Raw genomic sequence first — 576,716 nt, forward strand, 5'->3', positions numbered from 1 at the left:
AAAATCAATAATGTTTTCTTATTAGTTTATTTTCTTTGACTTGACTTATACTCTTTTAAGTCCCATTTAGGACTTACTTCTAAACTTCAAATTCGTACTCTTACATTTCAAATTCTTGAAAAAAAAAAATTTTTTACACAAATATCAACAAACACCTTGTTTCTTTGAGACCGTCGTGAGTCGGGGTCCAACAGGGGCACAAGCGTGCGTATAAGCGACGGTTAAGGATTCGATTCCCGCCGAGGAAATGAAATATGCTAACATGGTTCAATGAAGCGGGACGCTGATTTTCATTAATGTCTCGAATTCAGACAGAAAGTAGAAAACGGAGCGAATTCTGCTTATAATGTTTTGAGGGAAATTCGTTAAAAAAGTCATCATACCGTAGTAGGTATACCGTACAATTGTGATTTCTTTCACCTTCTTCTTGTAAATTATATAATATTTTTAATAACACTATGTAGTAAATATAGTAAAAAATATAAATATTTCCCCAAAAAAGATCGGAAATTTTGAACTCATAACCGTCGTGAACAATTAGACATGCTCTAATTGCCAATTGCGCCACTACGGCATCACTAGGTTAATATCTCCATATGAATATGCATTAATGACAAAAATATAACAATTTATTATTTAAATTTAAAAACTTGGACAAGACAGCAAACACAAACGCGGTGATCGTGGATTCGAAATTTATTTTCAATTAAATTTAGTAAGGCAGCGCGGTTGAATTCCACCACTCAGCACATTATATCATAAACAACTCTCTTTCTGTTTTCTTTTCATAAGATATTTTGTTAGTATCATACTGTATGATCACGATAGGCAGAAAGTACATGAAAACCTAGTGGTAAGGCACTCCGTTCCCGTTATGACATTTCCGTTTTCCACTTTCAGATGGATTCTGGAGACTTTGCCTGCAATCGTTCGTTCGTGCGAGAGCGAGGAAGTGAAAATGTTAAATATTTGATTTACTCGATTGGGAATCGAACCCACAACTTGTCACGTTACAGTCTACAGTCTACAAGTCTAGTCTCAATAAAACTTAAAAATAACTTTTTAATCATAAAAAAATAAAGCGACGACCAACTAGTTAACTAAAAGAATTATTACCAAAACCGATGAATATTTAACAGAATTTTATTTTGAGGATGTGTCAAAAGACAAATATTTTGCGAAGGGTCATTGTCACAGTCCATCACCGTTAATGTTGTTATATGACACCTTTTACGAGATGTTGTCGTAAATATTTCTTATTTATATGATTTTTTATATACCTATTTAACGTTATAAGTATATTATAAATTCGCAAAATCTTTTCTACTCGTCCGAAATGTTGTTATAGTAGAGTTGTTTTATAGCATTATGTGAAGAATGAATGAGGCTCTCGTGGCGTAGTGGCACAGCGTCTGGGTGTAAACGTGTCGGTTCTGTGTTCGATTATAACTCAAAAGGAAGAACTATTTTCATTTCGTCGCTCTTGAATAAGACAAAGCTCGGCGTTGTGTTACGCCGAGTTAGTTAGTAATGTCTCGAAAATTGTGCGGAAAATGGTGAATGGATTTTTTTAACTCTAGATTTATTAATTATTAATTACATACAATGGTGCAAGGTGAAAATGTACTCTTATTCGTTTAATAATGCGTTATGAGAAAAAATTAAATATTCGTCCTTAAAAAGACTTCAACGAGCTCTCTACATATTTTTCTGACTCACACGACTTTTGTCTCTAAACTTAGACATAAGACATTATTTACATAGCTGGTTTAATAACAAAAAGGAACTAAAATTAATCGTTTAAGACAATAATAAACTCTTTAACAATTTTTACAGTATAAACAGAGAGAAGCTACTGAAAGTTCGCTTAATCTCAATTTTTATTCAGCTTTACGCTCTATTCTGCAAGTAGCAGGTTAGACAGAAGAAACCTAGTAAACGCAAGACACCTTCCGCTCAATTATAGCAGCGGAACCCAGCGCTTCACTTTGCTGCAAGAGCAAAGAAATAAACATAATTTATTCCCCAGAACAGGAATCGAATCCCATCACAGTCCGAATGCAGAACGACCTCAACTATTTCTTCATATACAAATAACAAAAATTGATACTATTCTCTTCATTCCATTAAGAGAAAAACATGCACATTTTAAATAACTAACGCTCTACAATGGCGTTTATTACAATAAAAATTATTTAATTGAACAAAAACATTACGTAAATACAATGTTACACATAATACATATATATGTGATGGATATATGTATTATTTTTCATTGTTTAGTCAATATGTAGGTTTCGCGTGCTATCGTGCAGTAGACAAATTATTTCGGCTGACCGATCGTGTCGACCCACTTACAGGTATACTCGTATATGCCGTGTTCACGCAACCCTTATGCTATAGGTTACATACGAGTATACAGATGTGAGGCCAAAAATATTTTTAAAAAACATATTATATTATACTTAAATATTAGAAATAATCTAGAATGTATAATGTAGATGCGATTAACGTTAAAATTTGCATTTATGAACGATTCGTGTATATTTTTATTGATTAATATTTATCATTCAGTTATTGTTTTGGTTCTCAATTGCGTATAATTATAAGTTGTTTAAATAATAATAACAAAACCTAAATTTGATCTAGTTTCGTTTTAATTTAAATTAGTAGAAGAAACATTTATAATAATAATAAATATAGCACAGCGTTAAGTTCTACCACTCAACAAGTAATTTCTTGAATTTGGGCGTTAAGTGCAGAATATATTGCCTTGACACTAAGTTCTTTTTGCGAGGTTGAAAAAATAAACATATGATCATTCTACTTCCCAAGTTCCATCCAAACAAAACTCTACTATTTATATTAATTGAATTATTAACTATTCGTGAAAAACATATATTTCATATATATATTTCTTAAAGTAGACGTTAATTATAAGCGCGACAGTTGTGGATTCGATACTCCCTGAGGAGAATGAGTTATTTTCATTTCCTCGCTCTAGTATCAAGACAGAGCGCGGAATTGCTCATTGCTGAATATGCATTGTCTCGAAAATTGGACGATGCGTTAAAAATAGGGAGGGTTTTCTTAATGCTTAGAAACAGAAGATCTGATCTTCTTCATCCATCTTTTAATTACGAGAATATTCATAAACAGAAATGATAGATTACTAGAAATTGAATAACACTTTCGATATTTTACCATAGAAACGTTGCCTGCAGTTGTGTGACAAACTACGGAAATTAGTTTATTGTTAGACTTTTTCTTGCCATCATTATATAATTTCCCCTCGATAATTATCAATTTCCTTTAGATTTTAGGCTTTCTATGGTTCTCTTATAGACGTTGCTTATTCAGTTGCTGTGAGATCTTACTTGTGATTGGAGAAATACGGGTATATATAAGTTAATAAAGCATCCTTTTCTTAAGGGGGTGATCAGAGATACCGTAGAGTTAAGACACTTTCGTTCCCAATTTACTATTTTTTTTAAAAAAGAACGTGTTTTAAATAAATATTAACATACTATCAAACGCTGTCGTTTGAATTGTATTTATTCATATTAAGGAAAAACACTATAAAAATGATCATTTAAGGGTAAAACCCGCATCATTTTCATTATAAATGCATAAGAAATCCATTATGTTCATTGTATTTTTTTTTAATAATTTTAACGCGCAACAGATAAGAAAATACCAATATTTAGATTATGTTTGTTATAGTTAATTGTGAAAACAGTTATGTAATAAAACAAACGCTTAAACATTAAAATTTTGTGATAAGAGAAAATGGAAAGAATTTTATATATGTACAATTTGTCGCTCATTTCCATGGATTATAAAACATAAAATATAGTTTTTTGTTCCAAATTTCAGTTTCTTTTTTCAGCCATAGATATATAGTCATAGCCATAGCCAGCCATAACTATACAGCATTACGCTTTTTCCAGACCAGGGTAGGCTTAGGTAACCTAGTGTTATAATACTCCGTTCCCCACACCGCCCAATAAAATATTTTGTGTTGAGAGGCGGAACCCAAACCCTCACCTTATCTCATTACCAGAACCGAAATCGAACCCACAAGACGCGCGCCGAGAACGACCTCAATACAGCACTTATCCTCGTACATTTATTTATAAATATAATTTATAAACACAAATGAATTAATATAAAAAGATTTCCTCCAATAATGACATGAGATTACACTAATGTTTTTACCATCCTTCCTTTTTACTACTACCTAATGCCTTGTCAACTTCCTATGTACTTATTAACATTATATAGATATACTAACATATTAACTTTGTTGGATTAATAAAATATATAATAAATAGCTGTATATATATGTAATATATAAAGGTCGCAAGTTATTTAATAATAATAAACTTTATTTCAGACTTTTCTGTACCCATTCCGTGACTATACAATCATAACTTATAGAAATTAAGCTTAAATTTGCGTGTGCACTCATTTTGTATGAAATAAGTTTATTGTTTTACTAAAGATTTACGTTTTTGCGATTTTTCCCTTTTTTTTTTGTATTGTAAGTTTTCACTTTTCGCAAAATTTGGTCATTACAGTTCCACGGAAAGTACCCTAAAGATTTTGATTACGACCTGGATATTTTATACTAATTATTATTTGATATCTAAGGTTCGATTTTAGTTAATTATTTCAGTTAGTTAGTTAGTTCGGTAATTATTTCAGGAGATAAAATGTAGCTAGAGAAGAAGAAGAAGAAGATAACTACTAACAATAGGAATTTAAGCTGCATATACTACTCACATTTCATTCGTAGTCAATAATGTAGTTATTTAGCTATGATATTGACAATGTATTAATGTAGGACGTCCTCCAGCTAGATGGGGTGACGATATTCGCAAAGTGGCGGGCGACGGCTGGATGCGAAGAGCTCAATGGCGTATCATTGGAGAGGCCTATGTCCAGCTGTGGACGAGGATAGGCTGATGATGATGATGATGATTAATATCATCTCATTGATATTGTATTAATATCATCTTTGTTGAATTAGTAAGGAATCAAAACAAAAATCATAGAAATTAAATTATACAGAGTGTCCCCTTTAAATCTTATATTCAACCAACCATATAATCTTGGGTCCTATACACGCTAACTTAAATTTACCTTAAAATTTTAACAAAATGAACTAATGAGGCTTCTAAGTAAAATCATTATAGGAATCCAATTAATTGATGATATTTTTACAGTATGCGCGGTATTTGCTACAATGATACGGGTACAAATATGTACCTACGTATATCATTTTATAACTATTAACAACATTCCTAGTACATATAGTTTAATACACATTTGATTACTTATAATTGATTTAAAATAGTTAAGTTAATCATTCAACACTTATTTGGACAACAATATAAACAATGACTAAAAATTTAATTCGAACGGGAATCGAACCCATAACCTGTCGCGTTTACTGTAAACACGCTTATCACGACTGGCCTCCCTATAATTGTAGAGTAAAATAAAGAATCCCAACATATATAAATATTAACTTCCGCTTATCTCTTACTATAACTTCACATTATCCTTTAGTATATAACATACGTAGGAAAAGAAGTAATAAAATCATAATTATTATTACATTAATTCTATTTTAATGTCTTTCACATTGCACAACTTTACCGGAATGTCAATGATGTTAATGACTGAACGGATATTTTTCTTTTGAAGTTGGTAATTACAATTACTTAATTAGATTCATATAAATTACCCTTGCATTTAATATTGTTATTTGAAATATTTTTATGTTTGAAGTTAAATAAATATATCAATCAACATGTCAACCAATCCAGTGTCTCGAAACTTAAGCGGAATGTGGGGAACGGAGTGTCTTCTCACTCTAGGTTCCCTATACCTACCTACCTACAGCGTGAAGCAAGAGAAAGCTAACTAATCAGCAAAAAAATTAAGCTTACTATCAATATTAACTCCACCTAGACAATGTCAATGAACATTAATACAAATAATAACGACATAGTAAATTATATGAACTGACATAACTTACATTTTAACTTATAAACTTACAACTTACAGTATGGCTGAACCCTTAATATTAAATAAGCCGTCTCGTAAACTCCACTGAGTAGTACTTCCGTTAAGATGTTATTGTCATGACGCTATACATTTTATTATGTTTCTGAACGCTTCCTCGCTCTTAAATTACCATTATGCCTGCTGTTTTCTTAAAAAAAAATTCGTTTTATTAGTATTTATTCCTTATTTACCATTTAAATGGTTAAAAATAATAATTCTAATAATTTTGGTGTTTTATTCACATATTTTACGTCATTCAGTTATTCAATGTCCGTACGTTTAGAAACCTTAGCCTAACTATGCCAAAAGTAATTTTCTTCCTCCGCAGCTTTACGCTGTATTTGAACAGAGAAAAAAAATAATAACGGGGGGGGGGGGGTATATATAAGCTTTCTCTACTTACAAAATATTAGAGACATAGACATAGAAAGGATTCCATTTTTCTTTTATTGTTGATAGGCAAGCACTTGTCCGCTATCTCACCTGGTAAGTGACGATCCGAACGAACTAAAGGAACAGACGAAACCCTTATTAGATAGATCACTTGACTGTCCATATGTCTGTCAAGACTTAAGACGATTTATCTCGTGGAGGTATTAGCTAAAATGATTATCAAATATCCAAATCTACGGTCCCTTGGAGCCCAGAAAAATTCAGCTTGCATTGTTCTTGCTCCATTTTGTATGAAATCGCCGCGTAATCAAAACCTATAGAGTACTTCCCGTGGATCTACAATTTGGAATTTTGGGAAGAAGTGAGAACCTACAATATACTATAGAACAAAAATAATTGCAAACTTATTATTATGTAGGTATTGTTAAACATAAAGGTTTGTTAATAATGGTTATTTCTATTCTATATTAATATATATAATAAATAAATAAGTATATAATATATGTAAGTAAGGATATCTCATAACGCTTGAAACTGACGAATTATATAATTACGTTACACAATCGAATCAAAATAATTTTGAGACATAAATAATAAAAAAAAGTCTTTTATAATGTCAAGTATTGAGAATATTAATAGTTGTTTCGACAGAAGTGGGTGGGCAGCGATATACCCTAATTAATGGTGACCCTCGCGTCGTCTGACCGTAGTCTTGAAATGTTGAAAACATTTATAAATATATATAAATATTTGTAAATATATACCTGTCGTTAATAGTCTACTATCTTCGTACATATAATATTTCTTCTTACGAATTGTTGTATGGTTTGTATCTTAAAATATATTAAAAGGCCTATATCATACTTTTATAATATTTTTTATGGAATACGTATCTTTATTCCGTTAAAAAAAAGTATTAAACCTGCCGGCGAAGCTACTATAAGGTTTTTCCCATTATTTTTAGGGTCAAAATAAAAAAAACTTGGCATCAAAAGTTAAAAGCCAGGGCTACAGTAACCTTTCCGCATCCTTTAGCCATACACACTCACGATTATAACTAAGTAACATTCACAGTATTTCGTAGAATATTCTCACTGCCTGCAATGTAAGTGGAATAATTAATAAGATAATTCTCGCTGTGGCGCTACCGAAACCTTCCAAACGATAGTTATTCGCTATAAATCGTTTTAGGGTCCCATACCTCAAAATGTAAAACCGGAACCCTTATTACTTTGTTTTTCCTCTACCAAAACCATCTACGGTCTCTACGGTTAGAAAAGAAAGAAAGCTTCTATATCAATGTACCCAAAATATACGAGCATTTATGCATCATTTTTGCTACAACCTATAGGGTACTTCTGATGGATCTACAGATATAAAATTTAGCACGAAGTGAGAACTTACAAAAATCCGAAAAGTGTATGTTTATAGATATTTCATAGTAAAAAAATTTTACAAACTTATATTTGTAATCAATTCCATACAAAATGTTAAGTTTGTCAACTTTGATTATGGCGTAATCGAAACCTATAGTCCTACACTTATGAAATTTGGCAAAAACTAAGAACTTGCAGTAGAAATAAAGAAAAAATACTATAATTGGTACGGAAACCCTCGATGAGCGAGTCCGACTTACGTTTGATCGGGTTTTTTTGTACCTATAATTACTATAATATAGTATTAGATAGATATTTCTATAGACATATAGATTCTTTACATAGTACTTATAAAACAAAATCATTTCACACTTCTTAAATATTATAACCTACGTAACGGATTTTACTTCAAGAGATCACGAGGAAGGTTTATAATACATGCATAATACATTAGATGAAAACAGATAATATCATAGATTTGTGTATTATAAACGTAGTATTAAACATATTTATGTGCGCTTATCTACCGAAACCAGAATCGTGCAGACTGGGCGGGCGAAGCCGCCAGCGAAGCAAACACTTGTATGTAATATGTGAAGCAATATGTTAATAGATATTGCACATGAGTAACACAATACTATTCCCTACAAAAGATTATAATTTAATTTTAAGTTAATAATTACATCACAGGTAAACATAATCTCTAATGAAAATTAGGAAAGAAATTTTTAATATATTTAATTTGTAATAAAAATTGCCAAAATATATAGTAATCTGTGTTAATAAAGAAACTACCTTACTACGCCATTATATATAGAAACATTATTTATAATCATATAAGCGTATAGAAGAAACAAAAATCTCAATATAACAAGGCAATCACCTTAATGTATTATATTATAAAGTACGGTAAAGGTTAGAAGGCACGGCTTATCCATCCTGGTCATCTAAATATCACATGAGCATCTATTGGAATAATGTCAAGATGTTAATTTTATTGGTTGCTGATAATTACTTTAGATAAATAATTTCGAATAATTTATATATACATAAATATATTAATAATCTAGGCCTAGGCCCAGGAACATATACATATTTATACATATATACATATATACATATTTATACATATATACATATATATATATATACATATTCTTGAGAACTCTTTTGTTTTTTTTACATATAAAAAATCTAAGAAATAATAAATATTTTTTATCAGTATGCCTCCTGATAAGTCACCCCATTCCTTTAATTCAAATCGAATGCTATAAAGCGATGCTCAATTTCTGTAAACAGCTTTTTTCTAACTTAACCAAAAAAATATATATTTCGATAGATAATCGCCACAATAGTATCATTATTATAGAACAACCAAATTATATATTTTTATTATAAAACTAACTATATAAATAATTTATAATTTAACGATGAACAATACGTAATGTTTTACGAAACAAGTAGACATCGATTAGTGCATTCCGTAGTGTTACCTCACTACCAACTGAGCCTCACGCTCCATTTGATCACTTGTAGGTATACGAGTATGTAATAGTGTATTCTCACTGACTGTGAAATATGTGGTATTGACTATAAATCTAATACAACTTATATTTACATATACTCTTTTTTTCACGCTCTATCCCGCATGTAGCAGGGCAGGCAAAGACAGCCTAGTGTTAGACACTCCGTTCTCCATTTTCCACTGAATTTTCGAGGTATTTTCGTCGTCAGTAACAGAACTTAGACACCCCGTTCCCCATTTTCCTGTGAATTTTCGAGGTATTTTCGTCTTCAGTTAGCAGAACTCAACGCTGTATCTACATATATAATATGATGATTATTGATGTTCTTGTGGCTTATTTTACATGTATCTGATAACCTGCAATGTTTGCAGGTTCAAATTGATATCGAGGAAATTTTAACACGATCGATTGAATTCATTATGACATTAATTTCTTTTTCTTAGCTTCACGCTATACGTTTCTTGTATATGCAACTCCGTTGGGGCTTTCCGCCCATTACTTGAGACACTGCATAGCGGATCTCAGCGCCGCCCTTTTCTGGTTACCAGAGCGAAAAAATGAAAATAAATTATTCTCTGAAGTGGTAATCAAACTCACAACCATTATATTTATAATTGGACTCTGTACAGCCGCGCCATAATGGCCTCCTCAGTCTCAACATACTTTAAAGGGCAAAATGTAAAGAACTGTGTAATAATTTCAAACATATAAGATGTACTGTTTTTACCTGGTTTTGTCTAAATATTTAGGGAATGTCAATAAAATATTTTTTGTTAATTATTAATATTTTTAACATCATGCATTAAAAACGACTATCGTAGTAGGTTACATAGTAAGTGAAATCTGTCAAGTATAAAAACCATCCATGTTATACTACTATAATAGCCATTTTAAGCCAAAATAAACCAAATATTATATAACGAAGAATTTTAAATATGTTACTTTTGCTATTCACATCATTAAATTTAGAATAAAAGACTTATTAAGCAGTTTTACACTATATACGACGTTTCGCCATCAATTCCTATTTCCTGTACCAGCATGGGAAAATAATAACAAAACACTATTATTACAGAGCAAACGTTACAGACATACTCGTAGAAACTTACTTACTGTATGTAATATCATTGAAATTCAAATTGAAAATGCTCCTTATTAAAATACACTTTTACCACTTTTAATTCGTTGAATAAATATAAAGCTACCACCAGCTCGGAACTCAGTTGTATTTCAATATTAGCGATATAATTTTATTATTACACACATTAGCATATATATCTTGCATGAGATTCAATGGATATAAATTCTATATATTTTTATTGGAGTATAAGACGGAACCTGGGAACCTCTTGTTAAGACGTTGCGTTCCCCATTAAAACAGTTTCATTCCCCATTTTCTGTCAAATTCTTGAGATGTTGCATGTTGATAAACAGGACTCTACGCCGCACTTCGCTCTGGTAAAGGAGTGAATCATTCTTCTATAGATAAATTTGTACAAAACTGACTTTACCGAAAAAAATTTACTTACCCAGCCCAAATACAAAATAATTAATTTGTTCTCGCAATTCTATCTATAATGACCACCACATCTACATCATTTACTCTGTGCCAAGTAAAAACGCATTTGACGTGAACCGGCACAGTGATGCAACGAGATGCATCGTGTCGACTTACATGTTTGTTTATTAACGACTCTTGACTTGTTTTGTATCGGTAATGAGAGTTGTCATTCATTAATATGTATAAATACCTATTAATGATGTTTAAAATGTTATATAATGATGCGAAAAGAAAATATTTATATTAATTAACCTTTTATTATAAAAGTCGTTTTGATTTATTTTTTTAATAGTTTGTTTAGGTCTTTTTTTTCGGAAATTGAATTTTAATCAGCTTCACGCTTGATTTTTCACAGCAGTGTAGACTTAAGCAGTGTTAAGATTCTCCACTTTCTTTTTTTAATATCTCAAGTGGGAGTAGAACCTATAATAATTACAATCTGCCGCTGTCCACTGCGCCTATAATGAATCTCCCAAGGGCCTAGAAATCTGAATTCAAATCTTACATTTGCATAACTACATAAATTTTTTTCTTTGTATTTTGTCGTCAAACCTTGGGAGCCTGCGAGTCCAGTGTTAAGAGACTCCGTTCCCTATAATAAGACAATTTTCTTACTAACTTTCCTCGCCAAATTTTCTAAGCATTGCCTGTTGAGTGCGAGGAAAATATTAAATATTTCATAGCATTAAATGGGAATTGAACCCACAACCGCTACGTTTACAATCGTACATTTGTGCACTTGCGCCATCTCTATTACCTAATGTATAAACTAAAACTATCGCATACGTTAAAAAATATTCTGGTTATTTTGTTTTCTTATTTATTCAAAGTAATCGATTTTCATATTATTCTAATTTAGAATCATCTAAGAAGACAACTAAATATTATACTAAAGTATATCTCCATTAGAGCACTTCGAACTTTTTGTACTTACAAGTGAATGGATCTAAGTTATGTCATACAAATTCTCTCTAGTGAAATATTTATAGTTATATAGGTGCATATAATACTTACTACAATAAGCAATATTTATAGAGATGAAACTACTTAGTTTTGCATGCATTTTTTGTGTCCATCAAGATGCACGGTGAGAAGCTCATGGCAGTTCCTGGGACTTAAGACCTCAAATGTAAATATAAGAGGCATCACCTAAAAAACACATTTAAGCTCGCCTACAACTTGCCTGTACGTGTTCCTCTTTCTTCTTATTACTTTTAAAGAAATATCATAAAATTCACAGTTTAAACTGTGTTAACAAAATTAATTCTACCAAAAAATTAAAGAAATAAAAAATTGACAAAACCAGCAAGGCAGACATTCCATTCTTCGCTTACCAGAGCAACGTCGTACTTCAGTACCCCGAACGGGAATCGAACCACAACCCGCGTTAACAACCACTCACTGCGTCACGAGGACTGACTAATACTTTTCTTCATTCAAACTATTCTATAACAGTCTACAATACGTCAATAGCTAAAAGAGACAGGTGTATTGTATTTATTGTTACTTATTGAATGCTTTTGTGTCGAATACGTTTATGCTTCAAGACAATGGATCAAAGCTTATCGTACGAGCTTTACATACAAATTTATTAGAAAGAGTCCCAGTTAACCCATTGTGTGATAGGTTCCTTTAACTTACCTATATGACATGTAGCTGTCGATTGTCTTTTTCTGTTTGTTTTAATTAGAAAAAATGTCATGGATGTTATAGTAAGTTAACTAAAAATTTATTTACTAAGCATTCGTTTTGATATCATTTTAACACTCAAGCACTCCACACGCAATGCCTCCAGAATTCGTCGAAAAATGAGGAACGGTTCTCTCTGCCCACCCCGTGTCCGCAATTCAGCGTAAAGCTAAAAAAATTGGTAATAAACCACTACGCATACTTACGCAATAGTTTAACAAAAGCTGGTGGGAAATCTGTAAGTATCTCATGTGACTCTCATAGTCCACAGCGAAATTTATTAAACTGAACTAAATTATGACTTTAAAATATCTCTATTAATTCTTCATTAATTAAAATTACATATATTACATAGTTTTATATTACCATACAAGTACGGGATTTTCAATATCACTTTAGATATGAAGGTATCGTATAATATATTTTTTTCATCTTCACGCAGGGCAGACAGAAGAAATATAGAATCATATTAAAGACACTCCGTTCACCACTCTCTGCTTAAATTTGGGATAATGCTTATTAGCGAAACTCAACGCCGCACTATGTCTACAAGTATGCAGTTATGCACATCCACGTCGCCAATAGTACGAACTTAACCGAACCCGCTAATTCTGTATTTTCGACGTTGATAATTATAAACTGACTTGCATAACCCCCAGTCGCTTCTGTAGTCACGATCAAACTGTTCCACCAATACTGTTTTTCCATTCATTTCAAAGAAACATGCGAATTTAAACTCTATCACTATTAAAATAAGAAATCAAGTAGGCTTATGAACGCACAATAAACTTGTTACGACACAAAGCAACAAAAATTATATCAAAACTCCAAAGGCAGTGGTTGCGTAACCTCGTTCTCAATACAATAATAATGGATGTCGCGGAAAAAAAACGAAAGTGCAAGAATTAGAGCGGACAATGGATACAATGGCGGTGGAGACACGATTTGCAAAAAAAATAAGAAATATATATATATATATATATATATATATATATATATGAGATCATTATGCTTAGGTTTATATGGAAAATGTAGATAAATGAAGCAAAGAATTGAGGCTATTGTTCTGTATTAATAAATTAAAAATTAGCTGCGTGTATTCCGCACACAGCAAGGTAGGCAGAGGGAACCTAGGGTTAAGACACTCCGTTTTCCATTTTCCGCCGAATTCTGAAGGTGTTGAGGGGCGAAACTCAACGCCGCGCTTTGCTTCGCTTTGCTACACCAGAGCGAAGAAATGAAAATATAATATGCCTATAAAACATTAATAGTTAATAGTATAAGTGTATATAAAAAATATATACCTACTAATTTAATAGTGGGGAGCGAAGAGTAGGCAGAGGCCTAGGTAGGCAGAGACCTAGATAGGCAGAGGCCTACTGCTACATGCGGTATATAGAGTGAAGCTGAAGATATTAATTTAAAATATATTTAATTTAATATATTAATTTATAAGATATAATAAGTCTTATACAGTATTGTTGTTTAGTTAAGTTGAAATAGACATAATAAATGCATTATGTTGACACATATACTCAGTCAGCCATCACGGCAAAACATATTGACGGGCAACGGACAAAAGGTGGTAAACGGGATATTTAAAAAAATTACAAATCGACTCGTCTAATTATTAAAATGTTTAAATTACTAAGTATACAGGGTGGAAGAGGCAGCGCTTCTTTTACTGAAACTGCATATAGGGTAAAATATTGCAAACCCAGAGCTAAAAAATTAATCAAAGTATCTTAACAGTTTTGACGTAGGATTTTTTTTCATTTGACGATTTTTCTCCATCTATTTCCCTGTACCTGTATTTCGTGTGACGCACACATACGTGTGCGACGTTGCCGCTTTAACAGGTAAGTGTGTGCGTGCCTATATTATACTTTACAAATGGCGTTTTATTTTAAAACGAAAATTTTATTATTTATTTTGTTTGAAAAAATAACTTTTTCATTTTTGGGAATTCATTTTTTCTGAATTATATTAGGCTTTTATAGAGTAGTTAAAACTGTGTTTCATTTAAAGTGGTGCTGACAATTCCACCCTGTATAAAAAAAGAAATACCTATTTAATTTTCTTGCATTATTTTTTCCGAACCTGAAGAAGAACGCAATGACACTTTCATTCAAAAATCTTCACTTTTCACTTATTTCACAATCTATATCTATAATAAAGCCGGAAAAACTAAAAGAGTGTAATCGAACTTACAACCGTCACGTTATAAATATAACGCTGTAATCGCACTATATTTTTATACGTATGTAGCAGGGTAGGCAGAGGAAATCTATTGTTAAGACATTCCGTTTTCCACTTTACATTCAATTTTCTAGGCATTGCGTGTTGAGGGGCGAAGCGAAGGTGAGCGAAGGAAGGAGTTCAATCTCCACTTGGGGAATTAATTATTTTTGTTTATGCAAGAGAAGACAAAGTGCATTGGATTCGTGTGATGAATTCAGGCAAACATAAAAAAATGGAGTGGAGCAAAATGGAGAACGAAAATGTCTTGACACTAGATTACCCCTGAATACTCAAAACTACTATGCTTGCCAACTATCTACCTAGGCTAAAAATAGAAACTTTTTTAAAATATAAAATTCCTTTTTCGTCTTTCGTATATTTGTTAAATGGCGGTTATACATTTCTGGCTGTGTGATGATGAATGCTAGTAAAACCTAACCAACCGTTCCATCTTAGGACATAAATCTTACAAATCGTTGAACAGTATGTGTATATTTCATCGCTATTCGCTTCCTCTCCATATGTTGACTTATGTAACTGAATTTGTGGCGGAGAAGCACGCGTGAATATAACGCGACGGTTGTGGGTTCAAACCTACCCGAACACCGCTCGGAGAAATTAATTTTTATTTATTAATATTTTAATTTCTTCACTCTGGCACCAAGACAAAAACCCGGCGTTGAGTTCCGCCACTCAACGTGAACTCGAAAGTGGGTAATGGAGTGTCTTAACTCTAGGTTCCCCCTTCCTACAATGCTATATGCGGAATTTTAATTTAAAGTGTCTTAACCGATTTTAAAGCTTCAATCCTGCACTATACAATATTTTGGGTCCAAAATATACATACGAGTACATAGACATGTCAGTTTATTTATAAGAAAAGCATGTTTCGTTGGAAGTATAAACAAACCTTCTCAATAAACAACTGCAACTAACACACAAGATTACGTAAAAATAATTTGAAACGTTTAAGTATCTTTTTTAAAGATAGGTTATAACAGTGGCGTAGCTAGGGTATTTGCTGCCCGGTGCGGCTCCGGGGACTTGATGCCCCTTTCCTGCTGATGAGTTCTAAAAAAAAAAAAAGGTAATCATCGACGATGACTTCTAAAAAAAAAAAACAAAGTGATCGTCGACTTTGATCCCTCTTTTCTCTTGATGAGTTCTAAAAAAAACAAAGTGATCGTCAATGTTAACTTCTAAAAAAAAAATTATCGTCGACTTTGATGCCCCTTTCCTTTTGATGCCCGGTGCGGCTTGGAGGACTTGATGCCCTTTAAAATGGTATAAAGTCTAAAAAAACAAAGAAAAAACACACTAATCGTCGACTTTGATGCCCTTTTCCTGTTGATGCCCGGTGCGACCGCCCCGCTCGCACCCCCCTAGCTACGCCACTGGGTTATAAATATTATATCTTTTTCTCACAATATCAAGCGACTAAGCCTGAATTAAAAGTAAAGCTTATTTTCCATTACGTAGGTTTAAGTTAATTAACTATTTTCAGGCGCCAGTATAATATATTTCATTTTTGTCAATTGATTTTTATTTGTCCTAAATAATGTATTTCCTATTACTGTAAGTAGTTAACTTTACCATATTTTTTTTGGTCACGGAGTTTTTGGACACTACGTTCCCTTTGCCTAGCTTGCTGTATGCGGAATACAGCGTGAAGCTGTTTTAATTTTAATTCTAGAACCCGCCAATGCCGTCAACCTCGATTTAAACTTGTTTTATATACATATATATACCTAAATAAAATAATTTACAACTAGACTGATTTACAATGCCTTATAAATTGAAAATATCTGCCTACTCTTCAAACACACGATAATACTGCGTGCAATTGCGACATAACATAATGTGAACTATTACAAAATATTGAAGCAACATCTGGAGCACTCTCCTCCACCGAAGCACTTCCTAGTACGCCTGGTCACGGTTTAGATTGGCGATAGTGAATCTAGACGTTCATCAGGGTTTGATAGCACCGACTTGCAAAATTGCATGTAATAGACAAAATTAGTATATTGCCATGAAGACAGTAATCGTAATAGCCTTTGAGCAATATTAGAACTTATCACTTTAAAAAAAACTAAAATCAACTTCACGCGGTATCCCGTACACAGTAGAGTACGCAGAGGGAGCGTAGTGTTAAGATACTTTGTTCCTCACCTTGGGCCGAATTTTTAGAGGCGTTGCGTGTTGAGTGGAGCAACTCAACGCCGAGCTTTTGCCTTGCCAGAGCGAAGAAATGAAAATATTAAATAAATAATAACTCTTTTACCTGAGTGAAGATCAAACCCATAACCGTCGCATTAGTCACTCCCTTGTGTCTTGTGCGCCATGACGGCCTCATTAACTAATAAACTTATCAACTTATTATTTGCGGTAGATATATAAAATACATCTAAATAAAGTATTAAATTATAACATTTCTTATTACATCATGTGGAGTCTTAAACATGAAATATTTTTTTTTTTAAATGTAAACAAAAATATTTTTTTTCTAATTGACCAAGTCATATATTTTTGAGTTACACAAACACACAAATAAATAGACAATAAAATTCTATTGGTTATATTTTTATTTTGTTTATAAATAATATTAAAATGAGTGTTTGCAACACCACTATCATTAATAAAAAGTGGAAGGTCAACATCAATCCCTTATCACAGAAATTGTAAATATTTTATACAAGCCATGTATTATAATATGAGATCTTCAAGTTGTTGGAAATGATGGTTCATACAAGACATAATTTCATAGTTATAATTAAATTATAAACAAACATATCAATTTTTTTTATATTTTTAGCTTCACACTGTATACTGTACATAACAGAGTAAGCAGAGGGAACCTGGAAACCTAGTGTTAAAACCCTTCATTTTCATTAAAACAGCAGTTCCAGTAAAAGCAGCGGCAGCATTGTGTTTCGCCAATCACTACATAATTTACTTAATATCTTGAACATTGAGTGGCAAATGTCTTAACATTGGGTTCTCTCTGTCTACCAAGCTTTGTTTGAAAAATGATGAAGCTACTTTACTTGACCTAAATTTTAAAAAAGAAAGGAACTTAAAAGATTATTTATTTTATCTTCTCTGCATTGTTGCTACTTGTTCACTGATCTCTGTAAGCATTTGAGCAGATTTAAGTATGTTGTCATATTGGTATCCCATATGCACTGTAATTAGTTGCATTTTCTTAAGATTTTCCTCACTTCCTTCCATAAGATGTTCTGTAGCTGCAAAATCTCTTGCTGCCTTTGAAAGAAGCTGCAATTTATAAAATAGATACATAGAAGTAATTTAAGAATTATCATAAGTCATTTTAAGGGATTTATTACAAATTATTCCACGTAAGCCATCATTGTACAGTAGGAGTGTAAGATTTTCAAGGTGATATTGTGTGGATTAAACACCTACTCCGTGTTATTTTCATTTCCCCGCTCATATAAGATTATGTGGTGTTCTGTTGCACTACCCAACTAGTAATGTCTCCAATTTAGGCAGAAAGTGGGGAATGGAGTATTTTTAGACTAAGCTCCTCCTGTCATATATATCTTGCTAAAAAATTGACATTTATAGAGTTAATTGATATTTTTACCTCGTTTGATTTCGATCCTCTCTGTATTTGTCGCGCAAGTGAAGCAATATTGTTCATATTCACTTGAACTCTTTCAGCTAGACGCTGTTTTGATTCAGCAAATAAGGAACGGGCGCTACTAGATGATGCAGAAGTCATCCTTTCTAGGCTTACGAAGTTCTAGTTATTGTTCTTTAAAAATAGGATCCTCTGGTAAATGATCAAAAAATAACTCTGCTCAAACTGATATCATAATAATAGCCATAAAAGAAAAGTGTTTAGTGTTTTATGTTTAAAACACTATTGAAAGAATTTTAATAAAAATCTTGTATTATTGTTGATTTTTGGGTAATAGTAAATAGTTATAGTAATCAATAATTGGCCTAATATTTGTTTTCTCTTAACAGTCACTGTCATATTCATAGCTCATATGGTGAAAATGACAACTGACAGTGTCAACATATCAAAATTAAAAGTACCATGCAGTAAATAAAATTTAATTTGTTATCTGTATAATAAAATAAAAATATTCAGCGAAACGAAATTTATATTCTTGATTATCGTGCAATATTAAGAAAATGTTTTCAAAAATCAATAATAGCTTTATTATGGAATAGTAGTAGTAAGTATTAAGTGAAAAATAAATACTACAAGTAATATAAAAAAATAGATAATTAGGTAAAAACAATTTTTATAGTCATCTAAATTTCACTTTAAGCTAAATTATGTAAATCGAATATGTTTTGCAAATACGAGGCATAGATTTAGGTTTATACTTTGATATTCGTTTCTAGTCTATAGTATTCTTGCCTGACTTTTCGCTCGTCACGGAACATTTTGTTGTTGGAAATTCCTGTAAATTTAATTCAATTATCAATTTATTGAGAATGTATTGCTCTTATCTTTTCTATTCACCTTTTTGTAATCTTTCTGTGTTTATTCGTGTATTTTTTAAAATTTAGTTAAAATGTTTGTTTACGGGACTACTGTGATTTAATAATTTCTAGTTGGTATTTACGTATTTCCGTGGCTACAAAGATTTGTTTTTCGCAATGGACAAAGGCGTGACGTGTGAACATTTAAACAAACTAGTGGACTTCTTAGATAAAGAGCTATGGAAGTCAAAAGAGGTAGGATCCCCTAATTTTTACTTCATATAACCTCAAACGTTATATCAGTGTAATTGATAATTAGCATTCATTACTTATGTTCTTATTATGCAATGAACCAAGCAATGCAATCTACTTCCAATAGGAAAGAAGTTACAGCTTATAATCCTAACACTTTATGAATATTACATATATATTGTTGTTGTATTTGCATATACATTTTTTAAATGGATACTCATATTTCAATAAAAACGACTTTCAAAACATTAATAACAATGATGTAAATATTTAGTATTAAAATTACCATATTGCATAATATAAAATAATGCAATTTATAAGCATAACTTAAAAGATCTATACTATAACTTTATTAATTTCATGACAATATCGACAATATTGTGTATTTTGAATAAATTTTGAATATATTTTTTAAAATATATTTTCCATTTCTATGTAAATAGAATATGTGTGTAAATTGTGAATCTCAGAAAAATGGAGAAGCAGTTCCCTTCTTATTTAAGACATTCTAAAAGCATTAATTACCTTGCCAATGAGATATTGTATGGAAAATACACAGAGGAGGTTGTATGGAGGATAAAAGTTCATTTTTACAAACTGTTTGTCAGAACTTGGCATGTTACGACTGTGGATGTCCAGGGCCAAACCTCTGGATCTGTCTGCAACCCGACTGCCATCACATTGGGTGTTCAGAAGTTAAAAATGACCATAGCACTATTCACCAAAAGGTAATTCAATTATTATTTGTTCTATTTTGATTATTCTGTGTAATGTAGTACATATTAATGATAAAACTAAGCTAATTAGACTGCATGTTGGATATGATTGATTAGAATTAAATTTTTACTCAATAATTAGTTATTGTATCAAAATATTGAGACATCTTTGATAAGAATAGGTATACTCTGCTTTTAGTAGTACTGGAATGTTGCCACCACTCATATCTACGATTGCTGATTTTTTTTTCTTTACTCAAATAAACTTATAATAAGCACTTTTGAATCGTCGAATGAACATATGAACTAAAAGCTACCACCGATTTGGAAGGCAGTTCTGCTGAGAAGAGCCGGCAAGAAACTCTACAATTGCTCTTTTCAAAATCAATGGTACAATCTATTACATTCACTGGCAGCTATCCTATATCTCATTCAATAGACATTAATTCCATACATGTTTATCTTCTTAATATTCTTGAACAGTGTAATAAGAAATATGCAGTATAATTGCATAATATGATCAGAAATAAATATATCGTGACAAAGTGTGGGGTTGAATTCCACCACTCAACACTGTTTCACATCTGAAATGTAAGCTTTATCTACCTTGCTGTGTGTATGATGAAATATTTTTAAAGGTTTTTTTGTATTAATATTTTTTCTGATGTATTTTTCATGCTTAGCAACATCTAATGTAGTTAAAAAGGTTAAATATTAATTCTCTGGTATACTTAACCCATAACTATTGTGAGTACAATAAGACCACCCCACTGGCTATGCCACTGTTACTATATTTCCATAGAATAATTTCATGCATATGGATATGCATATGGATAATAAGGAAAGCTTATTCTCATCTTGATATCAAGTTTATTGTGTCAAGATTTTTTTACAAATATGGCGGTTGTAATATTTTATGCCATTTGAACTTAGCATACAAATAATAATGATATAATAGGAAACAATACAGGATATAGATTATTTAGTTTTTTATTGAAAATAGTTACACACCTTTTGTTTACATATTCCATTTCAAAGAAACAATGTTTACAAGCAAGTCTTCTCTAATGTATACAAACAGTGCAATATTTACATTGACCTGGTTCACTTTAACTTTATTTAATGTTTCAACAAGGGAGGCCGTTGTCGTACAGTGCCACTTGTACTAACTGCGAATGCGACGGTTTTGGGTTTGATTCCCAGTTAGACAAAATTATTTTTATTGCCTCGCTTAAGTATCAACTCAATGCCTTGAATCCCATCACTCAACATATAATTTCTCTAACTGGAGAGTGGGAAACAAAGTATCTTAACACTAGGTTCCCTCTGCCTACCCTGCTGTTTTCGGGATACAGGGCGCATCTTGTTTAATTATTATTTTTAACAAGGCAAGTTAAATCTTCACTAAGAAAATTGGAACTTGGCATAATGCCTAACTGTTCAATTATGCTTCAATGAAAATACGACAATAAAAGCGCCTTTGTTGTAAATGCCCTTTGGACTCGATATTTGCTACTTGCTTATATTACTTTATTGAAGACTCAAATAGACAGTGAAGTGTTTTGCTGCAATTTCTTAGTCGAAAGTCTTGGATTCAAATTCATTTAAACATATATTTGTACGTAATATAATAAAATTTTTCAATTTCAATCTCGACTTATTATACTTAGAACTACATTTTAGTGGGAATGTAATAGTTCATATTTCACAACACATAAAATAATATGTCAATTGACAAGTTATCTTATCTTTAACTCTAAACCTCTTCTTTTGCTGGTATCAAACTAACGAATCTAATGCCCCAATTCCTATTACATCCTAATCCTAGGAATGAATAGGAACGTATATATATATCCCGCAGGAATTTAGGAAATTCTCTCTTAGGTATTACGAGATTTCTGATGATCCTAGTCAGGTAGCTTCGTCCGTGCCTTTTTCTATCACTCACTTATTAACCTAAAAAAAATATAATTTATTAGTCGTACCTAGTACTAAAGTAGCGATACTTTGTTTACGTGGACTTTAAGACGTATTATGGAAAATCTTATTACCGTATTATATATTATCTACAGTAAGCGTGCGACTGTAACCGCGACAAGATGTGAGTTCGATTCCCACTTGAGAAAATGAAATCGCTTTGGTAACCAGACGAATCACGGCGATGAGTTGCACAACTCAAGACATACTGTTATCAGCATCCGGCGGAAAGTGGTAAACGCAAGTGTTTTAATGGGAATGGAGTGTCTCAACCCTAGATTCCCAGGTTCTGTCTGCCTACCCGGCTATGAGCGGGATACAGCGTAAAGCTAAAAAAACGGAGAATCTTTTTTCCGTACCTTTCTCTCTAAGTTCTCTCCTACGTTCCCTAACCTATCTATCTAAATATACATTTCAACATTCTAAGTACCTACAGTGATTTCGTCCTTCCTTTTTCTATCACTCACTTAGTAATAGAATATTATATATAATTGTATAGATTACAGCTACATAAAAGAATATAATATTAAATTCCTCCCGCATTTTACTAACCAGTAAGGCAGTTGTAGGCTTTTCGCATATTCTATAGTTAACGTCAACACTTTGCATATGTAATGTCAATATTATTGTTGTTATAATTTATTTCACTCTCTTATCAAGTTCGATAATACAAGGGTATGATAAATAATTAATGGTCGTTAAACTTATTTATAGGTATACTATAATGTGAGTTTTCGGCTTAAAAGAGGCAGCTTTTTACCGCGTACTACAGTCGCCGAAGGGACCTAGCGTTAACATGCTCTGTGCACCACTTTTCGTCCAATTTTTCAGATATTACGTGTTAATTGGCGAAACTCAACGCTGCGTCAAATTCATTTCACCGAGTAAAACGAACCGATAGCCGTCACGTTTACAGGCAGACGCTATTATACAACGGCACGATGGCTTCGTGCTTTTTTGGATAAGCTATAGGTACATAAGTACATAAATATGTAATTTTATTATAGAACTTGTTCCTACCGTTTTGTATAGTCACTGTGACTTGCAAGAAATACCTACTTCATAAAATATTACCGTCCGTCTCATATTGTAATACGGTCGGATAATGCATTTCAAAATTATATGAGCGTGAACTTTGAGTGATGCTAGAATCATATTTAATTAGTATCGATTTTTGTACGCGTCAAATTGTTTATCGTAACTATTATTATAGTGGAATAAATATATGTACTATGTACATGTTTATCCATCCATCCATACCTATATTATAAATTCGAAAGTAACTCTGTCTGTCTGTCTGTCTGTCTTTTACGCAATCAGGGGCAAACCGCTAATTTAATTGTGATAAAATACTCATATAGAGATACTTGAGGATCTCGGGATGAACATAGGATACTTTTTTTTCTCATATTTGTAATATTTTTGATATATATCAATATATTAAAATACATATTAATTTGACATGCAATTTTTCCGCCATGTTTATAACAACCGCCGTTGCTAAGCAACGATTTGCTAAGGTTGTTGTTAGAAAACGTCATCTACAATGTGCTTGCTTAACGCATCTCTCTATTGAAAACTGAAAATAATTTCATAAATATATTTAATAAATATTCGTATAGTTCAAGCAGTTCGTAGCCGCGTTCGGGTCCACTAGTATGCATATATATTTGAAATTATTATTTACATATAAATAGGTACGCGTAATTTATTATCGAAATATCTCAATTTTACGCTATCTTCTCAATTGTACCTAGAAAATAGTGTAAAAGTTACAGTTAGTTTGTTATAGATAAAAAAATATGTTATAAACAAGTATTTTTTTGTAAATAACTTCTCTAAAAGATTTTTCTTCTTTCTTTCTGTTTTCGTAAACTTCTCAATAGACGATAGACTCTTCTTTCTCGATTTATAGGCAACATTAATGTTATTATTTATTTCAAGCACCCTTCAAAGTTGGTATGATTCTTTACTAATATTTGCATTGCAATTCGAATGTGATTAACAGTTTTCATTAGTAATTAGTAAATTAGGCTAGCATATTTAGCGTTATTTAGCTTTAAATCAACCTTTTGTACATTTTTGTATGAAATTTTGTGCCAAATAATAGTTTAATTTCGAAGTAAAAAGAACCAGACGCTACTTGATCCTTTACGACTGCCCGCGACGTAAAACGAAACGACGTAAAACGAAGACTGAGCCTGTAGTATTGGTATACTGAAAAGACACTTGTAGTCTTTGCGCGTTTATAGCACAAAAAAACTAGACAATCAAGACACTTATTTTCTATAGGAAACAAAAAAATACTTGTATAATTCAAAATTAAATTATTTCATAATTTTGATGACTATTCTTTTAAAATATTTAACCTCAGTTTTAAACTATCAATATAGCAGGGAAGACCCTACATATTTGTATTTCAAACGAGTTACTATTGCTTATATATTAGTCATTTATGTAACTTTGTACATATTGGCGACAGCGTTGTTGATGTATTTATCTTCCATATATGACCTGAGTGGATAATATTTTTAAAGATTCATTTTTATTTAAAAAATTGGTGAAATTACATTATGTATTGAATGTTTCAAGAATAATTCTAAAGTTCTTCAGACAGAGAAGAAACCTTCTGTAAATGTATTTCAGTCTACAAACATCGCGTGTTATATGCTGTTAAGTTAACAAGGTTTACTCGATATATAAAATTGTGTCTCGAAATCTACTTATATCTGTAATTGAATTTAGCCACAGCAGAATTGTATGAATAATAAACGCCAGACGTGACGCAGAGGCATAAATGTGAGACTGTAAATACAACAGGTTGTGGGTTCGATCCTCGCTCGAAGAAATTAATTATTTTATTTTTTCATTTCCTCGCTCTAGTACCGAGGTATAACGCGATTCATAGATTGATTTAATGAATAAGAAATCTTAAAAATTTGGTAAATATTGAAATATTTAAGTAAAACTAAATGTAACATTGAATTCCATTAAAATAATCGTGGTGGTTATTCGGTACTAAGTACTGAGATCTCTTTGTATCTTATAATATAAAATATTTTTTTTCTTTTCAGAATTTGTCTACCCATTGTGTTCATATGAATGTATCAACAGAACGAATATGGTGTTACTTATGCGAAAAGGAAGTTCACATCATGGCGGCCGTAGCGCATGTAAAAGTAAGTTTAAAAATAATTATTCTTCTTTTTAAATTTTTAAGTACTATATCTTTTTAAATTTAGATTAGATTATGTTTCTTAACATTCTAATACTTCAATACCTATTAACATTTTTGACCAAGACATAAGTGTTAAGTATATTAAATTGCTTTAAATGAAATATTCTATTTAAAGTGCACGTGGCTTCATATATTTTAATATATCAATGTAATTAGTATTCGGTAAAGTTTATTTATAGAGAGATTAAAATATGAAATAGTTATCATATTTAATTTTTTTCCACACCTCATTAGCTTCCTGCACCTGTGTCCATATCAAATAATGTAAGAAAACCTTCAAAGTTGTTTTGATTTACATTTTGTCATTTTTATAGCATAATCCGGAATGTCTTTGTCAGAACGGCCAGTATAATGTGTGTTCTACTTTTTAGTTCGAATTGCAAATGAAAGTTTGTTTTTTATTTTTATTTCAATTCAAAATTATTATTTATTATTGTTTTTAAGTAAAAATAAATATTGTTTTTAAGTAAAAATAAAATCATCAGCAGATGTTGCCAGATTCGACGACAATAGAGGAAATGTCGGTGTCCCGTCTGGGGTCGGTGGGGATATGCGTCAACTCGGACGACGACCTCGACCCCGATGACATGGACTACGACGAGGAACAACGTCCTAGAGGTTAGTATACTTTATTTATAGGGTTCCGTACTTTTTTAAGGAAAAAAGGAATCCTTATAAGATGGCTCTATTGTCTGTCTGATTTCCCATGATTTCTAAAGAGCGAATATTTCTATTAACACATATGTGTCTTGATAGAAATATAGTTATTTACTTGATGGCAGTTGGCAAAACACAGAAATACCTCTCCTGCGTTTCTCTTGAAGATTATTTGAAATATCCGCTCTTCGGAATTTCACCAATATATAATCACCCAAATTACCCTTATATTTTTTATCAACAGGTCTGGTAGGCCTCCAAAACATGGGCAACACGTGTTACATGAACGCAGCACTTCAAGCGCTGAGTAACACGCAACCGCTAACGTCGTACTTTCTGGAGTGCGCCGCCGCCGTCGCAGTACTGGCCGGAGATAAGAAACCTGGTCTTAGTAGGTAGGTAATTCGATTTACATAAATATTTTATCTCCTACTATTTCACTTTCTGGAGTGGGGATCGAACCCCCGACCGTCGTGTTACAGTCACACCCTTCTTAAGAATCTTCTATCCCAATCTAAATTTCAATCTTAAGAAAATAAATATGTCAATATTATCTGTTCCAGAGCATACCAAAAATTAATTAAAGAAATGTGGAGTAGGAAATCAAGAGGCTACGTTGTACCTAACGGTATTCTGTATGGAATACGAAATGTAAGTGTGTAAATAATTAATTGCTCTGGTATACGAAACGCGCTGTTGAGTTCCGTCACTCAGCACGCAATATCTCTAAAATATAACGAAAAGAGGAAGGAGGAGAATAAAAAATCTTTTTTATATATATATATTTTCTAATTAACTGTACCTTTGCGTTTCAAGTTTCAATTTTTTTAGTTCAATTTAATAATAAATATCTAGTTCATGCTTTTATTCTAAACAGGTTCATCCGATGTTCCGCGGATATCACCAGCACGACACGCAGGAGTTCCTCAGGTGTTTCTTGGATCAGCTGCACGAAGAACTGAAAGAACCGGTACTTATTATATTTGCTCTGGCTATGTTTTATATGAAAATGTCATGTATAATTCAATACTTTCTTTAAATATTTTTATTAAAATCACAAAAATGAAATTTGAACCCATAGTGCTATGTCTGCCCACATTTTATTACTTCCCTTTACCTAAAGACAAGTAGAATAAATTTGAACTAAACTGAAATTAAATTAAATTAAATGTTATTACGGTTTTTGAGTTATATAATTAAAAAGTACTTAATACTACTGTTCTAATTGAGATACTACTTTAATCCTAGCAGACAATCGTAATATTGATGTATATATATAAAATCTAATAAATAAAATATTGTAGACGTAAGAATAAGATTTTAATTCATGAAATATATTTTAATTACTATTATTTTTATTTAGGTGTGGGATAGCACATCAGAAGACAAGTTAAGTTCAGAGGCAGATGGAGATCATGATACAAGGAACGTTCATGTAAGACGAAGAGCGGCTTCTTCAGGAGGTAAATACATAAAAAATGTTTAATTTATTTTGTAATCAATCAATAAAAAGCGACTCCCTTGCGACTATGTTGGCTTGAAAGTGACATTATTTTTTTATTTAAGAAACTTCCGTTGACTGGTGGAACTTAACACTTTATTATAAAATAAAACTTTTGAACCCATTTATATTCACAGCAAGCGACGCGCCATACTTTGCCCGAGTGCGCCGGAAGTCCCCCGCGCCCTCTACCTACAGCGAGCGGAATGATGGTTATTTGAGGTATGCTTTTTATATGAACTTAATTTATGGTCAAGAGGACAATTGGAAATTCTATTATGACTTATATACTCTACTATGACTTATGTCTCTTAATAAGTAAAAAATTAATTGCCGACTGACTTACGACTAACCTTCAACCTGTATACCTCACAGAAAGTAGTAAATCCTACTAATGTAGTTAAGTTTACAAGGATGAATGTTTGTTCCACTTTCACGCAAAAACTACTAAATTAAAATAGATAAAACTTTACAGTAATATAACTTAGGTATAGCGCGCACTAGTGATTTTTGTCACCGTGACTGTTGCGTCACTGTCACCGTGTACATTACACTTAATGAAGGTGCGCGCATTTGGATACGTGACAATTGGGTGACTTTTTGTCCGCGGAGGACGGCAACACGCCGGTGACGCAACTGTCACCGCGTCCATAGATTTGTATGCCCGTGCGCGCATTAGCAACTAAATGTCACCTCCCGCTTGCGGTTTCCATACTAGTCGTCTTTCGCATAAACATAAAACAGCAGAGTGTTGCATTGCAGCACCGAATTTTTATTTCAAGAATGGCGTCAAGTTCATCACCAAGGCAAAACGTGTGCTTTCATGAAGATGAAATAGACAATGACAATACTGATTGACGAAATTGAGTTGAGGCCATTGCTCTAAGACAAATGAAAAGTTGAAAGCCAATATTTTCTACATTTGCTTTTTTTTCTATTTCTTAATATAAGTGCACAGACAACCATCTCTTCGATATCCATTTTATCAAATGTAAAAAATTTCGTCACTGTCATCGCAAGTGCGCGCAGTGGCGAAAAGTATGATGACATGTCAGTGACAAAAAATTTATTGTCACCGTGACAAAAGTTACCAGTGCGCGGTAAGCCTTATTCATCACAATAACACAGTGTTCAATTTATATAAATTTTATTAAAATTTAGCTATAATAGTATAAGATAAATGATTTAATATATTTAAACAGGGTACAGTCGGAGAACATATCACGACACAAACGGTCGGCCAGCTTCGGTGGAACACATCACTTCGCGTACAATGTTAATACACATCATCAATTCAATGGTGAGATTATTTTAGAAGATGTGCTATTTTTTATAATAAAATGAATTGATTTATGTGAGTGATGAAAGAATTATGAAAGAGATTTATGAAGCAAGAGCGAGTTGAAAGAGATACAGGGGGAGTCTTCGGTTGATCTTCGAGAAACAGTAGTGTTATTGTTATTAGTGCTTTGCACTAAGTTTCCTACTCCATTCTCCTAGGGATATATGCATTCGGTTTGCAGATTCTCAAACATGTGAGGTCAAAACCTGCCTGATTGCCTGATGATGAATTAAATATTTTTTTGTAGTAATTAAAATTAAAAAATTGTTATTACATAAATATTTTTAATCCACTAAAGATAAGATTATACTATCAGGTCCAGTGCAAGATGACAGACACCAAAAGGACGTGGGTTCGGAGTCGGAATTATCTTGTTCAAGCGAGGCGGAGGAACGTTATGAAACTTGCTCCAGTGGTAGTGATATAGCTGATAATCCACCGTAAGTATTTAGAACGTAGAGGATGTTATAGAAAAGTTTATTCTTAGAATTAGATTTATTTTTAGAATTATTGAGGTTCACGCTCTTTCCCGGACATAGCAGGGTAGGCAGAGGGATCCTGGGAACCTAATGTTAAGCTTCCCAGTATCTATAATCAATGAATCGTGTCCTGAAGTAAGGCTTTCCAAAGGAGAGTTTACAGACTCGAGAAAAAAAACCAGTACTAAGAAAAATCCTAAAATCAAATTTGCGTCGCCATCTACATCTACGATTAAATTCGGGGCGGGCAGCGGGTCGACCGTACTTTACCCTGCTATATGCCTGGTACAGAATGCAGGATGAAGCTTTAAGAATATTATTTAAAAAAAGCAAAAAAAATATTATTTAAAAAAGGCAAAAAAAATATTGGAATGTTTAATTTCAGTCCCAACACGTGGTCGGCAGGCGGCGCGGGAGGCGCGGCCGGCGACGGTGGGGGAGGGGCGCGCTATCGCAGTATCGTCTCCGACGTTTTCGACGGCAAACTATTGTCTTCTGTGCAGTGTTTGATTTGTGATAGGGTAAGTCCGGTTTGATATACTTTTTATAATTTATTCTTTCAGTTTTACGCGTTTTTATAATATAGGGTATATTATACACCACTAGTACACAATGAATTTACAGTGTGAAGCTTATATCTAATTTAAAAAATTGAAATAACACACAATTAAAAAAAAAGCACAGCTTATATAATTTCAAATTTTAATTGTAATATTTTATTATTATATTCATATCAAGGTGTCAACACGTGTAGAAACATTTCAAGATCTGTCGCTGCCGATCCCGTCGAGGGAACATCTGGCCGTGCTGCGATGTCAACAGCCGATGCTCAGCCACGGACACGGTGCTCCACCGCACACCAATCAGGACTCTTGGGTAACGATTATTTGTTTTTAACATTTTTATACTGTTATTGCATAGGCTAAGACAAATGTCTAAACATATGAATATCCAAACAAAAGTGTATACTCCGGCATAAACAATTAACATCTTGCCTTGCTATAATTGGAATAAATAATTAAAATACTTAAGTTAATAATCGTTATAACTTGCTTATATAGTATAACTAGCGACCCGCCCGCGGCTTCGCCTGCGTGAACTACGTTATTATTAATTTCTGTCTCCATGAGTACCTACGTCCTATAGGACATAGGCACTTTACATGGACGTCACTTCTAAGTGACATCCATGTGAAATTTGAGACTCCTAGCATTTGTAGTAACGAAGTTTCATACAAACTTTCAACCCCAAAAACAACCCCTGAGTAGTCGAATATTGCAAATTCCCGTCTTAGCGAGCACCTACGTCCTATAAATAACTCCTATGCAAAATTTGAGATTCCTAGCACATGTAGTTTCTGAGATTTCGTGATGAGTGAGTGACCTTTCGATTTTATATATAAAGATAAATAATTAAACTCAATGTTTTTCTTAATTTATTATTTTCTAGGCGACCACACATATAATTTACTTTTTCCTTTTTCAATAGACTTAGGAAAAATATTCAGTAAAATGTAATCTATATATATAAAATCGAAAGGTCACTCACTCATCACGAAATCTCAGAAATTACATGTGCTAGGAATCTCAAATTTTGCATAGGAGTTACTTATAGGACGTAGGTGCTCGCTAAGACGGGAATTTGCAATATTCGACTTCTAAGGGGTTGTTTTTGGGGTCGAAAGTTTGTATGAAACTTCGTTACTACAAATGCTAGGAGTCTCAAATTTTGCATAGACGTCGCTAGGACGTAGTCATGGAGACAGAAATTAATAATAACATAGTTCAAGCGGATGAAACCGCGAGCGGGCCGCTAGTTATAGATATTTTAAAAAAGCGTTGACATTTTAATATTCTTGTTCAGATCTGGTGGCTGCTAAGCTGGTTGAGGTCGTGGTTTTACGGGCCGGTGGTCTCATTACAGGATTGTCTCGCGGCTTTCTTCAGTGCTGATGAACTCAAAGGAGATAATATGTACAGGTATGATCAGTGATCACTATAATTTAGATTTAAATGTGTTAATTTCTGTGGTGTAAACTATTGCTGTAGTATGTTTTTATCTTTTTTAAGAATTGTGTTTGACGCTATAGACCGCAAGTGCAGTAGATTCCTTTCTTTATTAAATGAATGGTCCAACAAAAAAAATATTATTTCAATTCGAACCAGTAGTTCTTGAGATGCAAGTAAAGGTTATTAAAGGTGTCAAAAGGGTTTAAACAAAATAAAACTTCATTATACCATTACTTTATTTCTTGGTTATTGAAAATAATAAAACATTTTTTTCAGTTGTTCCCGTTGTAACAAACTGCGTAACGGTATCAAAATGTCGGGTGTGGTGCGTTTGCCAGAAGTGCTGTGTGTACATCTCAAAAGATTTCGCCATGAACTGATGTTTAGTGCTAAAGTGGCCGCCAGAGTATCTTTTCCTATTAACGATTTGAATATGGCGCCTTATACGCATAAAGGTAATATTCTTATATTTTTGTTTAGAGTATAAGTTCATATCTTCGATTTGGTGTCGAGGCTGAGTAGCGGAACTAAACGTCGCACTGTGTCTACTGAAGCGGGGAAATAATAATAATTGAAATAAAGCCATTCGTCCGAGTAGGGACATTGGTCATTACAGTACGGCGCTACAATCTTAACCAATAGTGAAATTTAGCAATCTATGCCTATAATAAAACTATAACTCATCACTGTCGTTACATGGAAGATATATGAGAAAATTTATTACTGGGGGTATTTATGAATATAATAGAATCCAAAACAATGATTTTGTTCTGTTTATCTGTGCGTTTGTTCACGCTAATCTCAGAAACGGTTGCGGTATTTTGGTAAACATCCATAAATTAAAATAAAAAATAAAATGTACCAGAGTGCACGTCATTGGTGTCGCGCTACGCGCTGTGCGCCGTGATCTGCCACGCGGGCACCGCGGGCGGCGGACACTACACGTGCGCGGCGCGCGGGGTGGACGGTCGCTGGCGCGCCTACGACGACGCCGCGCTCGCGCCCCTCGCACCCCACCACCTCGCCGCCTGCGAGGCCTACGTGCTCGTTTACAGGTACGCCGGGCTCACGCCTTCTCCTTTTACAGAAGGCGGTTAAAATATTAATATTAATGGAGGATTTTTTTAAAATACAAAAACATTTGTTATATTTGCAGAAAAGTCAACCCGCAAATGACAATACTGCGGCAAAAAGCGGCCGAAATATTAGAAAACGCTAGCTCCGAGCCCAACGACATCAAATTCTACATTTCAAAACAATGGATCAATAAGTTAGTACTTTCAATTCATTTGTTTCAGCTTCACGCTGTACCCCGTTCATTATAGTGTAGGGACCCTGGGAACTTAATGTTAAGACAGCTGTTGCCATTAAGACGCTTATGTTCCCCGTTTTCCGCCTATTTCTGGAGGCATTGCGTGATCTAAACGTGGCGCTTTGCGGCGACACCAGAGCGAGGAAATGAAAATATTAAATATTTAATTTCCTCGAATGGGATTCAATGTACCTTTTATTTTGTTTTTATGGAATTTATATTTCGGTTATTATTCATATTTTTAACTGCATCGTTTAGTCTTTCCTGTTGTTACTTATTTTAATGTGGAGAACAGAAATGTCTTAATGTAGAAAGGAGAGAAAACACTTAATTCCTAAGGAACAAAAATATATAAAATAAATAATATTTGTGTGGTGGTGGCAGGTTCAACACGTGGGCGGAGCCGGGCCCCATCGACAACAGCGACTTCGTGTGCGTGCACGGCGGCGTGCGGCCCGAGCGCGCGCCTCACCTGCCCGCGCTCGCCGCGCGCCTTCCGCAGCAGCTCTGGGACTTCCTTCACGCGCAGTGAGTACTACATCTATGGGCGTCTATGTGGCATTTTTTAGGGATCTCTATTGAAACTTATACGTTCATCCGTTAGCATGTTTGTTTTTGTGTCCTTGAAAGAGATCACGAAAAAAGTAGTTTCGACAGAGATCTGTCTACTAAGGAAGACATCGAGCTGACATTAATATTAAATTTCTTGGAAATTTTGAATTTCCTGGAGTGTTCCTTAGAATATAGAATAATATAAAATAATAATAAGTTAACGCAATTAAAATAAATGGACGTTAATATTGATTTTTTCCTGCATATAATGTTCACCGCTTAATTAAAAGGAGAGTGAGAAATTACAATACAAATGAAATAATAATAAAAAGAAACAAATATATCACAGGAAAAAACGCCTTTACAAATTTATATATAACTAAATTTTATACAACTTCGCAAACCTAAGTTTGTATAATAATACAGATTCGGCGGAGGGCCGGCGGTGTCGCACGCGCACGAGTGCGGGGTGTGCGCGCGGGCGGCGCAGCGACTGCGGGCGAGGCGCGCCCGCGAACTCGCCATGTTCGCCGACCTTCATGCTATGTTTCAGGTGGATATTTGTTTTTACATGCTTTTATTTGATTTACCGTGTTAGTGTGTGTTAGCGTCATGTCAAGATAGGAGTATCTTTTTGAAGACATTGCGTGTTGGCAAAACTCAACGCAGCGTTTATAAATAAATATTTCATATCCTCGAGTAAAAATCCAACCACAACCTGTCGTGTTTACAGTCACGCACTTGTTCCCCTGCGCCACCGCTAGCCTCATATGTAACTGTGTTCGAATAGCTTGAATTTTAAAATACAATACACCATAAAAAATGTAAAGCTTGTTTTTACTAATATTTACTTTATTTATATTCTTATAAGAGCTTTATTATTAATAATAAAATAATATAATTAAAACAGGATCAAGAAAATCCTCTCTCAGTGTATGCGATCAGCATGTCGTGGTTCCGACAGTGGCAGGCCTTCGTGCGCAGCAAACGTAACCCACCGCCGCCGCTCGATAATAGAGATATTGTTACTGAACAGGTTAGTTTTTGTAAAAATATTTTTTTTATATTTTGCTTTTTCTATAATAATACTGCGCACTGAAAACCGTCGGAATAGTCTCGTTTCTGTGTGTGACATTTTTTTTTTATTTTGTCAGCCTGTGTAATTAATGTAATAATTTATTTTTAATAATGTTGCAGAATGCATTAAATCAAATCAAATCAAAACCTTTTGCTTTCTATTCTGATTCAATTTGTTAAATAATCGTGCAGATTGTTAATTGCTTTGGTTTTGTGTTTTATTTCAATATAGTAACCTAATATGTAAGTCACAGTTCCATATACTATTTGTTGCAGGAAATCGACGGCGTTAAAACCTGCGTACTAAAACCGGGGTCCGACCACGCCCAACTCAGCGAGGAACTGTGGAGATTCTTCACAAACATATATGGTGGAGGGCCGGAAGTACGGCTAAAATCACCCCCACACGAGGCCCTACCGCCCAAACGTCTTTCCAGAAAATACTCCGAATCAGACAAAGAAGACTATTGCACGAAATCTACCTCGGAAATGAACATCCGCGACACGATACAAAGCGAACTGCAGAAGAATCAATCCCTACAAAATATAAACAGGCGGTACAAACATAGTAAAGCTGAGTCCGACGAGGAAGTTACATACAGACACTTCCAATACAGGAAACACGAACCAAACGGCAATTACGATACGGACGAAGATATGGATGTCAGTCAAACGCCCAAAATGGAGAACGGTATCGACATGGACCACGATGCCAACGATAATCCCGTGAAACATAAAACGACAGATACAGAATTACCGAATTTAGATAGTATTTGCTTAAAAAACAAACCTAAAACCGGCAAAGTGAGGAGAATGAAACGCAGGACGGTTAAATGATTTTTTCTAGCCTTTCAGTTTGTTCACAAGCTGATGCAACGGAACTCGGAACATTCCTATACACGTGACTGGTGTTGAAGTGCATTTAAATGTTTTTCTTATCTGTTTTGTAGTATTTCTTATACAATGGCAAAATATTTGATAAATGATTTTGTATCTTGACAAATGATCATTCGTTATAATGATCTTTCCGTTAGGAAAGTATAAATCTCCCTACAGAGATGCAAAATTAACTATGCCAGACCGATATTATTGTAACATGCAACTATCCTAATATAAGAATTTCATATGAATACATGTTTTGTTTGTACTAATGTGAATTGTAATCCTTCACAAATTACAGCAATTAGAATATCGATATTATTTCGAAACAATTGATTGTGACTCTCCATTCTAAATCATCATTTGTCAAATGTTGTTCTGGCTTAAGTCAGTGAAAATTGAGAAAAATTAAAAGTTTTCTATAATATAATAAAAAATATAATGCGGCCTAACACCACGACAGACAGACAGTGACAGTGTTAGTTTTAGAATTTTATTCATTCACAGATAGTCTAAGGGTATCTATTTTGTTTAAATAAATGATTGTGACTGTCAATTCTCAACTATCATCTGTCAATTTGTCCCTCACTAAGCCAGTGAAAGTATGAAAACTTTAAATATTATTTTATAACTGTACAATGCATAAATGAGTTGATAAGTCAACTTGCACATATCATTTTTTTAATCACAATAATTACCATTATACTTATAGGATTACAAAATTGATAGGTCTATTTTATTGCACAAAAGAAATTTGTGAAATGTTTAAATTAAAATCTAAAGAACTAACTATCATTCTTTAAAATGTGTATAAGTTAACTTATCAACTTACTCCTAGAATGGATATTGGACAGAAGAAATACTTATAAATAAATTCTAATTTAATAAATGGATATACATATATAGTAACTATCTGCGGCCTCACACATCAGTTGTTAGCGGTTTAGTACAATTTTAGTTCAAATTTGAGGTTTTTAGGAACCTTTTACCTTCATCTGTACAGAGTGTATATTACATAAATGTATGTATGTAATCTAATATTAATACTTAGCTGTTTTGGTGTGTTGGGATGATTCATTGACATAATTGTTATCTTTAATAAAACAAGAAATGTATAATAAATAACTTTAGAAAACAACAGAATTAAATGTATTTAATTTTAGTGAAATGAAATGAAATTAAGTAAGTGTTAAAGAATGTTGAATTTCTTCATAGCAGTCTTTTAGAATTTTTAAATGATAATTATTCCCAATTTGTATATGAATCATCCTAATAATTATATTTGTATGAATCATCCATTTTTCTTGTATGTACACTGTATATGTCATGTTTTATAATATGTGCATTTCTTCGTTGTACCCATGGGTTAGGTATTTATTTTGTTATTCCTGGTTCTAAGTCTATGTGTTATTTGTTAATGGATTGATCAGCAATAAAATATATTTCAACTATATTTATTTACAGTTCTTTGTTACCCAATTTTAAATACCTTTTCGAATTTTTTTAAACATTTTCTTTAAAAAAATTAAGAGCCGAGAAATGGAAATTGCCTCGACTACCGTCACATTTATAGCCAGACGTTATGCTGCTTCGCCACGACTTTCTTGTGTGAATAATCAATAATTCAATTTCATTTAATATTGATTCAGATTCAATACAAAAAAGTTTAAACTTTTCAAGCAGCCAAATTCTAAACACACAAGTTAATTAGAATGTTTTAGCCTCAATTTAGGAATAAAGAAAAAACTAAATTGATGTCCAAAATATTTATTACAATGAAGACCATATTACATTGTTTTTATAAACCAGGTACAATGTTTATAATTATTTAATAGGCATTGCGAGGGCATACAGTACAAATCCATAATATATTGTTAGTACTACTATCATATATGAAACATTGTTAGCTGAAACCTTTTATATTAGAGACAAAGAATTTAGAACGTTTACATTTGAATTTTTTTTTAGATACATTATTTAATATCAAGTTTTACAAGTAACACATGTCAGTACTAATGGTTTTTAAATATGTATTTAATACAATATTGGCTACTATAACAATAAAGCAAAAATTGTTATATTTATATAAATTCTATAACATTTTACAATATTTCCTACAACTAGTAATTGACAGGTTAAAGGCATTATGATTTATAGGACCATCACTTAGAATTACAATTTTACAAGAAGCATAAGTACAATAACTTCTTAATATTTTTTTAATATAAAAAAATATATATTTTAATCCATTCGATACTGACAATGTTAATAAAAAAAGGTTTTATATTTTTTTGTATAAAATCTTTTCATATAATCTGTTCAATCTTGACAGTGACTCCTGGATACAAGTATTTTAGACTGATATAACCTGTAGTTATTTTTTATGTACGTACAAAAGTAGTCTAAACCATAATATCGATAGAAAAATCAAATGTAACACGATTAAAGAATATCTAAACATATTTTTTGTAACATTTAGTATAAAATGTCTTATTTGAAAAAAGCGTAATAAAATAGATTCTCTGTATTTTAAATAGATGTAGATTTCTAAAAATACATATATATTTTTAATTCAAATAACAATTTTAAGGCCCCTTTCTTATGTACCATAATTACGTATACCTAAGGTTCAGTGTCAGATGCTACGAGCAAAAATCGTTAAAAATGTTTTTTTTTCGAATTTTTAATGATTTACAAATTTTTCTACATGATTTTTTTATGCTTACAATATTTATTGTACTCGTAGTTTTTCGTTGCAGCTAACCAAAACTTACGCTTAAAGTTACATAAATAAAAAAATATTCGAACTCTTAAATTTTTAAACACAAAATAGAATTATGTAATTTTTTTTGGCATTACACAACATTATAAAAAAAAGTATAAATACGAGTTACACTCATTAGCAGATAATAAAAAAAACAAAACTGGGAACGAACATAACAACAATAATTATGCGTAAAAATATTTAAAAAGTAAGTGAACACTTTGTGTTACAAAAAAAAACAAATATTGTAATATACATACAATTTATCGTCTGTTGACTATGCAATAATATAGCTATATGCACTAAGAGGGGCTACAACAAAAAATACCCTTGATTATATAATTTAAGAATATTTTTTTATACATAAAAACCCCTCTGACAATTCCCAGCAACAGCCAATAAATAAATGCCAACTTTTATGTACTTACATTGAATTATAATAAAAAAAAACAAAATGGTCATCCAAGTCTTTGATATGTAACAAGGTATATAAATCTTAAAAATAATTACAAAAATATATTGCATATATCGTTGTATAAATAATAAAAAAAATATGAGGAAATACAAAAGTCCTGTGCTATTATCATTATTTGTACTCAGCGTGGGTTTGCACCTATTGTTATATAAAAATATATAATCAGAATTACTAAAATATCACTTGGTTTTCATCTATTTGAGATAAATTGCTGCTGTTATATGACTAGTTGTTAAGATAGATTGAATATGAATCAGAAAAAATGCATGTAAAGAATGAAAAAATTGATTAATAAGTTGAACACATTTTTTTTTACTATAATTTTTTTTATCACTATAGACAAATTAATAATTTAAAAACTAGAGCCCGTTTAATTTTTGTTTTTTCTACTGTAAAAAAATAAAGGCAGTTTGAATGTAAGTTATTTTAAATTTAAGTATGAATATCAAAATATGAAAATTAATGTATGAATAATGAACAAATTATAAATATATTTTGTTTTATATTAGCAATTTTTTTTAATTTAATTAATTAATTTAAAAGCACAAAATGAACACGAAAATGAACAATTATTTTGATGGAATGGCCCAAAAAGATGATTTTAAAAAAAATTATACATCAATTTATATAAAAAGTTTATGACTGATTACGATGTCCTTTAAATTTTTTTTTAAATGTCAAAGACATTTAATTTTTTTTTAAATACGAAAAGCAAACACATACTTCTAATGTTTAACCATAAAGATGTCGATATTGCAGCACACACTAACATTATTTAACACAATCGTGTTAAAAATAAACCAGCCCTAGCTCGCATGTATTTCTCAAATAGAAAAAAAAATATTCTCTCTTGTCACTAACCTAATATAGTAATTATATTTCTAAACCTAAGAATAAGTTTCAATTGAGGTAGATTAAATTTTTTACAGTCCTATTAACCTAAAAGATTAGAATTATTTACATATTCTATAGTAGAAGCGTGTATAACACTGGATCTTTCCTTATATATTCGTCGCTATTACTAGACGCCTAACATTGATAACGATAATAATAAAAAAAGATATTATGAACCACAACACGTTGCTTGAATTACATTATAATAATAATTCCTAACAGCATATACAATTGGCAGTCGGAGGCCAACGATTACATAAGTCGTTTATCCAGGACGGAACGGAAGCGAATTCGCTACCCGCAGCCGCATCCTCCCCGTCCAGAAATACTAAATATAGAAAAAGTCGAAGAAACATTTAGTCGCTAACGCTCACAGCCGGCGATGTTAACGACATTTCCAAATAATATTTAAAATACCTAATGTCAATGCAAATCAATAAAAAACATTTACAAAACACATACATATCTTGTCGGCCAAAACAAAACGCAACAGTTTGTAATTTAAAAATATTGACTCCGATCAACCAATTTCGACGCTAAAAGGAGAGCAACGAACGATCTTAATAAAAACTTGTATTATCTACATTCTTATACAAAGGCTTCGTGGCGGTGTATTTCTTAACTTACATATTAATATAATGAAAAAGTTCCACAGAAATATCTGTCTCCGATGTGGTCGTTTACGAGTAGTTTAAGTATAAAACACATAACTAATGAACATATGAAGAAATGTAAGGCACCTAATAAAGCTGTAACCCTTCCTTTCATTTCGGTCGTACCGCTCGTTTGAATTCCTAGTACATTTTTTACAGACTTCTTGACACACTCACCTAGTCACCTAGTCTCGAAGTGAAACTTACTACAACTTACATCATTTGGCTCATACTCCTAAAAATATGCTGAGACTATTTCTTTAAGTTTCTCTTTTCTTCCGTATAATACCAGTTTGTTTAAATTCAAAATAGACGACATCAAAATAAGTTTCTTTTGTTCGCTCAACCAAAAGAATTATTGCTTTTTTTACGTTACAATATTTCGTAGGACAGTCCAGAATATAGAAATTTTGGCACATCGCGTTTAATGAAAATAATATGAAGCTCGCCGTGTCGTTGTTGTCTTATATTCTAAGGAAGCACTCGTAGGTGCTTCTGAGGTAAGTATGAAGTGTTGCTGTGCCGATATACTCAGTCTCGATGGCATAGCGCTAATTCTGATTATAACCGAAACTAGGTTCGATAATGACGCCACTCACAATTTAAAACTATATTTCCATACAAGGTGTAGGCTCTTTGTTGTACTCGCTCGCGTTGAAAGCAGCACGCCTCTCTAAAACATATCATACAGCCTGCTGCTTCCGAGAGCCGTACACCTGCGCACCAGCCCCGCGTCTCGCAGCTCACAGAGTTGGTCCCGTCTATACTCTACGAACGTCATATATAAACGCTATAAATAAACAATTTACAATTCCGAAAGTACATACACGACTAGATAACGTATTCATGTAGAATTCGGAAACATTTTGGTATACCTGAGAAGAACACACTCACTGTCTGAAACGTCCACTGCATTAATTCAGAACATATTTTACAGCTTAGACCAAATCTTACCTAGTGAGGTAGCTCGGTATCCATAAGCTAAATGCAGGCCGCGGGCCGGTGATACTAGTGGGGCGGCGGGGGCGGTGGCGGCGGCTTGGGATTCTGCGCCGTCTGAAAGGCCTGCGTGAAGGCGGGCAGGCGCTGGCTGGCGGGCGCGCGACCTTCTTCACGTTCCTCCAGCAGCCCCAGCATCTGACTCGATAGCCCCGAAGGGCCCTCGCCCGGGTCCAACAACAGGGTCTGCACGTCCCCGGAGCTTAGCAGGTGCACGTCCAGCGGATCGGGAAGCGGCTGCGTCGCCATGTAGGGCAAGGTGGACGGCGTCTGAGGATATGGCGGCGGGACCATATACACTACTGGGTATTCGAGAATTTTACTGGGTGATGATGGATTCTCTATTTTTATTTCTATACCTTCTAACGGTTCCACTTTTATATCTAAGTCTGAAGCTATTTCTACTATTAAATCAGAAGCTGGCACTTCAGTTTTTTGTTCCTCTTGTTTTACAGAGTTTATTGACTTCCATATTTCGAAATCGGTCTCCTCTATTGGATATTCAGTGTATGTCTCTTCAAAGGCTGAAGCCTCAGGTGGTGGATCCTTAGAAGTACCTACTGCTGCAGATTTCCATGATTCATCAGGATGAGCATTCTTAACATGGCGAACCAAGTGATCTTTTCTTCCAAACTTTTGAGGACAAAAAGGGCATAAAAAATCTCTTCTGCCTGTGTGAACAACATGATGCCGCCGAACATCTTTTGCTGTAAAAAATCTTCTGTCACAATGGTCACAGGTGAACTTTTTATCTGTCTCACATTTAGGTGTGCGACTCCCAGTATGAACTTTGAGGTGATTCACAATATCTTGCTTTGTACTAAACACCTCATCACATATTTTGCACTGTAAATTACCTTCCTCTGCAGAATGTAATGCAGCATGCTTCCGATAACTCAACAAAGATGTATATGATTTCCTACAATCTGGCCTGTCACATGTATGAAGTTTTTTCACAGGATTGTGTACCCTAACATGATTCGTAAGATGATCTTTACGATTAAAAGTCTTGCCACAAACAGTACATGCAAAGGCCCTAGCCTCACTGTGTATCAGAGTGTGGCGTACAAGTTTAAATTTAGAATTAAAACGCTTATCGCACAAATCACACGAGAAAGGAAGCTCACCAGTGTGGGACAGAACATGTTGGCTGAGCTTGCCGGGGCTGGAGAATCGCTTGTCGCAGGTCGTGCAGACATGTCGCTTGCCGCGGTCGCGGCGCGCACGGCCGGCGGCGGGCGCAGGCAGGGGCGGTGCGCCGGAGCCCCCCGCACCGGCCGCCGCGCCCTCGGGCCTCTTGGGCGGCAGCGTGGGCACTCTGCGCGCGAACTTAACGGTTCGAAAGATGTGCTTGATGCTCCGGCCCGAGCCGCCGCGGGCGACGTACTCCAGCTTCGTGGGGAGCTCGGAGGCGGGCGGCGCTATGAACGTCTTCTGCGCGGAGGGCGCGCGTTGCCCGCCCGCCTCCTCCGGGAACTCGGAGCTGTTCTCCGCGCCTTCGCTAGGGTTTGGTGGCGGACTGGCCATCTCGCGCTCATCTTTGACGCGCTTGCACTATATCCCCGATGGTTTATCACGCGTCGAAGTAGTATCGGCTCCGCGGTAGCGCTCGCTCGTCGCGATGGCAGAAAACATTTCTGTCACATTGACGGTCTGGAAGCCCTTTTTCGTATTCGTGTCACATGGTTCTGGTTGAGATTTGGGAATTCATCGTAGGTTGCCACTGGCACTCAATTTGCACTCGACTTGCTAGGAATCAAATTGACTCAAAAACAGAAAGAATAATAGAAAAACTTTGAAAATTTGACTTTTTTCAAAGAAATACGTAGCGGTTGACATCGAAATGTCAAAATAATGAAATGAAGCCAAAAGCCATGTCAAAAAAAATCCGCCGAATTGTAATTCGTCGTGGATAGCTACTTGCTTAGTGGTGCCAATTTGTTAAATTATAAATATTTTTTTATAAATCTTTGAAATAATTCAGTTTTTAAATATGTACTTTACATAAGAATTTTACTTATTTTAGAAATATTAGAACTGCATAATATTCGGGACCAGTTCCCGAATGCTAACCTTGAACTATTTGTCAAATCAATATTCATATTGTACTACCTGTACCTTTTTCCTTTCTATTTTATTAATACAGAGTGGTAAAACTTAATACGGCACCATTGTAACGTAAATGGTAATAATACAAATAATTTAGTTATATCTTAAATAACTTATATTTTTTTAATCTATGCTATCTTATTTTACATATATTGGCAGCACCACAGCTGTGCAAAATTTATGAATTTTAAAGCTGTCAAACATTTTTAATAGTGAGTAACCTGTTTTATTACATTCATATTTATACTTTTAATTTAACCAAACCTTAGTATTATTTTAATCTCAATTCAATTACAATATAAAGCTAGTAAGTTAAGTTTAACAAACAAAGTCTATGTAGCATGGCGCTCCTTATTTTTTACTTCACAAATTACTTACACTCATCCTCTTATTATATTAATAGATTTATTATTTTAATTTATATTTATATGATTTTTTTGACTATTATTTGAAATTTTAATTTACAATTAATATTAAAATATTACCTTAATTTAAATTCGTCTCCGTATAAGATGTGTTTATTAATTTTGTTAAAAATATTCATTTTTAGAAAATGTCTGAAAGTGCAGGATCAGCTCCACCCTCTGCAGCACCTTCAGCCGCTAGCGTGGCTGAAGAACAACGTTCTGGAACAGCCACTGGTTCAGGTGTAAAACTTATATGTTTAGTAAAAATATATGACTTGTATTACAAATAATATACCTAATAGTTGTATATAAAAAATATATTTTATATTAATATTATATGATGGAGAAGCCTTAGTGGTATAGACAAAGTCTGTCTGCAAATGTGATAGTTATGAATTAATATAATTATATTAATTTCTCAAATCTGATAGACAAAGTGTGATGTTGAGTTTCAGTATCTCTAATAGTGCAATATCTCTAATATTGAGCTAAAAATGTGGAATGGGGTGTCACATTAATTCTCTCCGTCTATCCTGGTAACTGCGGGATACATCATCAAGCTATGAAAAGAAAGTGTTTTTACAATTCAAGAATATTTCCAGGTTCAGAAGAAAAAGTGTTTGGAGGATGTGAAGGTCCAGATGCCATGTATGTAAAACTAGTATCTTCAGATGGTCACGAATTCATTGTGAAACGCGAACATGCACTTACCTCTGGCACAATCAAGGCTATGTTGAGCGGACCTGGACAGTTTGCTGAGAATGAGGCTAATGAAGTTAACTTTAGGGAAATACCGTAAGTATAATTATATTTTAAAGAAAGAGGAACACTCATATCATATAAAAAAAATGGCACCACCAAAAAAACAACAATAAATGATTAATACTATTTTTCATCAAAATGAAACAATTTCAGAAAAGGGAACTACTTTGCCTCAAATCAACATTAGATGATTTTGATTTGTTTGTTCTTAGAACTGTTATGTCACTTATATAATATTACACAAAAAATATGCAAATCATTTTTTTGGTGCCTGTATATATAGAACTACCCTATAAATTTTATTATAATTTTCAAATAGGATAATCAAAAATTCCTTTAATGAAGATGTTTTCAGTTAGTTACATACAATGTAATAAGCAGATGATATTTTGCTCTTTTGTATTTAAAAATATAAATCAATAAAAAAATATTAAGTTATTATTATTTTTTTGTTGACACTATTTTTGTCATTATGATGACATATTTGTATGTTTGTTCAGTTTTACATTAGATTGTTTAACAAATAATTTAATGAAAATTTGTTTAACAAATAATTTAATGATTTATGTACGTACAATCCTGAAATTTTTAGGAATGATGCAGATAAATAATTTTCATAGTATCATATTTTCCCTAACATATAACTGCTTAACTAGAAGAGAATCCATGGTAGACGTCACCTCCCTTTTTAGAGATATCGCATACTGTGGCGGAACCCAACGCCGCGCTTGTCTTAACGAAACAGTAACAGATAATGAGATTAATTTTAAATAAAAACATTACTATAATGGGGATCAAAATCTACGTTTAATTTTGTATGTCTCCTTCAAGTAAATTTTAATTTTGATGTTTTCAGATCTCACGTTTTACAGAAAGTGTGCATGTACTTCACATACAAAGTGCGCTACACTAACTCCTCCACTGAGATCCCCGAGTTCCCCATCGCACCAGAAATCGCTTTGGAACTCCTTATGGCGGCAAATTTCCTTGATTGTTGAATATTTTCAATAAAACAATAGACTATAATTGTTTTTTATAATTTTTCTTTAGAAACTTGCAATGTAAAACAAAATAATACTTTCAAATACATAATAAGTTGAGACTTAATGCATGGAATCACAAAATCGTTAATTTTACTATTAAATATATAAATAGATGATCTTGTATTTCTTCTAGGATATTCAATTCATGATAATAGTTTTTCAACACCAGTAATAGTATCATTGTATTGGTTATATTAAAAATGTTTTTTTCTATAACGAAATAAAAAAGTTTTTTTTATATAATGAGAATTACAATGTGATTTAACCTGTTAACCGGGGAATTAGCATCGCCAATATGATGGCATATATATAACCACTTTAAGATTTAATAGATAAGAACAACGTAGAACGTAATGCGTTCAATATATTACGATTAATTTCCATGAGTTAAGCATTTTACTTGAATTTACACGTAATTGATAAACTTACATGTATCGCTGCTGTTTTTTGTAATAAATTGATTACTTAAATTAATGGTTAGTCTTTTATTTTGAAATTTGAGTATCACCATGTAGATACATTATGGGTATGTTCTGTGTGCTCTTAATTTTTTTTATACAAATTAGTATAATTTAGGTATTTTTTATTAGATTAACCATTTTTATTACGAAAATTTTAGTTTCGTGTTGTATACAGAAATATAGTAAAATGGTGAACGAAGGGATAAGCAAAACAAAATAAAACACAAGCTGACCTGTCCTTTATTCAGTTTAATGAGTAAACAAAATCCAGTCCACGTCATATACGACCTATGAAAGAGTCGTATGTCGACTCTCCTCTCTCTGTCTTACATACAGAGAGCGAAAGAGAACGAACCAACTACTCTCCACTGATCAAGAACGATTCATCAATAAATAAATTCTGATACAATTATAAACGCATCTACTGCTATTTCTTTTGAGATCTACGCTTATTATTTAACTTTGGATAAAAATTAAAATAATTATGGACAATCGCATCGTTTTGTACATTTTTACAAAGTATAAGGTTTAGTGGAAATACTGAGTACGAAACTAAATGCTGAGTTGTGACGCTGCTCCTAAACAAGGCCGGATTGAACTTTTAAACAAGAGTATTTCTTATAGTAACACGACTTTCTTTAGCAAATGTATTTTTTCTTATATACTTAAAACTGTATTTTTTAGATATTATTAGAGGTTCCACAGATAAGTTAAACCCGACCCTGCTCTTAACTACTCGTAAACTAAAATATACATTTAATACAGTAAGATTACAAATAATACTTTAATAAACACCAAACTGTTACATAGCGTTCAATATTTATTGTTCTGAGGCAGTTTAAAATAAATCCGTCGTAATTGCACGATACGATTATTCGATTATATTCGCTACACAAATATCGATTTTATTACAAAACTCGATAAAAAACATTGTATTGTCGTACATTGCAAATTATAACGAGACATTTCTTCTGGATAGCGTTCTGAATACAATTAACTAAAAATATAATAAACCAATACTTATAAACGATTTTTTTTATATTATTATTTAACTTAAGAACGCGATCCAGTAGTTATATAAATTTACATGAAAATAAAAGTATAGCATAAAACTAGTCACTTATAAACCGTGGAATGAGACTCTTTAGAGTTTTAAAAAACTCTTAGAGTTTTAAAAAAGTATACAAAATTAGGTCGTTTATTGGCAATATTATCACAAATCAATATTATCCATGTTTTATTTTGCAGTCTGAGAGGCGATCGTGAAAAATAATAATAATTATGAATAATAAATTTTCGAGATATATTTAGAGATAGTACATTTTTCTATGTATGTTTTATATAGATATGTATGCGTATGCATGTAAAATGAAGAGCGATTATTAATAATAAACAATATTTTCTTAGTACAAATCGATATAATTTCGATTATAACCAAAAAAATAGTTACGAACATAACTTAATCATACTAATAAAGATTATTAATAATCGCTCATTAATGACATCTATAGAAGCAACACGATAATAAGAAGTAAAATAATATCGATGATATGTAAATATTTACTATATGTATGTGAAAATTACAAAAATCTCAAAGAGATTCAAAATGAAGAAAAATCGAAGTAGTTTAAATGAAATTAAAAGAAAGAAAAAAATACAATATTATTAACAAACGACTGAAAATTATGACATAGTCTCTTTCTATTTGTTCAAATTATAAATGGATAGCGATGTAGATAAAATAATGTAAATAAAAATTTAATTACTGAACGAAAGTTTAATTTAATGATTTAAACTACCAAAACCATCTCAGATTGATGAGCTTTGCTTTTATGTAAATGACAATGATGATAATGATTGAACATCACGATCCACTACACATTTAAAGCTTTGCGCGTACCAAACGAAAAAGAACGTATATTCTAATATAATTAGAAAAAAATCAAATATACATAAACTTTGAATATAGAAAACAAAAAATAAATCATTCACTCTATTGACTTCACTCGAAAAGAAAAAATAGTTTAAAACAAGGAGTGTATGTAAAAAATATATTTAGACATTCATTTTACATAAAAGCAACAGCATTTACCAAATAAACGATAAACTATGAAAGTCCAATAAATAAACATACACCGAATCCACACATTGGACAAAAAGAAAAAAAAAGACTTGGCCCAATATTAGACGAGAAAAAAATAAGATAAAATACTTTAGGCCAATGTTGGGCCAACTTCATTTCCATAGATTTTGTATAAAACATTGAGGCCAATGTTTAGATTCGGGACTCATAAATATTTGAGCAATCAATAGATTGTCTTTACGAAGCTATAATGACTACGTCGCTTCTAAATGAAACCCACATTATAAGTACTATTTTGTAGTTAGTGGGTGATTATGAATTATAATCTTAAAACAAAGAAATTCATGAGTAAAGAAAGAAAATAATAAAAACAAGAATAACATACATATGTATAAATGTAACTTATTATAATCAAATTAATAATCTATAATCACCCACCAAACAATTTATCATAGCCGTAATAAAGTACACCTACAAGAAATAAATCTCTTTCTAGCCTTGATCCGAATGATCGACCATTTTTTTGCTAATCGAATAAATCGGAGGCGAATCGATTTTCGCTATCGCTTGCACTCTACTTTTGACAGAATCGATTGGAATATCGATTTTGGAGTCATCACACGACTGTGAGTGTTGGAAGGGCGGGGGTTCGTTTCCGTATATGTGTTGTTCTCGAACATTCCCGTATAAATTGTAATTTTGTATGAGAGTGGAGACGCGATTTGACGTAATGGGGAGACTATTGTGTTCTTTTGTTGTGTGGTCTGTGAAGTGTGTGGTTCCAGTGGTTACAGGTTGGTTTATCTTGAAGTCCGGTTTGGTTTCAGTTTCCAGTGACCCTTGTGGACCAAGTGTAGGTGGCGTGGGTGTGGGAGTGGGGGTGAGGGTGGGATGGGCGACCGCTTGCGTGGGATGTGTTGGCGTGGGAGTGGGGGACTCTTCTCGTAGTGCGGCGCGCCAGTCTATATGGGGATGTCTTTCTCTAATGCAGTCAACGACATCTAGAAGGTTCTTGGCGTCCATTGCTAGTACATGTGCAGCGGCGAGCATGCTCCTGTATATATATTATTGTAGCATTAGTTTTATATCAATAGAATAGATTTGTTAAAAATAATGCATTTTTATTATTGGGATAATTTTATTTGAAGAGTATCACATTTATCTAAAATATTTCAAAATTAAATATTTGTCACAATTTAATTTTCAGATGAAAGTAATTTAAAGTAAAATGAAAGTAATTTAAGTTAGATAAACATTTCTCTCATTGGTAATTGAACTCAAAATTCCATTTCTTTTAGAATTAGTAACTTATTGTGACTGTAATTTCCAGAATTACCATCATTGAAATGTATGAGTGGTATGTAGCGTTCGTTTAATAAACAAAAAATATAGCGCAGTGGCACAAGCGTGTCACTGTAAACGCGACGGTTGTGAGTTTCATTTGCACTCGGTGGAACGAATTATTTAATAAGTGCATTTTTGTCGGTAACGAGGCAAAGCGCAGCGATGAGTTCCGTCGATCAACGTAAAATGTCTCGAAAATTCGGCGGAAACCGCATACACTGTTATATGCGGGACATAAAATATACATAGATACAGCGTGAAGATAAAAAAATAATAATATTTTCCGTACTTGGTGTAATCTTGGTGTAGCGTGGTGCGGCAGTAGTGCGCGGCGAGACGCATCGCCTCTACTAGCGCAGCCATGTCCTTGCTCAACACTTGGTGCGCCATCTCCACTTCACTATCACATTCAAAACATCACATTAAATATATATTTTAAAGTTATATTATTATGTGTATAGTCAGATAATAACCATTGAAAAGCATTTACAAAGTGTGACTGTAAAATCGACACTCAAGGGTTCGATCCCCAATCGAGGAAATGAAATATTTATTTAAATGTATATTTTGGTACATTTAAATAAATATTTCATTTCCTCGATTGGGGTGGGCCGGGTTGGGGCGGTGCGGGGCTGGGCGAGTCGCTCGCTCTAGTATCACTCACCGGCGCGCGCTCTGCGGGTACGCGCCCACGAGCGTGTCGACGGTGGCGCAAAGGGCCCGCAGCGCGGCGCCCACCGCGCGCACGGCGTCTAGCAGCGCGGGCGGGGAGGGCGGCGACTGCGGCGCGCTGGTCGCCGTGGAGGCAAGCCGCATCACGCAGCGCACCACTTCTGTTGTCGCCGCGTACACTGGATCCTCCTAAAACGAGATAGAATTTCTTTTATAATAAGATCTTAAATTGTAAATAAAAAACATTGATTATAAATTTACACATTTGATTACGCATGCACACATTTCGTCGCAGATTCACACGTGTGATCACATAATATATAGTTGTGGAATTACGTGCATGGATGTGTACTCATATGTGAAAATGTGCAAACTCCTGTATGTATTTGTTGCCACATTGTGTGCATGATGTTCAAACCTGTGATTACACATTAACACAATTGTTCACAAATTCACACACATGATTTCAAATCCACACATATAATTACACATCCACACTAAATCAAACATCCACACGGTATCAGAGATCAAATATGTAAATGAAAATTCATCATTTCCTCGAGTAATTAAATACCCAATATAACTAAATTATTATAATAATATTTACCTTGTCTTCACAGGGGGGCCTACTCTCTTTGGATTTCACAGTGTTCGCGGGACTTGAGTTGGATGAACTTGCCCCTGTAACAAAAACGATTTAATAAATATATAATTTAATATAATATTTTAAATGTTGTAGGGAACTATAACTTATATTTATAGTTTATTTAATATGTGTCATTTATATATTTCAATATCAAAATTTATTTATTTACCATTTATACACAAACATATTTTATAGTACGTTTTCATATTTAGCTTATTTATATAAAAGCTCTTGCTGTCGTCGACTGAACCTGCACGAAGTTATCGTTTTTTCATGTATCTCCTTGTCGACGGCATATTATAATTATAATAGTCATGCTTGCCAGTCCATGCGCTTTCCATACGTTCCATCGTTTTCTTTATTATTACTTTCAATATATATATTTATTGTGTTACGTATATGTTTGTGGTTGACTTTGTTATATACTTACTACTCACACTGTTAAATTGTGATTTACTATCCGTGTTATCACTACATACATGTACATTTAAAATTATGTTGAATAAATTCAGTGTTAAACGTATTTATTTATTGCGACTAACAATAAATTATTTTAAGCTTTTTTTAAAGTGTTAGATTATGAATTCATCAACCAACTATAATGGTTACAATTGCATCACGAACAGTGTAACAAACAAAAATATAACATTAACAGCTTTTAGTTACTTTTTTATTACTGAGTGTACCTTAGATCTACATGGAAGTATAAATATTTAATATAATCTTACCGGAATGTGTTTGACTAGTAGATTTCACTTCAGGTGCAGTCTGAGAGTTCTCTGCTTTATCACCGTCCGCCTCCGTAGACGGTGCTACTTGTACGTTTGACATGCGTTTCTGAAATTTATGGTAATATTTACAGTTACATTAAATAGTTTTATTTATTTGGAATCTACAACGATAGCTGTAGGTCCAAATCGTTACTCTAAGATTTATATTTGTTCAGCTGATCTGTTCGATTATACATCGATATATAGTTATTTTTGTTGAGACCCTGTTTTCCGCATATCCTGCACTCCATTCCCCACGCACTGGCCAACTTTCGAGACATGTGTTGAGTCGTCGAAAAAATGAATATATAAATGAAAATAAAACCGTTTAATAACACCCCACACTGGGAATTATTTCCATCCATGTTACATGCGAACCCACAACAATTGTGTTTACAGACAGACTCTGCGCGACGACGCCCTTTAAATAAATAAAAATATATAATTACCAAATTATCTTCCTGCATTTGCAACCACCGTCTGTCCTCCTCACTTTGGTGCTGTTGTCTCGCCAGCTCCGCTAAAAGCCGCCTCTCTACCGCTTGCTCTGTGTCGAACTCTGGACTCTATTATAAAAACGGTTAGTGTTAATATCCCCATTTATAATAAATTTAAGTATTTTGAATTTTAGATAAAATATCTAGCTTCAATCTTTTTCCGTAGCATAACAGGGCAGACATGGAAATGAAATAATCCATTCTTCAATTAAATAATACAAATTGATATTTTTGTTATTGTACATAAAGCTAAAACTCATTCATCAGTAAATAGGTATTTCAAATGTTCTAATATGAACATAACACGGGCATTGTATAACTTCAAAAGTTAAAATATGATGAATATATATTTTGTAATTAACCAACTGTGGTTAGTATTTTTGATTGTTTTATTTATATATAAGAAGAAATATGTGTATACCAATATATTTTCAAAACATAAAAGTTAATAAGTCGTATGTACATATATAGTGTTAATATAATTTTATACTATCACCAATATTTTGACAGGAACTTACCAACCACAGAGTTAGTTATTACAAATAAAACAAAAAATAGGAAATCACATTTGAAATACAACATTGCAGTAAAATCAAAACAAAAAATGCCGAAATAAACTACTACTACTGCATAAAGCATAAAATAGTACAGATAAATCAAAATACAATCTTCAGTCAAAATAAAAATATAAAATACTTAAATATATTTTCATATGTGATTTCAAAAGAAAAAAAGAAAATTAATTTGAATAATAATGAATTAAAAAAACACAAAAACCAATTTCTACCAGAGAACCCAATGGGCAAACATCAAACTCTGTAAAAAGAAAAAACACAGCCTCTTATACCAAATAATATTAATTATTATATAGGGATAAGGATGGGGTGGATAGGATAAAGGATTTATGTATATACAGTAACAGTCCTCGTGTTGTTAATCCTTAGTGTTGTTTGACGTACGGAGCCGAGTACTAGTGATGAAACGAATGTAAAAATAAAATGAATTTGGCTTCAATTGTCTGTGGCTTGTCGCTAGTTTCGTTTGCGTGAGAGTTTTTTGTGTTCTAAGTTAAAATGAGAAAAAATAATAATATAAATATGAAGTAAGTTCTATTACCCAAAACAAATGCTGATAATGTACTTTTTAACTTACTTTTTAATAATAAGAAATAAATTCTGATTATTTAATTTGATATTAATTTCAAATAAGGGAATATTCGTTATATCACCACCGAGTACTCTCCAAAGTATATATACAAAAAGATCGTAAACCAAAAAAATCCGGTATTGAGCATGCGCAGCAAACAAAAATAAAATCGAATCTACGGTATAATAAAAAAAAGAACCGAAAAATTTCGAAATACAGTGTAAACTTTATATAACGTCATTGAAGGGCGCATTCTACGGCATTAATGACAGTTGTCGAGAAATGTGAAGAAGAAAACTCTGTATTGCATTTTTTTATAATATTATTATGTTATATATTTCTATATTAAATTTACAAATAGTACGCATTAATATTAATAGCAATTCAGTTAAAAGAATTCTCAATCTCAATTTATACGGGCTAGATAATGAACTAAAATAAAATAACAAACAAAAGAACTAAACCCATGTGTCACTTGTAATTTCCCAATCTTATTAATATTCGCAAATTACAAGTTTTTTACTTAAAAATGACATAGTTTTGTCGTCATTGAGACTAAATGCAATGTTATATTTAAAAAAAGATTTACTAAAGTCGAGTTAATTTCCATAAGGATTTTACGACATTATATAAAGTTCACAACGTATGAGCCAATCATGCGCTCGTCACCTGCGTGTCGTGCGCCAACACGGGCGCGCAGTCGTGCCGCGTCGCGCACTGAGGGCGCACGTGGGGCGCGTGCGCATGCGCGCGCTGCGGGGACGCGGGCCGCGCGCGCGCCACGCCCCACGCGCCAAACCCTGCCCTCTGAGACACTGCGACACAACTCTTCACATTATCACCACCGAAGTCGTATATCTCCTCGACTAGAGGCGGTTCGGGCTGCTGCCTCATTTTGTTCATCACGCTGGCAGCCAAGTGGGCGTTGAGGGCGCCCTGGACAGCAAACTGTCCGACGTCGCGGTCGCGGCGGGGCGGCGACGCGGGCACGGAGTGCTGTCTCGCGATGGTGGGCGTAGGCCGCGCGCGCTCCAGCGAGCCCACGCGCGAGGGCCCGCGCTCGGCCACGCGCGGCGTTCGCTCCAACGAGCGGACGCGACTCGGGTACGCCTCGGACACTGGTACAGGCACAGATGCTTCGGGGACAGGGGGGTCGGGGGGAGCGCACAGGTTGTCACAGCTGTCTTGCACGGCAACGCGACCTGCGTGTGTCGCGGGGGTCGGGGACGGGGAGGGGGCCAGTGGGTCGAGGCGGTGCAGCTGTGTGACGGGTATAGGTCGGGTGTGGAGCGGAGGGTCGGCAGCGGGGGCGGGGGCCTGCGCGAAGTCGACGGCGAGCGTGTTAAATACCGAAGCGGGCGTGGTGTAGGCGCGGGGGTCAGCGCGCGGGTTGTCGCGCAGCAGCTGCGCCAACACCTGAGGGTTCTGCGCCACTATGTACGTCTGCGGCCCGCTGCCTTCTGTTGCTGTTAACAAATGATAATATGATATGATGATGGATTGAATTATTATAATATATTTCAGGAATAGTGGAGCTAATCAAAGCCTAACCGCTACTAATCCGTATCTCATTACATAAATATTCCCTTTAACCAATCACTGCCTTACATGTCAGGGAATATTCATATATTTTGCATAAACTTAATTATGAAAAAAATCCCACGTATTATGCAACTAATAAACACCGTAGTGGCGCAGCGGGACCATGTCTGACTATTGTGGCTTCTATTCTCACTCGAGGTCATAAAGTTTTTTCACTTTACAATACAAAGTAAATTAGGGCGGCCCCGACTCGTCGACCATACTATCTTTACCGACATTTACCTCCGGTCAAGTTGGTAGCAGGTCTCGAGGGTTTGGGCGGGGGCTCGTCCCCCCACGAAGCGGCCGCCACTCGCCTGTTCTCGCGACGCATCGTATCCCACGCCGTGTTGTGCTCTTCTTGTAGTATCTCACTGTAGGCGAATAAAAGTGACATATTAATTAAGGAATAATCATATATATTCCATCAATAATTAAAGTAATGATATATTTGTTGAAAATTTGATTAAAGTGAACGGCATCATGAAGTAGTTGAATAATTTTATAATTATACATAATGTTAATTGTACACGATAAAAACGAATCCATTGGAAATGGATATAGATATTTTTACGTCCTTTGCCTTTTATAAATATCATGGCACTAATAGTCCATGTTCTGTACAACAAAATTTTAAAATGTAGTTGTTACTACTATTTCCGCTAAAAACAATTGAAAAAAAAAACCAGTTTCTGTAGTTCACTTATAAGAATCATTACACTAACTTTACCACCTAAAACAATAGTAAAAGTTCTCTCCGCACAATAATTCAATACTCACAACAAAGTCTCCTTCAGCTGATGGGCAGTCAGTCTATGAGAGGGCTCGTACGCCCAACACCGTGACATTACGGAGTATAACCGCGGAGGACACCGCGGGGGGAGGGCTAGTCTTTCACCGTTTTCCAGTTTACCTATCACGTCATTGTTCTTCACCCCACTAAAGGGCTTCACGCCTAGCATTAGGATTTCCCACATACATACACCTAAAAGATAATAAAAAAATAAATAATATATAATTATATAAAAAAATAAATAAACATAAATAAAAATAAAGATAAAAAAGAGATTTTATATTATAATAAAATGTAGTTATTATAAATATATTTAATTGAACACAAAGATACAAAGAACCCCATCTTAAAAATTAAGAATTTGATATCCAAAAGGATAATAAATTCATATCAAAATCAATGTTTAATTTTACAATTTAGATTTACGGTCGATGAGTCGTGGCCGCCCCGAAGTTAAATGTAGATAGCTGCGCAGATTTGATTGTACTATCTTTCTTACTTTCGACTATTTTCTTCTCAAGTGAACAATGCGCAAAAGTTCAGAAACTCTAACTTCAGAGCGGCCGCGTATCGTCAATATTGCATTAATAATAAAAAGTGTTTCTCGACACTATAATCAAGTAGTGACATATCAATAAATTTAACACTAACCAAACATCCAAACATCAGAAGCTGAAGTAAATCTCCGAAAATTTATAGACTCGGGCGCCATCCACTTGATGGGTAGTTTGCCTCGCGACGCTTTGTAATACGACTTGTCTTCCACCATCTTTGATAGACCGAAATCTGCTAGCTGCGGACAAAAAATATAAAATATTTTACTCAGTCAGTCAAATTGAAATAATTATATAACATAAAATTCTTCGATTCGCAAGCGTGGATATATTTATTCTTAAAACATTTTCATTTTCCCGGTTTGGTTAGACACATCATGGCATTACCATATAATACTGGATATATTACACCTAGACACTAGGTTCCCTCTATGTTATTAATCAGAAATCTTAAGTGAATATTTACTATAATTTTCCATACCTTAACACAAGTAGGTGTTGATACTAGTACATTTCTCGCGGCTATGTCTCTATGCACGAATTTCTTGCTTTCGAGGTAGCTGAGAGCAGTCGACAGCTGATATATGTACAGTACTAGTGTACAAGTTTCTAATCTGTGAAGAAAATATGATGTATAATTGAAGTTTAATTTAAAAAATAAGTTGGTTTAATTATTAAAACTTTGGGTTAAAAATCTTTGTGACGTCTGCCTTGTTTGGAACTTTTACTAAAAAAAGTAAAAAAAAGCTTATTCTAAGATGCTAAGATTTTTTCAAATTTTGGATTTGTTGATTAAGATAAGATAAATTTCAACCATTTAACTTACATTATCGAATCTTATATTATTATCACTGCCCACTCTTTTATCCGTATTGTCTGAATATTTAAATATTTATAACACTAGCTATAAAAACGCTCTCATTTCGCTAAGACTTTATAACGAATTATATGATAGGAAGAAATATTAGAGCTCTTCAAGCAGCAACTTTTTGTTTAATTTTTTTTTTCGGTTCAATATGATATATTTTTTTCTATTTTCCAATATTTTTCAAACACATAATGTATGAAAAACATAGCAAGATCAAACATACCTATGAGCATTTTGCTGTAAGTACGCTCTCATCTCACCGAGGGTAGCGAGTTCCATTACAATCCATATTGGCGGTGTGCTACAAACGCCTACAAGTCCAATTATGTGTGGATGTGAGAATTGCTGCATTATATCTGTAAAGAACGCACATCTGCATTTTTTAGACATCCCTACACTGTAATATGTAGTGACAGACACTTTTCAGCCAGCTTTTGAAATTGTTTATGGAATGATGAAATCTTTATATATGCACATGAGGGCGAGAAAATTATTTTTTACTTTCACATATGAATATTTTTTCCAAACTAGTGTTAAAATGCACAAGAATTCATAATATGTATTACCCAATGACTTCTTTAATTTTTTTTGATTTCCTTACTCTTACATAAGAGCACTGAAATACATGTCCATGTGCCTATATATTTATTGATTAAATAAATTTATTTCTATTCTGACGCGGTACTTGAAAATTGGAGAAGTAAATGGTTTGATGTTTTTGAAAAATACTCACAAGCCTCTTCCAGAAACTTCTCGGCCGTATCTAAGTCGGCATCGAGCTTGCATGTCTTAACCGCAACCGGCAACACACAGTCGCCACCTTGTTTCCTCGTTATCGCCAGCTGACGACGTAACGACGGATGATTCGATGACGATACACGGCAAGTACCTGGTGGAATAATTTATTTATATAAAATAAAAGTTTAAGTGACTAGAATATGTGCCTGTAATTCGATGTCCGCGAAAACCAAAAGCAACCAAATAACGAAACAATTATTTTTGTTTATTTTGATTTTTTCATTCACCACATAAAGTGATCTTAAATATTCGACTGTGTCTATTTAAGAAACGTTGTTAAACGTTGTTGTCGTTGTACGTAAGGTTGACGAGTTTTGGCCACTGTGAGGATAGCTGGAGGTGATTTTGCAGTTTCTTCCCGAGTGAACAATGAGCTCGTCGACTGTACTATAAGTTGCGGAATCCAGATATAAAAATATTATAAACAAACAAAACCCTTAATTGAAAACAATAGTACCTTTATGCACATCACCAAACTGTCCCTCCCCAATGATTCCGGTTAGCTCTATTTGATTACGAACCAATTCGTAATCACGAACTGAAATAGAAAAAAATAATGATAAAAATATAATTATAACAATGTAAGAAAAATATGAGGCCGTCATGGCGAAGGGGCACAAACGTGCTACGGTAAAGAAAACGGTTGCGGGAAATGAAATATTTACTATTTTCATTTCCTCCCTCCCTCCCTCTGGTATCGAGACAAAGTGCGGGTGCGAGAATCTGTAAAAAATGGTTCAAAATTAAAAAAATAATAAGATCAAGCTAAAAAGGTAGGCAATATGAACTACAAAATATCATTTAAGATTATAAAAAAATATTTATTTATTTCTATTTTTTATAGAATTAATGAAACTAACCAGCCGGAGTAGAATAATCAGCATCATCGTCAACAATCTCCGCATAATCTTCAGACAAGAGTGTAGCGGTCTGCTCCCAGGAACTGGTCTTGCCTTCTGATGAACTGCTGCTCATCTCCGCTGAGTTGTCAAAAATATTATTTTTATTATATCAATAATAAAACACAGTTAACTTTTTTATTTTATGTCTAATTTAGTGAAATATTTATGTATTATTATTTTGTAAGAAAATTTGTTAAGTTACGTTAAGTATAATATCAAATTTATAACTCAAAATATAACATTACGGTTGTGAAATAAAACTTACTTTTGCACTGACAGTTCAGTTGTTTCCACACAGTTGCTTGTAAGGAAATTAAAAAAAAACATGAGAATAAACTTTCAGTAACATATTGTTTCTAAGTAACAAGACTTACTAATCTTAAATGTGAAAGTTTGTCAGGGGAAGTTCCTCTTTCACGCATAAACTATTGAACTTGAAATTGTAAAGTTTCATGTGATGTAATACAGCTTAAATATAAGAATGAATAGTTACGTAAAAGTTTTGTGTAGTTCGTCTATATTATAAAATAATAACTTTAGGCCAGGCAGAGTCACGGCACACAAAAAATTCCGACTTACTTGTTCTATTCCATAGCGAGGTTTGAGAGTCAGTAACGAGCCTACAGTACCCATCTACTAGATCCGCTAAGCTTTCTGCAGCCTGAAATTGACATATTAATGTTTAAAACAATAATTTTCATAAGATAAAGCAAGTTTTTTTTTTAAATAAAGTAATTGTTTATATATACATAAGTATAAGATACTAGAAACTTGGACAGCAAGTGGTTTTACTAAATACAGCGCGTCAAACTAAAAAAAATATATAATAGAGAATAAGAAAAAAATATATATTAGTTTTATTATTACCTCAACACTGCTGCAAGTGATCGTTAGCGTCTCCGCCGCACCCTTCACTCTGAGCTGTAGCGCTGCCTTGCCGCAAGAACCCGTCTGAAATATAACCAAAAATAATAATCACCACCAAAGAACACATCAATTTCTTTAATTTTTTTATTTATTTGATGCATGGAATAACATATTCTATCTAAATAATAGGGGGCATCCTATGTATATGATAAATATTAGGATAGATGTTCATTCCTTGTCATTTACACAATAATTACTAAACGAATTTAATAAACTATAGTAGTTCTGTTTTTTCATTACTTCAACGAAATTAAGGTGTATATGTAACATTTAATTACTGAATAAAGCATTTCTTTATTTTTATTTATTTACTTTCGTAACCTACATAATTATAATCATAATGTTATACCTGTGTTTGTGATTGCTGTGTACAGTTAGACTTTAAGGTCTGCACCGCCACAATGTCGCAGAAGGACGCTATTTTGGTATATGTGGGGGGTTCCCCTGCTTTGTGTGACACGTATGATATATCTGTGAAGAAGGTATAATGAAGTAAAGATTTTTCAGTATATTAGATATTTTTTTAATAAATTGAAAAAGTGGCTGTCGAGGCGCGGCGCCACAGCGTCTGACTTCAAACATCGCGGTTGTGTTCGTAGATTATTTTCAATTTCTCATTTTGTTAAGAAGACAAAGTGCAGCACTGAATTTAGCCACTCATCATGTAATGCCTTAAAAATATACTTGTTGCGTGGGGCACGGAGTGCCGTAAGTACCACCTGCAAGCCCTGCAATGCGGTATAAAGAGTGAAGCTAAACCAAACTCACCGATATCTGGTCCAATAGCCAACTCCACGGGTATCGCCCACCCTGTGCCGAGCGCGCCCGTAAACGTCTCGCGATCGTAGCCGTAGTGCGTGTGCATCGTCTCTAGGTACTTGAGCATGCAGTCTGTATCGCTTAGATTTGCTACCTGCTGGACATTATATAACAAAGCAATTATTTAGCAACACAATTATTAACAAGCCAAAATCATTTATTTGGACGGGGTGCAAGAGGTGCGGTTTTAATCTACGTTAAAAATGTTATACGTTTACTAACAAAATGTTTTCCTAAATATAGAATAACACTTAAAAAGTGTTATAACTTAAATATTATCGATCATAATATATTTAACATGCCATGTAATCATTTCATTAAGACAATCTTAATCAACTTTAAAAAAGAAGGCGTGACTTAATAGATCACCTACTTAACAGTTCTAAAACTTTAATAAAGTCATATAGGAAATAAATAAAAAAAAATACCTTTTTATACTGTTGCTGTATGGCTTTCTTTAGTACTTTGGGTTTGATAGCGTCGAGGACAGACTTTGGCAGGAACTTGTGCAGACCGAACTCCTTTTCTAGATATTCTATACTGGACTTCTTGTCGAGTGGTACGTGCATGTCTTTGCAGAAATATCTGTAGAAAAGCAAATATTTCAAGCAATGAGTACGAGATTTCCAAGACGTTAATATTAGTGATACTTATTTAATTCAATTTCTTGTCTGTATTCCATTGCTATATGCAGGGCTGGCAGAGTCTGTTATAATTTTGCAAAGCTTTGCGTGTTGAACGGCCCAACTCCACGCCGCACATGTCATGCGAGGTGAAAATATAAAATTATGCATTCCTCCAAGTGGGAATTGAACCCACAACCTAGGAAACTTTTGTAAATTTTAAATTATTTTATTATTGTTCAAGTAACATTTTTTAATACTCACTTCATTTCTAAGCAACATATTTGTATAGCCAAGTCCTGATCCACCATTGGGTGATTAGCATTAAGATAGTCGTGTCGAACCTGAAATTATTAAAAATATTTATTGTATTTATATATAAATTTTAGAGTAAAAAATGATTTATTCTCATCTTACCATCATCAGTTCAGTTCAGTTAAGTTAATATTTTTTTATAGTTTCATGCCGTAAGTAGAGAACCTAGTGTCTTGATGGCGAAACACATTGTCGCGTTTTGTTTTGTTAGAACGGGGAAACGAAAATCGGTTATTTCCTAGAGTGGGGGATCGACCGAAAACAATCAGATGCTCGCACTCCCCGCCACTGATGGTCACTTAAATCATATTATTATAAAAAGTATTTATAAAATATAACAATTTCCTTTCACGTCATCTCTATCTGAGAACTTGTCATGACCAGACATTGAGAATCTATGCAAGTATGGGTTATGGTGATGACAGATTTTATCGTGGGCTAGTTATTATCTCAATATACTTGATAAACGTGAATATAATTGTTACGTTTAATTTCTTTATTTCGTTAAAACAAACAATTACGTATTTGCACCACAAATGTGGGCAGGCAACCTAAAGAGAGAGTTTCATTATTTTCTTCTTTCATAAATCTATTTATTAATAAAAAGGTTTCATTTTTCTACTCTATTATAAAAAACATATACAAAAGAACCCACTACTAACCTGATCATAATAATAATGGAAGGTGACACGGTCGGAGTCGCACAAGTCGCGCAGGTTGGCGGGCAGGTAGCGCACGCGCAGCTCCAGCCGCCACTCGGAGGCTGGCCACTTCGTTATCAGCTCTGACACCGGCGTGTCTTGGTGGATCCATCGTATCTGAAGATTATAGAGGCGTATAAATACGTAAATGAAAGGCAGAGGGAGACCTCAATCCACTATAGGGAACACAGTATCAATGATACTAGAGAAGTGTCACGTAAAACGTTGATAACAGTGGACGAGACGAAATAGGTATGCAATGACGCAACAATTAAAAACATTATTATATTATATTTTTCCTGAAATTTCTGCTCACCTTTCCAGTAGTAAGCCTCCTCGCCCTCAACGCGTAGCACGAAGCGTACACCCGCTCCCCTGCCGCTAGTCTCACAGCGAGACATCGCAGTACAGAACGCACATCCTCGTCGGCTGATGCCCTCACCACGTTGAAACCTCCGTTTGGGAGGTGGATCTTCAACGTGGATGGGTCTGTTGATGCCCCTGGAATAACAGAGAGAGAGGAAATATAAGATATAAATCATAATTTTTTTATATCCTACTAATATTATAAATCCTACTAATAAAGTAAATGTTGAAAGTTAGTGAGGATGGATGTTTGTTCCTCTTTCACGAAAAAACTACTAAATGGATTTAGATGGAACTATTCAGTAATATAGCATAAGAAAAAAAAATTCACAGAAATAGGAACATCAAATATGCTTGATCATATTGCTTTAGTAGTACGTATTTATGCAATTTGCGACAGAGAATTTCCTCTTTTTTAGTGACTCATCCAAATTAAAATATATTATAATAATTGCAATCACCAGGTTATGTCATAAGTAATTAATGCTATAAATATTGTAATTATAGAAATACAGTATTCAGTTCATAATTTAGTAATTCTAAGAAATTAAATAGCTCCAACAAGGGAAAACGGGATTACCAAACAGATATTAAATATTACAAAACATTTTTGCAAGCTATTTATTTCAATATTAAATTTTTAATAAAAAGTAAATAAAATTCCCGCTCTATCCCTCATAGCGATAAGGTAGAGAATTTAGTGGTAAGATACTCCGTTCTGCTCTGTCCGCCAGAATTCAAGAAAGCGGAACCCAACGCCGCATCTTATTTTATAAGACCGGAAAATTGAAGCCACAACTCTCACAATTACACCGTAGTCTCAATATACGAGTATAAGTAAATTAGTACAATGATAAATGTGTAGGATATAATACTAGTAGGTACCTATGTGTTGGGACTTGACTTGTAAGTCGAATAGCTAGACAGACGTTGCCGGTTCAATTCTCAGTTATGACAAGTGTCTCTGAGATGAAAGTGAACATTTTTAGACAATTTTCGTATTATGGAATTAAGTTCGGAAAACAGAAAAAATGTATTGATTATGTTTGTCTTTAGTTTTTTATTAATTTGCAGACAATTAATAAAGAAAAATATGTACTCTGTGAAAATAATACAAATAATAAATGAAAGAACAAAAAAAAGTATTATACAAAAAATTGTCCAAAAACGAAAATACTATTAATAGTATTCAAACGATCATTTACATCAATATAATTGTAAAACGAATCCCATGTACCGCACAACTCACGCGCGACAAAGCCGGTATTTGTGTAATAGGGCACATTTGATCGCGTATAAATCTTATTAGAGCTAAGTAGAGTAGGGCGTTATATATATACATATATCTTGTATGGTGAAAAGCTAATCCCTGATTACCCTATATTATAGAAATGAAGCCGTAAAGTTATCAATTAACAACATGTCATTGAATATAATTGCCCTGGTGTTATATTTTAGTAATATGTGAGGCTACCTTCTGTCTGCGGCTTCGCCTGCTTGGTAAGAGGAAATAACCAAGATTTGTGTATGAAACATGATACAGGCTACAATGGGTTACATCCAAAAATATAAACGTAGTGAAATATATCCTATTCCTCGATAAATGGTTTATTCAATACAGAAAATTATTTTTAAATTCAAAGTAATAAATAGTTCCTGAGATTAGTGTTCAACCAACCAAACTCCACAACATTTATAATATAAATATAGAAATATAGAAGTATAGATATTGGTAGTTAGTGGAAATTAGATTTTCGCAAATATACTCGTACCTTTAACATATTTATTGTTTATACAAATTTCTTTATGACTACTGCTATCGCTGTTTGAGGTTCTGACAGTTATGGATTCGATTCTCACTCGGAGCAGTGAGTATATTATTTATTTACATCTCCTCGCTCTGTAATAAGAAAAAACGTGGCACTAGGTTCTACTCAACACGCAATGTTTCGAAAATTCGACGGAAATTGGATAACGAAGACTCTTAGCACTAGGTTCCCTCTGCCCACTCTGCTACATGCGACATGATATCGCGTGAAACTGAACAAAAAAGAAATAACCAATAGATCGATTATTATTAACTTAACTATATAATTTATATGCGAGGTTACATCTCCATTACAATTTGCATACCAAGCTACGCTACAAGGAATTTAGTCGACAAAAAACGCAATTATCATTCCACACCTACCATCGTTAATCCGGAGAACAATTGCGTTAGTATTATTTATTTTAATGTTATTTTTCACCTGCGGATAGACCGTCGCATCGCTCTTGGAATTACAATAAATATCTAACGATTGTTCTGTTTTCTTTATTCTAACTAGCATTTTATATTTTATTGATTACAAGAATGTTTTATACTTTACAGATTACCAAGTAGATGCGTGTTGGTTTCTTATAGGTGATTTGAATATAAAATGTCGATTTCGATTTAATTTAATTAAAACTGGACACCTAGTGTTACACCCCGTTTCCATTAAGACATTTCTGTTCCTCACTTGCGGAACTAAATGCCGCATTTAGCCTCGTTACCAGAGCGAAGAAATGAAAATATTAACTATTTGAGACTATTACCCTCGAGTGGAGATCGAACCCATAACCTGTCGCGTATATAGCCACTCTTATGCAACTTAGCTTTCAATAAATCTACCTACTCATCCGAGATTACATTAACGAATCACAAACACCTGCCAATCTTAGTTACCATCACATGTGAGGCTGTTTTTCCTCAGTCGCAAAGTTTTATTGCATCTACATAATCAGTATCTGGAAGCGCACGGTGCGAGTGCTTTAGATGCAAATAGTGTAACTCATTGAATAATAAAGTTCACTGGAACTCGGCTAAGTAGCGCACGGAGTTTCTAGTGACAACACTAAATTACTGGAAAATTGACTTTTCTTGACTTTTCCACGAGGAAACTGCGTCTTTAATGGTTTGTGAATATAAAAATTCCGTGGAAGAGTGTATGAAGCATGGTTTCCCGTTAAATTGGTGATGGGTGATGTAAAAGAATTAAAATAAAGACATTGATTGACAAGCATATAAATATTTATACCATATTATAGAATGTACACTAACATATAATATAAATGTTATTCGATGTATATTCGAATTACACTCGAGGAAATGTTAAAGTTAGGAGCAAGGTTATACGATTCAACGTTGACGGCTCTGTTTAGACAGAAATTGATAAGCAAAAGACTCTTAACTATGTTCCCAATACTATTAACAAATTTTACTAGCAATACTAATATATATGAATATAAAAATTTTCATTTCTTAATTCTGGTGTCGAGCGGCGTTGAATTCCGTCGCTCAACACGCAATGCCTACAGAATTCGGGGGAAAATGGAAATCGGAGTAATGTAATATTAAGACTGCCACAAGATTCCCTCAGTTTATTTTGCGTTTGGGGGGATACAGCGTGAGGTTGATTAAATTACAAAAAAAAACCACAAGCTTCCGCATGAAATTTCCATTAGAAACTAACGATAAAATATATTTTTTCATTTGTTTTTCCCAGCGTGACAACGCGGGCGGAAGGAAGCGTCACTGTTGGACCGGATGGGCCATAAATTATCGTTATCTGTCCCCCCAACGGCCACCGTGCCTAACCCATTATACTATCCGTCAGAATTATTCACGGATGCCCTTTGACTAGACATACAGACGGATTACATAAACAGATCTATAAAAATACGATGAAGACATTGCGTGTATGTATTTGAAACGTGTGATTGATATATCTACGTTCATTTAATTTTTTTTTCTTTAGATTATGTTCCTTTGATATCTGCTGTATCCTATTTATAGCACACTCCGTTACTCACTTTCTGCCTAATTTTTGGGACATTGTATGCTGAGAGCGGAACTTAAAATCGGTTTGTCTGAATACTAACTGAAAATAATACATCGAATGTAAATTGAACCCCCGACCACCGCTTATGGTGTTTTAAAGTTAGCCTCCTAGGCTTATTAAAATAACTTAAGCTGTATTGGCCCAATAATTTCGCTTTCACTTACTTCCATATAAATAACAAAAGATATACTTAAAAAAAAACAGCAAAATAAATAAAGAAATAGTAGTAAGACAAAAAAAGCACACTCGTTAGTGACCACGTGGCGGTACCGACTTACCGCCATCGATCGGAAGCGGTGACATCAGCGCGCCTTTGACAACGACGTCTTAAAGCGGGTATTCTTTTTTTTTATTAGCCACAAATGGAGCTTAAAAGCTAAAATCGTCGACGCTGAGTCAGAGTACGATCGGTCTGGATATAATTTTCACTTGTTTTATAATCCTCCCTTTAATATTGATGCTTTGGGAGGAATGTTATGAACTTTTTAAAATTTTAATTTTGGCATTACGTGTTGAGTGACGAAACTCAACGCCGCGCTCTGAGACATCGCCAGAGCGAAGAAACGAAAATATTAAATAATTCATTTCCTCGAGTGGAATTCGAACCCACGACGTGACAGACGTTTACAGTAACACGCTTGTGCCCCTGCACGTGCCATGACTAGCCTGAAGTTTTGTTTCACTTAAGATAAATAAGTATGTTAAATTAACATTTTAACGTAAAAAAACTTGGCATACCTTGAGTTTGAGTTAGGTATTTCGTCAAAGCGTGTACTTTACTCGACAATGTTTATTCTAATTTTTTTGTTCTGCAGCCTTGGCCTGTACCTACTTTTGTTATTTTTGTTGACAGTCTACAATGTAACTTACTCGTACGCTTAACATAATGACACAACTGTAATAATCTAAAATAGACTTTTGTCTTCTCATCATAAATACAGAGAAAACAAAACAATTCACGAAACGAAACATTTCACTATCCTCTTGTATTGCGTCAGCGATTGTTTTCTAATTTTTAAGACATAAATATAAGAAATCTAAATATTATTAATAAAAAGGTCTCAAATCAAATAATTTATTAGCTTTATTTTTTGTTATTGTACTACAAGCGTATTAAAAAAAAGCATCCTGTTTTAGCGGATATTCCTAAAAGGCTTGAAGACATCTACGATTAAGAGTTCCGGTATATATAATTAACAATTGTTTTTGACGCGAGAGGATCGGAAATACCAAATATAAAAAAGCCCTGACACAGTGCGAATGTAAATTGTTATTTCTTCTTAGATAATTCTGGTTTAGTTATAGTAATTTTAACAATATATTTATAAATAACTTAATTTAGGAAACAAAAGGAATTTGGTGTCAAAACATTTCGTTTCCTACTTATAACCCAGGCAATACAAAAATGTACTAACCGTGTGCAGGCGCAGGGGTGGCATGTCGCTTGGGCGAGCCGCCCTGCGGGGCCGGCTGCATCGCGCGCGCTAGCGGCCCCTCGCCGCACCGCCCGCCGCCTTCCGGCTCATGGCTGGAAAAGAATAAATAGGTTAGTCAAATTGATGACAAAAATGGTAAATAATAAATAAATACATTTTATTCGTCATTTAATATCATAATAAAAGACAATATAGTTGATTTAAATATGTAAATATCATATTAAAAAACATTTGCAAATATATGTTAATATGTATAAAAGCTATTATAAAAATGATCCATTTGCGTTGTACGCAATCCACATAACTTCAATTCATACAATAGGTGCATCAAAATAATAGTTTTCAATTTCCACCCTCGCAGCCAGATCGTCCATTCCACTGTCAACATAGATATATGTTAACGATTTTCCAAAACCATAAACTCAGTTGGCCACACCGGCGTCTCACTTGGGCAGTACATGGGCCCTGTTTTAATTATCCACAGGCCAGTGGTTGAAATGCAAGGTACAAAGGCGTGTTAGGGGAGTTTCCCTCCGTCTGACTGACCAGGCGTTCTAGGTTTCAAGGATCTTTCCGCTATTGGTATTTATCCGTAAATAGAGCTAACATTCCTATACAGAATGTTATATTATTGTATTGATTAAGGGGTAGAATTATACAAATAGGTAATATTATATAACGACTGTTCCATTTCATATTTATACAGGAAATTCCGTTAAATAAGTTAATATTAAACAAATGCATTACTTTTTCGCTTCAAGCTGTATTCCGCACTTAGCGGGGAACTGGGAACCTAGTGTTAAGAGACTCCGTTCCCATTACGACACTTCCGTTCCCCACTTTCCGCTAAATTCTAAAGGTATTACGTGTTGAGTGGTGGAACTCAACGCCGCGCTTCGCCTCGTTACCACTCATCTTATTCGTTAGAGCAAGGAAATAAAAATATTAAATACATATCTCAATCCTGTGTTACTTAAAATAATATCAAAAAATAATATTATTTGTGACACATGATGGTCACGCTATGGGGGGGAGGGGGGTGCCCCTATGGAGGCGGTCATCGATTGATATTCGGCGCATGCAAATGCACTGTGCAGTGTGCATGTAACGCTGACATGCTCTTTTTGTTGTTTTATCGAAACTTGTATATTGACGAAATTCTACGGTTGGTTGCCATTAAGCTTTTGTTACAGAGATTTCTGAATAATTTACTTTTTTAGAGTTCCGTATATGTAAAAACGGAACCACATAGAATCACTTTGTTTTCCGTCTGTCAAGACCATTTATCCCAAGATCGCGTGGAGGTATCAAGTGGAAATTGAAAGGTGTTCTCCCTCGAAGCACAAGAAATTAAGCCTCTAAATCCACGCATTCAAAAATATAATTAAATGTTTGCATGAAATTTGCCTTCTTGATTTGAAATCTTTCGATTAAAATAAAAATGAACAAACTACATTAACTCTGATACTTAAGTGTACCTATATAAAAATTAGAAAACATAATATGACATATTTATTACGAATTGTTGAAGATCAGTTTAGTAGTACAGAACATTGCGTTCTGATAAAATAATGTACGCAATTGATAACAAACAATGATAATAAATAAGACAAAGGAAAAAGTTAAGAATTAATAGAAATAGTCATTACTCAAGCATGAGTAATAATCACTCATTTTTTAGCCTCACGCTAGTAGTAGGCAGAGGAAACTTAGCGTTAAGACATTTCTTAATCCACTTTCGCGCTTTGTCTTGTTACCAGAGCGAATAAATGGAAATATTAATAAATAATAATTCATTCCCAAATGGGAATCGAATCCACTACGACGCGTTCACACGCTTGTGTAAATCGGTCACAATCTTTTTGTATACCATGAAGTGAATTTCAGTAAACAGCATAAATAAAAATATTACATTTGAATTTTTAATATAATAAAAATAAAATTTTGATTATATTAAATCAAAACAACACAAAAAATTAAAAAAAAAAACAATGCGTAAGTCTATAGGATTCATTCAATTACAACATTGAATTGGATAAAAAGAATAAAAAGAGCAAAATTCGCGTGGGCTTGAAATGTGCGCCATAATAAGTTGAACAAATGGATATAAACTGAAACATTTATATACCAAAATAAGTCAACTGTAAAGTTACATAAGCTTGCATTTACTTTATGGATGTGCTTACATAATATCATCGAGTGGACGTCCTGGTAGAGTTGGTATATTCCTCCAGATCCACGACTGGCCTGAATAGTTCATATATTTATATATTTTTACATTATTACATAATATAGCTTCATTTACATTAAAATGTGTCATTGGGCCAAATTTCAACACGATGCATTAATGTAATAAAAACTAGATCATATGCAATTGCATATGATATTGCATATGCAATGGACGCGATAACACTATCACTTACAAAACTGACCTACCTATATACCTACATATTGTGCATATATCTATATAACAAAAAAAAACAACGCAATAATAGAAATGATAAAAAATAATAAAATTAAATCAGCTTCACGGTGTATCCCGCATACAGCAGGATAGGCAGAGAGAACCTACTGTTAAGACACTTCGTACTCCATTTTCCGCCGAATTCTGAAGGCATTGAGCGAAGAAATGAAAATATAAATTTAAATTAATATTTAATTTCTTCGAGTGGGGATCGAACCCACAACCAGTAATAGAAATGATTCGAGAACAGATACGTATTTATAATTTTGAAGAGAGTTTTGCCTAGTTTTAATAGAAATTTAAGCGAAAGCTTACACTGTATCGTAGTAAATTGTAAGTTAAAGCGTAATTATTAACTTATCTTTGCATAATATTATTGATATAAATTCGTATATTGAATATTTATTTTCTTATTATTGTATAAATCAATTTTATGAAAAAAAAGGTATAGTAATTTTGATATATTATAAGCTGAACTACTGTACAATGTCACTTAAATTACTTTCATACAATAAAAAAATAACGCATGAAGCAATAAATATTTGAAGAATGTATCCAGATGATACAAAATTGGACACCAGCTGTGAATTTATTCGTGAGATAAAAACGCGAAATAACAATAACAATTATAATATATTCGATAACGAATTACAATCGAAGTATAACTTGACGGTGTAAATATCACTTTGAACTGTTATAAAGATGTTTTCGATCGGTACGAGAACCAATTAACAAATTTAAGCGGGATCGAGGCCGTCCTGGCGCAGGGGCACAAAAGTGTGACTTTAATGCGACGATTGTGGGTTCGAACCGAACTATTTATTAATAATTTCATTTCTATGCTCTGGCACCAACACAAAAGCCCGGCGTTCAGTTCCGCAACTCAACACGCAATGCCCCGAAAAAACGGCGGAAAGCGGAGTGTCTTAACACTAGGTTCTCTCTGCTTATATATAAAATATTCGATAATGAATTACAACCAAAATATAACTTGACATGGGCAAAGATCACTTAAACTGTTATCAAGATATTTGCGATGAGTGCGAGAATCAATTAACAATTTTAAATGGGCTATACGTTGTAAAAATCGCAGTCTTTACTTTTAATTGGTTTGCATAAAGCTTTGAAATGGTCTAGCTGAATATTCATGACGCGGTGCTGCGTTCCCGTGATGTACTGATATGGAGGATTTTGAGACCAACGTAGATTATATAATACGTTTGATGTATAAGATAACATAAATACTGAAAAAAGAAAGATATTGAACAAGAAAATTACACACTTAAACAATTAATTTCATAAAAAAAAATTATGTCAAAAAGCAGCCTTATCACTTAAAAATGATACCAAGCAACCTGATTAGAAGAATCAATCAAAACGCCGAATTCTGGAGGCACTGCCTGTTGAGTGGCGGAACACAACGCCGCTTTACCATTGCGAGGAAATGAAAATATGAAACATTACATTTCCTCAAGTGGAAATTGAGCCCACAACCTGTCGCGTTTATAATCGCATTAGGGCCCATAAGCCCTTGCGACACAAATGGCCTAATTATTATTTATTATTAAAACTACAAAAACCAAGCCAACTAACCAAAACGTACCAATTTAGTCTTAAAATTCATTGATTACAACGATCGAGATTAACATCATTAGATGAATATTATAATCATAAAATTAACAAAAATATACTATTATAACATGTAAGATGTCGTCACAAATCCCAATTCACCTCACGTAAATCATAACGGACGTGGACAGCGAGGCGCCAAATTATTAATATAGATCTATTATTATTAAGCTTATTGTAATTAAGAGTTATTATTAATAGTGATGATATAAATAATCGACGCCGTCGTGACGCTATTAAAATGTAATTGAACTTAATAGTTACAAGTTGAAATATAAGCTATAGAATATTATAGCACGTTAGAAAAACCTACTTGATTGAAGTGCTTTGTTATAGTTTTGCCTTTCAGCACCTTTTTTGTAGCTCCCGTATAGCAGGACAGTTAATGGAAACTTGGTGTCAAGATACTTCGTTCCCACTCATCGCACAACTTTGAATGACGAAATACAACGCTGTGCTGTGTCAGAGTGTGAAAATTCTCTCCTGAGTGGAGATCGAGTCCACAACCATCATTCAGACGTAGCCCTACTGCGCCACGACGCGACGGCCTAATTGCAACGTTCGAATACTTAAAATTAGTCAATTGTAAATGTACGGGAAAATGGAAGCATGTGTACATAAAAAGTAATTGTTTAATTTATACTTAACTTAGACACTGAAAATAAATTGATTGATACTGTTATTATAAAATAATAGTACTAATAGTATAATTATTACCAAAATAGCAATATATTAATATGTTTAATAATATAATCCTACCATTCAGAATATTATGACACACAAATGAAAGAAAATTGGTCTATTACAACAAAAAATAATGAAAGAAGTTAAATTATTTATTTCCCATATTAAAAAAATATTACACAATTTTAATATTTTATTGATTCGGCATTGACACGGACAGAAGACCACAATTAAAAAAACATACATATATTAGACAGTAACGTAATTCCATCAAAAATGATCAATGACCGAAGCCGAGCCTAACTAAAATATGCAGCCTTCAAAACGCTGCCCACTCGACGCGCGACGCCCACAGCGTTGTGTAAGGTGGAGACATTCAAGATTACGAGTGTAAGGGAAAGTATCCAAATTAATTACATCCAGTCTAGTCGTACGACGTTCGATTGCATTACTTTGAGCCACCTTGTAAATATGAAGCCAGCTTCCATTTATAAAACCTGTATTATTACTACGGATACGAATAGTGTGCCGAAATGCATATTTAAAAAAAAAACAACAAAAATTACGAGGCGGGATTTGAACCTGAGCCTCTTGGAAATCGTCAAGTTTTCTGACCATTAAGGCCTATTTTTTAACGGATTACATAGAACTTAAAAATTTACTTTTTGAGGAAAATAAACTTAAAAGTAACTTAAAGTACAAAATAAAAAAAGCAAACCTTTTAGATCGAACCCGCGTATACCTCCAGGTGCTACTGCTATAGTGTCCTGAGCTTGATGGACAGAGCAATAACTGAAGACTGTTCGGCCTTGGCTGCCTCTGCTTTTTCAATCTAAATTTGACCACATCTTCTCTTTTTAGCTCTTTCACAGGTGGCTTCTTAGAATCTACACTTAATCTGTACTCATCTGTACTCTTCTTCCTTAATTCAACATCATCTATATTTAAGCTATCTAATTTTTCGTTGATAAAACTCCTAGATCTTAGTAAATCCGGTGTTTCATCAATTTTGTCGTGTTTTCGTATCTCGATTGGTGAGATCGGCGGGCGTCGGGGCTCGAAGACGATTTTTGAATATTCGTTACTTCGCCGCCATAAACGTGGTGACAACGGCCAAAATCGCCCGTTGGGCTGTGCTGACTCCATAACCATGTTTCAAACACTTTATATTCAAATATATAATCCAATTATTTCACATTAGTTTGACTATATTGATGTTTTTCACTTTGATATGCTATAAATTACCATAAAAAAATAATAACAAAACTAAAACTTACATATTGTATAAAATTGAGTGTATTTTCACAATGATATAAAAAAATAAAAACAAATACAAAAATAAACGTGTGCGATATGCGACAGTAATTGTTTGACTAAATGAGGGGCAAAGAAATATTGCATTTCCACTTCCCTCCTTCCCCCCTCCCCCGAGCTATCAATCGCGTTACGCCTACGAATTCCAGATAAAGACGATATGAATGAATCAAATGACGGTCTACACGTAACGCATAACAAAGCGTGACAGGTAGATAAATATATAGCTTAAAGTTATGTTTGCATAGAAATAGGATCGAAACATGTTATAACTTGTTATAAGATTTTTAATAGCACAAAACTTCCAATTTTCTATTTAATATTATGTATTTATATTATTCGAAAATATTATTTTTCTTTTAGGTTTTCGCTTCACCCCTAGCGGGAAAACCACGGACGCCACGGCACGGTATTAAATACACTATGTTTTGAAAAATTTGTAAGAAATGCGAAAGTAAATTTGAAGCGAAGTATTGATTCAACACTTCTAAATTACTCTATGATATTAGAGAGATAAGTACGTACAATTGATCGAACATGAATGACAATGAACTATTATCAGATATAGACATAGCCACCGGAACTGTGCCACCGGACACCACACCGGATTAAGACCATGTTTTGAATCATAAATATATACGAATAGCAAGCCCTGCCATCACCTTATTATTATTATTAATAGATAGATGTTAAAGTTTACTATTCATATATAGTTACTTAATAATAATCGTAGCGCAGCGGTTCAGTACCTGACTATATAGCGAAGTTTGTGGGTTCGATTCTCATTTCTCTTTTAAATCAAATTCTATTTGCCTATTCTGCTATAAGCGGAATACAGCTTGAAGCTAAAAAAAATAAAAATATTCAAATATATTTATGACTTTTGTTAAATCCCTTTGTCTTGTACTTTAAACTAAGGCGTGTCAATTCAATATTGAACTTTGTCTACATAATTATTAATGGAAATATATCAACGGATTGAGGAAATACAATTAGTTATAAATTATTTTATAATTTATTTTATTGGAAATAGAATCCTAGTGGAATTTGTACCCACATTATTGTGTATAGTTAGAAACGCCCGATTGCGAATACTAAGTTAAAATACCAATTCAGTCGATTTCAATAAAAATTAATTTAATGTTATAAAACTATATATAAACAAGTATATTGTATAAAAATCCCACAATTTATGGAAGCACGTCAGTGAATTCCAAGTAATATTTGCATTTTTCGAGATATCGATGAGACTCTATGGCAGGTGAATACATTACGATAAGGAAAATTTCGACAAGTGTTCATTCATATATCATTTAATATTGATAAAGGAAAAAACCTCACGTGGCGCAGATAGTAGGTAATACCCGCAGGCGAGTTGACCAGGACTCTCAAGTCGACATAACTATTAAAAATCATGCAACTTCAACAGTTTACTATATATCGACAATATTACAAATATGAGAAAAAAAAGTATCCTATGTTCATCCCGAGACCCTCAAATATCTCTATCTGAGTATTTTATCACAATTAAATTAGCGGTTTGGCCCTGATTGCGTAAAAGACAGACAGACAGACAGACAGAGTTACTTTCGAATTTATAATATAGGTATGGATTTTCTACAACGTTTTAAGGCAATCTAGGGACAGGGAGGCATGGAAGCATTTCGTTAGCTCTTCCTACAGGACCTAGCAGAACGGGCACGACCTTCAGTAATGAAGAAAACGACGAAGAGAATATATTCTACAAGCAAATAAAAAAATCAAAGTGCTATCAATCGATACTCATTGAAATTTCAAGTACCAAACTACCTATACAAAATAAACGTGCCTCGTTATCCTCATAGTTTTCTCACAATCAACTTTAAAATCTGCATCAAAAATGGATAAACATAAAAACTGTTATGCATCAGGATGCGTAACAACATTGCACTACGAAGGAAGCGGCGCGCGGTGGCAGGACGTAATCCATTTGCTATGTTAATGTTGACGTACCGAGCATAAATATTGGCGCGACGCTACTCCTGTCCTCCTGTGTATGTTTTAAATGTGTACAAATGTTTTCTCTTTAGATTGCCGATCAAATTTACAAGAGATTTTTATTGTTTTTATTATTCATGTAGCTAGTGTAGTCTATTTCAGTATGCATTTTATCTATATATCTATATATTTCGAATTTCAGGCAAGTTTGAGAACTTTGCGGACCAATATGCATACACACGCTATAATTGACCAGGAAATTATTTATATTCAATCCAGAGGAAACACAAGTATTTATATACAAAGACTTTTTTGCAGGGATATAAGCGTGCGACTTCTGCCAATCAACACGTAATGCCTCCAGAATACGGCGGAAAGTGGGGGAAACGTCTTAACACTAGGTTCCCAGGTTCCCACTACCTACATTGTTATGTGCGGGATACTGCGTGAAGGTAAAAAAAGGATAAAATATTTCTATTTTGAAAATAATTTATATAAGGAAATCATTTCTTAATTAAAAAGTTATATTTTAAAATGACTTATTTATAAGTTTCGGCATATTCTATGGTGGCATCCAAAATGGCTGCTTACATTTAGGTATAGACGGGAAGCCCTGAATCACCGGAAGTAAAAGTAAACAATGTGAAGACATTATCATTCGGTGTATTGACTCAGACGAAGTTTCTCGAAATCGCAGGACATTAAGGACATGTATCGACATATTGATTAATATGTTTCGCTCGAAACAGCTAAGGATACGAATTTAGTAGTTTGGTATATTTAAATAATTACTACAGCTATAATATATTATATAGAAATATAAGAAATCCCTAGGACATTTTAATAAAATGGCAAATTATGTGACTTTATATGATAAAGTTATAGAAAACTATAAAATATGCGAGAAAATAATACGAGGAAGAGAAGTGTGGAAAATGGGGAAGTGCATTAATACTTAGGTTCCCTCAAAATATCAAATTTCTCCTTTTTTTATTTTCATCCACCGGTTTTGAGCAGAAGTTGAATATGCCAATGAATAACAGAAATCTATTATTTTGAATATAATGGAATTTAATATGAAATTTTACTTCAACATGAATAATATAAACTAATAGATCTTAATAAAAGTTACTTCAAAATGTGGCAAGAGAGAGCATAAGACGAAATAGGAGCTTTTGTACTGACGTCGGCAAGGCTATGAATTTTAATTAGTACCGCGGTGCAGCGCCTCGAGTAGGTAATTTGTGCATATGAAACTAGAAGTTGAGAACGTTAACTAAGCGAAGAAATTAGTGGCAGACTTTCTGGCAGAGATGTGGTTATATCAAACTAATTATTACGCACAGTATATTAAATTATCATTAACGTTTTCATATTATATGAAAGTTACTTATTTTCAAATAATATGTAACATCCTATATGAATCTCCACACTCGAGGAAATATTTAAATTTATATTTTAATTTCTTCGCTCTAGTGTCCAGACTAAGCGCGGCGTTTAGTTCCGCCTCTCAACACGTAATGCTTCCAGAATTCGGTGGAAAATGGGAAACAGAGTTTCTTAACATTAGGTTCCCTCTGCCTACCCTTTTGTATGCGGAATACAGCGTAAAGCTGAAAAAAACACCTATATAAACATAAGGCGACAGTCTTTCGGCAGACATTCTAAGTAATCAATCAATTATATTTCTGTCACAGAATTAAAACAGAGGAGCCACTCGCATACAATAGCCGGAACATACAATACGTAGAACCACTTAGTGGGTACGACATATTTACTTCCAAATTACGTTTAGGCGAATATGGCTTTTGAGGCCTAATTTATAGGGAATATTATGCCACAATAATATTTGGTACATTTGAAGAGCGTGGGACTCGGAACGCCTCATATCGTATGCATTGCGATCGAATGACAGTTGCTTGGAAATTTGAAAACTACATTTGTTATGCAAACATGGAGTGCAGACTTAAATAAAATTTTAGATCGATAGTGTAGGATGATGTTATTTATTGTCAGCTAGACTTCTTTTCGTGGGTTTGCTTGCGTAGGTCTTGTCATTTACATTGAAAATATAAGTGACGAGATGTAAAGGCCCATAGTTGTCCAGCTAATCGTAATTTATTGTTATTGGAAAAATAGACTATGCGCCGCCATTTTAAAGAAACTCTTATTGAAAAAGTGTCAAAACGAATGCTGGTCATTTATATTGTAATATTATGTTTAACCAAAAAGAATTTAAATTATATTGCACCACGCTAGTAGAAAATTAAAAGATCTAAATAACTAAATCTACCTAAATACCTACACTTAACACTCATTAGCAACATCAAATCAAATTTGACATTGACGTTTAAAAAAAAATATATATAAAATACATTATCAAACATAAAAATGCACAATACATATTGATTGAGAGCTGTCATTCGCGATCATTTTTCATATCCTAAATATTATCCGATACGGGTGTAATGGTACGTTGAAAACGTCGACAAATGCGCTAAATTCTGACGGATGGACGGCGTCAATCATTTAGAAAAAGGATTTACGTTTTTATGGTTTCTATATTAGAACTATGCAACGGAGTTAGAATTGTAAAGAAATTTTTATGCTATATAATACGTACTTAATTAATTTATATTGTTTTCTAGATAATATGAATCATATTTAATGTAATATTTTCCATATAATTATAAATTTAGATGCACCGTACACAATCTCCTTGTCTTCACACAACGTGTCATTGGCGAAGTGATATGTGCTCAATTGGCACGTCCAGAAACGCCATAATCTAAGAACAACCACAATATAATATTTATAAATTTCAGTATTAATTTATTCTATTGTGTATTACGTTTTTATAAAATATAAGCCTTACAATATTAACTATATTCTTTATTAGTAATAATAAAAAAAAAACATAATAATGCTTAAAAAAATCTTATCAATTAGAAAGTTTTCTGTAATTTCTCCTTCACAGCTTACAATACTTTGTAAGAACTCAATTTTATAATACATTAACTGTACCAGAACGTGACGAGACTGAATAAGTTAAATTAAACCGGACTTTTATATAAAAACGAAGTTGTAAATACAGGCTCAATTGTCAGATTAAATTTGAGAACGCTGATGTTTTAATTTAGGCTATTGGAATATAAGGAATCTGACATGGCACATACACTTTAAGTGAAGCAATAAATATTATTATATTATATATTATAAAATAAAAAAATACTTTTAAACTTTTATAGCTGTATCCTATAAGAGAAGTCGCAAATCTTGTTGTTAAGCGTAGTAGTGCATAAAACTCTGATTGTATTTGTATTGCCATGATTAGCCCCTGAAGCCTACTCCTGGGTCGCAAATCCAAGACACTGTTCCGAGCTCATATTAGTATTACTATCTGATGTACGTATATTTATAAAACAATAACAAAGTAAATAATTCCAACAACGGGTGCTTTTTTTCACATCATTAAAATACAATAATATAACAATAGTACAAATTGACATTGCCAATTCCAGTTCATAATTTCAGTTAAGTAGCCGGGTGACGCAATGTCGAGACCGATACGATAAAGGATACATATCAAGTGGCATGAGTATTCATTTCATTAATCTATATATATAAAATCGAAAGGTCACTCACTCATCATGAAAGCTCAGAAACTATATGTGCTAGGAATCTCAAATTTTGCATAGGAGTTACTTATAGGACGTAGGTGCTCGCTAAGGCGGGAATTTACAATATTCGATTTCTAAGGGGTTGTTTTTGCGGTCAAAAGTTTGTATGAAACTTCGTTACTACAAATGCTAGGAGTGTCAAATTTTGCATAGACGTCACTAGGACGTAGTCATGGAGACAGAAATTAACAATAACATAGTTCACGCGAGTGAAACCGCGAGCGGGCCGCTAGTTTTATTATATTTATATTTATCTAGGGAGGGTATTTCTCTGAACTATCACTTTTATATTGTAAGGGGAATTATTAAGGGATTGGTATTGAACTAATTGTCTGGTTCCTCCAGTTAAATAATTTAAAACTTTAGCGCTTTTCGGTCTCACGTGTGAGTCAAATATTATAACTGTTTTAAAATTTTATAAAATAGTAATTAAAGTAGCTAACATAATTCATTTTGAAGACACCTTTCAACGTTCCGCTGTTAAACATTCCAAGAAACTAACTAATAGCTTGAGTAATACAAAAGAAAAACCGTGAATAACAAAGAAGCAAAAAAATATTCTGTGAATTAAACCAAGCAGGAAATTTAAATAATAAAGATTTTGCTGCATTAAGGAACTTTGTATTTAAAGTATAAATAAAAATAATTATATAAAAAAAGACATTTCTGATCATCTATAGCCGATGTTTACAGGTCTAATTGCCCGATAGCCGATTTAGGACATGGAACGCTAAAATTTGATAGGTACGGGAACGGAATTATAGGCTATATTACTATAATTCCGTAAAAATTAGCAATATCTATGTCTCGAGACATATTTCCAAAAAGAAACCGCAAGGGATCATTAAAACGTAATACAATATTATTTATTAGCGTGCGGTTATAGCTCTGGATGCGCGCCAAAGGACCCGATGAATCACAACAGGGTGTTCCTGTGAACGAGTTTGTGTCACGTCGATATATTTACTATAGCTTCATTTTCTTTTTATTTGTTTAAGTTAATTTAATGATTGTTTGTGCATATTACACTTAATATGTAAATAAGAGTGAAAGCTTTTTAAATTTAAATACCTTTTTTGTTTTGTGTGTTAAATCCTAAAAAGATGAGACACTATTGAAACAAGGACGTGAAAAATTTACAATTTATAACAATTTAAAATGATAAATTTCATCGAATAAACTGAAAACTCGTCTTAAGTATACTTTCTGAGATCACACTTATTCATATATAATAATTTTAATAAAAATAATAAATTACGGTAGAGTCAAAGGCTTATTATATTCCCGCATTCTTATATCCACTTAAGTACTTAAAATTATAATGAGGCTCATCAAATAATTGGCAAATTAATATATATCTTTAAAGGCTGTAGCCATTCCAGTTTAAGCCTCCATCCATACAGACTGGTAAAGGAAGTACGAAATGCTTTTGGCTCTATTTCAAACTTTCCAAACGTATTTCGGTTATGTGAGACCGCACTGCATTTCAATACCTAGGCTCAAATAAAAAGTCCGTATGACTTACAAATATATTACGAGTAGGTATCCCGGAATAAAATACTGAAAAATTATTAATATTCTTCAAATATATATATATTTATTTATTAATATTCTTAAAAGATTGAAAATTTATGAATATTCTTCAAATTTTAAAAGAATTTCTTTTTGTATAATGCGAAAGAATAAATTCAGCGCAACGCTTACAAAGTCCTTATTTAACTAAGAAAAACAAAAATATACATTTAATCAACATTAACAAATAATGATGACTAAAGATATATCAGATCCTCAAAAGATACGCAAACACACCCGTTACCTTTCTTGACATTATACAAATACAAATTAAGCTTACATATAAAATTAAAAGGATCAAAAAGATCAAGTTACAAATGACAGTTACGTCATATTCGTGACAGACCGCCGACCTTTATAAGTGGGATATGACGAATGTCAGAATGTGTGTCAGTGATTATGAGAGCGACAGACCTAACCTTATTTGCCCTTTTAGTTCACCCACTTTACTTAAAGGGAACATGTTTTCTACTTTTCGAGATGTCTTGTATTGAACGATTCCATTCTATCATATAATTTAATTAACAAGTTAATTCAGGTCTAAACGAGAGGCCGTCGTAGTAGAATCCGCCTCTACATATGTAATGTTTTGAAAATTAGGTAGAGGGGGGAATGGAGTGATTTACACTAAATACCCTCAGATTGCTCTGGTACTTGCAGGACACAATGCAAAGCTAAAAGACATTATATTAATGGCACACTACTCCGTTTTCGTTATGACTATTAATTAATAGTGTTAAATTATTAAGTTTAATACTATTCATTAATATTTGTACAAAGATATTCATTAAGGAAATAAAAGGTTTCTTGGAAACTTAACTATTCCTTTTCATTTATTTCCTTACTAAAAGAAATTACTCTTTAAATCGTGTCTTCTGTGTAATTGCATATCCTTTCCTAGACTTATTATTTTCCTCAATGAACTTAAGTGAGTCAGTCAATTTTAAACGACGTAAAGTCTGACATTAATTTGTCAATTACGTACGTATTCTATTTAGTATTTACTTCAAAGTGTAATTGACATATTAATGTTGGAGTTTAAAAATCAAATAAATGACTAAGTTTTGAATTTGAATTTTTAGTTTGTATTTAGTCCTCCAAGTCGGTATTGTCATACTTTAAAACTTGCTGATTTGAACTTAAGCAGGCCATGTTGGCTTAGATTTAAAATTTTGCTGTAGTATAACAGTAATAATATCCTACATTTTAGAACGTCCATGAACATTAGAGGCGTAAATAACAGTATTTAACAAACTATAATCAAACCGAAATCAACTACTATATTGAATCAGGTCACACAAAATAAACAGCGGGAACCGCCAAAACTACGCCGAGGCAATTTAGTTAATGGATCTAAGTGGAGTAACGACACCCAACGCCGCAGAATAAACCTACGAATGGAGAATTGATGGAAAAAAATGTCTAAGACCATCTAAATTGATATTGAGAAAGAGAAATGCTAGAATTTGTTTGTATAGGAACGGAAAATTGTTAATGTTAACGAGGTGATTAATTTCGCAAATTCAACATTTTAACTTTATTCAAAATTTTGAGTACATTAAGACTACGTCATCGCAATGTTAAAAAAACAATGTAAATTTTGGCAAAGAAGAATCCGAAACTGCCTTGTTTATTATTATTAATTTTATACGATTTTTTTTAATTATTAGCTTTAAGCTTTATACCACAGGCAGATAGACAGATAAGCAAATATTACATAGTTTCAAGATACTTTTTTGTGTGTTGAGACAGACCAGTATAACAAAAATTATACACTTTTTTGGATTTGGATTGAACCCATAACCACCACGTTTCCAGTCAGACACTGTCCCAGTAGCCTCAAATTTAACAAAGTAACTAAACGACCAAGGTGTGTTCGATGACAACAGTGACATCATACAAACATAACCAACAATTTTGTTAAATGATATTTCAAATTAATATGGCACAGCGCGGTAGAATAGGTCTTTGGTAAATTGTATATAATATGGGTGAGTCATAAAAGTGTACCGTTAAAGAGCATGCCACAGTAATTTGACTAATTCTCATAAAACGAGGTAATATGACAATCTATACATAAAAATTTAATAGTTTACAGCTAGTTTAGTGTAATAAATTTTTATTGTGTGATCTCTGGTAAAACTTTTTACCTTTAGTTTTAGAATAAACTAGCGACCCAAACGCGGCTTCGCCCGCGTAAATTTATTATTATTTAATAGCCAAATTATGCCCATGTGTTATTCTGATAAGTAATATACCTATATAATTGTAAAGTATCATCTAAATCCGAAAGGTCACTTTTGCGTGAAGTGGTAAGAATATTCATCCTCACAAACTTTCACAGTTGTAATATTAGTAGAATAGTAGGTTTTTTGAATTTACACTCGTAAACTTTTTTGATGACATTGTGGCATTTACAGTTTTATATTGGTCAGGATATAGAGATTTAGAGCACCGTTCGATTGAGAATGTTTTGGTGCTTTCCAGGAAAACATGCATCAAGAATGAGACAGAAGATTGTGACGTATAAAGTGACGAATGAAATGACTAACATAAGTTCTCACCGCATATTCCAAAAACACGAAATATTTCTTGCAATTTTTCTAAGAAACGGTATACAAGTTTTTTTTTTTCAGTTAATTGAACTAACGAGACTAGGTCGTTTTGTATATTTTAAATATCAGTAAACTCAAAAAAATATACACATATTTATATGACAATTAAATAACGATGCGATTATCCCAAATATGGCTGACAATTATAATTTTTGTGTAAGCAAGTAAAAACATGGAAATATGTTGACAAAAAAGTGGCGTATAATAAAAGCTTAAGTCGTAAAAGTGATGTAAAAGCTGTGGTCCATCAAAGCAATTAAGATAGCTAGCGGTGATAAGATTTATGTATAAACATCGGTCGCATGCCGCGCTCTTCGTAGAAAGTTATTCCAAACTGGTCGAGCTTCGTACAAGGAGCTAAGTTTAAAATAAAGTATTGAACTTCAGAATATATATCTTTTCTATATGTTCTTAAAGATTAAATAAAAAAACTAGCAATAGCCTGTATCTTCGGGTAAGTAATTTAAATTATACGAATCTATTTACCGGTAAATCTGTTACAAAGAATGGACAAGTAACGATTTTCATGATTAAACTTTTATAGCGCTATATAATAATAAATTTTAATGGACCTTCGGGTTTACTGCATTACCACTTTTTGTAATATTTCAATAATTTCTTATTATCATTCTGTTCTAAAGTGTTTTCCAGTGTTTAAAATTATTGTATTTTCCCATAATTTGCTAAATAAGTCTGGCCCGACTTCACTTATTAATCATTTCCTGTGTCATACTAATAATGTGACAATATCAAGTCTTCCCGTGTCTTCTTTTCTGGCTTCATATTTCACTAGCTCTATTATTAGTTTACCTCGTTAAGTGTGATTACGTGTGTGTGATACTAACAAGTAGAGTAAGGAGTATTCCCGATTTTATAATCTACCTAAATATATCTTGTCTATATTTTTTGTATTCAACCATACTATTTCACTCAGAGAAGTCAATTAGCGTACACCTATATGAAATTGTAATTATTATGTAATAGTTTAATCTCTGTTAAAGTGCTTACATATACAAAAGTTCACTTCAGGTCCCCAAGTGGGTATCACGTACTATCATATACAAAAGTAACAACTTTGTAACAGATAAATATAATTAACGATAACCGACATTGTAGTGAGATTTACTCGTTTCTATTTTATCTAAATAGGTTTATTTGGCAATTTGCACAAACGATAACCTCTCACACGAAATTCTGGGACGTATCAATTGTTTTATTTTACGACTTACGACGCGAAGACGACGTCACGTTCTATTGACCTGTCGAAATAACAAGTCTTTTCATAATAATAAATGAGTAAAGGAGATCGTCGAGGAGTCGTCAAAATTAAATATTTTAATATTATTAGCAGGTTTTATATAATAATGTAATTAATTGTAAGAGAATTCAAGAATTCGGGGAAAAGTGGAAGCGAAAATGTCTTAAAAAAAAGCAAGCAAAGCTTGTGACTTTTGTAAACTAGAATTTCTACTATTTTTTATTAAATTTACAAATAAATAAAGTAATAAATTGTTTTACATATAAATATGTAAAATTATCTTTGCTTATATTATATGTCCACAATTCTCCAAGTTTATGTCAAATGAAGGTCAGCACTTTCTACCTGTTAAAGACTTGGTATATTCTAAAACTTAAATTAGTCTCTATTCTTACTAAAGTTCAAAACAAGGTCGCTAGCACTGGTTTCTTTGATGTGGTGTTAAAACTGACACTCCAGTGATCTTATCTGGCGCTGCGCAGGGTGTGTAATCATCAAGGGCTTAAAAATGAATGTACAGATAGAACAGGTAATGAAATACAGGTAAAATACATATTTTAGCTGCATATATAGCTGGATATAGCATCCCGCACATAGCAGGGTAGACAGAGGGAACCTAGTGTTAAGACATTCCGTTACCATTGAGACACTTCCATATCTCATTTTCCGCCGAACTCTTTGTGCCCCTGCGCCACGACCTCAAACATATTAAGAAGAATATTCTTAAGTAAAATAAATAAACCAATTCATATTTTACAATTCTATAATGAACTAGTACTATTACATTAATGTAGTAAACACAATACGTTGTCTATGTTCGCGTAAATATGCGCTCAAGCGGTCGTCCTTAGCAGGGGCGAGTCGTAATTACGGACCTCTCACTTCATTTTTTATTTCGAAAATAATAATATTATATACACTTGAAATAACATTAAGAATAAAGAAACAAAATATAATTTTACAAAAGCCAATAATATTGTACAAATTTTGTTGATTTTCAAGTTCTACCTTTTTTATAGATTTCGAGTTTTATCTAAAAGCGCAAAGCAGGATACGCCGAAGGAATCTAGTGTTAATACACTCCTTTTCCCATTTTTCCTCCAATTTTCGAGACATTGCGTATAGAGAGGAGGCACTCAACGCCGAGTTTTGTCTTGCTACCAGAACGAGAAAATAAATATAATTTATTCCCCTGAATAGGACCGGACGACGTTGTAAACGCGACGACTATGGAGTCGTCGCGTTTACAATCACATGCTGTTCTCTATTTATCTTTCAAAATAACATAAAAAATCACTTGACATTCTAAATACTTTTAAATAACACAACCGTGACCTTACCGGCTATCCGTATGTTTAGGTAGATAATACACGACCTCGCCTATCTCGCTAAATACTTCTCAGTATACTTGGTCAACACACTAATAGTTGTATTCATTTGAAATTCATTTACACCAAAATAAAATTATATTATTACAACGAAAAAAGAAAACTAAATAGTAAGTTAATGCAAATAGTAAGTTGAAATCAGGCATATGGACAGGATGAAGAGTGTCCATGAGGCCTATATTTATAAATAACTCTTAACTCTAAGATCGATGCTTCTCATCGATGAACTTGAGATGCTGTTTTTATTTATAGATTATAATTTTATGAATGAAGAAAAACGGCATCTCAAGATCGATCTCAGAGTTGAGATAAATTTTGTGTTTAAAAGACAATTGAACTAAACAAACAATTATTTACCACAAAACAATTAACAAACAAATAAAAATAGCAATGAAAATATTTTTCAGACAAATTATTATTTATTAGTTCTCGCACTTTGGGAGGTAGACACTGGGAAACTAGATATAAATAATTTTAAACTAATGATAAATTATTTCTCTCTCGTCAAAGTAAGTTACGTTTCATGTTTGACGGCGGAACCGACGACTGTCATTTATATTTAACAAAATCACATATATTTTTGTTTAGTCTGAAAATATACCAAGTATATTTATAACTAGCGGACCCGGACGCGGCTACGCCTGCTTCAACTATAAGAATATTTATTAAATATATTCTTGAAATTATTTTAAATTTTCAATAGAATTAGTAAGAAAATATAAGCTTAAATAATCAAAAAGAATAATAAGTAGAGACATATTATTAGAAAATATCTGAGTTATTGAAAAATATCTGAGTTATTGATATTAACCAATAAAAGGATTAAAAGTAACTAAAGGATAGGTATTCTTAATATTAGAAAAAGTACCTAAAGTTTTCCGTGCGTGCATACATAGATATCGACTCTATGAAATAACTAAACATTTCTGTATTTTAAATAAGGTAATTTTAGCGGGCAATATCAAATAAAATAAAAAGAGAACCAAACTGTAGTTTAAATTAATTATAGAGAGCAAATAATTACATAAAAGTTGACAATAGTTCGAAAATGTAAGAAAATTTAAAAAACCATCAACGTCATCTGCCCGTTTGCGTAGGTCACACTATGCCGCCCGAAGGCTGCGTCATTTCGAATTAGTGACATCAACTTAATTATTTAATAGAATGTTATACAGTAAACTATAATTTCAATCTAGATGAAATGCTAAAAGTGACTATAATATTTATTTTCATAAGGATGAATATCAAAATTTCGCGGTAACGGTTGCGTAGCGACGCGACGGTTGTTATTAACATGGCAGAATAAATGGCATGTCAAATTAGAAAGTATTTTAAAATATATTAGTTGGTATGTGTAATGTAATGTTATATAGCCTATAGCACTTCTGAAGAATGCAGCTTTCATATAAAACAAAAACAATGTAAATCGGACCAGTAGATCCAGAGATCTTAGCGTTCAAACAAACAAACAAACAAACAAACAAACAAACTCTTCCGCTTTATTATATTAGTATAGATAACAAATATTTTTATTAAAGTGAATACAAAAAAAGTTTAAGATTTTTTTACTTTCACGGTTTATCTCGCATATAGCAAGATAAACAGAACCTAGTGTCGGGACACTGAAACCAAAAATCAATGCCGTACTTTCTCTTGGCAGTGCAAAGAAACGAAAATAGCTCATTTCCCCAAATGGGTATCGAACCCACAACTATTAAATTTACAATCAGACGCCGTCCCACTGATGCCGCATCATAATATTTTACCATTAATCATCACTACCTGTAAATAATAACAGTTCCAAAATCAATAATGTCATGGAACAAGGTGATTAGCCATGTTTGTTTGTGGAAGGGAGGAGCTGACCTGTCGCGCTTATTACCCTCATATTCTCATATTAGCAATTTTCTGCAAATTTCCGGGTGTTTGCGTCAAGGTTGACGAGTTAACTTCATATTATCATTAATTACGAGAATGAAAATTAAAGCAGAACCATTATATACAATTTACACGGTAATCCTCACACGAAGAAAGACTCTTCGTTGTTTTTGTCAAAACATCAACTATTTTAATCGCGTTGATTGACCAGTTTCTGTATTGAAAACGCTATTTTTACTTAATCGAGATAAAAACTAAAAATGTGAGCTTATAACAAGTACTAGTTCTGAAATGGGACAGCCGCGACATCATCACCAAGGTAACCTGACACTTTAACTAAATATACTTTAGAGTTGGATCTATGAATCAACCTTGTCTTATTTGTTTAACAACAGCCGCTGGCTGTCACTCGTAAATATCCAACTAGTGATGCGCCTATTTCACTCGCGTCCACATTCTGCGGTTAAGAATAACTTCAAAGATTTGTATCGACAGAAATGCCTTTGACAATGCAAATATGGTCCGAATGGAATGGTTGTTTCCAGTGCTCTCAACAGACCTTGCAGAAAGATATCTGGATAGCACTCTATACTACATTTCTTTCAAACTAACTATAAATCTTGAGCTGACCTCATTTGTATGAAGCGGAAAATAAGTAGAAAATCTAATGTTGTTTTAACGTTTTGTTTGTATTTATTTAAACAAACAAAAGAAATTTGTTTATATAGAAAAAGGGAACAGTAGGCCACACGTATGTTAAAATCATTTAAAAATTTTAGGCTAAAACTTGAATATTTTCAGATATAACAAAATAAAATACTTTGGGTTAGTTAAGGCGTACTTTCAAAGCTTTTAGTCTATTCGAAAAAAATTAAGAAAAAAAAAAACTATTAGGCAAAAGTAAAGATATTTTACCTTTGCTAACCCTGCTTTGTGAGATAAAGCTATAATTTAAAAAAATATTTTTTTATTATAGCTTTTTGAGGCATCAAAGATTTTTGAAATTATGACTCTGAAAAAATAAATATTCGATTAACATTTAACTTCTTAATATATCATACTAGTATATAGTATAAACTATTAGGATGTATGAAAATTATCTTTTGTCGTAGACGTCGTCTTAGAGAGGCAGAATGATTAGCGCATTACACCACGTCGCGGTGGTGGGAAAGCATTATGACGATTTATATTATTTTATTAACATAGCTGTTAAGTATAAAAAAAATGATAAAACAAATATTTCCCACGGTGGTTTGCACTTACGAAAGTAGCATCAATATCTAAAAGCTCGAAAGTAAAACGAAATCAAAAGAAAATTAATCAATGCTATGATGGAAACCAATGATGACATAACTACCTAGGCATATAAATAAAACAAGAAAAACCATCTCAGTTGTAACTTAAACTATTTTATATTCAGAGTACATTTCAGTATTAATGGTTGTTTATCTTCTCCATGTAGGAAAGCTTTGCGGATCTTGGAAATAGGTTATTACCGCCGGACCCATAATTTCAACTCGCTTGCGTAAAATCTAGTATTACGGATATTCATGTATTTAAGTTTTCATACGGCAATTTAGCCATCGTATGTGGTTATTCACTTCAAACGTTTAGCATAGCGCATGTTGGCTTCAGAAATAATACAGGCGCTGGTATGTATTCATCTATAATGGGGATATTCTTTGTTATGTTCATTTGAAAAGGTGAATTAGATTGTGTAAATACGGTTACAAGTTTATTCCAAACTTAGGGAATATTTATTTATTTATATGGCCTATGGCACGTACCTAGTGGACGAGGACAGGCTGTGTTAACGATGACGATGACGATGATCCACAAAAATATATCTAAATGAACAGAAAATTAATGGAAAGGCTGGCTTATCGAGAAAAGACTATAATTTAAGGTAAAATAATGTATATTTTCAAAACATAAAATTTTCTTTTTTATAACTATGATATATGTATACTAAATATAATTTTAGGCTGACACATTATATAGCGCCCAAAAGATGTCCACATCGCTTTTACTAGCTGGTAACAAATCAGGAAGACCAATGAAATATAAAATTTACTTAAAGAGATGACAAGAACTGTCAGTTAAAATTACTGCGCTATTTTCGAGTTCACTAAATCAGGTGACTAATAAAAAGAGCATCGAAGAGTTTGCTCATAGAGTATCACATATTTTTTATTAGAATTAAATTTTAAGATTTCTGAGTCAACTTTTTTGTTTAATTTATAACTTAATTATTAAATCTATAATTAAGTTTCATTGAGAACAAGAAAGTTTAGAAGTATTTTTCTTCGTGTGCGCAATAAAGTTTATTTAATAGCATTCTATTCTAATGCATAAAGTAATTTATGAAAATAATTTATATAATTTATACAATTTTCTATAAATTCTACTTAATAGCCAGATAATGATTATTTTCATGTGTTTTATATGCTTCTTGTTTATCTGTTATTGAAACTAAGCTTAAAGGATTTCAAAGAACAGTTTAAAAAGAAAACCGGTGCAACGGTATTTCCTAAAACTAAACCCAAATAGGTGGAATCAGGAAGGAAATTTTACGGCGCTTTTACAAGGCCCATAAATTTCCTTTCGCCGCCGTACAAAAAAGACATTGAGTTTTAACAGCTGTTTTAAAAGCATGTTCCGATTTACGTCGTTCGATACACAATAATAGAATATTATGAACGATTTTTAGATTAAATACGTTTATCGTATTTTTCGTCATATTTACGTGCAGGAAACTTTCAATCTCTTTTTACAAAAACGATGCAAGCATGGGAGTATAATATACAAAATGAACAAGTATCGGACAGCCAATACATTTTTAAATAATCTATTAGAAATTAATTAAATAAATATTACACATTTTATCACATCACATCTGACAATGTGATATGTTTTATATACTTTTGTATAAAGCAACAAAAACGTTTCTACGGCGGGACATAATTTATTATTATTATATTTCAGCTTCACGCTGTATCCCGTAGATACATAGCAGGGTAGACAGAGGGAACCTAGGAACCCAGTGTTAAGACACTGCGTTCCCATTAAAACATTTCCGTGCACTACTTTCGCGAATCAAATTCACACTTTCACGTTTACAGACACAGGCGACTATTTATTTTCAATTTCAAAATTGAAATTTACAATAATATTTCCACAGGATCTCTTTTTTTACATGTATTCTATAATTGTGTATATTTATCTTTTTTATTACCGGTCAATTTAATCCGTGTGTTTTCCATACAACGTGACATTGGCGAAATGAATTGTGCTCAACTGGCACGCTCGAAACGCCATATATCGAGAAATCAATCAATAATATTTCAAAAATATATATAAATGAAGTATTCCCAAATTTTTAATAGCTACAAATTTAAGATGTACCTACACAGGAGACGAGTATACGACTTCCGTCGCAATAGTTCGGTCAAAACGTTAATTGGCTGGGAACGGATAACGGAGGAGATGAAGGAATGCCGTCCATCGCGCTCTATATTTGTACTACAATACAAATTATTTCAATATCTTCACATAAAAAACAATGCTATATAAAAAAGGTACAGTCATTGAATACTTAGTTAGTAACAAGACAAGATGAGACGTAAACAAAAATAAGATATTAATGCTTTTATTTAATGAACTAAGTTAAAATGTTGTTTATTTTAATTGTAAATATATGTTATATTAATAAACCATTGTTATATTCGTCTGAATACAATGAAACTATCAAGCCAATTTAGAATTTTGGACGGTTTCCAAGTCTCGGATAGCAGTTCAATCGTCTCGCGTTCCAACTGTTTGAGTTCTACTTCTGTGTTACGTGTGTTTCTGTTGCAATTTTTAATATAAATTAAAATGACTTCAAATTATTAAAATAGGGTGATTCATAAGGTCATATGTTTGTTAATAAGCTTAGAATAAGGCTATACGCTGTACGTAGTCAAATCTAGGGATCAAAGCCTCCGTTTAAAGAGTTTGCAAATTTTAAATTCTTGTATTGTTAAGGTAAATTTAAGAAGTTATTTAAAGTCTGTTTATATAGGTAGGTATTAATTATAATTTATCTTTATCTGTGAACATTTTCTCGGCATATTTTTTGTAGCCTCATTCAAAATACAATGTCCGTGAGAGCTCCTTGTACAATATACAGTTAAACCTTAACAAAAACATAATTATTTCAAATATAATTTTTAGTCTGAAAATGCCGACAAACAAAAAATTTTAGATTTTAAGTTATGATAAAGAATAATGAATTCGAATGCCCTGATTTTTAATTTAAAAATACATAAATTAATTAGGCTTTAATTATTTAAGACCTTTTTTGTACACCCGACATGATAAGAATTTTTTTAAGCTTCATATTATATCTCTCACAGGGTATGGCAGGTCAGGAATTGAAAGTATTAAATATTCCATTTTCTGGAGTGGGTAACGAACCCACTACCTGTCATTTACAGTCGCAAGCTTAATATTTTAAATATCATAATATTATACAGAAGTGAATACATACTTATGTTGAGAAAATGAAAAAGATATTAATTTACATATAAACCGTACTCGCACGTACGAAAAGTAGGGCATCATAAGCCATCACACTTCAGTCGAGACGAGCCCATCTCCATTTTATTTGTATGTCAATATAATCATAATGGGATGTTATTACAATAGCCTCAGGATAAAATATATTATTTGTTCTGTATAAGTTTTTCCATTAGAGCCTATAACCAATATCCTTGTTTACGATCAACAATAGGTAATATTTATTACAAATATTAGACATTCATTCCAAGTATATATAATTTTATCTTATATTGTTTACTTACCTAAACTATATGCGAATAATTTTAATTCTAAGCAAGTAATAAAAAAACTTTTTTATAAATAAATATGTAAATCGTATAAAATATAAAAAAATAGTTTTATATCGCACACGTGTACCAAATTAAATATTAAAAGTAGCTTAAAACATTTAAATAAAATAAAAAAAAAACACTCAAAATCAAGTAATATCTAAGTAAATATTAATCAATAAAGATGAATTAACATCAATATTTATACAATACAAGAACACACCATTCACAAAAGGCACATAAGTCAAAACATCTATAAACTTCATAAAATTTCGAATTTATAACGCGACAAACAATACAAAATTGTATAACGCGTTGGGCGCCGCGCGTCCGGGTGCGCGTGCGCATCGAGACTGGCCGGAGACTACGAGCCTGCCGCTCGTATATTATTCACCTATCGCGGCTATTCTGATCACATCAGCCACTGTATAGGTAGGCTCGAGAGAGAGACAACCGAGAGGACGCTAGAGTTAAAGTTTCGCAAATCCGAGTAAGCCAAGGACGGTAGAGATAAAACAAAAGTGTTGTTTATGAAACATCAGCTGTGTATCGCCTACGAATTTTACGATACAACAGGTGTTGTTAAATATTATAAAAGAGGTAAACTGAATGGTTTATTTTGTTCAGCATTACGTGTTTACTTGGTGAATACGTGACGTAAATGCACCTTGTTTGGTATATTATTTTTGAATAATAAAGAGATTATAAATAATATATTTATTGAATTGAAATTAATAGTTAAATGAAATAATGATCTCAATAGCTGAACATGGCTACACAAGACTTTAAATTTGAAGAAAAAGGAGAGAGTGGAGTAACCATCACTTGTATGAGATTTTTTTTATCACGCAGCAGATACATTCGAAACGAAAATCTATACTATACCATAATACTTAACAATTCATGAGGGCATTCCATCCGCACAGGAATTTGGCAAATAAACAAGCAACTAAGGAAGCATTAGCCAAAAAGGAAATCCACATGAACAATGCAAGTGATGTCAATGATCTTTCTAGAATTAATGTAACATAGTTTTAAGGTTAAAGGAAAAATTACATGTTTACGCAGGATCAACTACTAATATGTTATTAATATTTATTATAAAATCATGACAATGCGGAACAAATGGTATGTACGCCTGAGGTCGACGTACAAGCGATTCGTATACTTGTGTTTGTGACTCATGTAAACAATCGTGTACTACTTTTTAGATTTCCACAGAGCTTTGAAGACGTTTTAGATTTTGGAACCGATAAATAGTATTTTAGGAAAGTTCGTTAAATCGTGTATGCTGTTAGAAGTCTAAATGTTAATGTTTGTTTCTTATATTTTGATAAATTTAATGTTAAATTAGACTGTTACTGACAACAAAAAAAGGAGGAAGCAGTACCTGTTACAATATAATAACAAACAACTTAAAATATAAAATATAGATTCAGGCACTTGCCAAGAAACTCATATTAATATAGCTTTTGACAATGATATTAAAAATAACCGCTGAAAACATTATCTAAGTACAAAGATACATAACTGTATCCACAATGGTGATAGTCGTGCGCGCGACCGTTTTATTTCACGTCAACAAACCTATTACGATTCGAAACTGATAGAAATGAATGATTGCAATCTTGTAGTGCCAATAATAGTAAGTGATGTTATGTTTAGAAGTTACGTGAGACTAAAACGCTTAGAAAGTTATTTTAAATTATTATAAGCCCAATAGTTAAGTTGGTATACCTAAGTTTTTAAAAAACAACAGATATAAGTATACGAGAAAGTAATTTCTTTTTTCTCATAAACAGCCATATAGTGGACATTCCGATCCACACGATACCGGTTAATTCGACCCTGTTCAATTTGTTCTAGTTGGCCAAATATAAAAAATTTACATATTAATTTATATAATATATAATATGTTAACATTAAAACTGTATATTCTCTTGAAATATACTCGTAGATAGTAAATTATAAGCATAATGTAATAGATACACGACGGCCCCCAGCGGCGTTATTGGCGTTGCGACTGTCATGTCGCTTGCACATGTTCCCAATTAACAGTTCACTTGTAAATATACCAGAATATAAAATACAATAAAATTATATTGGTACGCAATAAATATAGAAATTTACAACAGCACCAGTATAATAAATTAGAGGGTATTTTTTTTATCAATTATTGTTATCGATAAAGTGTAAAAGGATTTTTGTACAGATATAAAACCAGATCAATCATCAGTATTTGTAACAACAGAAAAGAAGGCATAACATAACTGTTGTTTCTACTTGTTTAAAGTTTAGACATTCCCACATGACCTATGGAAATGATTAAAGGTAAATTAAAGAAAGTTTTTTTTTTTAATAAATAAATTAGCAAAAAAACGGCCTAACATAGCTTCTAATTTCTCTGCCTAATTTATACATGATACAAGATAAGAAACAGTCCATGAATCAATTAATTAATATGAAAAAAAAAGTGAAATTTACTATCTTTATCTACGTACTCGAGCAGAAATAAAGTCATTAATGACAAACTTTTTCATAAAGCTTTTTCAAAGTTATCTTTAGTTTATTAGTGTAATAAATTAATCACTTTGATAACACGGTTTTATTAGTTGTCGTAATTTGGACTAAAATCAAATTGCTTCGTTAATGGTTAATCAATTGAATGGAATTTATTTATGAAGTGAAAATCAATAATTTAATAATATAAAAAAATTTAATAGATAATTTAAATCTATATTTATTATTAAATTTATACTGAACGTAAATTAACACATATTGTAAGTATTAAATGGGTATAATATACTAACTAATAAAATAATAGACCAAAAATTTCGCAATCACAAAATACCAATATAGATGTAAATGACACAAAATCCAATTCCTTTCTCTCAACAGCGATCGTTACTTTACACTACTTTATAGCCCCGCTCTGAATTCATATCTTTGCTTTTAAAATTACCGACTTTTGCAACCGTGCGAGAGATATTCACTTCTTATCACCCATTAACGTTGCAACTTGTGTAAGTGTAGCCTTGACATGTAATGGAGATCTCCCACAAAGACTTTCATACATAAAAACCATTATCTATAAGTTATCGGATTAGTGAATTTTCATTAAGAAGCCCAATCTTTTTTTTTTCAACATAAGAAACAAGTAAAATTAATTACTTTACTGTTTAAGTTTTTATTTTCACCCCTGTATCACATATATCGCAAGGTATGCAGAGGGAATCTGGGAACCTGGTGTTAAGGGACTTCCGTTCTACACTAAATTAACCATAATAAATGAAACTTATTAACTAAACTAACTAACTAAATTATAAAAAATAACAAGTATAATCATTAAAAAATAAAATAAATTAAAAGTCTTTCTTCATTCATATGAACCTATGTATATCTAATTATTTTTGCGAAAGCTTCTTTCTAAGGAGATACGGACTACAACTTTTATTATAAACGAAGGGCTTTTATTTTTATATTATTTCAAGTCCAACATTCCAAAGTCAATTAGAATAACTAGTTAGTTTAGTTAGCAAACCATTTTTATCAACTCAAAAAAACTACGAAAAGGCTATTTTTAAGTATTCAAGTACCTATTATTTCTGGTAATACAACGCCTAGGTCTGCCTAGTATATTAAAAAAATCTAGTATTTCGTGTGTCATACGAGTCTGGTATTTTTAAATATAGTTTTAATGCCCTCAAGATTTCAGGTTCTTTATAGAGAACTAGTTTTCCATATAATGTAGAAATACAAATGTACCTTACTGGAATGCTGCTAATACCGTTTAATATACGACTTGTAAACAATTTAAAATATAAGATGAATATTATACTTGAATAACGGACTAACTTGATAGTTTATTTTTAGATAGTTTTTTTTAACTTTACGGTGTATCACGCACGTAACAGAGTAGACAGAGGGAACCTGGAAAGGTAGTGTTGTTCCCATTAATATACTTCCGTTCCGCACTTTCCCGTGATTTTGGAGGCATTACCTGTTAAGTGGCAGAACTTAACGCCGGATAAACGGATAAAAAAATACAAAGTACTCTTGTAATTATTGAGAAAGTTGTATTGTTTATAAAACAGATGCAGATGACACATTGATGACATTTCACAATACAAAATATTTTGTTCTGTCGTTAGTCTGTTCTAATTGAACAATATTTGTATGAACTTATACTTACTATACTTACTTATATATATAATAATATATTTACACTAATGGCATATAATTTAGAATTTTTAAATCTGTTCCGCAATAGCAGTTTCCTTCCGCAATAAAAGTTGTTATAAAAATATCCTATCGGGCAAAACTTGCGCTAGTTTACATTCTGCACATAAAAAAGATAATAATATGTGGAATTAAGATCATTTAAATTTCTTGCAAGATACCTACCATTTTATTATAGTATTATATTATTTACATTTAACCACTGTTGAGCTTGTTTCCTGTTGTTTTCAGCAGAACTGCCCCACGAGGCAGTAGTTGCTTTAAATTTATATTATTTTATTTTATCAAACCTGCTTTCCAAAATCTGTTTAAATATAGAATATTATGAACTTAGATAAAATATTGTTTAAAATATTAAAAAAATAATAAAAACGTATTTGAACCTTGTACGACAATAGGCTTTAAAGATATTGATCATTATACGCTAATAAGCTACAAACATTTAATCTCCGCAACTCTCAACTCGCAATACTTATCGATTATTTATTAAGGGTCTTGTTCTAATCTCGCCGATGATGTAATCTCCTGTTGCCGACTGACTGCACGATATGCAAGGCTGTGGGAAATAGGTTCAACGTATCTGCTAAATCTTAGCTTTAGTACAAAACCTGGTTTCAATTTAAATGTTATTTTAAAACTTATTTTTCTATTAATATCTTTTTTTTGTTTCACGCTGCATCCTGCATGTAGAAGGGTAGGCAGAGAGCACCTAGTGCCAAGACACTCTTTATTACGCATTTATCAATATTTCACAATTCTCCTTTCTCAGTGTCAGCTCTTACCAGAGCGGGAATCGAACTCAAAACCATCGTTTACAGTCAGTCGTTGTTTCATTTCGCTTACAACTGGCCTTTAGGCGCAATAGCAATAATCTATACATATAATAAAATTGTAACTGATCATTTGGGGCGTTAATCGATGTAATAGGATTAGAAACAATTTTCAAAATTTGTCTATGCGTTTGCGCACGCATATCTCAGAAACGGATTAATCGATTCAAATGTCATTTCTCTATATTTTGTCAAAGTTCCTTTAATATGTAGTGTTTGTATTATTTCATTCAAATTACAATTCATAAAATGTTTTAAATGAAGATTTTATAAGGGTTCTATTTTTAAATTGCGTATATGCACGACAAAAACTACAATTAACTATAATTAGTACTCTAAGTAATTATTATTGTAAGTATACCCATAGTAAAAAATATGTAATTTAGAAGTTAATTGCATTTTAAGATCAATATCTATAAAGTTTTGGTTGAGATGAACACCGACATCAGGCTATCAACTGACTGATGACTGCAGGTCAAGGGGTCAGCCCTCCTTGGGATGGATATTTTCGTGATGGACATCAGTATTTATGTTTATCTTGATGCAAATTAATATATGGTAAATAAGTGTGTGTTAATCAATTATTTGTCGATGATAGGTTATGCTTAGTATACACTAGAGAAACTTGTATAAAATGCCATATTATATAATACAGCACATTTATTGGCATACTATTTTATATTCTTAAGACAATACGTTGAATAACGAAACCGAACGCCGTACCTTACACAACTAGACCGGAAAAATCTAAATGTCTACACTACATAGAAATCACTTCCAAAATGCATCACGACGACGACAAGGAGAAAATTCACACATATTAAATTTATTACGTATTTATGCATATTTCATAATTCACTTTTACTTTTTTTCGTAATTAAGCTGACTTTTAAACTACATATAAGTTTGTAATTGTATGTCACGCTAAAATAATATTTGCAGACATACCATAACAAAATTAAGTAAAAAAGCATTTTTTTAAAAAATCTTTTGTCGAGCAACAGATAAGCAATGCTGCTATACCTACGTGTTGCGAACAGAGAACTAAAGTTACGAGTATATATATATACCTTACATAGTTTAATTAATCTAAATATAACCTCGCCGTATCTCCATACAGAGACGCACCGCAATGACTAAGTCATTAAAATAAAACTGCACTCCCATATTGGGGCTATTCTTGATGATGCTTTACGAAGTACGTGTTAGTCTTGTATACCACCATTACAGCCTCGTATCGCGGAGAGAGTTAACTGAGTAAGTAAATAAAGTCTTACTTGTTAATAAATTATATGATTATAGAATTTTATCATTAGGTTTTCATTATTATATGAAACTACGAACTCCTGAGATCGAGATTTGACCCATTGCAAACTATTGATACTCTTTACTGATACAAAAATTGTACAAAATAGCAAATAATCTTTTAATATCTGCATAATTTTAAAAGAAACACATTTTTTTCATTATAATAAAAATGTATATATTTTATGGATATAAAACAACCTTAGAAAATATAATAGACAACGACAACACAAAAACAAATTTGTACAACTTAAGTGGCATTTAAGAAGGTAAACATTGCATCACTAAGTACAGCATCCGATGGACCAGAAGCATCGCTAAGAACCTATTAACACCGATTTGCATAGCAAAGGGCGGCGTGATCGGCCTGTAAATAATCGAGCGAGCCATCGATATCGAACGACGGCTCGCTCAAATAGATTAATTATAATTTATTAAAATACTCCTCTCTCTCTCTCTCATAGATGCCTTATGTAAATAGACTATAACACATTATATTTTATTTTGTAATCACAGGTGCCGAACCCGATGGATAGATAAACGTTTCTGTATTTTAACTATTTTTTTCTAATATCTATTATTTCTTCGTAGCTAAAATATAGCTAAATATATTAATTGTAAATGTTCAATATCGATATAGTACACGACATATTAATATTGTTTTTATACATTTTTCTAATAAAAATATGAAATTTCCGAAACTTTCGCAGCTGATGTCATAGTTCAGCAGGCCTTCCAAAGGCCTCTGACGAATCTCAACGACCGCCATCAGTCGTTAACAACGGCAGTCCCGTTGTCAACGACTGATAGCGCATCGCTTTCCTTGCCTACTGAAGTGCGGAAATATTCAGCTATTGTACCGCTAGAGGTCATTCATCTGAGTACGTGTCGGTGTTGAAGTTCCTTCGTTTCGAATATCTTTTGTTATCTTCAATTATTTAAATCCTTATTTTAGAAAACGTATCAAAATTTTTATATAGCGGGATTTTTGAACTCAAACTCTGAGAAACCAAGCGTCCAAGCGCTCGCTAGCATGTCTTATGTCACCGCACTGAAGGTTTCTTAACACTAGGTTCCCAGGTTCCATCTGCCTACCCTTCCTTGTGTGCGGGATACGGTGTGTAGCTAAAAATAAAATAACATCTTCAACAAACTATCCTATATTCATAACAATCACACAACTACTTAAATATCATGATGACATATTAATTTCTGTAATCATATACCTAAATATAATATGACAATAAATCACTTAACACTAACTGCACAATATATATAAGTTAAGCAACACTGGTGTCCGCCCACGTCGTTGTTTATTTTGAATTTATATCAACAGTTTTGCCTAGAGATTTGAAAATGAATATTTTATGTGATTTTGTAATACTATATAATATTAATGAGACGAATCGTCGTTTCTGTAGGGCTTCTTGATCAATAGCAGTATATCGAGTTTCTTTCCATTGATATTTTTATAACAATAATATAAAATTATTTCGTTTCTATGGAAACAAAATATATATTTATGAAAATGGATTTTCATTATAAAACAAGAAAGTAACTATGTATACTTCTAGGCCTATCTTACCTAGCCTTTCTTCTTCCTAATTAATCCTAAATAATATAAACGTGCTTCTTAATAAAACTAGGAAAGGTACAATAACACTAAATGACAATTTGATAATTTTTACTTCAATTATAATTCAGATCAAGTTCCTCACGTCTTCCTGCCCATACAACATACATACATATTTTAATAATTATAGTATTTGTAACGCTATCTTGATCAACCTCTAGTTCTATTTCTAGATCATGAAATATTAAAAAAAATATTTGAGGTCATTTCCTTTTGATATCGTGTGAATTATTTATAATGACTTCATAAATTACTCTATATTTTTTCCTCCAAGGTGTGTAAAAATTTCCATTTCTTGTTTCTGTATGGAAAAATAACTAATACTATAAAATATATTAACTTTTTTAAAACTATTGCCTGAAGAGAGTTTGAACCCACAATATTCGCCAACTAACACCAGGTCGTCTCAACTGCGTTACGATAACATCAAATAATAATCACATGTGGGACCTCCCAAACACAGTAATTACAGAACAAAACAACATTATTATCTCTTAACTCTCAATTTTTATCAGGGCTTGTTTACCTTACTGCGCGGAGTCCAGGAAATGCCATTTAAAAAGTAATCATTTAATATTTCACGGTATAGTTTGCCCACCACAGTGTAAAAATCATTAAAACAAACGTGATTAAAATAAAGCAGTCTACGTCAGCTGTACCATTAAACGCTGCTCGCTTTGCTATTAATCATTCCGATAAGAGCGTCATATATGGTCACAGAGCGAGCTTCGATACAGCTTACACGTATCGCAGCTGCACCACTCGTGTATTTATTATATGTTCTTTTTTATATAATGTTATAAAATTGTTTTTTGTATAGAATAATGTAGAAAAAATATATGTACTGAATATTTAATAGTTTAAATACTGGATTATAAATGGATTCATTTACAACTCTTGTATTCTTTTTACAACTATTGTATTTTTGGCAAATTTTCCTTAAAATTAAGCGTTTGTTTCATTTCGATCAGCTTATAGATAAATAAATAAAGTTATGTCAATATAAAGTATTGAACGTGACAATATTGCTACAAAATAAGTAGTTTATTTGCTGCAACTTTAGTTATCAATGTATGGATATTGCGAAATACAAGCGGGCGAAGCCGCAAACGGGTACCTTGTATTAGATATAATAACAGTAATATTTGTTAAATATTTATGTTAGTTTATAACTTATAAGATTTAATATATAATCTATTGTTATTAATATCGACTAAGCTCTCATCTGGCTGTTGTTTGGACTTCAAAAGAATCAAGCTATCGTAATGTGTCTTCCTTAAAGACCGACACATCATAAACGTAATAAATTGTTATTGAAGATCACCAGGCATTAATTGCTTCGGCGCTCTGTTCAGTGTAAACGCTAAGTACATTGTGATGATGGTTTTCCTCATTTGTTTTAATGGACGACGCGGGACAATTTCACGTAGGTTTATGATATAATTAAAAAGATATTATACTTTTTATTAATGCCATGAGGCCACGTGCAAAGTTTTTGACTATAAACGCGATGGTCCTGAGTTCGATTTCACTCGAAGGAAACAATTGTTGAGTGAAATGTCGCCATTAAATATTAAATGACTAATTAAAAAAGCAGCGAAAGTTCGTTCTAAAATTAAAACGTGGAAGTCCTTTTAGAAAATATAATTGGTCACCAAAAATGCAATTTTCATAAAAGTCTATTCATTAAGTTATGCATAGGTACTATTTCAATCAATATAAAAAATATATTTTGTAATAAATATTTTATATTTAAAAACAAACTTAAAGTTACAATACCACGTTAAAAATGAAATACTTATATAAAATGTATGAGTATTTTATCGACAGTTCCTTTTTATTATTATTGTTTAGTCTGTATTGGAATTTTTCCAGTCGTAACCACATGGGTTTCTAATAACTAAAACTTTCCAACTTTCCGATCGTAAAATATTTATTGCTATTGCACTTGCATTGTAGGATTGAAAGACACAAGATTCTTTAGGACTTGGAGAAAGTTGAGTAAAGTTTCTTGAATGTTTAATAAGCTTGAATTTGTGAGATTTTCATAATATTATGACAACGTGAGGCATCACGGTACTTAGCTAAAGTACCCACTTTGTGAGTGAGTAAACACTTATGCGTCAAGAGTGTCTCTTTTTTGATTTGGGAAGGGATTCGTCGTCTATATTGTCACATAAATATGAAGCCTAAATTTTCAATAATCGATATTTTTTTACATTTTCTAATAAAGGCTCTATCTAAGGCTCACGTCATATATATTTTAGATAGAATCTAGTGACAATACTAATAACATTTTGAAGTACAAATTAAAATCTCTGTAAAATACGTATATCGAGTGTGCAACATTTTATATGTTTATTTATAATATTAATACATTTATGCCAATATTTAATCATCGATTACAAGACATTTAAATCTAGTACTTCAGTATAAAATAATAGGAAACGAATTCTAAATGTACTATTAAATACTAAACCTATACTTATATATTTAGACAAACACTGCAATAATAGCCGTTAGTTCAATCACCCTCACGCTTAGTGTCTGAACACATCGGACACGACTCACGAAACAACTGTAGGCGTTCCTTTGATGTATTTAATGGGAAAGAGCAAATTGTTTCATAGATACTTATTTAATTGCATTTAATTTACTACGAATTAAGAAAAGTGTCAAAAGTGTCTTAATGAGATCGGAGTGTCTTAACTCTGCGTATATAACGGAGTATAGTGTCAAAAAAGACTGCAATGTACATTTGTTTTTATTAGACAACTAGTGGACCCGAACGCGGCTACGCCCGCTTCAACTATACGAATATTTATTAAACATATTTATGAAATTATTGTCAGTTTTCAATAGAGAGATGCGTTGAGCAAGCTCATTTTGGGTGACGTTTTCCAACCACAAACTTTGCAAATCGTTGCTTAGCAACGACGGTTGTTATTAACATGGCGGAATAAATTGCATGTCAAATTAATAAGTATTTTAATATATTGATATATATCGAAAATATTACAAATATGAGAAACAAAAGTATCCAATGTTCATCCCGAGACCCTCAAGTATCTCTATATGAGTATTTTATCACAATTAAATTAGCAGTTTGGCCCTGATTGCGTAAAAGACAGACAGACAGACAGGCAGACAGACAGAGTTACTTTCGAATTTATAATATAGGTATGGATAGTATTTTTAAATTGCTGTATTGGGTTCTATTACTTTGCACACAATAGCACTAAATTGAGGTTTAAGAGGAAAACTGAAACATTATTACTTAGTGAGATTTTACTAACAATAGTCTTGTTTATGTAAACAAGCATGATTCAAAGAAAACTTTTAACTACTGTCTTATTACTGCGAATGAATGGAAAGTACGGCATTTAGATTTACATAGGTCAACCTAACTAATTTAAGGGAAAAACGTATGAATAATAACACTGAATGACACACATACTGTTCAAACCTAAAATAATAAATCTCTCTACAGACTATATAACTTTTGTTAATGAAGAAATTAAAATAAATGCTTCTACGTTAAAATATTTCAAGTTTATCTAGAAAGATAATGTAGTATAAATATTCAATACATACAGTAGAGTCGACGAGTAGAGGCCGCTCTGAAGTTAAGTTTCTGAACTTTTGCGCATTGTTCACTCGGGAAAAAATAGTTAAAAGTAAGACAAATCTTAAAATTCAAACTACGCAACTATCTACATTTAAAACGCGCGGAGCGCGTAGCCAAGTTTTTTTACAAACAAAACTGGCGAGCAGCACCGTGTGTTATTTTACACGAACCATTTGAAGCCACTTTTTACCTATTCGTAACTCAAAAACTATTCCATCTAAAGCTGTCATATTTGGCTCAAATATTTAGACCCCCTACCTGTATACGTGCATTAAATTTCATAAACACAGCTCAAACAGTTATTTAGATAATGACGTCTAAAAATCGTTAATTTTTAGGGGGGTGACTGACCTATAGACCTTAATGTTAACCAAGTTCCAGATGACCTAGAATGGTGAAATTTAGCATCCGGTTAAGTAATTGGGTGTATGTAAAGGGAAAAATCCGAAACTAGTATTTTTTAAATATTTTCTTATAATTTTTCAATAAATAGATTCAATTAGGAACATTTACTTATAGCGCCTGTAATGAAAGCATAGCAATTTAAGTTCATGATAATTGATTTTTAGGCTTAGCGCCTGTCAACAAAATAAGAGCAATGCATTATTTATATATGTTGCTTTAATTTATGTCACGCGTTAGTAAATATTTTATTTGTTTTGTAGTCTAACTTCACTATTACTTACGTAAGCCATCTAAAACAACACGATGCTTTCAAGTATATTTTATAATATAAGATAAGATATGTCTCCATTTGTAGCTGAAAATGCCTCTAATTTATGTCCTGACAAAGCCTGCCATCATGTGGACTTCAAGGGCTTCACGTAAAAATATAAAAATATAATAAATGGATTAACATCCTTCATTATTATTTATTATAATTTAAACATATGTTTTAGTACTTATTATACTAAGAGTATTTGCATAGTCGATTAACGTATTTGATATTAAATTATTATTACAATATTTAAGTACTAAGTCCTATATAAGATCCTATAAGGGTTCTGTTTTATTGCTTTCGAGGTACAGAACCCTAAAACAGAAAAAAATACACTAAAAAATAATGATATTGATAGAAATATATATAAAATTTAATAATAATATACTATCTGTAAGGTCAGTCGTGGCATAGGGGCACAAAGTGTGACTGTTAAACCGACTGGTAGTGAGTTCGATTCCCACTCGAGGAAATGAAATATTTATTTAAACTTATATTTCCATTTCTTCGCTCTGGTGTCGAGGCAAGGCGCGGCGGAGAGTTCCGTGACTCAACACGCAATGCCTCCAGAATTCGATGGAAAGTGGGGTTACTGAGTGTATTAACACTAGGTTCCCTCTGTCTACTCTGCTGTGTGCGGGATACAGCGTGAAGCTGATTTTATTTTTAATTTGATATATTGTCAGCCTACCAGCTATCTTAACAGAAGTAATTATAAAGTAATTATTAACAGTAAAAATTTAAGTAATTGTTAATTAAAAAATAAGAGAAAAAAAGAGAAAATTGAAAATTACTTAAACAAAATAATAAAAAATAAATAAATCCGCTTTACGATGTATCCCACACATAGCGGGGTAGACAGAGGGAACCTAGTGTTAAGACACTCAGTTCCTCTCTTTCCATCGAACTCTGGAGGCATTGCGTGTTGAGTTATTCCAACAAAATAATGAAATTAATAATAAATATATCAGATTTCTAAACGCAGCATACATTAATTACTTTCTAATTTGACAACTGTCATTTAATCAACAAAATAATAACTATAGTCGAGATTCATAGATAAATATAATCTATTTTCATATATAATTAAATATCGTCTTAAGAGTAATAATACATAATATTATTGACCATAATAAAAAAGTAAATACCTAATTATATTAGATATATTTTATTGTACGAAGGCGTTCATATTTTAATGGTTTTTTTGGCCTGGGTTTCATGATTTTACTGGTTTTAGGAACACTTGTGAAAACGGCAGAGAACGAAGTCGACCTTGGGATCATATCAATTCAGATTTGTACCGTCAGCACTTAATAAACTTATTGTTTATATTTTTTCCAAGACATGTTGAACAATGAGTCGTTCAATAGAATTGCTTGCGGGTGAAACAAGAACTTACACCGAATTGTTCCAATGCCTCCCGATGGGAGCTGTCTCTTCCGTGCTATTGCATATTCTTTGTTTGAGTGTATTGATATACAACAAACTAATAAATTGCACGAGACTATAGTAGAGTACGTATGTCGTAACTGGAATGATTTAAGTATCTACACTAGCGCTCGAAACGGGAATCCTTACTCTTCTAAAGAAGACATGCTTTGCTTAACTACGTACGGAGCTACTTCCGAAATAAAGGCTGCAGTAGATTTGTATAGTACTAGCGGACGCGCGCAGCTTCGCTTGCTTATTACTTAGGGGTGAATTCTAATAAACTTTGAAACACGTGTTCAATAAAATATTTTTAAGAGTCTCAATTTCAAATTTTATAAAAATCAGTGGCGATTTAAAGATTTTTCTATATAAACTTTCAACCCCTTATTTACACCCCTAGGGAATGAATTAAAATAAACCACGAAACTTATGTTCAATGAAATATTTTTAAGAGTCTAAATTTCAAATTTTATAAAAATCGGTGGCGATTTAAAGATTTTTCCATACAAACTTTCAACCCCTTATTTGCACCCTTAGGGGGTGAATTTTAGAAATCCATGAAACACATGTTCAATGAAATATTTTTAAGAGTCTAAATTAAAAATTTTATAATAATCGGTGGCGTTTTAAAGATTTTTCCATACAAACTTTCAACCCCTTATTTGCACCCTTAGGGGAAGAATTCTAGAAAACCATGAAACATGTGTTCAATTAAATACTTTTAAGAGTCTGAATTTCAAATTTTATAAAAATTGGTGCCGATTTAAAAAAAATTCTATACAAACTTTCAACCCCTTATTTGCACCCTTAGAGGGAGAATTCTAGAAAACGATGAAACACGTGTTCAATTAAATACTTTTAAAAATCTAAATTTCAAATTTTATAAAAATCGGTGCCGATTTAATTTTTTTTCCATACAAAATTTGAACTCTTATTTCACCCCTTTAGGGTAAAAATTTTTCAAAATCCCTTCTTAGTGGATGTCCAGATTACGAAAGTAAATATCTGTCCAAATTTCACGTTCCTACGCACAGCGGTTACGGCTGTGCGTGCGTCTTACCTCAGTCAGTGAGGACAAGTCCTTTTATATATATAGATTAAGATAGAAGTGTATTATCACAATGGTGTCCTACTTGGTTTATTCGGCGAACAGAAATGTCCTATGAAGCCCTTACTCTAAACTATGTTTTAAAAAGAGCAACTATTGAGTTTCTTGCCGTAGTAGCTTCCTATAGGAAAAGTACTTGTAATGGCCAAATTGAATAAAGAATATTTTGATTTTGATTACATTATAAACCTTTCTACTTATGATTTCTGTACAAAAAGTAATGATATCCCGTCAAAAACATAAATGTAAAATGAAAGCCAAGTTCAGTAATAAAACATATGCTTTCAGCGACAAAAGAAGTGAGATGTAAATGTATGCCAAGTTCAATAGTCAGTCCTGAAATTTATTTTTAACAATATAAAATATTTTATAACAACTGTAAATGCCCATTCTTCTTACAACTTGGAGACTTTATTTATGTGTAATATCTGATTTGGCTAGTTTTCTTATGAATTTACAATAGAATCTGAGTAGAATACAATTTGAATACATTCATTTATATCGATGTAAATTAATTTGAAAACTAGCCAAGTCAGATACTACACATAAATAAAGTCTCCAAGTTGTAAGAAGAATGGGCATTTACAGTTGTTATAAAATATTTTATATTGTTAAAAATAAATTTCAGGACTGACCATTGAACTTGGCATACATTTACATCTCACTTCTTTTGTCGCTGAAAGCATATGTTTTATTACTGAACTTGGCTTTCATTTTACATTTATGTTTTTGACGGGATATCTTAGAAGTAAGTCACATTTTAAAGCCCTATTCATCAGCCCGGCTAGCTCAGTCGGTAGAGCATGAGACTCTTAATCTCAGGGTCGTGGGTTCGAGCCCCACGTTGGGCGTTAATTTTTATATTTTTATTTCGGATGTAGAATATTTAATTATATTACTTTTTAATGTATATAATAATTAATTACAATTTATTTTAAATTAACAATTTTATATAGAATTCAATATTATTACTTCAATAACTTAATTAGTTTGGTAGTCCACCTACTTACTACTTAAAAAACTTGAAAAAAAAAATACATAAATCTCGATGCAATCACTACATAGAGTGCAATCGTATTACATCGCATTGCGCTTCCAACCTTATCCCGACTAATAGAGATTGTATCGGTTGGCGAGGAGCCAGCGCGGCAATTTTATTAAAAACTAGCGTGGCATTGTTAACATCTGTTCTGCAGACCTGGCCAATAAACTAAATACTTCATTGCAGTACAGTGACCCGCCGCTATGGAGCTACGATACAATTATAAATATTATGTAAGACTATTTGATATTGGTAGTTGCGAATTCAAATCTCATACAGGGAAATATTTATAACGTGTTAAGTGCCGAATTCTGGAGGCTTTGCGTGTTGAGTGGCAGAACTCAACGCCGCGCTTTGCCTCGACACCGGAGTAAAGAAATGGAAACATAAAGATAAATAAATATTTCACTAGAGATATAATTAGATTTCTAATATATCATTATAGAAAAGCAGTACAAGAATAAAGTTACTTTAGTAAATAAATAAAAAACGTACCTACTTTTTTTTTTGCTATTTGGAGGCTGGTCACGTACGAAAAAGCCCAAACCCCTAAACCAATTTTTCTTGTCGTAAAACGGAAAAGAGAGTGCCATAAAAAAAATTCACCAACTCCAGAGAATTACAACAAACTGAACCCTAACTGATGAAGAAGCTCATTTTAAAAATATATATTGCTTAATGCTTAAAGAACAACATCTAAAAAATTACCAACAATAGTTAACAGCATAATAAATTATAAAATATAAAGCGTATATATTTTTTAAACGAATATTTTTCTGGGATTCGCTAACAAATATTTTATCATATTTTTACTATGAAAAACGAAAAAAGAAAACAATAGCCGACTCACAGAGTACGTACGAGTATAAGCTCAACAACGTTTCAATTTATAAGTGAAAACAACGTTGTAAGTTAACGAGTTAAACGCAATACTCAGAACATTGTACAAAACTCGACTCAAAAAGGCTTTAATAAAATATTCACAGTTACGTACAGCTAATTTATGGTTAAAGTTGTGAATATTGCGCGAAAACATGTATTCAAAAAATGCGCGAGCGAGCACAGCGAGATGCATGGCCACATAATTTCTTGTTTTTCTTTATTTATTTTTGTGGTGTAGCCTCCGAATTTATTTTAAACATAAACAACTTGAAATTTACACAGCAAGTGTGGGTTTAAAAAACATTGATCGAATTTGAGAGACCATTAGGTTCAATTAATAGACAATTAGTATCGTACGAAGTGATCTATCATTCTCTTATTTAATAGTTAGGAGATTCTCATAATAAAAAAACTATGTTATCTCTAGTAGGAATATTTATAAAATAAATACCTAGCAAGAGGCCAGCGGTAGCGCAGGGGCCCGCTTTTTATATTTTTTTTATTCTTCAAGAAAAATACATTCACAGCCGGGTAGGCAGAGGGAACATAGTGTTAAGATACTCCGTTCCTCACTTTCCACCGAGTCTTTCGAGGCATTTCATATTGATATCATCGAATTTTATATGTGTCTAAACAAAAAAACTTCAACTCAAAATATCCACTGAGCCTCTAGGTTCCCTGGCGATATGACAATATTGACAAAAGAGCTATCAAGGGACACCGCCTACACATACCGCCGATACCAAAGTCATATTTATTTTATTATTCTTTAAATGACTACAGTCGCAATTTTGAAGTACATACATGAATCTCACAGTGGGCGTATCTTGAGAACATTACGAGGTATTACTTAAAAATCGTTTCAAAACAGAAAGCTTTTAAGTATTGCGCTCAAATTTAGCGATAAAACTGCACGCATGGATATTACAACAATGAGTTGTAATGAGGTAAAATTTGATTTTGTTTTACTTTAAGGGATAATCTCTTTCACTTTTACGCAGGTAATAAAAATATTCATTTTGAAAGCTTAAAATGGCCAAATAATTATTAACGAATACTATAAAAATATATTTTCATATGCAATATAGATTAAGCGTAAATAATACGTTAAACGCTTCCGGCAAAATGTCTCAATTACACACTAACAAAAAAATATAAATAAATAAGGGAAATTATATACTACTTCATAAATAAAAGATCGAGTAAATACGATCGTTTATTGAATTAATCTTTTTATCACCATTTCAATGTTGAAAAATTACTTAATGCAAATTAAATACATACATGTAGTGAAAAATTGTATTTGCAATTTTATATCTTGATTGCTACATTATTAACAGCAAGTTTTAATTAAAAATGTTGTTTTATTTCAAAACGCAACTAACCAGTAACCTTATTATGTTATACTCTTTTTATTTTATATTCATCTACTTTTCATATAGAAGAAAATTTTATATAAAACTTTTCTTTTCGTACATTAGGAAAGATTGTGTTGAACGAAAGTAAACACCTTAGAAGGTACTAGATCCAACCCGACATCTTAAATTTCCTATTTAATAAACACGACTATTTCCACACCACAAACTAAAGCCAGACAAATACAAACAACATTTCCACTGACATGGAATATCTAAAACGTATATAAAGACAACATTAAATTAAGCATTAACAACATTAATACATCAGTTAATCCCGACATTAACACGTAAAATTAATGAAATGGAGAATTTGAAATATCAAGTATTATATCTTTAGCGAACTAGCCGCAGCTACGATAGTGGTAGTTTGCGCAATGCTGCATTACCGTCTGATGTTTCCTGCAAGCACTAAGCGACATTTAACAACTCTGCTCAGATAAACGCGCTTAGATTAGATATAAGTAAACTTTCTTAAACATGATTGAATGTTTATAGTTTGTACCGTTGTCACATTAACTTTCAATCGTCTAATAGGTTGCAAATGTTATTCTAGTGGATAGTTTTTTTCCAGCTTCCTGCGAGTATCAGGGTAGGCGAGAGAGTCTATCATTAAGACACTCCACTCTCCACTTTCGTTGAGTTCTAGAGGCATTGCTAGAAATCAACACCGCGTTACAGCCTTCCTACGTTACGACTGAGCAAGACTGGACTCTATGTCTTATTTCTAATAATTTGATAACTGAAAGTTAATAATCTGATTGGGAGTTACATAAAACAAATATTAGCAACAATTTATTGACCACATCTGAATAATATTTCTGCAAGTAGCAATTACTTTTTTGTATTTTGTTCCTTTGATCTTCTTCATAGATATAGACATATCATAGAATAGACTATTTATTAGCTTCATATATACAAAAGGAAACGGAAACTACTTTCTTTATCTATCGTATTAAAATGAAGACAACAGGAAATTTAAAAACCTACGCCATTATAGTAAATTGCAAAAGTAACGTTACGATCTCCATATGCAGTATAAAAATGCGCAACGTGTCATATCTGCTATCTATCATGAACGTACTGAGCGAAATTTAACGACATTGAAATGATAACCCCGGGGGCACAATATCAGTAATAGTTAACCTATTTTGCGGACACTACATTTTTGTATTATCGTAAAAAAGTATCTAAATCTAGATACGTATAGTGTAGAAGCCCGATTTTGTGTATTTTTGACGCCAATATATAAAATACAGCTCGCAGAGGCTACTATTGTGGATTCAAATACCAAATGACCTAACGTTCACCTTTAAAATACAAATTAAATAGATTGGTTCGTAGCAGAAGATTTAGTATTAAATTACCTAAGTATTATTTCTATAGAGGCAAAAAGAAGAAAACTAAAATTCTTTGTTCAAGAACAACAAGACGGGGAAGAAGCGTAAAGATAAGATAAGGTGAAACAGGAGATAAAGCTTCCTTTTATAATCAACTTAATTCACATTCATTATTATGTAAATCACTTAATTAAAACTTTATGTGAGTACAAAAATACAGCATTTAAGTGCACTATCCCATTCAAAGATAGCACAAACTGCATGGACTTTTACGACGGGTCCTAAGATACTTTCATACAGATAAGATGCACAGATATACCAGTTTTCCTTTCTTTTTATCTATTTCTATTTTATGTTTACTAACACTTGTTATTTTATAAAGTTTTAATGACGTATAAAATCTAATGCAAACAAACTCATGAGATGCAGGGCCAGGCCAGCGTTATCGTCGGTCGACGCTTCCTGCGGGCACTAAGCGACATTTAACGACTCGAGCGCGATCGGCACACACTAAAATTGCAACGATAACATCTTCTTAATTACCCATCAGATTATTCGAGGAACTTCAATTTAATATAGACCACCCGCATTATTCTCAATTTTGGAGGACAAGCTGCTCTCGTTTCACCTTGTCTGTGTGGTCTGTATGAAATATAACTTAAACATATATAAAGAACGGAAATATTCGCTTATATACATGAAAAAATTATATTTTTTCAAAACATAATTTTCGATTAAAAATGTGCAATCACCATTTAATTCCTACAACCACGCAATATAAACAATATTTAATACTGTTAAAGCCTTTCGATTTTTTTCGATTAAAAAATATCATTTTTGGAACGTGACAAGTGTCAAGATTATAACACACCTACACAAGTATCTACAAACCCATATAGAGTTTTGCTTAAAATAAACTTATTAAGGTATTATGTAACCCCAAAACCAGAGTGACGACACACTATATTCTTTTTATACTATTTACTCTTATTATATTTACTTCATAGAAGTCAATGATAGGTTAAAATTAAACAACACAGTTATTTAGTTATCACGGTTATTTCATCATCAAGGGACACAATAGTACATCACTATAAACAACAAACGCCAAATAACTTAATAGATTTACTTGTACAATCGATCAAAAGGTAATTTGAATTATAGACACTACAAATTACCATTAACTTACAAGTGACAACACAATTACATGCTATGGAATTAACATTTCATGTTAAAATCGACTACAACTATAAACTTTACTGAATAACAGGCATTAGTAGCCTTAATAAATACCTTATTTGAATATAATTTATATTTTGTATTTAATAAATTTTGTTATAAAATTATTTTACAGCTAAATTTTAAAAGCGCGGCGTTAATTTCTGCCCCTTCTGAATGGAATTTTTTTTTAATTATAAATGATAAAGAATTAAAATATAATGAACAATGGTATTATTTGAAGTGGTTTAAAATATGATTATAAGAAAAATATACCTGTAAAATACAAGAAAAATATCAGACCCATTTAGAAAGGCACATCAAGAAAATAACACGAAAAAAGCATACCGTACAACGGCCTTTAACGTCTCGTTATGGCAAGATTACGATCGCGGCAGTTTACGAAATATAGAAATGAGCCCGCGCAGACGATCTGGCGACGACGTGAGTTAAGATCGGTGTTTTTACTTTGAAATCATGTATAAACTAAAATTTATAATAAAAATTAACGGTTATTACAACCACAAAAATTAATATGTTAGTATTGCCAATTATAAAAACGGTAAAAAATATAAGCAATTATTTTTTTTAATGTTAATCGTATAAATAAATTATGACCTAATAATCTCTGCCGACTAAGAAGCACGTAGTTATCAAAAAGCATTCCACCATCTTATTTACTCGATACTGTCAAATTATCTACTGAAACATTATACTGAAATTTACAATCTTAATAGAATATCAAATTTTCATTTCAACATAAACTGCCTATATAATCTTTACTCTGTATCCCGCACATAGTAGGATAGGCAGAGGGAACCTGGGAACCTAGTGTTAAGACACTGTTCCCATTAATACTTTCCACCGCATTCTGAAGGCGTTGCGTCTTGATAGACGGAATTTAACATCGCGTTTTACCTCGTTATCAGATACAAGCACGAAATTCATAATCTTTACAGAATATAAAATTTTCATTTCAACATAAACTACATCCCTACTATTCAAGATGTAATAAATCGATACAAAAAAAATCGATATAAACTTTTAACACGGCGATATTGAAAATGGGGGCTCACATCGCGAAATATGAATAAACATTTAATTTCAGCAAGCACGATTTATTGGACACTTAATTTAAATTCAATACAATGGCAGCCAATAAAAGGCTAATGATGGCTGCGTAAAGCGCGGCGCGTGGGTAGCGGGCGTATCGTGTGCGCGAACTTACGCAACTTTTAGTGCTACATGTTTATTAATATCGATAAATTATAATTATTTATTTGTTTTTGTTCATAAATTTATTGTTTTTACGTATTTTATTAGGCTATCAAATTTTAGATAACAAAATTGAAAGTTATTATTGTCTTGTTTGTTTTTCATGTATTCATGCATAACGTAACCAATTATTTTAACCAAACAGGTGTTTTCAATATATTTCACTGGATTCTTTACTAGCAGAAGGTATTGCACTGCTCAGACATGTATTTACCAACATAAGCTTCCTGTCGCTCTTCTTACCATTATATATTAACGCCAGATTTAAAGAACCATACCATACTATACCATTATATAATTAACCATTGTATTTGACTCCAACGTAATTCGCAATAATAAAAATTAATCAAAACACCTAGAATAAAAAATTTATAATAACAATCGTTTTCTTTAATAAAGGGATATATTTTTAGCAACAAATTTGTACCTAAAATATTGCTAGCGTAGCAACTCGTCGACATACATTGTATGTACGAGTACATCCTTATATCGCTATTGGATTTGCAGTTTATATATCTCAATCTACGGAATATCGATGAATTTACACGCAGACGTATAGTAGTAATTGACAGTTCCCTTTTTTATAGCAACAACGTATATAGTAGAACCGTTGAATTATTTTTACTTCTTTGCATTCTTAGAATGTGTCACAAGTTTTAATTGTTTCCATTTGACAACGCGGGTGAAGCTGTGGTAAAAGCTAATACTTAACAAAACGAAACAAATATTTTTGTGTGAAATTTATTAATTACAGTATCGAGTATAAATTTACATAAGCACATTAATATGTAATAATGATGTTCCCAACCTTAAATCCACTAGAACCACAACCCAAAGGTTGAGTCAGTCACTCTAGTTTAGTATAACAGCTTGTCTTATTTCGGATATACAAACACTTAAGGCTTCCATTCAAATTTAGAAAAGAGACAATTGTCGGTTTCACTTCAAAGGAACGCCACGTAATTAATTCAGCTAACATTTCGGGAGCGGGTCCTTTGATCAAATTGAAATCGTCCGTACAATTCGTCAATTAAGCACACACACCTATTAGAATACCTTTGTTATTTTAATTGCTTATTACGTGTAACAAGTAAGGTGTTTGCTAGACTTATTTGAACTAGAAACGAATTTATAAAAAAAAATAAGAGGCCAGTCGTGACTGTAAACTAAGTAATTATAAAAAAAACTCTTCATGCTCCCCCAGATTCTTAGAAGATAGGTAAATGATATCATCATCATTTCATCCAATTTCTATATAAGCCAAGATATTGCGTGTTGGGACTTGGGTGATAAAGCCTTATGAAAGGAAAATATTTATTTTTAAAAATATACATTTATATAAATATTGACAATTTCAAGTTGAAAATATAATAAAATATAATATTACATCAAACAAGTATGGGAAAACCTAGGGTACGTACAAATTGTAATTGAATTAAAATCGATATCTCCCCCAGCTTACGACTACTTTTTTGTAATCAAAAAAACAACCCTATTCTAATGAATAGGGTTGTTTTTTTCCGTCTAGGTTTTAATGTAATTAAAGTGTAATATATCTCACTTAGCGATTCTGTTGGAAGTTGGAACTAGTCTTTACAACTCTGATTACCTTTTTTTTTTTCTTAATTTTTGCTGTTATTTTCCAGCTAACCGTTTTATCCATTATATAACAGGGTAGGTAAAGAGAACTTAGTGTCTAGATACGCTGTTCTCCGCATTCCACTCAAATGCGACTTACGACAAAAACAAAACTGTACTAAAAAAGTAACTAAAAACAACTACTAATTCTAAAGTAAGTTATTATTTAACTAATAATTAAGTGATAATATTGGCGTATAATCACATTGTATTGTAATAGCTACATACCTATACAATATAAATCAATCAAATCTAATTAATCCCTTACAACTAATGTAAATAAGCATGTAATAACGATCAAATCGTGACATACGGTTTCGTTTACCGTTTAAGGAGAACTACTATCACATTGCTATAAATTACACGGCTACTGCACACTTTTAGTTGTTAGCCGCAACTGGTCTACTGTTAGATATTTTGAGGAATTATACGTCAATTTTCATATTAGTAAAGTGTGGCGTTAGGTTCCGTCACGCAATGCCTCAAAAATCCCGCGGAAAGAACGGAACGGAATATCATCTGCTCACCCTGCAATGGATAGATACAGCATGAAAGCATATAAAATTATATATTTATTATCTACAATATATATATATTTTTTTAATAATTAAAAAAAAATATGATGTGGACGATTTTAAGCAGAAATTCAAACTAAAAGTTAATGAAACCACAAAATAAATAATTATTATAACTAAACTAAACTAAATCGCAGCAATACAAATTAAATATTGATATAGAACACTCAAATCAAATCCACAACACAAAACGCTATTCAATGTGACAGCCTGTCCCATAGACGTAGTGTTAAGTTGTACCTATGCACACAAGTAACAAGATAGCGGCCGCCTCTCCCACTTCCTGTATATATAGTGACGAGTTAATTAATTATCCGTCTGTATAAAATATGTTTATTATGAATTTGCGTCATACATTAACATAAAGCATATATGTATATACAAAATAAAGGGAACGCCTTGAATTATTTATAACAGAACAGACATGTATTTCCGAAGTTATAAAAATAACTAATGTTTTTTGTTTGTTTTACGATGTATTCTGCACGTAGCAGGGTAGGCAGGGGAAACCTGGAGACCTAGCGTTAAGATAGTTCGTTCTGATTAAGATATTTCCGCTTAGATTTTCGGACGAATTCTCAAGGCATTGCGTGTTCAATTGCGGAACTCAACGCCGCGCTTTTGTTTCTTCATCAGAATGAAGAAAACAAAATATTAAATATTACATTCCCACAACTAGCAATCGAGGTTCCATTATACCATATTGGAAATAAGATTTTTTTCTAATTCCTTCACATTTTACACAAATATAAAAATTCTAACATTCCCAAATAGAAACCTATGACTAAAAAACTACATACCTAACATCAAAATCAAACGACTAACATTAAATAGAAAATGTACAGCATTCCAGATGTATTCACTATTATACAATAACAATATCAGAACAGAGCCATCACCCGTATACATTACAACAATCCCGTAGGAAGTCACAATTACAAAGGCGACCTACGCGGCACTAACTCGTTATTAGCTGTATTAGTAGTGTTTGTGTCATGTGGGGGGAACAACATGTAGGCGACGAGATTATTCTGTAATGCATTCATTCTATTTAAAATTTTTACAACCAATCAATTATTAAATATAACCTATATATATAAAAGGACTTGTCCTCACTGACTGAGGTAAGACGCGCGCACAGGCGTAACCGCTGTGCGTAGAAACGTCAAATTTGGACAGATGTTTACTTTCGTAATATGGACATTCACTAAGAAGGGATTTTGAAAAATTTTAACCCTAAAGGGGTGAAATAGGGGTTGAAAGTTTGTATGGATTTTTTTTTAAATCGACAACGATTTTTGTAAAATTTGAAATTCAGTTTCGTGGTTTTCTAGAATTCACCCCGTAAGGGTGCAAATAAGGGGTTGGAAGTTTGTATGGAAAAATCTTTAAATCGCCACCGATTTTTATAAAATTTGAAATTTAGACTCTTAAAAATATTTCATTGAACACATGTTTCATGGGTTATTAGAATTCACTCCTAAATAAGTAAGCGAAGCTGCGCGCGTCCGCTAGTAATTTATATTAACAAAACTGAATAACTTAAATTGTGAATTTCGTCGCGATGATATTTTTAAACTGATTTCTTTATTCCTACATAAACTCATAAAGTTTAAATTAAAGGAAAGAAGTGTCTTAAAATCATAAGGTTATTGGTTATAGAACCTATTCCCGCTGCCTACACTACTATGAGCGGGATACAATGTGAAGCTAAAAAAATATAACCATTAACATTTTTATTACTTTTTATATATAAAATGTTTTAAACAAAATACCTAATTCTAATAGTATATAACAAGCAATCATACGTCTCTAATTAAAAAATAATAAACAATGAATGCTTGTTAAAACTAAACAGAATATGAATTCCCTACAGTTACCTTAAAGCTTATTTATTAATAATTATTATTATTTAAAGAATATAAGATTCAAAAAGGGAATTAACATAAAGAGATAAAAATAACTTAAGAAAAAATAAAAAGTAAAACTTTATTATTTCCGGCATCGCTCTATATGATTTATTACTATAATGGTTTCATTAATCTTCGTCAATAATGATTATATTTTTACTTTAACGCAAATAATTTTATATATAAGAATAATTTATTAAAGAAGTTTGTGCATATTTAAGGCACTTTCGTTTTCAATCGGTGAAATTCCCACAAACTTCAAGGAATAAATGTTGCAAGACAAATATTAATAACTAGCGGACGCGCGCAGCTTCGCTTACGTATTTAGGGGTGAATTCTAATAAACCATGATACATGTATTCAATGAAATATTTTTAAGAGTCTAAATTTCAAATTTTATAAAAATCGGTGGCGATTTAAAGATTTTTCCATACAAACTTTCAACCCCTTATTTGGACCCTTAGGGGGAGAATTCTAGAAAACCATGAAAGATGTGCTCAATTAAATACTTTTAAGAGTCTAAATTTAAAATTTTATAAAAATCGGTGGCGATTTAAGAATTTTTCCATACAATCTTTCAACCCTTTATTTGCATCCTTAGGGGGTAAATTCTAGAAAACGATGAAACACGTGTTCAATTAAATACTTTTAAAAATCTAAATTTAAAATTTTATAAGAATCGGTGCCGTTTTAAATTTTTTTCCATACAAACTTTCAACCCCTATTTCACCCCTTTAGAGTTAAAATTTTTCAAAATCCCTTCTTAGTGGATGTCCAGATAATGAAAGTAAACATTAGTCCAAATTCCACGTTTCTACCATCAGCGGTTACGGCTGTGCGCGCGTCTTACCTCAGTCAGTGAGGACAAGTCCTTTTATATATATAGATTAATATAAATTAATGCCTACTTTTAGATAAATTGGCGAGTTAATTTTCTGAACAAACGCAGTCAACTATCATATTAAAAGAATTGAACCGAAATTAAGCATTTAGAGAATGCAATCATTTTAAATACCAATTCGAAAACAACACAAAAATATAAGGAACCATAAATTAAAATAAACAAAACGAAAATAGAACCTATAACAACCTGTACTTAAAATATATACCAACACTTCACTCTATAACACAAGTTCATTTTGTTCACTCAGTTTACCTATTAGGTGTATAATGATAATTGTGGGTAAGAGAGGCGACGTTAAAGTTTATGAGAAACATCAGCATGAGGCAGCATGGCTACATGAGTAAGGTAGGCGAGTTTAATGAGTTTTTAATTTTAGGCATGTACCTGGGGCTTAATGGCAAATTGCATGCATGTGCATAGCTTAGCTTAATATTGCAGATTTATCACTCAAATTATAGTACGGTCAACCAGTCGTGGCCGCCCTAAAGTAAGATTTTCTGAACATTTTTGCGCCTTATACTCGGTAAGAAAATAATCAAATGTAAGAAAAATCTTACAATCTGAGCCGTTTACATCTACATAGCGGCCACGACTCGTTGAGCGGACTGTACAACGTTCACACAAAGTTGTCTGGTCTAATATTAATAGTAGCCTTAGGTGAAGTTGTCTCGTCTTGTGTTAAATTTATCCTTCAACTGCTTGAGGATATTGTTGTTCACATTCCGTACCTTAGAGAGCAATGTACAGGCCTTCAAGTTATCAACATAAATATTAACAAATAAAAAATATGAAATTAGGACCGTTATGGCGCAGTGGGACAGTGGCTGACCGTGAACGCTCCAGTTATTAATTCGATTCCCACTGGAGGAATCATTTTTTCATTTTCTCGCTTTAGCAAGACGAAGGGCGACGTTATATCGAAACAATAAGTGCCCTCTGCCTATATATTACCTATATTACCTGCCTATATATTAACCTATATATTTACGAATTTATTCGTCAAATAAGGTTTTTTATGAAAATACATTTTTAGTTAATGAATATTTCCTACAAATATTTTACAAAGGCAAAAAAATATGCAACAGAATAAATGTCTTGAATTTTTGGAACATCTGTTGGATTCAAAAAGGAATGTTTAATATAAAAAAAAAAAACATTTTACTATCGTTAAAAATATTTCAAATGCCTTCCTCATATTTAACTTGTTTTCATAATTTTAATATAAAGAAAATAAAAACTCAAAGGCGTACAAAAACGTAAGGAGAGACTTTGATATCTATAACAAAGAACAAGACCTTTGCCGTCTCAAGTTCGTGATGATGGTCGTTAGGTGTCGTTAACAGGTGTGAAGCGTCCGCGTCGTGAGGAGCAGGCTTTATGTGCGTTACTCGGCTTCCCTTTAATTGTATGGAGAGAACGGGGGTTGCGAGAATTATATAATAAAAAACGGTTAAGTGCGAGTCGGCATTCGCCTACCGGGGCTTTCGTTTCCAGAACCAATTTCATAAATGAAGGTCAATGTTCGGTACGGTCAACTATAAGAGTTCCGTTTTTACCTTTGAGGTACAAAGCCATGAACATATCAAATCAATAATTTATTATATACATTTTAATTAATCATCACTTTTATGAAAATATTTGAGAGTTCTGCTACTTTCACTATCCGAAAATAAAACAGTGAAACAATCTTTGAATATATCGATAATAGATAAATATTAATTTACACAGAAAAAATGGGTACAAAAAAAATAGTGTATAAAATTCTCGAGCTAGCAGTTACTAACAAATATTATTTACATGTGCGAGGTGCTTTATATTTGCTTTAATGCTGTATACAAAAGCTCAGTATCTAAATATTGGCAGCTACAGGCATAATAAGCATATAAATTTTACTCAGCTTTGCTATATTATTTATTCAATTTTAATTTTACTATATAAAAATAATAACATTAAATATTATTATTATTGTTATGTTAGTAGTAGTAAGCCCGACGGGCTGCGGATTCGATTCCGACTCGAGGAAATCAAATATTTAATATTTACATTTTCTCGCTCTTACGACGAGGCACCAATGCCTCCAGAATTCCGCGAAAAGTGGGAAACGGAAGTGTTTTAACATTATATTCCCAGGTTCCCTCTGCCTACCCTGCTATGTGCGGGATACAGCGGGAAGCTAAAAAAAAAAGCAAATAATTGTTATTGACACAATCATCCTCATCAGAAATCCTACATCCCGCCACCATCAGGCTGTTAATAAAGATTGTCTTACCGGCGGAACGGCAGCGAAAATGTCACACGTCTACTAATCATGCCATGCAGTTAAAACCGGCAGCTTACCTGTAACAAACATAAGTATTTTTTAAATATAATGACTGTAATATACAAGTAGTGACAGTGGGCATGTATGAAGAGGTTGATGACAGTGGACGAGGCGAAAGAGGTATGTAGACCGTAGCGTTTAGCGCCCCCTTCTCTCTGTCTACCCCGCTAGGGGTAAAGCGTGAAGTTAAGTTTTAGTGATAGTAAAAGAAGTGACAATAAAATTGTATTATGTAAGCACTTCCGATATTAAGTGTGGCAAAGCATATATGATGTACAAATAATAAATATTAGAAAAGCTTTTAGCGAACTACCTACTATGAAAGTTATTATTTTTCATTGTTGTGTTATTTTTTCTACCTTTATTAGGCAACGAAAATTTAGTGTCAGTATTTTTCTTGACTGTTTTTTGTTTTAATTGAATATACATAATACATATGTACATTAGTATCTCTTTCGTGGGGCCCAAAAAGCAAAAGCCCGCCGTTCAGGTCCGCCACTCAACACGCAATGCCTCGAAAAGTGGGGAACGGAGTGTCTTAACACTAGGTTCCCTCTGCCTACCCTGCATGATTATAGCGTGAAGCTGATTTGATTTAAATAGTGGTTTATAAATAAGATATAGGCATACACTTAAAAAAAAGAAGAAAATTGTGAAAGTGAAAGTTGTACTTAAAATAAGCGAATAAAGACATTGACGAAAATAAAAAAAAAAACATTTTAAAGAAAATGATGACCACAATCGGTCATAATAGCGTAGGTACTTTAACATACAAAATACGCAGAAAAAACGGAGAAACAAAACCCTACTAAAAACAAAATCCATTTCCTAACGATCAATTATAACACAAAGGAATAACACTCAGCTAAGTAGCAACACTTAATGGAAGCCCAACGAAAACGTGCAAATTAAAACGCGAGCCTCACTCGTAATATTTTTCAAACTACCCACTCGAAAATAAAGGGGAGTGCGCTCGAGTTCCAACAAAAAAAGATCGTCATTAAACCCACCCCTGTAACCGAATAGGGAGCAAACAACGCGCAAACGTCAAAAATAAATTTAATGTGTGTAGGTAGGTACAGTGCGGTCGACGAGCTGTGGCCACCCTGAAGTTAGATGTAGATGACTGCGCAGAATTGATTTTAAGACATTTCTTACTTTTATAATATCGTTCCCGAGTGAACAATGCGCAAAAGTTTAGAAAGCCTAACTTCAGGGCGGCCACGACTCGTAGTGCGTACTGTAAACGCCAGACCCTTTGTGAAAATATGAGAGTAAATATTGAATGCCGCAAAGCGATGACGTTTAATTGTACGAATGGAGTTTTGGAGGAGCCTTTTCCCGCCCGTGTGGAGCAGCGCGTAGTTAATACTAGGTAAGCTTTAACAAATTGCTTATTGCAAAGCACAAAAGTTGTAGTATTTGTCATTCGAAATTAATGAAATACGTTATACGTACAAGTTAAGTTGAACAAAACTATGGAAAATTTCAAAACTAACTCAATTAAAAAATAATTAATATTAATTAAAAGTCGCAACCTGCTGGTTTTGCTCGGCTACGAGTATAAATTTGCTATTAAATTTAACTATTTGGTGACAAACTAGAGAACTATTATCGAGAAGAGAAATTTTAGAGGGAGAAATTTAAATAACGTAAAAGTATGAGTTAACGTCTTCTTTTATTTATTTCAATGATTATATTTATACAAAAATACATACATACTTATTCTTACGAAATTTCCAAAGAATAAATCTATAAAATATATATTTGTATACCGATATTGTATATCGATATTAATACAATTTAAGTTGAGCTAGTAAGATATAGCTATAATTTCCAATCACAATTTTAATTTTATATAACTAAATAAATCGTATCAGAGAAATATCAAACTGAGAGATACACATTCGTATCTATATTCAAATAACAATTCTTCTATTCATTTTTTTATGGAAGGACGCTCTAGAATTCTTAAATACTAGAGCAGTCAGTCGACAATCCCCTTGGGGTGTTTGATTCTCATTTAGTGTAAAGTGCACGAAGTATAGTTTTAACTGACTGACTACAACAATATAGTAGCTTAGTGTCTACTCGTTTAGTAGAAACGCCTGTTCATATCAAATGTACATTACTTTGCAATGCTATATATATAGTGTTTAAAACGCAATAGACAGCAATTGTGAATTTAAGACAAGGCGCTAAAGCTTAATTCAAAATAAATTTAATTTAATTTAATTTTTTTAATGACTGTGGCAACATTAAACAAATGATCAAGATAAAAAGTAGAGATTAAATAATAAAGGAAAGCCTCAAATGTTATTAATATTTTTAGCTTCACTATTTTTAGTGAACTAATAAAGCAAAGTTTTTAAAGTACAATATTTGCTAGAAAAGACACTCAATAAGCTTAAAAAGCTCATTTTCTTAAACCATTTTACATTTTCTTTAGCCATAAGTATTATTACTATGCGTTTATAGTAAATAAAATAACACTTTTTTAAATAAGTAAATGGATTTTTTATGCACACTTTCGCCGACAACGCCGCGCTTTGCCTAGACACTAAAGCGAGGAAATGAAAATAATAAACATTTCACTTCGTCGAGTGGGAATCGAACAGGGCCAAAAAGGTGTTACTGTAATCCCCATCGCGTTACAGTCACACCCTTGTACCCCTTCACCACGACGGCCTCAAAGACGAAGAAGTCATCACTTCATTTAAACAGTAAAATATAATAATTCATAGAGGCAAACAGAAGAATTTTTAACATTACCAAATAGGTATACTAAATAACATGATAACTATGAATATGTAACAGCTTTCATATGAGGATTTCTAACATCACGAGTACCTACAGCTCCCTGTGAATAAATTGGTTTTCCAGGCTTGCAGCATTTTCAAGAAAAATCTTTTCATATTTCCGTTTGAATTCTCAACAGTAACGTTATGTGAATATTTCATATTCGTGCTTATTAAGTCAACTTTACGGCGGCTAATAAATACGGCCGCTTAGGTACGTACGAGGTGGAATATGTAAACATGTAACAGAATATTTGTTTAGTAAATGTTATGCTTGGGAATTTATTTAAACGTCCTTGTGCAATAAAAAAAATACGTAAGCGATATGGCCATACGATATGTTCATTCACGAAGTATCTTTGTATATATTGTCCTTAATATATATTTTATATAGAAAATTGTAAGTCGATCTGGTGTCGAGGCAAGGCGCGGCGTTGAGTTCTGCCACACAACACGCAATGCATCCAGAATTCGGCAGAAAATGGGCAACGGAGGGTCTTAACACTAAGTTCCATCTGCCTATCCTACTGTGTGCGGGATACAGCTTAAAAAATAACTTTAGAAGAAAATAATTTCGTATAGTAATGGCAGTGAAAATGTTTAATTTTAGATGGTAAAGATAAACTTCACCGTACATCAACATTGATGTTTAGGTTCTGCAAACAAGTCATTAGTCCTGAGAACCGACTTTCGTCGTCACGTCCCGTGTGAAAGTTTATGAAAAATGCGCAATTATCAGCGTGAATAACACTTATTTTTGCGTTAAATAACATTGGTTTGCGGCTTAATATAAATTAAAAAATATATATATATCTTAACCTTACCTTAAAAATAAATAAAACTTTATAATATACAACCTCAAATTTAGGTGTGTTAATAAATATATGTATTTTTATATTTGTTATATTTATATTCATTTAATTTCACATCGTAATGTCTATATAAATTTCGAAGAATATGCTCGTAAATATAACATACAGGTACATAGAGAAAAAATATATATTTAAAATGATACATCACTAGTCCTCCGTAACGTTTTACTAACAGCGTAAAATAAGCGTAGCAATTCGTAGCATAGTATTACAATTCTTCATACAGAACCGTAATATTCTATCAGAAGAAATACCGAGATCCGATCTTTTAAAAAGTACTTTACTCCTCATAGTTTTCAAGATATCGGCAAAGCTTGAAATATTAAAAGTTCACAAAATTCGAAATTTCCACAGCTCGAGAGCCGAGGAAACTGTTGGCACGGAGCTCGGCAATCAATAGCGTCGTTATAAAATATTGATACCTACTTGAGAAACGTGCAACACGAGGGAATCATTACATCTTCAACAAACATAAATAAGATGCCTAAAGTAATAATTGAAGGGAAATATATTGGTAAAATTGATTGCAATATATAGCAATTAAAAAAAATACTAGGTTACTATAAATGTTAAACCAAAATTTTAGAAAATCAATTAAAGAAACTAAGTTATAACCTTCATAAATTATTTAAATATAATATTTCGAAGAAGAATATTTTAATTCTTCTTCGAAATACTATACCTGTATTCACCAAACAACATAGCCACAGTCACAGAGCACAGCGGAGGTAGCAAACGACCATTATTAGCTTTATGTTCGCCGCTGGAAGTTTGCTCTTTGAATTATTAAGTCTATTCAGTCAGTATTAATCCTTGCCAATGAGTTTTGCTCCTTCATTTAGATAAGTATCTAAAGATTTTTATGTAGGTACGCATGTGATACTCAATTTTTAAACAGTTTTGAATTATTTTAATAATAAATAAGTACATCATTTATAAAAAGCGAGTACTGTATAAATCTAATAAGTAAAAATAAGGACTTCAAACGATACTTATCCCAAAAACATATTTGTATGTGTGATATTTTATTAAATAATAAGATTTTAATTAAACATGGAAAAAAGCAACTGTTGAGTTTTTTGCCGATGGTAGCTTTATGTTAGTTAAATGTTTCAAAGGTGTTCGCTATAATTTAAATAAATAATAACATATTCAAATATTAAATTAAAAATTATTCACCACTATTCAATTGAAATCAGCAAGTTAATACATTAAAAAATGTAATTTTGAATTTAAATAAATTAATAAGTGACACAAAATCTACACAGAATATTAGCTAGGTACTGATAAAAATCCTTTGGCAATGAGGACGACCGCCGGTACTGGGATGTTTGCGAAGCGAGGTTTACTCTTTCACTTATTAAATCTGTTCAAACTAATCCGTTGCCAACGCTTTGTGGTTAACATATTCATAGAATAAAATATCAAGAGTACATGTACATTTTAACCATAGTTTTTTTTCAATCAGTATTTTGCATATAGGCCACGAATAGCCTCTAATATAAATAAAAGCTAATTTAATATTAAATTAATTTAGATTTATATTTTTTATTTCTTTACATAAATAAAAATTCCTTATAATACCTTAATTTTCATCATTTCACGAAATTGTCAATCAGGTCAGTAATCAGAATCATATTCACAAAAGACTTTAATTCAAAAAAGCAAAACACAGTTAACTACCATATATGAACTTATATTATACATATTCTTGTATACAAGATAGTTGCGGGTTGCTTTTGTAACCGACAAGCACACAGCACCATTGTCAAGTGTAAGTTGCCGACAATGGCGACCTAACCGGTGGCACTGGAGCGAATGTATTGTTTCACGGTGTTTAACGCGACATGTGAGACGTGCAAGTTTTTGAAATATGCGGCCTTTCCTTGCGCGTTTGTTGTTGTTTATTTCGTAACAAGCTTTTACAGGGAGGACTTGTTAGTGAAATAATTGTTTTTGTATATTTATATTTAAAACAGTTAAATGATATCTTTTCTTGCCTTTTATAGTACGTACTTATTTCTATATATATAAAAGGACTTGTCCTCACTGACTGAGGTAAGACGCGCGCACAGCCGAAACCGCTGATGGTAGAAACGTAAAATTTGGACAAATGTTTACTTTCGTAATCTGGACATCCACTAAGAAGGGATTTTAACCCTAAAGGGGTGAAATAGGGGTTGAAAGTTTGTATGGAAAAAAATTGAAATCAGCACCGATTTTTATAAAATTTGAAATTTAGATTTTTAAAAGTATTTAATTGAACACGTGTTTCATCGTTTTTTAGAATTCTCCCCCTAAGGGTGCAAATAAGGGATTGAAAGATTGTATGGAAAAATTTTAAAATGGCCACCGATTTTTTTTTAAATTTGAAATTGAGACTCTTAAAAATATATCATTAAACATGTGTTTCGTGGTTTATTATAATTCAACCCTAAATAAGTAAGCGAAGCTGCGCGCGTCCGCTAGTATATGTATAATTGTATATAATAAAATAGCGTATATTTTAGTAATATGGGTGAAAGGAGGAAGACGTACATAATAATATATAAATTAATATATGTTCATAAATATTGAAAACTTACCCAAATACAATGATAACACATTTAAAAATAAAAATAAAATTAAGTAAAAATACTAAGCAAACATTTGTAATAAAAGTTTAATAAAATAATTTAATTAACATTTAAACACGGCATAAACGTGAGGTATCACACTAGTGGCACTCAATACTTCACGCACGAATGCTGGAAGCTCTGGAATAATTACACGATCCCCGAGTGCTCCGACGCTCATATGAGATGCACTCGCACGGTGGTTTTAACACTGTTAGTATAATGCCGTACCTTTGTTCGTTATGAAGGATTATCGGAGAGTTAATCTGTAGTCTATAACCCTGGGGCATATTATGTAGCTTAGATTATATTATCTTCATAAATCATTCGCATCTTTTAGGTGAAAGCGAGGAGTGAAAATCCTGCAACTCCTAATTTAGAACTTGCTTTTATTAAATACTAGCGACCCTATTGCGGCTTCGCCCGCTTTTACTACTGGATTATTCATATAATGTATGTTTGCAAATCACTTAAGATAATGTGAAAATTAATTAAACCCTAATGCAACCCGCATTTTCGTAGTTTCAATAAGGATTTTCCAATTGTTTTACACAGCAAGGATTTTTTAGTAGGTACCGTAACTTTATATCTGTGATACTAATCTTTTCAAGTACTTATTAAAATATATTTAAATTACTATTTTTAGATAGTTAAATGACATTAAATGATACATTCAACTCGAATTATCCAATACGTGCAAACGCATCTAAATCTTCGTTGCTATAAAGGCAGGCGGGTTTTTTTTTTCGAGCTTGTGGTTAATGCTGAAGAGGGTATTCTGTCCCTGATGAAAAGCAAGCACTACTTGGCTGCCTGTGACGAAAATTAAATAGAATGCATCGGCCGGGAATTGAACCCGGGCTGCCCGCGTGGCAGGCGAGCATTCTACCACTGAACCACCGATGCGTGTAAGGCAGGCGGGCGCGGCGGACTCGCTTGTATAAGCATAACGTCGCGAGGCGCGTTTCGCAGCAAGGATTTTTTGATATTGTAACAACTTCTAAAGTACTTATTAAAACGAAAAACAGAAAAGACAGTTTTGATCTACATTAAATGGCCAACGTAACTAATGTACTTATTTATATGCTGAGAGTAAGGGATAAGTGAAACTTGAGTAACATACAGCTAATGTGTCAACGGCGGGATGTGTCAACAATTAAATGCGTTTTTCTCTAAAACTATTCGCAATTTCGAAATAGTTTAAAAGCAAATTTTATCTTCGTTTAACGTAGAAATTTAATATAGTATTTTAAAGGATAAGGATTAATACCATTATGGAGAAATATCCCTCACAATAAAAAATATATTGAAATTACTATTTTTAGACAGAAATATGATCACTACACGTTATTCTTAAAAGATACGAATATGCCATCGCGGACTTTTTTGTAGATCTTATTAAGAGGAACAATACTCCAGTACATTTTTTTTATGTAGTACTTACCATTAAAGCAGCGCATGCGCGAAAGTGTCTCAACGGGTAGGACTTTATTCATATTTATCGTATTTATGTTAATTTACATAAGAATGTACAAATAATAAACTATATATAAACCTTCTACGAAAAATACTCGACCTAAGTGTGAAAACCGCAACAAATTTCGTTGGGTGGTTTAGAAGAAGAAGAGTTAGAAACAACAAACAGACACGAAAAGCGACTTTGTTTTATAAGATATAGGATAGGATAGGATAGGAAATACAGAGTATATTCAATATTTTTATTTACCACATTAATTAAGGTATATGTTTATGCAGAAACAAACATACTAAAAGCTTAATAAACATAAATGTCAAATCTATATATATAAAATCGAAAGGTCACTCACTCATCACGAAATCTCAGAATCTACAAGTGCTAGGAATCTGAAATTTTGCATAGGAGTTACTTATAGGACGTAGGTGCTCGCTAAGACGGGAATTTGCAATATTTGACTTCTAAGGGATTGTTTTTGGGGTCGAAAGTTTGTATGAAACTTCGTTACTACAAATGCTAGGAGCTTAGGAGGAAATTTTGCATAGACGTCACTAGGACGTAGTCATGGAGATAGAAATTAATAATAACATAGTTCACGCGGGTGAAACCGCGAGCGGGCCGCTAGTATTTCATATAATCAAAATGTAAAAACACTACCAGTATAAACAATTTAACTAAAGCAATCAACAAAATAAGCAACACCAGTCACGCCAGAAAATAAATAGCCATTACACAAAATGAAGTATGAGACAACGTCGACAAGTACCGTATAAATCAGAATTTGCGCGCTTTACTATTTGGAGTGTAAAAATAAGGCTGGGCACGCAACACCCGATTACTCTCGCCCCGTGGATGCCCGGTGACCGTGTCATTGCTGCTCCGACTCCATTCCTTCTGCTCCAAAGTATAAGAATTTCAAATATTCTTGTGCTATTAACTTCGATTTACAGAAAGATTAGATACCCTACTTGATAACATAAAAACTGACTTCTTTTTATATTGTAAAAATTGTCAAATTCAGACCTACTTTGGATTTGTTCCTAATTCTTTAGACTTTAGACACTTCAGTAAAAAACTTTTTTTCTTTTTTAGATAACTTTTTTCTTTCTATTCTCGTAGGAATTTCAAGAAATCCTCTTTTATTGCTCCCGTACGTACGTACTCCCTTACCTGCTTACACGCCAAATTTCAGCTTCCTATATCCAGTACTTCCATTTGTGCGTATTGTCTGTCAGTCACTAAGCAACAAAAAAGTTTAATTACAAAAGCTTTAGCAACAGTCAACGTTATATACTTTTTTGTTTATTCAACAAATTCATAATTTTTATTTAATTTTTAATAGATCTTCCACTATAAAATACCTTGGAGTTATTATAGATGAGAATCTCACCTGGAGGAATCATATACTAGCTTTAAGTGCCCGTATTCGAAAAATAATTTACATTTTCAAACTAAGATCTGGAGCTAGTATAGAAATTGCTAAGATGGTTTATTTCGCACTTGTCCAATCAATTCTTACTTACTGCATACCGGCATGGGGTGGTGCACCTAAATCAATTTTACTCCCACTAGAAAAAGCACAGAGATGTATACTTAAGGTTATGACATCTAAACCTACCCGTTTTCCAACTGCCGAACTATATGACATTTGTAAAGTTTTAACTGTCCGCCAATTATTCGTTCTGCGCTCTATTTTACGGAGGCATAGGCTCACCCCATTCGATCCGCAGAATAATTGTGGGAAACGAAGAGTTGATAAGGTTTGTTCAATAGAGTCACGACGCACTGTCTCTGCAAATCGCCTATTTTATTACTTAAGCCCCATATTATATAATAAAATAAATAAAGATTTAAAAATATATCCCCTAACGTTGTATCAATGTAAAACTAAATTGACTGACTGGTTATTAAACTTAGATTATGATCAGACAGAGAACCTATTGATCGTATAGCTTGATACCGATGAAGCCATCATACGTACGCACAAACACATCCACACACGCAAACTCACACATCCACACACGCACACACACGTCCACAAATGTACACACATCCACACACGCAAACTCACACACCACACATAAACGTCATGCACGTCGATCAGTCTAATAATGTTTTGTTTATTGTATACCTTTTTATTTTATTTTTTCTTTTAATTAATTATTTTTTAATACTATTATTGCATGCTTTTAAATTATTACTTTTATCATTTGTTATATTTTAAAGTTTTTTTTTTTTTTTAATTGAACTCATTTTGATGATACTACTACTACTAATTTATGAATGGATGCTTGTGAGGCGGGCGTTAATAACTGCCACACAGTTTGTAACTAATGCGGTTATTATCGTTATAAATTGTTTTTTTGTAATTTTGTTTATGAATAAATTATATTATATTATATTATAAGCACCAATTGACTTCAACTAATATTTACTTTCATCGATCAAGAACAATATCAAAGTCTGTCTGCAACGATTTAAAGAAGCGGGTGGGAGTCATCATTCAATGCACGCTGGGATTTGAAAACATTCTTGTTATTATTTCTTCACAATGTGCCTTCGTCTAGCGATAATAGTATTGCACGTAGGGATAATGGTATTTTGATAGAAGCACTGGGAATGTAAGAGGCAGTAATAAGGAAACTTACAATGGAATAGTTATAAAATATTTTTAATATTTTCTTTTAAATATTGGGAAAAGAATAAATATATTGAGAAAAATGAGATAAGGAGTATCTTAACGCAAGGTTCCCTGTGTCTGTGCCTGTGCCTTACCATGCGTCTATTCTTTTTTCCTTAAGAGGTCCTAAGAAAAGTCATGTTAGTATAAATTTTATTTAAATAAGAATACAGTAATATAAGTATATAATTTTAACTTTTATCTTCTATGCATAATGGTAAAATTTAATTATTTCATAAAAAAAAATACGTTTGTAATATTTTAAAAAGTACTTCAGATATCAAATTTACTTAGTTAAACAAAAAGTATTTAAAATGGATATAAAAATAATAAATGTACCAACTTTTCCACTTCCAAGCGATCCATATGTTATTAAATATGGCAGCTGAGAGCAGTTGCAATATAAAAGTTTATCTCAATAAGCAGAGTCAACTTTACTGTTTCGGCGATGAAGTTAGACGTCGGGATCACATGGCACTAATGCTGTGCGCTCATAATATTACGAACAAACTTATATTGATTACATTGTAATGAATAAAAGATGAACTATTTGTTAGAGTAATAGCAACTTACACAGCCCTTACCAATCTTCAAAAAGCCTGGTGGCGTCATGATCATAAATTATTTGAGCCGTACCTACTTAAGTTATGAAATTTAATTCGGCAGTGATGGTATTTGCATGGAAAATGATATTTCAAACAACTGAAAAAAATATTATAGGTTATAGATAAGAGACGCTATGTAGATATTAAATTCTGCTTCTATTTTATCTGTAATTCTGAAATCGTTTCAGAACTAAATAATGAAAATCTCGACTATAAACCAAATACATAAATAACCATTTTGTACTTGTTACGAAATAAACACACTCATAATTTCCTCCAAGGAAAGTAAACAATCAAGAAAATATTTTCTCGCAAAAGATAACAATGAACAGAATAAAGCATCTTAAGGAGGGATTATACTAATTTTCCCCGTCAACATTGTATTACAATGTCGGCATTGTCTGCAAATGATTAGATATAACTTTGGAGCTTTGGTGAACTTTTAAATTACGTCCATTAGTAAGTTTTATTGCAGAAACTGTTGCCGTGGTCGAGAATAGAATAGGAAACTAAGAATAATGTTTTCATATACATACATAGATGATTATTTATAACTAGACTAGTAGTTTCATTTATTGAAACTTGCAGTATTAAACATTGCGTTGAGTGAGGGCGGAATTTACCGCCGCCCTAAATCTTACCAGGGAGAAGAAATGAGAACAATTCAAATATAATCATTGAAAGAATGAGGAGTGAAGATTGGACTCACAAGCAATAATGCTTAAAAATTTGCAGCATACAGCGTTACACTGTAAATTTTGACCCTGTCCCAATGAGCTATAATACCTTAATTTTCAAGGATTTTCATTTTTTAATGGCAACTGTTCACTATATTAAGGTTTCCTAAGGTTAAATCTATATATATAAAAGGACTTGTCCTCACTGACTGAGGTAAGACGCACGCACAGCCGTAACCGCTGACGGTAGAAACTTGAAATTTGGACAGATGTTTACATTCGTAATGTGGACGTCCACTAAGAAGGGATTTTGAAAAATTTTAACCCTAAAGGGACGAAATAGGGGTTGAAAGTTTGTATGGAAAAAAAATTAAATCAGCACCGATTTTTATAAAATTTTAAATTAAGATTTTTAAAAGTATTTAATTGAACACGTGTTTCATCGTTTTCTATAATTCTTCCCCTAAGGATGCAAATAAGGGGTTGAAAGTTTGTATGAAAAAATCTTTAAATCGCCACTGATTTTTATAAAATGGGAAGTTTAGACTCTTAAAAATATTTCATTGAACACATGTTTCATGGTTTATTAGAATTCACCCCGAAATACGCAAGTGAAGCTGCGCGCGTCCGCTAGTATTTCTATATATTTCTGGTGATATGTTAAGGTTTCTCATCAGAAGCTCTGGATTTTTAAATAAATATTTATTTTTATATAGAGACATAGACCTGTCAATAAATTGAAAAATAAGAAATTGAAATTGTGTTTAGTTTTATAAAATCTTCAGTATTCCTTAGGCAAACTTAATGTCTATTATCTATATATATAAAATCGAAAGGTCACTCACTCATCACGAAATCTCAGAAAGTACATGTGCTAGGAATCTCAAATTATGCATAGCCGTCACTTGGACGTAGTCATGGAGACAGAAATTAATAATAACATAGTTCACGCAGGTGAAACCGCGAGCGGGCCGCTAGTATTTTATATGATCAAAGAACTACCGAAGCAAAGTATCAAGTAAAGTAACCTTATGGTGGCGGTTTAGCTTCGAAAGTTTGAAAGTTCACTCACCGTTTCTACTTAAGTGACTTTATTTAAACTTATTGCACTTCGTAACTTTAAGCTGCAGTATAAATGTCATTAGTCAGTTGATAATATTATGTAATTTTTTTAAAACACCTACCTATAAATGTAAGAAAACGTATATTGTACGTGATATTATCCAGAAGAAAATATTATAGGAAAATATATTTTATCTTATTTTAACCATGTAATTTTATAATTAATTTATTTTTAGAAAGGGACTCGTAGTGCAAACCGTCTAACTCAATTTATGAATGTTATCTAAAATAAATGTCGATCAAATAAATTAAGATTAGTAATTTGAATGTTATCGATCCACATAAATACTTATAAGGTTGTCAGATATAAGAGATTAATAGTAACCAACGATTAGATGAAACGTTCGATATTGCATTAAAGTTGCAAAACACAACTGTCTTATTTCTCAGCAATAGATAATATATAATACAAAAAATAAAATTAAGCAGTGTATGCAGAGGGAACGTAGAGTTAAGACACTCCGTTCGCTACCTTCCGCCGAATGGTTCGACACATTGTGTGTTGATTGGCATAATATATGTATTATATCGTACAAAAAATATATTTAACCGATTAAACTCTACAAAGAGATGCATAAAGATGGTTTTCAGAATACATATGAGTTTTTGCACTGTAGAGAAAAGAAATAGGTGTTGCAGGGACACAAAAGCTTGAGGATTTTAAACGAAGACTGCTATCGAGCGAGCAAAGGGCGGCATAAAGGATTTTATCGTGACGTGGGCGGCTTTATGCAGACTGCCAAGATTGGTGTACAAAATAAATGTGCCGGAAAATATAGCCCAGGAGACACGCTCATAGGATTGCATGTCGTCATGCAAATAATACAATTGTGAGATACTTTTCAATTTGTTTCTTTTTTATTAGTCACAAGTAGAGCAAGCACGATATTTTTTTATGTATAATTTTGTTAAAAAAATTATATAGTAAAATATTCTATATGTACCTAATAGAAAAAATATTCAAAATATTGATAAGGATTACTTAAGTTCAAGGGTTCTTTCTATTAAGGATGTTACTCACAAAAACTTAGAATTTAAATCGTAGGAATCGATTTAAAAAGACCACCGAATGCAACGGAAACGATCACCCGAGGCACGAGCCGTTTTTCATTAATTCCTGTATAAACAAAATGAGAAAAACTACAACGGGACCTGACGGGGACAGCCACCCTATAGATTTACATGGAAGGGGTGTGGCCCTCGGTCTAGATCAGGGCCTTCAAACTCTTTGATTTGAGGGCCGCATGAAGAAACTTCAACAAACTTTGAAAAAATCCTTATTTTTGTAATAGATTTTTTGCCGTCAAAGTTAAATTAATACCTACTCGTAGAGGAAAGAATCTCAAATCCCGAAAGTAAAGTATAAGAAGCAGCGTAGCGGGCCGCAAATTAAACACCACTGGGGCTGATAGACGATGAAATATTTAAATAGTCTGGCTTTAAACACTTCGTAATGCTACCCATACGGCAGCTTTCATTTGCGGAATCCAGCTTTAATTCAATCTTCCAGGCTGGTATTTGCATTTGCACGATATAAGATTGCAAGACTAAATATTTTGAATGAGTGACATTTTGTGTTTGACAATAGAAAGATATCTGATATTGCTATATAATTTATATAGGTTCATAATATACTGCTACAGTAATGGTTTGTATATTCGTGGAATGAAACCTGTAGTGTCACGTTTCAATTATAATTTAAGTTACACTAAACTATAGTTTAATATGACTAGGCGACTATTTATATGTAAAATTTATGGTGTTATCAGTGGCAGAACTCAATAAATTAATAAGCATACATTTTAATATCTCTTTTCTCTAAATATGTTCATATTTTAAATTCAAGGCTTTAACATTCTCATATGAGCACCTATAAGAATTTTCCGAAGAAAAATTTCAAGCAGCAAGCCAAGATACGGCACGCTACCGGCTTCATTTCACGTCAAAGGTGATTTGCAAATCGCCTCAGAAGGAGTTCGAGTATGTAATCTAGTATAATGGAAATCCCACGATGACGCTACGTAAATGTCAAATAATGATTTTATAGTTAAGACACGTTATTTACATACTATTTTTTAATATGACTACCATACTATAAGACATGTCTGAGTAAAGGGAATGGTTTTGGGTTCGAATTCAATGTGCTAAAACCCGTAACCCGTATATGTAACCCGTTTCCTTGTCATTCTGGTCACGCATTAATTGTTTTTTTTAGTTTCCTGCAAATAGCCGGGTAGGCAGAGAGAACCCGGGAACCTAATGTTAAGACACTCCGTTCCCATTCAGGGATTTCTGTTTCGCACATTTCGCCAAATTCTGAAGGCATTGCATGTTACGTTGCGGAAATCAACGCCGAGCGTTGCATCGTTACCAGACCGAAGAAAACTAAGCATTTTATTTCTTCAAATGTGAATTGAACCTACAACCTGCCATGTTTATAATCACACGATCACTGACCACATACGAGACCTCTCTGACCTCTCGTATGTACCTACATAATTATATCTAATCTACATAATATTGAAAGTCATATCATTTTAATAGAATAAAAGTAGCACCAACCACTTTTTACCGTCACCTTTATCTCAATTTCACGCTACTTAATTCTCTAATACACAAATACGGACTATAATTAATTTGCATATAATTTATATGCGTAACAATATTGAGAGATTAATAAATAAGTGTTTCGAACAAGTTTTATATCTACTTTGAAATGAACCACTTTCACTTATATAGGAATCAACGCTATCGATAACGTAAAGTAATTGCACTATACGGAACTAGTCTAATTAAATTAATTCGGAATAATTATACCATTTTATAAAATAGTGAGTTAAGGCTGCTGGGGGTCATATGGAATGTACTTAACTACCAAACAGTATTTAATTACACAGTAGGTAAGTAATCGTTATTTTATATAATTTAGTACCTCAAATTCAAGTAAATACCGTTAAGGGTTTATGTGAATTAACGTACTGAACAGCGGACCCCAACGCCCCGGTAAAATTAAGATTATATATACCCCCGAATGAGGATCGAGCCCACATAACAATCACGTTTGCAGTTAAGACGGTGTCCTACTGCGACACTATAGTTTCAAATCTCAATATTTTTGCTACTAATTTACAGTATCAAACTCTAGAATTTAGAAGCTTATATTATCTTTCTAAATTGTATGGGAAATCTGACCTCGCATATCAAACTAAATTCAATGGGTTTTATAATATATCAAATTACAAGTAATTCAATGAATAGTTTAATTCACAGGATACGAAATTAATATATTCAGATGTGTTCAAATTAATTTAGGAAGCGCTCTAAAACCCGTTTACACTTGAAGATTAATATAATTAAATTATGATATTAATATGAGTACGATACGATTTTTCTGGCAAGACAATTGTCTTATTATTTTCTTGTATTATTGACTAGCGGACCCGGACGCGGCTACGCCTGCTTGAAATATAAGAATATAAATTCTATAGAAATATAATTTCAATCTAGATGAAATGCTAAAAGTGACTATTATATTTATTTTCATAAGGATGAATATCAAAACGACGCGGTAACGAACGCGGTCGCGTAGCCACGACGGTTGTTATTAACATGGCAGAATAAATTGCATGTCAAATTAGAAAGTATTTTAATTTATTAGTATATATGTGTAATATAATATTATATAGCCTATAGCCCTTTTGAAGAATGCAGCTTTCATACAAAACAAAAACAAAGTAAATCGATCCAGTAGATCCAGAGATCTTAGCGTTCAAACAAACAAACAAACAAACAAACAAACTCTTCCGCTTTATTATATTAGTATAGATATTATATAATACTTGTATTACAAGTATTACATAATATGATAATAATAATAAAATGAAAATAATTACAAATACTCTACAAACCCAGATGTATGTGATTTTTAGTATTTTGTCCTTGATCTAGTTATAAAAAAATCCGTTGACAATAATATAACGTAAAAATAAAGTAAAATAAAGTTCAAAATAATTTTACCATTAAAAGTATTTCAGTCAGGTACGAGTAAAATCGAAATAATAACTCACTGTAACCTTTTAACTAACTTTGAAGAAGAAGAGGTTATATATGAAAAGGTGTGAACATATAAAGGTGTTTGCCAAATTAAAATTAATCAACATCTCCGTCAGTTCCTACTTACTTACTTAAGTACTAGTTGCCAGACGACGCACGATCGATTCTCCTTCTGGGTAAATATTTATATGAACTATATACACCGTAATCTAAAAGTAGGGGCATATGTTTTGTTTGTGTTTGAAAAGGCTCTTGTATGAGACTGACTAAGATCTTCTACATTTTCCTTCATTTAAACGTACAAAATTTAAAAGTGTAAAAAAGAAATTTGCATACTTGCTGCTTAATAAATGTATATTGTTTCGGTAATTTGAGACGGTAAAGTAAAAATGAAATATCCAAACAATTGGAACAAATTTTCTTGAAATATTATTTGAGATCGATTACTGTACGCAAGTTACTATAGCTACCACAGCAAAACTAATATATTATATATTTAGCCTTATTATTCAAAACATAAAAGTATAAAATGAAAAAAAAAACGCAATTCTGAGAATAATAAAATAAAACCATCCGTTCCATTAATCGTAGGCTATAAAGAGTTTTCCACGTACGTACGTATATAACATAACAGGTGTTGGGTGTCAATTAGCGTTTGACACGGCCCATCGACTGCAGCCATTGGAGCGGTTAGATTAATATCGTGCATTCAATCATATACAGATCTCTATAGGGCTTGTTAAGTGTTTACATTTACAAGGTTCCGTACTTAATCAAATATAAATAAATCAAATTTAACGGCATGCGAAGACTAAAATATGAACCAACTATATCAATTTTAAATATTTTTTTCGTATAATGCAAATTCTTTTAATTATTTGTTTTATTTAATATTTCTTCATACTACCCCGTATTTCCCCATATCGCAATGAGGAATGGTAATAGGTATGAAATAATGCTTCAAAGTTCGTTACAGTAATGTTTTTACGTATACAAATACACTAGTTTTTGTTTCATTAAAAAAAACGAAGTAGTTATGATTTTACAGGCATTTGAAGTTTGCAAAAATTTTAAATGCCGCTTACAGTCCCGCGGTCGGCGGTGACGTCACACGTCACAGTCGCCGGTGATAGTTAGGAGATCTCGCGCAGTACTTTGTTTGTTTGATTCTTACCTGTGCTAAAGTGTTAATCCAATTAATTAAAATGGATGAGGGATTCGAAAAAGGGCAATCGGATAACTTACCTGTAATATATGGATTTATGGTTGCCGATTATTTATCGAATAATAGTGATTTCATCGCCGCAGAAATGCAAGGAGTAAAAATGCGAAGATAAGTTTTGTTGTCTAACTAGTAATATTATGTCGATTTGGGGTAGTGATAGATAATATCTTATGTTATGTTGTTTGAAATTATTTATTTAAAACTGTAATGTAACCTAATCTAACTAGTTTCATATTGTAGGTAACGCTATTTGCGTTAAAAGTACCAAACCTTTTATTCCAGTTCAAAGTAGTAAGATTGTTTTATAAGTGAAAATAATATAATAATAATATAACTAAATACATGCAGTAAGTTGAGCAGATGTACATTTTCTTTGATGTAGATTTTTAATATTTCTATATATGTATATCAGAATAATATTTTTATTGTGATTATTGAAGATCGGCAAGAGAGAGTTATGGTCGTGATGCTATTGCGTACGTATAAGTTAAAAGAGTAGGTAATGTATGTATTGCCAAATGTAGATTACAGCAGAACACCGCGCACGTATTAAACAATATTACTGCAGTTTAGAATGCAATGAAAAGAACCAATAAGTTTATACGTAATCTGCGAAGATTGTGCCGCCAGCAGAGGTCATTGTAAACATACCATGGCATTTATAATGGGCTACATCGTCGAAGCGACGAGTCTTCAACCATTGGTACCTGAGTGGTTCGACCATTGGTACTCATGTCCTGCATCACGACATCCAAACACCGCATCCTTGGGCGTTCGGAGGTCTAGCTCCAGGGACAGGATAGACATAGCAGGGCACCAGCATCCGACACAGTTCCTAACTGGCGCGCAACGTGGCCATACCATCTTAGGCCACACTCTTGGAGCTTATCCGCTACGTAATGGACCCCAAGACTACCTCGAATGAATGTGTAACGTATGCGTCAGACCGCGTTACGCCGCCCATTCATCTCAGCATCTTCATTTCCGTGATGTGAAGATTCTCAGCATGCCGAGATAGTGCTGGCCAACATTCGCTGCCGTATAAAAGAACCAGTCAGATGATGCTCTTATATATCAGCCCCTTGAGCTTGGGTGGTATTCTGCGGTCGCAGACCACACCAGTATCCTCCCACCATTTGGCCCAGGAAACTTTTCCAACTTAACGCCTGGTTCAGGACCTATAAGGACAGTGCTCGAGTCCGAGCTCCCTCAGGCTATGTATTCGGACTTCGACACATTTTGTTTAAGACTGCCGTTCTCAAGCGCACCCTTCCAGAGGTTCACTTTACGCTCCAGCATTAGTTGGTTCTCTTCAATGAGTGCAATGTCATCGGCATACAGCATCAGCCATGGAGGCTGGTCCTGGATGTGAGCCGTGACAGTATTCAGCTCTACAATAAATAAGAACAAACTAAGAGCCGTGCATTGGTGAACCCCCTACTGTGATCTAAAGGGTTTGGTGCCGCCAACAGCAGTCCTAACCATCGCGAATCGCAAAGCGGGATCGTGGTACATATACCTAATAATCTTAATATAGGCCTCAGGGATCCCTTTGGATCGCAATGCCCTCCAAATACATTGACAAGGCACACAGTTACAGGCCTTCTGCAAATCTAAAAAGGCCGCAAATCTAATGTAGAGCTCTTCTTTTTTTTCCTGTATGCCTCCATCGAAGTTCTGAGTAGTTTCTCCATTAAAGTACTGATTAAGTTTGTGGTAACACTCAAGCCAAGCCAAGTGTTGTTGGAAAAAATTCAAGCTTTCTAGTATCGATACTATAATAAAAATAATCAAAGCTAAAGATTTTGGTACAACACGCCATGAAACCGAGCAAGATAGAACTGTTTTTTTGACAAAGTACTATCAAAACTTCAATATCTTAAAATACAATGCTCGCTATTACATTATGTTTGTGAAAAAAAAAAGATTTTAAATATATATCTATATATTATTTATTAAACGAAACTAAATTTGTGATGGAACGCCAGCTAAAGAAGAGCGCGAACTGCGAGCGAACGAAGACGAACTGAGCGAGCGAGTTTTGCAAGACCTGTGACGTCACGCGAGTCGGTTACGGCCCGACGGAATCTCGCGTCGCGCGCTTACTTTAAAGGACAATATCTCAAAAACTAAAAGACGTATCAAAATAATTCTTTCACATGTATTTTTTGTTTTTAAAAAACAATACGATGAGCTAGAATTTAAAATTTGTGATTATTCTCCATTAAACAAAAAAAAACAATTTTATTTTTTTAACGAGGAATAACATTTAAATCTCATGTTAACATTTTAATGATATTTAATACCTAAGCATTTTAAGTATTCTGATTTAAATTATGTAAAAGCTAACAAACATCGAACTGCATGAGCATCATGTTCTTTTATGCTTCACATAACGATCGACCTTGTGGTCCTTCGGGGAACGATATCGAATTATATAAATCAGGCGAATGGACCGTAACCTTTAAACGGACGTTAAATTTTATATTATTTTTATTAAAACAAAGAAACTTGAGATTTGGAGATAGGATTAAAAATTTCAAAGATCAGATCTTGAATCATACTAATATAAATATATTTTTTTAGCTTCACATTGTATTAAGACACTCCGTTCCTCACGTTCAGCGCAATTTTTAAGACATTGCTGCTTGAGTGGCGAAACTCTCCACCATCTTCAGTACTGTCACCGGAGTGAGTTATATGTGAGTACACAACTTCTACGTAAAATATTTCAAACATTTTGGTATAGCCTGGAAATAAAATAAAAGACTAATAAAAAGAATTAAATGTAACATTTTATACTGTAATTTAAATATATAATGAATATAACTCTATAGACATACTAACACAAGCTTGCGGAGAAATAGCTCCGTTCTCTGATAGCTTTGTGCCGTAAACCAACATACGCTTCACTGATCTGAGAATCGAACTAATCCACTGTGGAGAGAGAGCCACGCGTCGAACTTTATAAAGTTCCTGGTAATATTATTATATATTTGACAAATAATATTATCCGTCGTAGCGCAGCGGCTGACTGTACAGGCGACGGTTGTGGGTTCGATTTTCGCGTTTTCAGAGTGTGGATATGAAAATGATAAATACTTTTTGCCGACGAGTGGTAATCGAACCAAAACCCCTCGGGTTTATAGTTGTACGATAGTGTCCCTTCTTCAACAATGGCTAACACTTATTTAAATATAAGCTGTATTTTAATTGTAATAAACTACAGATCATAAAAAATACGCCTTAAAAATTATACTATGTCATTAGAAATAAAAACAATACTTAAATTACGTAATCATTATCATAATAATTAACTTATCTATTATATTTGTAGCACATTCAACCCAACAACAGAACAAGCGTGACCGTTCACATAGAGAGAACTAATTCCAACAATCTACCTGCCAACATCGCCGACGCGATTCAGACATGAACCGTTGCGTGAGGGCCAATTACCGTTTGACTGAAATGAAGACTAGTTTAGAAGGCATAAAACGACAATACTGTAAAGACAAAAAGAATTAGCGCGAGTTATTTATTTTATGATTTACAGTTTATATGTTATTTAATATTTCACAATTAACAAATGTTAAGGACCGCCGTGACGCAGTGTGACATAGTCTGACTATAAACGCAACGGTTGTGGGTTCGATTCCCACCTGGGAATGAAATATTTCCCATTAGTTCGCTCAGTTAACAAGGCAAGGCAAGGCGTTGAGTGACTCCACTACAATTTTGCTTTGCTTATTACGAAATTCATTCTCGTTTCTACACAAATTAAGCAACAAACAAACACAAATACAGAAAAACGCAACAGTTGCGTCAATCACAGATTAATTGTTCACAAAAAGGGGCCAACATTTCCAACCGGAAAGAGGCTTATTTAAAAAAATGAAGCCTACATTTCCAACGAATCGCCCATAGAAAAGACAAAGGAGGGAAGTGGCGTTACGTAGTACCTACTACGGCCCCGCGATAACGGCTACCGGCTACGGGTTTCACAGAGACGTAACAAGTGTTTAAAAGTAGTGCAATCGTAGCTAAGCAGCCGTAAGCGCTTTGCTCTCTCTCTCCACTATGATTCAAAGGAATATTTTACTTTAGAGAATGTTTCCTTGTATATAAGTGAAAAGTGCGAGTCGATTTATTCTCCTTATTCTATATTAATTCACTATAATATTCGTTAAGTTGATTAATATTTTAAGTTCTAGATTAGATTAAGTTAATGACGCCAATTAGAATGTACGATGTAACTTTAATTACAATATAAAAGTTTTTGATTATCATTTTTATGTTAATTGATATGAAACACGCAACCGTGAAACTTATTGTCATGATTTTAGACCATTTATATTATAAGGCGTGTGTTAGTGTACCTACTGTAAAGAGCTCCTGAAGCCTGGTCCTGTAGTAGCATTTCGCACTGCTACGAGCTCAACAGTATTTGAATAATTTATAATTGTTATAAATAAATGCAATAAAATATATTATACAAACATCAGTTTTCCTCACATTACATTACTACAGAAAATAACGAGTCTATTGTTACTAACTAATAAAGGGATAAGGATACAGTAAAGTATCCTTTTCCCTTTAATTACTTCAAATGAGCACACGCCATGCCGTACATACATATTAAATTATTAAATCATTAATAAGTGTGCGAGACGAGGGCGGGTAACTTGTTATTAAATTCACAAAAAAAGATCATTGCAAAGATCTTACGATATAATCAATTTCTTTATGCACGGTCATTAGGAATCTCATACTTTTTATCGATTCATATTTTTTTATTTTTGTGGGTTTTTTTTCAGCTATATGCGAAATACAGTGTAAAGCAATCTGCAGGGAGAACCTAACAAAACACTAAGTTTCCAAACCACTTTCCATTCGAATATGAGAGATATTGCTTGTTGAATGGCGGAACTTAACGCCGCATTTCCTCTCACCAAAGCAGCTATTATACCTGATGGTTGTTGGTTGAGTTAGTAAGGTTTTACAAAAAATGCAAACATTCCCCCAATACCTATATCTCTAACTTGAGACGACAACCTAAGTGAAAACACAAATCAAAGTAAATTATCACAAACAACTAAATCATTTAAGCGTGTCCAAGACATCAGTCCCCAAGATACCGTTTCACTAAACAGTTTATCTAATAGCCTTACACAATTTGGCAAAGCGTCCGTGGCAAAGCCCCATGGCCATCGCTAATAGTGTTTTCTGAAACTTGAAAGCCATTCGAGGGGACCTCTTAGCGTCGATGGTAACTTTGTTCACCAAGTATTGTTACTCTCGTTTGACAATGGAATGTACTTAACTTGGCATATCTGTATCAATATACAATTTAATAGTTCATAATCTGTATTTAAGAAAGAACATTTAATAGATGTTCAATAAATTCATTTTATTAATATGATTACATTAACAACATAGATATATGATATTTTAACTGAAAAAAATATACTATATTATGTCTGTTATTTAACCATAATTTAATGAAAATTAAATGAATAAATAATTCCGAACTATGCAATTATTACGGATATACAGTCTACTTATATTTAAATACTTACTTATATAAAGCATTAATAAAAATTATTTCATGCGACTACACCGAGTCTGAATAATTATATTCCGTATAACAACTTTGAATGGGATGTACATTGATTATTTTTTCACATTTTCGTTCAAAATTATACAAAGAGCTTAAAAACATAAGTGAAAACAAGATAAAAAAAAAATTTGCAGCTCAGGACCTAGCTTATACGTTTCTAAATGCTACCTTACAACGAGAAAATTTTAACTTCCATTTCCTAACACAAATTTTCGAGAAGAAAACTAACGCCAGTACATTTGTAAGAATAATATTACACTTCTATTTTATCACAGGTAGCCCACATTAACAGTGGTAGGTAACTCCGCTCTCCTCTTTTTATTCATTTCAAAAAACATAACATATTGGACAAATATTATTTTTTTTATATTTCTCCACAAAAATCAATTGATCTTTACAATTTTAATATTGACTATTAGGTCCCTTTTAATGTGTGTAAATATTAGCTTCTAAATTACTTCTGTACACAGTTATATATCTCGCCACCCTAATATTTGCATGAAAGAATTGAACGCGACATTTACAAATTGCGGAGTTATAAAAATAAGTCACGCGTATAGCTTTATAAAGTAATAATATAATATGAGGGCACCTTGGCGCAGTGGCACAAGAGTGTGTGACTGTAACGCAACGGTTGTGGGTTCGATCCTCACTTGGGGGAATGAATTATAATTTATTAATATTTTCATTTCTTCGCTCTGATACCAAGGCAAAAGCCCGGCAGAGTTCTCCCTCTCAACACGTAATGGCTCAAAAAATTCGACGGAAAGTGGCGAACGGAGTATCCTATTACTACGTTACCTTTGTCTACTCTACTATGTACGGAGTTTAAATACTATTAAACGAATTCAGATGAAACTTTACAATAATATATGAAAATAATAATAAATTGGACTATAACTAAAAAGTACGATAAAATAATCAAGATTAAGCGGACGAAGCCGCAGGCGAATCGCTAGTATAATATAAAAATATGCACTTAAATTTTTCAAAGGATCCAAAAAAGCACGCCCATTTGTGCCAAACTTTTGAATAAGCCTCCATATAGCATAATTACAAACATGACCATTCACAGGATATTCACCGACCTTCTGGGAAACTATTTTATAAGCTGACTCAAAGTCTCGTTGCACTCGCTAACTACTCATTTTTATAAAGAAACACGAACTTAAGTTTAATTAAATATAAATAATATACATATGTATATAACATTATTCTCTGTGTATGTCGGTACGTAAAGGTATTTAACCATGTAACTTGCAACTCTGTGGAAAACCATAACATTCAATTGTGGTTTTCGCAAAATTTTGTACAAATATGGTCCAATTTATTAAGGACTTCCCCATTTTCTTCTCATACAACTATACCAAATAATTGTTAGTCTAATTATAAACATTGTAAGAATGTCTGTTACAATAGGTTAAAACTTACCGTATAATAAAAATACAGCACGGTAATAATATAAACTGATCACTTACCTGAAATAAAAAAGACACATTAGTATTTATATTAAAATTAAATAATTAGCGGAATATTCTTGGATATATATATTTTTTTAATACTTTTTTTTATATTTGGAATCCAATTTAACATTATACATATTTTCTTACGTTCTGATTTAATAGGAGTTTCATAAGACAATCTCTATTATATGTAAAGCTATCATACAGAGATGTACACAAGTAAATGTAATCTAACTTTACAATAAATCTTTATTTTTCGAATTTAGTAGGCATCGCCTGTTGAGTGTCGGACCTTGTTACCAGAGCGAAGAAATGAAAATATTAAATCTGCAAATTCTTCGATTGGGAATCGAACCTACTTCCTATCGTGTTTACGTACGTTTGCCCAACGACTATTCTGAACAAATCTTATAAAAACCCAAAACAATCGTATTAATAACTTCCAGTATAATGTAACGTTACGTAATTGAAAACATATAAAAGGCTAAGTAATTAGTTGGAAAGTTTGTGGAAATTCGGTAAAACGTGATTGCCAAATAGCTCATCTTGGTAAGAGCTCTTTATTTAATTAGGACCGAAGTCGAAAGTAGTTATTTATTTGAATAGATATGTAAAGGGCTTTATCCCGCACACAACAGGGTAGGAATAGGAAACCTAGTGTTAAGACACTCCGTTTCCCATTGTACGCCGAATTCTTGAGGTATTTCGTGTTGAATGGCGGTATTCAACGCTAAGCTTAGCCTCGACACAAGAGCAAGGAAATTAAAATATAAATTTAAATAAAAATGTTTACTTATTTATTTTCTCGAGTGGGGATCGAACCCGCAACCAGTCACTTTTACAGTGATACATTTGAGCCCCTGCGGCGCGACTGGCCTCATATCATATTACTAATAGAAAATTAAACAAGTATGTAACAACTTTCCATTGTCACTAGAAGGTGAAGTACAGGCTACTTAATACATAACACTAAATATTTTTATGAGTTCTCGTTCGATAGTTGTCAACGTTTTTCTTGTTATAAGATTTTTACGATATGTTTTTTTTTAATTTATAACCACATAGCACAGTATGCAAATGGAACCTGGGAACCTAGTGTAAAGATACTCCGTCCGCATCAAGACTGAGGCTGTTGCATGTTGCAGAACTCAACGCCGTGCTTTGCCTCGTAACCAAGGCGAGGGCGTTTACACTCACCCGCTTAGGTACCACCGAGTTGGTCTCATGATATTATCACTAACGGCGTACAAGTACTCGTAGTAAGTTAAAGGGATAAATTATAAAATCGTTTCGTGGATGTTATTTTATGAGGAAAACCCCAAGGCATCAATGCATTGATATCAGTATCCATTCGTTAACCATAACGATAATGCTTTTACACTATCACCACTTAATTTAACCGTAACACACTTATAGAAAACTATAAAATATTAGAAAACACCACTAATTCATCGAAATATATGGCATCGTGAAATATTTTAGTGGATTATTGTTCCTTCAAAAGAAACTTCCATAAATTATATCAGTTTAAATCTAACAAAAGACTGCAATAACATAACCATAAAATCGTATGTGAAATGAAGTAAAAGCAGCCCTCTGCATTATGATGCAACCCCCTCAGTGTTTGTATTCAGAGGGTGTTTTAATAAAGGGCTTGATACCTAGTGCTTTGTACTATAGGGTCCCAGTAAACCGTAAGTATAGTCTAGATAGGGTAAATATTATACTTTTAAATTTTAAAGTTTACAGCCAGTTTGTAAACAGTTAAATAAGCAACGAACTTATATACGAACTTATAACCATAAAAAAAAGGATTCAACACAAAATCATTTTTTTATAGACTAGTAGAGCTTTTACTTTATTATGGTTTACTGGACCAAGCAAATTTGCAAACCCTCCAGCAAATTTCTAATTATCACATCTTTTGTCATCACTGTAGAAAGATTTTCGTAAAGCTTAAAAGACTAATGAATACTATTACTGAGAATGAACATTTAACAAGAGAAAATGCTAACAAAGGTGTGAATTTTTTAGACGGTTTCCTAATCTTTTTACAATTATGAAGAAAAGAAATATCTTATTAAATTTATATTATTCCTCATATTTTTTTTCAACTTTTCAATGTGTCTAACATATAGCAGAGCAAACAGAAAAAACCTAGAGACACTCTGTTGTCCACTTTCCGGTCGATTTCTAGACATAGTATGTTATGTTTGAACTGTCTTACAAGAGAAATTTAAAATATTTCATTCTTCCTATAGAACCACAATAGGTTCACCTCCTTAATATCAATATAAAATAAACAATATAAATCACTTAAATTTATTTCAATATCAATTATTAAAATGCCCTACATCACACGTAATATGTGAGAGCACCCCCGCGCTATGACCATATTGTTATGGTGTTAATTAATTAAGTTAAGGGCAGATGTGTATGGAGGGGGATGGCTTTGAAATTCCAAGAACGTACTGCCTACTTGGCCATATGTTTAATTGCTATATGAACTATAGCATACTTTATTTTTATAATGAGACATTTACACTTCCATATTATATATGTAAGTATCTACATATTCTATGTTCTGTCTACTTCGCTTAAGCATTATCATGAGACTTTATGACCTAGTGGCTCTGTAGCCGTTTCTGTAAACGCACGTGGCACTTAAAGAACAGATTTTATTTGTATTTGAAGTCAACGTATATAAAAGTAACTCATACCTGCGTTTTTGTCCTCGTAGATAGATAATTAGAAATAACCAAGAGTTCTGTTTCACATATGGTCACATTTTAATTGCTCTATGTACCTAACTTTGACTATCGGGATATAAAATATGATAGTATGGATTTACTCGTTAACAACATTTTGGAATTTATTTATATTAATATACAAGTATGTACATACATAGCAACAATACTTAAGCTTACATAAATAAATAATACATTTCACGAATGTGAAACCTTATAATCCTTCAAAAACACATTTTCACACGTTTTCTAACTAACCCCTATATCAAAGCAGATTTCCAAAGGGTTGTTAGCCTGCCAGCCCCCGAGGGTAGCACATAACTATCGATTACTCCAGCCATAAATTCACAAACTGGAACATTAGTGCCCTGCGGCTGTAATATGATACTTTACGAGAGTGGAAGAAATAAGTTAAATATAGAAAGAGATTTTTATTAACTGTTACGAAATAGGTAAAATTTTTCCTTTTATTTATGTAATATGTATTTTGAAATACAATATCACATTCACATGATTAAAGGGGATCACATTCACTCATTCAATGGGTTGTTTTTAATATTATAAGTGAATAGAATATATATATGAACCTATATGTAATAAGAGGCCCAGAACATTTACAGTACTAGAGGAACCATTAATGGGTTGCCGGCTTTAAGAAATTAGTTCGTCTGCCTCTTCAGAAACTCGATATTATAATTATCTGGAAAGACATCTGGTGATACTTGGTATATCCATAATTCTGATGCCTCTGGAAAAAAACGATCTGGCATACCGGCAACTGACTAGGAACCTAGGTGGTGAGGGTGATACTGTTATGAAAAAAATCAAATGGTAGGGTCTTAATAAGCATGTCTTCCAAACACTCACCATTATACAGGCGATAAAACACGCAGAGAGAGCTAACGTCGTGTCCCCGCGACGTTCAACGAAATCCAATATTTTTCTAAACATTCACGAGTCTATTTGCCCTCTTTCGAATCCTATCGTATGAAAAAAGTTGGTATTAAGGTATGCTAGCCCAAATTTGAGAACAATATTCCTTGCGCTGTATATGTACAGTGCAAGGAATGGTCAGCCATGATGTAGCGCCTTGCTCTGGATGAGCACCAGCGTGGGGCTTGGGTTCCGAGCAATAATGTCGACACCAACTTTGATCATGAAAACTGGCGACCGAACTGGCGAAAATTAATATTTCAACAAAATCAATTGACAGTCAGATACATCCAAGTAAAACCGTCGATAAATTGACAAAATTCTTCGCATTATACAAAACACGTAAAATAAATTACAAAATCAACGAAATCTTATAATACATATATTAAAAACGTAGAATTTTGTTGTTTAAAATAAAATGAGTAAATATTAAGGCCAAGAAAATGTTAGGATGTTCATCAAAATATTTGCTTGCGACGTCGGACGGGACAAAGACCTTTATTACATTAACCGCGACCTTTTTCGTACGTAGGTACACATTTTAGAAGATTGCTCTTGCACTGATGAAATGAATTTTCCTTGTAATATTATGTTGACCTAAATTCATATTACAATATATTTCAAATTTATTATTAAATACACAACAAACTGCTCCGACATACATTAATATAATATTTTCATTTCTTCGCACTGATACGAAGGCAAATATTTTTATAAAATCTGATAGTATACAATCGGTAGGCAGAGGGAACCTAGTGTTAAGACACTCCCTTCTCAACTTACTGCCGATTTCTGGAGGCATTGTGTGTTGAGTGGCAGAACTCAACGCGAAAAGAAAAAGAAAGAAATGGAAATATAAACGTAAATAAATATTCCACTTCCTCGAATGGGGATCGAACCCACAACCGTCGCGTTACAGTCACACCTTTGTGTCGCTGCGCCACTACGGCCTAATAATATTTTTATAGCCATCGTTACATCCGCATACATTGATATTAAGACATTATTCATTTCATCATTTGACATTTAAAAAAACAAATAATTAGACTATTTTCTGTTCTAATTATATAGTTAGTTACAAAAAGAAAACAAAACAATCGACGAAAATAACTAATTAGGTGACGCATTAGGAACACTTAACAGTCTTTTGTATAACACTATACACAAAGATGCGTAATGAAAACATCCTACCCCTTTGCTAGCTATAAAAAGAACAATCACGACTCTAAAAAGCATTTTAAAAGGAAGTATTTTAAAAATGACTACTTTAAAACGAACACGATAACGTTTAAAATAAGAGAACTTCAGTGCACGCTTCAAACTAAGAATAGATTGTTAATTAAAGATTTTTGGTTCAGTTCATCAGTTGCACTACATTGAATGTAAAATGTTTTAGCTTCTCCATGCATCGTCTTTATCTTGATGAATAGGTTAAATAATTTATTTTATAGAAAAGTTTTGCAAGAACAACAAAATTCAAATGCAAAAAAATTGCGAGATAGGATTTGAGCTCACACACTTACAAAGACATAAATTCTAATTATTAGTTAAAGCATTACTTTAACTCCATTCAAAAACTTGAAGAAAACAAACCATTAATAATACCAGCATAATTGGGCTCATAAAAATCATTTGACACAATCTGATTACGATATCGATTATTCGAATGTTGCCATTCGATTGAAATTGGATTAAAACCTCGAATGGCAACACAATAGCACTGTAAGTCAATTACGTAGCGCAAATTTATTACTATTGACAGCTTGCATTGAGGTATAAAGGTTTTCGGCACTTAATTACGCCTATACGAAAATATATTCATTTTTAATATTTTTTTAATTCTCTGCACGAAAAGGTTACACCATTCTCTATTATACTATAGTATAGTCTGACTCTATCCTCTTTCCTCAGCACAATTAATATGTTGAAAATTCAAATACAAAAAAGAAAGTGTTTTGTAAATTCTCAAAGATTTTATAAATATATTAAGTACTAGCGGCCCGCTCGCGGCTTCGCCTGCGTGAACTACTTTGTTATTAATTTCTGTCTCCATGAGTACCTACGTCCTATAAGTGACGTCCATGCAAAATTTGAGACTCCTAGCATTTGTAGTAACGAAGTTTCATACAAACTTTCAACCCCAAAAACAACCCCTTAGAAGTCGAATATTACAAATTCCCGTCTTAGCGAGCACCTACGTCCTATAAGTAACTCCTATGCAAAATTTCAGATTCCTAGCACATGTAGTTTCTGAGATTTCGTGATGAGTGAGTGACCTTTCGATTTTATATATATAGATTTAAGTTTCCAATCTGGTAAAACCGCCGTCTTTAAATATATAGTAATAAACAAACATTATAATATATTTCATAACAATAACAATAGTTAACATATAGAATATAAAAAATCAAGCAACAATTCCTATGTAGAAGAGGGCCCACGTCACCTGTATTTATTTAGTGACAAGTCCGGAGGGTCCAGCTAATGCTTTTGTCCTGTCTGCGAGCCTCATCAAACTTGCAGAGTGTTAGCTTTAGCCAGACCTCGTCTGTTATTCACCCACCTTAAATTTACTGTACATTTTAATTTCAGGTCAATTAATTGTTTGGTAAATAAAAAAAAATGTCGTTCATCGTAAATAGTTTCTGAAATTTAAATTTCATTGTTATACTAATTTCAGTCGAAAAATTTGCAAAACACACACTTCTCTCTAAAAAGTGTTACAAGTGTTATAGAATGAGCTCTCTACTAGCTATGGTGAGACATGGTGGTTTACTAGCAACCTCTGAAGGGGTTAATATAATTGAAGATTTACAAGTGGGTCAATTTTAGTTTCTTACATTTTATCACGTGTTACAAGTGGATTTAATAAAAAAGTGATGAACATTAATAAATAAATACTTATTTTCAGTAAAATTCTCATACACATGATTTAAATAATAAAATTTAAAACAGCATTGTAAACAATTATTTTGTTTACTTAGTTTAAATTTAAACAATGCATTGTTAGAATGACCTAGTATAAATAAAACCGGTCAAGACCGAGTCGGACTCGCCTACACATTATTAACATTTTGTAGCGGTTCATAAAACACTTTTTTTTTTTATTTCAACCATACGAATGAAATAATACGGACGGACGAAAAGACTGACTGACATGTCTAAATTTAAAAAAATATGGGTTCCGTTTTTTGCCATTACGGAACCCTAAAAACGAAACTATTAAGGTTGCATAGCAATATACCTTTGTATAAATAGTATTTTGATCGTTATAGATACATACATTATCAATTTTAGGTCATATCTAATAATGTAAATATGTTTTGTTAGGAAAAGATAACTGTTTGTAGCCTTTTAATTAAAAATAATAAATCTTTATTAAATAAACTTTATTTTAGGTTACGACGATTATAAAGCAATGTATTATAATTAACTTAAAAAGTCATATAGTAGTAGGTAGTATTCATCAAATTACATTTAAAATTTAAACAAATGGCTGGTTTTGACACGCGACGGCGTTATATCGCAAGCCAGGATGAAATAATTTTCAAATCAACCGTGACAAGTGACATTACTTAATTCACTTACATGACACCATCTCATTGTGTCGAGCACAATATAACGCGTCATCTTTCGAACATTTTTTTCCCCCTTTTTGCCAGTAATTTCATTCATGTTAAAAAAAACTTTTGTTTTATAGAGAAAATTTTTATATGTATTGTTGCAGATATTGTTTTTTTTTATATACTAAGAAAAATATAATATTTATTTCATAGATATTGACATAATGCGTCCATTTCAATAATAACTTTGCATTCTATTTACTTAAAACGTGAAATCCAGTTTTCCCAAAGGTAAGGCAGAAGAGAACGCTAGAAATCTTTATATTTAACCATAAAACTACAAAAGAATATAAATACCAAAAAAACCCTAGCGCTAAATTATTATAATTAAAAATCAAAATCAATAATCACAACAAATATATATACATCACCACTTCCACTTCCTTATAGGAGCGCGTACAAAACAAACATCGTGAATAATAATTAATTATACACTTACGTTTCCAAATACTGGAACACTCTGTACACCGGCTTCTTATACAGCAAGAACCCATCACAGCGCTCCATGATGACCAACCACGTGCTGGATGACTCCAAGTTGAATACTCTAAATCACTCCACTTTCACTTCATGGTCAAGTAAAAAAACATTCACCATATCTAAGCCTACTTATCACTAGTCGGTATAAAATTAAGGCGTGTGTACACTAATAAAAAACGGTTACAAAATTCTAAGTTGGTCCTTTAAGGTTATTCGTTCTTACTTTAAGGCTTATTTATATATACGGATGTTTTTTTTTTTTGGTAGAGAAGCACTTTAGTTCACTTATCTATGATTTAACGCCCTGAGGCGATCACAGTATGTCTTATATGTCGATTTGGCGATATCTCGTTTGATTCTGAAAGTTTTTTTTTATTTAAACAGATAATTAAAAAAAGCAAACATTAAAGCCTATGTTTCCACAATCACATATCTCCCCAACCACGATAATAACATAAAAAAAAATTGATGGACACTTTTATCACATGCATATTTTCGAAATCGTTATAAATTACGACGGGACTTTATAATAAATGGGCAGATAACGCGAATTTTAAAATTAATTTTAAAACATCTGCCACGTCCTGTGATGGAGTGTATTTCCGGTCGCGATAAAAAACAAATGCCACCACAACGGCGACAATAATGAGCTTCACTATTCAAGGATTCGTGATTAAATATCCGTTTGACGAGCGGCACGAAGCTGGCGTCAAATTAGGGCTGCCCTATCTAATTAAGACTAACAATTTTCTATAATTGCTGTCTCAGTATATAATAAAATATTCCCTAAGTTTTATTCATCTTACTACTACATCTTATTACTAATCTAATAATTTTACGTATTTAAAGTCAATACGAAAAATGAGTTTAATTAAAGACTAATTATACTATAAAAGACTATTTATTCAAACAAAAATAATAAAAAACATCGCTATCAGTACAAAATGTAAATCTGAATAGCGTTGTTTTATTTGCGATAGCCCTACAACGCGATGTTGACACATCGGCAGCTCGGACAGTACTGACTGATAAGGCTCGTAAAATGTTCAAGTTGCATTGTAAATAAATAATGCCGCTTAAACCGCGAACGACGGTCGTTTCTAACTAGCAGCAATGATCGATTTAATAAAAATAGAACTATATAGAAATAAAATATTTATTATTTTTTATCTTTTCATTATATTTCTAAAACCAATTACTATATCCATACCTATATTATAAATTCGAAAGTAACTCTGTCTGACTGTCTGTCTGTCTTTTACGCAATCAGGGCCAAACCGCTAATTTAATTGTGATAAAATACTCATATAGAGATACTTGAGGGTCTCGGGATGAATATAGGATACTTTTTTTTCTCATATTTGTAATATTTTCGATATATACCAATATATTAAAATAATTATTAATTTGACAAGCAATTTATTCCGCCATGTTAATAACAACCGTCGCTATGCGACCGTTGCTAAGCAACGATTTGCAAAGTTTATTGTTAGAAAACGTGACCCAAAATGAGCTTGCTTAACGCATCTCTCTATTGAAAACTGAAAAATAATTTCATAAATATTCGTATAGTTCAAGCGGGCGTAGCCGCGTTCGGGTCCACTAGTTAATATATATTTAGTCGTATTTTAATAACTTAATACAAATATTTCAATAATGAAATATTAACGCGCTTTCACATTTCACAGAATTTCTTACATTTTAACAAAAACAAAAATAATTTAATTATATTTAACATGTGATGATTACAATATAAGCACTACCTTACAATGTCGAATCGTGCTGCATGTATCCTAAATATGCGCCTGCGCCGGAAACTGGTGTCACGCGCGCCACCTGTCGTCGCGAATACTAACGCGCCAGAACAATGACCTGTCTGCACAGTTACCTGGCGGACGACGTTCAACGGAATTTATTAATGCAATCAATACTCATTCTTTTCACACAAACCGTACAATGCTTTCGATTGTCATAATAACCACATTATCTTGGATTTGCATATTAATAGTACGAGCTGGTGATTGTTTAGAATCTATCTATATATCTATTATATTGCAATGTAGAGTTCTGAAGTTCTACTAGACATACTAATACATACCAAGAATTTTAATGACATAAATATTATAAATTGCTTGGAATTGCATTTTACTGCAATATACTGTAATTTATTGATAATATAATAGACTTGTCTGCAAAGTATTTCAGGATATAGAGTTCAATAAAAATATCCTAATATGACAAAAATATATGTGATAACCTACAAATGATAAAAATCAGTTCACTTAAAATGACATCATATTTTCAGCAAGAGCTGCACTACGTCATCCTCGACGTAGGTAGATACGTTTCGTACAAATGCAATGAACAATATTTAAAATTCAGGTCACGAGTTCACGAATTTCAAGAACTTAATAAAATTAAGCGAACCCAGCCAGTGCAAACAAATTTATTCAGTCATCTAAACACGTCAAGTCATATTGCAGACTGAATTTACGTGTAAAATTTCATAAGTTGCTAACGTTAATACGAGACTTTGATGTGAACTGTTTTACGACCGTAGCGCTAACAAATTGCATAAAGTATGGACTCTACGACGCTGGTACTTCTTCATTAGTTAAATCATTTCAAATATATTTACTTATATATTTTTCATTGTTTTCTAGTTTTCACTTAAGATTACTTTTTCAAAATAGCTACTTCATATTAAAAACAAATAACATAATCTCCCTATACAAACATTCCAAAGTTTATTTTATTAGACCTAATATGACAGGAAAGACGGAGTAATATAAAACATTTCGTTGACGTAAATCCAACAAAGAGGCAAACGGATAGACGAAACGAATAAATGTAAATTTACAATATTTTAGCGTAGCGCATGCAACCTTTTGGCTAACTTAAGTTATAAAGTTTGAAGTAAATTTATTTATATGAGGTCGTCGTAGCGCAGGGATAGAAGCATGCGACTGTAAACGTGACAGGTTGTGTGTTCAATCTCCTTCCATGAAATATTTAATAGATTCATTTCTTCGCTCTGGTAACTAGGCAAAGGGCGTCGTTATGTTGTGCCATTCAACATGCAATGCCTATGGAGAACGAAAGTGTCTTTAATACTAGGTTTCCTTCTGCCTCCTTGCTATGTGTGAGATACAAAAAGAAAAGAAAAGTACGGCGTCGTAATCTATATATTGTTAGAAACTATTGGAAATATTAAATAAAGTGGGAAAGGTAATGAATTAAAACAAGGCTTCAAATAATTATTAAACAACCAAAGGGAATTATCTAGCAGTCTAATATTAATATCTGGTTCTAAAAGAATCCATCGGGCAGAGTGACGTTAGCGATCCTTTTCTTTCGGTCGCTGTTGACAGCCCATAAAAGTGCCAGCCAGCAATTAGAGCCGTTCTTATATAACCTCTATTGGTCATTATTTGATTATTTCTAACAATATATAAAAGGACTTGTCCTCACTGACTGAGGCAAGACGCGCGCACAGCCGTAACTGCTGATGGTAGAAACGTGGAATTTGGACAGATGTTTACTTTCTTAATCTGGACATCCACTAAGAAGGGATTTTTAAAAATTTTAATCCTAAAGAGGTGAAATAGGGGTTGAAAGTTTGTATGGAAAAAAAATTAAATCGGCACCGATTCTTATAAAATTTAAAATTCAGACTCTTAAAAGTATTTAATTGAACACGTGTTTAATGATTTCTAGAATTTACCCCTTAAGGGTGCAAATAAGGGGTTGAAAGTTTGTATAGAATTTTTTTAAAATCGGCACCAATTTTTATAAAATTTGAAATTCAGACTCTTAAAAGTATTTAATTAAACACATGTTTCATGGTTTTCCAGAATTCTTCCCCTAAGGGTGCAAATAAGGGGTTGAAAGTTTGTATGGAAAAATCTTTAAAACGCCACCGATTATTATAACATTTTTAATTTAGACTCTTAAAAATATTTAATTGAACATGTGTTTCATGGTTTTCTAGAATTCACCCCCTAAGGGTGCAAATAAGGGGTTGAAAGTTTGTATGGAAAAATCTTTAAATCGCCACCGATTATTATAACATTTTTAATTTAGACTCTTAAAAATATTTAATTGAACATGTGTTTCATGGTTTTCTAGAATTCACCCCCTAAGGGTGCAAATAAGGGGTTGAAAGTTTGTATGGAAAAATCTTTAAATCGCCACCGATTTTTATAAAATTTGAAATTTAGACTCTTAAAAATATTTCATTGAACACATGTTTCGTGGTTTATTAGAATTCACCCCTAATTACGCAAGCGAAGCTGCGCGCGTCCGCTAGTATCTAATAAAGGACCAAAAAGTATTCCTCAACACAACCCCGGCGTCCCTTTGATTTGCAGCCAATCAACTCTACGCATTAATTAACGGCTATTCGACCCCATTAACGCTTAGAGCGTGGATGTAAACAAGCATCTGTCTAGCGATCGGGGTTCAATGAACTCCGCTCTAATGACTACATTAATTTACTACTTGTTTAGGTCCTTTACACGAACGGCCTCTGGTGTTGTCAAATATGAACATATGTGAATCATGTGCAAGGTCGTGTTGAGCATCCTCAGTTACCTTTATGTCTTAGAATATAGCACAGCAGGTATATGTGCAGCAGAAATAATGTCATAATTTCATAGATGTTAACTATTTTAACAAAAAATGGTCTTGATAGATGGACAGACAGACAGGCGGACGGACACCAAAGAATTCCTTGAATATTTCTTTTTGAGGTACGGATTCTTAAAAAAGACTTAAATACGAAAAACATATTTTTTTATATTGATCGATAATATTAGAACTTCGAAAACAGCCATCTTAAACAAATAATTATAAAAGGATATATACAGCTATCTGTATCCTCGTGAATGACATTTTGCAAGGCAGCTTTGCAACCCAAAAACAGATTAGACTTAGATAAAGAAAATATCTTTGACATCGTTCAGTGCGAAGAACATTAAGCCCATTGGGAAACAAACATTAGTCTATTTTTATCACTTATCCGAAAGCATCTGTTTGCATATAAAAGAACAAAGTTGCCTTTGCACATGCCCCAGTTTCGTCCCAAATAGTCATGATATGTTTACTCTGAGTTTTGTTATGATTATGAAAGAAAACGTGTCGTCGAAAAAATAGAAATATACAACCGTACTTACTTTTTACACATTGGGAACAGCTGTTTTAACATACAAATATGGACTTGTTTAAAGAATGAAAAATATTATTTTAAAATTACTTATTTTTGAACGTTTAAAAGCTTATTAAAAACCTATTTAATACTTATTAAGCTTTGCCATTTTTCTCTGTATGTAGAGACAATGAACACAGCGATAGCAAATAAATTTCCGGTGGGAATATTAAGAAGAGGTGGGGATATTTGGCTCAGCAAACTCCTACTGCATACTACTAAAACATGCATAAATAAACTAAAAAATATATCATATAATTCCAATACTGTATATAGTTACGTAAACAGCTGGACATATACATGTACCAACATAGCTATACCAACGCTAGTGTCGCATCATTTCTCCTGGCACAACGATATGTTCTAATCATCCCTTATTCAAGTCAAGCCACCCGATATGCAATGTAAAATGAGGTCTTTATTTTGCGTCTATTTTCCACGATGAAACTCTAGGATTTTCCTTTGCATTCTAGCTCAGCTAGCGTAGCGTGTATCCCTCGAGAGATGCTCGCAATGAAATAATAATACGCTCCTAAGAGAAACTATACTTTTTATGAACTGCGCCGCAGAAACTAATTGTATTATACATTCTTTGTCGGTCTTTTCTATATAAATTGTGAATATATAAAAGTAAAAAGAACGTATTGCTTTGAGGAATATTGACTGAATATACTATAGATAGAGCCGAAGTCTAAAAGAATGGAGAAAATTTTTATAAAAAGTCGTTACGCTTATTATTTTTTTGTTATTATCGTTGAACCATGAACAACTAAGTTTAATTTTAATGTTGAAATATGTTTCAATTAATTGGAATATGTTTTTGATCCTATAGATAAGTAAATATATTATGATTAACTGTAAACTATCTATTATATACCTCTAATACACTCACGTGCCATATTTATTGTACACGCCGCAGTTCTATGCATTACATCCAGTCGGCTTCTACTTATCAGTTCAATCACATTCAGTGTGGACGTCCGGCCTTCTAGAGTAGCTATCTAAATGCTAAGTAATGAATGGGCCACATTACACATTCAACTACAAAAATCGATCGAATATCGTTTAGTCTAAAATGTTTCTAAATTATTCTCATGAGAATATTCTATATAAGAAATTTTGGGAGATATCTATTTACTATTGCATTGCCTATTCTCATTGTAAAAATCATCTAAAAATGATTAGTTAAAATACATTATCATAGAAAAAATAGCAAAATATACATTGTCATAGAAAAAATAGCGACAGTCATAAGATAGGAACGAGAAATAAACATAAGATTATTACTCCTAGTTTTCGCCTCCAAAAAGTTAATAAATCTTTTATGGGGCTGAGTATACGTGTATATAATAAAATTCCGCAGTGTATTCTTAGTTTGCCACTACCAAAATTTAAAATATCTGTAAAAAAAATTCTAACAAGTAAAGCTTATTACACTGTTCAAGAATATTTAGAGGATAAACATGTATGGAATTAATGTCTGAATTAATGTCTGTCTGAATGAATGTCAGGCAGGACAGCTGCCAGCTAATGTAATAGTAAAATATACCATTGACTTTGAAAAGAGCAACTGTTGAGTTTCTTGCCGGCTCTTCTCAGCAGAACTGATTTCCGAACCGGTGGTAGCTTTTTGTTGACATGTACATTCGACGATTCAAAAGTGCTTTTATAGTTTATTTGAATAAAGAATATTTTGAATTTGAATTTGAATTATATCATTAAAGTCTTTCATTACTTCCATATATCTGGTCAACTTATAAAACGAAAACCACCATAAAATAATAAACAACCGTTATTTCAACTTACCACACCACCCTATCCAAATAAAACTGGACTTCAAATATAATGACAAACAAAATTACATAGAAATATTGCTTAGCCAGTATAAATAAAGCATTAAACCTTGCCAGCGCCAGTAATAGGTACATTTTAGCAATTCAAATGCAGTCAATCTACTTCAGAATGACGCGTTGTCTGTTCTCGAATGCTATTAAGCCCAGATCAGGGTGTAATTGTTCGGAAAACACCGACCCAAGAGGTCCGGAACAGCTAGCTGGGCAAGAACGTTTTTAAACCTAACTCAACACAAAGCATGTCATTTCGATCTACTGAAATGGACGCAATCGCAAATAAATGAATTTAATTTATCGGCTTTTACATAGAAATAGAAGTCATTGTTATAGGAACGGACTTGAGCAAGAGATCCGGTAAGTAAAGTCCGAGTATTATTATAATTCGTTCTGTGAACGTTAGCAATACAATTGAGCTGTCATGTGATTATTATAAAAAATACTATAGCTTTTACAGTATTGTCATTGTCAACTGCGATAAAAATTACAAACGGTAATTGCGGAAGTATACCTACTGTATATCTACAATGAAAAAGCTGAAAAACCGCAAATAATGTTTAAAAATTAATATGATCTTCAAAAATATTTTCACAAGCAACCTTTCGTGATAATTTTTCAGCTTATAAAACTTAGACTCACTTAACTGTTATTAAAATGTAAAGCAATAAAATTACCGCAAATTAAATCATAATGTGTTTTAAAACGTATTTCTTGCAAGTTTAAAATTGCATTACATTTTCAAGTGAGCATTTTCGTACAAATGCCCAACGCAACGTTAATACAAAGTGCGATACAGCACTACTATATACGGTCGTAATCCGGCAGGCGCTACAGATAACGAATATAACACGAAACCAACGTACACAGCATATGCACACACTAACATGGCCGTATATTATGTTGACAGTTTAATTAATATGTATAGAACTTATAAATCTATATGTCTATTTAAAAAATACGAAAAACTTTTCAGTCCATAATCATATTTTCAATCAAAAATTTCTAAAGACCTCTACAAAAATTCTATAGAGTTCGTTTCGTAAAATAACTTTCGAGAAAACCTTTCAATGCTTCTATTACCTCCAGAGAGAGAACCAAGAAACATGGGTTTGTTTGATGTTTTACGGTATACAATTTTACGTCACATTTCTTCTAAACTATGGCAAAAAATCTATTTATAAAAAAAATATGGACATGACACAAGTATAATTATTTCCTTATGAAAGTATTCACATAAAATAAATTGCTTTGTATTTTTTTCTGAAAAACATTTTCACTATAAAATACAATAGAAGGTGAACATAAACTAGGATAATATACACGAATGTACAGAGACGTAGACTATAGGCTACGACGGGCGACTTAATAGAATTTTCTACAAATAAGCTAAGAAGTTAAGACTTTTAAAGTTCATATAAGGATTCGTTCCTAAAATATAGTAAAATAATAAATACCACTATTCTAAAAAATAAACACTGTGTTCTCGATGATGACCTATTAAGAAGATAGTAGAGGTTGTCGTTATGCAGCTGGTAAGAGGAAACCTAGTGTTACGACACTGTTCTCCACGTTTGCGTGTTAAGGGGAGGAACTATATCGCGCCTTACGTTCCAAGGCAAAGAAATGACTGATTACGACAAACTAAATCCATCACGTTTACAATCCGTTTACAATTGCCGTATAAGTTTAATATTCTAAAAATAAAATCTGTTTAGTGTTATAATGTTTGTTATGCACAGATATCTGTTATTTGTTTTTTAAAGTGTCAGAACAATGATAAAAGCGGCGAATTTCGCCGTTCATTTTGACACGAACTGACCGCAGCCTAAAATAAGCGAGCTCAGTTAATTTTCAACAGACCGGCATTGTTGGTAAAATTTGATACTTTGTTAAAAGTTGTGTTTGCATAAAGCTATCACAGGTATTATTTTAAAGTTTCATTTTGTTATTAACTTACAAGCTTTTTGATATAAATAAAAACATAGGACTCATTATAATATATTAGTATTATATTTTTTTTTCAGTATTATTTACAATTAAAACGTATAAATATATATCTACGATTACTGAGTGACTGATTGATAAGCCGTAGACGAAATCACAGGACTTAAAAGTTGACGTTAGGCATGCAGATAGGTTAGCAAAGAAGAATTTAGAGGAATCTTTTCTCAATAGAAATAAATTCTTACGGGAACGTTAAAAGACGGAATTTATTATTTTACTTTTGAAAGTTCCACGCCAACAAAACATCACATTTCTTCGAAGTAGGCGACGACTAGTATATATATTATAAAAAGACAAAATAATAAACCAGCGAATACATTAAATTAATAAAGCCATAAATTAGTTCAGACCAGCAGAGGCAGAGTTTTTCAAAGTGACGCAATTGGCGGAGCGTAGAACAATGGCTGCAATTTGTCGAAATTACCATCGAGTGGGTAAATTGGCCTTTCGCACCAGAACTCCTCATTAAATAAATTAGGATTGTCTCATGTGTCGATAGATGAGTATCGAATATTCGTCATTTATCGTATACGTAGGTAGGTACATATGTTGGTATATAATTTAAAATTATATTATTTTGTAAACATGACATAGTGCCAGAGTTGGGAATTTTAGCGATAATTATAGCGATTGTGAAGATCAATTGAACATAATCAATATTTAAGCGTTTTTATAGATAAAATCCAAAAATATAATTCAATTTTAATAAAATAATAATGAATAATATAGAGAAAATATTTCAGAATAAGAAAATGTATAGAAAAGAAAGCTACGCGACCCTATAATTAATTCTAGAACACACACAGCTGGCAAAAAATAAATTTCTCAAGAGACACCATTGCAATATTAATATGGAGTAGAAGATATGGATATATACATAAAAAAAGCACTGTATGCAAAATCTTATTTGGACACCATGACTGAAAAAAAAACTGATGAAAAAGAATATTATGAAAAGTCTATCTTAAAAAAGATTTCAATTACATAGCTACATATACATATACCTACTGTTACATTTACAGAGCACTCACATCAAAAAAGTTAATATACGATACGACAACCGTTCGTCAGATAGCTGGAGCGATGTTCAAAAGTAACTCGATTCGAAAGAACGAGGAGTTTCCTTTAAATTCATTTCCTGAAACGAGTGAGTACACTCTTATATAGGTACTGAAATACTTTCATAATAAAAATAAACAATGATGGGCTGTATCACATTCATCATTATAAAGATTACATAGAAATTACTGTCTTTCCTTTTCTAGAATTTCTTCTTGCATTAGCGCTTATTTTAAGTGTTTAAGTATTGCAATTTCTCGCATTCCTTGTACTTAGTACACTTGAAATTGTGAGCGAATGCGTCCTTATTAAATACTTAACTGCTATCTGCGAGATTCTTTGATTCATATTTTAAATTCGCCGGACTTAAATGTTTTAAAATATTTAAATCTTAAAGGTATATTTGATGTGTTTTTAATATAAAGCTCTTTTCTGAAATTTAATATAAAAAATAATAAAACGAAAATCTTCTATCTGCTTTTCAGTATTCTGTAACAATTAATTGTAAAAAGATTTTAAAATAACTCCACAAAAGCACTAATACAATTGACTAAGACCCGTACTAAAAAATTATAAGAACAATATTTGACGCAGACGAAACACCAGAAATACTGCAGCAACCATACATCTACACGCTGCTACATATCCAGCTGTCCAAACTTGACTTTAAAACTAAACGATCCCAAAAACTTTATAGGAATGTGCTCTCCAACTCACACAGTAGTTACCGCAAGCCACTTCAGAGTGAGTATGTCACGATCTAGCCAATATTGGCACAGCTGACCGTTGAAAAAACTTGGCAGCACTTGATCAACTAGGAAAGCCAGGAATTTTGCCAGGAACTGGTTATGTAACTGTGCTACTGTGCTTTTGTGGAACAATACGATGTTATGCATACTAAGCAAAATCTACTCGATCTTCTAGATAAATTATATTAAGCAAAAATCAGTAGGTTTAATAAAAAAATCTACGCTATTTTTAGGAGGTATTTGACTATTAGTATTAAATCAATATAAAAATATGGAGATGTATTTTCTATAGAGACGCACTTCTTCACATTCTACCGTCGCGAGTAATAAGTTTTAAGAATCAGACTAAAGTAATTACCATCTTGATATTAGTGGAAAACATTTTAGAGTATGTTTAAGATAGAAAGTGCAAGACGATTCAAAAATAAATACTACCTAATTACAGCCGCAATGCAGGCGGCTATCCTTCTCAAAGAAAGTTGGTACTTTTTAATTCCTATAAGATATAACGATATATTCTGATTGAATTTATTTCTGTTTAAATATAGAATAGGTCTATTTTCGCAATCTAGAAAATCTTTTTAGAAGCTCATGTTAAGATAGTTCTTTCTCCAGCAAGACACATCTATTCCCCATATAAAAGCCGAGTACCATAAAAGAATAAACGTCATAATGACAAAATTATTAAAACTATAATACATTTTAGTATAAAGATCCAAAGAGATAGCATAGGTACACAAAGTTGCAAAATGTTGGTAAGCGAGTTATAAGACCTAGACTTATAGTTGGCGAGGTTGATAAACCCCAGTCGCGAGGGTCCACCTATATCTTCTTGATTAATCCTGTCACAATATGTTCGCGCAACTTTATTAATATGATAAAGTGTATAAGCCAGCGCGGTTGATCTTCCGCATGTTGCATGAAGTAAATCCTCTTACAAGATTGCATAATATTGTTCGGAGATTGTGTTATCGCTAGAGATTTACTGAGAAACGATAAACTGTTATTCGTGTCGTTTTTATCGACAGAGTTGTAGATGCTAAAATAGCTAATCTAATACGGTTGCTAAATTATATTTTGTTGTATAATCAATATGAAGTATACGTAAATTTGCTTTTTCGTACTGCTTCGCATGCGTGGTTATATGAAAATAACTAAGATTTCCATATGGCCCACGACAAATTTTAAATTCCCGAAATAACTCTGATTTACGTGATGATATATAGCCTTTTTCAATATATGAAGTAACTATTTAACACAAAAATAATAAGCGAATACATAGCGTACCCCTAAGTTCACCACGCTTTCTTACGGCTAAATTTAAACCCATAACCATTTCTTCTGTTGTCATAAAAATAACGTCATCACCGTTTTAATAAATTTGTACTGTTCACTAACATAAAGTGAATCAAAGAAAAATTGCTGTTTTGTAAATTTACTTAACCAAAATTTTAAATTAAAGTAAATTATAAATCAACGAAACCAGAATAAAATGTTAATAATTATATTTATTGAGTTTCTTATTATTCCTAGGCTCAGTGTTGCGTATAATACAGTGATATGATCGAAAACTATAAGGCTTTGCAACAGCAAGCTTCACGTGGGAATCGAATGCGACACAATTGTGCCCAGATTGTATCGTTTGAGGGCCAGCCACCAGATTTACTGCTCACGATAAAACTGTTATTCAGCTCGTTAGCTTCGTTTCTGCGCAATGTTTCTCTTATTGTACCTCTAAGGTTATTAGGGAACCCTATCGATTTACTAATTAAAGGTGGACCACACAAATGTTACGTTTAATGTCTGGTGTCTAGATATCATGTGCCAGTCATTTTTAATCCTATATACGTCTAAAACCTGACTATATTTATAAATAAACATTTACCAGGTGCAAGGGAACTTGTAGTTATCAAACAGTTACGTTATTGTCCAAATTTTAAACGAGCCAATAATTATTAATTATTTACATACATTGCATTGTAAGCTATCTTCATAATATTAAGACATTTAATTAGGAGTGACCGAACTAAAACCTAACTTTATATTTTGTATGAATTCATAACACAGATGAAGACAACACATAAAAAGTACATAGGTATATTTGAATTTCAAAAAATTTTCAACCAAAAAATGTATTTTTAAAGCTAAATAAAAACAAAAATAGGTGTGTAGAAAATATCTGGCGATAAAATCAGATCCACCAACATGTAACGCCGTTTCAAGTCGCAAGGAATTATATCAAAACATTGTTTAAGAAGCGAATTATTTTAATGAGCACCGAACAACTGAGCATAATTAAATCGCAAAAGAACGGCACAAGGGTACGGTCAATTATAACATTTTTCATTTGTTTACAGTTTATTTATTTAATAAATTATAATATGAAGGAAAAATACGAAAAGAAAAAACATTTTCTCCAATTTTTTTATTTCATTTTAATATTGGCAAAGAAGTACCCATATAAATATTAAATAATGATATATTACAGATTTTTACGTCAGTCTTCGCATCTGTTTTTCAAGTTATTTTTATTTTCTATATGAAATATTTTTTAAAACCAGTCGTGGCGCAGGAACGCCGTACTGAAGCGCGGCGTTAAGTTTAGAGTTTTAGTATTTGGTAGAAAATGGGGAAGTAACATTCTAAGCTTTTGGTTTTATTGAAATCACAAATAGGTACATTTTATAAGGATATAATATTATTATAGAATAAATTTCCAGAGGAATAAATAAGATCTCTCAAAGGGCGATGGGAAAAGTACCTACTTATTAAGCTTATCATTATAATAGGGCGCTGTATAATAAACAACATTGACGAAATTCGACATCGAATAATGGAACAGTAATTATTGAATCATAATTTTAGCTTTACAAGACTGAATCTAACCATAACACAATCTAATCTAAAAATTTTCCAATAACGCCACAGTCCAATGAACTATAAATAACTAAGTATTTATTTTTCTCGAAAATCGAAAAGGTTGGCTGGTTGTTTACTTCTTTTGTTAACTCATCATCCTTTGGCATTCTATGGATTACAGGAAAGCTTCGAAGTAAACAATTCTCGAACAATGGCGTCGATAAAAACGGAGGAATTACAAAAGGAAATTTCAATTACATAGAATTGAATGTTGAATATTTTCTATCTAGATGACGATAAGCAAATATATTTTTCTTTTATCAATAAAAAAATAAGCAAAACCCATTAACTGTTGCAAATCGAATTGACAATCTCCTTGCGCATTTGGCAGAAAGGTGTGATTGTAACCCCCCACTCGAGGAAGTGAAAATTTATTTACTTTCATATTTCCATTTCTTCGCTCTGGTGTCGAGGCCAAGCGCGGCGTTGAGTTCTGCCACTCAATACGCAATGCCTCCGGAATTCGGCAGAAAGTGGGCAACTAAGTGTCTTAACACTAGGTTAACTGCTGTGTGCGGGATATAGCGTGTAACTGATTTGATTATATAAATTTTAAGAATATTTGTTAAATTTTAAAACATTTAGCGACTTGGTCCAAATAATCAAACAAATATTTCAATATTTATTTCCAACTTAATGAACAATCTTATCAATGAAATGAAACCATCGAATTCGGTGGATATTTATCGAATACCGCCATCAAATATATTTCGAGTTTATTATAACTGCGCACGGCATTTCATTGGTTACGTATTTCGTTTTATTTAATAATTTGCATCGTTTATAGGGAGGGTATGTTGCACTTAATGGTACACTTTAAATGTTCATCGAATTGAAATTTAGCCTTTTTTGCAAAAATTTCAAATTGGTACCCTTACGTCACATATTACGAATAAACTTTTTGTTTTCTGATTTACGATGGCCCTAAGGATAATTTTATATCATTTTATAACACAATTATATATTTAGTGAATTCTGAAGCAATAAATAACGGAGGTTAAGTAAAAGAGTCCCCTCATATAAATAATATTAATTGTATGCTACACACCAAGCCGCCAGTGATAAAAAAAACTTCATCGTTAGACTTAATTACATGTTCTTCGAAATAAAAACATACATATATATAAATATAAACCTACTTGCAGGAACAACATAACCAACAATGAATACAAGATTAGTTTCTATAAAAAAGTATGATTAATCTTTGAAAAAAAAAAACATACAAGCCGGTCTATTTTTACACAATCATCTGCATGCGCCGGCGCAACTGTTTACGATAGCCCGCGCTCGATAACATCCCATCACCTCGGTCAATAGCATTGTGCGCTGCGGGCGTATTACACGTAATCATTTGAAAAAAAAACGTACAAGCATTATATTTTAATTATCAGCCAGTACTTTAGAATACCAAGTTAAAGATTTTTTTAAATATTTTGCATTTAGTAATTCTAATATTTCCATATATAACAAGCAACTGATTCTAAGTGCAACGGTTGTAATGACTGTAAGATTATTTTAATAAAATTATTTTGTTATTATCACAACTACTCGTAATGTCTAGAACACAGTGTTCCCGCTATCCTGCTATACGGGAAAAACCATGAAGCTATATGTGAGGGATTCTCCGAGTTGATAATTGTAAAATAATATTATAAATTTAAAACGATAATTTATATAAATAAACCACTTTTAAATGTAATTACTAAAAAAATAAAAAATAATTTCAACTTATTTTCACGTAGCAATTGATATAAAATCGATGTGTAATCAGAACGTACAAATTACAGCAACACGAAAGAAAGGAAAAAAAACAAATTGTAAGACACAATTAGCTTGCGTAAAACGTGTTAACCCGAGAAATGCCTACCGATGCTCGACCTCACCGAGCGGCGAGAGAAAGTCGGAGTAAGTGATTTCTCATATACGAAATTAGCAACATCAGGTGTTGTTTTTCATATTGATAGGTGTCGATTGAGTAACATTTTTAAATTTTTAAATGAATCACTGATATTGCGCAAACGTAAAGCTTATAAAATTAAATTTTGATTACAATAAAAAACAACCTTCAATACGATAAGTCAAAAATATAAGGTAATAGTAAGAAAATTATATAAGTATAAGAAACAATATTATTATTCAAAATGTTGCATATAATAAAATTCTATGCGAGGTGGTAACCCTTGCGATTATAAGACCTAATCATGAATGATTCATCGAAACAATTGCTAATAATATTCGCCTACTCCACTGAGCTGTATATAACTGGTTAGAAACCGTTGATAAAAAATGTGCCAAAGTCTTTGCTAATTTAAGTGGTTTTTTTAGCTGCAGCTAGGCAGAGGGGATCTAGTGTTAAATACACACCGTTAACGCCGAATTCTGAAGGCATTGCGTGTTGAGTGGCGATACTAAACGCCGCGGTTTGCTTCGACACCAGAGCGATGAAATGAAAATATTAAATATTTCATTTCCTTGAGCGGGATAAAATATTATAGAATTATAGTAAAAATTTGAATGTATGCTATATAACATTAATAAGTACTAATAGAATCAATAAGCAGTATTACAAATTCTAATCTCAGATATAATATCCACGTCCTATCTCGTCACCCGGTGGAACCTTAATACGTATCGCGTCAATACTAGAGTTCATCGGCCCCCAGCAGGGGTTAAGATAGCAACGAACATGCCATCAACTAATTTAAATTCAAATAGATGTTAAGGAATAAGTCGCAAAATTTTTGTTGGAAGTTAGCCATTTACTTGTAAAACTTAAAAGCTGGAGGATACAATAAGCGATCACCCATTTCGAAATAATTATGTACGACAGTATTCCGTTTTCTGATTTATTTACAAAAGGTAACTTGTTTTCCGATTCCGAATTCCTAATTCCAAATTAAATATGGAAACAAAATATTTGTTACAGACAATTTTATAAAAATACTCTTTAATTTTGCGAGGCAAGCACCTAGAGAAGAGCTGGTAGAACATAGTTTCTTTACTTTCTACCTATAAATAAAAATTATGAAGAGAGTTAGAAAATAACACCGCATTCCACCTAACCAGACTCTAGTATTCCGAATAAGTTTAATATCCATAGCCAACACATAGAAGATCATGGGCTGATGCATATAAATATGTAACAAAAACGTAAAATCCGTTTTATTTCAATCCTCACATTGTCATAGCAATTATATCGCGATGCTATATTTAGAAGCGACCCAGTATGACCGTATAACAAAATTGATACTGCATGACACACTGTTTTTCGAGACGTGGGAATATTTGGATGAATTAATACAGTTATTTATTCATAAATGATATTTACAAAGTGTTTTCTCGAAAATCGAATTGCTTTTATTCAATGTATATGTCTATTAAAAGATATAAAAATGATAACTCAGTAATTGCTTAAACAGTAATATGAAATAGCTTTAATTACAAGACAATTTATGATTAATTATTTAAATATAAATATATTACTGCAGATAAAGTAAAAAATCCCCTAAAAACAAAAACATGTATAATATTCGAGTTAAAATGTATTAAATTCTCGTTTTAGACATGATAATGGTTTCGGTCAATAATATATTTCATATAGTAGAGCGACCTTTTCTTGGACGGATATTGATGTTTACGTTTTTTACTTACAGGATAGGTCAAGCGTGTCAGTTTCATTTAAATCAATAACTATATAGATTAACCATAAACAAAAAAATGGTACGGAAAAAAGTCAGAATTGACACCGATATTCGTGTTAATAACGTGTACCTAAGAGATTCGTTAGTAAAGCACAAAAAAAACAATTAAAACTACGCCTCTGGCAAGAGATGTAAAATATAAGTTTTATATAATACTAGCGGCCCGGTCGCGGTTTCACCCGCGGGAACTATGTTATTATTAATTTATATCTCCATGACTACGTCCTAGTGACGTCTAAGCAAAATTTGAGACTCCTAGCATTTGTAGTAACGAAGTTTCATACAAACTTTCGACCCCAAAAACAACCCCTTAGAAGTCGAATATTGCAAATTCCCGTCTTAGCGAGCAACTACGCCCTATAAGTAACTCCTATGAAAAATTTGAGATTCCTAGTACATGTAGTTTCTGAGATTTCGTGATGAGTGAGTGACCTTTCGATTTTATATATATAGATTTGAAATTTTTCTCTTATTTAAGTGTCATTCACAATAAATTTTATATACACTAATAAAACGAATGATAAGTCAAAATGATTTACAATTCATACATCAGGCCACGTCAATTAAATATTTTGACAGACATCGCGCTCTCAGACCGAAAACGAATTGGGAGTTCTGTGAAGTGTCACAAACGAAGATCCTTCGTCAAATAAGCAATTAATTAAGAAAATAGTCGGTAAAACAACGTCGATCAAATTTAACAACAATACTATTGTTATTCTAAATTAATCGAGCCTGAGACGGCCATTCTATAGTTATTTGCTCGGGAGTTTTATTTTATAAGACTTCTTTACTTAGAAAATATATGTTTATTTTAAAAACAAGTAATATATCTAGGTGCTATTAGAGAATTAAATACGCATTGATTAAGCCAATTACTTATTTCATTTTAAAATATGATTAGTTGGTCATAGACATATATTATTAAAAAAACAACTAATAAAAATTAGGAGAGAAAATTTTTTACAGTTATAATAACCAAAAAGTAATAACTATACAACCAACCCATTACAATTGTGGAAACACAAACCCAACACTTAATATATTAAGAAACACTAACAATACCTACAGAGACCACAACGCAATTATATTTGCCGTCATCACATCAGAAATAAACGCACTGAACTATCCGAGACAATCACTCCGCTAAAATACACAAACACTGTCTATTTCGTAAAAAAGATAATTTGACACTATCTCCGTCAATCGTATTCGATATATCAAACCTACCGCAACGCGACGCACGTTACCGTACAAACGGCCACACAGTGGTGGCGGACGAGGCGAGCGTAAAAGCCGGCGACCGGCGCGGCACTGCGGGCACCGGCCGGCCGCGTGGAGTCCGGCCGCATCGAAAACCTTACGACACAACTGCTCACCCTCAAACACAAAAACCACCCCTAATAAGTGATGAACAAGGCACATTTTCCCACGAGATCCAACGAACACGCCAATCGATGCTCCTGAAACAGGACAACAGATCTTTCCGCCTCCGCTCCTGTCCACGCCAGCACGCTGCTACGAATATTCGCAAACACCGTTGCTGGTTGTAAAACAAAAATGTAATTTTACAAACAAATCGTCGTATAAAAGCGAGCCACTTGACCCGGCTTCTCTAATTTCATTAGCGACGCGGCGATATGAGGATTCTTTCGCGGCCCGAAATGTGGAAACTGGCGTTGTTCATTATGAGTGATGGGAGGGTATTATTTTTCCTACGTCATAATATATCAGTATAGATCGCATAAATCTAAAGAATATTTGTGTTAATGGCACACTAAAGGATGGTTGATGGCGTGATGGTTGCGAATACTTTAATAAATTTGAGTATAGTTACATCCATCCAGATCATACCCAAAACTAACATGTCTTTAGTAATTTTTGACACAGACTCTCCACTACCAACAATTATCTGAACTTCATTCTTATTCTTCACTTTTAAATATTAATAGTAATATCATATGTTATATTAAATAATCAAAGTAGAGCAAGTTATTAACAGTATACGTAATAAAGCACCCACTCGCAGTCTGTTCCTTAGAATACGGTAATTGCATAAGCCTAACTGCAGACTGTAATTAGCAAACAATTCGAGGACCATTCACTCGGCAACCACTTGGCAAGTAGCTAATTCGCCGTGAGATCGCGGAGCACTTTAATGAACGTCATATCTCGCACAACCCACCTAAAGTGAAACCCGTTTGAGATAAAAGTCCAATTTATGGAACTACTTAAATGCTTAATGTAATAACAAAAACAATTTAAATGTTGATATTCGATACTTACAACTTAATTATCGAGAAAGATTGCCTAAATCTTTATATGAGGTCACATTCATTAAATTTATCAAGAAAAAGCGTTTATACAACGTTGTTTATACAAATGACTAAGAAAGAGTAAATTATTGCAAAAATAAAGAAATGTCCGAATTTTATATTCCTTAGCACTTAGCTGAGGGTCTTTGGACATCTGTTATCTGAAATCGAAGTGATCTTATATTCATATCGAATTCAGATATAAAATAAACAAATTTCAACTCAAAGAAATGCTAAAAGCTGAAGAAAACGAGCTTGCATCTGCAAATATTGACAAGTTGTTTAAGATAGCGTAGTACACGCTACAGTACAGCTTTCGAGTCGTGGTCAGTTTGAAGTTAGCTGTAGATAGCTGCAGATTTGATTTCAGGACTTTTCTTAATTTTGATTACTTTCTTCCCGAATGACCAATACGCAACAGTTCAGAAAGCCTACACCAGAGCGGCCACGACTCGTCGTCCGTACTGTACATCGGGAAGGGGTGCGACGGACGCGTTCCGTGACAGCAGCCAATCGGAACGTGTATCTTATGACATCGAACATGAGTCGGCGATGATACTGAGACTGTTATACCGTATCAAAGTGACACCTTCTGGCTTCTGATTTCTATCACGGTCTACGGGGTAATTTCGCGTACCTACTACTTACATGCTTTGTATGAGACAGTTTATGATAAACATATTACATACAGACAACCATGTCTGAGATAGTATTACAAATGAGGTTCCAATACAATCATTGTTACTTGAACTACAATCGAAAAAGTTGTGCCACGCCTTCAAAATTCTCTACCTAAAAAAACAGCACAATTTTGTTGATTTTATTTCTTGTTTACGTTCAAAATTATTTATAAAAAGAATTTATAATCAATTATGCAAATATTTTTTGCGACATTTTTATCAAATTATTATGAAAAGTTATTTATTTCAAATACTGGTTGTATGTGAAATAAATTGTTTTCATAATAAGAATCTTTGACCGGATGATACATAAAAAAGAGAAAACAATAAATCAATTAAAAATTAATATCATATTATGTGTATTATATTTCTATCGTAATGATGGTATAGGCCTGTTTGAACACTACATTATAAGCCAGCTTCACAGTCTCTAAGAGTTTGTATTATTTTAAAGTATAGCTAGCATCCTTAAGTGGCGGTGCTCAACGCTGCCCTTTCATCGATCCCACAACTCATAAACGCCACGACTGGCTCTATTTCAGGTGTTACATACGAATAATGATATAAAACGACGACATTAGGTGAGGACCATCAAACACACACTAACTATTACCTATACCATTATATAGGTACTAAAAGCATCAATCAATACTTACCGGTACATAACATACTATGTATAACAACACATAAGCACAAACAATGCATGTGAACTGTACACCGAACTAAACAGCCTGTATAGACTAAGTATATATAAATGTATGAGGCCATTACCAAATTGATCGCATTCATGCAAATTAACGAGTCGCACCCGGAAACGTTTCAATGGCAGTTGCAAAAAGAACTGTACAACGTTACGCTTGCCGCACTTCGCCGCCATGGGAAGCTTATCTAGAATGTCATTTTATTACATGTTTATTTTTATTTATTCAGCTATACGCTGTTTTCTGCATGTAGCACAGGGTAGGCAGCAACAAATTCTAGAGGAATTGAGCGAAACTCAACGCCCCGCTTTGTATCGACATCAGAGCGAAGAAATGAAAATAACCCATTCACCCAGGTGGGAATTGAAACTAAAACCACCACGTTTACATTCAGATACAGTGGTTCTACACCATGAAAAATTAAAAATACCATAGAAATTTGATTTCTTTAATATTTTCGAAATTGAAGACGATTTGTTTATTTACGCAACAGAATAAAAATTAAATCCAGCTAAAATAGCGTATTATAAACTTAAACATTAAACACTCTTAACAGAGATTGATAAAAGCAATCAGCTGTAGCCTGTAACCGATTACAATATGTAACGATCGTGTAAGATAACGGGTTTGAACGATATGGGCGCTGTGTTCGAGATATCTAAATTAGCGAAACCAAAACGATAACGCCATTGGCGATCTAATGTAGAGATAGCGTAGAATACTCTAGAATCTAGATGTCAACCATTTACTAGAGATTAGTTTACACCATTGTTCCACAGATACTTTTAGATTTAATTTTAACTTTAGAGTAGTCTTGTTATTAAAAATGATTAAGGAGTTTTTTTTGTATAACCCAAGTGTAAGAAATTTAGATTAATTTTTGGCAGACTTAATATTCATAAATATCTAAAATATAGATTATCCCGCATAAATATGGGAAATGCATGGAACTTACAAAACAGGAATAATAGAAAAATAATGATATACTCAAAAATATATACAAATGAAAATAAATAAATAAAGTAAAAAATCACAAAGTCCATTATCAGATGTAATTTCCGTTGGAGCGTTCAATAGCTCACAACAACAAGAGTTCTACAATAATGTCACTACATAGATGGCTTATAGTGAGAAAAATGTTTGAAAAAACGTGTGAAGTGTTACAGTATACCGTTTACAGTACAACGAGATGTAAACTATGCCTTATATGGAGTTATTTAGAAATGAGCACTTGCGTTTACTGCTTTACATGAAATGGAATAAAAACTCAATGGGAAACCTGAAACCTGTTAGAATGTACTAATCAAATACTTTTGTTAAAGTTATACCTACTATATTCTCTTACACAGTGAATGTATTTTACGTAAATAAAAAAATATTGAAGTCCTTCGTTACATGTTCTAGCTATTATATTCTTCATGTGTTTATATGATTTATTCCTAAAATCTTTAATTATTGTACAAACCTTTTTACTGTTTATAACAATAATATCTATAGAATTGTCATAATAATCACGAATTGTTGTCTACAATTTCGTTTGCGTGGACTATCAAATGTCAAATTCCATTTTTCCCATTTTCGTAGCCATTTTGGAAAAATCCATTTAGTTTTCCAAAACACTCGATTTTATAAGCTTAATTCGAAGTTTTTTACTTAGCTTTCCCTGCTTGAGCTAATCCACGCTTACTAGAACAAATACATACTTTAGCTTGAAATTATTAAGACAATACAAGTTCCACAGATACTAGATCATAAAGAATAAATAAATAAATCAATAGAAACTGTCAATAGAAACACAAACTATATACGCAAAGGTTAGTTTACAACAACTTTCCATTAGGCCTACTAGGTGTTTTTGACCCAGAAATCAGACACTATCTCGACTGGTTCCCCCGCATATCTAACCATACTTAGAATAACAGGCATTGGAAGTATGAGGTATCTAGAAGTAGTAATTTTATCGTCTTTATAACACAATCATGGAGTTAGAATCAGAGAAGCAATATAATGTACTATGCGAGTTTTTGCAGAACTCAATTTACCATTATAGTTAGCTTTCATGGTTTTTTTTATATAAATAATGTAAACAAAATAATGATTGGATTTAAATTCAAATATGTATTTATGAAACAAGATCAAGCCTACGGAACTATCTGTCTGGATTCATGATCTATCGAGGGAACCTAGAGTTCTCTGCTCCGTTCTCCTCTTCTCGCCCAATCTTCGAGACTGCGTGTTGAGTGGCGGAAATTACACGGTCTGCCGCTTCGCCATTTATTTATTTATTAAAGCTTCATATTCAGATAAATGTAATAAACATGAAAAAGAACTTACCAATCGCAGAAACTGGTGGTATACGGAAGAAAACAAAATCTGAAAATAAAAAATAATTGACATCATTCTCTTAAACTTATTATGTGTATATTGTATGCTTATTCAATTTTTCCAACGTCAAACGAGCAGCTCTAGAATTTAAAATTTTCCCATAAACTCTTATGGATATATAAGAGAATTTCGAAATGCATCGTAAAAACATTCTGAAAGTGACAAGTGTCGGAGACGCGAGGCGAGGCGCTGGCCCATTTTTCTGCAGGCGCAATTTTGCCTTTTGTCGATCGTCACAGAAATAAATGCAAATGTTCAAACGAGTGCACGACATCAAAATATATTTTATACTGCATTTTATTTTTTTAACGTAGAACTCGCACGATCGCACACGACTTTCGTACGCTTGTGTTAATTTGTTTATCGATTTGTTCCAGTTTTTCCATTTGCCACTATAGATTTTGATTCTCTCTAAATATTCTTTATCTTTTTTTTGTCTAAATATTAAGCAATTTGCCGGTAGTATAATAATATTTATATTCTTAAAACTTATAGCATATTTTAACACTGAAACGCAAATTTTAGAACGTAAGATTAATTAATATAATTAGCAATAACTCTATAACTCATACAGATCATTGTTATATTACACTTTCAATCAATCTATGTATTCGCTGCTCCTAATGTTTTATAGTAAAGACGGCGAATAGTTTTTAACTATAGGCATAGCTCTTTTAATGCTTTGTTTTAAATAAAGCATATTTATGAATAAAACATATTTATTCACTAATTGTTGTAGTCTATTGACTATTATATATTATATATTACTATTGTTATATTTAACAAGTGAATGATTTATAAAATAAATCATAATTATTATCAAAAAAACTTTAAGAAGATATAAAAACATTGATAAATAAACATTTACCATGAAATCTGTACACAACATAATATTTCATAACAAAAAGGCACTAACAATAGATACAAACGGAAGCAGCTAGCGACAGTGGCGCCACTTCCTATATTGAGAAAACGATGCCTATTCCCACACCCTTTGGAGTATACAAGTTATTTAGATATGTGCGGACTCTTATTTAACTATGTTTGCTTCTTTTAGTAACACAACAATGCACCTTAAAAGACATTTTTTTTTTCATCATTTTTAGCTAAATTGGATTATTACACAATTTACTTTTAGTTGGGTATAATAATATTTTATTAAATATAATTAATTTAGAACAGAAACAAATTATTTTTTGAGCTGGTATAAGATACATGGTGTCTTGCATATAGCAACATAGGCGGAGTGACCCTAGCATTAAGAAACTATACACTGCCTTTCGGCCTAACTTTGAAATATTGCAATTTAAGTGGCAGTTCCATATCACATTTCCGGTTATGTAGACAGAGAAATTAGTCCATTTCCCCAAGTAGGGATTGAACATACAATTATTGTAGCCATCATCAGCGACAACCAGGCCGCTGTCTCACTGTGCTATAATGACATCATTAAGCGATCAAATTACATAAATCAAAAGAAACTAAGATACATGTAACAAAAAGTATAATATAAGTACATTACATTATAATTTTTTAAAAGGGAAATGTTATTGCTGTGTCTCATTTCCTGTTTATAAGTAGTACTATATATACTACTTCAAATAGTCTTCATCCTTTTGATATTTTTTTAGCTTCACTTACTATTCTGACCTCAGACCCTTTTTATTTTCTGTTGGAATTTGAAACAGTACTTCTTGAGCAGTGTAACTTAATACTGCACCTTGTTTACCAGATTAGGGAAATTATATTAATTCATTTCCCAAACTGGGGACTAAATCCGCATGTCATTAAAATATATTATTATTATATTCTATGTGTTTTTATATATTTTCATGAACTTATAAATGCATATTGTGATAAAAGTTAAATTTATAATTTACTTAAATAATAAATTATATATCTTCTTAATTCTACTGTAAGGATAATTTGATTAGCAACATAGCATCTGACTGTAAATGCAAGTATTGTGTTGGGACAGAGTGTCTTAACACTAGGTTTATTTTGTTTATTTTGTTTGTGTCCTTTCTGCAGTGTTTTTAAATAGTTAATACTAGCACTTACACACAATATGTGAATCAGATTAATAATTGAATATACTAGTCAACTAATTTAGCCTTAGCTGTTAGTTTTAATAATTCTTTTTCTTCTTCCTTTAATATACATATACAACTTATGAAATGTTTTTATTATGATTACTAGGCAACTTGTTGCAAACTGAGCGCTAATATTTTTTTTCTTGGTATTGTAAATAACAAACCAAAACACTACAATATCAATATTTACTTCTTTTTATATTATATATGTGACTTAAATGTAAGTTTAATAACTACTAATAAATAATATACTTATTTAATAAATTCTGATGATAATTGATAAAGGAGACTACAAATAAACAAAGAAAATTTAGTTGGAAATAATAATAAATGGGAATCCATTATTCTCATTTAGCATATCAGTGCAAATTTCTTGCTCACACAGAAAGAAATGACAGTGCGTCACCTACCTAGTAAAAAGATTCGATCTAAAGAAACCGGTCACAGAAAATTACTGTTTTATAAGCTTTATCGGATTAATTTGACAGAAAAAGTGTAATTCACTACATTTAATTAACTAGAATATGTGATCAACGTATTAAATTATACTTTTCTACTTAAATAATCATGCTAAACATGATCTCAATAGGATACCGATTACAATTCAATATTATAGACAAATAGCTGGAAATTTAAAAATATAATAAAAATTCGTACCTGAATCAAACTTTTTTTCACAGTATCTTGCAGAATAAATAAAATTCTAGATAAACCTTTCGAATTTTGCGATAATAACAACAAACATAATAAAATCGAAACTATTGACACGATTGACACCCAGAAGACATAGACAATAAGATGCTATATTGAAACTAGGTCAAACGCCAAACTACTATGAAATAAGAAATAACATATGTTTACATTTAAATTACTCAAAAAAAATATTTTCATATTTAACATTTTTGATTTAATTAGTTTTGTCTGGTCAATAAGATTATAAAATATATATTTTGAAATATTTTTTCTAAATATATAATTATTTTGACTAAAAAAACCATAGTGACAATATTTTCTTTTCTAAACGTCAAAATAATTTACACTTACAGAAGTAAAATGTCAATTGTCATTTACAAAACGCTTAACTTCAAAGCCATATATACGTCTAAAGTAGTAGGAATTAACTATAAAGGGAAAATAATAAAGATTGCTAGATCCCAAGCAGCGAAAAGTTATAACGCATTAATTAAGTTAAATAATTTATAATAGTATTAACTCTTCGGGATCTGTGGTCAACGCTGCATCGAAAAAACTGTCTGTGTAATTATTTACATTGTATGTAAATTGCTTCAGTTTTATTACTTTTATCAACGACGTATTTTTGTGCCTAATTTTCAACTTTAGAAAAGTGAATCTAGTGTATTTATAAATTGAAATTGTGAAACACCAAAATTTTAATAATACTAACTTCAAAGTGTAAATAAATACGAACAATGAGTGAACCTAATAAGTTTGTCGGGAACTCTGACCCTGCACTATCAAATGCTGCTATGATAGCTACAGGAGAAGTTCCGTCATTCAGAAATCCTATGCCGTCCACTTCGAATGCACCTAGTTTCACAGCACCTGTCTTACCACCTCGTCCAGATTTTAATATGCAGCCAAATTATGGCATGAATTCTGGATATTCATACGGTGGAATGGGCGGAATGGGTGGTATGGGTTATGGAGGATATGGTTATGGTGGGCTTGGAGGAGGATATGGCATTGGTGGCATGGGTATGGGAGGTATGAGCCCATATGGAGGATTTAATAGATATGGACCTATGTATGGAGATATAGAGAGCAGGTACATTTGATATGCCTTATATTATTCATATGAGGAAAATTCTAATTATTAACCACTAAGTATTGATTTTCCTAACAGAAAATCCAATTATTACTGTTTATCCTTATTTTTGTTTATTTCTGTATATTTATTTATTTCATTTATTTATAGTGAAAACAATGCTATTGTTAATTGAACCATTTTTCAGGTTTATTCAAATGGCAGAAGAAAATTCAAGGCCTACTTTTGATTCAATACAAAGTGTAGTCAATGCTGTGGGTAGTGTTGCCATGATGCTTGAAAATACTTTTTTTGCCTTAACCAGCTCCTTTAGAGCCATCTTAGGTGAATATAATTAAATGTATAATTATGTAATATATTTATATGACTGAAATGTGATGTGACTTCTATTCACTCCAGAAACATTAATTTTCATTTCACTGCGTTGAACTAAGTGTGGTGTTTAGTTTACTCAAACTTTTTGAATTGTAGAGCTATGCTTTGAGTACTGCTTTTGCAGTAGTCTCTTTCTGGTTTCTTTCCTACATGCAGGGTGAAATGTGAAACTGAAATAACTGAACTGAAAAAGGAAAAAATATTAAATTATTTCATATCTCTTCTGAAAAATGTATCAACATAATGCTTTATAGATATTTTTGTCTCTTGAGGTTAATATGGGAGATATTAACTTCAAGATTGAGAACAATTAGATCATTATGTTAAAATTGCTTTTATTTTTTATTTGTGATTATAGATTTTTTTTACTTTGCTTTAGTTAAAAAAAGTACATAAACATAAAAAAACTACAAACATAAAAGGATAAAATGACTATATAACATATTGAAAAAAATTTGTCAACAATAAAATATTTTAATTATGTTTGTATTTTTTTCTACATAAGCTTTAACACTGAAGTAATCAATATAATTCTACAATTTTTATTTATTTTAGGTGTGGCTGAAAATTTTGGTCGCCTTAGATCATTATTTGCACAATTCTGGTCTACATTTGCTGTAGTAAGAAGTCTCAATTGGCTTGTAAGAAAATTGTTAGTAATGCTTGGAATCAGAACAGAAGATGAATTTAAGGTAATACATATTTGTTGTTTTTAATTTGAGGTTGTCATGGCGCAAGAGCACAAGCTTGTGACTATAAGTACGACGATTATAGTTTCGATTAGCACTTGGGAGAATGATATATTTATTATTCTTTTCATTTCCTCGCTCTGGTAACCAGGCAAAGCTTGGTGTTGAGTTCCATCACTCAACACGAAACCCCTCAAGAATACAGCAGAATGTGATGAACGGAATTATCTTAATGAGGAACGGAGGTAAGTGTGAAGTAATTCTTGACTATAAAAACAGTAAGTATTAGTTAACTTTATCTTGTAAATATAAAATTGCTATTCTTTAAATGTAGTCATTATATTACTAAGGTCATATTTGAGTTCAAATATTTATCTAAACAGTATAATTTGTGTAAAACAAATATTGATAGAAAAATAAAGTTGTATAAACAAAGTTTATTACAATTTTTTATAGTTTGTAACTTTACACTTTATCCCGCATATAACAGTGTTCGGGAACCTAGAGCTACCACTCCGTTTCCCAGGCACCAAACAATTGTCGAGATATTGCGTGTTGTGTGGTGGTACTCAACACACCGATTTTCTTATTACCAAAGCAAAGAAACGAAAATAATTCTTTCCTCTAAGTAGAAATAGATTCTGCAACTATTGTTATGTCCTGTGCTGCTGCGCCACGACTACATCGACTTATTTAGAATTATTTTATTAAAATTGTCACATTATGCAAATAGAATTTCTTTACTCTGTTTATCAAATAAAGCCTGAGGATGATTACATTGTTATGGTTATATATGTATATAAATCTTTCTAAAGATTTGTAAGAAAATATAAAATATCTATTTCACAAGTACGGTATATTTTTCTCAATGATAAAATATTATATTATCAAACATCTTCAGCTATCTTAGAAGAATAATTTGCCAATTCTTATCTTACACAGTTATAACGTTATATTATTACCCAATATAGTAGTAGTATATTCAATATAAGTAATTAAGTGAATTCTGTCAGAGCGCGCATTTACATAATTTTTTTATCAGCTTCACGGCGTATCCCGCACACAGTAGGCATCGCAAAGATAGAGAGAACCTAGTGTTAAGACACTCCGACTATTTATTGGTTTTTTTTTCATGCTATTTTTAAAAGAAATTTATATATCAATAAAATTATATCAGTAGCAGCAGGAAATGTATACTTTTATTAGATTTTGTTTGTTGATTCAAGATCAATACATCTTGATAAAATAATAACTTTCAACTGTCTCGTAGATTGTTACGTGAACACATATATTCGCATATTATTTTGCTGTCCACATGTTATTTGTTAGCAATTTTCTCATCCGTCTATTATATAAAAAAAGAGTTTTTGTAAGAATTCTTTACTAGAGAAAAATGAAAATATTATGTATGAGGAATAACTGTCATGTGTGTTGTCCTGTAATGCAACAAGTTTAAGTATTTCGTGTACTCTGATGAGTTAGGATTATGCCATGATATTCTGTCAACCTTAAATGTCGACCATAAGATCTTTTGCCAAGTTTATCAAATTTATTATTTTATATATTTATATTATTATACTTATATTATAATTAATAACGGACCGCGTGTGTCGTACGGATTGTGTGACGATAATGTGTAAACGCGTAAAAGATAAAGAATATATCTATATCACTTAGATATATTATATAAAATTCTAGTCTATAGCATTTGTTATAGACTAGAATTTTTCCTATGATGTTATTATATTTAGTCACGGTTTACAACACGGAAAAAGATACTTTAGATATATTATGAGTTTTTTAGGCTTTTGTCTGCTCCTAATGCTAATGTAATTTACATAAATTTAGCATATTTTAAGTATTTATAAAATTCTTTGTTACAATGGTATTGCAAGTTATGTTTTTCTATCATATAAAAAATGTAATAAGTTAGTTAAGTTTTATTACGAAACAAATAAGTAGAATTATAAATATTTAATTTTTCACATAAAACAATGTTGCTACATAATGGTTTTCTTAATTATGTCTAGATATTTTTAGAAGTTGGAGTAAGGTGTTTGATTAAAAATTAATTAGCGGCTAATTAAAAATAGATTGCTCTGGTAACAAGACAAAAGCGCGGTGTTGAGTTTCTGTCACTCAACAGTTGATATCTGGAAAATTCAGCCCAAAGTGGGTAACTAAGCGTCTTAACACTAGGTTATCTCTGTCTACCTAACTATATGCGGGATACGACGTGGATATTGTAGAATCTTTTTCCAGTTAAGATAGATAATATCTGTAATGAGAAAACAGAGTGTTTTAACTCTTTTTATTACGTTCTCTGTCTGACATGAAAAATATTAACAATGCGATGCGTTAAAATATAAAACGGCGCTTAAATAAATATAATTATAGAACAATAGGCATGAATTTTCCATTAAACTATATTTATTAATAAAGTATATTATTAATTCTTCAATTGTTATTTAGCTATCTATTTACACAAATGTATATATTGTTATATAAATAAATATAATGTTATCGCGTCCCTTTGTTGGTTTACACGTAATGACAATTACATCTAAATTTTGAATAAACTTACTTATATATAATTAATAGATATGTATTATAGGTACTTAAATGTATTATACAGGGTGGAATTGTCAGCACCACTTTAAATGAAACCACAGTTTTAACTACTCTATAAAAGCCTAATATAATTCGGAAAAAAAATAATTCCCAAAAATGAAAAAGTTATTTTTTCAAACAAAATAAATAATAAAATTATCGTTTTAAAATAAAACGCCATTTGTAAAGTATAACATAGGCACGCACACACTCACCTGTCAAATCGAAAACGTCGCACACGTATGTGTGCGTCACACGAAATACAGGTATGGATAAAAATCGTGAAATGAAAAAAAAATCCTACGTCCAAACTGTTGAGGTACCTTGATTCATTTCTTAGGTGTGGGTTTGAAATATATTACCCTATATGCAGTTTCAATAAAAGAAGCGCTGCCTCTTCCACCCTGTATAATAAACAAAATAACAAATAAACTAGTGTAAAGACACTCCGTTCCTTACTTTCCGTCTAATTCACGAGGCATTCACAACTGTTTTCGAGTTTAAAGTCAGGTACAAAATTACCACGGCGTCAAAAAATAAAATTAGTTTCGTTTTATTGGCTTATCCAATATATTGTCCAATATGCAAACATAAAACAAATGATAACGAACGAGTATCGGTAATTTAGTACTACGGGCCTCGTCTACAGCTTTTTAGAAAAAACGCAGAAGAGTTAGAAGGTCCCGTTGCTTAAAAAATATCCCTTTCGTTCGTTTTGATAAACCATATAACGCTATGTCGTTATTTTAAATCCTTCTGTCATAGGTTCATTTTATTACGTAAAAAGTAAATATACCTATATATCCAACAATGTATAAATAGTACCGGTAGTAGTAAATTTTGGTCCTAACCTACCTAAAACCTACCTACACGAGAGCGAAGCATTTACTTTTAATTACTTTAATTATAAGTTTAATAAATAAATTTTCACACCTACATGATAAATTTAGAATTGAGTTATATATATTACATACAAATTTTGTATATATATCTATTATATTGTAAGTTTAGAATTGGAAGAAACAATAAGTTATTAGACTCTAATCAAGTATTATTTTTTTATTTCAGGCGTGGGCCCAAGCAGTGGCCGCCACTCAAACTGGCTCAGGCACACCAGAACAAAAAGCGAAAGGTTCTAGCTGGCCGATACTCTTGTTCTTCGGTGTGATTGCGGCCGCACCCTACATTGTATTGAAAATGCTTAATGGATTAACTTCCAGTATACATGAAAAGTGTAAGTCTTAAATTGAACACTAAAGAGTTTTTTTTACTTTTCTACTTAACATTTTTTTATCTTCGCACAACTATGCTCATTTACGTGACTGACTTAGAGACTTTTCTCAACTCTATGTAACTCCTGAAGAATTGAATTCTTCTTTATTTAATGATCGACTGCTACCATTTGGTCTAAAAAGCAACTATACGTTTTTTTTCGCAATGCAGTGAAGGCAGAAGGAAACTAGTATTTAGCTAGACCATTGCGTTCCCCATGCACTGCCCATTTCTCCGAACATTGCGTGTTGAGAGGCGGCGTTCAACGCCACGATTTGTCTTGTTACCAAAGCGAGAAATGTAACATATCGCCACGACATATCGAATTCACATGTTTTGCTAATTATTATTTGACTTTTTATCATTACTTATTTTAATCATTTGCTATTTGTAACCTGAGATACAATCGTAGGGCCATTGAAGCGTATCTTACAATATACATGTATGTCTAATCTATAAGACTGCTGTGAATTGAAATCTAAGACCACAGTACCTATAAATAAGTTTTATTTATGATTACTACTTATTATGTAATAGCAGTCCTATAGAAATTGTTATTTAAACTTTATTTATTTTAAAAGGATTAAACAAGACTATCTAATAATGTTTACTTTCTAAGTATTCACATTATAATGTAAGTGGAAATCGTCATCGTCGACGTCGTAAGTCATAGAAGTTTATTAAACTAAGTATACTATATGAATATTATTCAACGTGCACATGTGTACCCATAAACATTACGTCTAATGACGTTCCAAATGCACCAAGACCTTAAGTATCACAGACCAAGCAGGGTACGCAGAGGGTTAAGGTATTCCGTCCCCTACTATCCACCGATTTTTTGCGTGGTATTTCATGTTGAATGGCGGAACTTAACGCCGGGCTTTTTTGCCTTGGTGCCGGGGCGAAGAAATGAACTTAACTTCACGTTTGATCCCTAGCGAGGTAGTCAGAGAGAACAGAGCGCGAAACGCTACGGTCTCTATATACCTCTTTCGCCTCCTCCACTGTCATCAACCTCTTAATACATACGCTTCGGGAGGTCCTCATACTTTGCGTTACAGTCACCTTTCCTTGTGCCCCTGCATTATGACGGCATCAAGACCATGTTATAGGCAGTGGCGGACTAACCCCGTCGGAGGCCCGGGGCGGTGTCGTTGAATGAGGCCCTAACACCGCCGCCGCGCCCCCACTCCCCACCCCCCCTAATATATTTTTTTTATATATCACAATTTTTTTCATGTACAAATTAGTGTGTATGCTTACTTAGTTTACATCTTGTAATTAATGTTTGAGTTAGACTTGCATACATATAGAAAAATAAATATGAAAAGTACATGTAGTAGAATTTAGCAAAGAAATCCTCGTGTCCTCGAGATAAAAAGACGAATTGGGATAACAAAAGAAGCTATCATCCGTGTAAATAACGTATGGAAGAAAAGAGGAATTTGTATCAAAACCGAAATAAGAATGGTACGAGCACTGGTATTCTCAATTACTACCATTTAATAGACAGGTACAGGTGGAGGCAGATCATCTGCTCTAGATGTAAAACCTGATCATTCTCAAATTCATTGTAAATTTCTACCAGATTATGTAGTACTACAGCCAGAGCGTCATCTGAAGCTTCCATCATAAGCTTAGTTCCAATATAGATAATAATTTATCATCATGAGCTAGTTCACACGCTATAGTAATATTAGTTCCGCGTATAAAATAAAATAGACTGAGATCCCAGGACCCTAGTAGACCTACGTCATTTTAGTAAAGCTGAAATTTTGAAGATTTATAGTCTAATAAGTAGGTAAGAGTGTATGCGTTACTTACTATCTTGAAAGTGAGGCCCTTTCAAAGATAGTGCCAATTTAAGGTACACGCTCACCTACGTTAAAGTAAAAACGCTCGTATTTAAATATATTTTTGAGAAAAATGTAAAAAAATATATTTATTACCCTGGTATAACCCTTTACATAGGCTTTACTCTTGCCACTTGACGTCCTAAAGATTCTTTAATATTGGGACAAAATACGTATACTTCTTCTTGGCATTAATCCCGTGCTGAGGGTATTCGCGACGGTCAGATCAGACGCAATATAGGTTCTCAGAATATTTTCTCCCTCTGTATTACGAAGTCCGTATCTAAAACCCCCGTGAACATGTTCACACGGCATGTTCAATCAGCACCCTTATACGCATCAAGCTATTGCAGCGATCGTCAGCTTCAAGAAGCCAGTTCTGAAGCTCTTCAGAAAGAACTACTGCCACGCCGCTTTTACCTGAGAGTGACCTGGTGTATATAAGGCGGTAACCCTGTCCGTTATTGCGAGGCTTATTGCTCTTCCAGCAAGCTTCCTTGAGGAAAGCACACTGAACCCGAATTCTTATAAGTACATCTGCGAGTTCTCTGCATCGTCCGGTTAAAGAGCCAATATTCCACGTTGCAAAGCGGAGTTTCTGTCTGGGTACTAGCGTTTTAAGCTGTGTTCGTACTTGACACATGATATGAGTTGCTCTATTTCTACGTCAAAATTGTTAATTGTTATTTGTAACAAATACTGGCAACTAAAAATAGTGGCTATGAATTTCTTTGCCTGGATCTTCTCATGAGCTCAACTATTTGAACGGGCTTTTTTCAAGTCAAAATTGCACATTTTTTTTGGTTATTTTGTTTTTAAATTTTTTCCACTTTATGGTATGTCCAAGTAAATGTTAAGCATTTTTATGGAATAAAGATATTTTGACATGACTTTGACACGTTGTTGCGTTCCATATTAACGGCAGATGGCGGTTTTTAAATGGAGCAACTGCCATTTGACTTCCAAAACCACTTTGAAAAATTACGCTATAATTTTACATATATTATTTATGGACTATTTTAAGAGCCCTTATAAGCACCCAAACCGATCTGATGGCTCAATCATCCTCCCAGATAGAGATGTACCTTTATTTTGCGATACTTCTGGAAGGGCCCCACTTTCAGGTTAGTGAGTACGCAAACTTTTATAAAATGACGTCAGTCTGGAGGCCCTAGGAACTTGAAGTAAAAAACTACGAAACTGGAACCACATGCAACCTAAATGGACATTAGAAAGATAAAAGTAATTTTAATTAATATAATGTAAACTACCGGTACATGCTGCACTAATCCTTGTACTTATTTGTTTATTGGAGGCCCCCTCCAACCTCATACTTCCTCTTAAGTAGATACGATGCGTTTTTTCAAGGGCTTATTTAGGATTTGATCAAGGGAATTTGCACCATTTGGAGGCCCCTCTGGACCCGAGGCCCGGGGCGGACCGCCCCCGCCGCCCCCCCCTTAGTCCGCCACTGGTTATAGGTTTTCTTTAATTAAGTGCTTAAAATTTTATTTAGAGGGCTCTAAGTCAACCTCCAAAAAGATTTTGAAAACTATATTTATTTAGAAATTGACTTAGAACATTCGTCACCAGATAAAAATAATCAAGTCATCGTAAAAACAGATATCACTAGCGTTTCGATAAAAGATTATTGTATTTGTTTTGTTATAACAAAGAAAATATATAATGACATTATACTAATTTCGTGCTAAATAGTCTCATTTTTCAATTTTCTGTAATATATTTTCAGTGCAAGATCCAAATACATGGCAGAATCCATTAAGGGCGGTCGCCCAACACGATTTTCAAGCTTCTTCTCCTCAAGAGATTAGTTTTTCTGCTAACCAAGTTTTAACACTTGCCCCTCAACACTTGCAAGGCCACCTCTGGAACTCCGGTTGGCTGATGGCCACAACAGACAGACAATTTGCAGGACTTGTACCCGTTACGTATATAAAAGTCATCAAACCCGAAAATGATGGAAGTCAAAATCAAACAATAAATAATGATAAGGTAAGTAAAGAAGAAACCAATGATAAATTAAACGATTTAGAAAAATATTATGGTCAAGAGTTATAAGTTTGTTATTTTTTAGGCTGGTAACATTTAGTGGTATTTGATTCTTATAATGGCATAGGGTTGTAATTTTAATGCTTTATATAGGGAAATGTATTAAAATCTTAAAATTACTGTAATTAGATCATTTTATAGGATTTTTAAATATGCTGGTGATAGATATTCTATCCTCCTTATTATTTATAAGCTTTTTCTTATTTTCTTTTTTCATATTCTTGTCACAATATTATACAATATTTATATCTATTGGTTATTATACATTATGTATAGTAATATTCAAACTCTTATATTAACGTTTAAAAGCCATGTATATGTATTAACTGTTGTGAGTCACATAGCGGTTGTGGGTATGAGTTTTTCATTTCTTCACTTTGATAACAAGACAAAGCGCGGTGTTAAGTTCCGCCACTCAATGTCTCGAAGGTTGGGCGGTGCGTGGCCTTGAGAGACGAAGTGTCTTAGTACTATATTTCCTCGCCCACATTGCTCATGAATTATCTAAATAGTATGACAATTAACACGATTTCACAAATGTTAAATAAAGCAACAGCTTAAACAGTATACCCTATTACTATCATAGTATAACTGTTTAAATAATAGACTGAGATCCGACCGTTGAATCCTGCATAAACGAGTTTTCTTAATTAAACCTATATTAATGAATAATACATGATTAGTAGAACAGATTACACCTGGGTTGCCTGGAAGAATCCTGCCGCAATCACCTTTAATTACATTTTTTCGTAACTCGTTTTTGGAGAAAATTGCACCCATACGTTTTTTATATGAATCGCACATCATTTGAAAGATAATCGCATAAGGAATTGGAAAATTAAGGGTTGCCAGCTCTCAGTCTGCCGCAAGTCTAGGGTTGCCTGGTTTAAACATGTCACTAAATGTTAATAATTTGCACTCATGTGTTTTTTTAATGAATTATATATCAAATTAAAGCTTATTTTTTTCTGAACACTATAAAACAGGGTTGCCTGGAAAATTCCTGCCGCAAACAGGGGTTGCCAGCGTTTGAAATATTTTATTCCGGTTCCGTTTGACTATGAGAATAGATGATGAAATGCGCGGTCTGCCTTATGTTTTAAAGTAAAATATTATATAATAGAAGGTCAATCTTAAAATCAATGTTTATTCTAATTGTTTACCTGTTAAATGATGATTTTAATCATATTAAGTAAAGAAAACGTGCAGAAAACTATTTAAAGATCATAGGGCAGAAGAAATCAACCTTATTTTTCACGTAAAATAATGAATCTATAATATTGAGTCTTTGCAAAATCTATTTTCTAAATACTAATATTTATTTATTAATTTAAATTACCATTTTGAAACAATTAAATTATCTAATTAAATAAATGTTTACAAATATCGATCTACTATAAACTATTAATATACATACATATACATCATGTTCCCTTAATATAATGAAGGGTGACCATTATTGCGGATATTTTTTTTATTAATTATATTGAAAAATACATTTCAATGAACTCTCGCTCTTTCTCTCTCTTCGTCCTCTACTTGTTTGATTTGACAAGGCTTGCCGCAATTTTTTTTTTCTCACGCAATTTTTAATAATTTGCATAGGAAAGAAATATATATAATAGAATTATAATAAACAAAACTAAGTTAGCAAAATAAATTCGAAGAAAATCCGACAGTAATGTCGACTAATAAACGCTATTTACGGTTTATGACCAAGAGTCGGCAAATATCAATTAGATGGCTATTATGAGATAATTGTCACCTCTCATTATATTAAGGAAACATGTTGTAATTAATACCTTATAGTAGATCGATATTTGTAAATATTTACTTAATTAGATAATTTAGTTGTTTTAAAAGAGTTATTTAACTAAATATTATTATTTATAAAATAAATTTTGCGAAGACTCAATATTATGGATTATTATTTTACTTGAAAAATAAAAATGATTTCATCTTTAAATAGTTTTCTGCGCGTACTTAATATGATTAAAATCATCATTTGACAGGTGAACAATTAAAATAAACATTGATTTTAAGATTGACCTTCTATTATATAATATTTTACTTTAAAACATAAGGCAGACCGCGCATTTCATCGTCTATTCTCATAGTCAAACGGAACCGGAATAAAATATTTCAAACGCTGGCAACCCCTGTTTGCGGCAGGAATTTTCCAGGCAACCCTGTTTTATAGTGTTCAGAAAAAATAAGCTTTAATTTGATATATAATTCATTAAAAAAACACATGAGTGCAAATTATTAACATTTAGTGACATGTTTAAACCAGGCAACCCTAGACTTGCGGCAGACTGAGAGCTGGCAACCCTTAATTTTCCAATTCCTTACGCGATTATCTTTCAAATGATGTGCGATTCATATAAAAAACGTATGGGTGCAATTTTCTCCAAAAACGAGTTACGAAAAAATGTAATTAAAGGTGATTGCGGCAGGATTCTTCCAGGCAACCCAGGTGTAATCTGTTCTACTAATCATGTATTATTCATTAATATAGGTTTAATTAAGAAAACTCGTTTATGCAGGATTCAACGGCCGGATCTCAGGGTATAATGAGAAAGGTTGTTAAGAAATTAAAGACTTTAGAAAGAGTATTTGCTGTCTCCTCCAGGTTCTTACAAAACATGTGAATATTGTAGAATATCTATATCCATATAGCTCATTTTTAGTGCCTTAATAGTTTATATAGAAAATATTAATTGGTGTTTGTATAGCACAATTATTAAATCCTTTCCAATGCTTTATAAACATATAAAAATTAATCAAAGACTATGAATTGTTTCCTTTTTTCTTTGAATTATAATAGTAGCTTAGCTTGGCTTATTGTAAGTCATTACTGTTTATTTTATTGTAATGTTTTACAATAAAAGCCTTTACTTGATGTTTCCAGCCTTAAAAAAACTTGTTGTCTCACTTAAAAATAAAATGTGTAAATAGTCATAAGGGTTAAGGTTCATAGTTTATTTAATTTAAACTTATGTTTTATGTCACAAATTCCAATTATTTATAAATTCTTTAGAACTCCACTCTGTTTTGTAATTTTATTTTTTAAGTAACAGTTCTTTTCTTGTTTATTATATTTATAACTATTCATATGTGTGATTCAAATCTTATTCCTCAAACTCTGTATTTACGAATAATTTTTAATCAATATATTCAAAGAAGTAGTAATTTAGAAAATGAACTGATTTGGACAATTTTCTTTGGTGTTATATTTTATGGACAGTATGTCTTTCTTATCCCATAAAACTTACTTTGGTTATATTATTTTATATTTCATTAGATGAACTTTATTTTAAAATAATTCTTTAAATAATTAAATTAATGCTGATATTATAGTTACCATGTCAATTTTTCTGATGCATTTAGTTATGAATACATAATATATATTGTAATTAACTTTTTAATTATATCGTATATTTTCTGTTTTTTGTATACATACATAATGTGTATGAATTTTGCTAAACGATAATAAACTTAGAAATTAATCAACGTTATATAGTTACTGTACTATATTTTAAATTTTAAAACCAGATGACTTTTTCTTCAACCTAGCCAGTACCTGTTTTTTGGCTCAAATCCATTTATTTGCTTCTGATCTAAATTATATTTATTCATTTACAGTTATTCAATTTAATAAATTAATATATTAAGAAAAAAATGTGTGTATTAGCCAATATGATATTATTTTGTCTTTATTTGGGAGTAATGTATGAAGAAATTTAAATTTGTTGCAAGTTGATTTAATATAGTAGTGGGCTTGAATTTAGCACTTTTTTATTGTAATGTAAACATATATCTTATATAAAAATTGTAATATTTAAAGTCGTAAGGTTGTGCAATTAGATACTGTAATCATCTTATTCTAAAATTTGCTAATGTAACATTCTCTTATAATTGTTTCGATCGGGAATGGCCAATGGACTGAATTTGTAATAAAAAAAATATTGACCGAAATTGTGTTTTTTTTTTCAACTTAATTAAACATATACAGACTTTTTTTTTTCTCTATGCTTCGACGTATCTCGAATGTAGCGAGGTATGTCAAGTAAGCCTAGTGTTAAAACAGTCCGCTCCCGAATTTGAATAGCGAAACTAAAACGCACTTTGCCTTGATACCAGAGTGCAGAAATGAAAATGTCAAATATTCCATTTGCTTCCTCGTGCGGGAATCGAATCCACAATCTGAAGCGTTTACACTAAGTCACGACTGCCCTATTTCATCATTACGCAATGAGCAAGAGATGGTTAGAAAAGAAATTATAACTGTAAACATTGATAGATAATACAAAAACAATAGGGATGCCTTATGTTGATAGTCCATTTATCCAAATAGTCCTTAGTGCAATTAAGCTACTTTTGGATTATGGACTGAAACTGTTTTTAACCTGGAATGGCAGCTTTATATTTATTAGAGATATTATATTTGTTAAAAATATGTCGGTAAGAATGAATAAATGAAACAAAAAGCATATGGTTTTAGTTTTATTGTAAAGTCATAGTCTAAGTTTACAAGTAGGGTTCAGGGAATTCGAATGTCACTTCACGCCCCGTCAACTTCTTGTACACTGACTGGAAGGTGTCCACCTGAAAAAAAAAAAACAAAAAATATAAAAATCCATCACAGGAGTGAACCATTTCAATTTTCACTATTTCAAGCTTATATGATTTTTTACATTTTTAATTTCCACATACAGGACCTGGGAATCTAGTGTTAAAACACTCTATTCTCACCATAGTGACAATAGAGTGTCTTAGACTAAGACATATCTTAGTCTAAGAAATCGAATCGAAGAAATCTTTCGTTTCTCATTTTTCACCAAACTCTGAAGGCATTGCGTGTTGAGTGGAGGAACTCAATGCCGCGCTTTGTCTAGTTTTTTTCGAGTTCTAATCCACAATCTGTTGTGTTTACAGTTGTTACACTGTTTGTGTGTGCAGTATTGCTCGACACCTCAAAACTATCTCGAATTTGCATGATAAGGGGAGAAAAACGTCTTAATCGGGGCGAAATACATCTTAATACCTATCTTACTATATTCAAAATAACATAATTAACCTAAAATAAATTAAAAAATCATAATTTAAAAGTACCTTGTGTTCAATGGTGGTCTGCTGGTTTTTATCGAGGTGCACTTTGATGAGCTGTGAGCCGTCCAGTTTCACCCTGATGCGTTTGCCCACAATCTCAGCTGGGAATACCAGGTCTTCCAAAATAGCATCATATACTGAGGTTAGGGTCCTGTAAAGAACATGCATTTTTTTTTTAGTTTTCTTAAACTAAAAAGGTAAATGAATTCAAAAATTATTTACTTTCAAGTAAAAACTAGTTTATACAAAGTAGTATATACTTATTGTAATGTTTAAAAGTACCATAAGTACCAAACCACTAAAAGTTTTAACCATAAAGGGATGAAATAGGGGTTGAAAGTTTGTATGGACTTTTTTAAATCAGCACGCAATTTTATAAAATTTAAAATTCCGACTCATTGAATATGTTTCATGGTTTTTAAAATTCACCCCCTAAATAGAAAATAATTTCATAAATATATATATATTAGATATTTGTAGAGTTCCAGCCGGCGAACACACCTGGTTTTCTTACTAGCCAACTTTTCTTTAAGATCCTACCATATTTTAAGAATACCAAACTGATTATTCATTTATTGTAATTATTTCATCAAAGAAATGAAACATTAAAGAGGGACAGAACTCCTCTCTCCAGCAGTGCCTGAGACTTGCAAACTAAAAGTAGGCCTAAATCAATGCTATACTGTCCAAGCTCCTTCCCGCACCTAACCACATCAAGAATTTAGTTTCTTATAGGTGTTAAACATTAATTTAATCAGGAGCTAATTCTATAATTAGATATAGCTTTTATGGAAATTTATTTATTTTAATAAGCAACCACACTTTGTGTACCCTTGTAAGAAAATTAAAATAATCTACTAATCTAAGTCGGGACCGAAGCTAAAACAGTTATGACACTAGGTCGCAATAGCTTTTAATTTGTTTATAAAAAGTTGAAAGTTATGGTAATCTAAATAGCAAATTTCATTTACCTAGATCTGGGCCTCTTTTGTTTGTTTGCAACACGAGTCTTGTGGCTTGGCTTAGGCAAGATTTTGCGGTCACCAACAAACACAACATGCTTGCCACTGAACTTCTTCTCCAATTCACGGACCAGCCTGATCTGGATCTTTTGGAAAGCCTTCAATTTGGGCATCGGCACATAGATGATGATTGACTGTAATAAGATTTTAATTATTAATACTTATAAATATTATAATCGTATGATTTTATAAGCTATCTTCCACATGGAATCTAGGGTTAAGACATTCCTGAACTTAATAATGTTAGTATAAATTTTTATTTATAGTAATATAGTATGCAAGCCATATCTTAGTATATCTTTATTATAAAAAATACAGCTTAAGGTTATTTAGTTAATAATAAATAGAATTCAATTCTACCTTCTTATTGTGCAGGTCAATTTCTTTAGCCTTTGTAATGTAGAGCTCCCTGAGTTGAGCTTTCAGGTCAGAGTTGGTCTCCAACTCCACCAGCGCCTGTGAGATTGATGTCTCGAAGCCATCAGGCTCCACAGCGTTCGCTTTGATGATTTTCGTACTCATCTGCAATCCAAACACCACTTTAAAACCACAAACTTTAAAACTTATAGGTTATAACAAAAACGAGCAAGATAAACAGCAGAATAATAAATACAACACTTCATTCCACAGTTACGAAGACACTTCTTTTATATATCGTATATTTTAACTGTTGTAATTAGCAGTTATATAGTTTTAACCACATTTACTAATAAAAACAATCTTGGACACGGAGATCGGAATTTTGTCACCGAAAAATATCAAGGTAATCTTTACCCTCTTAAATATTTTTTTCTCACAGATGAAATGTAAAATTAATAAGTATTGTTATAAATTAAATATTTGTTGTTTTAAATAAGCAATAATATATTTCTAAGTTATATATTCCTCAAAATAACCACCTTGAACACTGAGCGGGAGCAAAAGAGACAGAAACAGAATATGTCAAAAGTGTGGTCCACTAAAAAAAAGACTTTGACGTGGAATACAGATATAAAATATTGAACTATTTGTTAATGTTGTAACGTTGCAATTAATGATAATTTTCATTTAATAATCAAATATTGATTTAATTCTTTACTTTAAAAACAAAATAATTATAAATTGGTTTCGAATTATATATTTGGAGGGCAATACAAATATTTTTTAATATTAAGTTAAATTTTTAAATTTCGACCTTCAAATGTTTTTATTGAACTATGGCTAGTTTTACAATAACTGCATAGTTAAAAATGTTTTAGTACTCATAATCTATACTTACAATAAAATCGTAACGGATCAGTGTCTGTACATGGAAAATATGTAAGAAAATTTTTTATTGAGGGCCTTTATTAGATTAGTAGAGAAACAATATTTTTTTAAATTTTCGTCTATGCGTATGTTCATATAGAGCTTGCAATACATGCAAGCCTTGTATTACTACAATCGGTTCATAAATATAAAAGTTATATCAATACTTAGTTCGACAAGTTTGCTAATTGTTATAACAGTTATTTTATATAAATGATAGTATGGTATCTTTAGCTTTCAATGTGTATGATGATAAAAACATCATACACATTGAAAGCTAAAGATACCATACCATCAAGATCCGGACCGTATATACGCGGGAAAAACTGTGTTTGCTATGCACGTATAATTACCGTCTACCTATGTAACCTAACCTACCTTTAAATACAACAGATAGGCCAATCGTGGCCCAGAAGCACAAAGTGTGACTGTAAAGTCGACTGGTTGTGGGTTCGATCTCCGCTCGATGAGATGGTATATTTTTTAAAATTCATATTTCCATTTCTTCGTGTCGAGGCAAAGCGCGGCGCCTCTAGAATTCGGCAGAAAGTGAGGAACGGAGTGTTTTATCACTAGATTCTTTCTGCCTACCCTGCTGTGTGCGGGATACCCTGTATCCCTAGTTGTGAATATTTTAATAAATAATTATAACTAATCTATAAACTATCATTTCTTAATAATGGGTAGTCATAATTATCCTTTATGCTTCAATTGCCTTCTATGCAGCTTATATCAAAATGTATTGTATTTTTTCCCTTTGTTTCAGATTTTTATAGAATGGACGAGTCAGCACCACATTAAATGAAACCACAGTTCTAACTACTCTATAAAAGCCTAATACAAAAAAACCTAACAAAAATTTTACAGTATAACAAACATAAAAAGGCAGTTCAAACAATGGCCTTCAATATTCATCGTTTCTCTGTTTATACAACATAATATAAATTATAATTATATAATTATTTTATTCCTTATAAAAAAGAATAAAATTATTGTATTAAATGACTTTCCTGTCTATTCACCCCGTGAATTAATATGCACATTTATCATGATATCTATGTTAAAAATAAAGACTAAGTAACGTAGAGGGAACATAAATTGTAATGTTTACATTGTACTTTGACAGTTGACAGATAGGAGAATTTGAATAGTACTTAATTAAATGTAAATAAATTTGTTATTGTATAAATTATCATAAATGTTACTGTTGATAATTATTTTATTAATTAGTGCTGACAAAATTAAATATAAAAATTTATTTAATCAATTTTGTAGCTGCCATATATATCCAAATGAGTCCAGAAAATGTTCATCGCTGAAAATGACTGTAAGAGTCGTATTTACCGTATGGTCGTCCGGATGTGATTTAAAGTAAACAAATTTATAATAAAGCAAAAAGCACGTGAGTAAGGTGTGCAATCGTTCACAAGATGAAACCATTGGAGTCACGGTAAGTATTAAATATTTAAGGCGGCTAAAATGATGCCTTACCGCTAATCTATGTCCCGTTCTCTAGGCAATATCCAAGTAATATTTTACACAATGCTTTTATGCTTTCATTGATACATAAAATCTACAATGTAAAATGAATTGGTAAAACAAACAAAATCTGTAAAGAACTACTACTTACAAAGTAACAAAGGATTAATTTGAAACACTTAATGTTCGTTTTTATTTATTTTAAGGTTTTAATCATACTTAAAATATTATAAATTGCAACTGACAAATGTAACAAACATATTACAATAGGAAAAGATGTGGAATAAGGCATATTTATTAGAATAAAGTTTGTTTCTTTGTTGTAAATTATTTTTAGGTATGTATTTATTTTTAGATTTTAATAATTTATTTGAAAATTATAAATTGCAACGGACAAATGCAACAAATCTTTTATAATTGGAAAAGATCAGGAATAAGGTGTATTTATTTAAATATAGTTTGTTTCTTTATTGTTTACTGAAATAAAATACTGTCCTGGTGCAATGTGAAATTGTCTGACCTTAAATGGTATAAAAATAGTGTTAGGTTTGATCCTCCATTTCTCCATCTGTGCAGCTCTCTGTCAGTCACTCAGTTACAAACAAGCTTATATGTCTTGATATAGAAAGTAATAAAGGTTCATCTTGCTCTTAAAAAAAAACTAAGTATATACTGTATAATAATTAGTAATTACTGCTTATTGTATTATTTTGTAATATTATTAGGAATGGTACCTTGAAACTAGAGTCTGTCAATCTACCCTTCTAAGTGAGAAGAATAATAAAAGTGCTTTATATTAACCTTTTAGTAATTTCTTTTCTATTTATTTCTTTCCTATTTATAGTGGTACATTGGGTCATGGGCAGCACCGACTACTTACCACCATCCATATGTATGTTAGCCTTGTCTTCTCCGCAAGACACTCTGTTTCCCACTAGCTGCCGAATTTTGGAGGCATTGCGTGTGGAATGGCGGAACTCAACGCTGCGCTTTTGCCTAGACACCAGAGCGAAGAAATGGAAATATAAATTTAAATAAATATTTCTTTTCTTTACGTGGGGATTGAACCCACAACTGTCGCGTTACGTTCACACCCTTGTGCCACTGCGCCACGACGGTTTTAAATTATAAAGTGATCAATCATAAACTTATGAAATATGTCAAGTTGTATCATACATGACAAAACTATATAGCGCTCAACAACTTTGATACAAGCGCTGATAAGGTAATCTGTACATAATAGCAGAACAGTGTGATAACGGACGGTCGGCAGTGAGTGCTGAGTAGTGACCCGGCGGCCGTTGAGAGTGAAACTCGCTCGAAATACCACCTTAGTTATACATATTAATATTGTTAATTAATTCGTAAGTGCGATTTTTATTTATTTTCTTATGTTTCTTGCTATTCTTTTAATTTCTTTTCGAATTTCTGTCTATTCATAGATATGCTGTGTTTTTATGTGGCTAATCTGTGATGAAATTTGTAGTTTAGTGACATATTTTAAATGTTTGTATTGTTTTGAATTGGACTAATATAGTGTCCAATTTATTTCATTGCCCTATTACGGCGTAGGTTTGGAGGAATTGGCGTACTATTTTATTACGTTTTCCGTTTATAAATTCGTTGTTGTACGTTAAAAAAACGGAAAGTCTACATGAAAAGTTACTACTAGTGGACACAAATGATTTTTATTGAATTATTACTTATTCCAGTAATTTATAGTATTTCAGCCTTTTTTTATAGTTCTTAGATAAATTGCGTGTCATAATAATAATAGGTGCATTTAAATACCGTTTTATAACTTTTGCAATAAAATTATGAAATCCGCTGTAATTCATTTTTATTATTGGCAGTATCGATAAATATTACAATTTATGACTTGATTAATACATATAGATACTTAAAGTTTGTTAATCTTTTTCCTAGTAAATTGCCGGTTTATTTAAATAAATGTCTATTTAATCGTTTTATTTTAATTTTCTTACTTTCCATTTATTAAATATCTGCGGCGTTGAGTTGCGCCATTCACACACAATATACACTCATGTGGGCGGAAAGTGGAGAAGAGGTTTTAATTTTGCTACCCGGGTACGCGGGATAAATCCCCAGAGAAAAAAATCCGTGTGTATGTATCACAATCGTAACAAATAAAAAAATAAATTTCACTTTAAAAAATATTTAAATATTTTGGACATTTTTATTATGATTACGTAATTGTGACCTCTAAATGATAAACCGTTATTATAAGTTATCACATTTTTCTTGCGCTAAATCTTAGGACAAATATTATGTATAATACATTTTAATTTAACTATACTAATTTTTAGTATAATAATCCAATATTTTCGTAAAATCTTCTTCTATTTATTTGCTATATTATGCTAATATTTTATTTTTATGACATCGTTACAATATGCAATGTGTGATGGTTGTTTATTTTATTAATTTAAATGTAGCTATGATTTTGTATGAGGAAAAATTGAGTATTGTATTCCTAGATTCTCTTATCCTACTTTATGGATGAGACCAAAGTGTGGAGACAAAAATATTGTAGGTCCCTAAGAAATAGGTATATTATTATTTTTAGTTTGCACTGTATATTGAAGCAGTCGCCAATACTAAATATTAATAACAGCTGCTATAAAACAAAAAATGTTTAAATTAATGCTTATAATTTCCTTAAATGTCATTATTAGATACTTAATTTTTACCAATATTCTTTTTAACTACTTTCGTTTTACTCGTAAAACTTTTCTTACGTCAACATTTTACCATACTTCTCTTATCTCCATAAACATTCACTTTCTATCGTCATTATCTGACGCACCCTTTACATTTTTTGTTAACAATAATTGTAAGGATAGGCTTGTTTTAAAATTTTACATAAAAAATCTATTAACTGATAGTATCGAGACATGTTTATGACAAACATATTGGCGATTTTATCATAAAATTTTTGTTATATGTACTCGTACTCGGATATCTTTAACAAGATTTTTATAACAGCAAATTTTTGTATGAGTAATAGAGTATTCACAATCTGTTAAAAAAAATCATCAAAAACCAATCTAAGATCATTGAGGTCTTACACAATTTTAGTTATGTGACTTATTCTTGTAAAAGGAAATAAATATTTTTTTATCTACATTATATTTGCCTTATAATAAGTTCCTTCTTCACTTTAAACCTGAAAACTTTATTAAGCTCTGATTTTCTAAATCCAAAACCGTATTTTTTTAACCAATTCATGAAAGAAATAGGAATATTGTGAAACTGCAACCATCACGTTGAGCCAGACACGTCTTCAATTCGTCACGAATAAATGATGATAAGAATATCATAAAAATTGCAGAAACGCTTGGAAATTCAAAGGCCGTACGTAACTTATGCAGTAAACTTGCCATGTTATTACCAACATAACTCAGAACTGTAACAAAATCAACTATTGTATGAAATACTCGGCATGTTACAAGTACAACTCATACAAATTATAACTCTTATACGATATGACTTCATAACATAAGGACATTAACATATTGTATAATGTAATGGACATTACTTAGACCAGTATTTATAAATCGCTCTCAAGTCTGAGATCGAGCTTGAGATGCAATTTACATTTATAGATATGTAATTAATGAATCAAAACGGCGTCTCAAACCGCTGTTTTTGAATACGGGCATCATAAAACTGTAAATTTGTAATTGTGCAGAGAGCCATATACTCGTATGTAGGTACTTACATAAACTGGTGACTTCTTGTGTATTTTTTATCGAAACCAGGCTCTCATGCATCTCTAGGATCGGGAAATTAAGTGTAAACAATATTATTAGTAATTTCGGTAAAAAGTAAACCCGACATGCATTCAATTTTGATTTTAACATAAAAAAAAGCTGAAGCTGATTTTAACATCTCTCTTTGTGTGTAAGATCAATGAGATTTAAACCTATGATCTATTAAATTAATCAAATAAATTCATTAAGTTTATTTTATAAATGTAAAGTAAATTACTTGTATAATAAACAGTAACTAATCTACGTTTATATTTGAAAAGTGCACTTAACGCATATAGGTCATATTGCATAAACTGCTAGATATGAAGAAACACTTGTTTTGTCTAAAAATTTTATTATTCCCGCAAATTTTATTAATGTCCGCGTGGCGTACTTGGTACGTGGTTGCACGTGATCTTTACATACTACTCTGGTGAATATTTATATTTTAAATACTGTATTTTATCAACATTTGATGGTTTTCGGTCATACGCACCATGTTTTGCCTTAAGCCGGAAATTGCAGAAAATGTCGTTTTCATTCATAGATATATAATTTATGAATGAAAACGGCTTCTCGAGATCGATTGCAGACTTGAGAGCTTAGTGTCAACTGCCTTATGCCTATGTCTTGACAATAAAGTAAACGCCAAGTGAGACAATCCTTTTTTTTATTAGAATTAATTAATCATCAAACTTATTCTGGACTTAAATTATCGGTTTCTTTAAATTGACTTGTCTTGATGGGGACAGATAAATAGGTTCCCAAGTTCAATCTACCTACCTTGCTACGTGTGGGATACAGCGTAAAATTAATAATCCTATTAATATTCATAAATTTGTTTCTGTTTTAGAACAATCATGGCACCAGCTATACTAGTGACGGGCGGCGCCGGGTACGTCGGCTCTCACACCGTGATGGCACTCCTGGAACGACCTATAAAGGAATTGGATATAATTGTGGTGGATAATCTTAGTAACGCATATAGGTAAGTTAAATGACATATATAAAATTTACTTTTTTAGAAAACGTACAATATTTTATGGTAATGGAAATTGAACCTGCGTATCATAAAAACTGATAACTCATTTAAGTTAGCACACGCTTATGAGGCTTTCGACGTGGCTTGATGAGAGCGTATGGTTTAGTGGTCATAGCGTTTGGACGGTTTCCAAAAGGCGTGAGTTCAAATCCCGCTACGTCCAAAGTTTTATACACTTTGTAAAAAAATATATGTCTTATCGATTTAGTTTTTGGAACACGAGTATAGTAATGATCTTTTGTTAAGATGTTAAGAAATGCTCATTGTTCAAGTTGGAAGGAAAATATTTCATACAGTTTTGTGGTGAAACGGCCATAAGACGGAATTAAACATCTTATGTTACAAATGTTGAGGCCAGTCATGGCTCAAGAGGCGTGCGACTGTAAACGCGACCGGTTATAGGGGTCGATACCCACTCGAGAAAATTTAATATATTTCCTTATATTCATTTCCTCGCTCTAGTAACGAGGCAAAGCGCGGAATTCAGTCCCGCCACTCAACACGTATTGATGGAGTGACTTAACACTAGGTACCTTCTGCCTATCTAGCTCTGTGCGGCATGCAGCCTGAAGCCGATAAAAAATGTGCTTTTTAATTTGTTTTTCATATGACTTTATAGAGCTGAAGGGGAAAAGAAACCAGAATCGTTGAAAGTAATAGAAGAAATGACTGGACAGAATATTCTCTTCTACGACGTAGACATAAGTGACAAAGAGGGATTGAATAGAATATTTGAAAATGTAAGTATTCTCTTTATTATCATAGGAAACTATCATCTGGAAAAACTCTCTAGTGCCTTTCTCTGTCTGAGAGACTACTCAATTATTATAATATATTTATACATTACAGCACAGCATAGAATGCGTGATACATTTTGCGGCGTTAAAGGCGGTGGGGGAGTCTGTAGACAAGCCTTTGGAATACTACCAAGCTAATATAACTGGGACTTGTAATTTACTTGAGGTAAGAATTTGAATTATTTTAAATTTTGTATTTAGTTTGACAACGTAAAGCGCGGCGATATGTCGAATTCGGACGAAACTATAACTACATGACTAAATTCTCTCTCTCTCTCTCTCTCTCTCTCTTTTTAACTATTTTACTATATGCAAGATAACGCGTGAAGCTGTTTATGTGTTCAATTATAAACAAAACAAAAATCCCGACTTAAATAAACTAAAGACAAATTCAAAAACGTATCGTTTATCAAAATATACAATGGTTTAATAGTTACAAGGGAACATACATACCTACGCGCTAAAAACATAGCCCTCTTTTTGGGCTTCAGTGCAGTCAGGTAAAAAGAAGGAGATCCTATATTTTTAAATATATGTGTTTATATTCTATATTAGTCTATATTCTATATCATATTCTATATTAGTCTATATTTTTATAGAGGTTTAATATCTAAACTTATTTTTAATTTATATAAGTGTAAATTAAAACATGTGTTTTAAACTGTACAATTAGTGAAATATGCACAACTATGTTGACGTCCATTCTTTATGCAATGTAAGAAAATAAAAAAAAAAGGAATTTCATTATCAAAATGCGACTGTTTTCAGTTGAATTCATTTATTTCTAGGTAATGCGTAGCCACAACGTATATAAAATAGTGTACAGTTCCTCTTGCACTGTTTACGGAGAGCCGGAGAAATTGCCATTAGATGAAAGTCATCCCACGGGAAAGAATTTGTCGAGTCCCTATGGAAAAACTAAATATTTCTGTGAAGAAATAATGAAGGATTTGTGTAGGAGTGACAAGGTGAGTAGTAATTTTTTTAATTTGCGTGAAATGTTCAGAAAGTTAGTTTTGTTGTAATGATTATTATTAAAATTTTGGATGTAAAGAAGTCATGAAAAATGACAATGAATGTATTAATTTTTAAAAAGGTAGGTTTCAAATGAATGAAGTTTGTATAATTTGTATATCAGAATGTGTTATAAAAAGAATTAGGCAGAAACATACATATCTCTATCATACTAGATATAAACTACAATTTGCAATGTCTTTCCTTCCTCTTTTTATATATAAGGAAAGAAATAGTTTCAGTGCAGTTTGTAGACATTTATTCTCAATAACACTTAACCCATTTACTTGAGAACAATACTTTAGGTATGATGTAGGCATGAAATAATGTTAGCTATATTTTTTTACAGAAATGGATGATAGTGTCACTTCGGTACTTTAATCCAGTTGGTGCCCACAAGAGTGGAAAAATAGGGGAAGATCCCGCGGGGATTCCCAACAACCTAATGCCGTATATATCACAGGTAATTATAAAAAGTGCATTCAAATAAAATAAATAAAGCGCCGGTTGTGAGTTTGATTCTTTTTTTAGCTCACGCTGTATCCCGCACACAGCAGAGTAGGAAGAGAGAGTTTTAAGACACTCCGTTCCCTACTTTCTGCCGAATTCTGGAGGCATTGTGTGTTAAGTGGCAGAGCTCAAAGACGCACTTTGCCTCGATTCCAGAGCGAAGAAATGGAAATATAAATTTAAATACTAGAGTCTACCGTGCTACATACTGCATACAGCGTGAACCTGAAAAAAAATCCAATTCATTAATCCCCTCCCCCCACCACCAGGTGGCAGTGGGTCGTCTCCCGGTGCTGCGCGTGTTCGGCGCGGACTACCCCACTTGCGACGGCACCGGCGTGCGCGACTACGTGCACGTGGTGGACCTGGCGGACGCGCATGCAAAAGCCGTCAAGCTATTCGATCAGACAGGGTTTGGAGGTTTTCATGCTGTTAACTTGGGTCAGTATTAATATATAATTGAATGTTGCTTTGTTTTGTAATTACTATTTTAGGGTTCGTTTTCAATTGATATGTGTTTTTTGTTGTTATGTCTTAATCTTTTGGTTGTGTTGTGGTATGGCTGGCTGAATGTTATATATGCTAGAGGAATGTCTGTATTTTAAATATTCTTGATTTTTATTGTATAATCAGATGAAACAATGCTGCCTTCCATTGCTTTAATGTACAAAAACAATCACTTGTAATAGATAAAAAATATGACTTATAGTTGTTCTATCCCCAGGTACCGGCACAGGATATTCCGTCCTACAAATGATATCAGCGTTCGAGGCAGCGAGCGGTCGCAGTGTCCCCTACGAGATAGCGCCCCGACGCGCAGGCGACGTGCCCGCCAACTACGCGGACGCGGCGCTCGCGGCACGTCTGCTGGCGTGGCGTGCCACGCGCGGACTGGCGGACATGTGCGTGGACACGTGGCGGTGGCAGAGCGGACACCCTAACGGGTATCGGCGGCAGTGATGGGGCTGGGAGTTTTAATTTTTGCGCATTGTTCACTTGGTAAGAAAATAATGAAAAGTAAAAAACTATTGACACCAAAATACCAGAAGTTGCAAATTGTTTTTATGTAGGTTTCTTAAAAAATTTATATAGTTTTTGTTTTATACACACACCTATTGTACATGAAACATTACATCGTATGAAAAATCACTTTTAATCTGTAAAATATTTTTTTATTCATTGACTGCAAATCAAAAAATTATAATAGTTATTTATTTTTTATTTATATTACAGTTTGCTATAAATTACATAAAAAGATAGCCTATCATTAAACTAAATTTTAATTAATATTAGTCCTAAACATAATTTATATGTTTAAATTATATTGTATTTATAAAGCATTTATATATTTAGTTTAGTTATGTTATCAGAGTAACATGATAGTATGAAACTATAAATAATGATTTATACCAAATATATACCCAAATAAAGAGTGTCTTAGTTACCATAGATAATATATGATATATCAATATAATAAATTAAATAGAAAATAGTTAAATTTGATTTTATGATATGCAAAACTTACATAATAAAATATATCTATAAGTGTTTTAGAACCACAGTATATTTTTCTCAATGCTAGCTTCTTCTGTATGACTATATTAGTTTATTATTAAAATTAATATAACATTAAGACTTTGTAATACATTTATCAATGTATGTTGTTTCCTTACAACAAAAAAACATTTTTTGTGTAGTTTCTTCTTTTTTAGGCGTACATACTTATTTCCAGTTACCATTAATTTACGTTTAGTAATCTATTTTTTGTTGATGTATTTTTTATGATAGCAATAATATACCAAATTTTAATCCATAAAATGTTCCTATTGTGTTGCCATATTTATATTAGTTATATAAAATTAAATCGCTAACCAAAGCTATTCCAAACATGTTTTCATTAACTATTGATTCAAATAGTCTTTGTTTATTTATTATGACTATTTTTATCTGTAATATAATATTTTTATGTACAACAGTACAAAGTTATAATAAATTATAAAATTATTTTTTATATTTTTTTATTCCAAAATGCATTTTTACTCATGAATTATTTTTGTAAATTTTATCTTTCTTAAGGTGCTATTTATTAAATTTTATTTTATACAGAATTATATTATATATAATTTAATGACCTGAATAAACTATTGCATTATTTAAACATACAATTGTTCTTATTCTTTATCTTGTTTTTACCGACCCGCAAAAGAACATAAAAATATATGATGTATCTTTACATGTAATAGTGGATAACTTCTTAAATAAAATGGTCTTGGGAAAGACCACCAGATTAAATATAAGTTATAAGTAATGTCAGATTTCACAAAATGTATAATATACATAGTAATATATTAGGGTACTTATATTTTGAAAAAAAGAAGATGAACTTTTACGTAATATAGTTTATTAAATAAAACTCAGACAGACATTTCGGCAACAAAATTTTAATAAGCTTCTACAATTTTCTTTATAAGTACTACTCACAAATATTGTGGCACTAATTTTAAACAATTTATGCGAAACTGGTAATCACATTTTACATCGAATTATTAGTATGAATAAAAAGCATTAATAACCGTATATATAGTAACCTTGAGATCCACCTTAAGATTTATATGAATTCATTTTTTATAATTTATTAAATACCTTTATTGGATATGAACCTACAATGGTTCATAAAAGCAAAGATGTTACAATAAATTACCGACACTTAAAGGTGGTCCAAAGTTACTTTACAGCACACAAAAATAGTGGAAACATTGAAAAAAATCACAAAAGGTTATAATAACAAATGACACCTGTAAGGACTTTAATTATAATTTATAGTTATTGCGTAAAATGTATTATTTTTTATTTTTTTGGTTGGGGCTAGATGGTGGTCGTTAGACATAATACTATAATTATTGATAATATATCACTATTAGACTACTTATGTAATGACAATAATGTTTAAGTCAAATCAAAATATAAAATTGCACTCAATTTAACCTAGATATATGTAAATAAAACAATTACATTACACATAAAAAAACCAATAACGCAATACTACTGTATATCTTGTATGTAACTTTAAAATAATAATAACATTATCACCATAATAATACAAAAAATTACTATCAACCATTAAGATTATAATTTTTTATTGAAATATGTTACGTGATTGAAATCTACAAAGTGCTACTATATTGGAATATACAATATTGATTAAATATAATATTATAATTATTGCAAGAGGGTTGCCATGTAGAATAAATATAAAATGTTATAAAATAAAAAATATATATTAAATATTACTAATAATGGCAACCATAATTATTTATAACTCTATATAAACAATTGTCTAACAACTGAGCCCCATTCACTTGACCTCCGAGCCGCTGTTGTTGTAATATATAATTATTTAAGGTTGCTAACTCACAATAAAATACTTAAGTGTATAAAATAAAAAATATATATGTATTTTTGATCGAGTATAAATAAGTAATACAAATAAAGTTTTTAACACAAAAATACATACATATACATAGATACTGTCACAATTCCACACTCTACACACAGTGGTGAGGTTTACAACACAGGGAACATATTGATTTTTTTAAAATTTCATAAATAATTACTTAATATAAATTTCATGTAAATTATAAAAAAAATATATAGTTCAAATGAAACTCAAAAGGATAAATTTTGTCAAAGACCAATAACAACTGCAGTCAAAGTTCACTTCACATATAGTTACTCAATGACACAGATAATAAAAGTCTAAAATAGTATACATATATATTATATATACATACTATATAAAGCTAGCAACCCCACCTTCTTTCATTGCCATGTCACTTCAGCGCGCATTCCACGTATAGGGTGTGCTCGAGGTCGGTGGTTGCGAGGAGGGTTGGGGAGGGGGGAGGCGTCTGAGGACCGGTGATACGACCAAAGTTGAAGTGCGCTTCAGTTAGTGGCCACAGCTCTTTTAGGATTGACCTGGAATTAAATTTATATTTAGATAATGTTAAATTGTTAAAGTTAAGAATTGTTACAAAAGATAACACAATAAGAGTTCGTCGCATGTTGGACCTTACATTAAGCAATCTTTGACAGCTTTATCATTTGACAATTGCTGTACTGCCAACTTAATCAACTAGACAACTTTCATACAAACATACCACATACAACAAAACCATTTTACAGTTGACAATTGATAGCTGACACTTGCAATATACTACCAACCTACAAAAACCAAACAAATCAACCCACCACAGCGCCCTGTCCACTACGGCGCGGACCTTTGGCACGGGGAACCCATTGAAAGCTGAAGCGACCGGTAGCGTGTAGGCGCCCATGTCGCGGAACACGAGCCACGCACCCGCCTTCAGCGGCGGCAGCGAGGTGGAGGGCAGCACGCAGTCGAGGCCGTCACACGTCGGACCCCAGACGGAACAAGGCTGGGCGGGTTCCGTGGACTCCTGGGATTTCAATAATACGTTAAAAAAACTCCATGAAGATTAGAAGAATATAAAAAAAGAAGAAAATACCATATTCACCTCAAGCGGTTCCGCGTGAACTTGCTGGTGGTCGTAAAGCACGCAGTTGAAGGAGCCGTACACACCGTCGTTGATGAAATACATTGTATGGGGAACGGAATCCTTTGCTGGAAGCTGACAAAATATTGTTTATTAGTTTTGTCAATAATGTTTATTTTTGTCAATAATTATGTAGGTTAGTTGTAATATTACAACTTATAGTTACTTAAAACATAAATGAATATCCCTTGTCTCTCAAAAAATTTTAAGCAGTTAATTTTCATTGTTATCCAAAACTAAAATCAACCTAAATTATAATCCTATAATAAAATCAACCCGTAAAGTATAGAACGTGACATTGGCAAAGTAATCAACTGGCACACTCCACACGATATAATAAAAAAAACTAAAATATGAATTCAATACGTTATTCTAAATGTCCTTAAAAAATTAAGATACATCTAAGATACAGTAAAGTATTACAAAAACTTTAAATAACAATAACTTTTTAATAAACATATAACAACAAATAATATAAACTAACGACAAGAGTAATAACCACAAACGCACACAATCATAAAATAAAAATAAATAGCAATAACTACAATTTCGCACTGTTACTTTCCTTAAAACAAATAAATACAACACATAGGAGCAACCACACTACCGCTGCAGCACTCACCTCTCTAGTGGCGTGCACCATGGCGGCGAGAGTGTAGGCGGCGGCCGCGAAATACCGGCCCGGCTCCGAGATGACGCGGACAGCGCGCGACGGGAAGTGGAGTTCTAGTGCTTCGTTTATTACACCTGCCACCTAGAAACGTTAAATATTTATAAATAATAAATGTATCATTAATTAATCAATAATATTTGGCTAATAAAGGAGCTATCATGGCATATTTTGCTCCGCTCCGCTCTGGTGAAAAAAGCATAGTGTTGAATTTTACTTCCCAAATCCCAATTTCCCATCCCAAATATATCATCAATATCGAACCAAAAGCAAAGTATACAGTGTTTTGATAGTGGATTGTATCCTGTTAAGCATTAATAAGGGGTAAATCTCACAAAAAAAAAAGTAAATTCAACTTGGATATATGTGAATTCTTATAATTAGAACATTTTTTAGCCTCATGATTCTTCACGCATCACAAATCCAAAATGCCATCGCACTAGGCAGTATACACTAAAATCACAGCCCACCTCTCGTATAGACGTGTCGCTGTTCCCGGGAAAGCCCCCGCCCACGTCCAGCAGGCGCATGTGGTGCCCCGCGGCCGCGCCCGCCTCAAACAGCGTGCGCGCGTGTTGGATGGCGCGCGAGTACACCTCCGTCTCGTTGGCGCCGGAGCCCACGTGGAACGACACGCCGATCACCTAATCGAAGGAAACAACAGGTTGCATTATTTGACATCAAAATTTTGACAAAGAATATAGTTCGATTTAATTTAACATGAAATACTATTCTATATTTTATTATTATTATGTTCATGATTACCTACTAGTACCTATGTAAGTATATTAAAAATTATTTATTATATATTTGTACATTACTTTTATTTGTTTAGCTTTTATCAACTGTATCCCGCACATAGCCCGATAAGCAGAGGGAACCTCTCCGAATTCTGGAGGCATTGCGTATTGAGTGCCGAAACTCTTCCTCGAAACCAGAACGAAGCAATTAAAATATTAAATTTCCTCATTTCCTCGAGTAGGAATCGAACCCACAACCTGTCGCTTTTACAGTCCCACTTAGTGATATGTTTACAATCATGCTTTGTGTAAATATATAAAGTATATACACAAAGCATGCATACATAAAATAAATCAAATATGCCACCGAATCAACATCATACACGCGCAAATACGCTCGCACGAGCGCGCACGCACGCACACACTTACCGTGAGCCCGAGCACGGCGGCCACCTTGAGCAGGCGCGGCGCCTCGGCGACGGGGTCGCAGCCAAACTTGATGCCGAGCGGGCACTGCGCCGACGACGCGTCACAGCGGATACGGATTATAAGCCTACACAACGATAAAAAAACTTATAATAATCAGTTTTACGCTTTATGCCGCATAACAGGATAAGCTTTTTCACCCCACAAGGAACCTTCATATATACATACATATTAAATTCTCACTACGTGCGTGACATAAATGTCATAAACTCATTTCTCCTTAAAAACAGGTTTGTTCGTAGCGTAGGAGTTAGGGGGTAGGGGACAAAAAGAATTGTTTTACTTATAAAGCTTCTTTCTTATAATATTTTATTAGAAATCAATTTCTTTGTAGAAAATAAGGTATATTAATTATAATTCTAAAGGTATACTCACTGCGCTTCCGGCATGTAGTGTTTGGTCTTGACCAGCTCGGTCTCGGAGTCGAAGGTGAGCGCGGTGACGCCGGCCGCGTGCGCCCAGCGCATGTGCGACGCGGGCTTGGCGGGGTTCGCGAAGATTATGCGTCTGTGGGGATAGATATAATATTCAAATAAACATACAATCATAACTATTATAATGGACTATAAACGCGGCGATTTTAGATTCAATTCTCTCTTGAAGAAATTATTGTCATTACACAACTCGGGCAAAGCGCAGATCTGCTCAACACACAACATCTCAAATTTGGGTGGAAAACGAGAGCGGAGTGTCTAGACACTAAGTTCTATCTGCATACCTTGCTCTATTGAAAATAAAGCGAAAAATTGAATAAAAAACGTACACCACAATCATTTTTGATTAATTTATTATTTTTGACATTTTATAAAAAGAAGAACAAAGAGTAAAAGCGACTCACTCAGGGCGAACACCCAGCGAGGTGACCAGCTGTATCTCCGCCTTGGACGCGCAGTCGAACCCCGCGCCGAGCGCCGCCAGCGTGCTCACCAACAACTTGTCATCGTTGCATTTTACCGCTGTTTTGGGAATAAACAAAATCATCTATTACACATATAATAAAATTTAAACTGATCTATGTCTGTTATCAAGTTAGAAAATCTGTATTTAGGGGCAATCATCAATGTAGTAGAAACTCGAAACAATTATATTGTTAGTAAATGTGTAAGTTAAATACTTGGTATTTAATCAAACAAAGATACCAGCTTCGATCGTCCACGAAGTCCAAATTTATATTTCTAATCACCACTTCTAAAAAAATAACTAAAAACAGCGTCAATTCTCAGCCCAATGCCAAGATTTTTAAATCTTAAAGAATAAAACTTTGTTAAAAAGTCAATTTTTCTAATTAAAATTAGTATACCGAATAGGACGTCTAGTAACGTCGTTATTACACGTCGTCGTCGTAATTAAACTTACCATAAAACGGTTCAACGCGTGGCATCAGCTCCTTCCACTGGTGGTACCGCGCTACCACCTCCCCTAAGTCCATCACATAGAAGGGATCCTCTTGGTTGCCTTCGTCTATAATCTCCTTGATCACGCCGAGAGGGCTCCAGGGTCCCTCCATCACGCACACGCGTTGTTCATCTTCGATGACCTTCATGTTTCCAGGTATTTTGACCGAGTTTAATAGATCGTGTGTCAGGTCAGGCTATACGAGAGTGGGGGGGAGCGGGGCGGTGGGGGTCAGGTGTCCAAGCCCGGTGGTATGGGCCCACTAGCGCTAGTCCACAAGTGTCAGCTGTTGGTGAAATTTATCAGTTAGTCTTCTAGACGGAAATGCCGAAATTATGATAAATAATCGGTAGACCAGTCTTCGATTTTAATAAGATTTAGTTTGTTATTAATAAAAAAAGCGCTGATAATAATATGTAATCAATTCTTTAAAAAATAATAATAAGTTAATTGATTCATACACGAATTGTCTAACTCGTTCCTGATTGAGATATAGTATCAATATTAAAAGTAAGAAATCTTTTTGCTTACTAAAACACCGATAAATGCAATATAAACCGATAACTTTATCTATTGATTATGTGAAATAAGATGTTCACTAATCTTTGAAGCGGTTATCTTTTGAAACATTTTGAACATGTTTTTTATAATGTAAGGAGTAGATTCATTATATTTATAGCATGCCCATTCTAGCCCGAGAATAGAATTATTTGGGGTTCAATATTATAAAACCTAAAATGTACTGAGTTCAACTACCCTACAGTCCCTTTCAAGTTGTACTGTCATAAATCCTATGATTCGCCATGTTATTAACATTGTATTAAAAGTCTTAAGCCTATTGTGTATCGCAATTCCCAGGCCTTGTGACTTTTTACGTCTGGGTCGCGGCTGCCGAGTAATGGCTCCTGAACATGCAATAGGTAAATCATCTCGCAGCTTCACGGCAGCCACGACTCGTCTACCGTACTGTGTAGTATGTGCTGTTAGACAACTCACGTGATCGTCAAAGTAATGTGTCAGCGGGCGGGTGCACGCCGCAGCCAGGGGGGGTCGACGTTGAGCGCGCGGCGCCAGCAGCGCGGCGCGGGGCGCGGAGGGGGAAGGGCCGCGGGGGGTGAGGGGAGTGCGTGCCGCGCGGCACTGCCACCTGCGCCGGACTCGTCCGGTGCTCCCTGGGGAAGGAGAAATTAACATTTACTTAAAATGTAGGAAATAATAGATTATACAATTGCCAATACTTTAAAAATACAAGACACACAATACACTTTGTGTTTACATAATAAGGAAAGGTTTATTCAAAATTTATAACCAGAAGAGAATATATTCATCAAAGCCATATTTCATTTATCTGCAAGTATAAAGAGATATCTGTAAGAGCTCATCATGGCATTTATAGAAAAAAGACGGATTCGTCGCTAACTTCAGTATTCTAAGGAACAAATGTCTACATATTACTAGAACTTATTTTCTTTTATGATTATGCAAGTAAATTGTTATAAGCTACATATTTCTGTAGGTACACTACTTAAATTTATTTGGAGATATTATAATGAAATACTCTCTGAACATTGAAAACAACACTAAAAGCATATAATTTTATTATTTTCTACGCAATAATACGTAAAAATTAACAAAATTTATATATCAAAAGTATACATATACCGAACAAATTATATATATTTAAACGTAAATATAACGTCGATAATATACGTCGCACGTAAATTATAATAATATGTGGTCTTATTAACATAAGAACATAAACTATACATAAAACTGGAAAATCATGTTATTATACTACAATACTACACTCAATTTGGTTATGAACATGCCGTACACTATTGAATATTGATATTTAAAAATTTGTTTCTTCGTGTCATTTCTTAAAGAACGTGTTTGTCACATACATTTACGATAAAAATTGTTCCATTCACCATTTTACAAGTCAATATTTTTTTTTATCACGCTCCTGCCTGCATTGCATTGTGTACTTCGCACATAGCGGAGTAGGCCACCGGAAACTGGGAACCTAGAGACTTTAAGACTCCGCTTCCATTAAGATACTTCCGTTTCCCACTTTCCGCGGAATTCCGAAAGAATTGTATGTTCGGTGGCGGAAATCAACGCCGCGCTTTAACTCGTTGCCAGAGCGAAAAAATGAAAATGTTACATATTTGAATTCTTCGAGTGTGAGTGGTTAGCATAATAAGTTAAAAATATTTATTATAATTAGTAGAAAAACCTAATTTATAAAAGCAATAAATAATTGGCAAACGTACGCTCCAAACGACGCGACGGTTAAATTTGTTCTACATAGTGGCTGTAATCACGAAGAAACATATAAATAAGTACAGTATACGAAGAAATATATAATTTGACTTGCGAATATTATATGCAGAAACGACAACTTGTGTCGCAGTTAACTGAATTGTATATACTCGTATAAGCTTGTGCAGTATTTACTCTTTTTCGTTATTATTTCCTTTACTAGTTAGAAAGATTAATAAGGAGGCTATAACTGTAAATGCGGTGTTAGTAACTAGTGGGTTCTACTACGGTTTCGGTTCTATGCCGATTTTTTACGCGAAATTTTATTTACCCCCTCTGGTAAATAGAACCGACGTTGAATTCCTTCACTGAAGGAAACTTCAATGATCTTCAGATGTTAAAATTTGACATACGCATATTACATATTTACATTTCATCTAAAAGTAAAATATAACAAATATTAAAAAAAATACAGTCGAATTGATAACCTCCTTTCTTACAGATGTCGGTTAAAAAGGAACTAAATTTTACTCCATTTTTGAACTCTAATACAACACAACTAGCTTATATTTCCGTAATAGATATATGCTTAAATAATGGTTATGCAAATTACACAAAGACAGACGGGCACAACCTCTGATTACACTATATATAATTCAGCGCTAGCATTTGCACTGTCACCGGCGACCTTCCGCGAGGCAAATGTCAAAGGTCACGCCGACCGGACGGGGAAACAGAAATAGGTTGTAAAGCACCCAGCAGTTTTGAGACTTATTTAAACGAGAGTAGAGTTTCTGAAAGTTAAATACGCGATGGGTGCGAAGTAGAGAATGAGGATAAGTTTTATTTTTTTATCGACCAATCTAAGAAGATTTTACGAATATAGAAAAAGAAATAGGAACAACAGATGGAAATTATAACTTTTTTGATATACAAACACAAATAACAAACAAAACGCAATTTTTGACTTCTTATGATTAACTTGGTTTATTTTTTTTAAGCTTATTTTTCAAAAGCATGCAACTCTAATTGACAACAGATGAATTTCTATCAATTTGAATCAATATCAAATTTATAATAATTAATCTTTAATAATTCGTATAAATTTTAAATATTAATTTTTATCGTAAGTTTTTAAATAGATTGTCAATTTAAATTACTGTGTATGATAAGTTATTAATATTAAATATTGATATATATAATCTGGTTATGTAACGAGTATGTATTAGTATACTAATCTAACATTTATTACTACGGGCGGCGTAGCGTAGCTATTTACTTTTTAATAATTTCATACATAACTTTATCTCAAGATTATCGTTTATGTTTTATAAAGCCGCGTTATTACATAAAGTTGCATAATAAATATGACTAATAAAACATATTTTTTAAATTTTATAGAAAAGTCTGCAGATACCTTACGTTCCATTATAGGTTTATAACAAAAAATATTTGGTGGAAAATATAATTAATTGTAACAATAATATTATCTTGTAAGGTAATATTATTGTTGCAGGAAAAACATAAAATAGTTTATATGTATATATGAAAGTACAAAAAACAATAGAGAACTAAATTATTGAAAGCCAAATTCAATGAATCCACACAAAAAAAACCATTACATCACGGGTTGCTATAGTAATTTGTTACAAAGTCATGGCGCCAGCGAGTGCGGACAAGGCCAATGTTACGCGATGTTTACGATCACTTGTAAATTAGTGTAAATCAAGAGCCGATAGTACGCCGATATAGCTTGTATGGATAATAATATGTAAATATATAAAAGGACTTGTCCTCACTGACTGAGGTAAGACGCACGCACAGCCGTAACCGCTGATGGTAGAAACGTTAAATTTGGACAAAAGTTTACTTTCGTAATCTGGACATCCACTAAGAAGGGAGTTTGAAAAGTTTAAACCCTAAAGGGGTGAAATAGGGGTTCAAAGTTTGTATGGAAAAAAAATTAAATCGGCACCGATTATTATAAAATTTGAAATTTAGATTTTTAAAAGTATTTAATTGAACACGTGTTTCATAGTTTTCTAGAATTCTCGCCCTAAGGGTGCAAATAAGGGGTTGAAAGTTTGTATGGAAAAATCTTTAAATCGTCACCGATTTTTATAAAATTTGAAATTGAGACTCTTAAAATTATTTCATTGAACACGTTTTTCATGGTTTATTAGAATTCATCCCTAAGGGTCCAAATAAGCGGGCGAAGCTGCGCGCGCCCACTAGTATGTAATATATAGGTAATAATAAAGATACAACTAAATAAGAAATAAATAAAAATAAAATATTGATTGATTTATTCATTATGTGGAATATTAAAATTGATAATTGTAATATTTTTGAATATTGCCAAACTCTTGTTTAATGAAAAATTTTGCTTTTTCTCATTACAGTTACGTAGTTTTATGACTAAATAAACAAAACCCTTATTTGTCTAAACTGAAAGATGAGTACTAAATACGTGAATATTAATTAAATCTATAATTTATGCCGTTGAAGAGGCTATAAATTTCCTATAACTTAATGTAGAGACGACACGTTACAAAAGTCGTAAATACTAAGTTGTTATATTCTAATGTAAAATAAAATAATGCCTTGTGGCTAATTTACATAATAGTTTTAAATATATTAAAATAAATAACAAAAGTTAAAATTAACATAAACTCACCTTTAAGAGCGAAATTCTCAAAGTTTTCAGTTACTTCTAAGCAACAACCGCGTGGTTGTTGCTAAAATATACAAAAAAAAATTAGGAAAAAATGAAAACGAATCAGTAGAACTGATTCAGGAAGACAAAACTAGAGTTACAGTATCCACTGTACATCACAAGACACTGCCAGTGATAAACTGATGAATATTCCGCAAATTATTCTATATATGTGGCCACTTATCAGTCATATGGAGGATGGTTATCACTGGTTGTTAGGTGAGTTTACACTGTTATACTGGGCTAGATGTAAACGATTCTTATACGAAAACACGTTAAATTAACCATATTATTAATATTATTACAATATATATTACATAATTAACAAATAGACCTTTTTTCGATAATCTGTTAATTATGTATAAAGTAATAAATATTATTTGCTGCATAACGAACTAGAAAAGGTAATGAAAAGATAAGGTAACTAGGTAATGAAAAGATAAAATAACTAAAATATTGAAATATTAAAAACACAAGGAAAAAATATATTGATTTCACGTCTGTTCAACTCCCTAGTGTGCACTCAGCTCAACACGTTTAAGGCTGTACCCGACTCTTCCGCTGCGAACTGCTTCGCGTGACGTCACAGCGCGCTACTACGCCACGATTATACAATATTCAAGTTTACTTGGAAATCACAAACGTTTTACTATGATTAATTAACATTGTTTGCCATTCGATGATTTATGTTTACGCTAGTTACGCTGTTAGTATATATACAATTGTTTAATATATTCTAATATCTATACGCGCATCCCTATAAAGCGAAGTAGTTAGAGACATAGTAGATAGTGACATAATATTCCGTTTTCTAATTTTTACTTATTTATTGGGATTTGGTGTTCAAATAAGGACTTCCTGGATTGAGCTGAGAGTAGTTATCCTTTACAGAAGTGCTGTCGTCACTTCTCAGATCCAAGTTCAAATGACTTGTTTTTTCATTCAATGTTTTTGGGTACCTTAGTATCGTATTTTTAATTAAAAAGGACATATTGGAGAAGGCAGTAATTAGGAGTCAAATCTACCCCATATTTGTATTATAAACAAGTTCTAGTCAATCTAATTAAGATGCAAAAACAAAACTCCTGAACTCATGGTCAAAAGTTAATTATAATAGGACTACCGCACGTGCCGAATAACATGATTAATTTTCGAGGAAAAGATAACCAAATTATTTGAAACCGAGTACAGAAGCAAAAGGGACTTTTGCCCTAGATTATGTTATCTATTACGGTAAAAATATATAACATCACTAGCTTCCTGGCTGTATATTAACCCACTAATTTCTAGTAATTAGTCGTTTTATCCAGTTTCTGTAAAACTAAAACGCAAGTCGCTATCAAAATAAACAGCAAAATTAAACAGAATTTCAATCCGATGTTTGTCAACAGAGTTATCGTATGGTCAGCTCGTATCGTATAGATATAATTAATTAATTATTATATAAAGTTGTAGGAAGTATATTTGAGGCGAATTGTAATTTAGTGAAAATTTTCTAGGTTCGTTGAAAAAGTTAAAAATTTCACGTCAAAATTTTAATAAGGGGATTACCATAGCGAAGAAATGAGAATAGTAATATGTAATAAAGAATTTCCCCGCATAATAGCCAGAATTAAGTATTCCATTCACCTAAAACGTGATAACTCATAAAATGGAAAATTTAAATGTAACAGAGCTAATTCGACTTAACATTCAGTCTTGTGCAAATATACCTAGATTTTCTTTTATCAGATAGCGTTCTAAGGTTCAAGGCATCTAGACGCTTGCTAGTATGAAATCCAATGCACCATACGAAGTTATTGCAACATTCATTATTATTTACTTAACGATTATATTATTTTTCTTTGATATCTCCGAATGAATCCGTACTAGAGATACCTACCTACGTTTTAATTTGATTGGTAAACAAAGAGACTTCTCCGTTCTCCAAAATTATCTTTTTTTATTTAAAATTTATATTATAGAAATAGTTGCATCTATATAAAGCTTCCCCATTAGACTTGGTCTGTAATCTGTATGTTCCTCATTTACCACGTCTATATATTAAGAGACAGGCGCACTTGCATCGCACCTGGCTGGCTTATCATAAAACATAATTATCTACTGTACCAAATATCAAGCAAAACACACAAATAACAATACACATTTTCCACACCTAAAATGTCAAATATGACATGAAATTTTAATTGCAGGTAATTAGCGTACATTCAACGACCATAAAATAATATATTTAATACTTTAGAATTCCACGAACAAAGGCGTTAATAGCTTTGTAAACAAGAGCAATGATAAAAATGTGATTTACATGTAAAAGTAACATAGAATTATCTTCGGTGTTTAATTAGTATTATTATTGTTTTACTGTAACATAACATCAGTGACGGAAACACTCGGGAGCCATTTAGTCTAGTACAGTTGTTACAAATAGGTAGTGCAGTAGACGAATAGATCTATCTACTTTGTAATAAAGATGAAATAAATAAAGACGTGAGGATAAAATATAATTTTTATATACCTAGGTATATACAGTATATTATTTTGTTAGAAGTTAAAAAAATTAAATTGTTTCAAGTATTTTATTGTAAATCAGATATGTATACTACTGTACACTTGCATTGAACAAATATATAGGGCGCTGTTACGTATTCTAAGTTATATCCTTTTTTTCGATCTGGTACGATATTACTATAAAGGTAAGCAAACAAGCGCCAGATGTTCAAACATTTAATTATTTCTTCTTTTCAATCAACTTTTCCACATTTTAGCATATACGAAGAACCGTATTTTTTGGTGTCGCCATTATAATATGTTGAAGACACTTTTCGAAAACCATATAAATATTGGGTCAAATATCTCTTTCGTTTGTTTTTGTAACATGGTCATCCTGAGATTACTCAGAAAAATCTTAAATTTCTGTACTTAGTAGTACTTTCTGTAATTAGTTTTTTTATTTCATAAAAAAGACAGAGTTAAAGTAGAGCTGCAAAATTATAAAGACAGATCAGAAAAACTAGATAATTTCCAACTACAAAACATTATCACAAATAACAAAGACAATTATTTTTAATCTGTCCTTATACAATTAAAATAGAATGTATATAAATAAACACGCCCATCTGCAATGTAACGTCCATGTCTCTTTATCTTCTGTCAAAATCATTTAAGACACGCTTTTTTTATTGCGGCGCCATATTTTAATTATGGCAACCATATCAATGTGTTTACATAGTTTATGAACTCTGAACAGGTATTAAAAGAAGCGTAGAAGAGCAATGATTCTTGAAGTAAAATAGTTATCTTAACAGGAAAATTAGATTATTTATTTGTTGTATTATATTATATTTTTTACCTGCGACTTCTCCGTAGACAAAAAGAAGTCATTAAGATTTGTGTAGGTATGATAAGCGGCCTGTTTAACATAAAAAGATTATTTCAACATATGTGAAATGATAATTGAAATGCTCTAGAATTCAGCAAAAGTCGGGAATGGAATTGTCTTAATTGGGACGGAGTTCCTTAACACTAGGTTCTCAGAGCTATGTCTGCCTACCCTGCTTAAAAAAAGACAATATGATAACAAAAGAAGTGGTCCAAAGACATTTACATATTATTAAGATTTCGTTGAGAAGGTGTGGTGCAGCAGCACAGTGTACGGTGACGCGACGATTGTGAGTTCGATTTCCATTCGGGAGAATGAATTATTTTCATTTCCTGGTAATAGGACAAAACCCGGCATTCTGCCATTGAATACGCAATGTCTCGAAAATTGGCCAGAAAATGGGGATCAGATTGCCTTATTAGGTTCTCTATGTCTAGGCTTATGTCCTATAAGTATGTCGGATAGTGTGAAACTAAAACAAAATATATTTAGAACAATACATATACAATACTGTATAGACACAAGTGCGGATTTAATTCTACAACCAAAAACACAATTTTGTGACTTAAACAAATACCTAATTTATATGAACGTAAACATACGCGAATCGTGCGGGCATATAGAATTTGAATCATCATAGAATAGAAATAGAAAAAACTTTATTGCACACAAATATAACATATAACAGAAAAAGAAACAATATATTTTTATAAAATGTATGCAAAGGCGGTCTTATCGCTTCAAGCAATCTCTTCCAAGCAACCCTTGTAAAATAAGGACTAAAACTAAAGAAATGGGAATAACGTTATAGTGCAAAATAAAATACGGTAATAAAATAATAATGAATATACACACATACATATATATGTATATACATATTTACATAATAATAATATAATATCTATATATAATCCTATAATCATCATCGTACTACGCAGCCTTCTCTTGCGAACTAGAAGCGGACGCCTATCCCATGTGGAGCTTACTAGCGCATCTGAACGAGCCCTCGCACGCTGCACTCGACCGCCGTATAGTGGCCGCCGCGTTACACCTGCAAGACTAGCTCAGAGCCGTCGGCTGCATCGCTGGCGGTCATTACACGAACTCGAACAATCATATTTGGCAGCATTTTTGTGTTGTGTTAATAAATACCTAAATTTTGCAAAATACTGGATGACTTTCATATGTATATACCTACCAATAATACTGTAGTTTTGTCTTCTCATTGAATATATTTAATTATTGATGTCAACAAGTACCACATAGTATTTAATTTAGTCTTACATTTAAAAGAGATATCGATTTTATTGCAAGACCTTGGCCCAAATAAACAACGCAATACGAATTTCGAAGATCTGTGTACACAGAATACACACCTATATAATATATACCACTAATAAATGAACGTAAATCATGTTAAAAAATACTTCTTCAATCTGATTATGGTATGGTATAATACTTTTTTAGTTATTCATATATATATATATAGGTCTATCCTAATTATGCCATATTAGAATTATTAATACTATTATAATTGGTAATGATGGATGATAATAATTTAAAATAATTATACTATTCAAAATGAAATGAAAAATATTAAACTTACAATTTATTTATTTACTACAAACAAACTTTTATATAAAAAAAAGCAAACACAAAAACTCAACCAGTTCATTAAAACGTGAACAGAAAATGATCATTTTCTAACAATAGTACCTTAATTTCATAGTAATAATCACACTAAGTAGTCATTATTTCTTTCATTATAAGTTAAACAAGCAGAGCCAAAATGATGCCACATAATCAATCATAAAATGAACATTTCATTTCACATACATAAAGTATAACATTTTAATTATAGTGTTAATTAAAACTTAAAGTATAACATCATTGATATGAAGACAAGTTAATATAAAAAAACTCATATTTCTTTAAAAATTATTAAATCAGATAGATTTCAATTAATTGTTCTTATATCCAATACTTAAGTCCGCCACTTCATGTTTAAGTGCACCCATATAGAATATTGACATTATAATAACCAACAGAAATGAAAATGTCAATTTATGACAATATGAGGTTGTTGTTGAATAGTGTACAATTAGCTCGGAACCCCATATTAGAAAGAACAGAACAGAACAGTGTACAACTATAATTTTGATCATTGTGAGTTTGATGTCCATTCAGGAGAATGATATAATCATTCATTTATATCATTTCTATTTCCACACTCTCGCATACAAACAGAGTTCTGAGTTTTGAGTTCTACCATTCACCATATGATGTCCCAAAATTGGACAGAAAAGGGCAACAGTGTCTTAACACTAGGTGCCTGCTATTTAGAAGAAAGTGTAAAAAAATTACAAATAATAGAAAAATAAAATATAAGAAAGTAAAATACTATCTTCTAATTGGAACTTTGTATTTTTTCTAACAGCAGCTCAAGTCTTCCAGTCATTACTGGCTGACCTTTCTTGGTTTTCTTACTCAGTTTCTTAAATCTCTCATGTTTCTTTTTCTTATATTCTTCAAGCTTTTGCATTTTTTCTTGCTTTCTTGTCTCAATTTCTTGCTGTTTATCAATTTTGTCTTGCTTCACTTTGTTGTACTGCTCCTTTGCTTTAGAATATGGATCTTTATTTTTAATAATGTTTGGGTTTGACTCATTTTCAATTAAATCTGGGTGTTTGACAAATCTGCCAACACTTGAATCAGTCACATCTTCATCAAAAGACTTGGGCTTATAGGAACCAGCCATTGGATCATTTTTAATACTTTTTTGGTATTCATGTAACATCCTTTTTTTACGTTGTTCCTCCCATTTTTCCAATTTATATTTCTTACTATATTTCTTTAACCTGTAGGTTTTTTTATCAAAAGGTTTTTTCTCCTTATCCTCCTGCGGTCCTGGAAGACCATTGCGGTTGTCATGAAATTCCTTTTGTCTTTTATCTTTACTTTTAAACTCTTGTTTACTTTGCTTTTTGTCTGCCTTTTGTTTCTTGTTTTGAAGGAAAAAATTGTCTCTTTTCTTTTCCATTTTTATTGATCAACCTATAATGAAACGAAAAAGCGTGTTTGAACACAGAAAAATGGAAAATTACAAGAAAATTGTAACATGCAAAAATAATATTAAAACAAATATATAAATAAATTATAAAATTGACGTAAACACGCTTTTTCATTATTGTACATAGTGCATAAATCATAAGAATTATTACAATATGGATTAATAATAAAAAATATGTTGAATGTAAAAATTGTAAAGTTGTAGTGTATAGTGACGTATAAAAAAAAGGATTTTCAAGAGACATTCTAGCCTATTCTGTGTAGATATTTTAAACACTATCTTTATCATGACGAACTATATCTAAGCGATGACGTAAACTCAGTCACAAGGTGATATACACCTTTTATCATTTCGTTGCATAAAATGAAAGAAAAACAAATGTAACTTCTAGAACTTTCTATAAAATAAAACTATTTGAGAGACATGAGCAATTAAAATCATGAATATTACTGTAATGTCATCCATTTCATAACGTTGTATGCAGCTGTGCTATGTAACCAATTAAACGACAAATGAAATGAACATGGCAATCACAAATATTTGTTTTAGATAAAGAATAATATAATATATTGTTAATACAAGGTAAATATATATAGACTTACCGAATTAAGCCACCCACTGGGTAGGCTTTGAATTATCGGCGGAATCTTGATAGTTTAGTTGCACTTGGCACAAAAAAACTTAACCACGGTGAGAGATTTTATATCACGGGTTTCCAACTGGAAAACTTTACCGACCATGCCCTAATGTGATTTTTTAGAATAATTTCCACAAGGAAACGCTGTGGACGTTTCGCAAAATTGTCACAAAAGGAACGATAGAGATGTGATGAGCGAGGGAGAAGGCATGCGCGAAGCGTTTCATTTCCTACGTGTGGTTTCGATCGGTAGCATAGAGCATGCGCATTGGTTGCCTAACATATAAAAATATATTATAGTATTACATTATTATTTAAAAAGTTATTTGTTGTTCTCTTCATAATTATTTTATATAAGCGTAAAACATATTATTCATACCGTAAAATTTATTTTTTTGTAATTAGATTAATGTTAAAATCAATATAATGGTACGTATAAAGAAACGTTTTATAGTGGCACATAAATTACAAAGATGGTGCTAGCTGCTTGGATTAATAAATTGGTGGCAAATTTAAATTCCTTAATATTGAATAGATCAATAAAATTGTAAATGTAATCAATTGTTAATATTTAGCTTAACTTATATTTTCACTAACATTTACGCGATTATTTACGCTTAGAAAAAATGTTTATTAAATTAATTAAGATGTTTTTAATTCGATCCTTTATTTATTATGGTAATAAAATATTAGCTAAGTAGTAAATTTTACTTTTATTAATAAATTATTTTATAAGAAAAGTTGCAAACATCTATTATCATTTTTCAGTTTTCAACGTACATACAACATATACAAACGTTTGTCCGGCATTTTCAGTCAAAATGCGAAGTTATATTTTGCCATCCATCATGTATTTGAACGGATATAAGTTATTTATAAGAAAAATATAAGGTAACTATTTTATAATAATTCTGAAGTAGGTGCTAAGTGAAACAAACAGGCTTAGTAATTTGATATTCTAGTAAAGTTGTTGTAGCCTGACACCAACTTCAAAATTATACAATACTTATTTTCATTAAACTAAACTACTAAACTTAAACTCAAGGTAGCTACTGTACACAATCGAGAAGTTTCCTTAAGTGTCCTTCGTCTACATTTTTGAATCCCTAGTGACAAATGTAAAGTTCCCATTCTAAAGTTCTCAAGTCTCCTTTATGAAGTTTTCACTTTTTTTAAGGTTTGTCCATATAAATAAATAAATAATATCTTTATTTAAACACTTATACGTTGGTTAAGGTACTGTCCTCTTAAATGGGTTACAATATAGTCCGTAGTAACAGCGCCGCAGTGCCTCAGTAACTTTAAAAATAGATAGTTAAAATATTAATATTGTATATGTGAATGTAAGTTTCTTGGTATACGCTTTCTCATCAAAGCCGATTATTATACTTTTTATATAAAAAAATGAAAAATATCTTATGTTTTGGCTAATAAAAAGTGTGTAAGCGAGCGCAGCGTCAGTCTCTAGTACCTAACATATAAAATATTTATAATTTTAAGTGTATGCTTAATAACATCATAATTATTTCTATATAAATCTTTTAAATCTATTTTATTGTAAATATTAGGAAATAATACATACCATTTTGACCTAAAATTGTTAACGATCGACAATCGACGCAAGTAGATGTATAAGCCGCGGTGTTCAATTACATAGCTAGGTTACTATACCAAATGTAGTACATTCAAAGGGAAAATGTTTAGTGAAATAGGATTATATTTTAATTTATTCTGGCTAATACGAAATTAAAAGTAAGATTCTGCAATTAAAATACCCCTTATAAATTATAATATCGCTTGGAAACGTTAGTTTCTTAATGGGAACAGAGTGTCTTAGCACTAGGTTCTCGGATTCCCTCTGTCTATGTGTGCGGGTCACAGTGTGATGCTTAAAAAAATAGATCTAATATACCCACCCGTCTAATGAAATGAATGATGATGATGAAATGAGTACAGAGAGGCATGTAACCTTGTCCAAAAAATAGTAGTTATCGTTTTTTTAATTGTTAAGAATTAGACGATTATATAAATTACTAGCGGACGCGCGCAGCTTCGCCCGCTTATTTGCACTTTTAGGGGTGAATCCTAATAAACCATGAAACACGTGTTCAATGAAATAATTTTAGGAGTTTAAATTTCAAATCTTATAAAAATCGGTGGCGATTTAAAAAAATCTCCATACAAACTTTCAACCCCAAAAACAACCCCTTAGAAGTCGAATATTACAAATTCCCTTCTTAGCGAGCACCTACGTCCTATAAATAACTCTTATGCAAAATTTGAGATTCCTAGCACATGTAGTTTATGAGATTTCGTGATGAGTGAGTGACCTTTCGATTTTATATATATAGATAGATAATCGTCTAATTCTTAAGAATATGCTAAGTCTTAACAAACAATCGTTGCAATTTATTTTTAGGACCTATACTCAGAGAACATGAGTGTAATATTTTTTATCGTGAAGATGATTGCATCAGTAGATTCATTTCAGATACTCAGTTCTTGATGCAGAATTAATGCAAGAATTGTTTAAACTTACTAACTTAAATAACTTACTATACAAAAATTTTAAACCTTTAGTATTGTTAGGTTCAACTTGAACAGTTCACGTCCTCGGATGTTTTATTTTTTAAAAACTTACCTCTTTGGAGTTTTGTAAACGATTTTTTTCACCAAATCTTTTATGAGAGAAAATTTACAAGGTAACCAATAAGTAAACATATATTACAGAATTTTGGACCATTAAGTACATTTACCTTATTACAATTACCTTTAAAACCATTGATAAAATTTCATAAAAGAACTTCATAAGTAATATGTATCAACAATAAAAAATCAATGCCGTATAATCTAGCAATAAACTCTAAGCTCTAAATTTTGTCCTCGACTTTACATTCCTTATATTTAAATTAAAAGGTAACAAGCATAGTTACTAACGCATAGAACATAGTACATAAAACCTTAAATTTCAAATAATTATGTAATTATAATTTGTAAACATGGTAGCGGTATTCTTAAAGTTCACAGATGCAGATTCAGGTTAAAGCAACATTAAAAAAACAAGTTCGATTATTATTTTTTAAAAAGAAGTCGCGCCGGACTGTCCGCGTATAGCATACAGACACTATTGCAAAGTTTACGGGGCTTAATTCCGTTATTGAGCTCAGTCGATGTCGTTCTGTGTATGGGAATTATAGTTATATTTTGTTTTTATTATTAAATAATAGTTGCAAAGACTTTATATATTGTGGAAATTTTGTGAAAAGTGATTATTATGAAATGGTAGCAGTGTTTATGAGAATATATGGAATACGAAACGGGTACGGGCTATATAAGTTTATATTTTTTTGAAGATCACTTTTTTATTTTAATTTATATAGGTAATCTGTTTTTTTTTTCATTATATAATAAGTGTGGTACACCTCAGAAGATATTAAGTTACAAGTTTAATGATCTATGAAAATATGCTAAAAAAGATAAAATATATGTTAAATTTATATAATTTTTATATTTGCGTATTTACAATAACTTTATAAGAAAGATACTTCGAAAAAAAGTTGTGGTTTAGTGTCAAGACACTCCATTCTCAACTTAACGCACTGTATTTCATTCCCACAAGTGGAAAACAGACTCATATTACGTTTATAGTCAATGAATGTTCTACTGTGTCATGGTAGTCTCTACAATATGTTTTTACTTTTTAGTTTACGCTGTATCTCGTACATAGCAGGGTACCTATCCTCTACCTAGATACTTAGTGTTAAACCACTCCGTTCCCATTATGATACTTTCGTTCCCTTCTTGTCGCCGAATTCTCGATGCACTGTTGTGTGTTGAGTAGCTGGTAACGTCGTGCTTTGCCTCGTTACCAGAGCGAGGAGATGGAGACCCATAACAGACGCGTTTTCAAAATAAAATTAAAAATATAGGCGTAGATACCGACGAAATATAACGACAAAACTGTATAATACTTTTATTTTTAAAGTGGTTAGACTAATTTAGGGCTTCTATGCTACAAAAATAATATGTATGTGGTTTTTAGAAGGTAAATTTCGTAGGTACGTACTTAACAAGAAGATCATATTACATTACTGATATACTAGAAACTGAACCATGAAGGTAGGGTATATATTTCGTTGAAAACAATGAAAAAAATTAAATCATTATTTTTATGAAGGTAGTAAAATATTATCTATATACATTTGATTGGGTACCTATGTAAAAATTTTATAAAAAAATTTAAGCCCGGCAAAAAAATGTAGAGCCAAGAATTTTTAAAATTTAATTAGTTAGCTAATAAAATAAAGAATAGAAATCTAAAATCAATCGTATTTCAAAGGGATATTTGTATAAATTAAAGGATTCCTAATATAACAATCACCGCCAAGGTCAACCAGGTCGTCGTCGGTCGTCGTCGGTCGTCGTCCTTGGTGCTATCTAATAAATGCCACTACAAGTGTATAAAAAATCAGTAATTATATATAGCGACAGAATTATACACTATTTACGAATTATACACGTTCGCCTGTGGGACCTATTTTTGAGAGCTCTCCGCTGTTGAGGTCGTTACCTGTACCACCCATCAGTGCGGTTGAGGCCTTTTCGGCGTCATACGTTTGAAAAATATGTTATAATCTGGCGAAGGATCTAATGCAAAAATTTTACTTTTGTTTTAAATATACCTAGAAATAACTATTAATTCTATTTTTCACGAAATTAGGAACCGTAAAATTTTTAAACGAAGATAAATTCTGTGTAGATAATTAAACTAATCAATTTGCGTAAAACACAGATTTCAGATATATTTTTGTCTTTGTATCGTCCTAACGTAGTATAGATTTTCATAATTAGGTTAAACCGAGAACACATTGTAATTGAAGCTTAGAATCCGACATACTAGAGCAATTATTCTATGTCATTAGGTTAAGGCGAAGTATTGGTTAGATCGTAAATATGTATCTACTTAAGTATGTCACATAATGTAGAAAGAATATTGTATATGATAATAATAGATGATATTTATTATTGCGCTTTAAAATAAATAATAAAAAAGATAAATAATATTAATAACTCTACATTCAATTATGAATATTATATTCCTCTATCGATATTTTTTTATTTTCTCTTTCATTATTCTCTGTTTGCAAATTATTTCAATTAAATAACAAAATTTTAAAATAAGGGAAACTGTCGACTGGGCAATATTTATAACCCTACGGTCATATTAACAGGAAACTTCTGCAAGCTACCTGTAAAACCAGTTTTCAAAAGTATTAAGATTGGAAATTATCAACAACATTAATTGTTTATATAAACGTAAGTGTTTTATATAAACGAAAACGAGTGCTTTTACGTTATCAGCACACCCATCAAAGTATTACCACAGAGATTACCAAATCAATGAGCATGATATTGGCATTACCATTGGGTTTGATCCTTTTTTTCCTCATTGGGTTTCCTCATTTACGCTGAGGTCTGGAAGCGTTGCGTGTTGAGTGGCAGTACTCTACGTCGCGCTTCTCGACACCAGAGAGAAGGAATGATCACACAACCTGTCGCGTTTACAGTCACAGTTTTGTGCCTCTGGGTTGGACTGGCCTCATCTTCAACTTTTTATTAATAACTGTTAATTATACCAATTAAAATGGTTACATATAAAGTTTTTAGTCCTTGTGTCAGATAAAGGGCAACGCGTGCCATCATTGGGTATCAAAAATTTTATTTTTTATTATTCAAATTTATTGAATAATCAAAACAGAATATGTAAAATAGTTAGGTCTCATTAAGTCACACAACTAATAAATATATTCTTAAAACTTGTTTTTAAATTATCTGGTTCAGCTCGTGCTAAGGAGTCAACACTCACCGCTGTTTATTTTAAATTTTAACTTCTTAATTTTGATCACAGAAACATTGTCATTCCTAATATTTAAGACATTAAATTAGATATAGATTACTAGAGTTTAAGTTTTCTATCTAATAATACATACTCACCTACAATTCGCGAGGTTTAAGCTGAGCTTTGAATTTGAATTTTGCAGTTGTACTTATTCGGATACGAAATTATTATACAAATTAATGGAAATTAAATATCTTTCAGTTGGTCAAAATCGTTAGTTACAAGTGTGTAATAATATAAAAGTAATTTTAATTTAATAATTTTAAATAAAAGTGTATGGCTATTAATATTTTAATTTAGTATAGTAATATATAGATCATTTATTTTTGTTCACGTCCATATCCAGTTTAAAAAGAGAGGAGGAGTTAAGAGTAGTCAAATGCCTTGCTACATCCTAACGATCCTAACGAAACGAAAAAAAACAATATTTCCAAAAATGTTAATGAGGCATAGGTATAAAGATGGCTGCATTAAAAATCAAAATTTAAAATTTACAAAATCGTCTCTTATTGTATCTTCGGTCCAGTATCTATTATAACGTGATAGAAAGAACTGGTTACTCTTGTATATCCAATTTATATATTAAATAACGTTTTAATAATGTAAATATGATATTATATAATATTTAAATCGAGTGTTTTGAATTTATTGTACATTTTTCTTGGATTTATATTTTAGGTAAGTGTAAATATTAATATTCTTAAAAAAAATCAGCTTCACGCTGTATCCCGCACAGGCATTGCGTGTTGAGTGGCAGATTTCAACGCCGCGCTTTGTCTCGACACCAGAGAAATAAACAAATATTTCATCTCCTCGAGTGGGGATCGAACCCACAACCAGTCGGTTTTATAGTCACACTTTGTGCCGCTGCGTCACGACTGGCCTCTAAAATCAAAAATTAAACTTTAATACTATAACAAAATAACTTCTAGTTAAAATGAAGCTCCTCCGAGCGACCGACAATGTCCCAGCCAATGGTATCGCCGCCCTCAAGCAGACTGAAGTGAGGTCCTTCCACGAGAGATACACAGCTGGGGAGACCACTGGTGGGCTCAGCGTACTGTTCACAGTACTGTGCATTGTGGATCTGTTCGGAGTGTTTCCGGTGGTGGCTTTACCGAAGAGTATTATAGCATGCGGTAAGAATTCTTGTAGCACCTACTAATCTTAAAAAAATACAAATATGATGACGAGTATTTAAAAGTGATCACATATATCATATATGAATTACGCTTGTTGCTTGTTGAAGGTGAATGTGGATAGTCTCGGGTACATTGTTGGAATTGGCCAATCAATTCGGTACTTGGGTATTCGGTCTTCAATCAATACCAACAAATGCTTTTTTTTGGGCCGTATTTTTAAGCAGCTAAACTTTAATAAATGTAATACAATTTAATTTTCAATATATGTTCTTAAATATAACAATTTCATTATATATATATTACATTATATTTACTGTTATTTCACAGGCATCTACGGTATACCACTGGTAATATCAGTGTTCGCACTTCAGCTATATACAGCGGTGCTACTGGGCAGAAGTTGGTTGCTGGCACATGAAATATCTCCGAACATTAGGGAAAAGAACCGGTAATAGTAAAAACAAAATTACTTACTTAATTTTCTTTTCTTAAATTGGTTAAGAATAATCTTGATTAAGTTTCCTTTTAACAAAAAAACTAAATAAAATATGGAATCGCAAAATCCGTTTGGGAGCTACGATGCTGCGAAGTCAAAACAGACATACAGATACACAAATATATATATAGGAGACACACACCTACCTACAGCTTTACACTTATAGCATCAACCTTATTTTCATTTTAATTATACACTGTCATGTTTTTTTCTTATTCTTTTTTCTTTTTGAGTAAATAAATACTTCTAATAACGTGTACCTAAAAAAAACCATTACGATTTTTATTGAAGAGACATATTGGTATTTTGCCTTCTTTTTTATATAAGGATATTATATTAATTAAATAAAAAATGTTTATTAATTAAATATTTCTTAAGTGACAGAGTTTATAAAATACTGCTATGTATTTTTCAGGTTCCCATACGCTGCGCTAGCAGAATTGGCTTTTGGGAATAAAGCAAGAACTCTGGTCATATTTTTGATCGACGCGACAGTGTTTGGCGCCGGAATACCTAACTTTATATTCGGTAACTGGTTCAAGCATAGAGATCTCGCCCCGTATAAATTTTAAAAAACTCTCGACTTGTAATAAAGCATAATTCCAAACACGCTGTATCCCGCATGTAGCAGGATAGACAGAGAGACTCTTCCCGGCTTTCCACCATATTTTCGAGGCATAGCGTGTTGAGTGGGGCAAATTAACGCCGCGCTTTTGCCTTTGTACCAGAGCGAAGAAATTAAAATATTAATCTATACTTATACTATATATATTATATACTATACTATATATACTATTACTATAATTACCATCTATCTATACTAATATAATAAAGCGGAAGAGTTTGTTTGTTTGTTTGAACGCTAAGATCTCTGGATCTACTGGTCCGATTTTCATTGTTTTTGTTTTGTATGAAAGCTGCATTCTTCAGAAGTGCTATAGGCTATATAACATTACATTACACATATATACTAATATATTTTAAAGTACATTCTAATTTGACATGCAATTTATTGATATGCCATGTTAATAACAACCGTCGTTGCTACGCGACCGCTACCGCGACGTTTTGATATTCATCCTTATGAAAATAAATATAATAGTCACTTTTAGCATTTTATCTAGATTGTAATTATAGTTTACTGTATATCATACTAATAAATAATTAAGGAGATGTCTCTGATTCGAAATGACCTAGCCACCTAGCGGGCGGCACAGTATGACCGACGCGAACGGGCAGATGACGTTGACGGTTTTATAAATTTTCATACATTTTCGAACTTTATTTGTTGTTTATAATTAATTTAAAATACACTTTGATTCTATTCTTATTTTATTTGATATTGCCCGCTAAAATTATCCTACTTAATAGAGAGAAATGTTTAGTTATTTCGTAGAAAGAAAAGAAAATTAAGAAAAATTTAGGTACTTTTTCTAATATTAAGAATACCTATCCTTTAGTTACTTTTAATCCTTTTGTTAGTTCATTTCAATAACTCAGATAATTTTTTCTAATAATGTGTATCTACTTATTATTCTTTTTGATTATTTGAGCTTATATTTTCTTACTAATTCTATTGAGAATTGAAAATAATTTCATGAATATATTTAATAAATATTCTTATAGTTGAAGCAGGCGTAGCCGCGTCCACTCGTAAATGACAATTCATTCCCCCGAACGGAAACAAACCCGCAACTGTTGCTTTACAATTGTGTCAATGCTCCAGGACGACCTCTAACTACTTACTAATATATAAATGGATGTTCTCAAATACAAACGTTATCTAAAAACGATAAACAAACCGACCAAAAGTCCTGCATACTAAGTTGGTTGACCTTCAAAATCTTCAACCAGACTAGTTTCATCAAACTAGTCTGGTTCAAGCAAGATTATATTCGAGACTTATATTATTATAGTTGTTTTTTATTTTGGAATGCTTTGAACCAAAAGTGGCAGATGAATCAGCAATCATTATGTTATTATTGTTAGTCTAATGATAAGCCTATTAAAGTGTTAATTTATTTAATTTTAATTGGAAGAAGTGTCTAATGCTACAGCCACCCCCTACATTTTTTATTTTCTCATAGTTAATAATGTAAATGTGATCCTTTTCATGTATTATTAATGACTTCTCTTTTGCCTGGAAAACTCTGTATTTCTTAAATTTAAGCGGGAGTATCCCCTATTTGGGTAATAGGGGACATGGGACCTAAGACCCTCCCCGATTTGAAACGTCACACCTTAAACTTCGTGGACAATTAATTTTGATTGAATGACATGAGATTGACATTTTTTATAAGGCCTATCAGGACATGAAATGGTAAATATTTGTTAAAAAATAATATTCACTCACATTCACATTTTTAGATATACATTTTATCTTTAATTAAGTACATTGAAAAAATGTTGAACTAAATCTCCCAATATAATAGAAAGTGATTAATAATTTAATACTAATATAACTATGATTACAGCTTCTCAAAGTTTACAAATGTTCTGGTGGAAGATAACAGCGGGCGAGGTGCGAGTGTCGTACTGCCTGTGGATGATAGTGCTCGGGATCTTGCTATGCCCCGTCATGTGGCTTGGTTCGCCGAAACATATGAAGTATGTATTTTTCAGAAGTTACTTAACTGTCTTTTTAAATAAGCTTAGTTTAAGAAATATAGTAAAATACATTTTATAATGTTAAACATTTCCGTCTCTCTATTTGTATACGTACACCTCAAAACGTTAAAAAGTTCCGTTACCTACTGGGCGGATTTGAATGTAACTTTTTTTGTTGTAGAGCTTTTTGTCGAGAAGAATTAAAGATTTGCAAGATCTACCGAATCATAATAAAATAGCTAAAGTTAAAGAAAACAAATAAGGATAAATAAGCATATTACAAAAGCTGTCTATTATGGTAAGCAGCTTTCGCTGACAAAAAAAATATTGAAAACGAAGACCGTTGCTCAGTCGTTTTCCAATATATTTAAATTGTTCACATCTCCCACTCCAATAAAACAAAGCGCCGCGTCCACTTACCCAATCAGCACCAGCGTTGCCTCAAACTTTGGCTCTATATTTAATTAATAATTGGTAATAAAATTACGCATGACCTCTAAGGCTCAAATATAGCAAAATATTTCTCCCAGGCCTGTAGCCCTAACATCGGTGTGCATAGTAACAGCAGTGGCCATATGCACGTGGTGCTGCATCTATACAGACGACAGCTCGCCGCCGCCCTCCGCCGACGTGCTGCAGTACGCGCCCACCGCGAGAGACTTCTTGGTGGCTTATGGGATTATTGCGTTTCAGGTACCTACTTATATACACTTATTTTTGTTTGTTTTCTATATGTTGTTGGGTAAATAATATGATATGACTACTTTAGTTTTTTTTTGGAGCTGATAGTTTTATAGGGCATTAAGCCCTAGATTTTGCGCTAATTGACGTAAAATATTTAGTGTAATATGTTGGTAAGGCACCAATTGATTCAAAACGAATTAATTATCATTGTACTATAAATGAATTCATTTAATATAAATATTTTCGATACCAAACGTTAAACATTCATCAGCCAGATATTATAACCATTTTTAAATTAAATTAAATCAGTTTCATGGTGTATCCCGTATACATCAGGGTAGGCAGATACGGGAACCTAAGATACGGAGTATCTTTCGCCTAGTATCTTCTTCTCTCTTTCGCCAAATTCTGGAGGCATCGCGTGTTGTTTGACGGAACCCAACACCACGTTTATGCAATAATCAAAACTATCCAAAATTCAAGTTTCCTCTCCTACTTTCCAGTTCGACATCCACCCAATGTTACTAACGCTACAAGTGGATATGAAAGACAGTCGTAAGATCAACACGGCGGTGCTCAGCGGGTTCATTATAACCGGCTTCATGTTCATGGTCACTTCGTTGATGGCTGCCAACAGATATGGGAATAACGTGGAAAGCAATATTTTACAAGGCAAGCATATGAAATAACCGACAATGTAGTTTTTTTTTAGGAAACATATAAAAATTTGATTATTTGATTTTTGATTATAAATTTTTGATTATTTTAAATATGTTTTAGGTATGCCACCATCAATCACGCTGTACATAGTGGCGCTCCTCGTGACGCTGCAGCTGTGCTTCTCCAGCGCCGTCAGCAGCACCGCGCTGTTCCAGCATATTGAAGATTTTCTTAAAATACCTCAAGGTAAATTACATTTTTTAATATTATTAAAAATTATAATAAAGCATACCAACTATTTACATGAACGTAACGGTTGTGGAATGAATTTCCACCTGGGAGAATTATTTTGATTTCCTTGCTATGTTATCAAGACAAAAAAAAACAAAAAGTAAAATAAAAAAAAAGACAAAGTAATTATTTGAGAAATGAAAATGATATTGTATTTTTAACGAATAATTCCAATGTTATTTGTTACAGAGTTCTGCACAAAGCGTTGCCTGCTCCGCTCTGGCATAGTTTTGCTGGCAGTGTTCCTCGGAGAATCGGTACCTAGGTTCGATCTTGTCATGGGTCTAGTTGGCTCCACACTTACCGGCCCACTAATGTTCGTTTTCCCACCATTATTCTTCATACGCCTTTGTTACGTCCGATCACAAATGAAGAACTTACTCCCACAACGGATAAAACGAAAAATAGTACGCTTCGTCGAAATTGAAAATCAACAGCTAAACAATCGAAGACAAAATGGCGACGTGTCAAAATTGCCGCTTGTCATTAACAGGGTACAAACTCAATATAGAACATTTACCGATTTCGAAGACATGGGGCCGGATATCGATATGAACGATTATTCAATTAGGTGGTACGATGTTACTTTTGCGATTATCGTTATGTTAATGGGTATTTCTGCAACTATTGTGGCCACTTTGTCCAGTTGGTCAGATGCTGTATCGTCCGCTGAGTTTGCTCCGCCTTGTCTGTTAAACGCGACTGCAGCGGCCAGATCTTTTATTGAAACGACTCGCTTGGAAAAATAATAATAATCGATTGAAAAAATCTCAACTTTTTATAATTTAGAGTACCAGTCCGAACTGAAGGTATAGTGATACTAAACTTCTACTATACTTTACATTGCTTATTCCTGATCAGCCATTGAAATATTAATAATATTATTTAATAGTGTGATTATTAAGTGTTATATAATAATAGTAATATTACAGTTAAGTATAATTGGATTCTATTATTGACTGAACGAAAAATATAAGTACTGGATTGCATAAATGTATATATTGTGTGTGTAAAAATATATTATTATAAATAGCTTTTTTAAGGATTGAAGTTATTAAAAAAAAATTAAATCCTATTAACTTTATACAAGTAATCAGCTACTTACCGTAGCTAAATTGGTAAACTAAAAAATAAATCAAACAAATGGTTTTACAAAAATATATCTTTTATTGAACAAAACAAGAATAAATATTTTAATATAATTAGGCAAGTCAGTCCATTAAAACCTGTTTGTATACACTAATTAAACATAAATTTGTGACTTATTTGCTTAAAAGCTTATTGCACTACTGACACATTTTTTTATACTACAAAAAATATTTTTATTTGAAATTACATACATATGTACATATTATAAAATAATTAAAAACAAATTATAATTGGCAACGTAGTTACATATAATTAACATTCTTAACAAATGAAATAAATTATTCAACAACAAAAACAAATAAAACAATATTTAAAAATATAATGGCTACTACTTGTGCTAAATACTATATAAATATAAATACTTTACTATATGGGATTTCAATATGCAATTACCGTAAAAAAAGTTATAGAAAAAAATAAATGCACGCCTTTTATATTATGAATTATTATTATTTACTAACAACTTGTGTAAAAGTTTTAAGTTTGCACCATTTATTTTAATATACATAAAACTTGAGACATTCTTGTGACAAAGTGTAGAGTGTGTAACGAAATTTTTATTTTGTGAATCTTTTTCATGCCATTTTATTATGTAACCTAGCTTATTTTATTATAATAACATTTTTGTCTTTCATATATTATTATGTCTATTAAATATAAATGTTTATTACTAATTCATAAAATACACTGGAGCCTTTTGTAAAATCAATTTGCTTTCAAATTGTTACTAAAGACCTCTTTAATTAATTAGAAAATTCTCCATGGTTAAAGAGAGACAGCAATGAATATTGCTATCTTTTTCTAAAAAGGAGAATCCTTTAACCTCGTTAGTTTAGTATTTTCTGTAAATATGTAGTATTTTTTTCATGGAGTATATTATACACATTATAGCAATATTTCAGTATACGTTAAGTACTATTTATTTTATATAATATAAATAATCATCGATAAAAAATCGACATATCGTTTCTATTCAAATGGCCGATATCAGACATAACAAAATTAATTGCAAAAAAATTATGCCTTTTTAAAAAGCAATTTATCACCAAATTTTTGCTTTATAACCTTCTTATCTAATTTACCCATAGCGTTTCGGGGCATTTCGTCAACTATTAACATAGTTTTAGGCAATTGATATGGCGCTAATTTTTTTCCGGCTTCATCTTTAAGTTCTTTTAATGTCAAACTAGTTTTATCTTTTAAAACGACAACAGTAGAAACAATTTCGCCGTAGCTATCGTCTTCAATGCCCACTACGGCTGCATCTAGGACATTCGGGTGTTCTAAGATGGCGGACTCCACTTGTAAAGCACTTACTTTGTAGCCGCCCGTTTTTATTATATCCACTGAGGTTCTTCCCAGAATTCTGAATTTTCCATTGGAATAAGAAGCCATGTCGCCAGTTCGGAACCAGCCGTCTGGGGTGAAATCTGGAGAGTCGGGATTTGGTGCTCGGTTCCAGTATCTGTGAATTAAAAAACATTTATAAAATTTGCTGAGCCCATCGTCACACAACGGCACAGCGTCTGACTGTAAACGCTTCACCTGTATCCCACATACAGCAGGATAGGCAGAGGGAACTTAGTGTTAACATACTCCGTTCCTGAAAATATGGCGTGTTCCGAATCCTGAAGGCATTGCGTGTTGAGTGACGGAACTCTACGCCGTGCTTTGCCTCGACACCAGAGCGAAGAAATGAAAATATAAATTAAAATAAATATTCTATTCCTCGAGTGGATATCGAACCCACAACCAGTCGATTTTACAGTCACACTTTGTGTCCCTGCGCCACGACTGGCGTAGACTGTAAACGCGAAGATTGTAAATTCAATTCTCACTCAAGGCAATAAGTTATTTTCATTTCCTCTCTCTGGTAACGAGGCAAACGCGGCGTTAAGATCCGCCACTCAATCACGCAAGCCCTCAAGAATCAGGCGGAAAGCAGTGGAAAAAACAAACCTACCTAGTAAATACAGCAGGTCCTTTTAACAAGAGCTCTCCTTCGTAGACACCTTCTTCGTTGGGTTCCACTATATTAACGTTGGTCTTCCATTCGTTCTCTTCCACGACTTTGCCTGGTGCAAGATTTAGTTTTTCCAGTGAAATCTAGATAAAATGATAAATTTATGTTTTATTTTACAAAATCATATAACCAATAATATATAACATACACGTATTTTTAGACACACAGTTTGCTTGGTAGGGTCGGGAACATGAATTATTCTAAAACAAGGAGAAATTTAAAATATATACACGAATAAGTGTGCGCGCGCGCGCGTGTTACACACAAACGCGCGCGCGCGCATACCTACAATAGAAGTTGCACTGACTGACCAATCAATACGTGTGCGTTTATGCGTGTATACTTGTGAGCGTTTATTCATGTGTCATGTGCGTGCACGTGTATATGTGAGTGCATTGCATGAGGGAGGGAGTGCGTGTGTGTATACCTGTAAATCGGGTTCATCACTGTGCACCACAAGGAGCGGCTTCAGTAAGCCGTCGGCGCTGGCGGCAAGTGCGGCGCCGACGGCGGGCAGCGGCGCGCCAACGTGCGCTACCGTGCGCGCTTGCACCGGCCGGTACGGGTTGCTGAGCGCCATGCCCACCTCCGACATGCCGTAGCGCTCGAGGAGCTTTATACCGGATATCTGGTTGGAAAAAAGTTACAAATAACTATACCATAATTATAAAAATGAAAAAATAATCACATACGTAATATATATTTAAATACAACTATCTATTAATTTTACTAAGAATACTTTGTAGTACTTCTTCTAAGAAGAATTAAACAAAACAGAAAAAGTAAACAAATTATAAACTCACCTCTTCCCACTTATTAAACAACGTCTCAGGCAGCGGTGCCGAACCGGCACACATCAACCTCATTTTCGTCGAGAGTGTGTTCCGTACATACTCTCTGGTCTTGTTATCAGAGAACATATTATCATAATCGGTCACTAGCCTTGAATACATTGCTGGTACCCCGTGGAACACTGATACTCTATCTTCTTTGTCATTGCCAAGTAGGCGTGCCCAGACGGCAGGTGATGAAAATGAAGGTAGCATACGAATCCTGGTTTGATATGACATTACATTGATATATTAAATTCGTATAATTTTATTCTTAGCATATCTCCATGTTGGTAATTACATAACATTACGATTTTTTATTTATTTTTTATTAACATAAACATATAGGGCATCGTGTCGCAGTGGGACAGGGTCTAAATATAAATGTAATGGTTGTGGGTTCTAATGTCCCCTCTGGAGAATGCATTGGTGTATTTTTCCGCTCTGGTAACATCTTTACCGCTTAGCTTGCATGCTTGCAAAGCAAAAGAAATTCATCCCTTTTCTCCTATTAGACAAAGTGCAGCATTGGGTTCCCTCACACATAATGTTATATATTATAATATATATTCTACTAAGTATGCCAAAATATCCTAGACATACTTGGCGGCCAATATTTTTTACTTGGCAACCTTATTTTTGCACACAAACACAAAAACACACAAAACAACAATTACCTAGCACCAGCTGCTAAGCTCGCATTCAAGGAATTCAATTGACCATGAATATGGTGTAACGGCAGTGTGTGCAGTACCACATCGTGGCAGGAATACTGCCAGGCTGTATGAAGCGCTGATATTTGAGTGTTGAGCATTTTGTGCGTCCATACTACCCCTTTTGGTTTACTTGTTGTACCTGAAAGGGAATTTTAATATTTTTTAATCTTATATTTATCTGGATCCTGTAGTGCAGTTAATTGATTACACCTTAACAATGTACACGAATAAATAGAAATCAAAATGAATATATTATATAACTATAATAAGGCCAGTCGTGGTGCAGAGGCACAAAGCATGACTGTAAAATCGACTGGTTGTGGAGACTCCCACTCGAGGAGATGAAATATTTATTTAAATTTATATTTCCAATTCGACGCTCTGGTATCGAGGTAAAGGAGGCGTTGAGTTCCGCCATTCAACACGCAATGCCTCCAGAATTCGGCGGAAAATAGGGAACGGAGTGTCTTAACACTAGGTCCCTCTGCCTATCCTGCTGTGCGCGTGAAAATGATTTTTTTTTTAAATAATCTATAATCAGAAATGGACTCACCACTAGTATAAATAAGCATAGCATCTGAATTGCCATACCAATTGTTTGTCTGACCCACTTCCTTCAAGGATACACCTTCATTCTTTGAGTCCACTTTCTCATCAGGCCTAGACGTGATGATGATAGGTTTAGACAGACTCTGGGCTATAGGATGGAGAAGCTTCTCGAAGTTCTGGCTACATATGACCAAACTTGAACTACTGTCAGTTATAAAATACTTTAGCATTTCCGCTGGATGAATAGGAGTTAGAGGGACGGCTGAAATTAAATATTTGTGTTCTTACATTAAAATAGATCAAAAATTATTACACATACAAATTATTTTCCAAAAATGATCAAATTGAAAAGATTAAATATCAAATCGTATCAACGTTCTAAATTTCAAATATTGTCTAATCTGTTCAATTTCTTAAACAATGAAAATTCAAATATCGTAGTAACGCATCTCACGAGGCCTGAATAAGTCTATAGCAGCAGAGAATATTTCAATAGTGTTAAACGTACAGAAAATATTTTCAAACGTATAAATGTTTTAACGTAACGGGACTCGGACCCATGCATGTGAAAACTGTCCAAACACTAATCAATAAGGCCATACGCTCTAAGTAAAAATCTGTATGAAAAACCAGACCAACAGGTGGATCTATTGTTGATGTACCTACTAGTTAATATATAATGTACCTACAAATTTCTTAGACAGATTATAAATTATTTTTTTTGCGTTTGACCGCATCAAGTCTGGTGAGCGTTAATGCGATCTACGGTGGTGCACGCTTGCCTAGCAGATACCTATTCACTCTATTTTGAAATCCCTCATAGTGTATGTCTTGGGAAATACAGATGCCAGCAATGAGTTCCAATCTCTCGCAGTGCGGATGAAGAATGTAGCCTACATTCTTCATCCGCAAAGCGTTTCGTTCGTACGGTAGGAATTTCTACCATGTACGGATGGCGTGCGGATGGTGTATCAAATACATAATATTAAATAAATATATGTTATAATACCTATTATGTCGTAAATTATTTCATTGCACAATATATTGCTCGCTTATCATCAAAATCAAGTCACATAATAAAAAGATAAATGCATTTCAGTCAGCACTGATAATATGCTAAGATGAGAGCTTTATGCAATTTCTTTTTTTTTAAGTTTTCCCTATAAAAATTATATTTTTTTTCATTTACAGATATACATTTTGGCTAATTTCAATTAAACGTTATCATTTTGATCTGCATGTATTGAATTAAATAATATTTGAGTACCATGATCTATTCAGCCATCTAATAAAGTGTACTAAATTTAGTAAGTCTATATATTATGTTTGTACGTCCACAAATTCCTTCGAGACTAAAACTCATATCGAGATTATTCTTTTTTTGGGGATCCGATTCCGCGCATTTATCTCAAAATCGTGTATATGTATCCAAATCTACTGAAATCAATCATCCAAATGTACTGAAATCAATATAAAATAGCATAGGAAAAATCAAGTCCAAAACAAGACATACCAATGTTTCCTGTCATCCATATGGCCCATTGCACTATCACGTGAGACGCGTCGTTGCTGCACATATACGAAATTGTGCGTTCTCTTTCACCCACTGTAAAACAATATAACAGAAAGTTTATTATTGTTTTTATATTTTATACAAAGAGAGATCTTCTCTTAAAACTTTTTTTTTCATTTTTTTTTATTTTTAAAAACAAAAAAGTGTCTTAATATATTTTTTAGCTTCACGCTTTATCCCTAGCGCGCCAGAGAGATTGAAGCTCTAAACACTACGGACTCTACAAACCTCTTTCGCCTAGTCCACTGTCATCTACTCTTTATACATGACCTTTAATTTAATCTATATTTTTCTATTCTATCCAGCTATATATGAGGGAAGTAAAATATGTATATATAATCTATGATATACTATCTCTTTTACCATACAAGCTCTTTCGTGTGTTCTTCATACGAAGTGACATTGGCGCAGTAATTTTGTGCTCAAATGGCATACTCGGAGCGACATAATAAAAGAACAATAGAACAGGAAGTGGAAATATAAAAAAATATATTTATTTCTTTGGGTGGGAATTGAACCTATGAACGTTGAACAAATTCTTTTATTTTAAATACTCAAGGAGCAAATGACTCATCATAATCAAGTTTCATTGATATATATTCGACATGATAGAATTGATAGGCCATTATTGATAAAAGAAGTTACGTAAAACCGTTTATTGACGCATTTTTGTAGCATCTTTTTAAGTTATCTTATTTATAAAGTTTGCCAAATATGTACGATATAGATATATTATCAAAGTACGTGTGTGTCTGATATGAAATTGTATAAAGTGAAATGATATAACATCCGAGATTATTCAGAATATTTTTACTATATAAACTTAAATATTTATTTTGGCAAGTTTTATATGAAACATTTTTAAATGGAATTATCACATATTATTTGGTATCGGAGTAGATGTTCAATTTGAAAATATTGTAAACTTTAGCAGCTCTATGGGTGGTAAAGAAGATGAAGAAGAGCTATTTAAATATTTATATATCAGTATTTCATAAAGTACTTTAAAAGTTGTGGGTCGATTCCCACTCAAAGAAAGACTATATTATGACAGAATTTGATGTGATGATCTGACAAACAGACTAACTGGACATTTTTTTCTTGTATATGATAAAAAAAATTACAATATGAAAGATACAAGTAGATAATTAAATTAAATTCAAAAATAAATCTTAAACTTTAAGTTACTAAAATTGTATTAAAAATATCTACTTACATAACTCAACCGCAATATCTTTACTAAGTGCTGAGGCTGCCTGGTAAAGGCTGGCATAGGTGTAAGAACCGATTTCATCTTGCAATGCAATTCGTGAAGGGAACAATAGTGCCCTCTTAAATACGGGTACAGCACCTCCTATTAAAAAGTTATAAAAGAAAATTACATATATTATTTATATATAAGAAATATACACAGAATATATTTTATAGACATTAAATATTATTATGTTTTTATTTATCTTAATAATACAACCAAAAATTTTTGTTAATATAACTTAAACTTTCTACAAATATTAAATATTTAATCAAATTATCTCCCAACTTCATAATAAATAGTTAATGTCAATGATTACACAATTTTATCACTTTATAAACAGTGCAATCAATATACAACAACATTTTTTGCATTGTATCCGAAATAGCAGGGAGCTATTTCGGACAATGCAAAAAATAGGTCATAGGTGCATAGGTCAATCATCCTAATAGTCAAATCAAGTATTAAGTTTTTAAAAACCAATTCTAAATTATTATATTAAAAAAACCTCATATTACTTATCTATTGTTGACATAATCTTATATATTAAGTAAGCATATTTTAATTTTAATTATGTAGTTGGATAAATATACTCAAATTTATAATTAGTTATCACAATACATATTTTACATGTTTTGATCATATTCTTTGATATAACATGCATTATTTAAAAAGATATATTTATTTTGCTTTTAGTTATAAAAACAATCTAATTTAAAATACTATTATTATAGATTTAATCATGCTAGTATTTTTTTTTGACACACTGTATTCTACATAAAACAAGATAGGCAAAGAAAATCTATAGTGTCTATATAGTGGTAATATATTCTATTTCAATTTGAAACATTCTATGTTGTGAGCAATGTCTCACAACATCACATTTTGTGTAGACCAGAGTGGGGAAATTATTTTTTTGCCCACATACATTACATTTACAGTCAAACTCTATCCTAAAAGTCACAAAGTTCTCATAAGGGGACAAAAATTATAATTTTAATATACTTTTGACATAAATTGATGGCACATACAGTTTTAGTAACTATAAACTAAAACTATATATGGATGAAAAACATTTTTAAATATATTTATCCCATAAAATAATAATAATATATACAGTATTATATCAGTATATTTTTATATATCAATCTTTAAATATAAAGAAAAGCAAATAAAAACATATAAATCGGAGTATAATCAACATAATAATCAAATTTTACATACCATCTTTAATATCTCGATTGTAAGAGTTTAAAAGCTCAGGCACATATTCTTCTTTCACAATAGCATTGGAAGAACATCTAAAAGCTGGAAACCCATAAGGTTTTCTCAAAAGCCGGTTAATTAAGCGTAAATTACGAAATGTTAATTCCATTATATTTATTATCTAAAGACAAAAAATATTTCAATGATATTTTATTACGCTAGTACTGCTTACGCACGAGATAGACAAGATTTAAAAAGTTGTGTTTATCGAAAAACTAAAATTGTTAAACAGTTAGATAAGAAAACGATAAGGTTATGTTATTGAAGTAAAAAAGTTTGAACTTTGAAAGTTTTACAGCAGTTTAAGAATGCTATAGTTATAAGTATCGCTTTAACAATAAATTAATAAATGTATTTGTGAAATAGAAAGAAATAAAAATAAAATTGTATAACATAATATATATTCTTCTATATATTTCGTTGATTATTATTGTACATACAATTATGAAACTTTGATGGTTCTGATCTAGTTCCGAACGAATAGTGGAAAATATGTCACTCATAAAAACCCCTACGTCAGTGTCAATTGTCAAAATCCTTTATATTTATTTTGATGTTTTTAACCCATATACCAATAATAATATTTTAATAATTATATTTAAGTAAAAATAATAAATCTATTTAAAATTATGTGTTGTACATAATGATATATAATGGCCGTAAATGCCCCAGAAACACCTATACAGGCTGAAGTTATATTCGTGATAGAAGCAACTTCAGCCAATAGTGCATATATAAATGAATTGAAAACGAATTATATTGTACCTACACTCGAGTAAGTAGAACAAAATTCAGAGAATATATTAAATAATCAAGAAAGAGTTAGGACTGTGTGAAATTCCTATAACGAATTTTGGAATTATTATATATTTATATGAGTTACATATAACTTTACTTATGTTTAATGGCTTTGTCGTCCAGATATTTCCATGGAGGAGCATTAGAGGAAGGAGTTGGAAGTGGATCTGTATATGGAATAGTAGCATACCAATCAGCTGATTGCCATCCTGGCCTTCCAGTAGCTACTTTTGGACCTTTTACTTGTCCACAAAATGTTGTTGAAACTGTAGATAAATTACAGTAAGTCATTTTAATATATAATGCTGTTAAAGGTTGCAGGTTGCAGTTTTGAACAATTACTAAGAATGTTTTTAATATTGAAAGTGCATTTGTTGAATGTTTAAAACATTACAATTTACCAAATTACCTTTTCCCACTCCTGTCTGGAACTGTATTTTCCAATAAGAAGCTATTCACTTTAGCATATAATATACCATAACTACAAAAAAAATACTTTCTGGACACCATTGCATTACAGCAAAATGATTTAATAAGCAAATATTTTATCCATACTTCTATACTTTTATTTTTTATTATTTCTATTTCACCATATAAAGGTTGGTGTTTTATAAAAAAACTATTGGTTGTTGAAAATTTACAGATTTATAGGTGGTCATGCAGAGAGTCGGGCATGTGTAACTGAGGCTTTAATGGCAGCTCTAGCTTGTTTTGAAGAATTAGGAAGAACAGATATTCCACTGCATGTTATATTATTATGTTGTTCACCACCTTATTCTGCGAATGCTGGTGGAGTAGTACCTCCTGGTAAGTAAATATTAATATTTTTCAGGAAATTTATTTTATTTTGCTATTCCTACATTATTACATTCTAAAAATTATTTTGTATATTTTTTTTAATATTTTATTCTATGGTGTGTGCCCAATTGTGAATAATTTATTGACTTATGTATGTTTTTTTGAAGAACAAGAAATTTTGCTTATATGATTCAAAAAGCTGTAGCACTTTTCATAGTCTCTAATTTATAATATTATTTTAGTTGCTTCTTAATTTTTTTTTATTTAATATTAATTAAAAACCCTTTAAAAATAAATACTATGTTACTAAAAATTTAGCATATTGCAGATCCAGAAGAATAATTCATATATTTATGAGTAAGTTAATTGAAAATCTTAACTATATATTTTAAGGATATAGTGTTTAGAATGTATAAGCCACTATGCTATGATGAGGACAAGATGTCTTTTCTCCTATTTTTTTACAACATCTTGAAAATGTACTTATTTAGAAGACAGAAATTTTAATGTAACAGGATTTGAAACCATCTCATACATTGGATGGCTTCCAAGACACACATGTATATATACATGATAGTAGAAGTTTCTCAAGAATGTTGTGATTAGAAGTAACACATAAGTCATTTTTTATTGCACCTGGAAGGATTTCTATGGAAATTGTTGTTCTATGGATTGTCTAGCATTGAAAGACTGACTGATTGAGACTTTTTCAACTCAATTTTCTTAAATCAATATGCAATTATTATTAGATATTATAATTTGAATGGACCACTATGATGCGGTTGGACAGCCTGACTCTGACTCAGACTCTGACTATAAATACGACGGTTTTGGGTTAGGAGTCCCCTAAGGAGAATATTTTTTTTCAGGTCCTTGCTTTAGTTAGAAGACATAGTGCTGAGATCCATCTCTCATTATGCAATACGTTGAATTCGTACAGAAAGTGAAGAACAGATTGTCTTGAAACTATATTCCCTTTAGTCAATCTGCTAGATGCAAGATATATTTTAAAGCTAAAAAAAATTGTGCGTAGGATCGCCGGGGTGCTCGGAGCAGGCGGCGCGGCTAGTCGGCGAGCGCGGCGCGCATCTGTCGGTGCTGGCGGCGCGGCGCGTTCCGGCGCTGTGCGCGCTCTACGAGCACGCTGGCGGGGAGCTCAACGCCGCGCAGCAGCGCAACTACGCCAAGGTGACAGACCTCCACTGGCCCCCGTGCCCTCGATTGTCCCTTGTGCCCGTATTGCTCTCATGCCCCCCTGCCTATCTAACTATCCATGAAAAGTACTCTTTCAATTCTCAACCCTGGCTCACAAGATTCTGTTTATACGAACAATTTGGTGGTGGTGCCTTTGCTTAAATTTTGTGAATATTTGAGTGGATCTTTGAAAGTAGTCGTAAAATACGTGCTTATAGTAAGCAGCACGGCTTACTAAAAAAAGTTCTAAATGCTTAGAAGAAACGAACGAAGAAAGAAACTTTTTTTTTTTATTATTTTAATACAAACAAATTTATTTTTCAAACGCGTACATAGGGAAAAAGTTGATTTATTGATTGAGTACAAAAAAAAATTAATAGATTTTATACTATTTGGTGAATTAAGTTATGATAACAAAGTCAAATAATTTTAGTCAAAATAAAAAGTAACACGCTTTAGTTTTTGAACGTCAAATAATCTACCACAAGTTCACTAAAGTGAATGCCTAAGATCTGAGAAGAAGCGGCGCAAGGCACTCAGCGGAACTACTTTAAAAAAAAAACAATTACATACATTTTAACATTTCAGATTACATAACAGATTTTTCAATAAGTCAATACGCTTTTATTTCTTGTCTATTCTACATAGGATCCGAGGCATTTAGTATTATTACGTGGCTACAGTCTCAAAGAGCGACCACCTAGTCCGGCGCCGCCGCCTGCGCCGGAAGTTCAGCCAGATGTTTATAGGTAACTTAACCATATATTTTTTTTACTTATGTTATATTTTTTTAAGGCTTAATTATAGTTATAGGTAAGTATAAAAATAATATGTACCGAAAATATAAGTGGGTAAATAAACCCAATTCTCCACCAGAAACGGATAATGAACTTTATTTTTCTTATCAACAACAGTCAAAATAGAACAGCAGTTACACAGCAAAGGGCCCCGCCGACCCAATTCCCACGAGCTCCGACAGCTGCAGTGAGGAATAACTGGCTGGTACCGCCACGACAACCGACCTACGCCAATTCGGCTTTACTGACACAATTGGCACAACCATCTTATCCTCCACCTCCTACGCAGGTTTGTTTTTAACGTTAAATAATGTTGTCCGTTTTATGATAATGACAAAAACAGTGAAAATTGAAATCTGTTTGAACATTTTTTTACATTTTTAGGGTTCTGTACTTTAAAAACAACGGAACTCTTATATAATTACTTTGTTGTCCGTTTATCTATGTGTCTGTTTTTGTCTTGTTAAAAGATATATAACTTATCAAAAAATTCAAGCGTAGATGCATTCAGCAATGACCAGGTCTACGTGGAACATAGACCTGGATATATTAAAGAAATTTGAGCACAAAAAATAATTAAGCTTCTAAGTCGACGCAGTCGAAAGAGAGGAGCATTTATGTATTGTTTTTGCTTCTGATGATAATTAAAAAAATGACCGCGTAATCTAATATTTACAAGTAACAATGTTGTTTTAAAAACAATAAACAACGACAAACAAAGATTTTTAAATAATTTGTTACAGTCCAACATGCAAAGGATGCAAATGATACAACCAGGTCCCTCCAACGCAGGGGTAAATGTCGCCCCCAATCAGGTCACAAATGTTGGCGGAGTGGGGAATGTTGGAGCAGTAGGGAATGTGGGAACAGTGGGGAATATGGGAGGAGTGGGAAATGTTGGCGTAGGTTCAGTGTCAGCGCCGTTACAACGGACTTACATATGGAGTGGAGCTCTGGAATGGATGGAAAAAGGCAAAGCACCTGGAGATCAACAGAAAGTCATCAAACAATTGCCATGTCAAGTACGTTCTTTTAAAAATTGACCCATTATATATATTATTAAAGTAGTATATCATTAAGCCGTTAGCATTGTTTGAAACTAGTTGTGCAAATTACTATAGTACTACTTTTACGGCACAAATTGTATATCTTGCTTAGTACTTTTCCAACTATCAAAATATTCCAACTTTCCCCAAACACTTGTAGGCGTAAAACTATTCACAGTAGGAGTAATAATAAATTTGAAAGAAAAAATCATTCTGTTCAACAAGTTTAACAGGTTAATAAAATAAGTGTGTGTTTTACGTTGAATTTTAATTTAAAATAGATATTTATATTTTATTACTCTATATTGTGTACAGATTTAAAGATGGAAATCATTATTTATATTTTAGGTTTCAGCAAACTCAAAAGATATAGAGCCTGAACTCAAAGTGGACACATGGCCTAGTAAGCTACTGATGCAGTTGATGCCAAAACAATTGATCAGCAATATCGGCGGGCAGTACCTGAAAGACAGCAAGTCGGTGCTGTTCCACCTGCAGCAGAACGAGGCGCTCGACGCGCTCACTAAGGTTATGGTGGGCGGCTTCGTGAGTACCTCTCTCTCTCTGTCACTCTCGTCTCTGGCTCCTTATAATGTGCTATACACTATAGTGTGAGTATGTCTATATCCATAGGCCGGCTGTGTGCACTTCTCACCGATGCCCTCGCCGCCACAATGCGACATCAAGGTGCTAATCCTGCTGTACACTCCTGATAAGAAAGCGTATCTGGGCTTCATTCCTAACAACCAGGCCACGTTCGTGGACCGCCTGCGCAAGGTAATCCAGCAGCAAAAGCTCAGCAAACAGCTGCCTCTGGCACAACAGCAACAGCAGCAACAGGGTGGCATACAACAGTTGCAACAGCAGGGCGGCATGCAGCTTCATAAGACGGGCGCGCGAGGTGTGCCTCTGGACGGACTGGAGGCGGCGCGCCAACAGAACCTAGAGAAGATCCAGCACTTGCAGCAGACACTGGAGGCAGCGCACCAGCAGGAGGCGCAGTTCAAGTCGCAGATGGATATCATGTCACACCTGCACGCAGCACAACAGCAAGAACAGCACTACAAGCAGCTGGAGGAGCAGCGCAAGCACCAGCTGCAGCTGCAGCAACAACAGCAGCAGTTGCAACAGCAGCTGCGCAGCGCCGCGGCTCCTCGGCTTATGCGGCCGCACCTACCTGCGAACCCGGGACTGCGGCACTTGTTGCAGCAGGTGACCAAACTGCACTGACACATACACACACATACACATACGCACGCAAGCACATATATGCCTTAAGGCAAACGGCTCTAACTACATACATATACACTTGAGTCATAGAACTTGACTGCTCTATTCACGTATATAAAGTGTTATTGCTAAAGCGACAAAATTTCTGACAAGGATGTAGTTGAGCTTTTTAGAAACTGATTTAACATTTACAACTTTATCAATACTTTTTTTTTTAAATAACACTCTTTTTTTTATTACAAATATTTTGTTCAAAATATTTGTACTTTTTAAAACTGTACTTTTTTTTGTACTTTTTAAAAATTTATTATGAATAAAAATGGACCGTTTCTTAAAAAAATATCTATCTAAAAAAAACTATATATCTAGGGCGATTTAAAAATAAGTTTATTAATACATGCAAGTACATGCTCTTAACAGGAATTGGTGCAATTATCAATAACCCTGTATATGTTTTTAATATGAATGTAAATACGAGATCTCTATTTTAGATGACTTGACATTAGAAGTTATTCTTTTTTATGTTTGTATATAAGAACCATCATTCATCATCATCATCAACGCTTGTCAATTAGAGCTCACCTATGACTAGCTACTTGTACTTCTTGCCCAATGTAAAACTAATACTTTACTAGCTTAATAACTAAAACTTTTTTATTTCACTGACATACTGTCTATTAATAAATTCTTGCATGTTCACAAATCACAATATCTTTTACCCCGCCAGTGTGGAAGTGAGTATCGCCTGTATAACATTATTTGATCTTATACAGACAGTACTTTATTCAAAAGAAATAAATAAAGAGCTGAATAAAATACTACTCAACTACTCAATAATTTATGTATGTTTGTGTGGACATGGACAGGCCACTTTCACATTGACGGTCTCTAATATCTTGCTAACCATGTTGACTGACACGAGCACGTGGTCACATGTGTAGAGCCTTCTCACCCAGCCTGCCTCTAGTGTTCCACTAACTAATACCAACACTGCGGGACTGTGACAAGATGTTCGGCGCTCAGCTCTGTGTGTGAATGCTCAGCGCTCAGGGCGCTCAATGTTCATCGCGCTCGATGCTCAACGTACTGGTGTGTTCTAGCAGCAGCAGGCGGCGCGCGGCGGTCGTCCGCACCTGTGAGCGCAGGCTAAGTAATGTCTCCCTACTTCTATTACTACACTATGCTTGTATGTCCTCGCTATCAGCTTCACTGTGCACCCTTGTCTTTGCACGCAGCACCCTCATACATCACTAACGTAGATACGGTCACTCGTCACGTGGTGGACGTGTGACGATAGACGGCGGACACTGAAGGGTCGCGTGTTGCATGTGCTGCAGCAGCCGCAGTACCGGTCGGGAGTGGGCGCGGGAGGCGCGGTGGGCACGGTGGGCGCGCGGGGTGGACAGCCGCAGCAGTTTGATGACGTCAACTCATACGACTTCCTTTAGATGCAATAAATTATATAAAACATGGTTTTTATTTTATTTTCTAAGAATCTTTTGGTCATGTTTATGTAGAATTTTTAGTCCCTATCTTGCTTAATAATAGGATCAAAAATTTGAAAACAGAATTATAATTAAAATGTAATTTTTGAAGATTTTGTAAATATTTCATTTCCTCGAGTGGAAATGGAACCTGTCGGTTTTACAGTCGCCTCACTGCCCCTATCCTACAACACATATGGTATGTTAATTCTATTAAAATTATAGTCTAACTAAAATAATATAATATTTAATATAAATATTGAGTCTTACTAATATTTTATAAATATTACAAAATGTGAATTTTTGTGAGTCTTGATAATGGATGTTTATTCTACTTTCACGCAAAAACTACTAAGCAGATTTAGATGTAACTTTATATAAATTGGAACCTATATAACATATAGCCTACTTTTATGTAAGATTTTTGGGTCGCTAGCTTATAGTATTTAAACACCTGTCTCTTTATACTCATAATATATAATAATAATAAAACAAATTTATATACATCAATCATTTATTTTACATAACACTTTATCTATCCTTTTTCTTATTCTTCGACTTTTTATGCTTAGATTTATGTTTTTTGCTCTTCTTTTTCTTTTGTTTTTTCGCTTTGACATCCTTCGCTTCGACCCATGAATCAGAGCTGGAAGAAGAATCATCTATATCCATCTCATTTTTACGTCTAAATGTTGGTCTAAAATCTATAGGTACTTCAGATTCTAAACGCTTTTGTAAAGCTTCTGGTATTTTCGGTCCGTACACAACATTTTGATTTAAAGATTCATTGTTTATATTGTTTTCTTCGACTGTACTATCATTTTCATTAGATTTTGAGAGTTGCTCAGTCTTTTTGTCTTCAGAACGTCTTTTCCAAGAGTTTAGTTCATCAAAATCAATATTAGCGAATATACCTCTTGGAGGAGAAAGATTTCGTTCAATGTTTTTTGGTTTATCTACAAAGACATTATCATCAGTATTTTCTTCATTATTACCAACATCTTCCTCACTGTCACTAAGAAATATTGACTTGTAGAGATCCATTTTATCGAATTTTTCTATTGTTTCCACCACTTCGGACCCTTTGTCTTTCTCTTTGAAATCCTTTTCAGATTCCTTAAGAAATAGTTCAGCTACTGTAATTCTTTTATGAACACCAGTTGTTTCCCCACTAGATCTAGATATTTCTGTATTTACTTTAGTTTCATTTGTATTTCCTTTTTTATTACTATTATTGTTGGTATTAATTGCGTCGATATTTAGTGATTTAGAGCCACTAAATTTCCTCTGTTCTTTCGCAAAGCTTTCTTTATCGTGTACAGATGTTTCCAAATATGAGAATATTGAATATGATACCTTAGGCTTATCTTCTTTTGGTTGAGGTCTGGAAATAAAAAAAATAACTTCATTCAATTGGAAATGAACATACTAAGTGTAGATTAACGTAGGTAAGGTATATTTCGTATAAGAAACATATCAGATGAAAACAGTTGTACTGCTTTTTTGGTATAAAAACCACATACTCTTAAAGGGATTAATTGAGGGATTATCCTTTTTTTAATAATAGCATTTATAGCTTTCAACCATCTTTCAAGTAATACACATACAAAAACTACGTCTACCTGAATTACTTTATCAAACACGAATAGTCCTACATTCAAATCTTACAAAAACATTAATCTATACTATATACAGAGTGGAAGTGTCAGCTCCACATTAAATGAAACTAGTTTTCACTACTCTTTACTACTCTCTACTCTTTTTTTTTCCCAAAAATTAATAAGTTAATTTTTCAAAAAAAATAAACAATAAAATTATCGTTTTTAAAATAAAACGCCAATTGTAAAGACAACGCACGCACACATAAACCTATCAAAGGGACACCGCCGGGACATCGCCTCATTCCGAAGTCGTAGGAATTGGTGAAAAAGTTCAAAGTTTAGTAGTATTTTTGTAGTAACTAGTAGTAAGTGTTCACATTATTGGTATTTATGCATAATTGCGTCACACGAACTACAGGTATGGATAAAATCCTGAAATGAAAAAAAAAAACCTACGTCCAAACTGTTGAGGTAGGTAACCCTTTAATTAAGGGTTTGAAATATATATGCTGTTTCCGTAAATAGTTCGCTGACACTTCCACTCTGTATAATTTAAGTAACATAAAATTACCTATCGCCACCCAATTCCGGTATATTAAATCGTTTAGCAACAAGTGCTTCCGGCCGCCACGTTGTCTCCCTTCTAGTTATAACACCATATGCTCCTATTTTAGCTGCTTCAATCTGTTCTTTTGTGGCTAAACCATAATTTATAGAACTTTTGGCGACTGCACACAGTGGGTTTAAGGCATCATCGGGTTGAGATGCGTGTGTGAATCTAAAAAATATGTAAATTTTCTAGTATAAAAAAAAATAAATTATAATTTTGCTTCTCAATTTTCCTTTAGAAGATAAATTAGGAAATACTTAGTTTTAATAGATAGGATAAATTTAATTTGTAAAAATAAGGCACATACTAAATTTTGAGAACTTCATTTATATTACAGGTATAGTTTGAGCACTGTAGAGATATATAGAAAGAGATATGATTGACGTCAGTCGTGGCGCAGGAGCATAAGTGTGTGACTGTAGACGTGACTGGTAGTAAGTATGATTCCTCAGATACAGGCAAAGCGCGGCGTTGAGTATCGCCACTCAACATGCAATACCACAAGAACATGGAGGGAAGTAAAGAACAGAAGTGTCTCAATGGGAATGGAGTGTCTTAACAATAGGTTCCCAGGTTCCCTTTGCCTAACCTGCCATATGGGAGATACAGCGTTTAATCTGTTTTTGTGTAGAAGCTAAAAAAAAGTACATATTAGTATACACAAAAGACAATGACATTCCTTACCTATCCCCAATAATACCTGATAGTGGTCTATACAATTTGGCTGCCTGTTCAAATTCCACCAACTCTCTGTTTCTCTCCCACTCACTTAATCTATCCGTATTGTTGTCTCTTTCTACCACATTATTTTCCAGAAACTTCTCATACCTCAGTTGTTTTTGAGGATCACTCATAAACGGTCGAAACACGTTTATATCTTTACCTGTGTCTTTTATAGATATGAAATCTAATTCTTTATCTCTCTCTTTCTCCTTGACGTTTGAGACAAAATCTATGGTTTTGCCGAGAACTTTTATTAAATCCGGTTTTTGTGTGGAATTTTGTGTTTCATTTTGCGTGTCTTGTGTTTGTGGTTTGGGTAGAGGTGTTTCTCCTAATAGAGCTCCTCGAGCTTCTGCTGTTAATTCGTGACGGCCAAGACCTAAACGTTTGAAATATAATTATATTTTTAGTCTTATTAATTAATACTCTACATTAATATTATAGCAAAATAAAAATTATATCCCTAATATATACTAGTATATAGCTTAGAACGCACACCTCTTGGTTTCAGAGGCAATTTATATAAACATATTTTGATTAATAAATATGTTATCATTATTATGTTTTTCTTGTCCTGAGAATATGGGGCTCAAATGAACTCCTTTTAGAAGGCTTGCATAGGGACGGAAGTCCAATAGAAAATAAAAATTAGAGAAAATAAAAAGGTTATTCTTATAATTTTCTCCGAAACACGTTGAAGGAGAATTATTTTTATTTCCCTGCTCTGTCAAGACAAAGCGCGGCGTTGAGTTTCACCACTAAACACGCAATATTACATATTCGGGCGGAAAGCGGAGTGTTTTGACACAAGGTTAATCCTGCCTACCTTGCGGAAAAAAGTCTGCAACTGCTCTACTACTTCTTTCTTACCCTGATCCCGTGGCTGAGTGGATGTGGATTCAAATCTCGACCGGCGCATTCCTGCGGGCGCTGGAGCGAAGTCCCGTGGTAGAGCGGGAGGTGGATATGACGATATTGAGGGTAGCGGGTTCGATGCTTTAGCGAAGCCTTCTAGTACCTGTTTAATGTCAGATTAATGGGAAAAATATTATTTACAGTACAGTCGTCGAGTACGGCTGGAAGTTAAGTTTTCGGAAATTTTGTACATCATACACTCAGGAAGAAAATTATTAAAATTAAATAAGATACTTAAATGTAATCTGCTCAGCATAAAACTCATTTCAGGGCCACGCTTCGTCGACGGTATTATAAAAATAAACTTTAAAACTAAAACTGAGGTTGAGTGAGTTAAGATTAATTATTATTAGTAAGCAAATCATATAAAATCGTTAAAAGCTTACTATTCCAATCGTTAAAACTTTATTTTTGGAATTTAGTTACATTATATATATATATAGCCTTTCTGGATAATTAGGCAATTTTTTTTATCATTCAAACCAAAAATTCCAGGAGTTCCAGAAGTTTCACCAAATAAACATATAGCATTATATTATAATCTGTGTAAGTACAAAATGGTAAAATATAAAACAATGAAACTAATTGTTTTTCCTTACATTAACACTTTTCCTGACATTTTTCTCAACTTTCTGTTTTTCAGCACCACCTATTACAAAGTCATAGTGTGACATATCTTCTGTAGCATATATATCTTCGTCATCTGCTTCGAAGGCACCAACACCAAATGCCTGACCTCTTATTGATACCTAAAAAATTTTTTTTTGTTTCACGCTTTATAACACATATAGTAGGGTATTCAGAGGAAACAAGAGGAGGTTATCACTTGAGCTATTTCATTATAGCATAAATTAGAAATTACTCTGAAGAAATATATTATTAAAAAAAACACAATGTAAGCATACCTTTTTGCCTTTATCTCTCATAACCAAGTGGCTTCCTGAAGTTCCTTCTCCATATGCACCTACCAAGCTACCCAAAACTGAATGTCGACTTAATCCCTTATAACCAATACCAAACTTGTCGTTCTTACGTAATAGGATATAAGGGTCATAATCGTCTGGTGCGAATAATGTGTCATATTCAAATTCTGAATCAGAGCTGTCTGATTGTGTTGTTTCCTGTAGAGAAAATTAATGTAATTATTATTATTAAGGTGGTGTACCTTAAAAGAAGAAAAATAAAGGACCACTTTTTTGTTTCTCTAAAAAAATCCCGTTTATTTATATATACTTCATTGTATACCACAAATAGAAAATAAGCAAAGTTACAAATTACATCTAGTAAATGTACATAACATTGTATGAAGTACAAAAGGCGGTCTTATCGCTAATTAGCGATTTCTTCCAGCCAACCAAACAGAGTTTAAGAGATATATAATTAAAAATATATTGAGAGTGGTGCAAATAAACATTTATACATACATATATTTTATCCTCATACATAAACTTAATACACAAATATTTATAAAATAGTATAAAACATAAAGTAATATAATAAACTAATACACCTATCCCCCGATTTACACGGTAGATACGTTCCTGAGAAAAACGTGTAAATCGAAAATTCTAAATTTTCAAGTCAAAACCGTGTAAATCGAAAAGCTTGCAGAAAATGCATAATTATACTATTTAACACCTATCCCCCGATTTTCCCCCTATACACAACTGATTTTTTCAATATTTTTAGGTGTACACAGAAATAAAAATAAAATGCATTGACAGGTTAAAATCCATACCTATATTATAAATTCGAAAGTAACTCTGTCTGTCTGTCTGTCTGTCTGTCTGTCTGTCTTTTCCGCAATCAGGGCCAAACCGCTAATTTAATTGTGATAAAATACTCATATAGAGATACTTGAGGGTCCCGGGATGAACATAGGATACTTTTTTTTTCTCATATTTGTAATATTTTCGTTATATACCAATATATTAAAATAATTAATTCGACAAGGAATTTATTCCGCCATGTTAATAACAATCGTCGCTACGCGTTGCTAAGCAACGGCTTGCAAAGTTTGTTGTTTTAAGAAAACGTCACCCAAAGTGAGTTTGCTTAATGCATACATGGCGCGCGCCGATATAGATTTGTATACATTAACAAAAATTAGATGATTTCTATAATTTGATATTCATCATTATGAAAATAAATATAGTAGTCACTTTTAGTATTTCATCTAGATGGAAATTATAGTTTACTGTATAACATTCTAATAAATAATTAAGAAGGTGTCACTGATTCCAAATGACCTAGCCTACGAGTGGTATAGTATGACCGACTAATTATTAATACTAATTAATAATATTAATACTAATTATTTAATATAGAAAAATGTTTAGTACACGCGCACGGCAAACTTTAGGTTCTTTTTCTAATATTAAGAATTTCCTTTAGTTACTTTTACTTCTTTTGTTTGTTCATTTCGGTTACTCAGATATTTTTTCTAATAATAAATCTCCACTTATTACTATTTTTTAACTTATTTTAATTATTTAGGCTTATATTTTCACGGGCGTAGCCGCGTCCGGGCCCACTAGTATGTAATATACGGAAACACTGTTTTTTTATTTAATTACAATACATTAAACAGGAGAACAAAAAATAAAACCAAAGGTGTTTTATTATCATTCATTGCTGCAAGAAATTATTCTCATTCTTTTTTTCGGAATCGAAGGTTCGAATTCACTTTCATCACTCGAAGTTATTTGTGCCGATTCGATGTTTGAAGCAGAAATATTTACATTATAAGAGATGGTAATAAAATCGGTTATTAACAATTGCTTCGAATTTTTTGTAAGATTTTTGTAAACTTCGTCATATTGAGCCAAGCACCGATTTATGACACGATGTATACACAGCGCACGTGTTCAATCACAGTAGCATTTAGTAGAGTGCGATAAAAACAAAAAAAAACTTATTTGGAAAACCGTGTAAAAGCAAAAACGTGTAAAAAAAGTACCGTGTAAATCGGGGGATAGGTGTATATCATTATATATAATATATATATTGATTTCATGTAATATTTCTATGAACTTGTGGATAAATCAAGCTGCAATTTATTTACTAACTTTCAAATCAACTCTATCATAAGTGACGAGCATTTATTTTTTGTCTCTCTGCAAATTGTACATACCACATAGTAAAACCAAAGGAAATGTTCCAGGTTGGTTTTACTATGTAAGTTACCACATAGTAAAACCAACCCAAAACACTTCCTACTCTAATATTTTTTTTCCATGCTACATGTGATGAGTCACCTTTTTTTTCTACTAACCTTACGCATCTCATCTGGTACATAACAACCATATACTTTATGTTGGTCTTTGGCTTTCTTTTTCTCCCGCTGTGAAACTCTCTCTCCGACCCCCTGTCCTGGTCTCCAGCCCATTTTACGCAGCATCTTGACTGCAGCTGTTTCATGGACTGCCCGTATTAATTGTCCTAATACCGGATCACCTGTAAAATTTTGGTAATTTACTTTATATGAAAAATAATCTATAAATGTACAATTGAAATAACTTATAAGTATACAGTTAATGCTAGTTGTAGTTTATAAAATAACAAAATTAATTCTTAAAATTTTAAATATTATTTTTTTATCTGTATTATTAAATATAAGTAAGCGAATAAGTATGATATATGACTTCACACAGTTTTACAGTAAACAAAGTGTCAACTGATAAACCCAACTTCATCCTTAATCCTAGGTTATTAGTTATATTAGTGCATTTGCTTTTACAACAAACTGACCTCATGGTGTTCAGCATTTCTGTTGAAATGCCATAATTTCACTGCCAGGATACATTGTGGTATTATATTTCCTATTTCTGCCACAAATTTCATCAAAATGTGTTTTTCTATTTCATTATTTCTATTATGTTATTTAATATTTTGCAGGTTGTAGGCATCAAAGAGTAGTCTCATACCTGGTATAGGTCCATCATGAAAGCTTTTCTGATGTGGGCGCTTTTGTCCGGAGAAATCAGTTTTTGTCTGCAATTGACGGGGGGCAATACCAAATTCTGAACGATCTTCATCATCCATGAAATCTTCTGGCCTTTGATTCTGTAATTGAAAGACAAGATGACTCATATACTCTTTGGATATTTTAGATCTATATAATGATAATAGTTAACTTCACTAAAAACAATTTGCCTTATCAAAAATATGTAGTCAAATTTTGCTATCAAAAAATATGTAGTCCACATAGTTTAATTATTTACGGGTATAAGTAGGTAAGTAGGGTATCTTAGGAAGTAAATAAGATCCTTACAGATATTGGTGCTTTATCTGCACGAGAGCTCTTAAAGGCACTGGGTGTCCATCCTTCTGGTGTTCCAACTGTATTACCAAAACCTGCTGTGAAACCGCCCGTAAAAGCACCGTGAAATCTTCGTCTCCCATGTGCATCAACAGCATATTGATCTTGTTGTTGCTGAAATTTTCTTTTTGAAGGAATTTCATCTGCAAATGGATATTGGATTGAAAGGATATTAAACAAGACTGCATAAAAAGTTAAAACTATAGAATAAATTTTAAATAAAAAAGTAGCTTGTACAGGTTTTAAGCATAGAGTAAAGAAAAAATAAAGTTCCAATTATCTCGTAACGAATTTAAATACCTTCTTCAAAAGGTTCCAAGGGAGTTCCATAACGGATAATATTATCATCATCTGAATCGTCGCTACTCATGTCGTACCCATTAATATTTTATACGTTAATACATTAAAAACACAAGTTTAAACGAAAAACTGTAAGAAAAATTCAATGAGAAAAATTGTTTCATTTTATCATCTGACAATTGACAGTAATATAAATGTCAAAACCAAGTTACATTACGCAATCGTTCAAAATCATGTAGGCAAAACATAAACAAATGCTTAATTATATTATTGCTTGATGCAAATACGCAGATAACGTATATACGTTTTTGGCATAACGCGTTCGATTTCCACTCTAGCGAATGAGTATCTCTGGTAAAAAGAAAAACACAAAACGCAGCGTTACATGTCGCCTCGTATCGTAATGTATCGTAAATTGGGCAATGTTTTACCACTAGGCAGAGGGAATTTTGCCTACACGTACTTGTAGAAACCACATTAAATTAGCTAAATTACTACCATTAATTCCACTCATTTACTTGAGCGAGTAGACGAACAGTATATAAATAAAAAGCTTATATAAGTGAAAATTTATTAAGGCTTCCATAAATTATTCACATATTATGTAGGTTTTACTAGTGACCATACACAAAAAAATTGTACATAAATAACAAATAATATCACAGATAACGCAAATAATATAAACAGAAATAATTCCATTATAGAACTGCACTCATCATCTAATAACTCCAAAACCAACAATCTTTTCATCTGTGAGCATTTCTTCTATAACATGTTGTAGCTTACTAACTGTTCGGAATCTGTCTCCACCATTCAAACAAGCTATCAGTAGTCTTTCAAAGTGTGGACGTACAGAATTAACATCTTTAGGTATGGGATATAACAATGGATTTTCGTTACCAGCAAGTATATAGCAAGCTGCCCATAAATTATGATCACTCAGGTGATGTCTACACATATTCTCTATAGAAAATGTAAATCCAGGTCCTAAAACTTCTCTAGTGTACCGTTTGTACCAGTCAGGCAGATCTTTCTTCGGTGATATATGTTTATCTAATACAATTACATCTTCTAAGTCCACAAATGTAATATCGTCTTTCTCATTGGCCACTATGTTGTCAAGTGACCAGTCCATGAGGTAAAAACGAAATCTGTAATTTAATATATTATTTAAATTAAAATAAATACATATTTAAATAAACAATACCTTTTTCATGTATGAGTAGCATTTATGTAATTATTGAATATCTCTGTTCATTTATTGCTTATTGAAAAGAAAAATAAAATACACTAACAAAAGGTTTTAGAATTATATACTTGTAGTTTTTTTTTACTATTTTAATATTAGGTTCTGAATTACTTGTCATGCTTAAAAGTGAAGTCCATAGCGGCATTTAAAATCTTTTGGGCATATTTTAATTTTTTGTGCCACTCAATGTGTTGAAGTGCTGATAAAGGTTCTCCTTCATGGGCTACTACTTCTAAGCGACCACACACTCCTGCATATGCTGGGACCGGCCAACCCTTAGATTTCTGTATTATCTGTAAAGTATAAATTATATATGTCTATTTATATACTACATATAAATATATGGATAAGATAACTTATCAAAACTTATGACAAGTATTATGCCACATCTAGTATAAAATATATAATTATTAATTAAGTAAATACAAAAAAGTAACTAAAAAAGTAAAGTAAGAAATCACCTGTAGAATTATTGGTTCAGGATTAATGTTAAGCATTGTCCAAATATTTAACATTTCTAACTTGTAACTTCCCTTGCCATTATTTATTAAAGGATTAAGCAAATCATGTAGACTATATGTATAAGGGCACAATACCAATCCTTTCCTAGGCTCAATGTCCGGCCACGAAACATTGTATTCTATTACTTTCAGTACTTTGTCATCAATATTTGTAGCATTAAGCAAATGTACTGGCTTACAATCATCCTTCAAATTAAATTCTTTGCATAGTTTTTCATCGAATTCATGAAATTCCCAGTCGTGAGCCAACTTCTTAAGTACAACACGTCGCGGTCGATTTGACTTTGTATAACCATAGTAAATATTTTTTACATTGAACATACTTGACCAATGAGACGAGTCGAGTATTATTTGGCTCGAGTACAGTTCGGGACAAACGGATATACCAAAACAAGCAGGGCAGCGATACAAATCAGTAAGTTGCATTATTTGTGGACCTTTGAAACCACCAAATAACAAAAGCGAAGCGTAAAATGATAGTGAAAATACAGTTATTAAAAGTATTATCCGTTTACAAAATCTGCGTCTAAGCAACATTTTCTTATATAATTTGTCATTCATTCTCAAAATAAAGAACGATTATGCATTAATAAAACATATTTTAATGAAACTTTCAAATATTGTAATTATTTAATATATCTGCTATACATATATAATTTTTAACCTCCTTATTCATATTTTTATAATAATCTGCCACTTTTATTCTTTAAAACTGAAAATAATCAATCACAACATTAAACGATATCAATTTCAAAAGTTTTTAGTGCAAATTGCAAAAATGCAAAACAATACTACAACAGACAGCTGATCATGGTGAACAGATAATATATTTTTTAATCTTGTGCATTTACGATATCGTAAGTAATAAAATTAGTTTAATATTATAGTCATCTATATTTTTTGCACTTATAGTACAGTAGTCTACACAGTACTGTTCCTTTCAATAGGTTCTCTATAAAGTATGATGTTAATTAGTAGGTATTTACCGTATTTTATTTATTGTTGTTGTTGTTCTTTAATTATGGCGATCCGAGCGTGCCAGTTCACCACTAATCACTTCGCCAATGTAACGTTGAATGGAAAACACACAAAGGAGAGTGTACGGTAAAGGGACAATATTACGCAATAGTAGATGCACGTTAAAAAGAGATCCAGCTAAGATATTTTATTTATTCATAATCTATTGATTGATTTCTCGATATATGGCGTTTCGAGCGTGCCAGTTGAGCCAAATATTCATAATCTATTTCTTTGCACATGTCACATCCTTGTACTTTATATCAATGTCACTGTCAGTCGCAAATCTTGTTGATATTTTTATGTATCGAATTGACTATTGACCGACGAAATTTATATATTCCAATGTATAAAATACAATAAAGAGTTATTTTAATTATTTTCCATTAGTGTAAAAAATAATAATGTTACTGTACGCTTCTGTAATGAAACTAAATTAAAAATAATTAATAAACTGTGTTTGTCTGATATACAAAACAATAATATAAACTATATAAAGTATAAAACACTTTAACTCTGTCTGTGATTTGACAACAATGGGTTTTATTTCATATTTTTTCGACAATTACACAGCAAGCTTATATGACATGATTGGTGAGTACCATTTTTAAAAGTTGTGTCTTTAGTTTTCGTTATATCCGTAATAATTTCATCATTTTTAATAAACATAATATTCTAATGCCTTATTATTATGGGACATATTTTTTTTGCAACTATCAACATTTTTACAAAGTACTGCAGTCAGTGCAGATAATTTTGAATAATTTAATTTTGATGTTTTAATGTATCAAAAATTTAATTTGACTATGTTAAATATGTATATAAGATACCAAACGTTAATGGTATGCTATATTCTATTGTGTGTTCATTAGTATTTCAAGTTTGGTAATCATCTTACAGTTTAAAAATTCTCTTATTGAAATGATAACAAGACTTTCACTGGAAGGGAGATTGTTGAGATATAAGGTTTACCACGTTTGAATACCTAGTGCCAAAAATGAATAAAATTTTAAAAGATTTATATTACAATTCTTTTTCTTCCTGGCATTAATCCCTGCTATTGCCAGGATCTGCCTTACTACTCCACTTTGCACAGTATTTAACATCCTTGGCTAGACAATTGGCTCTTATATCCTGTATCACAACATCCAACCAGTGTCTCCTTAGGCCTCCGGGAGGTCTCACTCCAGGGACTAACATAGCATGGATATAGCGGGGACTGATATAGCAATTTATATGACAATTAATTATAATTATATTACAGTGGACAAAGCGAGAGGTATGTAGAGACCATAGCGTTTGGCGCCTCTTTCTCTCTGACTACTCTGCTAGAGATACAGCGTGAAGCTATGTTGTTGTGTTACATTATAATTATATCACATAACAATATGAATAACCATTACAAAATAAACAGTTGAGTTTCTTTAAATACATTTAAATATGAATTAAATAGATTGCATACTTAAGTTGTATAGTTATAATTACGTATTACCATTAAGATGTCTAATAAAAATTGATTATATTGATCTGAAACAATCTCAAATATTTTACATCAGTGAATGTCCCTAGAGTTATGTTCGAAGCTTAACCAATATTGGAATTATGGCCCATTGTTCTAATATAATTGCAGTTGTTTATAGTTAGGTAGACGTAACAAAAGAATTTTCAAATTCACTCCATACATTTTTATACAAGTGTTGTAAGGACGAAATTCCTAATTTTTACATAACTACTGCAAAGTGGCATAAAGTTGGGATAAAAAAAGTACGTATATAGATACGCAGATTATAAACGATATTTTTTTTACGTGTTAACATATTGTGACCGGTTGTTGCGCAGAAGCACAAGAGTGTGACTGTAAACTCGTCCAGAATTAGGCTGGGCAAATGGGCAACACTAGGTTCCCAAGTTTCCTCTGCCTATCCTGTGCGGTATACTGCGTACAGCTAAAAAACAATACTAACGTCCGCCATTCAACATCGATCGATACTAAATAGGCAAAATTTTAAAATGCTTATATTAGCAAATAAAGAGTAGTAGCAAGTAAGAGCAAATAAAGTAAAAATACCGAATATGTGAAATTTTTTATATTTTAATTTTAATTTGATTTTAACATAACGATATTTTCATGTAAATGTTTCAACAAGCAGAGGCAAAGCACTGCACTAATTAAAATTCGTTTTACATATTGAATATTTCTCATAATTAGGGAAGTGTCATAAGCAAAGGTTGTGGGTTCGATTTCCGTTTATATTTTAAAATATATTATTTTATATAAAAAATAAAATAATATAAATATATTATTTTAATATAAATATATTATTTTAATATAAATATATATTTTTTGTTTGCTGGTAATGCATGGCACCGTGGTTTAAACTACTCATCACTTAATTTCCTCTCGAACTCTCATTAAAGATTCTCTCGAACAGGTACAATTAATAATTTTATATGATCCATTCATAACAATTTTCTGGATTGGATAAATAACGGATATATTACAAATATTTATAATATTTCTTTAGCAAGAAAGGCCTCGATGTTTTGACCGAGTCATTGTTGACGACTATCAATGACATGTAACATTCTGGACTTTCCAATTACTGATTTAAACATATATAAAAATTTCTATCATAGCAGAGGCTTAGTTCAGAAGGAACCTACAACATTGTAAATAGATAAATAATATGTGCAAAACAGCCTAAACACAATTACAGACGTGAGCAAATGCTCAGTTATTTTGAACACGTAAGAGTAAATGGTAATTTTACATCATTATCTAGGTTTTAAGCCACCTTGGCTTGAATAAAAATGCAGGATGTAGTAATTTATAGGAGCATCCAAAGACTATTATTATGAGCTCGAGAACTCCTACAGTACCTCTCAAACTATTGCCTTTTTAATAAAATATTTCAAAACTGAAGTCGTTTTCTGGTAAACTTGGTAATTCGAATTAATGGTAATTCGATATATATACGTGAGGGTAAATTAAAGTCACTAGAAGATGTGTGTTAAATTCTATTTTATAATGCAATATATCGCATCTTTTCGTTTTAATGAGAGTTACACGACCCCTTCTAGTTTCGCTGAAATGGTAAAGAAAATAAAACTTCTCAAAGGACAATGTATTTTTTTAATGTAACACTTGTAACGGTAAATTTACTTAATATTTTTTAATGTAATAGAAATGGAATACCATGATTTTGAAATTCTACTTTGGGCAATGTTTTGCATTAAAAATTGATGTCATTTAGGTGGGTATAAATACAATACAAGAGATACATTGAGATATCAAAAATGTTTTTGTTTCGCCACCCAACATAAAATTATAAACCAACAGAAAATTGTATATCTATTGTTGTAAAAAGAGTTTGAGAAACGTTATAGCGAAGACCTGATGAAGCATTCCATATAAGAATATATATCTAAAAATATAATTACAGAGAGGGCAAAAACTGGTCGATTATTATAGGCCTCACCTGCGCCACGCAAATTGTCTGCCTGTTCGTTGACATTTGCGAGCCAATAAAAAAAACCCCCATACATACATAGGTAACCTTCGATACCACATTGGTACTTTTTATGGCATAATTTACTCGTAGATACGTTATTCCAATGTAGGTAACCCTATCCACATATAGACACTTAACTGGTATGAAATTTTAAATTCCTATGAAAATAATAGAATTATGGGCATAACAGAAGATCTTCAAAATCTAAAATTAACTATAATTGAATAAATATATTTATATGTTTATTGTTTATTTTACAAGTGTTAGAAAGATAATATGCTGGGCTCAGCAAAGCGAGCTCGGCTTAGTACTTTCGTTGACATCAAAATCATTCTGGAACGAGCCTTTGCGTGCAACAAACGTTTTATTTTTAATTTGTTTGATAAATTTCATTTTTAATCTGTGCCGGTCATCGGGTTATCTGTGTTTAAATATTTTTTTAACCATGGTGGAGAATCAGTGTAAGGCTAGACCAGTGAAAGCTTACATAATGAGTGATTTATTAAAAAAGTTTGGTTCAGAAACGACGAATGATGTCGTAAAATTAGCGGTATCGGTCGTCGGTTTTTATATTGGCCTTTTTTATTGTAAGTATTTTATATTATTTTAATTGAAAATATTAATTTGATTTTATTTTAAATATTTTTCCTTTCCCCTAGAGTGAAAATAAGTAATATTATAATCTGTGGCTACTACGCGGGTGCAGACTTATTTGAAATTACTTTTTTGTTGTAAAATTTTAATGAGATACTAATTATAATAGGTGCATTAAAACCACAAAAAATAAATATATTTTTAAATAATATAAATTTATTTATAAAAATATACATTTAATTTTTAAATGTTTATTTCATACATTGAACTGGAAATGATGTGAAATTAATTAAATATATTACAAGATTATATTAATTACTCTCTATGTTATCGCTCTCGCAGCTTTTTGTGTGTGTATTTGTGTAATTTACAAAAAATATATATTTACATAAAATCTAGTAATTATGAACATTTTAAAGCGCATGGGAGCGTTTTCGCAGAATTGATGGAAGGAAGCTCTAATTGAACTATCGATGTTACGGTGTTTTTTTTTATTTAAGTATATTTAAATGAAATACCCATTTTAATATATTAGAAGTTAGAGTCTGAGGCACAATGTATGGATATATCGGAGTACGGATTATATATACGATAGATTGCGGGTTCGATTCCAACTCGAGGAAATTAAATATTTAATATTTTCATTTCTTCACTCTAACCTCCAGACAAAGCAAAGTAATACCTCAATCTAGAGTTACGCGCAAAATAGAGAAACAGAAGTGTTTTAATGGGAACGGAGTGTCTTAACACTAAGTTTCCAGGTTCCCTCTGCCTACCCTGCCATGTGCGTGATACAACGTGACGCTACGTACATAGGTACCGGGGTATGGTAAGGACACTCCGATACGAATCGTTATCTTTTTATGAAATGCACTTCTTGCGCTGAAAGAACAAAGAAATTTATCACTGATATTAGTAACACAGTATCCGTACAATTTTAGGTCATCTTTGTTGAAATGTGGAAATCTTATTTGAGTTAAATGTGTTATTTTTTTTATTCATTATAATTTTTTCCTCGTATTCTTGTCTCTCCTTTATATTTTTAGCTCATGCGAATATAGCTTCTTTTGTTTTAATATTGATTGATAATAATGAATACTCAATTCTTATATCTCAGTTAATTATTATGAAACATCCTCGCAGTTCTCATGAAACTCTTTAATTGTTTATATAAGAAATTAATAATTCCATTCCCACTTTTAATACCTTAGTTAATTTATTTATAGCCACAGTAGACAAAAAAACTAAAGTATTATTAATATTTTCTATAATCCATTGTTTCAATTTGCCGTTGTTTAATAGCATGGAAGTAGAATTAGGGAGGGACGGGTGAACCGTGCCCACCACAGAATAGTCTGGTGCCCAACATTTACAATCTGTTCCCCCCCCCCTAAAATATCTCTATTTTCTATCCTAATTTATCAATACAATACAATAGTAAGATATCTTCTAATATAAGATATATCCTTTATCCAACATGTCCGCTAACTCGATACGTTATACATCGAAAGTAACCACAAATACTTTGATTTCCACTATAATGGTTGAAACCTACGATGGTTAGGAAACGCCTGTATAACCACAGCCTATTGCTGCAATAAACAGTTTATTTGTCTAGTGAAAAATATTTTCTATATAATATTTTATAGTTAATATTGAATTGTAGAGTCGCCACGGCGCAGTGGTACATCGCGTGACTGTTAGCGCTACGGTCGTGGACTCGATTCCAACTTGGGGAGATGAATTTAAGATTTTCATTTCTCGCTCTGGGTTGAAAGTTGAGTTCAGTCACTCGTGTCAAAGTCACGAAATTTAGCCGGAAAGTGTCTTTCCACTAAATTTCCACATTGACCACCTTTCTATATCGTAAACCTAAAAATATGTTGTTTATCCAACTTCAAAAAAAGGAGGTTATGTCAGTTTGTCATGTTTGTATGTATTTGATATTGTTTGCATTATATTTAATTTCTATGTATATATGTATGGCTGCGATATGGAAATTAAGTCGTTCCAAGTCTAACTTGCATCAAAATCGGTTCAGTAATTTTGTGATAAAGGTATCTAAAACAGATATTTAAAGTCGGTTTAATTTTTTTAAAATTACTTTTACCTATTTTTCAAATAAACAAATTTAGTTCTATATTATTCTATATATATATTATCTATATTATTATATATATTATTATCCATGCCATGGGGATATTTTTCAAATTGTGGAAAGTAAAAGATATCCAAATTCGGATAATGTAATTTTTCTATGAACCTTTAATAATTTTTAAAATGAATAAGCAAATGGTAGTGAAATATGTAAAAGCCGCTATAATTTTTTATTTTTTGTGAAACACTCCTGGGAAATATGAGAATATATGAGAAATCATAATCATATTGTTTAATATAATTTTATAAAGTTAATATTTTTTTGATTGAGTATATTCATTCAAAGTTAACATTTGTACTAGTGTGACCTCAACTCACCTTCCAGTATATTAATAGAAAAAAGAACTCTTTGTTTCAAGATTAACTTATTAATTTATTTTTTTTCTTAAATATATGTAATTTATAATAGAAAAAATATCCCGAGGAAAAAAAGGAGTACGAAGTGTCTTAACACTAGGTTCCTCTACCCCACTAGGAGGTAGGTCCTAGTCCACTAGGACTCTGACGTGTGCGGGATACAGCGTGAAGATGATTTAAAAAATATCCTAAATATTAAAAAATACTTTGAATATAAAAGTACTGCTTTCCTGTAATAATGATTAACGTTTTTTAATAGACCTTAATTCATCTCGTTTTCTTAATGACCAGGATTCATGACTTACATTACTTTGTAGGTATAACCCTGTAATCAAATAATATAACAAAGTGCTTGCGATTATACGCGAGATAACCGGTTTGGTTGCTTTTTTATCTGAACGCATCAACAAATTATTCACAGAGTGGGCCGAGGGAACCCGGGAACATAGTGTTAGTGTTACGTTTACAGTCGCACTCTTGTGCCACTGCGCTACGACGGATTAACTAATAATAATAATTAGAGTAGAGTAGGGAGAGTAGATTAGAGTAGAGTAGAGAGAAATGCAATTCTCCACTTTTTGCTCATCGATCGGTTGTTAATATTGAATTTAATTTGTCCACTCATTTTTAGCGTCCTCTAACATAATGTATGTTAGAAAAGTATGTTACACTGACACTGCTGACTCAAAAGATATCTTTCTGTACGTCTGAGTCAGCGCTGTCAGTGTATGTTACGTAATAGATACGTAGCACGTAGATTATAATATAGTTTATAATATAATAATAATAATATACAACTCACATGGAACAACACGTTTTATTAATATTTAGTATACTATTTACTATTATTATTTTGACAATTTTTCCGTAGTTTTTTTTTTAAATCTACACATAGCAAGGTAGGCAGAGATAACCTGGAATTAGTGTTAGGACTTTCACTTCACACTTTCTGCGGAATTTTGGAGACGTTTTGAGTGGCGGAATTCAACACCGCGCTTTTCCCCTTTGCCAGAGCCAGGAGATTATATATATAAAATCGAAAGGTCACTCACTCATCACGAAATCTCAGAAACTACGTGTGCTAGGTATCTCAAATTTTTCATAGGAGTTACTTATAGGACGTAGGTGCTCGCTAAGACGGGAATTTGCAATATTCGACTTCTAAGGGGTTTTTTTTTGGGATCAAAAGTTTGTATGAAACTTCGTTACTACAAATGCTAGGAGTCTCAAATTTTGCATAGACGTCACTAGGACGTAGTCATGGAGACAGAAATTAATAATAACATAGTTCATGCGGGTGTAACCGCGAGCGGGCCGCTAGTATTTAATATTTTCATTTCCCAGTGGGAATCATAATCGTATAACCTGTCGCGCTTAAAATCACACTTCGTGCTCATGCGCTACAACTGGTCTCAATTTTCCGTTACCACCTTCTCTCCTACTTTTCAAGTTGCGTGAGATTTTGACATTATTGGTGCATGCACATAGAAATATAAAAACCGTATATTGTCTAACATAACCATGGGAACAATTGCGTCTAACAATTGTGTCCCGCACCCAGAAGGGTAGCCATAAAGAATCTAGGAGCTTAGTGTTAAGACACTCCGCCCCTTTGAAGTAGGATTAATACTTTTAATGCGAGGCCAGTCGTGGCGCAGAGACAAGTGTGTGACTGTAAACGCGACTGGTAGTGAGTTCGATCCCACACGAGGAAATAAAAATATTTATTTAAAATTTATATTTCCATTTTTACGGTACGAAATATTAATATTAGGTTCCCTTTACATACCATGCAGTGTGCAAAGTACAGTGTAAAGCTGGTTTAAATAATGTTTTTAAAGTATGTTTTTTCTATAAAACACATAAAAGAAAACAATTTAATTAAATTATTTACTAAAATATGCATGTTTTTTTTATAATGGGCACAAATAATGTGTTACTATCTCATTCATAAAACACATCGTCCCCTTGAACTTGAGAGTGTACGCGGTGGACGCATTCAATGTCAACAATTATAAGGTTATCGCAAAAAAAATACATTTTTTAAGGTTGCCATCTCTTAACTTTATGTACGGGACTCATATTAAAGGGGTTTTAAAAAAATAATTACTAAATATTAGGTATTAGGTGTTTTATTAGAATTGATTTTTTATTTTTTTTCTCTTTAGTTTTCTTTTTACGTTTTCTCCTTCGTTCTGTTCTTATTGTGGCGTTCCGAACTTGCCAATTGAGCACTAATCACTTCTTCAATGTAATCACGTTGTATGGAGAAATACAAAAACAAAGCAAAATAAAAAAAATATTAATAAAATTTTAAAAAAATATATAAAATGGGTCCCATTTACATAAATATAAGCTCCAGTAAATTTGTTTGATAGACATCTAAAGCTAACTTAATAACAGACTGCGGAATTTTTCTCGTCGTAATAAGAAAATAAAAGGCATCACATACGCACAGACAGACTGGTGAACTAACAGCAAATTATCACATGATTGTGAAACCCACGCCCCTAGAAGTAACTTGTTCTATATAAATGATGGATAATGTTTTATTGTCTATATAAAGAATAAACAGTTGTATGAACTGGTTTAGTTTTAATTATTTTATTTTTACACCATTCTATGGAGTGGGCTAGACGGTGAGAAACAGCTGAAAATAGGTCTTTTTTCAGTGTCCTCGCTCTTTGGAGGTTGAGGCCTAGTGTTAAGACACTCCGTTCCACATTTACCGCCCCAATTTTCGAGACATTGCGTGTATGACGTAACTCAACTCCGTTCTTTGCATTCATACCAGATCGATTAAATACAAATAATCAAATTCCCAAAAATGTGATCGAAGCTACAACCACAGAGACCAATACGACCTTACAAATTACTTGAAATAATCAATATTCGTTGATTAAAGTCGACCATACAAATAAAATATAAAAATAAAACCAACCCAAAACTGTGTAGGTACTAACCTCAATTTTTCATTAATCACTTACAAAAGTTTCATTTATAGTAATTTACTTATTGTTCTTATAAGAACCAAATCTTTATAATTAAAGATTTTTCTTAGCTTTACGCTGTATCCCGCAGATAGATAGGCAGAGAGTACCTGGGAGCCCAGTGTAATGACACACCGCTCCCTTTAAGATTCTTCCTTTCACCATTTTCCGCTGGATTCTGGAGGCATTGCCTGTTGAGTTGGGGATTTCAATGGTGCGCTTTGCTTCGTTGCCAGAGGTAGGAAATGAAAATATTAAATATTTCATTTTCTCAAGGGGAAATCAAACCCACAACCTACGCGTTTACAGTCACACGCTTGTGCGCCCCTACTGGCCTCTATAAAAGAAATTGTAATTTATTTTTCACATTTCATTAGGTCGCTTTAGTGCGGCAGTGTTAGTGATATAGTGATAACTTTTAGCGCGCTTATAGAGTTGAAGGACAACAGTGTTATCTTTAAAATGAATTTGTATTATTTCTTAAATAATATTTACCTTTTAATTATTATATTTATACGTGTAATCTAGAGGTAGTTTAAGTTCAATGAAATGATTAATAAAGTTTTATATTTGTTTAAGAATTTCATTTTGATGCGAGTCGATAGGTTAGGTTAGATTTCTACTCGAAGAAATGAAATATTTAATATTTTAATTTCCTCGCTTTGATAAAGAGGCAAACTGTGGCGTTGAATTCCGTTAATAATCTCGCAAGGTGTCCAGAATTCCGCGAAAAATAAGGAACGGAAGTGTCTCTCTTTAGAAAGTGTTGTCTTTTATTCTTTTAAACTTTTTTTTGGTTTTTGTTTTTTTTTTAAAGAATGTAATCATATAAAGACAATATACTTGTACGGTAGCTTCTGTACCTATGTATAGTTGTTTACTTTCGTGTGAAACACCGTCGTTTCTGAGAAATTATCGACGATAAATACTATAGCCAATAACTCGTTTGACCCGATTTGGGACTTCGATAATTAGTTGAAGACAAAACCAAAATAAGGTTTTTTATTAACTTTATTTATTATTTTTAAAAGATTTTTATAAAGTATATAGTTATCTTTTTGTGATAAATCTAGGAATAAGAATATTTGTTATAATAATTTAATTAACGTTAACGAGGGAAAGCTTGACGTTCAGCTCCGCCACGGGAGCGGAGTGTCTTAAATAAGTTCCCAGGTTTACCCTAATTATACTTCCAAAATTTAAAATATCTGTAAAAAAAATTCTGAGAGGTAAAGCTTATTACACTGTTCAAGAATATTTAGAGGATAAACATGTAAGGAATTAATGTCTTTTGAATGTAATGCAGGATAGCTGCCAGCTAATGTAATTGATTGTACCATTGATTTTGAACAAAGCAACTATTGAGTTTCTTGCCGGCTCGTCTCAGCAGAACTGCCTTCCGAACCGGTGGTAGCTTTTTGTTCATATGTTCATTCGACGATTCAAAAGTGCTTAAAATAAGTTTATTTGAATAAAGAATATTTTGAATTTGAATTGAATATGCCTTTATTTGATTATAAAATATTAATATTTATAATATCACGTTGCAAATTATATAGCATTGTGTTTGAATTTCATCACGTGTACAGTGCATTTGTATCATCGATTTTCTGAGGTTATCGACAAACTATAAATTACCGTCCTGAACTTGCAATCAAAATCTTTGCAAAAGGTCGCTAATTAATGCCTGAAATAGCAATGTATTTATTTATCTATCGTCGTCCAAGGCGACATACAATTGTTTTTTAATAGCGTCGCTTCATAAGGCAGAGACAACCTAGGTTCCCACCTATTATTCGATACTCCATTCTCCATTTGGATAATTGCCTTCCCCACTTTCCGCCGAATTTTGGAGGCATTGAGAGATGGGAAATGAAAATATTAATTATTTTGTTTCCTCGAGTGGTAATCGAACCTACGACCAGTCGCGTTTAAAATCGCACGCTTGTGCCCCTGTTTTTTATATTATTTATCTATATATAACAATAAGTTTAAGCGGGCGAAGCCGCATTTGGATTGATAAATACGTGTCAGTCTTGAATAAAAATGAACAAAAAAAAACTCCGACCACATATTAATTTATTACATGTATGATAAAAACTAAGCTATATTCGCTTCATCTTATTAATAATGACAAAAAATATGATTATAAGGGTGAACGACTGGCGTGCTCAATTATGCAAATTGAACTTAATTTGGACTAGTTGCTATATTTTTTGTATTGTATCAGAATATTGTAAATACTGTAGAAAGTAAGTAAAGTATGATTTTTGTTTATGAATTACAGGTTTTTTACTTAATTTTTCTCAAATTTACATACACTTTATTTTTTTAAAAAAAAGGGAACGCCTAAACTTAATTCCGCGCTTTGTCTTGCCACAGTAGAAAAATGGGAAGGACCTCTGCTGTCAAATCGCACCATTAAGTTTCGCTACTCAGCACGCAATACCTCTAGAATTCGACGGGAAGTGCAGAATGGAGTGTATGGACACTACTAGGTTCTCTCTGCCTATCCTACTGTGTGTGGGATACAGCGTGAAGCTGATTTAATTTTTTTAATTTTATTCCTTGAGTGTGGGATCACAAATTACAGAACCATCGTTCATCACAATTTAAATGCCCAAAACTAACCAATAAAAAGAAAGAAATGCCTAATAAAAAATTGCATTATTTACACGTACATATGCAACGTGTATCTGCTAGAAATTTCCAATTTACAACTGATAACATAATGTCATTTATTATCAGTATTACTTATATTAAAAATAAGGCATAAATATTGGTTGAATATATTTTAAATGGACTTTAATCAAAATAAAAAAATGTTTATATAATAAAAATATAAACAACATTAAACTAGAATTATTAATGTTATTCATTTGTGCTTATAATATTTGTTCAATTTTTTGTTAGCTTCACCGTGTATCCCACATATAGGAAGGTAAGCAGAGGGAACATGGTAAATTAGTGTTAAGAAACTCCGTTCCTATTAAGACACTCCCGTTCCCAATTTTCCGCCAAATTCTAGAACCATTGGGTGTTGAGTTAAGTTAAACTTAACGCCGTGCTTTTTCCACCACCATAAGGAGTAAATACGAAATATTTTAATTCCTCGAGTGGGAATCGAACCCATACTCCGTCGCTCTTATAGTTGCATAATAATCGGGTGTTGAGTTTCGCCACTCAACACGTTTACTATGTCTAATTCTAACGGAAATTGGAGAACGATTTGACTTCAAATTAGGCATCACTCTCTAGCTAACCTGCCACACGGGACACAGCATGAAGCTACTTTATAATAATAATAATAATTAATATATAAAAAAGGCATAATAAAAGTCAAGTAAATATACTCACTAGGTATATGATTTATTACATTCGCAATAAATCTTGCAAGTTTTACATTCTTGTCAGTAAAATTGCAGGTTTTTATCTTTACAATAATTTCCGCATCATCCGATGTAAATAAGGATAGTCCATGGCCATGTCTAGATATATTTTGGCGGCTGGACTTGGCGGTTTTTTTCTTAGTTTTCAGGGTTATTTTTTGTCAGAACAAATCTGGGGTCTGTGCCCGACCACCCGACTTTCCCTATTTATACGCCCCTGATAAATTATAAACGCTGTACATAAATATTCTTCACAAGGAAAGAATCCTAACCACATCCGTCCCATATATAGACTTTCAGACTTTAATATCTCTTATAAATTGTAATTCTTACTAAGTATATTAATATATTATTTAGCTTAACAATATAATTAATATATGTTATAATAACTTTAAGTGGTACCAAGATTATCATGTATGAGGAAGTACAGTGGAAACTCGTAAGTGCTAATAAAAAAAAAACTCAAAGTCCGTTAGTTATTTTATGTTATTTTGACTAGACGAATTTTAGCTTTTGGCGCCTCTGAGTCCTGACCTAGACAACTTATGGGGTCACGCTAAGAAGTGACACATAACATGCGCGTGCGCACCGCGTGCAGGGGTCACTGCATACAGACGGCGGGCAGACGATATCACCCGGATACTTCGAACACTATCAATATCCGAGTAAATTTTATTTTTCCATGTCCTCTTAGATAAATGGGGCATTGGATGATAGTAAGATCCGGGTGTTTGTAAGTTAGACGCGGATGTGTGGATCTGGACTTGAATGATATCTAAAATAAGGATACAGATAACGGACTGAAATAGATTGATGCATTGCTTTTTTTTGTAGCTGCCACGCTTTTTCACGCATATAGAATTCACGCAAATAGTAGGAGCCGTGTATTAAAATGTTTTCCATTTAAAAGAAAACTGAGAAGTGACACTATCTTAACTGACGGCGGCGGTGCTGTTGTGATTGAATAGATATTTCTATATAGGTACTTTTAAGTAACTTGTAGAATGAAGAATTCTCTTTGCCATTATATAACGATTAATATTAAATCATTATATAATATTCTGATTTCTTTGCACCTATATATTTTATAATTTTCCTTATATTTTTTTTATTTCCTTATATACTGGCTTTTTGGGTTTATATCTAAATAATAATATATTAATATCTTTTACAGTGGAATACGTGGACACGGAATACAGTTTGTGGCTGACATGGGTGCTCACGCCGGTCATCGTCACGTTCCTGCTGCCTGCTGTCATAATTGTACTTATTTATGTCAGCAGTGTCATCTTTCATCTGTACAGGCTTTACAGGTAATTGTTGTTTTGTTATTTACATAATATACAAAATTAAAAGTCTAAATTAAAATATATCGATGGATGGAAGTAAGGTATCGAAAGTGAAAATTTAATTGCTCTTTCAATTTTTATTTATTGCCGGTTTGCTCTACTAAAAAGGGTTTGCTTAAAAGAAATTACTGTTGCATTTAAACATAACTAAGTACCTTAAATATTTTCATTTGTTTTCAACTTTAAAATATAAATAAAGTAATTCTTCTATCATGCGGAAGATGCATGTAGATTAAATGCCGTTTAATATGTAGCTCAGTCCAATTAAGAAAAAAAATGATAATTTTTTTTTATACATATTTCCTACACTAGTTCACGTGGTATTATATAAATATAACAGACTTTAGAACCATTACATGTTTGGTTTAGCGCGTGATTTGCATGTTTTTATGCAAATTATTTATTTATGAGTCATTTTGAGGCGTTCGTTATTGTTTATTTTACTAATACGTACATATATTAATATGGATGTTAATGTATAGATTAACGCTTCGCTGAGGCCAGTCGTGGAGCTGCGACTGTAAACACGACAGGTTGTGGGTTCGATTCCCACTCGATGAAATGAAATACTTGTTATTTTTTCATTTCTTTGCTGTGGTGACGAGGCATAACGGGTCGATGAGTTCCGCCACTCAACACACAATTGGGCGGAGTGTTTTAACACTAGGCTCCTGTCTTCCCTGCTATATGCGGGATACCATCTGAAATTGAAAAAAAAAAAAGTTTTAAATTCACGCTTTTATGACAGACTAGTGGACCCGGACGCGGCTACGCCTGCTTCAACTATAAGAATATTTATTAAATATATTCATGAAATTATTTTCAATTCTCAATAGAATTAGTAAGAAAATATAAGCTCAAATAATCAAAAAGAATAATAAGTAGATACACATTATTAGAAAAAATTATCTGAGTTATTGAAATGAACTAACAAAAGGATTAAAAGTAACTAAAGGATAGGTATTCTTAATATTAGAAAAAGTACCTAAAGTTTTCCGTACGTGCGTACATAGATATCGACTCTACGAAATAACTAAACATTTCTCTCTATTAAGTAGGATAATTTTAGCGGGCAATATCAAATAAAATAAGAAGAGAATCAAAGTGTATTTTAAATTAATTATAAACAACAAATAAAGTTCGAAAATGTATGAAAATTTATAAAACCGTCAACGTCATCTGCCCGTTCGCGTCGGTCATACTGCGCCGCCCGTAGGCTAGGTCATTTGGAATCAGTGACATCTCCTTAATTATTTATTAGTATGTTATACAGTAAACTATAATTTCAATCTAGATAAAATGCTAAAAGTGACTATTATATTTATTTTCATAAGGATGAATATCAAAACGTCGCGGTAGCGGTCGCGTAGCAACGACGGTTGTTATTAACATGGCAGAATAAATTGCATGTCAAATTAGAATGTACTTTAAAATATATTAGTATATATGTGTAATGTAATGTTATATAGCCTATAGCACTTCTGAAGAATGCAGCTTTCATACAAAACAAAAACAATGAAAATCGGACCAGTAGATCCAGAGATCTTAGCGTTCAAACAAACAAACAAACAAACAAACAAACAAACAAACAAACTCTTCCGCTTTATTATATTAGTATAGATTTGACATTTACTGACTAAAGCGATATGTCCAGTCCTACTCGGCATGAGGTATATTTATTATAGAAATATTTATTAAATCTAATTATATAATAAAGTAGGTAAAACCTTTTGTTTTAGCCACTCAACGTGCAATTGTTGTAAGTGGACTAAAGGAGGACATCGATATGATAACATTATCATTATATTAGAATTAGGGTACATTCTGCCTACAATAGAAAATGCTAAAATTGTTAAGAATTATACGCTAAATATTGTTAAGAAACTTTTAACATAAATATACGATCTTTAAATATTTACCTATATAAGTCTCCATAACATAAAATATTGTAATAGTTTCTGTATTTACCTCTATCTCTCCAAGAGTTTGTCGTCTTTTCTCGTTATAATTAACTTTCTCTTAATGATGATTTGCTGAGTTAGTTCCTGACATAATCTATGTCTGTGGTATTTTTATAGAGATTTTATTGATTTATTATGTTTTGGGCAGTTTTTTTTTAAATTGAGAATAATAAACTATGTAGATATAGAATAAATTTATTATTAGCATTACACGGGAGTTATATTTTTATCAATTAACGGGCAACTATCACCCTAGGGTTTCTTTTGTACTTAACGTTATTGTTTGTTTTAATATTTGTAGAAAAAAATATGATGGCAATACAAATGCAATCTTACAAATGTAATGCGAAAAAATCTAAGATTGTCTAAAAAAAATGATAAAATGTCTTGAAATTACGCAAGCTCTCAGGTCAATAAACTAAGGTGTTTTTGTGATTACATTTATTAAATTACCTAAGCCACATGTATGTTTTGTATGCATAACGAATTGATTAGTGTAACATATAAGAATAATATTGAAGACTGTGACTTTACATGTTTACTATTGTAGCCTAGTTTTATAATACTTACTTATTTGAAAATCTATTATATTAGTTTATTCTTTCAATTATCCCTGTAATTGGAGAAGCATCTCTTCTTATACTACAATAATAGGGTAAATTGTATGAGAAAGAGGTCAAAATGATAAATTTTCGAGGTAGATATTGTTTATTTATATAATAATTATGTTGCGAAGTTATTTAAGTCGTTGTAGACTATGCTAAAAAAGAGAAAATGTGTGTCTTCCTGCATGCAGTATGGCCGCTGAGTCATGGACGCCTTGAACTTAGTTGTAGACTTGTAGATGGCTGCGCAGATTTGATCTTAGGATTTTTCTTACTTTTGATTAATTTCTTCACGAGTGAACAACGCGCAAAAGTTCAGACAGCGAACTTTCTGTAAAAAGCCATAATAATTGTTGCCAAAAGATCATGATCCAAGACCCAAGACAGAGGCGTAGCTAGGGGGATGCGAGCGGTGAGGTCGTACCGGGCATCAAAAGGAAATGGGGCATAAAGTCGACGATTAGTTTGTTTTTTCTTTGTTTTTTTAGACCTTTTAGACATTTTAAAGGGCATCAAGTCCTCTAAGCCGCACCGGGCATCAAAAGGAAAGGGGCATCAAAGTCGACGGTCACCCAAACCACCCCCCCCTCACCCTAGCTACGCCACTGACCCAAGAACATAAAACTTTTTTTTTTAAAGAGAAAAGTGAGAGAAGTTAAAGCCACACAATTTGTTATTATTTCAGTTTCGTTATCGATATCTCTCTCTCTCCCTCTCACCCCCTCCCCCCCTCTCAATATGGCGCCTTTCTCGTAAATACTTTACATAAAAATATTTTTCGTATAGATATTACTTATTTTTAATTTATTTTATCTGCCGCCTTATTGTACATGTTGTTTCTACTTATTTTGAATATAATTTGTATAAATTTTATGTGCAATAAAGTATTTTCTATTGTATTGTATTGTATTTATCGTATGTTTGCAGATTGCGTGTAGTAAATGGAGTTCACAGCGACTGGAGGCACGCGGCACGACTTGCTGTATGCGCCTTGTGGGACGCCCACGGCTGGCTGTGGCATGGTATGCGACGTGTACTTTAATTTTTGTTATATCATTTCAGCTCCAAGTTCCAATACCTTTCCCGCATGTAGTAGGGTAGGCAGAGGGACTTCAGTGATATGAGACTCTGTTCCAATCAGGTCTCCCCTTATTTTCGAGATATTGTATGTTGCGTGGTGGCAGGCCGCGCGTTGTCTTTCGACGACAAAATAATGATTTCTTTCAATAGGGAATCGAACCGACAACCATCATGATTTAATCAGTTTTTGTCATTTGTTACGTAAATTAGTACTAAATATATGTTTTTTTTTATTTCACAACTTAAAAATATAAAATAAAATCACCGACCCCAACTCCTACACCCCTTCCCCCGTTTATTTTTAAACTTGAACTGTTATTTCTCTTCTCTCTTGGAACAAAGTGATAGCAATAGTAAAATCTGCTTATAATCACACAATTTATCCCGCACATAGCAGTGTAGGCTGAAGAAACTTGCAAACCTACGGTTGTGACACTCCTTTCCTATTAAGAGACCTCCTGATGAAATTTAAATATTAAATTTCCTCGAGTGGCAATCGAATCCACGACCCGTCACGTTAACAGTCGCACACTTGGCTTTGGATATAAGAAATTTAATATTACATATTTCCTAATGACCAGGCTACGACATCAAAGGGCTGGAGAACATCCCGGACGGACCGTTCCTAGTGATCTACTACCACGGCGCTCTGCCCATTGACATGTACTACTTTATAGCGCGCATGTTGCTGTTCAAACGCCGCCACATACACACTGTGGCTGACAGGTTCCTGTTCAAGATACCTGGTGAGTTGGGTGGAGTGGATTTGAAGTTTGTATTTTTAATTGTTTGTATGTAATTGTATAGGTAGGATACATTATTTTATTGTATCATTTTATAGCAGTTGCCATATAATTACTTTTAAGGAAAAAAGAATATAAAGAAAGTAGAAATGTAGACTGTAGAAATGATAATATATTTGTGTTACTAACTTATAAAGCTCAAAACAACCAATTTTCAAGTTACATATTTAAGAATATTTAAAAAGTGTGCACAGTAAGTCTTCTTTTACCAATCATTGAACATTTTAAACCAATTTTACAGGATGGAAATCTCTTCTAGAAGGTCTCTGTGTGATCCCCGGGACAGTACAAACGTGTGCCGGTGTACTTCGATCGGGGAATCCCCTCGCGATATCGCCCGGGGGTGTTTATGAGGCACAGTTTGGTGATCACTATTATAGGCTCAATTGGAAATCAAGGATAGGCTTTGCTAAGGTGGCTCTTGAGGCTAAAGTGGTAAGCTATTTATGAAGTACTAGACCCAAATGCGCTACGCCCGCTTAAAGTTATTGTTCTATTACAACTAACTTACGATATATAAATATTTACATAAATTGTAGCCTATGTGTTATTCTGATGAATTAGTTATATAGCTGTAAAGTATCATTTAAATCGGTACAGTAGTTTTAGCGTGAAAATGAAACAAACATCCATGCTCAGGATATTAGGATTTCGATTTTTTTTCTTTTTGAAAATAATCTAACAAACATAAATTGAATATACAATGTTTATTTTATGTATGTTGACACAATGACCTAAACTATAAGTGGGTAGAAAGAAACAGAATGTGATTTCATAGTGTACAATGTAGATTCATGTTTGAGGCTTAGGTGTTTATTTAAGTTGGTGCCAGTTCGAATTACGCAATTTAAATATTTTTCATGTAGAATATTAATATGTAGATATAAGTAAAAAATATAAAAGAAAAAATTAAACAGCAATTTTAGTGGATGGAGTATCTAGACACTAGGTTTTCTCTGTGTTTGTACGGAATTAAGTGTGATGTTAGGTATATTTTTTTCATTGTCACGTTTTTAGCTTAATTAATTAAAAACTCCAGACACAATATAATAGACACAATAACAAACAACTAGAAAAAAGGTGATGATAATCTTTGAACCTCTTAACATATTTTCTTGAATCATTGCTAAATACACTCTCGATTAAGTTACCACTCAGACACAAAAACTAAATCAAAATTGGTTCATCCGTTTAGGAGCTTTGATGCTGTGGTATACAGATACACACATATACATACACGTCATACTTATAATACTACTCTTTTATCATCGGGGGTTAAAAATTATTGTGAATAATAAAGATAATCATTAATTATTAACTACTTTTGACTGAAAAAAAAATTTTTCTTCTACCCAGCCAATAGTACCAATGTTCACTCAGAACGTCCGAGAAGCGTTCCGCACAGTGGGGTGGTTGCGCGGCGTTTGTCTCCGCATCTACGCAGCGACGCGCGTGCCCCTCGCGCCCGTGTACGGGGGATTCCCCGTCAAGCTGGTTACGCATTTAGGCCCCGCCATACCGTACGATGCGACGCTTACACCTGAAATGTTGCAATTGAAGGTGTGTTTTTACAGATATGTACTAATTTATATCTATGTAAGATTCTTAGGATTCTTCCCTAAATGAATTATTATTAATTGTACAATTAATAAGAATCTTATTTTTATTTATTATAAGTAGACTAATATAGACTATATTATTTATTAATATTATCTCTCATACATATTTTTTTTCTTTAAAATTAAAGTTATTCAAATTTTGAATTATGATAATTTTATTTTTTAATTTATTTTTTTAATATGTATTTAACTTAACGCTAGGTTCCCTCTGCCTACCTTGCTATATGCGGGAAGCGTGAGGCGTTATATTGTGTAGTTCTATGTATATTTGTATGTATATATAATTCCCCTTTATAATCGCAATTCTCCTGTCCATCGAATCAAATTCTCAAAAAAAAAACTTTTATACTATTGCTTTAATGGAAGAAATCTCTATAAGAGAAATGAAAATATCTCATTCCCACAATAGGGAACTGAAACCACAAGCGTCACTTTTACAGTCAGATATTACGCCGCTACGCCGCGATAAACTCAACAACATTAATAATAAAAATATTTTCCCAGGTTGCGAATGCAATAGAAAATTTAGTTGAAGAACATCAAAGGCTGCCCGGCAGCATACTCCTTGCCCTCTTAGAGAGAGTATATGAAATGCCAAAGAAAAAAAGCAAAAAACCACACACGAACGGCACGTGTCAAAACGGTGTTGCCAAAAAACAAGATGGCGATCTCAGTACCAAATGTGACAGTGGAAAAAAAGTCTCGTAGTGCTGCCATACTTAAAAAATGGATAAAATATTTAATTATGAAATGTGAAACCTGGGCGTTTCTTGCACTGGCAACATTGGTGAGTGAATGAAACTGATGTTTATGTACAAATGCAGCATGTTAATATGTATTTTTTTATTCATAGACTATTAAAATATTGTCACATTTCGATTTTGACATTGTTTTAAAATATATTTATTTGTGACAATTTCATTTTAATTTTAAGTGTCGATATATCTACTTATTTTAGTTATATTTTAAGTTGAAATTGATGCTTCTTAATTTGAACTTAATATATGTACTATTTAACAAAAAATGCTATTATTCGAATAGTTGCTTTAATTTTGAGTAAGCTAAAAATTTACTAGGGAAAAAAAATTATACTAGTGAGATAATTTATCATAAATATAAAAAATAAAGGAGCAAAGTACAAAATGCTCATTTATTTCTTAAAATCATGTACCACGTAAAAATTGTACAAAATTTCTTAGAGGCGCCATTTTTACAAAAAAAATAAAACTGTACAAGATGAATTTAAAATTGGAGCCGTCGTGGGCGGAGATTAATTATTTTTCAATCCTTTAATTTGCAAGAAATTGTGTAATACGTGAGGAACAAAGTCTTAATGATTTGCTTACCCTGCTAAATGCGGGATATAGCATTTTAATACTGGACTTAAATAAGTAGCCGTCGTAGTGTGACGGCACAAGCGTGAACTGTATACACAACGGTAGTGGGTTCAATTCTCACTAGGAGGAGTGAAATTTTAATATTTTCATTCCCTTTCTCTGATAACAAGGCAAAGCGCGACATTCAGTTGCGCCACTCAACACGCAATGCCTCAAAAAAGTGGGGAATGGAAGTGTTTTAAAGGGATTTGAATGTCTTAACACTAGTTTTCTAGGTTCCGTGTACCTACCTACCTGTGTGCGCTATATGGGAGAAGATAAAAGAACTATTAGAATATCTAAAAGAACTAAATTAACCAACATTTCTATACTCATATTCCCAAAATAATAAATAAAAGCTTAAAATATTTATGTGTTTATAAAAATTTAGCATTCCTTCATGAATTTATGTCTTAAAAACAAACATTTTTTATTACTCTTTAAAATGTATGAATTTATTTTTTGTATTGTTTAATTTGTAATTAATATTATTTTTTCCTTCTGTATCTGTGTTTATTGTTTAAATATTGTCGGCAAAGGTACTGTTTGTAAACGCAGCAGTTGAGGAGTTTGACTCCCACTCGGAGAAATGAATAATTGTCATTTTGCTCTCTCTGGTAACAACACAAAGTTCGTTGAGTTCCACCATTCAATATCTCGAAAATTGAGCGGTGCGTGGGAAACTGAGTGTCTTAACACTAGGTTCCTTCTGCCCACCTTGCTATATACTAAATATGGCGTAAAGCTATGGTGGTTTTTATGAGCAAAGCAATTATAAAAGTGAGATCAAATGTAGTCGCATAGTTTTTATATAATGTATACTTTAGATACAATTAATGTAGTAAGATTATAGAATTAGTAATACTGAAGGACGGTTCCAACTTAATGCCATATGAATAAAGTGTTTGACATTTCCAAAAGTGTTGCCAGGTCTAAGCGCATTTATTGTTAGAAATAAGAAAAAAAATCAAAATTAGTGAATATTTTTAATAAAAATAGACACTGCCATATCAGATGTTTGATGTGAAGATGGTGGATTGTATTTTCCATATTTTTTTTCCACAAAAAAGGAGATATAATCAATTTATACTTGTCAAATGTATTGTCAAAATATTACAGTGACGGTGGCACCTTAGCTAGTTTTAGTTTATTTAAATTGTTACAAATTAAACTGCGATAAATTAATAGATATTTAATGATGTGAAAATAAATGTGTAATGTTTACTTAATGTTTATTTTTTTTTAAATAAAATATCACCAACTTGTACTTTAGTTATTATTAAAAGGTATATGAATTTATTTAAATAACTAATACCTATATGTGTTAATTATATATCTTATTTTTATTTTTTTCATTTAAACCAAACCAAACAACCATGTAAACCAAAATTCTTCACTCTGGTATCGAACGAAAGCGCGGCGTTGAGTTCCACAACTCAACACGTAATACTTCCAGTATTCGGCGGAAATTTGGGAGCAGGGTATAACACTCCCCCTGCCTACACTGCTACATATAAAAAAAATATTTGCAAGCGTGTAACATACTCTACAACTAACTCATACAAATGACGACATTTATGTATTATAATTTTTTATATTGTTTACAATCATACATAATGTTATATTAAAATTTAAAATTGACATTCAATGATTTAAAAATCTTTAAAGGTTGATTAATTCTTTTCCAAAAGTGTTGCTAGATCTAAGCAGATTTATTGTTAGAAATATATATAATGATTAACCTAAAAGGTTAATTAATTCTTGTGTTGCAAAAAAAATTAATTAAATTGCATTTATAAATATACATATGTATTTTAATAAGACATTATTATATCTTAATAAAAAAAATAGCTCCAAATATTTTATTTATTAGCATTTAAAACGTGATTTTTCATGACTTTATTTATTATTAATAAACTTTAGGCAACATTATTGAACGATCAATGTGTGTATTATGTATATTGAATATACAATTTTTCTGAACTTTTCCCAATTGCGGACATTACTTTAAAAGATTGTGTTTGTTTAATTTATCTTATGTAAATAAATAAATAAATGTTTAGTACATTCTACAATCTTCTTGATACTGAATTGGAATCTGTTTACATTACATTAGATTTAAGTAATATTATCATTTACTTTTAATTTTTATATAAAACAGTATAAAACTTTGGAGGTGTGTCCTTACAAAATAGATATTCTTGTATAATGTTACATAATATACTATACTAGCTAGTGATGCTATCTTATGTATTTCAGTTTGAACATAAACAAAAGGAAGGGATTTTGTTTATTTTTTTTTTAGTATTACTAAGAAATTGAACATCTGTTGACCAAAGAAGTTCTTTACTGATTTTAACATTGTAATTCAAGAAGAAAATTAAATCTGTTAATAAATAAAAAGACATTAAGACTTATTATCATTAAATTATTCTATAAATAACTGAAGTAAAAACTAAAATATTTCTTCATGATGTATGTATATGTATAATAGACGAAATTCAATTTCCTCAGACATAATATTTAAATTATTAGAATTAAAGAAGAAAGTTTAGCTCAGTCTTCTTCGCAATATTTTTTAGTGTGCAACATTGCTTAACCAATGTCACACATACAAAAAAACATTGTCTTACATATTTACAAAATATATTAATATTAAATAAATAATTAAACGATTCTAAATAAATTTAATGAGTGTCGTGGCTAATTTGTAGAAATTGAATGTGATGTGTCAAATCTACTTGTTACTTGTATATTTTGGTATAAACTAGACATAGTAACTTCTGTATAGGTGCTAGAGTAAGTGATTGTATTCTTTATGTAATGAATTGTAAAGAAATATATATTTTCCGAATTATATTTTGACATTTTCTATCTATACCCATGTATTTTTAATCTAGGCCGTCATCATTGAGTGCCAGTCACTCACACAGTAAACGCAGGGTGGAACCCAGTGGTGAAAGCAGTTTTTTTTTAGATAGCGAATATTTAATTAATTAGCAGGCGGAAAGTGGGGAGCGGAGTGTGTTATGACTGAGTTCCCTCTGCCTATCTTAATAAAAAATTAATAAGCCTTTCGTTGCATTTACATTAATACAATTTCAAATGAAACTTAACTGGATTTATAAAATTTTAGAACATGAAATTTCGGTAAGAAATAAAAGCGAAGACTAATGGCGACACTGACCTAAATAACAAACTTTATTATATTTTAATTTAAACTAATCTAACTCAAAAAATATAGGTCTATTTCCTACAATTTTTTTTTTACATAAGATTGAATAGTTTAAAATAAAAAGAACACGTATCCCAGATGATGGCACGCATATAATAAAGAGGTGGACTTTGTGTCACATATGCAATGTTTTAAGCTCGTTCAGCAGATGGCGCTGTACATATACAGTCGATTTCTGAATCGCGCTGGCAAGATGTTCTACAGTTTAGTGACGACCCTCGTTTTCTGACTAGTCATTGTTGCTTCTGGGCCTATTATTGCAGTTGCTTCCCAATTTGTATATTGTAATATTGTCCTAGTCCGAGTAAACAAGTAAATATACAACATAATAATAATATACATTGTCATAGTAAAAATAGTGAGTCCATACGATAGGAACGAGGAATATAGATAAACTTATTACGCCAAATTTTCGCCTCTGAAGCTGATTTATTTATTAATTTATTTACATATTAGTAATCATATATTGCACGTGGCACGTGGTATAATTGGATATACGTTTAGGTTCACAGAGAGCCACTGTAATAGGTCATTCTAGAGACACGTTTATAAAATATTTAAAGTTACCGTTTCTGGTATAAATTAAAGACAATAGTACTTTATATAATTTATTGCTTCTAAAGAAAGTCATATGAGTTGACGTCATCGAACTGCTGCGGCTGTCCCCCTCCGCGTACACCCACCGCGCCACCCGCGCCGCCCGCGCCCACTCCCGACCGGTACTGCGGCTGCTGCAGCACATGCAACACGCGACCCTTCAGTGTCCGCCGTCCTCCGTCAAGCGTCCACCACCCGGAGACGGGGTAGGAGCGACCGCCACTATCTACGTTAATGATGGATGAGAGAGCTGCGTGCAACGACAAGGGCGGACAGTGAAGCGAATAGCGAGGACATAGTGTAGTGTAGAAGTAAGGTGACATTACTTAGCCTGAGCTCACAGGTGCGGCCGACCGCCGCGCGCCGCCTGCTGCTGCTAGAACACACCAGAACGTTGAGCACCGAGCGCGCTGAACATTTAGCGCCCTGAGCGCCGAGTATCACCATGAGCGCCGAGCGTCGAGTCACAGTCTCGCAGTGTTGGCGTTAGTTAGGAACACTAGAGGCAGGCTGGGTGAGAAGGCTCTACACACGTGACCACGTGCTCGTGTCACTTAACTTGGTTAGCAAGACGTTAGACACCGTCAGTGTGGAAGTGGTCGGATCATAAAAGAATTGGCAATACTTTTTTTATTTCTTTTGACCGATTAGATCAGACGATCTTATACGGACAATATTCACTTCCACACTGGCGGGGCAAGAGATTGTGAACATGCGGGAAGTTCATTATTAACAGTTAAATGAAAATAATTTTACTTGTGAAACTAGCAAATTATTAGTTTTACATTGGACAAGAAGTACAAGTAGCTAGTCATAGGTGGTGAGCTCTAAATGACAAGCATTGATGATGATGATGAATGATGGTTCTTATATACAAACATAACATAAAGTATTACTACAAATGTCAAGTCATCTAAAATGGGGATTGTATATTTATATCCATCTTATAAGTTAGATGCTGTACAAAACCAAGAGTGGGGATATAGTAAGATTGTTCAATACTTTTTAAATGAATATAAATAATAATAAAAGTATGGCGTTCGTGTGTTCGTGCTTGTGTGTCGGTGAGTATGACTGTGTCTCAGTGCAGTGTGGTCACCTGCTGCAACAAGTGCCTCAGTCCCGGGTTCGCAGGCAGGTGTGGGCGCATGAGGCGTGGCGCCGCACTGCGCAGCTGCTGCTGCAACTGCTGCTGCTGCTGTTGAAGCTGCAACTGGTGCTTGCGTTGCTCCTCCAGCTGCTTGTAGTGCTGCTCTTGCTGCTGCGCCGCATGCAGGTGCGACATAATGTCCATTTGCGACTTGAACTGCGCCTCCTGCTGGTGCGCTGCCTCCAGCGTCTGCTGCAGGTGCTGGATCTTCTCCAGGTTCTGCTGGCGGGCCGCCTCCAGCCCGTCCAGCGGCACGGCGCGCGCTCCCGCCTTGTGTAGTTGCATGCCGCCCTGCTGCTGCTGCTGCAACTGTTGCAGACTACTCTGCTGCTGCTGCTGTTGTTGTTGTTGTTGTTGCTGCTGCTGCTGTGCCATTGGCATTTGCTTGCTAAGCTTCTGCTGTTGGATCACCTTACGTAGGCGATCTACAAACGTAGCCTGGTTGTTGGGGATGAAGCCCAGATACGCTTTCTTGTCCGGCGTGTACAGCAGGATCAGCACCTTGATGTCGCACTGCGGCGGCGAAGGCATTGGAGAGAAGTGCACGCAGCCGGCCTGTGGATATAGACATCCACACATTATAGTGTATAGCCCACAAAGAGAACCAGGGACGAGAGTGACAGAGATAGGGAGGTACTCACGAAGCCGCCCACCATGACCTTGGTGAGAGCGTCGAGCGCCTCGTTCTGCTGCAGGTGGAACAGCACCGACTTGCTGTCCTTTAGGTACTGCCCGCCGATGTTGCTGATCAACTGTTTGTGCATCAACTGCATCAGTAGCTTATTGGGCCAAGTATCAGCTTTAAGTTCTGGTTCTACTTCCTTTGAGTTGGCTGACACCTGAAAAAATTATCAATAATCTCTTATTAATAAATTAAATATGTAACGAATTTGCCAAATTTTATGGTTTGAGAAAGATTCTATTAATATAAATAGACTGTAATATGTATTAAGCGCTTTTGCACTTATTTCTTTTTCTTTTCAAAAGTTAAATTAGTTAATTAATACCGTGAAGGGGTTACCTGACAAGGAAGCTGTCTTATAATCTTCTGGTCTCCAGGAGCTTTGCCCTTCTCCATCCACTCAAGCACACCACTCCATATATAAGTCCTTTGTAAAGGCGCTGACACTGAAGACACTCCCACTGCCCCGACTCCTTGAGGGTTCACGTTGACTACTCCGGGAACTGAACCCACTCCCTGGGACTGCATGCCCATGCCAATGTTGCCTACAGGCACTCCTTGCGAGGACGGTACGTTGACACCAGCATTGGAAGGACCTGGTTGGACCATGCGTTGTATACTTGACTGAGGAAATTAAAAAAAAATATATATATTTCACTAGTTATGTATATTTTATAATAAATAAAATTTTTGGAAAGATAGATATTATATATTTTTCTTTATTATAAAAGTGTTTTCTAATTTTATATAAAAATGCTTCTAAATTTCTTTGTTTTATTCTAAGTTGTTTTCTTCTAAGTTTTAAAAGATTTAATTTCTTTGTGAAAGTCTTAATGTACAATTAGAATATAGAGATCTATAATATATGAATTCTGCTCTGAATTTCAAAGGCTACAGAATTCGGCAGAAATTGGTTTTAACGAGAATGGAGTGTCTTAAAACTCTTTGTTTCCTCTGCCTGCTATGTACGGGATACAGCGTGATACTACAAAAAAACTTAGTATTAGCCAGGAAACCTAGTACAAACTTCATTCTCTACTTTCCCATAATTTTATATATCATTCAATTATTTTTTCATCATCATTCAATTATTCAATTATTTCATTCAATATTTATAATATACATATATTTTTTATCTTCATTTCATGACAAGCAGGGTGTCTACCCTGAACAAAACTTGTGTTGAGACACTCAGTCTAATATATATACTTAAAAGTCTCAACGCCGCACTTGTCTTACCTCTTGAATAAGGAAATTAAAATAATAAATTTCCAAAAGAAGTGCTATTCCACTGCTGCACTGCAATGAGCGTAATTTACTTTTTACAGAAATAAAAAAAACAAATACATGAGTAGGTAAAATTTTGGGCAGACAGTACGGAACGGAGTTTGTGGCGGTACCTGAGTAGGTGGCGGTGGATAAGATGGCTGTGCTAATTGTGTCAATAGTGCAGAGTTGGAGTTATATGGGGCTTGACGGGGAGGCGCTAGGAAGTTACTCTTCACTGGACCCACTGTGCCCCGCTGGAATTGAACCTGTGGTACTTTTTGTTGTGGCACTGCGTTGCGCGTTTGACTGGAACAGTGTTTATAATTTATGTATATTAAATAATTTTAATATATAAAAAATATTAATTGAACACACACAGGTTCATTTGTTCATTCATCTCAACTACACACAAGTCCGTTCTGGTTGTATGTTTCCATTGAATTTACATTTTTTTTGAGTAGTTGATAACAAACAACATCATAATATATTTATACATACATTTTTATATCTTAAGCAAAATCAACAAAATATTTGTACCAGTGTATTTAACATAATATACTTATCGTCTCAGAACTTATATCTTACCCAAATACTTCAGTTTGTGCTAAAGGCGGTAGGGGTGCGGGCGGTGGCGCGGGGCTCGGTGGCCGCTCTTTGAGACTGTACCCACGAAGTAAAACTAAGTGTCTTGGATCCTATAAATAATTTGAAAGATATAATGGCAAAAAATATTAAGATATAAAAATGAACAATATGCATAGTTGTTAACTTGGCTAGTAAAAGATTTGAGATATAAATGGGTGCCAAGTTTTTTAGATGATCCTTGTTGATTTTATTTACTCTCTTATCGGGGGAGGTTGATAAGTATTCTTATATGCATGTTACACTACTTAATTTATGTTTTGCTACACAAAGAATAGTCATTTGGCAAGAGAGAATAATATATATTTAATATTTTAATGTTTTCGTTTTAAATTTGTAAACGGGCCACTGAGTTCCCCATCCGTGTGGTCATAGAGCACGCACAATGCTAGCATTGGAAGCATGAAAGCAATAGGGTCAGTTGGTGGCATAGGGGCAGTTGTGTCACCTTGGCGTAGTTGCGCTGCAGAGAGTCGTTAAGATCCTAACGCGCGTGCTATTAACATGCGCACAACGCCTGCAGTGGAGCATGTGAGCAATAGGGGTATGAGGGACAATTAGGGGCATGGGGGCAGTGGAATTGCATCACCTTGGCATAGTTACGCTGCTGCGCGGCGTTGAGCTCTCCACCCGCGTGCTCGTAGAGCGCGCACAGCGCCGGCACGCGCCTCGCCGCCAGCACCGACAGCTGCGCACCGCGCTCGCCCACCAGCCGCGCCGCCTGCTCCGAGCACCCCGGGGCGCCTGCACACAGACGCTCACACACTTGTACTAATTATAACTTGTACCAAGATTGTATTACAAAACACTTTATAGATATATAATATTTACTTTAATAATATATAACTGTAAAGCAGCTTTTATTTCTATTTAGTTTAACACCACCTGGTTTAAGTAGCCCACAAATATATATAATCCTTTTCTAATAAAATATAACTTGTACCTGGTGGAACTAAACCTCCTGTATATGTTGAATAAGGTGGAGAACAACATAATAAAATCACATGAAGTGGCAGACCAATGCCACCCAACTCTTCCAAACACTCAAGAGCAGCTGTCAGAGCCTCTGTCACACAGGCTCGACTCTCTGCATGGCCGCCAATGAATCTAATAATAAAAAATAATAAAAACTTTATTTATGATCATTTAGTCACTCATTTAAGTTTTAAAAATACAGGTTACCTTTATATTAAGATTAACCTATAGGTTAGATATAAAGTAAGTACAATTTAATTTGGCTATTACTATTGCCACACAAGGATTTCAAAGTATTATGACATACAATACTCACACTTTCAAATTGGTAACATTTATTGATAAGTAAAAGCTAAGAAAAAAGTACAATATTTCAAACTATACATCAGAATATACTTAATTATTACAGCAAAAAAAAATATTCAGTTCATGTTATTCTAACACTGTATCATAACATTATATACCTTCTATATTATACAAATAATTTAAATAATTATTTAGCATTGAAATAAACAATTAAAAATATTAACTCCAACAAAATCTATGTTTCTTGAACCACTGCTGTCAGTATTTTCTAAGAAATTTGATAGAATATAATTTATCTGAAATGATAGACAAATCTTTCGACAATTAATAAAAGTTTATCTAATATTTTATATTGAAAAAGAAAAATGATTGATATATAAAATAATTTCTTACTGTAACTCATCAACAGCCTTTACAACAGCTTGAGGACATGTAAATGGTCCATAAGTGGAAACCGGTAGATCTGGATGACAGTCAGCAGCTTGATATGCCACAATGCCATAAACAGATCCACTGCCTATACCTTCTTCTATTGCACCACCGTGGAAGTACCTAAAATAAATCAATAATATTCGTTATATATTTACACCTTTTAGGATAAATAAATTAAGAAACTAGATAAAAATATCATAAGCAGTTTTCGGTTTACATTTTGAATTGATTCCTTTTATTACGATTGAAATTATACATTCATGGAATAAATAAATATTATTTGCTTACTCAAGCGTTGGTACAATATAATTCGTTTTAAGTTCATTTATATAAACACTGTTGGCAGATGTAGTTTCAATGACAAATATCACTTTGGCTTGTGTAGGAGAGTCTGGGGCGTTGACAACCATTATTATTATATTAAAAATTGTTTATTACACAAATAATCAAAACATTATTTTAAATAGGAATAGGAATGCAAAAACGTAACAAAAATAAACAGCAACAGAAAATTCGGCTTTTTTGTTATGACACTATTTTGACAACTGATTTATGACATGAGTTGCCTCATGTTATAAATCTTTATATAGATATTCTTAATTATAAATTATAATCGAGTACTAGTTTAATAAAATGCAAAATATAATTTATATATATATACTAAATAATATATATTTATTGATGATTGATTTTGTATTAATATATATATATATATTAATAAAAAATCATATATATTTTTAAAGGGGCATAAAAAGTGGATGCCGTTAATTTCAAACATCTATAATATGAATATGCTTAATGCTTATGATGATGCCTTTATTTTGAAAGGAACAATATCAATTTACTTTTTTTACTTTTCTTTTTCATAAAATAATTTTAAAATTGCTTCAGAATTCTCTAACAATTTAATAATAAGGGAATTTACTGTAATGTTTGGCTTTCCGTTCTCTCTGACCACCCTCTCCGTTCGCTAGGGAGAAAGCGTGAAGCTAGGAATTAGGAAATTTATCGTCATATCCTCAATTTACTTCAATTATTTCAGCTATTAAAAAGAACAGTACAACTGTATGATGATAGAATAATGTTAACAGATATCGTAATTAATATTAAAAGTATAGTTTCGTCTTTTAATGTAAAATGTACCTTATATATAAACCACTAAGTACCTACATACAAATTAAATTACGTATCCACTGTAGTTGATCAAATTTATAAAATAAATGAAACACCTGTAGATAAATATCTTAACATACACATTAACTTAACATAACAAAATACTCGTATCATTTAGGCAATATTAAATACCATACAATTCCATTTAAACATAAACACAAATTATAAACTACGCATTGTTTTTCAAAGCTTATCAGAAAAACATGTATTACGCATGTTTTCGCAAAATTTACAACGAATACTTGCGTAGTTTATAAATAAAGGTGAAACAAATTATTACACAACACCGTTACGTTGAAAGTGTAGGACGTAGGTGTTGAGATCGTTCCAAGGTTATACTATACGTGATGGCGGGAAATGAGAGTATCCTGTGTTCTAATAAAATAACAAAACAAAATAAAGAAATTAAATACATATTATGTTTTTGTTTAAAGCAATATAATGTAATTAAATACGTCCCTTTGTTTTTAAATTCACAGACGCGCAGTCTGTACATTCGTGATTTTATATGTAACCTAATTTTTATACTATTGTTATTTTATTTGTATTAAAAATATAGCTTACTTTACATAATAATATTAAAGTTTTAATATACGTTTTCAATTAAAAACAAGCAATGGATCATAAGTAATTTTAAAATATCCTCAAGTTGTCAATAACAGTATAACATGAAAGAGATGCAAAATTCATAATTATAAAATAAAGAGCAAGATAAAACATAAACTGACCGTAAGAAAGAGACTGATAATCTATCATATAAGGCGTTAGAGAGAGATGTCTAGAAAACAGTTTTAAAAACATCAAATTTTCCCTTCGTGATTGGACGCATGCGTCATAAGGCTAAGGCAGAGTCGTATTGTTGCTAAGATACGAAAGTAGTAATAACAGTAGGAATTATAATTAATTGTATATAACGTTATTGAAAGTTTTTCTATGAAATTAAAAGTTACCCTGTACTGTTAGCAAAAAGTAAAATCGTCTTAAGTATATATGACATAAAATGAAAACATTTATTTTTTTTAATAATATTAAGAATAAATGTACTATGGCTGGAGAATAATACGTCTTACCCTATATATAATATCATAATATAGACAATGCCACAAAAATATATTAATAATTAATATATAATACTGATACACAATACGGCCCTGGCAGAATACAATCAGCTGTTTGTAATGACAGTTCCTCTGACAAATACAAAATGGTTGAAAACTAAAGTTGGCAAACAAAGAAAGGCAGCGTAAAAGAGCAATTTAACGTTAAAAAACTATTATATTAAGTGAAAGTTAGTTAGTTTAGTTTGTGATAAGTGTATTGTACATAATGTTGGACTTAGAAATCGTTCCGGAACGTTCCCTGGGCTGCGATGCCTGGGAGTTTGTACTAGGTGAGCTCTTTCGTATGTTTATAACTAACGTCAAGATTTTGCGTTGTATTTCCACGGGAACTACTTACGCAATTGTGTTTTTATATTTATTACAATTAATAAATGTACCAGGAGTGCGATATTCAGCTCGGAGGTCGCATTGATTTTTTTCCTAGGGTCACGGGTCTTTGTTTCATCTGTGGTGCCAATGTTTATTTTTTTTACTACACTTGACCATGAAATCACTGTTGTCATGTTTATTCATTGGTTTTTTCGTAACAATTATTTATTTACAAACCTACCTCACACGAAAGCCTATTTTGTTTGAGATAAAATTATATTTCTGTTATATTTGTACAGTTAAATTATAATGCACCAGTCGACCTCATTTTTTGTCAGTACTTACTAGAACAACAAAAAACTTAATTACTATTGTGTGCTTCTAATGTTGTTTAGTCTTTTAGTCAATTTTTAAATATTTTTGTACACAAAACTGATACTCTAATCTTATGTGGATAGCCTCCTATTTTTATAATAATTAATAATATATAATATAAAGAAAATTTTGCACATAATCCAATATTTTTGTTATATAAAAATGACTTCAGTAAAAAAAATAATAATAATCAGAATTGAAAATATACTTAATATCCCCTTGGTTCACTTTTTGACAGAAGATAAATTTGTACATTTGTACAAAATCATATGGAAAAACATTTCATTCAATTTACGAAGTTTAATAATGATGGATATAATAACCTTCACAGGTCATTTGTTATTATTGCAAGTTATGTGAAGAAATGTTGTGTAACTATTATTACATCATGAAAATAAAAAAAAAACTTAGTTTAAATTATACCATTATACCTTTTTTTGCTAATATATTTTTAATATAAAAAAACGAAATAAATTTGAAAATATTAAACTTAGATAGGTATGTAAAACACTACATTAAAAAAAAAAAGATTAACTTGTCTTATAATAATTTGGCATGACATTTAAGCTTAAACAAAGATATTGAATTTTAAGAATATCAGCCTTATTAAAGCAGGTAATCATAATTCAGTGTTAAGATAGTTTCTCACTTTTCAAGACATTGTGTGTTTAGTGGCTAAATTTAATACAACACTTTGTGAGCCAGAGCACAGAAAGGTAAATAATGTTAACTTACTAATTATAAGTTACTATATATACATAACCCTCGATTGGGAGTTGAACTCACAAACATTGCATTTATAATCAGCCTCTTCCATTATGCAATATGAGTCTTAATATAGAGCTAAAATTTTAATCCAATGTACTTGTTCTTGCTATTCATGTAATTATTAAAGAAACTCCTCAGATTCTTTTATCAAACCATACCTATTACTAAGATTATTTATTAAATAAAGAAAAGAAAAATAATATAAAAAAAAGATAATATATGGATTATTTATGTTCTTTTGATAATAAAATGCTACTTTAAAACATGTTTTGAAATTTTTATTGAGTGTATTTTACATATAGTTGGTTACATAAATACTTATCTATATTTAACAGACTTGATTAATATTAAAATATGAACTGTTGATTAAGCATTCCACCAATTAATTAAGGTTATTAGAATAAATGTTTACAAAGATAACAAAATTTTTAATATTTTAAATTACATAGAAAAAAAATTGATTTTGAATATATGTATATAGTCAGTATGGTACTAATTCAACAGATTACTGGTTCAATTTGAAAATTTATTTTTATATTGAGTTGCTATTTATAGAGAAAGGTACATCTCGTCAGCTGTTACGGTATACACTGCCGTACCTGCAGACAGGGTTACCTTATACTTGAATTATAATGTCTCTTAGTAATTATTTCCATGTAAGGGAAAGAACAGATAGAGATAGTTAGGAAGATAATTTTCTGAAACTTTCTTGTTTAACATTTCCCTGTAATTAATTTTGGATCTCTCCGGATATTATTATGTTAATATTTTATATGGGTATTGTATAAAAGGTATCTAGTAGACTTAAATATTGTAAATTTTACGCCTACCATATCTTCCATTCTACCATATCGTTATGCTAATATTATCGCATATCAGGCTTAGAATTTTTTTTATCCATACCAACATTTTGACCTTGACTATGAACAACAATTTAAAACTAGTGACTGTATGTTTGTTTATCAGTTGTTATGATCATTCATATGTAAAAAAAATAAATTTGCAAAGTAATTTTGTTCCATATTTTATATAATATATTTATTGTACATATATGTATATAAGTTGGTTTGTTTATCTGTATATAAAATATTTCTACATAATATTTAATAAAGCTAGGTACTTTCTTAATGACTAGAACATATTTATGTGTTAAGACTACATTAGACATTCATATTATTGTCCCCATTGATTGAGGTGATTTTAAAATGTACATGCATAAATAAGCTTCACGCTGTATCCCTAGCAGGGTAGTCAGTGAGAACGGAGCGTCAAACGCTACGGTCTCTACATACCCCTTTCGCCTCGTCCACTCTGATCAACTTCTTCATACATGCCCTCATTTCATCGGGAGCACTTTTTACGTAACCTTTCACCAGGATCTTTGGTACTGTGTTTTCCAAGGTCAACTGAGGTCTCCCCCTATCTCTCTTACCGCTCAACTTTCCTATCTAAATCTTTTCATCACTCATTCTTTCGACGTGCCCGAACCAGCTGAGTACGTTCTTCTTCATTCTCACCGTGACATCCTCGTTAGTACCTGCCATTCTGTGAATCTCTTCATTGCGGATTCGATCAGGTAAGCATATCCTACGAAGAGATCGCATCTCCACAGCATTCATCTTTCTTTCATTTTTCTTCTGTAATATCCACGTTTCGCTGCCGCATGCTGTTATACAGCATCGGTATCAACACTGCATAGTGTACGGCTAAACGTAATATACCTACCTATATATTATTAAAATTAAGGTTAAAAAATATTTTACACATTTGAACTTGTCCTTCAAAATTGTAATAAAGATTATCTCTGATATTATCAAAACAGACAAAATATATTTTTATTTTTTTAGCATAAATAACTATACCTAATACGCTAATAACAAATTTGTACAGCCATAGATTAGATTATAAATGGACGTTATAAGTGATGATAATAAAGACGAAGATCGAATGGTTGATTGTAGACAAGTAATGTATTGATAAAAATTATAAATAAACAAGAAATAGTGAAGATTACGAGCTTGTAGAGAAATAAACTAAAAATAGGAAGTAATTGTAAAGCTCATTTGCAAGAGCAAATTTTTTACCTTCGTAATGAAAAAAAAAATTGGTAAATGTTCCAAAGTAAAATCGCTGTTATTTTGAATATTAATGAAATATTATATACGTGTATTTCGTAACTAGAAAATGGCTCTACTTAAATAAAAAATGAAGAATAAAGTGATTTATGTCTAGGGTCTTTAGACTATTCTTTAGCATGCATGCCTCAAACGCGTGTTGGTAAGAATGTCACCGCTATAGATGACGATTGTAATTTAAATGTGCCCGTTATTTCATATCGCGTCTGTTTTTTATTTGATAAAATAATTACAGAGTACAACAGAGAGTAATTTCCCGCTCTGGTAAACAAAATTCCCCCGAAAGAATATCGAACCCACAACCATCGACGTTTTCGATCGAAAGTAAAAGTAACAAAAAAAAATAAGAAAGTATTAATTGGTTAAACATCAAGTAATAATTGTAAGCATATTAGTATTACGCAGTTAAAACAAGCAGGACTGTAACAGTAAGACTAAGAAGTGACGTCACATATTACTATCGTCAAATTAGTGTTGTTCAAATAATCATTATGCGAGAAAATATGGACTATGGCGTGGACTTAAAAATGAAAGTTATTATTTATATTTTGTTTGTTCGTTATTGTTTGTTTTTGCACGTTCAATTAATTAATACCTCATATCATCAAGTCTTTGAAATGAGTTCAGTGTTAAAACTGACTTTTTTTGTTGTTTTTTATTAAACTATGTAGATAAAGATCAAGTAAATCAACATGTAATGCCTCCAGAATTCGGCGGAAAATGGGGAATGGATTGTTTTAATACTAGGTGTGGAATCCATCGTGAAGCTGAAAAAATAATAATATTAGATTATTGAACAGATTAAAAATAAAAAGAGGCCGTCACCATCGCCGAAACCATAACCGTCGCGTTACAGTCACAAGGTGTGACTGTAACGCGACGGTTATGGTTTCGATCCCCACTCGAGAAAGTGAAATATTTATTTACGTTTATATTTCCATTTTTTTGCTCTGGTGTCGAGGCAAGGTGCGGCGTTGAGTTCTGCCACTCAACACGCAAAGCCTCCAGAATTCGGCAGACAGTGGGGAACGGAGTGACTTAACACGAGGTTCCCTCTGCCTACTCTGCTGTGTGCGGGATACAGCATGAAGCTGATTTAATTTTAAAAAAATAAACTACAATAAAGGTTAGACTATAATTACAACGCTAGTAGTATTTATATATGAGTAACAGTCATTAACGTTTCTGCTAAGGTTAGTACTATCAAGATCACGCCCGTGCATTCAATGGTAATCATGTGACAATATATTTTAGTTGAGGCGAAGTGCGAGTTTAAAGAATTTCAAGTGACTTTTTTTTATCCGCGTTGTTGCTTAGCAGTGGAAATACTTTTTGTTACAAGATTTTGTCATTAATATTTTATAAATTATAATGCAAACTAAGCGGAGAGAATTTGGTGTCAAGATATTCTGCTTTCGGTTTTTCGCACGAATTCGGGACCTTTCACTTTGAATGGCGTAGTTTAAGCTGGGCTTAGTTTTGTCGGAGCAGGGAAAAGAAGATAATTATATAAAGAAATTCTCCCTAGGGGAGTTGAATCTACGCGCCGCGATCATTTATTAATTTTCAATGATATTTTTGTGTTAAGTTTCATTAAAATCTGTGAAACTAATTTGGAGTATGGTGTTTATGCTCAAATTAACATAAAGCTTAGTGGTAATAACACCAGCGAGGAAGGCCTTTTTAGTCAATACACAAAAGCCTACTCCTACAGCGTACTCTATTAAAAAAAATGACACATACCTACATATAACAAGACTTAAAATTACGTGACCTACAAATGTAGATAATCAAGTTATTTTGTGAATAATATAATAATAATCGTATTTGAAGTAGTTTCTTTTAATGTTTTGAATGTATAAACTGAATAATAACACGTCTTCAACTGCTCTTGCTCTATAAATACATTATTTTTTTATTCTCTTTCGATTCGACAAATGTTGTCGATACATATTATTTTTAAAGAACCTGTTGCTTAATACTTTAGTAGTAGGCGATTATGGCATTGAAAAGGTCAAATATTAAAATTAATTGATTTATTTATTTTATTAGCATAAAGCTAAGAGAAAAAAGCATAATGCTAAGTAAAGCTTCATTCTCCATTTACTGTCGAATTCTCGAGGTATTGCTTGTTGGTATCGGTAATCAAAGTCGCGCTTTGTCTCGTTACAAGAGTGAGAAAAAGAAAATGTTAAATATTAGGTTCCCCCAAGTGGGTATTGAACCCACAACCGTCGCGTTTACGGTCGCTTGCTAGTGTCCCTGCCACACGACGCGACGGCCTGTTTTTATTTATTAAATATAAATAGCATTTTCTATAGTCACATTTTCAATTTTTTTGATTGAATATTATTTAATTATATGAGATAATAGCAAATTAAACTTGCAGATAGGTGTTATCATGTATTCGAAAGCCCAACATCAGTGTGTTAGACAAAACCAGATGACCATAGATAAGTAAATGAAAAATATATTTATTTTGCTTTCGTACACCATCGTGTATAGTCTGCCCTTCGATAGCTTCGAATTCCTTTTTCTCAAACATAAATAAATAAAAAAGAACTCGTCATCTTTGTAGCAATAAAAACTTCAAGTAGACTCACTGAGCAAGACCTTTGCCAACCTTGCCAATGCTTTGTGGAATCAGAAAAATAAGAAAAAAACTTCAATGCAATTCTCTTTATTGATTTTTCTAAGGAATGAGGGCGAAACGTATTTATACATATTTTATTAATCATCATCAAGCTTTTTATTATACCTTCCACTTATTTATTAGTTTATATTTAATATTTATTAAATACTAGTGGACCTGGACGCGGCTACGCCTGCTTCAACTATAAGAATATTTATTAAATATATTCATTAAATTATTTTCAATAGAATTAGTAAGAAAATATAAGCTTAAATAATCAAAAAGAATAATAAGTAGATACACATTATTAGAAAAAAATTTCTGAGTTATTGAAATTAACCAACAAAAGGATTAAAAGTAACTAAAGGATAGATATTCTTAATATTAGAAAAAGTACCTAAAGTTTTCCGTGCGTGCGTACATAAATATCGACTCTACGAAATAACTAAACATTTCTCTCTATTAAGCAGGATAATATTAGCGGGCAATATCAAACAAAATATCAAATAAGAAGAGAACCAAAGTGTAGCTTAAATTAATTATAAACAGCAAATAATTACATAAACATTTACAATAGTTCGAAAATGTATGAAAATTTATAAAACCGTCAAAGTCATCTGCCCCTTCACGTCGGTCATACTCGTACTATGCCGCCCGTAGGTTAGGTCATTTCGAATCAGTGACATCTCCTTAATTATTTATTAGAATGCTATACAGTAAACTATAATTTCAATCTAGATAAAATGTTAATAGTGACTATTATATTTATTTTCATAAGGATGAATATCAAAATGTCGCGGTAACGGTTGCGTAGCGACGCGACGGTTGTTATTAACATGGCAGAATAAATTGCATGTCAAATTAGAAAGTACTTTAAAATGTATTAGTATATATGTGTAATGTAATGTTATATAGCCTATAGCACTTCTGAAGAATGCAGCTTTCATACAAAACAAAAACAATGAAAATCGGACCAGTAGATCCAGAGATCTTAGCGTTCAAACAAACAAACAAACAAACAAACAAACAAACAAACTCTTCCGCTTTATTATATTAGTATAGATAACGTAAATATAAAAAAAGGAAATGAAATATTTAACATTTTCATTTCTTCTCTCTGGTGTAGAGGCAAAGCGCGGCGTTGAATTCCGCCACTCAACACGCAATGTCTCCAGAATTCGGCGGAAAGTGGACAGCGGAGTATCTTAAAAAACAATCTTTAGGTATCCGTCAAAAGGAAAAATAAGCCAGGTCCTCTTTTGGCGTAGCCATCTATGAAATTATTTATCATACCGTAGAGTTTCCTGGGAAGTTATTAGTTGAAAAAAGTTAGTAGTTAATATATGTTATATTTTTTATGTGTTATATTTTTTTATATTCAATAAATATGTGTGAGTAAGTATGCGGTATCATATTTTAGGCCAGATAAAAATTAATTGGTCAGACAATTAAATATTCTTCAACTTGCCTAACTCGACTGACAATATTATTAATGGCAAATTTACTATTACTTGTTTAGCATGTGTTCGAAACGTGTGTATAATAGCTCAAGTTTTATTTTAAAATGAGAATTTTAATATATGCATATGCGTGAATCTTAAAGAATGGCTTACAATATAGAATTATAATAAAAGCATCAGCTGTAGTTGTTTAAATTAAATTTTAATTGTAATAAAATATATTTTAATTAGTAAGAAAATAAGTGACTCTTCATTTCGTGGATTTGGTGGTGAAGAGTTCAGTCACAATTTTGGCACAAAAAACATCTTCACCATCAAAGTGACGGATATCTTCAACAGAAAGGATATCTAGATATCTTTCAATATGCGAGAAAATTGCTATATACCTAAACATTTACGCATAAACCTCATGGTAATCAGAATACGTACGTCAACAGTTGTAGGCAAAGATTTATAAAAACATATATATTTTGTCATTTTTAACATGAATATTAAGATAGTTAAGTATTTTTTTTTAATAATTAGCTTTAAAATATATTTCTTTACAAATAAACACATTTTATATCCGTTTTATGTAGTATTTTAGACGCATAGAAATAAAAAAACAACTAAATGACCGCCCCACATGGAATCCATTTTGCATAACTACATCCCATTGTCGTATCACTTAGCTAGCTGCTAGACAACAATGATAAAACAATCGAGTGTACTGACATGAATAATAAACCAATTGAAATTAAAACGTATTGTGTATGTGATTGTGTTTGTTTATTAGTAGATATAACAGCACTTTATAAATGTTATAAGAGACTCGAATACGTAAAATACCGAAGAGTTCATATGACAGTGTGGTAAGGTAAGGTATACGTTATTGCAGACTGAGAGAGGTGAGGGAACGTAGTGTTAAGACACTCCGTTCACCCCTTTCCGCCGATTTTTTCGAGGCATTGCGTGATGGGTGGTGGAACTCGATGCCGGGTTCCACCATCCATGAAAATAGTAATAAATAATAATTCGTTCCCTCGAGTGGGAATCGAATCTACAACACACACTCTTGTGCCCCTGGGCCTGGGCCAAGACGGCCTCTTAGGCCACTCAGCTATCACTTAAAGGGAAATATTTATTTCGGGGATTGGTATTTTACGTATTCGACTCTGAAAATTTCCTAGTGGTTGATATTCATATACATACATATTACGCCAGAACATACATAGGTACATAGTACACACATCATTTTCACATGAACTAGGACTAAGTTAATCGAGATTTCTAAAGACATTACTGAACGAAGAATTAATCTACTAAGTAATAATTATAATCTAGTAGATATATAAATTTATAACTAGGTTTTTCCATAATCTTTACTGTAGAATTCAAAGTTTTTAATGTAAATTATATTTAAAACAAAATCCACTCAGGCAAACCCAGAGCAGAGAACAAGTCGTATGTAAAATAGAATGGAACAGGTCATTGTGCAAAATGGCAGCTATGTAGTGCTATGTCGTTATAAAACAATTCTTGTTTTTATACAACAAAGTCTTTGTATAAATATCTATATATAGACACTGTACAAAACTTGTAATTTACCTTCTTTTTATTTTTTTTAAATTTTTTATCTTCACGCAGTATCCTGCAAACTGCAGTGTAGGGAGAGGGAAACTAGTGCTAAGATCTTCTATTCTCCATTTTCCGCCGCGGCATCGGGACTGGCGGTATTCAACGCCGCACTTCCTCATTACCAGAGCAGAGAAATGAAAAAAATAAATATTTCATTGCCTCGAGTGGGAATCAAACCCATCGCCGACATCGCACGACTGGCCTCAATTTACTTAAAAATGGAAAATCCTGTTTTCTCTGTTAGAAAATATAATATATATTCAATGAAACATCATAAAACTTCGGTTTTGCAGGCGGCTTATTCTGTTCCCTCTATAGGAGGGATCTATTTTGAAATCCTCCCAAGTTAGCCGCGCGCAAATAACTTTATATAGCGTATTTATAGTTCTAAATATACTTATATATGTATAGAACCTAGTAGGTATTATTATATATTCATTGTATTTAGATTGATGGTTTATGAATATGGTTCCCTCTACCTACCCTACGTAGGTAGAGGGAACCTTGAGTTAAAACATTTCGTTTCCCAATTTCCACCTAAGTTTTAATACATTGTATGATATGATATAATTCTGGAGGCATTACGTGTTGAGTGGCGGAATTCAACAACGCGCTTTGCCTCGACACGAGCGAAGAAATTAAAAAAAATATTTTCATAGAGTGGGAATCGAACCCACAAGCTGTCAATTTTACACTTACACGCTTGTGTCCCCGCACCATTATACGAGTATATTTTTTTAATTTTAATGAATACTAGTGACTCCAGGACTAGTATTGAATAAAATTAAAAAAATATATACTTCATATTTACATAAAGTAAATAAAAGTGTCATTAACTTCTCTCTTATCGGTCGTACGACGAAAACAAACGCGATTATCGCAGACATAACAGCGGCTCGTGGTAAAATAATCGTAACACGTACGCAGAACGCCGACACCGTTTCAGTGTTGATTTTCATCGCTCTCACTCTTCTCTCTTTTCTCTGATCTTTTATTATGTTCTATTTTGAAATTTGGGTTTTGTTTTCTTTTTCTAGAATATTATTAAAATTATGCCACCATTCAACTCGCAATGCCTAATGGGTAACGGAACTTTCTTAATGGAAACGGAATGGATTAATATTAGGTTCCCAGATTTCTTCTGCCTTCCCTGATCTGTGGGGAATATAGCACTTTCCTTAGAAGGTGACACTAGTAGAATAATTTTAAATTTGGTTAGGTACAAAGATTTGCAGCTCGGACAATGGAGGGGAATTTTGATGGTAGTGTTAAAGGGGCTTTTGAACCAAGTGTAGGCTTAACCCCTTAAAACACTGTTCTGGGCTACTCTCCTTGCAACGCAGGGGTTCCGATACACGCACGATAAATGGACGAAATTCCAAAAAGGTTCTTTTCGTAGGTATTTTTCTGGCTTTACAGCGGAAAGTTGATTTTCACCTTTCACCAAGAAAATAATATTTTTAAATTTTAGAAAAAAGAAACAAAGAAGAAAACTGTATGCTTTTGATTTGAACTTGAATCGTTTTTTATTTACTTTTTACTAAAACGTTAACAATACTCATTATTTTTATTATTTTGTTATAGATTCGAATTGAAAGCCGTAAATGCATTTATTATTTACTTTGTGTAACTTAAAATGTGACCAATCAATGAAATCACATGACCGAGTGACGTGTGAGAGATTTTGTTATACTCAATATTACTATTTCTAAATCGGTTATGGGTTCAATTTGAAACAACTTGTTGTGTTGATCCTACGTATAAGTCCTATATAAGCAATTAAAAAAAAAAAATATGTAATTAATAATTCTAGGAGTGCTATACAATATAGTCGTGATTACGTCAATGTATTTTTTTGTAACAAACGTTTGAAACACATAAATAACTAAATTAACGTTTTTCTTATTTCAGGCATGCACTTTTCTCAAGCAGTTTCAATAATACAGAGTCAAGTGGGGACGATACGAGGGGTACAAGTTTTATATAGTGATCAGGTAAGAAAAGATAGATAACCATATTTTACTATCGCAACTTTTTTTATATAAAAATCAAATTAAATCAGCTTCACGCTGCATCCCGCACACTGACACCCCGTTTCCTACTTTTTATATTTTGCAAAAAATGTTTAATTATTTTGCTTTGCGATATATCATTATGTGATGACAAATATGTAGACTGTTAAGATTTAAATATATGTATCCTTATTTATGGTAATCATAACACAGACTGAATTTTAGCCTAATTTAGAATTGGCTGGCCGCGGCTGACTTGTCCAAATATTTATTACTTCTCTTTCATTTTAATGTCACTTAAATTACTGACTTCATAAATATGTGAATATTGATTCCATGTACTGTCTTAATATATTGTTTTTTTTATATATTAATAGGCCACAGACGTAGCGTTTATGCCATTTTTTAGATAGAAATTTGTTGCTTGAAAAAATTGTTAAAATTTTATTTCATTATAAATCATATAGCCTAATGTAATAATAATATAATAAAACAAAAAATGAATGAACAAGCGTTTAAACAGTATATATTTTTTAAATGGTTCTGTTTTTCCTATTAAATCTTTCTAGTGAAGTGATGGCTTGCAAAGTTACAAACTTATCTACATTCTATTGTAGAATCTCACTGACGTTAAGCTGGAGACGGATGTCCTTTTCATCTCGGTGGCGAAGTTGCAAAACGCCATAATTAAAGAAAGAACTGAACTGAACTTTTCCTCCCTTCGTCTTAATAAAAAAAAAAGAAACATATTATAATAAACATATTTATTTATGTCAAATAATATTTTTTTTTACTTTTATATTTACTTTGATTTATTTGTGTTATAGTGATTGAATCATTACGTATAAAATAATTATGATATATTTTTATTTATTATATTAGATATATAATCAAAAAGCTATATTAATAATAATATTTTTATTTTTATTAATATGGCTTTTTTAAGTTATTTTCTGTGGAAATTATTAATTTACTTTCGCTTAGTTTCTCTCATATGTAATTTAAATAATAAATTGCAGTAAAAATCGCACTGGTAGTGTAACTTTTTATAGGTCGACGTTCTTAACTGTTTATTTTGTTTCTTACACGTTTTGTGTGAATCATTGTATTTTTATTGCCTTTCCGTGGACAAAGGAAAACTTTCTTATCAAATGGACGTCACAGTACCTATAATGGCTTACTATTTAGGTATATTAACAGTTTAAAATTAACCACTTTCTACCTTACTTAGTTAATTAAAGACCGTCGGTCGTAGTGCATTGAGACAGCTGACTGTAAACACGATGATCGTGGGTTCGATTCTTCGTTGAGGGATGATTATATTTAAAATTATTGATTTCTTCTCTGGGGAGACAAGCGAAAGAAGCGTGGCTTTGAGTGTCTCTATATAACTTTTTTTCGAATTCGCAAGCAACGCAGAGAATGGAATGTTTTACCACTAGATTCTCTCTGCCTACCGTGCTATGTACTATTAAGTTGAACAAACTGATATCAGAATATTTTATTAGGTTCAAATCTCAATTTGTTTATTAATAATGTTAGTCCAGACTTAAGTAGTACTCAGTGAGCGGTGCTCCTTTTGTAGTTTAGAAAGCATGCCAAATTCTGGAGCATGATCTTACTTTTGTCTTCTTATGAATCGAATAATACTGTATTTGCGCAAGCGCATACATTTATACGTAACGTATTTATACATTAAGCTATAATAGATGGCTATTGTATAAGAACATTTGTTGTCAATGGATTAAATGTGTAAAGCTGATAAATTTAAATTAGTCCTATAATCTAATAATTTAAATGTATTATATACGTATGAAATATATACGTACGTACGTATAAAATATATAATAATATATAATATATATTTTGTATACTATATTATGTGAATTAAAATTCAAATAAAACTGACTCTGAAACCGTATGAATGGCTAATTCTTATTCGTGTCATTTAATTAATATGTTTGTATATTTTTAATTCATAGCGCTATTTATGTTTCAAAAGAACATATCGTAGAATCAAAAGATTTCATTTGGTGCAAGAGTCACTTGTTATTCAAAAAATGCCTAATTTTTGTACCGAATTAGCAAATTATGTGGATTTATTTATCATTTATCGTATAAAAGGTGCATTTGTCATTATATTTTAAATTGTATTAAACAAAGTGTTTTTTCTTTAATTTCAGAATCCCTTATCAGTAGATTTAGTAATAAACATGCCGCAGGACGGCATACGGTTAATATTCGACCCGGTCGCGCAACGGCTCAAGATTATAGAAATATACAACATGAAATTAGTTAAGCTTAGGTATAGGTGAGTATGTTTTATTTATTTTTATACATATATATTGTTTAACGTTAACCTGTCATTTACGGTGTATGTCGCATATGGAAGGATTGCCAGGGGGAAACTGGTTTTAAGACACTCCGTTCCCCATGCACCACCCAATTTCCGAGACATTACATGTTGACTGGCGGAACTTAACGTCTCGGTCCGTACCAGAGCGAAGAAATGAAAATACGTTCTTCATCGGAATGGGAATAGAACCTACAATTGTAATGCTACAGTTCTCTTTCGATTCTGGCTGTGAATAAATTTTAATCCACTTCTGATATTTAAAAAAAAATATATCTAAATTATACAGACGTTTCTGTATAATTTAGACACATTTTTTTAAGTGCTAAGTTTTTTTAATTATTTTCAATTCAAGTATTACGATATATGGGACCATTATGAGATACCAGTTTTAATAATTAAACTTTTCGAATTATAATGATAACATATTGAAAATGGAAAATAATTTTATATGAATACAATGATGTATAACTATAACTTTAGATTACGATATAATGAACGGCAAGGCATCGAACTCGTGACCTTCGACACTGACATATGAGCGTTATGTTACTATGTGCAGAAGAGTGTACAACTCTTCTTACTTCTTAGTATAATATCTAATACAAAATATAAATATTTGTTAGTTATTTAGTTAATTGTGTGATATGTAATCCTCAACAGTAACCCAGGCAGGGGAATCTAGTGTGTAATCTGTAATAGGTTCCCTCTGCCTTTTCCTGTCTTGATATGTGGGGAAAAAGCGTGATGCTGCTTTCATTATTATTATATCTGAACCAGTAACCATCTCGCTTAATCGCTTCAAAAATCGCTTAATAGTGGCAAATGCGTCACGACGGCGGGCGATAGCAAAACATTTATTATGTATGAATAATTATATGCTAAACGCGTACATTATGACCTGGTGACCTTTGATTGGTCTCCAGCTATTGCAGGTGCTCAGGGACGATACTTTCACAAGTATTTTCTATATACATGTACAAAGGTCGCAGCGAAACTATAGCTAATATTCTATATAATAAAATAGGCAGAAACCGGAGAATGGAGTGTCGTAACACTAGTTCTGACTAACATACATAATAAATTCGAGTTATGCGTTAAAAATCGGACTTTTACTTTTTTTATTAGACAAATAAAACATAAATAAAAGATTATTATATTATTAGATCCTTGTATTATTAATAGGAAGAACCCAACAAAGGGCTTCATCTTGTTACCAGTTTAGTTTTTCGAGTAGGAAAAGAATCCACAACCTTCGCGTTCACAGTCAGTCACTACGCCATTGCGCTACGACGGCATCAAGAATAGAATTGTGTCACTGAATTATTTCTACTCGTGGAAAAGCTGTCGGTTGAGAATTTGTTGAATCGTCCATCAAGCTTGAAATGATTCATTAATTTAATTAATCTGACCTAATTCTCTAATGGGGTAAAATATACAGTGAGTTCTATCTATATGAGTATGTAGCCCTAGGGACTCACTCTAGTGGTTCCTTTATTTTATCTATTTATTTAATATGTTACCTTCACTTAGGGTAATTGGACCGTTTTACGTAGTTATAGCACTTTTTTTAACGTTTTATATGATAACATTATTTACCTTGGGGATGTTATTCAAATATTTCGTAGTTATGATATAAATAACAATATTATAGTCACTTCAAAACATAATTGTTTTTTAAAATGTTGAGTATTACAAGTAAAATTTTATCTATCGCCATCGTAGCGCGGTGGGACAGCTCTGTTGCAGTCTCAGTTGTAGATGCGGTGGTTGTAATTTCGATCTCCAATCGGGGGAAGATTTAGATAGGTTCATTTTGAGTTGCGCCCCTCAACATGTAATGTCCCGAATTCGGGTGGAAATTGGACGGAGTGGAGTGAAACGGAGTGTATCACCAGATTCTCTCTACCTAGCCAGAGAAACAGGGGAACTAGCGTAAAGTTGATTATGAACACAAACATTAAAATATCCTGTTCAAAAAATCTGTATCACAATTCTTATCTGCATTTCTTGGATGCTAACCCAGTACCTACCATTTCATCATTCTATTATTATGAAATAAAATACTTTTTTAGTTATACTCCTTTTGATACTTACTTAACCATATTGCTAATATAATATATTGAATAATTTTCCAGTGGTATGTGTTTCAATTCGCCGGAAATAACGCCGTCTATAGAGCAAGTGGAACACTGTTTCGGCGCGACCCACCCCGGCCTGTACGACAGCCAGCGACATTTGTTCGCGCTGAACTTCCGCGGCCTGTCTTTTTATTTTCCTGTTGATAGTAAATTTGAGGTAAGTTCTTTTTTAATTGTTATAAATTATATAAATAAATAGTATTGTCCTGGCAAGGTGGGTGGTAACGTGACGGTAGTGAGTTCGACTGGTAAGTAGACAAAACGCAGCGTTGGGTTCCGCTACTCAGTTCCCTCAGCTTACTAATAACATTTCTGGGAATTGATAAAAAAATTCTTATGTCATGTCTATGCCAATTGATATGATAGTTAATCTCTTTCAATAATTTATAAAAACCTTATATGTTGTTACATAATTGTGTATATTAATGAGTGAGAGAATATGTTTCAAGTGGTTCTAATTTTTTTTCTTTTAACATTACTAACAAAGAATAAATATATCAATCTCTTTTTATCCTATAATTTTGATATTAATTTTCAATACAAACATTTCAGCCTGGATACGCTCACGGTCTCGGCTCGTTGCAGTTCCCGAACGGCGGCTCGCCCGTCGTGTCGCGAACAACGATATATTACGGCTCTCAACATCAGGTAAATAGCATTATAGTAAAAGATTATTAAAAAAAAAAGAAAACCGACTGCCAAACTATAGCTATTGGCACAAACTAAATAACTAAAAAGTAAAAATTAATAGTTTTACTACTTCAGAGTAATGAACAATTAACGAAATTGACGATGGATGTTTGTTCCACTTTCACGTAAAAACTACTGAACGGCGGATTTAGATGGAACTTTTCAGTAATGTTTACCGATTGTACCGCATCCAAAAAGATAACGCATAAACTCCATTTTATATAAATATTTTGTATAATTTGGCTATAATGTAACAATAAGTTTAAGCGGGCGTAGCCGTAGCCGTAAGCCGTGGGCCGCTAGTATACAATAACTTCTGTTCCAGTTAACCAGATCGGCGAGTGGCGGTCGTTGCACGGCGCCTCTGGCTGATTTACCTCTATCCTGTTACCGTCACCAGTTGCATCTGCGTAGATGTGATGTACTGAGATCACCCACTGCCACGCTTGGTCTACGATTGCATATTTATACTGAGGGTGAGTTGTGTTGTTTGTTTGGTTTTTGTGGTTTCTATACGTTTTAGTATAAATAAAGTTTAATTGATTTATATATATACGTATCTTGTCTTTTCATAATATTTATATCATCTATACAATTATAATTCATACATTTCACATATTAATTATAGTCCATTGTCGACTATTGTGTTATAGGCTATATAAATATATACTCACTGGAATTAGTTATTTTTATTTCTCCATTGAGATCCACCTCTTAGGACGCAATGTCTTTAATATTCGGTCGGGAAATGGAGAACGAAATGTTTTGACACCATGTTTTCTAATACCTATACTCTATTATCTATACTCTATGTTCTAGGTGGTCGCTCGGGCTCGCCCGCGTCGGCGCGGCGCCGCGTGGTGCGCTTCGGCGACAGCTGTCAGGCAGTCGCGCGCGCGCTCGCCGCGCCTGCGAGACTTTATTACAAGGTTAGTATTAATTAATGATTGCTTACGGGCGACTGCCCGCGGCTTCGCCCGTTTGAATTGCAGAATTATAGTGAGTAATCACTATATAGTAGGATTATTTTCTTACCTCTTACCATTTTAATGACAATATGTATAGATTAAAAACTAACGTCACAACTAATATAATAAAACAGTAATTTTATCAAACATGGTTTTATACCACGATCACGTAAATAATACGAAGATTGTGGCTTTAATTTCGTCGACCGTATTTTGGGCCTTTTTTTCCGTATTTTCACACCATCGTGAGTTTTCTTTGCCTGCTCCGGTATGCTAAAAAAACCTGACTCTTATTTTAAATAAATCTTAAAATAATTTACTTCGAAGGCTGATGACAAAATGCGCATACACCGCCCCACGGCGAGACGTCGTCCCCCTCCCGCGTCTGATTACTTCTTCAATTACTTCACTTTGGGATTGGTAAGTGTATATTAGAATTTAATTTGGTATAGCTATTTACGATTACGCCATGATTAATTAACTATTAAATTTCTTATAAGGATGTGCTCTTCGACGCTCGTACACACCAAGTGAAGAAGTTTGTCCTCCATACCAACTACCCTGGACACTACAACTTCAATATGTATCACCGTTGCGAATTCGAGCTGAACGTGCAGCCGGACAAGTATGTATTGATTATTTAATTTAATTAAGTTAAGGAAAAATTTTGGATCCCTTTTAACAAACTTTGTATTCATTAAATAGTATGCATATCTAAACTTTGTATGGAAAGGAATGCAAAATGTCTATATATTTTTAAATAATGTATTAGAAATATATTAAATTATTAAAATAGATATAACAAATATAAGTATGACAATATACACTTTTGTATAAAGTGGCAATGTGTATGTATACATTGCTATGGCAACGTGCCACATTGTTATTTATGTGCACGCGTTGTATTTTTTAATCAATTTCAAAAAGGAGAAGGACCTCAATAAATAATACTATACCAGTATTCTTACTCACTCTGTCATTTAAACAGAATCTTAATCAAACTTTAATTTTTACTAAAATAACCATTTTGTCCTCAACAGATGCGAATCCAACACGCTAGTAGAATCTCTATCGGCGGTCTGTATAACGGCGTACAGCAAGTGGGAGAGCGTGTCGCGAGCGCTGCGCGTGTGCGAACGCCCGGTGGTGTTAAACCGCGCATCTTCCACAAATACAACCAACCCGTTTGGTTCTACGTTCTGCTATGGGTACCAGGATATGATATTTGAGGTGAGTTGTGTACTGACAAGGGCTGACAGTACTGACGGATAGTCTATACTTTTCTTTGTCTCTTGCTTATTTAAGTATGTTTGGGTTAAAATGATGAGATGATCTATAATAGAGCAAATGTATATAAAGTGGCTTTTATACTGTCACTGCAGACTTCATTAAACTTCAGTTAAATGGAAAATCAGAGGCTAAAAATGCAAATCACACACTAGTCTTATTTAGTTTACTGGAACAAAACAAAAACCTAAAAGTAACAAAAACGTTTTTTCCAGGTGATGTCAAACAACTACATAGCGTCGATCACGCTGTACCAGCCGGAGGGCACGCGCCCTCACTATGCGGTCAGCTCCATCGCGTGACATAATAAGGTGATTTTTTATCATTTATGTAGCAGTCTAGGCACAGATAACCTCGATATATCCTCCTAGTACCCTCTACTCAAAATTTGAGTAAAATGGCCAAAGTAATGTAGTGCTTGATTGTGCCAAAGCATATAATTTCTTCAAAGAGTATGTATGATATGGTGTCACCATGGCATCAAAATATTTTGGAACTTTTAAAGTTTTAATCATGGGGAGGGCCTTATATACATTATATATTATTGCTGATTTTGTCGTCTATTTGTTTTCTTAAATAATAATATATATAATAATTCACTGTATATTTAATGAAATTACTACATAACAAATATTCTATCTAGGTATCGCCAAGCAAAGGTAAAAAGTTCACATCTTGAATGCAGTCTGTTTGTCAGCTTCTACAAAATTCAAATTCACTAGTGTGGCAGCCCTGGTCTGTTCGCCGCCAATGTGATACATATCCTTAACTAAAACCAACCTAAGAGGTAAACAGTATTCAAAAATATGTGATAAAAACTGTGAAAAAAAAACTAAAAAAAAATAAGTGAGTGACCGATCTCAAGATGGTGTGTAAGTTTTATTTAATTCCTTAGCAGCAATGGACAGTAAAAAATTATATATTTTTTTTGTTTTCTAAAAAAACATGTAAGTTCTAAGAATGTTTCTCAATATTATATGATTATTATTATATATTATATATAATTAGTCGGATGTGTTCTTAAGTTTTACATTTTGACGAAAAAAAATGAATTTTTTGACGTAAAAACTAGACATAAGAAGCTGTAAATATTTTTTGATTGAAAAAATTACCATAAATCGATTGTATTTTTTCTAAAATCATTGGAAAATTGCTAGTGTGATTATTGTGATAAAAATCAATAAAAAAGTGCAAAAATATTTTTCTTGACAGCACCACGATGATGCCATAAGTGGCTTTTTAGTATAGGTTTTAATTTATGGATTATAGAGCATAGACAATTTTATTCAATTTGACTTATAGCATAAACAATGTAAAATGTTTATTTATATTTCGTTATTATATATACGATTCATTTCAATAAAATATTACAAAAAATATTTCTCATACATCATTTTTATATTCCCCAATTAAGCTATCATTTAAAAAAGAATGTATGTATTGACTTAGAATACTCTTGTCTATGGTCTTCTATCTTGTCTTTGATTTTTTATTTTGTAGACGTAAACGTCTATAGATTTCAATCGCTTTTGGATTTCTTTACATTTTTTATACTTTTAGTATTCGCTGTGTATTCTATATACCTATATTAATTTTATATTTTTTTATAAAAGAAAAACAAATAATTGTACATTTTTAATACATCTTAAATTTATAATTCCCCTTTTTTTTTAAAAAAATCCTTCTAATAAAATTAATAATATAGTTTACATAAAATACTTTTGATGATTTGTTAAAAATTATAATTGTATATAAAATCAAGAATTTCGTATACAAATGAATGCACAGCGATAAATTATCTTGAATATTATCTTTTTCAATCTACTTATTGTTTGCTCACAATGTGCGCAATAGGCTAGGTTTAGGCTTACAGACCTACGGTCCTTACGTATAAACGGACATGTAAAAAGAGAAGGTTTACATGAGGACAGAATAAAAGGCTTATCTTGCTCTTATGTAGTATATATTTTTAATTAAAATATTTTTAAGAGCATGTATTCCATTTTGTTGTCAATTTTCTCTTTTGACATTTGCCGTTTATACGTAGGGACTGTTGAGACGTTTTGTACGATTTGATGAATGTGTGTTGTATGATAGCTAATTGTCACAACTATATTTTTTTAAATTATAGTTTGAATGGGATCCTAAAACATTTTTTAATAATTATTCAAGATTTTTTTTAAATCTCAATCATATTTTATTTGTAATTATTTTTATTTTTGACAAAGTGATTAAATTTATATGTCCCATACGAACTATGCAATTTAATAAATCAATATCGTACAAGTAAATTTCATTATACATTTTGGCTTAATTCGCTTGCACGATATTGCATATACCTTTATATTAGTTCCTCTAACAAATTAAAAGAAAAATAAACAATGACAATTGATAAAACTTGACAGATATATTATTTTTGTTAGTAAGCTGTAGCGTCACTCCCTTCCCCGTATTGTAGGGCGAGCAGAGGCAACATAATGTTAAAACCCTTCGTTCTCCACTTTCCTGATCTTTGTTGATTAAAAATGAAAATTTAAACATAATTAACACTCGGGAAGTGAAAAACAAACCCACAAACACACTGTCCCACGGCGCCACGATAGAATTTGTAGAATACGTATACTAAAATCTTTAAGTCTTTAATAAATAATTACTTTACTTTACTTATCTTTTCAATTCTAATGATAGAAGTTATGTAGAAATTTGTAATTTACGGCCAATAACACTTGACCTAAATACGTTATATTTTGTCAGTTGTCACTGTTTAAACAGTCATAGACTTATAGATTAGATAAAATACTACTATATTTCCTTGGCGTCTTGTTTAGATTGCTTGGCTCTCATGGTCACCATCAAACATTGATAGTAACTTTTTTTTTTATTGTGAAACGATACTTATAAAGATTCTTAATTCAAAAATTGTACAATAATAAAATTAGAATCATTAATTTATTTGTAAAACGTTAATTTGAACGTAAACGTTCAAGTTGTTAAACTATTTTTTAATCTACACAGCATGTCAATTTTTTTCTCTATTTATTTATTTTATGTAATAAATTTCTATTCTACAAGTCTATGATATTTCTAAACCTATTTCTATAGTAGTCAAATTATTTCACATGTATTTTACCTCAGTTAACAGTCATTTTATTTAGTGCCAACGTGCATGGAACCTTGGACTCCTCGTTTTAAGGTCGAAATTCCAATGAGCTTAAGGCATCGCTTATACCGGCGGTTGTGATGTTTATATATAGGCAATAAATAGTTCGGCTGACAAGTCGTGGCCGCCCTGCAGTTAGGTTTACTTTACTTTTGCACAGTGCTCGCTCGGGTAGAAAATAATCAAAAATAAAAAAAACAAATTTGGCCAACCATGTTCAGATAACTTCATGGAGGCCACGACACGTCGACCGTACTGTACTTGGGTTATAGCAATTATTATATTGCTTCTATTTGTAATACTTTTTGAACTAGAGCTGTAATATATTTAATTATTTTACTATTAAATTAAGGTTGATTTTTTTGGCATCTTTTAATTGTGACTCTTGCAATCATTTTATTTTATTGAGCTGCAAGATCTACATAAGGGGAGAATAGAGGAATTTTGTCTAATGTTTTAATCTACGTAAACTCTTTGCCTTTTACTATTTTTATTTTATTATTTTAAAGATATTTATCTGTACTTTAACAGTTCAATGAGCAATCATTAAAAAAGTAATTTTAAATCTATTAATAAATAAAAAGGAAACCTAACGTTTTTTATCTATACTTATTTTTTGTAATAATCAAATTTTTATAACTATATTATTCTGGTATGTATAATCTTTTCACTGTACCAATTAATTACATCATTACGGCGGGAAACGCCATTACGTCCGTAATAAAGATTAAAAATAATAAATATGAGATAAAAATACTAAATATTAAATGATAACCCATAAATAAAAAATATATATTTCCCAACAACGCTGACTAATATATTTCGGGGACAACATAGATAACATTACTTTGATGTTTCGGATTATCCACGCGGTTTTTCAAGTATCGATTTTGAGAGTCTCTCGACGAGGAATGATCATTATCGCGCGATTTAGATATTTTTCTGACGTTCGTGACATTTATCTTTGATCTTATTTTGTATATCGCTTTTAGAGTTTATCATAAAACGTGATTTACGTTTAAAAAATAATGATAAGTATAATTTAAATATAATATGGCTCTAGTTGCAGGAGTATTTCAAAGCACTTAATAATTTATTTATGCACAATTAACGTGTGATTGTCGAATAGAGATCATAAGTGGCTGTGGTGCCATAAAAAAAAGTTAAAAAATTGACAAATAATACCTTAAAAAAAGTATTAAGTGTAAGGTAGCGTACGCTACGGTATCTTCAGTTATGTACGGATGATATATTTATTTTTAAATTATAAGACATTGAAGTTAATTTTCTTCTATTTCGTTAATAATTCAAAATACTCATCATTTCACCTTAAAGTACCTACTATAATATAAATATTTTCGAATGGCAATACAAAACTTTTAGACGTAGAAGACATATTCTTATCGCTAAGTTATCTGTATTACTTCAAATTTCGGTTAAATATTATACGGGTCGATATTTTATCTATCTATTATTAAATTGGTAATATCTGTCCGTACATACACTGTAGAGTTATTTTTTATAAAGATAATTAATTAGCTTATGTTTGTCTCGCTGTGGCTTATATTCGTCACAGCTTATCACTTAATTCATAACGTTGTTTGTATGTTCATTGTGCCGGCCTTGAGTCATACATTAATTGTTCACCACAGACTCATTATTCTACTTAAATTTTAATTAGTTTATATCACTGGGAAACATTAGGAACTTTCACCATACAATACAAATTAAAACTTTTAAAATTTTAATGATATACTCCGCTATTTTAGATTTAATAATTCATTATCAACGTAAAACAATGACAATAGCTAAAATCATGATCATCACCCACCAGAAACAAAAATGATATCACTTAAGGCTGGTATAAAATCGTATAATATAACTATAGTATGTATATTACACATGTAGAAGTGTTATATTATGCATTTAGTGATACAAAAACATTATGATTAGGGAAGAATAGACGAGACCCACTCCTGAATGGTAAATAATAAAAAAAACAGTCGAAGCATAATATTAATAATTTTAAGGCTGTATATATGAATTCTCATGTCAGTTAAGTGTTTTTTTTAAAAGTGATTTGACATAGCCAATGGTTTATTTATCGCTAGATATATTGTTGTGAAATTGTTGGAATACCGTTTGTTATTATTATGTTTGAATGCGAATGTTATTTTTGTGTTTCTGTGGTATATATTATTCTTTTTTGAAATGGTAATAACGATTTAAATTACTTATTGTGTATATTTATAAAAACATAATATCTTTTGAAATTATTTTATTTTTGAAAATAACACAAAGTGAATGTAAAGACTATTAAGTTATAATATTCTTTATCTATTAAATATATCTCACAGAAACACATTAGATATAACAACAGAATAATAGAAAAAATGATCGTTGCGTGCTGTAGCAATAATTTTTTTGGATAGTAAAATAACTGCTGTGTGACGATTACAAACGTACAATCAAGACAAAAGGTTAGTTAAATAATTTAATGTTTAATGATGACGATTTATATTAAAATGATATAATTAAATTTATTTTAATACATTTGTGATTTTACCTGTTGACCGAAATCATATACTATTAATGTTTCTAGCTTTACTTTTCGTCATCAATGATATGATTGTAATACGCTGTAGCGTGCGTCATTAAAATTTCCCTTATGTCTTTATATTAGGTGAAATTCCCACTACATTTACATATCTGTCATCACACAGCAGCTTATCTTGTAATGTATAATTTATTATATTTATTATTTTATACATCATGCTAGATAATCTGTGAACGAAAATTTTACACCAATCATCATCATATCTATAATCTACAATGTTAATTAAAAAAAAACCTTAAATTTAAACAATGTTATTTTTTAGATAATTTTTCTTTGTATTGGCACGAATTTTATTGAATCTTATGGCTATGCAATACTTAATATAGGTGCTTTTGACTCCCAATGAATTATCTTTCGACCCATTTTATGCCTTGTTTTATATTTCCTATGTCATTCACTCAATTAAAACAATAACAATATTTTGAAGATTTTGAATGGGTTGAAAAGGAAAAATGTTGTAATTCAATTCTTGTAAGTTATGGTAACTTTGCGTTCGTAATTCCTACTCAACTTTTTGTATTTCAGTCAAGTGGGTTTAAAAAAATGAAACTGTCTCAAAAAATACCAAAAATCAATAAATGGATTTCGTACCGAATTTTGTATTTATTTATCTTTTTTATTTATATCCAGCAATGATGTTTAAGGTTCCCTCTGACTACCCTGCTAAATGCGGAATACAGCCTTTTTTTTAAATATTGAATAGGCTTGCGTTTGACCGCATCAAGTCTGGTGAGCGTTGATGCGATCTACGGTGTGGCACGCTTGCCTAGCAGATACCTATTCACTCTGGTTTTTGAAGACCCTCATATTGTATGTCTTAGGAAATACAGATGCCAGCAATGAGTTCCAATCTCTCGCAGTGCGGATGAAGAATGTAGCCTCAAAGCGTTTCGTTCGTACGGTAGGAAGCCTGAAGCTAATAAAACAATCGGTAGGTATAATAAAACTAGCATGGCAGGCGAGACAACTCTGTATTGCAACATGTTATGAACTCTATAATGACCTGGTAATTGGCTTCATTAGGCAAATTTTTGTTATAGCTGTTAAATACTTCCCACCGTAATTAATTATATTAGGACGAAGAATAAAGCAATTTGACCTCATGGTTATATGTAGGTATTTAGGTAGAGCGATTATAGCAGCAGATTATAATTTCATTTATAAAAAACGTGGTTTAAAAAGATTGTTGACTTTAAATATCTCGAGGTCCTTGGCCACTCATGATTTTAGGGCTCATTTGGAAAGTAAATTAAACTATTGCAGATATTTTCCCATGGTTATGGATAGAGCCTCCATGACGTCGGGGGCCCAGAGCACGGGCCCCGGCTGCTATTATGGTGAAGACGGAACTGCAAATGTAATGCACAGTTGCCATTTCAGACGTAGCAGCGGTTTTGCGACTGAACGCAATAGTAATGAGCTTAAATTCCATTAGAGGGTAACTATCCAATATTACATATTTAAAAATGTGCGAAAAAATAATTAATAGAGTGATTCATAGTAAAGTTCTTACTGTAAAGTATGTCTTACAATAATTCCTAAAAAAATATATGAGAAAAGTGAGTTTATATATATTTTCTAGTTCTTATTACCGGCACTCGTCAGAATGAAAAGTAATTCGGTCAGGTTAAACTAAACTAGGTTAGCTGTAAAGGACTACGGGTCAACGGTCTAGGAATATTTATTTAACACAAATAACTATTTTTATAAATCGGCATCAACATCATTTAAATGATTAAAAGGAAGTTTTTACCCTTATTAAAAATGATATTTAAAAGTAATAAATACATTTTATGCAAACTCTTTTCCCCTTGCTAACAACAAGAACGTAATTATTCTTAGATTGTTTATCATTATCTATTTTGGGGAAAAACTTAACTAAAAGTTTTAACATTTAAGATAGTTTTTAATATTTAAGGAATTAATACATTTTAAATGTTGATTTGAAAGCTTAAGTTGAGAAGTAAGTGCAGTGAAGATATCGATATATAACATTATTAAAGGATGACTAAGTTATTTTCAGTTTCACAATGTTTCCCACATATACCGGGATGGGCAGAGTAACCCGCCAGGACAGTCACTTTCTCCACTTTCCACCTAAATTCAAGACATTACACGTTGAGTGCCATCGTTCAAGTGTCCACGCTGTACGAAGGCACCACGATGGTCTCGATAATATCGAAAAAACAATAATCTGTCTGTCTTTCTTTTTCTCCGAAACATTTTGAAGCACTTATAGATATTGTTCAACATTATTCAATTTAAGTACTAGCCTATACGAAATTTATTTTAAATCCAGCCATTAGAGCATTAGATAAGAAATTACTTGGACTTGTTTTTTAATCGGGCAGGAAGTACATATTTGAAATAACAGCGTAATATTAATGGAAACTAAGTTTTTATAAATTAGAAAAGCGTTATTTTATTTTGTACGTGATTACCTAAATACTTACCATTTGTTTACATGTATACATTTGGAGTGTAAAAGGTGATTTTGATATTTAAACTTATACAAGTTGGAGATTTAAAACGGCGAGTTTGATTCGTAATATGATGAATTTGGAATGAAAATATGCGAATTCGATGCGTAAAGGTATGGATTTAGTTTCAAATCTTTATAAGAATTTATTGCAAAATTTATTTACTCATACATAAAAGCAAGAAAAATACAAAGAAACCTTTTATCACTCCAACCAACGTTCTACACCTTCTGCTCGAATTCAAGACTTAAGTTGTTGAGTTAAGGAACTAAACGCTGCATAAAATAAAGCTTTTTATTAGAAAGGGAAAACGAAAATAACTCTTCTTTCTTAAATTAAACATTTTTTTAGAACCCACAAGCGACGGAAATGAATTAACGAAGTTAACATTTTAAAATTTCATTGCACATTTTTCACATTTTTGATCTTACATATTCTGTAATTCCATTTTGTTTGTTTATTACATTTATCACGTTCTACTTATAGTGTTAAAGTACCTGGTATTTATCTAATCTTGTTGTGTCGTGTTATGTTTTTAATTTCCTTCTTCCTCGAAACTTTAAAATTTAATAAAACATAAATATGCTGTCAAGTTCGAGTATCTACGCATTTATCAGCGATCATCTTTGGCCAATTATTGTAGGTAAACTAATTTTTTTAAAGGCCTGTTCTTATTGGACCTGTGTCCCCACGCCAGCCAAATACCAAAGGACCTACTTCTTTTGGACCCTTAGAATTCTTAAAGAGAAACATAATAAAAATAATAATAGCCACAAACTATAATAACCTTGCATTGTACTTCTACATGAACATATTACACACTCTATACGTCTAACACATCAATGCTCGATTTGGAATGAAGCGACGCGTGTCTGCCTGTTACGTGCTTCCGTTGCGGGTGTAAATGACATTATACTATTTAGGTAGGTATATGTAATTATAATTAACTAGCGGACGCGCGCAGCTTCGCTTGCGTATTTAGGGGGAATTCTAACCCATGAAACATGTGTTCAATGAAATAATTTTAAGTCTAAATTTCAAATTTTATAAAAATCGGTGACGATTTAAAGATTTTTCCATACAAACTTTCAACCCCTTATTTACACTCTTAGGGGGTGAATTCTAGAAAACCATTAAACATGTGTTTAATTATATACGTTTAAGAGTCTGAATTTCAAATTTTATAAAAATTGGTGACGATTTAAAAAAAACTTATACAAACTTTCAACCCCTTATTTGCACTCTTAGGGGGAGAATTCTAGAAAACGATGAAACACGTGTTCAATTAAATACTTTTAAAAATCTAAATTTCAAATTTTATAAAAATCGGTGCCGATTTAATTTTTTTTCCATACAAACTTTGAACCCCTAATTCACCCCTTTAGGGTTAAAATTTTTCAAAATCCCTTCTTAGTGGATGTCCAGATTACGAAAGTAAACTTTTGTCCAAATTTAACGTTTCTACCATCAGCGGTTAAGGCTGTGCGTGCGTCTTACCTCAGTCAGTGAGGACAAGTCCTTTTATATATATAGATTGTATATTGGACCGTCGTGACTTATTTAATGAAAAATATATTTATTACTAGTGGACCCGGGCGCGGCTACGCATGCTTGAACTATAAGAATATTTTTGCGTCGGTCATACTATGCCGCCCGTAGGCTAGGTCATTTCGAATCAGTGACATCTCAACTATTTATTAGAATTTTATACAGTAAACTATAATTTCAATCTAGATAAAATGCCAAAAGTGACTATTATATTTATTTTCATAAGGATCAATATCAAAATGTCGCGGTAACGGTTGCGTAGCGACGCGACGGTTGTTATTAACATGGCAGAATAAATTGCATGTCAAATTAGAAAGTACTTTAAAATATATTAGTATATATGTGTAATGTAATATAGCCTATAGCACTTCTGAAGAATGCAGCTTTCATACAAAACAAAAACAAAGTAAATCGGACCAGTAGATCCAGAGATCTTAGCGTTCAAACAAACAAACAAACAAACTCTGTCGCTTTATTATATTACTAGCGGACCCGGACGCGGCTACGCCTGCTTGAAATATAAGAATATAATTTCTATAGAAATATAATTTCAATTTAGATGAAATGCTAAAAGTGACTATTATATTTATTTTCATAAGGATGAATATCAAAATGACGCGGTAACGAACGCGGTCGCGTAGCGACGACGGTTGTTATTAACATGGCAGAATAAATTGCATGTCAAATTAGAAAGTATTTTAATTTATTAGTATATATGTGTAATGTAATGTTATATAGCCTATAGCACTCCTGAAGAATGCAGCTTTCATACAAAACAAAAACAAAGTAAATCGATCCAGTAGATCCAGAGATCTTAGCGTTCAAACAAACAAACAAACAAACAAACAAACTCTTCCGCTTTATTATATTACTAGTGGACCCGGACGCGGCTACGGCTGCTTGAACTATAAGAATATTTATTAAATATATTTATGAAATTATTGGATGAATATAAAAATATAAGTTCATTTTGGGTGACGTGAAAACAACAAACAAACTTTGCAAACCGTTGCTTAGCAACGACGGTTGTTATTAACATGGCAGAATAAATTGCATGTCAAATTAGAAAGTATTTTAATTTATTAGTACATATGTGTAATGTAATATTATATAGCCTATAGCACTTCTGAAGAATGCAGCTTTCATACAAAACAAAAACATAGTAAATCGGACCAGTAGATCCAGAGATCTTAGCGTTCAAACAAACAAACAAACAAACAAACAAACAAACAAACAAACAAACTCTTCCGCTTTATTATATTAGTATAGATTAGTATAGATAGTATAGATAGATTAATAATAATCAGCTGCACGCTGTATACGCAAGACTGGTTAGAAATTTGGCATGTAGATAGGTTAGAGGGTGTAGGGGAGCACTAAGGAAAGGTTTCTTGAAATTTCTACAGAAACGAGTAAAACCAGATTGCTTATTTCACGTCCTAAAATCCACTAGTTTAAGGTAAAATGTCCAACTAGTTTAATATAAAAATGTGTTATTTATAAGGTATCTTGTGAATTTAAATAATGTGAAGTCCATGATAATTTACAGCAAAAAATATTTATATTTACTTTTTAATAATAAATTATAGTTCTAGCTTCTATCTATGATATCTTATATCTATATGTACTAGATCTAATAAAAAAATCTTTTTCTTTTTATGTATATGTATTTGAACCTATTATCTTCGTACATAAAGTATATATTACACTATAACAGTGTTTAAATATTACGTGTTTTTTTTTTATATATTCTAAATGATACGCAAGTCATATCATGATTACATCCACAGAGGCATCACGTAGGCTTTTGTGCTATTTGTATGTTATTCTCATTATATTTAACTCTCACATTTTTTACTTTATTCGAGTGACTTTTTATCAACAACTTTGGCCTACTTTAATTTAATCTTCATATATTATGGCATGATTAAAATGTTGCGTTATCTAATTCTTTCTGTTTTCTCGTGGATTTTTCTTTTTTAATTATACTTATATACAAAATTAATTTAATTTTGTATTTAATTACTTAGGCTTAACGAGATATTTTAAATATTTGTGTATGAAGGTACCACTTCTTTCTTTCTTTCTTCTTTCCCCATTCTTCATGTATAGGTATAGACGGAGATTAACAGAATATTTTGTCAAACTGAATTGAATATATTATACGTTAGTGAGAAATTCCACATCAAGGATTAGTTAGGCATTAGCGTGCTTTGATCAATTTTATCAATTGAACGTTAGTCGTGGTGGGTTTTACTCTGTGGTAACTTAGTAAATTGGAAGACTACGGGCTATTTGTATCTACTTAATAATAGTTTCAAATTAAACTTTCCAAAGTAATAGCTTCATCATATTAAATTTTTAGTACTATCTACTCTCAAAAACTGAATTCTACATAACATTTACCTACATATTACGACAAACACAAACAACAGTAATAAACGATAGATTTGAACTTGCAATATTCCCAAATAGCTACGCCAAATACGTCAAAAGTCAATGATTTCGGAATGTTAAAAAGCTAAATATTTAGTGTGAATGTTTTACGAGCAATCAGTTTCGACATATCGATTAGGCACGCCAGTGTTTGGCATCGCCCCAGTTGCTACAAATGAGACTTAACCTTTAAAAATAATTGCTCTCGCTTTACCTAGTTACCTAGTGTTTAGCTCGATTGTTCACAAATACATTACGAACGCAGATTTCTGGACGCATTGCCTGTTGAGTAGAGGAACCTGGATATGCCTGGATATGTCCTAGCACTGTATAAAATAGATTTTATTATGTTTGTGTCTAATTTGTTTTCTCCTCTCTACATAGGCAAAGAGAATGAAATGATTTACACTTTTCACCAATTTTGAAGTGATATTGCAAATTATTAATATTGAGCGCCAATTGAAATTGAGGGAAGGTCATTGTAGCGTAGTGGGACAGCATCTGTCTTACAGTAAGATTCAGTTGTTATGGGTTCGATCCCCATTTGCGACAAGGCAGCTCAAAGTGCGGCGATGAATTCCACCGTTCAACACGCATCGCCGATTTATGCGGAAAGCGAAGAACGAAGTGTATTGAAATTAGATTTTGTCAACCAACAATGACATATTCGGGGGCTAGTTTCAGATCTTGTCTAATCAGGAAGAGAAAACTACGTATTATATTAGAGAGGTATAAGCGACGGTTATGAGTTCGATTTCCATTTTTCCTCGCTATAATGAGGCAAAGCACGGCGTAGATTTGACGGTAAATGGGGAACGAAAATGTCTTGAGAAATAGTATCTTAATACTAGGTTCCCAGGCTCCCCCTGTCTTCCACTGAAAAAACAAATATATGAAGTGGAATTAGGTCCATAAACATCGCATTGTCCTGCACGTGTCTACGGCGTCGGCGCCATTAGTTTATCTATCTATTGATCAATATTAGGCCGTAAAATGAGTACGCGATATATATCAAGTGTACAATATTTATTTATTATGTTATCTTATCGCAGTTGCAAAGCGGTTAACATTATATTAAAAACTAAATATTTTAAAATAATTTCTTCCCTATAGCTTTGTAAGAAAAAGTGAAGCACCAAGCAGAGTGTAAATTCCATTACATTTTTTCCTCCTCTCGACGAGTTATATGAGATATAGGAATCCCCGGTTTCTAATCTGGTCTATCCCTATTCTGTAGTTTTAAAAAATATGTAAGTCCTTAATAAAAATATTACAGTTTTGTGTACGGAATAATATTTATACGGAATAATTACCCTCGGCCGGTGAGTATCACATTTGACGGATTTTTTTATCTGTTCCCCGAATATTCCTGTTGTACGATTTTCGAGAATGTCATCATCATCATCATCGACAGGCATCTTTTGTCCGCTGCTGGACATAGGCCTTCCCCAATTCTCGCCACCACACTCGATCCTCAGCTCTTCGGACCCATCCGCTTCCCGCCAACTTCTTTATGTCGAGAATGTCACTATCAATTATTTAAACGTACTTATATTATTTACCATACAAATGGGATCAAGTTTTCAATATCAAGATTAAGTATGACATATCTAAGCGAGGCTCTAACTTTCTTATTAATCTCACTTTCTTTTATCTATAAACTTATCTTTTTATCAATATATATGAATATGATTAGTTTTTGTAAATAAAAGGTTGCCTGTAAGAGATCACTTACAGTGATAAGGCCGCCCTTGCGCTATGTTTAAATACTATAATTCTCATGTATCTTTATGTATCTTTGTGCAATAAAGTATTTTTGATTTTGATTTTTTTTTGATCATCCAAAAATGTCACCGCCGGAAGATTATTTATGTTTGATGGGTAATTATTTGTATGTTTCTCTCTTTAGGCATTCTGGAGTCATTGGCCATATATAAATAGATTTACAATACGTTTAAATATTATTGTTTATTTAACGTTTGGCGTACTCTGGCTTTGTCAAAATCATAAATGTATTTATAAAGAAATAAATAAAAACGTCGTCTGTTGAAGTTGTAGTGGCGCGGGAGCAGAATAGTGGTGTCAGTAAAAACTAATTATTTAAAGTTTTAAATAAATAATTATTTATTGTTCGCTCTAGTAAAAAGTCAAAGCGCTCTCTCTACATGCAATACCTCGTGATTCCGGTGGAAAGTTACGAACGAAGTGTAATAATTCTATTCTCTCTACCTACCTCATTATTTACGGGATACCGGGATAAAAAAATAGAAATTAATTAATTCTTTGGCTGTTAAACTCTTTATAATTAATAATAACGAATGATTACGATCCTATCTAATGCAGTATGCTTATATAATAGCCGCAAATCCGCCTTATTATTATGATATGCAAGGAAAATTTTGTGATAATACTTAAATATAACTATAGATAAGTTTTATTTATATTTTTCGTTTCGTCATAATTCATATAAAATGACTCATGCTTCTATAATTTGTCACTTGAAAAGTTTAAGCAAAATGTCACTCAATTCTAAGTACGTAGAGTACCATCAACAGGAAAAAAATTGGTGATTTATTAGATAATTAGCTTATGCTACAAATATTTAATCATAAATGATAAAATATAAATATATTATTAATCTTATTTGAAAACAGCATATACTTTTATTAAATTAGCGAATCAATTGGCCGTGGAGCAGTGGGACTGGGGTGAGTATCTGACTTTTAACGATGGTTGTAGATTCGATCTAGCTTAGGGGATAAATAATATTTAACTTGTAAATTATTTAAGTTTCTACTAGGGGAAAGATTTTTCCCCTAGTAGAAATGTCTACCAGAGTAGAAAAATATTTTTATTTGGAAATCTGAGGCGTTGAATTCCGATACTTAACACGCAATCGCAATGTCTCGAAGATTTGACAGTGCGATACTTACTTATATGAATGATTTTTATTTTCTTCCTATTTGTCAGTGTGTTGGTTGTCAGTACGTTTGTGCACGCTTATCTCTTAAACAATTTAACAGATCTAAATATAGAGTTCATTTTTGTATACAAATTACCCTTAAATTTAAGTGTTTGTTTCATTTAAATCGATTCATAAATAAAAAGTTATAAGTTCAATAATATAAAATATGTTGTTCGACAACATTAGCCGAAACTTTAATTTTCAATGAATGAATATTATCTTTAAAATATTAATAATAATGTTATTAGAGCACAAAAGTAATTCTGATTAGTAAACATATAATTGTGTAGTTGAAGCGGGCGAAGCCGCGAGCAAGGCGCTAGTTTTTTTTAATATAAATTATGAATAGGTATATATATGCATACCGACTAAATTACACACTTTAACTAAAACTACTGAAACGATTCTATCAATCATAGTACATACGTATGTTGACGAACAATCATAGTACATACGTATGTTGACCTCAGAAGGACTATTAAAATGTCGTTACACATAAACTATACATCTACATATCGCAACAACTGTTAATGTCTTCATTTTTCAAAATTTTTAAGTGGCTTTTTTAATTGCATTGTATTTGAAATAGTTTTTAACGGCGATAGTCAGTCATAAAAATATTGCTTGAGTTTTTAGTATTATGTATGTTTTATTAATACTGGGCTTATATTTCTTTTTACCCTTTATGTATTCACACCAAAAGCAAAAACAAATAATTCTTTATATTATCTAATAAAGTCATGTAAAATGTTAGAAGTGTCAAATCTACAGGTAACTACCGATTCTCAAGTCAGTTCTGTTGAAAACGCCGGCAAAAAACTCTAAATTTCTTATAAGTATGTTTTTAATCTTAACCTTTACTTAATACCTACTCTTATTGCCTAAGGTAATTCAAATTACATATTGTTTCACTCTTTTCCTGAGACCACGACAGCCTAATCGAAATACAGAAGAGAACCCGTAGATCAGTGACTTTCCTCTTAACGATTTATTCTCATTTATGTTTCAGTTTACAGTTTCTACATTAACTACATACATAAGTAGTAAAATAGACATAACACATATGTTTTTACCAGTACATATCAGATAAGACTAGCAATCTATGAGTACCATTGATTTCTAGCAACAGTTGGTGCGTTTCAAACTATTAGTCACCTAGTTATCGTAAAACTGTTATTATTGTAAAAAAAACTGACACAGAACATAACAGAAATTTATTGATTCATATTTAGGTGTATGTAGCTGGTATTATTAATAACGTATTTTTAGGGTTGTCTGTCTCAAAATAAAAAGATGGCTTCCGTATAATATCTTGGTTGACCGTCGGTCCGTCTGTTAAAACCTTTTATCTTGAGATCAAATGGATGCAATAAGCTAAAATTAATATATAAAAAATATGGGTCTATGGTTCCTAGAGCATTAAAAAATTAAGCTTTTAAATGAAGGCAATCAAAATATACGAGTATTTATTTATGCATCTTTTTTGCTGCATTACGTATGAAATTCGCCGCCAAATAAGCGCTATTAAAAAATATTCGCTAAGAATAGATAATAATAAGAATAAAAAAATAATATTATAGAATCATACAGGTCTTTACCTGGTTTATATGAAATGTGACTGTGAAATTTTACTGTACTACATTCATATTATAAACATTTGAATAATATATTTTTAATTCTTTTATTAATATACTCTGTAAGTCCGATTATTTTCCTTTAATACTTAAGCATTAAGTAGATTCCTTTCACTTTGAAGTGTGTTAAAAATATATTGAACAAAAAGTAGTAAGTGAGTGCTAACATATGGACAAATAAAACATGGCTTTGAGTAAATCTAGACTGACACCGTGCGTCACTCGCACATGTTAAATTAGTTTATTTAAATAACTAATACAAGTGAAATATTGTCTCCACTTCAGTTATAAAATGGTGTTAGAGTAATATTTATTATTATTTTATATATGAGACCGTAGTGGTGCAGTGGCACATCGTTGTGAATTCGATTCTCACTTGAGGTATTAATTATTTTAATTTTTTTTCGCTCAATACACAAAGTCATGAAAATTGAATGGAAAATTAGGAGCAGAGTATCTAAGCACCTCAAAAGATATATGAGGATGAAGATACAGATTATATTATATCGATTGCCTTATATAATTTGTTGATTTTTGTAGAATTTACATACTTACATGAGATTCATATGATCGAAATGCGAGATAAGTTTTAGGCCAGTGTCACTAATCAGGAAATTTTTGGAAAATTACTTTTGAAAAACGGAAATAGTATTCACATTTTCAATAATCAAAATACATACCTCCACGTGTTTCTAATAATTTGTAGAGTAATTAATATTTCGCTTACGTATGATCAAAAACAGACTATTTGAATAGTTTGTATAATTTGGAATGCAAATATTTGTTGTCTTTTTAATGAGGTGATGTTGTTCCCATTCGAGGAAATTAAATGTATAATATTTTCATTTCTTCGTTCTGGTGAGAGACAAAGCGCATTGGGACGGAAAATGGAGAACAGTGTTATAACACTAGGTTCCCTGTGCCTTCCCCTCTGAGTGTGGGATGCAGCGGGGTCCATAGGGCGGTCTTTGGTGCGTCAAGTGTCGATATGACACAAAATCGTCTACAGCGTGTGGGAGTGGGAAGTAAGTGAAAACGGGGAAATTTTGATAATTAAGGATTTTAAAGAGGAGTGAAAGGATTTGCATATCTCGACGAAGACGGATTGGGAGCCAATTAAGCTGAGCTCGAAATTGGAAAACGTCATCATACTTACGAAATATTATTTTCAAAATCGTATTTAACCGCAAATATCAAGAAGGGGGAACCTGGGAACCTAGTGTTAAGACACCTCGTGTCCCATTAAAATACTTCCTTTCCCCATTTTCCGTCGGATTTTAGAGGCATTGCGTGTTGGGTCGCGGAATTCAACCCGTAGGTACTTACGTTCCTATAACAACAATTAGTTGAATACATTAAAATTTATAACATATAACATTTCATGTTACTTTTCCTGTAAAACAAAACGCGTGTAAATAACAATAAATTTACATAAATACATATTCCTTAAAATATTTTCTATATAAAAAAAAAAATCAGCTTCACAGTGTTAAGACACTCCGTTCCCCACTTTCTGCCGAATACTGGAGGCATTGCGTGTTGAGTGTCAGAACTCAACGCTGCGCTTTGCCTCGACACCAGAGCGAAGAAATGGAAATGTAAACGTAAATAAATATTTCACTTCCTCGAGTGGGGATCGAACTCACAACCGTCGCGTTACAGTCACACCCTTGTACCGCTGCGCCTCGACGGCCTCATATTTTCTATATGAAATGTAAAATAAGCTATCGTTATTGATCTAGTGCGGTTACTTTTATTACAAAATGTGTATAGGATATACCGACGTTACGACATCTATACAAAGTGACTGGTAGCCCACAACGTTTCTGTAAAACAATACGAATATGGAATTGTACACATGTTACATACAATAATAAATAAATTAAATTACTAGCTCTCAACTGCGGCTACGAAATGAAAATAACTAAAAGTAGGTACTGTTTGAGAGTGCCCGAGGTAGCCATGACGGTGAAAATAAAATAAATCAGCTTCACGCTGTATCCCGCACACAGCAGGGTAGGCAGAGGGAACCTAGTGTTAAAACACTCCGTTCAAGACTTTCCGGAATTCTGGAGTTATTGCGTGTTGAGTGGCGGAACTCAACGCCGCTTTTTGCCTCGCAAACAGAGCGAAGAAATGAAAATATAAATGTAAATAAGTATTTCATTTCCTCGAGTGGGGATGGAACCGTCACGTTACAGTCACACCCTTGTGCCCCGACGTCACGACGGCATGGCCTGACCGTAAAATTATAGTAAATATCTTTAAAAAAGTATCTTTCATTCCTAAATCCGGAAAATTTCGGAAATTTGTAAAAATCTCGTTACAGATATATTAACAACATAAATAAGTTGTAACAAGCTCATGATGGTATAAGAATTTCAACGCTTGATTGAGCTTGATGAGAACGTATGGCTTAGTGGTCAGAGCACGACGGCGGTTTCTTAGAGACACGGGTTCAAATCCGGCTGCCTTTAAATTTTTATAAGTTTGTTCAAAAAAAGATTTTTCATTCTTAAGTAGTAGTTAAGTGTGTAATAATACTGTTGAAGACGAATAATGGTTATCTTAATGTATGAGTAGATTATCTCTAATAAAAATCGATACTATTGATTTAATAAAATTTAAAATATTTTTTTTATAGCATCACACTGTATCTCTCCTCCACACCGCAGAATAGGCAGAGGGAATCTAGTGAATAGACACCCCGTTCCCCATTTTTCGCCAAATTCAAGTTATTTGCCAACTTATATAATATTATATACACAATATCATGTACCTACACTCGAAATGAGCAAATATCAAACACTCGACACGTTTCACAGCTTATGAAATAATAATACGCCTAATACTTATATCAGTTTTTATCAGTTACAGGCTTCAAATTAGCATTTAATATATAATATGTAAATATATTTTTATATAAAACTAAATAACAACTCACTGTGACTTTCAGGTGATAAAACTAATAAATAAAGATAAGAAAAAATCTGAGAAATTATTATTTTTTGAATGAATAACAGATTGGTATACATTTTATTTTTTAAGGTTCACGTTTTATCCCGCACGGTTTAGCTGGACAGGCAAAACGAATCTTGTGTTGAGCCACTCCGCTTCCGACTTTCTTCGTGATGTGTTGCCGTGAATCTAATATCTATAAAAATAAAAATAATTCGAAAAGATATTTCAAGTATGGATACAGATACAAATATATGAAGAATACTTGGTATATCGGTTTTGGTTATCGATATCAATTAATAAAAATATTTATTTTCAGCTATTTTAAATATTTTTTGTAAATTTTTTTGTAATTTAAATTCTTATAGGGGGTTTATTTAATAAAAATAATTTTATACAATCATTCCTTCAAATGTTGACTGAACCCACAATCACGGTATTTACAGTCGTTAGCTGTCTCACTATGCCACGAAGACCTTACTTATACAGTTACATATATATTACATATAATTTATTTAAAACTAGAAAGTTATTACAAACGACCCTCACGGTACCAGGCCGTTTACGTTTTCAGTTACTTCCAAACACGGAAACAAGGTAGATATCGATTTGTACTGCAGTTTTAAACTATTCGGCATTGACTAGTGTACCCTTTACTGATGCAGACATGCCAATTTGGGGTGACGTTAAAATATGCAGAACGAGGCCTAGCATTAGGTAATAAAGGCTAGAAGGCCAAAAATTGTAGAAATTTCTTTTATTCTGTCAGGTGAACTTAAAATTGTGGGAGATTTTGAAACTTAAGGCTTTATAAAGCAATTTTTTTTCAAATAAAATTTATATTTAGCGACAGACAGATGCCAGCCTCGGCTCAGGGGCACAAAGTGTGACTGCGGCAACGCGACTGATTGTTGGGTTTGATCCCCACTCGAGGAAATGAAATATTTATTTAAATTTATATTTTCATTTCTACGCAATCTAACGGAAAAAAGAGAATGGATACCTACAATAAAGAATAATATAGGAAAACGCATGACAAGAAGACCAGATATATTAGCTTCAGCCACGGAATTCTACCGCAATCTATTCTCCAAAGCCAACGTTAATGAACAGACGGACATTACAGGAACAGATGCCGTACCAGAAATTTTGCCAAGAGAAATCGAAATAGCAATAGCAACCCAAAAGAAAGACAAATCTTCTGGACCAGACTATATCTACAACGAGTTCTTAATTACGAATAAAGAATCATTAGTACCAATATTTATGAATCTATTTAATGATATAATTAAAAATGAAATGATTCCAAACCAATGGCTAACATCCACAATAACATTAATACACAAAAAAGGCGACAGGTCAGATATTGGCAATTACAGACCAATCTGCCTCATGTCTAATATATATAAGGTATTCGCTAAAGTGTTACTCAACCGTATATCCAAAAACCTCGACGAGAACCAACCTAGAGAGCAGGCAGGATTCAGAAGCGGATACTCTACACTAGACCACATACATGTCGTCAAACAAATCATTGAAAGAAGCAAAGAATACTGTACACCATTTTACTTCTGTTTTGTGGACTATTGCAAGGCGTTCGATTCTCTCGAACACGAAAAAATTTGGCTAGCCCTTATAAACCAGGGAATTGAGAGGAAGTATATTAGGATAATAAAAACCATTTACAACAACAGCCGTGCCAAAGTAAAACTAGAAAGGGAGGGGAAAGAAATTAGAATAGAAAGAGGCGTACGTCAGGGCGACCCTCTATCTCCGAAACTTTTCACAGCTGTTCTAGAAGAAGTTTTTCGCGCTTTAGATTGGGAAGACTATGGGCTGAACATCAATGGAACAAACTTAACTCATTTAAGGGTTGCCGACGACCTGATAATATTTTCTTCCACACAAGCTGAACTAAAAAAGATGATTGAAGACTTAGACAAAGAAAGTAGGAAAGTAGGTTTGACAATGAACACCCTGAAAACAAAAGCTATGACGAACAGTGTCAAAGAACCAATTGTAATAAACAACAAACCTATTGAATATGTTCAGGAATACACGTACCTTGGCCAAGTAATCTCGCCCATTGACCAAACCACTAAAGAACTAAAAACAAGAATCGGCAATTCATGGAAAAGATACTGGTCACTCAAGGAAATAATGAAAAATAAAGAAATCAGCATTCATATAAAAACTAAACTCTTTAAAACTTGCATCCTCCCGGTACTATTTTATGGATGCCAAACCTGGGCCCCTACGAAGGAACACTATAGAAAATTGGAAGTCTGCCAGAGGTCAATGGAAAGGAGTATGCTTAACATAAAAACCGCCGACCGAGTAACAAATATCTCAATAAGGAATAAAACGAAATTGGAGAATGTTACTTACCTTATTAGAAGACATAAATGGAGATGGACCGGCCACACTATGCGTGGAGCCGAAAAATGGAGCAAAGCAATGAACGAGTGGTATCCTAGGAACCAGAAGAGGAAACGCGGTAGACAGTTTAAAAGATGGGAGGACGAAATAAAAGCCACTGCGGGTCCATTATGGTCTAAAACCGCCAAGGACAGAAAAGAATGGAAAAAAATGGAAGGGGCCTTTGTCAAATTAGGGCAAACAGATTAATCTACCCGAGAAATAAATAAATGTAAAAGTAAATGTATCTTTGATGTGAACTTGTAATGTAAGTTTAATCTGAATAAAGGCTTTTATTATTATTATTATTATATTTTCATTTCTTCGCTCTGGTGTCGCAATGCCTCTAAAATTCGGCGGAAAGTGGAGAACGGAGTGTCCCAACACTAGGGTCCCTCTGCCTACTCTGTTACGTGCGGTATACAGCGTACCGATACTGTGAAAAAGTACAATTTTGAACATAAATTCACTTAGAAACTAAGAAATATAAAAAATAAAAGTAAAAAATAAAACCAAATCTGCTTAGTTAAATCGTCGATTTAACTGCAAATGGAGTTAAAGGCTTACACTTATGTAAGAGTCAGATAAGCAGATAAATCAATTGCAAAGCTTTTTACTAACCGAGCAGAAAAATACCGGCTCTTTTCACAATTCACTTATGAAAAATATTTACTTTTTTAACTTCAGTCGGAGGGAATCTGGAAACCTAGTGTTAAGACACTCCGTTCCTATTAAATCACATCGGTTTTCCAAATGTTCACCGAATTTTACAGGCTCGGAGCTCAACGCCGCGCTTTGACTTGAACGAGAAAATGAAATTGTTAAATATTTAATTTCCTCGAATGGGAATCAAACCCCCAACCTGTCACGTTTACAGTTGTACACTTGTGCCAGGACTTGCTTCATAAATAAACGTATTTCAATTGTATATAAACGTAAAAATAATTACATAAATACATACATATGCATGTTTCGCTTTAATGCAACGATGACGTACTGGTGAGCTCTTTGTGAAATATTTCACGAGTCGCGATCAAAGTTTGTAAATAGTCTTTTCGCATGCATAGATATATTCAACTTTTATTTAAAAAAAACTGCTTTAAAAAAAACGCTGGTGACTGTTAACGCGACAATTGTAGGTTCGATTTCCAATCGGAGCAATGAAATATTCAATACTTTAATTTTTTTAGCTTTGAAAATATCTCTATCTCGTTATTTAATAGAACAAAGCGCAATGAAAAATATCTAAAAATATTTCAAAAAAATGCAATTACGTCATTGTTGCGCCGAATGTAAACTTGAAAATGATAACATTTTTAATGTTTCCTGTCTTTGTTTTTGTCAACTTACCTGTTGAACCGATTTGAATGAAATTTTATTTTGTTGTTTTTAAATGGATGGATGGTTTGAAAATATAATGGTATTTGGTACGTGACGCTGTGGTCGGTGTACTTATGCTGTAATAGGCCAGCTAAATATTGGTAAGCTATATAATATATCAATTGTGGCGTTATTATATTATATTAATATAATTATTGTAGGTATTATGTTACTGTCATTTGTAATGCTTCTTCTTCGGGCAAGACAACGTCTGCTAGGCCCCGTTTGTATATTATAAAAAATTCTTTGCTTTAATGACAATGCTTTACATAATTAAATTATATATAAAAATTTCAAAGTATACAGAAAATAAGTAATAAAAAAACAATATGTTAATTGAAAATTGTTTAATTTTCTTTATATCATAATGTTAAATATAAAACAAGTTGCAATATATATTACATACATAACGTTCTTTAGCATTTCATTTCATAAGCTAAGATTATCTTTACAGCCACTGGCGTTCATGTGATAGATAAGAAATATTAAAAAGATTTTTCAAATAATAGTTTTTTTTTATTTTGAGTCTTTAAAATGAAGTTATTTATTTTATTTTATCATATTTGTTTCTATATAAATATCTTCGACACATTGCACTGGATCATTTCCATATTATGGCAGTGAATCATAAGGTATTTCATATTTTTTTCCTTTTCAGCCAGGAAAAGATAAATTACTTTTACAGTGTTGAAAGAAGACTAAAAAGATCGTACTACTAATTTTAAATTATGAATAAGATAAACAAAAATGTAGGTATGCATGTGTGAGGCACTTTTTATGATCTTAAATATGGAAACAATAACTTTGAGAGACTGATCAAGGCCAGGCCTATTGCAGTGTACGTTAAAAACGTCGTTTTCTTTATTATTTTATATCTGTATTAAATTTTTATTGCCAATCTATCTAATTGGTTCCTCACCCTTCAGCATATTATTCAGTTAGTTATTAGCCAAACCAACCCAACGTAACATTCCTACAATAAGACATTCAAAAAATATTAAAGAGATTGAAAAGCTGTATACAATAATTAAAAACATTTTAAAAATTGTTATTCATAATAAACAGATTATAAAAAAATATACAAGAATATTCACGATAAAACGTTTACATCTGCAAAAAATACGAAAAAAGTTACATAATATATAATATATGTTAGAAAAAAACAAAATGATCTATAATATGAACGACATACTAAAAACAACTATTATTTTTTTCTATTCGTATTGTATAAATATTATGAACGTATTTTTTTTAAAATGAGGAGCTGAAGTGTTGTTATGGGAACGGAGTGTCTAAACACTAGGTTCGAAAGTTCCTGCTATGTGAGATACAGTGTGAACTTAAAAAAATGGATAAAAAATTTAATATAATATTATTTATTTCTTTTATATGCTTAAATATAAACTTAAATGCAACTCTGGGTATAGCACATAAGGCCGCTGGGAGCCTCAGGAATTCAGGATACTGCGCAAACCGAGCATCGTAGAGACTCTAGTGGATGGCATATTTCCAGGTGTGGGTGTCGTAAGAGGTATTGATAATAATGATACACCACACCACATTTTTTATGGTAGTTCATATCAATCTATTCTTTAATTTATTACTTTATATTACAGCAGACATACTACAGCAGACATACCTAATTAATCTGTAGTAGAGAATGAATTGGCGCGCGCTGCCATAGCAACGTGTATGTCACCTTAAAAAATGGACATTGTCAAGAATATGGTAGTGTATGTTATGTTTATTATATTAATTTAATTTATTATTTTGAAAATATAGCATTCTGTACTCCTCTTTATAAATTTAATACATAACTGTGTTAAATTTCTTATTCCTGCGTCCGCGTAATTTCCGTAAAAAGAATACAAAGTTGTTTTCCAAGCGCGACATTGGCTACCGTTAATTAGTATGCGTTAGGTACCTATGATTGCGTTCTCTTTGCTTATCTAAGTAGTATAATGAGCAAGATTTAATTTTATGCCGGTCGTGGCCCAAGGGCACAAAGTGTGACTGTGAACGACAGGCAACAAACGACAGGTTCGATCCCCACTCGAGAAAATGAAATAATTGAATATTATTTTCTGTCGAGGTAAAGCGCGGCATCGAGTTTCGTTTAAATGAGTTATTTAAATCAGCTTCACGCTGTATCCCACACACAGCAGGGTAAGCAGAGGGAACCTAGTGTTAAGTTAACTCCGTTACCCACTTTCTACCGAATTCTGGAGTAGCAGAACTAATAACAACGCCGCGCTTTGCCTGGATACCAGAGCGAAGAAATGGAAATATAAACGTAAATAAATATTTCACTTCCTCGAGTGGGGATCGAATCCACAACCGTCGCGTTACAGTCACACCATCGTACCACTGCCTCATGAATTTCCTTAAACGTAATAACGTTAAAGTAGAAAAGAACCCACTGATAGTGGTTTCATGTCCCAGTTGGGGAAACGTTTGGTGGGGAATGTTTTTCTTCTGGTCTGGTTTGAAAAGAGAATGAAAAGTGAGGCAAGAGGTGTTGGATTTTATCAGGATTCTTTTTTTAGTTTAGTACGGCATGTGTTTAAGATTATTGCCCACTTGCGCTCCTTTTTGTAGCTATGTAAAAATTATGGTATGTAGTAACTACAGACCTTTTACTTTAAGTGTCTCCTTTGATAAAGTAAATATTAAATTATTTATAAGAGAGAAAGCATTAAAGAGAGTAGTGCCAAGCCAACAAGGGAAACGAACCACAACCATTGCTTTTTTTGAAGGTATCAGTGATAAAAAGTAATTAATTATAAATAATTGAAAACAATGATTTGTTTATTTTATTTTATTAAAACAATACTCATTACAACAAGAATAATCTTCATCGTACAATCTCTATTCAAATTCTAATCTTCAATATTATTATTAGTATTTTTATCGCAAGCGGAAATAGTAATAATATAAATTAATTAACTAGTTACGAATTAAAAAATTACATTAAAAATGGAGATATCAAAATAAATAAATATTAAGTTATTCGTTTATCCTTTAAAAAATATGATTATTTTTTAACTTCTTGAAAATAAGCCGATAAATCAGTAACAGCTGTTTTAAATATAGAACACGCTGTATAATATGATTGTGGGTTCGATCTCGACTCGAGGGATTGAATTATTCACGATTTTCCGCTCTGGCAAGACTTGAAGAAGATCGCGAACAATCAGAAACATCTCAACTACCTACTCTACTATAGCTTTAAAGTAGCATTTAAATAAATATTATTATTTAAAACTATAAAATTATAATATAAAGATAAAGTATAATATAAAAAACATTGTAATATTATTTAAAATTATAATTTATAAATCAATATAATATATAAATGAAAAATGAATTATGACATACATATTACGTAAATTAGTTCTAGATTTTCTTTGTCTAGTGCTAGACGGTGCCACCTATAACGAGGGTATTGGCGCTCGGCGCGGGCTTCGACCGCCGCCTGGCACGCATGGCCTTGGCCATGGCCTGAAAAATTGATAATGACACACAATTAGATATATGTTCTCGTTTTGTATATCATTTATATATTTGAAATACTAATACATTTCTGGCGCAATAAATAATGTTTTTGCCTTATATATTTGTCTTTTTTACGTATAGGGAGATGGGTCTTATACCTACCCTAAAATAGTGTTGTGCCCTTTTTACTTCCACAATAACCCTTATAAATTAAAAAATCTTTTACCAAAAAATGTGTTCTCAACATACACTAGTGCGTTAATTATACCGATATAATATAATGTTAGCGTGCCGGTTGCGGCTTCGACCGTCTTCACAACGGCTATTTCGATTATTATCGTGCTGGGGTTTAAGCATCCGAATTACATATCTTGTTTTTTACAGAGTTTTGAGTTTCTAACACTATGCATATGCTTGTATAATACATATGTAAGTCAACCTTCTTTTCGAATCATTCGGTTTATTTGTCAAAATTAAAATCTCTCGTTTGGAAAAGTATATAGTTTAATACTATGCAAAGAAGAGAGTGATAAAATAAAATTAATAAAAATTGAACTCCTCTATATATGTCTGACTAAAATATGAAATTAAATTATTGTTAACATACTTAAATATGAGTCATACTTTTTTTAGTAATACGGATTTCCTCCATTTTGTGAAGGCAAGGACAGACAACTAAAATTCTCTATTTCAGTGACGTTTACATGTTGAGTGACGAAACCCACAGTCTACTGAGAATCCAGCTATAGTTAATAATTGAAGATTCCCACGAGACAACTCTAGTGACGGCCATCGCGTGCAGTCATATACATACGGACAGAAGAACCTCAAATATTAATAGGTATATGTACTGACACGCAACACATAGGCGATACTAGCGCTACATGGCGCTATTCACAAGAACACTTATGGTATGCTATAAGTGTTTTTGGGAGTGTAGGGGAGCAGTATTTCTAGAAATTCTCACGGGAACGGGAAAAGAGGGGATTTTATAGTTTATGCAAATGAAGTTGCTTGAGCGGTATTGTATAGTTATAATATTATATTTCACGAATTAGCTATTTAAGATAAATAATGAAGACATTGAAGGGTTGATATCGTTCTAATTTTAGTAATTAGACAATGATAATGTTAAGAATTTTATGAAGTTTGTTTGAGTATAATATTATTTTCATTTGCCATCATTGATTAATTTCGGGGGAATGAAATATTTGTTTTCATTTTTTGTTTAAAGTGGGGATCGGGTAACTGCTTTAAGGGGATGCGGTACTTTCTTATATGTTGTAATTGTTGTATCATAGTCAAATAGTGAAAGTCGCACTAATATCTGTTGCACAGTTGAAAACACACAGTCTCGAAAATTGATCGAAAACTGGAAAAGGAATTGTCTTAACAATGGGTTCCCTCTGTCTACTCTCCTTAGTATAATATAGGGTACACAGTGAAGGTAAGGATAAAATTAAGCTTATATTTAAATAACTCACACATTCATAGACGATAACTTTATATTTAACATAAACTGAATAATAATAATAAAAAACAGGTTTTTAACAGGTATCCAATGATCCGCACTGGCCGCACTGGTTTCTGACCTTTTCCTTTACAAAAAGAGGATATTGCGAACATTCACATTAAATAAAACAACTCACAAAGGCTAGGTTCTCGCGGTTTTTTTGTAAATTATAAAGCAGTTTATATATTGTATTTGTTTTGGACTGTAATACTCATACATTGTTAATACCTAAACTGATGTTAATAGAATCCAAAATCGTCCCGCAAAATACTACCTAATTATAAAAAAAAAATAGAAAATATTATTTTAGTTTACTTAAAATAAGTAAGTACTTATTTTAACTTAAAATTAAATAAAAAACTAAACTACTACCATTATTTTCCCAAGGTCTCGTATGCAATAAGACGTTACACGTAATGTTGCAAAGCGAGAATTAGACCAATTATAAATATTTGCTTGTATTTTGCTTGTGCAAGTAATAAAATAAATGTATTTAATCAAATAAGATTAAAAATATAAAATTTTTTGTTGGTTTATAAAATGAATCGTTGGACTTGAGTGTCAAAATGTGTTTGACAGCTATTATTTTTTTTTCCTGAGAGGTCAATCGCGGCGCAGAGGCACAAGCTTGTGATTGTAAACGCGACAGGATATGGGTTCGACCGCCACTGGCGCGGCGTTCAGCTCTGTAAATGAAAACGCTCTGGAGGCATTTCAGATTTCGGCGGAAAGTAAGGAACGAAATGCCTAAATGGGAACGAACTGCTTTAACACTAGGTTCCCAGGTTCACTCTGTCTACCCTTGTATGTGATACAACATGAAACTAAAATACTTTGAAAATAATATATAGCAATTAGTAGCAAAACCTATGGGTTTCGATAAATTCAAATTAAACACGCAGGTGTCCATACCTGCTTGGGGTAATATAAAATTGTGGGGTCTAATAGTATTTTTTTTTTGTTAGATATAAAACAAGAAAATAATCTCTGCGAAATATGTTGTTATATCTTAATAAACAAAAATGGTACAATTGTCCTAATTATAATAACAATTAACATAATTATTTATTCATTTAGGTTAGTATAAAATTAGAACAATTAGTTGTCAATCAATGTTATCGTATACCAACGAGGAAAAAAATTAAATTAAAATACCAGCATATTAATTATCCGAGCCCGTCGTGGTGTAGGGGCACAAACGTGCGATTATTATAATAAACGCTGTGGTGGTGTGGGTTCAATTTCCACTCGGGGAAATAATTTTTCTAATATTTTTACACTGAAGACACTTCCGTCGCCCATTTTACAGTAATAATTATGAACTTTATTTGATTTTGTTTACAAAGTATAGTTCTTACAGTAATCTTTACACTATACTAATATTTAGTGGATACCGGAGTGTCTTGACACTAAGTTCTTTTATTACATCTGATGTCATTTACGCTCTTATTACTTCACTTAGGCCTTATGCCTGGCATAGTGTTTCCTTAAAGGCGAGTCTGCGACGGCCTCGGATAATTAATATGCTGGTATTTTAATTTTTTTTTTTTTATAATGTAGTTGCAAGGTTTTACCTGTAGTAAATTTGTGTTGTCTTCTTATCACGATTACATTTGTTGTTAAAAAAATATGGATTTTCATTATGAATTGAACAGAATGCAGAAAAACGATAGTAATGTTAAATTATCTATCTACACGAAAAAAAGATGCACAGATAAAAAATATCTCATTATTTCATAACCAAGTTCACACTTAGATATAATGTTTCTATTGTTCTTCTACAAATATTATTAATATGTAAATTTAATTGATATGTTTTTAATTTTGTACGTTTGTTTAGTTTTCTTGATGCCAGTTATGGAGTAGGGACACAAGACTGTTACTGTAAACGTGTCAGGTTGGGAGTTCGATTCCCACTTTAAGAAATCATATTATTTAATATTTTCATTTTCATCGCTCTGGCGCGGCGTTGAGTTTTACTACCGTACGGCGTTAAGCTAAAACAGTTTTCTTTAAACATTTTTAATACATACTTGTATGTACCTACCTATAATAAGCATTTTCAAATTGTCCAACCACCTAAGCAGTTAAGTATTATTTCTACAACTTATAATGATTCATTGAAAGGTTTTTGGTAATTAAATAAAAGAGAAAGAAAAAGAGAAGAGAGATCACAAATCTACTTACTATGGCATTTTCTTTTTCAGCTTCACGCGTTAACCCGCATAGCATCGGAGAAAGGAAAAACAGAGCGGCAAGGTTTTTCACTTTTCCACTGCGTGTTGAGAGGCGGAATCCAACAAAATATATTCATAGCCCGGAAAGAATATCGAACCCACAATCGTCATTCTCACAATCAAAGTCCCACTGCGCCTATAATGGCCTTAAGCATCGATTTACTAAAATTATTTAATTTACTAAGTAAACATTAATTGGATCTAGTAGACATTGTAGGTACCTGAATAGGAGACGCTATGTCAAGGTCAGTCGAAATAGGCCAGTCTCCAAGGAGTATACGCCCTCACGCAACCGCATCGGAAGACTCGCATTGTCTACTTATCATTAAAACAGTCTGTCCGTCTGTCCAGCTCCAGGCAATGATATCAAATTGATAATTACATAGAATATTGCATTACCTTAACAACCGTCAGCTTTGTAGTGCTTGTAGAAATTATTTGTAGGTATTTCTAAACGGAGAAAATTTGGTGGTCTCTCTCTCTTTTCTTTAGTTTTCGCTTATTTTATATGATATGCTTAGGGTGGCGAAACTTGACATCCAATTTCGATTTATCAGATGGGAGAAATCGAAATATATCATATCCATAATTAAAATGTCCCGAAATTATAATGGAAAGCAACAAGCGGAGTGTCTAAGCAGTTTACTCGGCATAACTTTTTTATTACAAGCATATTTTTATATGCTAAAAATAATACCTAATATAGCTTATACATTTAACATTAATTAAGTATAATTATTTTAGAATGCCTCAGAATTTGGCGTAAAGTGGAATCGGAAGTGTTTCAACACTAGGTTGGGAATTTATCTCTGCCTATCCTGCCACATGCGGGAAGCTAAAAAAATTCAGCCTGCTTACATTTTAAGGAATTATGGTTTCAGAAGCTTTATTAGATTCAGAATTTATTAGGGGCCACTCGTGGCGCAGGGGCACAAGCGTGTGACTGTAAACGGGACAGGTTGGGAGTTCGATACCCACACGAGAAAATGAAATATTAAATGTTTTATTTTTTTATAAATATTAAATGCCTCCAGAATTCGGCGGAAAATGAGAAGCGGAGTGTCTTAACAAAAGCCTTCTCTGCCTACCATTTACATAAACAACTTTAATTTACATTATAATATCAAGATCATGACAAAAGCACTTATATTTTGTTGTCAAGGTCATTATATATATAATAACGAAAAAATAAGTATGATTTTTTTTATATACAATCGTAATGACGCAAGTACATAGTTACTTACACAGCGGTTATAGTTACTTACACGTCATCGTCATTTAATTACATATTATTGTACAAAATGTTTGATTTTAACACTTGTGTGGAACATGTGCGAACGTAAGTTTGGATGTTATGTAAAATATATTCCTCATACAAAGTACTGAGGTCGTGGGTTCATATTTTTTTTGCTTAAGAGGGGGAAGTTGGGGGAGCCATCCGTTTTTTTTACACTAGCAGTTTCAGAATAAAGTGATTGTCATATAAGGACGAACAGATAGACAGATCTCATATGTCACATATGGCAAAGGATCAATTGAGAATACCTAATACCTAAGGATTTTTTTGCCATTTCTTTACGGAACCCTAAAATCGGTTGTTGATTTGCATTTCATACAAAATGCATCAAGAACGATGCATAAATGTACCGTACCTTTTGATTGCGCCGACATAGAAGCTTGATTGTTTTTAAGCTTCAAGGGACCTTGAATATTTTAATTAATTTCAGCTTGATATCTCTCCGTGATCTCGAGACAAATGGTCTCGACAGAGGAATAGTACAACAAAGTGGTCTTATGAAGGTTCCGTTTTTACCTTTTCAAAGTCAAAGTCAAAGTCAAAATATCTTTATTCCATAAAAATGCTTAACATTCACTTGGACATGTCATAAAAGTTTAAAAAATGCAAAACAAAATAACCAAAAAAAAATGTGCAATTTTGACTTGAAAAAAGCCCGTTCAAATGGTTGAGCTCATGAGAAGATACAGGCAAAGAAACTCATGGCCACTCTTTTTAAATGCCAACATTTGTTACAAATTACAATTAACAATTTTAACTTAGAAATAGAGCAACTCATTTCCAAACATCTTTATCGCGAACATAATCTTTAACAGAGTAATATGCTTTTTGGCAGAACCTGTGCTTTACCACTTTTTTAAATTTGTTCAGTGATAAATTAACCACGTCGTTTGGAAGTTTGTTATAAAAGTGCGGAACCTTAAAAACGGCATTATTGCAAATTGCACATTGGTAATACACATCAGTGGGATTGGGACTTCCCTATATTTAAGTTGAAATGAACGGATATCTCAAATTTATATTGTAAAACCTAAAAACACGATGAGGATTCATCACCCTGAAAAACCAATACATGCTCATTTCATGAATCACACACGCCCGTGCCCTTTCATCAATGACAGTTATATAATCGGATAAGATAAAAAAAATTAAACACAATTTTACAAAAATAAACACTTGAGGCCGTTATGGTGCAGTGGAATCCGTATCCGTTGAGGTCCGTCACTCAATACGTAGAGTATCGAATTAGTTGGGATAGCGGAGAATGGAGTATTAACGTTAGGTTATCTCTGTCCTCCTTTGAGGGATGGAGAGTGAAGCTAAACAATGTAAGTGTTTAAACATACTGGCATTTGGTTGTATGGTTCCTCACGTAAAGGATTTAGAGACAATGGAAGTGTTTGAAATGGAACGAAGTATTAATTAAGACATTATCATCTTTGTTGACTTTTCACTGTAAAATGTAAATATTTTCAAGGTTTGCGAAGATTGTGATAACGAGTGAACATGCGTAACGTTGGACGACTACAATACCTACTTTGAGTTCAATAAGCTTTATAAAGATTAAAAAATACGTTAACGGAATTTATGTTATTTCCTGTCAAACAAATCATTTCATGTAATTTTTAAGTATTTATTTTATGTTAGCAACAATTATATTAGCTTACAATATTACTGAACTTACATAATAGGCCATCGAGGGCAACGGGACAGTGTCTTACGAAAACACTATAAATCCATACAGTGGGGAAAAGTATTATAAGTAGTAGGCAGTGATATTAATTAAGTTAGTAAGTTATTAAGAGACACACAATTAGTTCCGCCACTCAACATAATATTTCGTTGAGTTCCACTACTCAATTGCTTTCAAGATCGGTCTCAGAGTTGAGAGCGGTTAGAAATTGAAATTCTGTATGTATACACTGCTAAGCGAGCTAAACTGTTTAGCTAAAAGGAAACAAAAATACCATCATTAAATTTGTTTCTCTTTAAATTGAATGCAGAATTAACAACATGAAAAATATCCCTTTAGTAAAACAATAGAGTTGTATAAGTAATTGTTCTTACGTAACTTGAAGTTCAATGAGTTATTATATTTATGGAACGGATGTCGTACAAATACATCAATAACTAAAGTGAATGGAGGGACGACAAAATCGTATATTATATATTATATAGATGTTATCCTTTATGATATCGAGATAATTGTAATTTTATTTCTTTTTGCAAACACTGTTTGATAGAAAGAAAGCAGATACAACTTTTCCTCCCGCAAAGCAGGCCGGGGGAACCCAATGTTAAGATACCCCCTCTTTCTTTCCCTTTCCTTCCTCAATAAATTTTCTAACATATTGCGTGATAAGTGACCAAATTCAACGTTGCGCTTCTGTCTGATTACAGAACGAGGAAAATGGAACCAATTCATTCTACCGAGTGGGAATCGAACCAATAAACGTCGCTTCTACATTTTACATTCAAACGCTGTAAGCCTTTGCGAACCGACTGCTTCTCGGCGAGAAGTTCTCCAATTCCTAAATATGTTTATTATTTCGGTTTTCACTTAGGTATAGGTTTTCTTTTTTCAGGCAATCATGTGGCAGTCGATTTTAGTATATTTGAATTTACGCATTTTATTTCACGTCACTTTTTGTAGAATAGGCAAAGATAATTTATATAACTGATCCTATCATATTATTACTATCTCCATTCCTTTCTTTACTTCTTGCTTACAAATCCGTATCGAAGCAGTCTGATTACAACAGTAAATGTGTTCTGTGGATTACAACCACGACTTTAGGTTTGATCACCAGTCTCGCTTTGATAAGGCAATACGCGGCGTTGTGTTCCACCGCTAAACGCACAATATACATATATTATAACCGGAGAGTGGAGGGCATAGAGTGAAGAGTGAAGTGTCTTGACACTAGATTCCTTTGTTAAATGTACAATACAATTTAATAAAAATTAAATAATTAATTATTTTTTCTTTTTTATTTTCACCTGTAGTAAAGCAAAGTAAGGCGTTGCCTATCAACAACTAGATCAATTATACTGTCGCGGTTTTATATATTGGTATAATATATAAAGTATAATATAGGTATAAAGACCTCAAAGGTGAATGACCCAGAGATCAACGCACTACTCGAACCGCTGAACCTAGAATCTTAAACTATTGCTAATAGGTTCCTTGTAGACCGCCAATAAAAATAAAAATCAAAATGTTTAGTATTTTTTGGAAATTGTAAGTTATTTTTTATAAAATATCTCATGAAAAATTTCTAACCACGCGGACGAAGCCGAGAGCGGGAAGCTAGCTAGCTAGTATATTATAAAAGTGTAATATGAGTAATTCACGATAAATCAAGAGCGTTCTGTATTTATATAATAAAACAAGTACCATTAGCATTATCAATGCATTGAAAAACGTTATGTTTTGTATGTAACAATATAACGCGAAATGTTACGTCATTATCGTTACGTTAATTCCCATGACGGTCACTGGTTCAAATACCTATTCCTATACAATCCGTTCGAATGGTTGGGTACCCTGTTTAAATTGTTGGGAACCTAAGTTGTGAATGGCCCCTCGCTGTGCGTTCTCTACCGCATTTATCGTGCGGAGTATTCTGGGGAACTGTTTGACCTATTATCTTCCGCCGAATTCTCTAACAGCACGGTACGTCACCACGTCAATATGTCAATTTCTATGTAAATATATTAGATATACCAATATTAAATTGTAAGCTATTAATTATCCTTGTATTATATATTTTTAATTACTAACCCTCTATGATTTTAATTTTCTTTTTTATATGTGAAGGCATGTTTTAACTGCATCATTTTTTTTAACACGCATTCTCCTACTGTGTATTTCTTTTTTTTCAGAGTACAACCTGCTTCGTGTCTTCTTCACACAACGTGACATTAGTGAAGTGACATGTGCTCAACTGGCACGTTCGGAACGCCATAATCAAAGAATCATCATCATACCATACCATTAATTATTATTATTTTGAGACCATAGTCGCTGATGCTTTTATTCTTTTCAGCAGTTCGTTAATTAGTTTTAGAATAGGATATAGGATAGGATATACATATATGATAATCGCCTCGCCCACTGTCATCAACCTCTTCATATATGCCCTTCAGGGGGACCTCATTTTTACATGACCTTCCTCCAGTATCTTTGATGGTAACTGTAAGTCTATCTTCGATTGATGATATTGTGAACGATATTACAATTTCAGACCAAAATCAGTTTAGTAATCTAGCACATGCACTCGATCAGTCATTAAATTAGATGATAGTTAAGCGTTAGTAGACGTCTTTAATTCTATCATTATTATATTACTAGTGGACCCGGACGCGGCTACGCCTGCTTGAACTATAAGAATATTTTCGCGTCATTTCGAATCAGTGACATCTCCTTAATTATTTATTAGAATGTTATACAATAAAGTATAATTTCAATCTAGATAAAATGCTAAAAGTGACTATTATATTTATTTTCATAAGGATGAATATCAGAATGTCGTGATAACGGTTGTTATTAACATGGCAGAATAAATGGCATGTCAAATTAGAAAGTACTTTAAAATATATTAGTTTATATATGTAATGTAATGTAATATAGCCTATGGCACTTCTGAAGAAAGCTTTCATACAAAACAAAAACAAAGAAAATCGGACCAGTACATCCAGAGATCTTAGCGTTCAAACAAACAAACAAAGAAACAAACTCTTCCGCTTTATTATATTAGTATAGATTATTATCATTGTATCTTAATCTATCTATTAAATTAATAACAAAACATCATTTATAAGAAAATATTTCATGTTCTTCAATTCTGCTGTAAGGTCGTCAGTGTGTCCAGTGTTAAAAAAATTCGTTCTTCATTTTTTAAGATATTGCGATTTGAGTGGCGGAACTCAACCCCGCGTTTTGTCGTTACGTCAGACGTTACCCCAGAAATTTTGAGAACATTAAATTAACCCTGAAAGTTGCTGCGAAAGTAATTATAAGTACTTATAATAAGTAGGTACCTACTCAAAATGGCAACGATATGGAGGTGCAAATAAATCGTGTCTAAGTGACCGCGAATTTAATTCGGTGAAATGCTTTACCAATTAAAACTTTAAACAGATTTCAAATACCTGTTTATTATAGTACGGTCAATGAGTCCTGGCCGTTGTGAAGTTAGGTTTTCTGAACTATTGCGCATTGTTCACTTGGTAAGAAAATAATGAGAAGTAAGAAAAATCGTAAAATCAAATCTGCGCAGCCATTTCAGCTAATTTCATGGCAGCCACGACTCGCTGACCCTACTGTGCCTATGTATATTACACTCAAGACGTGTAACATATGTACCTACATATATATTACATATAGATACCTACTATAGATAGTGGCGGAACACAACGCCGCGTTTTGCCTTGAGACCAGAGCGAAGAAATGAAAATATATGTATAAATAAATATTTCATTTCCTCGAATGGAGATCGAACCCACAACCTCTCGCGTTTACAGTCACACTTTGTGCCACTGCGCCACTATTGGCCTCTACTAATATTATAGTTACGATTTTTTTATTTATCACTACCCACATTTCATACATGATTTTGTTTATATAAAAATTTCGACCTACTTTTTAAGTCAGATGCATGAGTTACTCTTATTAAAGTAAATAATTGCAAAATTTCGGCAACGTGCAATCAATAGTGAACGCTTCGGTGCTCACTGTGAAATAAGATCTCGGTTGCTCAAATTTAGCCTTAGCATATTTTTTAATAGCTTGTATATGTTTTAATATTTGTTAGATTTAGATTTTTTTAATGAATTGTATTATTTAATTGATTTTTTTTTATTTAAGTTTTAAGCGTGGCGTTAATTTCCGTGTCCCAATACATTATGTTTCGTATTCGGGCCGAAGGGATGTTTATTGATATTAGGTTTCTTCTGCCTACTTCTCCTACCTACAAGTATACTATACTAAATAAATATTTTTTGTAGTAGTAATAGACACATTTATATAGAACAAAATTTAACATAAATCCATAGATTAGATAAAGAGTGGGTATTGTATGTCCTTATGTAGATATTTCAAATAAAACTGACGAAACTAGGTCATTGTCATTTTCATAGTGCCTTTATAGTTTGTAGGTAAAGGTTCATCATATCCTAATTGCTCAAAGTTGATGGTAGTTTCGATAAAATAAATAATTTTAAATCTTTGTTTTCCTGGAGGTATAATATTTGTACAAAGATTTTTCATAGTAGGTATTAAATTGCTTCTTTCATCAACTATCACCCGACTTTTACAGTGAATACATGCTATGGCGGAGTACAACGCAGCGTATTGTCTTGCTGCGCTTGGCTATAAAAAATATAACATAAATCACCCGCGCCTTTAAATCCTGCTACGTTCAAATTTTTATACGTTTCTTTGCTTTAAAATTGTTAAAAATGTATAATATTTTTTATTCTGGCTATAGAATATTTAGATTAAATAAGGTTTTACAATTTTTAACTAAAAATAACAAATACCTAAAGCTACGCCTATTGATAAGCACGTATACCTATGTGTAACCAAGCCGATGATAATGATGATTCATCGCTTATCTACGAGTTACATTTAATTTTGTTATTTGACAGTAATAAACACATGGAAATTTAGGCAAAGTAAATAGAACAATGCATATAACTCGTCGCATCAGTTAACTTGGTTCCTAACAGGTGTTCGTGTAAGGTAGTTCCGGTGGAAGGTCCACCATTAGAAATGGAAATTGTAACATCGCTAATTATTGTTTAGTTCCCTCTACCAACCCTGCTATATATCCAAAGCTAGATAAACTTTAGTGGAAATATATGAGAATAAATATAACATTAACATAACAACTGTATGTCACGATAGCTATAGATTGTTAGTTATGGTTGAATATGTAAGTATGAATCACGTTCTTATCAGAAACTAATAAAAGAGATTGATTTTGACTCATGCGAATCTACCCACCAACATAAAGACGCGCCTCTATATTGTTATGCCATTAAGAGGTTAACACAACACATTTAATGAAATTGATTGATAATAATTATATTGAAATTTACTCGTGTATTCATAAATATGATGTGTCAGGGTATGATGATGATGAATCATAAATGGAATATGAGTGAAGCCGAGATGTGGTTACATATGATGATTGTTGGTCCAAATTCCATTTAGGTTTTTTATATATAGCTCTCGCCTACTTAATTTTATTTGTTTATGCGTTTTAGTCCGAGGCATTCTTGTGAAGATAACATGAAATGATATCTTTACAAGAATGCATAAAGAAAACCCAATAAATAAAATTCCGTAGAAATCCCAGTTACAGATTTTTATAATTTTTAAGCTATACGAGAGGAATATACGAGTACAAAAGAAATTGGATGTTTATAATTATGCTTATAAATACACCGGACCATTTTGTAATTATTCATTTTAAAGACTTATAAAATAAACGATATAATAAAAATAATTAAAAATAAACTACAAAAGGCAAACGCGTCCATACTAACATAGTTCTAACTCTCGAAATCATTGTTTCACATTTTCAAAGCTACAAAGTTAATTCGAATTATTCATGAACTTCGGACTTTTCTATGCAAAATGGTTTTTTTTATCTTAAACATTTTAGTGCAATACCGGCAGATATAACATAATGATAAGACACTCCGTGCTTAATTTTAAATTACTTAGTAATAGTATACATTGTTATTTGATTTTTAAAACTCAACGTCATACATTATTCAATAGACCAGACCAAGAAATGAAATGTTTAGTTTAAAAATAGAATTAGATTTGATCCCATAATTAAAGTCTACTCTCAACCATATTTTTGCGTCATGGTGTAAAAAAATCTAATAATTTTATACTAAGTACACACAAAAGGCAAAGGTGAATGACTGAAATATCAAGAACTGGACGGGTGGAACTGTTTGTACCTATGCCGGTTGCTATTACAAAAAAATATAAGCCCCCAAAAACCGAATCTAACATGGGCGAAGTTAATAAAAGCTAGCTTTCCACAATTGACATAATATATTTATTTTGGTAAATAAAAATATATTTGTTGTTATACGTTGCTAGATTATTATACTTTTTTTCTCGGCATTTTAAATAGAAATGAGAAAGGAATGAGAATCGAACTACCAACCATCCCGTAAGCTAACATAATAATTTCTGCACTTGCTTCTTATATGAAACGTTAATTTTATATTATGAACAGGTTCTTAGAATAAAAGTAAAGATATGTTCCAAACAGACTCGATATTTTATTATTATACGTCGACGTTATCAGGTACAGTACACATGTCCACGTTAATTTCACATACAATTCAATTCGTGATATCACGACATGGCCCCAAAATGCCGTACCTAATGTAATTGTTAAAAATGACCGGCACATTGCAGTATAGATGACAAAATTATATAAGATGAAATAAAAAATATATCACTAAGAAACATTATGCCTTAAATATTACATAGCATAAGTGTCATAGAAAAGGAAATTACATAAAAAAATAATATGTTTCGTACTTAGGTTTAAAAATTTAACATTATGAGATCAGGGTTTTTGTTTTACACTACATATATAAACAAAACAGCTATCAAATATACACTATGCTTTACATGTTAAATATTTGTTTCATTAAGATTTATTTTAAGTTATTTCTTTTATTATTAAACAAACGTCAAACCGACCAAGTTGCGAATGATCGCTTCGAGTAAGAGCTACGATTAAAACTATAGGGCAAACATAAAACAGTAAAAATGTGTATAAAATTCAAAATTTAATCGGTATTATAGCATAGAAAATTAATTAATTACACAAACTGTATTACACACCATATAAATACTTAAAATTGTTTGAAGCTGCAGAACTACTTTGGTAATCATTCCGACATGCATAATTGTATTGAGTATAAAAAATAATCATTAATTTAACATTTAACCACAGCACAAAATGATATGCAATATTTTATTTTCTATATTCATATTTTCAATATTATTCTTATTGAAATAAATCAAGTACTACGTTTGCCACAATATTTACTTTGAAAAATAAACTTGCCGCAACTTAAACTACAATGTGCCGTCACGTTTTTTACGCGATCAAACAAATATCAATTGGATACGTTTTTTAATAACTTAACTAACACAACAACTTCGAGTATTGAACTATTTCAGGCATATCTCAATACCGGGTTTGATATTATTATGCACCTTTACCCTAGTAGCCTTTCACGGTAGACCTGATAAAAAACATTATAAATATTATATAAATTGCACCAATCCAAAATTGAATCTATAATATGTTAAAGAAATATATTCTAATAAGTTTGTTCGGAGGTCATTCCGTGAACAGCACTATGAGGTATTTCATATTTACTTTAAATATTAGATACAGGATATATCATAAGTGTACAGGACAAAAAATATTTTAATACAAATGTATACATTTTTTAATGTAATTTTTATGTTGTCTATACATTACTGTAAATGATGTATTTTAAGTGCGATTTAATTATATTCTATTGCCATTTGGTTATAATCAATATCATAATAAATATAAAAAACATGAAACTATTTTGTTCTAACAAAAGAACAATTTTCACATTTAATAAATTAGAATGTAATTATAAATATTCATGAAATTATGTTTGTCTTTCACATTTTTTTTAAAAAAGAACTACCTTTAAAATTAATGAAATGAAATAAAATAGCATTACCAGACTAACTTAATACATAATATTATGCTCTTTATATTTTTATTACTGATAAGCAATTTAGATTAAAAAATTCAAGATAAAACCACTTTATTAATCATGGCTATATTTGCATTTCTTTGCTATTTGTGGAATGTCACAAATTTATAAATTCACTTATATAATGATTACCTCATCACATTCTTATGATAGAAATAAAACTTGGAAGTTTAAAATTTGTGTTGTTTTTTCTAGTGTTTGTCATTTAAGACAATTAAATAAGTTTAGATTTTACACTTTCTTAGGATGTCTAGCTATACTTTATAATAATTAATTATGCCATATATTATTATGATTAATTATGTATCACAAACGTCATATCCTGTATTTTGACGCCAATATTTAATTTAATTACAGTTGCATGGTGATATAGTAAAACAAGAAAATCAGTAATGGCACAATAAAAATCTTCAAAAATAAAAAAAAATCTTAATATAATCCAAACAAAATAATTGTGTACCTTTGGATGTTTATTAGAAAAATCCAGTCTTTTCTCTCAACTCTTGGTGAAACTAAGTAAATAAGTAAATAATACCAAAAATTACTCTGCCCTTTACGCTAATGTTTACAAAATTCAACCAGTTTGGTCCCATTCCCAACGTGCACAGATAAATAATTCTTCCATCAAGTCCAAAGGTACAAAAAAAATGAAAATTTTTGAAAAATGTGAATAACAAAAAGATAGTACTAGAGAGAATAACCCTGTTCACTCATATTTAGAATTGTACAGTCATATAAGTTAGTAAATCATTCAAGTTATCAATAAAGGAAACTGAGAATTTAATATTTTGGATGCATATTATTGTGTAATGTAAAAAATGACAAATGTTTTGTAAACACTGTATTAGCGTGCATTCATTGTAGACCTTGGACTGCTATTCAGTTATTCAAGTTGCCCTTCTCAGAAGTGAGTGAACTGTACAAAAGTAATGACTCACACTTTTAATATTCAGGTGCTCTAAATGAGGTCCCGTCATTCATATTTAATAAGCAAATCAATCAACACAATAATATTCAACTTTTGTTTGTATGTATTACTTTACCATTTACATAAATTAAAATAAACTGTAAATGGCAGACCCTTAATGGCAATCAAAGCTACCAGAAAATATATTACAACAGATGACAGCCGACAATTGTTTTCATCTATAAACATACAAAACTCTAAAACAATAATAACAATTATCCACCATACAATCAAAATTATAAATATTAATAAAAATCAAAACTTAAGTCTACATCTGTATACACTCTTTCGAATCCAGCTGAACCAAAACATATCCACACATCATACACAACATAATGTAATCTACATACACCAAATTAAAGCTTTTGATAAAGGGGAGGAGGGGCTCAGAACTTAAGCTTGGGTTTGAGCTCATGGGCGCGGCCGCCCCAGTCTAAACGATAGCTGCGAGTCCGCCACGAGATCTCGGGGTTGAAGAGCGCGGCGGCGAGTACGAACGGCGCACAACACTCGCTCCATACCCACGCGAGCAGAAACTCCACTTTCGTAAACGGAGGCGATCCGTTTTGCACCGAACACAACATCAGCCAGTCTGACAGGAACCACACCAGCACGTGCACCAGGAAAAAGGGCAGCGGCTCCGCGCCCAACAGCTGGCCCGCCGCCCAAGCCGCGCCGGCGCCCAGCGGGATGCACTCGCTGAGTGGCTCCAGCAGCGCCGTCGTGGGCACCATGGCGATGCGGAGGCGCGCCCAGCGCTTGAGCCGCGCCTGCAGCCCGCCCACCGACTTGGCGCCCGAGTTCTGCAGCGCCGGCAGCGACGCCACGCGCATGCGCCAGCCGCGGCTCACCACCGCCTTGGCCATGAAGTAGTCTTCGGCCAGGTATTCGCCGAACGCCGCCAGCCCACCGTTCTCCTCCAGCGCACAACGTCGCACCAGCGACGACATGCCCACGTGACAGTTGATGCCAAGGAAGTCCGCGCCGAGGTACATCCGCGCTTGCGCCGTGCCGAAGAACACCTTCTCGTAGACTGCGGCGAACCCGTCGGCGTCAACGGCGAACGGCATCTGATGGACGATCGCGACGCCCTCGCTCATGTGCTGCACCATGTCTAGCAACGTGTCCTCTCTCATGCGGATACCTGAGTCGCTCACTAGGATCAGAGGATACTTCGCGGCGAGGTACGCCGGCTGCATGTTATTTATTTTTGGGTTGACCCCGACGCACGACCCTCCCACGAACAATCGGGCGTCCACCTGAGGATACTTATGCAGGAGGCTGTTGACAAGCATCACAGCCGGGTCGTGTTCGTTTTCCACACAGAACAGCAGCTCATAGCTGGGATAATCCAGTGTAAAAAATGTTTCCAAGTTCGAAAACAAGTTAGGGTCGACGCCGGTTAGCGGCTTCAAGATAGAAACTGCGAGATATGGTTGTTCAGGCGGCGACCGGTCCACGGTTCGGTGCAATTTCCATTTCGAATATGACAGAGCCATTATATGAATTAGCCACAAACAAATCCACGCAATCATAAAAAATATAGCGAAACCATACACTGTATACACCATAGGCATCATAATTGTAAAATTCTTATGTCGATCTCGCGTTCCGACCACATAATATCGACTGGTTTCGAGTGTCTAGAACCGTGCGCTACGCTGCGATCATAACACCGTAATGACAAAATGTGAGCAGGTAAACGAGATAAACACGCGCGTAAATGAATTTATATACATAATCTGGACATTTTTAACGTATAAACGCTTTTCATAATTTTTCGGTAGCTTTTATCGTCAATCTACAGAGTATAGAACGACACAACCAGTATAACCAACCGCCGCCCGTCATTTCTACATTTTGGACACTTGGAGTGTATAGCTTTTAAAATTGTGTTGCCATACTTTTTTCTCTAAATATTTATGGAAAATTTTATTATTAAAATTATTTGTATGTAAATACAAAACATAATTTTTAAAGTTTAATATTAACACTAAAAATGTAAAAGTATTTTTTTTGGGAAAATAGATTGGTATTGAACTAAATTATAACAATAATTAAATAAAAAAAAAATAACGTGCGTCTCGGGATGCCCGGCAGAAGTGATAACTGAAACTAATCTAAATTTAACTGTTTAATATTGTAATTGTTTTACTTGAGAAAATATCTATATTTTATGTAAGAAAAGGTTTATTGATAAAGTCTTTTATTGATTGTAAAATATATTTTTTATTCTTAGTTACAACTCTTGAATATACACATTAAAATGTTATGTATATACATTATTATTATCTTTATCTAATTCTACAAAAGTAACAATTAACATTCAGATTATATGCTCGCTGTCAGCAAAATATATCTATTGTACACTAAACACTGAGTCAAGTGAAAAAAGAGGAGAGAGAAGTGTATATCCAATATATACAAAATCTAGCTGTATATGATTTATTATTAAAAAAATATATACCGTATTAATTTTTACAAATCCACTTCATATAAAAAATTAAATCAAATCAAATTAAATCAGCTTCACGCACGTGTAACCTGCACACAGCAGGGTAGGTTGAGGGAACCTCGTGTTAAGACACTGCGCTTCCCACTTTCCGCCGAATTCAAGAGGCGTATTGAATAGCGGAACTCAACGTTGCGCTTTGCTAGACACCAGAGCGAAGAAATGTATGTATAAATTTAAATAAATATTTCCTTTTCTCGAGGGGGGATCGAACCCACAACCAATTGATTTTGCAACCAATTTGTGCCCTTGTGCCTACCTGGCTACAGTATATTATATAGTATGTACATAATTAAACAAAAATGCTTTTGTTCAAACAAAATAATAAAATAATGACGTTTAAAAAATATCTGTTATTTAAATTTATTTAGTACTTATTATTATTCACAACATAATATAGGTATATGATTCTCATTATCATTTTTAATAATTTGTTATTTTATTTACACTTATCCTTCGTATACGTACTAATGTTTGTTGTCCCTTAACAGATAATAATGTTCTTTCTTTAAGGTAAAACAAGGATATTAAAAATTATTATCAAATAAACCTGGTAACACTTATAAGTGTCTATGCCCCGCCATTAAAAGACTCTTCGCGGTAAATTTCGCGTTGTTTAAATATTGTATATTGGAATTAAATATTGTGCTTTAAAGTTAAACTTTTAAAAATGGATATTAGTAAACTATTAAAGACCGTCAAAAACGTAGATGATTATATATCTGCTACCGAAAAAATTTCATCTGACCCAAATTTAAAAATACAATTTAATATGGCCACTGTTCTTGCGTTGAAGAAAATCCGTTCGATTGAAATAGAGGTAAAATATTTATATATTTAAAATATGATAAACATACTATTTACTTAAAAATATTTAATATCTGTATTTGTTTCTAGTACTTTATGAAATGCAACGAAAATGGTGCGGCCCTTAAAACATTTGAATTGATGTTGCAAACACCTTCATCAAAAACATGGAGTCTATTAGGGAAGGAACTAATATTGCTCATTCAGTATTGGCTAGACGCTATTCGAAAACATCTCATTCTTCACACTGCCAACTGGTGGAGTTTTTTGAGTGTCTTATTATTATTTATAGAGGTACAATTTTTACAAGGATTTTACTTTTGTCATTAAGAGGAAATATGATTGATTTAATAGATAATAAACTTTATTTCTATTTACAATTTAATTAAAATTAAAATATAAATAAAAAATAAAATTGAATAATGTAATGCCATCTTAAATTTTCAGAAAATTCCCACAAAACATTTAGAGCTTAATAATATTTTAATAGAAGAAACTATGGAGGGATTATTAGATTTAGCAACTCAAACTTTACCTGATGTAAATCAGAAATTCAAAATAGTACAATGCTTAAACAGTTTTTGTGAGAAGTCCAGTAGGCAGATAAGAGTTGCATTTAGGAAAAAATTTGAAGATTATTTGTAAGTTATATATTTGTTTTAAAATTTTAATTTACTGTTAAATAATTAATTTCATAATCTAGAAAGTATTTATTTTCTAGATGATGAAATTTAACTTTAGTCATTTGCACTTAAAAGCCATTATAAAATATATATATTAATGTTGGTATGGCAGTGTTATTTTCTAGTAACTGATTAATAGTTAAAATATTTTTGATTTTAATATTTCCAGTGTAAAATTATCATCACAAATGGCGGTCTGTGGTGATATTCGTACTCAATACTGTGTAATGGAGACGTTACTAAGATGGTTGTTGCCTCGACATGACCCAACAGTCAGAAGAGACGCTTGTACTAAATGGTTTCCTGGCACATTGTATAATAATGATGCTATTGATATATTTATGAAACAGCCTTGGCATAATTTTTTTAAGGTGAGACATATTTTTTTATAGTTTGTATTATAATCAAATTATATATTATTATTTATTCAGAATGTTGGAACGGAATCCTGAGTATAACAAATTTAATTTAGTGGCAAGACAGTTCATTTTTCTTTCTTTTCCTGAACATTTTGAGTAGAGTGATGAAACTAATTGCTCCGAGTTGACATCGAACGAATCGTTTACAGGTCGACGCCGCGGTACTGCGCTGCGATGTTCAAATATTGAATAGATTTTTTTTTTCAACTTCACGCACATATCCCGCACACAGCTGAGTAGGCGGGAACTAATTGTTAAGACTTTCCGTACTCCACTTTACGCATTCGGGAGGCATTGAGTGTTGAGTGGCGGAGCTGGCTGCACGCCACCGATTTGAGCTGGCTCGCCTCAACACCAGAGCGAAAACATGAAATTATAAATTTAAATAAATATTTCATTTCCTCGATTGGGGATCGAACCCACAACCAGTCGTGTTTAAAGTCGCATACTTGGCATTAGTGACGCAGGGGCACTACGTCACGCCTGGCCGCAATATATTTACTAAATACCATAATATCTAAATAATAGTAGGGAGACTGGGTACGGTTGATACAATTTAGATTTTAGACCAAGTGACGATTACGATGAATGAAATTCAAATGTGAAGTTTTGCTACAATATGGTTGTATTATTATAGTTCTCGGGTCACTATATATATAAATATTTGAAATTTAAAACAACATATACATTTGTTTCTACCGTCCCCAGGGCCAGGACAGTTGAAACACGTACAAATAATACAATAAATACAAATAAAACATGTTTTATTTGTTATTCATACTAATTATACAAATAATATATAATAATATTAATCAGTTTTCAAGATTCTAATACAATCCTTTACACAAGTAACGACAAGCCTTTAACTTGCAATGATTTTAATGTTGCTTCATTATTTTATCTTCTCTTTCCCTGATGTTTCCGTATAGTTGATTTTCTTGTTTCTCGCCTTTAACTATTTTACCTTTGAGGTGTTTTACGATACGACACTTCTATTTTAGATAGGCCGAAATATATATCAGCACGTCGAATTAAATGTTTAAATAATTCTTACTCATGAAAACACACTATACCTAATACCTTCATCATCTTTGCCTGATAACAAGGAACAGTAGCTTATATCATGCTTGTCTGCCGCTTTCCGTAGTGAATCTGCAGCTTTTAATTCCTAATATGCATTACTGTAGCTCGACAAGTCAATTTCTTCCCTGGAAATTTTCCTCACCCGAATTCTCTGCATCTACAAAACAAACATGAATGTATTTTGTGTATCAACCGTACCCACAAGAAATGTTTCAACCACCCCCAAACCTACTTTTAGTAAGATATACTTTATAATTACGACAGTAATAATAATACAATAAAAATAGTTAAGTAGGTTATCCCTTATTCTTCAAACATCATAGTAATCATAAACAATTAAACATACACTTGATATATTCACTTAAAAAGAATAGATGATATAAGCATTAATGTGACAAGAGAAATACTTACTTTTGGGTAATCAAAAGCCATATGAAGCGAAAAGCGATTTGCACCCAACACAAAGGTTTACGAGATATTGGCTCTGTTTCAACCGTCCTTTGTTTTAACCGAACCCAATCTGCCCTAAAATTTTGTATAAATTTTGTATCTTAGTATTTTTTTTCTTTTTAACTTTAGGAAGCTAGAGAATTTTTGAATGCACACAACGAATCAGGTGACCTTGTGACGTCATTCCTTTGTAGGAGATTCTCAATAGGCAACGTCACTTTAATATCGGTATGTATACAATTATTTAACTTTTAAGTATTTTTTTAGACTTAAAATTTTAAATACAGCAGGATTTCAACCGATGATAATGTTCAAGGAATATAAGGTAATAAAACGTAGGGACTTGTAAAGTTCTGTGTAATCGTTTTTGAAATGGAGCAGAAATTAGAAAAAAGGAACTCTCGGCCTCTCTCGGCTCTTCTATTCAAAAAGAATAATGTTTCCAAATTGACAATAGGGAACGACTAAGTATTTCTTTAAAATAGATATTTTTTTTCGCGTTGTATCCGACACATAGCAGGTAGTAGGCAGAGAGAAAATGGAACCTAACATTAAGATTCTCCGTTTCCCATCAGAACACTTTCGTTCCCCACTTTGGGCTGAATTCCGGAGGCATTGCGAGTTGAGTGGCGAAACGGGCTTTGCTCCCGTTTCCTAGGACGAGGAAATGAAAATCTTAAATATATCATTCCCCGAGAGAAAATAGAACTCACAATCTGTTGTGTTGACAGTCGTACGCTTTTGCAGTCGCGCGCGTCACAACTGCCTCAAAACAGATAGAATCTTAAAATAAATAATTTCAGGATAAAGATAAAAGAGATTACTACGTAGATATTAATGGTGGTAACAAATGCATTTCTCTAATGCTAGAACGAAATATGCAAGAAATCTTATGCAGTCCCATTATAACATGTGATGCATTAATGATTCAAGAGGATAATACAGAAAGTGTTCAATTATATAGGTATTAGTTTTTTGTATTTATTTATAATATGTTTTTACATAGAAAAATATGTAAAAACATATTATATATAAACATACACATTACAAATATATAATATGGTCAAATATTATGTTTCCGGTATTATTTTCCAAATTAAATTGAGCATTTGATAAATATAATGAAATAAATAAAGTGTAAGAAATTTATAAAAAAAACAAATAAACTTGTTTTTAAAAAGCACTTTAAAAACGACAAATTCAAATGTTTATATTATTAAAGCAGCTTACAGCTATAAAATAAGAAAAATATTAAATATCACTTTTATTTTATAATTTCATAATTTACAGAAAGTTTCCAGAAACCGTAATATCTATTAAAATACTGGATCCCTCGAAAATGCATTCTTTAGTAATTTTACAAGGTTGTGACGTCACACTAAATATTAGTTCTAGAAGTAATCTGAAGAGAATCGATAAAGCTCTCAGAAACATATTTAATACTAAATATCAGGTAATTTTAAGAAAAAAAAAATATATTTTTTTTTTATGATTTTTTTATTTTTATATCTTTAATTCTGTTATATAGTTTACTGAATATACATTTATTCATAACTAAATTTATTTTTCTCTCAGCTACTTACAGATATCGATGATCAAACAAATGTAATGCCATGTCAAAGAGAAACACGTCAGTACAATAATTATGTAAGTAAACACAAATAATATTTAGTTTAATAGCTGTATGTATACAATTCTTTATTATTTATATAAAAAATAATTTTGTGAGTTAATTTAAACATTGCTTTAAGTCCTTTAAAACAATTTACGTTGTTAGTTGTAATGTTAAGACACTCCGTTTCCCATTTTGCGCCAAATTTTGGAGGCATTGTTTGTCGAGTGGCGGAACCCAACACCGCGCATAGCCAAAAGCGATGAAATAAAAACATAAATTTAAATAAATTTTTCGTTTCCACGGATGGATCCTGCTGCCACGAATGGAGCCTCACTAAATGTATTTTTTAGTATAAATTTAGGGAATAATTTATTGAGAATGAAAACGATATAATTATGTATAAGGTATAATATATATCCAATCACGTTATTTTATTTTACTTGATTTATTAAACTCTAAAAATATAAAAGAAAATGTGGGTATTATTGACAATGTCAATAATTAAGTAATTAATGTCAGTTCTTATGCCACCTAGGAGGACACAAAGTTTTCACATCCTGTGGAAATACAACGTAAAAAACATTCAGGTAATTAATTATATTATTTATTTATCCCGCTGTATCCTTCACACGGCGGGGAAGGCAGAGGGGACATAGTATTAATTAAGTTTGGGAACATAGTATGAATTGATATTTGTATATTTATTATTTTGTTTATCTTATTTATGAGATTAGGTAACAAGTTACGTACCTATAGTTTTTTTAGTATTAGATGATTGATTGATGTTTTTTTATTTAGTAGATTAAATGTCGTGACACGATTGAAAAGTTATGATTGTAGGTTAGAATTTTTGAAGTTTAATAATGTTTTAATTACCATTATTCTCTTAGTGTTTATAAAAACATAAATATGAAGTGAGAGCCAAGTGAAGGTCAAGTAAAGCGTCGTTCTTGAATTCACCGACAAAAAATCTATTTACGTGCTGAGTTTTCTAGAACGCAAATCTATAGATTTTTTGTGAAAATTCATCGATAGAATTACATAAAAAAAAATTACTTACACACAAAATCTTGAAAGTATATCACTATTTATTATTTCTATCTCTCCTATCAGATGGATAGGAGATTGTTAGGTTATCTACATATTTCCTATTATTAGTTTTAGGTGAATAAAAGTTTGTCTGTAAGAGATCACTTACAGTGATAAGGCCTTTGCATTATATCAATTTGTTATACCAATTATGTATAATTATCTTTGTCCAATAAAGTATTTTTGATTTGATTTATTTATTATTTAGTCTTTTAAATTGAAAAATACAGTTTATTACTAGCAAATAAAGAGTACCTACTTAACAAAACATATAGATTTTATGTAAATAATTACAGATAAAACAGCTTTGATTGCACTAGCCAGCTTGATAAAATTATTTTTTTTAATAATTTATTTCAGGTTATATTTCTAGAAATAAACACCTTGTGTCGTGGCAGTCGCCCTCTACAGCTTCAACTTCATCTCTTGCTCTGGTAAATTGAAATACTAAATATTTTAATATTTATTATCTTTAGAACAAGTGAATGAGGTGGTATACTTGAGAAGTATATTCAGTAGAGATGGAAGATACGAGATGGATGTAGAAAGGCTTATAGCTGCCGGTGAGAGGGTTGACGGAGCCTTAGCTGCATTGATGAGACGGCGAAACGTCAGCACAGCTACGCGTTTGGCCGTACACAATGTAGTGTTGGTTCTGACGTTGTTATATGGCAGCGAAATGTGGGTATTACAGAAGAAGAATGAAAGAAAGATGAATTCCGTAGAGATGAGATCTCTTCGTAGGATATGCGGAGTCAGCACAGCTGATCGAATCCACAATGAAGAAATACACAGAATGGCAGGTACTAGCGAGGATGTTACGGTGAGAATGAAGAAGAACGTGCTCAGCTGGTTTGGGCACGTCGAACAAATTAGTGATGAAAGAGTTGCAAAAAAGATTTATGATGGAAAAGTAATTGGTGCGAGTGGTAGGGGGAGACCTCGGTTGACCTTCACAGTATCGAAGATACTGGAAGAAGGTCACGTAAAAAGCATGAGGACCCCCCGAAGGGCATGTATGAAGAGGTTGATGCAGTGGACGAGGAGTAAGAGAAATGTAGAGACCGTAGCTTTTGGCGCTCCGTTCTCTCTGACTACCCCGCTAGGAATAAAGCGTGAAGTAAAGTTAAGTTATCTTTAGCGGACGACGTGGTGCGGTGGTACTCGGGGAATTGAATTAATAAATCACAATTAACAAGGCAAGACGCTGCATGGGGAACGAAGTGTCTTAAAATTGAGTTCCCTCTGTATACCTATTTGCGAGATTCAGAGTGCAGCTATTACATTAATTATATATTTTCATATAAAAGGAATAGTTGTGTTGTGTCTATCGGGAACAGTTGCTTGTAGGCGATAGCCCTATCGGAAGGAAACTCGTATGTAGTATTGTTATTGGGTGATACATATCACTTATTATAATTACATGGAATCGCTTTCCGAATACGTTAGAAACATATAGACGATATGTGTTTTTATCGTGGTTTTTTTTAAACGCTAACCGCTTCCAATTTCTAACAATATATCAATTTTACACGTACTATTTATTATAAGTAGATATTTATAGTAGGGGCGGCGAAGAAGGGGACTTTCGGGATTTACTCGAGCGCGGCAGATTAAGGGATTCTTTGTACTCGGTTACATACTTCCACCAAATATGAGCTCCATATATATGGCCGCCCGTCTAGGATAAAGGATCAGCTTAGTAAAAAAAAATTGATCACCTTGCATTCTCGAGCGCATCCGATTAAGGTAGGGTAAGTTAGTTACATGCTAAATCGTGTATATTCCACTAATCTGACAATTTGAGAGTGACATAAAGAAGGGGGAGGGCTACAAAGTTAAAAAAAAAACGTTATCTCGACATTCTCGAGCGTAGTTAATTTTTCTTATTTTGGAGGGAATGATTCAAGAATTACGAAAAATATATAATCTGATGAATTCCACAAGCTGAAGTAATGGAAATTGATCGATAAAGTTTAATGTACATAAAAATTTAATATATTCTACTCTCCGTATTTTTATTCATCTATCACTCTTTCTTTATTTATTAGTCCTTAACTCATCAAGAAGATGGTAATTTAAAAAAATACTTGAAAAAAAAAATGTATTTTATTTTGATAAATACAAGTATTCTATTTCAAACATACATTTTAACAACAAATTTACATTCTATTTCTTGAGCTGTTGCAATTGATTACGTTCAATGAATAAAAAAATTGAGGCCAGTCGTGCGGCAGTGGCAGAGTGTGGCTGTGAAACCGATTGGTTGTGGATTGTATCTCTATTTCAGGAGATGAAATATTTATTTCAATTTATATTTTCATTTCTTCGCTCTGGTGTCGAGGCAAAATCGTGACGTTAAGTGCTGTTACTCAACACTCAAATGCCTTCAAAATTTGGCAGAAAGTGGGGATCAGAGTGTCTTAATGTTAGGTTCCCTCTGCCTACCCTGCTGTAAAGCTGACTTGTTTATTTTATTTGCTTAAAAAAATATAATTAATTGTCAGATTAAGCAAGTGCCTTAAGATAATCGTCTGATTATGAGATATCACGTCTAGGACATTAAGATGCACCATATATATATTAATCTAACGCGCTGGAGTATTTCAAAATGACGATTTTTTTGCATATTCCAACAATGATTGCGTCACATCCAAATCGTCAGATTATTATATAAGTGCTTTTTTTAGGTTCACTTAACACCCCCTTAGAAAATCTGTCTGTTCTGAAAATCTGACGCGCTCGATAATTTTTTTTTTGTCATTTTTAACTCTTACGTACGACCACATCTATCATGGAAACTGTCGGATTAACATATTAACATGTTTAAGAAGTCGTAGGAAATTGATGATATCAACATCTGACGCGCTCGAGTATGTCCATGGAACAGTTTTTTTTTACTTTTTTGAAAATCTATAGCCGCTCACTCCACCGGACAAAAGATATGTATTATATGACATTTTTTTCTTGTTATCACCTAAGCTTCGCAATCCAATAGGTCTCAATGACGCTCGAGCAAATCCCGAGTTTGCTTCTTTCCTCCCTATCTATTAACAGTTTTGTATGAATAATTAAACGGATCAAGATTTGAGCTCAGGAACAGTTAGGACACAATCCATACCTATATTATAAATTCGAAAGTAACTCTGTCTGTCTGTGTGTCTGTCTGTCTGTCTTTTACGCAATCAGGGCCAAACAGCTAATTCAATTGTGATAAAATAGGTACTCATATAGAGATACTTGAGGGTCTCAGGATGAACATAGGATACTTTTTTTTTCTCATAATTGTAATATTATCGATATATACCAATATATTAAAATACTTATTGATTTGATATGCAATTTATTCATTATGCATATGAAGTTTGTTGTTAGAAAACGTCACAAAATAATTTCATAAATATATTAAATAAATATTCGTATAGTGCAAGCGGGCGTAGCCGCGTTCGGGTCCACTACTTATAATATATATTAAAAAATTTCACCGACGCACTATGGGACGCTTTCTATAAAAGCGTGCCAAAAATGGTCGAAACAAAAGTCGTAATTTCAAAGTTCTGTTGATTGTTCTATATACTAGAATAGACTATCTTATCAATACAACAAGATTTTTATTTTTGATAGCAGCTTAAAATATCCAAAATAACCTTCAAACAATACACTTCGATATTTCCCTATTTTCCATACTGCATATAGCGATATTTAAGCGTTAGTTTCTTAATAAATTTCTTTAGTAACTGTATTTATGTTATACATTTTTATAAAGCTCATTGTTTTTTCTTTAAGAAAATATAATTAGCGTATAATAAAAACCTATATTTAAAAAGATATCTTAAAATTTTTAGAAGTGTTATATTTTAACATTTTCATATTTTCAATTGGAGTTTTCATTGTTGCCGCTGGCTGCCGCTGCCGAGAAAACTATATGTATGTATACAAGAACTATTCAAGAATTTGGGGAAAGAATAAAATTTTGCGCATATTTGCGCCATTTTGATTTAGAGCAAAAAAACCAAAATGTAGTAAAATGTCAATTTTTGATATTTCATGAATACTGCTTTTATTTTAAATAATTGGCGTCCTATTTAGTTCTGTTTTGTTCTATAAGTAGAAAAAAACTATCAGAATGTTTATTTTAACATGGAAAATAATAATATGTCTATTTTTGCAAGAGCATATTTGTTTTGAAATATAACATTTTTTGTGGTCATTCCAACTACGAACATGACAAAATTATCATTTTTTATGTGAATAAACAATATTATGTGAATACAAAATAAAATATTTAATTAATTTGATGTGGTTTTGCACAAAACACTTTTCTGGACAAGTATAAAAAGATCAATTATAACTAGTTGCTTTCATTAGAGTAACCGGACTTTTCCGTATTGTTTCTAATACTGTTAACTTATTAAAAGATATACATATATTTTGTGCAACATGAGTGAATTCGTTTGCAGTAGACGTAACTTATGCACTTTTATAATTGAAGGGAGAAATACTTCTGAAATAGAAAACTTTTAAAAGGAGAACTTCAATTTGTCGTCATCAGACGTACAAACTATAATGAACAACATTCAAAAAATTTTTTTATATAATTCTTCACACTATGTCATCAGGACTTGCCGTAAATGTCGAAAAATTAATACATAAGTGTATATTGATCGAATTGCGCATTACAGTATTCCTCCTTCTCCTTCGGTGCATAAAATTCTTATACATGGAGCTCAAATTATGCAGTAGTATGCGATTCTTCCTATTGGACAACTTTCTGAAGACGCTCAGGAAGCAAGAAATAAAGATTACAAAAGTATCTAACGAACTGTTTGACGAAGCTAAAGAACTTCTGCAAATCACAGAATAAATTCCTTATTTACGTCACTATTTTTATAAAAAATATTTTTATATTACATATGATACATCAGTTTTTTGTTTAACAGCCTAGATACAATATACTTAAGTTACTTTTAATGATTTAAAAATAATAATAATTTTTAAACATCTTAATATGCTCTTATTTATGACAATTTCTAACTTTGAAATTTTTTTATTAAATAACTCATGACTTTTATTAATATCTATTTTATGTCATTGATAGCAAATATATTCAAGTATATATATGCAAAATTTCAACACTTTGCGATGAAAACTGAATGAGTTACGGATTTTTGACACGAAGCGGGTCATTCCGTCCCACTGTGCGACGCCGCGCTAAGTCTAGGCCAGTTATAGCGCAGTTCGATTGTAAGAACGATGGTTGTGGACTCAATTCTCACTCGAATCGACTTTACTGAATCGACAATTCTCACGGAGTCTAACTTGAATAAAAAGTAAAGAATGGAAATAAACACATCAAATAACAGTTTGAATAATAAGTAGTAGCTAGAAGCAGTGGCGCAGAGGCACAAGGGTGTGACTGTAACGCGATGGTTGTGGGTTCGATCCCCACTCGAGGAAACGAAATATTTACTTAAATTTATATTTCCGTTTCTTCGCTCTGGTAATCAGGTAAAAAGCGCGGCGTTGAGTTCCGCCACTCAACACGCAATGCCTCCAGAATTCGATGGAAAATGGGGAACGGAGTGCGTGCCAGTGAACAGTGTTATGTTCACTCTGCCTATCCTGCTGTGTGCGTGGGATACAGCGTGATGCTAATTTTAACAATTTTTTTTTTCAGCTGAAAGACAAATTGACAGCCCTTCCAGGCTACAGGTTCAATAAAGAACTAACAGGAATATGTGCTGAGCCAAATCTATCATGTGTTACTGAAGTCACTGAAGTTACTGAAGTCACTGAAGCAGAAGAAAATATTATTGCATTAAATACTGAACTAAAAGAAAATTATAAAATAAAAAGTCAAAGAGACATTGACATTTCTAAAGAACAAAATAAATGTAGAACTCCAATAAGCAATGATAATGAAGACTCGATTAGTTGTTTGCTTGCAGCGACCACGGTTTCAGCAGACGATTCAGTAATTAACGATACGATAAAACGATTGCCAAAAAATAAAGAAATAAATACAGATAATATAATTGATTTACTAACACGAGAAGCTCTACAGTTCCAAAATAATGATAAAAATATTAATATAATAGATAATAATATAATAAGAAATAAAAATTTTGATAAATTAGCACAAAAGAAACGTACAATTATTAGTGGTACTACAACAGACGAATCAAATGCAGAAGCTTATGAAAACACTCCAAATATATTAAATGTACCAAAAAGAAGAGTTTTGGAGGACATAAAAAAAAATAATATAGACAAACAAATATACGATATACAAGCTGTAGATTTTTTTTTCTCACAACATTTCGTTGAAAATCCACATGATGATATAGTCATAAGTCCAACTACGGCTAGGAAAATTAATGAAACAAGTTCAGAATCGAGTGAACCATTCAATTTTCCCATTAGGAACATCGACATGGAATGCAATTTCAGTAAAGCTGAAATTGTTAAGTGTCTCAATGATATTGTTGATAAAGTGTGTAAAGATTTCGATAAAGATTCAGAATTATTGAATCATAATTTGAATACGTATGAAAATGATGTTGCTGAAGTTTATTCACAGACACATTTAAAAGAAGTTACTAATAGCGATATTAAAACACACAACACAAAAAATAAGAAAAATACACCTAAAATAAAGATCAAGGATATTAAGCTTAGTTTTAAAAAGACACAACCCAGTAGAAAAAAAAATAATAAATTAGACATAGAAAATGTTAATCGAATGTCTCCTATTAAAGAAAGAGAAAGTGCTGTTAAAAGAAAATTAAGTTTAAAAGAAAAAAACCCAAATAATTCAGAAAAGAAACCCAATGACACTGAATACGAAATATCATTAATAAGACGAAAAAGAAGATTATATTCACCTAAAGATGATAATAAAGTAAATGAAGAAGTCGGAATTCATATTTCGGAAACCGAAGAAGACACTGTCCCGTCCGCTTTTAAAGTCTACGATAGAACTCCTAAGTCTCTAGCAACTTCGTATAAAGAAATTAATATAATACGCAAAGATTCACTACGGAAGGTGAGGAACAAAAAACTATTGAAAGAAAGTGTTTCACCAAGAACTAAGAAAATGAATGAAATATTTGATAATCTAAAAAAAAGTGATGACGGCCAAGAGAAAATTGTGCTGGCTGATGTAAAAACAAGGAATCAAAAATTGCTAGTGTACAATTTTTCCAGCGATAGTGAAGACATGGAAGAAAAAATAAAGTTAAAAAAACCTGTAAAAAAATCTAGCATAACTACTTTGGATAGCGAAAAATCAATTAAACATCGAGGAACTCGACGTAGCAAAAGACTAAAGAAAGTCAACAATAGTGAAACTAAGCTAAATGAGACTGAAAATGTTAATAAGAACAACTCCAAACCTAAAACTGTTAGAACTAGGGCAAACACTAAAAAAATAGATTTGAAATCTAGACCAAATTTAGAAGACCAGTGTATGAGAGATACTGTAGCAGAAGTGGTAAATACTTCTCTAATGATCGAAGAACCACGGGATAATATAACTGAAGTAGAACTAGTTATAAAGGAACCGGAAATGGAAACTATCATTGATAAAGTAAAAAAAAATAAAAAAAATATTAAAAAAAATCTAACGCTAAAGAAAAGAAATATAGATAATAAAATTCAAAAACATAGCGATCAGGATTCAGAAAGCCCTTTGCCAGATCTGATCGTGGAAAAAGCACAAGTACATAGAGAGCCTGACGATTCAGTTAAATCTGTTTTACTAGACAATTTAAAAGATATAAGCGAATTCAATACAACGCAAAATTTACTTGATTATTTAGAAACAAATTATAGAAGCCCTCCTAAATTGAATATTACCAATGAGTTTAACAAAATCAATCCACAAACTGATACGCCTAAAGTAAACAAAAGTGCGAATAATAAATCTAAGGCAAAAAGAAATAAGACACAAAAATTATCCATAGTTTCACCTGAAAGTGATAAAGCAGAAATAATAAAAGATAATTCGGATATAACAATCCCTACTACAGGACGGTCACCTATCACAGCGCGGGGTGACCTTGAAGGCGCACCCCCTAACATGGAACAATTAAACCAACCAATAACGCCTAGAAATCTGGAAATAGAATATCTAAATCAATCTACGCAAGCTTATTTCGAAAAGCTGACTCTACAACTAAATGCAAGTCTTCGTTCTAGAAATAGTAGTACAAACGAAGTTAATACAAAAACAATAGTACTAGACAAGTCGCCATCGGTATCTATTGCGAGACTTAGTCCACAGGAAATGAGAAAATGGCTGCCAACTCGAATGAATTCAGTATTTGGTTCGAGTGTAACATCATCATCTAAAAATAGTAGGAATGAAACAGGCTCAAATCCAATAAAATCGATGCAAATACGTAAATCTATGATATCTCCCATTAAAATGTTCATTGAAATGGACGATGTTAAATCGAATTCCTCTCAGAGCGACGGGAATGTTAATCAAATTAGAGGTATGTTTTTTTGCTATTTTAAAATTTTAATATAACTCAAACATAATTGGCTTCCTTTTTTCTTATTTTTATTTTCAATTATTATTATCTTTAATTTTATTTATATGAATCGTTAATTTAATGGAAAACTAATGCTGTGATAATGACTAGATAAAATGAATTATATAAATTATACTATTATTAAAATTGTAGTAGCCATTGTGGCGCACTGGTTGTCTCGTCTGGCTGTATAAGCGATGGTTGTAGGTTCAATACCCAATAAAGGGAAAGAATTTTGTTTATTACCCCGCTCTGATAAGAAGTGCGGTATTGATATTTGCTATTCTACACACGTCCCGAATTTGAAAGGTTTTCCGATGTCTACATTGGGAGATAAAGTAGGAAAGTAATAAAATAACAAGTTCCTCTATTTTTTTTCTTATATAATAAATTTTTATTTACTTATTTATTATTTTATAAATTACAAAACCAATAAAGAGTTAAGAGATTAAGACATTCAATCAGAGGAGAATAAAAAGTTATAAACAGTATTTTAAACAAATTGATGAAATAAACTTACCTACGTCGTTTTAATTTTTAAATAAAGGTATGATGACGCGAACAATTTTAAAGACTTCAAGTCCGAAATCTTCCCAAAGTTCAAAATGTAATGAAGATGTTACAAAAGATGATAAATTGTCTACAATATCAAAGAAAAATACTAAAACTAGTTCTAAAAGAAAAGTGTCACCGCCAATACGAAGTGTTGCTAAAATAAAGAAAGTTGATAGCAGAAGTAGCATTGCAAATATTGCTAGGGAGCTTCCCTCCTCCTCTGTAAGCAGTTCTAACATACAAGAGTGGCTGAAACGAAACGACCTTGTAAATCCCGCGGGTAAGTTTATTTTATTTTCGTAGTATTTATTTATATCTTATTAAATCCAATTGTCTGAGTTCAATTATATACAGTGTTTTTATCAGCACCATTTTAAATGAAACCACAGCTTTAACTACTCTATAAAATATATTGTAAAAATGTCGCGTCTGTTTATTGAATATATTTATTTACAAAATGATAATTGTATAGCTATTAGGTCTAGGCAACATCTAAGCTATAGTTTATTTTGAAAATCTGGATACCTGATGTGGAACCTTAGCCTCTCTAAACTATAAGAGATATAAATACACTGCCTTGGGGAAAATTGAACAACATGACAAACAATTTCACCCAAATCAATTCATCCACATTCAAAAATGAAAATGGATGAATGGAAAATGGATAAATGGTTCGCGGACTTCCATCCTGTACAAAATTAAATTAAATAAACATAATTCTCATATACAGAAAGTCAGGTTCAGTCACTGAGGGAGCAATTAGAACAGATGAAGCAGAAAGTGGATACTACGCTCGTCGAAATAGATCATGCGACAAGTAAAAAGTAAGTTTTATATAATTTTTTCTTATGCTAAATTTTTTGCTATTCATTTATTTTTTACTTTTTAGTTAACGCTGTCTAAATTTCTCAATCTTATTATCTCATTCAACGTATTATTGTCTTGCGACCGGATTTACCGGTTAATTTGGAACAGTTCAGCTCTTCCATAAGGAGACTTTCTAATAACCCTATGCTTACCAAGCTTAGGCCACTACCTATGCTTAGGCCACGTATGCTTGACCAGCAGGAAAGAGCTCCGAGACATTACTTTTCTAGTTATTCTCGGAAAGCCCTTTCATTTCATACCAATTTTGAAGAAGTGAATAAATAATAACTATTCCCTCGTCTTAGATGTTCCACCATATTGGATTTAGAATAACGTCACATTATTTTTCAAGTTACTCTCAACGCGCCCTTTCATTTGATACCCATATTGTAGAAATGGACTAAAAATAACTATTCGGCTATGTTAGATGGTCCGCCATATTGGATTTAGAATGACGTCACATTATTTTTCGGATTACTCTCAATGAGCCCTTTCATTTGATACCCATATTGTGGAAGTACATTAAAAAATACTGTTTCGCCATCTTGCATTTACAATGACGTAACTTTTTCGTGCATTGTCATCCAAACCAAACGTGTATACAAAATTTCAGCTGAATCGGTTTAAGATATCTACTTCAAAATTGCAAGTTAAATAAAAGCTTATTAAAAACAAGTGCTTATTACAAAAACCGCAACGTTAAGTTCCGCCACTCAATATGCAATACCTTTACAGTTCGGCGGAAAGCGAGGAACGGAGTGTCTTAACACTAGGTTCTCTCTTTCTTTTTTCCTCTTTCTCTCTCTGCCTACCCTGCTATGAGCGGGATACGGGATAGTGTAATAAACTAACGAAATTAATTCGCCCGAGAGAACCGTATCCACATCTGTTGTGTTGCATCCCGCTTAAATAACTAATAATACTTTTAATTTTAATTGGACCTAATTGTTTTATTTTTAAATCTTCATATAAGTAGTAATACTTATGTATTTGATTTCAACAACTATTTCGATAGATTCGTGAGAATGTCCGTCAACGTCCACAAACGCATGAGCGAGGCGAAGGCGGAGCGCCGTCGCATGTACCGGGAGATAATAGCTGTTTTGGATAAAAGGTTAACTTGTTTTTCTTTTTATTTTAGCTTCACGCTATATTCAGCGTACAGCAGGGAAGACAGAGGATCAGAGAGTAGTGTTAATACATTCCTTTCCGCCGAATTCTAGAGATATTGCGTGTTGAGTGGCGGAACTCAACGCCTCGCTTTGCCTCGACACAAGAGCGAAGAAATGGAAATATTAATTTAAATAAATATTTCATTTACAAACATTTATTCACAACCAGTCGGTTTTACAGTGCGCTTTGTGCCCCTGCGCCACGACTGGCCTCATAAATAAATTACTTTTATTCCAAATTTCGATTTATTACTATGTATTATTCGAAAATTTCTCGTAGAAACTAGTCATCGCCAGCAACCTTGTCTGCGTGGCTATTTTGACGTAAAATGGTAATACCCCAAAAGTCGTCTCTTAACACTCCCCTTCACTACTGAAGTTGCTAGTTCAGAAGGTACTTTAATGTCAGTACCTTCGTGCGCTGTCCGTCAGTCATTTAGTAACAGTTGAGTTTTTATATATAGATTAACGTGTGTTAATACTGATTTGGCTCATTAGGAAAGCTAAAATTTGTCAACATCGCAGCGGCACAGCGTCTCATTGTAAACGTAACGGTTGTGGGTTCGATTCCCGCTTGCGGAATGAGATGGGCAGAGGGAACCTAGTACACTCCGTTCCCCGCATTAGACAACTTAATGTGTGTGTGCCAAAACAACGAAAAAATATTTATTGTTTTTTTACTATTTGTAATTTTTTTATAGAAATCAAGAACTCGATGAACAAGTCATGGAATATATAGAACAAGAATTTAAAGAGTTTATACGTGAAGATTGGAAACAGAAGCGGGCAATGACGATGTTACTGGGAGAAGATATAGAAACTGTATTAAAACAAAACATAAATGATTGATGTTTCATAGTTTTAAAATATTTATGTTTTTTTTTATGGTAAAATTCCTAAAACTTCTTATTTAAGTATACGCTTGTAAGAAAGTGGTATGTATAACTTCAGTTTTTTATAAGACAAACTGTTTGAAATAAAAAAAATATGAATACAACGTCTTAGATAATTTTTGTTGAAGGCAGGTTGTACCTAAGTCATTTTATTTCATCTATATATATAAAATCGAAAGGTCACTCACTCCTCACGAAATCTCAGAAACTACATGTGCTAGGAATCTCAAATTTTGCATAGGAGTTACTTATAGGACGTAGGTGCTCGCTAAGACGGGAATTTGCAATATTCGACTTTTAAGGGGTTGTTTTTGGGGTCGAAAGTTTTTATGAAACTTCGTTACTACAAATGCTAGGAGTCTCAAATTTTGCATAGACGTCACTAGGACGTAGTCATGGAGACAGAAATTAATAATAACATAGTTCACGCGGGTGAAACCGCGAGCGGGCCGCTAGTTATGTATATACATATCGCACCTAGTCTCAAATAGTGTTATAAGTAAAAAAAACAAAATATCGATCACAATATCATTTTCGCTCTTTGGGTCATAACTCAAAAAGTAATAAAATTAGTACAGGAAGACTTTTACAAAGTTAAAATTATTTTTGATGCCCTTTCAAATGGTAGATTAAAGGGACAAAAATATATGCTGCGCTATGACGGAATCAGCTAATAGCAACAACTCTCTTCGTGCAGTTAACGTCTCTTCTGAAGCCTCGCTCCACCTCTTCCTCTATCTCTTAGGTCGTCAGCAATGTGTAAAATCTAATGATGTCACATCGACGTGGTTAGATATCACTTGTGGCGTTCCTCAAGGCGGTGTTCTTTCTCCACTTCTATTTTCTGTTTTTATAAACAAAATATCTAGAGTCATTTCTTCTCCCTACCATCTGTATGCGGATGATTTGCAATTATACCGGCATTGCTATGTTAGCAATTTGCCTGGGACTATTGCAGCATTAAATAATGATCTCGCTGCTATTTTTACTTGGGCCGAATCTGTCAGACTGTTAGTAAATCCAGGTAAGTCACAAGCAATTATCATTGGAAGCAGCAAACTTAGACAAAAAATAAATTGGAACTCAATGCCGAAGATCCTGTATTCGGGAGTAGTAATCGAATATTGTAACAGAGTAAAAAATCTGGGCCTAATTTTTGACAGTAACATGTCTTGGGTACCGCACATTAATTATGTCAGCAAGCGCATGCATTTCTCCTTCCGTTCTCTTAAGCGTCTCCAATACTACCTACCTCATAAAACCAAAATTATGCTTGCACAATCTCTTCTCTTACCTATTCTCGACTACGCTGATGTGTGTTATTTGGATGTGACCGAGGAGCTGCTAAACAAATTAGAGCGACTCCAAAATCTTGCCATACGCTTTGTTTTCGGTTTGCGTAAGTATGACCACGTCTCCGAATTTCGAACTCAGCTCAAATGGCTCCCAATTCGACTTCGCCGAGATATGCACATCCTGTCACTCCTTTTTAAGATCCTTAACTACCAGAATTTTCCTTGTTATCTTCGATCTCGCTTTGACGTTCTCCATATCCCTACACGCTCAAGAAGGTCTGGTGTCATACTGACACTTAACGTACCTAAGAGCAACACCAAATTCCTTCAGAAATCCTTCTCTGTATACGCCGCATCCCTTTGGAACCAACTCCCTAAAACTATCCAGGAAAGCCCTTCCATAAAGTCCTTCAAATCCCAATTAAAACTACATCTTACATCGTTAGACAATGTTAATTTTCTTTTTGTTCCTTTTTATATAGGTATATATACGTATATATTTAAGGTATAAAGAATATGTATTTATTATATAGTATATATGTATTTATATTTAGATTTTATAATATACTAGCGACCCCCTTGCGGCTTCGCCCGCTTTTACTACTGGATTATTCATATAATGTATGTTTGCAAAGCACTTAAGATAATGTGAAAATTAATTAAACTCTAATGCAACCCGCATTTTCGTAGTTTCAATAAGGATTTTCCAATTGTTTTACACAGCAAGGATTTTTTAGTAGAGATCTGTGCTACTAATCTTTTCAAGTACTTATTAAAATATTTTTAAATGACTATTTTTAGATAGTTAAATGATTATTTTTAAACGGAAGAAATTATAAACAAAAGCCTACCTACTAATAACTACTACAAAAAATATGAAACCAAATATATCGCGCTGAAATAATACATTCAACTCCAATTATCCAATACGTGCAAACGCATCTAAATCTTCGTTGCTATGCCTCTATAGCGGGCGGGTTTTTTTTTCGAGCTTGTGGTTAATGCTGAAGAGGGTATTCTATCCCTGATGAAAAGCAAGCACTACGTGGCTGCCTGTGAGGAAAATTAAATAGAATGCATTGGTCGGGATTCGAACCCGGGCCCGCGTGGCAGGCGAGCATTCTACCACTGGACCACCGATGCGTGTAAGGCAGGCGAGCGCGGCGGACGCATGGCGAGTGGCGAGCCGTTTCGCAGCAAGGATTTTTTGATATTGTAACAACTTCTAAAGTACTTTATTAAAATGAAAAAACAGTGAAAGACAGTTTTGATCTACATTAAATGGCCAACGTAACTAATATACTTATTTATATGCTGAGAGTAAGGAATAAGTAAAACTTGAGTAACATACAGCTGACGTGTTGTGTGTTGTGTCAACAATTAAATGCGTTTTTCTCTAATACTATTCGCAATTTCAAAATAGTGTAAAAAGCAAATTTTATCTTCGTTTAACGTAGAAAATTAATAAAGTATTTTAAAGGATAAGGATTAATACCATTATGGAAAAATATCCCTCACAATAAAAAATATATTGAAATTACTATTTTTACACAGAAATATGATCACTACGCGTTATTCTTAAAAGATAAAAATATGCTATCGCGGACTTTTTTGTAGATCTTATTAAGAGGAACAATACTCCAGTACATTATTTTCATGTAGTACTTACCATTAAAGCAGCGCATGCGCGAAAGTGTCTCTACGGGTAGGACTTTAGACACATTTATCGTATTTATGTAAATTTACATAAGAATGTACAAATAATAAACTATATATAAACCTTCCCTGAGAAATACTCGACCTAATGGTGAAAACCGCATAAAAATCGGTTGGGTGGTTTAGAAGAAGAAGAGTTAGAAAGTTCAGACAGACACGAAAAGCGACTTTGTTTTATAAGATATAGGATTATTTATTTTGTATAACTATATTCATGTTTATTTATGTGTATGTCATGCCTAATTATTTATTTTTTTATATTTATTATTACTATTAGTTTTATTTTATTATTTATTTTGTTTTTGTCCTTCTCAATTTCCCTGCACTATCTTGTCTTTCCCGCTACTTTGCACTTATCCACTTCCCCGGGTTGACTGGAAGAGATCTCTTCTAGAGATTAGTCCACCGTTGTGTATGTTTTTTCGTAATGTATGTTTTATTATGTGTGTTATTTAGTGCAATAAAGAATCTTATAATCCTATTATATATAAAAAAAAAACCTCTTAAAACACGAATAGATTAATCATAGTATAAAAAGATCCACTTTTTTTTGGTAAAATGGCTTTATTTCCTAAAAATACATCATTAACAGTAAAAATGTTGAAAATGTTTTATAAAATAATAACAATATTTTCTTATTCCTTACCCTTATTTCGTTACCCTCTTCATCGTTACTGCAATATATAAGTTATTATCAAGACGACACATAAAAAAAATATTTTCTTTTAATTGACGTTTGAAGAAGAAGGAAAAATTACCCCGTTACATGTCTTCTAAGCAATTTACACATAAAAATATAATACAAAGAATTAATTAATAAAAAAATACTATGAGTTTAATAACTCCTCAATTCAACATATTTGAAATCAAAATCTAAAATCATCATAATTACATCACCAAATCACATAATAAAATTTACACATAAAATAGTTTAAAACGAAAATAACTCCCATACAATTTACCACCATCTTGATAAAACTCAAAACATTAATTTTAATCACTTTGTGTCTATTAATCACATTCATACTATGTCTCCTCCTGGGACGCAACTTGGGCCAAGAATATTTGGTGCGGCTGATGTGGTGTTTGTGATGGTACCTGTAATAATACTACTACTATTATATTATTAAAACAACTTAAAGAAATAATATTAAGCATTTATGGCTGTGGTAGTACTGGGAAAGCATTTCATTATACACTATGGGTTTGAAACACAGTCTATGAGAATGATTATATTTAGATAATTTAGTATGTCCCAATTTGTTAGACAAAATTTGGCATAGTGTTGGGTTAACAGGGCCAATAGTGCAGAACAGAATGTCTAAACACTAGGTTCCTTCTAAAAAAATTCAATAATTTCATACATGTATAATCTGTGGCTGCGGTGAATGTTGCGCCTGAGGCTGTGCTTGGATCACTATTGACTGATTGGAATTGTTCTGTATTTGAAGCCGGATCATGTTTAGTTGCGCTTGTGTTAACTGGATCTATAAATAAAAATTATTTTGTAATGGATATTTATAGTTTTGATATTAACAATAATTTTATTCAACCTCTTTGTTTAATTAAAGATATTTGTGAAAATTAGGTTATAGAACTACCACCAGGTGGCGCTCTTCGTGGAGTCGAAAATTTTAGTAGTCTTGCTTGAATAGATTATAGCTCAAGATTCCAGGGTCCCTAGACCTACGTCCTTATTTTAGCAAAGTTGTTACGGGGTTTAGTAGTTCAATATTAAGATGGTATGCATACATGCCAATTAAAGGTACATCTCTGTCTGGGAGGATGACTTTGGTTTACAATTATAAAGAGACAAACACAATCACGTACAGTAAATACTTTACTTCGACTTTAAACTTCTATTTAATTGAATATTTCATTTTAACCATTACATTTTAAAATAATGATAAACACAGACAAAGTATATTAATAAAAAAATATCACTACATTTAGACTATCTATTATATAATATAACAAACAAACAAACTCACAGGCACTGGCTGTACTTCACCAGAGGATGAAACGACTTGTTGTACTAGGGCGACCGGTTGCGCACTGCCAGTCGTAGTAGTGGGGTTTGAAGACTGAGAAAAAAATATTTGTATTAATGACTACGCAGTTTCCATTACCAGAGCAAAATGGAAAAGTCAGTGAAAATGGCAATAATCCTTTCTCTCCCATGGGGATCATACCCACAATCATCCTGGCAGGGTCGCCATGTAATGTTGGGCGTTCGGGACGTCTAAAGGAACAGTGCTCTTCATGAATAATCCTTCATTACTAACTTAATTAATAAAGATACGAGTTTTTTTAGGATATACACACACGAGTATACACACACATACATACACTACAAATGTGTAAATTAATGTTGTATGTGAGAAGTAAAAAAGAAAAATAAATATTTAACTTGAACAAAATGTACCTGTACAATTTGTGTGCACGGCTGTAAAACAAATTGTGGTTGGTTGGTCAGTGTTGTTTGCTGTTGTGTTACCTAGAAGAGATCATAATTTATATTTGAAACAATTCTATTTTAAAATTCTGAACCTACTCGGTAACAATAATTTATACATATATTTTTTCACTTGGTTCAGAAAAAGTTATTTTTCTACATGTAGAACCTTCCCTCTCAGTTATGACAATGCGTCAATAGTCAGTACAGTATGGTCGATGAGACCGCCCACTGCCGAATATTCCGCAATTTTATTCGCAAAAGATCAGAAAACCTAAATTCAGGAAGATTCATGGACCATGCTGTATTTACAATTTCTTTTATTCACTTTTGAAAACCAATCTAGTAAGTAGTAATTTACACATGCACATCTTTCCTCTTATTTACAAAAAGTGCCTCTAGTAGGTACTTATAATAATGTATATTTTTAAAATTGAAGTGACACATCAGTTTTTACAACATTATTTTAATATATGTAATATATTCCATTATATTTTTTTTATGTGTATATAAATTATGGTAAAAAAAATCCTTTTATAAAGCTTAAATAACACTATAAAATGATAAAATAGCTAACCTGTTCAGCAGGAACAGGTCTTGGTGGATCATCTCTTGGCTTGCTCGGCTTCACTTCATGTCGAGGCACAATATCTATCAGAAAGTCGAACTGGTCAGACTTAGATATCGCCATTGCTATGTCGTTACGCTGAAATTTTTTTTATTATTTTACGAAAGTGAACTAGGTAAAATATGGTCAACGAGTTTCTGCTTTAGAATTTCTGCTTTAAAAATTAATCTCAGACAAAATTTAGAAAGAATTGGAATTTGTTTTAGGACATATTCTTTTTACTCGTGTTCATATAACACAGGTTAAAAAACAGAATTGTGACTTTGATCCAGAACTTTAATGCAAATGGCTATCCAAGGGCAACCAATTGTAAAACATGGTTGATGTTTCAATAAATAGAGATACTAAGGATAAAGGCACCAAACATATGTAAAATTGTTTACAGCATAGTCAGCATTGCAAAAAGGTTTATAAAGCTGTGAAAGAAAACTTACTATTTTAATTTTAATTAAAATTTTAAAATTACTATTATTTTGATTTGTCATCAAAAACAGAAAATGAAGTTTTTCTGAATGATTTTCCCTACTTACCCTGCTACAGAGAGAAGACTTGAAACTAATAAATACCTGTAATGTCCTCCTTTTATTATCCTCAGTGTGTGACCAGGCTCTCAAAGTCAATTCGTGTATGAAAATTTCAGCAGCTTTTGCAAAAAGAACAGGTGCCTCAGCAGATATCATTTTCACTTCCTCATCTAGTTTCATTATTTTCTTTATTCGAGCCAATGGTAAGGCTTGTGTTTTGAAGTCCTCCTGAAATTTTTTTTTTTATCAAATGAAATAAATATACAAATTATTTTAATAATTGATACCAACACCACATTTCTTTCTTTTGGTAAAGTTGGGAAATTAAAATAATGTATTCCTCTGAGTGAGAATCAAGCCATTGCAGTGTACAATCAGCTGTGTTACCACTGTGCTATGATGGCTTCAACCTTAGTCTTACTTTAAAACATTAAACCAAGAGAGAGGATATAACAACCTCTTAACTCTATTAAGTTTTAATATTGTTTACACATTCATATTCTTCCTTATTAATAAGTACATATATTTTAAAAGTTACCTAAAGAATATATAATAGTTTATAGTAATAAATAAACATATTTTTTCAATACAAAGTTTTGTAAGCAAAATAAAATAATGAAATCTTAATTATGATAAAAAAAGCAGGAAAGATATAAAAAGGAAAGTGTATGTGTGACTAACTCCATTAATTTTTTTCATATCATCATTGACTTTGGTCCAAAAATTTTGTAATGTTGTATGTATGTTTTCAACTGGAGCTATCTCTTCTCCACATTCTCCATCCTGTTCTTCAGAACCAGCTGAAGTTCCAGCTTGGTCTCTAAATAACAAAAAAAATTTGTTAATAATACTAAAATACAATAAAATTAAACTTTTTGTGAACATTTAAGTATGTTGTTTTTATTTTGATAAAAAATAAAAATAAAATCATATTTACACAGTATTCCACACAGAGCAGTGTAGGCAGATGAAACTTAATGCTAAGACACTTCACTTTATTCTTTTCCCGAATTCTGAAGGCATTGCGTGTTAGTGGCGGATCTTAACGCCGCGCTTTGCTTCGGCACCAGAGCGAAGAAATGGAAATATAAATGAATACTTATTTCCTTAGTGGGGATCAAACCTACAACCAGTCGACTTTACACTCACACTTTGTGCCCCTGAGCCACGACTGGTCTCAAGCCTTTTTATTTATGTCAAATATGTATTAAAATTAATGTTTATTAAAACAAGAAATATAAAAAAGTTACACGTGTATATATGTATAAAAAATGAGTTTGAACCCACGACCACGCAGTTTTAATATATTTTTAATGTCTATAAAATAAAAAAATCAGTTGAAAATCTAGGACACATAAGCATATAAATAGCTATTTTAAGTAGTCTAATCTATATATATAAAAGGACTTGTCCTCACTGACTGAGGTAAGACGCACGCACAGTCGTAACCGCTGTGCGTAGAAACGTAAAATTTGGACAAAAGTTTACTTTCGTAATCTGGACATCCACTAAGAAGGGATTTCGAAAAATTTTAACCCTAAAGGGGTGAAATAGGGGTTCAAACTTTGTATGGAAAAAAAATTAAATCGGCACCGATTTTTATAAAATTTGAAATTTAGATTTTTAAAAGTATTTAATTGAACACGTGTTTCATCGTTTTCTAGAATTCTCCCCCTAAGGGTGCAAATAAGGGGTTGAAAGTTTGTATAGGTTTTTTTTAAATCGTCACCAATTTTTATAAAATTTGAAATTCAGACTCTTAAACGTATATAATTAAACACATGTTTCATGGTTTTCTAGAATTCACCCCCTAAGGGTGCAAATAAGGGGTTAAAAGTTTGTATGGATAAATCTTTAAATCGCCACCGATTTTTATAAAAAGTGAAATTTAGACTCTCAAAAATATTTCATTGAACACATGTTTCATGGGTTATTAGAATTCACCCCTAAATACGCAAGCGAAGCTGGGCGCGTCCGCTAGTATTAAATAAATGCACTGTTATGGGTAGGTAAAGAACGCCGATAAGAATTATTTTATTTGCGTTATTACGATTAAGTTCTATTAAAAGCACGCGACATTTACATAGTGCAGATACGTAATAATGTAAAAAGTCCTTAAATGTTTTAAACTATAAAATTGTATTTAAAGTGTATTGTACATGTAAATCTTTTATAAATAAGAAACTTAAGTTATATTAAAATTAACATAAAGTGTGGAAACTTACGCTGGCACAAAGAAGCACACGGACATTTTGTCTTTGAAACGACGAGAGCACGGCTTAAGATAAAAACTGTTCTTAATTTATTTACATCCAAATATCTAAATATTGTTTAGTATTGCAAATGAAAACATTAGCCGCGGCCAAAGTTATTAAAAACACAGTAACCAATAATCTGTGTAATATTGGGAGATCTCCAATCACCAATTACTGAAAATGCGCCACTTCCACGATTCGTCCGCCGATGACCAGTCACAAGCTTGACGTAACGACGGTGTTGCTATATTTATAGTAAAAATATTTATTAAGATAATGTTCATATTAGATATATCACTTATACTAGAATGGGAATATTTTATTTTAATATTTTATTATGTAATATTGACATATACGTTAAAATATTTATTAAATGTAAGTAAATTAACTCCGAAGAAGAATTTAGGAGAATTAATATTAAATTCTAAATTAAGTAGCAACATTCACAGGAAATTGAATGAAATGTCATCGACATCGACGACATCATCGATATCGATCGGCGTCCTAGAGTAAAATGGCGGCCGCGGAGATACAAGTTGTAAATCCTTCAAATTTAGCTAAAATAGAAAGGTTCGACTACCTAAATTAAATTAAACTATTAGAATTTTGTTTATTTACTAATATGTGACAATAAATATAAATTGTTAAAAGTTGCTTATAGTTTTAGTGCAATGTTTTGCTATTTAGTTTTCAATGCACTAATTTGTTTTCAGTTTCCTCAATGATCCCAGTTATAAGGAAATTATTGAGAATTCATCCACATTCAATTCGCGACTATGTGCGGAAAGGAGAATGCGAATGCCCTTTATCGACACCCAAACAGGTTGGCAGAATGAAACATACAATTATTAATTAATTTACCATACGTAAACCACACATTAAAAGAAATCCTGCTCCAAATAATTTGATTGATTTATATGTTTTTGTATTAAAGGTGTCGCACAGAGCCATTCCAATTTATTCATGACCAGGAAACAGAGGATGCCAGGTGCTAAAGAAGGCCAAGTCTACACATATCCCGCACAGCGGTATGTTCTTGGCAAATATACGAAATATCTTTCGATTTTAAATTTTTACCTGTTTTCGTCTGTTCTTAATTTATGGCGTTCGAGCGTGATAATTGAACACTAATGACTTCGCCAATTTCGCGTTGTACAGAGAACACATGTAGGAGCACAGTAAAAAAAGAGATAATTATTAATGTTACACAATAGGAGAATGCATGTCAGAAAGATATGCAGTTAAAATACGTTCACCTTAAAATAAAAATTACAATATAATATACATGCCTATAGGTTATTTTAAATAACCCAATATTATGCATAGCCCGGCATCTGAGAGTGGAAAAGTTTTACACAGATTGCTGAGTGTGTCTCACAGACCCGTTTTTTAGATTTAGGTTATTCCAATATTTTATTTATAAAAATGAGCACCAAACGCCACAATCTCTGCATACCTTTTTTGCCTCATCCACTGACATCAACCTCTTCATACATGGCCTCCGAGGGGTCCTCATGCTTTTTACATGACCTTCCCCCAGTGGAATCTGATAGAGTAGATAATGGAATATCATCACTATCAGATTCTAAAATGTTTTGTTGTCTCACTGGCAAATGACTGCAGTCATTCAAATGACAGTACCGAACCAAATTCTTGTAAAATAAACAGTAATTGACAGTTCTTTTCCTTGTCAGTCTGCTCGCTAATGAGTTGGATCTTTTAGACACATGCCGGCTGAAAATGGGTAAATTAAGTATGTAAGCTTTTTTTGTTCATTATGTTTCAGATGGCGCAAAGCTCGTCGTCAATACTTGACTATGTCGTCTACAAGATGGGGTTGGGGTGCCGCTGATGCCGCAGACAATATAGGTGAAGGAGAAAACAGTTCAGGTATACCAGATGGCCTCGTTGGGGAAGACAGTAGAGACGGTTCACAGAGTGCAGCTAAGGATGATCCTAAGGTATTATACTTCCTATCCTGCTCCAAATAATAGTCTATATATATATATATATATATATATATATATATATATAGACTACTTGATGATAATTGCATTTTATGGCTTGTACAAAGTATTTGTACAGGTCACAATCTTCTTTGATAGCCACTAGCTTTTGTCAGCAAATGACCATTTTTAGTTACTTCTTTTTAACTACTAAATTATACATATAACCTTTATTACAATGGTTAATATGTTCCCTTTTTTTAAAATAAATACATAACAACCTTATGAATAGTATAGTATAGTAAATCTCATTTGAGAAGTTCAAGTGTATTAGTTCTAGTTTTCTGAATTAGCAAGTTCATTAACACTACATTGTTTCATCAACATCATGTGTGGATACACATACAATAGGGATTTTTTCTGAGACCAAATGTTTGCTCCAGAAGAAACTACTGATCAGATTTTGATACATCAGAATAATACCTAGGCTACAATTTGTGTAAAATTTTGCATAACTATATTAATGAGTATAATATAAAAATAAGTTGAAGTGGGCACAGCTGCTAGCATTCTTTACTTGATGATTTTATATCATATACATATTCTTATAGAATCCAAGCCTCTATTTACTAAGTTTTGTTGCCTAAGCAGTTTTTTTAAAGATATATGTATAAACATATACATTCAAGATCTATCTATATTCCAGGAGTGGTACTTTGATGAGCTGGCAATGGAAGAAATGGAAACTGGTGAAGAACCTGAAGCTGAATCAGATGAGGACTACTATGATGATACATATGCTAATCGACGTAAACGTCGTGGTGTAGCTCCCACTGGTCCAGGGTCCAGGGGTGGGAGAACAAGAAAGTCACAGCCTGATGATACACCTGTTAAACGAGGGAGAGCGGTTAGTTTTGTTTTGTTGTATGTATAGTGTAAACACCTTATAACCTCAATTGATTCTACATAATGTTGCCGTTTGTCTTTCAATAAAGACAAAAAGTTGACTGAATGCATGTGGCATTATAATTCGTGTGACATTTTGATTATAAAAAAATATACTTTCTCTGTTGCAGGCTATAATAATTTTATTTTTTTATTATTATTTTCACATTAATAATAAACACTGAAATTTTTTATAGGGTCGCGGACGTAAACGAGCTGGTCAAGGCAGTCTCCTTCCCTATGAAGTACCTGGTGATAGTGAAAAACCATATGGATGCGAACGTAAGTCCAGAAGACGACATTAATAAAACAACCGCTCTATATATTATGTATTGTAATATATATTTTTATTATATACATATACAGACATGCTTATACAGTTTTTTTATATGTATATAAATCTTGGAGGAAATGATGCTTTTTTGTTTAAATTGAATCAGTTACATTGTTTTTTTTAATGGTTTTAAGTTTTGATTGAATAAACAATTATAATTTTTAAAAGTTTGATTGAGGGATTAATAAAGAAGGTATTTAAATTAAAAAGACTTTAAACTGTTTAACAGCATGTCTATGTATTTATAAAGTATATTGTAACAGAGATGGCAAACCATAACATTTCTTTCATTACATAATATGAAAATTTAGTATAAAAAATGTGTCTGATCAAAAGCTAGCTGTCTCTGCTTATCGCTTTAAAAAGTAAAGAGAAGGATTACACAGAATAGAATAAACAAATTTGTAGCTAATAAATGACTATAAAGGTCATGAGTTCAATTTTGCCATAAATATTAACGAACTCCACTAAACGCTATCTTCAATTGTAAGGGGAATTGCCTTGAACTATGTGAAAAATTATTTTTTTTTTAAAATAACTTATTATATAAAAAAAATCTTCATTATTTGACATGATAATCACATATATAATATTTAATTAATAACATGCATTTTAAATCAGTTTAATTTTAATAGTTAAAATGGAGCTAAAACTTTTTTTAATATAGTATATATTTTGAAATAGATCTTACATATACAGCCAAAGCTAAATTTCACCAAATAACTAAATATGAAATAAGTTCCCCATAGACATTATCACCCACATACCATAAAAATATAGAATCCATTTTATTTTAAAGTATATTGATATATATTAAAATAATAAAAAAAATGTACATTTCTATCATCACAAGATACTTGATTGTTGTGATAATACACTAATGATTTTAAAGATATTATATGTATATTATCTTCCAATACTTGCAGAATGTTTCATATTATATTTCATCATACATAATATTAGTATTGCCAAATAAATTTCTGATTTATAATCATTATATATATGGCAACACTACAACAATATAAATATATAGTCTATGATATTGAGTGCAGTCACACAGAAAGTTAAAGGCATACATTTAAATAGAAATATTGCTCAATTTTACATTATAGTCAACGGTAAACACTTTAATTAAGTTTTCTCATAAGTCATAAATGAAAATACTTCGTATTTAACGAAATATAATGCATGTGCAGTGTAACAGGGCCTTAGATATTCACGTACTTGTAAAAATGCCTTAGTGTATAGTATTAAAATAAGCATAAAATTGTTCTTAGAGTTAGTAAACTACAAAATTTTTGGTTTTAACTACATAGTTTCTCTAGCAAGTATGATTACATTGGTAGATTCATTTGTTTAATCATAATTATTGTTTATTTCAATATTTACATGTTCCATTTGTGCAGTAATAGAAATAGTATATTCATTTATTAATATTTAAATTTAAAAATAAAACCATCCAATGTTTATTATTGCTTAAAAAAATAATGTATGGAAGGTGACTTATCAGGTTATCACGCCTGGTATAGATTTATTACCAGTAGTATTTTATCAGAGTGGAAAATGAAAATATTAAAATTTTATTTCCTCAAGTAAGAATCGAACCGACACTAACAAGCCGTCAAACGTATGCCACGACTGGTCTTAACTAAAAAGTAAAAAATGAGTGAATATAATGAAAATGACTCTAAAGTGATTGTTTACTAATTCTAAGAACAAATATACATTAGTTTGGATAGATCAGATTAGAGTAGAAACTGCAAAATGAATTATTATAATTGTATGATTCTCTCTTCTCTTGTTATTATATTATTATCTTTTCTGATTATTTTGTTTCTAGATTCATTTGATTGAGTAACTCAGTAAATATAAATTATTAAATCTCAAAAAAAATAACCGAATATAGAATTTGTTAAAAAAAGCTTCTTTTTAATTATATTAGCTTTCTGAGTAGGTTATTTACTTTTCTAATAAATAAATAAAACCTTTATTTTTATTTCTAATTAGGAACATTGCCAAATATTCTTAAACAGCATTTTATCTAATTAAATAGTTAATGCCAGTAATTTTCATAAATTTAATTATTGTGGATTCATTAGACTTATATTCTCGTTTTATGTTGTTTTAAAGTCGAATCTTTTAGTGTGCTTACTTATTTCCTTAAAAATGAGCTTGAAATTTAAAAACTAAAATAGGGTTGCCAGTGAAAAAATAAATAAATACATTTTTCAAATGTATTTCTTTAATTAAATTTCCTGATTTTTTCAGGAAAATTAATGAAGAAGAAAAAAACATTTTGATGATGTTTTCAAAATAAGTATAGTTTTAGTGCAATTTTTTAATGCGTTTTACCGAATATCTTGCTGTAATGAGTTGAATTGAGTTAATTTTTACAAGGGCTCAATAGTAATATTGATATAAATTTCACTTTATAATTTTTTAAGTGCTATTTGAAAACAGAAATATAAACATATTAAGTACGAGTTGATTCAAGAGGCGAAACTACAAATCCCACATTAATTAATTATTTACACCGATTCTTGATGTATGAATTTTAACAAAATATATTTTAATTCTGGCAAGATATTCTTTCACTATGCTTTGCGCCGTTTATTTTTCTTTTTATCCATTTTCATAAATTAAAATAAAGCTGTACAGGACCATCTTTTTATAGACCTTTTAGGTTATTAAGTTTGGTCAGTATTTTATAGGAATATTTGTAATTAAATGATTTTAGAGTATGCCCAAATACTATTCATATTCATGCCTTTTTTTACTTTACTTTGGATAACTTTTTTAAGGTGTTTAAGAATGGTAAAACTTTTTCAATAATTGATTCTGAATGTGCTAAAATTTATAAAATGAAGATGAATTCAATGGCTTGTAAAAATTTTTAGTATTTATGCATTCTATAAACAAGAGAAGTAATATGTCTTTTATCGTTATGTATGTCTTTATGTGAATTATTAATGAATAAGTGAATCTCAAAAATTAGGCAGTAGTAAATCGTTTTACTAGATGGCGTTTCGTATTATTGAATATTCAATGATATATGTTCAAATTATATGTTTCTTTATCCCACAATGTTTCTAAATGTACAGAAATTAGAAAGTGTGAAATGAAGTTGTAATAAACACGAAATATAAATTTTGAGATGTTATGCATTCTCAACGCCATCTTCTAAGCGAATTAACTAGCCTTCGTATTCAGCAAAGCCTTCAAGATCGTAACTTTTTAGACAATTAATTAGGTCATTTGATCTTTATACCTGTATATTCTATACTCCCAAAGTAGTTTTGTAACTTCTTTTGAATGAGTTCACGTGAGGATTTTAAATATAAAAGGAATGAATGAAATGGCAATTTTTTTGCATTTAAGTAGACTTTTAGGGCAATATTTTAGTATAGTTCTAGACATCAAGTTTTTTCGTAGATAAGTTGTCTGTTTAACGATGCTTTTAAGAGGTCTCGATTTAGGTTAATTAATTTTGTCACAGTTTTTTTTTCAACACCTAATATATTTTGACCCGACTTCTGCTCCCTCTTCTTTATAATTTTCACTGTTTACATTTTCGTACCCGTTTTAAGACCTTCTCTTCCAAAGTGATACATGGCAACGTCGATTGTCAATTACGAAAGTTCAAAATTATCTATAGCCACTATAGAGTAAGATAAGGGACGAAATGAAATCATAACACCAAATACATATTATAAAGTTATATACACACTGCCACAATTTACCGCTGGTATAATAATGTAGGGTATATATATAATATTTGTTATGTGTAATTTTCTAGGATACGCTACGCCTTATTGTTTTTATTCGGCGATTCTATTGTAATGGAACAATGTCACTTTTATGAAAACAAAAGCGAAAGTCGTTTTTACGTAAATTATGCTAAAAAGAAGGCTGGTCTTAATCGATTATAAGTCATATTGTCCTGTTGCGATTGTTAATGCCGATTATTTTTAGACTTAGTCAAGATTTGAGCTACGAATTACCTATACTATTATTAAAAAATCGATTCTGTTAAGCATTTGGCATAAGCGTTATTTGGGTCTGCAATAGGTACATGTGAAAAGTTGGGTTACTTATGTTATTCGTAGCTCGATCATATAAACATTCTTATCCTAAAAAGTCTTATGAATTAATCACAATTTTAATCACGTAATTCATCTTTTAGCACTGATCGGTTTCGTATGTGTATGACTCATGTGTCTGTGATAGTTCTATTTATTTCATTTTTTCGAGTTAAGATCTAGGAATTGATTAATTCTCAGCAATGACTAAATTTTTAAGAAGTGTTGGGCCTGGTGCTTTTAAAAATTGGGTGTAAAGATATTTCGAATTCTGATTTTATGTTAGGCACTTCCTATTATAGCAAACGATCCTTCGATATCATTCTTTTATTATGGACTTAAATAATTTTTGGTGATAAATTGTAATTTGAAGTATTTTTACACAAATTTGAGATTAAAAAAGTGATAGGAATATTGAAATTATTGTCTGGTTATTGAAATTGTTTAGTCTTCCATTTTGAATGTAAAACAGTAGGACGATGTGTGTACATATCTAAAGTGTTATTGCACAGGCGCCATGATGGAGATAAATGGTTATGTGAAAAAAAAATCAGTATTTAGTCGTCTTTGACAGTTGCTTATATAAATGCTTAAAAAAATAACTGACATTTATTTATCACTGTTTTTTTTTCTTGATTTTCGAGTTTATATTTATTTTTAACTGACGAAAAAATCGGAGAGGGTATCTCAAATCAACGATATTTTTTATTATTTTCCTATATGACAGCTGTCAAAGACAAGCATAATAAAACTTTAGTCATTGCCACATTTGTTCGGCTAACATATTTATTGTATTTGGAATCAGTGAAGTATTAGGATTCGATGTTATTCTTAGATCCAAACTATTATTAGCACCCAAAGATTGTTATGAATTTATACAAGAATATTTATGTTAAATAAGAAATAAAATTATTCAATTCTAAATTCTGTCATTTTGCTTTAAGATTTTTGACTTTGAATTGTTTGGATCGTCGTCTAGCGTAAGCGTAATTCTTTTGTTTAAATATATCATATTTTTTTAAAATATTTATATACGTAATTATGTTATAACACTGTCAGTATGTTTCCATATGTGGTAGAGGGCAGATCCATTGATTTGAAGTCATCAATCATACGACCCTCGGAGCCTGCGTCCTCTAGAACTGAACATAGAACTATCACGACGGGCCGTCAGCTTCCTCAATTATATACGAACGTAATTTTAATTATCAATGGCGTTCCTATATAAATTGAGTTTATAGACAAAATGTATTTGATTGATGACGGATAATTATGGAACTGCGTGACGTCACACCGATTGCCGTCGTGGTGCCTCCTCTATGCTCTGTTCTGATGACGTAGGCCTCCGGTTATTCCTACCCCTTTATATCCTTTTTTTTTCTATTCCGAAATTGGTTTACTAAATAGCTTTTTGAGTTGTCGAGTGAGCTAGCAAGATGGAGGCACTGTGTCGGTAAGTGACGTCGTTTTGTTGTTGGTTGTTTAGTGGAAGTTCAATGTTATATATTTATTATAAGTGGAGAGATTTGCTTTTTTTTAAGAAATGAAAATTAATAAGTTTATATTGTTCTAAAGTAGTCTTGAGTTATATACTGCTTTAAAAGATTTGAATTAGAAAACAAAGAACTTCAACTATAAAATTAAATATATAATCTACACAAAGCAAACATTTAGAGATATATAAATAATATTTATAGTGTGCGGTGCAAAGTACAAAACGCGGCCGGGACTCACGTACCACTTCACGCATACCCACAAAGAGGCGGCCGGCAGCGACAACGACTCGCGCGACAGTCGCGCCGCCCAGTCTCCGCCCGCCACTGCCATGACAACTCCCGCCACCGCCACCACAACTTCCGCCACCGCCATCGCGAGTTCCGCATCCGCCGTCGCGAGTTCCGCAACCGCCGTCGCGAGTTCCGCGTCCGCCTCCGCCTCCGCCACCGCCACAGAGTATCAAGACAGTTACGTGACGTTTCTTAGTAATCCCGCCGCAGGTGAGACTACACGTAGGTACACACACGCTACCTATGCTGTTGGAAGTGACGGTTTTTCGGTTGAGGCAAGGATTACGACGCATTCAGCCTATTAAAAAAAATGTTTGAAACGGAATTCACAATTTATAGTTATAAAAATGCCGTTAGTGAGTGAAATATAACTGACAAATATTAAGTATTAGCAGGCAGTTTTAAAAAAAATTTTTTTATTCGATAGTTAATTCGATTAAAAAAACGACGTAAGTAGGTTTTATGTTATTTAGTGATGGATAATCAAATATGTGAAAGCACAAGAGAAAAAATATCTTACTCTATTGTGGTATTAGAACTTTCTTTCGCGTTTTCTGTATAATAGAAGTACTTTTTTCCAAAAAATGAGAGGGATAGGAGTTATACAATGAAGAATGTGACTTTTGTACTTTATAGAAGAAAAAAGTATGTTATTTAAATTTATAAAACTTAAATCTGTATATCTTATACAATTTTTTAAAACGTAAAACACATACATTTTAGCCCTACATTTTGATAACAACTTAAAAAAAACCGTATTTATTGCTAAATATATAATATTTCAATCACTTTCAATAGTATAGGCAGTGAACTTTCATTACTCTTCTTATTGCATAGACACTATGACAACTTCAGATGAAATACAATTCACTTTATATATTTTAACCTTTTAAAGTGTAATATTTCACACTAAGAAAGTAAACACCCGAAACACTACACAAATTTGAATACTTAACAAATAATGCACTAGTATTTCATTCTATTATTAATATAATTTATATGAAAGTTGTCAGAGCAAGAACCTCGTTTAAAAATCATGCCTTGGAATAATGTTGAAAGTACTATGATATTTTTCTTATAATTTTCCCGAATTTTAGGGATAAATAATGGTTTTGCACTGGCAACTTATTTTATCTCAAAGCTTTTCCCCAATTACTACAATATTGTATAGTTATTATGAATTTAGCAATGTAGAAGTTTTTATTTATTTTCAAAAAAAATATTTAAATGATTTTATCCTGGTATTCAATAATATGCCACGATTTTAGTTTTAGTAACAAATTTCTGCATTATATATTTTAAAATATAATGGCAGTCAAAATGAACTGTTATGTGAAAAAAGTATCATTTCAAGATTATAATGGATGAAGGTGGCATTTTCGGCTATTTAACCTTTGTGTTTTCAGTGTATATTTAAAAAAATATTTAATTGTATATTAAGATTTAAAAACGAAACAGATTAAAATTTTCTTTGCGAATCAAAATAAATAAGACTCGAGGAGAAATAATGTTCTGTTAATTGTTGTAACAATATACATTATTTTATTAACACACTTCTGTATTAAAAAATACTTAGAATATTAATTTACATTTTGTTTAACCTTTTTGTAATTTCAATGCAAAACATTTTTTTAAAGTTTAAATATGACCTCCATTCATATCTTCAGTTATCAAAATATCTTTAATTTCTATTCAAACATAAATGTATCTATAGGTACCCCGCAACCCCCTCGTCGGCCGTCCCCGCCCCCCCGACCGGCGTCTGCTGATACATCCTCTTCGGATTCAGCACACGCCCCACTTGTACCTCCCGGCACAGCTGCGGCCACTGCACCAGCTACTAGCAGTAGTGAACTAAAAGAGCCTGACACTAAGGTAGAAAGTTCATGTATTATTCTTTTTAGAACAGACATCATCTTCTCTCTCTGCCCTCATCATTTCCCGCGGCCTTCTACCCTCCGGGAAAGCAGTAACTACAGATCCCACTACTACTCGTATTCAAATTAAAGAGCTGATACTAAGGAATGGAGTTCGAATACGAATTTATTTAGAGCAGGCAGTTGGAACGAGCCATCGCAGTCGTTAAATCTCTCAGAAGAGGTTGTTTGAACAAATTAATCATTTTGATTGGCAGCGTGATATATGCCTCCACTATATAGTACTTACTTGTTGTACATTGTCTAAGTATAATATTTGCACCTACAGGCATCACCGTCACCATACTGCGACTTCTGTCTCGGCGACGACAGAGAGAACAAAAAAACCGGCACACCCGAGCAGCTAGTCAGTTGTTCCGACTGCGGCAGATCAGGTAAGAGACGAGGTAGACCACCTCGCAATGGCATCAAAAAATGCTTCCACCTACAGAACAGAGTGTGCGAAAACCACCGGCATTTGCGCGATATTAAATTAAATGGCGTCGTAGAAATACTCTCGTCCATGTCGTATTCGGCGGACGCGTTTGATACGTTCGCCTCTCAGACTAAGTTGCTCGAGAATTGCGAATATGCAATGTCTCCGCCTTCACGCCAAAGTCCTTCCCATGATATAGAAGTAGTCGTTAACGGGAATAAAATGTAGGTTATTTTTTTTAAGTTTTTTTTGTCTTTTCATATCTCTCTTATATGGCTATGAGTTAGATGTAAAGCGTTATGTCGGAATTTTATGTTTCGTCTTAGAATATAAGCTCCAAATCGAATATAAATGCTATATTTAACTTTTTTTATTTTTATTATTAAGTTGATATTTTTTATTTGTATAAGCATTCGCTTTTTGTGTTGTCACAAAGTGTGTTGCATCACAAACTTGGCTTCTTACCAAAGAGGTTCGCTTGTTTTAGATTTATTGAGTACATTCCAAATCATTATAGGAAAATATATAGATTTTTATGTATTATTTGATATCAGATTTTTAAATTTATTCTTTCTGAATAGGTTTAATAAATATAATTATTAATATATATTATATAGTTAGATAAATTAATATTATTATATACACAAGTTTGGGTTAGTTAATTGTTTTATTATATTCAAAAACATTTATTGAATAGTAAAATTTTTATTGAATACAAAAAAGTATTGTAGAGAAGTGACAATGAAAATGACAAGTGCATCTCTAGATAAAAACAAAACATATAAAAATGTTATTTTTTTTTTATAAAAAAATTGAAAATTAAAATTTTTACTTATAACCTAATTAAAGTTACTTATCTTGAAGTTGCCATGTTACTTTAAAGTTACGATGGATGCCAAATAAGTGTAATTTCATATATTATCTGTTGTATTTATCTATAGGTAGTTAAATAGGTTGAAATAAACATCATTAAAAACTTTTTGGGTTAGATATTTTCTCTATTATATTTAATACTGACTAGTTGTGTGAAATTAATTCAATTATATTAAAAAACATATCAAAGTGAAGTTAGCTACGGAAGAATCGTATTTAGAAAATATCAAAATAAAAGTTATACAAAATTAACAATAATTAAAGAAATATTTGCATATACTTATGGTATTTGTTAAGAAATAATATTATTAAATTGTAATTGCTTACAATTAAACTATATATAGTGTGTGAATATCAATTTACTATTTTCAGTGGGCATTCATTAGTCTTCCCCTAAAAAAAAATGTGCCTTTAAACATTTAAATATTCTTATTCAAAATTTTCTCAATCAAATCATTAAATTTTATATATAATTATATAATGTTATTCACTTATATTTACATTCTAAAATAGTATTGTTAATCTTTTTATTATTCATGCTGTATACGGAGGCCAGTAATTTTATCAAGTCCATATAGAATGGTCTAGAAGGGATTTATTTTAAGTAAATATGTAGTTCATTTTAAAATCCGCAATATATCATTCATATCTCCCAAAACTTCATGATAATATACTTTTTTTGGTATTTTCAATTTAAATATATAATATATGTATTTTAATATATTGCATATGAATTCTTAGATAGCTTAAAAAGGTATTGTATATATGAATATGAATTAAACTCAGTTATACAAGAAGATTTATAAAATTCTTATGAATATTATGTAAAAAAAATAAGCATATATGACAGAGTGGCAGTACCAAATGATGTCATATGTTAGTATTACCATAGTAGTTTTATACTATTATTTGTTTTACCAGAAACATACTTTTTTTACCTTTGTAAAATTAAGTGGTTTAACAACATGACGGTTAAATATAATATTTTTTTACAAATACCACTATATCCATTATTTGATCTTGAATTTTATCAGAGTTTTATTCCTAGTTTTTCTAGTCGTTATATATTCATTCAATCTACATATAAACGCTGTGTCTATGTTAGTCACATAGTTAAAAAATATGCGAAAAGTACTTACAAATTACCTAATTCGGTTTTGATTCAATGTTTTTTTTAATTCGTTATTTCAAACATGGCAAGGGAATGTGAGCAATACTGATGTTTGTAGAGCTTAAAAGTGCCTTTTATTAAAAAAAAAACCTTTATTTTTTTTATAACCCAAAGATTTGTAATAAAAGTTTCATTATAAAGGCTTCATGTTTTAAAATTAATAATTTTATCATTCCTATAGTTTTATGTTATTTACTCTTAGATTCTCTAATTACATAAATATATGTATATTATTTTGAGTTAGTGTTTAGAGCGTAACCAAATTTTATTTTAAGATATAACAAATGTTTTTGTTATTCAAAATGTTTATTATTATTTTGTACTTTATAAGTATAGAAATATAATCGTATAGTTATTTAAATAAACTTAATTATATTTTTTGGTTTTCCAACAGCCTATATAGTATAGGAGGTAGCCAAATACTTGCGTTTTTTATTTGATGTGTTATGGTAGTTTTATAGAATTCAATGCAATACAGATAGATATGTTTTTTAAATTTTTAAACTGCAATGTTTGGTTAAAATTTTATTAATGTTCCTATTGATATTACGAAATAAACATTTTATTTTTTTATTTTGGTCCCTCATGTGCAATTAATAATTTATCAAAATAAAGCAAATATACCAAAAATATAATTTAACATTCAAAACATTTGTTACCATTATTTAAATGTTACTACAAATATTGAAAATACATATATTATTTATATGAATATCTACTGTTAATCAATAATAAAATGGTTATTAATATATAGAAAGATATCGTTTCATGTATAACTAAGTTATTAAAAATGTTCAATTTAATTACTTAATTTAAACTCATAGACATTTTGCATATACAGGGTGGAATTGTCAGCACCACTTTAAATGAAACCACAGTTTTAACTACTCTATAAAAGCCTAATATAATTCAGAAAAAAAATAATTCCCAAAAATGAAAAAGTTATTTTTTCAAACAAAATAAATAATAAAATTATAGTTTTAAAATAAAACGCCATTTGTAAAGTATAACATAGGCACGCACACACTTAACTGTCAAATCGGCAACGTCGTACACGTATGTGTGCGTCACACGAAATACAGTATGGATAAAAATCGCGAAATGAAAAAAAAATCTTACGTCAAAACTGTTGAGGTACCTTGATTAATTTTTTTAGCTCTGGGTTTGAAATATTAAACCCTATATGCAGTTTCAGTAAAAGAAGCGCTGCCTCTTCCATCCTGTATATCTGAGTAAATACACATATTAATTAAATATTTGAATCAGTTACATTTTGACATTAAAATTAAAAATTATTATTTTTATTTCAAGGAATTGGAAACATGCTATATACAATGTATGTGTGTTCATTTAAAAACATTCTATGTATATTAGTGTCTATGTAAATAAGTAATAGATAAACAAAATAAATGGACAGTACTGTTGAATTAAATTTGTTACGATCGAGTATCAAAATGTGTTAGTATGGAAGTGCATAAAGCTAATTCTAGGTATTACAACATATTATACACCATGTATATCTATGGCTGCTTGCTAATTGAGCGGTTACTTAAAATATATAGAAAATTACAAATTTTCAATGTTATATTAATTGTTTTTCTTTTATTTTGAACAAATGACAATCACATTTTATCTTAACCTCTCAGTTCGAAAACAGTCGCATAGTCATTGTTTTTTTTTATAAACACCATGAAAATGTTTAATATATTAAATTGTACTCCCAAAAAGTATTTATTCCTGGTTTTTTTTTTAATTGTGCTGAAGAATAGTGAATTGCACTTCCTTACTATGATACTTGTTTAATAAAGGTAATATATAAATAATATCGTGTCCCTGTTGTTTTTCGTTACTTTATTTTTCACTATTGTTCGGCACATTTACCTTCCTTTAAATATATCTAAAGAAGATACTTTCAGAACGCCGAAGTGTAATGTGCCTAACAGTAAGTGAAAATTGATTTTATTATTAATTAATTAGGTTTAGTCTTTAAATTTTTTTTATTTCTTTTGAGTTGCATGCGTCTCACATATTTAGGTTGTTCCAAAATGAACATAAAATATATTTTTTATAATTTCAATATTTTTTAACATTTTTTTTTACTTTAACAGGACACCCAACCTGCTTACAGTTCACAGTGAATATGATAGTCTCAGTTCGCAAGTATCGCTGGCAATGTATCGAGTGTAAATGTTGCTCGGTTTGCGGGACTAGTGATAATGATGTAAGTTTGTATTTTTTTTAGCTTCACGCTGTATCCCGCATATAGAAGGGCAGGCAGTGTTAGGACACTCCGTTTCCCATCCTCCGGCGAATTTTTGAGGCATTTCGTGTTGAGTCGCGGAGCTGAACGCCACGCGTATTTGTCTTGTTACCAGAGCGAAGAAATGAAAATATTTATAAATTATAATTCATTCCCCTGAGTGGAAAGCGAAACCACAATCGTCGCGGTTACAGTGACACGCTTGTGTCACTGTGCTACGATGCCCTCAAGTGTTATAATTTTATTTAATGTCAAATAATGTCTGTTTTTGATATTTTAAAAGTGTTATTCCACATTTAGGAAAGACTTTTTTTAAAAAACTCATAAAATTGTGTAAATTGTAAGTGCGCTCATAAGTTTAATATAAAATTAAATTTTATTTACAATTTTTTTTAATATAAAATAATTTTATATATTTAGGACCAGCTGCTGTTCTGCGATGACTGCGACCGCGGCTACCATATGTACTGCCTCGCGCCGCCCCTCGACACGCCCCCCGAGGGCTCGTGGTCCTGTGCGCTTTGTATCGAGCAGTTCCATTGAATGCGTAAGAGTTTGTGTTGTTTTTAGGTTTTTTTTATTTAAAGCTCACTTGGTTTTTATAGATAAATTGGTCATTTTCATTGATAAAACAAAACATTAGGTATTTATGTTTTCTACTATATCATGTTAGGTAATTAATTTGTTAGCTGTTTTTTTTTTATTAAAAAACACCTAAACCTTTTCTAAAACTTTTTTTAGTAACACATAATAGAGAAATATGTTTAATATATATTTTTTATTATTTAAAATATTTAATTATCTCATTGTTCGATCCCTACTGGGGAAAAGAATTATAGTCATTTCCCCACTCTGGGAGTACAGTGTCTCCCAACTCGCACGGAAAACTTACAAAAAGTGAAGAATAGTGTCTCAACACTAGATTCCATTGAAGTTGTATAAATTTTTTAATGAAAATTTTAATTTTCAGGTATGGAGGCGTAGTATTAAAGATATAGCGGTATGGCTGTAACGTACAACGTGTGTCACTGAGTGTCCATTGTATAGACGATGTTGCCATAGATATAAATTATTAATTAAAATATTATATTTTAGCGCTTAGTGTGGATTTATTGTCACTTCACATGTACATTTTATACCCAATTTGAGTACAACATGTTTTTTATTGTGACCTGATTTTTTTATTGTGAATATTTTTTTTGTATTTTGTATTATCTATGGTATCTCAGTGAAATAATACAGGTATTAGGCTTCCAGAGATTTTTTTGAATCAGTTTATTTGTTTTTTTTTTAATTTATTTTTGTTACTAGTATCGAGCTATAAATCCGCACCAGGCTGTTTGAAATTTGTTCTTGTACTCAATTTGTAAAAAAAATTACGTTTACAGTATCTATATTGTATAGTTCTTTCTACCTCTACCGGTGCTTGCTTTAGGTGTTTTTGTTTTTCTAAATTCACTGCCCATCATTTGCTATTCACTAGTTTTATATAACAAGAATGTCATTAATAAAATTTTAATGAAATGAATAGGAAAAATCACATAAGTCAATATTTTTTAAGATAAATATAGTTGAGAACGAGAAGTGAAGTTTAAAATTTGATAATAGTAATAGTATCAGTTTTAAAACTCAGTTGAAAATCTTAGTATTCATTTTGTATTTGAATTTAAGAATTGTCAATAAAAATTGAGATTATCAATTTTAAATTAAAAATAACTTAAAGTACCTAGTTTTTGCAATTCTAGCAACATTTATTTTCCCTTTTTTTTAAAGCTGCACAAAACTAGTATTTTTTATGAAATTGAATGAATGTGAATTTATTTCTTAATTATTCCATTTTACTATTATTATATTGGTTGAACAAGATACTCTCATAGTTCATGTGGCTTTCAGATCAAAGATTTAATATGACAAATTTAATAATTAAATACGTAATGTTAGAAACGAATTGTTGTAATTAAATGACTAGTATTATCTACTTATGATTTTTTGAATAATATATGTGTATATATTTATAGAGGAAACTATTTCTAGTTTTACTTTTTTACATGCAATGGTCAATAGTTTTGAGAATGACCTTAATTTTCTTATATATATTTTTTCTGTGTTTCGCTTTGTTAAATATTTTTGTAATAAGTGCTGATTAATTAATAAAAAGAGCATTTTAATTTATCTTGCTCTTAACAATAATTCATTGACAATCAAAATAGTACCTTACAATTTCTGCTGTATTTTTTATTCTTATATGACGATTCTATTGCAAAGAAAATAAAGAAAAATATATGCTCAAGTAAGTGATATATGCAGCCATTTAAGAAAAAATAAATAAAAAGGCATTCCAAATTAGTGTTTAACTCCATGATATATTTAGAAAGAAAATATGTCGTTTTTTTTTGGTTTTTTTACAAATATGTCTTAAATAAATATGAATATTGTATAATACGATGGGCTACATTATACAGTTTTAGTATGCTTTAGCAGTTAGCATTGTACATATGGATGCCTTGGCGAATTTATTTCTTTTTTTACGATTTTTTTTTCTCTTTTTATATGTATTTTTTTCCTTTACCTTAGACGGATTTGAATTCTGCTATTCCGTCTGTAGTGCTATTTGGTATAGTTTTGTATACTAATATCCGCATACGATAAAATTCTATGTTGGTGTGAAACGTGTTACGAATAAGTAGCTCTTATTTTTTAGTATTACAAATAATTTACCTATTTTACCGAAGCTGTGAGCCCTATTTTTATATTCCCAGTTTCCACGGTGTACGCCCAATAAAATATTTTTTAGAATTTTTAATACTTTATTTTATTTACGTATTTTTTGTAGACACACTATTTTTTTATATAATACGTTTCGCACACGATAAGAGATAGATGTAAACGTAAGTAAAGCTGTGATCAGACTAGGAGGTTGTGATGGATTTAGTGTGGGTTTACAAGATTTTTTTATTGCTTTTTACATGTATGTATGTACGTAAGTGTAGTGTAGCGGCTGAACAGAATTCCGCTTTAATTTCGATAAACTCCTGCCAGTCGTTGACGTTGTAGTACATTTTTTTGTATGACAATGGTTGTGTGTTGATTGGCGGCTTCTTTTTTTTTTGTGTGTGTAAGAAACAAGAGGTAGAATTATTGGCGTCGCTGCTTTTGTTTATAATTGTCAAGGGAAATATAATATTTTAATAAGCAATGAATAAAATGCTTCACATTTTGTTACTAATTATATATAGTTTTCGAATGATGATTGAATTTATGTATTGAAATTGTGAGTAATTGTGGCGCCATTACAATTTAAAATGACGTTTATAAAACATGTATTTGGTAATGATTAGATTTTATTCATCCTAATATCTACTTTTTTTATTTTAAAAGATTTAAAGTAAATGTTATATTTTCATTGGTTTAGATTTATTTATAGTCTTTTTTGTTTAGTCTGTCAGTGTAACATACAGCCATTGCTCGTGATAGATGTTCAATGCCCGTTCTTTCCAATATGGAGTTGTTAGTTGTAAATGTAAAATAAGATTTCCATCCCGTACGTGTCATAACTAAGTGTGGTGACTTAACGAATAAACGTTAAAATTATTCCAATTTTTGCGGTTTTTTTATTTCAACCCTTAGTGTTTATTACATATTAGGTGATTCTATGGTCATCGATAATTTTTGTTATTAATAGATCTGAGGCCGTCGTGGCAAGCGTGAAAAGCAGCGGTTGTGGGTTCCATTCCCACTCGAGAGAATGAATTATTATTTGTTAATATTTCCATTTCTACGGCTCTGCTACCAAGGCAAAAGCGCAGCTTTGAGTTCTGCCACTCAATGCGGCGAAAGTTTGGTGGAAAGTGGGGAACGGAGTGTCTTAATATTATGTTCCCGCTGTTTACCCTGCTATATGCGGAATACAACGTGAAGCCGAGAATCTTAATGATAGTTATAAAATATATTATGGGTTGAATACAACTATAAGTTCACATTAACCCGTTCGTTACAGCTGTAATGTGGAAATTCTTGCTAAAGTATTTTTTATTAAAAAGATTTTGAACGAACCTTGCATCTTAATGAATATTTAGGTACAAAAAAGTATGGTTATTAAATGAAATTTATCAAAATAATTCCATCGAACAACTAAAGCTCAAAAAAAATAATATGTGGGTGACCTCATAATTTTTAAATAAATCTTATATTTAGTTGTAAATATAAATACCATCGGTGAAGATTAGTTATCATTGATTAGCATATGAATTGACCATTCCGAGGGGAACCTAGAGTCGTCACTAGCTAACGAAGAAGATGATTAACTCGATTTAAGTTTAGAAGTTAATTTCCTAGATTTAATTTTTGGTTATGAACGTTTACCTCAAAATGGGACTTCGATTTCGACAAATCGGCTCCTTAATACTTTTAGCCCTGATTTCAATATCAGAGTACTTAAATAACTTTTTTGGGGCCACTGGTGGTGCAGCCCACGAGCGTAATCGCTACAAGTTGTGAGCTCGATTCCCACTCTAGGAAATATTTCATATATTCATTGCTTCGTTCTGGTATCGAGTTTTTCCATTTCACACACAATGCCTCCAGAATTCGGCGAAAAGTGGGGAGCAGAGTGTCTTAACACTAGGCTCCCTTTGTCAACGTTGCTATATGCGGGATATGTTGAGTGGCAGAACTCAACGCCGGGCCAATTTAGTGCCAGAGCCAGTGGCGTAGCTAGGGTATTTGCTGCCCGGTGCGGCTTAGGGGACTTGATGCCCTTTAAAATGGTCTAAGGTCTAAAAAAAAACAAAGTGGTCGTCGACTTTGATGCCCCTTTCCTTTTGATGCCCGGTGCCACCGCACCGCTCGCACTAATCTCGCTACGCCACTGGCCAGAGCGAACAAATGAAAAATAAAATTGTCGTTGTAAAATAAAACGCCATTTGTTAAGGACGACGCACGCACGACAAACCCAAAGGGACACCACCGCACACGCCTCATTCCAAAATCGAGTCGTAAGTATTGGCGATAAATGTCAAAGTTGTTTAACCTTTAGTAGTATTTTTCACTATAGGTTCATAGATGGCGTTATAACGAAATAATTCAAGCTATCGTTTGGTTCTGTCTTGTGGTATAAAGGAAAGGGGCCGTAAGTCGAAAATAAACGCAATTAAAGATTGCGGGTTCGATTCCTACTTATATTTTTGAAATAGTATTGTACGTGATTGTGCAACACTATATATTTTATATTAAAACTGACTTATTTATTAACAAATGTCGAATGTCGATCGATTTATCTCTGTGATCGATATCATTCTCGTGCATTTGTGAAAATGAGCCTGTTCATATTATGATTCGATCATTCGAATGATTGGATTGATGGATTCATGTCATGAAGCGACTCGCGCTTTGCTTGGGCTTACGTTATACCGTATACGGTCAGTTTTATACTTTGATTTAATGGATCGCAGACGATAAGATTAAAGATAATTAATAATAAAAATGAATGTGAATGAATGCATGAATGATTTTACATTTGCAGTTTGCACTCGTATCACTTACGGTAAGCCGTGGCACACCCACACTAAGCATTAATTGCTTTGCCTTACTATAGAGAAAAATGAGAATATTAAATATTTAATTCCATTATTCTTCAATATTTAATTTCTGGAGTGGAAATCAAACCCATAATCGTCGCGTGTACGGTTGCAAACTTGTGCCCCTGCTCCACAAAAGCCTCACCGCCACGGCGGTATAATTCATTGATAAACTTAATTAATAATGTTTACTCTGTTCATCTAAGTAAAAAAACATATGCTTGATTTTATTTATAATTTTATATTTTTTCCTTTCATACATAACTTATAATATCAGGAATAACAAACTATAGTAAAAAAAAAGACATTATTTTAATATAATTAATTTATTTATTGGAACAATTCACTACTTTGTATGATAATAAACCAAAACAGTTTTGGTATGAAGATCAATATGTCTAATTCTAAACATTGCACTTTCTATATCGACTAAATTATTCGTATGCTTGTATCACACTCCGCTAATATTAAAATATTATTATTAAGCAATATAACAAATATTTATATATTTCTTGACTGTGGAGGAAATAGGAGAAGATTAGTTTTCCTTGCCACACTTTGTCTATCACAGCAGGGAAATGAAAATGATTCATTTCCCTGAGTGGTGCCCCGTGACCATTGAGTTTACGAACAGAATAATAAATATCAGAATATTTTTTTTAGTTAATGCTATGTTTATATTGTATTGAAGAGTGTGATATAGCATATACTCTAATATACATATAATATCAATATTTTAACAGTGACATAGTAGTTAGACGTAGATACATAAAAAATATTTTATTCATGAGCGGTAACAACTTTTTTTATCTAATTGAATAAAAGTTTATTAATATATTTTTAAATTATAAATTAATATTAATAAGATAATTATGGATGTTTCGAACAATTCTTTTTATTAATAAACATTTGTAAATCAATTGATCTTATAATTTTATAAATTTCAATCACTGGTAAAACTGCTTTAAATTTTATAGATATAAGTTTAGAATATTATATATATATATATAATATTCTCTAGATATTAACAAATTTGAATAGAAAACTTATACAATAAATTCAAAAAATACTAGTAAAATAATAGTGGGTCCATGAGCTACTATGAATGACAGGTTTGTTTTAAAAACATATAAAAACTTCATTTCTTTATATATTTAACAAAACTATTATAATAAAGATGTTGATAAAATAGAAAAAAAGAAATATTTTTTTTTTAATTTTTGACAAATAAATTACAAAAAAAAGTGATTATTAACGCGACGACAACGTAATTTGTTGCTTGAATTTATTAAATTTATATAAAATAAATATTTTTACAATACTTGTGTAAAAATATTTATGTAAATATTTATTTGGAATCAACATTTCTATTATAATAAAAATATACAACAAATTATTATATCTATAACAAAACTTAACATAGTCATGAACGCTTCATAGTCATGGATAAAACTCACTAGATATAGGTAGACATTAGAAATTTCAAACTTTCCTAATTTTTCTACGCAACTTACATATATATATGAAACGGACGTAGCCAGTTCTTTTTAATTAAATATTTTAAGGCTAAATATTTTTTAAAGATAAAAACATTTAGAATGTTAATTTAATTAATAAAAAAAATAAACATCAACAGAAGAAAAAAATAACAGTTTTCATATTTATCATATATTTAGTTTAGTTTTCATAACATGTTATTTACTGATTAGTTCTTAATAATATTTTTTTTTTTTTATAATTTATAGGTGTTCCATTTTCTTTTAATAATACCTCATGTATTTGACTACGTCCGTATACGTGATGTTAAAATAAAGTATAATAATATTACTCTAAAACTGACCATCGCGTGAATTATAGTTAAGTAGCTGTTCTAATTTTTTTAGCACAATATTTATTAATATTAAAACAATTTCATTCTTTATTTTAAAAGAAATTTTGACTTATATCAATATTTGAATGAAAATTACTTGTTTTAATGAGAAAAAATGTTAACATTTAACTATTAGTTACTAAATTAATTAACATATCTTATCACAAGTGACAAACTTAAAACTATACTTCGGAAGACATTTGATTTTGTTGCTTTCTCAATACAAGGCCATCCATAAATTAAGTCACAGCAATGGGGAGAGTCCTAAATTTCGTATGGCATTATATTTCAATATACTAACATAATGCGTAAAATAATAGGACTAAGATAACTGCTATTTTAAATTTAATAATTTTTGGATAAAATTGCAAAATATGTTCCACAGTAGGGGTTTAGGGAGAAGGGTCAGAAAATCATGAAATTCGTGGGACGTAATTTCTGGATAGCTCTTAATAAAACTAAATTAAGCGAATGTAGCCAAAACACGAATTAAAACTAATATTATCCTGTAACAGCTGTAGGGCAATATTTACTTACATAGAATGAGATGAGATGAGAGTTTATGATCCACAGATAAAAAAAACTTACTTTATCTTTTCATAGATAATATATATTATTATTATTTATTTATATCGGAAAATATTAAAATAAGTTATTTTTAATGTGGAAACTATGAAATGATTGTTTAAACTTACTTTAATTTATAAAACTTTGGATTAATAACTATTTCCTCTGATCTCACAAACTAAATTGTAATATATTCATTGCTCCTCTTGTCACATTGTTTTTAAATTTATATATTGCTTTATTAGCCTTAATTTAACTAAATATATTTTTGTGTATTTTTTTTAAACTTTAAAAGTAAAAAAATATTTATAAATAATCAAAGTATATAGTGGAATAACGAACTTAATATTATGGCATAGAATTATTCTGGCTCAGCTATTCTATAATTTACACTAATTGAGCGTTCTTAATCTACAGTCAAATACACAGTGTAAATTCCATACAACGTCACTGAAGAGTAATTGTGAGAAAAAATAAAAGAGAAGAAGAATTTATATTATTTTTCAATTATTATTTTATAGTCAAATGTAAAATATACACGAGACAAACATTTGAGGTAATTTAGGAAGTCCAATTTGTAGTAAGAAATTAATAATGCGAGATGATAATCAAGTGGAACCAACAGAAGAAGAGTGTTATGTTCGCTTTAGGGAGGTTCTCGTCAATTCAGATGACGTTACATGGAGTTCAAACAGTATTTCGTACATTTGGTTTTTGCTAAAACGTGAAGAAAAGCACCTTTATATCACTATTACAATATAATTTATACAAGCAATACAATTTTGAAGCTAATAACAATATTTAAATGATTTTTTTTTATATTTGACAGCTAATATATCTCTCTGTAAATATTACGATAATAATATAATTTTCAATGAAAATATTAATAAACTTGAGAATCTGTAACATTTTCCTATTTAATATCAAGTATAAAACAATAATAGTTATCATAATGATGTCTTTATATAATTGTATATGTATATATTTTTTAATCACTCATTACTTAATTTTTTCTAAAAAAAATATATTATGTTTCATTTATAGTCATTAAAATCTTTTTAATATCTAAAAGATCAACAGTAAATAAAATATTAAAAATAAAAAAATGTATTCAATTATGTATATTTTTCCAAAGTTATATATGTATGTATTTAGAAAATATTTAATCTATGAAATACATTCATATAGCCACATGCAATAATGTATGCTATTTAATAATTAATTTATTATTTCTAAATAATAATAAATAGTATCGAGACATTTATATAATATCACTTTCTTTGAGCCGTATAGAATTTATATTGGCAAGGATATAATTTTAAGTGAAACAGTTAATTGCTTTTTTCAATACATAGTTATAAAAAACCGGATTATTTTATTTTGTGAATTTAAAGTGATGCAGTTTGAGCCCTTGTAAAATAAAATAATTTATATATGTCAGATTTTGTTTAGCTTTAAAACTTTGGTCCACTGATAGATAAGCTATGGTAAGATAGAGCTCCAATACTTAATTGAATGTATTAAACTACAAAATTATAGCCTAAATTTGAGCGAATTTGTCATATAAAATACGACAAGATATAAAAGCTAAGATATATGTGTATATGTTCCATGTCAGTTGACCATAAATATTGGCCATTCAGGGCAAGCGGCTGGAGGAGGGATGGGCAAGGGTGAACCACCACCTACTGAAACTACTTCTGGCATCTGAAATTAAGAAAGTTTTACATATAAATATTTTTATTAAAATCTTTGATTTTACGATTAAGTATTATATATTAATGTGAATGAACTCTTTAACCTGTTTATCTCTTTACCCAAAATTGTTCGAAATTTTGGGTTTTCAAAACTGTATAATGTTAAATATATGAGATTAATTCGGTTAAAATTTGGTTGAAAACTTTACGTATTAAAACTGAACGTTATATTTCGTTGTTTCTTATCAGATTGAGAAATAACTTCCCAATGCATGATGCAATAATTAAAAAATATGATGAAATCATGATAAACATCTGATCATAATTGTATCATATTCTACATTCCGAAAACACCATTAATTTCTTTAGTGTTACCGAAGTGATGATAATGATAATGAGTTTCTGATGTCTTAACCATATCACTATCTCTATGCAAGACCAAATATTTTGTATTTTGAAATGAATTAACCATATTCTTAATTTAAAAAAAAACAACAATAGTTCTAAAATTAGTTAAACTCATACCATAGTTTGCGGGTGGTGAGGTGGATGATAGTAGTGGGCGGGCGACACGGGCGGCGTCGGGTACCCCCAGTAGAGCAACGGCGGCGGCAACGTCGGACCCATAGCCGGGTAATAATATGTTACCGGACCTATTCAAATTAAATCGACATTGCGGCTATTTTAATTATTTTATAATGAAATTATTATAACTATTAATTAATGATTATTATACGCTATTTAGAAATATTTTGTAATGAATGGCGGAATTCAAAACAGCCCAATCTAATGAGAGCAGGAAAACGGAAATATTTCTAAAATTGACAGTTTCCCTCGACGGTGCTTTGAATTCACAACCATCGTAAGCAAATAGACATGATGACGTTACTTTTAGATAATTATCTAAAGCTTTATACTTTGATTGGTTTGCTAAACAATAAACATTGCTAATAATTTGAATCTACTCCGTTTCTTTACTCATGCAAATGTTAGTCACAATCTTATAAATGTCATACTTTCGTAAATATATGTAATATTATGTTATTATTTTCGATAATTGCTGTATGCGTATTATTGTACTCGTGTTGAATTATTCAATTATTTGTTTCTAAGTCCCATACAAAAATATATTTAAAATTGTATTGTGGTTTAAACAAAATGTTTTGCTGGAACGTGAACTTTATTGCATAAGATGAAAAATAAATGTATGATTTTTCTATAAATCGGAACTTTTCTTAATTTTGAATTGAAAATAACAAAAAAATATATCAAAATTGAAAATAACGAAATTGGATCAATCAGTTTGTAGGACGACTTGATATGAGTTTTACCAAATCTCCAAATGTATATATCTACTATCTATACAGAAAACCAAAAACACCTCAAATAATTAATCACGATCTTGATACTATTATTATATGGAAACATAAAATATATATATACAGCAAAACATTTAAACGGTGATAAAAGACAGACAAACATGAAATCATAGTATGTATGTAGTTATAGTTAAATAAATTGATGAACACTCACCAGGATAACGCATAACCAGTCCACCAAAGCAGTGCACTTATACCATAACGCGTCGTCGTCCAAGCTCCTGACTTTACTATGCTCCTATACCCTGACCTGATAGTTAGCCTGGCGACCTCAACTACTTCATATATTAAAGTATTTAAATGATTGAAATTATGCATAGCTAAGAGAATAAAGCAAGCATAGAAGAAATATATACTTCATAGAGGTGTTGAATTTCGAATTCAGTCGTTACTACACAAAATTTAGTTTTTTAGGCATCAAATTCTTTTCTTTAAACTTAGATTTCATTCTTTTGATTTGCAAATTCAATTAATATTGTCCTATCTATTTCAGTCTTTCAAAAGGCAAACATTGAAACCAAAAAAAATAATTTAAAATTTAAAGACATGAATTTGATGCGTAAAAAATTAACTTAAAGTTCAGAACCCATACTATATTAGTTAAGTAACTAATATAATCAATATATTTTTAGCTTGTTTCCCACAAATTCTAAAGCAGTTGAGGCCACTATTGAAGAAAGAGCTGATAAAACCCAACAATGATAAACGATACTTACTCCGTTAACGTTATGATGGTACAGTACAGTTGACCTTAGCCCTCCCATGTCCTCTAAGAAAGCACAAAACTTTCTACACACACTGAAGCTTTTGTTTTCCCAATTTCAAAATTCGTATTCACTATCACCGGTCCCATGCATTAGGAAGCACGATTTACTTATTTTATTTTTTTAGCAGAGCCTCTTTATAAATATAATACAAAATGATAATAGATTAATATTGGTTCTTTATATTTTAACTTCATTTTTTAAATTTATAGTTATTTAGAATCAGAAAAGCAAAAACAATGTTAAAAAACATGACAATAGATTCTTTAAAGATTTTTTTGAAGAAGCAATTTTGTTCTCATATACCTTATTTATTTATCTAATTTAAATGTATGTTTATAATAGTATTTTTTATTATATTACGGTTTTGTACCAGATGTTGATTTTCATATTGTTTTTTATGTAAATCTTACTAGCATTTTGAATTATATTGTAGCAAGAGGTACTCTAGTTCAAATGAAAAATATTTATTTTTTAATATTTTTTTTACCAATTCAAAATCATTACCCATATTTGTTTTAAAACTTTAAGAAACTAAATACTAAGCTATGTTAGGAGGTGGGGAGACATGATTGTGCTATTTAATTGTTATCTTGTGAAGGAAAGTTACTTTGTATGATATAGTTATATGCCCCGAGTTCATTCGAGAAGACAATACAAAGAAAATAATGATAATATTCGGTCTTAAAATTATAGATTGGTTCAGTAGTTAATAAGATATATGATATGAAATGAAATGTTACCTAAAAATATGCTTAAATTTATGATCTGTGGAGTAAATTATTAAATAAAAATCTAAGTTTTTATAAAGTTATGTTATATAAATATATCGAATTCCAATTTTACAAAAGGAAATAAACATAACAAGTACCTAATACTATTTGAAAAAGAGACAACATTTCGTGCAATTCGCCAATCATAGACTATAAAGAGTTAGTAATATAGGTCATAGAATATAGATCGTACAGACCATAAACAAGTTAAGCCATAGAGTTAGTACATTAGCCCTCCTTCACAAGTTGAACTAAATACACCCAAAAAACATAAAATAGCACAACCACCATGTGCACACTGCAGTGAAACACGCAATAATCAAGATCTAACATGATTTTTTTCGTTTTATTGAAAAGTACGCAATAAACTAACAGCTATAAAGTATAAGACGATTTTAACTATAGCAACGTTTTATAATTTCTTATATCTAAACTATGTTAACTTACACTATATTGATCCCCTGTATTTGTGATATTTAATAACGCCTCTATATATAAAGCAGCCATTTTTAAAAACCAGTATATATATAAATAATAAACTTGAGCGTTATTTTATATCAAAAATTTTAATAAAAAAAGTGAATTATAATCAGTTTTACACCAGATTGTGTCAACATTGAACGTGTTGGAAATTTCTCAGGTTAAAATAAAAAAAAGCGTCACAAGAACAAATGGGGGATTCGACTCCTCACACCACCCCACCAGTCATTTACACGTAGGGATAATTCAATAGAAAAAAACTAAATTATTTTTAAAAAATCTGATTTATATAATAAATGTCTATTATTAATAAGATATAAATAATAAAATAGAATGATTTATATTCTATATTTTTATTATATAAAGAAAGAAACATTGAAATATCCCATTCCAGTGAGATAACAGAGAAATTAAAGCGAAAGAAGGCTAAGTAGGAAAGCTGTGCGTGTTAATGACTGGAGGTTCTACCACAATCCATTTTATGAATAGTCTTTGCCAATCGCAATTTAAATAACTATTAGTTTTAGAAAAATGCCTCAAAACTATAAAAATATTTGATATAGTCAAATTGCCATATGAAATGAATATAGATTTATATTTAAATATACGAAAGTAGGCATTTTCCTAAAAAAAATATAATATATTTATATGCGATTCTCTACAAAGAGAACTATTTGGAAGACACTAAGCTATATATTTTCTTATTATAAAGCGGGGGTTTACCGATTTTACCGACAATTGGACAACTGAAGAATCGCTATTTCATACTTCAAATTGAAAATAACAATCAAAATGTATATTATTTTCTAAATGAATGAATGAAATTGCGATTTTTGTATATGTTATATATCTCATATTATAATATTTATAACCAGTATACCAAAGATAAAGCTATATACCGTACATTTTGTTTATTAAACATTAACATACAAATAGGTTATCCTCACGATGTGCTCTGGAAAATCGTATGAAACCTATAAAAGCGATTTTATATCATTTTTTAAATATATAATCATGCAAAGAAACCGTACAACCATCCATGCGTAACCCATCTTTTGGCAGAGACACATATATATATGTTTTTTTTAATATAGGTCTAATTATATATTTTTTTAAATAAAGTGCAAACACTTACCGCTTTTATTCCAACTTCATGCAATTTTCCATAACACAACCTTGGATATATAGAGTATCACAACATTCATGTTATATAGTGAAGTGGGAGCTCAACAAGTGGAGTTGCCAGAACAATAAATATGACGATTTATGAGATAAAATAAAATCACCAATTTTTTCTAAAGATATATAAAAAAAATCTTATTTATTACAATTATAGACCTCATGTTTGAACTCCAAATCCACAATATAAAATGAAGTAATAAAAAAATTAACACAGTATTTTAAACTAAACTAATGTAATTTGGGCGTAAGACCAATGTTAGAACCGCCAAAAATATAATATATGACAGAACAATCAGCCTATACACCACCGTGAAGCCCCATACCTAGTGATTTAGACAATGGCAACACCATACAATGATAAAATTATATAACTACCCGCTTTCACATATTTTGAAGTATAAATAATTTTATTAATTATCTGTGGTGTGAGGTATCGAATGATATAAGTGTTCTCTATATTAAAAGGAATAGGAAGTTAGATTGTATAGGAATGATTTATTTATGTGATTAGGGTAACCAAATTATCAGGGAAACTGCCAACCAAAAAAAATATATATCTAAAAGCATAAATCTAATTAAATTCATAACATCTACGTACTATGTAGGTGCATCAACAAAATTTGCCAAAAACACATACGAATGAAACAAATACAACAACAAACGTGTAAAGTACAAAAAGTGTATAATAGTGAAAAAAGGAATTAAGTACCTATTTTTCATTATATAAGTACCTACATCAGCCTTCAAAAATATTCAAATGTATGGAATGTCAAAAAAAAATGTTATAAAAATCACGCCATGATATTAGCATCTAATGTATTTAAAAGCTACATTACTTGTCATTGATCAACAACCTCTGATTCACTTATAAATATTATATATAAACTTTCAACAATGATTTAAAGTCAGTAAAAAACAACAAAAACATCATTTTCGTGTAAACCTACGCTAAGATAGCTGCAAAAGCTGCCGTAATCCATACGTCACGATTAATAAATTCATATTTTTAATATTAATATGCATCTATCTATACATACACAAATAAGGATAAATTATGTGGGACGATTCCAAAAAGTTATATATAAGGTCCCCCAATGTCGCCCGAAAAGTCGATCCTACAGAACCTAAAAATTTAAGGCACTAAAATAAAAAAAGACATTCGTTTGAGCGTTTTGTCATATATTTTTTTACCCTGTTATTTCGACCGCCCGAGCCGATTGAACATCAGGTACCAAAGTAAAAGGCACCTACCTACAGTTAGTTACGTTACTATAATAGAGGAGTCAATTTAAGTATTATGTTAATAGCGAATCTGCAAAGCTTTCGAAATCCTATTAAAAAAACGAATTACTCTTAAATTCGCAAAGTTTTAGATAAAATTTAAACGCCAGGATAATATGGATAAGTTGGGAACATTGACATCGAAAGTGATCCCGGGAAGGGCGTAGAGATCGTTGGAGGAAGGGCAGCGGACAGAGCTGTCCCATATCCTGCGGGAAGAGTGGGTAAAGTCGGGAGAGTGTTATACGCTGATAGCATAGGGGAGGAATTCGCATACGAAAATAAGGGGGGGGAAGACGCGTAGGACATCATAGGGAGGGATAGCTGAGGGGTAATTTGTGGTACAGAGTAGGGTCGTTTCGCAGGGCTCGCCTCAGCGGGAGTAAAAGCGCGATCGTAACTACGTTTGGTTGGCAGTATCTGTTGTTGGGGGAGCATTGGGAGGGTTGGGTAAGATGGAGGTCTGACATAGGGTAGTAAAGTAGGTAGAACGGGTTGTCTGAGTGATAGGAGTAGGTTTTCATGTTGTCGGGCTAAAAGAGTTTGGTGGGCTATAGTCTGGGCTAGGAGCCGGGGCTGGGGAGGGGGGAGCAACGTACCCGGAGATAGCACTTTGGGCGAAGTGGCAGGAGTGACGCCGCCGGTCAGTACTAGGTTCATATCGTCGCCTGAACATTGGAACACCTGGAATTGTTAAAGTTGATTTCTTAAATAAATGTTATTAATGTTTTAGTATTTTTCTATGCAACTGTTGAAAATTGTTAGAAGAATAAGCGTTAAGACAGCCTGCGTAAGATTAAAGAAGTAGTATATTATATTAAAAACATACCTCAATGTACCGTTGTTTCTTCCCAAATGTCATGTACCGATGATGTTTCTGTTGGGCGCAAAGGAAGGCACTCGCTTCGCTGTCCATCTGTATGAAGGCTTCGCCGCTAGGATGACCCTGATTATTAAAGGAAAATGAATTATATTTTTTAAATTAATTCTTTGTAGTTTTTGCTATGACATTCTATGGTTTCTGTTTAGGGAATGTTGACTATCTTTATCCGCAGTGGTTCTGTTTTTTTTTTTACATATTTAGCTAAATATTCAATGTTACTTGTACTTTACTTACTTGTGCATTGTATACCATGTGAACTCCTTGCATAACAATATTCTTTGCAAACTCGTCTAAAAACGTCAAAATGTGTTCGACCTGGAATATTAATTTTAATATATAAAATACTAGTGACTAAATTCGGCTTCGCCGGCTTAATGTTGGCAATATTATGGCCAAATTATACATTTTTTAGCATAAATTGTAGCCTATGCGTTATTCTGATGCATAAAATATTTTCAGTGGTTAGTCAAGTGGGTAAAATGATAATTCCTGGAGTGAAATGTAATAAGGCTCATAGAACTTAGTGTATGTATGTCCTTCATATGACCGTTAAATTATTTGATTCTCGTTTTTCGATTCCGACATACCTTAGGCACTTAAAATGCTTCATATGTCATATAGTTCTTAGTTTTTTCATTAGACTTGTCAGACAGTGTCGTCCTTTAGGCTCTAAAGGTCGAAACCGCAGGCTAAAAGATACTATATTATAACAAATATTAAAATATAGAAAATTATACCTGAGCTTCGTAAGGCAATCCTCGCAGTCTCACACAGTCCTTAGCGGTGCCAGAAGTGATAACATGTTGCGGTACTAACGCCACTGGTAACAGTCCCTCAGCTGGCGCACTCGCTGTTGACGGCGTACTGGCTTGACTTGTACGCGTTTCTAGTGAACGATTTAGTACCTAAAAAAGGAATTATAATAACTGAATGTAAATGAAAGTATTAATAAACTATATATTACATATGTATGTTTTGTTAATGAGGCGATATTGGTACAATTCATTAAATGATCTATTGACAATAAATAAGTAACAACCTCAATCAAATGAAGGTTGTTTGTGAAAATGTGAATATTTTTATATTAAAATTGGTAATAGAAAATAACAAAATGTAATAACAGTGTGGCTTTTAATTTTTATTATCACTGTGAAATTAATAAATTTCAATATATAGTAATAAAATAAATTTAAACAATAAAGTATAGGTAAAATGTATTTTATTTACCTATATAAGTATACATATAGCGTCCAAATAAGTGCATTTTCAAGTAGTTGCGTGTAATTCTTACCATTTATCCAAGGGCAGCGTGCACATAAATAAATAACTAAATTACATCAAATCTTATTGTTCACATTGCATGTCAAATAAGTATTGTGTTTATGATTGTTTCTCTAGATTGGATTATTTTTTAAATTTCCTGAACTGATATAACTTTTTTCTTTTTTAAAAGGACTTGGATGGAGATGATTTTTTTAAATTTATTTCTAGGCTGGTTCATGATAGCATTAAATTATACTGGATTTTTTAAAATATATCCAATAAAATATATAATTTAAATATTATATTTAATATAAAAAGAATACATAATTATAGGTGATCATTGATAAATAATTATAATAAAAGAAAAAAACTACTCTACGTCTATTGGAAATGTATGTACTTTCGACGATAGCTAATAAACTGGTTTCTGAGTCACAATTATTAGTAGTTTCAAAGCGATATGCTATCAGAATGGTTTATTACCTTTTTCGATATGTTTCCAAAAGTTACAAGACAATTACTTTATGTTAAATTGTATGTAATTGTCTTGCAACATTAAGTTACTAAAATTTAATAATCCTTTATCCTATGTGTTTTTTATGGAAAAATGTAACCGTAATGGGTCCAAATTTATTTCTATTAGAAAAGAATATTTATTAATCAATTAAATACATAGTGTTTAATCTAATTTTATCAACCTACGGGGCCTAGATAAAAACAATTAATTACAAGCAATCATTTAATCTATATTGTTATCACACTGGTTTGTAATGCGGAATTATAAAAATGGTTGATTTAAGATAAAAATTATAATCGAAATCGCTTAAGCAGTAAATACAATGCTACTACTTTTTATTTAAAATGTTAAATTGAACTATTTTATATGAAAATAATTGGGTAATATTAACGTAAACATAAAAAAGGCAATGCTGTATACAGCTCTACATCAATTTTACAATTATATATGTATAGTTTAGTAGGTAATTTCAGACTTTGATTTACGATTAACTCACTCCAATAAATAACCTGCAGTAATTTCAGTCAGTCAGTCTGATAAGATAAGAAAAATCTGTTTTTTCTTTGAAAAAAGTGCAATAAAAATACTATATTATACAATTGTGTTAAGAACTATTTTTTTTTTTCGGAAAAAATCTCTTAAAAACACTTTTATTAATAGAACAAAAAATCTTACCTGTTGTACTTCAGCAGTAGTGGACCTAAACAGTTCTATGTATCTAGCGCCTATTAGTTTACGATGTCGAGACAAAGCTTTAGGAGCGTCGTCCTCTTTAGAGAACAGAACGAAGGCGTCGCCAGTTGCTCTACCATCAGCTCGCCTAACGAAGAGTACGCCGTCAGCACCATCTAGCACTTGTACTGGATCGTCGCCAGATGAGAAGAATTCAAGCTGAAAAGAAGGAATTAGTGTAATAAGTAGAAGATGGAATTAGTGTAGCTAATTGAAAAAAAAAACTAAATTCATAGTATTTCAAATCAATACAGATATCTATATGCGTTTAAATTTTTAATTGTATTTAAGATACAGAAATGTGGATTTAAAAGACTTGTGTCATATATCGAAGTATAAAGACTATATAATAAGCTGGATTATGAAATATCTTATGTTAAACTTCATAAAAATGACTAGAGGCTTTTTAATTATTAATATTTTAAATAATCATTCGAACATGTACTTCATCATCATCATCATTTCATTAAGATTTTGTCATGCAATATCTCTACTCATAATAAATCTGATAAAATATAATACACATTTATATTAAATTTCTATAATCTCTCGTCTCTCGTCAAAGTAATTTCGTTACATTCTTATCTTCGTAAAGTTCTACAGTTCCATAATAAACTTGTATATAGTGCTTTATGGTTTATTTATAGCGTTTTCATACAACTGATAACCAATACGATAAAAAGAAAGAAAATCAATTCACAACTATAACAGTTTTAAGTACTGAAAACGTCTAAAAGTTCTAAAACATATATTTTGTAGATGTTTGTTAATTGTTAATAATGATAATAAATAATAATAATTTTTACTACTCTGCTCTTGTAGTATACAGTTTATATAAAAAGTAACAGTGTTCCGCCACTCAACATACAGTAACACGAAAATCGGAATGTCTCAATACTAGGTTGGCTATATGCTTTAGCCTTTATAAAAAAAATCTCTATTCTTAACAGTTAAAAAAATATCTCTATTCTCTATGATTAGCCTTTATAAACCTTTATTAAACCTTTGCTAAACTTACAACTTGTTGTGGCGTAGCGTCGTAAGGCAGGCCGCGCATACGCACTATAACTTGCGCGCCGCGGGACAGGAACGCGGCGGCCTCGCACGTCGCACCACCAGCCACTGATAGGAAATCCTCGCCGCTGGCCCGGTACACCTGGAAAGAGGAGAAAATGTTAAATAATAATAGTAATAATAAACTTGTCTAAAACCAAAGATATAAGATCTTTGAATTTTCGTCAATATTTTCGGGGACACAGATACGGCTGACCATGGACTACTGCACTGTAAAGTCCTCGGAATGTCGAGTTACTACAAGTAGGAATCTATTCTAAGCACCCCCGTGCCAGCCAACTTTATCGCAATGGCATCATAAATATGATGATAAGCAACAAAAAAAAATACTTGAACATTTTCATATAGGTCACGGAATAATTGGTTATACTTACTTCAATGTATCTCGGGCCTATATGATGCTTGTGGCGTTTGAGAGCCATGTCTCGATGTTCTTGAGATATGAAGCGCACCAGGGCTTCCCCGTTACGTCTACCCTGTTGCGATAGGCACAGCGCTACTCCACCCCTGGAGGAAGAAAAATGGAATATTTGAAACTTATGTAGCGAATATATATTTGTTTATTTATTTTTTAACAAAAGACAACAATCTTTTAATTCCACTAAGGATTTACGGTTTCTTCAAAATGTAGCATAAAATATTTTTTTGGATGAATATAATATGTCGATATTTGGGTAACTCTGTCATTTTTACAATCAAAGAACAACTATTTCATAATGTGATATTTTTATCATAGACTAGTAAGTTACAGATACGATAAATATATATAATTTTAACAGGAAATATGAAAAAAAGAAAGTACTAGCTTACTTGGCCACATTGAGTCCCCGGAAGAACTTGGCGATATCCTGGTCAGACGATTGCCAAGGGAGTCCTCGAGCGCGTACTATACAATTGCCGTCTATTTCATCGTCTTTTGAGCTGAAACAATACAAAATGTTATGAAAATTGTGCTCATTAGTCTATGCCCCTATACTTAAAAATGTATTGTCATTTGTATGAAATGTATATTTTTGTCACTTTAAAATAAAAGATTGTTATTTACTTATATCTTTCGCACTTGCGAGGTAAGCATATACCATACAGTATACAGTAATAGATTAGTCAGTTTTCCATTCATATTAGGGTCGCTTTACCGATTTAATGATGAGATATGACAAACTGACGGGGAAATATTGTTTATCCAATAGCTACTTTGACTGGGATTTTCTTAATCTTAAAACAATTGGTAACAAAATGAGACAGGGATCTCTACAGAAGTATGACAACATAATCTTTGACAGTCTAATTTTATATAAACACTTCAATCATAATAATAATGTGTTGAATTCCAAAAATTTTTCGTAATTTCATTTAAATATAAAACTTTAAACGAATTTTCATATCTTAAGTGCTTTTTTTCTACAATAAATTTGATTCTTTTAACCTCATATCGACAACAAAGATAAGCTTAGCGTGACCACGCTGTGATTTAAAACATTTTTATGCATTTAATAGCAATGAATTATTATAATTAGTTCCATAATTAATACGAATATATGTTGGGAGTACTCTTTGTTTGTTAATATATGTATGGGTATTATTTTATTTAATATGTAATATAATGATTTAGGCCCGACAATGTTTGAAAGTGTGACTTTCCGAGATACATATCTAAAAAGCTATAGTTGGAATATTTTTTTTGTGACTGGTGGAATTAGTGGATTTGAGATCAGCTCATATATCGAAATCGATAAAGCAAAATGGAAAACACATTTTCTTTCCACTTCCACTTAATTCACAAATGGCATAAAAACCCTTATTACGTGTTTAACAAACAATTTCACAGACAATAAATATAAATATCATATAAATTTACTTAAACATGTGTATTTAGCCGTACAAAGTATATACAGTATAACGCGTAATGAGTGACGGAACCCAACTCCGCGCTTTATCTTGCTAGGGCGGAGAACTAAAAAATAATTTGTTCTTTCAAGTTTATTGGAACCCACAACTATCAGGTTTATAATCGAATTATGCCCCACAAGACCACAATCGCCACAGTAGTTAAGTAATATCAGTATTGTACAAACACAAGTGTAGGTACAATCTGTAAGAAGTCTGACAGCTCAGCGGCCATCGTTGCGCATATTAGTAGTCACGACCCGAGTTCAAATCTGCCTTTGAACAAATTGATTTTTCCCGCCGCCGCGTTTCGTGGACGATTCTAGTCCCCGCGTCTCGCGGCCAGTGGCGGTCGAGGAGGAGCACCGTGAGGTTTTAGTGGGTATTCGGACGGCCTACATCTGCCAGTCCGCGAGTCCCACATAACCCGCTCGAGTCCCCACTCGGGCCGGTATCCGTAACAGGATTTCCTCACGATAAAAAAAAAAAAAAAAAAAGGTACAATCTGTAAATGTTTTTTAATCAATTTAAAGTGTCGGATTTATCGCGATAATTGATTGAATTAGGCAACTTTATAATCTTTTTATCATTTGATGGTTAGATACCCATTTTCTATATATGTAGCACGTAAGTATGTAATACACGGTGTATGTAAAAGTAATCAGTGATAATATTAATAGTTCTTCTACAATAATTCACGACTTCTTCTATATTTCTTATCTACATTTTTTTTTATATTCAATTTAATTTATAAACTCACTTCGACCTGCGGATTATATGACATGATTGTATGACACATGATGACATACCACGTGTCTGAGATAACTCTGTAACTTTTTTTAGCTTCTGTATCCCTCACATAGCACGGTAGGTAGAGAGATATTTGGGAGTCTAGTGTTAAGACACTCCGTTCCCATTAAGACAATGCCCAGTTTCCGCCAAATTTTGGAGATTTTTTATTGTTTTCGTTTCGAGTGGGAATTGAAATCATAACCTGTCGCGTTTACAGTCGTACGCTTGTGCCCCTGCGTCACGACGGGCCTCTTACTTGTAATTTCTTAATAAATTAATTCGACTTTGACTTGAAGAAGTAAATGTAACTAGGTACTAAAACCGTGGTCGGTGGTGAATTTTAACATACATTCAGCATAAATATGAAGTATCCGTTAAGTTTGTATTGGGAAAGGACATCTACATACGTATTGAAAATAACGTTATTTTTTAAAATCACATATCAAATGTACCACCTATGTTTGAAGCAATTTCGTTATCGAAAGCCTACAGCGGTCACGCCGTCGCGAGTTGAATGCGTCGTAAAACTGCATTACGACGCACGCTATTCAAACACTTTACACGTAGAAAAATTGTGCACTTCTAACATTTCAAAGTTGTAGTAATCTAAATTTGGTAATTTTCAACATTGTATGGAGACAAATTTAAATAGTAAAAACTAAAAACTGAGAAGCAGTTACGGAGCAGTGGTACAGTATCTGACTGTAGACGCAATGGTTACCATTTCGATTCCTACTTGGGGAAACAACGACTCAAATTCAACTAAACTGGGAGATATTTACATCATTAGCATAAATAATTCAACAAATATATAAATAATTCAATGTGTCCGTTGACTTCATTCCCTCGAATGGACATCGAATCTACAATTATCGTGTTTACAGTTAGACTCTGCTGCCCCATTACGCCCCGATAGCCTTGGAGTGGTTTCATATCTATATTATCAAATTTAGCAAAAATAGTATATTGCCTTAAGTCCAGAATCAAAATTGACAATCCTTCCTTCATATCGCCAATGTCATGCAGATAGCGACTATCGCGATGTGACCCGGGACCTTTCTAACTTACAAAACATACGACATTAAATTACTATATTTAATCTAAAATTATGTGTTTTCTTGAATATTCTTGTGAGGCCATTCTTGTAAGCGTGATGGTAGTGTGTGATCCCTACTAGACACCGCCATGGTGGGGCAATGTGCGGCGTTGAGTTCCGCCAAACAGCAAACCCACCAGCAGTGGAATGGAGTGTCTAAATGCGGGACGAGTCAAAACGTTAGAGCGTAAAAGTTTAAATATTGTAATCATAAGACTTAATTTACGCGTGACTACAATAAATTATATAGAATTTTAATTTTTTTTGTTATTAACCGAGTTTCCTTTGTATTGCTATGTGCTAAATGCCAAGAGCATATTACGTTTTACTTGTCCACTAGTAATTTATATACTAGTGATTTCACGCAGCTCCTGCACTCAAAAGTTGATAGTATTATCCTAGAATAAAAAATATCTCCGTTGTTCATTTATGTTCAATTCGAAACGATTCCCAGTAACAGAGCTTAACACCGCGCTTTATATTATTAAGATTTGAATCTGTAGTATCCGTGTTTCGTTGAACTAATTCCAATGAGCCAACGGTGTCCAAGTGACAGAAGATATATATTTAAAAAATGACAGTCGATATAAAATGAAATATTTAAAAAACAAATCTTGGCGGCTCCGACCGATCGTTCGTTTATATAAACATCGTCGATAAGTTAGGTTAATCCCTTCAGACAATGTTGGGTGACGGATGTGGAACCTAAACAATGATAGCGAGTTACTCGTTAGGCCTTACTTTAGTAATAGTCAGGTAGATAGGTATAATGTACCTAATAAAATTTGATTTGGTGATATTTTTGTGATGAATTTTAGTAAATTCAAAAAAACAAATAGACAGATAACATTAATATGATAGAGGTTTCTAGAAAGGAGGAAAATGTAGGAGAGATTAAACTTAAAAGTAGAATTTATAAATATATCATGTATAATGTATGTGTAATACAATTATTTTAGATTATATCGAACGAGAGGTATTGCCCAATAATGTATTTGAATTTTGCCCCTTCTTGGCTTTATAACATACATTGCTAATATAATATTACTACTTGAAAGCAATACTCAATCAAGCAAGACAAGGAACGAAATTAGATGTAATTTAATAAATAAAATGATACCGAAGACATTCGAAAAAATAATATTTTTGAAGTAAAGTTTTATTTTGAAAGTTTTATTAGCATATTGACTTCATTGTTGCAGTTATCCTATAATGTAAGATATTTGTATTGGTTTCTTAAGAAAAATTGAGTTTAAGTGGAAAGTGAAAAAAGAACTGACTTAACATTAGGTTCCCTCTGTCTACCCTGCTGTGTGCGGGATACAGCGTGAAACTGATTTAGCATATTAAAATTTCCAGTGTATACTTATTTCCTATACTATACGATTATATTAGTATTAATATTACATTCGGGCGTAAGTATTGCGAACCTACTTAAAATACGATATGTTAAGCATGAGTAACCGTACCAACCGTGTCCACATAAATATCCTTTAGGCATCGTTTTTTCAGATTTTTTGTTTTGATTTTTACGAATGCGCGATCAAAAAAATGGTTGGCTGATTCGAGAATTGTCACATTTTTTTTATAAACGTTATATTATACATACCACTTGTTTTACTTTAACACTCAAAAAAAGTTAATAAGTAGAAGTATTAGCTACTAGTTACTGTAAAATTCGAATTTCGTTTTTTTTTGCGACGTCCTTGACAAATTCTTGATAAATCTAAAATCAGTATTAACAAAAAAAAGAAATAAGCTCAAATGGCTACAATCTATGAAAATTTCTAATTCAAATACCAACATACATAATTATATACATATATACGTACGTATCCATGCCAGTTGTTTATGAACACTTTTACAACAACGAATATAAATCAAAGAAACGTGTATAAATTATGAATGTGTAAAAAATATAAATATAAATATACTATAGAATATTTCATTGCTATAATTTATAGGACATAATAATGATTATCTTATTTACGTCACGAGTCAAAGTGAGACATCTCTAGTCAACACGTTTATGATTCACAATACACCTTTATCAAAGTCGGTTCAATTTACCAGAATAAGTAACGGGAAGAGTGTGTGTCTATAATTTATTATAATATCAATATTATAATAGCATTAGTCATTTAACACGTTCACTGCGGCACCTAATTTTAAGAACATTCAGATAGTGCGGTTGAAGTCTTTTCAGCCTCATATTTTTATACCTAGGTAACATTTTCTAAGTCTATATGAGGCCGATTTTGACCTCAATCTGCAGTGAATGGTTTACGAGCTTATCTTAGCGGAGTGAGTAGTAAGTAGTATTTGACTGTAAGCACGGTGGTTGTGAATTTGATCTGCATTGGGAAATGAAATATTTTAATTTTATTTAGCGCCATTGTCGTGTGATTGGAATATAACTAAAGTTTAAAATATTTTCATTTGTCATGTTTGTTGTGAGTGTTTTTGTTTCGACAAAAAGGTAAAGAGAGAATAAAGAAGAGATGAGAGATTCTTTCTCTGACAGGGAGAGTCCCTGCGTATTCTAAATACACATAAAAAATGTGTCAGTCATTCGACACCATCCGCTTGCTATCTGCCTGCCACTGTATAATGCCTTTTGCACACGTAGACGGCCATTCAGCGAAAAAATATTCTACACTAGCATTAGTACAGTTGTTTACGATGACGAGGCCGTTTATATCGAACTATTTATGTAGATATATTTTTATATATTATTTTTATATATATCGAAATTATTATATCGAATTATTTATGTAGATATGATATATATTTTATATATTATACGTATTTTTAAATATATATAATTAAATGTAGTTTAACTGTAGTTAAGTTCAAGCTGATACATTGACAGATTTAGCGTTCGTTCAATTACAATCGTAACTATGGAGTTCCTAATGGAAATCCACAATTAATATTATATTTTTTTAAAAACGATTCCATTGTAAAGCAGTTGAAAGATTTCTAACTACCTCGAACCAGTCTAATTAAATAGAATAAATACAATAAAATAGGTTTGTATTATTTTTATTTAATTAAAAATGAGATAGAAGATACCTAATATTATGTTACACTTGTTTAGGTTAACACCTAAATACGAACAAAGTATTAAAATAACCTGTGATGATGCTGCTAGTTGGATTGGTTGCCTTGTCCAGCCTTGTCCAGACCGTATCCTTTAGGCCTCATGTGCAGAAACAAGAGAATCAGACAACCTAGTGTCAACCTCGTTCTCCGCTTAATCGATCGTATTGACTGCCAGAATTGAAAGCGGTAATTAATTTACCAGACTATGGAAATGAATCATTACCCCGAGTGGGCATCAAACCCAAACCCATCACGTTTACAGTACAACTACTAACACCACGCTACAATGACTGCGATATTACTTTGCTGCAATAAATAACATTTTTTTAAAATAACCTAAAAATATTAAAAACTAAAATCCAAATATTATTTAACTCAATAACCTGCGAAATACCCAAACGGAGGAAAGTAAACAAAATTTAGTCACGTAAAAACTAAAGTGCATGACAAAAAAAACGTGTTCGTCCGTCACGTCGATCTAAACGTCCCTTCGTTCTGTCGACGCGGCGACGACGTTGCAAAACGTGCTATTGTAATAAGAGTGTCGCCCGGAGCTCGCAACACTCGGGTTACAAACGTAAATCAACTTTGAAGAAATGTTCGGCGTTAGTGCTACTATATAAGTTTTAAGCTACACTCAAAAAATCTTTTTTTGTTGTTGTTTTTAGGGTTCCGTACTTTTTAAGGACAAGGAACCCTTATAGGATCACTCTGTCTGTCAAGATTCTTTATTTCAGGAATTTAGCAGCTAGCATCTACACTTAGTACTCGTTCAGGAAAAAATCTGAAAACTATATATTTGTGATGAAATCCTTAAATGCCTTAAATGGGGGAATAATTTGATATTAAAGCCGCTGGTTCAAATGAGGTATCAGATGAAAGAGCTAACCCTGAATTTCAGAAAAAGCTCGAGCCACTAATTTTTGCGCGGAACCCTCGGTGAGCGAGCCCGACTCGCGCTTGCCAATATGTGTACATGTATAATTACATACGTAAAAAACATATAAATTATAAGTATGTAAGTACTAACTTGTTTCTAAAACAGTTCTGTAATATTTCTAAAATGATATTTTTCTAGATCTCAAATATGATTGTAATCGCAAAATGTACATAACACAAACTGGAAATTAGTTGTATTGTATTTGTTTTCTCACGAAATCTCATAACATTGTTGGATGAGTTGCGGATAAGCGTTTAGTGCAAAAGTTTTAACGACTTAAGACATAGTAGTTTTACATTTACACCTTTAGAATCTAAACATATATAGATTTTGAAGTTTCATTTACTATCAAAATAATTTCACTGAATGCAGCTTATTTAGATGTAATTTGATTCAGCAGAGAGTACTTCTGGTTCGCGTATATTAAGTAAATTTTCTATTACGAAAGCCGCTCAGTTGTGCCTTTTATATTAAGAGACACGGGACCCTATATTTGTAAGTACGTTAGGACCCCGTCATGTCCTAAGACGGCTATGTTAGCGTATTATTTGAAAGAGTATTTAGATAATAACCTTTTAAAGAGGTTTTCGTTTTTTACAATAAAGGGAAATATTTAATCTGTATCTTTTTACATTTTAATAATACTAGCATGAAAACAAAACATCTCCCTTCGCTTCTATTCCTTAAGGTAGTACAGGGCAAACATGACTAAAAATGGATGTATTAGATGACCCTTTAATAACTTTTATACCATGTGTATAAATATGTATATAATTTCACAATTTTAAGACTTTTTTTTCTTAAACACGTGTTCTAAACCGTATCGTAAGACATTTTTTTAATTAGAATAAAAGTTCATTAATTTGTATAAATTAAGAAACGTAAATGTTTATCAAAATGTGTTTAATCGGAATTAATTATGTATGTAACTGGTATGTAGTTAACAGTGATTACATTATCAATAGGTTAAAATTCTAATATTATTGGGAAGTGATATTTTGTATCATACATACATAAAATGGATTTCTTAGGAATTTTTAGTAATAAACTATGCAAAAAGGAACGATAGATTGATCTTTTGTTGTCAAATTATATAAAGTATAATAAACGCAACATAATAGAAATGAAAATCATTAACATTGTAAATAAGTATACATTAAATAAAATCCAATATCAGTGGAGACCAGCTAATTATCTAAAGCTATCAATACTCACCTTCTTATCGCAAGTAGTCGACAGACGTTAATGTTAACAAAAACACAAAACAAACACTTAGATACAACTTAGAAACACATTTAAGGCTAGTTTTTACTACACATGTGGCGAGATGGTATTTTTTTGTTATTTCTCAAGTGTTACGGAGTGTAGACGTCCGCACGTCAAGACGGTCGAGCTGAGAATGCGATTAGTTACGCTTGTCGCAGTCGATGCGCAAGCGCCGATACGCCCTGTACTAAGGAACTTGGTTAATTTCTTTGCTGATAAGAAAAATATATGAATGACCTATAATATGTATATTTATTTCAAGTTATTTTCATTCAAATTGATTTAATATTTAATACTAAATATTTTAAGTTTTTAGGGAGATTAATACTTAATTAGATAATATTCAGTTAATATTATTTTGTTTCACATAAGCGCGGTGGTCTAGTTCTTACATTTCTACAGGCTAAAGCTATATATGAAAAGAAAATTAAAAGTAGTAAATTAAAATTGTCGATATATTTTGTGGCTTTTCAATAAAAAATAGATTACTGCTTTTTCTTATGAATATTACCAGGCTAAAATCCACCACTAGGCTTGCCTAAGCTTACCATGAATGTGCCTTAAAATAAATTATACGATAGTCCAAACTGCATTTAAGTTAACGGCGATAATGCAACAGCTCTTATCTTATCGATGTAATTTTATTTACATAAGAAATAATTAATGTGTAAATATTGCTTCTTACTGTTGAAAGATAATATTGGTTCTTAATTTTTAGTAATTATTTTATAGCAACACAACATTTACACAACTATTTACAGTTTTGTATCTTATTTTAGAAATAAATTAACATGATTGCAATTTGATTTTTAAAAGGAAAAATCGGATAAGTGCTGGTCGAGTCGCCCATAGAGGCTTCTGCATCAATATCGGGATTGTTCGTTTTGACCTCAACGGGAAATCTTAAAATTGAACTTTTCTAAGTTCTACTTAGAAAAGACTTAAATTTGCTAGTATATGCATTATTTTATATGAAAAGAACTACAAATATAAGTCTGCAATTTTTCTTAGGTTTATTAAGGTATTTCTTATGATTTGGTTAAATCGGATGTCGATTACTGAAGTATGCATCAGCATCAAAATCGATGCATGCTCGTATCTTTTGTTTCTAACTAAGAAGGGCTTCAAGAGACTTAAAGCCTCAAGGGACCAAAGACCTGAATATTTGGAATTATTTTCAGCTTTATACCTACTGCCATCTCGAGATACATGGTCTTAACAGACGGGCAATAGAGTAACCCTAAAAGGGTTCCGTTTTTACCTTTTAAAGTACGAAACTCTAAAAATAATCTTTTATACTACTCTCAGAATATTACACAATCACTATAAAATATAGGTAAGTTATAAAGTAAGGAGTGTAAAATTGTCCTATCGCAAAGCAATTTCTTTGATTTTCACAGTTCACGATATGAAATAAAATATTTTTATAATAAATTTTATATAATTTGTTTAAAAACTACCTTTTGAAATTCAACATATCAAACACTTATAATATGATAAATTAATAAAAAATATGTAGGTATATGAACATTTTCTACAATTGATGTTCCACTAGCAAACATACCTACCCTAAGTTCGCGATCGGCGCGCGCGTCTCCTCGCGTTCGTCTGAACTTAGGGTTAAGGTTTATTAATGGTTAATAATTTAGGTTTTAATATTTATGGAATCGCCACACCTCGTGTGTTAGTTGAGACATGATTGGTTGTAGTTTCGAATTTCTTTCAGGAAGTTGAGAGAAAATATAGCAAAAGATTCAATTACACAACCAGTAAAATTTCTATGTGGACAGAATGTATAGAACGCCGTTATTTGTGAAACAAATGTTTCCCACAGAAGCATAAAATGGTCGTGCTGTACCCCGCACACAGCAGGGTTGGCAGAGGGAACCTAGTGTTAAGATACTCCGTTCGCCATGGGAGATATTGTTTACAAGAAAAAAAATCTTTAAAACAATAATAATTAATTTTCCTGTATTTGGTTTTCATTCATAACCTTTATCAAACGTCCCCGCGTCCTCTAGCCGGTTCACTCTGTTGCGTAAACTATGGAACGTTCTTATACTGTGTCGAAGGGCACACAAGTTATGTATTTGTTTTTACATAAATAGATAATAAGAAATAATCATGATAATCACTGTTTATGATTATAACTTCACGCTGTATCCCCAAAGCAGGGTAGGCAGGAGGAACCTAAAGTGTTTTACACTCATTTTCCGACCTTTCGCCGAATTTTGAAATATCACGTCCACAACCATACGACTTTTAAGAGGAAAGTAGTTATTAATGTATTTGATTGTTGATGTACACAGAGGGAACCTAGTGTTAAGACACTCCGTTCTCCACTTTCCGTTAAATTCTGGAGGCATTGCGTATTGAGTGGCGGATCTCAATGCCGCGCTTTGCCTCGACACCATTTGACGAAATAAAAATATAAATTTCAATAAATATTTCACTTCCTCGAGTGGGGATCTAACCCAAAACCAGTCTCGTTTATAGGCACACACTTACGCCTTAAATTGTTAATGTGACCTATTTTATTAAAAATATTATTTCATATATTTTAATAAATATAATTATTAATTAGTTAATAAAACTAATAGTACTAAAAGCTACAAACCGGAATTGAGAGGTATTTGACAGCTGGGTCTGGGCCAAGACTATTTATCGTTCAGTATAATTGGCTTTAATTTTTTAAGTAGTTTACTTAAATGGACACATTTGCTTTTCAAGTTCATTAGGAGTATTGCCTATATTTAAAAAGTTGAATTCATAAAATCTTCTTATTTGAAAAAATTAACTACATATACATATTTTTTACATCACTTATCCCACCAAGCTTCAAGCGCGATGGATATGGGTTCGATAACCGACAACAATAAAAATAAAAATAATTTTATTTAACAATTGAAATGAGGTTTAAATCACAAAAAAAAATATTAAAACATAATATAAATAATTTAAAACAAATATTAGAATCAATTAAATAGAAATATCGATGACATAATATCATTATTTACCTGTTACAATGTTTGTATATCGCAAGAGTACAATAGTTACAAGACAAACACTTGTAAGAAGCCTGTTATGTTGTGTTTGTAGAGTTTATTTACGAAATAACTTTGAAATGGCGACTAATATATAACTAAAATTGTATACTAATACATTTCCTGTGGATATAGATGTCGCCAAATGGACCTAAATGTATTAAGAAGTGATGATGAACCTAGTAGGTTCTTTCTGTCTTTGTATGGAGATGCATAAAGATATCAAACGTTCGGTCAATAACTTCGGTTCCTATTGTGTAGCTGTGCAGCTAAGTTTATTGCAGAACATTTTTAACAGGCGTTCTTTTAATAATATAAAAATTAATATGGTCTTCGAAAATAATCTTGATATAGCTTTCGTACAAATATGTAAATTTATCATATTTGTATATAAAAACAAAAAGTCTTCAACCAAATGAACTAGACATATAAAAATTATATATAAGAATTACTTAATAATATTATGTTTACAAAATTACATTTTATAAAAATTATATCACTTACCAAATTCCAGTTTCCAAAACGAGATCTATGGTCTCTGGCAGTTCTAATCTGAATCCTGAAAAAAAAGATAGCATCACTTAGCTTTGTAGTAAAAGATAATACTAGCGGTTTTTTTTAAAAAAAACTAAATAAAATTCTATAATTTTAATTGATTTATTTGATTTAAGATTCTATAACTGAAGCTGAGAACATTTTTGGACAATAGAATGCATAATTCTACAATATATAAAATATACTTCACACGCATTTAGTGGGGGTAAAGAGAAGCAAAACATATAAGTGTAAGTTATAACAAAATTAAAACATTAATTCCAGTTTAATGCGAAACGGCCACAATTTATATTAAAACTAATCCTGTTTTCTCCTTTGTTGTTATTTTCGTCTGTGCGTTGTCTGTCAGTCACTCATGCATAGCAGAATAGGCAGAGGGAACCTGAGAACTTAGTGTCACACTCCGTTCCCATTAAAACACTTTGTTTTCCCAGTTTCTGCCGAATTTTAAACTTATTAATTTATTCATTGACGTATGTAAAAATATGTTTGCTATGTTTTTTTTCTTAATCTATCTATAGAAATATAGTTAACAAATTTATACATTTATTTACGAAATCTTAATTTAGTCATTTACGTAATATATGTTTAAATAGTATAAAAGAGGTTTTAGCATTCAAATAAATTAGTTGTCGCTGTAACATGGCACTTAATTTATCTCTGTCATTACAACTTTATAGTATAAAAAGTGTTCATTAACGACAAAAATGGTTAACGTATTTGTTAAATACGTAATAAGAGTCAAGGAAAGTTATTTTTTTGTAATTAACTGTATAAATAAAAATAAAAATATATTATTTAGTATATTTACAAATTTACTACAAATGTACATAACTTAATTAAGTATATACTTTCATATTAAAGTTACACTTTGTATTAGGCAAGTACAGATTTAGGGGAGAATACGGTAATATGTCTAAATAAATATTTAAAAAAAAACAACACTAATTATAAAATAATGTCATGATCGGCGAGTATGACAGGACGTGAAAGTTGTTCGTTTAAATCTTTTTTTTTTTTTTTTTATATTAGATTTTTTAAGCTAGGTTGAGGAACCTGGAAGGTTTTATGTAAAACAAAAAATTAAATTTAAATTCAAGATAATTTATATGTACATACCATCAGATATTATCCTTTGTATTATACTGGCCATGTCTTTCACTTCCGCTGCGTAGAAATTTTCGCCTGCGTAAGGTGTTATACCTAAATCTGTTTTACATAAGGATCATATTGCTTGGAAAAACAAATACATTATTTTGTAAAATTATACATTTTTATAATATGTAAATTAAAAATATAATTTGCAATAATCTTAGCACTTGATAATTTTTATTTGTAAATTATGTTTTTAGCACTTTAGTTTATTTGCATATAAAATTTAAAATATATGCATAGATGGTAATCTATATTGGGTTCCTTAGAGTTCTAAAATGTTTAAGCTTTTTGGTTTCTTAATAGATAAGACTTGTACATCCTACTAATAATAAAATAAATATGAAAGTTTTTCTGTTCACGTTAACGCAAAAAGTACTGAATTGATTAAGGTGAATCTTTACGGTAATATAGCTTAGGTATATTAAACATTATTCTAAAGTAAGTAATTTATTCTAATATTTTAATTTGTTGTTCACCTTTTTTGTATAAAAGTATATGACAATAAAATAAAAACATTTTTTTAATATAGTTATTCTTTTTCCTTACAATGGCCTTCTATAATGCAAGTATAGACAAGAAAGTTATATTAAAGACTCATATCGTCCAGAGTAGAGTGACAGAAAGAAATCTCGCCCTAATTGAAGACGAAGTGAGCGGTACTCAACGCCGCTTACTTCTTAAAAAAAAAACGAGTCGAGAAATAAAAATAATTCATGGATTCGTTTACAAGACGATACCGTTCCGCTGCCGTACAACCGCCTTGTACTATATATTTTAAAACCGTACTATACAATAAAATTAATCATAAAGAATGATTGTGACAGTATGAACGTAATTACCCAAAAAAAATATGGTACAATAGACGGTGTGATTTTAATAGATAATAATTATAAGCTACATAATTATATTATATTACAAGACCGCTCCGCTCTCGAAGTTCCGCTCGGGTTCCTTGGAACTTGCTTTTAATTTGTAGTTTGATAGCTTTTTATTTTACGAACAAAGATAAAAAGATAGAGAAATTAAATGATTAAGAAGGTAATTTGGACTTGAGATTTGGTTACTAGGAATATTTAATAAAATCTTTTTTATTTATATAAGTATATTTAAAAAAAATATATAAGAATATTTGATGGCCGTGTTTCTTTGTGTATTGTATTAGATATCTCAGTTTGAGATTTTTTTAAATTTTATATTACGATGTGCTATATATGCTAAACTATATATATATTTGATGCTTCAGTAAGCGAATTTTAATTAATTTTACTAGCGATATTCGATATCGTGGCTTAAATGCTGTGATTTCCTCTTCTTGCTCTTCAAAAAAAAAATCAAAGACAAAGCTACCATTAAAAAATTTAAGGATGCGCGACCACTTGAAAAAACATTTTATATAATTTAATACTTTGTAACTTTATATAAACTGCCAACTCTTAAAAAATTGACACCTTAGTGTTAAACGAACTGAAATGAATATCGTCAATATATCTTGTATGTTAATTATTATTATAAAATATAAAACAGTTGTATAGCCGTTTTAAAATAAAATAATCTTTTCAATGTATTCAAATTCATGAATTATTCTTGGTTTTGATCTATTTGTACTAAAAGTGAGTTTTACATGCCTGAAGTGCCCTGCGTGAACTAAACGCGTGAACATCTAACTTAATGCAGTAGGGTAGTAAAAGTTTAAACTTACAAGTATTTAAAGTATTTTGACTTTTTACGTCACATCAAAAGATTTTCCAAGTTCAATTAAATATAAAGCTATTCTATTATGAAGTCACTAATTATATAGATTTATATTAGATTTTCTCTACGATCTAATTTGTACGAATCTCTCGTATGTACTGGTTACATTTGCGGATATGCAGACGAAGAGAGAAGTTAAAACAGACTTTAAAAAATGTTATTATAAGATTCTTTTATATATATATTTTCGAAAACGTTATACGCCTAATCCGAATCTGTAGTAGCATATAACATTTAGATAAAAATATATCTAAATATAATATAAGTATAGACTAAAAATATAAGTGCCAATTTCAAGGCAGAAAATAAACAATGTGGCATTATCAATGTGCAATCGATATCTGACAAGTCTGCCTCTTCAGACAAGTCTTAGATTATTCTAAAATTTTGCTAATAGTGGCTGAGAAACGAACTATCACTTTATCATCACATCAGGTTGTTTTGCAAGAAAAAGGTTGATAAAACTAGTATACTCGTATATATCAGGATAACCTTATTCGACTCTGGTCTCTGGACGGAAACGAAAAAAAAACACTTTTTAAAGACATAAATCTATAAATTTAATATCCATAGTTAGGACAGGACTCCCGACTATCGATCATGTATAAACATATATAATATTAATTTTGAATACAAAATGTTGCCTACAAACAGATACAGACGAAGTACTAGTCGTCTATTAGTTAATAAAAATTCAAATTACTACAAACATTATTCAAGATTTGATTTTACATTGGATAAAATGAATTTACATTGGAATATAAATTAAATTCATGGCGTTTTTGTAAAAGTTTCTTATGGCCTGATGTCACGGTTAGCGCCAGATCCGGTTATAAGATTTAATATATATGTAGTTAAGTTATACTAAACATTTTTAATTATTATAATTAATCGTCGATTACGTGCATGATTAACTTTTTTTTAAACGAGCGAATTGATATCTTGTACGCTGAGATTAAAAGCGAATAAGCAAAAAATGTTTCATAAGAAGGTTTTATCGTTGATGTTTTCTAAGTAATATTCTTTTTTTGTATTAGAATACAAGAAAACAAAACATTAAAAAAAATCTATCTAAGAAAATAATAGATAATCTCCGTAATAGATCTCGTGCAGAAACCTCTATGAACATTAATTCGAATTTTCAATTAGGCTTGGTTAAATTCAATTTGAAAAAGGATACAGTTAACCATATCCACTAAGGATCCAGGGTGGTCAGGCGGAGGTGGCGCCGGCTGAGCCCTCGTGACCGCCCTCAGTGTGTACGCGCGTACATACTCTTTGCGTAGGTCGTGGAAGCGCGCGTAGTATGTGGGGAGACTGAGGTCCTTGCTGCAAGCTTCTGGGTGAAGGCATTGTCTGAAAAAGGAAAGGGAACATATAAATGATCTTGTCTTATCTTATTTCATCTAAGATTAAGAAGTATTAATGTATAATTGTGCACAATAAAGTGTAAATAAATAAATAAATATAAGTATTTTAGGTAAATAATTGAAAAGTCAGTAATCATCGAAGGAAGGTATACAGATATCATTCGCTTCCTAAGACCAATATATCGATAAAGAGATTTCTATCAAACGGACAAACAAAGTATGATTACATCAAACTGTCTGTCTTTTGCGTTCTTCCTTTTTACTTGTCATAAAGTTTTAAATTTATTTTTATCACCGTTCTTTTTATTTTTGCTTTAGTGCCTTAATTATCGGGTTATTAACATTAATTTTATTTTTCATTTTCTTTTTTATTTACTTACTTTAAATAACTTAATGTTTATAATTCTTATAAGATTTAATATATACCAGTATTGTTGTTATGATTTTAACATTATATCAATAAACAAACCCGACTGCTTAAAGTGCACTTGAAATCAAGGACAAGATCTGCGCACCCATCAATGTTTGATTGAAGTAAGCGTTGTTGTTCCTTCTCGGTAATGTCAAAGATATAATAAATCTATATTTATAAAATTGTAACTGATCGGTATCTGTCCATGGAAGATAAATCAGAAAAATATTACTGAGGGCATTTGGCAATGTAATAGAACCTAAAATAATTATTTTTGAAATTTCTGTCTGTTTGTCTGCGCTCTAATCTCAGAAACCGCTTAACCGATATAAAGCAGTTTAGTCACTATTGGATTCTGGCAAGCTTCACTTAACATTTAGCGTTCGTTTTGAAAAAGTTATATAAATTTAAAATATTTTGTTCGGTAAAATTCGTACGTTTTAAAAATATCAGGATTTCAAAATTTAGAATTCTCCAATATAAGTTGACCTCATATGTATAGAACCAATCATATATATAATATTATTATAAACACAGGCCTATAGATAAAATTATACAAAATGATTACTGCCCGTGATTAAAACAAATAGCTAAAAGATATCGAAGCATATAAATATCGCTTAGTCATATTATTTTGACCTACAATTATAAGAAATATAAATTTAATTAACCGATCAACAAGTAAATGATACGTGATATCAATCTAATATTTAATATCAAGTTTTTTCCTTGCAAACTTGACACTTGAGGTAAGACGTGGCAAGCGTGCGACTGTAAGCGCGACTGATTGTGGGTTCGAGTCCCGCTCTCGATCTGGTAACGAGGCAAAGCGCGGGGTAGAGTTCCGCCACTCAACACCTATATTATTAACTTCGTGCTTGTCTAAATTATTTAACGTTTTAATTTTACTAACCGTAGACCAAGCAATGCTCTGTCATGATGAATAAGATAGAAATGCCAATACTAGGTCATTAAATGCCAACATTAGGTCATTAAAACCTAGAATAAATGTTTTTTTTATTTTATTATCCTGATAGTTCAAAGTCCAATGTCCAAGGCATCGTGTTTTGCATAATTGGCTTGGAAATATATATATATATCTTTTCCATATCGCTGTATAGGTACATCGTTACACACTATGTGCATTTCTTTTTGTTAAATCTATATTAAACAAATTTATTATGCAAGGCTTATCGTCATTGCTTCTCACGGTAATCACGACAGTTGTAGGTTCAATTTCCACTCGGGAAATGGCTACGCATTCGATATTCCCTAGACTAGGTACTTGAATATCTACCTAAATCAAGGTATAACATATATAATTATTCATGCCTTTCCTATACCGGTAAGGTATACCGAATTATACAGATTACCGTAAAATTCCAATAAAGCCTAAAATTTTGGGACATGTATAAAATGCTATAACAGTGACAATTGATAACAGTGTTTGTAAACTAAACTTATCTATACTATTGATATATAGTGCATGTTATCTATTTTATCTTTTATCTTTACAACTCTTATTTCCTAAATGACTAGTGTTTAGTGAGTTTTACTTTCAAATAAGATTGTAACATTAAATTAGTAGTAGCGCATGATTATTTTTTTAAGCCAATTGTTAGTTAGCAAAAGCACTAGCCTTCTCTTGAAGAAAAGGAGAAAAAGTTATTAAAAATGACTTCTTTTATCGTTTATAAAGAAACTAAATTTCTATTTCTATGTCAACATATAATATTAAAATATTGTATTCATTTGAATTGGACAGGAAAAATCCTAACATTGACTCCGATCTTGATTTTCCATTTATTACCGATATCACTGTATAATATAACACTGGTTATATTTGATATATTGTGTATATATAATAAAGTCCGCTATTACCTATCTAATACATTCGCGACTTACGAGCTTCACCATTTACCACGCAATGTATCGAAACATAGCGTAAAACGGAGAGCAACGAATCTTGACACTAGATTCTCTTTACATGGAGGAAAAAGCAAGAAGCTGAATTGATTTTCCCATGTCCACCCACATGGAACTAGGACCCATGAATAGTGCGAAGAAATCAAAAATTGCAGGAGGGAGCGAATATTTTGAATATATTAAAAGCGATAACAAGTACATATTATATAAAAATAAAAACAACCTTCCAGGTGTAAAAAAGTTAAAAATATAATTTAACAATTTAAAGTCAAGGTTGAGATACATAATAAAATTAATTATTTCAAATTATTTTAAAGTGCAAACTCAAGTGTATTTATTTGAGGTCTACTCACGAGAGCTGTAATTCGTATAAAACAAAAAGATAACCGTAATAATTTAAAAGTGCATTTAAATGTCATTTTTTTATTGTCCGCTTTATCTTGCATATAGGTATATACAGAGATTCTAGTCCTGGACCCTCCCACCTTCACTTCCAAAATTCAAGACTCTTTAAGCAAGATTCTAGAAGACACGCATCAGTTTTGTAAAGATTACTTCTGATTGCTCTCAAATAGCAGCAATTATGTCATCTGAGGTGGCTTATGTAAGGTTGCGGTGAAACGCAACGCCTGTGTTGCTCCTATCGTGGCCGTAGTAGTTTACTAATGCAAGTATAAATAAATGTAATATACGTATTAGATATATATAGTTATAGGCCATAGGTTCAAATAGCGATTTGTGGGAATATTTATAATATATGAGGCCAGTCGTGGCGCAGGGGCACAAAGAGTGACTGTAAAATCGATTGGTTGTGGTCCCCACTCGAGGAGATCACATATTTATTGAAATTTATATTTCCATTTCTTCGCTCTGGTGTCGAGTTCCGTCACATGCAACGCCTCCAGGATTCGGTGGAAAGTGGGGAACGGAGTGTCGTAACACTAAGTTCCCCACTTTCCTTTCCTGCTGTGTGCGGGATCAGTCAGTGTGACTGAGCAGTCAGAGCTGACAGAGTCAGTGTGACTCTAAAATAAGTACAAATTGAAAACAGTTTTTTATCACTGGTCTCAGAAGAAATAGAAACTAATATTTTAACTCTAATAGAGATAAATATTGAAATTGCTATTAGGATTTGTAATGGCTTTTGCATTTTAGTTGACAAAGAAAATGTATTTAACGACAAAATATCTAACATTGGCGCTATTTACTTACGTAGGTACTCTGTGAAAAGTAAATTTCTTTCTCACAAACAGGTAAAATAAACATTTACCTTTTAATCACATTTACTTACTTATTTTAATAATACTACATATTACCTATTTCAATCACGTGTAGAATTATAAATAAAATTAGATCAGAAATATATACAATTTATAAAAAAAATATAGAAAAAAGACAAGGCGAACTAGCGTGTGTGTGTCAAGCGCAGTCATCTCAGGAACTACTAGTTTCGATTGCTTTATATTTATAGAGCCTGTTAGTTATATTATACCACTTTGTTTTTCACTGTAGCTACGGCCAAAGTTACCTCCTGCATTTAGAATATGTCATGTTATACAGAACTGTTAGTTTTTTCCATTTTCTCTGGTGAAATTTCTGGTAAAACTTATTTAATATAATTATTGTAATACGTTCAAATTTTCACAAGATTGTTTTAATATTTAAGAATAGTTGCTCTAAAATATTTTTTATTGTTATACAATTATTTACATTTTATTGTTATATAGCTATTTTAAATAAATATTGAACAATACATTGACAGAATCGAATAGAAATCATTGAATTTTCATACTAAACCCCTGGCACAGGAAGTCAGGGTAGATCTCTATCGGCATAACGTCCTAAAATACCTTTTGTTGACATCGCTGACCTTCCTCAACTAATAATAGAATTACACCTATTATACTGCTTTGGCAAGTTACCATAAGTGTCGTATTCGATAGTTCAAATGATAAACAGATTGTTATCATTTAAATATTGTTTTGTGTATGCTTTTTTGTTCATTTAAATACCTATGGCTTTATAGTTTACGCTGTCATGTTGTAGATGTGGTGGTGGTGGGTTTAAATCTCACTTATGGATGTTTAGAAAAAAATTATTTACTGGTTGGAGAGGAACTATAAGAAGAAAATAGAAAATTTGCCTTTTTATTATAGTATCCATGTTTCCATTTCATTTGGCGGAAAGTTGAGATATTTTTCAAAACTTAAATGATATTTGATAAGAAATAAATTATAAACAGAGATAAATAGCAATAGTCGAACATTAAATTAGCCAATTTATTGTTATATTTTATATATCCAAGTCTAGCTTTGGACTTACAGTCTTACTTACTTACTTACTAGAAAATATTATTAGAGAGCGTAGGGTAAAGTAGTGATGTTACTTAATATATTTCCATTTCTCCCATAACGCGACGTTTGTTGTAAAACACCATTGTTATTCATTGTATTCATGTGATAAACTTATAATCTCTGACTTATAATATGTGCTACTACGAGCTACTCCGAGTAACGCGGCTTTACGAAAGAATTAACTTCTAACAAATATACAAAACAAATATATATTTTGTATGGAAATTACAAATATTGCTTGCCTATTAAAAATTGTTTTAATAATATGTATAAAGCTCGGTTTCCCCCCTAAATAGAAATGAGGTACCAATGCTTAGGCGGAACGGACCGCAACCAATATAGTTTTCAGTCTTTGTAATTACTTTGCTCCGCTGCCTAGAACTTAACTAATTCATATCATCTAATTCTACAAACTCGATCCTTTCGGTCCGGATATTTATTGGTGGAAATATAAGTATGTAGTTTACTCTTACGAGTTCAACGTAGTCCTTAATGAGCCTGCTCCGCTCGCGTTGGAAACCTGGCTTTATATAGGTAGGTACTTAACCCCAACGATTAAGAATCTTTATTATTATTACTCTAACTGTAATATATAGGTTTACCGATGTATACAAAAAGTATTCCACAGCTCTATTTACAAAGATTAAGACATCATTCCGGTCATATTTTTTAGTTATTAATATAAACTTATAATTCCCTTTTTCCTATAAGGATAATAAATCTAAAAACATATTAAAATTACACAAAAACAACAGGTTAATCTACTATTTAAAACTATAATACACCAACCTGAGCGGTGGCTGGCCATCTGTGACGAGTCTGAAGAGGGGGGAGTGCGGGTCCACTTGTAAAGAGCGCACGAACTCATCGAACTGAAACAGACAATAGATTTTTTTACCTTATATGGAATTATTAAATCCTTATTAAAACTTCTATAGTAGAATTCAGTTGAGAATCTCATGTCAGTTGTCGGTTTATATTTATCTAAAAAAGTTTTATGTAATATAATGTAGTTTAAAATAAAATGGAAATTTTGTCATAGTAGGTAGGCACCCATATACAGCGCGGCGTACAGTGAGTTCTGCCACTTGACACGCAATGCCTCCAAAATTTGGCAGAAAGTGGGGAACGGAGTATCTTAATACTAGGTTCTCTTTGCCTAGCCTGCTGTATGCGGGTTACAGCTCCATATTTCTTTTTGTAAATCAGATTATACTACCTGAGTTTATATATAATTTTTTACATACTTATCTCTAAATGGAATTTGAACTCATAACCACGTCTGACAGCATTATAACAATATTACAAAGATCTAGGGATTTCGGTCAAGGCTATAGCGTCAATATCTTCTACCTGATGAATGGTAAGTATGTCGGATAGTTCAGTGAGTATATTTCAAAAGCCTTATTTATATTAAGATCTAAAGCAAGCATTATAAGTGTAAGGCTAAACACTACATTAAAATTACAAAATTATGAAGTTAGCTTACATTTTTTTAAGCTTACTTCTGGGGAAAAACATTGTTAAAATATATAAGTAAAACTAGATACAGCTAAATCTTGCTAAGCTATAAACAAAAGTGTGGAAAAAATAGCACACACACACGATTATTTTGATTTAATCAAAGGTAATTTGAAAAGGAGGGCTTGTTAATTAAATCATTTTCTACTTACAGACGTGTTTTGATGAGAAATAAAGGTTACTTATGCAGTTAATGATTTAAAGACTATTGTTGGAACAGAATAAACACGTTTTGGACGTATAATGCATTATTTCAAGATTGTCTTGATATGAAATTTAAGTAGATAATGATGATATGCAACAAAAAAACTTAATTAAATTACGTCTTCAATTTACATATCAGGTCGTAATCAAAAATTGTCTAAGGTACTTGTTCCACTGATTTTTTATAGGTAATCAAAAAAAGTATTGCTGTTAATTATAACAGCATCAGCCCACCTTTTATTTTTTCCCCATTCTCCTTTATTATTTTTAATATATAATCATTCCCTTTAATCCTCACATTGAAGGAAATGATGTTGGGATCAAACATAAATATTATCATTTAGTTTATTGTTAGGAGTGATTCCATTGCGGGCCGTTCTACCGCGCTGTCTGCGTGGTTTTCGGTTTACGACTACGTGGGGGAATATGAAGAAAAAAAATATCTTCACTGAATGTTCTTCTTTTCATATGTCGATAAAAAACCTAATAGCTAACAATATAATAGATAAACATATGCTAAAAACTAATATAAAAAATTATAAGGCGTTATAGGCTACTGGATTTTAGATTCATTATAAAATTTTAACCGCAGCATCCTTGACTCACCTATCTTCCATGTACAGATAAATATACAACTGTAATAATATGTACCTACAAAATCATTTGCGCCCACGTTGTGGTTTCGTAGTGCGTCATGATTGCGATTGAAATCATTATAATAAAAAAAATCCATTTTTGATTATTTTTGTATGGCGTAGTTACTATATACATATTATGAACTATCTTTTACTTTTGGCTCTATTCGCGTTTTGAATTGGAAAAACTAAGAATTGTGTATGACACATTCTAAGCCTGTAACGATTATTATAATTCCCTGTTTTTTAATCTTTTAATTGTAACTAATACTTTCGAAGACTATCGAGTTCTATCAAACTATTATTATATTAAGTAATAACTTATGTACTTAAATAAGAATTTGAGGGTACTTAACAAACAGTATTTAAATAAAAAATATATAAATATAATCAAGTTAAAATTAAGTGCGAGATAATTGATAATTACAGAACAAATTAATAATTAAAGTACGCTATACATGCGTTAATATGTTTTTCGTACCTATTTGATGAACCTTGGATGGGCTCAGTTTTACTTAATTAAATTAATGTAGTTATTGTTTATGAAATAAGATTTTTTTGTAGGTCAGCAGGGTATGCAGAGAGAACCTAGTCTTTAGATACTCCGTTCTCCATTTTCCGCCGAATTTCCAAAAGATTGCGTATTGGTGGCGGAACTTAACGCCGCTATCTTATTACTAGACCCAGACCAGACCATAATTCATTTCCGACGATTCCTTTGCGATAAAAATCCTTCTCAGTCATGTTATCGTTGTTGCTGTTCACCTTATCTGCGTTATCAGTTAGATTTAAATATTTATGTTGACAATTACTGATCGTTTTAGTCAAAATCAAGAATTGTGATGAGTATCAATAAAAGTGCTATCTAAAGTCAGATTAATTATTATTAATGTAGGTATCAGTTGAAAATGTATTTCTTTATTAGAAACATATTTGTAGTAATAAATATTATTTTATATTTTTATTTCTTCGCTCTGATATCGTGACGGGACCCTGAAATTCACGAAAAGTGGGGAGCGGAGTGTCTTAACACTAGAGTCCCTCTGCCTACCTTGATACATGCGGGATACAGGGTGAAGCTGTTATTTGTAGTATCTAAATGTCCAAGCTTTCGTTTGGATTACCAAGCCGTCGTTTGGCAGAAAATTTAGTATATTTATGTCACTAGTTATCTATCACAATTTCGCTTTGTCCCGGAAATCGAGACATCCCGCTTAGTATGGCAGAGGTCTGAGGTGTAGAGGTAGCCTCTAAGATGACATCTAGAATAGATCATCGCTAATAAAATTATATAAAACTTAAGCTATTTATAAATAAGTATTCAAAAACTAAACCTAACAATATCATCTTATCGAATGTTAAAATATTGAATACAGTACGGTCGAGGAGTCCTGGCCGCTATGAAATTAAGTACAAATATAGAAAAGAAGAAGAATAAGAGAAGAAGATAAGGATCGAAAGTAAAATTTCAAAGGGGCCACGACACATATTCTGTACTGTATAATGTATATAATATACTATCAATTAATCTAAATTCTTATTAAAACTCGATCTCTGTGTGCAAACTAATGTAAAATATATAAGAGTGTAACAAATTACCTTTCACTTTTCACCGGAAAAGAATTTCGGTATCAAGAATTTATGTTATTAAGTTCTTAATTATAATATGGTAACGGACTACCAGAACCATTATCGGTTATTTTAATTTACATGATATACCTACCTATATTACCTTTTCAATTAGAATTTACTAAGTTTATGCGTAATCTTACATAAAAAAATATTTAAAAAACAACTGTGGAATTATATATAACTAGTATTTACCAATTCAACGGATGTTTTTATTTAAAAATAAATTATAACATTACTAATAAATAGTAATAATTTATTATGAAACAAACATACAAAAAGTTTTGGTATTTTTTTTCATATTTATTTAGGTTCACGCTGTATCCCGTATCCATACAGCAGGGTAGGCAGAGGGAACCCAAGAACCTAATGTTAAGGAACTCCGATCCCATTAAGACTGGAGAGCGAAATCTGGGGGCATTGCGTGACGGAACTCAACGCCGTCGACTCGATAGAAAACAGAAGAAATGAATATATTAAATACTTATTTAATTTCCTAAGTGGGAATCAAACCCATAACCTATCGCATTCACAGTGACAAGTTTGTGCCTCTGTGCCACAACCGTCTCCTTTATTTGATATTTATATATACAAACCGATAAAATATGAACATACCTACATACAACTATTACAAATAGCCAGACATTTTTACTCTATTCCACTATAGCACCTATTAACCTTTGTAAAAATGCAAAATCACTGTCTGCTAAAATACCCACTAAATTACAACGTATCTACATGTAATTCTTCTTGACAATAAGACGTCCGAAAACACAGACTTGAAGGTTATCCAAAAATAATCTTGTAAAATAACTGCTGATTAGCAAACACTATAATTTTATTGTCCTTGCAATCGAATCATTGTATTATTAGATATAAATAAGTAACCATATTTAGGTATGTACATATAAATTAGAAGCCAGTAGCAATATGAATTTAAGAAGTAAATGTTTGTAATGCCATACATGCCATTGTTTTGATAATCTTCTTTTTGAGTTTTAGCCATCTTTTACATCTTTCTGAATTGGCAGAGGTACCGTTCATTTAAGCTCTAGCGACATAACACCTTGTTTTCAATATGTTAATTTGGAAATATAATATTTATAATAATTGTTTCCTAAGACTGAATTTGAATACATAGCCATTAAATATATTTAATAGAACCAAAACGATATCAATCAATTTTCTCGCTTTCTTTGTACAGTTAAAACATGAGGGTTGTGGGTTTTATCCCCACTCGGGGGAATGATTACAATTTTATTTTCTCTCTCAGGCTGATGCAGCGAAGAGTTCCGCCACTAATTATGCAATCTCACGGAAATCTCCCGAAATTTTAACGCTTAAGTTTAATACTAAGCTTCCTTAGCTATGCGAGATTTTTTTCTAAGTAATAAAAAGTATTTAAGGTGCCATCCATATTACCGTTTAGAACAACAGTTATCCTATCGACATTCACACATCAACGCGGCAACGGGCACAAGCTGGCGTTACGCAAGCAACAGGTTAGCCGGGATGTTAACGAATACCTCAGTAATGGTGACACCTGCGTGCCTGTAGAAATTTACTCTGTATGATAAATTGATATTTATTTACAGAAGTTCTTGTACTGAAATAAAAAACGCGAATTTTTATGTTTATGTGTTACTAAACTAATATACCTATCTACTTTTTGTAATATAAAATTAAAGTAATTTCATTTAATAATTTAAATTTTTTTGGGAAGTTATTCATGGTACTCCATTCCTTACTTCCCTTCAAATTTCTAGAGATTGTGTGTTGATTGGCAGAACACAGCGCCGTGTTTTGTACTTTAGTATTTAGATAATCTTACCAGAGCGAGGAACGAAAAAGAAATCAATCATGAGAATCGAACCCAAAACTGTAGCGTTTACAGTGATACACTATGCCGCTACACCACAGCAGCCTCAATAATATATACTATACTAAAGAAAGAGGAATTTAGGAAGTTACGTAATTTTTCGCAGAACACTTAAAGCAAATGTACATATTTAGGCCATATACTCGTATTTATTTTTTAATATATTAGAATTTCTCACATTTACAAGACGAGATAGTGTGATGTTAGGTATATTATATTAAAAAAAATCGTGTAACGCCTTATACTAAACTTGTAATTAGGGTTCCGCACACATCTATCGAAAGAAAAAAAATGATCTTTTATAGGGACACTATATTGTTTTATAACTATCAAAACTGTCAATATAACAATAAAAAAACCTATTACAAATTAATATACCTATATATTATATCCGGAAATTTAAGTTTATCAATTTTATATTGTGGTTCCTAATCCTATAACTATCTAATGTATACGAAACCTCCGATATGCGAATCGAACTCGCACTTGACCAGTTTTTTCAATACTAGACTAATAACACAAAATGATCAGTAAATTTAACAGGAAGTGTTATAGTGTAAATATAATTGCAAATTAGTACATTCATTATAAAATTTCAATTAATGCCAAATATAACATACAAGTCGATAATATCTTATAGATTAATGTCTCTAAATTACAGTATTACAATCACATCCGTCCAAGATAAGCGAATAACCTATACATGAATGTGTGGATATGTGTTTGAGTCCCATTTGGGGGAATTATTTCTTTTTTTTTTACATTGTTTTGGACAAATGGCGACGTTGAGTAATAGTAAATGACTGGTGGGGGAAAAGTGGAGAACGTAGTGTCTCGAAATTAGAGTCACTCAGATATAAAAGTATATATAGGCTAATATTTTCAACAACCTGCAAGCCTAAGTTTTATAATATATGTATCTCCTAATTAGAAACTAATATGTTCACTGAGATATTCATTGGAACTAAGAGTACCTAATATTAAAACACTATGTTCTCCACGCAGCGCCGAATTTTTGAAACTTTAATTTTACTCTAATTTTATTTAAACGCTACAACTTCCTAAGTACTACAGTTATATTAATTATTCTCTCCCATAGCAACGTTAATGTTATGACTTAAGAAAATACTTTAAGCGATTTAACAGTTCCTATACTTAGTTTAATAGCATTCGCTGAGTGGATAACGGATACTGATAATTTAAGTTATATATTTAGTTATTTATATAATGAAGTGAGTTCTATATATATATATATATATATATATATATATAGTAAAGAAGCGTTATGCATTTTTTCCGCATAGCAGGTAGGCAGAGGGAACCTGGTGTTAAGTAAAAAAATGATCCAAGTTAATCGTACTGCCGTCTCCATGCCTTTCTCTATCTTTTATTAAATTTTCTTTCATTATAAAAAAATATTAGAATAAATATTTTACAGATAAAATGTATGTATTAATTATTATTACAGAATTAAACAAACAATAGTATTTAAATAAACGAAAGGTGTCGTGTTTATTCTGCGTAACGGCTAGTTAAAACACGAAGTTTTACGATGCTTTTTTGCAAAAAATAAGTTCCCATTGAATTCAGTGTCTTTCTAATAACTATTATAACTTATTAACTATAATGATAAGTTTTTTATTTAGGTAAGTCGGAGTATGCAAAGAGAAATTAATTATATAATAAGTGTCTCCATTCTCCACTTCCTGTCAATAATTCAGTATGGGGAATCAAACCAACAACCACCGCATTTAAAATATATTAGTTTAAAACAAAGTAAATAAGCATGGATATACGCAATTGCACAGGAATTTATTTGAGCAGGTGTTGCGGAAATGCTACACGGATGTGCAACTTACTATAAGAGCGGACAAATCTTAAGATTAATGTAAACATAAGAAAACTTAAATGTTTTAAGTAAATGTAGAACTAAAGGGTAATTTCTATTGTAACTATTTTTAGGTTAGCGGTACGGCATCTGTTATTCCCATTTCACAATGTGGGCGAATCCGGAGGTAAAAGCTAGTATGATATAAGTTTAAGCAATATAAACAGTAAATAATAAATAATGTTCGACACCTATTAAATATTTGTCTATCAATCATCTATTGCGTCAAAAGCGTGTTAACTGCCACTACAACGACCCGACTGAACCGGATAATACCGGTTCGAAACAGAAAGAACTTTAGAGCCGTTTAAATATTAAATAATTTATTATTATTATTTTTAGGTTTTTTATGTTTTTAAGTATTATTCATTTTGAAATATTGGCAACTAGAGTACTTTCTGTATATCTTAACTAATAAATAAGTACCACCCACGTTCAGAACAAGAAAATATCTTACAAGAACTTAAAAAAGTTGTATATAAAAAGAAGCTGCCTGTCACCGACCACCACAGCGGCGAAAACATTTCGTATATTTCCTTAATTTTTCAGTATTTTCTCTTTTTTTGTAAATACCTCACTATGGGTATTTATTTGGATTTGCATAATATACAATGAAAAAGATAAAATCTCCGCGAAAGGAGAGCGGAAAGATAATTTTATTAGTTTACAACTCGGTGAACAGTAAAGTGGCATATACATATAATAGATACATGTATTATATATGTATATGCCTTGGAGCTTGACAGACTGTTTTCGTACATTTCGGTAGATTATCAATATAGGTATATTCCTTACCTTCCTACCTTGTATCTTATTATAGAGAATATCCAAAAACTTTTTTTTTTGTAAATATAAATAAACTTGCATAAAATATTTATCCGCTTAAACGCTAAATAAATTGATGTAATTAGTAAAGATTAACATTATAATAAGTACGTGATGCAAAAATCTCGTATATTCTTTAATTTTACCTTCAATGAAGGACAAGCATATTTATTTTTACTTATATCTAGTGAAAGTTGTGAGAAGGTAATATAATGTAATATTGTATATAATGTATTAATGAGGGCGTCGTGGCGCAGGCAAACTATCGGCGTTTAGTTACAGGTTCGATTTCCTCTTGGGGAATTGATTATTGTTATTGCCTCGTTCTGGTAAGAAGTAAAAGCGCGTTGAAATCCACTACTTAATAAGAATGTCTCGAAAATCAGGAAAATGTTAGGAACGAAGTGTCTTAACACTTTGTTCTCTCTTTATCCCTCCGAATAAATGGACTGTCCAATACAAAAATATTTTTTCTAATTCGAACCCCTAGCTCTTGAGATTAGTACGCTTAACCAAACAAAATCAGCTCATATTACTGTCTTATACAAAAATTGTGCCACAAAGCCTTCATAGGTGTTAAAATTTACAACAAACCTTTTGTATTACAGAATTTCCTTTGAGATTGATGATACAAATGAAAAATATAATAAATATTATAATTTTTTAACAACAATTGCCTGTTTATCTATTTAATTGTTTTATTTCGATGAAATATTACACAACAAGACTTCAGCGGAACCTTGAAATTATTATAATAACAGTAAGTAACTACGTACTACTTAATTTTAATAAAATTTTGTAACTAATTATAATATTTCAACAAGATGAAGGTATATATTATGTAGATATATACACGATAGAAGCATGAAATTACCATAAGTTTCATAAAAACATCAAATAATGGGAATACAAAAATAATGTTAGTAACGTTTTTTTAAAAAATGTAATCTATATTATTATATAAATACTGTAAAATATAATAATAGATACATATTATGGAAAAGTTGTCGGCTCAAAAGATCCTTTCGGAAAATGGTTTATTACGTCGGACCAAACAAACACAACACGCAATCCCTTAAATGGATATAAAATTGCGTGATACAAAAACCCATGGCATACCCATATAGCGTACAAATGTATAAGTGAACAGTACGGTCAATTAGTTGTGGCCCTGAAGTTACATTTTCTGACCATTCTAACTGGCGCCATTGTTCGCTCGGGAAGAAAATAATTAACAAGTAAGAAAAGTCCTTAATTCGCGCAAGCCATATACAGGTAACTTCTGGACGTCCAAAACTCGTTGACTGTACTATAGGAAGGTTTATTTTTAATTTTTTTTTTGCACTGGCATACAGGTCTTAACAGTTAGGAACCAGACCGAGATAATGAAGGTCTGAGAAAAAGTGGAGCACTCATTTAATGAGAGACCGTTGCCCTCGAGATTTTGAGTTTAAACTTTTACGTAATTATTATTACGAGCCCTTGTTCTTGAGAAATGATATACTCGTAGTTACTGACATCAATGCGCATTGATTGATGTGTAATAGGTTCACAATATAACTTGTGAAGGCTTTTTTTTGATAATATAAATATGTCGAATTATAAGAAAAAATGTTAAGAAATTTTACGGCATCGGCGTTGGTTTGCAATACGATTTTTCATTTGTACTGAAGAAGTGTTATATCTAATATTGTCGCTTCTCGCCCTGGTAATAAGGCAAAGCGCGGCGTTAAATTCCACAAGTCTACACGCAATTCCTTGTTTGAAAATTTACACACGTCTTAATAATTGTATAAAGATAAAAGAACATTAATATAAACATCCGCAAGGTTTTTTTCTCCCTCCTATTGCAAAATTACAACATCGCCATAAAAATTATGTAATTGCCTAGATTTCAATTAAGTACTACAATTAAAATTAATAGCTCATCGACGATAGGATTGATGCGATGTTACTTTTTTATTGTTTTAGAAGATATTTTAGTATTTTCTTAAAAAAACCTATAAACATAATATGAATGTTTGTTGTATACAATTATATAATGTGATAATTATTTACATATATTTTACACATCCGGTAATAATTTGCTTTTTTGTTCTAATACTATTTCAAGCTAGAATATGGATTATGCTAAATGAAACAAATATAATATTTTACTTATTTTATCTATTTTAGTTACTTTAGTCCCTTTGTCTCGTTACCAGAAAATGGAAATTTTAAATATTTCATTACCCCGAGTACCCAATATTAAAACATAACATTTAATGAACTTCAGACTGAAAGCGGATCCTACGCGAGGCCGAAGATTCGCAAAAGCACTGCGCGCAGTTGCGCGTAGTCGACAAAGGCATCCCTTTTTTCCATACAAATATAAAATTAAAAACGCTGCGTCACGATAATCAAAGCCGTTTTATAGTTACCGTACACGTAACGTTGTTTATGCGTGCCACAGGTCACAGGTCCCGTCAAATTGATTTATAATTATTATTTATTACTCTCCGTCCACTATGTTATGGCTCTCATAAAACTGAGACGAAAATTGCCACATATTTTTATATAGATAGATATAAAATAAAATGCTATAATATTAGCAAATGTATTTTAAATATCACAGATTGTTTGCAATATCGCACTTTTACAATGATATGGCGTTTCTACAATGAATAACAGATAGGCTTCTACGTAGAAAATTAAAAAAAAAAAAAAAATAATATTGATTAGAGACTAAAATAAATATGCATACCTACAAATATACATACAAATTCAAAGTCATACCAGTCATCGAAATCTATTATTATACCACAGCATTTATCATGCCGAAAAGGTTTATTTTTACATCCAAATTGATTATATCGTTGTATCGTTGTAGCACGTAAGTATTTAAGCGATATTAATCATTTAGAACTTTAGCCGATACATGTTTTCCAAAATACAAGTATATTTTTTTACACTAAGCTAGCAAAATGATTTTTTTATTATTAACTAGCGGACGCGCGCAGCTTCGCTAGCTTATTTAGGGATGAATTGTAATAAACCACGAAACATGTTCAATTAAATATTTTTAAGAGTCTTAAATTTCAAATTTTATAATAATCGGTGGCGTTTTAAAGATTTTTCCATACAAACTTTCAACCCCTTATTTGCACCCTTAGGGGGAGAATTCTAGAAAACGACGAAACACGTGTTCAATTAAATACTTTTAAAAATCTAAATTTCAAATTTTATAAAGATCGGTGCCGATTTAAATTTTTTTCCATACAAACTTTGAACCCCTATTTGACCCCTTTAGGGTTAAAATTTTTCAAAATCCCTTCTTAGTGGATGTCCAGATAACGAAAGTAAACATCTGTCCAAATTTCACGTTTCTACCATCAGCGGATACGGCTGTGCGTGCGTCTTACCTCAGTCAGTGAGGACAAGTCCTTTTATATATATAGATAAACTAATATTTGACACAATTTAAGTAATAAGGTAACCATTAAGTACAAATATTCACCCCTTAAGGCAACACTCAGGTCGGAAGTCCTAAGCACTATTCCGAAGTCCTCACCCTACAAAATTGAAGAGAACATGGCGTAACTAAGCAGTTTCTGGTCATTCGTTGCCTAGTACGAGATTTAAATCCAGGACATCTTCATCAACAGCCATACACGTTTCCAATGAATACATAAACGTATAGACGCATATAAAAAACTATACTTGAAATACATAAATTTGGACAAAAAACGAATATGATAACTTGAGGTTGATTTCCTTCAACGAGTTGACAAAAACTGCCTTACTCCAATTATGTTACTTATAATTACACTATACATTCCAGTTTTAGTAGACGGATTTTTTGTTTATTTCTAATATTAAATAGGGTCAGTGTAACTGAAATGTCAATATACAAGTTACCTGACTCATTTTTAGCCTCATGTTGTTTCCTGCATATGGCAAGGTACATACCGCGAACATAGATAGTGTTAAAACACTCCGTTCGTACAGTCAAACACTGTGGCTTCATAAATTTATTTAACTACTTTCATTTACACTATATTATAGTCAAACCCATCTTACTATTATAGGAACTAAACTGGTGACTAAGCAAATTTCTATAAAAACCAAAAGTTACTTATTTAGTTAAATAATTTTAATTTATCAACGTATTATTACAAATTTTCGCAAATTTTCTCTTATGTATTATTTTTTAGACTATTATAAATTTTTGTATGACTGAAAATAAATTATGAAAAAAAAAAACAATAAAACTTCGTGCACTTAAAAATTTATCGGAGTTTAAGCTCTAAAGAATTCTACTATTCGGGTCATGGCTTCTTCATCAGACCAGCGCGATGGTATTGTATTGTCATCTAAACTACATATAACCTGTCAAGCTTCACGATGATACAATTCTTACAAGTGGATCAAATTCAGTTTCTTAGATTTTATTACATAGTTATCGAGTTACGTAATTATAACTCAATCTAATAAGGGAGTTTAAAAGCGTCACATTCGTGTGAATGAAAGATCTAAAATTGTTTCATCAAATCGTCTCTCATATTGTAAAGTAAGCAAAGAGAATTTAGTGATTCGCCACTCTCCTAAATTTGCTTGCATATGAAGACACTGCTTACTTTACCTTACACCTACCCACCTACACAAATTGAGCCAGCTTTAAATCTATAATTAACATTTTCAATCGTTACGTCTTAGATAAGCTAAAATAGCCAAATTAATATTGGTATTCAAAACACATAGTTTTTCACCTTTTTTTTTGCTGTTAAATTATTTTACCTGCAACGTGTATTACTTCCTTCATGTGCACACTTTTTGCTAAGATTATTAAAGTCAGACCGTCGTTTTATAACAAAACAAAAGAGCACCAGGTAAATGTCCTAAATATCATTAATTCTTTGTAATCAATTTTCAATTCCTTTTTTAAAAAAAGTACGTAGGTAATATAGTCAAATTGTAATTTAGTTTGGAATCTTTAAAAATATTACTAAATTTATTAATATATAATAATAATATATTTGATTGGTTACAATAATATAATTGGTAATATGAGGAAAAGGTTATTTTGAAAATATTACAATCATCAGATCAGATGTATTGCGAACCCAAGATAAATAGGATTTAGCCTACACTCGGAAAACTAGAAGAAAACAGAGATAAGCAACTCTAGTTCTATATCTAACGTCACTCGTTACTTTTTGAGTGGAAATTAAATGAGAAAGAGAAATTCCGTTTATTTCCGTTTGTGTCGGAATTTTGAGAAATTATTTATTAGTACTCCCCATACATTCCCTAAAGCTACATACCAAATTGTATGTACACCAAACGTAAGGTGACGCCGAGAAATGGAACCGTAAGAGATATCCCTTTAGAACGGAAAAGTGTAAAAAGATTGTGGATTATAGATTGTGGTAAGAGAAAAGTCAACATCTGTAAATCGATTGAATAAAGCATATAGTCTTAGAAAACCCACCTGTTGTACTACTACATCTAAGGGTTGTCCAGTTTGCAGTTCTTCTGACGGCCGCCTCGTCGGCCTCACAGCATATTCTCGTTCTCCTATCACCTGAAACAACAGAAATGAAATTAAATAATTTTATACATAAATATGTATATTAAAACTCAATTAAGACCTACTCATCTAATGTAGGTAGATTTTTATTTTATTTTGCCCTCTACCTACTACAGAAAATTTATGTTACTAGGCGCCTTTAGAAGTTATAAAATATTTACCTTAACAATTATAAATACCTACCAATTATGGCAAGTAACTTAAGTACCAAACATATCGTAAGTTATAATAACACCCTCGCGTCCAAGTTATTGTTAATACTCATAATTACCAATGCTAAACTGGTGATTTAAATAAATAAACTTGTATTTAGTTTAAAAACGTCGATCATAAAATACCTAATTAGAATCTAATGTATTTAAATAGAATTAAAAAAAATTAAACGGAGATAAACCCTTGAAACGACATTTAATACACTTTGCTGTAATCTGTACTAGTCTATATCATCAATCTATACTAATGTTAATAAGCTGATGAGTTTGTTTGGTTAAGCACGCTAATCTAAGGAACTTTTGCTCCGAATTGTAATAATATATTTGTGTTGAATAGTTTATTTATCGATTAAGGCATCAGGTAATGTAAGCAGAGCCAATGGTCTAAGAACCGAGGACGCTAAAGACCGTGCAGAGAGGAGTAGGTTGAGTAGGAAGGCAGACCCTGGCAACATACGCCGGGATTAATGCCAGGAGGAAGAAGAAGAAGCATCAGCGTGTCACATGTCATACAAAACTAATTTCCAATTTGCGTGGGCAAATCACTATGGAGTGAAGCTGCAGGTATCGCGAAAATTATCTTTTATCTAAGTAAGACACCATTTAAAGGTTATGGCAGCATTTATAGAATTATTCATTTATAATTATTTGTTTTAATGAAATATGATCAAATAGCTTAACTCTAACTTGCACTGTCTTATATAGAATAATACTTTGACTAACAAATTAACCGTCTTCCTTTGAAATTGAACTCATAACCTCTAGTTAAGCATTCCGGGTAATTTCCTTATAGATCAACAAAAGCTAGCAATATATTTTACATTAGATACTTATATTAAGATTTTACTAAGCAATTTTTAATTATTTAAGAGACATTACATATTAAGTAGCGGAACCCGACGCCGAGCGCTATCTAAACACACAGTTATTTTTAAACATAAGCAATCTCGCGTACATACCGACAGCTGTATATTAAGCATTAAACAAACAATAACCTATATGCAACATTAAGACCATGCCATCGTAAATTGGAATAGGACTCCACATCTCCAATTTCAGCGTTCAGCGAATCAGACGGCATGTTCTGCGCATGCGCGGCACCAACCAATCGGGCAGTCCAGATGTTTGTAAACAACATGGCCGATAGCCGATACCATTGTATTTTATATTAGTTCAAATACTTAAATCGTGTAAAAAACATATTGATTTAGTAATTTTTATATTCTTTTTAATTGTTATTTTTTTTTGTATTTATCTATTTTATTAATAGGTAATCTCAAAAACTCAAATTCCAATATACCACGATGACGTCTAAATTAATTTATTCACAAAATTAAAATTAAGTAATGAAATTTAATGTTTAAAATATTTAAATTACCTTCAGCCATGGTACTACGTTAAGCTTATTATTTAATTATAATATTAATACTTTGATTAATATCTCAACATGATGGCCTTCACCATAAAAAAACAGATATAACTTCACAAAAGACTGAAGTTTAACTAATTTTCTGTTGCTCCACGTTTTTCTCCATTGTATGTAAAGTTTTGTACGTAATAGGTCGCGACACGCATTGCGCATGCGGCGGTCAAATGTCAGGTGACAATGGCGGGAAAACGTTCGTTTCAAAGCAATTTTCATGTTTTAAAGTGGATTTCGACAATTTTAAAATATTTTTTCCATTTATGATTACTCCATCTATTTGGGTAGATTATTTTGTAACGAGATATTTAATAAGCCATTTGCTTTATTAAAAAAAAACTTTAAGATCAGTAAGTACATGTGTAATTATTAACGATACATGCCTACGTAATCAAGATTAATATTTATTTAAGAAGATTTATAATTTAACATAATTAATATAAATATATAAATTATATATTATGACAATATATAAATTATTTAATACCTGACTGCACAATAACAAATAAATCATATTGAAAAATAAACATATTTAAAGAACGTAAAATTTATAAATAAAAAAATTGGATTAATAAAAAAATGCGGATATCCGTCAATTGTCATTATCAATTTTTTTCAATTTATAAATCTATTTATAGATTTACTATGAGAATAATTTAATGAATAATATCATTAAGTATTATTAATAATTGGTATAAAAAATATCAGTGCTATAATGATATGTTACATTTTATATTATCGATACATTGATTAATTTAAAATGTCACTCGAGCTATTTGCGAAGTCATGTTTTATTTATAGTATTCAACTTAAGACATTGTTATATATGTACCTAAAAATTTAAAAAAAGCTTTTCTAAAGCATAACTATTAATTTAATATGTGTATTTACACAAGTTTACATTTTTTAAGTAAAAACATTATATAGTCTATTGTTTGCTATATATTATTTTTATATGTTAAAAAAGTTACATAGATAACGTAACTTTTTCTAGAACAATCGTAATATTATGAAAAATAGTACACACGTTTATGCCACCATTTTTCATATAAAGTCATATTCATTACGTAAGTGTTTATATGAGTTAAAACGTAACAATAACAATAATGACATAACTCTGTATCCTCTTGTTGCAAGATGGCGTGAGTTTTGTAGAATTACTAAATTTTATGTTTTAAATTAATAATAAATATAATTTATTACAAATATAGAACATTATATTCTGTTAAGGCCTTCGTGGCGCAGCCGCTAATCGTATTACTGTAAACGCGATGGTTTTAGGTTCGATTCCTATATGAGGAAGTGGATTGTTTTTATTTTCTCATTCTGGTGGATAAAACGCGACGTTTAGTTTTCACTCAATGCTCAATGTCTCGTAATTTCAGCAGTAAACGAAGAAAGAAATGTGTTAACACCAGGTTCCTTTTGTCTAATCTTAAGTTGACAACAGCGATGGGGTAATATTTAAAAATATGATTCTATGAACATTTAATAATTATTTAAAGTTTAATTAACATATTAGATGTTTAAGATTTAAAATAAAAAACTGAAAGAAACATTGTAAATAAATATAATTATCCTTAGCAAAGATTAGTGTTCCAAAAAAATATACAAAACTGTTTTATTTATATATACAAGCAATCATAAAAATAATATTTATCTTAAAGTACACGTGAAGGTCTAAGATATAACACACATACATACAGTCCATACTTGAATATTCTGTACTTTTTTATAGCGATGCATATCATTTCACTTTTTTAACTTTATAATTACTTTTGAGTTATCTTCTACGTATAATGTAATAATATATAATATAAATATATTTTATTTCCTTATCGTTTTAACACCATTATATAAGATTTTCACACACAGAAAATCTACAGCAGGTTGTATTGTTATTTACGTTTTTTCAGTGTACATGCTTCGTATATCCTTAACCAAAATTAACTTAAATTGCATAATAATGTTGCAGCGGCGTTGAGTTCTGCCACTCAACACGCAATACCTCCAGAATTCGGCAGAAAGTAGGGAACGGAGTGTCGTAACACTAGGTTCCCTCTGCCTACCCTGCTGTGTGCGGGATACAGCATGAAGCTCAACCATAATAATGTCTACAGATTACATCGCACACACTAAAATCAATATCCTTTATATATTTTGGCGCAATTTTTAAATTAAGAAATGGAATCTACTGAAAAGTCTCGTGTCTCCATTTTTCTACCTTAAAAATCTTATCTTCCATTGCCAGACATCAGACCAGATCGTGAGAACTAAAAACAGGTAAATGTAAACGGCTTTTGGGACTTGGATAACGCTCAGATTATATAAAGACTTAACTCACCATTTGTAAACTCGACGCTGCGCTTTGTCTTTACCAGGAGGAAATGAAAATAGTTTATTACCCTAACCGGGAATCGAATCTCGACGATTTCCTGTACAATAGTAACAATCTCAAAAAGCTCATTTGGTCTAGGCAACTCAATTCCCTGGACTAAATGAGCTTTCCAAACAAAACAAGTAGGCCAAGAAAAGACATCTCAACATGCCGAGTCAAAGAAAGGTACCGTTATCCAAACAGAGCTTTGTTAGCTAATATATCTGATGCACAGTTAACAAAATAAAGGAAGAAAACGTTTAAGTTTGCATTTTCTCTCTTGTTTTACTTGTAAATTGTTTAAGTTAGTACTGATATTTAAAAACTCTTACTACAAAATTAAGCTTGGTTTCCACCGCGGACTACGTTTGTCACTCTTACCCCCCATATGCGGCCATTGTGCCAATTTGGCGTTCTCAAATTACTAAACATTACGTTGAGCTCGCAAGATTAGGCTACATACCTACTTGTATTTCCACCAAATTTAAATAGTCAGGCGGAAATAACCGAGCGAGCAGAAAGAGTTGAAAGGAACTCGCTCTTTAAATTTATTTATTCAGGGGGAGAACCTACTCCTTAATCTCCTATTCCTAATCTCCACTTCCGACCGTCCGACCATTTACCGTCGTCAACCCCATGTTGTCTACAGCCACATTCTAGTCGTATGAAGTCAAAAAATAGTAAACAATTAAAGAATTTTCCAAGTACACGTTATATATTAATAATTCACATAAAATATAGAATATACTTTTATTAAATTAGTGAATCAATTTTACATTTTTAAATATAAATTATTATACAAAAGATACATTTAAAAATATAAAAAAAAATATCATTTTCATAAGTAACATACATAGTAAAAGAAAAATTAATTTTGAGTTCTTTTTACAGTACACTTCCGTTAAGAGTCACCCTCGAATGTAATTATGAATAAAATTTATATCTTAAATATGAATTATTCATTTTATAAATATATTACCAACTTGACTTAACGCTATACCACTTTTATGCTTTTTGCAATTTGTTCACGGTATTATTTAAACAAGTAACTTTACTTATTTTTTTATGTTAAATACAAATTAATTTTATAAATTAATAAAAACTGTTTGATGCAGTCTTAGTTTCTTTTTGCCTTTTGCCTTATACAGGGTGGAATTGACGGCACCACTTTAAATGAAACCACAGTTTTAACTACTCTATAAAAGCCTAATATAATTCAGAAAAAAAATAATTCCCAAAAATGAAAAAGTTATTTTTTCAAACAAAATAAATAATAAAATAATCGTTTTAAAAAAAAACGCCATTTGTAAAGTGTTACATTATCACTCACACACTTACCTGTCGGCGCGGCAACGTCGCACACGCTTCATTCAAGAAATCGAGTCGCAGCAACTAGCGTAGGTATGTAGGCAACGGCGGCGAGCTGATGTTAAATTAACGCAACCAACACTTAGGAATACACTTTACACACACTTTTATTGAATTATTTCTATTAGGTTTTTAATTTTACTTTTGTTGCACTACAAACACATTTTTTATGTTCCCGTTTTAAACTAACACTCATTTTTAACATGTTTACAAAATTATTACAATAATAGCATTTTTTTTCACTTTTTTTAACAATAAATATTACATTTTCTGTCCACATTACATTCAGCTCGATAATGACCCATATTATTACACTTGAAACATTTAATATTTCTTTTAATTGTAGGATTTCTTTTTACAATAAATGCAGATGATGATGACACAATTTCCCCCCGTAGTAGTATTATGGTTTGGAACTTCCAAGCATTCCAATTTTTTACTCCTTCCAGTTTTATTACTGTGCTGTTTCCCTTCCATTGTGATTGTTTATTTTGCTTGTTTTTCTTTTTTATTCCTTCCCGGCAACTTAACCTCCAAATTTCAATACCAACGCCGAAGCGTCGCGTGAAGTAACGCTGTTTTAATCTCGCCAGTATTTCTAATTTTCTACGATTGATGCAAACTTCTTTATTATTGTTACGACGTGGTCTGGGCCCATAACCCGTTGTATTTATATGGTTTAGTAAATAGCATTCAGCTATAGTCCGACCCAACTACTATTGCGCAGAATGTACGCGCCGCACCGATTCTATGGGAATCCCCGGTAATCGGTGCGGCGTGAGCGGGGTGTCTTTGTACAGATAACAAAATTCATTTTTAATATTGATTGATTGTGCAATATAACACTATAATTAATAATAAATGTAGATTATACTTTTTACGCATGATTTGATATTAAAATAATTAATAAAATTATCAATACTATTTACAAATAATTACTAAATATTAATTTATTTCGTATTGAGTTTTCGCAGGTCCTCGTGTAACATTATAAAACTCGTTTAATATTTAATTTTTATACGATTTTCTATCAAAATAATCATACAAATATAAATAATAATGAAAATCTTAATAAAAAATTTAATAGTATATTCGATAAGTATTTTAGTTAATGGCAACTATTACAATGTTTTTAATTATCTGTGTGAGAACAGAACTTAGCCGCGGAACGGCTAAGTTCTGTTGTATTTACATTATTTTGTTCGATTTTATACGTTGAATAATTATTAAGTGTTTTAAATTATTTGGATGTTGTTTAATATTAATTTTATCATTAATCGGATTTCTAAAATCGTGATGAATGTTTCGTGATCGTGATGATGTGATTACTGAGTATTTTTCTCAAATGTGAAACTATTGTGTCAGTATTTGAGTGTACTATCAAAACATACATTTTTTTAAGACGTTTCAAACAAATGTTGAGTTTTTAATATTACTTATGATGTAAATATTAGTGATAGTAAAAGGAGAATGCGACAACGACGATGTAAAACTAATGTTAAATGTAAGTATCTATCTATCGTAGTTCAATATCATTTTGTGTTAAAAATTTTGAATATTACTTTGTGGGTGGTTCAATAACCATGCAGTATTTCTAAATAATTTCATAATAAAGGTGATATAATAAATTGACTTAAAGTAGGATTTTGTTAAACAATTTTAATAAGAGGTTTGAACGTTATTTAGATTTATAATAAATAGGTAATTGCGTGACAAAGAACGCGAGATATCGTTCTTTCTCGTTCGGTTTGGTTTTGACGAATGAAAAGTAGAAGTTTGGCAACGCTTAGTAGTATTTTTGTAGTAGTATGTGTATGTGTGCGTCACACGAAATACAGGTATGGAGAAAAATCGTGAAATGAAAAAAAAATCCTACGTCCAAACTGTTGAGGCATCTTGATTAATTTCTTTAGCTTCGAGTTTGAAATTTTTTACCCTATATGCAGTTTCAATTAAAGAAGCGCAGCCTCTTCCACCCTGTATACATGTTATTACTTGAATATTAAGAACTAATATTTTAAATAATAACAGAGTTTCGTAGCCGGATCGAAAAAATATTTAACCATTTTAATTTTAAATTATACATTAATTTATTATATTTTGTTTCTATTTACAAAATGTAATGTTAAACTACGCCACGTAAGTGGATTAATATTAGAGAATTAGTGGGCAAGACAAAGCGCGGCGTTTAGTTTCGCCAAATAACACACGATATCTCTGAAAGTGTCTTTACCACCGCGAAGACAAAAAAAACCTACAATTTAAAGATAACTAAGCGAACTGATAAGGAAAATCTTGTATCAAAACAAGATATCTTTAAGCAGCTCTTGCGAGCAACCTTTTATCCAGTTAACTATACAGTAGCCGGTGGGTGTGAGCTCGCGTGCTCAGTCATTTCCTTTGTACGCTACAATTACTACTGTTGAGAAATACATGATTAACTAGTTTTGTACTATGAACTGAAATATGGAAATTTATATAGATTTATATATTATTTAAAATACCATATTGATGGTATTTTTTTCTGTTTCATGCTGTATCTCGCATAAAGCATACGTAAAGGGAGCATAGTGTTAAGACACTCCGCCTCCCATTGTCAGCCGAATTCTGCTGGCGTTTGTGTTGAGTGGCGGGACTCTACACCAGAGTTAGAGCAGAAAGAAGGATAAATTAAAAGTTTTAAATAAAATTTAAGCTAAATGTGTAAATAAACACCTATAGAATCGAGCTTTACCTTGGTATAATTTAAAGTGTTCCTGTAAGCAGCATCACATGTCTTTTGAAATAGCTCTGAGGAAAATTTAATGTCAAAACACTCCACTTTTCATCGAAATTCGAGAAATTTCGCCGCAAATAAGACCACCCCGGAAAAATAAGAACAATTCAGTCTTGTGCTAGCATTAATCAATTAAAAACAGATGACATTCCATTATTCCATTATAGAAATATTGTCATGTCAGAATTTGTAATAGACATGTCAGACATTGTGAAACAGGTGAGGCATGCTCGGTTGAACATGACGAGTGAAAAAACATGTCTCGTTTGGTTAGACAAAGCGTATCGTTAGTCAATCAATATTAAACACGCAAATAAGAGAATAGAGAATATTGAGTGTCAAAACCTAGTGAGATTTTTAGGTAAAAATCCACATTACTAAACATTAAAAGATTTTTTTTATGGAAAAAGGACAAGGCAAACGCGCGTTCGGGTCACCTGATGGTAAGTGATCACCGCCGCCCACGACCCTATGCAATACCAGAGGAGCTACAGGTGCGTTGCCGGCTTTTAAGGTGGAGATAGACTCGCTTTTTGAAGGTACCCATATCGTATCGACCTGTAAACACGGCCGCGGGACCATTCCACAGTTCCACACAAGATGAACGAGTCATGCACATTCCACGTAAAATATTTATATTATTTTCCTTTAACTACTCTATCTCAGCTAAACACAAGCGATCATCAAATAAGTTGGCAAATCATTGCAAACAGTACTTGATTTAAATGGATGATTTATGAATGTGTTATTTCTATAATAGATCACGTTGATTCTTTGTGGAGCTAACCGCAAAAGTATTTAGTATACTTCATTATTTTACATTTAAAGGAATTTTATTATATAAATGTTAGAAAAACAAACAAACATACATGGGGCACAAAGTGTGACTGTAACACGACAGGTTATGGATTCGATTGCCACTCGAGGAAGTGAAAAATTTTATATGTTCATTTCTTCGCTCTAATATATGCGGGATACAGCGTGATGCTAAAAAATGAAACAACGCATCTTTTCGCGCGTCTTCCAGAATAAAGAAATAAAAGTAATTCGTGTCACCGAGTGGGGAAGAACCTAGAACTTACTACTGCGCTACGATAGATTATAATTACATAACATTAATTAAAAATTACATTACATGAAATTAATATTTTCTAAGTAAACATGAGAAACAAAAATTAAAATATAATATACGACATGATTTTCAATAATAATAATCAATTCCTATCAATAATATCTACTAATAGAACGAGGTGATTTACAAATAACAATCAGAGGAAATAATCAAAATCAAAATTATCGTTCTATATCAAATATGACTACGAGCATATTTTAATCGTCTATTAATTATATAGAATTGTAAATATTGTCGAATTATTTCACCCACTACAGTACGGTCAACGAGTTGTGGACGACCTAAAATTACATGCGCCTTTGAACAATGAATGCTCTTAAGTTTAGAAAACCTAACAAGACGGCCAAGACTTATCGATTGTACTGTATGTATATATGTATACCGTAGATAACTTAGAAAGAGGAGGTTCGGCTAGTAGAGGCGAGCAGCTCTATAGCGCAAATCCCAGGCAATGCTTGACTTGATGTATTTCTATTTTTCGCCAGACGAATTGGTTAATCTCTGTATGTATATAGGTTTTTTCTTAACAAAACTTAAACAATCACCGGAAAACTAGAACTTAGTCAGGCAGTCAGTCACGTTTTTTGTCTATTAAGGATAAAACAAGTCCAGTAATACCTAGGTAATACTAGTTTCTTTCCAAAAAGATTAATAATGAAAGAAGTTGATTAGTAAACAAGCCGCGGCGTTGACTTACGCCACTATGCGGGAAGAATAATGAATCCATTTTTTATCTGTTTAAAACAATCGACTCGCAATTTACAATCATATTTGAAAATTACAATGTAAAATCTAAAGCAGCGCTTCATTTGTAAATAAGTGGGTTTTCAAATGAAGAGTAAACACTAAACATATAATAATGACATGATAATTATCTAGTTAGAACTAAACTTGTGGCTCGTTTGTAGCAACTATGTCTTCATTTAGTCAAGTTTTATTATACTATACTTATGTGAAAATAATATTTAAAATTTTTATTTCCTCGATTTACTTATACAGCTACCGAATACACAATGTTTTTAAAAGTGGCGAAAGACGAGAAAGTGCGTTTGAGAGTGTGTAAACACTAGATCTTCTCCGCCTGATAAAATAAAATGAATATATGGAAGCTGTATGGACAGTATACTCGTATTGTCATGGCACCATTGAGTAACTGTAGATCTTTCAAATACCAAAGTGGTTTTTCAATATTTTTGGGTTTAATTATGAAGCACGAGGAATGATACCGCATAAACTCTGATATGAAATATATATGTACAATAGCACCCAATCATATTAGAGTTTCAGCTATAAAAACTTTTTTCTTAGATAAATTATTTCAAATGTCATTCTGTTTTATATAATTATCAATGGACGAACTTCAGTTTTAAATAAAAAGCATATCCAGAAGAAATTGCATAGTTTTAAAAGGAATCCCAATTGCATCATATAAAATAAGCAATTATAACACATATAATACTGGAGCAACACTATTAATTAGTCAATTTATTGGTATGGCAACATTCCTTGCATACTTTTGTCGTGTGTATCGAGATGGTTGATAGTTGTATAGGTATATATCCGGTAGACAGCTAGGTATTACATAGCTTAACGTTAATACATCTTGATGTTTATTATATACCTCTATAACTTCTACAGGTATTATCCAGTCTCTTTTTATACCTAGGATTTATCGGAATTACTGTTATTCCAATTTTATGGAGGGTAGCTAATAAAAATAATAATATTGTAATCTATTGAAAACAGCAACTGTTGATTTCCTTGTTGGCTCTGCCCAGCCTTAGGTGGTTGGTTATTTTATTTTTCATTCGACAGTTCGAAAGTGAAACGCGAAAAACAGAGATCTTTTGTTCTTTCCTTATATTAAGATTTCTATTATTATTTCAATGAATTTCGAACTTACGTAGGAGATCTATATTTCCTTAGCCGCATATTTTGCGGGGTGGATAATTAATTCTACTTTTAGACCTCTTATAACAAAATCGATGAAACATTCTAAACTTAATATAAACGTAATAATTTCGTCAAAAGGAATTAAAATACAAATACATTTCGGAGAGTGTCCAGTATACAGTAATTAGTATCACAGTGACATTTATTGAAAATTATATTTTTAAAACATCTGTTTGTTTTCGTGAGCGCTGTCAGTAAGACTGTCTTCAGGGCCGGTGGTAGCTTTACGTCTACTGACGCTACTGACCTTTCATGTGACCTAACGATTTAAAAGTGCTTGTAACAAACATCCTTATTGAATAAGGAATATTTAGATTTTCATTATATATACCCTTATGTAAACAAACCGCTATGACGTAAAAACAAATTCGAATACATATTCGTTAAATTTTTTGCATGTACAAGTACCTACTGACGTCACGCAGAAACATCATGAATAAATGGCAAAAAACATTTCTTTACACATTAATAATGTCGTCATGTTTTTTTATGAATTTAAAACTATGTTGTTTAGAAATAATTTAAACATTTGAAGACTAATATTTTTTATGTCAGTATTATTTTGTTGCTTATTTTTTTAGCTTCTCGCTCAAGTCCCTGTTTGAAGATAAAGATTACGGTATCTACGGTATCTATTAAAATTCGTACTCTTTATTACCATAAAGAGTACGAATTTTAATTATTTCAATAATAATACTAAAAAGATAAAAAGTTTGATATATATATAATAATAATATTTTTGGTGGTACCCTAACTGTATCTAGCATCAAAGACATTATTTTTAAATATAGTAAACTGTAACGTAATCTTCCGTTAAAAAGTCAATCCAAGGAGAACAATATGGAGATTTTATATTACTTATTCTTTTATGTTTTTACCAACAAACATAAAAAAATGAGATTTCGTTAACAAACATGATATTTTAATTTGATTTCATTTAAGTATAAAAATAAAGCAAGGCTGTTTGTAAGTACAAGGTCGTTACTTTAATATGTTGTAAATAAAAAAGATACAGAATATAAATAACAAGAAATTAAAGAATAATACGTTTACTATATAATAAATAAAAAAATATGTGCTATCATCATAAATATATAATATAGTGCACATAAATAAAAAATATGAGAAAAAATCGTAATAACCATATAAAAATATACTTTTATCTAGCTTTATTCAGTTAAGGCAATTTGTCAGGCAGTATAGAAAGAAGTTTATTATTAGTATGCCATTGTGGTGCAGTGGGACAGCGTCGAACGCTAATGCTATGGTCATGGGTTCGCACCGACTCAAGGGTTGAGATATGCCTAATTACTATAATTTTAAAATATATATATGTAGAAGGAAGAGATTAGAACAGATATTATATTATCTTAGATGTTTAATGATTTGCTTTAATATTATTATCTGTAGCAACTGTTTATAATATGACTGGCTGTGTTCATGTAAAAAGACAATGTGTCAACACATTTGTATAGCTTTGGAGGAAATGATCGAAAAAGATACTAATTGTTGATTATTGTAGAATTACGATTGGCTGACTTATGTTTGTTAGACTCCAACTTGACTTTTATTAGACCAGTGAGGTAATTTGACCAATAACGCGGAGGCTTATGTCTTGAGTAGAGTCGTGACGTGTGAGGGTGAAGTTCGATTTTAAAATAAGGAGGAAGTTGACGATCGTAGAATAATTTAGTATTCTGATGTTTTGAAAGTTTCTGAAATGATGCAGTCTTCTGATGTTTTGGAGAAAGGAAGGACTAGTGACGAGTGTCACGAATCTGCTGCGTTATTCCTGTTTGCATTAACCCGCAATGGAGCCCACAGGTCCAATAAAAGTCATTTGCGAGCAATCTCCTACATATATATATATTTGAAAAATTCTTCAAAAATTCTCTAAAAATTCCGTTCTATTTAACTATCTACTTCAATTTATTTTAGTGTAAAATGGACTGAAAATAATATCTTAGATGGCCATCGTGGCGTCTATACGAAAAAAACATTATCTAAAGGGAATATACCTACGAAGATAAAGCTTAAAGTATTGACAATATAAATAAAAAAAAGAATATTACTTTGAATCGATTTTTACATAAATTTGGGCCATGCTCTTATTCTTGGTACAAGTTTGAAAATTAAGAATCGATAATAAGCATGCTAGAAGAAAACCTAAATTATGTTAATAGTTTTAAAACGTTACACTACAGTCAGATAATATGCATAATATTAATAATCATTTTATGAAAATTCCATATAGTGATAACGCTCTCCGTAATCATTAAGTTAGAAGCAAATCTCTACATTTCCGTTAATTTTCATTGTATTTGATGATTGTGGTTAGATATTATACTTAATTTACCCAACAAAGCGTGCAGCTGCAATTCCTTCCATTAATTTATCCCACAAGGAGACTCAATGGCAAATTGAAAATATTTAAATAAGTAGGATAAAATGATAATTATGATAATAAATATAATAGTGATAACGTAATAAATTAAATTGACATATTACAAACATTATCTTTATTACATTAAACATAAATAAATGTGCAACTTATTATAATGTGTACATTTTAGTTCTGGATTTATCTATAAGTTAGTAAGAATCTAATTATTAATAATTATATTTTTAAGGCACATAGATAATAAAATTGAAGAATTCTCTAATAAATATAATAATCGCGATAGCTTGAGTTCGATGTCCGCGCGAGAAAATGAAACATCTAATATTTCCATTTCCTCGCTCTGGTAACGAGATAAAGAATTTGGAGGAAAATAAGGGACGGAAGTGTCTTAATGGGAACGGCGTGCAGTTCTATAGCACTAACATTTACAATATCTATCAGATTGTCATAATATTCAATTCTTACCAACCCGTCCTTTTTATGTGTAGTCTAAATTTCAAAGGTCATATATGAAAATCTAATCTTATGAATACCCACATTTTTCAATAAATTTTAAAAAATATGTACCCTTGATATTTTTAACATGTCTTTTGCATTAATCTGATGAACTTGATAAGTTAAGTCCATTTAGGTAGGGGTAAGAAGGGGTGGGGGGGAGGTGTTATATGATAAAAAAAAACATATTATGTTTTTAAATGAACGAATAGTGTTGAACAATAACATTCTGTCACTGAGGCATGTGGTTAAACTACATTATTAAAAATAAGATATGGACCGTTTATTTTGAAAATGGTGTAAGTCCATTTTTGAGAAAAATGAGCTATCACGTAATTCATGCTTAATTTAATGTAATTTTTTTATATATAACTAGTCCGTGTTTAATTTCTCAAAAAAAAACCCATGTTTTGAACAACTTAAAATCGGTCGGTCAATGAAATTGCATAATCAGCGACATACTAACCTTTAATTTTCTCGAAACAAAAGAAAATGGACTTACACCACTCTCAAAATAAACGGTCCATATATTACTATTTATTTTTCTGTGTTCATCTCAAATTTTCCTCATTTTTCAATCCTATCATTATTTCGCAATTCAAATCAAAATCTTCTAATGACGTACATATACTAATTATACTCTGTAATTAATTATAATATCTATATTAATTAATTATCTGTAAACAAATATGAATACGTCATTCGCTCATGCCATATAATTAATAAATATAATAAAGGAATATTATATTTTTTGCCACGGTTACATAAAGTCGTAGATCCTTGACACTAGTGAGAAAAACGGTTAATTAAGCTTTTAAAACAAGTATTCTACGCCGGGGTAAGGGTTAAGATGTAATTATACTATTTATTTATTACCCATAATAGTTTGCAGTTAGAAATAGTTATATATAAGGCTATGTTTAAGTTAGAACTAAGTTGTTTTAAACAAATAATTCATATTGTTTACTTTGTTTCTTTTAAAAAAACATGGCGAATTGTATTGCCGTTGATAATTTAAACAAAATGCTAGGCTAAATGATAAGGTAATGTTTTTGCTTCTTTCAATTAACTTTCAACAATTTTCAAGATAAAAATATAATTATTGTAATATATTCTTTATTTACTACTGATGTCTGTGAAGAAAGACTCAGTTATGAAGGGTTGACTCTGTCGGTTTGGTAAAAAAAATAAAAATCAATGGCGATAAAATTTACATCAAAATAAAAATAACCTTAAGATTCTGTTTTCTTTATGGTGACAATCAGTTGTTTCACTATTGGCAAATACTTAACGATATAAAAGAGCTTTGTTTCTATCTATTCTAATGACAATTAGTGCACGCGGCATTGTGTTCCGCCACTCAACACATGCAATGTCTCGAATTAGTATGTAAAAAAGGAAGAGGTAAGTGGAGTGTATTGACGTTAGATTTTTTTGACATTTTTACAATCTATATATATAAAATCGAAAGGTCACTCACTCATCACGAAATCTCAGAAACTACATGTGCTAGGAATCTCAAATTTTGCATAGGAGTTACTTATAGGATGTAGGTGCTCGCTAAGACGGGAATTTGCAATATTCGACTTCTAAGGGGTTGTTTTTGGGGTCGAAAGTTTGTATGAAACTTCGTTACTACAAATGTTAGGAGTGTCAAATTTTGCATAGACGTCACTAGGACGTAGTCATGGAGACAGAAATTAACAATAACATAGTTCACGCGGGTGAAACCGCGAGCGCGTCGCTAGTTCTAGATAAATTTTATATTAACATGTAATATGCACAATATAGATACATATTTATTTAAAACTTGGCTTAGTCTACAATGTAGTAAAATAAATCATGTCATAGATATACTAAGTAATCATTTTTTTTATTATTACTTGTAATATAATATACGAGAAGTATTTTAGTATATTATACAAAAAAATCATCTTTACCTGTATAATATAAATATGTAGAAAAACTAAATAGTTAAAAAATGAAGAACATTTTAAAAAGTCACGCTAAGATTTTAGAATTGACAGAAAATGCAATAAAATACACTGCTAATTTTGAACTCCAAGTTATTTTAAATTTATCAATTGGTAACAAGGATTATAGGTGTAGATTAATATATCTTTGTAGTTTGTACATGAATAGAAATAAAGAAACTAGGAGATTGTGTTCTAACATTTCCATGACCCAATTAATAGATATTGGCAAATATTTGTAGAAATATAATACAGCCATTTTTCAAGTTTAAATCTTTTTCACATAACGAAAGATTTTGCGCAGAATTAAAAAAGAAACAAAATATGCTAAAAAAAACGTAAATGATCTTGTCTATTCATAACAAATCAAAACAACCTAAAATCAACATAAGCTCTATCTTTAAAGCGTTTGGCAGAATAAAACCAGTCTTAGCTAAATTCCAAACTAATTCATTCGTAATATTCGTGATCACGAATGGCATTACTCTATTCGTTGTTACGTAAAAGTTACTAGTAGAAAATGTTTATAAACACACCAACATACATACAAATGTATGTAACTAATGGATATAGCGAGAAAAATGGAAAACTAGGCCCTTTATCCTTTAGCCGCGAAGTCGTTCTCACATAATAATGGTCGATTAACTTTATATTTACGTTTGCATGGTAGAAACGTGTTTGTTTTATAATTTACTTGTATTTATTTTTATTATATAATAATATTTTTCAATAATTTATTATGCTTCTTATATATTTTGAAGCTAGGGGTATGTTTCAAAACGCGTTGGTTGAGGGTTCAGTTCCCATTAAAGGAAATGATTTATTTTATTTTCCCTGCTCTAGTAGATCAAATTGGGGCGTTAAGTGCCGCCACTCACCATTTCCTGTTGGTAACCAGACAAGGCGTGTCTTGCCACTAGGTTCCCAGGTACCCTGCCCTGCTATGTGAGGTATATAACGTGAATCGTAAAAAATACAAATAATGAACTTCCCATAGCGTTCGTCGTAACCAGATTTGAAACTCGCTTTAAACAGCAAAATAAGAAGTCAGTTTAAAATTTCAAATTCATATATATTGGTAAGATCAAAGCGAAGGGAGCGATGTGCGAAGGCCTGTAAAAGTGAACCGACCAGTTGTGTAGCCTCAGTTTTGGGTTCACCTCGACACTTGTCGAATACTCTCGTGCCTTTTAATTATAATTACTAACTGTTCATTATGTAATGCGGAAATGTTATAAGGTCGTGCAAGTGGGATATGTTAAGTGTATTTTTTTTAGGTTCACCCTGTATCCCGCTTACAGCAGGGTAAGCAGAAGAAACTCAGTGTTAAGACACTCCGACTCTCATTTTCCGACAAATTTTCGAGATATTCCGTTTTGAGTGAAGAAAAAGGCCAAGAGGAAATTAAAATATGAAATATTTCGTTCTCCCGAGTGGGAATCGAACATACAACCGTCGCGTTTACAGTTACACTCTTGTGCCACTGCGTCACGACGGCCTAGAATTTGAAAAAGAATAAAAGTAATATGATACTAAGAAAAGTAAATAACAAAAATATTAAATTTCCTTCCTTTCTAACCAATATGTCGTGTCGCCTTAAATAAATGCATTTATACTCATTTCTCAGAAGTTGCAATTTTTTTGAAACTTGGATTGGTCCCTAAATTGGCATATTCTTACCTCATTCAAATCAAATAGACTCGAGGAGAACGCGCCTACCCCGAGTTGCTTATTTATCGAAATATACACTTAATATAACATTTTATATTAATAAAAAAGTCTATAAGTATTTTACTTAAATGTATGTTAACTGTAAAAGCATATCTAACTATTCAATTAATATTAATAGTTTTTAATAAAAGCTAAAATACACAGCACGACATCTCTAAATGTTTATTGTCAACAGAATACTTCAAGCGCAATTTAAAATTATATAAAAAATATTTAATGACTTCTCTTATATATAAGAATAAGATTATTATATTTTTTATCAGCGAATAATCTTATCGTCTCGAGTGTCAATATACATTAATTAGCATTATTTCTATTGTAATCGGCAAATAATGTGTTTAATTATCATCCATCAGCCATAAATAAATATGGAAAAAAAACATAGTAAAAAAAATCGGTCAAGTGCGAGTGTTTGTAAACGTGTTCCGAGTCAATTTCGGAATAGTAGGTACTTGTTGTAGGAACTTTTTAAAGTTGACAAATTTGCTGATCGACGATTTATACATAGGTACATTATACAAGAATATTCTCCATACATTTTTTCTTCTGAATGGTGTTAAATAAAATATTCGTTATTGAGTGGTTGTTTAATAAAGTACCTACAACAAAATAATAGATAGAGTAATGGCCTCAGTAATAGCACCGAAAGGAAGTAGCATATTTTCATTTCTGAAATAGACAAGACAAGGGTTATGCGGATTAAAATATTAAATTTTTTTATTTCATCAAGCAGGATTCGAATCCACAACCTGTCGTGTTAACAGTCGCACGCTTGATGTGTCCCTGCGCCACGAATGGTCTCAGTTAAATACATACATAGTTTCAAATATTTTAAGAATATTTAAAACTGTGAATATAATTATTTATATCTATAAATATGACGACCGTTGATTTCGTTCAATATATTCAAAACAAATAAGATTTATAAGGAGTTAAATAAAATAAATAATTTATATTTTTCTCTGACGACATATTCACTTTAAAAAGAGCATCGACCTCAAACTTATTCATGAAATTTAATGAAATGATTAAAGAAAACCTGTTTTGAAAAGAACGAAGGAACGATCAAACACCAATTGGAAAAGATAAAGATATTGTGCCTATGGCTTGTATTAAGAGACTTAGTTTAGAAATCTTAGTATTGGTTCAGCATTATTATACATTTTAAGAGAGTATAAGTGCTTCGTTCTCAGTCCGACCATAATAATTTTTAACAAAAAAAAAACCGATTTAAAACAGTAAACTATGCAAATTTAAGACTGCTCTGATTTTTTTTGTATGGCATTGTTAGATCTTAACCAAATTCTGCTTCATCTGCTTTAAAATAAAAAAAGAATCATCAAAATCGGTCCACCCAGTCGAAAGTTCTGAGGTACCTAACAAACATAAAAAATACAGTCAAATTGAGAACCATCTCCTTTTACAGTAGTCATTCAAACGTGCATATAAGAATATTTCTTATACAGAAATACGACCGGACTATAGTGTGAATCCTTCCAAAAGTGGCCCCTTAAACCTACACTTGGGTCGCAAGTCTTGGGCACTGAACCGAGCTTCTCACCCTGCAAGGAGACACCAGGACACCAGTACGGCCATGGAATGCTAAGAAGTTTTCTTTTTCTATTTGCTTTGACAAAATGCTTTTTAAAGTTAAAAATAAAGTTACTGACGTATTCTACCGGCGTTATTTGTATATTAACTTGTCTAGAAATTACAGTATTATGTATTTTATATCAGGACAGGTTAAAGAGAAAGCAGTTTAAAGCAGTTCTTGGAATAAAACAAAAAATATATCCTTTTTATATATATATATATATATATATATATATATATATAAAAATATTGAAATAAATTAAATTTTTATTATGTTGCCCAAAGCTAAATATAAAAAGTAACGTTTCTTCTAAATTAATACACTACGATATTAAAACTAGCTTTGCACTTTGTTTCACCAGATTATAATATACCCGTAATTATAATATGAATATATCCTCAAGCTGGATTCAAATTGAAAATGATAGCACACAACCGAACAACATATAGCCGCGTCCAAATATTTTTTTATCTATATACGCCTTAGGTGAGTAACATCGCCTTATATATTACGAATATATAATAGACTCCAAGTATTCTTCTACAAACAAAACTTCTCTTAGCTGTGGCCGTTAGTCGTAGTGTTTATTTTATTTTCACATATCTTTACAAAGTAGGTACTTTACAAAGCGACTAATGTACATTTAACGTATAGCATTGTTTATTGAACAGTAAACTATTCAATGATTTTATGATTTTCTTTACTATAATATTTTCAGATCTTTCCTAATCGAGAAGAGAGAGAGAAGTTACCAGAGCATCAGAATTAATAATTTAAATATACTCTCTCTTGTGAAAATTGAACTCGCAAACGTCAAGTTTACTAATTTTTACGATGGTCTCGTAAAAAATCCAGATTTTCATTTTCACCAGAAAAAGCAGCCAACTTTGAATTTCATTTTCACGCACGCGTATTGAATGACAGAGAAATTACAGTAATATATCACTTTACTCGACATTTTTTGTTCACATAGTGTAGTGAAAGAAATTAACGCAATGATTAAAAAATGTATTGTTTTTTAGAGTAGTATTCAACTACGTATCGAAAGAGTTACGATTCTACTTAGTATAAATATAATTTGTCAATGCTAACTTTTGTATTAAGTTTGACTTTTGACTTTTAACCTGAATAATATTATGTTACATATTAAATAAGACTTAGCATACATATATCTTAACAGAATTTTAATACCCCCAATACGATAGAGGCCATTGACATTAAGACAATAGTTCAAATTTGGAAGTATTAATTATATTCTTTTCGGAAAAGAAAAGGAAAAAGGTGGGTCTCGATACTTTCTTCTGTATATGCGGAATAAAAAGCACAATATCTTCGATGACACCTTTGTATGAGGCTTCAGCGTTTTCTCTCTTTCACTAGTGGAGCATTTTAAGCTAACAAGATATGTTCGAAACGAAGGAAATCAAGAACAGATCTACCAATATAATTATATTTGTATATATAGTGTAATATAATAAAAACATTTCTAGTTATATTAAGCAAAAAGCTATTTGGATTTCCACTGCCTATACTAATGATTTCAAGTAGGTAAACAGTAGAAAATGTTATTAGTAGAATCCCTCCATTTACCTACTAAATGATGGAAAAAACCGCCCAAATTAAAAAGAAAAAACAATACCAACATTGTTACTAAGCATCAATATAACACCATTCTCAACATTAAGAGACCGAATATAATGAGTAATTAATATTTAAATGTATAAAGTTAAATTACTTAGTAAAAAAATACAAAAGGCCTTAGAGAATTATGTTAAAGTATTATTAAGATTTTAAAAAAAAGTATTTGGCGTAGTAACAGATTATAATAAGCTTTAAACTGGGTTTGAATTAAAATAAGTGGTACAGTACGGTCGACGAGTCGTGGCCGCTCTGAAGTTAGGCTTTCTGAACATTGTTCGAAGAAATAACATAATTAAAAGTAAGAAAAATCTTGAAATCAATTCTGCGCAGCCTTCTACAGCTAACTTCTGGTCTCAGTGCGGCCACGTTATTTCCAATTTTGAACGTTACTTTACATTTTTTTTTACTACCGAACTGAGGCGAAACCCAAAAAGGGGGGTTATGTTTTTTAGCGTGTATGTATGTCCGTTCCTTTGTTCCCGGGTAACTGTTAAACCAATGAACCGAAATTAATAAATGATACGTCGTTGGATTTTTCTTAATTGCACGTGTGTTTCTAGATACATTCATTTAGATTATGCAGTCACGTTTTTTGTTTCGTGAATTATATTTACTTGTTTTCTCGGTTTTACGCTTAAAGCTTTCCTTAGTCTAGAATTGAAAACTGCATAATTCATAGCGTAGTTTGAAACATTAAGGCATATAACGGGGGAGAGCGACTTTATTACTTTACTTTATTTATATATAATAAGTAATGTGAAGAAAACAAAAGATAAAGAATTTATTACTGCCACGGTCAAATATAATAATTCCTACATATATCATTATCGACAGGTTTTCTTAGTCTGCTCAGTGCGCCGAATTGTGAAGGTTTAAAGGTATATTAACAACATATTTAACCTCATTTTGAGATACGTAATTGATTGATTTATATTAAGAGATACTATGAGTGTTATTTAATATGTCTAACGACGCAATAAATTATAATATCCGGGTGTAAATAAGATTTTATTAAAACAAATTTTAATATTAATAGTTATAATTATTATTATAATTAAGAGATTTTTTTTTTTCAGTTAAGGAACTAACTATTGAGATCAGTATCACTCTGCCTATCTTGTTTTGTGCGGGATACAGCGGGAAGTTAAAGAAAGAAACTATTTTTTAGCTTTTCACTTTATTCAGATATTCTATATGATAAAGCGGGATAGCCACATAGAAAGGAGCACCAAAAGCTACGACCTCTTTCACCTCGTCCATTGACATCAACCTTATTATACTATAAATAACTTTATTAGCCTAAATTATATTATTTTATTATAAAACATTATAAATAGGAAAAAATAAAAATGTAGTAGGTAGTCCATCTGTACATTTTTTACATGCGCAATGTCACGAAAAATTAACATTAAAACTATAAATAATAAACATAATTTATATTATTAAAATTAATTGAACCTGTATTATTTATAAGGCCATTAAAGACTATATACAATAGATTACTTACAAAAAAAAACAAGTTTTTGTGACATAGAATAAACCTATGTTTCTACGCAGAAATTTTATAGCAACGAAGTTGAAAATATTATAAAAAAAGTCAGGGCAATTAATTATTTTTAATTTCCCGGTTTGGCAAGACAGAATGCGACCTTGTGCTCCACCACTCAAACGCCCTGGGGAAAGCGGAGAATATTGTCCTAATACTAGGTTTTCTCTACTTATATTTTTGCAAAAATATATTTTTTTAATTCAATCAATTCAGTGTTACAAGTACCTAACTACTTAAAATTTGTAACTAACATTTTTAACTTATGTATGTGCGAGTTCGCCTCCAGCAATACTCTCTTTGGACAATAAGCAAGGTATGCACAAACAACGCCTTGCACGCACACCGAACCCACTACCTAATTATTATATAAATAAATTTTCTTTTCTCGAATCTAACAAAAGAAATCGATTCTTGTGAACCTTGAGAAACGTTTTATTATAACAATAGTGTGACGAAATATTATAATATAAATTATAAACATTAATATATATTTTAACACGCTACAATGCACTGTTTTTTTGTTGTTAAGTATTATTAAATTAACAATATAACAGTGTGAAATAGGATTTTTATTTTATTTCTATATATACAACAGCGTTATAATAAAAGTTATATGAATTATTTACTTAAAAGACTCATATATCCGCTTTGCCGTTACCCTGAATTCAGTTTCAAGAGGGTAGGCAATGAGAAGTTAGTGTCGAAACATTCTGTTTATTTTTCTACCACAATTGCGAGTTATTTGACGGTAATCAACGCCACGCTTTATCTTGAGGGGCCAGAGAATGGAAATAATTCAATGCACCGAAAGGAATTGAACTCAGAACCACCGCGTCTACGGTCAGAGCCCATTTTGCCACGACAGATTCTTCTATTAGCAGAATAAAATTGACATTCCTCTTTGTTACAGTAATGTTAGACTATAACACCTTAGACAAATATTATATAGTCGTGATGAATGTATTAGTATTCGATGAAAATTTCCACTTAATTAATGTTAGCTACTACCTAGTTGAGATTAAATATTAATTTATTTTCAATTTTAAGAACTTTTGTATTTTTACTCACCTCACAAATTCAACGAACCTAGTGTTATATAAATTACTGAAACGAGCTTAAACTTAGCTTTATATCATAGTCAAAGGTTTTTTTTTTTAATAAAAATATCCTGTGTAATGCTTCTTAGAATATGTGTACAAAGTTTCATGATAATAAATTAAGTAGTTTTGGTGTGAAATAATAACAAAACTGACACAGAACCTTAGATGTGCGGTCAAACTCGACTTAGCTTTTTGTTTATTAATCATTATTGTTGATAAGAAATTATTTTGTTGAAAACGTAACTTAAATGAATAATTGCAATATTAATATTTTACAGTTAAGCAAAAATATATTTTTATTGTGATTCACTTTGATGATTAATTTGTATAATAGGTTGCTGAATAAGATTTAATAACATAATAATTAAATGTCTGACTGTAAACGCGACGGTTGTGGTTCGATTCTCATTTGAGATAATTAAATATTTTTATTTCGTCGTTCTGGTAATAAGACAAAGCGAAACGTTGAGTTTCGCCACTCAACCCGTAATACATATTTCAAAAATGGAGCAGTGAGTGTAATACACTCTGTGCCCCCAATTTAAAATATAAAGAAGAAATTCAACAGCAAAAAGTAGGTTAAAATGACACTACAAGATTTTCTTACTAGAGAGATAGTAATATACAGGTAAAGTCTCCAACGATATTTTAAAAATGAACATTTTCTACACGTTTTCATTTTTTTAATTTTAATATGTTTGTATAAAATTTATATATCTAAATAACGCGTTTTTAATTTATCTTCTGAAACTATAATACTTATTTTCGGCTCTGTTCTTTTAGACTTTTAGTAATATTTTAAATACTTTTGCTACTGGACTATATATAGATATTATTTGATTATTTCGAATCTACAATCATTATTTATTAAAATATTTTCTATCTAATAAGGCCCTTACAAGGGTTTTTGTATCATTAATAAAAATTGTCAGTAGAGTCAGTCATAATGGAAACCACCACTGTATTGGCTATGCCACGATTATGTTTTTAATCTATTATAAAGATTTGGACCTGATATTTAATAAAATTATATAATAAAACATTGTATCACCATAAAAATGTGAGTCAGACGTTGCAAAAGTACTGAATACACAAATATATCGGACACAAGTTTAGATAGTGTCAATGACTCAGTTTACAACATAAATCTAATATATATAAAATAGCAGCCTTGCAGTTTGTATGTGGATATATTTTTTAGTTTACTTTTATTTCTCTTTTAGTTTCATTTTTCAGGTGTGGGGAAATTAGTGTGAAGGTGCTTTGTTCCCTGTTTTGGTCTCATTTTTCGAAACATTGCTTGTTGAGTGGCGGAACTTAACGCCGCTCTTTGTATGTGTTACCGGAAAAGGAAATGAAAATAATTTGTACCTCCAAATTTGAATCGAACTCACAAGCGTCACGATACGCGTCACAAACTCTTTACAGATTTTCATAATTTCACTAAAATTTTAGATTATTTGTCAAGTTGGTCACTCGTTGTTCTATTCTTTTCATTCCATCTAATATATAGATAGTTGACATTAATAATATTAGGAAAAACACATATTTTACTATTTTATACAGATATAGGGATGATAGAAATATTTCAAAAAAACTTTATCTGTACCGTTGAAATAAGTTTATCTGTTGCAGCGCACATAATAGGGATATCTTATCATATAAAAGCTTTGATGCTGTAGACCAGGCGAATTGAACTTTTTTTTTTGTCAAACAAAATTGGTGCAAAAACATTGATCTAAAACTTGAACCATAAACATTATTGAAAAAATAAAAGTCCTTAAACGCGATAAATGTAGTAAATCAAAAAATAAGAAAGATAAGGGGCCATTGTGGCTCAGTGGAACAACATTTCATTATAATGCGATGATTTTAGGTTCAATCCCTAAGCAGAGAATTTATTATCATACCTCCACTCTGGTAACAAACGCCCTTAAGGTGTAATTGGACATATTTAAACAACATTTGTCTATATGTTCGAGTTAGCCATAGTTCATAGGTATTTATGAGAAAATAATCCACATTTACTTAAATATATGAAATACAATAAACAAAAACCCAGATGTTATTTATAAAATATATATACATAAATCATATTTGGGTTTTTGTTTATATGTATGTATATTCAACCATATCTCAATACCGTCATATCTCTATTTGAACGTTTGCACTGCAGTTAGGGTATATATGGCCTTCAGTACAGGTGCTAAACAAGTGTTAAAATACCATTAGCTTACCAAATTTCCGAGCACATACAAAAATGTAAATTTATAATAGCATTTAATTTACAAATTAATTGTTTTCTAAGAATATTTCCCACATGTGCGGCGTGTGTACTACCACGCCTTATTATAAGTAAATTGATAATGTTTTGGTTTTGAATATTCATATTTATTATATATAATTGTAAATAGCATACGTCAACCTCTCTTAATGGTATAAAAAAATATAAAAATTATTTTCATATTTGAAAATTACAGATTTCGAAGGCGTAGTAGGTATTAGTTGATACGTACTACTAGTTGAACCAAATATACTTTAATTGGTAAATGTATGATTAGAGAGAGCTGGTGGAGGCGAGCGTTAATATTCCATTTCAAAGAAGCATCTTAAACTTTTCCTTAGACGGCGAATCCGTGAAAAGCTAAGAAGTTTCAACATTTTAAGTACCTACTATTAGAGACGTAGTATATGTAATTAGCATGGGTATAGCAAAGCTGTTAAATTCAGATCTCACAATCGAGTCTTAGGTTAGGTAGAGTGAAATTTTTATACTGAAAAACATCAGCATTCAAGTGATATTTATAGTTTAATTAGTTGTTTTTTTTGCTTCACGCTGTATTTGTTTAGGCAGAGAAAATCTAGGAACCTGGTACTAATACAATCCCTTTCCATTAAGAGCCTCTCCTTCCCTCTGCTTCATACTTTCCGTCAAATTGTGAAGGCATTGCGTATCTCATCTCATTACCAGGCAGGGAATGAAAATATTAAATATTTCATAATGTTACCTAAATTATTTACATGTATATTTATATCGGTACTTAAGTAATATCAATTAAAAGATAATAAATAACCCTGAGTACGATTGTAAATTATAAAAAAAAAAACTGTAATTTAATTAAAATATTTTATAAAACTGAGCCTTTAATTTAAGTCAATTTTGGTAGTTCTTATAACACATTTGAAGGCAATCAGCAATCATTCTTGATTAATTGTTGGTGAAGTAAATATTTACTATGGACATAATGTGTTTTATTATTATCCTTGGATATTAGGGTGAACAGTAAAACTATAACTAGAATTGAGTTGCTCTGAAAAGAGATTTATTACGTAAATAAATGTTCACACTTTTACAAATATTCTTTAACCTTAATCTATCACAAACTCACCTGAAAAGAGAAACAACATTTAAAGCTATTGTTTCACCAGTTCGTATTAATTAATTATTTAAATATTAAAATATATTTTTCTCCTCAGTTTTTAAGAGACGTCAAATGTCATAATTATGTGAAAGAAGTATCAAAAACTTCTTTTATATGGATATAACTGCAACTTCTTACTACCATGTTATATTAACTTTACGTTATATTTACTTACGAAATAATCAATTTATTAACGACTAAACATTCTTATTTGGAAATAGTATATTTATAGACCGGTTTCGGCCGTTGACTCGTGGCGCCGTGGCATAAGCGTGTTGACTATAAACGGGACGGTCGTGGGTTCGATTACCACTCGGGGAATGAATTAATATTTATTAATATTTTGATTTCTTCGCTCTGGTAACAACTAAACAAGGCAAAGCGGAACTTTGACGAAAATTAGACGATAAGTAGGGGCGGAGTGTCATAACACTAGGTTATCTACTTTTTACGGTAACTTTATAGTAACTTAGCTCAGTTAGAAGTAAAGACAGTATTTGTACTGTAACTTTTATTAAGAAATTATGTCATATTTCTTTTGTATTCCTTAGACATGGCTGACCTCGTGTATCGAGTATGATTATTTATTTGTTTTATGTGTTCCATGTAACTGTAGTGGCACTGACATTTAGAAACGATTTAAAATTAACATATTATGATACATACCTACTATTAAAATTTATGTTGTTAATTAACTAATTCTAATAGTTAAAACAAATACTCTAAATTCCTTTATTAAAATTTATTCTTTGTTGTTAGTTATGATTGTCTAGTTAAGCTATACACTATAACTATAGTTACGGGTTCGATTCTCATTCGAGGTTTTTTCAATTAAATATTTTTTTATTTTCGCTGATATTTGTAAACCAAATGAAGTGTTTACAATGTGACACGCAATGTTTCTATTTTCATTACGAATTCATCTATATCAGTATTATGAGGCTAAAGAGTATGTTTGGTTGAACACGATAATCTCGGGACTACTGGTATGTGGTTTAAAAAACTCTTTTTGTATTGGATAGACCCTTTATCGAAGAATGCTGTAGGCTATCTTACTTTAAGGTTCCGTTTTTCAGATTCCGATGTATCTACCGGTCAGAGTTTCTTTAGGCACTTAAGAAAGCAATGGGAACAAAGCCACGAGTAAAAGCTAGTAACTATATAAAGGAGTGTACACATGTTATTTCATGGTCTCTATATAACAAAATAAGCAGAGTCAGATTCATAAACTAGTATAAAATGAGTCCACCACTACCAGTCTTTGATCACGTACAGTATATGACAGATCATTAACACTAAACTTTTCCCAGCATTTGGAATTCTAGCGTAGGCGTTTGTACAACGACCGAACGAGCGGATCGTGTGTTGAATTAATAATTGTATTATAAATAAATATAGACTCATTCAATACGTTTAAAGATTCTGCCTCTAGCTCCAGGCAAACAGGTGTTTGGACTTAATTTTATTTCATAAGATTTAAAGACAGTAGAGTGTATCTTACTTAATACATAGTGGTAGGACACTCCTCTTTTTGTTTTTGTTTTGTTAAGTAGTGAGCTATATCGCGCACGTGCTGGAAAATGGAAATTATTAATTCCTTGAATGGGACACACCTCCGACAATAGCGTCAATTGGCATCGAAAAACTATTATTTATTAGTAAGAGATATATTATAAATAATAATTTTTGCATACTTTTATACATTTTAGGCACCAAATGTACCACTTGGTCCCCTCAATATGTGTCAGATATTTAATTTAAAGTTAACAAAACACAATTAACTTAAACAGCTAAAGTATATATAGATGCCTATAGTTAAATGATTTTTGTTAACTTTCAAATTCCATCAAATTATATTAGCTTTATAGTTTAAAAAGTAAAAAATAAATTAAGAGATACCTGTCACTTCTCAAGGAATAATTACATAAAAATGTCATAGTCATGTAGAAAAATGATGTTACGAAACGGTCATATACTATTTTATTTGACGAAATTCCTAAGCTCGTATGTAAATTGGTAATATTCCGTGGCCAGAATAATAAATGTATGTATTAAATGAGTGAAAGTAGCTGGTAGGAACGACTTTAGAATCTTTTTAATTGTTGCTATGAGGTTAATTCGTTATATTCTTCTCCTCGACCAAGTCAAAAGACGGGGTTGAGTTCCACTACTCGAGCACAATGTCTCAAAAATTATACGGAAATTGGGAATCGAACAACCGAGCCTCGCGTTGACCTCGGCCATCAAGGCCTCGACTATCAAATACACGGCACTCGCTCTTCCTCCTCCGTCCTCGGCCAACGAGGTACTAAAAAGCTTTGCTAAACCGACCAAATGAGAATTTAGCTGCAAGGCTTTTAGAATATGGTTTGATGCAATCTTTTCACCAGACTATCCTTTTACACGAGTTCACCAATTATGAAGCACTTGGTAGTCGACCTATGATACATAGTTGTGGTCAATTAAACAGTTTATAGTTAGAAACAGCAATAATAAATTATATAGTGGTGTCAACTAAAAGGTGGACACGTGCATGAAATGCGTTAATAAATTGTAGGTAGGTACTTTTTTTTTTTTTTATTTATTGATTATAAAATTTTCTATTAAATCCTCTAGTAACGAAATATTACACTATCTAAGTTGCAATGGTTTTCATTTGAAAACTATGTATGTTATATACATATATATTTTTACAGCTTTTAGTGTCCAGACACTCTTATGTATCAAGTAGTGGAACTCAACACCGCGATCAACCTTGGCAGAGCAGAGAAGCTAGACACTAATCCAGTGGCTTTTTACTCAGAATGTAGAAAAATTATTGTTAATGACTTTTTTGATATATTTTTTTATTAATATTTTTAAAAACGTCAATTTTTCAGCCCACAATATGAGTTGAAAAAAGCATACAAGTTACTTATACAATAAAAAAAATATAAACTGCATCTCACAAAAATGGCAAACTGTGCCTTCTTTTCACTACCTAAAGTACCTAATAAATATATTGTAACGAGCCTCAATAACGTTACATGTCTTAGTTACTGCGTTACATACATTTACATTTTTATTACTACAATAAAGTAAAATTGCACTAACTGTGAAGTTAGCTTTTATGAAACCTATGATGTTTGTATAATTATTTCAAGACTTAATTTCATTAATTATATTTTTTTGGTAAATCTTCTACATGTATTATACGTAGGACGTTATTTACTAAACATTGTGTCGTGTTTGGTTTATTTTCTACCCAGGGAAGATAAAGTGGATAATTTTAAGCGATTTTTCTACTTTTTTAAAATTAATTTGTAATTTTAAGACTATAGGAGCATTATGTTTTTATATAGTTTGGGTAATTTTTTTAATAAAATAATTATACATGATAAAAAAAATAAAATTAACATACCTACATATGGGTTTGTAGTATCATAATTTGAGGTCAAGTAAAATAAAATCATTTCCTAATTCCAATGTAAATATATCAATATTTATTATTGCATAACGCTATAATAAGTAGTTATGTAAAATATTGTTTAACGCAATAACCAGTTAGTGACAAATGACAATCAATTCACAGATTAAATTCTTCTGTTCTAAATTATATTTCGTTAAGTGTCAAAATGAAATTTCGTAGATTTTGACAGGTTAATTTTATTTGATTAATATATATATTTAATTATTTTACCAACTGATCAGGAATAGGCTTAGATTTTAATTAGTATGTTGTAGATGTAGTTGCGAGTGAAACCTCATTATAGTCTATTAAAACATCTCGGTTGCTTTAGAACTATCGCCGGTTCATATCTAGAACATATCTTAAAGGCAGCGTTACTGGGATCATTTTAATATTTAAGGTTGTAAGAGGAGCTTGGGCCCCTCAAACCTTCACTTGGATGCAACTCCCAGCCACTGCTCCGAGCTCCTCACTCTGCAGCACGATGAGCACCTGCACTGAATGCATACTGGAGATACTAAGTAACTCTTTTCTGTGAAAGATGATATATGGTATACTTACATAAAAAATAACTAGTTTATAGACGTATCGGCACCGTATTGTTACATCATTGGGTAGAATTTTTTTATAATAGTCACGATTCATAAATATAGTTCGTGTTACCAAAGCTTTATTATGTTTAGTAATATGCGTATTATAAAATCGCAATGTTTGTATATAGATGTGAATACAAATCGCCATTTATATTTGTACCTTAAATTTAGGTTAAAGACTAAAACTTTTTTATTCATGTTTTTTAATAAATAAGTCCCTAGGTAATATAAATGTGCCAATAAAAATATGAAAAATTAAATAAAACGATGCGTCGTTGACTGTCGTCGTCTGTAATTTTATTTGAACGAGCAACATTAAGTGTTGCTTATAGGATACCATTTACGTGCAAACATGTGACAGAAAATAATATTGACGAAAAAAATATTTTACAAACTTTAAAAATATTAAAATTTCAGAACAGAACATTTATAGCGCCTACTTCGACTACAAAAAGCGCTTTTTACTTACAAAAAATATTATTTTTAAAATTTTTAATATAAATATTGAGTTGTCTTTGCCTTAATGTTCACTTCGACGAGATCACGTGCATTTTTAATAAGCATTATATAAGTTGGACATTTAGAATTTGTAGAAGTAAAATATCTTGTATTTCAAAATATTCTAAAATATCATATTTTTGCAAGAAGAGGAAACAAACATAATGTACATATTTATAGTTCACAATTTTATGTATGTTTTAAATTATAACATTATTATGTTTATTTTTATTCTATTTGAGGGCAGTCGGGGCGTAGGGGCAGAACGTGTGACTGTCAACGTGACAGTTTGTGGGTTCGATTTCATTTAAAGAAATGAAATAATTAATATTTTCATTTCTTCGCTCTAGTGACGAGCCAAAGCTCGGCGTTGAGTTCCGCCACTCAACAGACAATACCTAGAGAATTCGGCAGGAAACAGGCAGTTTGTAGCTATTTTACAACAGGTATTTAATTTCATGTTCAAACAGCAATCAGTTACAATTTTATTATAAATATTAAAAAAAATAGAGATAATATTACAAAAACAAATTTCACATTCACATATACTATTATTAGTATTAATTATATTATATTAATAAGATATTTAAATAAAACATCTTTGAAACACGACTATCGTAAAGTAAAATGTATTTACAAATCATTATTTGTCCGCAAACAAGCCGCTATCGTCGCCAGGCGTGATCTATCTCGCACTTGTTGCAACTCCCGCAAATATTTACTTTTGTAACTACACTTAAGTTATATAAAGATAGAAGTGTATTGTTTTTGTGTAAATGAAATAAAATAAATCATAATCATACAGCTTCGCGCTGTACCCCGCACACAGCAGGGTAGGCAGAAGGAACCTAGTGTTAAGGTACTCCGTTCCCAACTTTCTGCAGAGTTCTGGAGGGATTGCATGTTAAATGGTGGAAGCCAACGCTGCGCTTTGCCTTGACACGACAGAGCGAAGAAATGAAAAAATATTCAACTAAATATCTTTGTATATAATTAAAATTATATATTTAAAAAGTATAACATTATGATTTATGTGAAATCAGAATCTAGTGTGGCTGATTTTTTTTAAATTATAAAATTTCATAGTGATATTAGTATTATAAGCATATTAGTATACATTTTGGTAATGCCATATTAATGACTGTCGACATCTTTAGTTGCATCATTAGCGACGATTAATGCACATCGTAATTACTGAGCATGTTTATTTATAAGAAGGTAAAAATATAATTTTCTGTTATTTTTATCATTTTTCCTTATGCTATTATAAACATATAAAATAAAAACAAATATATATTTTACTATAAAAGTATTTACGTAAGTATCGTCTACACGTTTAACTATTAAAAAGGATTATAATACGTTTATTACAATAGAGTTATATTTCATTATAATATAAAATAAAAAAGTATCAAATTATACTTTTATTATTTTATATTACGTAAAGATTTAAATTAAAAACGATTTCAACACGTTGAAAGTGACAATTATTAAAATGTTACTTTTTTATAGTTGGTGTTATTATATCAACAGCCGAAACTTGATTTACTTAGTATTGGTGTTATTGTTAAGATATTTATTTATTATTTATAAGTACATTAAAAAGTTAGTATTAATATTTAAATTAAATAGGTATAAACTATTCATTAATGTTTAATCTTTAAAAATATTCTCGTCGTTTTATTAAAAAATTGTGGTTTTTTTTTGTTTGAGTAGACAAAAAATTTTTGAATTATAAATGGCCTATGCTTCCAAATTCAAATTTGTACATTAGTACCATCTAAGTCTCACGTTCTTATATTGAAGCTTTTTAAATATTTTTCTATAATGCATATTTGAAACAATTCATAACATGTATGTTTAATATTTTTATTTAAAATTATCGTACATAAACTGAATTAAATACAATGCACGGTAAATTAGTTAATTATAAACTTATACTGTAATTAGTAATCATCACTTTGAGTAATCTTGAGAAATACGATTTATACTATTGTTTCCTTAAGACCTTTCTGACCTTCACTGACCGAACGCCTATTTATACTAGAATCTTGAACGCTAAGAATATCTTTTTAACTATGTACACTAGAGAGGGCTTATAAATTTAAATAGAACTTATAATAAATAAATAAATATTCAAAAATATCTAATTGAACTAAGCAGTAGGTACGTACTATACTAGTAGATATGAATACGAAGAGAGAAAATACAAAAAGAGAAATACAAGCACAATAGCACTGACTGATGATTAAACGGAATGTTTAAACACTTGGTTCTCTCTGAAGTAAATATAAAAATATACTTGTAACATTATAACGACATGAGAAATTTGTGCGATTGTAGATCGATCCCCTGATGTCCGCTTCAACGATATCCGAAACGATAAAATATAATAATTTATTTATTTATTTTATTTATTTATTTATTTTAAGTTGGGAAACAAACAGCATTTTACAGTACTTTTTAGTATAATACATATCCATATTCCAACTGCCAATAAAGTTTCCACTTATACATAAAACATGGAGTGAATATGTTGCTAATTAACAATTAAAAATTAAATTTACTGTCTAAAGAGAAAAAAAAAAAAAAAAAACAAAGATTTTTACGAATGAAAGGTTAAGGTTTACATTAGGTTAGGATTTACAGAATTTTGAATTTTGTCAATGATCTTACATGAAAACTGCATCAAACTACTATGAAAAATGTCAATATCACTAAAGCAATTATTGTATGCCCTACAAGATCTTAGTATAAAACAATTTTGGGCATAATTGGTTTTTCGAGCAGAAATGTAAAAGGTGTCCCTAGATCTGGCACTAAAAGTTGGACATTTTATGTGAATATTACTTAGCAGATAATTGGAATCTATAAGATTGTGTAACAATTTATACAAAAAAATTTGATCTCTATATCCTCTTCGTTTTTTTAATGATAGTATATTTAGGTTATGATAGTTATCTAATTTAAATTTGTAAAGTAATCGCCGTATAAATTTATTTTGGACACTTTCAATTGCAAATACATATTTATCATACTGTGGGTTCCAGACTGGCGAGGCATACTCTAAGTAAGGTCTAACATATGAATTATACAAAAGCTTAAATGTATGTATGTTCTTAAAATCACTCCCCTGTCTAAATATAAAACCGAGCATTTTATATGCTTTTCCTATAATATTCGCAATATGTTTGTCGAATAAAAGACCGGCGTCCAATAATACACCAAGGTCCTTAACAATGGAGACTCTTTTTATTTTCCTGTTGCGAATCAGATAATCAAATAGAATGGGAGATTTCTTTCTACAAAAACTAATTACACAACATTTGTCAAGATTTAGAGATAATTGATTAGACGCGCAGTATTTATCAAAATTGACTAGATCCTCCTGCAGTTTAGTGCAATCCTCTTGATCTCTTATAATTTTGAAAATTTTTGCATCATCGGCATAAAGAAGTATCTTAGAATGTTCAAAAGATTGTATAATATCATTGATAAAAATGTTAAAAAGAAGAGGTCCAAGATGGGAACCCTGTGGTACACCAGAAGTAATAGGCACAAAACTAGAAGTAAAGCCCCTCACAGCAACAGCTTGAGTTCTATCTCGGAGATAAGACTCAAGCCATCTTAGAAGATCACCATGTATACCAGCTTGTTTAATTTTGTCAATTAACAAAGAATGTGAAATTTTGTCGAATGCTTTCGAAAAGTCAGTATAGATAACATCGACTTGATACCCACTATTCATAGCGTAGAGGACTTCAACTAGAAACTCACAGAGGTTAGTTTCTGTGGAGCGTTTGTTTATAAAACCATGTTGTTGCGGGATTAGTTGAGGACGTATAAGAGGAAATAGATTATCGTAAATAATTTTTTCTAATAATTTGGGAATAACAGAAAGTTTTGATATTCCACGATAATTTTTAACATTTTGCTTATCACCACTTTTATAGACTGGGACAATAATAGACCTTTTCCAAATATGAGGCAAAGACCCCGATTGTAAAGATTTTGAAAACAATATGTGTAATGGAACAGAGATTTCAGAACTGCAACATTTTAAAAATATAGGATGTAATTTATCAGGCCCAGAACCTTTAGAAAGGTCAAGTTTCAAAAGATACTTTTTTATGATCTCACGAGTAATACTGACATTATTTATAGAAAGATTATTCTCCGAAGCACAATTAGTTTCCCCAACTACAATTCTTGTATTAACTTCAAACACAGATTGGAAGTAAGAGTTGAAAGTGTTGGCAATAGCCTGGCCATCAGAGGAGATTTGATCGTTAAAAACTATGCTGTCAGGAATACAATCATTCACTCGTTTTGACTTGACAAAGGACCAAAATTGTTTTGAACTGTAACGAATATTGCTTTCAGCTTTATCAATAAACCGAACATAGCATTCCAACTCCATATGTTTTGTCTCATGCCGTAGATCAGAAAATATTTTATAGTCACTACTTCTGCCGTAAATCTTCCATTTCCTATGCAATTTAAGTTTTTTATTTACTAGTTTTATTAAACGTCTAGAGTACCAAGCTGGAAATTTGTTATTGCTGTATACAGTTTTAGTTGGAACTAATTTGTCAACAACATTATTTATTAAAAGGTAAAATCTATCAACTGCGTCCGAGACATTGTGAGAAGAGAGTTGTTGGACCCAATTAATTTTATTTAATTCAGAGTTAATGGCCTCATAGTCGGCATCATGGAAACGATGTACAATGCGTGGAGGCTCTCTCAATAATTTGTGAGGGACACCTTCCTCCACACTTATTAAAAGAGTTGGATGATGGCCATCTTCAGGTAGTGATAATGGGTCAGTCCTCGCAACAACACAAGCGGAATTGGATAAAATGAGATCCAATAGCCTATTATACTTATTAAAAATGGAATTGTATTGTCTCCATCCGGTGATTGACATGAATGCGAACAATTGTAAGATTAGGTTATTGTCAGAGGGATTCTGAATAGCGAGGTGCTCATCAGACTGTAACAACCACCTTGCTTCGCTAATATTGAAGTCACCTAATATAATAAAGTTATCGCTGCGGTTATTAAAATAAAGGTCCGACATGTGTTCAAAGAAAATCGCTTCAGAGTCGCGTTGTTTCGGATTTTGGGGGAAATAACAGCAAAATAGGTGGAACTTTTTACGATATGAGCCTTGCCCAAGAATCAAACTAAGGCTCGTTATATCAGCATCAGGTAATTGAGGGGGCGCGCCGGGGTGTTGAATATCAATAAATGCGGCTCCTTGCCGGATAGCAATGAGAGTACCACCTCCTCTCTTTACTCCTAAGCGTGTGTAGTCCCGATCATTTCGGTATACAATATAACGGGGGTCAAAGAGTTCCTTATCACAAATTCCGTCTAACAGCCACGACTCCGTTAAACAGACTACGTCATAATTATTGTTTAGCAAGCTATGATAAAATTGTTCAGTTTTAGTACGAAGTCCCCTGACATTTTGATAGAATATATTAAGAGCCATAATAATGTGAAAAATAATTATATAAAAACAAAGGTATAATAATTATGTTTAAATTTGAATATAGCAATAAAAATAATAAAGGACATATCACATTAATTGACTGAGTATAATTGCAGTAAACCAACGAAACGCAAGAATAAAGATGAAAATAATTATAATAGCCCAAATAGAGACACCTTAACACTTCCATAAAGCAACAATTGTAAATAAAATAAAAACTAATTAACAAAATAACACAAACACAATAATCGTATATCAATATCACTATAGTTCTTACGAGATTTTTTTTAAACAGTCATTAGAAGAGATATGGATAACCGGAGAATTATGTGTTTTACGGACCATAACAGTACAATTTCGGACCCAGCAATACATGTACCCTTTCTCCTTACTTCTGCGCCTAGCATTATTCAGTAAAGCCTTATTATATGTAGATAGGTGGTCATTGACATATATGGGATTATTTATGCCGGTGAAGCCCACGTCAGACGCAAGTAGTCCCTTCAGCTTGCGTATTGATGAGAGAAAGTCGTCTTTTTTATAACGCGACTGCATTTTCAAAATAATTGGACGGGGTTTACCGTCAGTAGTATCATTCTTTACTGCTACTCTTGTTACAAAGTCCACATCCGTATCAACATTAATAGGAAAGCCGCTTTTAGATGCTAATGTTTTAACAATCTGGATTAAGTTTTCGCCTTTCTTATACGGCACTCCGTTAATTTGAATGTTAGAACGACGAACCCATTGGTCACTTCTAATGGAGTTTTCCGACAATTCTTTAATCTTTAGCTTCAAATCATCGACTTCGGTACAATAGTTATTTAATTTAGACAGTTGTAGGTCAAAATCGTTCATCTGCTCCGTTAGACAATTGACAGAGGACTCAATATGAGCAATTTTTGAAGACCAGGTATTAACAGCCTCAGAGAGATTTCGAAGTTCCTCAGTGACGGAACATTTAAATGATTCCACAATGGCATGAAGGTTATTGAAACGGTCATCAAAATAAGTGATAATTGATTTCAAACCACTATCTTGCAGTAACTGTAATTGAGGTTGAGTGGACTCCAAGGCGATACAGCTTGAACCTGCAGCGGACAATCCAGGACTAATATTAGTGCTGCCTTTCTTAGTAGGCTTACAGGCAGGACATTTCCATTTGGCCTTGTTCATAGGCAGCATTTTTTTAAAATCAATGTCTTTTAAACTGGCACAGGAGTAATGAAAAAATCCCAAACAGGCCGTGCATTTGATTGAGTCCTCAATCTTTAAAAAATCAGAACACAATTTACATTCCATAATGCAACGAATAGCACGTTTATTTGCTTTATAACTACGCGTACGCGTTTGTAGTAAACACCTTTCACTTGACCTTGAACTCGTTAACGAACGAACGTTAAAAATAGAATCTTCGATATGATAGTTTAATATATTCACATTTCTTCTATATATAATGAATATTACAGACTACGCACTATAAATTGGATATAGTAAACAAATTCACTCCCGATAAATAACTTTTTCCACCGTTTAATAAATATAAGCGGCACGACTGTAGATAACGCGTGAGCTCAGCGGACGCCGCGGCGGAAGAATAATACAATAACAAAATTGATATTTTCTATTCTTTCGAACAGAGTGTCTCCACTTTCCGCCCAATTTCCGAATTCAATGCCGCTCTTTCTTCTTAGCATTTCATAAATTCACCATGCTCATGGCGTTGCGGGGGTGGAGCCCTAAACAGTGCCTGAAACTTACGATAAAAGCGTAGATGACTACACCTACAGTACGGCCACAAGTCATTGTTCACTCAGGAAGAAAAAATTAAAAGTAAGAACAATCTTAAAATCAAATCTGCGCAGCAATCTACAGCTAACTTCGGGCCACGACTTGTTGACCGCACTGTACAACGTGATCGTGTATCGAATGGCACATGCTTCCGCTGCTTCGTCTATCCAGGCTGGAAACTCATCAATAATAAAAAAAACTTATTCTGAATAAAATTAAAATTCATAACCATCTTATACTCATATAAACTTGTAGGCCAATTCTAAGAAATTAAAGGTAAATTAACTTTACTGAAGATTTGGTAATTTTATAAGCTCATTACTTACTTAGGTGTGAAATAAATTGTTCACATTATATTATAGTATCTGTGATTTCAAAATACATAATACCTGCTAGCTGGAAGTCTTACGATAATTTTGTCTAATGATTAACTCATAAACTGCCGAAATGGTAAATTAACTTTAATTGTTTGTCTTCATGTATTTATTAGCTTAATATTAGAGTAAAACTTCAAAGTGCGTTGGTTCGATTCCCATACACGAAAAAAACGTGTGATAAAAAAAATATAAGAAAAAAAAATTGTTGCTTTATGGTTTAGGTCGTTATCTAGTATTGTTATTACAGTATTAAAATTGAAGGATAGTTATAAAATTATTTATTTGTCATAAAATTCAAATATTTCCAGTTTTATTTAAAAAAATATATAGAAACGTCGCGTTTTATCTCGACACCAGAGAATATTAAATATTTAATTTCCTCGCGTGGAATTCGAACTTACAACCCGTCGCGTCTACAGTTACACTTAGTGCCCTTGCGCCACTTGGCTCTCTATAAATGATATTGTATTATTTGATTTTATTTTTGCGACTCTTCTGAATTTTGCGCAGTACTTTACGCAGCTAAGCCGATCTCCAACTTTTTTTGTAGATATACCACAGATTAGAAATTACTACGTCTAAAGACAGGTACACGGTATAACATAGATAAAATTCTGCAATTATTATTACACTAAACGAATATTTCAAAGTATATGAAAATAATATTTCTTACTGAATGTCCATATTATAACCCCACTTAGGTACTTAATTTAATAAATTTCCTTATTATAATGTTAATAAACACACAAATACCCAACTATTATACTTAGCATAATCAAAAAACGTGAACAGAAATCAGAAATTGTTCATATCTTTACAGTCAATGATTTTCGTGTATTATTTAGAATTTTAAATTATCATTTAATTTCAGATTCACTTATCATATCTTTAATAAGATACTGGCCACTGGGTCTGAATAGATACTGCCTTCGACTTTGTTAGAGAAAAAAAATGTTTTATATAGATAAAAATATATTATAAATTTCTAAAATTAATATAGATTAAAGAATCTATATTAATTTCTTACATGCCCTAAAAATTGAAACTAAACTAAAATCTTGCAAATATTTAAAATATCCTCGTACCTTTTAACATTTTTTATCACAATTTACGACCGCTAAAAATATTACAAAAAAATTAAACAAATAAAAAAATGTGTATATTCGAGCTTTTTGAAACGTTAATAACCTGTACGAACAAAATTTAATAATTTTAATGAAGAAACGGTCTTATTTCAACATGACGTCATAGAAACAAGAAAAGAAACTATAATAAAATTTGCCTCATGAATTTCATATGGGCAAAAGTAAATGTTAAATATAACATAAGCATTCCACTTTTTCATCGCATTTAAAGATGTATCGCTAACGTTTTACATATTATGCAAATCACTTTTGAAATCCGAGATAGCTACTTAACATTTTATTGCGTTTCCATAATAACAATCAAATAGTAAAAACTTACTAAAGTCAACACTAAATATACAATAACAGGTTAACCCGTTCAAACACAAGAGGTTATAATCCATTTTGAATTAATACCACATCTGTTAACAGGCGTATTTGTGGTAGAACTGCCGAATAAGGTTAGTATTTAACAATTACAAAGTACAGGAATAAATATTTATATTACCTGGTTGGTGAGCACATCGATGATCACATAAGCGAGGTAGACGATCTCCTCCTCGTCGGAGCCGAGCGCGGAGCCCCCGAGCCCCGCGGTCCGGACATGCAGCGCGCATACCCACCCCCCGCTAATCATGGCGCCATGCACTCTTCACTGCACTGTACTGTTAACACCAAGCTAACCAACACTAACGGTGCCCAAGTCCTGGTTCGAGAAGCAGTCAGCGAGTGTCCAAGACTAAAGTAGACAGTGGCGCGGGCGGCGTTTTACCGCTATATTGCTATACAGTCTACGTAAGCGGTTTCCGCAAGTGAAAATCTGGATTTACATTACACGGTTCAACGTTCTATTCGCGAATTATCAAATGTTAGCTTCAGACGGTTATAAAGATGGATGTTCTATCAGTGTCACTAGTAAATATAGTAAAGGTAAGAAGTAAATATTGTTATATGAACGTGCCTACGGAAAACACGTACGCGCCCGCCGGATCGGTGGATCGACTGCCGTGTTGCCGTTGCCCCTCGTTGACACTGCGCAGGTAAGCGCCGCCAGGTGAGCGCGGCGTTGCCACACCGCATTATCATTAATAAGTGAGACGGACGTCACGACGGGCTATACGCTCTGTCTAATATTCACTGCTCGTACAAAAGGGAATTTATAATACAAGATTAATACATACAAAGTAATGTATATTATAATATCACGGTTCGTGAACACATCGCGGCGCTGTCATAGATTATTTTGTTTGCGAAGGTTTTTATCTAGACAGGCGATTTTGTTATAAAAGTGTTAATACATTGCGTTTGTTGTTCCGCGGCCTTGTTAAGGTTATGGAGGGAAAGTGGTATTTAAGTTGCACGCTGTCTTATTGTCGCCAATGGGCTAATATAATAATAAAATGGTGGGTAGTCGTAAAATTCAAATAATAAAAATTATTATTATTATAGTTTTTTTTAATGTAGGAACTGTAAAATTATATAAAGGTCGTCAAAGGTACAACGGGCATTGTTAAAAATTTAAATTGTATACAGATTTTATTTTTTTTAAAACAATACAATACCAACGCACTGAAGGTAAGTAGAAGGTCGAGCGCAACTCAACGATATTTGTAAATTAATTATTATGTACGTAATTATTTTAATTCTAGACCCTAGTGACCCTTGGATAATGGCATCACTATTTTCTTGAAGTTTTAAATTGTTGTTTCTATTACAATATTATTATATTGTACTATTAGTATTATTTACATTAACAGTAAAAGCAAAGTAAAAACAATTGTATTACACATAAAAACTATAACCTAATAATACAATATAAATTTAAAGTAACAAGAGAAATAATTAGTTAAATCTGGCATTTAGCCATGCGCACGCGCCGCCCTGCGCGCTCTCGCCTCTTATTGGCTAATCCGACCGTAAATCCAAGATGGACGCCCACAAAACATTCCCGTTGACCCATTTGTTGCCTAACAAAGCATTGCACTTTATTCTACTCTGAATTAGTTTTAGATAGGGTGTAAAATTGATTGTGTTTGTTTATAAAAGTTACGTAATCAGTGTTTATAAGATTATAAGACTAATGCAGGAAGAAATTGCCATACCTAGTTAACGTTTTAACTCTTATAAATTATATAACTCAGGTTTTCTTTTTATATATTGTATTTTATTAATAATTGTCGTATATTGCATTGTACTAGATCTCAGATTATTTTACAAACTAAACTTTTATATAATACATAGCCTTTTTACTAAATATATATCTAATAGAAGTTGTGACGTATGTTATACTAGATATACCCTCGTGGCTTCGCTTGAACTACATAGATAATTAATTATTCATTTACTTAATTTAATTAATATCATTTTAAAAACAATATCTATCAATATAACAATATAACAATATCTAAAGATATTTTTAATGAAGTTTCACCTAATTAAATAAAACAGTTATTTGTAGCAATTTTTTTGCACAGCGTTCTTTAAAATGGTATATTTTTTTTATTTATGAACCGATTGAAATAAATGTTAAGGGAACATTGCCAAAAAATAATAATGAAATTTGCATTAAATCGATTAAACTGTTTCAGAGCTTTGCGTGAACAAAAGCACGGACAAACAGATCACAATTTTAAAAATTATTGTTTTTTGTTTTGTTACGTTTTTCTCATATATCTTCCGTGTACAGACACCGATCCGTTACGATTTTATTATAAGCATAGATTGATGAGAATATTCATTACATATAGGAAATAATTAATTTACATAATAATTTATTATAATACTTACAGTGAGAAATTTATTATATTTATTAAGTTTTTATTTACACGGTAGTCTTAGTACAGATGGTAATTATTTTAATATTTTTTCAGCTTGAAAGATTATGTTCTTTTAATAATATTTGCTTAATTAAAAATTGTATGTTGCGTTACTAATGATAATTTATATAATATTTTTTTTTCAGATTCATGCTTCATCTATACAGGTCGTATGTATTTAGTCTAGTGACTAGGCACTTCCTTCTCCGCTTTCTGAAATTCGAGGCAGTAGGTACGTGTTGAATCGGCGAATTCTACATTGCATATTATGGTCTTGCTCTTGCCATAGCAAGAAAAAAATATAATTAATTCTACCGAATGTTGATCGAACCCAAATCGAATGCGTTTATAGTTTGATGCTCATATCAGTCCACTGAGCCACCATGGCCACAAAATATTGTTATGCTATTTAAATTTAGTAAAAAATAGGTCAATATAGTCTTTTTCACAGTAGGTACCAACTACCAAGGGACAAAGTACCGGAAAGGGGGTCTATTACAATCAAAGTAGGACATATAATCAATATGCAAAACTTTTGATGCCATTTAATACTGACATTATAGTTATTATATTAGTTGTTTCATACTAAGATAGTATGTTGTCGGTTCGATTTCCACCCCAATTCGTTTCATGTACTCTGCTTAACTTAATTTTGCCAAATAACTTATACTAATTAGTATAAATTGATCATTTGAAAAGTTGACATACCAATAATTTTAGTTTTTTAACCTGTACCTAAATATATAGCTTATTGCTTTTTATTTCTTAATTAATTAATCATGAAACTGTCATAATATTAATTAATTATAATGTAACGGTAAAAGAAAGTAAAGTAAAATTTGAATACAAAGAAAAATGTATTTTTTTATTATGCGTTGTATGCAAGCGCAAGGCTATTAGCGCCAGTTCAATGCGTAACGGATACACATTTACGAAGGGTTCTATAGATATTTTGTTTATATTTTTGTATATCTTGCGTATGCCAGGATAGGCAGAGGATATTTAGTGTTTATACTCTCCATTTTCTACCTTTCGTTCATTTTATAAATATGAGTGTTGGGCCGTTATCCAAGTAATTTGTCATTCAGTATTTATACCCAGAATTTTGTCTGCTGAATTTTAAAAGAAAAATCAAAATAACTCGATGATAAATTTTAAATTAATTATTCATAATACTATTATAGTATTTTTTATGTCTTTTAATATTTTAATTAATATTTTTTGAGAAAACTCCTAGATATAATTTTTTAATCCTCCCTATACCTATAAATAAGAGTATATTAAAATAAGTTTTTTTATATTGATTGTAAGTAGATATTAAAATGTTGCACTGACACGTATGTGAAACACAAAAGTCACACAAAATAATATTAAATATAATATTTTAGAAATAATATTATATATTAAAAATATGTTTAAGCTTAAATAATTATAATTTCATTTAATATTTTGAGTTAAGAATAAAAAAAGATAAATCAAAATTTACAAGCATATCAACGAAACCCCAAAGTTTTGCAACCTGTTAAAATTTCAAACACCTGTTTGTTTGACTAAACTTGACAGAAAGAGATAAAAAATACTCATACACAAATGTGTGACAGAGACAAATATACACATATCCCGTTGTAACTACACAACTTTATTGTCACTTTTGTAAATATCTTTAGATATGTTTCACTAAACTTCAATAAGAAAGAGATAGATCATACATTTCAGTTGTGTTGAAAAGAGATGGATATATAATATACCTAAGTGGAAACCATGGCCTAAAATCTTAAGTGTTCTAAGTTTTTGTTCTTAAAATGAATAGGCTTTGTTAATGGAAAATAAAATGTCTTTTGGTGTAGGGTTTTAAGTAGAATGTTTGTCTGTTCGTCTGTGTGTTTGTGCACGCTAACTTAAGAAACGGCTTAACCAATTGAAATGCACTTTTCACTATTATGTTATAGCAAACTTTTTTAACATTTAGTGATTGTTTTAATTCAATAGGTTCATAAATAAAAAAACTATATCCAATATAAAATATTTAGTTTGACTAAATTTCTATAACAATTTTACTGAATTAGCTGCAACTTTAGTATTTAATGTCATTATCTATAGATATGGTCCTTAATTACTAATAATACGATAGAATACGAAAATAATTAATTCAACGAAAGTAAATAAATAATTGCATATTTTAAGCGGACGAAGCCGTAAGGGGGTCGCTAATGTACTTATAAATATGTATAAAATGTTTTTTTTGTACTATCTTACAAAAGTGATTTTCCCAGGAGTAAGTTTTGAAGCCACAATTAAAAAGAACAGACAGACATCAATCTCTAATCTATAGAGATAGCATTGGTATAAAGATTAAACATGTAATGTAGGACTGTACACAGTGTACATGACTATCTCATCAAGCAAAACAAATTTAACTATTTTTGAAATTATACAAATATCTACTTCAACTCTCTAGAAATCAATATTTTACATATTTCCTGATAAAAAAATAAAATAAAAAACTAAAATAAAATAAATATTTAACACTTATAGAATAAAAAATATGTAATAAAATCACGAAAAAAAAAGAAAAAACATATTTGCAAAGTTGACGCTAATATTTCAAGTTATTTTAGCTTAATTTATTTCATACAGTTTCCTAAAACCAATATAAATTTACATATTTTAAGTATGAGACTTTCATATTTATACAAGTACGAGGAGTGTCTTGGCTTTTTAACTGAATGTAAACCGGATTTTTAACTGTCTTCAAAATGTAAGGTTCTTGATCGACCTGTAACCGAAATATTTGCGCTTTAACAAATATTTTGCAATTGTAGCGACCTGATTAAGTGAATTATTAAATTGTTGTCATACGCAATAAATATGAAAAAATATATATTTTTTATCCTCATGCATTTCTTCAGCAAAATAAAAATAATTATAGAGGCATACATAAGCTTTATGCTGTACCTATTTCTCACACAGCAGGGTAGGCAAAGGGTATTTAGTGATAAGACACTCCGTTCCCCATTTTCCGGTGTATTTTTCAAGGCATTGCTTGATGAGAGGCGGAACTCAACGCCGAGTTTTTGCCTTGGTGAAGAAATGAAAATAATAATAAATAACGTAGAAAATTCTTTTTTTTTTATAGGTACTACTCACTACTGTGAGTATCTACTACATTGTTTCCATCAAATTTGCAATCTATTTTTGATCAATTTCTAGAAGAAAAGATTATCAATTCGACGGCGTATGCATGTTACTTCAGAACTTTCGACTGGGTGAACCGATTTTGATTATTTGTTTTATTAGGATTCCACAATAAGGAATATCAAATTCAGGCGAAATGCAGAGAACGAAGTTTTCTGACACTGGGTTCTCTCCGCCTATATTGGTATACGGTAGCTAAAAACAAATCTTAATAACCATTTCATGAAGTTAAGACAATTTATTGAGGTGAGGTGTATCAAACATAACATAAATTACGAAATCAACAATTAAGATAGCATTTGTTCTTGAGTAGGCCATAAATATTATCTCAACGTTGCCTTCGCTTAGATTTGTATATCATCATATACAGTAATAAAATTATACTGCCGTTTAAATATTCAATAGAAGTATACCTACCTACTTCTAATCTGGTTTACGTTACATTGTTGTGGATTCAGATTTCCTAATGTCTTGAAAAGATGAACCTGATGGTGAACCTCTAGGACTGTGGGGAAAGTCAGAATATAGAAGTATAGTCAGAAGATATTGTACTTTACTTTTTAAGAAATTTTAGCGTTTTTATGTCAATTGTTCTTTTAAAAAAAACATACATACAATAAAAATAATAATAATAAAACCATAAACCAAAAAATAAGTTTTTTTTGTTGAACACGATAACTTTAGAAGAGGCTAATATTAAAAAAAATATCGAAACTGGATATAGACTATAATTTTAAATCACGTTAGTCGTTTCGATGTAACTTATTGATTCGAGCACGGGAGAGAAGCCACAGTTATAATAATTATAAGTTAATACAATAAAATATAGGATCTTTTTGGATTGAAAAGAATAAATATATTACTAAGATCTTTATCTAATTTCTATCCATTTAAATGTAGAGCGAGTTGACTCTGGTTGACGAAATTCAACGCTACATTATATATTATTTTTTTGAATGCTCCAGAATGGAATTTGAACCTACGACTATCGCCAGAGACAACACAACAGAGCAACAGCCTACTGTAGTTTTAGTATTATTGATAACATAATAAGCAATTTTACGACTACCTTATTGCTCTGGACCCTAATGGCCTACTTACATAGTTGCGGATTATGAGGTTGCAACTCTTAAATGTCTTTCCGTATGAGGATTTTTGTTTTAAAATTGATTCACTGGGCTGGATTGATAGAATAGATTTAAATAAAAAAAAAATCCGTTATTTATTCAATGGAACGTATAATATAGCTTGTTTTTAAAATCCTAACCTATAAACCATATTTTGAGAGAACATCCACTGTTCTTTTCCAATATTTACTGGGACACGATCGATATAAAAGATATAAAATAAATACATTTAATACAATTTTTATTATTTAATACAATTTCTTTCTTTCGAGTGCGTAAAATAATCACCCTGTTTCATTGCAATAATAAGAAATTAACACGTCAGCCCATATAAGAAACTGCTGATATAATTTACAGATCAAGGTTTATTTTGATTTTGAAGAAAAAAGTGGTGCATTTCCATACAAGAATATCATTTTACATGTTTCTCTACCTATTTATATGCTCCACTTTTTTATAGCGATATACCTAATAAAATGAAATGCGATGACCATAGCTAAAGAAATAATAGTAATTTATTATATTTTTTAAGCTTTACTCTGTATCCCACGAACAGCAGAGTAGGCAGAGGGAACCTGGGAATCTAGCGGTAAGACATTCCATTCCCATTAAGATATTTCCATTCCCCACTTTAATTTCCTCGAATGAGAATCGAAAACAACTAGGTAGGTAGGTTCAATACACAAGAAAACCCTGCTATTTTTATATTAAAGAAACGAAGCCAGGCGTAGTTGAAATGTCCAAATTCGGTATAATAGTTTGCGTAACACTTTGCTCGTATGTTAGGCAATACCAGCTTCTACTTTGCATTCGGAGTTTGATCGGGATTTTCCACGCGGTCACTTGCGCCTTGTAGGCTAATATCGCAATATTATCAACATAATGTTCATTATTTATTTAACGCAGGCGTCTTGTTTTTGAAAAGAATTGGAAGAAATTTCAGGCTTTTTCCCGCATACACTGCTCTACATTTACATTTACACTGTAAATGTAGAGCTTTTCCCCGTATTAAATTAAACGCGACGTTATTTTATACTGATTTGAAGATCAGTATGACTAACATTAAAAAATTATACCTGCCATTGATACCATTATGATGCTCAGACACTGAGACCCTCCGTAAACACAATGATCATGGCTTCAGTCCCACTTGGAGACATATCTCATTTCAGGAGTTAGCAGCGACACATTGAATTTCGTTAGTCAACTCGCAATGTGTCAAATTAGTGGGGATAAAGCAGTGTCTTCACAGTATGTTCCCCCTTTCTTCTCTGCTCTATACGAGGAACAGTTTGTATACAAAATAAAAGATTGTGTCTATATAATTTATTCACGAAACTTTTATATAATAAGCTCTACGTTAACCCACTTTCATTGTCATTTATAATTTATTTATATTTTTTTATAGAAAAGCAAAGATATAATCAATATTATGTAAATAAATATATTTAAATACATTAAGTGTTTCTTTCATATTCGTTTACAATCTTCAAACAACTCAATTATGTTTGTTGGAATTATTTGTATTCTTCTCAGTAGAGCCCCGTTTATTCTTAGATAGCATCGTATTGTATATCTGGAAATATAATTTCATTATGAAATTGTCGTGTGAGGCAGATAGAATAATCTTTAACCGACGTCAGTGTAGATTCGATTTCGTTATAGAGATTTTTTTTTCAATTTCATCAAATTCAAATTCAAAATTCTGGTTTTAGATGGCGGAACTCAACGCCGCGTTTTGCTCGACAAGATATGAATATTTTAGATAATTTATCTTTCTCGGTTGGGAATCAAACTCACAACTTGTTGCGTTTATAAACCCTGTACCACGAGTCCACGACTGACCTTTTACTTAGAACCAAAATATATATAAGTATATATAAGTAACAACATATATAATATTTTCTTTGATTCTAAATAAAATAAATACTAAAATGATGCAATACAAGCAGAAAATTTCAATCCAGAATATTTTTGAAAGGTTATAAGGAACTCAAGTATTTTTTGTTCAAATGTATGTTTTTATTAATTAACTAATTTATTCAATAAACTTTCCTTGGTACGGTTTTATAAAAACTTAAACCTTTTACCGTACCACTAGGTAATCCTATGAAGTGCATAAACTTTTAAAGGCCGCAAGTTTAAATCTAAAGAAAGACTGACAGAATAGATTTTTCGTAGAACTTATGTTTTAAGTAGGTATCAAATTGAAAATGTGTTTTATAGTCAAAAGTTTATCCACACTTTAAATAACTACTGCCTATATTTTATTAGGTGGTTTTTCGAGGCATTGCGTGTTGAATTGCAGAATTGATCGCCGTCGTGGCCCAGAGGCACAAGGATGTGGCTGTAACGCGACGGTTGTGAGTTCAGTACTCACTCGAGGGATTGAATTATTATTTATTATTATTTTCATTTAAAATTTGGAAAGTGGTGGACGGAGTGTCCTCAAAAAAAACAATATTAAATTTATGCATTAAAATAATAAATATTATGACCGTGTGCAGCGAACTTTCTTATCTAGATTTTACATATAAATTACATATATATATATATATATAATTTTCTTTATAAATGTATTCCTTGAAGTCAATTAAGGTGTAAGTATCCACCAAAATAGAATTAACTTCATAAACATTACGTACACACTGCCCCTGACTGCGCCTAAGGAGGACACACAGGGGCAAAATATACGTAAATTTCTTAACTTTCTTAAGTCTTGTCAAAATAATAAATTAAAAAAACTATTTTTAAAATATACCCTTTCATTTTTTATAATTTGAGGAAAGAATAATAAATATAATTATTACTAAAAATTATAAAAATCAAGAACGAAATGTTTTTTTACTTATTCGCTTAACTATTTGAGTTGAGCTTTAATCAGGAACATAGTTGTGGGTTCTAATTCCTTCTCAAATTTTTACGGAAAGTTCCTTTTCGTTGCTTATTGAATTGCCTTAGTCTCCGTTTTCAAGAACGGAGTGTCTGATCACTAAGTATCTCAGCTAACTCTGTTTTGATTTTGACTGATATGCGTGTAAATATAAAAAAACTAGTGGAATATGTAAATTAGTATGTAGGAATAAGTCACCTCTTGTTCAGACTGCTGTCCACGCATCGATGACACTCGAGAGGAATTCAAAGGTTTTATATCAGTAGAAGCTGAAGCAATTATAACGTAAGAAAATTAAAAATTTATAGCAATTAAAAGTGAAATATAACGAAAATAACAGCTAGTTTCATTTATCTTTACTTCATGTATAATACGTACCTACTTTATATTATAATACATGGATAAGTTAAGTTCTATCCTCTTTTTATTGAAGTTATATTTTCGTAAAGTCTATAGAGTCTATTACTTATGCAGTAGTCTTGATATTGTTGGTTCATAGACCATGGTTACAATAGAAAATTACGTATACCTATTTTTCTTTGTGTCCTAATATATTGAAAAATATTAAATAAATATAAACTTACTTTTTGGTCTTGGGTTTTCTTGTTTGTCTCCCTGAAAAGAACGAATTTTAATGAACTTTGGAAATACAAAATATGAAAGACAATATACGATTTTCACACATCACATGTGTGGATATAGGATGACATGTGTGGATGTCACACCACTTCTTGATCAGATTAGGCTAGACATAGTACCTTCTCAATAATTAACTCAATAAAAGCACCGTTATTTATACTCTTTATTTTAGAAAATGTGTGAATTCATTAACTTTACAACAAAAAACAATATTTAGTTGACAAAAAGTATAATAAATACTTGCCATATCACTATAACTCGGTCTGTAGTACTTGGAGTTGATTTCTTTCTCGCTGTGGCTGCTGCCCACTGTCGCTGAAGCTGGTAAAATAAAATATGCAAAAGAAAAATAAAATAAATTAATATTAAATTATATTTATAGGCCAGACGTGGCGTAAGCGTACGACGGGTGAGGGTTCAATTCCCATCCGAGGAAATGAAATATTTTCATGTTCTAGCTGTGTTAACCAGACAAAAGTGCAACGTTCAGTTCCGTCACCCAACACGCAAGCCTCCAGAATTCGGTACAAATTGGGGAACGGAAGTGTCTTAATTGGAACAGAGTGTCTTAACAATAAGTTCCTTTGCCTACTGTCCTGTGTGCGGGATACAGCGTGAAGATGATATTATATTCAACAGATAAGTGAAGATTTAAAACATAACTTACATGCTTTATTTCCCCATACAGAATCTCTATAGTTGACTCGTCTCGCCCCGCGGCGACGCTTGCCCCTCAACCTTATAGCACTCTTCCCACGTGACTCAGAGGAAAGCTTCCGAGCCACTTTGTGGTATAAACATCGGGATGACACGTTTGATACCTAATTGTATGTTATTTTTATAGTATTCTTGAGTAAGATAGGTAGGGGAGAGCGGGGCTAAAAGTTACCGAGGTAAGTTGTTCCGATGGAAATAATTTCGCGGAGAAAAGTGATAGGAATATTTAGTAAACATATAGTGAAATGCAATGTGATAGCGCACCCATGGCCAGCATATTGAATAATCCAGTGGCACCCGAAACCAATGGAATAGCACATGGGTGTCGTTGGTGCACGATTGTAAATATTTTTGCATTTCATATTTTTGGTCTATCTCACAAATTTTAACGATTAGCCTCGAGTATGTTAGTGTTTTTTTTACATTATATTACCTACTATTTCAGAACACTATTTGAAAATTATTTATGTTTTCTATATCCCTAATAATGGGATGTAAATATTGTAATTTTTCATACTAAAAAATATTGTAATTTAGTTTGTATTGTAACATGCGGACTTATGCTCGGAAATCAACTCGAGGTTATGTGTCATATGAGTTGATGTAAAAAGCAGCGGATGTAGTTTTCAAAGATTGCAGGAATAAGATAAAAACTGTTACCAAAAGGTTACATATACATATTAAGTGCGAAAACCTAAAGGTATAAACTTTTTGTTTATTATTTTGGTTTAACAAAATCAAAATAAGTTTTATTTTATGTAAAATTATCTTTTACTTTTTAGTTCCGTTGTGTTTCGGTTCGGTTTTTTTTTTGTTCAAAATTAATTCTTTTTACGATTTTAAGTGATAAGTAACCTTAAAAGGATACTTCTTAAACGAGTGTTGGTCGTGGTGGTAGTGGTTGTTAACGAGTGGCATCTGTTGTGATATGTAAAACTTGACTCAATTAGGTATTATTTTTGTGGAAACTAACATTTTGGTATATTAACAAGAAAATACATAAAAAATATTCGGGAGAATTGGGAACCTCTCCCTTTTTTGGAGTCGGTTGAAAATGAAAACTTTTTTTTTGAGGTTGGTTGAAAAGAAATGCAACGATGGGGAATCTTACTTCTGACAATAATTTTCACAAAGTTTTCCCTTGTAACTATTCCAATATAATTAATATTTACCAAAATAAAAACAAATTTTCTCAATTTTGACGGGATTTTATAATCAGAACCTAACCAAACTTTCATCAAACTATCCTTGAAGTGTATCCTTTCAAATAAGAAAAGAATCATTAGAATCGGTTGGCGTGATATTGAGTTATTCGTCATTTTGTCGCACACGTACCAATACAAATTTAATACTTATGTGATTTTCTCACAGATACCATTGTCAAAAATAGACTAAAAAAAATTGGTTCCTACATGGGAAGCACTACCTTTCAAATAAAAAAAAATCATCAAAATCGGTTCACCTAATCAAAAGTTATGAAGTAACATACATAAAAAAAAGAAACAGTCGAATTGATAATCTCCTTTTCTTACAGAAGTCGGTTAAAAAAGATTTGCTTTTGCGCCTGGTAATTATTATGATACTGTTGATTATTCCTTAAATAAACAGGCTTTGTTCGATTATTTATTGTTTTTTATTTTGCAAATAATAGCTTTAAAAATATGGTAACAATTTACCCCGGTCTGTTAACAACTTGCCCCAAGTCGGGGTAAGTTGTTACTTTCCGACTTCAGTCATAAAAAAAATCATAATAAAAAAGTCTTATAAAGAATACCCTAAATTAATGTTTTAATTGTTAGTCTAGATATGTAAGTTGAATTTGATTATATTGTATAAAGACTAAAATCAAGTATTCGTAGCAATATTTGAGGTTAAAAAAAATCGGAACTTTTGGCCCCGCTCTCCCCTACTTAAGCTGAGATGCCGTTTTACATAAACTATGAGGCATCTCAAGATTGCACTCAAAGTCAATCTCATAATTGAAAGTGATTTATAAATACGGGCCTTTATAATAATAAAAAATGCCGTTTGTAGTTATAATATACGAGTACCTACTTATGTTTTTTTAATATGTTTTTAGGTGTATCCCGTATATAGTTGGGTAGGCAGGGGGAACCTAGTAAAAGCACTCCACCTGGTTTCGACACATTGCCGCCTTGTTACCAAAGCGGGGAAATTCAAAATTAATAAATAAATAAATAATAATAATATAAAATTAATAATTCATAAATTATTCCTCAGAATTTGAACCGAACCCACAACGCGTTTATAGTCAGACCCTGTAGCCGAGCGCACTTCCGACTTCTTTAAAAAAAATTGTAAGTACATTTTTATATGGGACTCTACATTGTGTTCTAACACATGATTAATGAAATACATAAAAAAGCAAAAAATAACCAATTCACACTGCAAATCGTCCAGTTCGTCCTCCATAATGTCTAATTCGTCCGTGTCCTTAGCTGGCACTATCAATAATTTCGTCTCAGGACAGGAATTACTGACTATTAACTGAGATGACTTCGGAAATAATAGGCGATGTACTGTTCTGTTTTTATGGAATGGAACGATTAGTTAGAACTACTACATCCTTTTAGGCATAGAAGATAATGTAGGTACATTGTTGTTACATGGTATAAATTAAATTGTAGCTTCACACCGTGCCTAGAATCTAGCAGGGTAGACAGGGGAACGTGGTGTCAGAACACTCCGTTAACCGCTTTCCACCCAAATCAAACTCCCGTAACACGGCCTGTTCAGTGAAAATTAAAGGCACACTTGATTTATTTGGGGATCATACCTACAAATATTATACAAATATTTTTTTACATATTTATCATCAGCTATTGTTCTATCGCAATACGACTGACATTTGATATATTATCTGGGCTCAAGTCTAGTTCAACGAAACGTTTTTTTTTTAGATTTAAGAAAGAACCTGAAGTTAAGATAAGCAGTCCGGTTTGCCGAAAAGCCTAAATAAAGTAAAAGTAACCTTGGTATGCAGCAAGGAGGCTGAAAAACCTCTCGGGTTGCCATATCTTGGCAAATGCCGTCCAATAATATTATATCTTCCATAAGCTCATTCACTACGAACACCTAAAATTCGAAATGAAGAAATAAATGAAAAAGTACATTGCGTATTCCTGTCCCTGTCCTCTGTGTTAATATTAAACTTTACTTTTCTCACCTTAAAAGCTTTCAAACAAGGCACAAACGCGTGTTCCAAACGCATACTTATCTTCTCTCCCGACCAGCCGTGGTACGCTGGCACTGTAGGTAATATCATTATGGACAGCTTTATACCAATTTCCCTCCACATAACTGCCTCCAAGCTAAAGGAGAAGAACAAAAATAAAATAAAATAATCAGTTCTGCTTTAGCTCCGGCGTTAAGTTTCGCCATTCAACACGCAATGTATCCAGAATTAGGCGGAAAGCGGGGAACTAAAGTATCTTCATTCTCCATTTTCTATCAAAACAGAAACAATGCGAGTTTGACCAAGAACAGTGCAATATTTTATTTATCTTCATCGCAGATAGATCTACAATTATAGAATTGTCTAACCCCATGATAGGATGTGGTGCGAGATTAAAAGCTTCCTTTACGATGGGCATCGTGATGCAGTACGCCTGCACTGCGGAGTCACAGCGCACCGTGTAACTGTATGGACGATTCGTTAACACCTACAATATGCATTGGGTAATATTATTGGTATGTAATAGGTTTGAATCCTAGCCATTACATACAGATACAATTTAATTCAGCTTTTCAAATTATTATTTGATTATTTCATTTATAATCGATAATCGATTTTGAGTATTTTAATTTCTGCAAGAAGGAAGTAAATAAAAGTCTTGGAAACGAGATGAAAATATCAACCAAGGCAAGACTTTTCAAATAAATTTACTCATTTTGATAATAAATACAGAGAAAGAGAAATAATAAACAAAGATTTTTGGTTAAAATTCAACTATTACGAACCCCCAAAACTCCAATAGCATTTCCTGAAACAATATAATCTTTGCTCGGTTCAGAAAATTTAAGATCAGTTCTAAACTCGTAGTTTGGTATAGCCTCATCGATGTCTTCACCCGGAGGCGTGTAGGTCGCCTCGCATAGACCAGACACCAACACGTATAAACCTTTGGGTTGATCACCTAAAAATGTTTTTTTTTGTTTATTTTTTTAATCTTCAGAAGTTTTTTTTTAATTTCATACTAAATATTTTAAAATAGGGTAGACAAACAAAATTAGTGTCAAGACACTCTGATTGTTATCTACAGTAAGACGTTGTGCCGCTGCCCCACGACTACATTTTTACGATATTTTTTATTTAACACAATTATCTTAACATAATGTAATACTAAAAAAACTGTTGTACCTCTTGATATAAGGATATCGTTAATATTATAATTGCGTATTTCAGAATTTTCTATGAAGAAGTCTGCAACCCTTTCATTGCCCTGGAGCCATGACACTGCGCGTAGTTGAGTCTATTTACCATAAACATATGTATATTATAACAACAGCAATTAACTTTTAATCTTAATTATGATAACAATGAATATATTATAACAATAAATAATACATTTTTTTTTCTAATATCATTTACTTTCTAAAAATAAACAGTGCAAATTAATTAATTATACATATTTTATAGGATAAGTAAACCAAGAAAACTTATGGTAATTTTGCTGTATTTTATATTTTATATGCTTACTTCAGGTGATGACGGAGCAACTAAACTGCCTTTGTGTCGACAAAGTTGCACTTTTTCTTGTATTGCATTGACTAATAACCGATATTCCACTTCATCCAGAAAACCTTAAGAAAGTCATGATAAGGAATTACGAGACAGCTAAAATAATACTTTTCTAGTTAATTAATCGAAATTGACATGTCTGGCACGTTATAGTTGTTTATGGGTTCGATTCCAAATTAAGGATGAAGATACGTAGAGCAGGACCAGGCAGAAAAAAATACTTTATGCTTCAGTTTAATAAACAAACATAAGGGAAAATATAAGATTTTCAAGAATTTCATGTTACCTTCTTCTTTCAACTGCATAGTATCGAGTATCATAATATTTAGGGTGGAAGTAGTAGCTTGCCTGGTCTTCACAGTGATGGCGGTCCACGGTCTATCTCGCTGTAATAACCCAAGCTGTCTCGTTACAGCTAATCTAAAATAATAGGTAGCTATATATTTTTGCCATTTGAAGAGAAGAGAGAGATTTGATTAAACTTAAATATGTTAAAAATAGATGTTTTTGGGAACTAGCAGTTGCAAATAAAAATAATAAAGTATTATTTAATTATTAGAATAAAATGTGTATCAAAATATAGTATTAAGAGTAAAACAATCAATAGATAGAAACATAAGTAGAAAGATGAACAAAGGTTCAAATACTGTGCCTTGAGAAACACCACAAGGAGATAGGGATTAAAAATTTTCAATTATTTCATATAATACAACAATATTGTTTTGCTTGTACACACCTATCAGTTTCTAATTTATTGTACAGGGTCTCTTGAATTTGTTGGTTGTCAACTAATTGTGGAAGAAGACTGCATACTTCTTGTTCTCCAGTCACAAAACCCTATATTGAATTCTGGTCACTTTATTCAATACAAATTTAATTAGAACGCTAAAGTAAAGCTCTTTAGAATGTAATTTTTTTTAAAAAACTGCATAAATTTCATATAGAAATTAAAATATGAAATTATTTTGTTTTAATAAAACAAAAATCAATTTAATTCGATATTGACAATTAAGTCTAATGTTTTTTGAAGATTCTGACTGACTGACTCACTGACTAACTCAGACTGATATTTAGATATTCTAGATAAATTTAAAGTATTAATGAGATAAATTTAAAATGTGTCATTTATTTAAATATGTTTTATTAATAACATCAATAATACCTTTCCAACATCATAGCCAAAAGCTAATTGTATATCAATCATCCTGTCGATGTACGCCATAATTTTTGGTACAGATACCCTGTAAAAATAACACAGGTGCCAACAAGAAAATACATACATTTTTTATATCGAGGGACATGATTTGTAATAGGACTAAATCCTCCAAAGAAATCTTTTCAGAATTTCTCTATATAAATCAGCTTCACGCTGTATCCCGCATATAGCAGGGTAGGCAGAGGGAATCTAATGTTAAGGTTCCGTTCTCCACTTTCCGCCGAATTTTTTGAGTGTTTTAAACGTCTATGCCTACCTAGCCAACTTGCACAGTCGTAAAAAGCGTAGCATCCTCAATAATTTAGTTGCAGTTAGAACACTCGAATTTAAATTATTCCATTTATCCCACGGTGTAAGGGCATCTATTACGTCCAAGAAAAGATCTAAAACAAAAAATATCCAGTTTATTAGAAAAATATTTTAGTAGGTAATTGATTTTATATATTATTTATTTTATATTATTATGAATATGAAATATTTTAGTAATAAATGAACGTTTAGTAATAAACAATTAGTATTTTCTAAGATTCAAATTTCTTAATTTTTTTTATAAACTTACCACCAGTGGCCATTACAATGATGGCGAAATCTAATTTGTTCCAATGTGACTTGAAATAACCACGAATTGTCAACGCTAACATTTTGACTACCATTTCAAATACGTATATTATGTAGAAAAATCTGTAATTATGGATGATTTAGATCTAAGAAGAAAATATAATTCTTATTCCATTTAAAAACCGAGTGAAAATTCCCTCAGTTTTTCGTCCCATAAATACAAAACAAAACAGTTAAAAAAAAACAAAGATGTCACAAAATATTTCAATTAACCGTATGGTATGGAATTATGTCTTACTAATTTCACATAGATATATTTAATAACTTCGAAATTCTTGTTATGTATTGATAGTAGGTTCCGCTGCTTTTTCTCGCTAAAGATATGTCCAAATGGACTGAATGTTATCAACGTACCCATGTACTTTATAACCCTTTCTTTTAACCAATCTTTTTTATAATCCAGGGACGAGAATTTTTGCACCTTATTCTAGAATTATGGGTCCAAAAACCCATGATTAATGAAGCTAATTTTAAATTTCAACAGAAAATTAACAAAATACACTCACAAATTGAGCGACTTTATAGTAATCATCAATGTTAAAGAAACAGGTGGTTTCATCAACACTTCGCACAGGATAACGGGTGTGTTACACAATATCATGACGTAAATGAAACCGTCGAACCAAACATTAGAGACCATCCGGTAGCACAACTGTCGCCACTCGTGTCGGGGCACTTGGGCGTTTGCTGGATCCGGCATCAGCATGTCTACTAGCTTACGACGAAGCCAAACTGCGTGAGCCTAGCAGGAAATATAAAGATTTTTTTCAGCTACACGTACACAGAAGCGTGGCGTTAAGTTCCGCCATTTAACACACAATGTCTTAAGATTTCGGCCAAAAACATGAGGAACGTAAGTGTCTTAATGGGAAACAGTGTCTTAACACTTGGTTCCCAGGTTTCCTCTACCTACCCTGCTATTGTGGGATACAGTTTGAAGCTAAAAATAAAGAATAATAAAAAATAGTAAGTTAATATTTCATTTTATAGAAAGAGATAAGTATTATATATTTAAATACTATTCTTTAGTTCATAAATAATCATCATAATATTTACAAAACAATTTTAGTACCTTGGGTCTCCACAAAGCGGCCAACTGGTCCAGATTCACTCTTGCATCATCAGCGTCTGCAGCTACTTCTACAGCTTGCACCAAAGTTCTGACACCATCTTTACTAATTTTCCCGTGTTCGTATTGACGCCAATATGATATCTTCATTGCTTTTAGCACTCTTTGATTTGCTTCTCTAATGTAATAAACCAATATCTTACCTGTCGTTATCATTTTTAGAAAGAGGAAATGAAAATATTACTTACAGCCAAAACTGTTTGACGGTTTTGTACATATAAGGTGTATTTGGACTCGTGAGATTACTTGTGGGAATAAGATGGGCTATATAAATCTTCAGAATAATACCCGCAAATGGAAATTACGCATTCAGGTTTATTATTTTTAATCCCCTACGAAAAAAAAAGGATATTAGTAGTTTGACGCGTCTATATACTTATGTGTGTAGGTTTCTGGGTACGTATTTTAGTTTAGTTTTTTTTTCTGTGAAATGTCATTTAGGCGAGAGTGAGTAAACATATTTTCTTCAATCATGTCTAATTGAGATTAACAGCGCCTTTCTAATCGTTTGTTTAGTTTTTAGTTTCTTTTGTCAGGGGTTTTCAATTATCATTATAATACTATTAGTTTTATACCTATAGCAAAGGTAAAGTAAAGGCAAAAACCAAAGTGAAAAAACCAATTACTAATAACACCATTTCCTACTTCTCCCACTAATTGTTTAATTACAATTTCAAAGAATATTTTCAAACCTCATCATTTCAGCAAATTCTTTCTTCGTGGGTTCATTGGGTATCTCTCTCTCACAATCAGGACACGTGGTGTACCGGTAGCCCATGTAAGTGTCGTCATCACTGTCCTCGTCATGCATTTGTAATTGATATGGATGTTTTATATTTGTTCCTGCAATTACTTTTATTCTAGGAACTACATAATAATTACTACATTTTTTCTAGGAACGCATTTATTTTAATCAATTAAAATTATATTAATACTAATTTGCACGGGACGCTAATGACATTTTATGTATAGAAATAAAAGTTCGAAGCGAAGCGAAATAATAATTCGACTGCGAAGCGCAGTCGAATTATTATTTTTTTCATCTTCTATGCTGAAACCCTCACATAATAGGGTAGGTAGAAAGAACCTGGAAACCTACTCTTAAGACACTCCGTTTCCCAGTTTTTCCTGTGTTCCCCCACTGCGACGCAGTGCGCAAAAGATGGCCTCAATCAAAATGGCCAAAATAAGAGACAGTAAATATCATACCAGCTTGAACCAGTTCCCAATTAGCATCAGCAAGGAATTTATCCATCTTCAGCATAGATATACAACGGTCTCGAGTTAACATTATACGTTTCACACAGTTAGTCATGTTGGCTTTCTTCGCCAGAGATATTTCCGCTAACCCCAAAATTTTCAATATTCGTTGCATTGACGTAGCATTAACTACTAGAGATAGGATGACTAATCCTGCCGTTTGTATTATAAAAATCTGGGAATTATAATAACATTTGATGAAATATATTGACATTATTTCTTATATATTACATAATATTAGACGACGAATTGGAAGCATAATAGATTTAGATATATTCTTCTAAATATACATATTTATATAAAATATTAATATAAAAATAAAAAACTACACAAAATAGTATTTTAAGTAAGGACCGAACCTAAAACATCAGGCTGAGCAACAAACTACTATGGCAAAAGCTAATATGGTACTTTCTAAATTATTTATTACTAACATTCCTCTTACCTCTCCAGCATCCTCTACTGTTGGCGTTTGGAGAACAATCAGAGCCAAGCAAAGAGATAGTGGACCTCTTAAGCCGCCCCAGACACAGGATAAAGAATGTTGCCATGATATACCATAGCCTATGTGTCTCAAAATAGGCGTCATCATAGCATAGACCATTAAACGAGAGAAGTATACAGTTGTATAAGTAACAAAGACTAACGCCACAAGTCGAACGCTAATCACGTGACTCAGCTTATCAAATATAACCACTCCAACCATTGTGAAAATCAACGTATTAACAACAAATACCAGAATGTGCCAGAAATGGGCAGCAACCTGCTCGACATCTGCTGCGAGAGTCGATTTACTCTTGCTAACCATGACACCAGCTATGACGGTAGCCAAAAATCCTGATACATAGAAATACTTCTCCCCAATATAAAACGTCAGATACGCTCCACCCAATGTGACCGTTACCACACATAGTAAGTCATAGTATGTCAAAGTCAACATCACAGATATTATTTTCCCTGTAACGAAACCTAGTAAAGCACCACCACCGGCGTATCTGAGAAGGAGTAGGGAAATTTGTGATGCGGACGTCAAAGCTAAGGCTAAATACCCGAAAACAGCTGTAAATTCAATCATGGCTGTTGCATCACCTATCAATCCTTCACCCAACAGAAGCACACTAACGTATTTCCCTTTAGACATTTCTTTTAATTGCTTCACCACCTCCATAGGATATATAGGAGAGCAAATCACACCAAATAAGAAAGCAGTTGGGAAATTCCAAGACGATTCGATTAGGTTATACGCCATGAAAGCTACCATCAAGGCCGTCAGAACTGCCCCAGGTACCCCAACAAGGAAAATTTGTGGAAAACTCTTCCAAAACGAATGGGAATCGACTGAATATGACGTGTAAAATATCAAAATGGGTAAAAACAGAATTAGAAGTAAGTCCACATCTATGTAGCATATTTGGACAATCGGTTTGATTGAAGGGTGTTGGTTAGCTAAAAACCCAGCTATACCTCCGAAACTGAACATTATGACTCTGTATGGAACACACATACTAGTCCAGAGCATTACAGCTCTTATCACAACACCAATAAGAAGAATAGATATTAAAAAGAAAATTGGCAAATATTGTGGATATGCCAATGTAGGACGATATGGATCGTCAAATACAATCTCCTCAGATTCATTTTGTGTTCCGTTTGCTGCTTTCACTTTATTTATAGACACTATTAAAATACTGTAAAATATTATAAATCTCGACATTATATTGTATAATCCATAGCCATGTAGATATTTTATAGATTAATAATACAACATTGTATTGATTGCAATAACATTAAGAATTACTGTAAAGAAAAAAAATCTTTATATTCATGGTATTGTATAATATTTCTTATTTATTGTTAACAATTTAAAAGAACAACAAAAAAATATAAATATGAATTTAATTTTTACAAAATGTTTTTTAGCTTCAAGCTGTATTCCGCACATAGCAGGGTTGGCAAAGGGAACCTGCGAACCTAGTGTTAAGCCACTCTTTTCCTTAGGCACACAATTCTCGAGGCACGAGTTGAGTGGCAGAACTCAAAACATTTTTACTTCAGTAGTGGGGCAAAGAAGTGATAATATGATATAATGGGATGATTTTATTTCATAAAAAATATATATATTTTTGTCAATTTTCTTTATTTAAATAATAAAACTATAATGAACAATATTTAATATCAATTCGAATTTCTATACGTATTGTTAATATTGAATTATATTAAATGTCAATTGTCATTAAAAATCAAAATTATCATGTAGCACGTAAACCACAAATATACATATATAGAAAATTGAAAACTTTTATTTCTAAAAGCAAAATAGTAAGTAACGTAATGTATACAATAAATTTATAAATAAAATAATTTTCAAATATTGAATAAATTGAAAGAGAAAAATAATTTTAATTTAAAATGAAATGTCAACACAATTAATGGTAATTATAAATCAAATTTACTTAATTTTTTTAACTGCATATTGTATCCCGCAAATAGCAGAATAGACGGAGAAAACCAAGTTAAGATACTTTGTTTCCCACACACTACCCATTTCTTGAGACACTACATGTTGACGTTGAGTGGCGAAACTCAACGCCACACTTAGCAAAACAGTAATAATACAATGTCTTTACAGATCTCTAGGGAATAAAAGTCGAATACTATTATTCGGTTTCCTCGGACTTTTATATGGAGAAAACTTCTGTGGAGTTTTCCTAGGAGACCTTCTGGGAGATGTAAATTCTTTTATCTTATCTTTTTTTTCTTGCATCTCATTATTTAACTTTTTCTTTTTATTTTCTGTGTCTTTTAGTTCTTTATAAGCTGTTTCTAACATACGTTTCTTCCAATCTTCGTAAGGTTCTATTTGAGGTTCTGTAGGTTTTTCTTCTATGGATTTTTGTCTATCAATTTGCATAGCATTTACATCTGAAATAAAAAAAAATACATTATTTTACCTCGTGCAACACCAGAGGAGCTACAAGTGCGTTACCGGCCGCCAAGGTGGAGAAAGACGCGCTTCATGAAGGTACCCATGTCATATCGCCCTGGAAACACTGCCGCAGGTAGGCCATTCCACAGATCCGTGGCGCGTGGAAGGAAGTTCTTACAAACCACACAGTAGTGGAGTGCCACATATCCAGTTGGTGTGGAAGATATTTAAATTTGTGACGTACTGTGCGGTTAGAAAATTCAGCAGCAGGTAACAGGTTCTTCAGAACATTCCCCATGCGGTAGAGAACGCACAGCAAGATGTGGGGAAAGTGGAGAACAGACTTGTGTCTTATCGCGAAGTTCCATCTACCTACTCTGTTGTGTGCTGTAAAGCTGATTTTGGATATAAATATGTAGTCAATTAAATTGTATATAAACTAAATAAAATATTTCTATATAATTTTCAAAAAGAAAGAAAATAAGCATAAAAAAATAACAATATTTATAAATATTTTTTTTATAAAAGCTTTTATTTAAGTGTATCAAGTAATACTAACATCTTCATCCTTTAGTGAAGTTACTCTATTTTCAGTTTTCTGCCTACTACTTACTACTTGTTGAATAGTACAATTCTAAGCCACACTTACAAGAATAGGGAATTAAAAATATTTTTTGCTGTAAGTAAAGAGTGGACGAACCCACAACCATCATGCTCACAGTAAAACATTGTACCACTACACCTCAAGGCCCCAAAATGTATCTTTGTAAGCTTACCATTTTTATCAGCTTTGGGTGGTCTCCCTCTTTTCTTGACAGCAGTAAATTTCTCATCAACAACTTTGGTCCAATCTGCATCCAGTTTTGCCCACTGCGCTTGTTTCAGTCGTGACTTTTCAATAACTTTACTTTTTGATATCTTTACTTTGTTTACTCTGAAAATATAAATTTCAATATATAATTGTATATCATATTCCTCACACACTGACCAATATGTGGAACTCAACACTGCCCTTTGGCTTCTTACTAAAGTGAGGAAATAAAATATATACTTAGCTGTAATGACTTTAAATAAATAAGCCAAAAATATTTTTAACAAAATCACCACTACAACGGAAAGGAAATGAATAAAGCAATTACATAATAAAATATATATACCTGCAAGCTTGAAACACAGCCATACACACATATTGAGGTAAATTAAGATCTATTTCCTGAAATATCATACAAGTAATAAAAATAGCAAAAACAAAATAAAATAAATAAAAAATTACCTAAATTGGGAAAGGAAGAGTACAAAATATCTATGAAATTATTGTTCTCATCGTTTCTAAACACAAATAAATGTACATAAGGCATATAAGATTAGCACAGCAGGCAAACAAAACACTTCATTTAAAGTATAAACTAGTATGTATAATAAGAAAAAGCAACTATTTGAGGCCAGTTGTGGCGCAGGGGCACAAGTGTGACCATAAAACTGGTTGGTTGTGGGTTTGATCCCCACTCGAGGAGATGAAATATTTATTTAGATTTAATATTTATTTTTTATAAGCAAAGCACAGCGTTGAGTTCTGCCACTCAACACACAATGCCTCTAGAATTCAGCAGAAAGTGGGGAACAGAATGTCTGTGTGCGGGATACAACATGAGTACATAAGTAAAATATTTAATATATTACCGTTTTAGATACCCTTTGGTACTCTTCAAGTATTTTTTCAGCTAATGATTGTACACCAGAACATTGTAGTGAAGCACAGAGAAGTGATAGTGATAGCTGATCACTATTGAGTTCTAGAAGATTTTCAATCACTTTGCGACAGTTCGCATATGAAGGACCTTTCAAACCAGAGTATTTTATTGCTGTTTTCTGTAAATGAAATAGTCAAAGTAATAAGATTCACTTTTATTTAAAAGACGGATTAAGAAAATCAATGTAGTTATTTTATGGAATTATTAATATATTAATTTATAACGTACATTATCTAGATCAACGCCATAAACAGCTGAAGCTAAATCTAAACAAATAACAGTTTTGCTGGTGTCCGTCATAACGTTGCCCGCAACTGACTTGGCTTGTAATAATCGTTCAAACTCGGCAGCTTTACTGAAATATAAACAGTCGTTCGTTTTATACATTTAAAAAATTATAAAAATTAAACCGAGAATGCGCTATATACTTTATAACTTTATCTTCGTTGCCGAGACCTAACTTAGATGCTATTAATTTTAAAGTTTTGTTGTATGTAGCCATTATGTATAAGTATTTATAAAGTATTGGAAATCATGTAATTTAGCTTTTCCTTGTTATTAAAATTTCATTGTATTATTTATTGGACATTTGGAATCAAATGTTATGGCGCCTTCAGACAATTTCAAGTCAATTTGACAGTTACAAATCTGAAAATGAACAGCTGACCATTTTTTTACATTCTTTATTGTCTTTGGTAAAAGATAAACACAGATGTTCGCGTTTTAGTACATTTTCTGTACAATAAAAATTTTAAAATAAAAACAGGTTTAGGTATTTTTATTAGAATTTAGTTTTATTTTATCAATATCTACAATGAGATTAAAAAATATCTGCAATACATATATTTTTGGTATCTACTTTTAATTACCGTATTTTGTCAATATTTAATATTCAATGTTTCAAATTTTACTAATTAAAATAGATATAATAAATATATTAACATAAACATATATAATTCATTGAATTAGCTATTTTTTCTATATTTACTACGTAGCGAAAATAAATACTTATAAATAGTACAAAAGTACTATGATTCAAAAGTACGAAAAAAGTATAAGCTACGAAATAACAAAATTCCCGCACAAATGCACATTTTCGTATTTAAACAATGATAAAAAATCATAATTAGTACGAATCTCATTTGCATCATCTTAAATTATAGTTGACCACGCCCCTTTATCTCTATTCAACAGAACATGCCATGATAAAACACCTCGCAATATCAGTAGGCGACATGTTGATTTTTTCTGTAGGTTCTGTGAAGCCGATACGGATCGCTGTCATTAATACGAAAATGTCTTTGTAGTTATCAGGGTGTAGGTCATTTAATTGTAGTCTTAAACACTAATCCGTGCTAAATTTTATACACTAAAAACTATTTGAGGAAAGAAGAGGATCCACTCCACCCGAATCAGGGGTGTGTATGCGGTGATGTTCGACCGATATAGATTTGTATCAAAATAATCCGAATCTATTTATAAATATTATTTTCACATCTTTTTCTTATGTTCAAACGTTAATAGTAACGTCTGCTCTATAATTATCTTGTGAAAGTTTATAAATATTACAGTATACCATGGTGGACTCGCGAGATGAGTCGGGTCATTATTTTTGAAGGTTGCCATTTTTAGGGGATATATTTGTGATTTTTGGGCGTGATCGTCGAGAGCTTCTGTTCGCGGGCCCGCCGTGTGTTAATCGCGAGTGTCGATCAAGTGAATAAACAAAGATAGAGTGCATACATATTGGAAGTGCAAGATAGTGTGGTGTTTTCAGGTAGAGATGCAATTGGTGTCATTTAGTTGGAGATAATAAGAGTGTGGTGAACGATGTGGGCGCAGTGAACGGGCACAGCGGCACCACGGCTTCCTCAGTGGCGGGAGGCGCGCGGGGAGCCGAGTCTCCTTCGCAGGCCAACCAGGACACCGTGGATAACGCCACTCCCACCTGCTGGTGAGTATTTACATTTACTTAGATTGACTTAAAGTGCAGGAAAAATATAATGATAATATTTTTAGAGCAAATTCTAGTTCTATATTTTATCCTGCTTCAAGTGTGTCACTTTTGTAACATATAATTTATAAACATATTATTCTTTATACATTTACAAAAAAAGAAAAAAAACTAAGAAATACCAATGGGTCTATTATCTTAAACACTTTTACCAATTCTATACCCAATTATAATTTTATAATAACTGTTTAACAATTTGAATTTCTTTAAATTAAGTTGTACTTTAATAAAAAATGTATGAAGCAATGTATGAATTTATTAGTTTCTCACATTATTAAAAACAAGTTATCAAATTATATTAGAACTGATAAGGTTTATCTCAAAACATTCAATCTTAAAATTTTGTTTCAAAATTTTGTTGAAATATTTATATTAGCTGCTGCCCTTGACATCACTTGCCTGCAATTTGTAATAAAACTGTAATTTGACAATATTTTAAATACTTTTAAATTGAAATTGATTTGAAAATAATAATATGAATGCCTTTAATTTGTATTGATAAAAGAATAAAAATCTAATTTAAGGACATGTAATCTTCTTTACTTACTAAATTATTGATTGATGATTTAGTAACAAGTATGTGAATCATCACTGTACTTTGTATTTAAAAGCTATTCTCACTAAAGTGAAACACTGACTGTAAATATGATGGTTATGAGTTCAATTCCCACTTATGGAAGATTCAATTTAATTTCATTTACCTGCTCTGGTAGTTAAAGTGTGGCATTAAGTTTCAGAACCTGATGCGGATACTCCACATGTAATGTATCTTAAATTAGTGAATGGAATGTTTTAATGGTAGATACCCCTACCTACCCTGTTATGTGCAGGAAAATAGTGTGACAATGAAAACATGATTTAATATAATATGAAAATCACTGTTTACATTATATACTTAATATGTGTGTATGTTTGTATATAAATAGTTATAAACCTTAAATAACTTTGACAGTTATTTTCTTGGTCTTACTATGTAACATGAACTAGAAACAAAACAAAAAACCTGACTTTTTAAACTAAATTAATATATACAGTAGTGCTTGTGCCATCCTTTCAGTGGATTAATAAGTGAGCAAAGGAACTGACTTACATACATACATACATATATATATATATATATATATATATATATATATATATATATATATATGCTAAAAACTCTTGCTGCTTGCTCTTTTTAGGGTTCTCCACAATTCCATAAAAACATTAAAAAAAATAAAATGTAATGTATGGTTTGAGATACCCCACTCATCACTAAATGTCTTATAAGGTATGGAACAGAGTATTTCAGCACTAGATTTTGCATTTTTATCCTTCTAATTAAATAGTATGAAGCTGCAAATTATGTGATAATATAGTGTCTTTAAATAAACTGCTGCTGTCCAAGTATATATAAATATGTCAAGGCTTAATACAGAAAAACTGTCATATGGTATTTGTTTATGTTAATTATAGTTAATAGATAAATATCATTATTATTATAAAATGTCAATATCTATATGAAAATTAATAATGAATAAATGTTTGAAACAACCATTACTACAAAACTAATTATTTAAAAATAATATAATAGCATTTTTTTAAAAATCAATTGATTTCCATACTAAGACTGTTGTGGCACAGTCTTTGAATGTAAATAGGTGTAGATTTGATTCCCACTCAGAGAATTTAATTATTTTCACTGCCTTGCTCTGGTAACTTTTTTTTTCGTCTCCCTCCCTTTAATATGATAAAGCATTAAGTATGCTATATTTATCCAAGTGCTTTTGAGTTTGGTGAACAAAAATGACAAACTATGTTGTATTTTGTGATTTTTCCAGTGTCTAATAACATATGCTCAATTTTCTTACTCAACAAACGATACTTGCTTAACACTTTCCTTATATAATGTTTAACAAAATAGAATATATATTTAGTGATAAGAAAACTACATGTTTTATTCATGAATGTTCTAAAAATATCTTTAATCTCAGACAACTGCAATGTCAGTGTGTAATGAATCACTCGCTATTTTTACAACTTTCCTATTTGTATTGATATTATCCTACTTCTATGTTGGAAGTATTCATGATTTGTCTACAGGATGCTTTTTTGAAAAATATTCATGTTAATACTGAGTAGTTTTAGTGCTAGTCTGGGGGTGGTCAAACGGAAAAAATTGTAATTTGGCAAAATTGCAGTACTATATTTTTTTTATGTTCACATTTCTCACCAAAAATAAAGAAAAGCAAAGCATTTTATTTGTTAAAGCAGGAAAATTAAAATAATTCAATCCCTCAAGTGGGGTGGGTTGAAGCCACAGACATTGAGTTTGTAGTCACTTGAATTTTTTTTTATTGTTGTTAAATGTAATATATTTCAAATATTCATTATTTTTCCATTGTTATATGAAAAATAAATATATATAATCCATATAAATAAAACTTCTGTTACTGACAGATAATGCACAAACAAAACTACTGGACTAAGAATGTCGAGTGTAGTAGGAGAATACTGATAGAATATCCCAAAACTTCTACTTGGAGAGGAAAAAACGAGATTTTCCATTTTACGTTATAAAATCCACTCGAAGTTGCGGGCGACGACTATTATATTCATTCATATAAAATACATTTTTTTACATTTTATTTACAAAAAAATATAAAAATATATGCAAGAAGCATTTTTTTATAAATGTCGTGTCTATGACTGAAAATACGCCAGGTTATGGGTTCCATTCCCACTCGAAGAAATGAAATATTTAATATTTTCATTTCTTCGCTCTGGTGTTGAAGGAAAGCGCGGCGTTGATTTCCGCCACTGAACGCCTCCGAAATTAGGTTGTAAGTTTGGAGCGAAGTGTTTTAACACTAGGTTTCCATGTTCCATTTGCCTACCATGCTACATGCGGGACAGCGTGAAGCTAAAGACGGGGAAAATTTTATGTGCCTAGTCCATAATTGTAGCAATATATAACATCTGTAACGGCAAGGTAGGATGCCATTGTCGTTTAGGATTATTCCTATGTCCCCGCCGTGACACCATTGAAGTATTGTTCCTCTGTTATTTATCACTATCACATGTGCTAATGATGATGCTATACATATTTTACTGCCATACTTTAATGAATACTATTTTCAATAAGGATAAGGATTTTATATAAGGATATCAAGGATCTTGTGTAATCAGAGTTAGGTTAATTATTATTAATATTTATTTATTTTTACCCGCGTATAGCAGGGTAGGCAGAGGAAACCTAGTGTTAAGACACTCTGTTCTTGATTTTCCGTCGAATTTTTGAGGCTTTGCGTGTTGAATGGTGAAACTAGCGCTGCGCTTTGTCTTATTAAATGAAAAAGCGAGAATAGTAATAAATTATAATTAATTCTCCCGAGTGAGGATCGAACCCACAAATGTCGCGTTTACTCTTGTGCAACTGCGCCACGACGGCTTCTTAATTCTTAGCTCAGCTTAGTAGTCAATTCAGAATATTTCTTACCTAATAGTGAATGAGAATATATATTTTTTTATTTCATTAGTTCTAACATTTTATTATACATGCCCATTTTCTAGCATTTTATTGCATTTCCAGTAACAGTCCTCACTTTTTCTAAATCTAATTTGTAAGTAAAATTTCAACTCCTTAGCATAATGTAAGTAGTACGTTTTCTTAATGCATATTATGAAGCCATAATTGATTTCCTTATAAACATTATAAATCTAAATGTTTTTTGAATCTAAATCTCTTTAATAAATATATGAACGAAACACACATACATACACGGGCACTAATTATCTGATTTTAAATTATTATATACTTTATATTTGAAAAAAAAAAACTAAATCGTACTAATAATCGTAATCTTATGCTACTGTTCACGTAAGACAAAAAACTCGAATATACATTTATGTGCAGCAATTTTTGGCAACATAATTATTTTTAGTCGGCGGAAAATGGAGAAACGGAGTTTCTTAACACTAAGTTCCCTCTGTTCTCCCTGCGTGTGCAAGATACGGCGTAAATCTAAAAAAAATATATTCTTATTAATGAAAGTGCGAAAGGTAAAAGGAACAGGAAAAATATTCCCCAATCGAAATCAGGACGAGTCAACAGTTGTATACAAATTTGTCGTTTATTAAGAGATTTCAAAGGATATTATTTCTGTCACCAACACAATTTACTCCAGTGTATAGGTCTTTCAAATGTTTCTGGTAATACTCTCTCGATGAACGTTTCTCCCGCTTTCAGCGAAAGAAACGCAGTTATAAAAGATAAAACAAATATCTGAAACTTTATTTTTGTAATCACGGGTTTTTTTATATATATTTCATGTAGTTAGTGCCAATTTGATGGAATTGCAGGGTTGTAATAATAAATTTATTCATTTGCTGTTGATATTGGTTTACTTTTATTTTTTCATGCTTTTTTATTTCTTTTCTTTTCTTTCTTTTGCTTTTTTGAGTTGGAAATTAATGTAGTAGTGTCGAATATCTCCCCCCTTCTTCTTATGGAAGATAGATTCTTGGCCCTATACTATATTACACATTTCTTGTAATAAACACGACAAAATAAAGCAAGACCCTCGTTACCCTAATACATAAGTTGCTAATTCTGACATGTAATATACACAGTAATTTAATTGACTATATAAATGTCTAAACTGCATCAAAATATTGAGTCAACATTGTTACCTCGTGGCGCCAAATCCAGGGAATGGATATTTATATCTGCGTAAAATCATATATTTTACCCTTTTAATTAGTCCACAATTTCAAAATTTGGCATATTATATTTGGACATATCCTCTTTACCCTAAAGCTACTTTGAACACACGATCAAATGTAGGTCAGACAGCACGAAACAGCTCTAGAAACTACATATTTGCCTTGTAAATTATTTGGTAATATCTAGACATTAAATTGTTGAATGACATGAAATTTGCACTAGCGTTAATTTTGTTTACAACTAAGAAACGCGGTGAATCACGTCGGACCTGATTTCAACTAGTCTCACGTCTACAAATGCCGATTCACTATAAAATGCAAGCTCATTTGCATTTAAAATGGTTTTTTTTTATTAAGGAAGTAAGTACTTGACAGTTTGTCCACTTTTTAGGCCCTCTAACTTACCTTGCGAAGCGAAAATCCAGCTTGTCCAAACTCGAAATCCACTTGCTTATTCTGCAGAAATATTTATATTTTATCTTGCACATAAATCTGTTCCAAAGATTTATAACAGAAATTAATTTATGAGGTAAAATATATACTTAATATAATATTCAACGTCGAAACTGCGATGACGATAAAGTTCCATCAAAGTCTGACCCTTATAGAAATGATTAAAATTTTATAGCCAACGCCAACCTTGGTAGAACCTCGGCCTTAAAACATTAAGGGTAACTAACTGTCTGAAGATATCCTTATTTACACATTAATAGGGTAACTTGAGGCTATTTTTACTTATTGAAACAATTTTTAAAATATTTTTCTACCTCTATTTAGGTCTTTTCTATTATTTTCTCATCTAAATTGGATCTGATCTGGTCTTCTAGTTAAATGATTAACTTACTTAACCCAAAAATGAGAAAATTCTCGTTTATAGTTCAGCCCTACCTCTCTTCTGTGTTTGTAGTACCTTGCGGTGTCCATTATATTGATATATTAATTGTTGGCACTTTGCAACAAATATAATATATCGTGCTAAGCAAATTTCACAAATTTGGACCAGGTGCTTTTGTACGGGCTTAATGAATACTCTCATATTTTTGGGTTGTTATGTAAACGTCTTAGTGTTTTGGGTAAGTCGTTTGTACACACAATTTATATGCCAGCTTCTATACCTGTGCTCGTAATCTTTTAGAGTGATGTTCTTCCAGATTGTTATTGTTTTAATATTACCATCAATAGTGCTGCTTTTTGCTAACTCAATCCTTATAGCTAACTGTTACAAGTATTATAGGTCATGGGCCACCAAAAAGTATAATTTCTTTTGTTATTAATTAGCCAAAAGGTATAATTGAATATTTTATTATTTCCCAATCTGTTACGGATTTTGAGAAAACCTCTCTCAGTGCTCTCCAAATTTCAATTTTGTAAGTCAAGTAGTTTTGTCTGTGCATTGTCCGTTTCTTAATCAGTAACGGACGAGTTTAATTACTAGATATTTTTTTTCTTAATATAATTATTATATATTTTTTTGTGTTTTTACACAATTGATTTTATTTAGTTCTACTGTATCTATTTTTAACATTACATCGCCTTTCCCACGATACAACACGCATTGTTTAATTCTTAATAAATCTCTTAGTACTTGGTTACAAAATATAATAGATTGAATCTTTCTGTATATTCTTACAATGACAATATACAATTTGTTTGTCTGTTTGTATTTATGAAATTGGAGGTATATGTATTCAATTGACAATCGTTTGATATATTGAATGCTCATTATTAAACTCGATAAAGATGTTTGACGTTATTGGGTTCAGATCCAACAGGAGGAATTAGTTATATTAATGATAGATATCTTTGTATAAGTGAACAAAAGGCGGCGTTGAATTCCGCCATCCAGCTTTTTCAAGCAGATTAAACGAATAGGAAACTAAACTCTGAATATGTTAATAAAATTAAGGTTGTTTATCAAGTTCTTAAAGATTTTGGTACAACATATGTCCAAAAAATACAATTAAATAATTTTGAACGATAGGACTTTCTAATCTTTCGACTATCGCTAAAAATATCATACTGTAAAAGTATTAATCATCAATGTATAAAAAAATCAATAATAATAAATCAATTAAATAATAAAACATCACAAAAAATATTTTAAAAGTCGAACGTGTCAAATCGTAAGAGGTCACTAGCGTGAGAGTTAATTGACACTAATTGTATGGGACATCCAATAAAATGCAAGTTGTGTGCAGTCTAGCCAGCTAAACGCATATAATAGTAACTTATTATCATTTATTGTAATTTATATAGATTATATTGTATGAAATGTGATCTGTGTGGCTCGAGGGGAGAGTTTTCTTTTATTTTTACCGCAATATTTCTAAAATTGGGCGGAAAGAAGACTACGGAGTTTCTTAATACTAATTATCCACTGCAATTTTTTTTTCTATATGCTGGAAAAGCTTGAAGCTAAATATGAAAATGTAGAGTCCACTAATATTATAGTCTTTTCCCTAATTTCCTGTAAAATTAAAGAAAATGCAAGACTGATGATAAACTTGAACTAAATAAAGTAACCAGTGCCAATACTATGGTGATTATAATAATTTATAACGGTAAATTATGAAACTAGGGAGTGACGCGAGTCAACTATAGGGGAATGAAAACTTAAATATTACAGGACGTACCTAATTATAGTAAGATGCAATCCCACTTCGCCATGGTAGCTTAAAATATCAGCTTCTAGCTGTGTCCCACATGTAGCAGGGTAGGCAGAGGAAGGAGAGTGTTAAGACACTCCGCTCCTCACTTTCCGCAGAATTTGGTTGGCGTTAAGTGGCGGAATTTAACACGAGCGAGGATAATACTAAGCTTTGTAAGAAATATTACATATTTAATTTTCTCGAGTGGGAATCGAACCCAAAACCTGTCGATAGCCTAAAATATCGAATACACTATTTTACTATTTAATCCTAATGTTACTTACGTTACGATTTAAATGTCGCTGAAGTAATCTATCATGTCCAAAGCGCATCAGCTTATCCTCGCCTAAGCGTCGCGTCGTCGGAAATGGTCTTAATTTTAGCTAAGATAGTACCCTAATATATAAATCGGAATAACTAGATACTTATATTTGTGCATAGTAATTATTTATTATTTAACTTTATTATAAGATAAGTATTATTTGTATGAAAATATTAATTTAACAGCATTTGAAATTTTATTTTTATCTGTGGTTTCAATTCTATGCAAAAACTATAAAAACCAAAATCTATACACACATAAGCAAATCATAATATGTACTAAACAAAAATAATAAAAAAAGAATTTATATTATTTTAATGTGTCTTAATAAACACATTTCATAAAGAATAAGTAATAATGTAAAAGTATGTCAATTGTACGTTTAGCATGTATTTGCATGTACCTATTTAGATTTTAGATAAGTCAATTGCTTACCTTATTTAATTACTAGTATACTGTTGAGGATTTTTCGCGTGCGGCTTGCCAGTAATTCACTAATTCGCTATGCCAATTAGTTAGCCCACAAAAAGTAGTTAAAATATAATTGTCTATATTTTTATTTTATTATTTTAATATTATTTCAATCTTTTTATCATTTTTATGGAAATATTTTCAAAATGGACTGGCGAAACAAAATTCATGAACCGCACCTCTGGCATTGCCCAATTTTAGAGACTGTTTAGTGGCGAATTCAACTTTGCGCTTTATCTTGTTACTAGAACGAGGAAATGAAAATAATTACCTCGAATGGAAATCGAACCCACAATCATGCGTTTACAGTCTTTTTCCTATAGCAGATAAACTTTACACATAGTCGTACACATTTGTGTAACGAAAATTGACAAATTGAAAACATTTCGTTAGAATTTATGAATAGTTTAACTATACAAAATGATTGTAAAAACCGTTACGGTTTACCCAATTAACATAAAAAGTAAAGTTTTTGTGAGGCCATCAACTAATTTGACATGCTTCTGGTTTCCGAACTTGACCCTCGCTTTTTTAACCTGCATTATGTATTTCTGGATTTATTTTAGGAGATTTATTTGTGAAAACACATAAATTACAGATCAAAGCGGAAGGGGCATGACTAGTTTTTTTCTACGTACAGACGACACCGATGTTTATCTATTATTATATTTGTATTGGTAATAGGACTATTTTTGTCTATATTAAAAGTCAAATATTTTCGAATATAATATAATAAAAAGTTATTATGTTATTTATTTATCTGTTCTTGCACACTTTATAGCAAATTGTTTTATGGCTGTCAATAAATGGTTGTCTGCTGATAGCGATTTCAAACTCTATATATTTTAATAATATTGTTTACTTTTTCTGTAAATTTGAAAGGAACTTAGGTGCTTGTAAACGTGCAAGATAATTTTATTAAATGTTAAAATTGATTATGTATTCCAAATTACTGCTATCATTACGAGAATTGCATAAGGAAAAAAGATATACTCCTAAATGTCGTATCTATGTGTTAACGACGCAATTTAAGTAATGAATGAAATTTTATCATTTAGGTTCCCTTATCAACACGAAATGTCTTGTAATTGTAATGTAACATGCAGTAATTGGAAGGATAGTGTTTTAACACTAGGTTCTGTTGTCTTTGAAGCGCTGAACTAAGATATTTCTTTTGAACATAAACGCTTTCGATCTACTTTTCTAACCTGTAATAGACGTTATAACTTCAATCTCAAAGAAAATGTTTACCATAAATACTGATGGGATTTGTTTCATATAAAACCACAAATATTATCCTATGACAAATATTGCTTTTCTAATTCTGTTTTTATTCGGTATGATAGCTGTAATAAGTAAAAAAAAACAACAAAAAATTGAAAATTATTTTGAATACTTTTCATTTGCACAATAAAGACCTGAAAAAGTGAACGGGAAAAGTTCATTTTAAAATTGAATTTTTCATTTTTAAATCGCGCCCGAGTTACAAGTACGACGAGTATGTATTGCATTAAAAGTTTGAACGTGACAGTTTCATTCAAAATGAGTTATGTATTTGCTCAGGGGACTTTGCACGTGTTCCCTACTCGCGGAGGACAGATTGGTTTTGGCTTTTTGTAATTTGTAGCTCCTTCCATTATTTAAATTGTTTTAATGTCTAATTGTGAGGTCAGTGGCGCAGGGGCAGAAGTGTACGCCAGTAAACGCATCAGGTTGCGGGTTCTATTCCCATTGAAGAAATGAAATACTTGATATTTTAATTTCCTCGCTCTAGTGACGAGGTCTGGTCAGATATGCAGAAATGGCAGAATTGGCGAAAAGTGGGGAACGGAGTGTCATAACGCTATGTCCTCAGGTTTCCTCTGTCTTGCTTGCTATGTGATAACGTCTCCTGTAATATCTCAAAGGGTGCAAATTCGTCACTGTTGCACCCAACAAGAAATACTCGTATGTAATGTTGAATATCCTACATGTTCTTTTTAACTGTAATTAAAATCTCGAATAATAAAAATTTACAATCGCGTCAAATTTCCAAGAACAAGTTTAACTGTCAGCCAGCCCATGTTTCATTCAAGCACACCGTAAAAGAAGCCATGACTTTCCCATACATGGTGATAAGTAATTCAATACGTTTCATCACTTTCATCGTACAACGCGTGCGACGGAATTTCAATATCCATATACGTTTTGTATAAAGGACAGGTTACGTACGAGTATGTATATAAGATGTCAGCTTGTCTTTAAGCATTATTTACTCATAAACTACTTGTTTGGAATTGTTTACAAAATCAAATTAAATCATTAGTTAGTCAATAACCAATGCTATTAACTTTCTGTATAAAATTAGTAAGATTTGTCAATAGGTTTTTCCTTGGCAAGACTCTGGGAGTTAAAAGGCAGAGCTCAACACCGAACTTTGGTTGCTCTCAAGCAGCCACGTAGTGCTTGCACTTTCTCAGGGACCGAGTATCCTCTTCCCTACTCTACTGGTGTCGCTGTAAAGTCCAGAACATCAAACAGCGTTAAGTTCGACGAATAACTGATTTTTTTATATCGAATAATTTATCTCTTCGAATGAGAATCGTACCCAGATTCAGTCTTTACAGTCAGACTATGCACCACTGGGACACTATGTATGCCTTTAAATATTTACAAAGTTTTAATAGAACCGAATAAACAAAAATGTCCATGTCCATTATTTTAAATATTATTATTGTTTGTTCGTCCTTGCACTAATATGATCGGTATTTAAGCGTTAAATAAGAAGAATATCGATATCGGAACACGGCTTAAACTCATATTAAACTTATCATATCTATCACTGGTGATAAAGATAGAATTTCGCAGGTGACATACAAATAAATCATGATTAAATCTGCGAAGCTATTTTGGTTCTTACTAACATATGTTTTAGATCTATATTTGATTGTGTCTACTTGTAATATGGTTAAAATATTACCGCATATTTTTTTGATGGAAATGGTAAAATAATAGGATCTTGTTATGGAATAACACAGATATTTTTCCTGCTAGGTGTTCCGCGAGTATAGGAGTTTTGACTTTTGAAATTTGTGTAACGTCAGCAACGTAAGTGACTTTTGAGAATAAATAAAATCTAAGGAAAGATTAATCCAGGATATTATATTGGTTCATGGTTTTTATGATGCGCGGGTTTTAATCCCGCTATGTTTAAGTTTTCATAGATTTTAAATAATGTTTAATTTTTTAAAACAATAATAGACATTTGTTCGCTACCATTGTGCTTGGTGGTGTAAATAATCGATTAATATTTGCACACCTTAAATTTTGATATAAATACTAGTTCAGGTTATCTCACAAAATAAATTTTTAGGTTACTTAAATTTCTCACTTTTGTGGGAATTTGTGGAAATCTATTATTTTCATTTCCCCAAGGATTCAGTGTTTTTACGCTAGACCTAGTCGGCCTATCCTACTATACTCGGGACAAGATAAAGCATAAAACAAAAAAAAATGTGTTCTTTACATGGAAAACGACTTGTACTTCCTGAATATTACCCGTCGTGAGATCGTACCCGTGTCTACCGTTATTCCATTACGAGGTGGTGCTAATCAGACACAAGTCACTGGTGACACCTTGTCGACGACAGTCTCGTACCAGAAAGTAAAGTAGTTGGCTATACAGTTATACATATATCGTCGTGCTAGCTAATTGAATGGTAGATTTATTTACAAGATTTTTTTTATCAGGAATATTTGTTTACGTTATATTTTTATATCTTTAGGTAAGTATATCTAGAGGGTAGAGGCCAGCCGTGGTGCAGAAGCACAAATGTCTTAATTGTGGTTGTGGGCTCGAGTCCCCAATGTCTGGAAAAAATTAAATTTAAAATTTATTTAAAGGTCGAAAATGGGGAACGGAACATCTTAACAATAGGTTTCCTCTGCCTACCCTGCTGTGTGCGGGACACAGCGTAAAGCTGACATTTTTACTTATTTTTAAGTATATCATAAACTATTGGATTAAATTGAAAAAAATTTTGTGTTACATTTACGGATGAAGGTTAAAAATTTTCGTTTTCCGCAACTGACTATAGACTTGAATCCATAATATAATGTTATTTAATAAAACGAAAATGATAAAGTGATGTGCCATGACTTTTCCTGTATCGAATGATAAAAATACATGGAAATAATTAAAAAAATATCCAACCATTACAAGTAATTGTAGAAAAAAAATTATGTAAAAGAAGAAACGACACCGCAAATATGCAATCGCCACCAGTTAATGCTATAACGTTATACGTAACCCATAATTATACTGATTCACCTCCATCAGACCTATTTCAGTCTCGAAGGGTGGGATTATGTGGAAAATGCGTGTTATTATTTATAGCGGCGTGTATCAATTTTATCTTGCTCAGTAATTATGTACACTAGCGTGGGTGGGTGGGTTTGTTCGTGTTTTTTTTATGTGAAAGGTTGGATTTTTTGAAAAAAAATGGTGATTTTTTTACAGTTTTAAAGTTTTGAATGTCGTAATTTTTAGCAATTATAAAGAATATTAAAAATAATAATGTTAAAAAACTGCACTTCTGCACTGTACTTGCAAAAAAGAGTAATTCCTGCTTTAATAGCGAGGATTGTGGGTTCGAATCACAATATCAAATTTTCATCTTCAATTTCAGTTCATTAGTGTTGATGTATTTTATTAACAAAATTAATATACTTTTATAGTTTTTTTTTTAAAATGCCTTGTTTACCTATTTTTGTTACAGACGTTAAATAGTAACTAGTACTAAGTATCCAGTGAAGCAATTAAAAAGTACGTTTTAACTAGTTTTATGTCACTTTGGTATTTTACTTTCTTAGATAAAAGTATTTACGAACGACTCGAGCTGTCGAGCAGCTATCAAGAGGTTACGATTGCGATAGATTCTAGTTGGTGCTTACTACACACACTAACGTATTTATTAGGTTAAGATGTGGTAAACTTTGAAAGTAAAAAACAAGTCAATCAATTAGTTAAATAACATATTTTTTTTAATAAAAAAAAATGCCATTGGAATAAAAAAAATCCATTAGTTGCAACTTGTTTGAAAGTCCAAATATATCGATTACAATATTGTTATGGACAATAACACTTATTGTGGACTTAAATTGTAAATAACACACTATTTAATAAAAATATGATTTTTTTTTAGAGTTTTGGTGTGAATCTAATATAATCTATATTTACTCGGAACTTATTTATATTTTAAGAGTTAGTCGCTAATATCTAGAACTATAATGAATTAAGAACTATATAAATAAAATAGGCATAGGCATTTTATCCCAACTTTCAGTCTTCCATTTGGTGGCAAAGCCACTAAGCCCACAATCCCCATCTACAGAGGAGAACTGGGCTAACTTAACCATTGGGCAATATTTTACACGATAAGAAATTCTTCTATTGTTACTTACTATAGAATTACAACTTTAGTTCAGATCTGTATCAGTCGTTTAACTGGAGGCTAACTCGTCAGCGAAATTGTAGTTTTGTTAGAAGCGGCTTGCAGTTTTGTCGGAAACTAACTTGGACAATGTCAAATAAAGTTAATTGAGCTCTTGTGGCTGTATTATCTATATACTATGTAATTTATAGCTTATAGGAAGGATAAAGATATATTTTAACAGATGTTATTTTTAGTACATTATCAATTTTAGGAATTAAATTACTATACTAAATTTATGCATATAAGAGTGTATTGATAAATACATGTTCACATAGTAAAATCTTTTTCGCTAAGAAAGATTTTCAAAAAAAAATCTATAATCTATAATTTAGGAAGAGTATTATTTGTCTATTCGTTTTAGAGACGTTGGATAATAATTCTAAAATAACATTATAAATAAAAATAATAACTATTTAATTTACGGTTTTTGTTTGTTGTTTTCCACCGAACTCAGAGGACATTACGTGATGAGTGGCGGAATTCAACGCCGCGCTTTGCCTCGTTACCAGAGCGAAGAAATGATAATACTCGAGTGGGGATAGAACCAAAAACCTGTCGCGTTTACAGACGCAATCTTATGCCACTGACGCCAAGACTGCCTCAATTTTCGTTTTTCATACATTATATTACATTTTATTGGTAAATGTCCAGTACAGCACACAAGCCAAACTCCAAAATCCAATTAGCTACCAAAAGTCGCCAGACACGCGCACGTCAAAAGTCGTTCATAATAAACCCATTAGCATATTTGCAGCTACGTCGCGCGTGAACAATCGCCTGAATTGCCCCATTACACCAGGAGCTGGACGCCTTGGCTTTCCTCATGACGTACATAGGGCCCATAATCCCAAGATGTTAAGGCGACTCCATCATTATTAAATGTTGGGCATCACTTTCGAATTTTATTACTGTTTAGTAGTTAGCTGGTATATGGTCGGCTTGAGTTGGAACACGTAGAGGTGCTTAATTGAGACTGATGGCGGCACTCAGAGATATTTACTAGCGCTTAGTTGACGTTAAAGTGAAACAAATACTTGTATTAGTAGTCACTAGTTTTAGTTAAACGCCAATTGGCGTTTCTAAGTGCAATGAGATGTTTGGATCACTGAAAGGAATATAAGTTATAACTTGTCATTTAAAGTGCCTATATACGTAATTGCTATGCCATTAGTGAGTTGGTTTGTAGCTTATCTGACTTTAGATCTCTTAACGTCTTAATTCGTCGTTCTAAGCTCAATCATATTTAACTCTTGAGAACCTTTAACAGTTACAATTCTGTATATTTTTAAATATAAATTATTATAAAAAAAAAGAAAAACGATGGTCTGAATTTAATTTAAGTAAGCCTAGTTAAACAATCATATTTTTCGCCATCTTGGAATATTGACAGATTCTTTGACTACAAATAACTTGAGCACAATGGCGGGGACGGACGGATGAGGTCGCACTCGGATCTTTATAACCTCCTTGGTATGCCTGAGCGTGACGACGTATTTATCGTTGTGTTGAAACGAAAGTTAATTTCCATGGCTTTATTGTATGTGGTAATGTTAAATGTTCAATAATGGTAATACAATATAACTTAGGATATAGGTAATTGTTAAATATAATTTTATTTTAGTTATTGAAAAACACCGTCGTGATGAAACGGCATAGCGACTGACTACGTAAATACGACGGTTATAGGTTCGATTTCCATTTGGATAATTGAAATGTTTTTTCCTTCTGATAACAAGACAAAGGCGGCGTTGAATTGGCCACTCATGACTCGAAAAGTGGGGAACGAAATGTCCTAACATTGTGATACATAAAAAATATAATCTTTATATTTAGAACTAGTGGGCCCGGACGCGGCTACGCCCGCGAAAATATAAGCCTAAATCATTAAAATAAGTTAAAAAATAATAATAAGTGGAGATTTATTATTAGAAAAAATATCTGAGTAACCGAAATGAACAAACCAAAGAAGTAAAAGTAACTAAAGGAAATTCTTAATATTAGAAAAAAAAACCTAAAGTTTGCTGTGCGCGCGTACTAAACATTTTTCTATATTAAATTATTATTAATTTTTGCGAACAATATTAAATTAAATCTCAAATGATTAAAATTACGATATTTTAAGTGTATAACATCGGTATAGATAACCGAACTGAGATAAATTAATTATAAGCAGCAAATAATTACATAAAAAATAATAGTAATTCGAAAATCTATAAAAATTTACAAAATCATCAGTCATCCGCCCGTTCGCGTCGGTCATACTCATATTATGCCGCCCGAAGGCTAGGTCATTTGGAATCAGTCACATCTTAATTACACACACCGGCAAAATTAGAGGAACACACAAAAAAAGCATATATTTTTTAAATTACTACATTTTCGTGTATGTTTTTCAGTTCATTTAAGTTTTGTTACTCAAAATGAATATGAGACAACAGAAACTAGGGTTGAACATTATTTATTTATAAAAATACAGACAAAAAATCAAATTTGAGAAATTTTGAATTTTACGATAATTTTTTAAAATCAAATTTTCTTTGCAAAGATTATTAACAATCATTATTAATATCTTGTTTTGCTTCGGCGGGCACTTAATAGAGCTCGAATACGTTTGCCCATGCTCATAATGACATTTTTAATAATTTCTTGGGGCAATTTGCCCCACTCTTCAATCAGCGCCAATTTTAATTCTTCAATATTCCTGGGGGATGGAATTTTCTTCTGTAGTCTTCGTCCAGTCATGTCCCAGACATGCTCTATCGGATTCATGTCTGGAGATCGTGCTGCCCAGTCCATTTGGGTAATTCCGACTTCATTAATGTAATCACAAACTACGCGAGCAGTGTGGGGCCGTGCGTTATCGTGCATAAATATAAAATCTGGGCCTATATATGGGGAAAAAGGCATTACTGAGGTTCCGAGATATCGGTTTAGTATCTGTGTGCAGTAAGGGAACCGCCATCAATCATGACCAAAGCGGTGCGAGCTGTTAAACTTATGCCACCCCATACCATGACAGACTCTCCACCGTATGACACTGTTTCGGTAAAATTGGCTTGATTATATCATTCTCCTCGATACCTCCACATCCTTTCCCGTCCATCGATGAAAATCACACAAATCCGGCTTTCGTCAGAGAATAAAACACGACTCCATTCATCTGACCAATGTTGGTGCTGACGAGCGAACAATAATCTTGCAACTCGATGACTTACCTCAAGCTTAGGCTCTTTGGCTGGTACGTATGACTTTAAACCAACTTCATTAAGCTTTCTTCTTATCGTTCGTTCACTTACACGCACGCTACGCACTTCTTCCATGAGATTTCGGGTCTGAACAGCTGTTTGACGACGATTTTGACGACGTTTGACGAAGTTTGCACCCTTATAAAACGTTCGTCTACGGCATGGTTGCACGATTTCTGACTTGTCCCCGCCTCCGCACATAAGATCCCGTCTGTCTGTATCGTTTCACATTACGGTGGATCACAGATACTGATACACCCAACATTTGACTCACTGAACGGTATGTGTGACCTTCCTCTATCAATGTCACAGTTCTGGCGACTTCGGTTGCAGGTAAATCACTCATTTTGTATTCAATACAATGTTAAACCTCCAAACAACAACAACAAAATGAGCTAGAGCCACCATTGACTGCATAAACAAACTTCTTATCGAAAACACTTAAAAGCGCTGACTGTCACCAAACACTTAAAAGGGTATAATTTCTGTTGCATTATTGAAAAATGTTAATGTGTCTCAAAATGTTATATTATACGAGAGTAATAATCTGAATAAATGAACCACTTGTACTATAAGCCACAAATTGTAAAAAAAAATCATTTTTTGTTTGTGTTCCTCTAATTATGCCGGTGTGTGTATTTATTAGAATGTTATACAGTAAATTATAATCTCCATCTAGACGAAATGCTAAAAGTGACTATTATATTTATTTTCATAAGGATGAATATCAAATTATAGAAATCATCTAATTTTTGTTAATGATTTGTATAAAGAGATTTGTATAAATCTATATCGGCGCGCACCATGTATGCATTAAGCAAACTCACTGTGGGTGACGTTTTCTTAAAACAGCAAACTTTGCAAGCTGTTGCTTAGCAACGCGTAGCGACGATTGTTATTAACATGGCGGAATAAATTCCTTGTCAAATTAATTATTTTAATATATTGGTATATAACGAAAATATTACAAATATGAGAAAAAAAAGTATCCTATGTTCATCCCGGAACCCTCAAGTATCTCTATATGAGTATTTTATCACAATTAAATTAGCGGTTTGGCCCTGATTGCGGAAAAGACAGACAGACAGACAGACAGACAGACAGACAGAGTTACTTTCGAATTTATAATATAGGTATGGATAATATTTATGGACTTTCTCCATCGTAAAGTTGCTTTAAAAATTGAAATTACTTGCTATTCTTGTACAAAATGTTTTCCATTTATCAGTTAAATACATATTAAGACAACATTGTCGTTTAACGTCACGACTATTGGTTTATCCGAAACTATTAGTAGCTAAATTACGAAAAAAAAAAAACAATTTTAAAGATTTATTTCATACTAGCCAACCTGGGCGTTTTAAATAGGTTTTTTGATATTAAAATACATCATATGCGTTTCTCACGAGATTTAGTATCTTGACTGGCAGAATGCAACGGTGCACTTTAGATTAGTCAGGAGGAGGAGGAGGAATGTTACAATTATACGTGTATTGGGTGTAATATTAATAATCTATTGGGTATTATTAAAAAACTAAAAATAAATAAATCAGTTCCACACAGTATCTCGCAAACAGCAGGGTAGGCAGAGGGAACCTAGTGTTAAGACACTCCTTTCCCCACTTATCGCCAAGTTTTGGAGTTTTTCCTTGACACCAGAGGGAAGAAATGAAAATATAAATGTAAATAAATATTTCATTTCCTCGAGTGGGGATCGAACCCACAACCAGTCGATTTTACAGTCACACTTTGTGCCCTGCGCTACGACCGACCGGATGTATAGATAATATTATTAAATGCTTTTTATTAATTTCCGTATAAATCTTATAATTTTCCGTTTAATAATTCTTTTTTGTATAAAACATAGATATTTAATTGTTTCCAGGTGGGCGGCGTGGTCTGCCATGGGGTGCTTCGGGTCGCCGGGCGCCAAGAGCGGCGAGGATGACGCTAAGTCGCAAAAACGCCGCAGCGATGCCATTACCCGCCAACTGCAGAAAGATAAGCAGGTGGGTGACATTTTACCTGCCACGTTTGTTATAATGAATATAATAAAGCAATTTAGTAACACGAATTAATTTAACGATTCTGAAATTTGAATTTTCCCAAAAAATATGTCTAAAATTGGACTGTTGCTAAATATCTGATGTACGATCACGAGATTGTGGTAATAAAACTTAACGCGGCGTTGACTTTTGCAACCCGCTACGTAATATCTCTAAAATATACGAAAAATTTAAAACGGAGTGTCTTAACACTCGGTTCTCTCTGCCTACAATGCTAAATATAGAAAATGCATGAAACTTAAAAAAAATTACATTAAATTATGTATGCCTATTTCGTATACTCATATGTTATTTTTTTACGAATCACAATTATTATTCAGTATAAGGTCTTGGGTGAATATAAATTCGATTCGTGACATATTTTGTTGCTCGTGAAATTTAAAGTACATACATATATTCTAATTTCTTGGAGATCTGGACTATTTATGAAATCAGGTTACACAGTTAAAAGTACCGTACCAAATACATTAGTTGACTCCGCAATGTTGCCATTTAAAAGTCATTTGTTACCGTTTTTTTTGCTTTGTTTATTTATATTGGATTTAAATTAGTTTTAACAAAACATTTTTTTTTAAACTTTTCGCTGTATTCCTCATGTAGCAGGGTGCTACATGAGCTGCTAAGACACTCCGCTCTCCACTTTTTGCCGAATTCTGCAGGTACTGCGTGTTGGCGGAACTCATCGCCGCGGTTTGCCTCGACGACGACGAATTATATTAAATTTTTCATCTCCTTGAGTAAGAATCGAACCCACAATCTGTCGCGTTTACAGTCTCACACTTGTGCTACTGCGCCATGACTGGCCTCGTAACATTTTATTATAATTATAATAAATTAACAATGGTGTATGTATCATCAAACTATAAATACAATATATACATAATATGTAATTTCCTCATCTCATTTATAATATACCACAGTAAACCACAGCTATTGTAATATTTTATGGATTTAATTTATAATATAATAGAAAATATAAAATAAATTTGTCATCGCGTTAAAGATTTATGACACTTTTGTGTACCTATCTATGTTTTATTAGATATAATGGGGCTATTTGAAGTTAATATTAAATATATATATATATATATATATATACTAGCGGAAACGCGCAGCTTCGCCCGCTTATTTGCACCTTTAGGGGTGAATCCTAATAAACCATGAAACACGTGTTCAATTAAATATTTTTAAAAGTCTAAATTTCAAATCTTATAAAATTCAATGGCGATATAAATTTTTTTCCATACAAACTTTCAACCCCTATTTTATCCCCTTAGGAGTCGAATATTGCAAATTCCCGTCTTAGCGAGCACCTACGTCCTATAAGTAAGTCCTATGCAAAATTTGAGATTCCTAGCTCATGTAGCTTTTGAGATTTCGTGATGAGTGAGTGACCTTTCGATTTTATATATATAGATAAACAAAAAAGAGGTCGTTGTGGCGCAGTGGGACAGCGTTTGACTGTATACACGACAGTTTTTTATTTGATTCCCACTCGTGGGAATAAAGTGTTTTCTCGCTCTGGTAACAAGACTTAGTGCGGCGTTGAAGTCCGCCATCTAACACGCAGGGTATTGAAAATTGTGTGAACCACGGGATATGTAGTGTTAGGTTATTACATATTTTACCTATAGCAGGGTTGATATATGCGGGAGAAAGCGTGATTCTGTGTTTTTTAGATTAACCGTTTTCATTTAAAAAATATTTTATCGTTATACTTATTTTCTTGGGTAGGATATCTGTTTCTTGTATTAGAGGTACTGTGCAGCGCTAAGTTCAAGCAATTTCCCGATAGTTGGGCGGGAAAAGGAGCAATGATGAGAGTATGAAACAAAGCATTGGGTTTTGCTGCCAACTCTGAAATGAAGAACATAGTGTTTTAACACTTATAAGAGCGTAACATCAACTATTATATTCTGTACACATGATGGTTATGGAGCCTATCCTTACTTGGAGGAAGGCATTATTTTCACTTTCCTAATCTAGTAAGTAAAAGATGAGAATTGAGTTGCGCCAACCAACACACAATGTTTGACGGAGAACAGAGTATCTTAACACTAGGTTCTCTCTGCCAAAAAGAGAGAAAACAAATAATAATAGATTTATTTTTGTATTTTCAGTTGTATCGCGCAACGCATCGTCTTCTCCTACTCGGCGCCGGCGAGTCCGGCAAGTCGACGATTGTCAAACAGATGCGCATACTACACGTGAACGGCTTCTCCGACAAGGAGAGACGGGAGAAGATCGAGGATATTAAGAAAAATATACGTGATGCTATACTTGTGAGTGGCGTTCGTTGATTGTTTTAGGTTTTATATTTTACTAGCGACCCGCCCGCGGCTTCGCCTGCGTGAACTACTTTATTATTAATTTCTGTCTCCATAAGTACCTACGTCCTATAAGTGACGTCCCTGCAAAATTTGAGACTCCTAGCATTTGTAGTAACGAAGTTTCATACAAACTTTCGACCCTAAAAACAACCCCTTAGAAGTCGAATATTGCAAATTCCCGTCTTAGCGAGCACCTACGTCCTATAAGTAACTCCTATGCAAAATTTGAGATTCCTAGCACATGTAGTTTCTGAGATTTCGTGATGAGTGAGTGACCTTTCGATTTTATATATATAGAAGATTGTCAAGTCGTCAAGCCTCAAAAGTAAATATAATATTAAGATTTAAATCGTTTGGTTCAATAGGTTTTGAGAAATGTAAATCCACACATTTCTGGATAGAATATGATATCCATGGTAATTTTTCTTTCAGTTGGCAGATATTTGAAGTCAATTTTTTTTTAATTATTACTTTTTACAGAATTTTAGAAATTATAATAAATCAAAGATTACTATGGTACTCTAGTATAAAACTATTTTAGGTAAAATTGGAGAGCAGATTTGAATCGTCTCTTGGACTCAGTGTTTTATCCAGTTAAGCTGTAGTCACATATACATATATTACACTATTTCTTTGATGGTTATAACATCCATCCATGTTGTATCCATCATCATAATATAAAAAAAGTATTTTTTAACTAGCACTTCGTAACTTAAAGTGTACTAACATAATGAAACGTACTTTTAAATTTTATATTTTTTTTTATTTGAGACATCTATTTTGCATTATTTCAGACAATCACGGGCGCGATGAGCACCCTGACACCGCCCATACCGCTCGAAAAGCCGGAGAACAAGGCGCGCGTGGACTACATTCAGGTATATATTTTTATTCACTAAGAGTGAATACAGGCCAGGCCACAAGCATGCAACTGTAAACACGACAGGTGGGTTCGAATCCTACTCGAGGATATGAAATATTTAATAAAATCATCTGACTATAAACATAATAATAATAATGATTCCTTTTCTGGGAATGATTGCGTCTTCAATATTAACGTTTCTTCGCGTTATAGACGTTTATAGACGTTTATTGTTTTGTTAATTGGGCGGATAGGAAACTTGGTATTAAGTCCAAGTTAGATTCACTCTGGGTATCCTATATGGAGAAAAGCGTCAGCCGCTTTTTTTTACTAAAACTACAATACACATATTTTTAATTTTATTTATCTTTCTTAGGACGTAGCGTCGCAACCCGACTTTGACTACCCAGCGGAGTTCTACGAGCACACGGAGGAGCTGTGGAAGGACCAGGGCGTCCAGCGCACGTACGAGCGCAGCAACGAGTACCAGCTCATAGACTGTGCTAAGTAGTGAGTGCCCCACGTCTTGTGTCTCTTTGTGCCTATTGTGGGAACATGTCATTTGTCTTAAGTGAATTTTAAAACCACATGATATTTATAATTTTCTGAACTGATCAAACAAAACTAGAATTCGGCGGACATTGGAGAACGAGAGTGTTTTAATGGAAACGGAGTGTTTTAACACTAGGTTCCCGCTGCCTGCCCTGCTATGTCAGGATACAGCGTGAAGCTAAAAAAGGAACATGATTTAATATCTTTATTTTTCTGCAGTTTCCTAGACCAGGTGCACATAATAAAGCGCGCGGACTACACACCCACGGAGCAGGATATCCTGCGGTGCCGCGTGCTCACTTCTGGTATATTTGAAACGCAGTTCGTCGTCGATAAAGTCAATTTTCAGTGAGTATTGGTCGAGATTCTTGTTTAATACTTGTGTTACTATATAATTGCGTTTTTATGTTAATTCTGATCTAAGATATATATTTCCGTGTTGAGAGCAGTGTGCTGTTTGGTAGTTCAGAAAAATAATGTTTATGAGGTGATATTAACGAAAAAAAGGAAAGAAAAATTTAATTTATCCATATATTTTAATGTATTCAGAGTAATAAATAAGAATATAATTTTATGACAGTCAATTATTTATTTTCAAAATGAGGATTTATTTTAAATTAGCAAGGCAACTTAAATAATGAAGATATAATAATCGTCTCTCTGAGTGCAATTAATACAATTATAGAATTGAAACGAAATGCTGTTATATTGTACCACAATAACTTCAGAACTTAGTTAAAGATAACGATAGATATGCATAGATATTCATATAATCTATTTTTTTCCCCTTTTAGCATGTTCGACGTGGGCGGCCAACGCGATGAGAGACGCAAATGGATCCAGTGTTTCAACGACGTGACCGCCATTATATTTGTGACCGCCTGCTCCTCCTACAACATGGTGTTGAGAGAGGACCCCACACAGAACAGGCTGAGAGAGTCGCTCGATCTGTTCAAGAGTATATGGAATAATAGGTGAGTGTAACTAGACTAGCGGCGTTGTACACTCAACATACAATGTATCCAAGATTAGGTGGAAAGTGAGGACGGAATTTTTAACACTAAGTTTAGAGGTTTCCTCTGTCTACTGTCTAGGGTCCAGCCAGTGAATTAAAACGTTGAGCTACCACATATTTTTAATATAATTATTTTAATAATAAGGTTATTGTTAGTAAAATATTTTAAATTATTTTTTATCTTTATATTTTTTTTGTACATTTGTCACAGGCAGATCAAACCAAATTGATTTGACTGATGTCCATGATATTATTTTATTACAAATAATAATTTAAAAAAATCATTGGCATAAAATTCAAAAAATGTACTAACTTTATAGTTATTAATAACTCTATATAAATAATTTTTGTATAATATTCCAGATGGCTTCGCACGATATCAGTGATCCTATTCCTCAACAAGCAGGATTTGCTCGCGGAGAAAGTACTGCTGGGTAAATCCCGTCTCGAGGAGTACTTTGCGGAGTTCTCACGGTACCAAACGCCGCCGGACGCGAGCCCCGACGCGCGGGACCACCCTGAGGTTGCGCGCGCTAAATACTTTATACGGGACGAGTTTTTGGTAATTATCTTTTTTATACATTTCTTTGTGAGGTTTTTTAAACTGGATAATTATTGAAGAATTGAGTGTTTTAATATATATAATATTCTTTATTGCACTAAAAAAAATACATAATAAACAATATATAGACATTTTGTGTACAAAGGTGGACTTATCTCTATAAGAGGTCTTTTCCAGTCAACCAGTGGAAGTGGATGAGTGAGTAGCGAGCAAAACAAAGTACAATTTAAGAAGATTATATAGTTTGTTCTAGATGAGTCATTGACGAGAAGGATCTAATCTTATCTAATCAATCTGATTCTACCTTTTATTATATTGCTTTTTAGGATATAAGGCATAGTCAAGATAGAAGTAACTGTATATTTTTATAGCACCACTTTAAATGAAACCACAGTTTTAACTACTCTATAAAAGCCTAATACAATTTTTAAAAAAATCCCAATAACGAAAAAGTTCTTTTTTTCAAACAAAATAAATAATAAAATTATCGTTGTAAAATAAAACGCCATTTGTTAAGGACGACGCACGCACACATAAACCTATCAAAGGGACACCGCCGCACACGCCGTACTACCTCGAGTCGTAGGTAGTGGCGATAAAGTTCAAAGTTGTTTAACCTTTAGTAGTAGTAGTAAGTGTTTACGTTATTGTTATCTATGCGTAACTGCGTCACATGAAATACAGTATGGATAAACATCTTGAAATGAAAAAAATCCTATGTCTAAACTGTTGAGGTATCTTGGTAAATTTCTTTAGGTATGGGTTTGAAATGATTTACCATATATGCTGTTCCCGTAAAAGGAGCGCTGACGCTTTATCCTGTATATAGTAATAATGTTTCCTTTTACAATTACAGCGTATAAGCACCGCAAGCGGGGACGGCAAACACTACTGCTACCCGCACTTCACGTGCGCCGTCGACACCGAGAACATCAAGCGCGTGTTCAACGACTGCCGTGACATTATACAGCGCATGCACCTGCGCCAGTACGAGCTGCTCTAACGGGCGATAACACACGGTCAGTGTTCAGTGGGTGACTGACTGAGTGAGTAGATGAAAGGGTGAGTGAATGAAGAGTGCGAATTAATGAATGAGTGAACGAATGAATGAGAGTAAAAAAGTATATGAAAGACTGGAGACCTGGAGTATCTCTGCTGACTGCATATGTACGTTGACGGCAGTATGAGCTGCTCTTACGTGGGGTGCGACACGGTTAGTGCTTAGTTTGTAGCGACCTTATCTGGAATTTAATCGCCGGTTGAGTGATAATATTTTGTATATTTTTCAGTTTAACTTAACTTCACGCTTTATCCCTAGCGGGGTAGTCAGAGAGAACGGAGCGCCAAATGCTACGGTGTCTACATACCTCTTGCGTCTGTCCACTGTCATCAACTCTGCTGTCAATTTTTCAGTTTAGATAAATATTTTAACAATATGTAGCACAAGAGTGAGTGAATGAATTAATCAATTATAAAGAATATTTTTTACGATAAAACTACACAATGTATCAATTAATCTATTTTCGCTAAGTACATACTTATATTTAAATTTTATTCACAATTTTTATTCTTTTTCCAGAAACAAAAAAAGAAGAGCGAACCGCGCCGACACTGGCTTGACAGTTGACATTCACCAAGCCACGCGACCGTCGCCCGCACCGCCACTGCGATACTAGCATTATTATAAGTTTGTCTTTTAGTTAAAACGAGTCGTTCTTCGCACAAATACCGTAAACTTTAATATTAGGACCGTGTCCTTTGTAATGTGATTGTATAAAAAAGTTTTTTCTTAATAGGAAAAGTATTACTTTATGGTAAAAAGAAAATCAATATGTTTTTTAATATAAGATTTTATTTAGACAAGCACTTTGTGACTCGTTTCTAAACGACAAATAGTAATAATGCAATTTTGTTATTTTTAATTCATGTCCTCTATTGGACGCATAAATCTTTTTTTTTTAAATAATTTAGTGGCGTTATAGTCGCGGTTGTATAAAGACATCCATTGTATAGCAATAGCTAATCAACCAAAATAAATATTTTGTCGCACAATACAGTAAGTGAATACGTATATAATATTATTAAAATATTCTATGTGTACAATATATCGTGTTAATTAAATAAATTATATAAGTCGCGTGGCTCAAAAAAGTTATATATAGTTCGTTTTGTGGCCAGTGTCACTGTGATTTCCTTTCCATGGTGTTTCCGAACGGTCAGCGCGCTGTTAATATCTACTGGGCTCTTTAAAAAAAACAATTGTCTATGATTGATCAATGTCGTACTGACAGTTAATTTTTATATTTCAATGGCGGGAATTTTGACTTTTGCGTATTTAGCATTGCACAATATTAGTTAACCCTACAAAGTCTAAGCACTATATTATGTATTTTGTATACATTTCTTTTTGAGTTTAAAATGAGCCTTTGAATGTATTTTACAGCCCGGAGTAATGTTTTCTATGATCAGTTTTTAGAATTTACTCGATTTATTATAAAAAAAAAGCGGCTGACGTACGAATACTATTTTATATTAAGGATCATCGGTGAAAGATTTAACAGGAGGCTAAAGTATTCATAAAACATTATATTTTGTCTAATTTCTTTCGTTTTTTTTTCTATTTCTGGTTGTCTATGTTTTGTTGGCATATTGATACGATAATGTGTATTGTAATAGTGATTCTTTTTAAAATCACGCTATTTTTTTAAAATTATGAACAAATTTTCGAGACGTTGCGTTGCGTGTGGCGGAACTCATCGTCGTTTTGTCTTCTTACTAGAGTGAGTTATTGAAAATAATTCACTTCCCCGAACGGGAGTCGAACCCAGAATAGTCGCGTTTGCATTCAGACTGTATCACACTGCGCCACCACGGCCCCTATGTTATAAATTTTAATTATACAAATAAATATTTAATTTAATACGATTATAACGTCCGGTACACATGCTTAGGCCAAAATTTTATTTTACATTTACATTAATTTATAGTGAAATATACAACCTATTTTATTTTGAGCATTGTTTCGATATTGAACATTGTTTTAATTTATTATTTCTGTCTGTATATTATGTTTGTTCACAGAGATTGCTATTATATTATATTTTTGTGGTTAGTTTTTACGAACGTCTTCCATTATATAATTTTTTTTAATTAACTTTTGTTTCTTTTTTTAATTTACGGGATTAATTTTTAAGATGTTTACATTATTTTGACTAAACTGTGTAACAAAAAGCGTGAGCTTTGCATTACTTACATGTAATATTATGGTATATTATTTTTTATTATATTATTATTAAGATCCAAAGATGGTCGACGCATGCGATGCGCGACTGACAATGTCGAGAGTAGCAGTATTCGATTTTGATTTGTTTATTTTTTTTAAATAATATTAATAATAATAATATATTTTCCCAATTTAATTACGTCTAGTTCTAAGTACAAATGTTTCTAACGTTATTCCTAACATTATTAATAATTATGAAATTTATTATTTATACAATTGGTTAATGTACTTACAGAACGTGTTGGTGAATATTATTAAAGATCTATAAGTGTATAATAATTTGTTAGGTTTAGTTATTTTTTTAAATATTTTTTTTTGTTCACATTACCTAACACGCTTTGTGAAATATTTATAAGTTTTATGGTCCTTAATATAATAGTCGGTTAGTTCTTGTGCCATATTTAAGTGACGGAAACACCATTTAAAATAAAATATGTTACCACATCAAGGCATGTCTAATGTAAACAATTAAGCCAATCCTTCCTAGTAACTTGTAATATAACGCTATATTTTGCTTTCTAATTATTATTATTATTAATAATGTCGTTATTTTTTATTTTAAGTAAATATATATTATTATATTTAAAGAAAAATCTATTTTGAAATTATTGTATTTCTTATTTTCTTTTTGTGTTACACTTATTTGATTGTAAGTAGGGAATTATAATGTACGTTTCTATGTTAATACGTGAGTTCGGGGGTCGCTCATTTTCTTTTATATTCTGTATGGAATGATATATTAATGAATAATATATTGTGTAGGTATTATTTATTTTTGTGTTGGTAGTCCTGTCATATTTGACACGAAACGCCATATTTATATTTGTAGTTAATGCTATTTTTTGAAGCTCTTAAGATTTGAAGTTAGTCGAACTTACAGTTTGTACGGGCTTTACATCTTTGTATTGTAACTTTTCTAATATATATTATATATTTATAATTGTACGTGCAATAAGAGCGGCCCCGCTCTGTTTAGTATCATTGTGAAAATAACATGGCGTCTTATATACTTATTGTAACTTAAAAAATATTTGGTAGCTATTTAATTAAGTTTTAGATTATCGCGATATTGAAATGAATGCAAAAGTAACAAAAAAAGTAATAATAATAATAATATTTACTATAAAAGTAGACTGCTAAATTCGTAAAGGTATCCTTTTCTGCAGATCTACTGTCCAGTAATAGTCGGATGCAAATTATTATTTACCTATATATTCATTTTTAACTGGATTTATTAATATTATTTAAAAGATCGATATGACTTTTTTTATATTTACAAACTAGATTTTTGTTTTTGGTTGTTTTTTTTTAAATTACTCCACCAGTTAATAATGAAGGTAGGCAGGAACATACTGTGAGCGAGTCGTATAGTTATGCTTGTTAATTGACTTGGTATACAAATTCGTGAATCTCGCTCGATTGTACCGCGGTCGAGGCTTGCACTGCTCCGCTGGGGTCCACAGCCACCGTTTGTATGAGAATAGAGTAAAAACCTGTCCACTGTCCCTTTTGACTGTACGGTTAATGAAGCGCAATAAGAAGTGAGTCATGTAATATATATATATTGTAGTTTAGAGCATATTTTCTATGTTTTTTCGATATGTAGTCAGATACTGCCAGTGTCGATGTCGATTTGGAATGTATAACAAACTTTCTAGGTTTCGGTGATTGAATAAAAAAAATAATTGTTTGACGTTTTTTCGGAGGCAGGTTTGTAGCGTTTTGTAGCGTTTAGTTCGCGTAATGTGACGTCCGATGCCAATAACCAAATAGTATTGAACGATTCCTCCTTTTTTAATATATCTTTATCTTTCATAGTAGTTAGATAAGTGAATGTACTGCGCACAATCGTGTATGTGAGGACGGTGCGTGGTGTTGCCAGGTGGGTCTTGTGTACTATATACATGGTATTGTTCGACTTACTTTATTATTTTTCTTGACAAAATAAAGCCAAAACTTATAAAATAAATTAAGAGTTTCGCGTTTTTTTGTTTCGGCAATATATTAATTAGCACCTGGCAACACTGGTGTTGTAAGTTTAATTTGAACTTTCAAAGTGCAGCTGTCGCCGCAAATATTTTTGGTAATGTTTTACTCGTAGACTGAAGTCGCTGTCCGCACGCCCCCCCTCTCTCCTCCCCCCACTAATGTACCACGCCTGTCTCGCTCTAGATAATAAAACGACGGCATTTACATTAGAGCTCATAGGTTTTTTCCATCGTAGCACGAACGTTTTTCTATCGACTCGGTAGTTTTGTTTTGTAAATTATCGATAAATTTGGGTAGCATAGCTCGATGACGCGCGGCCCTTCAATCGTACTACGAACGTGGCGTATCTTATCTTTTAATACCTACGTCTAAATATATACTGAAAAAAAATCTATATTTTTAACAAATTTAATTTAAAAAAAATATACCTAATTAATGAAATTCCTAAAGATTAAAAATGAAATTTTTAATATTTATGTGTATAGTAGTGTTTACCGCGAGGTGGTTATATCAATAACGAACGCTTATAATTTTATTATTGTTTTCAAAAGAATCGCAAAGAGAATATATTATTTACTGTCCATGAAATTAATAATCTATAACTGATGTGTACACAGATATCAGTATGTTTCAGGCATTTTGAATCCGACTTAATGTATGTAAAAATAAATGTTGTTTTAAATTGTGATTTTTTATTTATGCCTTGTTTGTTCTGTCCTCGGTTTTATAAATTATGAATATAAAAGAAAAATATAAATAAATGTAGGTACATTTAAATATATTATGTCCTCAAGGAGGATTCAATCCACAACCCACCGCCTTTACTCTCGCACTATGCCACGAAGGTGTGAATTTCAAAAATAATTCATTCTCATTTTATCACTATATCACCATTGCTCTTAATATGTTAATAAGTTTATTTTCCAAGTTTCAAATAAACCGCATGAAATTAAACTCTAAATTATCTCCAAATATTAATGTAATCTACCCTCAAATTGAAATTTAGAATTGTGAAAAGGTTAAATCACAATTTTATCCTCCTTTTCCACCAAGTTGAATGGCGGAAAATATTAAGGAATTCGAACTTACAACTGTGGCATTTCGTAACACGCTGTGATACGACGGCCTCACTTAAAACTTCTAGGTGGGATCTCTTCCGAGTAAAATTTTGTAAGTTTAAGCACGTTTAAATCAATTAATTACAAAGGTAACCGTTAAAATACAACTCATAATAATACTATATAGGTGGCATTGTCAGCGCCATTTTAAATGAAACCACGGTTTAAACTACTCTATAAAAGGCTAATATAATTCAGAAAATAAATAATTCCCAAAAATGAAAAAGTATTTTTTTCAAACAAAATAAATAATAAAATTATCGTTTTAAAATAAAACGCCATTTGTAAAGTAAAACATAAGAACGCACACACTTACCTGTCAAAGCGGCAATGTGGCACACGTATGTGTGCGTTACACGAAATACAGGTATGGATTAAAATCGTGAAATGAAAAAAGAATCCTACGTCTAAACTATTCAAACGGTTTGAAATATTTTACCCTAGCTGCGGTTCCAGTAAAAGGAGCGCTGCCTATGAAACCTTCACATTCCACCCTATATATGAAATTAATATTATTAATCAAGAATATACAATATGTGTTCATTGCAAATGGAAATAATATGGCAAGGATCATTACAGGGCTCCGTAACGGATGATCATTATTTGGTATATTATGTTTAATCCCAAAATTATTCATATTTAATCACAAAAGATTGAAAATAAACCATCATTATATATACATTTATTCAAGAAAACAAGAAAAAACTAAACAAAATTAAAAAAAATGTTTATTAAAACCAAATTGACACAAGCACTTCTTAAAAAATAAAAGAACAATAATGTCATCATTCCGTATGAAACAGGTCCTAAGTTCAAAACAAACAAGTTATAAATTAATATTATATACAATATGGCATGTAGGTACGACTCTTTGGACTCGCCTCTTATTTCATTACAGTTAATCTGATAAGGCAATCAGTTTTAATGGTCTAACCAACAAATCAAATAATTTTCAGATTTTACTTTAAATTTATAAAATAATTGTTTGTAGTGACTGCTAGATAGTAGCTTTTTAGCGTCTTTTGTGTATATTTTTTTCTTAAAATGACATATATTAAAGAATAAATAAATGTATTTATAATTTCAAACAATTTTATCTAAAAGATAGTTAGACCACTTTCAATTTGAAAGCCTTCAATGGATTCAACTGTTATCTATAACAATAAATTAGTTAAATTACATTAAAAGTACTGTAAGGTGCTGAAATTAATCTGTTGGCACAAATAAAAAAATAGAAATTAAATAATCAATCAAAATTGCCACAATATAATAAAAATAAAAAAATATATATTTATAAAAACGTGTGAAGCAAAGACCAAAACAAAAAAGATCAACATTTAAAAGCATAATTAGGTTAAAAATTATTCTATGTCAACTTGTACCTAAATATAGAACTAATGAAAAAAACGTACAAATAAGCGTATTTCAAAAAAGACACTACCTGATCTTCACTTTTTTAGAACAAAAAATATTTTTTTTAGCAAAATTGCAGAAGATCTTCATGGAAAATTGTTTTCAAAAAGTTCAAACACAAATATAAGTTTTATAAATATAAAAAAGTAAATTCTTACAAATTCAATAAAAATACATGCAGCACGATCAGATAGTTCAAAACTGACATTACTTAGAGAGCTTAACAGAAATTCCTAAAACTTTATTTAAAGCCTGTAAATTTTAGAATATAAAAACTATAAATCAAAATTAATTTTAGGCTAAGCGCGGCGTTTAGTTTTACCATTCAACACGCAATGCTTCGAAAATGGGTAACGGAAATGTCTTACGCCCTATGTTAATAACCAATCCTAATCCAAAAATTGCTACCATAGATTGAAATAGACAGAGATGGAGGTAGGCATGCAGGTTAGTGATTTAATAGATATGTCGGACAGTACGAGATAGAAGTTAACTGGAGATAGGAGATACATTATTAATATTGGGCGTTAATGGCTCCTTCTGTCTATCACTTGAAGCAAAAAAATAAAAAATATGGGCTATTTCTAAAAATTACATATGGCTGCTTCTTATGAAATAATGTGTCATCCAATGAAGAAAAACTTATTTTTATGTATAAAAGAATATCTAAAGTGGTTGTGGGTTCGATTGCCACTTGTGAAACAAAACTGTGATGACTAGTACAGTGCTGACACTTTGAAAAGCCTATTTTATTAATATGCCCTAAATCTATAGTTTTCATATAAACTACTTCAATGAGAATTTCAGAGATTTGTTTGAAGGCACATTATTGCAGTATAATTTGCAGAACTAATCCTAGATTTCATTCAATGAAATATTCGAGGTAAAGAATGATATTTAACTGTATTTCTTAACTCTATACTTAAAATAAATGTAAAAAAAGATGTTCTTCCATATCTTTCCTTTTAACCTAAAATTTTAAAATTAATTTAAATAATTACAATTTTTTTTGTTTCTAATATTGGTCCCATATCAATCACTATAATAATTAAGTATTTTAAAACATTAAAATCTATGAATAATTGTCTTAATTAAAATGACTCAAGAAACAACTTACATAATGTACAATTTAACATTTTTTTTATTAGGATAAAAAATAAAAGGTAATATAGATACTAAAAAGAAGTAAAAAAAAAAGGAATTAAAATGAGTAGTTTTGTTAAAATACAACTAAAAGTGTCATATCAAAAAAAGGTAAAATTCATCACATACTATAGACACATAATATAAAAAATATATTATATAAGTTAAAAATATGGAAAAATTACCTGCACAAGAACCTTAGTAAAAATTAAATTAAATTTTAAGTCATATGAATCTTTTGTGTTTAAATATAACATTAAAATCTCAATGAAACAGTTGAGTATACTTACATAATTAATTTACACAGTAAGAAATTTTAAATTATGCTTATATTTCTACAGTTCCTATAAATTATAGAACTTTTTTACAAAACTGTAGTAAAAAGAAGAAATAAAGCATATAAAATAATAAATAAAATAAAGTAGACGTTATATAATAAAATATTTTGTGACAGGCATTTGTCTTTTGACATGAAAACTATCTTCCCAGATGATACTAAAAAAATTGAATTGTGCTCAACTGGCACGCTCGAAACGCCATATATCAAGAAATCAATCAATCAATCACTTAAAACTTTATATGAGGATGAACTTTACAGGAATTTAATTAGGTCATAAGAAATCGAACAGCAAGTCTGCATAACTATCTACAGCTGACTTCAGGGCAGCCACGACTCTTCAACCATACTCTACTATATACATTCTATTACTAAATAAATGCTTATTTCATGACACACAAATCTCAATACAAATAAAAACTGCTCATACCACATTAAATTTATAGGGCTTTGCCCCAATGTCTCTACTATAAAAACTTTTAAAAAATAGAGGTATGTTTACAAATTCCATATTTATGGAATTAAGTTCTTGGACATTCATATAGTTCTAAGTAATAGAAATAATCCCTTTTTAAATTTTTTTAGAGTATAATCTCTCTAGACAATCATAAACACATTCATCACATCATAAACAAATTCACTTATAAACACTAATTTCAGTCCAAATATACAAAGAAGTTGGGCGTTCCACAGTATTTAGTGGCCAGGGCTTTACCCCCTGGAGTGGGAGCGCTAAAAGCCACTTCTGACTTAAGTACACCACAACCATAGAGTAGGGAAGCTCTAGCACATTCTAAAAGGCGTGTGGCGATGCCATGTCGACGGTGACCGGCGTGTGTCCATATTCTTGATACACCGCATCTGGGAATGGTTAATCAATGGAAAGTTAATAAAGAAATAAATAACGACAGAGCGTCAGCTGACTGTCAAGGGGACGATTGTGAGATCGATCGGGAATGATTTTTTAGTATTTCCTAAAACTCTTAAGACAAAGCGCAATATTGACTTCCGCCATTCAAATACGCATATGCATATTTAGAAAATCGGTCAGTGTAGTTTTTCGAGTATCTTAGTGCTAGATTCCCTGTGCCTAACCTACTATACCGTCGGTTAAGAGTGTAAATCTGTTAAGAAGCTATAAAGAAAATTGGAAGGAGACAAAACTTCTTTAAAAAACTATGACTATAAATATATATATTATCAGAAGGCTTTTACAATTTCGGAAATTGATTTGTGTTCTCTACTATATGAAATAAAATAAAGGTTCATTTACAGCGCAAAGTAAAAGGTAAATACAAAGAAAATTATTTATTACTCACTTGACAGGATAATCTTCAACGCTGCAACAGTCAGGCTCGCCGGGTAACAGCTTGTACGCTTTGGCTTTAGGCTCCATTATCAAACAGCCAATTATTTGTCTTTTTTCAATACATAAGTAACCCTGTAGTATGGAATAATAAAAAATTTTTTAAACCAGTTTACTAAATTAATTAATGAATATATATAAAATAGCATTGTCCAATCATCATTCAGACGAATATTTTTAAATTATTTTCATTTCTGGAAGCATAAAGAGTTGTGTGTTGGTAGTAGTTGCACTGCTTTACATCCCTATGCAACAGTGTGAAGTTGCTAATACTTTCAGAGCAAAATATTAACAATAATGCGAATTATACTTTTAAATGACTTCTTTAAAAAAAGTTTAAGCAAATATATATTTTATTGAAAGTTTATATTCATTCTTTTTTAAATAAGCCCAATGTAATATTGATGTATATTATGTACTGATGTCGTAGAGAATGATTTTTAGCATTAAGCCCGCCTATTGTACATTTTATATGTATAAAATTTTGTGCAATAAATAAAAAAATTCTGGTGCACATCCCATTTAAATCTTTAAAAAAAAACACTCCAAGAAATATTCTTCTACTTACAGTATAAGTATGAACCTCCCTCGGCAACTCCGTAGCGTAACCCAACTGAGGATGAACCACCCTAGACAGTACTGCCTCCACTCTCTTCCAATTGGCTTCACCACCCCTTATCTTGATACAGCGGGTAGATTCAGTTTTGTCCACTATGTGTTCTTCTTTAAATCCCTGTGGGGCAATTATTTAAGATTTAAAGTAGTACACTACTAATCCAAAAAAGGTCAGTTGATTTAAAGATAAACTCAATTAATTGTTGAAATCACTTCCAATTTTGGTGGTTTTGAAACGAGACAGGTTTTCCTCACTCGAGGAAATGAAAACTTAATATTTTCATTTCCCCGCTCTGGTAACAAAGTAAAGCGCGGCGTCACTCAACGCCTCTAGAATTCGGGGGAAAATGGGGAATGGTTATTTTGAAGTGTCTTAGCATTCTCGTTAAATGTTCAGAATTATTTAAAACGAAGTTCAAAGGATCCTTTAGCCTACTCTGCTGAGTGCGGGATATACAGTGAAGCCACAAAAAAAATCTATATAAGTTTACCCTCAGCCTTAATAACGACTGAAACACATGATATTTCTGTAGTATGTTCTATAAAAACCAAACTCCACAAATAACTTTTTTACATATGCAGATTTTAGCCAACTTTTTAAGCATTGTATGAACATATTAACTTACATTAAATCTCAATACATCTGTAGCGTTGTGATGAACTAGATGGTCATGCTCATCTTGAGGATCACCAATCTACAAAAAAAAAAGCAAAAATCATAATCTGTGCTACTAAAACTGCAATTCTCAACTCATATACTTTGACATAATTTGTATATTATATAAATAAACATATAAAAACGGCCGAAGAAAACTGACTAGAAAATAGCTGAGGTTCATCAAATAGACCACATAATTTCTTGAATCATGAAATCTTTGAAACAAAACACACAACAAATTTTTAAATAAATGAAAAGTAAAGAAATATATTATGATATATATATTTTTATATAGAATGCTATAAAATAGGTCAACGAAATACTACAAATAGGTAACACCTATATAAAGATAATATTTAGATGAAGTCAGTTATGGCGCAGGGGCGCAAGCATCCGAGTGTAAACGTCAGGTTTATGGGTTCCATTTCCACTTGAGGAAATGAAATACTTAATATTTCCATTTCCTCGCTCTGGTAGCGAGCCAAAGTGCGGCGTTGAAACGTCATGTCACTCAACACGCAATGCCTTCAGGATTCGCCGGAAAGTTAGGAACGGAGTGTATTAACACTAGGATCCCAGGTTTCTGAAAAGCTAAAAAAATTAGATTACCAAAGCCCAAGACAAACAAACATGGAGATGGGTTTCTACCATAGAGGGACTTTACAGTATAAGAAAATTATAATAATAAACACAAGAAAACATGCATCATAATATAACTACTTTTTATACATACTGTAAATACAAATAAAGCTAAATAAATAATCTATTCCCTTACGATTTTTTTATAGAGAAATAAAAAAAAACATATTTACATACCTCATATATAACGCCACATTCAGTGCACTGTGTCGCACCAAACTTCTTTTGTCCGGCGTCTATCACATATTGGTTACTTCCACTTTTAAGTAATGATTTCTTGCCTTTTTCTACTATAAGAAAACATATTTTATTTTAGTTAATATACACCGCGCGTTATGTGGCAGAACAAAGCAAGGTAAACACCTTTACCTTGCTTTGTCTGAATGAATTAAATATAGTTTTTCCCCATAACCTATTTGAACCTACATGCATACGTCTTGTTTACAGTAGATGATGTCCCAATGCATCACTTACATACATATATACCATTTCACATATACTATATAACTAAATAAATGGCTTTACCTTTAGAGTTACTTGTAGCATTAATTCCAGGATTTGGTTTACTAAATATTGAGAATAATTTTTCTGGTTTGTCATTTTTTTCACCTGAATCAGCTGGTGTATCTGAAATTAAACAATGGTTTTTTTAGTAATTATGTATTTTTATAACTGAAACATTATAACTAGTGCCCTCTTTAGAAAAAATATACAAACTTCATGTTGTGACATGCTTCTTGGAAACTGTCTATACATTCTCCCTCTCGCACTTCCAACTTATTATGTTGTCAATAGAAAAATATACTTAATTGTATATCTGTAATTATTAATAACTATTAATATTAAAAAATATACTTAGTGCAATTTTACCCGTCGCAATAGTTTCTGTTGAAGCTAGTACTGCATTTGCATCAATATTATTAGACTGAGCCATTTGTAGTATTTGTTCATCCAACATTTTTAATTCTCGCTCAATTTCATCTAAATCAGGAATTTCTTTTTGACCTGAAATGTATATGTATATATATATATATGTGTTAAGATATTTTGACATAAAGTATTGTATTTTTTAAATAATTTTTGGCACAAAGCGGTCTTGCGTTTTTAATTACGTTGCTTAGAAGATTATAAGGTTTCCCTCTGTATCCCTTACATAGCTGAGTAGGCTGAGGGAACCTGAGACACATCCTGACAATCCATTGGGACACATCCTTTCCTCACTTTCTGCCAAATACTGGAGAAATTGCATTTTGATTGGCAGAACTCAATGCCAGAGCAAAGAGACGCAAGAAACTAAGTGCAAGATAAAATAAGCTTAAAAAAATTAAACATACCTGGTGCTTCTTCTCCCCCTACAAATATATAACCACCTTCAACTGGCAAAAAATCACCATTTTTCATGACACCATGACTTGATGTGTGACCTTCGTCCATTATAATATCATTTTGTACATTTATATTATCAATTTGTACTACATTTTCATTTAAATGAGCCATATTTTCATTTAAAACTAACTGCCCATCATTTTGATTAGTCACTTGTATCTTAATTTCGTTTCCCAGTTCAACTAAAACACTTTCTTCTTGAGGTTTAACACTGTCATCAATCACTGGGACGGCGGTAACAGGTTCAAATATCTGACTTGTAGCTTCTATGACGTTTGTATTGAAACATGGCACTTCATGACGTGACCTGCTGTATTTTAGCTCTGATTCGGGTATTTCTTCTTCATCCCATTGACTTAGTAAATTTTCAATTGTCTGTTTCTCTTTATCGAATGGATCTGCTTTATCTGAGAATTTTTTTATATGTTTTAGTAAAAATTTTGTGTTATTGTTGTTTAATCTATAAAACAGAGGCGATGTACGGCATAGTGTCTAGCTATAAATAACTTTTGGGCATTTGATGTTGAGTGGGCCTCGGAGGAAATTATTATTTTCATTTCCTTGCTCTGATAATGAGATAAAGTACAGTGTTGGGTGGCACCACTTAACAAATAATGTTTTGTTGACAACTCTTAACTCAACTCAACACTCTGCCTATGCTAAAGCTAATTGACATATTTATTTAGTTGCATATTAAAGTTTCACTTCAAACAGAAAATGTACAAGGAAATAAAAAAAGTAAATGTAATAATCATAACCACTGACAATAAATAAAATGATTCTACTTCATTATTATTTCATTTCATATCTGCAAAAGAATAAAGTGTAAATTTGATGTTTAGCGAGTTAGATCCCCTTTCGGGAGAAATTCGGGAGAAGAATTACTTCATTTCCACTGGTTTGAAGTTTTGCTCAAAATTGCTCAAAGTTCAAAAAATGGAGATCAGAGTATCTCAACATTATACTTTCTGTGCCTGCCTATATGATGAATAAAACGTGAAGCTAAAACAAAACTAGATAAAATGTGAAGGTAGAATCATTAACATACCATCAACAGAAGATTGACTCAAAATAGAAGCATCCTTATCATCTGACTTTTCAGACATCATAGTCCCATTTAAGACGCTAGGTGCAGAACTATTAAGACTCTTCATTATTATTTTCTTATTCATTTTGGGTTTACGTATCCTATGTTTTACCCCCATATTGATTTGACCTGGTTCCCTTTTACGTCTATGAGAATATGGTAATGATTTCCTACGATTATTATTTGATGTTTCTATTGCATTAGATATTTTAGTAGATATTGTAATGTTAAGTTCTGGATTAGTTTTGCCATAAAATGATTTGGTTGACAAAATTTCTTTCAATCTATCACTATTAAATAATGAAAGCCGGGCTTTAGGTGCTGTATTAGTTTCCAATCGTGGATGTTTTGAAATTGGACCATAATCAGTCATTGCTTCGTAGTGTAGCCTTTTGTGACTCTTTTCACTGTCACATACAGAATCGGGACTTTCACCAATTTCAATTACTGAACGACGGTTATGGCCTAATTTGGGCGGAGATTTATTTTCAGACGTATTATGTGGAGTTTTTTGCATTTGAGTAGGCGATATGTAACTACTCATATCCATTTTAGTGAGACAAATTACTGCATGTTTCATTGGAGAAATATTTTTCTTTTGTTCAACCAGAATACCTTTGAAACTCTGAAATTTTGGTGTCATTTTCTGTTTTCTATTAGATCTCCTCAAAAATTTGGTTGGTGTGTTTTCCTTGGAGTCCGAACCTGAATCAGTATCAAAATTGAGGTCTTTTAGAGAACTGCTGCAGCTTTCCGTATCAGCTATGAGACTAGCGAGGCTTTTTCGAGCTTTGCTAGATGTTGAAGATGTGGTTTGGACACTTGCACAGGAATGTGTAGATGATGGAGTTGCAGGATGGTTTTGTAGATGAGGGGTTGCTGGTGTTGATAAAGAACACCTAGTTTCAGGGCAGGAGTATCTTGTTTGATACTTTTTCAATGTGAATGGTGATTTCATAAAATTTTTCAAGTCCTGCGTTTCTCTTAAGTTTTTAGTATGGCTTCTTGTTTCATCTATAATAAAATATATATAACATAATTGGTTAAAAATTGAAATATATATTTTAACATCCTACGACAATGGCATGAAAAATATTCAGAAATTAAAAGGAAAGTGGAATAAGAATAGTTATCTTGTAAAATTCATCGAAAGAAAACAGTGAATCATTTATTAGAAAATAAAGATTACGAGTAAAATTGATAAAAATTAAATATGATACAACAAACAATTGCCCAAAAGACAAGGTTATATCACATTTTGCAATTGCAACAAACAACATTAAATTTAAGTTAAAATATTATTTTCTATAATATTATTATATAAAGAACATTTTATTTACAACTTACGCCAAAGCGTTCTTTCTGGTGTCTTAGGAAAGTTTGGATCAGTTTCGTCTCCAGAACTTGAGTCCAGGGTGCTGATGATGCCCAAATCGCAGTCATCGCTGTCACTTTCGCTGTCAACTACAGGTAACCTCCTGTGTTGAGTTAAAGAATCTCGAGATGCTTCGTTTTCCGCCAAAAATAACCCCTTTTTGCGTTCTGACATTTTCGGTGTATGGGTATGTGGAGTTCGAAAAGAACGCCGAGGCGTCGTCGCAGCCATGTCCATTGCTTATTTTATTTAAAAGTAATCTCAACCGGTAAAAAACATTGAAGCTCAATAATCAAGTTATGTAGCACCTGCCGAGGACACTTACTCATTAAGTCGTAAATCTTTTGAAGTATAACATAGCATTTTATAATTAACTCCTAAATTAAACGTTTTAAATCACAATTACTTCAAAAATTTGTGATATATCATAAAAGAACGTATCAAAAACTAATGGTAAAAACTTTTATCCAACGTTTGCCAGCAACCATTGTCCATATTGTTTGGCGCGTAAACATCTGTCATCAGTGTTGCTAGCGTAAAAAAGGTGGGATTGCTTATAAGTTTGAAAAATGGCAACATGTGGATAAATATTTTATGTTATACTAGCGGACGCGCGCAGCTTCGCTTGCGTAATTAGGGGTGAATTCTAATAAACCACGAAACATGTGTTCAATTAAATATTTTTAAGAGTCTAAATTTCAAATTTTATAAAAATCGGTGGCGATTTAAAGATTTTTCCATACAAACTTTCAACCCCTTATTTGTACCCTTAGGGGGTGAATTCTAGAAAACCATGAAACACATATTCAATTAAATATTTTTAGGAGTCTAAATTAAAAAATTTATAATAATCGGTGGCGATTTAATTTTTTGTCCATACAAACTTTGAACCCCTATTTCACCCCTTTAGGGTTAAAATTTTTCAAAATCCCTTCTTAGTGGATGTCCAGATTACGAAAGTAAACGTCTGTCCAAATTTCACGTTCTACCATTAGTGGTTACGGCTGTGAGTGCGTCTTACCTCAGTCAGAGAGGACAAGTCCTTTTATATTATATAGATAAGATAAGGTACCGTATCAAATCTTGAATATAAATTAAATGCATTTAGAAAAGGATATGGTATAAATAATACAACGTAGTGCATAAGTTATTGTCATAAATAAATAATGTTTCTTATTAATAAATATAAGAAAAAATATGTTCTGGTTTACAATAATGACAGTATTTTTTTTTATGGAAAAGACTATGCAAACGTGTGTACGTTACAGAATTTATTTTCAAGCTATATCCCGCACATAGCAGTGTAGGCAGAGGGAACCCAGTGTTCGCTCCGTACTTTACATCAAATCTAGAGGCATTGTGTGTCAAATGGCGGACCTCAACGCGCTTTGCCTCGTTACCAGAGCCAAGAAATGTAAATGTTAAATTTTTCTCGAATGGGAATCGAACCTGTCTCAATAAATTTAAGTTCATTTTACTATCTTTTTTTAATTACTTATTGAGAAACTAAATTTTTAATTCTATTATATTTTATAAAATATATAAATAACATATCATAACTTGCATATTTAACATGCATTTCATTTTATCATTTAATATGAAACTTACACAGGAAAAAGAAAATAACACACAATTTTTTTGTTAAAATTTTTATTTAAAACTAAGAAGAAAACTAAAAAAAAACATACAATATATGGTCCCTAATGACGGTACATTTTGACCAATAATAAAATTTTGAAATGAAAAAAAAATCACATACTTTAATTAATTTAACCCTGTAGGAGTGTTAGTAATGCAACCAATATAAAAATTAGCACCAATTTTATAAAAATAATATTAAGTATTAATTAAGACAAAATTTTCAAATTTTTTATACAATTTAATTTTTTTTAAAAATAAGAAGAGGAGCACATGTATATTTAAATGCCTTGGGAATGTTTTTCAATGTAAATATTTCTACAAATAAAAAAAAATACAAAAAGATTATATTTTATATACCAACAATGATTATATATTTATTATTTTTAACTTATAATAATTTATAAGTCTTGTTTGTAAAATACCACATAATCACAATATTATTACTTATGTTTATTCATTGCTTAAAAACTCTTAGCATGTAAAAGAATAAAATGCAAAAAATAAATCCTAAAGACACACTTATAAATGTTTAACATATAAAAAGAGTTTTTTAAATTTTTTTTTCTATATTACAATAAAGTCATGAATAATGTATTGATTGATATTTTTTTGTTTTTTTAAATTGATATAACGAGATATTTAATCAACTTTCAACATTGTTATTTTAAAATCAACCACATTTCGTAAGTAGTTATCAGTAGGCCTAAATGTAAGTTGCTGCTAGGTATTTCCACTTTAGTCAATTTTTATTTAAACAATTGGAAGCGCACTTAACTAAATAATAATTAAAATGATTGTTGCTTATTGTTTATTCTATTTTGTTGTATCAATAGATTACAGACCTCTGGTTTCAAAGTTTTCAACATATAATTATTTCTGTTCAGTTTTTTGTAATGTAGTTAAGAATTAGAAATAATCAATATATTTGTTTAAATTATGCTTGTGAATAATAAAAATATTCTAATATCAATTAAATGTCATAAAACACCTAGCAAAACATACAAGATGTTGATATGCCTATCACAACCTATTATTTCAGTCTACTTTCTGGGCTGTTGGATATTTGGACTAGGTTTAACATTAATATGTGCAGGCGGCTTAGGGCTATGAGCAATTTGGGCAGCCTGAGGCGTGAAATCCGCATTACCTCTATTGGGGGCTCCTGAAATTGATACCGGGTTCGACGGAACAGGAGACGGTCCAGCAAGACCAGTGAGATCTTCATTAGGTACCTCCTTTGCATCTTTTGCATGTGGAACTTTGTGTTGGGTAATTCTCATGCCGCCAGCCTTGACTGTAAACATATGCCTTTTTTTATAGATATTTATATAGTACGTTTAATTATCTTGTTGTATCAGAGATACATTAAATGCAGTACTATAATTGTATTTCACATTCTTGAGACAAAGGAAAATTCGTAAATTATTATTTTCTACATGTAGCTCCATAATTCAGCGTTTGACCTTGAAGCTACACATATTGTGTTTAACAACATAATAATATTACCTAAGCTAACAAATAAAAAACAAAGTGATCAATTTCAAGGTTGTTCAAGAATGTTTTTTCGTATTGTGAGTTTTGAGATATGTTTTCTGCAACCCTATACTTTATAGGTATCAAATATGTATTTATTGGGGGATTATAATAAAATAATAAATATATTGTAAAAAGCACAAATACGTAAACAAAGCAAGACTTTATAATTGTACTCACCCGCGGGGGGATGGCCGGCTTTGAGTTGAGAGCTTTCCTCGGGAGAAGACATTATTGTAAACTAATAAGAATTATAACTGAATTAAAAAGTAAATGAGGAGGTTAAATCTGATAAGATTAAAGTAAATATAATCGAAATTGACAACGTGTAACTCGTAAGTACGCGACAGTGACACGGGCGCAAGGAGTGTAGATTGTAGATAAAACAAAAAAATATATAAACAGCAAAGTCACTTAAAATAATTTAAAATTGGATACTCGTACCAAATAAAATATTTGAATTTACTTTACATTATATTAGAGCATTAATTAAATGTTTAATAGCATTCAGGGAACTTCGTGTTAAAACACTCCGATCCCCACTTAATAAAAAATAATAAATAATAATCTACGTACGGTTTCTGTTTATTAATATTATAATAATTTGCTAATATTTATGTCTTTATTCAACAAGTGTCTTTTATTATTGTAATAAGAATATAATCTTATCTAATAAGTAAGGAATATTAAGAACTCATATTCTACACTAAAACTTAGTTAAGAACGATAAGTGATAAACTTCTATTATTGACAGTTCTAATAAGGTGCCGGCATTTTGTCGTCGAATAACACTGAACTATAATTTTAAACCTGTTTAACCGGAATCACATTAATGTAAACATGTTTAAATGGTACAAAAACCTTGGTCCCTTCAAACGCTTACAATTAATAGGTTTCAATGTATTAATAAACGTAAATATGTTGGTTTCGGTGAAAGGGTTCTTAATAAGTACTTAGTTATAAAAAGTTTACTAATGTAATTTATTTATAGTAGCGACCTAGGCGCGGCTTCGCCTGCTTAAACTTGTAACAGAATAATTCTTTATTTTATTGTAGCCTACGTGTTATTCTGATGTATAAGCTATATTACTGTAAAATTTTATCAAAATTAGACGTCGGCTATCGTTTATCGTTTACTTATAAAACGTTTGCTTATTTTTCTATTAAAAACAGTTAATGTTTATAAATTGTGACTTATTAAAATGCAAAAAAAAATTGTACATTAGGTACAACATATTTGTTAGTAGACTTAAAGGCCATAAATCTTAAAAGTGATGTATTTAAAGTAATAAAAACAATATTATTTCCAAGCTTTTATTCTTAATCTTCTTGGTGGAATAATTACATCAGTATCATCTTGTCCTGGTTTTATAACGTCTTTCTCTATCTCTATGACCATTCTAAGCATAAAATTCACCAATTGGTTTCGAGTGCCGTCTCTGAGTTTGGGGAAATTTTTATTTGGAAGATTTTGTCCATTTATTGCGACAGATTGCTGTGTTAAAGATGCTATTAAGCGTTTTATTACATCGATTTTCTTTTGCGCTGCTAAAGGCCTCAATCGTATAACGAAACGCAAGAGATATTCTACCAACATCACATCTTCCTATAAAAAAGAAAATAGAGTAAAACTTTTCGAAATAAATACTTTACCACCACAGATACTTTTTAATTGTGTTTTAAAGTTTTTTTAATTAAACATCTTTCCTATAAATTAAAACAATCAAAGTTGGCAAAGGCGTTTGAATTTCATGGAGACACATCAAAGATGTTTGATATTCTGGTCGTTTATAATTTGATATATCAAATGTAATATTTGTATG

At 31.9% G+C, this 576,716-nt stretch overlaps 30 protein-coding genes, 1 long non-coding RNA gene and 1 other non-coding gene across 77 annotated transcripts in view; 12 read left to right on the forward strand and 20 right to left on the reverse strand.

Annotated features, from left to right (window-relative positions):
• Positions 1-17,428: 17,428 nt before the first annotated feature.
• BORCS7 (BLOC-1 related complex subunit 7) lies at positions 17,429-18,881 on the reverse strand. Its single transcript, XM_085194974.1, has 2 exons — positions 18,469-18,881; positions 17,429-18,137 (listed from the first exon to the last, which is right to left on the reverse strand). Exons 1-2 carry the CDS (start codon positions 18,604-18,606, stop codon positions 17,955-17,957), a joined length of 321 nt encoding a protein of 106 aa, XP_085051100.1. The 5' UTR covers positions 18,607-18,881; the 3' UTR covers positions 17,429-17,954.
• A 361-nt stretch (positions 18,882-19,242) lies between these two features.
• Usp20-33 (Ubiquitin specific protease 20/33) lies at positions 19,243-36,766 on the forward strand. Of its 2 annotated transcripts, none has more exons than XM_085194137.1 (21): positions 19,243-19,577; positions 20,183-20,302; positions 25,342-25,446; positions 25,991-26,123; positions 26,407-26,557; positions 26,726-26,813; positions 27,040-27,132; positions 27,526-27,625; positions 27,801-27,885; positions 28,866-28,963; positions 29,322-29,445; positions 29,870-30,005; positions 30,223-30,360; positions 31,348-31,463; positions 31,770-31,948; positions 32,359-32,548; positions 32,650-32,763; positions 33,190-33,333; positions 33,784-33,910; positions 34,268-34,393; positions 34,711-36,766. In XM_085194137.1, exons 1-21 carry the CDS (start codon positions 19,500-19,502, stop codon positions 35,269-35,271), a joined length of 3,006 nt encoding a protein of 1,001 aa, XP_085050263.1. In that variant the 5' UTR covers positions 19,243-19,499; the 3' UTR covers positions 35,272-36,766. The 2 variants fall into 2 exon arrangements, with proteins under 2 accessions (XP_085050263.1, XP_085050264.1); XM_085194138.1 differs by having other exon boundaries at positions 25,994-26,123.
• Positions 36,767-37,064: 298 nt separating this feature from the next.
• Positions 37,065-43,217, reverse strand: LOC146533432 (uncharacterized). Its single transcript, XM_085194139.1, has 2 exons — positions 41,054-43,217; positions 37,065-40,867 (listed from the first exon to the last, which is right to left on the reverse strand). The coding sequence occupies exon 1, from the start codon at positions 42,623-42,625 to the stop codon at positions 41,108-41,110; it is 1,518 nt and encodes a 505-aa protein (XP_085050265.1). The 5' UTR covers positions 42,626-43,217; the 3' UTR covers positions 37,065-40,867; positions 41,054-41,107.
• A 130-nt stretch (positions 43,218-43,347) lies between these two features.
• On the forward strand, positions 43,348-45,893 carry EloC (transcription elongation factor elongin C). Of its 2 annotated transcripts, none has more exons than XM_085194141.1 (4): positions 43,348-43,419; positions 43,758-43,854; positions 44,217-44,409; positions 45,233-45,893. In XM_085194141.1, the coding sequence occupies exons 2-4, from the start codon at positions 43,761-43,763 to the stop codon at positions 45,372-45,374; spliced, it is 429 nt and encodes a 142-aa protein (XP_085050267.1). In that variant the 5' UTR covers positions 43,348-43,419; positions 43,758-43,760; the 3' UTR covers positions 45,375-45,893. The 2 variants fall into 2 exon arrangements, with proteins under 2 accessions (XP_085050267.1, XP_085050266.1); XM_085194140.1 differs by having other exon boundaries at positions 43,385-43,514.
• Positions 45,894-46,109: 216 nt separating this feature from the next.
• Fak (protein tyrosine kinase 2 Fak) lies at positions 46,110-181,763 on the reverse strand. Of its 10 annotated transcripts, none has more exons than XM_085194134.1 (28): positions 181,632-181,763; positions 178,831-178,869; positions 122,275-122,342; positions 67,564-67,676; positions 62,236-62,420; positions 61,881-62,036; positions 61,168-61,247; positions 60,709-60,865; positions 60,230-60,377; positions 59,811-59,932; positions 59,402-59,485; positions 59,114-59,195; positions 58,800-58,835; positions 58,493-58,612; positions 58,090-58,170; positions 57,568-57,723; positions 57,058-57,190; positions 56,448-56,580; positions 56,064-56,205; positions 55,400-55,604; positions 54,863-54,993; positions 54,389-54,504; positions 51,845-51,961; positions 51,354-51,462; positions 50,587-50,660; positions 49,972-50,168; positions 49,597-49,707; positions 46,110-49,017 (listed from the first exon to the last, which is right to left on the reverse strand). In XM_085194134.1, the coding sequence occupies exons 3-28, from the start codon at positions 122,313-122,315 to the stop codon at positions 48,456-48,458; spliced, it is 3,591 nt and encodes a 1,196-aa protein (XP_085050260.1). In that variant the 5' UTR covers positions 122,316-122,342; positions 178,831-178,869; positions 181,632-181,763; the 3' UTR covers positions 46,110-48,455. The 10 variants fall into 10 exon arrangements, with proteins under 10 accessions (XP_085050260.1, XP_085050261.1, XP_085050262.1 ...); XM_085194135.1 differs by lacking the exons at positions 178,831-178,869; positions 181,632-181,763 and adding exons at positions 155,272-155,670; positions 173,870-174,114; XM_085194136.1 differs by lacking the exon at positions 122,275-122,342.
• On the forward strand, positions 108,585-108,657 carry TRNAK-CUU (transfer RNA lysine (anticodon CUU)). Its single transcript has one exon. It is a non-coding gene; the product is annotated as a tRNA-Lys (tRNA).
• Positions 181,764-182,035: 272 nt separating the features above from the next.
• On the forward strand, positions 182,036-195,610 carry Pex13 (peroxisomal biogenesis factor 13). Its single transcript, XM_085193998.1, has 5 exons — positions 182,036-182,760; positions 182,948-183,084; positions 183,691-183,827; positions 187,503-187,668; positions 191,313-195,610. The coding sequence occupies exons 1-5, from the start codon at positions 182,405-182,407 to the stop codon at positions 191,639-191,641; spliced, it is 1,125 nt and encodes a 374-aa protein (XP_085050124.1). The 5' UTR covers positions 182,036-182,404; the 3' UTR covers positions 191,642-195,610.
• A 515-nt stretch (positions 195,611-196,125) lies between these two features.
• RpS7 (ribosomal protein S7) lies at positions 196,126-198,793 on the reverse strand. Of its 2 annotated transcripts, none has more exons than XM_085193999.1 (5): positions 198,666-198,793; positions 198,127-198,288; positions 197,716-197,900; positions 196,748-196,895; positions 196,126-196,240 (listed from the first exon to the last, which is right to left on the reverse strand). In XM_085193999.1, exons 2-5 carry the CDS (start codon positions 198,286-198,288, stop codon positions 196,163-196,165), a joined length of 573 nt encoding a protein of 190 aa, XP_085050125.1. In that variant the 5' UTR covers positions 198,666-198,793; the 3' UTR covers positions 196,126-196,162. The 2 variants fall into 2 exon arrangements, with proteins under 2 accessions (XP_085050125.1, XP_085050126.1); XM_085194000.1 differs by having other exon boundaries at positions 198,541-198,682.
• Positions 198,794-200,127: 1,334 nt separating this feature from the next.
• Positions 200,128-209,830, forward strand: Gale (UDP-galactose 4'-epimerase). 3 transcript variants are annotated; one of them, XM_085194174.1, is made up of 9 exons: positions 200,128-200,217; positions 200,329-200,503; positions 205,159-205,293; positions 205,967-206,087; positions 206,197-206,310; positions 206,933-207,112; positions 207,508-207,621; positions 207,938-208,109; positions 208,393-209,830. In XM_085194174.1, the coding sequence occupies exons 2-9, from the start codon at positions 200,484-200,486 to the stop codon at positions 208,626-208,628; spliced, it is 1,092 nt and encodes a 363-aa protein (XP_085050300.1). In that variant the 5' UTR covers positions 200,128-200,217; positions 200,329-200,483; the 3' UTR covers positions 208,629-209,830. The 3 variants fall into 3 exon arrangements, with proteins under 3 accessions (XP_085050300.1, XP_085050299.1, XP_085050301.1); XM_085194173.1 differs by having other exon boundaries at positions 200,169-200,503; XM_085194175.1 differs by lacking the exons at positions 200,128-200,217; positions 200,329-200,503 and adding an exon at positions 201,746-201,896.
• A 259-nt stretch (positions 209,831-210,089) lies between these two features.
• LOC146533439 (ornithine decarboxylase 1-like) lies at positions 210,090-227,709 on the reverse strand. Of its 2 annotated transcripts, none has more exons than XM_085194169.1 (11): positions 227,569-227,709; positions 216,533-216,708; positions 215,498-215,822; positions 214,980-215,097; positions 214,517-214,648; positions 214,085-214,208; positions 213,386-213,559; positions 212,868-212,999; positions 212,207-212,320; positions 211,920-212,128; positions 210,090-211,646 (listed from the first exon to the last, which is right to left on the reverse strand). In XM_085194169.1, exons 3-11 carry the CDS (start codon positions 215,682-215,684, stop codon positions 211,499-211,501), a joined length of 1,338 nt encoding a protein of 445 aa, XP_085050295.1. In that variant the 5' UTR covers positions 215,685-215,822; positions 216,533-216,708; positions 227,569-227,709; the 3' UTR covers positions 210,090-211,498. The 2 variants fall into 2 exon arrangements, with proteins under 2 accessions (XP_085050295.1, XP_085050296.1); XM_085194170.1 differs by lacking the exon at positions 227,569-227,709 and adding an exon at positions 220,479-220,635.
• LOC146533440 (uncharacterized) lies at positions 225,491-227,708 on the reverse strand. Its single transcript, XM_085194176.1, has 2 exons — positions 227,569-227,708; positions 225,491-226,950 (listed from the first exon to the last, which is right to left on the reverse strand). The coding sequence occupies exon 2, from the start codon at positions 226,934-226,936 to the stop codon at positions 226,304-226,306; it is 633 nt and encodes a 210-aa protein (XP_085050302.1). The 5' UTR covers positions 226,937-226,950; positions 227,569-227,708; the 3' UTR covers positions 225,491-226,303.
• A 683-nt stretch (positions 227,710-228,392) lies between the features above and the next one.
• Positions 228,393-240,419, forward strand: LOC146533441 (uncharacterized). Of its 2 annotated transcripts, none has more exons than XM_085194166.1 (9): positions 228,393-228,494; positions 234,435-234,641; positions 234,972-235,092; positions 235,556-235,668; positions 237,615-237,747; positions 238,278-238,440; positions 238,935-239,103; positions 239,212-239,337; positions 239,572-240,419. In XM_085194166.1, the coding sequence occupies exons 2-9, from the start codon at positions 234,440-234,442 to the stop codon at positions 240,129-240,131; spliced, it is 1,587 nt and encodes a 528-aa protein (XP_085050292.1). In that variant the 5' UTR covers positions 228,393-228,494; positions 234,435-234,439; the 3' UTR covers positions 240,132-240,419. The 2 variants fall into 2 exon arrangements, with proteins under 2 accessions (XP_085050292.1, XP_085050291.1); XM_085194165.1 differs by lacking the exon at positions 228,393-228,494 and adding an exon at positions 230,724-230,923.
• Positions 240,420-240,529: 110 nt separating this feature from the next.
• Acsf3 (Acyl-CoA synthetase family member 3) lies at positions 240,530-249,014 on the reverse strand. The gene is made up of 9 exons (XM_085194164.1): positions 248,699-249,014; positions 247,439-247,576; positions 246,163-246,255; positions 244,654-244,911; positions 244,062-244,239; positions 243,358-243,607; positions 242,982-243,182; positions 242,495-242,637; positions 240,530-241,996 (listed from the first exon to the last, which is right to left on the reverse strand). The coding sequence occupies exons 1-9, from the start codon at positions 248,847-248,849 to the stop codon at positions 241,549-241,551; spliced, it is 1,860 nt and encodes a 619-aa protein (XP_085050290.1). The 5' UTR covers positions 248,850-249,014; the 3' UTR covers positions 240,530-241,548.
• A 243-nt stretch (positions 249,015-249,257) lies between these two features.
• On the forward strand, positions 249,258-256,075 carry LOC146533443 (mediator of RNA polymerase II transcription subunit 25-like). Of its 11 annotated transcripts, none has more exons than XR_014878537.1 (11): positions 249,258-249,515; positions 249,662-249,820; positions 250,182-250,345; positions 251,370-251,524; positions 252,179-252,279; positions 252,445-252,616; positions 253,071-253,349; positions 253,722-253,919; positions 254,007-254,585; positions 255,545-255,753; positions 255,839-256,075. XR_014878537.1 is itself a non-coding variant. In XM_085194158.1 (11 exons), exons 1-10 carry the CDS (start codon positions 249,394-249,396, stop codon positions 255,740-255,742), a joined length of 1,968 nt encoding a protein of 655 aa, XP_085050284.1. In that variant the 5' UTR covers positions 249,258-249,393; the 3' UTR covers positions 255,743-255,753; positions 255,839-256,075. The 11 variants fall into 11 exon arrangements, 8 of the variants coding, with proteins under 8 accessions (XP_085050284.1, XP_085050285.1, XP_085050286.1 ...); XR_014878538.1 differs by having other exon boundaries at positions 255,941-256,075; XR_014878539.1 differs by having other exon boundaries at positions 255,944-256,075.
• Positions 256,076-256,583: 508 nt separating this feature from the next.
• Positions 256,584-264,750, reverse strand: LOC146533444 (G patch domain-containing protein 1 homolog). Its single transcript, XM_085194142.1, has 10 exons — positions 264,558-264,750; positions 264,210-264,400; positions 263,863-264,001; positions 263,211-263,392; positions 260,842-261,057; positions 260,536-260,685; positions 259,892-260,039; positions 258,983-259,400; positions 258,260-258,466; positions 256,584-257,471 (listed from the first exon to the last, which is right to left on the reverse strand). The coding sequence occupies exons 1-10, from the start codon at positions 264,625-264,627 to the stop codon at positions 256,619-256,621; spliced, it is 2,574 nt and encodes an 857-aa protein (XP_085050268.1). The 5' UTR covers positions 264,628-264,750; the 3' UTR covers positions 256,584-256,618.
• Positions 264,751-265,116: 366 nt separating this feature from the next.
• Positions 265,117-267,468, reverse strand: LOC146533445 (divergent protein kinase domain 2A-like). The gene is made up of 4 exons (XM_085194172.1): positions 267,314-267,468; positions 266,268-267,039; positions 265,918-266,099; positions 265,117-265,708 (listed from the first exon to the last, which is right to left on the reverse strand). The coding sequence occupies exons 2-4, from the start codon at positions 266,886-266,888 to the stop codon at positions 265,273-265,275; spliced, it is 1,239 nt and encodes a 412-aa protein (XP_085050298.1). The 5' UTR covers positions 266,889-267,039; positions 267,314-267,468; the 3' UTR covers positions 265,117-265,272.
• A 154-nt stretch (positions 267,469-267,622) lies between these two features.
• LOC146533446 (DGAT1/2-independent enzyme synthesizing storage lipids) lies at positions 267,623-291,995 on the forward strand. 2 transcript variants are annotated; one of them, XM_085194168.1, is made up of 7 exons: positions 267,623-267,938; positions 281,518-281,656; positions 285,186-285,280; positions 285,920-286,084; positions 286,383-286,576; positions 287,498-287,701; positions 288,265-291,995. In XM_085194168.1, the coding sequence occupies exons 1-7, from the start codon at positions 267,881-267,883 to the stop codon at positions 288,466-288,468; spliced, it is 1,059 nt and encodes a 352-aa protein (XP_085050294.1). In that variant the 5' UTR covers positions 267,623-267,880; the 3' UTR covers positions 288,469-291,995. The 2 variants fall into 2 exon arrangements, with proteins under 2 accessions (XP_085050294.1, XP_085050293.1); XM_085194167.1 differs by lacking the exon at positions 267,623-267,938 and adding an exon at positions 271,181-271,443.
• Positions 291,996-292,966: 971 nt separating this feature from the next.
• Positions 292,967-298,979, reverse strand: LOC146533447 (mediator of RNA polymerase II transcription subunit 25-like). Of its 11 annotated transcripts, none has more exons than XM_085194154.1 (11): positions 298,713-298,979; positions 298,386-298,544; positions 297,655-297,818; positions 297,301-297,455; positions 296,655-296,764; positions 296,201-296,375; positions 295,140-295,424; positions 294,760-294,957; positions 294,068-294,673; positions 293,295-293,341; positions 292,967-293,099 (listed from the first exon to the last, which is right to left on the reverse strand). In XM_085194154.1, exons 1-10 carry the CDS (start codon positions 298,832-298,834, stop codon positions 293,306-293,308), a joined length of 2,010 nt encoding a protein of 669 aa, XP_085050280.1. In that variant the 5' UTR covers positions 298,835-298,979; the 3' UTR covers positions 292,967-293,099; positions 293,295-293,305. The 11 variants fall into 11 exon arrangements, with proteins under 11 accessions (XP_085050280.1, XP_085050278.1, XP_085050279.1 ...); XM_085194152.1 differs by having other exon boundaries at positions 292,967-293,102; XM_085194153.1 differs by having other exon boundaries at positions 292,967-293,194.
• Positions 298,980-300,765: 1,786 nt separating this feature from the next.
• Positions 300,766-325,837, forward strand: LOC146533448 (PHAF1 protein CG7083). The gene is made up of 12 exons (XM_085194091.1): positions 300,766-300,987; positions 311,926-312,008; positions 314,210-314,337; positions 316,518-316,677; positions 317,073-317,168; positions 317,536-317,686; positions 318,030-318,139; positions 318,506-318,598; positions 318,679-318,803; positions 319,219-319,408; positions 319,681-319,776; positions 320,109-325,837. The coding sequence occupies exons 1-11, from the start codon at positions 300,924-300,926 to the stop codon at positions 319,765-319,767; spliced, it is 1,287 nt and encodes a 428-aa protein (XP_085050217.1). The 5' UTR covers positions 300,766-300,923; the 3' UTR covers positions 319,768-319,776; positions 320,109-325,837.
• A 34,056-nt stretch (positions 325,838-359,893) lies between these two features.
• GlcT (ceramide glucosyltransferase) lies at positions 359,894-364,242 on the reverse strand. The gene has a single exon (XM_085194278.1). It carries the CDS (start codon positions 363,952-363,954, stop codon positions 362,761-362,763), a length of 1,194 nt encoding a protein of 397 aa, XP_085050404.1. The 5' UTR covers positions 363,955-364,242; the 3' UTR covers positions 359,894-362,760.
• A 1,299-nt stretch (positions 364,243-365,541) lies between these two features.
• On the forward strand, positions 365,542-383,160 carry LOC146533450 (uncharacterized). 2 transcript variants are annotated; one of them, XM_085193916.1, is made up of 15 exons: positions 365,542-365,706; positions 365,784-365,987; positions 366,141-366,334; positions 366,546-366,747; positions 368,458-368,556; positions 369,132-369,292; positions 369,619-369,781; positions 369,904-369,975; positions 370,479-370,530; positions 371,393-371,466; positions 376,710-379,530; positions 380,117-380,404; positions 380,855-380,948; positions 382,007-382,105; positions 382,865-383,160. In XM_085193916.1, the coding sequence occupies exons 1-15, from the start codon at positions 365,557-365,559 to the stop codon at positions 383,010-383,012; spliced, it is 4,821 nt and encodes a 1,606-aa protein (XP_085050042.1). In that variant the 5' UTR covers positions 365,542-365,556; the 3' UTR covers positions 383,013-383,160. The 2 variants fall into 2 exon arrangements, with proteins under 2 accessions (XP_085050042.1, XP_085050043.1); XM_085193917.1 differs by lacking the exon at positions 382,007-382,105.
• LOC146533451 (uncharacterized) lies at positions 367,543-368,283 on the reverse strand. The gene is made up of 2 exons (XR_014878530.1): positions 368,111-368,283; positions 367,543-368,035 (listed from the first exon to the last, which is right to left on the reverse strand). It is a non-coding gene; the product is annotated as an uncharacterized LOC146533451 (long non-coding RNA).
• A 3,451-nt stretch (positions 383,161-386,611) lies between the features above and the next one.
• On the reverse strand, positions 386,612-392,152 carry LOC146533452 (nuclear transcription factor Y subunit gamma-like). The gene is made up of 8 exons (XM_085193919.1): positions 391,900-392,152; positions 390,356-390,494; positions 389,717-389,902; positions 389,100-389,228; positions 388,493-388,564; positions 388,059-388,151; positions 387,432-387,554; positions 386,612-387,165 (listed from the first exon to the last, which is right to left on the reverse strand). Exons 1-8 carry the CDS (start codon positions 391,923-391,925, stop codon positions 387,094-387,096), a joined length of 840 nt encoding a protein of 279 aa, XP_085050045.1. The 5' UTR covers positions 391,926-392,152; the 3' UTR covers positions 386,612-387,093.
• Positions 392,153-392,374: 222 nt separating this feature from the next.
• On the forward strand, positions 392,375-411,273 carry d4 (double PHD fingers d4). Of its 4 annotated transcripts, XM_085193866.1 has the most exons (12): positions 392,375-392,499; positions 392,643-392,752; positions 392,864-392,957; positions 393,716-393,890; positions 394,582-394,782; positions 395,018-395,102; positions 400,931-401,230; positions 402,735-402,895; positions 403,226-403,331; positions 407,525-407,637; positions 408,097-408,223; positions 408,647-411,273. In XM_085193866.1, the coding sequence occupies exons 1-11, from the start codon at positions 392,444-392,446 to the stop codon at positions 408,217-408,219; spliced, it is 1,524 nt and encodes a 507-aa protein (XP_085049992.1). In that variant the 5' UTR covers positions 392,375-392,443; the 3' UTR covers positions 408,220-408,223; positions 408,647-411,273. The 4 variants fall into 4 exon arrangements, with proteins under 4 accessions (XP_085049992.1, XP_085049993.1, XP_085049994.1 ...); XM_085193867.1 differs by lacking the exons at positions 407,525-407,637; positions 408,097-408,223; positions 408,647-411,273 and having other exon boundaries at positions 400,931-401,197; positions 403,226-403,739; XM_085193869.1 differs by lacking the exons at positions 407,525-407,637; positions 408,097-408,223; positions 408,647-411,273 and having other exon boundaries at positions 392,442-392,499; positions 403,226-403,740.
• A 2,286-nt stretch (positions 411,274-413,559) lies between these two features.
• Positions 413,560-505,016, reverse strand: fus (epithelial splicing regulatory protein fusilli). Of its 2 annotated transcripts, XM_085193945.1 has the most exons (16): positions 504,505-505,016; positions 463,420-463,512; positions 450,158-450,240; positions 444,487-444,662; positions 441,519-441,608; positions 440,349-440,403; positions 428,525-428,635; positions 428,089-428,221; positions 427,659-427,796; positions 426,584-426,799; positions 424,866-425,033; positions 424,363-424,443; positions 424,075-424,191; positions 423,845-423,929; positions 417,912-418,039; positions 413,560-417,396 (listed from the first exon to the last, which is right to left on the reverse strand). In XM_085193945.1, exons 1-16 carry the CDS (start codon positions 504,631-504,633, stop codon positions 417,304-417,306), a joined length of 1,896 nt encoding a protein of 631 aa, XP_085050071.1. In that variant the 5' UTR covers positions 504,634-505,016; the 3' UTR covers positions 413,560-417,303. The 2 variants fall into 2 exon arrangements, with proteins under 2 accessions (XP_085050071.1, XP_085050070.1); XM_085193944.1 differs by lacking the exons at positions 413,560-417,396; positions 417,912-418,039 and having other exon boundaries at positions 420,619-423,929.
• LOC146533455 (uncharacterized) lies at positions 500,842-502,167 on the reverse strand. Its single transcript, XM_085194368.1, has one exon. The coding sequence runs from the start codon at positions 502,004-502,006 to the stop codon at positions 500,978-500,980; it is 1,029 nt and encodes a 342-aa protein (XP_085050494.1). The 5' UTR covers positions 502,007-502,167; the 3' UTR covers positions 500,842-500,977.
• A 4,386-nt stretch (positions 505,017-509,402) lies between the features above and the next one.
• On the reverse strand, positions 509,403-526,082 carry LOC146533456 (sperm-specific sodium:proton exchanger-like). Its single transcript, XM_085195332.1, has 22 exons — positions 524,814-526,082; positions 524,318-524,543; positions 523,801-523,951; positions 523,052-523,226; positions 522,486-522,721; positions 521,921-522,042; positions 521,618-521,744; positions 521,308-521,386; positions 520,882-520,982; positions 520,432-520,565; positions 520,104-520,207; positions 519,765-519,876; positions 519,365-519,540; positions 518,948-519,066; positions 518,571-518,715; positions 518,376-518,479; positions 517,781-517,928; positions 515,334-515,487; positions 514,911-514,987; positions 514,612-514,642; positions 514,226-514,296; positions 509,403-509,588 (listed from the first exon to the last, which is right to left on the reverse strand). Exons 1-22 carry the CDS (start codon positions 526,080-526,082, stop codon positions 509,454-509,456), a joined length of 3,996 nt encoding a protein of 1,331 aa, XP_085051458.1. The 3' UTR covers positions 509,403-509,453.
• A 404-nt stretch (positions 526,083-526,486) lies between these two features.
• On the reverse strand, positions 526,487-529,702 carry Orc6 (Origin recognition complex subunit 6). The gene is made up of 6 exons (XM_085194295.1): positions 529,474-529,702; positions 529,274-529,400; positions 528,975-529,163; positions 528,452-528,507; positions 528,071-528,228; positions 526,487-527,290 (listed from the first exon to the last, which is right to left on the reverse strand). Exons 1-6 carry the CDS (start codon positions 529,545-529,547, stop codon positions 526,992-526,994), a joined length of 903 nt encoding a protein of 300 aa, XP_085050421.1. The 5' UTR covers positions 529,548-529,702; the 3' UTR covers positions 526,487-526,991.
• A 544-nt stretch (positions 529,703-530,246) lies between these two features.
• Positions 530,247-556,329, forward strand: Galphas (G protein alpha s subunit). Of its 3 annotated transcripts, none has more exons than XM_085193950.1 (10): positions 530,247-530,362; positions 530,823-530,999; positions 549,809-549,932; positions 552,110-552,271; positions 553,114-553,197; positions 553,558-553,691; positions 553,953-554,081; positions 554,528-554,707; positions 555,112-555,310; positions 556,167-556,329. In XM_085193950.1, the coding sequence occupies exons 3-10, from the start codon at positions 549,828-549,830 to the stop codon at positions 556,311-556,313; spliced, it is 1,140 nt and encodes a 379-aa protein (XP_085050076.1). In that variant the 5' UTR covers positions 530,247-530,362; positions 530,823-530,999; positions 549,809-549,827; the 3' UTR covers positions 556,314-556,329. The 3 variants fall into 3 exon arrangements, with proteins under 3 accessions (XP_085050076.1, XP_085050074.1, XP_085050075.1); XM_085193948.1 differs by having other exon boundaries at positions 530,252-530,463; XM_085193949.1 differs by having other exon boundaries at positions 530,252-530,463; positions 530,827-530,999.
• Positions 556,330-562,403: 6,074 nt separating this feature from the next.
• On the reverse strand, positions 562,404-572,219 carry eco (Establishment of cohesion). 2 transcript variants are annotated; one of them, XM_085193947.1, is made up of 10 exons: positions 571,692-572,219; positions 570,306-571,358; positions 569,206-569,664; positions 568,742-568,876; positions 568,397-568,498; positions 568,049-568,158; positions 567,201-567,269; positions 566,528-566,692; positions 565,913-566,034; positions 562,404-565,454 (listed from the first exon to the last, which is right to left on the reverse strand). In XM_085193947.1, exons 1-10 carry the CDS (start codon positions 571,954-571,956, stop codon positions 565,250-565,252), a joined length of 2,685 nt encoding a protein of 894 aa, XP_085050073.1. In that variant the 5' UTR covers positions 571,957-572,219; the 3' UTR covers positions 562,404-565,249. The 2 variants fall into 2 exon arrangements, with proteins under 2 accessions (XP_085050073.1, XP_085050072.1); XM_085193946.1 differs by having other exon boundaries at positions 568,049-568,161.
• Positions 572,220-573,633: 1,414 nt separating this feature from the next.
• Positions 573,634-575,267, reverse strand: LOC146533460 (death-associated protein 1). The gene is made up of 2 exons (XM_085194809.1): positions 575,074-575,267; positions 573,634-574,654 (listed from the first exon to the last, which is right to left on the reverse strand). Exons 1-2 carry the CDS (start codon positions 575,123-575,125, stop codon positions 574,401-574,403), a joined length of 306 nt encoding a protein of 101 aa, XP_085050935.1. The 5' UTR covers positions 575,126-575,267; the 3' UTR covers positions 573,634-574,400.
• Positions 575,268-576,166: 899 nt separating this feature from the next.
• Positions 576,167-576,716, reverse strand: part of LOC146533461 (uncharacterized) — a 20,134-nt gene continuing 19,584 nt past the window's right edge. Inside the window, exon 12 of the mRNA XM_085194492.1 lies at positions 576,167-576,499. Coding sequence (XP_085050618.1) covers positions 576,194-576,499 — 306 coding nt within the window. The 3' untranslated portion in view covers positions 576,167-576,193. The remainder of the gene's footprint in view (positions 576,500-576,716) is intronic.

Source organism: Heliconius melpomene, chromosome 12 (assembly GCF_056956725.1).
Source record: "Heliconius melpomene rosina isolate 202511_hmr_F chromosome 12, ASM5695672v1, whole genome shotgun sequence".
Classification (NCBI taxonomy): domain Eukaryota; kingdom Metazoa; phylum Arthropoda; class Insecta; order Lepidoptera; family Nymphalidae; genus Heliconius; species Heliconius melpomene.

Excerpts from the sequence above, each read along its gene's own strand:
- LOC146533460 (XM_085194809.1), bottom strand. The coding sequence starts at position 575,125 with ATGTCTTCTCCCGAGGAAAGCTCTCAACTCAAAGCCGGCCATCCCCCC. Across the intron at positions 574,655-575,073 it reads AGCCGGCCATCCCCCCGCGG|TCAAGGCTGGCGGCATGAGA; the intron begins GTGAGTACAATT and ends ATATGTTTACAG.
- LOC146533452 (XM_085193919.1), bottom strand. The coding sequence starts at position 391,925 with ATGTCCGTGTGCTTCTTTGTGCCAGC. Across the intron at positions 389,903-390,355 it reads ATATGAAAAAAATTAATGGA|GAGGACTTCAAAACACAAGC; the intron begins GTTAGTCACACA and ends AAAAAATTTCAG. Across the intron at positions 388,152-388,492 it reads CGTGCACACAAATTGTACAG|TCTTCAAACCCCACTACTAC; the intron begins GTACATTTTGTT and ends TTTTTTTCTCAG.
- Pex13 (XM_085193998.1), top strand. The coding sequence starts at position 182,405 with ATGAGTGAACCTAATAAGTTTGTCGGGAACTCTGACCCTGCACTATCA. Across the intron at positions 182,761-182,947 it reads TATGGAGATATAGAGAGCAG|GTTTATTCAAATGGCAGAAG; the intron begins GTACATTTGATA and ends ACCATTTTTCAG. Across the intron at positions 183,085-183,690 it reads CTCCTTTAGAGCCATCTTAG|GTGTGGCTGAAAATTTTGGT; the intron begins GTGAATATAATT and ends TATTTATTTTAG.
- EloC (XM_085194141.1), top strand. The coding sequence starts at position 43,761 with ATGTCTGAAAGTGCAGGATCAGCTCCACCCTCTGCAGCACCTTCAGCC. Across the intron at positions 43,855-44,216 it reads TGGAACAGCCACTGGTTCAG|GTTCAGAAGAAAAAGTGTTT; the intron begins GTGTAAAACTTA and ends GAATATTTCCAG. Across the intron at positions 44,410-45,232 it reads GTTAACTTTAGGGAAATACC|ATCTCACGTTTTACAGAAAG; the intron begins GTAAGTATAATT and ends TGATGTTTTCAG.
- d4 (XM_085193869.1), top strand. The coding sequence starts at position 392,444 with ATGGCGGCCGCGGAGATACAAGTTGTAAATCCTTCAAATTTAGCTAAA. Across the intron at positions 392,500-392,642 it reads AATTTAGCTAAAATAGAAAG|TTTCCTCAATGATCCCAGTT; the intron begins GTTCGACTACCT and ends ATTTGTTTTCAG. Across the intron at positions 392,958-393,715 it reads TACACATATCCCGCACAGCG|ATGGCGCAAAGCTCGTCGTC; the intron begins GTATGTTCTTGG and ends ATTATGTTTCAG.
- GlcT (XM_085194278.1), bottom strand. The coding sequence starts at position 363,954 with ATGATGCCTATGGTGTATACAGTGTATGGTTTCGCTATATTTTTTATG.
- LOC146533445 (XM_085194172.1), bottom strand. The coding sequence starts at position 266,888 with ATGAATGACAAATTATATAAGAAAATGTTGCTTAGACGCAGATTTTGT. Across the intron at positions 266,100-266,267 it reads CTGAACCAATAATTCTACAG|ATAATACAGAAATCTAAGGG; the intron begins GTGATTTCTTAC and ends TATACTTTACAG. Across the intron at positions 265,709-265,917 it reads TTCACTTTTAAGCATGACAA|ATTTCGTTTTTACCTCATGG; the intron begins GTAATTCAGAAC and ends ATTAAATTACAG.
- Acsf3 (XM_085194164.1), bottom strand. The coding sequence starts at position 248,849 with ATGGAATTAACATTTCGTAATTTACGCTTAATTAACCGGCTTTTGAGA. Across the intron at positions 247,577-248,698 it reads CAATCGAGATATTAAAGATG|GAGGTGCTGTACCCGTATTT; the intron begins GTATGTAAAATT and ends ACTTTTTAATAG. Across the intron at positions 241,997-242,494 it reads GGACCTGCTGTATTTACTAG|ATACTGGAACCGAGCACCAA; the intron begins GTAGGTTTGTTT and ends TTTAATTCACAG.
- LOC146533441 (XM_085194165.1), top strand. Across the intron at positions 235,669-237,614 it reads AATACCTAACTTTATATTCG|CTTCTCAAAGTTTACAAATG; the intron begins GTAACTGGTTCA and ends CTATGATTACAG. Across the intron at positions 239,338-239,571 it reads TTTTCTTAAAATACCTCAAG|AGTTCTGCACAAAGCGTTGC; the intron begins GTAAATTACATT and ends TATTTGTTACAG.
- eco (XM_085193946.1), bottom strand. The coding sequence starts at position 571,956 with ATGGACATGGCTGCGACGACGCCTCGGCGTTCTTTTCGAACTCCACAT. Across the intron at positions 571,359-571,691 it reads ACCAGAAAGAACGCTTTGGC|ATGAAACAAGAAGCCATACT; the intron begins GTAAGTTGTAAA and ends ATTTTATTATAG. Across the intron at positions 569,665-570,305 it reads GAGTCAATCTTCTGTTGATG|ATAAAGCAGATCCATTCGAT; the intron begins GTATGTTAATGA and ends AAAAATTCTCAG.
- Gale (XM_085194174.1), top strand. The coding sequence starts at position 200,484 with ATGAAACCATTGGAGTCACG. Across the intron at positions 205,294-205,966 it reads AATCTTAGTAACGCATATAG|AGCTGAAGGGGAAAAGAAAC; the intron begins GTAAGTTAAATG and ends ATGACTTTATAG. Across the intron at positions 207,113-207,507 it reads ATTTGTGTAGGAGTGACAAG|AAATGGATGATAGTGTCACT; the intron begins GTGAGTAGTAAT and ends ATTTTTTTACAG.
- LOC146533456 (XM_085195332.1), bottom strand. The coding sequence starts at position 526,082 with ATGTCGAGATTTATAATATTTTACAGTATTTTAATAGTGTCTATAAAT. Across the intron at positions 519,877-520,103 it reads TTGCTCCGTCATCACCTGAA|ACTCAACTACGCGCAGTGTC; the intron begins GTAAGCATATAA and ends TATGGTAAATAG. Across the intron at positions 514,988-515,333 it reads TGTATGGGGAAATAAAGCAT|CTTCAGCGACAGTGGGCAGC; the intron begins GTAAGTTATGTT and ends TTATTTTACCAG.
- fus (XM_085193944.1), bottom strand. The coding sequence starts at position 504,633 with ATGATTAGCGGGGGGTGGGTATGCGCGCTGCATGTCCGGACCGCGGGG. Across the intron at positions 427,797-428,088 it reads TAGGCCCGAGATACATTGAA|GTGTACCGGGCCAGCGGCGA; the intron begins GTAAGTATAACC and ends TCCTCTTTCCAG. Across the intron at positions 423,930-424,074 it reads AGAAACAACGGTACATTGAG|GTGTTCCAATGTTCAGGCGA; the intron begins GTATGTTTTTAA and ends TAACAATTCCAG.
- LOC146533432 (XM_085194139.1), bottom strand. The coding sequence starts at position 42,625 with ATGGCCAGTCCGCCACCAAACCCTAGCGAAGGCGCGGAGAACAGCTCC.
- LOC146533450 (XM_085193916.1), top strand. The coding sequence starts at position 365,557 with ATGGATATTAGTAAACTATTAAAGACCGTCAAAAACGTAGATGATTAT. Across the intron at positions 369,293-369,618 it reads GAAAGTGTTCAATTATATAG|AAAGTTTCCAGAAACCGTAA; the intron begins GTATTAGTTTTT and ends CATAATTTACAG. Across the intron at positions 380,949-382,006 it reads GATCATGCGACAAGTAAAAA|ATTCGTGAGAATGTCCGTCA; the intron begins GTAAGTTTTATA and ends CTATTTCGATAG.
- LOC146533448 (XM_085194091.1), top strand. The coding sequence starts at position 300,924 with ATGTTGGACTTAGAAATCGTTCCGGAACGTTCCCTGGGCTGCGATGCC. Across the intron at positions 317,169-317,535 it reads ATTACGGCTCTCAACATCAG|TTAACCAGATCGGCGAGTGG; the intron begins GTAAATAGCATT and ends CTTCTGTTCCAG. Across the intron at positions 318,599-318,678 it reads ATTACTTCACTTTGGGATTG|GATGTGCTCTTCGACGCTCG; the intron begins GTAAGTGTATAT and ends ATTTCTTATAAG.
- LOC146533447 (XM_085194144.1), bottom strand. The coding sequence starts at position 298,834 with ATGGTTGTCAACGCCCCAGACTCTCCTACACAAGCCAAAGTGATATTT. Across the intron at positions 297,819-298,385 it reads AAGGCTGTTGATGAGTTACA|ATTCATTGGCGGCCATGCAG; the intron begins GTAAGAAATTAT and ends TTTTATTATTAG. Across the intron at positions 294,674-294,759 it reads AGGTCATGGTGGGCGGCTTC|GCCGGCTGCGTGCACTTCTC; the intron begins GTGAGTACCTCC and ends CTATATCCACAG.
- RpS7 (XM_085193999.1), bottom strand. The coding sequence starts at position 198,288 with ATGAGTACGAAAATCATCAAAGCGAACGCTGTGGAGCCTGATGGCTTC. Across the intron at positions 196,896-197,715 it reads CAAAAGAGGCCCAGATCTAG|GACCCTAACCTCAGTATATG; the intron begins GTAAATGAAATT and ends TGTTCTTTACAG. Across the intron at positions 196,241-196,747 it reads AGACCACCATTGAACACAAG|GTGGACACCTTCCAGTCAGT; the intron begins GTACTTTTAAAT and ends TTTTTTTTTCAG.
- LOC146533446 (XM_085194167.1), top strand. The coding sequence starts at position 271,302 with ATGGTGGAGAATCAGTGTAAGGCTAGACCAGTGAAAGCTTACATAATG. Across the intron at positions 281,657-285,185 it reads CATCTGTACAGGCTTTACAG|ATTGCGTGTAGTAAATGGAG; the intron begins GTAATTGTTGTT and ends GTATGTTTGCAG. Across the intron at positions 286,085-286,382 it reads GTTCCTGTTCAAGATACCTG|GATGGAAATCTCTTCTAGAA; the intron begins GTGAGTTGGGTG and ends CCAATTTTACAG.
- BORCS7 (XM_085194974.1), bottom strand. The coding sequence starts at position 18,606 with ATGACTTCTGCATCATCTAGTAGCGCCCGTTCCTTATTTGCTGAATCA. Across the intron at positions 18,138-18,468 it reads GAGGATCGAAATCAAACGAG|CTTCTTTCAAAGGCAGCAAG; the intron begins GTAAAAATATCA and ends TATAAATTGCAG.
- Fak (XM_085194126.1), bottom strand. The coding sequence starts at position 73,513 with ATGGTTATGGAGTCAGCACAGCCCAACGGGCGATTTTGGCCGTTGTCA. Across the intron at positions 58,836-59,113 it reads CTCGCTATGGAATAGAACAA|CAACTGTGTGGAAACAACTG; the intron begins GTAAGTCGGAAT and ends TTTCCTTACAAG. Across the intron at positions 54,994-55,399 it reads CAGCTGAAGGAGACTTTGTT|TGAGATACTACAAGAAGAGC; the intron begins GTGAGTATTGAA and ends ATTCGCCTACAG.
- LOC146533440 (XM_085194176.1), bottom strand. The coding sequence starts at position 226,936 with ATGGAAAAGAAAAGAGACAATTTTTTCCTTCAAAACAAGAAACAAAAG.
- LOC146533455 (XM_085194368.1), bottom strand. The coding sequence starts at position 502,006 with ATGGAATGTAAATTGTGTTCTGATTTTTTAAAGATTGAGGACTCAATC.
- Orc6 (XM_085194295.1), bottom strand. The coding sequence starts at position 529,547 with ATGGCTACATACAACAAAACTTTAAAATTAATAGCATCTAAGTTAGGT. Across the intron at positions 528,508-528,974 it reads ACCAAAGGGTATCTAAAACG|GAAATAGATCTTAATTTACC; the intron begins GTAATATATTAA and ends ATGATATTTCAG. Across the intron at positions 528,229-528,451 it reads GCTGTGTTTCAAGCTTGCAG|AGTAAACAAAGTAAAGATAT; the intron begins GTATATATATTT and ends TTATATTTTCAG.
- LOC146533444 (XM_085194142.1), bottom strand. The coding sequence starts at position 264,627 with ATGAGTAGCGACGATTCAGATGATGATAATATTATCCGTTATGGAACT. Across the intron at positions 264,002-264,209 it reads CAGATAAAGCACCAATATCT|AATCAAAGGCCAGAAGATTT; the intron begins GTAAGGATCTTA and ends TTTCAATTACAG. Across the intron at positions 260,040-260,535 it reads ATGTCAGGAAAAGTGTTAAT|GTACTAGAAGGCTTCGCTAA; the intron begins GTAAGGAAAAAC and ends GACATTAAACAG.
- Usp20-33 (XM_085194137.1), top strand. The coding sequence starts at position 19,500 with ATGGACAAAGGCGTGACGTGTGAACATTTAAACAAACTAGTGGACTTC. Across the intron at positions 20,303-25,341 it reads ATAGCACTATTCACCAAAAG|AATTTGTCTACCCATTGTGT; the intron begins GTAATTCAATTA and ends TTTTCTTTTCAG. Across the intron at positions 25,447-25,990 it reads CGGCCGTAGCGCATGTAAAA|CAGATGTTGCCAGATTCGAC; the intron begins GTAAGTTTAAAA and ends TAAAATCATCAG.
- Galphas (XM_085193950.1), top strand. The coding sequence starts at position 549,828 with ATGGGGTGCTTCGGGTCGCCGGGCGCCAAGAGCGGCGAGGATGACGCT. Across the intron at positions 552,272-553,113 it reads ATATACGTGATGCTATACTT|ACAATCACGGGCGCGATGAG; the intron begins GTGAGTGGCGTT and ends GCATTATTTCAG. Across the intron at positions 553,692-553,952 it reads CTCATAGACTGTGCTAAGTA|TTTCCTAGACCAGGTGCACA; the intron begins GTGAGTGCCCCA and ends ATTTTTCTGCAG.
- LOC146533439 (XM_085194169.1), bottom strand. The coding sequence starts at position 215,684 with ATGAAGGTCATCGAAGATGAACAACGCGTGTGCGTGATGGAGGGACCC. Across the intron at positions 213,560-214,084 it reads CCGCCGTGCTCGGGCTCACG|GTGATCGGCGTGTCGTTCCA; the intron begins GTAAGTGTGTGC and ends TCCTTCGATTAG. Across the intron at positions 212,129-212,206 it reads TTCACGCGGAACCGCTTGAG|GAGTCCACGGAACCCGCCCA; the intron begins GTGAATATGGTA and ends TTGAAATCCCAG.
- LOC146533443 (XM_085194155.1), top strand. The coding sequence starts at position 249,394 with ATGGCCGTAAATGCCCCAGAAACACCTATACAGGCTGAAGTTATATTC. Across the intron at positions 249,516-249,661 it reads TATATTGTACCTACACTCGA|ATATTTCCATGGAGGAGCAT; the intron begins GTAAGTAGAACA and ends TTTGTCGTCCAG. Across the intron at positions 252,617-253,070 it reads ATCCTCCACCTCCTACGCAG|TCCAACATGCAAAGGATGCA; the intron begins GTTTGTTTTTAA and ends AATTTGTTACAG.